The sequence below is a fragment of the Ovis canadensis genome, chromosome 6, assembly GCF_042477335.2.
Source record: "Ovis canadensis isolate MfBH-ARS-UI-01 breed Bighorn chromosome 6, ARS-UI_OviCan_v2, whole genome shotgun sequence".
Classification (NCBI taxonomy): domain Eukaryota; kingdom Metazoa; phylum Chordata; class Mammalia; order Artiodactyla; family Bovidae; genus Ovis; species Ovis canadensis.
Window position 1 is genome coordinate 118373091 of NC_091250.1, and position 543865 is coordinate 118916955.

Consider the following 543865-nt stretch of genomic DNA (forward strand, 5'->3'; position numbering starts at 1 on the left):
ATCAAACCAAGGTCTCCTGCATTGGCAGGAAGTTTCTCAACTGCTGAGCCACCTGAGAAGCCTACGATAAACACTTAATTGTGCTTAAATATAGCCTTCATATCCAAGTGTACTTTACTGGATTCAAATTCTAGGAAAATTGGTTTATGCAAATCCAATTCTTTCCAGTTAGTCAATTCCCCATTCTTCAACCACTCTGTACAAGTGAGTTCTCCTCACAGATGCTGTCTTTGTATTGTCATGTCATTTTCACATATGTATGTGCGTTCCACATGCTCCAGAGGGCATCCCAGAGAGACAGTATGAAAATAGGCAAAAGGAAAAAGATGGTTTTTTGGAGAACAAAAACTTTAATCTTGCCACTTTAAAGTTCCACAGGAGAGGAACCTCCCTGGTGGTACAGTGGCCAGGACCCCGTGCTCCATTCAATGCAGGGGGGGCCACGTTTGACCTCTGGTTAGGGAATTATTAATAGATCCCATATGGCACAACTAAAAGATCCCACATGCTGCAACTAAGACCTGGTACAATCAAATAAATACTTTAAAAAAAATAAAGTACCACATGAGAATAATAAATGATGTTTCATTGAAAACTGGAAACTAGGTTACTAAAATGAAACCCACAATTTTTCTTTAACAAAATTTTTTATGCTTTAAAAATAATTTGTCTCTCTCCTTCTTTGGCACCTCCTTGGGGGTCTCAAAGATGAAAATTCAAAATATTCTTCAAAATAATGTCTCTTGGGGGCAAGGGGCAATGCCTCTGACAAGAAGCTTCCCCTTACCTTGGTGCAGTTTTACAAAAATCAAAATGAATAGCACAAGTGACTCAATGCCAGCAACATTTTCATCTACTTACAGTGCTGTTGTCTGTGATACAACGGTACAAATACGTAGCTGGAACACAGATCTTTGAGAGCTGTCAGCTAAGAGCTGTCCATAACCCACAGGAGCTGATTCATCCACCAGGGGGCATTCAGATGAATGCATCCGACTGCACACAGGGAAAGGTCAGAGTCCTTCATCCTCTTTGGATGCAAACCCCACAGAGAACAGATTCAACTATGAGATGACAGTCACTTAGGTGGAAGAGGTCTTCTCAAGCCAACTGGCCTTTCCCTTAGGGAAAACTGAATTTTCTTAGCTGCATTTTCCTGACATTTCAGGTTATTCAAGCGCTTCATTTCATACTCCCTTTCACATTGGATGGCTGAAAAATAAAATACACGAAGCAATCCAACTGACATTTTTCACCAGGCATAGTTTAGCCCAAGATGAATATTTATCACACAGAAAAATCCACATTCTTGAATACCAAACAAGAAGACAGAGCTACACAGAAGGGAGCCTGGGTGTGAGTGAGCAGATTCAAACACATGTCCAATAATCAAAATAACACACACAATTTGTAATTTATTAAAGTAGGTCCTACAGAACTTACATTCTGCTGAAGGGAGCAGACCATCCTTAATGGTTTTGCATTTTTTGAGGTGTACACAGCTACCAAATGCAATTTCTTCCAAGAAAGGCAACTTGATGTTGGCTAGTTTTGTGTACCACGTCTGTGTGAGTAGCGCAAGTTCCCAGGGTTCCTGTCTGGGGCAAAAATTAACTCATTCAATAAACATTTCTTGACATTGATGACAGGATATAAATAAGACATTTGTGTTCTCAGTTCCATTTCCCACTAGAGATTTTGGTTTGCAGAGGAGTATTCAGGATTTTTCAGAGTTGCAAATCTAGCCAGGAGAAGGAGCCTTTAATCAACATGTTATAATCTTTCAATGTAGAAATATTAATATATTGAAAAATAACCATAAATTATAATGATAGGAACTTTAGCTCAAAAAACAGACTCCATGCAGTCAATCCAATCTTTCCATGTCTTTAAAGAGGATGTAGTTAAAAACTGCAGAGGGAGGTGGGAGAGGGGTTCATGTTTGGGAACGCATGTAAGAATTAAAGATTTTAAAATTTAAAAAATAAAAAACTAAAAAAAAAAAAACTGCAAGCTCCAAGTCTTTCTTGGTTGATCAAAAATATGATCACATTAGGGAAGGAACAAATGGAATATTATGAATATGGTGCTTAGCACACAGTAAAGCTTTGAGTGTGTGATCTGATTTTTTTTTATTTTTTAGAAATATTTATTTATTTGGCTGTGCTGGATCTTAGTTGCAGCATGCAAACTCTTAGTTTTGGCATGTGGGATCTAGTTTTCTGACCAGGAATCAAACTCATACCCCCTGCATTGGGAGCATGGAGTCTTGGCCACTGGACCACCAGGGAATTCCATGATCTGATTTTAATCTTTACAACACCATGGAGGTAAGACAAGGGAACAAAGACTCAGAAGTTAACTGAGAACCAGAGCTGAGATGTAACCCAGGTGTGTTTAGAAGTATCAACAGAATCCTTAGAAAACAGGAAAAAGGAATGAAATCCTAAACTACAGTATTTAAAAATAATCACAATGAAATTTTAATGGATTGTTTTATGTATCCTACTTTGGAAGTTTTAAGTATCAGCTATGTTTCTCAGTTACAGTCAATGTGAATTCATATGTATGAGGACAGGGGAAAGACCTGCTTTGGTATAACTAGATGAAATGAGCTTATTACATACATGCCACCTGTCTTCCTCCTCCAGCTTCCTTGTTACTTTATCATCTAATCTTAAGGCGTGACTTGAAGTCTACAATTATTATAAATGCACTTGAACAAGTACACAAAGATGTATTTACAAGAATCCTCAGTGAAGCATTGCTTATCCAAAAAACCTCACAAAATAGTCTTAATGTCTACAAAGAAGAGCCTGGCTAAACTGTAGTACACATATGTAATGAAAGAATGAGGTTTATCTTTATCTATGGATTTGGAAAGATGAGCAATCAAACAGTTAATGTTTACCTAGCACCTACTACATGCTAGATACCCTTTTAATCAGTTTACATATATAAACACATTTAATTGCCATGAAGTAGGCAAGGTGCTATTATACTTATTTTATAGGTTGGGAAGCAGGAACAGAGAAAAATTTACTCAAGGTCACAAGGCTTGGGTTTGAAATTTTAATGCATGTACAGATATATCTATGTATACATATATAGGAGTATGTATATACATATATGTATGCACACATGCATACTACAGGTTTATATAAATGATGTGAATACAGTTGAGACACTGATGGCATTATGGACTAAAAGAACAAAAGTGTTCTAAAATCTAAGACATAAATGTCTAAAATCTACAATTTACTCAAGATCACAAGGCTTGAGTTTGAAATTTCAAATCAGAAAATCAGACTCTAGAATCTGTGCTCACTAGGCTACACAAGATAAAATAGGGGATGGAGCAAAGTTCAATATAATCCCCCATGTGCAAAAATGTGTGTGTATATACATATGTGTACATATGTGTATCATATACAAGAGACAGAAATTGTAGGAAAACATAAAACATTTTACCTGAGTGGGACTGGGCAGGTAGCATAGGGATGAGAATGGAGATATGAGAGATAACATTTTATTTTCCTTTCAAAGCATTTGAAAATAAAAATGTCAAATGGTTTTGATCTTCTAAAATTGTTTAACCAAAAAAAGCCCAAAGTGAAAAACTGCCTGAGCAAATGAAAGAATCTGCCTGTAATACAGAAGACCCCAGTCTGATTCCTGGGTCAGGAAGATCCCCTGGAGGAGGGCATGGCAACCCACTCTAGTATTCTTGCCTGGAGAATCCCCAAGGACAGAGATGCCTGGGAGGCTACCATCCATGGGGTCACAGAGTCAGACATGACTGAGTGACACAGAACACCATTCTACTCCTCTTAACTTAGCTGCTTTTATAAACAGAATGATATCAAATACTTTCTTGTGAGACTGACAGAGAAGACACTAGTTTTGCAAATATTATTCATGATATAAAATGCTATATAGCCAAAACCACAGAATCAGTGCTTTAAATCATTCTCCAAATACAGGAATATCTTTGTTATAAAAATTATGCTTGCAACAATGACTATAGTGGTTATTCGCCTATAGTTCAAGGTCTAAAGTCATACTGAACTAACAGATCTAAGCAGAGTACAATAATGAGTTTTCCCATAACTCTGGTTTTATAACCCTGTGGGATGTCTCCATTTCCTTCTTAGAATATTGTCAAAAAGTAAAATTCAATTGACTCACAATGATAAATGTATCATAGATTGTGGCAGAGAGGTTAAAAAACAAGTTCAAAAATTTAAAACAAGGTAGCACAACAGTACTACAGAGTGAAACTCTCATGTAGTAGCAACCCATGTTCACTATGGGTTTACTATTATTTCAGACAACATACAAGTATCTTACCTACATTACTTCCTTTGTATTCCATACCATGTGGCTTGGTATTGATCTGTTCATTTCACAGATGTGGAAGCCAAGGCACAAAGAAGTTAAGTAATTTACTCAAAGCAGCATGGGCAGCCAGAGGCAGAGCCAGGCTTTGAGCCCTAGTTTTCTTGGTAGTTTTTTTTTTTTTTTTTTTTTTGAGCAGAGTTCCTTTTACTAACAATAGGTCCTTGTTGGTTATCCATTTTAAATACAGCAGTGTATACATGAAGTACTTCCTAAAGCTAACTATCCCTTAGTTAAAATAGTTAAGATAGTTCTTAATTATCCCCCTTCAACTCCCCCATCGCAGCAACCATAAGTTCATTTTCTAAGTCTGTGAGTCTCTGTTTTGTAAGTTTACTTCTTTTTAGATTCCATATATAAGGACAGTCACACACATTTCTCCTCCTCTGTCTGACTGACTTCACTCAGCATGACACTCTCTAGGTCCATCCATGTTGCTACAAATGGCATTATTTCATTCTTTTTAATGGCTGAGTATATATGGACCACATCTTCTTTATCCATTCCTCTTTCAATGGATATTTAGATTGTTTCCATGTCTTGGCTATTGTAAACAGAGCTGCAGTGAACACGGGCATGCACGTATCCTTTCAGATCATGTTTTTCTCTGGATATATGCCCAGGAGTCAGACTGCAGGATTATACGGCAGTTCTATTTTTAGTTTTTTATGGAACCTCCATACTGTTCTCCACATTGACTGTACCAATTTACATTTCCAGAGCCCCAGTCTTTTTGATTGGAAAGCCCATATTGTCCATTTACTACCTGCCAAACACACAGGATTCAAAACTGACTCTCTGTACCAGTTAATCTAGTATTCTGTTAAGATGTATCAGACACCAAGGCATGTTTAGTTAGATTCACACTATCTAAAGAGGTATTTTAAGGTTGTTGTCAGTAGTAGAAAATGTTGCTTTGGAGTAGGAAAACTCAGACTTCAATCCTTGTCACTCCCTTACTACATGACTGAGGGACTTTGATCATATTACCAAATTTTAGTCTTCTCATTTGAAATTTGTTTTGTTGTAAAAAACCAAGTAAGAATACTTAACAATCCTTATAAAATCATTTTCCTACAATCCTTATAAAATCATTTTCCTACAATCCTTATAAAATCATTTTCCTACAATCCTTATAAAATCATTTTCCTTTTTAAAAATCAGTATCAAAAAAAAAAATCAGTATCCAGGCACCAGAAAATGCCTCATACAGTCCAGTATCTCACTGGGAACATAAGGATGTCCAGTACTTTTAACAAGGACACCCCTCCCCTACCCTGAGTCAGTGCTTACCTGATAAAAATACTTACACTTTATAACAATTGCACCGCAAAAGCTTTTCTACTCCATTCTTTCTTTGCAAGCCATAAGCCATGGTGAATTATTGCAGTCCAATTTCCTAACACAGGTGCCTGATGTAATGACTCAGATATTCTTGTTCACTTTGCCTGAAATGATTGCAACGCACCTAATTAAGATAAAGTATTCACTTGATTATTTTAATATCCAAATAATACAAAGATCCAGGAAAAAAAAAGTCTGAATCTAAGAACCTCCCTAACCGATGTTCATGAACTGAACCTCTTTTCTTTTCTATTTTCCACGAACTCGTTTTATCACTTCTTGCCACATTAGGAGAAAATGCCAGGTAAACAGCATCAGCATTCTGGCCCCGTACTGTCCTTGCCTAAAGCCTGCCAAATGGGCTGAAAAAACCTCAACAGCAAAACGTGTCTCAAACGTGACAGTGTTAAGCCACAAAGCACGGGTGGGCACAGGGACTTTCCGTCCTCCATCCTTTGAAAGAATGCAGACCTTCCTCCCAGGTTTTCCCTTCTGCGCTTAAAATGTGACCCACTTCATGCACCACTCCCATGCCTCCTCTAGCTCAGGCTTCGGGATGGGTATCCTCCCCTCTGGATGCGCAGATCCCGGGAGGACCCGGGTCCTCCAGAGCCCAGGGTAGGGAGGAAAGATGAAGAGGGGAGGGAAGAGGGGGTGAAGAGGAGGGAAGAGAGGAGAGGGAAGGAAGATTGCAAGGAGGAGGCGGGGCCGGCCCTCCTCGCGCCGTCCCCACCCACGCCTAGCTCCGCCCCTCCTCCCACACACGCCACAAACGCGGCGGGCGCGGCCACTCCTCCCAAGCCTCGCGAGACTGCTGCCCTCGAGAGGACGCCGGCGCCTGATTACCCTCGCCGGGGTGTGGGAGGGTTTCGGGGCCCGTGGGTCGAGGGCCGAGCGCACACCCATTTAGTCGCCCACGGCCGCGCGCGCAGGCCTCCTTCCTGCTCGCGCCTGGAGGTGCAGGCGGCCCCGCGTCAGGCCAGAGCCTCCATAAAGGGCTTTGTGGTGCCGGCCCCGCCCGCGAGAGGCCCGGGGCTCGGCGTCCCATAGCCGACGGCCGGCTCACGCTTGACGGAACCAAGCCCACAGCGAACGAGAGCGCTTGTAAGCTAGGCCTTTCCCTGAAGATGACGCTTCTGACAGGGAGGGGTTGAGTGCAGCGACCTGGGGGACTTGGGGGCAGCACTTAGAGAAACGCGCCGGGTTCTGACGTGTGGACTTGCTTGAGTCTCCCGCGTGCCCTGAGGGCGCGGAAGCCGCGTTAGTTCCCGCAAGCCTCAGGCGTCAGGGCCGCTTCAAACAGTGATACTCCAGACATCTGATGAGCCATATGGGCAAAGTAGGCTTGCGAAAACGTGGTCTGATGGAAACGTTTCTGAAGTCCTTACAGGGTGGTGACTCAAGACGAATCTATATTACTATGTCAGATGGTCACCGCTTAATGTCAAACGAAAGTAGTTTACCTCTATTTTGCGCGCAGGTTTTGGAGTCAGAACTGGGTTAGGCTCCTAGTTCCGCCACTTTTAAGTTAATCTTGCCTACGTGAATTGTCTACGCCGCAATTTCTTTCACCTGTAAAACAAGTATGCTGTTAAGTCACTTCAGTCGTGTCCGACTCTGTGCGACCCCATAGACGGCAGCCCACCAGGCTCCCCCGTCTCTGGGATTCTCCAGGCAAGAACACTGGAGTGGGTTGCTATTTCCTTCTCCAATGCATGAAAGTGAAAAGTGAAAGGGAAGTCGCTCAGTCGTATCCGACTCTTAGCGACCCCATGGACTGCAGCCTACCAGGCTCCTTCGTTCATAGGATTTTCCAGGCAAGAGTACTGGAGTGGGGTGCCATTGCCTTCTCCGGTAAAACAAGTATAATATTTCTATATCTTACAGGGTTGTTGCGATGATCAAAGGTCTGGTCTGTAAACTCTGCCACAGGGTAAATGCCTAATTACCTAACTTTGAGCCTATTGACAACTTTATGGGATGGGCGAGGGATTAGCATTCCAGTTGTTAACAGGCGGATTGAACTAAGATTGAAGGACTGCCTAGGGTCAGGTAGCTAAGTGAGTTTCAGGGCCAACTTTTGAAGCTAAGGGCTTCCCCTGTGGCTCAGCTGTTAAAGAATCCGCCTGCAATGCGGGAGACCTGGGTTCAATCCCTGGGTTGGGAAGATCCCCTGGAGAAGGGAAAGGCTACCCACTCCAGTATTCTGGCCTGGAGAATCCCATGGACTCTATAGCCCATGGGGTCGCAAAGAGTCCGACACGACTAAGCGACTTTCTCTTTGAATCCAAACCCAATATGCTTTTCACTTTGACTAGCTACTTCTGATACTGTGTTAAGTCCTGTCTGACTCTCTGGGACCCTGTGGACTGTAGCCCGTGGGGCTCCTCTGTCCATGTGGTTCTCCAGGCAGTAATACTGAAGTTGATTGCCATGCCATTCTCCAGGAGATCTTCCCGACCCAGGAATGGAACCAGCATCTCTTAAATCTCCTTCATTGGCAGGCGGGTTCTTTATCACTAGGGCCACCTGGGAAGCCCACTTCTGGTTCTAGCTCCCACCTTAATTAGAACAAGCTAGTAGGGTTGACACACTGATAGAGGACCAAGTTGTTAACTAAGGTCACACCCAGATGGAGCAGGGATAGAGTACCTTAGAGTTGAAGTGGCCATGGTTTCCTGGCCTCTATTCTTCTTATAGATGAACAAATCAAGATGTAGGGAGAGGATGTGGTCATACTGAGAGAGATCAGACTGTGATTTCTCCATATGGGAACCCCCATTTCTTTTATATATGTATATATTGCTGACAATCATAGTTATTTTCTGTGTGACTCACTTTGAACAAATATGATGGAAGTTAGAGCATGACTTCTGAAACCAGGTCATAAAAGCTGTCGTGGCTTCCTTCTTGTGGTCTTTCTTGGATCACTAACCCTGGAAGAGGTCAGCTGCATGTTGGAAGGATGCCCAAGCCAACTTACGGAGAAATTCATATGTGGTGGGATGAAGGCCTCTGGCCAACAATTGGTAAGGAGCTGAGGCCTCTTGACACCAACCATGTGACTGAACCATCTTGGGAGCAGATCCTCCAAGGCTCAGGCAGGTCGTCAGATGATTGTAGCCTCAGATCATGTCTTCACTGAAGTTTCACGGGAGAGCCTAAGCCAGAACCACTTCACTGAGTCACTTCAGGATTCTTGGCCCTCAGAAAAAAATGAGATAATAAATCATCATTTTAAGCCACCAACCTTACAGATGTCTGTTACAGAGCAATAGATAACTAATATACCATTAAGTGTCTTAATGTAGAAGGAATATTTTGCAAAGAGGAAAATAGCCACATTTTTACAATTGAGGTTAATGATTTAAATGAACAGTAAAACACATTATGCTTTACTGACATTTACTGGGCAGCTGATATTGCTAAATCTCTTTAGGACCACCATGGTGGTGGTCCAGTGGCTAAGTCTTATCGGACTCTTGGGACCTCATGGATTGTAGCCCAACAGACTCCTCTGTCCATGGAATTTTCCAGGCAAGAATAGTGGAGTGGGTTGCCATTTCCTTTTCCAAGGGATCTTTCCAACCCAGGGATCAAACCTAGGTCTCCTGCATTGTAGGCAGATTATTTAAGGGAAGTCCTAGGACCACTATAGATCTTTAAAAACTGTCAACACAGAAAATACACTTGAAACTTGCACAACATGGGTTTGAACTGTGCATATCCACTTATATGTGGATTTTTTTCAGTAATAAGTACCACATGATCCAAGGACGAATAAATCTCTGAATACAGAGGAAACAGGTATGGAGGGCCAACTGTAAGTTATAGTCAGATATTTGATTGTGTGGGGATCAGTGGCCCTGACCCCTGAATTGTTCAAGGATCAACAGTATATAGTAACCACCACTCCCTATGTGTATTTATAAACAAAAATAACACTAGATCCTATAGAATCTGAAATGATATTCAGTAAGATCTGGTTCTATCCCCACCCCATAATCACTATTTCATTGTTTCTTTTGCAATATCAAGTTATTTCTAAACATTTCTCTCTTCTTCTCCATCTTTCCCTTGCCCTCTTTTTCCTTCCCCCCTCCCTCCCTCCTCCCTTCCTTCCTCTTCTCTCTCTGACTCTATATAACCGCTACCGCTTATTTTTCTGATGCCCTACACACATCTTCCTATTGGGTAAGCCTTCACTAATTTCAACTCCTCCAGAAAGTTGTCCCTTTTCATTTAAATTGGTTAAGGGAGCATTGCCGCCATCTAGTGATAAAATACAAGGAGGACTGCAAAGGAGACATAATCCTAACAGGGACTTCTGTGGTGGTGCAGTGGTTAAGACTCTGCATTTCCAGTGCAGAGAGCACAGGGTTCATTCCCTGGTTGGGGAACTAAGATCTCACTTGGCATGGCTGGAAAAAAAACACAAAAACATTATTGCTATGATAACATTGACTATGCTTTGGTTACTGTTCTAGGTACTTCATATGTGTGTACATGGATGCAAAGTCACTTCAGTCATGTCTGACTCTTTGCAACCCTATGGACTGTAGCCCACCAGGCTTCTCTGTCCATGGGATTCTCCAGGCAAGAATACTAGAGTGGATTGCCATGCCCTCCTCCAGGGAATCTTTCCAACCCAGGGATCAAACTCAGTCTCTTAAGTCTCCTGCATTGGCAGACAGTTTCTTTACCACCAGCCCCACCTGGGAAGCACCAGGTACTTCATGTACATTGTTTCATTTAATTATCACAAAAGATGCTGTCGTTTAGTGATGTGATTTTCCAGTTATTGAGAAGAAAAAAACAGGTACCTCAAGCAGGTCACAGGGTTTGACCCAAGACTATCTGATTCTGGTTTTCTGCTCTCTCTACCACACTATACATTCTCCCAATATTGTAATTAGGGCAAGGCTTCCCTGGTGGCTCAGATGGTAAAGAATCTGCCTGCAATGCAAGAGACCTGCGTTCAGTCGTTAGTCTGGAAGATCACCTGGAGAAGGGAATGCCTACCCACTCCAGTATTCTTGCCTGGGAAATCCCATAGACAGAGGAGCCTCACGGGGGACTACAGCCCATGGGGTTGCAAAGAATCAGACACAACTGAGTGACTAACGCTTTAGTGTGTATACTTGTAAATATTTTGGCAACTGCCCTTTTCAAAGACAGTTAATTTCTCATCATATATACAGTATATATATCCCTGCCACTTTGAAGGAGCAATGCTTTGTTTCTTTTAACTTAATACGTAAATCACAGATGCAGCCTACACTTTTTTCATGCTACACCCAAAACTTCTCTAGGAATGATACCAACTCAAAGCGAATGATAAAGTAGTTCATCTGAAAAACTTTAAAATCACCAAAGAACTTAACAGCCCTAAAAGCCCTATATATACTTCTGTACCTGCTCTTCAGTTGCTCAGATGTGTTGGACTCCTTTGCAACACCACCAAGCTCCTCTATCCATGGGATTTTCTGGGCAAGATTACTGGAGTGGGTTGGCATTTTCTCCTCCAGGGGATCTTGTTGACCCAGGGATCGAACCCATTATCTCCTGCATTGCAGGTGGATTCTTTACTGCTGAGCCACCAGGGGAGCCTTCTATACTAGCACCTTCCTAATTCTCTCACTTCTCTATCCACTCCTTCCCATGTTTCCTTCTTCCTCCCCTGAAGTTTGTGTGTGCCCAAATTGAGATGCTCTTCTTCTGTTTGTTCTATCCCAGCACTCTCAATGGCTGTATTCTCACTAATGTAATTATCACTTCTCTTTGGATAGGCCCCACATCTGATTCTCTAGCCAGCCTTGCCTTCTTTCTGAATTTATATCCTGCATTTCCATTGGTTTGTGGGATCTTCCTACCTGAATATCCTGTCCAGTTGAAAATTCCAGCATATCCAAAATGTAATCCATCGCCTACTCACTAAACCATCTCTTTTACTTCTACTTCTAGGAATGGTGATGCCCTGTGAGTGTCCCATGAGTCATACTTAAAGTATTGAGCCAATTTAAAGCATACTGTTGGGAAGCTACTCTACCCCAGCCAACATTCTTGGCCATCTTCCATAACATTGGATCCTCATAGGTTAGGAGGGAAGAAGACAGTAGTTTCCCTAGTGCAGTATAGCGGGGAAAGAGTTTATAGGGTTACAAAATGACTTGCTTACAGTTATATGACTAGTAAGTTGCAGAGACAGGCTTAACCCAGGTCAGTTTCACTCCTGACCTCCTTTGAGTTCTCCAGGTCACCTGCCTTGACTGTGTCCCTTTGTCCATGAGATTTTCACTTGCATGCTTACATTAACTACCTACTCATTTTATTTGAGGTCAATGGATTATGTTTCTGTACCTTAAACACATAATTTTCTGACCAAAACAAAGAACAAAAGCTTCAAATAGGGTCCAGACTTCTCTGCTCTGCTTAGAGGCAGAAGTTACAATTTCCTAGGTACCCAGTTCTGTTCTTTAGGAGGCAAAACAGATCAGAATGCATTATCCTGATCCAAGACTATGACACATGATTCACAGACTAGGATTCTCCCCAGGACAAAATCTGGAGCCGCAGGGATCCCTGACTGGCTTTAGGAGGGCACCACAAACTGCACCAGCCGTGTAGCTGTGGACACCAGGAGAGCTCAGTGGCACTTGAATTCCTGCACTGCACAAGCGTACAGCATTTGTTGTAAGAGCAAGAAGAAAGTCTTTCTTTACTCAGCATAATATATGAGGTCTTTGGGCTGTTACAGGATCACCCTATTAAGTTCTATTAATTAAAACAAAAGGTTTATCTGCTTCAGTCCAATTGACATTTCAACTTCATGCTAATTTATAATGTCACTTTAAAAAAAGTAGGGGACTTCCCTGGTGGCACAGTGGATAGGAATCCACCTGCCAATGTACGGGACACGGGTTCAATCCCTGGTCCAGAAAGATTCCACATGCAACTAAGCTCCGGAAGCTGCCCAAGCTCTGGGACTCACAAGCTGCAACTCCTGAGCCTGTGTGCCGCAACTCTTGACGTCTGCGTGTCTAGAGTGTGTGCTCTGAAACAAGAGAAGCCACTGATGAGAACCCCATGAATCACAACGAAGAGTAACCCCCTGCTCACCACAACTAGAGAAAGCCTGCACGAGCAACAAAGACCCAGCAGGACCAAAATAAATAAATACATTATTTTTAAAAAAGAACTTTGTCTTTAAAAAAAAAAGTAGGAAAGTAGAAGCAATCAGAAAATAATAGATGAGACCTCTATTCATTAAAGATTTATTAAAATGATTCATATTTGGATGATTTTTCAAGCATAAATCCGATCCATTGAGCTTTCCTGAGGAGGTAGAAACCCTCTGAAGAGGAGGTGTGCTCTGATATAAAGGGTCTAACTAGGAATCCAGAACACCTGGATTATAGACTTCATAAATATGAGTGATTCTAAGCCTGTGTGTCCGGATGGCTAACAAACACATGAAAAGATGCTCAACATCACTCATTATTAGAGAAATGCAAATCAAAACCACAATGAGGTACCACTTCACACCAGTCAGAATGGCTGCGATCCAAAAATCTGCAAGCAATAAATGCTGGAGAGGGTGTGGAGAAAAGGGAACCCTCCTACACTGTTGGTGGGAATGCAAACTAGTACAGCCACTATGGAGAACAGTGTGGAGATTCCTTAAAAAATTGCAAATAGAACTACCTTATGACCCAGCAATCCCACTTCTGGGCATACACACCGAGGAAACCAGAATTGAAAGAGACACATGTACCCCAATGTTCATCGCAGCACTGTTTATAATAGCCAGGACATGGAAACAACCTAGATGTCCATCAGCAGATGAATGGATAAGAAAGCTGTGGTACATATACACAATGGAGTATTACTCAGCCGTTAAAAAGAATTCATTTGAATCAGTTCTGATGAGATGGATGAAACTGGAGCCGATTATACAGAGTGAAGTAAGCCAGAAAGAAAAACACCAATACAGTATACTAACACATATATATGGAATTTAGGAAGATGGCAATGACGACCCTGTATGCAAGACAGGGAAAGAGACACAGATGTGTATAACGGACTTTTGGACTCAGAGGGAGAGGGAGAGGGTGGGATGATTTGGGAGAATGACATTCTAACATGTATACTATCATGTGAATTGAATAGCCAGTCTATGTCTGACGCAGGATGCAGCATGCTTGGGGCTGGTGCATGGGGATGACCCAGAAAGATGTTATGGGGAGGGAGGTGGGAGGGGGGTTCATGTTTGGGAATGCATGTAAGAATTAAAGATTTTAAAATGTAAAAAATAAAAAACTAAAAAAAAAATAAAATAAAATAAAAAAAAAAAAGTGAAAAAAAAAAAAAAATAAGCCTGTGTGTCATTTATGAAACCAAAAATCTCAGAAATATTTTTATGACTGATTCCATGAATTTGTCTAAATCCTTCACATAAATATTACAGTGCTAAATCCTTAGTAAAGGACAATAATTTACCTATTTTATATTTTGATATATTTTTGTAAAAAATAAAAGGACATCAATTTTGCTTATCCTAAAACTTTTGAAGATTTATATCCCAGGTTTACTGTATCCATAAACTTTTTGATTCAGTGATTCATATTTCATTGTAAGCTCTAATTCAATTAAATTTAAGCCAATTTAACACACATCTATTGAGCACTTTCTGTATGCATAGTTCTGTGACTGGCCCCTGCAGTCTAAACTATGTCCTCCCTTTCCTCCCTCCTCTAAGGAAAGCTCTCTTTTCCCTTGAGGATTTAAGTTGATTATGGAAAGTATACATTCTCAGCTTGGAGAAATATGGAAAAAGAAATTATTGCCTCTCTCTGTCAGCTGTGAAAGTTGTCTTGAAACAATTAAGATTCATTTTTTAGGCCAAAATCTAAAATTAGAATGCATATAAGCCACCAAAGGCAATAAATATCAAATTACTTAAATTCTGGATTTAAAAAAAAGATTATTTCAAAGCGTAGAATGTCTTACACTTGCTCAAGCACTGATTTCCTAATGCTAAACTTGTTTGTGAATTTTAGTCTTTATTTTTTGTTTTTTGCTTGAACCACTAAGGCAAATTCTTTTTAAAAAAAAACTTTAAGGGATAATTTACAAATATAATTGGATGTATTTAAGGTGTACAAAGTGATGATTTTGATATGCATATACATTATAAAATGATTGCCAAGATCAAGATAATTAACACACCCATCACCTAACAGTTAACACAGTTAACTGTGTGTGTGACTGTGTGGTGAGAATGCTGAAGATCTACTCAGCAACTTTCAAGTATACAATTCTGTATTACTAACTATAGTCACCAATTCTTATATTTTTTATTGAAGTTTAGTTAAATTACAATGTTGGGCTCATTACTGCTGTAAGCAAACAGATTCAGTTATACATACATATATATTTTAAAAAATACTCTTTTCCATTATAGTTTATCATAGGATATTGAATAAGTTTCTGTATGTTACACAGTAAGACCTTGGGTTTACCCATTCTATACACAATAGCTTACACCTGCTAACCACAACCTCCCACTCCAACCACCTCCCCAGCCACCTTCAACCACCAGACTGTTCTCTATGTCAGAAGTAACCAGTTCTACCGGAGGGAGAGCGGGCTGGAAGTGAGGTGGCAGTGAATTGCTGTGTGGTGTTGTGTGTGTGGGGGTGGGGGGTGCGCGTGTAGGCCGAGTGTGTGAGTGGATGCGTGAATGTCTGAGTGGGTGCGTGAATGTGTGAGTGCGTGCGCCCGCCCCTGCACCCCTCCCCCGGCCTACACGTTGATCTTATTTGATCGGGTTGGGACTCCAGCCCCGCCGGGCCGACTCGAAATGAAAAGCTTCCCTCCTGCGAAGCCCTTCCTCGGGGCGCTGTGCAGCGAGGCCCCTTGGGCGGTGGCAACGCCGTGGCCCCGGAGGTTCCGGAGCCGGTCCTGTGGGGCCCGGCGCTCAGAAGTGATGAATTGATCAGATAGACGAGGCCGGGCTTGTCCCGCGCCATTGATTATCGAGGCGATTCTGATCTGAGCCAAAAAAAAAAAAAAAAAAAAAGAAGTAACCAGTTTAATTGTTTCTCAGCTCCCATTTCTACTTTCAAGGTACCGTCAGTAAATAAAAGGACACCCCCTGCAGCTCATTAGTAGGCATTGCAACCTAACATGCTTTTAATTTTTAAGGTTTATTTCGTATATACTGTATATTTGAGAAAGGAAATAACAGAAGTAAAATAATGCTAGAACAAACTCAAATTTTATGCCAGGTTAAGCATATTCTCTCAAACATGTATAAGTAAATTTACAGTTTCCTCAAATATCTATCGCAAATAGAACTACCTTATGACCCAGCAATCCCACTGCTGGGCATACACACCGAGGAAACCAGAATTGAAAGAGACACATGTACCCCAATGTTCATCGCAGCACTGTTTATAATAGCCAGGACATGGAAGCAACCTAGATATCCATCAGTAGATGAATGGGTAAGAAAGCTGTGGTACATATACACAATGGAGTATTACTCAGCCATTAAAAAGAATACATTTGAATCAGTTCTGATGAGATGGATGAAACTGGAGCCGATTATACAGAGTGAAGTAAGCCAGAAAGAAAAACACCAATACAGTATACTAACACATATATATGGAATTTAGGAAGATGGCAATGACGACCCTGTATGCAAGACAGGAAAAAAGACACAGATGTGTATAACGGACTTTTGGACTCAGAGGGAGAGGGAGAGGGTGGGATGATTTGGGAGAATGGCATTCTAACATGTATACTATCGTGTAAGAATTAAATCACCAGTCTATGTCTGACGCAGGATACAGCATGCTTGGGGCTGGTGCATGGGGATGACCCAGAGAGATGTTATGGGGAGGGAGGTGGGAGGGGGGTTCATGTTTGGGAATGCATGTAAGAATTAAAGATTTTAAAATTAAAAAAATAAAAATTGAAAAAAAAATGTATGTCAAAAAAATAAAAAATAAAAAAATAAAATAAAATAGATAATCAAAAAGGACCTACTGTATAGCACAGGGAACTATACTCAATATCTTATAATAATCTATAATGGAAAATAATCTGCAAAAGCTTATATATATGTACACATATCCATATGTATAACTGAGTCACTTTGATATACACTTGAAACTAAAATAATATCGTAAATTAGCTACAATAAAAAATCACCCAAAAAAAATCAAATATCTAAAATAAGTATTCTAAATCTCAGGAGTTGGAAATGTTCAGAATAATACTTCTTATTCCAGGGAGTGCTTTATATTTTGCAAGTTGTGAGTCTCAAAGAGACTTGAAACTCCATAGCAGAGTGACAATAACTTTATAGTAACTTTTATAAGAGCCAATGTTGGCCTTAAAACTCTAGCCAAAATCTATGTAGAAGCAGAATTCTAAAATGATCCCTGTAATGGGCTGAATTATATTCCTCCCAAATTTATATGTTGAAGTTCTAACACCTAGTACCTTAGAATGACTGTATTTAGAGACAGGGCCTTTAAAAAGATAATTACAGTAAAATGTGATACAGGTCAGCCCTAATCCAATGTGACCAGTATCCTTATAAGAAGAGCATATTAGGACATAGACATGCACAGAGGGAAGACCACGTGTGGAGACAGGGAGGAGAGATGGCCACCTTTAAGCAAAGCAGAAAAAGCTCAGAAGGAAACCAACCCTGCTGATGGCTTGATCTCAGAATTCTAGCTTCTAGAAATGACAAGTAAATTTTCTGTTCCTTAAGCCACATAAACTGTGAGGCTTTATTATGGCAGACCTAGCAATCCCATACAGCTCCCAAAGTTCTCACCTACCTATGTACACACCCTGTATAAGCTGCTATGGAAGTCAGCTGTTGTGTTGCGGCTAGAGGATGAGACTAGCCTTTCAGAGCCAAGAGCAACCACTACTGACAGCCAGCAAGATAACAGGGACCCCAATCTTAAAACTGAAAGGAACTGAACTCTGCCAGCAGCTTGCAAGAGGCTCTGAATAGACAGTGCGCTCTGATAGAGTCTAGTCTATCAGATGAGAATGCGGCCCAGCTGACACCTTCGTTTCAGTCTTTTGAGGTTCTAAGCAGAGAACCATCTGTGACAGGCCCAAACTGACGATATGTGAGATGATAACTGAGCAGTCTTACAGACTGTTAAAGTTTGTGGTACTGATTTACAGCACAGAAAACTAACACAGTATGATCACCCAAGAGTTGGGTGATCACTGCGGGTGATACAAGATCACTTACTTTATAACACCTCAAAGAAAATATAGTGCCCAGGAGGATGTCTCTTTCTCCCATCGTGTCCTAATAAGTCCCTGAAAAGTGAAAGTGGAAGTCACTCAGTTGTGTCCGACTCTTTGTGACCCCATGAACTATACAGTCCATGGAATTCTCCAGGCCAGAATACTGGAGCGGGTAGCCTTTCCCTTCTCCAGGGGATCGTCCCAACCCAGGGATTGAGCCCAGGTCTCCCACATTGCAGGGAGATTCTTTACCAGCTGAGCCACAAGGGAAGCCCTAAGTCCCTAGAATTTGCCCTAGAGGGCATATAGGACTTACCTTGCACAACAAGAAGACCAAACTCCTCTTGCTCTGGGCCCATTGGTCAGGACACCATCTTTCCCCCTGGTCTTGGCTCCCTCCTAGGATTTGGAATCTAAAGCAGGTAATATGTATAGATGTGGAATTTAATTTCCCTCCCTTTGAGTGTGGGCTAGACTTACTGACTCTCTTCTAACAAATAGAATAGAGAAGAAGTGACTATGTATGACTCAGAGACTCCATCATAAAGGGCACCATAGCTACCTACATGTTCTTCCTCTCAGATCACTTGCTTAGGGGGAAGTCATCCACCCTGTTGAGCAGTCCTGTGGAGAGGCCATGGAGTGAAAAACAGGCCTCAAGTCAACAGCAATATGAAGGAGCTGTCTTAGAAGTGGATCCTCAGGCCCCAGTTAAGCTTTCCGATGACTGCACCCCTTGCCAGCATCTTGACTGCAACCTCACGAAAGATCCTGGGCCAGAAACACCCAACTAAGCTGCTCTCAAATTCATGACCCACAGCAGCTGTCCCATCACATGTCTATTTTAAGGAACTGAATCTGGAGTAACTCGTTACTCCAGTAGATAACTAACATAATAGGCTAGATTAAATCTCTTACATGAAAAAGAAACACAGAAGGAAAGATCCAGGAATCAGGAGGAGTTAAGAGGAGAAAGAAGTAGAAAGAGGATGTAGTGAGGAGAATTTCAAAGGTGTTCATTCTTTTGGAAAGACAGGATGAGATTAAAGCAACTGATATAGAAAGTGGAACTCTGGGGACAAAAAGATGTTAAAAGGTATATTTTAGAAAACTTTTTGCCTGGCTATGTGGTATAAATCTCTCTCCTGTATTCCAGGAAAACTGTAAATAAAGATCTATATATTTTTAAATAATAATGTTAACACTGCCCAGTGATTTAATGTGTCCCCAGGCTCATGAACAACTTAAGTCTACCCTAGTCATTTTCTCCTGCATCCTCAACTCCCCAACTTTTCTTATAACTCAGGTGGCCACAGTCAATGCTCTGGCCAATGAGACAAAGGAGTAAGAGTGCTGGGAGTTTCTGGGAAATACTTTGATTCCTGCTGCGGAGAGAAACACAATTTGCTAGCACTGCCCCTGACTTCCTGTCTTAAGTATCATGAAAGATTGTGTGAAGCCCACATTTGTGCCAAGAAGAAGACAACCCTAGAGATGGAAAGGTATCCAGCAGAGGGTGGCTGAGCATCAGAACAGAAAGCGACAGGAATCCTGGAGCTACATCCAACCTGGATTGCCTCCTGCTCACCTTCTCCTTAGAAGAGAATAGTAACATTCTTTATTGCTTAAGCCAGACATTGTGTCTGACTCTTTGCAACCTCATGGACTGTGTCCATGGAATTCTCCAGGCCAGAATATCAAAGTGGTTAGACTTTCCCTTCTCCAGGGGATCTTCCCAACCCAGGGATCGAACCCTGGTCTCCTGCACTGCAGGCAGATTCTTTACCAACTGAGCTATCAGGGAAGTCCCCCAGCCAGACAAGCTATGATTAGTATGGTTTTCTATTATATGTGGTAAAACCATTCCTGATACTGAGATGAATATTTGCTTATAGGTGGTGCCACCCTCAAGCAGGTCAACATCATATGTGTTCGCATGAGACCAACTGAGTTCAAAATCACCTCCCACAGTAGTGAGGAGTCCTCCAGTTAGGAAGGTACCTCAGCACCTCAGTGTTCTATCCACAAGATGGATATAACTATACTTTCATCACACAACTGTCAGGGTCAATAGTTGAGTACACATATTACTTAAAAGACTGCGTAGCCCATATTATATCAGTTCAGTTCAGTTCAGTTCATTTCAGTCCCTCAGTCGTGTCTGACTCTTTGCGACCCCATGAACCACAGCATGCCAGGCCTCCCTGTCCATCACCAATTCCCGGAGTCCACCCAAACCCATGTCCATTGAGTCGGTGATGCCATCCAACTGTCTCATCCTGTTGTCTCCTTCTCCTCCTGCCCTCAATCTTTCCCAGCATCAGGGTCTTTTCAAATGAGTCAGCTTTTCACATCAGGTGGCCAAAGTATTGGAGTTTCAGCTTCAGCATCAGTCCTTCCAATGAACACCTAGGACTGATCTCCTTTAGGATGGACTGGTTGGTTCTTCTTGCAGTCCAAGGGACTCGCAAGAGTCTTCTCCAACACCACAGTTCAAAAGCACCAATTCTTCTGCACTCAGCTTTCTTTACAGTCCAACTCTCACATCCATACAAGACTACTGGAAAAACCATAGCTTTGACTAGACGGACCTTTGTTGGCAAAATAATGTCTCTGCTTTTGAATATGCTATCTAGGTTGGTCATAACTTTCCTTCCAAGGAGTAAGCGTCTTTTAATTTCATGGCTGCAATCACCATCTGCAGTGATTTTGAAGCCCAGAAAAATAAAGTCAGCCACTGTTTCCACTGTTTCCCCATCTATTTGCCATGAAGTGATGGGCCCAGATGCCATGATCTTACTTTTTTGAATGTTGAGCTTTAAGCCAACTTTTTCACTCTCCTCTTTCACTTTCATCAAGAGGCTCTTTAGTTCTTCTTCACTTTCTGCCATAAGGGTGGTGTCATCTGCATATCTGAGGTTATTGATATTTCTCCTGGCAATCTTGATTCCAGCTTGTGCTTCTTCCAGCCTGGCATTTCTCATGACATACTCTGCATATAAGTTAAATAAGCAGGGTGACAATATACAGCCTTGACGTACTCCTTTTCCTATTTGGAACCAGTCGGTTGTTCCATGTCCAGTTCTACCTGTTGCTTCCTGACCTGCATACAGATTTCTCAAGAAGCAGGTCAGGTGGTCTGGTATTCCCATCTCTTTCAGAATTTTCCACAGTTTATTGTGATCCACACAGTCAAAGGCTTTGGCATAGTCAATAAAGCAGAAATAGATGGTTTTCTGGAACTCTTTTGCTTTTTCTATGATCCAGAAGATGTTGGCAATTTGATCTCTGGTTCCTCTGCCTTTTCTAAAACCAGCTTGAACATCTGGAAGTTCATGGTTCAGGTATTGCTGAAGCCTGGCTTGGAGAATTTTAAGTATCACTTTACTAGCATGTGAGATGAGTGCAATTGTGGGATAGTTTGAACATTCTTTGGCATTGCCTTTCTGATCACACAGATCACAGCCTTGTCTAACTCAATGAAACTAAGCCATGTCATGTGGGGCTATCCAAGATGGTCAGGTCATGGTGGAGAGGTCTGACAGAATGTGGTCCACTGGAGAAGGGAATGGCAAACCACCTCAGTATTCTTGCCTTGAGAACCCCATGAACAGCATGAAAAGGCAAAATGATAGGACACTGAAAGATGAATTCCCCAGGTCGGTAGGTGCCCAATATGATACTGGAGATCAGTGGAGAAATAATTCCAGAAAGAATGAAGGGATGTAGCCAAAGCGAAAACAACACCCAGTTGTGGATGGGACTGGTGATAGAAGCAAGGTCTGATGCTGTAAAGAACAATATTGCATAGGAACCTGGAATGTTAGGTCCATGAATCAAAGCAAATTGGAAGTAGTCAAACAGGAGATGGCAAGAGTGAACATTGAATCAGCGAACTAAGATGGACTGGAATGGGTAAATTTAACTCAGATGACCATATTATATAATACGTATAAATTCTCATTATGTTGAGAGTTTAAAAAGCAAAAACTTAGTATTCAAAATCTTGAAAACCAAGAGAATTCTCACAAAATTTAAAGCTTATCAACTATCAAATTAGGGTCTACAGATAATCTGCTGCTGTAATTAGTAGATCTTGCAGAGATGCAGAGTGAATTTGGTTCTTAACTCTTCATTCAGTGAAAGAAATTTCCAACAAATACAAAAGCAAAGAGATTCATATACTGACTCTCCATCTACCCCTTATTTACCCAATGTAAGCAGCTATTGGGGCTTCCCAGGTGGCTCAGTCAGTAAAGAATCTGGCTACCAATGTAGGAGACACAGGTTTGATCCCTGGGTGGGGAAAATCCCCTGGAGAAGGCAATTCCAACCCACTCCAGTATCTTGCCTAGAGAATTCCATGGACAGAGGAGCCTGGTGGGCTATATAGTTCATAGGGTCACAAACAATCAGACGCAAGTGAGTGACACCATACAACAGCTATCAATACATCTCTGGTCTGGTTTAACCTGTCACTCTCCCCATAAATGTTGTTGTTGTTGTTTAGTCGCTAAGTTGTGTTTGACTCTTGTGATCTCATGAACTGTAGCCCTGTGTATATATCTCTAGAACTAACTCTGTGTGTGTGTGTGTGTGTGTGTGTGTGAGTCACTCAGTCACATCTGACTCTTTGTGACCCCATGGACTGTAGCCTGCCAGGCTTCTCTGTACATAGAATTCTTCAGGCAAGACTACTGGAGTGGGTAGCCATTCCCTTCTCATTCCCTTCTGCCAATCCCATCTTCCCAACCCAGGGATCAAACCTGGGTCTCCTTCATTGCAGGCAGATTCTTTACCATCTGAGCCACCCCATTTTTTTCACCTGCAAAAAGGCACAGATTAGCAGTCAGGATCCAATCTCTTGGGTCACTGTGAGAAATAAATAGCAAAACAATGGTGAATAATAGCTGGAATGACTAAACCAGCCAAGCACTTCCCTAAGCACTTTTCCTGCAGTATCTTTAATCCTCAGCATTTGGCACATTCCCAGTGCTCAGCAAATGTTCCCTTCCAGGCCTAGAAGCAGGCTTTACAGCGATAAAGATGACGGAGTGGTGGCCCTGATTAGGAGAGGTCAGTGAGGAAAAGTAGTACCTTATGAGGCAGAGTCCTCCACAAAGCCAGGAGGGGGACAGGGGCTCAAGAAAACCTCAAATTTGCAGCTAAGTCCTGGAGCCTGGAGAGTGAAGAGTGGTGTGAAGAGATGGGAACCGGGTTGAGAGGAAATGAGGAGTCAGGAAGAGAGGAAAGTATCCTGAGGCCTCTCAGCCTCTGGAGTGCGCTCCCGATTCACACAGCACCTCTCAGCAGTTAGCAGTCTGCACAGACTCTTGGGTTCCGAGCTGGTCCAGACTCAAGCTAGGAGGAGATGAGGTCAAGAGTCAAACCTACAGCCATCTCAGAATGATTGTTGTGTTCAGCACAACCACGGCATGCCCTTTGAAAATTATTATTTTATTTATTTTTGGTTGCTCTGGGTCTTCGTTGCTGTCTGAGGGCTTTCTCTAGTTGCATGAGCAGAGGTTGCTTGCTAGTTGCAGTACGCAGGCTTCTCATTACATTGGCTTCCCTTGTTGTGGAGCTTGGACTTGAGGGCTTGCGGGCTTCGGACTCTAGAGCATCCGCTCGATAGTTGTGGTCTGTGTGCTTAGTTGCCCTGCGGCATGTGGGATCTTCCCAGAGCAGGGATCGAACCTGTGTCTCCTGCATTGGCAGGAGGATTCTTACACACTGCACCACCAGAGAAGTCCCATCATGCCCTTTGCAAATGATCTGAATGAGAGTTATTTTTTACAAGACTGGCTCATGAGAATGGGGGATACCAGGGAGGGTGGGAGGCTGACCTGAGCTTGGCCCTAGAAAGACCACCACCCACGTTATCCGGGAAGGGAGTTCCCATCACCCACTAAGCTTCTGAGGTTCCCATTGCTGTTTGACGGGCCTGCAGAGAATATCTGGTCTGCAAATCAGGGCTGGCTGGGATGGACCCATCAGCTGACTACCCCAGCAGTCCTGACCACCCCACCTGACCTTGAGAGCCCAACCATTTCCCAGGAAAGGCTCCAGTCATCAATAAGCTGGGAACGGAGTCTAAGAGTTAAAAAAGGATGAATCCAAAATCAATGTTTATTAGAGAGGAAGGTCTTCCCATGTTTCTGTTTCTGTCTTCAGAGGGCTTTGTGTCTAAACCGGGCTTGAAACTTGGTCTCACAATACTTCTCAAAGGGGGAAATCTGTGAACCCAAAAGAACCAAGTGGAGAATTAATTTAACACGCATAGTCTCAGGCCTTGCTACCAAAATTCTAATTCAGATGCTCCAGGGGTGAGGAATCAAGAATTAGCTTTTCAAAAATAAGTCCCCAGGTGATTCTCCTTTGGGTGCTTTTGGACATTTCTCCAAAACTGAAGACCATTGCGTCAGATAAGAACCTGGTGTCTTGGAAAAAATACAAATTTCATGGATATCCTGAATGTTCAGTCTGCAGGGGCAGAGTTAGAGGGAGAAAGTGAGAAAGGAAACCCAGCCATCTGCATTTTAAAGAAGCTTCCCAGTTGAAGGTTTACTGGCAGATTTTAAGAACCACCTGCCCAGGGAATAACAAAATGTTCTCTTAGAGGCGCCACGGGCTGGAAAACCTATTTCTGCTGAATCTTCTTAAGCTACTTTGGGTGTATTTTCATAAAACCACAGCCCCAAGGCTCAAATAATGAATGAGAAAAAGACATGGTACTGAGAATAAAAATTAAGTAAACCAACAGTGAAAGTGTTAGTTGCTCAATCACGTCCAGCTCTTTGTAACACCATGAAGTGTAACCCACCAGGCTTCTCTGCCCATGGAATTCTCCAGGCAAGAATACTGGAGTGAGTAGCCATTCCTTTCTCCAGGGGATCTTCCCAACCCAGGGATCCAACCCAGTCTTCTGCAAGGCAGGCAGCTTCTTTACCATCTGAGCCACCAGGGAAGCCCCAAACCAAGAATGGTTCCACATTAAAGATTTTTTTTGTCCAGTTTCTCCAGCAGGAACACCACACTGTATTTGCCCTCTTATTCATCATACTTTGCCTGCAGAAGTTTTCTTATATCAAGATGCTCAATAAATACCCATTGACTTGAATGTACTTCCCTTTGGAGAGCAATACTTTCAACAAGGGTTGGGTTGGCCAAAAAATTCATTGGAGTTTTTCACACCAGTGTATGGAAAAACCCGAACAAGCTTTTTGGCTAACATAATACTATATTATTTAGTGCTGGTGTTTGGATGAGTTTGCACGTGTACATGGGCAAGGGGCAGAAGAGGTGGTGGTGAACAAAAGTGGTTTGATAAAGAAAGGGAGATAAAACTCAACGGGTTGCTAAGTAGACTTAAGTTGTAGTTAGGGAGAACATAAATACAAGTTCTAATTTTGGCTTACTTCCTCTCTTGCCCTGGGATCTTAAGCAAGCTACTTTCATTTCGCTATTTCAATCGTGACTTTTTTCTTTTTTTAAAGGAATATTCCTGTGGAATTATTTTAAGAAGTAAGAAAGAAGAGATTGGAAAGCACCTTTTCCTCCTAGCCAAAATTATGCAGAAGAGAATTGGAACAGTTCAATGTCAGAAATAGTTTCTTCCTTCTTTTTTTAAATTTTTTATTCTTCTAAAAAATTTTTAGGCCACACCATGCAGCATACACGATCTTAGCTCCCCTACAAGGGATCAAACCTGCACTGGGAGGGCAGAGTCTTAACCACTGAACCACTAGAGAAGTGTTTGTTTTCTTTTCTTTCCATAAGCTAAAAATAATTCATTTAGTAAATATCTACTGAGGATTTATTATAGAAGGTATGGTGACTTCTATGGGCTTCCCATGTAGTGCTAGTGCTAAAGAACCCACCTGCCAATGGAGAAGACATAGAGACATGGGTTCAATCCCTGGTTCAGGAAGATCCCCTAGAGGAGGACATGGCAACCCACTCTAGTTTTCTTGCCTGGAGAATCCCATGGACAGAGGAGCCTGGAGGGCTACAGTCCATGGAATCACAGAGAGTCGGATATGAGATAAGTGATCCATGCAAAAAAATAGAGGAAAACAATAGAGTGGGAAAGACTAGAGATCTCTTCAAGAAAATTAGAGATTCCAAGGGAATATTTCATGCAAAGAAGGGCTTGATAAAGGACAGAAATGGTATGGACCTAACAGAAGCAGAAAATATTAAGAGATGGCAAGTATATACAGAAGAACTATACAATATGACCCAGATAACCATGATAGTGTGATCACTCACCTAGAGCCAGACATCCTGGAGTTTGAGGTCTAGTGGGCCTTAGGAAGCATCCCTATGAACAAAGCTAGTGGAGGTGATGGAATTCCAGTTGAGCTATTTCAAATCCTAAAAGATGATGCTGTGAAAGTGATGCACTCAATATGCCAGCAAATTTGGAAAACTCAGCAGTGGCCACAGGACTAGAAAATGTTAGTTTTCATTCCAATCCCAAAGAAAAGCAATGCCAAAGATTGTCCAAACTACCACACAATTGCATTCATCTCCACATGCTAGCAAAGTAATGCTCAAAATTCTCCAAGCAAGACTTCAACAGTACGTGAACTAAGAACTTCCAGGTATTCAAGCTGGATTTAGAAAAGGCAGAGAAACCAGAGATCAAATTGCCAACATCTGTTGGATAATAAAAAAAGCAAGAGAATTCCAGAAAAACATCTACTTCTGCTTCACTGACTATGCTAAAGCCTTTGACTATGTGGATCACAACAAACTGTGGAAAATTCTTCAAGAGATGGGAATACCAGACCACCTTACCTGCCTCCTGAGAAATCTGTATGCAGGTCAAGAAGCAACAATTAGAACCAGACATGGTACAACAAACTGTTTCCAAATTGGGAAAAGAGGATGTCAAGGCTGTATATTGTCACCCTACTTGTTTAAATCATATGCAGTGTACATCATGTGAAATGCCAGGCTGGAAGAAGCACAAGCTGGAATCAAGACTGCAGAGAGAAATACCTCAGATATGCAGATGACACCACCCTTATGGCAGAAAGTGAAGAAGAACTAAAGAGCCTTTTGATGAAAGCGAAAGAGGAGAGCGAAAAAGTTGGCTTAAAACTCAACATTCAAAAAATGAAGATCGTGGCATCTGGTCCCATCATTTCATGGCAAATAGATGGGGAAACAATGACAGACTTTATTTTCTTGGGTTCCAAAATCACTGAGGACAGTGACTACAGCCATGAAATTAAAAGATGCTTTCTCCATGGAAGAGAAGCTATGGCCAACCTAGACAGCATATTAAAATACAGAGACATTAGTTTGTCAGCAAAGGTCCACCTAGTCAGAGCTATGGTTTATCTAGTAGTCATGTATGGATGGGAGAGTTGGACCATAAAGAAGGCTGATGCTTTTGAACTATGGTGTTGGAGAAGACTCTTGAAAGTCCCTTGGACTGCAAGGAGATCAAACCAGTCAATCCTAAAGGAAATCAGTGCTGAATATTCATTGGAAGGACTGATGCTGAAGCTGAAGCTCCAGTACTTTGGCCACCTGATTGGAAGAGTCGACTCATGAGAAAAGACCCAGATGCTGGGAAAGATTGAAGGCTGGAGGAGAAGGGAATAACAGAGGATGAGATGGTTGGATGGCATCACCAACTCAATGGACGTGAGTTTGAGCAAGCTCTGGGAGTTAGTGATGGACAGGGAAGCCTGGCGCGCTGCAGTCCATTGGGTCACAAAGAGTCAGACACGACAGAGCAACTGAATTGAACTGCTGAGTTTTTATATGGTGTTTAATAGCAGCAGCTATTAAGAATCACTTTAAAATTTAATCTTTTATCAGATTTAGATTTATGAGGTGTCAGAATGCTCATCTGTTCAAATATTTACTAATGTTTACTGTATGCCACATGAAAGAACAGTGGAACATCCTACTGGTCTCTGCATGAATCAAACACACACTCTCTCTACCAGTTCTTGGTTACAACAGCTCAGATCCTCTTCCCACCTCCACCAGATTCCCCATAATGTACATGCAGGCATGCATGCTCAGTAGCATCTGACTCTTTTTGACCCCGTGGACTATAGTCTGCCAGGCTCCTCCATCCATGAGCTTTCCCAGGCAAGAATACTGGAGTGGGTTGCCATTTTCTCCTCCAGGGGATCTTCCCAACCTGGGGATCAAACCCCCATCTCCTGCATCTCCTGCATTGGCAGGCAGATTCTTTACCTACTGAGCCACCTGGGAAGCCCTACAAGGTACACCAATAAATAAAACCTGATGATAAGACAGAGAGAAAGAGGCCCTGAGTCACATGATAAAGTCACAAGCTCTGAAATTTTATAGCCTTAGTCCAGAAGGACTGGTCATAATCCCTTTAGTTGTAATTTGGTTAAAAATAGCAGAACTTCCAAGGAACTAGATTAAATGGAAAGAGCATGTCAATACTGGCTTATCTCATGAGACCCCAGGGTAGGAATGCAGCCAGCCCTCGGGCAGGGACTGAAATCAAGCAGTGGAAAGTCAGGAGCACTGCACTGTATCTCATTTCTGCTTCTCTCTGCATTTGCACTCTTTCCTGCAAGCTGATTTTTCTAGTCTCCAAAGCACAAGATGGAATGCAGCTGCCTCTCTTGAAGTTTGAAGTTGAAGTTGGAAGCAAATGGAGGCTGTCTTTCTTTCAGTTCTAATACCAAATACAGAGAGAATCTGACGGGTTTAACTTAGATTCAGTGCCCTTTCCTTGGACCGATTAGGCTCGGTGGTGATGGAAGTAGGTGAGGGGAGCTTCAGCACAAACCTGCAGCCAGGGCCCCATCTCAGTGAACAGCAGAGCACCCAGTACCAACATTCTCACCTTAGTGATAGGGGATACAAGGTTAATCTGATGCCAGTCAAGGGCACAGAGATAAATGACTTCCTAGGAAGACTTCAAAAATCAAGCCGACTCTTCAACATTCTATAGACAGTGACAGAAACAGCAAAAGCCAGTTCAAAGTCAGAGCCTAAAAATACAAGCATCGAAAGAACTGTAGTAAAGTCAGGATCAACATAGCAAAGTATGTCCAGGAGTGCAGTAGACCTGGATGACCTTCCAAAACTGTTTCTCCTTCTTCATTGCTGTTACAGCTCCGGTTCTGTTCAGGCGTCTACCCTCCTCCACTTGGTCATGTGCTTGTGTGGATACTGCTGCTATTTAGTCACTAAGTCATGTCCGACTCTTTTGCAACCCCAGGGACAGTAGCCCACCAGGCTCCTCTGTCCATGGGATTTCCCAGGCAAGAATACTCGAGTGAGTTGCCATTTCCTTTCTCCAGGGCATCTTCTGACCTAGGAATGGAACCCATGTCTCCTTCTTGGCAGGCTGATTCTTTACCACTGAGCCACCTGGGAAGCCTCTGCATGGATCCTGGCTACTCCCTAATCCTGAGGATGAAAGTGAAGAAGTCGCTCAGTCATGTCCAACTCTTTGTGACCCCATGGACTGTAAACCTACCAGGCTCCTCTGTCCATGGGATTTTCCAGGCAAGAGTACTGGAGTGGGTTGCCATTTCCTTCTCCAGGGGATCTTCTGACCCAGGGATTGAACCCCTGATCTCCCATATTGCAAGCAGACACTTTACCATCTGAGCCACCAGGGAAGCCACCAATCCAGGTAATACCATTCCCTTTAACTGATAGATTTGGGCTTGAGTAGGTGATGCATTCTCACCAATGAAACATGAAATAAAATGGACTAGGAGTTTCTGGAAAAGGTTTCGTCACTCCTAGAAAAAATACATTATGAAGAGATTATCTTATTCTCCATTACATCTTTGGGAGTCTGGACTTTTGATACACTGAGAATTGCTGCAGCCATTTCATAACCCTGAGAGTAAATAATGCAAGGAAAATAGAAAAAAGGGAAAAGCTAGAAAGTGGAAAGATTAACAATAATGCCACTTATCACTGAATTAACTATCCTGGGAGCCACCCTACTTCGGACTTCTTATATCAGATAAATTTTCTTATTTTTTAAGCCACCTGGAGTTGATTTTCATTCTCTTGCTGCTGAAGGCATCCTAACTGAAGCAGAGGATATGGTGAGAATTAAGGCTTCAAAGGCAAGTAAATTGATCTTACATTCAGAATCAAGAGTCAGAATGGAATCAGACTTCTCAGCAACAACCCTGAAAGCCAGATGATTAGATTGTGAAGGAAAATATTTTTCAGTACAAAATTTTCTGCTCAGCCAAATTATCATTCAAGTATGAAAGCAGAATGAGAATATTTTAGTACACACAAGTTCTCAAAAAATATACATACACTGAATTCTCTCTAGGAAACTAGAAAGAATGTGCTTTTCCAAAATGAGGGAGTAAACCAGAAAAGAACATAACATGGGATCCAGTAGATAAGACCACTGTCTTGAGAAGTGAAGAGAGAACCCATAATAACTGTGGGCAAATTTTGAAGGCACCTCCAAAGCAGGAAAAGTGTTATTCACTTGGTCGTATCCAACTCTTTGCAACCTTATGGACTATAGTCCTCCAGGCTCCTCTGTCCATGGGATTCTCCAGGCAGGAATACTGGAGTGGGTAGCCATTTCCTTCTCCAGGGGATTTTCCCAACCCAGGGATCAAACCCAAGTCTCCTACATCATACGTGGATTCTTTACCATCTGAGCCACTAGGGAAGCCCGACGGCACCTCTACAAGATGCACAGCAGAAGGAGATAAAATGATTTTTTTTAAAGTGATGCCTCTGAATATGGTGCAAGGAGTTTTATAAAACTGACAGAAAATTGAGGAAATGGGGGAATTAAGCAGAAAAGGGAAAGTTGTTATAATATACTACGTGTCTCAGATTGGATTAATATTTGCATAAACACTTATTTGTGCAAAGTTATGGTATACTGGCAAGATGGGTGCACAGGAAAGATGTGTGAGTATGTGTGTGTGTGTGTGTGTGTGTGTGTGAAAGAGCAACATCTTCAGGACTGGAAAGTTTAAATTTTAAAATTGAGTAGTAACATAAGTGTTGTATTTAGAGATATGAGGAATATGTGAAAATAATCAAGAGTGAAAGTTGTAACCTCTGAGAAGAGGGAAATGGCAGCAGACTAATGTTTACAGAGCAATCTTTTAGACTGTTTTTCCTTTTTTTTTTTTTTTTTGACTCTTGTTTTTCTATGGGCATTGTAAACTGTGATTTAAAACATTTTAACAGGTAAAAAGAAACTGTTGTTGCAAAAACGAAAAGGAAGGCTTAGGTAAAAAGTTCAGGTAGAAATGTGAAAACACATCCCAAGGGATTGGGAATACATTGCCTCTACTCGTTTTTGCTAATTGTATGACAAGAGGTCCTTGAATGATTTCTAAGATACACAAAATTTTATCCTGGAAGAAATAGGATTCAGGAGTGAGTCTGCCACTCAGTATGTGGCAGAATGGAGAATGGTTTGGAGAACATCAAAACTAGGGGCAAAGGGGCTTTCCTGCCAATCCAGTGGTTAAGAATCTGGGCTTCCACTGCAAGTGGTGTAGGTTCGATTCCTGGTTGGGGAATGAAAATCCCACATGCCACACAATGCAGCCAAAAAAAAAAAAAAACGTGACAGGAAGACCAGTTAGAAACTTTTTCACAAGTTAACCAAGTCAGAACTGAGGACTGGAACCAAAAAGGGGAGGCGAAGAGAAACAGAACAGCTGTGGGAAATTGGGAAGGAAGTCTTGGTGACTCATCGGATGTAAGCGTTGTTGAAGAGAGGGAGGGAATTTCGAAGACTGGTTTGAGCAGGAGTGAGATCCCAGTGGCAGTCTATTTTCATAGGAATTTCCTCAGCTCATTAGTTCTGTGGAGCAAAATCAAAGTGGCATAATTCTTCTAGTGCCACCCCGTCCAACCCCACTCTTGGCGCTATCCAACACCCAAGTCAGATCTCCTAGCACAGATTTTATTAATAGGCTTAATTAACATGAAAACGTTACATATTAATTTCAAGGCTGGTCTATGGGGGACTGGAAAGCCCCTGGAACTCCACCAAATTCCTGGTCTCTGAGCTGAGATGAAGATTTTGGAAAGTTTTCACAGAGTTTTTATTTTTGTTTATTCCTTTGATTTTTGCTGCCGCAACATGCCTCACTGGTGTTCCCAGGAAGAACACTGAATGCTCAGAATACTGAGTAGTCATAACATGGCAAGTATTTGACTTAATTGTGGTGTTGGAGAAGACTCTTGAGAGTCCCTTGGACTGCAAGGAGATCCAACCAGTCCATTCTGAAGGAGATCAGCCCTGGGATTTCTTTGGAAGGAATGATGCTAAAGCTGAAACTCCAGTACTTTGGCCACCTCATGCGAAGAGTTGACTCATTGGAAAAGACTCTGATGCTGGGAGGGATTGGGGGCAGGAGGAGAAGGGGACGACAGAGGATGAGATGGCTGGATGGCATCACTGACTCAATGGACATGAGTCTGATGAACTCTGGGAGTTGGTGATGGACAGGGAGGCCTGGCGTGCTGCGATTCATGGGGTCGCAAAGAGTTGGAGACGACTGAGTGACTGAACTGAACTGAACCCTTGTGTATGTGTCAGTCACTCAGTCGTGTCTGACTCTGCAACACCCAGACTGTAGCCCACCAGGCTCCTCTGTCCATGGGATTTTCCAGGCAAGAATACTGGAGTGGGTTGCCATTTCCTTCTCCAGAGGATCTTCCCAACCCAGGGATCAAACCAGTGTCTCCTATGTCTCCTGCATTGCAGGCAGACTCTTTACTGCTGATCTACCAGGGAAACCCTTGTACTGCCCTGTTTACAAATGAGCTGAGGCTCAGAAATGTTAAGGAAACTGATTCTGATACATTGCTTAGTTAGCAAATCTTGGTCACTCTTGGTGTGGACCCACAGCTTGGTTCCTCAAACCACTACATACCCCTGTGCTCTCACTCTTAGTGGCTCCTCACTCTGCCCTCCAGGAATGGACAGGTCTCCCAACAGTCAATGCCTCCCTTCATCTATGACCCAGATGCTTTGGCTGCTGTCAAAACTGTATTTAGAAATCACTGGCTGGTACCAGTTTTGCTCGATGCTATTGAGATGTCTCTACTCCCAGTTTCTTTCAGAGGACAGAGCTAATCAATACATGTATGTATATGTGCATTTATGTTATGTATGGACCTGTATTTATGAACACATACTCGTAAATGTGTGTATTACTGGGTACATCACATCTGCATGTCTATATCTCTCTACATTAAAAACCAGGGGGGCAGTCCTAAGATGGCAGAGGAATTGGACGGGGAGACCACTTTCTCCCCCACAAATTCATCAAAAGAACATTTGAATGCTGAGTAAATTCCACAAAACAACTTCTGAACACTGGCAGAGGACATCAGGCACCCAGAAAAGCAGCCCGTTGTCTTTGAAAGGAGGTAGGAAAAAATATAAAAGATGAAAAGACAGACAAAAGAGGTAGGGATGGAGATCCATCTGGGGAAGGGAGTCTTAAAAAAGAGAAGTTTCCAAACACCAGGAAACACTCTCACTGGTAAGTCTATGGTGAGCCTTGGAACCTCAGAGGGCAACATAACCAGGAGGAAAAATAAATAAATAATTAAAACCCACAATTACGTGCCCCAGTGGTAACTCCTAGCAGAGAAGCAGCGTAGACGTCCACATCCGCCACTAGCAAGTGGGGGCTGGGCAGGGAGGCGCCGGCTGCATTGCTTAGAGTAAGGACCAGGCCTGAATGCCCTGAGGGCAATCTGAGGAAACTAACTTGGGATAGCAAACCAGACTGTGGGATAGCTACCACGCGAAAAGCCCTAACCAAATGGCAACCCACTCCAGTATTCTTGCCTGGAGAATCCCATGGACGGAGGAGCCTGATGGGTTACAGTCCACGGGGTCACAAAGAGTCGGACACGATTGAGCAACTTCACTTTCACTTTAAGACACCACCAGGCCCACTCACAGAACAAAGGACTGAGCAGAGCTAGCCGGCTGTGGACTGGCCGATCCCCCGCCGAAGACAGGCAGGCGAGGGCAGCCAGAGCCAGAAGCAGGTAATTGCGGCTCCAGAGAGGCATCATCTACCAAACTGCAAGCAGGCTTCATTGCTAACCAAGACTTCTTGGGATTCTGGATGGTTGACATCCACTGGGAGGGTCACAGCCACAGATCAGCTCCCCAGAAGAGATACACGGCACACCTGAGGAGGTGTGCCGGTTGTACAGAAAACCAAGCGACAGGGATGGGGGAGGTGATAAGTCGCAGCCTTCAATTGAGGGCGAGCGTGCTCGCCAAGCACCTGGTCACCTGAGCTGCTTGGACCTGGGAAGGGCACAAGACACAGGCCCAACTGAGTCCGTACCTTTGTGGAGTACCCGAGTACCTGAACCTGAGCGGCTTAGACCTGGGAAGTGCATACAACCCAGGGCCGGCCTCAGACAGTTCCTGGCAGAGCAACCTAGAGCCTGAGCAGTGTAGACAGAGAAAGCACACACGGTGTGAGTGGGGGCAGGCCAGTGTGGCTGAGACACTGCGAGCACATGCCAGTGTTATTTGTTTGCAGTGTTCCTTCCTCCCCACAGCACGACTGAACAAGTGAGCCTAAAAAAGGGACCACCACCGCCCCCTTGCGTCAGGGTGGAAATTAGACACTGAAGAGACCAGCAAACAGAAGCAGCTAAAACAGAGGGAACTGCCTTGGAAGGGACAGGTGCAATAGATTAAAATCCCGCAGTTAGCACCGACTATATAGGAAGGGGCCTATGGATCTTGAGAAGTATAAGCCAGATCAAGGAACTATCTGGAAATGAAGTGACCCCACACTGTCCACAACAACAGAGAAAGTCCTAGATATATTTTTGCTATTATCATTTTTTTAATTAAAAAAAAATTTAAGTCCTCTACTACTCCTTTAATTTTCATTTTTATAACCTACTATTACTTCACAAAAAAGACCCTATTTTTTAAAGCAAACTTCATATATATATATTTTATAGTTTTTGTGACTTTTGTTTTTGAGAATCCAACCTCTACTCTAGATTTTTAATCTTTGCTTTTTGGTATTTGTTATCAATTTTGTACCTTTAAGAACCTAATCTTCAGTACCCATTTTTACTTGGGAGCGAGATGACTGGCTTGAATGCTCTCTTCCCCTTTGGACTCTCCTTTTTCTCCACCAGGTCACCTCTATCTCCTCCTTCCCCCTTCTCTTCTCTACTCAACTCTGTGAATCTCTTTGTGTGCTCCGGGCTGTGGAGAACACTTAGGGAACTGATTACAGGCTGGATCTGTCTCTCTCCTTTTGATTCCCCACTTTATCCTCCTGGCCACCTCTGTCTCCTTCCTCCCTCTTCTCTTTTCTGTGTAACTCTGTGAACATCTCTGAGGGATCCAGACTGTGGAGAGTACATAGGGAAGTGATTACCGGCTAGCTTGCTCTCTCCCCTTTTTACTCCCCCTCTTCTCCTGCTGTTCACCTCTATCCCCCTCTTCCCTCTTCTCTTCTCCATGTAACTCTGTGAACCTCTCTGGGTGTCCCTCACTGTGGAGAAACTTTTCATCTTTAACCTAGATGTTTTATCATCAGTGCTGTGTAGATGGAGAAGTCTTGAGGCTACTGTAAGAATAAGACTGAAAACCAGAGGAAGGAGGCTTAAGTCCAAATCCTGAGAACACCAGAAAACTCCTGACTCCAGGGAACATTAATCAATAGGAGCTCATAAAATCCTCCATACCTACACTGAAACCAAGCACCCCCCGAGGGCCAACAAGTTCCAGAGAAAGACATACCATGCAAATTCTCCAGCAACATAGCCCTGAGCTTCAATATACAGGCTGCCCAAAGTCACACCAAACTCACTGACATCTCATAACTCATTACTGGACACTTAATTGGACTCCAGAGAGAAGAAATCCAGCTCCACCCACCAGAACACCAATACAAGATTCCCTAACCAGGAAATCAGGTGGCTTGACAAGCCACCCGTCCAACCCCACCCACAGCAAGGAAAGTGCACAATAAAGAGAACTCCACAGACTGCAAGAACTCCTGACTCCAGGGAACATTAATCAATAGGAGCTCATCAAAGCCTCCATGCCTACACTGAAACCAAGCACCCCCCGAGGGCTGTGTTTAGGGTGGAAAGGCCACCCCAAACACAGCAATATAAACAAGATGAAAAGGCAGAGAATACCCAGCAGGTAAGAAAAGGCAGAGGAACCAGAGATCAAATTGCCAACATCCGCTGGATCATGGAAAAAGCAAGAGAGTTCCAGAAAAACATCTATTTCTGCTTCATTGACTATGCCAAAGCCTTTGACTGTGTAGATCACAATAAACTGTGGAAAATTCTGAAAGAGATGGGAATACCAGACCATCTGACTTGTCTCTTGAGAAACCTGTATGCAGGTCAGGAGGCAACAGTTAGAACTGGACATGGAACAACAGACTGGTTCCAAATAGGAAAAGGAGTATGTCAAGGCTGTATATTGTCACCCTGCTTATTTAACTTCTATGCAGAGTACATCATGAGAAACACTGGGCTGGAAGAAGCACAAGGCGGAATCAAGATTGCCAGGAGAAATATCAATAACCTGAGATATGCAGATGACACCACCCTTATGGCAGAAAGTGAAGAGGAACTAAAGAGCCTCTTGATGAAAGTGAAAGTGGAGAGTGAAAAAGTTGGCTTAAAGGTCCACATTCAGAAAACGAAGATCATGGCATCTGGTCCCATCACTTCATGGGAAATAGATGGGGAAACAGTGGAAACAGTGTCAGACTTTACTTTTCTGGGCTCCAAAATCACTACAGATGGTGATTGCAGCCATGAAATTAAAGATGCTTACTCCTTGGAAGAAAAGTTATGACCAACCTAGATAGCATATTGAAAAGCAGAGACATTACTTTGCCAACAAAGGTCTGTCTAGTCAAGGCTATGGTTTTTCCTGTGGTCATGTATGGATCTGAGAGTTGGACTGTGAAGAAGGCTGAGCGCCGAAGAATTGATGCTTTTGAACCTTGGTGCTGGAGAAGACTCTTGAGAGTCCCTTGGACTGCAAGGAGATCCAACCAGTCCATTCTGAAGGAGATCAGCCCTGGGATTTCTTTGGATGGAATGATGCTAAAGCTGAAGATCCAGTACTTTGGCCACCTCATGTGAAGAGTTGACTCATTGGAAAAGACTCTGATGCTGGGAGGGATTGAGGGCAGGAGGAGAAGGGGACGACAGAGGATGAGATGGCTGGATGGCATCACTGACTCTATGGACATGAGTCTGAGTGAACTCTGGGAGTTGGTGATGGACAGGGAGGCCTGGCGTGCTGCGATTCATGGTGTCGGAAAGAGTCGGACATGACTGAGTGGCTGAACTCAACTGAAAGGAACAGGATAAATGCCCAACAAACCAAACAAAAGAGAAAGAGATAGGGAATCTATCTGACAAATAATTCTGAATAATGAGAGTGAAAATGATCCAAAACCTTGAAATAAAAATGGAGTTACAGATAAATAGTCTGGAGACAAGGATTGAGAAGATGCAAGAAAGGTTTAACAAGGACCTATAAGAAATAAAAAAGAGTCAATATATAATGAATAATGCAGTAAATGAGGTCAAAAATACTCTGGAGGGAACCAACAGTAGAATAACAGAGGCAGAAGACAGGATAAGTAAGGTAGAAGTTAGAATGGTAGAAATAAGTGAAACAGAGAGGAAGAAAGAAATATGAATTAGAAGAAATGAGGACAATCTCAGAGACCTCTGGGACAATGTTAAATGCCCCAACATTCGAATCATAGGAGTCCAAGAAGATGAAGACAAAAAGAAAGACCATGAGAAAATACTTGAGGAGATAATAGTTGAAAACTTCTCTAAAACGGGGAAGCAAATAATCACCCAAGTCCGAGAAACCCAGAGAGTCCCAAATAGGATAAACCCAAGGTGAAACACTCCAAGACACATATTAATCGAATTAACAAAGATCAAACACAAAGAACAAATATTAAAAGCAGCAAGGGAAAAACAACAAATGACACACAAGGGGATTCCCATGAGGATAACAGCTGATCTATTAATAGAAACTTTTCAGGCCAGGAGGCAATGGCAGGACATACTGAAAGTGATGAAAGAAAATAACCTACAGCCCAGATTACTGTACCCAGCAAGGATCGCATTCAAATATGAAGGAGAAATCAAAAGCTTTACAGACAAGCAAAAGCTAACAGAATTCAGCACCACCAAACCAGCTCTCCAACAAATGCTAAAGGATCTTCTTTAGACAGGAAACACAGAAAGGGTGTATAAATTCAAACCCAAAACAATAAAGTAAATGGCAATGGGATCATACTTATCAATAATTACCTTAAATGTAAATGGGTTGAATGCCCCAACCAAAAGACAAAGACTGGCTGAATGGATACAAAACAAGACCCCTATATATGTTGTCTACAAGAGACCCACCTCAAAACAAGGGATACATACAGACTGAAAGTGAAGGGCTGTAAAAAGTTATTCCATGCAAATAGAGACCAAAAGTAAGCAGGAGTAGCTATACTTTTATCACATAAAATAGACTTTAAAACAAAGGCTGTGAAAAGAGATAAAGAAGGACACTACATAATGATCAAAGGATCAATCCAAGAAGATATAACAATTATAAATATATATGCACCCAACATAGGAGCACCGCAATTTGTAAGACAAATGCTAACAAGTATGAAAGAGGAAATTAACAATAACACAGTAATAGTGGGAGACTTTAATACCCCACTCACACCTATGGATAGATTAACTAAACAGAAAATTAACAAGGAAACACAAACTTTAAATGATACAATAGACCAGGTAGACCTAATTGATATCTATAGGACATTTCACCCCAAAACAATGAATTTTATCTTTTTCTCAAGTGCACACAGAACCTTCTCCAGGATAGATCACATCCTAGACCATAAATCTAGCCTTGGTAAATTTAAAAAAATTGAAATCATTCCAAACATCTTTCTGACCACAATGCAGTAAGATTAGATATCAATTACAGGAGAAAAACTATTAAAAATTTCAATATATGGAGGGTGAACAACACGCTTCTGAATAACCAACAAATCACAGAAGAAATAAAAAAAAGAAATCAAAATATGCATAGAAGTGAAGGAAAATGAAAATATAACAATCCAAAACCTGTAGGACACTGTAAAAGCAGTGCTAAAGGGAAGGTTCATAGCAATACAGGCATACCTCAAGAAACAAGAAAAAGTCAAATAAATAACCTAACTCTACACTTAAAGCCACTAAAAAAGGAAGAAATGAAGAACCCCAGGGTTAGTAGAAGGAAAGAAATCTTAAAAATTAGGGCAAAAATAAACACACACACACACACAAAAGAGACCAAGCAAAAATCAACAGAGCAAAAAGCTGGTTCTTTGAAAGGATCAGAGAAGGCAATGGCAACCCACTCCAGTACTCTTGCCTGGAAAATCCCATGGATGGAGTAGCCTGGAAGGCTGCAGTCCATGGGGTCGCTGAGGGTCAGACACAACTGAGCGACTTCACTTTCACTTTTCACTTTCCTGCATTGGAGAAGGAAATGGCAACCCACTCCAGTGTTCTTGCCTGGAGAATCCCAGGGACGGGGGAGCCTGATGGGTTGCTGTCTATGGGGTCTCACAGAGTCGGACATGACTGAAGTGACTTAGCAGTAGCAGTTGAAAGGATAAATGAAATTGACAAACCATTAGCCAGACTCATCAAGAAACAAAGGAAGAAAAATCAAATCAATAAAATTAGAAATGAAAACGGAGAGATCACAACAGACAACACAGAAATACAAAGGATCATAAGAGACTACTATCAGCAACTATATGCCAATAAAATGGACAACTTGGAAGAAATGGACAAATTCTTAGAAAAGTACAACTTTCCAAAACGGAACCAGGAAGAAATAGAAAATCTTAACAGACCCATCACAAGCACAGGAATTGAAACTGTAATCAGAAATCTTCCAGCAAACAAAAGCCCAGGACCAGATGGCTTCACCGCTGAATTCTACCAAAAATTTAGAGAAGAGCTAACACCTATCCTACTCAAACTCTTCCAGAAAATTGCAGAGGAAGGTAAACTTCCAAACTCATTCTATGAGGCCGCCATCACCCTAATACCAAAACCTGACAAAGATGCCACAAAAAAAGAAAACTGCAGACTAATATCACTGATGAATACAGATGCAAAAATCCTTAACAAAATTCTAGCAAACAAACTCCAACAACACATTAAAAAGATCATACATCATGACAAAGTGGGCTTTATCCCAGGGATGCAAGGATTCTTCAATATGTACAAATCAATCAATGTAATACACCACATTAACAAATTGAAAAATAAAAACTTTATGATTATCTCAATAGATGCAGAGAAAGCCTTTGACAAAGTTCAACATCCATTTATGATAAGAACCCTACATAAAGCAGGAATAGAAGGAACATACCTTAATGTAATAAAAGCTATATATGACAAACTGACAGCAAACATTATCCTCAATGGTGAAAAATTGAAAGCATCCCCCCTAAAGTCAGGAACAAGACAAGATTGCCCTCTCACCACTACTATTCAACATAGTTTTGGAAATTTTGGCCACAGCAATTAGAGCAGAAAAAGAAATAAAAGAAATAAAGGAATCCAAATTGGAAAAGAAGAAGTAAAACTCTCACTGTTTGCAGATGACATGATCCTCTACATAGAAAACCCTAAAGACTCCACCAGAAAATTACTAGAGCTATTCAATGAATATAGTAAAGTTGCAGGATATAAAATCAACACACAAAAATCCCTTGCATTCCTATACACTAATAATGAGAAAACAGAAAGAGAAATTAAGGAAACAGTTCCATTCACCATTGCAATGAAAAGAATAAAATACTTAGGAATATATCTACCTAAAGAAACAAAAGACTTATATATAGAAAACTATAAAACACTGGTGAAAGAAATCAAAGAGGACACTTATAGATGGGAAATATACCATGTTCATGGATAGGAAGAATCAATATAGTGAAAATGAGGATACTACCCAAAGCAATCTATAGATTCAATGCAATCCCTATCAAGCTACCAACGGTATTTTTCACAGAGCTAGAACAAATAATTTCACAATTTGTATGGAAATACAGAAAACCTCAAATAGCCAAAGCAATCTTGAGAAAGAAGAATGGAACTGGAGGAATCAACCAGCCTGACTTCAGGCTCTACTACAAGGCCACACTCATCAAGACAGTATGGTACTGGCACAAAGACAGAAATATAGATCAATGGAACAAAATAGAAAGCCCAGAGATAAATCCACACACCTATGGACACCTTATCTTTGACAAACGAGGCAAGAATATACAATGGAGAAAAGACAATCTCTTTAACAAGTGGTGCTGGGAAAACTGATCAACCACTTGTAGAAGAATGAAACTAGAACACTTTCTAACACCATACAGAAAAATAAACTCAAAATGGATTAAAGATCTAAACAAAGACCAGAACCTATAAAACTCCTAGAGGAGAACATAGGCGAAACACTTTTTTGACATAAATCGCAGCAGGATCCTCTATGACCCACCTCCCAGAATATTGGAAATAAAAGCAAAAATAAACAAATGGAACCTAATTAAAATTAAAAGCTTCTGCACAACAAAGAAAACTATATGCAAAGTGAAAAGACAGCCTTCAGAATGGGAGAAAATAATAGCAAATAAAGCAACTGACAAAGAATTAGTCTCAAAAATACACAAGCAACACCTGCAGCTCAATTCCAGAAAAATAAACGACCCAATCAAAAAATGGGCCAAAGAACTAAATAGACATTTCTCCAAAGAAGACATACAGATGGCTCACAAACACATGAAAAGATGCTCAACATCACTCATCAGAGAAATGCAAATCAAAATCACAATGAGGTACCATCTCACGCCAGTCAGAATGCTTGCTATCCAAATGTCTACAAGCAATAAATGCTGGAGAGAGTGTGGAGAAAAGGGAACCCTCTTACCCTGTTGGTGAGAATGCAAACTAGTACAGCCACTGTGGAGAACAGTGTGGAGATTCCTTAAAAAACTGAAAATAGAACTGCCATATGACCCAGCAATCCCACTGCTGGGCATACACACCAAGGAAACCAGAATTGACAGAGACACGTGTACCCCAATGTTCATCGCAGCACTGTTTATGATAGCCAGCACATGGAAGCAACTTAGATGTCCATCAGCAGAAGAATGGATAAGAAAGCTGTGGTACATATACACAATGGAGTATTCAGTTCAGTTCAGTCGCTCAGTCATGTCCGACTCTTGCGACACCATGAATCGCAGCACGCCAGGCCTCCCTGTCCATCACCAACTCCCGGAGTTCACTCAGACTCATGTCCATCGAGTCAGTGATGTCATCCAGCCATCTCATCCTCTGTCGTCCCCTTCTCCTCCTGCCCCCAATCCCTCCCAGCATCAGAGTCTTTTCCAATGAGTCAACTCTTCACATGAGGTGGCCAAAGTACTGGATCTTCAGCTTTAGCATCATTCCTTCCAAAGAAATCCCAGGGTTGATCTCCTTCAGAATGGACTGGTTGGATCTCCTTGCAGTCCAAGGGACCCTCAAGAGTCTTCTCCAACACCACAGTTCAAAAGCATCAATTCTTCGGCGCTCAGCCTTCTTCACAGTCCAACTCTCAGATCCATATATGACCACAGGAAAAACCATAGCCTTGACTAGACGGACCTTAGTCAGCAAAGTAATGTCTCTGCTTTTGAATATGCTATCTAGGTTGGTCATAACTTTTCTTCCAAGGAGTAAGCGTCTTTTAATATCATGGCTGCGATCACCATCTGCAGTGATTTTGGAGCCCCCCCCCAAAATAAAGTCTGACACTTTACTCAACCATTAAAGAGAATACATTTGAATCAGTTCTAATGAGGTGGATGAAACCGGAGCCTATTATACAGAGTGAAAAGTGAAAGTGAAGTCGCTCAGTCATGTCCGACTCTTTGTAACCCCATGGACTGTAGACTACCAGGATCCTCCCTCCATGGGATTCTCCAGGCAAGAGTACTAGAGTGGGTTGCCATTTCCTTCTCCAGGGGATCTTCCCAACCCAGGGATCAAACCCGGGTCTCCCTCATTCCAGGCAAACGCTTTAATTTCTGAGCCACCACGGAAGCTCCTACAAAGTGAAGTAAGCCAGAAAGAAAAACACCAATACAGTATAAAATGAAATCGCTCAGTCATGTCCAACTCTTTGCGACCCCCTGGTAGGACTGTAGCCTACCAGGCTCATCTGTCCATGGGATTTACTAACGCATATATATGGAATTTAGAAAGATGGTAATGATAACCCTGTATGCGAGACAGCAAAAGAGACACAGATGTATAGAACAGTCTTTTGGATTCTGTGGGAGAGGGCGAGGGTGACGGTGGGACGATTTGGAAGAATGGCATTGAAACATGGATATTATCATATGTAAAACGAATCACCAGTCCAGGTCCGATACAGGATGCTCGGAGCTGGTGCACTGGGATGACCCAGAGGAATGGGCTAGGGAGGGAGGTGGGAGGGGGGTTCAGGATGGGGAACACATGTACACCCATGGCAGATTCACATCAGTGTATGGCAAAACCAATATGTTATTGTAAAGTAATTAGCCTCCAATTAAAATAAATAAACATATTTTAAAAAAAAATGCGTTCTTACCAATACTTTGAATTCTAATCCATCACCATAAGGTTCAGCTTAGTTTAATATAATTTAATCCTTTCTCTAATAGTGAGAAACCTGGCCCTCATTATCCCTAATATCTGATCATTCCTTTTGAATACAGTCATCTCTGCTGTCTTCTTCCCTGTGCATAAACCCTTCTCAATAGACTTAGATCCCAGTACTCTAGGCCAGGCCACCCCACCCACTGTGTGAAAGCCCTCTCACTCCATCTGGGCTCTCACCTGCACAGAGCCACCAGCTGTGTGAGTTCACAGCTCATTCAGATTCTGACTCCCCATACCTGCTCCCCTGCATGGATCCCTTCCTCCCATCTTGGGCTTTAACACCCAGAGCTAGGCCACTCTCATGCATGGATGTCCTCCTAGCCCCATTTGAGTTCTGGTCCTCCATATCACGTAACCCTCAAGTGCTGTCCTCCTCACCTTATTCAGGCTCTGAAAAATGGATAAATTGGATTTCACCAAAATTTTAAAATTTTTGTTCCAAAGGAAACTACCAGGAAAGTAAAAAGACAACCCACAGAGTGGGAAAAAATATTTGCCAATCATATATATCTGAAAAGACTTTCTTCCAATGGAGAAAAATGGCCAATAAGTACATGAAAAGACACTCAACATCATTAGCCATTAGGGAAATACAAATCAAAACCATGAAATACTACCTAAAATTTACTAAGAAGGATGTAATTTTTAAAAAGACAGATGATAAAAAGGTCTGGCTAGGACATGAAGAAATCAAAACCTTCATACACCCTTACTGTGAGTGTTAAGTGGTACAGCCCACTTTGGAAAACAGTCTAGCAGTTCCTCAGAAAGTTAAACATGGAGTTTCCATCTGACCCAGAAATTCCACCCTTAGGTATGTACCCAAGAAAAATGAAAACATATTTCCACTCAAAAACAATAACCCAAAGGTAGAAACAACCCACTTGTTCATAAACTAATGAATGAGATTTTTTTTTAACCTTTTTTTTTTTTTTTGCCACACAGCACATGTGATCTTAGTTCTCTGACCAGGAATTGAACCTGGGCTCTCAGCAGTGAAAGCAGGAAGTTCTAACCACTGGACTGCCATAAATGAAAGACCTAATCACAAAAATTACATATTATGTTATTGCATTTATATTAAATGTCCAGAATAGGAAAATCTATAGGGAAACAAAAAGTAGACTAACAATTGCTAAGGCTGGTTGCTTTGGTTATCATTGTATCAAGAAATGATAGCCAAAGGGTATGTGGATGATTCTAAAATTGATTGTGAATTACAAAACACTACTGTGCATTGTAAATGAATTGTGAATTGTGAACTATATCTCAATAGAGTTGTTTTGGTTTTCTTTTAAAGCCCTCTGACTGTGTGATAAGGAGATGAGAAAGAGGCTTTTCCAATTTCCAAGTCACTCTTCCTACCACAATTCAATGTCTTATATTCCAAGCCATCCTTGAATTCAAGTCAAGGTCCTCCCCAAGGGCTAACCACCAGGTCTCCAGTTCTTGTAAAAGTTTCAGGATGTAAATATGTTTCATAATGTAAATATGTTCTCTTGTCAGAACAAATAATAAAGACACAGGAAAGGGAAGAGCTATCATAATAAGTACCTATTGTTTTTCTCTGTCAAGCACCTCCTCTTCTGCTATTACAGAACCCCATGTTTCCTTGGGAAACTACCCCAACTCACTTTTAGTGGATCCACTCATAGTGGATGCACCTGTTCAGTTCAGTTCAGTCACTCAGTTGTGTCCAGCTCTTTGTGACCCCAGGGACTGCAGCACGCCAGGCTTCCCTGTCCATCACCAACTTCCGGAGCTTGCTCAAATTCATGTCTGTTGAATCGGTGATGCCATCCAACCATCTCATCCTCTGTCGTCCCCTTCTCCTCCTGCCTTCAATCTCTCCCAAAATCAGGGTCTTTTCCAATGCGTCAGTTCTTCACATCAGGTAGCCAAAGCATTGGAGTTTCAGCTTCAGCATCAGTCCTTCCAATGAATATTCAGCTCTGATTTCCTTTACCATTGACTTGTTGGATCTCCTTGCAGTCCAAGGGACTCTCAAGAGTCTTCTCCAGCACCACAGTTCAAAAGCATCAATTCTTCTGCGCTCAGCTTTCTTTATAGTCCAGCTCTCACATCCATACATGACTACTGGGAAAACCGTAGCTTTGACTAGACGGACCTTTGTTGGTAAAGTAATGTCTCTGCTTTTGAATATGCTATCTAGGTTGGTCATAACTTTTCTTCCAAGGAGCAAGCGTCTTTTAATTTCACAGCTGCAGTCACCATCCACAGTTATTTTGGAGCCAAAGAAAATATTTAAGTCTGTCCCTGTTTTCATTGTTTCCCCATCTATTTGCCATGAGGTGATGGGACCGGATGACATGATCCTTGATTTTGAATGTTGAGTTTTAAGCCAGCTATTTCACTCTCCTCTTTCACTTTCATCAAGAGGCTCTTTAGTTCTTCTTCACTTTCTGCCATAAGGGTGGTGTCATCTGCATATCTGATGTTATTGATATTTCTCCTGGCAATCTTGAGTCCAGCCTGTGCTTCATCCAGTCCAGCATTTTGCATGATGTACTCTGCATATAAGTTAAATAAGCAGGGTGACAGTATACAACCTGATGTACTCCTTTCCCAGTTTGGAACCAGTCTGTTGTTCCATGTCCGGTTTTAACTGTTGCTTCTTGACCTGAGGTTTCTCAGGAGGCAGGTAAGGTGGGTGCACCTGACCCTGCTCCAAATTCTAAGAATGATCATTGACACCAGCTTCAGCTAATCAAAGCAAGTGGCCACTTTTGTGCCTAAACATTAGAGTGATTGGGTCAAAGATGAGAAAAGGAAGCAAGTTAACCCAGCCAGCATATATATCCTAGAACTTTCGTGAGAGTTTACAACAAAAGAAGCTCTTCTTGAAACTGTGACACTATAAGCATGACAGCTTCCATGGTGGCTCAGACAGTAAAGGATCTGCCTGCAATATGGCAGACCTGGGTTTGATGCCAGGGTTGGGAAGATCCCCTAGAGAAGGAAATGGCTACCCACTCCACTGTTATTGCCTGAAGAATTCCATGGACAGAGGGGCCTGGCGGGCTACAGTCGATGGGATCACAAAGAGTTGGATATGACTGACTAACACACACACATAAGCATGAAACCGCTGGGGACACCAGACAAGGCACACCTGATCCATGATGAACCAAGCCAGGAGATAGTGGAAAACAGCTTTCTGCAACACGTTTTTGAGCACCTGAGTTCAGCCATGCTGGAAGTTAGATCTATTCATGGACTTCACATCTTTTTTTGTTGTTCAGTTGCTAAGTTGGCAAGAGCTAATAAGTCCCCCTCCTCTTTTTTTTGTTTGTTTGTTTGTTTGGTTGGTTGGTCCGATCCTGTTTGAGTTGGCCTATCTATACTGTGTGAATGAAAGAATACTCTCAGGTACAGACATAAACCAAAGACCAACTGTAACAGGAAGGAGGCTGTGCAAGTGGAAAAAAAGTGTACTGTGGTAAGGCTGAGCTCTATATTTAGTAACTGTACATTGCAAGTTTTATCTTTTTTGACCATGTGCTATATGGAGATAAGAAAACTAAGGCTCATGGTCCCACTTAGTAAGTGAAAGAGTCATGACTTAGATCTTCTGACTCCAAATTTTATCCGCTTTGTAAGACTGTGCCACAAAACTATCATAAGTGACTGCATAGTATAAGGTAATGTATGTGCATTTTATACACACTTTACCTAGCTCCTGTGAACTATGGGGCTTCCCTTGTGGCTCAGCTGGTAAAAAATCTGCCTGCAATGCGGGAGACATGGGTTCGATCCCTGGGTTTGGGAAAATCCCTTGGAGAAGGGAAAGGCTACCCACTCCAGTATTCTGACCTGGAGGATTCCATGGACTGTATGGATTCCATGAGGGATTTCCATGGGGTCACAAAGAGTCAGACATGACTGAGTGACTTTCATTTTCACTTTCTTTCTGAACTTTGAGATAGCAGTACATGAGCAAGTGAACTGCCTAAATATCTCCCATTTGACCTTTTCATCCTTACTGTTACTGGTTATGTTTAGCTTTCACCCTTTAACACCCACATTCAAAAGAAATTTTTTTCCTAGATTTTCTCTAACAATACAGAGTTCTGTCTTTCACATTTATGTTCTTCAGTCATCTGTAAATTTGTACATAATATTAGGAAGGGATCCAGTTTTATTGTCTCCATATGGCAATCCAGCTTCCCACTTATCTATTCTGGTGCCAACTACACCCAGTATTTTTTCCTATATTTTTGTAATATACCCTAATATCTGATGAAGCAAGATATACTTTTTATTCTACTTTTCCAAGCTTAACTTAGCTATTTACAGACTTACTCCTCCCTATGAGTTTGCCAAGCTCCTTAAATTTTTCACCAAAATTTTGATTGGGCTTATATCAAATTTATAGATTATTTGAGAAAATTAATATATTTGTATAAGTTATCTCACCCCAAAACATGGGATGTCCTCTCATTTGTTCAGATCTTGCCTTATGCTCTCTATTATAGTTTTTCTTCATATGTGTATTACTACTTTAAATAGTGCCTTTTTAAAAACTCCATTTTCCAGTTCATTATTGTCAATGAGGAGAAAAAAACTTAATTTGTGAACACTGTGCTGGTATCAAAACTATCATTCAACTTTCTTATTATTATGATTTGACTCTGTTGGTAGTTTTCTATAGATGATAATATTATCTGGAAAAATCACAGTATAATCTTTTCCCTATATCCCTTCCGATGTCAGAAATTTCCTAATAGCATTGGCCAAGTCAGTGATTCTGTCCTAATTAACACCAGTAATATTGGACATTCTTTTCCTGATCTCAAAGGAATACATTTAGGATTTCTCTGTTTGCTTTCATGTGCACTGCTGAGAATATAATACCCATTAATTATGCCTTAAAACTTGGATAGAAATTATTTGCATAATCATCTAGGTCTTGAGGGGTTTTAGTTTTGTTTAACCTTTATTAGTCTGTTCAAGTTCTTTCTCCTTGCAATATTTTTGTTGTTTTGTGTTTCTTCTTTAGGTGTCGTTCATTTAATTTTGGTCTTCAGTTTTATTTACACACAAATATTCATAATTCTGTTTTGCACAGTTTTAATTTCTGTTGAGACTGTGGTTAATTTCCCTTTTTCATATTGTTATTTTATTTGTATTTTCTCTCCTGTTTTCATCAATCTTGCCATGGATTTGCCTTTCTTATCTATTATTTCATTACTATTTTCTGTCTTTTAAAAATATTCCTGCTTTTATTTCTTCCCTTTGTATTAGGGCTCCAAAATCACTGCAGATGGTGACTGCAGCCTGGATATTAAAAGACGCTTGCTCCTTGGAAGAAAAGCTATGACCAGCCTAGATAGCATATTAAAAAGCAGAGACATTACTTCAACAACAAAGGTCTATCTACTCAAACCTATGGTTTTTCCAGTGGTCATGTATGGATGTGAGAGTTTGACCATAAACTTTTGGCTGAAGAACTGATGCTTTTGAACTGCGGTGTTGGAGAAGACTCTTGAGAGTCCCTTGGACAGAAAGGAGATCAAATCAGTCAGTCCTAAAGGAATCAGTCCTGAATATTCATTGGAAGTACTGATCCTGAAGCAGAAACTCCAATACTTTGGCTACCTGATGTGAAGAACTGATGCATTGGAAAAGACCCTGATTCTGGCAGAGATTGCAGGCAGGAGGAGAAGGGGACGACAGAGGATGAAATGGTTGGATCACATCACCAACTCAATGGACATGAGTTTGAGCAAGCTCTGGGAGTTGATGATGAACAGGGAAGCCTGGCATGCTACAGTCCATGGGGTTGCAAAGAGTCAGACACGACTGATCGACTGAACTGAACTGATGTTTGTCTTTTGCTTCTTTCTTGTTTCTTTGGATATTTCTTTTATTCTGATACGATAGTTAAATTCTTAACTGTTTGTTTTCAAACTACCTTGTTTCTTAATAAATATATGGATTTGTAGGTATTGTTTTCATTGCTATTTATTTCTAAGTTATCAACTTACTTTGCACTTTCTTGTTTTCTTTTTTTCTTGCACTTTCCTTTTTTATTATTATTATTTATTTATTTGTTTTTGGCTGCACTGGGTCTTCATTGCTTTTTGAGGTCTTTCTATAGTTGCAGTGAGCAGGGGGCCACACTTCATTGTGGTGCGTGAGCTTCTCATTGCGGTGGCTTCTCTGGTGGAGCACAGGCTCTAGGCATGGGTATAACTCTATAGGCTCTATAGAGTTATAGAGCATGGGCTCAGGAGCTGTGGCACCGGGCTTAGTCGCTCTGAGACATGTGGGATCCTGGACCAGGGTTGGCACCTGTGTCCCCTGCATTGGCAGGCAGATTCTTTTGCACTGCATCACCAGGGAAGTCCTGCACTTTCCTTTTCAACTTAAAGGTTATTCAGTAATACATACCTTAATTTTTGAACAGATGGAATTGTATCTACCATTTTGTAATTAAATTTTAGCTTCATTGCAGTGGGTAAGGGCCAGAAATGACCCTAATTGATGGCAGCAAAGGGAGATCTTCCCAGTAGGCTTCCCTGCTGTCCTGGTTTGAACAGTGTTCTCCCCCAAATGCGTGTCCCTCCAGGACCTGGGCATGTGACTTTATTCAGAAATGGCAACTTTGCAAATGTAATCAAGTTAGGAAGGTCATATTGGGTTAAGGTAGGTCCTACCCCAATGACCAGTGTCCTTATAGGAGGGAAACTTGGACACAATACACAGGGAAAACGCTGTTGATGACAGAGGCAGAGATTGGAATGATACATCTACGAGTAAAGGAATACCAAGGATTGCCAGCAGCAAGGGAGAGGTGAGAAATAATCCCGCCCTGGTGGCTCAGTGGTGAAGAACCCGCTGGCCAATGCAGGATATGAGGTTGAGGTTCCTCCCCTAGGTCGGGAAAATCCCCGGGAAGGGGGAAGTGGCAACTCATCCAGTATTCTTGCCTGGGAAACCCGTAGACAGAGGAGCCTTTTGGGCAACAGTCCCTGGGGTCGCAAAAGAGTCAGACACAACTGAGTGGCTAAACAACAGAGCTTTCAGAGAGAGAACAGCCCACTGACACTCTGATTCAGACTCCTTGCCTCCAGAACTATGAGACAACTTCTATTGTTCTAAGGCAGCTAATTTATAGTGATCTGTTTTGGCAGTCCTAGGAACCTAATATATCTGCTTTATCTGATGGGAGAAGACAGACATATGTACACTAATTCATGTGTTGTTGCTAACAGTTTGGCTGGATGGTTAGGTAAGCGAGCAGATTGAAAAGTGGGTGACAGAGATGTACAGAGGAGAAGAACGTTGATGAACTTCTTGGAAAGGACACAGACTGTAAAGATATTTGTGTCTACCTAAATGAATGCTCCCCAGAAGGGATTCTCTGCAGAGGAGGTGCTTAATAATCCAGTGGACAAACAACATGCTCTGTGGATGTCAACCTCTTTCACACACCCAGTGCTTATTCATGGGCCGGTGAACAAAACGGTCCTGTCAGGGTTGGAGGGTAGCCATGGACATCACAACGCAGACTTCTCCTTACCAAGGCTGATCTATCTGGCTAATCCTATCACTGAATGCCTTATCTGCCAACAGCAGAGACCAGCACCAGCCCCACACAGCCCCCACCCCAATCTGCCGCCAATAAGGCACCATTGCTCAGGGTGATCAGCAGCCACCTGGTAGCAAGCTGATTACATTGAAACTTTTCCATTGTCGAGAGGGCAGAGAAGTCTTCCTCACTAGAATACACAACATAGTCTGAGTATAGCTCGCTTCTCTACTTGTAACCATTATGCCAGGACGTCTTACCAGTAGATTCACAGAATGCCTTATGCACCATCAGCATTGCTTCTGATCAAGAAATTCATCTCACAGCAATAGAAATGCAGCAGTGAACTTACCAACCTAGACAGCATATTAAAAAGCAGAGACATTACTTTGCCAACAAAGGCCAAGGCTATGGTTTTTCCAGTGGTCACTTTTGGATATGAGAGTTGGACTATAAAGAAAGCTGAGGGCCGAACAATTGATGTTTTTGAACTGTGGTGTTGGAGAAGACTCTTGAGAGTTCCTTGGACTGCAAGATCCACCAGTCCATCCTAAAGGAAATCAGTGCTGAATATTCATTGGAAGGACTGATGCTGAAACTGAAACTCCAATACTTTGGCCACCTAATGCAAAGAACTGACTCATTTGAAAAGATCTTGATGCTGGGAAAGATTGAAGGCAGGAGGAGAAAGGGGCAACAGAGGATGAGTTGGTTGGATGGCATCACTGACTCAGTGGACAGGAGTTTGAGTAAGCTCTGGGAGTTGGTGATGGACTGCAGCCTGACATGCTGCAGTCCATGGGGTCACAAAGAGTCGGACGTGACTAAAAACTGAACTGAACTGAGTGAACTTACACCTGTAAATTAACAGATCTTGCCATACATTCCACCATCTAGAAGAGGCTGCTCTAGCTTCACAGTGAAATTGCTTACTGGAAACTCAGCTATGGTGTCGGTTATGAGACAACACCTTTAAAGACAGGATTGTGTCTTGCAAGACACTGTATGTGCTTTGAATCAGAGATCACTCTGTAGTGGTATTGTCTCCGCGTCCCAGAACACGTGGATTCAGGAATCAGAGGGGGTAAGTGGGAGTGGCTTCTCTCACTATTGTATTCAGTAACCCCCTCACAAATTTTTGCTTCTCATCCTGGCAACTCTGAGATTTGTTGCTTTAAATGTCTTTGTTCTGGCAGGGGTGGGTGGTGGGAGGGAGGCTCAAGAGGAAGGGTTTGTATGTATACTCACGGCTGATTCAGGAGAATCAAACTAGTCAATCCTAAAGGAAATCAACCCTGAATATTCATTGCAAGGACTGATGCTGAAGCTGAAACTCCAATATTTCAGCCACCTGAAGCGAAAAGCTGGCTTATTGGAAAGGACCCTGATGCTGGGAAAGATTGAGGGCAAGAGGAGAAGGGCACGACAGAGGACAGGGTGGTTGGATGGCATCACCAACTCGATGGATATAAGTTTGAGCAAACTCCAGGAGATGGTGAAGGACAGAGAAGTCTGGTATGCTGCAGTCCATGGGGTCTCAAAAAGTCAGATGTGACTTAGTGACCAAACAACAACAGTGGCTGATTCACATTGTTGTACAGCAAAAACCAACGCAACATTGCAAAGCAATTATCCTCCTATTAAAAAAAATTAAGTTACAAAAACATTTTAAAAAGTTAAAAAAAAAATGGATCTTTGTTCTCAAAGGAGAAATGCTTCCACACAACAGCACATGCACTAAATTGGAACGTGAGGCTGCCACCTGGCCTCCATCTTGGATTTATTATGTCTCAGAGTGACAGGCAGTAAAAAAAGGTCTCTGCTGCTGCACTAATTGATCCTAACTCCCAAGAGGAAACAGACTGCTGCTAACCACTGAGTATGAACAGGGCTATATCTGGAACCCAGGGCATTTCCTGGCATATTGCTTAATATTTCCTTGCTCAATAGTAAGTATGAATTAAGGTAATATAACCAAAAAGGAGTATGAAAAACTGATATGCTTCAAGACGAATTCACTCTGCTAGGAAACTGACCAACTAAGCTTGTTATTGTTGTTCAGTCACTCGGTGGACACCCATGGACTGCAGCATGCCAGGCTTCCCTGCCCGTCACCATCTCCCGGAGTTTGCTCAGACTCATACCCATTGAGTCAGTGGTGCCATCCAGTCATCTCATACTAAGTTGCCCCCTTCTCCTCTTGCCCTCAATCTTTCCCAGCATCAGAGTCTTGTCCAATGAGTCAGTTCTTTGCATCGGGTAGTCAAGTTATTGGAGCTTAAGCTTCATCATCAGTCCTTCCAAAGAGTATTCAGGGTTGATTTCCTTTAGGACTGACTGGTTGGATCTCCTTGCTGTCCAAGGGACTCTCAAGAGTCTTCTCCAACACCACAGTTCAAAAGCATCAATTCTTCAGTGCTCAGCCTTCTTTATGGTCCAACTTTCGCATCCATATATGACTACCAGAAAAGCTATAGCTTTGACTGTACACACCTTTGTTGGCAAAGTGATGTCTCTCCTTTTTAACATGCTGTCTAGGTTGGTCATAACTTTTCTCCCAAGGAGCAAACATCTTTTAATTTCATGGCTGCAGTCACTGTCCTTAGTGATTTTTTTTTTTAATGTCCTTAGTGATTTTGGAGCCCAAGAAAATAAAGTCTCTGTCTGATGGTTTCCATTCTTTCCCCATCTATTTGCCATAAAGTGATGGGACTAGATGCCATGATCTTAGTTTTTGAATATTGAGTTTTAAGCCAGCTTTTTCACTCTCCCCTTTCACCTTCATTAAGAGGCTCTTTAGTTCCTTGTCACCTTCTACGATTAGGGGTTGCTGATATTTTTCCTGGCAATCTTGATTCCAGCTTGTGAGTCATCCAGGCTGGTATTTTGTATGATATACTCTACATATAAGTTAAATAAGCAGGGTGACGATATTCAGCCTTGACATACTCCTTTCCCAGTTTTGAACCAGTCTATTGTTCCATGTCCGATTCTAACTGTTACTTCTTGTCCTGCATACAGGTTTCTTGGGAGACAGATAAGGTGGCCTGGTATTGCCATCTCAGCAGAGAGCAAAGGAAATATGGATTAGGTAATGAAAGGAGGGGGTCGTAAACACCAACTATGGCTCATGACCAGTTACAAAAACAAGGATAAGAGAGACTTTGGGTGTTTCCTCTTTGCTTGTTATGTGCATGTGTTTGTTAATGTTAAATATTCTCTTCTTTTTCCTATTCTTTTCCATTCAAGTTTCTGGAGGTTAACTTTACAATTGCTTTTAGTCTTTAGGTAATATTGAGTCAGCTAAAAAAAAGGTCCATTTGGTTTTTCATTAGGATGTTATGGAAAAACTCTTAAGGAATTTTTGGCCAACACAATAGAATATTTATTAGGATTGTGGCTGATTTTGAGCTAGTGTTAAAATACAATTTTTAATTTTAAAAATTGTGGTAAAATATGTATAACACAGAATTCATCATTTTGACCATTTTCAGAGGTACAGTTCAGTGGCATCAAACACATTCACATTTTTCATGCAACCCTCACCACCATCGATCTTGAGAACTTTTTTCATCTTCTCCAACTGACACTCGGTACCCATTAAATAATAGCTCTCTATGCCTTCCTTCCCTCAGCCATGGCAACCACTATGCTATTTTCTATCTCTATGAACTTGACTGCTCTGCTGCTGCTGCTAAGTCGCTCCAGTCGTGTCCGACACTGTGCGACCCCATAGACGGCAGCCCACCAGGCTTCCCCATCCCTGGGGTTCTCCAGGCAAGAACACTGGAGTAGGTTGCCATTTCCTTCTCCGATGCATGAAAGTGAAAAGCGAAAGTGAAGTTGCTCAGTCGTGCCCGACTCTTAGCGACCCCATGGACTGCAGCCTACCAGGCTCCTCTGTCCATGGGATTTTCCAGGCAAGAGAACTGGAATAGGGCACCATTGCCTTCTCCGTGACTGCTCTAGGATTGGCTTAAGATACAATTTTTTTGAAAGTTAAAATTATAACTCTCATACAAATATAAAAAGATTATATGTCGAAGGTTTTACTTGCCTTATTAGTTAATGAGAAAGCCAATAAGATGTTACAGTTAGATCACAGAAGAACTCAACAAAGCACACAGATAGGCAACTAAGAATGCTAGAATGAATTTACAAAAAGATACAAAATGGTGTAACCACAGGTAAACAATCAATTGTATCTCACTGGACACAATTCATTTCCATTTCTAAAACTGTTTTCATTATTATTCATTTTCTACAACTTACATAATATGTGAAACAGTCCAGAAACAATGGAAGGAAAAGAATGTTGCTGTTTAGTCGCCAAGTCGTGTCCAAGTCTTTTGTAACCCCATGGACTGTATGTAGCCTGCCAGGCTCCTCTGTCCATGCGATTTCCCAGGCAGGAATACTGGAATGGGTTGCCATTCCCTTCTCCAGGGGATCTTCCCAACCCAGGGATCGAACCACGTCTTCTGGCAGGCAGATTCTTTAGCACTGAGCCACCAGGGAAGCCCCCTTAAGGAAAAGATAACCAGGAAGAATACTTAATAACTACACACATAAACGTGAATGAATTTTGACAATATAGCACTGAGTGGGGGGAAAAATGGAGGAGGACTGTCGCAGGTATTCACATCTTGTTTGCCAACTCCAGCGCCTCCTGGAGATGGACATTCTGTGAACGTTGTGATTTGCCAGCTGCTTCAATGTTAGGCCTTATCAACAGAGGGCACTGGAGAGACACCGCAAGGCCCAGCAGAGGAGGTGACTGCCCTTTCTGGATCTTCCGGTTTCTGTCACGTCTCCTATGGAGACCCAGTGGCACTAACTCTCCAGCAAATCCCACCACTACCCTCATGGACAGCTTCCAGCTGACCGCCCCGATCTGCAGGCCACACCCCAGCTTGGAGCTGCGGCTCTCCAGTGAAATTCTGCCATCTAGTGAACTGCAACCCCGCCCTCTCCAAGGAGGTCTAAATCACTGTTGGGGACAGGGCCTGTTCAGGGTTCGTTCCTCCCCTGAGCATTCTTCCTCAGCCTCAGAGCTAGTAGTATTGCTTGCATTTTCTATTCCACAGTTGTCTTTTCCCTCTCTCGATAGTCTTATAAACTTTGTTAAAAGTTGAACCACCTTCCCTTAGTTCCTAACTGTTACATTAAATGTTCCCTAATAAATCATTAGCGTGGTTTCTGAGTCCTGACCTATACAACCACAACCATAGTTATTTTCTCCTATTTATTTATTAAATGCATTACATCTATATAATTACCCTAACAAAAGAAGTATATATTAGTATGGTTGCCTGTCCCTTTCATTTTCTCCCAAAGCATCAATAATATCCAGGATTTTAGTTTTGCATTGTAGTGGATATATTTTTTCTGTTTTCTTTGGCCCTAGTTGCTTTTTCTTTTTTGAGGTTACAAAAGTATATAATAGTCTTTAAAAAATGATTTATTTATTTTTGGTTGCGCTGTGTCTCCGTTGATATTCGCAGCCTTTCTCTCGTTGCAGTGAGTGGGGACTGCTCTTCCGTGCTGCGCACTGGCTTCTCATCGTGGTGGCTTCTCTAGTTGTGGAGCACAGAAGTGTGGGCTTCAATAGTTGTGGTCCACGGGCTTAGCTGCTCCATAGCTATCTTCCTGGACCAGGGATCAAACCCATGTGCCCTGCACTGGCAGGTGGATTCTTATCTATTGTACCACCAGGGGAGTCCTATAGTACTCTTAATACTCTTACTTCTGATATTTCCTTTTAATCCATGAATTTAGACTGCACCATTTGGCTTATGGGATCTTAGATCCTCAACCCAGCATTGAACCCAGATCCTTGGCAGTGAGAACTCAGAGTCCTTACCACTGGGCCACCAGGGAATTCCACTGATATCTGTTAAAACACACGAGTTTTCTTTTTCTCCTTCTCATTTCTGTACTTCCTCAAATATATCTTCAATGTGGGTCTTTGTGTGGTATATTTTCTGAGAACTTGTTTGCCTGAGGCTAATATCACTTTCCTATGCTTTCATTTTCGAATGACACTTTGGCTGAATACAAGACTCTAGGCTCACAATTTTTTCAGTGCTTGGTATATATTACTCTTTTGTCTTCCTGCAGCCAGTGCGCTGTTGAGAGGTCTAATGTCAATATGACTCTTGTTCCTTTGTAGATCACATGTCCTCTCTTTCTAGAGAGTTTCAGGATTTTTGCATTATGTCTAGGTCTGGTTTTTCCTTATCTCTTCTCTTTGGCATTTTATGAGCTGAAAGCATTCATCTTTTCATTAGTTATAAGAAAGTTAACTTTTTTTTCCCTTCAAATATATCCCCTCTTCCTTGTTCTTTTTAATTTTGTCATTTGAAACTCCTCTTACATAGATGCTGGCACATTGTACTTCTTTTCTTCACATCTCTTTTCTATGTTTTTTTCTTTGTCACTTCCTGCTAGCTTTTCCATTTGTGAGTTTCTAGAAGAAGCCTGCAAACTGCAGTCCATGGGCCAAATTCAGCTTACTATGTGTTTTTTGTAAATAAAGTTTTATTGGAACAGCCAGACTCAGTCATTTATGTACATTTTTGTACTGTCTTTTGTGCTGCAATGGCAGAATTAAGTAGTTGCAGTGGAGGCCATGTGACCAACAAAGCTTAAAATATTTACCACCTGGCTCCTTACGGAAAATATTTGGCAACCCATAATCTAGAGGGCAGGGATAATTTTGTTCTTTCTGTCCTGAAGACCTAAATGTTCCTTGCCCAGTTTTGGTAAATAAATGAATAGATGAATAACCCTTGAAAGGCAGATTATTATTTCAAAAGGTGAAACAGAAAGATTATTTTGAAAAGATAGAAACTGAGCATTCTAGCTAAAGAGAACAGAAACAGAATAAACAACGAGAAAGAAGTGAAAATCAGGGGTAGATTTTCAGTAGAGCAAAATATTTAACACAAGCGAAGCCAAAAAGACTGCCTTAAGAAGTATTCCAGGGAGTCTTGAGTCTAGAATGGGGAATTGGTGCTTAATTCTCTTTGCAATTGCCAGACATGTCACGTGACCAGAAATATGCTTACAGACGGCCCATGTGGCGGCACTGTGGATAGCAGATTAGAGAGAGAGGAGAGGTGGAAAACTGCTCAGAGGCTGCTGGAGTAGTGAAATGAAAAGAAGCTGCCTCAATCCAGGGATGGTAAGTTTGGAGAGAGGAGGCAGCTTGTCAGAAAGCCATCCGTTTCAGAATCACAGACTTGGTCGACACAGAGTGCCCCACAAAATTCTAACTGAATTATTGGGCAAATTGTTCAGTCTGAGTTCCTTCATTTGTAAAACATGGTGATTCAGTCTGGATGAAACTAGGAAATGAACTCTCCTGCCAGTAGAGAGAATTTAATAGGGGAACTAGTTGAAAGGTACAGACTGGAGAGCTAGCTGTTAGACGCAACCAGGGAAGGTGAGACTACCGAGGGATTAAGCAACTGCAGGAAGCAACAGCCACACCCAAGGCTGGGACTGAGGGGGAAGCATTACTGGAGCCCAGGAGGCACCGTCACCCATCTGGGTCTGTGGGAGCTGGCGGTAGGGAGGAGGGGCAGCCTCTGGGTCAGAGACAGGAGCAACACCCTGGAGTCTTCTCTCTTCCTGCCTCCAGGCTCCTCCCAGCACCATCCATTGGCTGGACCCAACCGAAAGTCCATCTCCCAGCAAGAAGTCTGCAAAAGGTGGTTTGCAAGAATCAACCCCCTGTGATTCACAGCACAGTAGAGGAGGAACAGGGGCTGAAGGAGGGAAAAGAGCAACTCACCAGCACACAGACGGTTACTGTGAACACCTCGGTTGAGATTACATCCTGAACTACTACACAGTATGCAATCAGTAAATGGTAAGTGTTACTTTTTTTTATTACCGTATCTTACTTTTCTATCATCAACTTTTACTCTTTTCCCTTTCGTTTCAGACGTGTGGAAGTATTTCTAGTTTCTACAACCTACCAGGAACTCTGTCGCTCTGGGACTTGTACATGTTTACTCCTTCTGCACACACAGCACGGCGCCCTGCCCAGGCACACACATTCTCCAGCTCCCTCTTTCCCTTTATGATCGTCCTAGGTTCTACCTCTGGCAGGCTGTCTTCCCTGAGTCCACCGGTTTTTGTTAGATGCCCCTGTCGAGGCCCTGAGAGCATCCTTCTGCATGCCTGTCCCATAGCATTGAGCAGTCTCTGTGACAACGATCTATCTATTCTTTGATTGCTCTGTATTAGTTTTCTGTTGCTGCATAACAAATTATCACAACAGAGAAGTCTAAAACAATACCCATTTATTACCTTACTGCTTCTGTAAATCAGAAGGCCAGTATACTTGACCTGGGTCACTGCTCACAATCTTATTGGCTGAAGTCAAGGTGTTGTCCGGGTATATTCTCATTTGGGCTTCCCAGGCAAGGCTAGTGGTAAAGAGCTTGTCTTCCAGTGCAGTAGACATAAGAAACATGGGTTCGATCCCTGAGTCAGGAAGATACCCTGGAGGAGGGCATGACAACCCTCTTCAGTATTCCTGCCTGGAGAATCTCATGGACAGAGAAACCTGGCGGTCTATGGTCCATAGGATTGCAGAGAAACACAACTGAAATGACTTGGCATGCATGCACGCATCTTCATTAGGAGGCTTAACTCGGGAAAGATACCTTGCCAAGTTCCTTGGCAGAATTCATTTCCTTGCAGTTGTATGACAGAGTCCTTTTTTTTTTTTTTCCGCCAACTAGAGGCCAAAGACCTTTCTCAGTTCCCAGAGACCTCTGCCAGGTCCTTGTTTTATGGCCTTCTCCACAACATAGAGGGCTTCCCCGGTAGCTCAGTCAATAAAGAATCTGCCTGCAGTCCAGGAAATCTGATTTCAATCCCTGGGTCGGGAAGATCCCCTGGAGAAGGAAATGGCAAACCACTCCAGTAGTCTTGCCTGGAGAATCCCATGGACAGAGGAGACTGGTGGGCTGCAGTCCACTGGGTCTCAAAGAGTCGGGCTCATTCCTTCGAGGCTGAATAAAAGCATCTGCTCTAGTTTTGAATCTCTCTGATTTCCTCCTTTGGCCCTTATATCTTCTTTTTTTAAAAGAGCTTGCCTGGTTAGATAAGACTTACCCACACTCAAAGAGAAGAAATTAAACAGCAGATACACAACAGGAGAGGGAATCTTCAGAGCCATCTTAGAATTCCATCACTGGGGACTTCCTTGGTGGTCCAGTGGCTAAGACTTGGTGCTCCCAATGCAGAGGTCCCAAGTTCGATCCTTGGTCAGGGAACTAAATCCCACATGCCTCACCAAAAGACCCTGTGTGCAGCAAATAAAACAAGGAAATATTTTTTAAAAAGAATTCTACATTCTTCTTTGAGATGTGAACTCTCCAAGGACAAGGATAGTCTCTCATTTGTCTTTATATTCCTGTGATTGAACAGAATTAGCACCTGACACTTAGTGGTGGTGATTTATTCACTCAGTCATGTCCAACTCTTGAGACCCCCATGGACTGTAGCCCACCAGGCTCCTCTGTCTCTGGGATTTTCCAGGCAAGAATGTTGGAGTGGGTTGCCACTTCTTTCTCCAGGGTATCTTCCCAACCCAGGAATTGAATCCTGGTCCCCTGCATTGCAGGCAGACTCTTCTATTTGTTTTTTATAACTTATTTCTTTATATTTGGCTGAGCTGGGTCTTCATTGTTTGTGGGCTTTCTGTAGTTGTGGGGGCTACTCCCCAGTTGTGATGAGGCTCCTCATGGTGATGGCTTCCCTTGTGGTTGGTGGGCTTTGGAGCACACAGGCTTCAGCAGTGTGGCGCATGGGCTTAGTTGCTCTGCAGGATGTGGGATCTTCCTGGACCAGGAATCGAACTCATGTCCCCTGCATTGACAGGTGGATGCTTAACCACTGGACCACCGAGGAAGCCCTGCAGGCAGACTCTTAACTGACACTTAGTGGCCATTCAGTAAAAGAATGGAGAAATGAAACAGAAGTAGGAAGGGAACTTGTAGGGAAGGGAGATACTTAGAATGAAAGTTAAATATGACTTGGGGGTAAAGGACTTTTTTTGATAACTATTAAACTTTAATTTTATTAATGTATTAAACTCAGTTTTCTACAATTTGTATTTGTGTGTGTTTATTTTTATTTAGTTTTAAATTGAAGTATAGTTTATTTCTGATGTTGCATTAGTTTCAGCTATACAGCAAAGTGATTCAGTTACATATGTATATGTTCTTTTTCAATTGCTTTTCCATTATAGGTTATTACAAGATATTGAATGTGGTTCCCTGTGCTATTCCTTGTTGTTTATCTATTTTGTATATAGTAATGTATATCTGTTTATCCCAAATTCCTAATTTATTCCTCCCTCCCCCCACTTTCCCTTTTGGTAGCCATCAGTTTGTTTTCTGTGCCTGTGAGTTTATTTCTGTTTTGTAAATGTTCATTTGTATCCGTTTTTCAGATTCTACATGTGAGTGATACCATGTGATGTCATATGATGTCTGTCTTTCTCTGTCTGACTTGTTTAGTATAATCATCTCTAGGCCCATCCATGTTGCTGCAATGGCGTTACGTCATTCTTTTTGATGACTGAGTAGTATTCCACTGTGTGTGGTGCATCCTCTTTACCCATTCCCCTGTTGATGGACACTTAGGTTGTCTCCACATCTTGGCTATTGTGAACAGTGCTGCTACAGGGCACATGGGGAACACGTAAATTTTTTAATTAGAGTTTTCCTCTTCTCCAAATATGTGCCCAGGAGTGGGATTGCTGGATCATACGGCCACTCTATTTTTAGTTTTTTAAGGAACCTCCATATACTGTTCTCCATGTTGCACCAATGTGCATTCCCACCAACAGTGTAGGAGGGTTCCCTTGGAAATAGTCATTTGAACCTGAATCCTGGGTCTTTAAAGGTACTGGCAACCAAAGTTGGAAACCAAATAGGAGGAATTAAGTTGTGTGGGTTGTGGAAGAATGAATGAACAGAGTGAAGAACTATGAGCTTCATACTAGGTATGCTGAGTATGTTTTGTCTATGGGACAACCCTGTGGAAATTTCCTGCAAATATATGAGAGTAACAGTTTGGAACTCAGATGAGAGAGATGGATGAACTGTGTAGTTAAAGTTGTACCATAGTCTTCAGGACCCTTTTACCCCCATCTTGCTCCACTGGGAGCTCACCACACAGTGGTGCCTCAGCATAACTTGGTTCTTATATTCTGGTTCTGTTTGTTATTTCTTTCCCTTTTTCGTTTTCCAAATATTTGATTTTCCCATCATCTCTCAGCTTACTTATCCTATTCCTATTTAACCCTCCAGATGTAACTGTCAGAATGAAAACCCATTGCCAATTCCCTCAGGCTTGCTGATATAGATTTAACTGCAATAGACATTGGTTGGGATGTTTATATTAAAGGAAATCAACCCTGAATATTCATTGGAAGGACTGATCCTGAAGCCTAAACTCCAGTACTCTGGCCATTAGATGCAAAGAGCCAATTCATTGGAAAAGACCCTGATACGGGGAAAGATTGAGGGCAGGAGGAGAAGAGGGAAACAGAGGATGAGATGGTTGAATGGTATCACCGACTCAATGGACATGAGTTTGAGCAAACTCCGGGAGATGGTGAAGGATAGGGAAACTTTGCGTGCTACAGTCCATGGGGTCACAAAGAGTTGGACACAACTTAACGACTGAACAACAACAACAACAAAGAATATAACCTTGAGAATCCAGAAAAGTTGGATTCAAATACTGTCTCTGCTATTTGAAATGTATAATCATGATAGAGATGAATAATCTCTCTGAATTTATTCCTTCTTCAAACAGGAACTAGAGCTATACACGTATTTTCAAGGGGATTTAAAACAAATTATTTATGAAATGTTTAGTAAACTGTAGGTATTCACAAATACCTACAGTTTTTATTTAGAGAGAAATACGGATTTGGACTTATATTTTACTCTAGATTCACTAGCATTTTCCAAATTACAATTTTAGATACTAAATCAATTAACAGTACTATCATATAACTCAAAAATATTCATAATCCCTTTGGGGTTGGGGAATAGTGTATAGTAGCAATAAATAAAAACTTGCACATAATATAAAACTCATTGTACTTGTTAGAAAAAATGAGGTCAGAAAAAAAATAAAAGTAAGGTCAGGTCACTAAGAACTATGTTTTATGCAAAGTGTTCATGATAAAATGCAGTTACTTTAATTACAATGGTTGTGCACTTCTTGCAGCAAAAGATAGCAGGCTTACATTTGCATATTTGCCTCCCAAGTAGATATGTAAAAGCTGGGAATTTCTGTGTCTGTCTACAATCTATGCCCAGCTCTCAGTACAATTTCTCCCATGGCCTCAGGGATTAGGACTACAGCCGCACTGTCTCCTATTCATCTTTATTTTCATCTGGCAGCCACAGTAGTCTTTCTAAAATGCAACTTGATCAAATCAACCTTCACTTAGGATGAAAGGAATGCTCCCTAGGTTGGCACGTAGGGCCCTTCACCACCAGTTTGCCTTTGATTTTTCCTATCTTCTTATCACTGCCCTTCATAATCTTTGCTGGAGGTCCTACTTCTCTTTCTTTTCTGTTCTTTTTTTTTTTTTTTTTTGAAACTGGCTCTATCTCCCCTGCCCTTTGTCTGGCTTAGGCCAGTACTCCTTTCTTCCCTTCACTGTCCCCTGCTCCCTGTCTACACCACCTTCCCCCATCTGGGTTGAAGTTTTCAACCCAGTGTATACTTATAACCAAGTGTATGCTTGGTTAGGATTTATCCGCCAGTTTGGTTAGGACTTTCTTACATGTTGAAGTAATTCATTCGCTTTGAAATATACATGCAGTAATTTTGGAGTAACGTCATTTAAACTGCTGGTTTACAAGACTCAGGTCTTGCTGACTACAGAGTTTAGGAATATTCCAGGCTGCCCAAGCAAACAGCTGTTAGTGTTGTGATGCAGGCACATTTCCCTTCAGTCTCAATCTCAACATGTATTCCTACCCTGCCTTGTACAGTTCAGGAACTCAGGATACAGCCTATGAGCTTCACTGAGTCCCTGGAGATTCATTTGTTTGTTTGCAAAATTTAAGTAGAATCATGGCTGAAAAATTTCAGGTAAAACCCCAGGAGTCCTTACACAGAGAGGCAGCTGGAAAAGTTCCATAGTTTATTACCAAAAAAAAAAGGCAAAAATTTTTTTCATTTCTGTTATAAAAAAAGATCACTTATGTCAGAGACATGCTTCACCTAAGCAGAAACATGATCAGAAATAAAATGACTAAGTTGTAAAGATGAAGAAAGTGCTAGAATTTTAGCCAGTGAACTAAAAATGTAATTGAAGAATTCCTATAATGAAGATAGAGAGCTAACAAAGTGTAATGTCTACATCTCCCTTGCATAATCCCTTTTCAATTATGTCATACATTTTTTGAAAATTTAGATGTAGCTTCCCTGCTGGCTCAGATGATAAAGAATCTGCCTGCAAGGCAGGAGAACTGGGTTCAATCCCTGGGTTGGGAAGATCCCTTGGAGGAGGGCATGGCAACCCACTCCAGTATTCTTGCCTGGAGAATCCCATGGACAGAGGAGCCTGATGGGCTACAATCCATGGGGTTGCACAGAGTTGGACACTGCTGAAGCGACTTAGCATGCACTCAATCACTATTTAAAACAACCTGCTTATTAACTGATTATATACAATTTGACAGGGAGAAAAGGCAGAAAAGCAACTTAAAAACTCACAAGAATGACTGCTTTTCCTTTATGGTGACTGCACCTATGAAATAAAAAGACGATTACTCCTTAAAAGAAAAGTTATGACCAACCTAGACAGCATATTAAAAAGCAGACACATTACTTTGCCAACAAAGGTCCATCTAGTTAAGGCTACGGCTTTTCCAGTAGTCATGTATGGATGTGAGAGTTGGACTATAAAAAAAGCTGAGCGCCGAAGAATTGATGCTTTTGAACTGTGGTGTTGGAGAAGACTCTTGAGAGTCCCTTGGACTGCAAGGAGATCCAACCAGTCAATGGTAAAGGAAATCAGCCCTGAATGTTCATTGGAAGTACTGATGTTGAAACTGAAATTCCAGTACTTTGACCACCTGATGTGAAGAGCTGACTCATTGGGAAAGACCCTGATGCTGGGAAAGATTGAAGGCAGGAGGAGAAGGGGACAACAGAGGATGAGATGGTTGGATGGCATCACTGACTCAATGGACATGAGTTTGAGTAAAGTCCAGGAGTTGGTGATGGACAAGGAGGCCTGGTGTACTGCAGTCCATGGGGTTGCAAAGAGTTGGACATGACTGAGCGACTGAACTGAACTGAACTACCTTTCCAGAAATTAATTAATAGAAGTATGCATTGGAATTTTCTATTTACCTACCTGTTTCTGCAAGGCACCAGAAGCTCATGAAAATAGGTGCTCTGTGTCATTGATATGGCCCATTCCCTAGCACATTGCCTTGAAAATATTCCTATCAATGTCATGAGCTATCCTCTGAACCAAAGCTACATCATCTTCAACAACAACAAAACCTGCAGCATTACATCCCTCACCTCCAAAAGCAGTAAAGTCAAATTATCAAACTTACACTGTCAATGTTATTTACTAAATTGACTACAGATTGAAGGCATTAGGAGACTTTATTGGATTAGGAACACAACAAAGGAAAAAGTTTTAGATTGATTAAAAAAAAAACCCCTTCAGATTATAAAGTATGACTAGGTTTATTAAAAAGAATGAAATAATCTATTTGCAACAACATTAGTTCAGTTCAGTCGCTCAGTCATGTTTGCAACATGAATGGACCTAAAGATTGTCACACTGTGTCAAATGAGTCAAAAAGAGGAGAAATATTGCATGATGTCCCTTACCTACCGAATCTAAAAAATTATACAAATGAACTTATTTACAAAACAGAAACACACTCACAGACTTGGAGAATGAATTTATGGTTGCCAGCAGGGGAAGGATGTGGGGAAGGGATAGTTAGGGAATTTGGGATGGATGAGGTACTCATGGAGCTTCCCAGATGGCGGTAGTGGTAAAGAATCTGCCTGCTAATGCAGGAGATGCAAGAGATGTGGGTTCAATCCCTGGCTTGAGAAGATCCCCTGAAGGAGAACATGGCAACCCACTGCAGTATTCTTGCCTGGAGAATCCCCATGGACAGAGGGGCTTGGCAAGCTACAGTCCACAGGGTCGCAGAAAGTCGGACACGACTGAAGCAACTTAGCAGGCACTCATGCAAGTACGTGCTGCTGTATTGATAATGGATAACCAACAAGGACTTACTTTATTGCACAGGGAATTCTGCACATTGTTATGTGTCAGGCTGGATGGGAGGGGAGTTTGAGGGGGAATGGATCCATGTACATGTATGGCTGAGTCCCTTTGCTGTCCATTTGGAACTATTGCAGCCTTGTTCATCAGCTACACTCCAATATAAAATAAAGTGTTTAAAAAATAAAAAAATGGGAGGTGGGAGGGGGTTCAGGATGGGGAACACATGTACACCCGTGGCGGATTCATGTCAATGTATGGCAAAACCAATACAGTATTGTAAAGTAATTAGCTTCCAATTAAAATAAATAAATTTATATTTAAAAATATGACATATATTTTTATTTATATATAATCTTATACATATTTTGCAATGAAATATATTAATTCCATAACAAAAAGGTTAAAATATTCGTTATGATTAGAATAGATATCAATCTTTGTTAGAAACATCTAAGAAGTGTGCAAACTGGCATCTGTCCGGGGTGATGGCTGTCCCACCTGTCTAGGGAAGACCTCCAAAGCTTTCACCCAGAGGCACAGTAGATCTCATCAGGGGCGCCTTAATTATTGTAGCTGTTAAGGTAGATCAATATAATTGTGGGAGCATAGGGAGTAAGGAAAAGAGTTATATTTTGCAAAACAATCCATGGGATCAAGCAGCCAAGAGTTTAATTTGGAAATGCGAATATCTATCACTTAGCTTTTCAAACAGTGTTTATGTGGACAATGAAGAAATCAGGAGGGGCAGAGCAACAACAGCAACAGATGAAAAAACAGGGCAAGAAAGAGGAGTTATTTTCATACATTATATTAATTTATATTCTATTGCATATGAAAAAGGTGATTGTCTTGATCCAAATGATTTCACCCATTGAAACCATTAGGGGGGGACTTCCCTGGTAGTCCGGTGGTTAAGACTTCAGGTTCCAATGCAGAAGGCAGGGTTCAATACCTGGCAGGGAGTTAAGATCGCACGTGTCTCATGGCCAAAAGGAGGAACCATAAAACACAATACTGTAACAAATTCAATAAAGACTTTAAAAACGGTCCACATTAAAAAAAAAATCTGAAAACATTTTAAACCATTAAGACATGGGAAAAATCCTGTCTAGGCCGTTTGATGACATCTTCCTGCATCCTTTTCAGGGAGGAAGGTGAGACGCCACTAAGAGTTCAGGAGGACGCTTTCTTTCCTATGTTCAACAAGGGATTGGGTAGCAACTAGGCAGTAGCCTTCTTTTTGGATCTGTTTGCCAAAGCCCCAGTACCCATTAGAATTTTCTGGGGTTGGGCTGCTGAAGAGCAAGAACTGGGGAGGCTGGATTTGGGAGGCCTGGTTTCTCGTGCCACTTTTTAACTTGCGGACACTGGGCACACTATTTCTACCCCTTCGGTTTCATTATTTGGGAGATGGCAGCAATACTGTGTCTGTTTCATGCGGCTGTTATGACGATGAGCTGGGCTTGAGTGCGAAAAGCTCTTTACAAACCATTTAACCCTCTCCAGATGTTAGTTATTATCATCTTTCTACAGAATAGGACACTGCAGAAAAGACTCCTTGACACTTTTAGTCAAAACTTGACCCTAAGCTCATTCTCGCTGCAAAGCGAAAGGGTTGCGGTGCCCCGCAGCAGGCCGGGGCAGGGTCACCCACGCTGCCGGTGTACGGTCACTGCAGTATTCATTCCTAGAGGTTGCTGGCCCTGGGTCCTCCCACTGGTCTCCCGCGGAGGGCCCGCGCAAGTTCCTCTCATCAGGGTGGTGCCAGGGAGAGGGCGTGGGCAGGGCGGGGCCGAGAAACTCGGGGTGGGGCGTGGCCTCCCGGGGAAGGGCGGGGCCTCGCCTCCCGGGCGTTCCGGGGGCCGCCGGCGCGCGGGGCTAGCCAGCCAGCGAGCGGACGAGCGCGCGGCCCCTGCGCACTCGGCCGCCGCCCGCGCGCGTCGCTGGCACAGCTGCGTTCTCGCCTCCGCGGCTGGGCGCCGGGTCCCACGCGAGCCGTCGCTGAGCGCCCCGCGCTCCCCGCACCTGCGCCCCTTCCTCACCGCAACAGGTCAGGGGCGGGCGGAGGCGGCGAGGGCGCGCGAGCAGAGAGTGGAGGACTCCAGGTCTGGAAGGTGAGCGGAATCCTGCGCCCCGCTACCCCGAGCTGGAGGTGGGGGGGTTGGGGTGGTCATCCCGGTCCCGGCGCCGCGGCCGCTGACTTCTGGGAAGCCCCGGCTCTCCCGCCTCGCAGCCGGCTTCCCAGCACGCTGACTCAAGTCGCTTGGCGTTCCCACTTTTCCGGTGGGAACCTTCGGGGAGAACGGGCGAGGGAGACGCCGAGCTCTCTACCGCCCTTACCAATTCCCCGCAGGTAGCGTCTAGAAAAACTGGGGAGGGGAGCGCAGGAAGAGACCCGTCCTCCTCCCCACCTCTCTCACTCCGCCGAATCCCACGTCTGCCCGTGCGCCCCGCGTCTTGCGGAAAGATGTTCATGTATTGGAACCTGGTCCCGGGGTTGCGTAATAGAAGAGTCCCAGAAGTTTCTCTGCGGAGTGGGGGTAAAAGCGGGGCTTTTCTCTTCTCCGTTACGAGGCCCCCTCCCCCCTTTATCGTCACCCCTCCCCCACTACGTCTAGGAGAGAGATTAGTGGTTCCAGTCTCCTCAAATTGTGATCGAGATGGAGGTGTGCGGCGGTGGTCCGCAGACTCCAGAGAGGGAGGGGAAAAGTTGGAGGCACCTTCTGAGACCTGCTTCTGGCGCAGAGGGAGACGGCGTCTGCAGAGCGTGGAACTGGTTAATTTCCCTCGGTGATACATTCTTCTTGATGTCTGAGCCTCTGACTGCCACACGCTAGCCCTCCGACTTTGCGAGCGCCGGGGTTGGCGAATTAGGAGGGAGAGGACCTGGAGCGTTACAGGAATCATCCTTTACCTTAAGGTGCTTGGGAGTTACGTTAATGAAGCTTCGAGGGACCTGCAAGGGGTCTTGCGACTTTCCTCCTGGGTTAGTCTCCGCAAACCCCGTATTGTTATGTAAATTGCCCTGGGAAGACCCTTGGCTTTGGAGGTGGAGATGAGTCCGGTCTTCCGGGAGCCCATCTCTGTTGACGGGTGGGGGTGGGTGTCGAAGTGGGGGTGGGGAAGGCCTTGCAGACGAAGTTTTTTTTTTTTTTTTTAACAAAACAGTGGGGTGGGATAATCTTAACCCAGTTGGTGCACGTTGCAGGAGGGGATGGGGGCGGGGAGGATGGATGACCTACCATCAAGAAACCAGACAGATTTAAATCTTAAAGCCGAAACCGTACATTAAGGCGAAGACCCATGGGTGTTTCTTGAGACGCTTGGCAGGTGAGAAGAGCTCAGTAATTGAGGCAGAGAAACGCCAGGCAAGGGACCGGCCTGAGAATGTGGGTGATTTTGCTTGTGGAAGATTGTTTCAGAACAAGGTCAGGCAGAGGTGGTAGAAGGTACGGGCGGTGGTGGGACCCTCCACCCTACTCCCGGACCTACCTGGTGTCAGACTCCGAGTAGCGACAGAAGTCACGAAAAAGAAAGACCCTGGAACTCGGCAGTCTAGTTCTGCTTAGAGGCTTAAGAATACCTAGGCATGCCCTTTTTCAATGTTTACTTCCTGTGTCTAATGTATTTCCTTAGCTTGCCTTTCATCTTTAGTGGAAAGGGTTCCTTGAGTGGATATTCTGGAAATTCACAGGAGAGTTGGAAACTACGAATGGTTTGCCTGCTTTCATTTAGAGGTGGTGTCTGTTTGCCAAGGTCGGAAAGTATTGTATTCGAAGATAAATATGCAGAAGAGGAATGGGGAGAACTAAGAGATAATGACCGAAGAGAATGAAGAACAGAGAAAGTAGGAGAATAGATAACTAGTACTTAAAAAGCTAATTTGGATTCAGCTAACTGAGGAGAGAGGGGACCAAGGAAAGAATTTGAGACACGTTGGTCACTTTAGGACAAAGAGGTATTGAAGAGTGGGACACAAGGTTTTGGAGAAAAAAATGAATTTAAATATTGGGGACTTCCTCACCCCTCCACCCCTTCTTTTCTTTTTCTAAATAGAACTGACAGCGATGATGTGGCTGGAGATATGCAACTTGGAGGTGTGTTGCTGTGGACCCTTTGCAGGAAGAAAAGAACTATTGCATATCAGAATTAATACGTCTTATTCATTCACTGTGGCAATTGAATTTCTGTAGTGTCTTTGGCATTTGCTTAACTCTTCAATCTGTTAAAAAATGCTCTTAACTCTTCAACCTCCTAAAAATACGGTTTTCAAGACTTACATTGTGTTAATTTTGAATACAGAAATCATGAAGGGGCTGAGAATTTATGCAAGAGTAAAGATCAGGTGATTTTCAACATTGCTTTCTCTTACAAGATGTAAAATATGCATGCATTTCCACCAGAAGTCACTGTTTGCCACCAGAAGTCACTGTTTCGTTGTGAGGTTATGAGACCTTTAGTAGTTAGACTGTGTCAAAACTGGCTTTCTCTTCTGTTTCCTATTAGTTTGACTGAATTTTACAAGGAGTTAGTGGAGCTAAAAGTTATTTTTATTGACTAAAATACTTGCTTAATTTGGCTTTGATTACATGGAAGAGTTGTCTAAGATACATATATATATATGAGTTATCTTTATTAGGAACATTTATAAGTTACTGGAGCCATGTGATTGTTTAGTTGAAGTTATAGTGCTTTGGGGATTGAAAAGATGAATTAAAAAAAAATAAACATGGGAAAGGCAAGCTTGTTTTCCATATTTTAAAGACACAAATGAAAAGCGTTTCATGCTCAGCTCTCATTTTGTGCTTTCATTGATCAGATTTGCATAATGCAAGTAAGTTGACTTGATGAAGTTAGTCCATTATTTAAATTCCAAATCTTTAGGTTTGTGCTGTCACTTGTGAAAAGGGTAGAACTAATTTATATATAGATATCTGGATTGTTATAAGACATACACAGGGGACAATATACCCTGCAGATGTCCCTTAAGGTATGGCATCATAGCTCGAAAATCCTTACTATTGAATCTCTACCCTGAAAAATGTCCTTGAATTCATTTGCTATCTTAGTATTTCTGTTGAAGGTAAAAGCCCAGAGTTCCCCTATTTTAAGACTAGACCGTTAACAAAATTTTCAGGAGATTGAGAAAGTATGTTAGGCAGTTCAAATTAAGGAACTGCATTGACCATACTCATAGAAAGTTTTGTAAATAAATTATATTTTTCATTAAATTATAAAGTCAACAATGACTCCCATTCTCAATGATATTTAATTGACCGTGGCTTTCCAGCAGCCTCTTTTTAGATGCAGCAGTAGCTTATTTAATATTTGCTGAATTAATATTAGATTTTATTACAAGAGATTACATAAACCCTGTCATCTGTTTACTAAAATTCTACCACCATGCAGAAGTAAACGTGAAATATTTAGTTCTTTGTAGGTACATATCTTTATTCCTGGCTGTTCATAAGAGCATAAGAGATTGTTATGGGGATAGATGGGGAACCATGAGGCTCTCAGGCCTTGAGAGTTGCTAATAGGCATTTCTGTTTTATGCCTTAGGACAGAACTCTTTCAGTAGTGTTCTCCAGGGGAAGAAAATCAGCTGATTTTCTTAAATTATCTGGCCCATTTAAAACATGACTAAGGATTTCTTGCTCAAGCAACTTTTTCCTATTAAATGACTGAGATTATTGTGACAAGTGGAGTCCAGAGAAATCAATTACATCCTTAATGTAATACCTCATGTTCATTCCCGATACCTTATAAACATCCAGTATCTTCTAAGTGCCAGACAGTGCTCTCAGCATTGGAGGAACTGAAAACACCAGGTTAAGGCAGAGAAAGAGCCCATGCAGGTGGAGTTTACATCCACAAAGCACGGAGCACCACAGCTGTTTACCAGTGGCGTTCACATGACATATCATTTAAGCCTAATTGCAACTCTGAAGTTGGAGTTCATTTTCCATTTTAAAATCAGGAAACTGAGTTGAAGAAGTTAAGTGACTTGACTCTGTGACTCAAAGCCTGGTGCCCTTTCTACTGTGGTACACTGTTGGCCATGTTGATATGTGGTTTCCTGTTTTTCAAGAATTATAGCTCGATTCTCAAATATAAATAGTGTTTCTCCTAGGCTAAGTAATTCTTTCTAATCATTATGGGAATAAAAAAGCAGGTATTTTTATTTAGCATTTGGGATGTACATTTGTGACTCCAAAGCAGAATATGCAGCCCTATTAAACAGATATGTGGTGCTTATTTGCACCAAATAAAGACCCTTACCTTCCTAAAAATTACATGCAAGGGCTTAGGAGCCATCTCTGTTAGGGCTTCAAATCTATTATTCAGGTTACAAAAGGTCAATTCAAATCCCTATGTAAATCAGGATATACTCATAACATTTTTCTATTTTATAGATATGGTGAATATATGCAATAAAGTGGTGTTTTTCAAACTTACAGTAAGCATCTGAATCTCCTGAAAAACCTTTAAGATTCACATATGTCTTTCCCTTTCCCACCTCCACAGTTTCTGATTCAGTAGGTCTGGGGTAGTGCCCAAGAATTTGCACTTGTAACGTGTTCACAGGTGATACCGATGCTTCTAGTTCTGGAATTACACTTTGAGGAATGCTGCAGTATAGCAGAGGATTTAAAAGCATGGTTTCTAAGCCAGACAGCTTGGGCTTGAATCTTAGATATGCCACCTACTCTAGCTGTCAGACCTCAGGCAGATTACTCAACTTCTTGTCAGGCACTGTGAAGGCTCTGACATTTTACCCTGCTTTCAAGCTCAAAAGCTAACCTGCCACAGTTTCATGGACTCTTGGGAATGGCTTTATTACTTGTAATAATGGCTATAGCCAGACTATTACCATTTTCTTACACTGGTTCCCTAAGACCTAGTTTCCAAAGAGGGGAGATGTGGAAAGAGTCAGATGGTACCTGCAAACACAGTGGAATCCATATCTTTGGGAATCCTAATCTTTTATGATGGGCATATAGCACACCTGCCCTTTGCTCCATAGGGAGATATATTTTTCAAGGCTGTTCTCTGTATAAGCATCCTTAAAGATCATTTGGAATAAAGACGGTTGGTGCCTCTGCGTATACAATATGAAGAAATGACCCATGGAGAGTTGGCGTCCGACACTCTCCCGTTACCTTAGACAATGGGTTTAAGATACTATTGTATCTCCCTTTCTGGATAGTTGGGTAGATTAAAGGTAATGTGATTTGGCAAGTACTTGAAGCAGAACATAATAAGTGCTGCATAAGTATTTCCTATTACTCCTGAAGAAGAAAAAAAATTTGTTAATGGTAAGTATTGCCTTATAAGATGAAATAATTGTTTTACTGAGTATCCCTAACTTTAAGTTCATTCTAAGACATTTCTCTGGTGGGTCTAAATTCTAAAATAGGGATGATGCATTGTACAATATTTTACCATTCCATGGGGAATGAGGCAGAAACATTTACTACCGACATTCACCTGCTCTCCACCTCCTTAGGTCACACGAATCACGTGACTAGTTCTGTCCAGGGGGCTGTTCGTGAGAGTAACATGTATTTCTGGACTGAAGCTTTTAAGTGGCTGTCTACCTCTCGTTTACTATGGTAAACTCTGCAGCCGCGTTTTGAGATCATGGAGTTTCCAGCTTGGCCTTTTCCAGCTTAGATTTCTCCGTGTGGAGTGAAGCTCCCTGCCTCCTCCCTGACCCCTCACCTCCTTCCCCCCACCATATGCAATGAACATAAAGAATGACCAGGAAATAAGTTTTTGTGCCATCAAGCCACTGAGATTTGGGGCTTAATTTGCCACAATAGCATAACCTTATTGTTGTTTAGTCATTCAGTCGTGTCTGACTCTGCAACCCCAAGAACTGAGCTCACCAGGCTCCTCTGTCTGTGGGATTTCCCAGGCAAGAATACTGGAATAGGTTGCTGTTTCCTTCTCCAGGGGATCTTCCTGACCCAAGAACTGAACCAGAGTCCCCTATCACTGAGCCACCTGGGAAGCCCAGCATAGCCTAGACTATCCTTACTATATTCCACTACCTATAATACCTGCTTAATGGGAGAAAGTTGACAGTAATTTTAAAATACAGGCTCTGGGCATGTATATATAAAGCTGGATATGGAGCTTATATTCTGTTGAGGTATGAGCCATCAACACTTACATATTTATTTGCTTATTTAGCAGAAGTTAATTTCAGATACGAGCTTCCCTGGTGGCTCAGATGGTAAAGCGTCTGCCTGCGATACAGGAGACCTGGGTTCGATCCCTGGGTTGGGAAGATCTCCTGGAGAAGGAAATGGCAACCCACTCCAGTATTCCTGCCTGGAGAATCCCAGGGATGGAGGAGCCTGGTAGGCTACAGTTCATGGGCTCACAAAGAGTCAGACATGACTGAATGACTTGACTTCACTTCAATTTCAGATAGTGTAAGTACTGTGAAAAGATAAGGATGGCCAACACTGTTCTTTTCCTCCCCAGTGCATGTTCCCATTTTTTGTTGCTAAGAGAACCTTGATTATACATGGGACTAAACTGGGCACCGCCTCAGGTGACAGATCATGTTTGTTCTCAGCCAGTGGTAACAATTTGTATCTTGATTTACCTGTTTCCCCTGAAGCTGGAGGAGGCCATGTGACCTCGTTTTGGTTTTCAGGTAGTAAAGGTTTGGAGAAGGACTTTCCTGATGTGGTTGACATAGCCACACCTTCCTCCTCCCATCTTCCTCCTGCCTTGCATGTTGAAAAGATGTCTGGTTATGACCAGCAACCTTTTGTACCTTGAGATGATGTGCCTAAAGACAGCACGCTGAATGTGGCTGAGCAAGAAGAGCCAGAGTTCCCAATGGCCTCATCCTACGGCTAAAATTATACCAGCAGCCACCTTCCTTTAGACTTGCTATTGTTGCTGTTGTTCAGTCTCTAAGTTGTGTTTGACTGTGGACTGCAGCACCCCAGGGTTCCCTGTCCTTCACTATCTCCCGGGGTTTGCTCAGATTCATGTCCATTGAGCCAGTGATGCTATCTAACCGCCTTGATCTCTGCCGCCCTCTTCCCCTTTTGCCTTCAGTCTTTCCCAGCATCAGGGTCTGGAGAAATTGTTTAGTCGCCAAATCATGTCTGACTCTTTGCAACCCCATGGATGGTAGCTCACGCCAGCCTCCTCTGTCCATGGGATTTTCCAGGCAAGAATATTGGAGTGGGTTGCCATTTCCTTCTCCAGGGGATCTTCCCAACCTAGGGATTGAACCCACATCTCCTGCATGTCTTGGCAGGTGGGTTCTTTACCACTAAGCCACCAGAGGAGTCCAGAAATATTAGAAGCCACTGTTAATTAAGCGGTTATTCCTTGCAGCTAGATACATTCTGAACCCATATAGTATATAATGAAATAGCGCCTGGGTTGGCTGGAGGCACATCAGTGCTACACTGTTTGCTGCATTCAGGGAGGGCTCTTGGAGAACGTGTCGTTTGAGCTGAATGATAGAAGGGCGCTAACAGGCTGTGGGATGTGGGCTTGAGTTTGGAGCCTGAACCTTGTTCAAGGCAGTGTCCACCTTGAAACGGAGGGTTTGAAATGGAGAAGAGGTCGTTGGGGAAATCATGTTACATTATGAATGTCCTGAGAGCTTCATGTGGCGCTGGAGAGCTAAAGGAACTGTAGGCAATCAGGTCAGTTTGGGGCCCTGAGAGTACGAACTGCTTGGGGTAGAGTTCTGGAGAATTCAGATGGAAACAGTGTATGACCCATGACTCACCACTGACACATTGCCAATTACCAAGAGGCTGTTATTCCTGGAGGGTATGTGTGGAAAAGGGGAAGGCAAGCTGACCAGGGACCAGACCAGCCCAGACATCCTCAGACCTCTGGGCAGTTGTTTTCCTCATATTCTCCTCTGGAAACTGGGTCATGGTCATGGGGCTTTGAGACCTACTTAGCAGCTGTTTGTCCAGTGGAAAAGCTTCTCTAATGTATGGATTGTCTTGAACATGTACTTTGGTTGGCAGAAAAATAACCAGGACAACTACTACTAGTGAATGTTCACCATGAGCTTGGCATTGTGCTAAAAATATGACACCCATTTCATTTAACCCTACAGCAACCCCCAGGAAGCTCCATGTTAATGAGAAGAAGGCTGAGACCTTGAGGTCATATAGCTAGGAGGTTGCCAAGCAGGCCTTTAAACCAGCACATCATTGCAAAGGCCCCTGAGAGTAGGTTCCCAGGACTGTGCTAGTTTTGGAAGCACTTAATGGCCTAAAACCGGAGGGAGGTTCATGAGGGAGGGGACATGTGGATACCTATGGCTGATTCATGCTGATACATGGCAGAAACCAACACAGTATTGTAAAGCAATTATACTCCAATTAAAAATAAATTTTAAATATAAATAAAATGTTAAAAAAACCCTAAAACAGAATATTTGAAAATATCCTGAGTCTTGTCTTTTCTTTTTGTATTCCTCTTCCCTTTTCTTCTTTCCTTGTAACTGTATATGTGTATAGTGTGAGTGTCTGTAAAACTTCAAAAAAAAAAACCAACTTTTTTTTACTTGAAATGTTTTTCCTTCTATTTTGGGGAAAAAAGCAGTTTGATGTATGTGACATTTTTATTTCTGAATAAATTTGCATGGCAAGAGGCTGAAAGGACTGTGGAAGGGTCACTTAAATAGATCTGACAGAGTGCATTCCTACATGAAACAGTCTGTGTCAGTTACGTAAAAGTTAAGACCGACATTGCTGACTTAAATAAGAACTGCTGTGTACTGAGTGTCCATGGTGTATCAGTGTGCTGGGCATTTTAGCTAGATTTATAAAGCACTGTTCTTGGTGACTCTGTAAAATAGGTCGTTTTTCCATTTTACAGGTGGGAGCACTGAGGCTGGTAGGGCTTAATTTGCCCAAAGTGATCACCTGTCTTGCTTAAGCTTCCCTTTTTTTTTTTTGCTGTACAACATTACTGTGTGTTTAGAATAGAGCCATGTTGGAATCTTACCTGCTTTAAATTTTTAGAAATTATTTTATTTATTTGGCTGTTGGGTCTTAGCTGTGGCGCATAGAATCTCCGTTGCATCATCCGGGATCTTTCATTGTGGAGTGCCGGCTCTAGTTGCCACCTGCGGGCTCAGTAGCTGCGGCTCAGTTGGTTGCTCTGAGGCATGGGGGAATCTTAGTTCCCTGACCAGGGATTGAACCCACGTCCCCTGCATTGCAAGGCAGATTCTTGACTACTGGATCACTGGGGAAGTCCCTTACCTACTTTTTCTAATGAGAGGATTTTAAACAGGCTCCCCTACCCCCACTTATTTTTCTGCTTTGTCTTTATAATCTGGTGAAAATAATATTAAAAAGTATGAAGACTTCAGGAAGATCTGATTGTCAGTATTGATGGGTCAGGAAAATTCCCCACCCCGTACCATTATACTTAGAGAAGAAAATGTTTACGCAAAAAAAAAAAAAAGAAAAAAGAAAAAAAAAACGTTTACGCAGATAATAAAAGGATTCATAGCATACAGAATAAAAGATGAAAGTGCTGCTTTCCAGAGAAACCACTATCAACAGTTGAGTGTATGTGTGTTAAGGGTGTGTGTTATGCATAAATATCAAAAGAAAACATTTTCTTTTCAAGCAGATTGGCTCACAGTGTACATTTTGCTCAGCATCTTGTTTGGATAAACCTGTTTGATGTTACGCCATGTTTCATGTATCATAATTTACCCTTTCTGTGTTGGTACGTGTTAGGTTGTTACCAGTTTTCTTGCTATTACAAGCATTTTATTGGAGAAACCTTCTTGTACAAATATGGCTATTTTTAAGAAAGATTCTTTGAAGGAGATATTAACTGAAGGATATACTAGTGACCTTCCTTAGCTGCACTTTAGGGTCATAACTTTCCTAACTACAGTAAGTCTCCCTTCTAACCTAACTAACCTTGTATCTGAATATTCATTGGAAGGACTGATGCTGAAGTTGAAACTCCAAAACTTTGGCCACCTGATGCAAAAAACTGACTCATTGAAAAAGACCCTGATGCTGGGAAAGAAGGGCAGGAGGAGAAGGGGAGGACAGAGGATGAGACGGTTGGATGGCATCACCGACTTGCTGGACATGAGTTTGAGCAAGCTCCGGGAGTTGGTGAAGGACAGGCTGAATTTGGTCTTTTCTGGGAGACATGGGTCAATAATCTGGTGGTGATGCAGCCTCCTTGCCCTTGCCTCTGTGGAAAGGATCGAGCCACCAAGCAGGGTTATGAGTCTAAGTTGCACATACAAGTCCTGGGTTGTGCCTACGGCCAGATCACTCAGAGAATGCCTCTTTCACTTTGTACTTCACTCACCCGCCTAAGAAACCAGTTGTGAGACCTGGGATTCTGCTGACTCCTTCTGTCTTAGATGTCTCAAAGTTCCTAGGATGATTTTGTTTAATTTGGTTGCTCAGTCCTATCAGACTCTTTGCGACCCCATGGACTGTAGCCCACCAGGCTCCTGTGTCCATGGCATCTCTCAGGCAAGAATACTGGAGTGGATTGCCATTTCCTTCTCCATTAGGACCATTTAAAAAAAAGGCTTTATTTATTTATTTATAGCAGTTAAGTTCATAGCTAAACTGAGTGGGAGGCATGGAGATGCCCATAGACTTCCCTGTGCCCGCCACCACCCCCAGCTTTACCCCACTCAGCATCTCCCACTGGGGTGGTGCATTTATTACCATTGATGAACATGAGCCCTGACACCTCATCACCCTGAGTGCTAGGCCATCTTTTACTACAGCTCAGCGTGCCTTGCTCCTCACTTCCTTTAAGCCCTTGCTGAAATGTTTCCTTCTCTGACCACTTGATATAAAATTGCAACACCTTACCTCTTTCCTCTCTGGCCCTCTACCCTTCTCAGTTTCTTTCTATGACACTTTTTCAAGTGGAACATCTGTATAGAATGCTTCATCTTTGCTTGCCTTATGTAGTTTGTAAGCTCGTTGATGGCAAGTGCCCATTTCCTTCACTCTCCACTTCTTACAGTAGATGCCCAGGAAATATTTGTTGGCTCAGGGGGCTTCCTTGGTGGTCCAGGGGTGGGGACTTTGACTTTCAATGCAGGGGGTTTGGACCCACATGCCCCTTGGCCAAGAAACCAAAATATAAAACAGAAGCAATATGGTAATGAATTCAATAAAGACTTTTTTAAATGGTCCACACCCCAAAAATCTTTTAAAAAAAAATTTTTTTTTTTTTTGTTGGCCCAGTGAGTAAATGAACAAACAAGAACCTCTTTGTTAGGTGAAAGTGAAAGTGAAGTCGCTCAGTCATGTCCGACTCTTTGCGACCCCGTGGACTGTAGGCCACCAGGCTTCTCTGTCCATAGGATTTTCCAGGCAAGACTATAGGAGTGGGTAGCCATTTCCTTCTCCAGGGGATCTTCCCAACCCAGGGATCGAACCTAGGTCTTCCGCATTGCAGGCAGACGTTTTAACCTCTGAGCCCATGAGACTCCCTCAATAGCCTCGCTCCCCACCTCCTCCTTTCTGCAGCAGTCAGCACTGGGGCGGGTGCTCTTGGCTATTGAGCTGCTAACAGGTGGGGCATCTTCTTTGGGAGGACTGTTTTGGGGACAACCATCATGGACTCCATTCCGACTTCCCTGGTGGCTCAGGCGGTAAAAGCAGCTGCCTACAATTTGGGAGACCCAGGTTCCATTCCTGGGTTGGAAAGATTCCCTGGAGAAGGAAATGGCCACCCACTCCAGTACTCTTGCCTGTAAAATCCCATGGACGGATGGAGGAGCCTGGTGGGCTACAGTCCACTCAAAGAGCTGGACACAACTGAGTGACTTTACTTGCTTTCTTTGAAGGGGAGTGGTGATGGGAATTTGATTTGGAGAATTTAGAAAACTTGCCTAGGGCCACTATAGCCAGCTGAAGGAGTGTCCTACTCCAAAGCATGTTTGACCTTGAAAATTTTACAGCTCTACTAAGGTGAGTCTGATTAGAATGTTTGTAGCATCCATGTTGCATTCTTTCTGGGGGAGGAGATAGACTGACAAATGGTTATCTACTAATAAGGAAACATTGTAGTCATGGAGAGGGGAGATAAAAGACCTTATCGAGAGTCAGTGTAGAGCTGAAGGACTCTGTTCCAGTGTTTCTTCAGCCTTAGGCATAAAGTATGACAGTTAAGCTCTTAAAGTAGCAAGCATTCTAAAAATTGTTACAAATTTAACATTTGTATTTATTTCCATTTGTATCAGATAGTTTGTTAAATTGGTACTAAGATAATTTAGTAACATACCCTTTTGCCTTAAGGATGTTTGAAAAAAATGGAAACTATTTAAAGCAAGTTAGGATAAGAGCAGTAAATTTACAAATACACACAAGAAAGGGAAAAGGAAACAGCTGTTGATGGTGTTAGACACAGAGAGAAAGGTTGTTTCTAGAGATATACAAGATAGGTACCAAGGCCAGTCTGCCCAGGTTGGATAACAACTTTTTTTTTTTTTTTTAACCAGTACTGTTTTAAGATAACTCTCTAGAATTGCTTTGGGGTTAAGTCCCTTTTATGAGTGGAAGTAAAATCTCAAGATTGGCTTTTACTGGGTTCACTTTTTCATTTAGCCTTGAAGATCAACTTTTCTTTCTTGTCTATACTTTTGCCTTCCCCCCTTTTGATTCTAGTGAGATTGTTGACACAAGCTATTATTACCTTAGGCAAATTACTTAAAACTGAGTTTCACTTTTGTTATATATAAAATGGGCTATTTAGTATATGAGGTATTAGTATGTACCTTGCAAGTGTATTGTAATGTTTACATGAAATGTCATTTTTAAAGGCTTGGCACAAATTAGACACTGGGGAAATGTTATTTCCTTTCTCCTGCCTCGTGATAAACATACATGTGCCCATATTTTTCCTGGCTTTAATTGTTTTCAGGCTTAAAATTAAAAGTGCATTTGGCCTTTGGTATATGCTGGCCGGTTTGTTCACACAATTTGAGAGTTGGTGAAGAACCAGCCTATATTCAAATGAGAGCTTTGAGTTCTGTGTCCAGTATGATGCCTTCCGGTTCAGGTGTACCAATTAGTTTAGTTATTTACGTGCTGATGTTCACAGGCTGCTGTTTCTTTTTCAGATGAGCAGACTCATCACTTTCCACTAATTGGCAGCAATGGCGTTTACCGAAAGAGTCAACAGCAGCAGCAACAGGTAACCATGAAGTCCATGATGCAAAGATACCTTGATGTTGAATTTTATAATCAATTTTTCAAAGAATAAGGTTGGTCCTTTTTGTGATTTATGGACTCTCTGGTGCAGGAAAAGGTGTAGAAAACTTCTGTTTCTCTGGATGAAATCAAACCTGTTAGACTGGCTACATATTTCCTTTAAATCTAGTAGTCTCTGAGTCTTGTAACTCATTTCTTTAACATGTGGATATGATATTATATTAGATCAAGCATCCTAATTCTGTGTTCGAGGAACTGCCCCAGGTCACACTGATTTGGGAAAATGTGCGCCTGTTTGGCTTATGCTGAAACAGATATGAGGAAACCAGCCTGGTTGTGAGAAGCCTGGAGGAGGGAATTCTGTCAGGAATACTTAAACAATCAACATCTCTCCTTCCAACTCTGTACACATGGTTGACTGCCTTCTTGCATATCACACATGACCAGGGTTCCTTGCAGGCAGCATATTTATATTCTGAAGCAGTTATTAAGAATAACCAATTTGGTATTCAGAAGGAATTCTTAATATCCCTGATCAGTTTTTATTTATACTATTAGATACTCAAATACCTATTAAAGTAGGAGACATGGAGACTCAGAAATAGTTAATATTTCTTAAGTAATAGATGGTGGGCACTGTGATTCTGGACCATTCTGGTGCTTTCCTACTTCCTCCTCCTTTCTGGCTCATTTAGGAAGCTCTTCCTGCACTCCAGGTGGTCCAGGTGGTCCTGGTGTTGAACTTGGTGCGCTCTCCTCCCCCACAGAGGAAGGCATGTGGCCCAGGCTGCTACAGTCCACGTGCTGCTGGAGCCAGAGGGGAAACTGTTAGCATCCATGTGTGTGTGTGTGTGTGTTTAAGGCTTATTCATAATGTTCAGTTACACATAAGTTTTAAATTCTTATGTAGTTAAATGTCTTGGTCTTTTATGGATTCTGGTTTTGATTGTGCTTCGGAAGGTCTTTCCTATTCCACGGTTGAGACAATAATTTCATGTGTTCTCGGCTGGCACTTGAAAGGTTTCATTTTTTGCATTTAAATCAGAACTTGTAAGCTGGTGGCCTGTGGGGCAGATCTGGCCCACAGATGGGTTTTGTTTGGCCTCTCACCATGTCCTAAATATATATATATATGCCAATGATTTTTACGTAATGATGCAGACTTCCATTTTCTCTTGAAAAATTTAACATCTCGGGGTTTGCATTGCCATAGAGCACCCCTCAGATGGAATCGAATAACTAGCTCCTGCTCTTTTTGAGAAGTCATAAGCTTTCCAATTCAAAACTTCTCAAGTGGTGTGCCATTACTTCTCAGGTGTGCTGAGACTTAGTTCTCCCCAGCCAGAACTCCCAAACGCCCACCCGATATCCTCGTACAGACAGGCATCTGCTCTGTCAGCTTGCCCCCAGGGAGACTTGGTGTTTAAAAAGAAAGAACGAAAAGCTGGGGAAGCTCGGATCCTTTTTAGTTTGCTACAGTTCCCACACAGCTGGGTTCGCCGACGAGTTAGCTGCTTTGCCCTCTTCATTTGCTGCCCACTTTAGGTCATTGACTTTTTACTGTTTTGATCCATCTGTAATTGATTTTAGTGTAAAGTGTGTGTTGTAAATTTCCACATTAATAGGAAAATGAAAAAGTCTGGGGGATGTTAGCCTTTTTTTAAGCAAAAGGCTGACCAGTTGTTCCAACACAATTTATTAAATCATCTGTCTTTACTGATTTGAATACCATGCCCCAAATCCGTCACATTCTCGAGTCTGTTGGTGGACCCTTTTGTGCCATCAGTTGTCTCGTCTGCCAACGGTGCTGTACTGTTTCAGTGCACTTTTATAGATTTTAATATTTAGGCAGATTCTTTGTCAATGCTTTTCATTTTTAGAATTTTTATAGCTAGTCACGTCTGATTACATTTCCACATGTACTCCAAAGTCGTTTGTCATTTTCTAGAAAAATTGTTGGCATCTTGATTGGAGTTTGAATTAATCAATTAAGAGTTGAATTCTATAGAATATTAAAAAACTAGGCCTTTCTACAAAGGAATCTAAATATCAGGTTAATGAAAATGTATTGGGGTGAAGAAATTTTAAATTTCTATTCTAAGACTTTTTGGAGGTATGATTTTTCAACTATTTCTGATTACTCACACTGTATCCAGAGTAATTTCTAGAAGAAGAATCATAGTTTATAACAATTATAATACTGAACAGTATCATCAGTGGCAAGATTAAAAAATATATTTTGTACTCTATTATTTACATTTGTTTTCTGTTGTTGCTAATTGTTAGACTAGCTAATTGCCCTTTGTAGTAGCATTCTAGCAGTTACAGAGCTGTTTTTATTATTTGTTACATTTGTCTTTTCAGCTCTTGAAATCCCTGATGTGGTCCTTTTAATACCCAGTACAAGTAGTAAGTTAGAGGAAATCCTAAATAGAGCTCTATTTTTAGTATATACCAAATAGCTCACTTGTTTAAATGTTTTGTCATGTTCAGTTAAGTTCAGTTGCTCAGTCGTATCCAACTCTTTGTGACCCCATGAATTGCAGCACTCCAGCCCTCCCTGTCCATCACCAACTCCTGGAGTTTACCCAAACTCATGTCCATCAAGTCAGTGATGCCATCCAACCATCTCATCCTCTGTCATCCCCTTCTCCTCCTGCCCCCAATCCCTCCCAGCATCAGAGTCTTTTCCAATGAGTCAACTCTTCGCATAAGGTGGTCAAAGTATTGGAGTTTCAGCTTTAGCATCAGTCCTTCCAATGAACACCCAGGACTGATCTCCTTTAGAATGGACTGGTTGGATCTCCTTACAGTCCAAGGGACTCTCAAGAGTCTTCTCCATCCCCCCCCAAAAACCAAATTCATGTGGAACTGGTCCAGGACTAGCACATATTTTAAAGGAAACAGATGTGTATTGAGCAGGCAGGTATTAATTGCACAAACTAAACAGAAGTCTGAGTGTGAATCTTTAGTCTGCTCAGGGCTACCAGAAGTCATCAGCATGGCCAGAATATTAATGTCATGTGTAGAGACAATATTTGTTTTAGTTCTTACAAATAAACTTATTCCCCTGGCTCCCAGACTTACTAACATTTGACGCTGCTCAGGCTGATGTACTTACATCTCTCCTCCCCTTCTTTCCCCTCCCCTTTTTGTTCTTTCTAAAAATTGTTATTTGAGTGTAACAAACTGAAAAGGGCTGACACTGTTAGTATAGTTCAATGCATTTTCACAAAGTGAACACACTTGTGTAACCGATCAAGCAACAACAATACCAGTTCCCCAGGAGCCCCTCCTGTCTGCTCTTAGCTACTGTCTCTCTCAAAGCCTACTGTTATTCTGACTTCTAACACTGGATTTGTCTTGCCTGCTTTCGATTTTTACTTTAGAATAATCAAGTAGTATATTCTTTTTGGCGTCTGTTCAGTTTCGATGCTTATGTTATTGTCAGGCAGTCACTAAGTCATGTCTGATTTTTGCAACCCCATGGACCGCAGCACACCAGTCTTCATGGATCACAGCCTTGTCTGGCGAAGGGACTTGTGTAAGTCAATGAAGCTATGAGCCATGCCATGCAGGACCACCCAAGACGGACAGGTCATAGTGGAGAGTTCTGACAAAATGTGGTCCACTAGTGAAAACCACTCCAGTATTCTTGCTGCAAGAACCCCATGAACAGTATGAACAGGCAAAAAGATTTTTGTTATTTTTCTTTTATTTCACAAACATGTATCTTTATATGCCTTTATAATAAGGCATTTTAAATGAATGTACTATATAATATCAATATATGATTGATATATAATATAATTGATATATAATTATATATTATATATAATTGATATATAATAATATATAATATATAATCAATATTAAAATTTTAAAAGTTTCCATCAACTTTTCATTGTCTAATCTGATAGTATAATTATCCTTACTCTTTTCCACTTTTCTCTCCTCTACCTACCAACTGTTACCTCTGCTTTTAGTATTTTTTTAAATTAATCATTACTGTTTTTTTTGGTGGTGCTGGATCATTGCTGTTGTGCAGGAACTTTCTCTAGTTGTGGAGAGCAGAGGCTACTCTCTAGCTGTGGTGTTCGGGCTTCTCATTGTAGTGGCTTCTCTTATTGCGGAGCATGGGTTCTAGGGCCCACAGGCTCAGTAGTTGTGGTACATGGGCTTAGTTGCTCCGAGGCACGTGGGATCTTCCCAAACCAGGGATCGAACCCATGTCCCCTGTATTGGCAGGTGGATTCTTAACCACTGGACCACCAGGGAAGTCCCCTGCTTTCAGTTTTAAATTGTCCCGGTTGACAGCACATTTTATAAGCATCTGTGCCTTTGCAAACTTTGTCTTCTAATAATAAAAGCTGAAAAACCAAGAAGCACTATTTACACTATTTTGATTGGGAAGCAAAATAGCGTTTAGGGTTTTATTTCTTCTCTGTGGGTTCAAAGTCAACCCAAGTACCACTTGAGACATTTCATATTGATCAGGACAAGTGAACACTTATATAGCTCAGTGAATTGCTCAAATTCATGGCACATTTTAAATTGCCTCATCTTTGGATGGTGTTTTTGTTTTTCCTGGAGTTTCAAATTACTTTTCTTTCTCTTTGTTGAAAGAGAGAACATGCCCCTTTGCAACGTCACTACCCTGTCCCCCTTCTTTCCCTTCAGTGTGTGTTAGGAAATCTGCTGATATGCTTGTCAGTTTGGGGGAAGGATTTGAGTGATTGCATTTTGTGAACCCTGAACCATAATGCTATACTCCTGCACGCTCTCCTTCCCCAGGAGAGTCTGAAATAACGTTTACCTCTTCTAATTGAGGGGAGCCCTCAATTAGTGAGGAAGCTACAAGGTGTTAAGCTGATTAACACCTATTATATGGACAGATTTTCTTTGTGTGAGTAAATCAGGGGCCTGACTTCCAGATGCTCACTAGAGAGATTAATGGCTGTAAGCTGTGTTTTCCTGAAACTGTGATTGGCCTGGGCATTGTAAATAATCCACACCTGGAATTGTGAAATTTCCTGTGTTTCCCCAGCAAGTTGTTCTAGGCCTGATTTACAAGCGCAATAATGTTTCTTATACAGAATGATTGGTTTCCCTTTATTTTAGAAAATGGTTGCTCATTGTGTGTTGTTGTCATATACAGTTTAAGAGGAGTCGTTCGGTTTGATGGGTTTAAAAGAGTTTGGTTTCAGACTTATCTCAGGCCTGAGGAAATCTTTTTCAGAATTAGTGATTTCCCAAATGGACAGTTAAATTTGGTGGGGAGCGGGTGTGTGTTTGGGGTGGGGGTGTGGAACTCAACTGTAGACGTATTGAGTAATTTCACCAGTAAAATCTAGTTGAGGGGCTTCCCTGGTGGCTCAGTGGTAAAGAATCCGCCTGCCGATGCGGAAGACACGGGTTTGATCCCTGGTCTGGGAAGATCCCATGTGCCAAGCAATAACTCAGCCCACGCACCACAGTTATTGAGCCTGGGAGCCACCCTACTGAGCCCACATGCTTCAGCTGCTGAAGCTCGTGAACCCTAGAGACCGTGCTCTGCGACAAGAGAAGCCAGTCCACTGCACCTGGAGGGTAGCCCTGCTCTCTGTGAACGGAGAAAAAGCCCGGGCAGAGGTGAAGACCCAGCACAGCCATGAATAAATAAAGGGGACAATTTATCAAAAAAAAAAAAAAAAGTCCAGTTGACTTTGTATTGCCTAAGTGATGTAGTGGACTTGCGTGTGGGACTCCAGGGCTGGGTAACTTGTGTTTAGATCTCTGACACGTTGGACAAATTGCTCAACTTTTAAGCCTCATTAAGGTGAGGGTACCGAGAATAATGTATGTAAAGTGTTTATCCCAGCGCCGGGGATAAAGTCCTTCCTGAATCGTTAATTCTCTTGCTCTGGTGATCCTAGTAGGGAGCTGGGTTTCAGGAGAATGAATACCTGCCACAGCTCTACCTCAAAAGAGAAAGACTTTGTTTAGAGGCAGCTTTTTGGGTGGAAAGGATTTGTTTGTGAGCTACTCCAGAAATAGGGCTTCCCAAGTGGCGGTAGTGATGAAGAACGTGGCTGCCAGTTCAGGAGACATAAGAGACATGGGTTCCATCCCTAGGTTGGGAAGATTCCCCTGGAGGAGGGCTTGGCAACCCACTCTGGTATTCTTGCCTGGAGAATCCCACGGACAGAGGAGCCTGGCGGGCCTCCATGGGGTCACAAAGAGTTGGATGCCACTGAGTGACTATCACTTTCACTTTTCATACCATCTTTGTATGAATACTAATTTTATACTATCCTGATTTGGGGAAGAACCTTTTTCTTTTGGGGAGGCTTCAGTTATAACAATCCTTTTCTTCTAAAGCAGTAGCCGTCAGCCTCCTTGGGAATCTGTGGAACAGGATTAAGATGAATATTTCAGTTTCATATTTTTCAGAAGCCTGGAGGACATTATTTCAGAATCTGAGTCTTGTTTCCTCTCATGATAACCATGTAATGTGGTTAGATTAGTTGGTAATCCGGCTTCTTGTACCAGAGGAGGATAAAGCTTGGAGAAATTAATAGTTGAATGTGTGAATCAAGCTATAGGGAATGCTGAAGCAACTGGATTGTTTTGTTGGAAAATTTTTCTCTACCAAATGACATTTAACATGTTATTAGGCAATTTCTGCCTTTGACCAACAAGTTTTGATGCTTTTCATCAGATAATGCTTTCTTCTTAACCTGTAAGGCAGAATGTCACCTTTTTTGTTGCTTTAAAATGATTTCAGACATTGGATTGTACGTGTTTACATAGGTAAGATGTTAATAGACACAGTTAAGTGAACAGGTCTTATTAAAGCCACTGAAAGCATGAGGTGGTCCCAGACTTCTTGTTAAGGGGGAGACAGTCTGAAGGAAAAGAGAAAGAGGGAGACTGGGAAAGAGGGAAATGGGATGAAGGGGCAAGAGAAAGACAGAAATTATGTGTGTTGTAACAGCAATAAAGAATATCGGCCCTGACTGGGCATGAAAACCTAACTTAGTATAGATCTTATCATATTTCTTGCCTCCAGTCTTTCCCCTTCACTTTAAAAGAAAAAATTTTATCATAGACAGTAGAAGTAGAATGTTTCATTAACTTTCAAATAGGCTTTTCTCCAGATTTAACATTTCTCAGTATTTTGCCACGCTTAAACGGAAAAAAAGAAATGTATCCTTTTCCTTTTGTTCTTTGCTGGAGTGATTTAAAGCCTATCCCAGACATCTGTTTTTTCACTTTGGCTTTACCTTATGTGCGTCTCCTTTAAAAGGGGGATTTCTTTCCCTACATAATTGCATGCCAGTCTCATTCCTAATAAAATTACATTTTAGATTCATCTATGAATTAGTCTGTCTCCACACTGTTTTAAAATGTCTGTTCGAGTTGTTTAAATCCTGACTCAGTCAAATCAAAGTGCGTTGTTGTTGTTTTTTAGTTGCTAAGGGTTCCCTAAAATGCTGACTGTGTTGTGTGTGTGTTATGCCCGTGTGTGCATACGCGTGCACATGTGCTCAGTCATGTCTGACTCTTTGCTACCCCATGACTTAAGCCCGCCAGGTTCCTCATCTCCAGGCAAGAGTACTGGAGTGGGTTGCCATTTCCTTCTCCAGGGGATCTTCCCAACCCAGGGATTGAACTCACATCTCCTGCATTCCTGCATTGCGGCTGGATTCTTTACTGCTGAGCCACCTGGGAAGCCTATATACTGTGTTAGGTTTTGTCAAGTCTTAACCTAGAGCATTTACCCTGCTTATTTGCTGGGGATGATGGGGGTGGGGGCGGAAATTGACTGTTTGAGGAAACTGAGTTGAATGTATGTTTTACTTTGTGGATTTATCTGACTGCTCGTCTTAATGTGTTTTTGTTCTTATAGACCAGTGGTTCTCAACCTGGAATAATTTTATTCCCTGGAGGTGGGGGTAGGGGCGCATCTGACAGCGTCTGGGGAGATTTTCGTTGTCGTAATCTCTTGGATGGAGGCCAGGGCTGCTGCTCCACGCTGCACGGTACTCAGAATGGCCCTCACCACAGATGCTTTTCTGTCTCCTTATGTCTCTTGGTGCTGAGTTTGAGAATTCTGTGCTTCTGTTCCAGGTATTTCCTGTAGAATGCAGTGAGCGCTAAAGCTCAGTTAAATGTTTGACAGAAGCCTTTCTGCTCAAAAGAGTTGTCTAGTCCAAGAGTGCTGCTATTTTTCCATGACTGGATCTGCGTGCCAGTTACAGGGGTATGTCACCTGGTGAAAATAACATGTATGAGCTGAGTGCTTTATACAATGCATGTTATATTCTAACTTTAAAAGTTTACATGAAAAAAATAATATTCGTGGTCCTGCTGTTGAACCTTCCTCTTTTTTGACTACCACCTCAGATTCTTCGAGAAATCTTTAAATCCTCTTTCCTTTTAATGTAAGAGACTGGTAAAGATGAGGGAAAAGGATGTCTTGTGCCTGATGGTTTTGGGTCTGTTATGGACAAACCAGGTACTGGTATCAACCTTGTTCTGGAGACACCAGAACCGTTAAGTACCAATAGCGCGTGCTGCCCCCTACCCACCCCCCCACCCCCCACCCAAGGGCTTCCCAGGTGGCGCTAATGGTAAAGAACCCTCTTGCCAGTGCAGGAGATGAAAGAGACATGAGTTCGATCCCTGGGTCAGGAAGATCCCCTGGAGGAGGAAATGGCAACCCACTCCAGTATTCTTGCCTGGACAATCCCAGGGACAGAGGAGCCTGGCGGGCTGCAGTCCACGGGGTCGCAGAGTCGGGCCCAACTGAGCACACCCAGCTCAGGCCCCCAGAAAAGCTTTCAGGAGAGAGAAGGAAAGTTCCCCCAGATGAGATGGCTTCCAGAGAAGAAAGCGCCTTTCCCAGGCTCTGAGAAGTGGGCATGTGGGGCAGAGGAGGCTGGGAATGCAGTAGTGATGTGCTGGGAACTCTTTCCGGAAAGTTGTCTTAAAGCCACCGTTTTTCCCCCATCTCTGATAAATCACTGGAAGGAAAGGCAATGAATTTTTTTCTGACAATCAGTTCTTACTGGGGGCCCAAGCTTCGTTTGCAAGTGAAAGGGCTGCTGTTGGAGTCGTGGACATCACAATGGGCCCTGCCTCTTTTCACATCAAAGTGTAAAAGAATCTCCAGGGGTGATTAATGGGGGCTGCTGGACTCATTACTTGTAAACAAAGCTGAGGGGTGACCTCGACATTTTTTTTTTTTTTAATTAAAAGAAAACAGGGTTTCCTAGCGGAGAGCCGTGGGTCTGCTCTCCGTTTGAATTTTGACGGCTCTCACTGGAGATCTTTGTTAAGGTTACAGAGAGGCAGCCTGTGTTACCCAGGGTTCGCAAATGCCCTCCCCCCACCCCCACCTCCCACCCCGCAGGTACCCTGTGAGGTCGAAGACTGAAGTCTTGGCTCCAGCTTTATTTTTGTTGCCAGAAGGGGGAACAGGGCAGAAACTATTGAGCCCTCTTCCTCTAGGGGAGATTGAGGGCTTAGACCCCTCCTCTGTTCCTTTTCCCACCCAGCATCAAGAGAAAAACGCCTTCCTCCTGTGCAAGGCAGAAAGAGGTCAGTTTTGAAGTAAATTCCTAGAACTTTACACTGAAGTCCAAAGACTGTTGTTTTCAAGTTTACATCTGAAGTTAGTACTCCTTTCATTTCTGTAGTATGAAGCTTGGCATTGGATTGAAACTTTGAACCAAAATTACAGTATTTGAACATTTCATGTTCACCATTTATACTGAAAGCAATACTATTAAAACACTGTTATTAGCAAGAGAAATCTAGCATTTTATGGACCCAAGACCTAGAAACTGCTCTTTAAATTCAACTCTGCAGCTGAAGGTCCATCTTCGAATAAACTTTCTTTCCAGCGTCCCCATCTTCCCATCAAGCTTATCTCTCTCTTGCTGTTTTTTTCACTTGGCTTCTTTGTTGCAGTTGGTCCAAGCCTTAGCCAGATTTTAAATAGATGGGGGGCCAGAGTGACCCTTTGTAACCCGAGTGGAACCTGTATGGCTCTGGGCACCCAAGAATTCTAATGTGTTTACTGACTTCCCAAGTGTTTGGTAATCACCTTCTGAGTATATCTTCTAAACAAGTTGTAAGATTTGAGAAAGGAGCAGAGGTCACAGCTGGAGGGGTAGAGAGGAGCTCTCTTCCAGCTGAGCCATTTTCAAGTAGAGATAAGAGAACATTCAAGGACTTCTTTCCCTCAGATATGGAATGGTGTGAATGTGGGAGACGCTCCTGGTTGACACGGCTTTGTGAGTTCAGACGCCAATAGCAGACTTCAAGTCTGTTCTGCATTGTCTTGCTAGAAGCCTGTGGCAGGGAAATACTTTATGAGCTCTGGTTTGAAACTGAGGTTTGGGCCAGAAATCCTCTTGGTTGACCTTCTTTTCTGGCATTGTTGTTGTTTAGTCACTAAGTCGTGTCTGACTCTTGTGGCCCAATGGACTGTAGCTCACCAGGCTTCTCTGTCCTTGGGATTTCCCAGGCAAGAATACTGGAGTAGGCAGCCACTTCCTTCTCCAGGGGATCTTCCCAACCCAGGGACTGAACCCGCATCTTCTGCTTGGCAGGTGGATGCTTTACCGCTGAGCCACCTGGGAAACCCTCTGACTTTGTAAAGGAGTACTAAATAAAACCTTCCTGGGAGATGGCTCCAGTAGTCAGAGAAACATGCATCCTTTTCTCCTGCAGGACCAAAGCCAATATCTTTAAAAAAATACTTATGTTTATTTTATTTGGCTGTGCTCGGTCTTAGTTGCAGCATATGGGCTCAAGTTCCCTGACCAGGAATTGAACCCGGGCCCCCTGCATTGGGAGCACGGAGTTCCAGCCAGTGGACCACCAGGGATGTCTTTAAAGCCAGGATTTTTCTACTGGGGTGTGGAAGGTGGGGTGGAGACAAGGAAGGATGGCAAGGGATAGGGATGACTCATGAGCTGCTGACCAGAAAGGGATGGATTAATTTTAAAATTGAAAGCTGGAAGTGATGTGCATCCTGAGACGAGTTAGAGCTGTTGTCGTGCTCTCGGGGTGGTGACGTGTGCGCTCTGACCCCGGATCACTTTGCAGTCTGTAGAGCATTGCACACATGTCAGGTGGTGACCCTGTGCATAACTCAAGCTCTCAGCCGTTAGAAGCTGGAGCAGTTCTCCTTTTAAATTATCTTTAACATCCAGCAGAAATGTACATGCCCTCTGCACTTGATAACTTAGATATGAAATTACCCTTAATTTAAGAATGGAGGTGTTGATATTCAAAGGGACAGAGACTATTTAATAAATGAGAGAAGGAACATACCTTATTTGTCTAGAAAACATATCTGAAAATATGTGCTCCTTGTGAAGGACGAAGAGTTGGGAGTCAGGCAATGAATGGAATGAAATGGGAAGACACTTGGAAAAGTTTTTAGTATCTGTTCCCCTGTTTCCAACTCAAAGTAGTAATTCAGGTGAGTAGAACACTTCTTCCAGGCTCACCGAGATTCCACCCTTAAATTTTCACCTGGAGAGGCATCCCAGTTCAAGGGAAAGTGAGTTTATTTTGAAGTCAATGAGAGTTGGGCTTGAACTCCAGGCCTAGCTAGACATGTAATGCTGGGAATTTACTGACCCTCTCCAAATTCTTACTTCCTTCATCTGTAAAATAATATAATGAGAACTGCATGAGATAACGTATTTTTTTAAAACCTTAGTACCTGCACTGAATCAGTATTTAATGAATAGTAATTTTCTTCCCTTTCTGTTGACTGCCTTTGATAATTTTAGTGTTCTGGGTGCAGAGAATTTGAACTCAGTGATGTTCTCTGCCCGCACCCCCCCCCCCCCCCGCACCCCCGCCCCAATATTTATTTCTTTGGCTATGCTGGGTCTTAGTTGTGGCATGTGGGATCTTTTTTTTTCTTTCACTTGTGGCATGCAGGATCTTAGTTGCAGCACAAGAGCCCTCAGTAGCAGCATGTGGGATACAGTTCCCTGACCAGGGATCAAACCCAGGCCCCCCTGCACTGGGGGTATGTGGAGTCTTAGGCACTGGACCACAGGGAAGTCCCTGAACTCAATGATGTTCTTAAAGTCCCTGGCGGCAGTGGTGGTTTAGTGTCTAAGTCATGTCTGACTCTTTGCGACCCCAAGGACTGCAGCCCACCAGACTCCTGTGTCCATGGGATTTCCCAAGCAAGAATACTGAAATGAGTTGCCATTTCCTTCTCCAGGGCATCTCCCTGACCCAGGGATTGAACCCAAGTCTCCTGCACTGGCAGGTGGATTCTTTACCACTGGGCTAGCAGGACAGGCCTTTTCCCCATCACGGTTTAATTTTTGTGTGTGTGTGTTGGGTGGTGGGGGGGGGGGGGGAGCGCACACTGTGCGGGGTCTTCATTGTGGTATAGGGGCTCTTTGTTGAGGGTACAGCCTTCTTTAGCTGCAGCACGTGTGCTTCTCTAGATGTGGCTGTAGTTAGTTGTGGCGGGGTTAGTTGCTCCTTGGTTTGTGGAGTCTTAGTTCCCCAACCACGGATCGATCCGAGTCCCCTGCATTGGAAGGCGAATTCTCAATCACTGGACCACGAGGGCGGTCCCCCAGCACTCTTTTTGTATTACAGTTCTGTTCAGGTTATTGTGTGGTTTCTCTCTGCTGATTAAGCCTCGGCCAATATGACCTCTGGTGCCTGTTTCTCTCAGTCTCGGTGTTACATCACACATCTGTGTAAATTGTATATTTCTTTCACACTGGAGGTCTGTTTAATCTTTGCGCATTATCTCTGTGCTTTGCAAATAACCAGCCATTAATGAGTGATTGACTTTGTGGCTGTTGTAGTCATGGCTGTCGTAGGGATGGAGGATGGATGATGGTTATAATGGGTATTTATTTGCCCTTTCTTGGAAAAACAGCCCAAACTTGCTCTATTACTAATGGGTTAACTCAGTGTTTCTGTGAGATCCCGTAGCTATTGAGGCAATTGGCTTGTTGACCCAAGTGTTGAAAACTACACTTTAAGGCCCGTGTATAAAGTTTTCAGAATTGTGTAAACAGTAATTTACTGCTACCGATTTGTCTTTGTTGACCTTTTAAAAACAAACGGCTTCAAAGCGCAGCAAGCCTTATAAGCAGTGATGCTTAAAAAGTCACCTGTATTTCACTTTTCAGGCTAATCTGTCAAAGTCATCTTGCAGCAATGTTTTCATCTGTTTTGAAACAGACGTGTGAGGCTCTACACATGTACTTGCTGAGCCAGTTCTCAACCTAGGAGCCAGGGAGAAGTGGAGTAGCCCATAGGGAGAACATTTTCTCTCCTCCTTTGGCATTGTAAATCTGTGTCCAGGAAAGCAGTGCTGCCAGAGGACCTGGAGGATTGGCTGCGTTTTGGAGATGGGTACTCCATTGTGGCTCAATAGAGGAGATATTAACATGGGGAATCATTATGTGACTAATGGGCATTTGTGAATTAAGGGCTACCCTGATGGCTCAGCAGATTAAAAATCTGCCTGAAGTTCAGGAGACACAGGAAACATGGATTCAGTCTCTAGGTCAGGAAGATCCCCTGGAGGAGTAAATGGCAACCCCCTCCAGTATTCTTGCCAGGAAAATCCCATGGACGGTGGAGACTGGCAGGCTATGGTCTGTAGAGTCACAAAGAGTCAGGCACAACTGAACACCAGCTCAGAAAGAGTTATCTGGTTCAGCCATTCAGCTGGTTGATCCTCTAAGAGGTGCCCGTTTCAGCTCCTGGGTATTTGCATCTACTTTCCCTTGCCCCCGCCCAATCTTCTCCATCAGTTTGTCTGTCATTGCCCAATTCTTTGAACCATCATCCCCAACTCGCACCCACGCAGATGACCTTTCCACATGAGAAACAACATTTCTCTTCTCTCTGAAGACTGAGGATATGTTAAAACCCCCGTTGTGAAAAAGTAGAGGGTAATAATTTGTATGAAGAAAATGTGGTCTCCTTTCAAAAGGATTCACACCTGGCATCCTTTGAATTAGGGAGTGGGTGTGATTTTTTTTTGTTTTTTTTCAATCTAATAAAAGTGTGTTTTGAGTGGATGTGCTTTTTATCTTCCCCGTTTCCCCGAGGTGACAGTTTCTGGATTAAGAGAGTGACTTAGTAATCTGGGACTTATATGCAGACTTACATGCACGTCAGCAAATGCTGAGCACCTACTGTGTGGGAATGCTGCACAATACTTGGACACACGATGTGGACACTCCACCCCTCCCTCCCTGATCCTTTCTTAGGGGCGCTCCTCCTAGCTCATAAGCTCCTCACCATTCTGATGGGCCTCTTTCACTTTCATGTGAAACTCCCTCTTTACCCACCTGATAAAAAGCTGTCACTTCTCAGACCTCTGTCTGTGACTCCCTTCCTCCTTACACCACAAGTGTTCTCTGCACAATTACCACCCCTCCCCTGCCCCACCCCTGTGCTCCCATCTCTGGATTTCTGTGCCAGAAACTACTTCCGGAGTGCCATCGCTTCCCTGAGTGGTTTCCTCTCCGCCTCTAAGTGCTAGTCATTATCTCCCAGCCTAACTTGATGGTTCCTCAGTGGGAGAAACTTGATTATGTTAGGTTTCCCCTATGTTCATTGCTTCCTTACTTTAAAAACCTTCAGGGCTTCCTATCACCTACAGTTTAGAGATTGAATCCCTTAATAGAGCATTCAAATCCTCCATCCTCTGGGCCTCAGCTTTGTCTTGTCTTTTTTTTTTTGGTTGTGCCGGGTCTTCATTGCCACACAGACTGTCTCCAGTAGTGGTGAGTGGAGGCTACTCTCTATTGCAACGAGCAAGCTTCTCTTTGTGGCGCTTTCTGTTGCAGAGCAAGGGCTCTAGGGTGTGTGGGCTCAACAGAAGCCAGTACTCAGGCTCTAGAGCACGGGCTCAATAGTTGTTACACAGCATTGAGAGATCTTCCCAGACCAGGGATGGAACCCCTGCCTCCTGCATTAGCAAGCAGATTCTTTACCATTGAGCCACCAGTGGTTCCCCACCAGGGAAGCCCCCTCAGTCTTAAAGACTCATCTCCCATCACTTCTATCTTTCTGCCAGCCCTGCTGCCTGGCTATACAGAAGTTCTCACAATTCCATATACAAACCTTGGTGTTTCAAATACCAGGCCTTGGCATATGCTATGCCTTCCTCCCATCCTTGCTTCATTCATTCATTCCTTGATCTGTAAGTCCTGTCAGGGAGGTACAGAGCTTTACAGGAGCATATAGGAAGGGCTTCCCTGGTGGCTCAGATGGTAAAGAATCTGCCTGCCAATGCAGGAGACCCGGGTTCGATCCCTGGGTTGGGAAGATCCCCGGAAAAGGGATTGGCTACCCACTCCAGTATTCTTGCCTGAAGAATTCCATGGACCGAGGAGCCTGGTGGGCTACAGTCCATGGGGTTGAAAAGAGTTGGACACGACTGAGGGACTAACACAAAGGAAGGGCAGGTACCTAAATGTAGATTTAGAGAATAATCAGGGAAGACTTCTTGGAGGAAGTGATGGTTAGGCAGAAAATTAATGTATGTTGAGGAGTTAATCAGTTGAAAAAGTTGGGTGGTAGAATGAGAAGAGAAATGTATTCCAGGCGGAAAGGAATTATACTTCTGAAGATTTGGATAAAAAGCATAGGGTTCTTTGGAGGAGCTTTGTGAACTTAAGTGCTGCTGGAACATGGAGCACCAGGCCAGGAACTGATTTGGGGGGCATGCTAAAAAATTCGACTTTATGGGGAAACCATCAAAGAATTTTAAGTAGATTAATGGTAGATTTGCTTTTAAAAAGTTACTTGTTAAGTGGGGAATGGAGTTTAGTGTGGCTGAAGTAGAAGCTCAGAAACCAGTGGGGGGCCTATTAAGGAGTCCCTCAGGAGGGAGGGAGAGAACAGACTGGATTCTGGATAATTGGGGGAAAATAACAGCAACAGCAACAAAAGGATATGTAGGTAGTTGGATGTAAAGGATGTGTAAAAGAGAAGGATCAAGAGATGTCCCAACCTCTTGGCTTTGTTCCTGGGAGAAGCTGTGTTAGTGATGAGGAAGACAGATGATGGTACATGTTCTTTGGGGGAGAGTGTAGTTTGAGATGCCTGTGAAAATTCTTGCAAGTGGAAATGTTAAGTGGCTAATTGGTTACCCAAGAATGGAGCTCATTGGAGAAGATCTGGACTCAGGATGTATATTATTCAGTAGAAACTGAAACAGAGTCGTACATGAGATTCCCAAGGAGAGTAAGAGGGTGAAAATGGCTAAGAACAGGAAACTAATCAGCAAGAAAGCTCAAGAAGATTGAAAGGTACCGTCAGAGAAGTGGGAGAAAACCAGGAGACTATTATTACCTTGCGGGCCACGAGAAGAGACCCTAGTGGTTCAGAGCATCTGATGCTGTTCAGCTGCTGCTTCAGTGACCTTTTCTGTGCAACTTCTCTCACTTGCCAGCATTAATGGACCTCTGCCTCTCAAAGATACAATATTTTGTCATTTATTTCTTCAATTGCTTTTATATTGATCTTTCTTACAAGATTCTATCATTGAACAGCTGATTAAGAGCTGTCATCTTTGTGTCTCCCAGGGCTGGCATTGTACCTAGACTCAGAAGATACTCAATGAACTAATTAAATAATTGAAAGATAAGTAAGAGTTGGCCTCTACCCATCAAGAAATGGTAATGCCTCTTAGTGATTTGCCTGACATTTTTCTCTCTGGAAAATTTACGATGTGCTTTTAAATATATCAACATTCCTTCATAGCCCCTTGTAGAATTTTCTACACCCATAAGGGCAGATGTATGACATTTCCCTGAGGTCTTTGCCCATCACAAGAACCATCTTCTTTTTTTGTTTTAATTGAAGCATAGTTGATTCTCTGGTGGCTCTGTGGTAAAGAATATGCCTGCAGTGTAGGAGATGTGTGAGATGTGGGTTCAATCCCTGAGTTGGGAAGTTAACCCTGGAGAATGAAATGGCAACCCACTCCAGTATTCTTGCCTGGAAAATCCCATGGACAGAGGGGCCTGGACAGAGGAGCCTGGCGGGCTCCAATCCATAGGGTCTCAAAAGAGTTGGACACAGCTTAGTGATTAAGCAACAGAAGAATAATTAATTTATGATATTAGTTTCAGGTGTAACATACTGGTTCACTATTTGTATAGATTATACTCCATTTAAAGTTATTACAAAACAGTAGCTGTGTTTCCTTGTGATGTACACTGCAACCTTGTTGCCCATCTGTTTTATACATAGTACTTTGTATCTCTTTATCCCCTACCCCTATCTTGCTTCCCATCGTCCCTCTCCCCAGTGGTGACCACAAGTTTGTCTTCTGTTATCTGTGAGTCCGTTTCTGCTTCCTCCTGTATATTCATTTTATTTTTCAGATTCCATGAAGAAGTGATAACAGAAGAGTATTTGTCTTAGGAATCACGCTCTTGTGACCTTCCATGGGAGGCTTATACTAGGGGAGTCTGGGAAATGGCAGGTCTTGTGAAAATAAGCTAGTCGGTGGGTGGTAGGTAAGCTGAGGGAAAAGATTTATGAGCCACATCCTGTTCTGGAAAGCCGCTGCTGGGGATGGGAGAGTGGGAGAAACTGCTGTGTAAATTACAGAGGCAGTTCAGGAAATGCAGTCTGCCCTGGAGGGTCTCAGGGGGACCCTGTATGGATCCCTTTTCGCATAACACGTGGATGAAGGAGAGAATTGGTAAGAGTAAGTCTGCATGGAGCTTAGTCTGGATTGTGATCAGCCATCTCTTGGAAGGTGGAAAAAGGAGCAGAAGACAGAGAAGGCACAGTGGGCCCCAGAATCATCTGTGGTTTCATAAGTGCTTGCCGAATCGACGGAGGGAGAGAAGCCATTTGGTAGAAGCAGAAGATCTCGTTTATTGGCCTCAGCTCTCACACGGTGCCCTCTGCATGGAGTGCCTCTCCGTTGCTTCATTAATGTGGGTAGGTTTCTGCCCTGGCTCCAGATGTGTAGGTGAGATTCTCATGTCTTAGCTAGAGTGTGAATTATTTGGCCTGAGTTGTGGTGGTGGTGGTGGTGGTGGTTTTTTGTATTGCAATGAAAGACACTCAAATAAGTTCCTTGATAGGAGATTGGATTCTACATTAGCTAGATCTACAAAATAGAAAATTGAATAGTTATTAAAAAGGATCAGATAATTCTATGTGTATCAACATAGAATGATACACTACCTAATTTATGGAATAGAATCCAAGGTATTGTCTGTTTTTATGGCTCGGAGTATAGAGCTCTATCTGTGGCTCTAGTGGTAAAGTACCCCGCCCGTGCCAGTGGAGGAGACATAAGGGATGTGGGTTCGATCCCTGGGTCGGGAAGATTCCCTGGAGAGGGAAATGGCAACCCTCTCCAGTATTCTTGCCTGGAGAATCCCATGGACAGAGGAGCCTGGTGGGCTATGGTTAAGGGATCGCAAAGAGTTGGACATGACTGAAGTGACTGAGGATGCATGCATCTATCTAGACAAACATGCATTAAAATTAATCTGAAAGGACAAGCCCCAACTCTTGCAACATTAATTTTCTTGGGAATAGAATTATTCTGATTGCTTAGTGGAATGACTTAGTGAAATAATTTTTTATTCATGATCTGCATATATTAATTTTGTAGTCAGGTTTAAGATATTAATGAATGTTTTCTGAAATATTTGAAAAAGTGAAGGAATGGTCGCTCATCCTGCCACATCCTGAAGAAAATTAAAATATTACAGATTCATTTATTCATCCAATAAATATTTGTGTTCCCATTGTATTCCAGGCATTGGTCTGTGAGGTGAGGCTATAGTAGGAAATAAAACCAAGATGCTTCTACTTTTCTGGTGCTCATGTCCATCGGAGACAGAGTAAATATGCAACAGGTCAGGTTATAAAGCAGGATTGGTGAGGGTAATTAGTGTTGGGTCTGTGAGGGAAAGTTATGTTATTTGCTTTTAGATCATCAGGAAAGGTCTGCTCTCTGATCAGGCAGTATTTAGACAGAGACCTGAAGGAGATAAGCCAGACTAGGAAGCTGGGGGTGGGGAAAACTTTTCAGGTAGAGGGAGCCTGTGCAAAGGCCTTGAGACAGTACTCTGCAAGGCAGACAGGGTGATGGGGGTGGGTGTGGCTGGGTGAGAGAGCTAGCAGGAGGCCAGGTTGTAGAGACCCTTGTAGCTGTTGGAAGTGAGACTGGAAAACCATCTGAGTGTTTTGATCAGAGGAGTAGCACTAAATGTCTCCACTGTGGGCAGGAGCAAAAGCAGCTGAGGGGAAACTGTCTCTGCCTCTCATTTCACACAGAAAGTCTAAGGTTTGGTGGTGGTGGTTTAGTTACTCAGTCGTATCCCACTCATGCAACCTCATGGAATGTAGCCCACCAGGCTCCTCTATCCATGGATTTTCCCAAGCAAGAATACTGGAGCGGGTATTTCCAGGGGAAAGACCTTCGTCCAGGGGATCCTCCCAACCCAGGGATCGAACCCGGATCTCCTGCACTGCAGGCAGATTCTTTACCAACTGAGCCATGTGGGGACCCAACAGGAACATGAAACATTACAGAGCAGGGATCAGGTCCTGACTTCTAGTTGTCACTTCAGTACTCTGTTACACAGATAAGGGTATCCAGCCAGAGAATTCCCATTTCCTAGTATATGATGAGAGCACATTATTTTTAATAGTTAGATCTGTGATTAATTATTGTGAACATAGCCCATGATGCTGTGTAGAATGTCCAGGGGTTTGGGTCTCAGTCCTCTTCTTCCTTGAATATGATGCTTCTGCTCTCTGATATTTGCTAAAATTCTGGGTCAGAGTGTAAATGTTCCTTTTTCCATGACAGGGTTGGGATACACCCAACAACCAGCTCTTGTGTTGCCAATAGGTATTGAGCAGTAATTTAGTTTACCTGGAAACTATGGGCACCTTGGGCATACATTCATGTTAAGAGTATACTTGTCTCTTATAAGGCTAATAAGGAAGTCACTTCATCAGAAGTTTATCAGGGGTTTGCAGTGTACAGCACACTTTGCTGATTAGGATTGACGTATATATGTATATATGCTGCTAAGTAGCTTCAGTCGTGTCCGACTCTGTGCAACCCCAGAGACGGCAGCCCACCAGGCTCCCCTGTCCCTAAGATTCTCCAGGCAAGAACATTGGAGTGGGTTTCCATTTCCTTCTCCAATGCATGAAAGTGAAAAGTGAAAGTGAAGTCGCTCAGTTGTGTCCGACTCCTAGCGACCACACACGTATACACACTATTGTGTGTAAAATACACTTCATCTTGGTCAAAAGGCTGAGAAGTGATCATGTGTAAAATAGATAGCTAGCAGGACCTGCTGTATAGCACAGGGTGCTCAGCGCTCTGTAATGACTTAGATGGGTAAGAGGGAGGGGATCTATGTATATATAGCTGATTCGCTTCCTTGTACTGCAGAAACTAACATGACATGGTAAAACAATTATACTCCAATAAAAACAAAAGAGCAACAACAACAAAACACTGCTCAGAGTGCTTTCCGAGTTATGGCAACACTGAGTCTTCAGGGAGTTTACAGTCTGTTGGGTATGACAGGCAAAAGCCCAGATGTTACAGAGTTGCACAGATGACCTGGAAGTGCAAAGGAGAGAAAGAGGGATTAGGAAGGGAGGGTATGTGCTAGTCTTCATGAAGGAGGTAGCAGTTGAATTAGGAGGAAGGGTATGTGCTAGGCTTCATGAAGGAGGTATTGAAGTTTGGGGAAAAGCCTTGCTCAAGGGACAGCCAGAGGAGTGACGTGGAAGGAAAGAGGTTTAGGAGGAATGGTCTATTTCAACTGGATTAAAGTCTTCCCTGGTGGCTCAGATGGTAAAGAATCTGCCTTCAGTGCAGGAGACCCAGGTTCCATCCCTAGATTGGAAAGATCCTCTGGGGAAGGGAATGGCTGTCCACTCCAATATGCTTGCCTGGAGAACTTCATGGACAGAGGAGCCTGGCAGGCTACAGTCCATGGGATCGCAGAGAGTCGGACATGACTGAGCAACTAACGCTTAAAGGATCTTCAAGAGGAGAAAAGAGGGAGGCAGTGGTGCGATGGGTTCATTGCATCTAAGCCTTCCGTGTCACTGTTCAGTGCAATAGCTGCTGGCCACGTGTGACTGTTGTGCCCTTGCAGTGTGTCTGGTCTGAACAGAGATCAGTCCTGATGTCCTGGAAACACACAATACGCACAGATTTCAGAGACTTGGTCTGGAGAAAAATGTCAAAGATCTCATCATTTAGATTGGTTACAAGTTAAACAATGAAAACACTTTTGGGATATGTTGGTTTTAAGTGAAACATACTTAGAGTTTACCGCACTGGCTTCTTTTTACGATTTTAATGTGGCTCCTGGCCAATTTAAAATTGCTAGTTGTAGCTGCTAGTATTTTTCTCTTGGTCACAGCTGATCTAGGCTAAGCCTGCTGGTAGCCTTGGAAGCGGGAGTAAAAGCAGGGCAAATGGAAAGAAGGGAAGGAATGGAAGAAAACTGGGAACGACCAAGCTGTAGGATTTACACTTATTCCTTTTGGGAGGTCAGAGACACCCCTGAGGCATCTGGCCCTGATGTTGCAATCGACCTGAAGAAGTGCTCTGCGGCACGGAGGCGTTGGAGGGAGGAGGACAATGATTTCATTTTGGTCCTGTTAATCACAGGCTGTGCTTGCTGTAGGGAGGTTCCTTTGGCAGCAAAAAGTGGAGCTGGCAGAGGCCAGAGGCGGGGAGACCAGTTAGGTTGGGTCCTATGCCCCCATCACACCTGGCAGCTGCAGCCTCTGGGAGGAGGGGTCAGGGTGAGAGTGTGATACACTGTGGAAATTATGCTTGGTAGGTCATGCTGAATTTTACCATTGGGCTTTCCAAATTCCCACTTTTCCCCCTTTAATTCCCACAGCCTTTGCAGGGGGGGGAGGGGAGTGTGCAAATTATGATGTGACCCTCCAATTTTAATGCAAATATTTAGACTACTGCAGCAGCTTACCTTTCTCCTTATTATTTTTGGAAGGAGATTGATTTGGTAGAGATGGGAAATTTCCAACTCAGATTTGCTTAGCTTTATTTCCTAGAATCAGAAGATGACTAAGAAAGTTTTTATTGGACTCTACTCATGGTCCAATGGTAAAGAACCTGCCTGCCAGTGCAGAGGAGAAGGCAATGGCACCCCACTCCAGTACTCTTGCCTGGAAAATCCCATGGACGGAGGAGCCTGGAAGGCTGCAGTCCATGGGGTCGCTGAGGGTCGGACACAACTGAGCGACTTCACTTTGACTTTGCACTTTCATGCATTGGAGAAGGAAATGGCAACCCACTCCAGTGTTCTTGCCTGGAGAATCCCAGAGACGGGGGAGCCTGGTGGGCGGGGTCGCACAGAGTCGACACGACTGAAGCGGCTTAGTAGCAGCAGCAGGCAATGAAGAGGACGAAAATTCTATCCCTGGTCCGGGAAGATTCCATATACCGCAGGGCACTTGAGTCCAAGTGTCGTAACAACTTAAGCCCATGCTCTAGGGCCTGTGCTCTACAGCAAGAGAACCCATTGCAGTGAGAAGCTGGTGAACTGCAGCTAGAGAAAGCCCACGAGCAGCAGTAAAGACCCGACGCAGTCAAAAATAATAAAATTAACTTTTAAAATGGTTGAAAAAAGAAAGTTTTTATTATGAAAGCTTCCCCCTCCCCTTTTTTGGAGGTTTTTCATTGATTCATTCACTGAGCAAGTACTTATGGAATATTTACTGTCAGATGGTATGTTAAAATCTGGTATCTCAAAGATGATCAAAATATAAGAGGTCCCTGTCTGTTTAATCAGGAAGATGGGTGCACACATAAATTATGAAGCTGTGATAAATGCTAAAACGAAGTGTTGATAAAGTGTTACAGGATCACAGAAGGAGGTGACATGTTGTGTGTGTGGTCTTTCTGCTAAGAACCAAGATTCTCCTGATTCATTTTTGCTTTCATTTTCAGGGGAGGGGGGCGGGGTGGAGGAGCTTTGGCCTCATACCATCTTGTTTGAGGCATTGCTATGGCAGAATTCCACTTAGTCCTACTTAAACTTGAGAGTTTCTATAAATGCAGGGATTTATATTAAATATAGACTCCTTTTTGTGGCATTCCCACCATTGTCATTTTGGTTGCTGTGAGGTTGCTTTTCTTCTAAGATTTTAACTGCAGATGAAGGGATTAGACAGGAAATGCCATCAGGAATGGCTAACTTGTGATTTCCTGAAGGGGTGGTATGTCTTCTAATTAACAGTCTTCATATTGAGTATCTTGAAAGCCAACAATGTGAAACCACAGGAAAGCATTTGGTATACACTTAAAAGAAAAAGCTGGATGTAGTGTTTTGGTCACATGGGTTGCATTCAGAAAAGAACTTTGTTGACTAGCTCAAGATGAGGGTCACAACACAAAGATGAAGCTATCAGGTTGTGGTGTGGGGATTCTGCCATCCTTTCTGGTCTCAGATTCCAAGCCCCCTTTCTTTCCCCGTGTTATGAATGCTATTGACAGTCCCGCCTGGGCGACTTCACAGGTAGTCCAGTGGTTAAGACTGCATGCTTCCCATGAAAGGGCCATGTGTACCATCCCTGGTCGGGGAACTAAGATCCCTTATGCCATGGTCACATTTATATATATATAAAGACAGTCCTTCCTGAAATTTTCCCAGTCGGCTACAGTTCCTATACCTCCAGCTGACTCCTGTTGCCTCCACCCCCTTCAGCTACTGGAAGGATCTTTCTAAAACCATTACTGCCTTAAAAACTCTACTCGCTCATTGCTGCCTAAAGAAAAATACTGCAGGCGTCTGCAGCCTGCTGGGCAACCCCCTCTTTTGTGCTTTCTCTGCTTCTGTCCTGAGCTGCTTCTAGTGCAGCGTGACTTTTCAGTGTTTTTCCCTAAAAGCCACGCCTCCTATGTTTCTGACCATGTTGGTCCCAGGCCCGGAGTCATCTTCCAACGCTATTTTGTTTTCCTAGGGAAATTCTATTTATCCTACCTTAACCTTTATTTGAACTGTGGTGTTGGAGAAAGCTCTTGAGAGTCCCTTGGACTGCAAGGAGATCCAACCAGTCCATTCTGAAGGAGATCAACCCTGGGATTTCTTTGGAAGGAATGATGCTAAAGCTGAAACTCGGTACTTCGGCCACCTCATGTGAAGAGTTGACTCATTGGAAAAGACTCTGATGCTGGGAGGGATTGGGGGCAGAAGAAGAAGGGGACGACAGAGGATGAGATGGCTGGATGGCATCACTGACTCAGTGGACATGAGTTTGAGTAAACGGGGAGTTGGTGATGCACAGGGAGGCCTGGTGTGCTGCAGTCCATGGGGTTGCAAAGAGACACGACTGAGCGACTGAACTGAACTGAAGTAGAGAAAACCTATTGATGGAATGTAAATCCAGTTGACTAGTTATAATCCATTGTGATACACTCAAGGATGCAAGGATGTAACAAAAGATACTTTGATCATGGGAGGGGCACCCGCAGTTTTTATCTCGATGCAGTGGAAGCGTTTGGTGAGGGGTGGCTGATGGGCTTCCCATGCAGAAGTGCAAAGGTTTGAAGCAATTTGAGTTGTGTTTACAGAATTTAAAGTAGTTCGGTATTATTGAAGCTTTATAGTGCAAAAAAGCCCAGAGGCAGGACTTGAGGCAGAGAAATAGGTGGTTTCAAAAGGAACCCTGAGTGCCAGAGCTGGCTCAGAGCTCAGCCCATGCCCACTATCTAGGACAAGGGTGTTTTTTTTTTTTTTTTTTAAATTCTGTAACAGTTTCTTCATCTGTAAAACTGAGATGATGGTAGCAGCGACCTCATCAGGTCATTGTAAGGATTAAGTACTTATAATAAAATGCTCAGAACCATGTCTAGCACACAGGGTGGTGGTGGGCATGAATTTGCATTGACTTACTGTAGACCCTTGGAGGCTTATTTGCAGTGGAGTGATTCGCTCATGGGTCTCTTTCAAGTGCCATTTTAGAGGGAGTGTGAGCGTGTGTGAGCGTGTATATTGGGGAGGAAGGGGCTGGAGCTGAGTTGTTGTGGGTTCTCTGAGCTTACCTTTCCCCCTCATTCCCAGCATAATTACTTGTTCCTCCACCTGTGTTCCCATAATGTTTCTTCTCCTCGGTGGCCTTTTCCCATTGTGTTTTATAGTTTGAATTTCTCACAGTAGACTGAGTTCCCTCAGGGTGTTAAGGACTATGGGTTACTCATCTTTACATGCCAGTGCCAAGAATAGTGCCTAACACTGGGCATACTGGGTGCTTCAGGAGTGTTTGTTGCATTTATTTGAAAGGTTTATTAGGGAGTTGCCCCAACTTATAATTTCAGGAGAAAGAGCCTCCCATGAAAAGTCTGGGCATGTTGCTATGGCAGGGTGTTTTCATTCTTTCATACACCAAATATTTATTGAGTGCCTACCGCACATGGTGCTGTGGGGGTACGAAGATGAATCAGCCATGTATTCTGCCCTGGGTTGTGTTGACTCTTACAATCTTAATTGTGGGTGTGAGGGAAAAGGTGAATGGTTGCTGATAGGTTTAATGAGAACTAAGCTATGAAGTGGTTTAGTTGTATTGGGGTTTTTGTTTAGATGTCTAATTACTTCGATCAAAGAATCTCTGAGTGATTTGTGTTTTTTTTTAATGCTGTCTCATTGGTGGTGGTAGCTCACTTCTCATTGTTACATTTCATGTTTATATCATGACAGACTCTGTCTAGTGAATTGTACAGTGTAAAGTTTCACAGGAAACCTGCTCCTTTCTCAGATTGTAATCCTAAATAGAAAGGATTCCACCCATGTGGGTTGGGGGCTATATCCTTGGCCTTGGACAAAATACCTTCCTGGATTCTTTATTTTTGAACGACTTTTTCTTGGACTCCTTAATCAGTCTTTGGTATTACATTAGATTAGAGGCACTTAGTCACAGGTTTTCATTACAGTAGTTTTAGGCTTTTGCCATGTTTGATCCTCCCCTGGGGAAGGAAATGGCAACCCACTCCAGTATTCTTGCCTAGAAAATCCCACCGAGGAGACTACAGTCCATGGATTCCAAAGAGTCGGACACCACTGAGTGGCTAACACTTTCACTTTCACTTAGGCTTTTGCCGAGCTTCCCAGGTGGTGCTAGTGGCAAAGAACCTGCCTGCAAATGCAGGAAACATAATGAGACACGGGTTCGATCCCTGGGTTGGGAAGATCCCCTGGAGGAGGGCATGGCAACCCACTCTAGTATTTTTGCCTGGAGAATCCCATGGACAGAGGAGCCTGGAGGGCTACAGCCTGTCAGGTTGCAGTTTTGGAGACTGAGGTGACTTAGCGTGCCTGCAGGCTTCTGCTTGTATCTGTCTCTGCTTTTGTCACTGAAATTCTCTGGTGAAGTGAAGTGAAGTGAAGTTGCTCAGTCATGTCCGACTCTGCGACCCCATAGACTGTAGCCTGTCAGGCTCCTCCGTCCATGGGATTTTCCAGGCAAGAGTGATGGAGTGGATTGCCATTTCCTTCTCCAGGGGATCTTCCCGACCCAGAAATCGAACCCGGGTCTCCCACATTGCAGGCAGACGCTTTACCATCTGAGCCACCAGGGAAGCCCCTGTAGGCTATTCCACCACTTTTTTTTTTTTAATGGAAAAGGCAGGCTTGCTCTGCTGTGACCGTTTATTACTCTTTCCTTAAACTACCTCTAAAGCCCAGAAAACCCTTTCTCTTTTAGCCCAATGAACTACTCCATATTGAAAGTTGTATCAGATGCTCTCAACTCCAGTGCTCTGCAGACTACTGGGGTGCCAGATAAACTCTTCATCCTTGGCCTTCCCATACCCTCTGCCCACGTGTGTTAGCATAGCAGGACCAGGTCCCAAGGCACCAGACCCCTCAAATGTGTGTTGATTAGATAAACTGCCATGAATAAAGCCTGTGTAGGTGTGTGTGAGTATGGAAGGGTGTATTTAGATGACTCAGAATTAAGGATTATGTTTAACAGTAAAGTGTCTTTGAAAACTCTTATTATAAAATATCAAACCTGTCAAAGCAGTTACATTTTCAAATGTCCCTTTACGATGAAAAGATGCTCATTCATGCATGGAAGGAGAGATGCAAATGAAAGGACACTACTTCATCATATCTCGTCTGTCAGGGTGGTAAAAAGCACAAGTTTTTGACAGCATGTTTTGTTGATAAGACTGTAGGAGGGAAAGTGCTGTGCTCTCGCTCATAGCTGATGGGAGTGCAAAACGAATAACCCTATGAGGAGAATTTGGCAGTAGGCTGCACAATTACAGTGGCACTTACCTCTGATCTAGCCAGCTCACTTCTAGGAATTTATCCCCAAGATATACTGGCGAAAAAAAGAAAAAGATATCTACAAGTTTATTCATTACAGACTCTATGTGACAGCAAAAGACTGGAAGTAATCCACATGTCAGTAGGGAGTTGGTTTTAAAAAGTAAAGAACTCTGGTTCTTTGGGACTAACCTGGTGATCCAGTAGCTAAAATCCTACCCTCCTAATGCAGGGAGCCCAGGCTCAGTCCCTTATCAGGGAACTAGGTCCATATGACACAACTAAGAGTTTGCATTCCAGAACTGAAGATCCCACATGCTGCAACTAAGACCAGTGCCGCCAAATAAATAAATAGTGAAAATAAAAAATCTGGTCCTTCAACACAATGGAGGATTATACAGCTATAAAAACAAATGAGGACTGTCTCTTTCTTTTTTTTTTTTTTACTGGTGTTTGATCTCTATGATGCTAAAGCTGAAACTCCAGTACTTTGGCCACCTCATGCGAAGAGCTGACTCATTGGAAAAGACTCTGATGCTGGGAGGGATTGGGGGCAGGAAGAGAAGGGGATGACAGAGGATGAGATGGCTGGATGGCATCACGGACTCGATGGACGTGAGTCTGAGTGAACTCTAGGAGTTGGTGATGGACAGGGAGGCCTGGCGTGCTGCAATTCATGGGGTCGCAAAGAGTTGGACACGACTGAGCAACTGAACTGAACTGATCTCTGTTATATTATTTGAAAAAGTAAGATGTAGAATAGCATGTATAATTATGCTATTTTTTACCTAGGAAGGGAGGAAGAATATGAAAATGTATATGTATTTGCTTATATTAGAGAAAATTAATAATATAAATCAAACATTGATGGTGGGACAAAAATAGATGCTAAAATCCCCTGAAGGTACCTTACTTTGTGGCTCACTTTGGAACTATTAGATGCTACACATAGTTATAAATCAAAACTTGAATCAAAATTGGAGGGAGGAGTTGCTTTAAAAAAAGGAAAGCAACGATGAACAGATGGATTTAATAGTGTCTGAAGGTGGTTTATGTTTATTGAGAGGAATCATAATCCTTACTTTGCACAGTTCCAATATGCACAAACTTCAGTTACGTGGTTTAAGTGACACCGGTCCCCCAAGACAGTGGTTCAGATTTCAGTTAGCACAGCAACTTCACAAAGTATAAACTTTGCTGCTAGCTCATGACTCCACACATGACTGTGTAAATAACAAATGGCCTCCGGATCCATAGCCAATCATATCACTTTTTTTTAAAACCTTTTGGTGATTGGTCTCTGAGTTGCTCATTTCGTTCATGCAGAGATAGCAAAACGTATCTTAGTTTGTTGCCTCCATGTGTCCTAGTGATAAACCAATGTGACATTTCCCATAAATGGATAATCGAAAGGGAGAACTGGCCAACAAAGACGAAAATGCAGGAAAGAACCAAAAAGTGACGAAGCTGGAAGTGAAGTTCTGATCGAGCATAAATGAACTTAAAGATGAAATAGCTGACTGGGCGTGTGCAGCTCTGAATGAGCAGAGTGACAGTAACTTACCGACACAAAGAAGGAAAGAGGTTGAGATGGAAAGGACGAAGATGTCCCAGGGGAAGCAGTGCCTCAAAAGCACTCATGTTAAAAGAAGTCCTGGAGATATTTCACCACCCTCAAGAGCAAAGGATGAAATGTTGGAAGTTGAGCCATACTTAGAAATGAATATAGCGGTTTGCCAAAGTATAGAAAGGATGTTTGCTTTGTGTTGTGAGTTAATGTGGCAAGAAGAAGTCAAGCACCACTTAAAGAACTCTTAGAAAGGTTTTTTTAAAAACAAATACTGGGTTGGCCAAAAAGTCCATTTGGGTCAGTCACCTGAATGAACTTTTTGGCCAACCCAGTCAAATCATTCAGTTCTCAAATGTGTCTGTTTCAAATCGTAGTGTAGTAACTAAATATTAGTGTTACTATTTTGTTCATTTCCTTATAAACCCATAACCATATAAATTACTTACTTTTATATATATGTTATTTATGTATACCTATGTTGCATATGGGGCTTCCCTGGTGGCTCAGCTGGTAAAGAATCCACCTGCAATGTGGGAGATCTGGGTTTGATCCCTGGTTTGGGAAGATCCCCTGGAGACGGAAAAGGCTACCCACCCCAGTATTCTGGCCTGGAGAATTCCATGGGCTATAGTCCATGGGTGTCAAAGAGTCGGACACGACTCAGCAACTTAAAAAAAAAAAAAAAAGGATCCTGTTTAGATCTGGGCACACCAATTAAACTTGAATACTAACTGGATATTTGAGGTTAGCAAAAGAAAACTTATAAATATTAATTAAGATTAAAGGAAACATTTTAGGTGGGGTAATAGTATCGCGCGTGTGTGTGTGTGTGTGTGTGTGTGTGTTTAAGTCTTCAAATTAAAGTCTATTTAAGCCTGGAAAACCCTGGTGCTTGAATTTCTTACCCATGAAATAAGGAAGAGGATTCAATGTCTTTTCTGTTTTCTCTCTGTTCCTTATGTAATAGCCACTCCCACTGATTTTTCTTCCCCAAATCTTTTACTATTATGTGCAAGCCGTGGTGTTGCTTGTACTCAAAACTTTATTTAATCAGTGTACCTCTTGTGGGGGGCCGGGGTGGGGGAGAGAAGTGTGTGGGGGGAATGGGCTGGAGCAGGAACTCCAGGGCTTGGGCTGAATTATCTAATCGACCCTAGAAAGCTGCTCTGAGCTTTTCTCCTGGTCAAGGATCCCTTCAGGATAGGGAGGCATGGCACCCTTGGTTTGAAGTGACTCAGTCGTGTTTGACTCTTTTCGATCCCATGGATTGCAGCCTGCCAGGCTCCTCCATCCATGGAATTCTCCTGGCAAGAATACTGGAGTGGGTTGCCATTTCCTTCTCCAACCCTTGCTTTGGTAATACCCAAAGAGCCTTGGTTGACTGTCAACATCAAAGAGATGTGAAGAAAACACTGGCCAGGGAATGTACCTCCCAAGAGCTGTGTGCCAGAGCTTACAACACAAGTTCTGGAAACCCCAGGTTCACCGAGAGCAGTTTCAGACTGCCCACACAGAGGGTGCCTCCAGGAACAACTAGCCACCAACTGCTAGGTACCAATGGTGCATAGGCCAGGGAGGTGCTTGCCAAAGATATCTCGGGTAACATGCTATAGAGGTCATCAAAGTTTATTGAAAAACTTGGGCTTAAGTATTACACTGCACATATGCAGTAAAAGTCTGGCCAGAAAGAGTATTTCCCAGGAACTTGATTCAACTCTGATAAATAAATGTATGAGTATTAGAAAAATTGTTTGGGTAGAAAATAGTTTTTTGTTTATTATTTTATCTTGGTCTCTCAGCTGTGATCGACCTATATGAGGTTCTTGGAAAGCTCCAGCCTACCTGTATGGCCCCTTGCAATAATATATTTGTTAAAGGGAGGGAGAGAATTGCTGTTAGTTGAAATTATTTCAGCCAAGCTAGCTCTTATTTTAAAACCACTTTCTGGTTGGAAAATGTTGTCCTAGACGACACTGGGCTTTCCAGGTGGCTCAGTGGTAAAGAATTGAACTGCCAATGCAAGAGTCTCAGGAGACGAAGTTTCAATCCCTGGGTTGGGAAGATCCCCTGGAGAAGGGAAAGGCAACCCATTCCAGTATTCTTGCCTGGAGAATCCAATGCACAGAGGAATTGGGTGGGTTACAGTCCTTGGGGTCGCATGTGAGCCTGGATGAATAACTATTATCCCCCAGACTTGGTCGTATTAACTTGCAGCTCTGCAGACTTTCCACCACTTTCTTTTTCTGAAGGGTGAAAACGACATCTTCAGTGTGACTTGTGAGTTCTGGTAGAGGACTTTAGTGTTCACGGTACCTGAAATATCAAGTAAAAAAAAAGGGAACTGGAGTTCCATGTTTACTTCCAATTGCTTTCTGTAAATAGTCATAGAAAATTGGCAGATGCTCTGGTCCCAGACATTGCATTTCAACCCCAAATACTCCTAAAGGAAACCAGACCAACCAACCGTGATAATAAATGACCATTTGCCTTTTGCAGAAGCTGTCTAGCTGGGCTCAGAAGTCAAATTTGGGAGTGAGTGTGATGAAACACAGCTAGATGGCAGGAAAAATGATTTCCTTAAAGACTGCAAAAGTCATCCTATGACTGTTTCCTTGAGAGGGTAATGGTAGCTTCTCTGGAGAGGCTGCAGGGCACAGTGATTGAGAATGGGACCCTGGCCCAGGGTGCTAGAGTCACAGCTCAGTCCCACCACTTACAGCTGCGTGACTTAGAGAAAATTACCTGACTTCTTGGACTTTACTTTCTTTACCTGTAGAGCCGGCAATGGCACCCCACTCCAGTACTCTTGCCTGGAAAATCCCATAGATGGAGGAGCCTGGTAGGCTGCAGTCCATGGGGTCATGAAGAGTCGGACACGACTGGGCAACTTCACTTTCACTTTTCACTTTCATGCATTGGAGAAGGAAATGGCAACCCACTCCATTGTTCTTGCCTGGAGAATCCCAAGGACGGGGGAGCCTGGTGGGCTGCCGTCTATGGGGTCTCACAGAGTCAGACACAACTGACGTGACTTAGCAGCAGCAGCAGAGCAGGATGGTAATACTGTACTTGGCTTAACAGCTTGTGGTGGGAATTAATTTAATATCAGCAGAGCTCTTAGAGCAGGGCCAGACATACTGTGGGCAGTCAGCAAACACTGGCCATTCATGTCACTAGCAAAATGATTCCCAGTATCTTGCTTTTCACTGTGGCCAAGCGAGTGTCTCAAATACACGTACTGAGAAATACTTTTATATTTGGGTGAAAGTCATTTTTTCTGTGAATTTCCAAGTCAAAAGTGTTAAACCTGTTAAGTTGTTAAGCATTTGAAGGCATGAGGCCAGTGGCTTTGAGGTGTCCAGGACACTCACAGCTTCCCAGCTCAGAATTCTCAACTTGACTCTTCCTTTCTGAGAACATAGGCAATACTGTAAACTAAAATTACTGTAATTTTCTTTCTTTCTTTTTTTTTTTTAAATTTGGCTATACTGCCCTGGAGAAGGAAATGGCAACCCACTCCAGTGTTCTTGCCTGGAGAATCCCAGGGATGGCGGATTCTGGTGGGCTGCCGTCTATGGGATCACACAGAGTTGGACACAACTGAAGCAGCTTAGCAGCAGCAGCAGCAGCATACTGCCCAGCCTGTGGGATCTTAGTTCCCTGATCAGCCATTGAACCTGGGACCTGGCAGTTAAAATGCTGAGTCCTAACTACTGGATAGTTAGGAAACTCCCACTGCTGTGGTTTTCTCTTTAGTGAGTCCATCCTTATGCTTAAAACTATTGAATTAGCTCAATAACTTATAGGTCCTTGATTAGGAAAAGGTTTAATTGGTTATGAATCAACTTTTTGTTCTTTAGACGTGTTTTACAGTTGACCCTTGAATATATGGGTTTGGACTGTTCAAGTCCACTTGTACTGAGATTATTGACAATAAGTGTGTACTGTAGCACTGCAGAATCCCAGGTTGGTTGAATCTGCAGATGCGGAATCTCAAATAAGGAGGAACCTCAGGTATGGAGGGCGCACTATTAAGTGGTACATGGTATTTCTGCAAAGGGGGAAGGGTGCCTCTAATCCCTAAGTTGTTCAAGAGTCAACTGGATTTTCAAGATACGTGGAACTTAGAAAATGCAGCAGCTCTTTCTGTTGGTTACAGTAAGCTCTTAAAAGACAAGTATTAAAATCCCTAAAACCTCTTTTATAGGGTTGCATAGGACTTTGGATGTTACATGTGCTTAATAAATGTTGATTTGATTTCATCTTAATTTTTCCGTTTTGCCTGTGACCTAGTAGTCGTTCAGTCATGTCTGACTCTTTGTCACCCCATGGACTGTAACCCACCTGGCCCCTCTGTTCATGGAATTCTCCAGGCAGGAATACTGGAGTGGGTTGCCATTCCCTTCTCCAGGGGATCTTCCTGACCCAGGGATCAAACCCAGATGGTCTGCATTGCAGGCAGATTCTTTACTGTCTGAGCCACCAGGGAAGCCCAGGTAGGAGACAGAGCTCATGGTAAATAAACCTCACATAGAACTTCCCTGACTTTGGGGAGGAAATCCTCCATCCTCAAATGGAAAGTAAAATTGGTACCCCAAATTAGATTTTGAGTTGGTGGAATTTAAACATTTGCTGGGGATAAAAAGAGCGCATTTAGAACAGGCCTGGGTATCATAAGAAATGTCATCAGTTGACGTAATCTCTTTTATGTATGGAGAGATCAGATCTTACTGTAACTTAAAAGCTGCAGTTTACTGATCGTTGTGGCTTGTCTGTGTATGTAATTTTTTTCCCCCTCACGAAAGGAAAAAACAGCCCCACAAAGAAAGACTGGGAAATAGCCTCTTTCTTCCAGTTCTTACATCTTCCCCTTTTCTTACATGTAATCAGGAAAATTTGAGAGTAGTTTGAAGGGGTGGTAAAGGCTCCAGCAACAAAGAGGACTGTTGCAAAACATTGTTTAGAGATTAATGTTTTAGACCAAAGGTCAAGGGAATATCAGTCACTTGTCTTTGAGAGGTTAAGCAATTCATTTTGTTGTTGTCGAGTTTTCCATTTATTTAATTTGTAAATCCAACTAGTCGATTACTTTAAGGAAGATATTCTAATTTGATGATACCTTAATACTTTAACATGGTTTAAATGAATGCAAATATAATATTTTTAAGTGTAGTTAATGTACAGTATTATATCTTACAGGTGTACAATAAAGTGATTCACAATTTTTAAAGGTTATACTCAACATTTGAGCTTATAGTTATCGTAAAACATTGGCTGTTCTTCTTGTATTTTATGATATATCCTTGTAGCTTTAAAAAAAAAATAGTTATAATTTTTTGGCTCTACCAGGTCTTAGGTGCAGCATGAAGGATCTTTGTTGCAACATGTGAATTCTTTGTTGCAACATATAGGATCTAGTTCCCTGACCAGGGATTGAACCTGGGCCTTTTGCGTGAAGTCTTAGCCACTGGGCTACCAGGGAAGTCCCCCTTGTAGCTTATTTTACACATAATAATTTGTACTTCTTAATCCTCTACTCCTAATTGCCCCTCTCCTCCACCTTCTCCCTACTAGTAACCACTAGTTTGTTCTCTGCATCTGGGAGTCTGTTTCTTTTTGGTTCTATTCACTGGTTTGTTGTAATTTTTAGATTCTCTATATAAGTGCTCTTATACAGTATTTGTCTTTCTCTGACTTACTTCACTTAGCATAATGCCCCCAAGTCCACCCATGTTGTTGCAAGTGGCAAAATTTCATTTTTGATGGCTCAGTAGTATTCCACTGTATATGTATACTAGACATGTTCTTTATCTAGTTAGCTGTTGATTGACACTTAGGTTGCTCCCATATCTTGGCAACTGTAAATAATGCTGGGTTCAGTTCAGTTCAGTCGCTCAGTCGTGTCTGACTCTTTGCGACCTTATGAATCGCAGCACGCCAGGCCTCCCTGTCCATCATCAACTCCCAGAGTTCACTCAGACTCATGTCCATCGAGTCAGTGATGCCATCCAGCCATCTCATCCTCGGTCATCCCCTTCTCCTCCTGCCCCCAATCCCTCCCAGCATCAGAGTCTTTTCCAATGAGTCAACTCTTCGCATGAGGTGGCCAAAGTACTGGAATTTCAGCTTTAGCATCATTCCTTCCAAAGAAATCCCAGGGTTTTCTCCTTCAGAATGGACTGGTTGGATCTCCTTGCAGTCCAAGGGACTCTCAAGAGCCTTCTCCAACACCACAGTTCAAAAGCATCAATTCTTCGGCGCTCAGCCTTCTTCACAGTCCAACTCTCACATCCATACATGACCACAGGAAAAACCATAGCCTTGACTAGACGGACCTTTGTTGGCAAATGCTGGGTTAGGCAAGTCTTAAATGTTCTGTATTTTATAAGGTAATGTTTCTCAGACCTTAATGGGCATACAAATCACTAGGGATTTTACTAAAATGCAGATGCTGATTTGGTAGATCTGGGATGGAACCTAAGAGCTTGCATTTCTAACAAGTATCCCATGCAGGGCACTGCAAGTCTTGACTCTGTGACCCTCCCTTGGAGGATCAAGGCTCAGAAGCAGAGATTCTCAAATATGACTGCACATTTTAACAAATATAGATGCATGGGTCCCCCTCCAGAGATTAACTGACCTGCGATGTGGCCTGAGTGTCAGGAGCTGATCAGTCTCCCCCAGGTAATTCTCAGATGTGTAGCCAAGGTTTTAAACCACCGTCCAGTCTGGAGATTTGATTTCATTAGTTCCCCACTGGTTCAGTGGAAAAGAAACCACTTGCCAGTGCAGGAGATGCCTGTTCAATACTCCAGTGTTCTTGCCTGGGAAATCCCATGGATAGAGGAGACTGGCAGGCTACAGTCCATGAGGCCACAAGGAGCCGGACACCACTTAGCAGTAAAGCAACACAGCACATATTTCATATCCAAGGGGAAGTTGTTCTCGTTCCCCAAGGGGAAGTACCTGCCTTCAAAGTGATGTCCTCTGTGTGGGAGTTTTTTGTTTTGTTTTCAATTTGTCCCCTTTTCCTTTGAATCTCATGTTTTGAAAGAGTCCCGCTACCAAACAAACTCCATTTAAAACAATTTTGTTTGTGTTTCTATTTTTAAATCAATCCAACCATGTACAGTTGTCAGCTGGACTTCCGGATCAGCATGAGCTAACAATTGGTGTTGCCACACTCAGTTGGCGTGAGCTCCAGAAAAGCCCAGAGCAGAGTAGTCATTCACACACTTTCCATGGCAAATATGTGACTTCCTTAGGACTTTCAGAAATGTTGAAAATAATTCACTGGTCTCTAGTTGCTTTGTTGGTGGACCCAGGTCAGAGTCCAGTGACTGAATGATGAGAGAGTGCCTCAGGTTGGCTGTGTGGGGGGCATTCAGAGGCAGGAAGAATTCTTGCCTTCTACCCCTCCAGCAGAGTTCTTCACAGTTTTGTTCCTTAATTATCTGCATTATCTTCTGTCTGCCTTTCCCATAAACAGACACTCCCTTTAATCCCATCCAGCCTCATGACTTGATAGACATGAGAGTTAAGAGGTTTTAGTAGGTAGAGGGTGTGACTAAGATATCAGAGAAGTCTTCTGAGAAGAACTGCCTTGGCTGGGATTTGTTCCCTGGTGGCCCAGTCAGTAAAGAATCTGCCTGCAGTGCAGGAGACCAGGGTTTGATCCCTGGGTCAGGATATTCCCCTGGAGGAGGAAATGGCGACCCACTCCAGTATTCTTGCCTGGAAAATGCCATGGACAGAGGAGCCTGGCAGCCTACACTCCTTGGGGAGTCGCAAGAGTCGAACATGACTTAGTGCCTAAACCACCAGCTCAGGGTGTCTCCAGCTGGGGAAGGGGGGAAGGGGCTTTCCAATGAAGAGGAAATACTCTGTGCACAGGAAAAGTATCTGGCTGGAGGGCTCTTGTGGTAATAGGGTGGGGAGGGGACTGAGGTCGGTTGGTGGATGAGAAAGAAAGCTACTGATGTTGGGCCAAATTGGGAAGGGTATTAGATGCCCCTATAACAAGTTTATTCTTCAGCTCTGAGGCAGGGAAAATACATTGTTGTTGTTGTTTTTCCTTCCTTTCTTTTTTTTTTGGTGAGAGTAACATCTGATTTGTATTTTAGGAACAGCGTATTCTTGTAGTGGGACTGAAGGCTAAGTGGGGAGAGAGACTTGTCTAAGGAAATACTTCTTACCTGAAGCTATTGAAAAAGCATGATGTATGCAGAACCTGAATGAAGAGAATGGTGGATGTTCTACAAAGAATGAAAGACATTATGGTTATTTCAGATTTCCAATAGGAAGCCGATGATGGAAGACTCAGCGAATTGGTACAATACTGACTCATTAAATATAAGTTGGTAAGTTAAGGATGCATACTGTTGGCGACAGAGCAGTGGCATCTAAACTTGAGCGTGAAACAGAATCACCTCAAGGGCTTGTTGGGCCACACCCACCGAGTTTCTGCTTCTGTAGGTTTGGGTGGGGCCTGAAAGTTAGCAAAGGAATGCAGGCCTGGAGTAGCAGAGGAACCCAGTGAAACATGGAAGACGGAACAAGCTGGTAGAACTTCAGCCCAACCATATCCGTAATTAAGATAAATGAATAAATATATCAGGTACAAGGCAAAGATACAGTAGACTGGGTTTTCATTTCCGTCGCTCAGCTGTGTCCGACTCTCTGCGACCCCATGGACTGCAGTACACCAGGTTTTCCTGTCTATCACCAGCTCCTGGAGTTTGCTCAGATTCATGTCCATTGAGTTGGTGTTGCTCTCTAGCCATCTCAGCCTCTGCCACCCTTCTCCTTTTGCCTTCGGCCTTTGCCAGCATCTGGGTCTTTTCCAATAAGTCAGCCCTTTTCATCAGGTGGCCAAAGTCTTGGAGCTTCAGCTTCAGCATGTCCTTCCAATGAATATTCAGGGTTGATTTCCTTTAGGATTGACTGGTTTGGTCTCTGTGCAGTCCAAGGGATTCTCAAGAGTCTTCTCCAGCACCACAATTCAAAAGCATCATTTTTTTTTTTTTTTGGCCCTCAGCCTTCTTTAAAGAAGTTTTCCTTGGAGATATGCAAACAGGCCAGTTTAGGAAGAGAAAGTGCATTCTTGCATGAAGAGGTGGATTTAGAGGATCTACTTTGGTCTCCTTTCTGGACTTAAGATATGGTCATAGTTTATTTTCTACAATAATGATAAATTATTATATTGCAAAAATGATAAGTTATAAATAACAATACAGATAAATGTTCATTTTATACTTAGAATATTTTTAAATGCCCAGAATAAGACAAGTCATTCCATCCTTCCCAGCCAGGCATACCTGTAGCTAGCCTTTGGTACAGAGACCCACTCAGTCTTTTGAATACACAAATTTATTTTCAATTTTGATGAAGTGGGTTCATAACAAGTATACTGTATAACAACTTTTCTTTAACCTTATATCTTTTCATGTCATAAAATATTTTTGTAAAACAGAAGGATGAAGCATTTTCAACCCAGGAGGAGAAAAAGCATTTTGAGACTGATTAAATCCATACAACTAGTCTCAAAATGCTTTTTCTCTCCTGGGTTGAATATGCTTCTGCATCCCCCCCGATCTGCTAATTGAAAGTCCTCTGAATTCTGTCTTCTGCTTTTATCCCCAAGAATGGAAGCAGCTAACCGTAAAGAAGGCAGAGCGCCGAAGAACTTTTGCTTTTGAACTGTGGTGCTAGAGAAGATTCTTGAGAGTCCCTTGGACTGCAAGGAGATCAAACCCATCAATCCCAAAGGAAATCAACCCTAAATATTCATTGGAAGGACTGATCCTGATGCTGAAACTCTTTATACTTTGGCCACCTGATGCAAAAAGCTGACTCATTGGAAAAGACCCTGATGCTGGGAAAGATTGAAGGCAGGAGGAAAGGGGGGCAGCAGAGGATGAGATGGTTAAATAGCATCACCGATTCAATGGACATAAGTTTGAACAAACTCTGGTAGATAGGGAAGGTCAGGGAAGCCTCACATGCTGCAGTCCCTGGAGTTGCAAAGAATCCGACAAGACTTAGTGACTGGACAACAATACCACCACCGCCCCCCCACCCCCACCCTGCCCCATCCCTTCTCCGGTGAAGGTGAGACTGTCCCCTCCCTATCTAGAGAAACCACCCTTTGCAGATCCAAGCAGTAGCTCAGTTTGAATGATGGGTGGCTCTTGGCATTTCTGAGTTGATACGTATCACTAAGTGAATAATCCTTTGGGGACAGCCTCCCAAAGTGCCTTTTTTAATACCCAGGAAAGTGTTTTTGGGCAGCTGGGAAGCATGAACTTGGCTTTGTGGGAAGAGGTTTGTGCTGGAGTTACAGTTCTGGAGGGTCACTGATGTTTTTGTCCAAGATAGCATATAGACTGAGAGATAAGGGACATTTTCTAGCATCTTATATTGGTTCCTGGATGTATGAGCAGAAAGAATTATAAAACACAGTGAGTTCCCCCCAAATAGAGAGGTATCATGTAAGTCCACAGAGGAGAGTTTTGAGGAAGCTGGGATCACAAAGCAAGCTGACCACTGTTTGTTTAGGAAGCTTGGCCGTGGTGGCAGGAGATTGGGCAGTAGCTTGTAAGGAGAAGAGACTGATATGTGGGAGAAATAGCCGATTCTAGCGAAAGCCATGGCAGAGAAAATAGAAGGTGAGCCTGGAGCCTCATAGTACCAGGAAGTAAGGAAGTGCTTAAAAGGCAAACAGATGGAAGCAAGTCAGAGGGATCAGGAGCTGATGGGAAAGGGCTTCCAGTAGCCAGAGCCAGAACAATCTGAGCAGTAAAACCTATTGTGAAGTACTGGGTTATAGCCCGAAGGATGAAGTAAGTATCTATGAGTATATACTATACTGGGGCTTCCCTGGTGGCTCAGACTGTAAAGAATCTGTCTGTAACATAGGAGACTCAAGTTTGATCCCTGGGTTGGGAAGATCCCTTGGAGAAGGGAATGGCTACCCACTCCAGTATTCTTGCCTGGGAAATCCTTTGGACAGAGGAGCCTGGAGGGCTACAGTTCACGGGGTTGCAAAGAGTCTGGCAGGATTGAATGACTAACACTTTTTGCTTAGCAACTGAGCAACAACAACATACTCCTTATTTGTAAGGTAAATTGGGTTCATTAGCTGAGCGAACCTTGAGGGCCAAGGATTCTTCACCTGAAGTCTATGAAGCCTCCAATCCTCCCTAAGTGGGCTGCACGGGGACCTTAAACATCAAAGTATAGCAAATATTATGTGTAAGGATCTGTATCCTCAAGTCTCATCAGGAAGCCAAGGAATTCTGTGCCCTCAAAAGGTTAGGAATGTCTTTTGTTCATTTTCACTGCTGAACAAGACTGTAGGTTGGATACAATGGTGTTTTCAAAACACTTGGAGAAAATCACGCCCACGTGTGTACTGCACTACTTCTTCAGCCACAGGCAGTATCCAATTCCAGAATCATTTCTCCTGCACTTTCCTATAGTTTTGGTAGATCTATTACAAATCGAGTGTAATCCCACTTCAGTTTCAAATTACCCTCAGTAAGTTACATTACAAATGATCTTGAGAGCCCTGGGAATGTCAGGTGTACTGGTGATCTGTTGACTTCATATTTCCTTGCATGTGAATATTTGCTGTATTCTTTCATCTGCTCCTCTTTAGTGGAATAGAACGACACAGTTCACAGGGGAAAATGGAATTTTAATATAAGTGATTTTACGTTACTAGCCAATGATAAGTGGAAATTTTGTGAGTAAATGCCATTATGCAGTATTGTTTCTGCTGCTTTTATATATCTGATACCAACTTAAAGCATAAATGATCATGATCATGCTTGGTATTTAGAATAACTGTGAGAAAGATGGGCTAGCAGCTAACCCATTACCTGTTAACTTAAATAATGTTTTTATTTTGAGAAAAACAAAACTATTTCCAAAATTAAAAACTTAAGTAAGAAAAACAGCGTTATGCAAATCTCTTTACTGTCTAGCTTAGTAGAAGACAGCTGGATTCTCATATCTGTTTCTGAATTCAGTGTGTTGCAGTGTTATTTTGGCTGAAATCTATGAAGAAAATGAGAAAATGTAGCCTCACACAGGAAAAGGAGGAGTACTTTAATACCTTTTTTGATATTATATCAAAAGTCTACAATCATAGTTTCCTAAAGGTTAGTTGCAGTGTAGAATCTGGAGTCATTTCATTGAGCTGTTTTTAATCTTTCATATATTAAAATCCATTGGTCTTTCCTGCACTTTCAGTGGACCCTTTACCCATGCATGATTTTGTACTATTTAGAAAATTCTGGTCACTAGGTTAGGCAGGTCTTCTAAAGCCACGTTCCTCACTGTCCTTACTTCATCAGGGACGTCTTGAAGTACTGGGAAGCTATCAAGCTCACCATGACAGGTGTCAAGTTTTCCAAAATGCTTCAAAACTCAAATTTTATCATTGGCAATAAATACTGTCAGTTGTTTCCCTGGAAGAAACAGACTCACTTTGTTCATTTTTGTGAAAATGACTGCCAGGTAACAAATCAGTCAGTTCAGTTGCTCAGTCATGTCCGACTGTGGCATGCCAGGCTTCCCTGTCCTTCACCATCTCCAGGAGTTTGCTCAAACTCAATGTCTATTGAGTTGATGATGCCATCCAGTCATCTTGTCCTCTATTGTCCCCTTCTCTTCCTGCTTTCAATCTTTTCGAGCATCAGGGTCTTTTCTAATGAGTCGACTCTTCAAATCAGGTGGCCAAAGTACTCGAGCTCCAGCTTCAGCCTCAGTCCTTCCAGTGAATATTCAGGACTGATTTCCTTCAGGATTGACTGGTTTGATCTCCTTGCAGTCCAAGGAACTCTCAAGAGTCTTCTCCAGCACCACAGTTCAAAAGCATCAATTCTTTGGTGATTAGCCTTCTTTATGGTCCATCCCTTACATCCATACATGACTACTTTCCCATTTTGTCACAAAGAACACTAAAATGACCTGTATGCAAGGGTCATGATTTACTAAAAGTAGTAATCCCTACTGGTTGTTTCATTAAGGATATATGTAAACACTTTTTTTTTTTTAACTGCTAATGTGTGGTGAAGAGCCACTGCCTTGTTGAGTGATAAGGCTCCAGCAGTTTCCCCACAATTGCTTTTGCACCATCAGTGCAAATGTCAGCACAGTGAAAACGACAATGTCTTTGTGTTATTCTAAAAATAGCTGTGACCTTTGAGAAGGTCTCAGGGACTCCCGGGAGACCACTAATCACACTTTGAGAACCACTATAAAGATGCTTTTGTGCCTTCCTCCTACCCCATCAGCCCCCACCCCACAGCCTTGCAGTTTTCAGGCAGATGTCAACATTTCTCTGTGCATGGCTCCTTAGTAATACAGTCTGGAGTAGCTCTGCGAGTTTGGTGACATCGTCATGATTCTAGGCGGCAGGGGGACATGCATTTAAGTTTTCAGCCCCCTACAGCGTGCTGCTGGTCCCCAGTGAGATGCTGAAGCCCACCTTTCCTCCCGTTTAGCGTCGTTGTCTCGGGCTTAGCTCTAGGCAGAATTTAAATGCCTTTCGTGGTCCCCCTAGTAGGACACGGTTTCGTTTGTACTTATAGCGTTTAATATATTGTCGGCTTGCATCCTAAGTTATTTCCTAAAAACTGGTCAGTTCCTTAATGACGTCTGTCAGTGCCAAACGAGTGGCTGTTGCCTTTTCGTATCTGCATGTTGTCCAGTAACAGAGAGGGCGTTTTGTAAACATTTGTTTCAAATCAAAACTGAAAGCCAACAATGTTTAACAAGTGTGCGGTAGTCGCACATTTCCTGACTGCAAGCGTTGGCACGATCAAAAGTAAAGAGCTTGATCTGCTGCTGTGGTTTTTTGTTTTTTTTTTTTTTTTTTTTTTAATTCCTAGTTCACTTCAGGTTCTGGGCCCCAGTATTCAACACTGATTCAAACCGGGGCTGGAGTTTGGAGCGTCGGGGTACTGCGTGTTCCGGCCGTGTGTGTACATTGCTAAAACCTTGGCAGGAGAGCGGTCGCCAGGAGCCTGCAGGCGGGGCTCGGCTGCGAGCGGGCCAGCTGGGCTGCGTCGGCGCTCGGGGCTCGGCGCCCCCGCCCGGCGCAGCCTCGGGCTTGCCCTGCCGAGCGCCCTGCCCTTTTAAGGAGTCGGGCTGTACCACCAGAACTTTGTGGGCGGGGGTGTCCGGGCGAACTCGGACACCTCGAGGTGAGCCCAAGGACGGTTTTCTTTCCCCTGCTAATGCGGGCCGGCGTGCCAGCGCCGCTCAGCGGGAGCTGCGCTTTGGTGGGCTTGGTGCCGAGGGAGCCCTGGCGGCGTCGCTTCCTCCGGAGTCGCCCGCAGGGATCGCGGTCGCTGTCGGCTTCGGACGCGACGCTCCCCCGGCCGGTCCGGAGTGGAGCGCGCCTGAAGAGGCCCCAGTGCCCGGATGTCTATCAGGATTAGCGCGAGCCAATACGCTCGGAGCCGGAGGCTGCGCTGAGGACACCCGGGCTGCCGGAGCAGGTAGTCCCGTCACCTCGGGGAGTCGCGCTGGGGAATCGTCCCCGCCCGGCCCCGGCAAATGGTGAGCGCGGCGCCGGCAGGAGGGCCGCGGCTTGGAGGCGCTGATGGACGGCAGACCTTGAGCTCTACAGACTGAATTATGGCAGCCCAGTCAAGGTAAGGCAGGCGCCGAGAGAAACTTTTCCAAATGTGTGTGAGTGGCGAGGGGGATGGAAGGTTGCAGGGGAAGGGTTGGGGTGCTGTGCAGAAGACCGGCAGGAAGCAGCTTTGTCATTGCTTTCTCATCGTTATGTATGTCAGATTTTAAAAAGTGAAAAAAAAAAAAGTCTGAAGGACGTAGTAGACCATTTCTGCAGAGGACAGGAAGAGGGGTTGAGTTAAAGTTAAGGTTCAAGTTAGATTTCTCTTCTCTGGCCGCCCCCCAACCCCCATAATTATTTTCAGGGAGATCAAGTTGGCTTAACCTGTCTGCCTTTGCCCAAATCGTCCTTTAGTTTCTTTGTGCACCTCACTTAGGTTCTCCTGATTTTTTTCCCCCTCCCTCTGGTAATGCCTTGAGCAGCACTTTGAAAATCAATTAACGCGAAACAGTTCGCCTTGGGGGTTGATGGTTGAGAATTTGCCTGGTAAGTGACTGGAAATTTTACTGCCAAAATGTACGATCGCACATAAAACGGCACAGCTTTCGTGAATCTGCTGAGTAGGCAAAGACCAGGAATGTACCGGGGTTGGTGAAGGGAGAGGATAATGAACAGCAGTTGCTGTCAGAGGAACGCTATAGTAAGAACCTCCAACCCTGACTTTCCCTGGTTTGTTACCTCTTTTTTTTTTTCCTTTTGGTAAATGAGCCTTTAAGAGTGATGACAAGGCATCAGTGATTACGAGACGCAGACTGCTGTGTGTGCTGTCATTTTAGTTGTGACAGCAGTTGGGGCTAAAGGAGGCTTAAGAACTTAGATATGCCTTCTTTTTTAACTTGCAGTTTTATTAGAAAGTCCTTTGGTGTCACGTTTAAAATGATTGGAGGGCTGCTCAAGTTGCTTTTTGAGGTTGTAGAGTCATTTGGGGGAACCTTACAAGGCTCAACACAAGTCGGGTCTGAAGACCCAGATATGTCAGAGAAATAGATGCTTTCCTGTTGAAGTGTAGGCTTGATGAGTTTAAATTCTTTTCCTAAGAGATAAAACTTTCTAGGAAGAGAACTTCACTCTATAGAGCGTCTCCTATGTGCTGTGTATAATTAATCCTCTCTGAGTGGTTTATCCCCTGCCCCCATTTTATTGGTTTTTCTAAGAAGGAGGTTCTTGGGGCTGTGTTGTAGGAAAACTTTGCTGAGAAACTGCAGTTGCATCTTTATTTTTACTAGCCTTGACTGAAATGTAAACTGCCTGAAGGGTCCAGGGCATCAAAACCTTGGATTAAGACATTGTGATTAAGAAATTAAATTGTATGTAACAGTGCTCAAAGCTAGAAAGCAGGGATTTGAACTCAGGTGTGAGTGATTTCAGTGTCTGCGCCCTTAAACTAATGAAGAGTAAAATGAGGTAATAGCTAAATTGGACATGGCTGTGTGCCAGGCACAGCAGCTGTAATTGGATTACCTGGTTGACTCTTTGCAGTCACTTAAGTAGGTAAGTACTTTTTCTTTTTCACATTTGTTCAGGAAACTGAGGCCCAGTCAGTCTTTTCTTGCTTGAGGTTACCCAGGTGGAGCAGTGCCCAACTCCTGAGAGGCCTGCAGCGTTTCCTCACTTTCAGGCTGCCTCTTTAATGCTGAGATGAGGTGTCAAAGGGGAGCTGCAGAGCCTCAATCTAAAGGCACAAAAAAGCAGTTTCTGCCAGAAATAATCTGCTGTAAGATGTAGAAATCCGAGTTATCAGCATGGTCGTTCAGTTTGCTGGTGATTGAAATAGGAAGACTATACACATTTCGCTCTTCTACCTGGCCTTCAGATGTGCCCTTGAACGAGGAAGAAAGCCACAAGGCCATGATGTCTTGTTTGCATTATGTCTACCTTATGGAGTGTCTCTCACAAGTAGTAAATGTGCATTTTCTTTTCTATGTGTGTGTGCCAGCATGCACTCACATGCTTAGTTGTGTCCCAACTCTTTGCAACCCCCATAGACCGTAACCTGCCAGGCTCCTCTGACCCTGAAGTTTTCCAGGCAGGAATACTGGAGTGGGGGTGCAATGCTGTCCCCCAGGGGATCTTTCTGACTCAACCCACATCTCTTGGTCTCCTGGACTGTCAGGCAGGTTTTTTGCCACTAGCTCCCAGCTGGGAAGCCTTCTTTCTTTTTTACCACATCAATAACTGTGTTTTATTTATTTTGTATTTCTTCTGCAGAGGGTCCAGAAATCATTTTAGTTACATTCATCACAGATATAATCTGAATTTTGTTTTCATGCAATATTATATGATAAGCATTGTTCTAAACTGCTACTTACTCTTTAAAATTACTATTTTGTCTAACTCCCAGTGTTTCAGTCAGTACACTGAAACATCAGAATTTATTTAACTTTCCTGTAGTTTATTGCTTTATAAACTTTATATTGGCGTTCAGTTGATCAACAATGTTGTGTTTCAGGTGTACGGCAGAGTGATTCAGTTATGCATATACATGTATCTGTTCTTTTCAAATTATTTTCCCATTTAGGTTGCTATATAACTTTGAGCAGAGTTCCCTGTGCTATACAGGTCCTTGTTGGTTATCCATTTTAAATATAGCAGTGTGTGCATGTCAGTCCCAAACTCCCTGACTTCTTCCCCACCCACCCTCCCCACCCCATCCGTAAGTTCGTTTGTTGTCTGTTACTATTTTATGTTCATTTGTATTTTTTAAAAGATTCTACATGTTAGCAATATCATTTCTTTTTCTGTTTGACTTTACTCAGTATCATCAGTTCAGTTCAGTCGCTCAGTTGTGTCTGACTCCATCCATATTACTGTGAATAACATTATTTCATTCTTTTTAAAGGTGAAGGCAATGGCAACCCACTCCAGTACTCTTGCCTGGAAAATCCCATGGATGGAGGAGCCTGGCAGGCTGCAGTCCATGGGGTCATGAAGAGTCCGACACTTACTGAGTGACTTCACTTTCCCTTTTCACTTTCATGCACTGGAGAAGGAAATGGCAACCCACTCCAGTGTTCTTGCCTGGAGAATCCCAGGGATGGGGGAGCCTGGTGGGCTGCCGTCTGTGGGGTCGCACAGAGTTGGACACGACTGAAGCGACTTACAGCAGCAGCAATATTCCTTTACACACACACACACACACACACATATTATACATACAGACATAGGGGCTTCCCAGGTGGTGCTAGTGGTAGAGAACCTGCTTCTAGTGCAGGAGATGTAAGAGACATGAGTTTGATCCCTGGGTTGGAAAGAGCCCCTGGAGAAGGGCATGGCAACCCACTCCAGTATTCCTGCCATGAGAATCCGATGGACAGAAGAACTAGCAGGCTTCGGTCCACAGGGTCGAAAAGGGTCAGACACAACTGAAGTGACTTAGCACACACGCACGCACGCATGCACATACGTATGCACACACCTCTTCTTCATCCATTCCCCTGTTGATGGATTTTAAAGTTGCTTCTATGTCTTGACTATTGTAAACAGTGCTGCTATGAGTATCGGGGTGCGTGTATCTTTTCGGATCATGTTTTACAAGTGGAGAATACACATTTTCTTCACTTGTAGCTGGAATGTGGTTCAAGCTCACTTAGACATTGTGTTTGTGGGACAGTGTCTCTCCGACATCCAGAGAGAGAACAAATGGAGAAGATTGCAAGTCTTTTTGGATTTCCAGAAACCCTCGAGCTGGTCCCCGCTGCCCAAGCAGTGCTAATAGAAAAGGAACCGTCACCTGTGATGTACAGTCTGGGGCAGTGACATCTTGTCCATGTGCCACTTGCCACACCCGTTGGCTTTTGAAACAATTAATTTAGATTCTAGGACTCACTGGATCTAAATATTAATAGCTCAGCTTGTTCTAACCACAATAGCTTCATTGTGCACTGCTTAAATAATCTGTTTTCTTTTGATTTTTGAGTAGAAGAGGTAGATGGAAACTTAGATGAAGTTGCCTTTTGTATCGCTGGATGGTGTATGACTAATTTTTCATGTGTATTTCTTCTCTGTAGTCAGCTCCTTAAGATACTGTCTCATATTTTTAGTGTCCCCTGCATAAGCTAGAAGTACTTTGAACGAAGGAGGGACTACTTAAGTATCTTCTGGCTTGTGAACTTTCATCAGTTGAGGTTGCATAATCCTCGCCTTCACTTTAAAGCAGAAAGTACCAAATTGATTGTTTTGTTTTGCTCTGTGTTATTTCTTCTGCTAGATATGGAAGACATTTACTGAATGAAAGGTCAATTGCCTAAGTTTAAAAAATTAGATTTTGGGTCAGTATTTTGAAAACGTCAAATGTATGGTTTGCCTTTTCGGAATTGTGGAGAAAGGCAGTTACTTAAAAGTACAAGGTTGTTAAAGCAGAGCATACTCTATGCCTCCTCTCTCAGAGCAGTGTGTGCAGTTCTTGGGAATATATAAGCAGAACAGATACATTGATGATACTTCCTGTGAGAATTGGCAACAAACTTGCTTCCTTTAATGTGAAATAGTTACAGACCATGGCTTTAGTTTCCAAATTCTGACCTAAAGCTCTTGGAAACTGTTTTCATAGACCTATATAGCCTGGCCCACCATCTTTTGTGGACTGGTAAACCCTATGATGGGTAGGGGAAGGTATAAATCCTATCAGTTTGTAGATCTATCCTTTTCTATGAGGATTAGCTTGCCTTATATTGAGGAATGTGTTGATGGATAAAAGAGAAAAGAGGGCTTTGTCTGATTCTTCATCTCAGCTAACCCTTTCACTGAAGCAGTCCCTGAATATTAGAAAGGAATATATATGTATCTTCAAGTACCAGTGGGGATTAACTGGTTTTAAATGCACCTTGTGCTACCTGAGAAGCTCTGGTCTGTCCTCCCCGCCCCCGCCTCCAGGGTAGGGTGGGGTGGGGTACTCCAAAGAGATTGGGGGAGTTGAACTTGCTTCTTTAGTAGAGTAGCCTCTAGTGGCTGACAGCTTCTCAAAAAAAAAAAAAAAAAAAAAGAGTTTTCAGACAAACTGCAAAAGGAAATTAGGTTTAGTGAACTCTCCCACAGGTTTTTTTGTTTGAATTTGCCTAAAGTTAATGACATTTAAAAAAAATAACAGAGGAAAGTCAGATTGTTCCCAAGATTATTATGAAGCTAGTTTTTGGTGGATCTCTGACTCTGGTGGGGAAAGTTTTCCACTGCAAAAGGCAGGGCCCTTAAACTGGTATGGAACCAGTTTTGCCCCATCCTCTGCCCCCACCCCTGATTTATGAGCTTTGTAAAGATTGCCTTGGAAGAAAATTCATGAAAGCATAAAAGCTCTGATTAAATATGAGCAAATATCAAAGAAGAATGTTTGGTGTTTTGGAAAGTGCAGTTCAAGGAAGTGATTTCAAGAGGGAAATAATTTATGCAGTATTTTGACCCAGTGAATGTCCTCATTTTTTCCCTCATGACACCATTGTAAACTGTGTCCTGGACAGAAGAGAAACAGGCAGGTCCCTTAAATGATTTCCTTCTAGTTCATCCTGAGAGCCCAGCTGAGCTTCCTGACTCAGATGACAGGTTCTACCATGATGAAGGTGGTAGAATTGAGTCTTTTTTTTTTTTTAATCAGCTGATTTATGGGGATCTTCTTTGGCAAAATGGACTCAAGTGGTCTCACGAGAGTTAGGGGATTCCATACTGTACCATGATAAGGTGTTCACTAACTGGTTCTATACTGTTTTGAAAATGGAACTCAGTGAATGCTTCATTTAAGCAACTTAAATGTCAAATATATTCACTATCTTAATCATTGATAGGAGAGATCACCCTTATCTGGGTACTGTCCCTTGTTTTGAGCATGTGAATCTATGTATTTACTTAATAGTTGTAAAATGGAGGAATTATAAAGCTGGTTAGTTTCATAACTGCTTTAAGTTGTAACACACAACTTGATTGCTTCTAAATATCTAAACTTAGTTTTCCGTTAGCAAAGTTCTCCATTTCGTTTTCTTCCCAAGATAGGACGATAAATGTATTTCCAAAATCTGTCCTCTGAAAGGGGAAGTCCTGTACGTGACATGGTGGTGAGAAAGGCCTACCGGCTACAGTGTATTCTGACTTTACCTTCCCTACCAGTTGGAAATACAGTCGGCACCTTGAGAACAACGTTTCCTGGCTCAGAAGTACAAACATACCAAGCCTGGGTGTCATTACCTCTCTCTTGTGGTTCATTTTATTGATATAGGTTGGGTGCATAACTTTTACAGCTTAAATGGTTACCTATCCTTTTTCCTTCAGTGAAAAAAAAAATTAGGGGGAGCCAGATTGTAGTATTTTAGCTTTGCTTCAGATTGTTCTTCATTTTATTTTTAAAAAGTTATTTATTTCTGGCTGTGCTGGGTCTTCATTGCTGTGTGCAGGCTTTCTCTACTTGGCAGCAAGTAGGGGCTACTCGCTAGTTGCTGAGCACAGGCTCTAGGCCAGCGGGCTTCAGTAGTTGCAGCATGCAGACTTAGTACTTGTTGCACATGAGCTTAGTTGCTCTGCAACATGTGGGATCTTCCCTTGGCAGGTATCGAACCCATGTCCCCTGCTTTGGCAGGCATATTCTAATCCACCATGCCATGAGGAAAATCCCCCTTCATTCATTTTTGTACGAATGTAAATGTGTTCCTTTGCTCGAAATAAAACAGCAACTAGAATGCAAAATCTGTTGCTCAAGTATGTCTGTAGCAAATGATGTTTTAGCTTCAGGCCCTAGGGGAGGGGGATGGATAAGATTTATAACTTTTGGTGTTAATGCCCTTGGAGACCCAAAAGTAAAAATTAACTTTAATAACCATCCCAGCGCTGACTTTTTGTGTCTTGGCAGCGATCAGTGTTGAGAATCCCGCCCCTGTGCAAACTTTCCCCTTTTCCTATCTACCCACAGCGAGTTAAAGCTTAATCTGAGGGCCACCAAGCCAGCCGACTTAATATCCTGCGAGTCTTTTTCTCTAGTGAACGTCTGTTGTTTTCTTGCATTGGTTTATTGGCTTCTTTTTTAATTTAACCAGATTGGGACTCCTGTCAGGTTCTTAAGGCTGTTACTCAAAGCAGTAATTTGATGTCAGATTTAATATATTAAGAGGAAATCCCAGTAGTGACATCTTGTCAAAAGGAACTGCAGCAAACAGAAGGGGGAAATAGATTGTTTCTATTGACAGCTAAATTGTCTTGATTTGGGAATTAGGTATCGTGTTTCCAGAGGGACACCCATAGTTCCCCCACGTCCTAAAAGTACCAAGGATTGTCCTTCCTCCCCCTTGGCTCATGTGACGGTGAACGCCTGGAGGCCTGTGGGCCACTTGATCCTTTGTTTGGGTGGGCCCGGGAGAGTTCAGGCGACTCTTGAGTCCCTGGCTTGCCGGTGTTTTACCCACATAGGATCTTGCCTTTCTTTCCAGTATTGCTTACCGCTCGATTGGGTAATGAAACAAATAAAAGTGAAGGAAGGAATGTTTAAGGGGCAGGGTGGTTATATTAAGCTCAAGGTTCTTAAACCAGACTAGACACAAGAAACACCACGAGAGCTTCTTAACAGGCAGATTCTACACTTCCTCCAACCCCACCCAGAGATTCCTAGTGGGTAGGTTCAGGGTTGAGCTTGGGTAGAGGAGCCCTGCTGGGTCTGAGGCCAGAGGCCCACCTATGTCTCTTGGTGAAATCGGGTGTGTGTGAGAGAGATACAGTGTCATATAAACTGTATCATGTAATGCCGTTACATTCTGATTTAATATATATTCATCGGTACACATGTCCCCCCTCCCCCGCAATGAAATAGACAAGAGGTTGGTACAGAAGGAAGATGTCTACTTTTATAAACTTACATATCAATTACAAACTCTATTAGTTGAAATGTCCAAATGCACCTATATTTAAAACATGAAAAGGGAGATACCAAGAAGCAACGTCCAATGTTTGCTCAAGCCGAGCTTTCCCAAGAACTACTTCTTAAGGACCTGGTTACCTAATCGACTCTTTCGTGTCTACTCTGGGCTCCCTCCCAAAACTGCTAACTCCACGCCCCCACCCTCCTCACCCCCAACCCCCGTCCCCTGTCAGGTGGCAGTTGTTTTTGTTCCCAGGGGAAAAGTTACAACTGAGCCAGTTGTACAAGTGAGTCAGTCAATCACATCCCAACTTTTGAAACTGAAATAAAAATTTGTTTTTTCTCCCCCACCTTTTAAGCAAGAGCATTGTCTAGGTGTTCTGTCGTTGAGCAAAGAATCTGCAACAAAAATTTTTAAATGGAACTCCTCTGGAAAGTAAATGTTAAAATTACAGCAGAAGTCAGTTCCTGTAACAAAATTCAGGAAACGCTTTCTGGTATGTGGGTGTTGGAACTTTTCAATTCTTGGAACTTTCCTTCAGGAAACTGTCCTGTCAAAAGCAGAGCAGTTGATAAAATATGAAGCTCAATTCGCAAAGTGTTGTGCAGTGTAATTAAAATTTGATGTGGGGCATGTGTTTTGGTGGTGGTGCAAGAGCTGAGACTGTCCTGTGGCTTTCATCCTGGGTAGCTGTGCATCTGGGTAACTTTTTAAATGGTTTTCCTCTCCCCATTCTCTTTGCTTTAAAAATACAGGTGTACCTGGTTTGCTTGGGATGTGAATTTATGGAAAGTGGTATAAAATTAACCAGTTCCCATTGTTTTGTGTGAAAGTATGAAACCTGTTTCCTATCCAGCTTTGTAGGCATTACATATTTTTGTCTCATGATTGACAAAATAATATATATATATTTTTACCTTCAGTATTTCTAAGTGAGATGACCTACCTAGTAAGGCGGTAACTTTAGCTACTAAAACACTGATGAAAATTTGAGTTCATGATCTTAGGATTTTGTGGTTTTGTTTTCGTTTTTGTTTTTTTAAAGGAAAATAGCTTCTTGCTGAGTTAATAGACCATTTGAAAATAGGATTTTGATTTTTTTTTTTAAATTAAAAACACTTACTGGTTCAAAGTTCTAGACTGTAAAACAGGAGGTAAAACTCTCATTTTTTTTCCGAGTAATTTTGACATAGCCTTTACATTTTTAGTAATTACATTTTTCTGTTATTCTTTCATAGTCTGTATATCTGCCTTTCTCTCTCAACTCCCTCTTAGAGGTCAGGCATACTTGTGCTAGTGCTCCATTTAAAAAAGAAAGAAAGCTGTGTGAATACAAACTTTGTACCACATGGGAAAAATCAGGCAACAACATTTACTAACATTAAGATAAAGGGTAGAAGGAAACCCAGTATGTTATGTTTGTTTCACAAAGAGGCTCTGCTACCTGAAGATGTAGAGACGAAACAGTGTGGTCTGTGTCTCTTGGTTTCAGTAAACGTCAGAGTAAACCAATTAAACTTAATTTTTGTTTTTGAGTTGAAACTGCCCGGAAGACAAAAAACCCTAGATGGGAAGTCATAAAAGACTGAATTTGATAATTTCTGTCATATTGCTTATAATGTAGGAGTTTTGTTTTAACCCTCGTGACAGGGACCTGTTCTTACAAACATCTTACAAACGTATTTTAACAGTCCTGTTTTTCTGAGGATAAAATGAAAATCATTAGATTTACTTCATGTGAGTTTAATTTGTGGGCTTTTAAAAGTCTTGACAGTTGTCATGATTAGCCTAGAATGAAACTTGGTTTCTATTTGAGGTTACTCATAATTCTGTGGTGAAACTCGTAAGCTAATGGTATTATCTCTTATTTTAAAGACCAAAGTAGAAGCTTCTCCACTCCTTTTGGTCTTTTGGGTATCTTGGTGAGTGACCTTTTTTTTTTTTTGCAAATAGATAGAGGTTAGCTTTAATCAAGGCATGTTCACTATCACCCAGATCTTTTATCTCCCATGTTACTTTTCGTTTTATGGATGCGTTTCCCCCTCTCTCTTTACAACTTTGAGGCATATAATGCAGATCTTAAAAGTTGGCCTTTTCAAGTGATTTTTAGTTCCTTTACTGAATAATGCAGTTATCTCCATTAATCGATTTTAGGACATTTTATCTCCCCTCCTGCCCCTTCCAACCATTAATCTACTTTTTGTCTGGGTATACATTTGCCTTTTGTGGGTGCTTCATGTGCATGGGACCTTGTCTTTTTTTTGCACCTGGCTTTTTTTCAGTCACGGAAGATTTTGAAGTTTCTCTGTGGCATAGCGGGTGTCAGTGGCTCTGTCCTTTTTAATTGCTGCGTGATTCATTCCATTGTGTGGATAGGATAGACTTGTTTGCAGCGTTTTGCCCTTTTTTGTTGTGTTTTTGGCGGGGGAGGGGTATTTGAATAATGCTGCTCTGAATATTTGCAGGTCCTTTGTGTAGATTGCTTTTCTTGTTTAGGAGTAGAATTGTTGGGTCTTATGACAGTGTTGTGCTTAACTTTTTGGAGAAACCACCAAACTGATTTTCAAAATATGCTCACCCATGGCCCATTCATTCAATTTCTTGTGAGTTATGTACATCTTCATGTTCTGTTGTGGTTGTGGCTGTGAAAGTAGTGGTTCTGAGATTCGAGCAGTTTTGCATTTGATTATTAGGAAATGTTTTAAATTTATATATGACTGAAGAACACAACTTTTTTTTTTTCTATAAAGGAAAACCCTTTGGTATTTCTTAAATTGATTGGGCTGTTTGTTAAAGAAATTTACCAAGGAACGTTTCAGTTCAGTCGCTCAGTCGTGTCCGACTCTTTGTGACCCCAGGGACTGCAGCACGCCAGGCTTCCCTGTCCATCACCAACTCCTGGACTTTGGTCACACTCATGTCCATTGAATGCATCCAACCATCTCATCCTCTGTCGTCCCCTTCTCCTCCTGCCTTCAATCTTTCCCAGCATCAGGGTCTTTTCCAGTGAGTCAGCTTTTCACATCAGATGGCCAATTAGAGTTTCAGCTTCAGCATCAGTCCTTGCTATGAATATTCAGGACTGATTTCCTTTAGGATGGACTGGTTGGATCTTCTTGCAGTTCAAGGGACTCTCAGAGTCTTCTCCAACACCACAGTTCAAAAGCATCAATTCTTTAGTGCTCAACATTCCTTTTTTAATCTTCCAGTATGAATAGGAATGTTGAAAGAAAACCAAATTTAAAGCATCAGCTGTTGATAAAATCGCAGAATAAAGTTCCAACCCACAACTCAAATATCACACATATGTAATATAGGATATATGTTATATATAAATATATATATCAAATATGTAATAAAGGATAAATATGTACCCTTTCTTTCATAACTACAAAATGGCCCTAGAAATAGTTACTTCAGTGCACTTAGTAAAAAAAACACATTCAGGCAGAAATTAGCTTGTCTCATTTAGTATACCCTTGCATGCAAAGATACATGAATGAAATGAAGCTTCTGGAAATTATTAGAATTGGGTTCCTGCCAGGAAAGGTGGTGACCGCTTGCCTTCAGTTGATGGTGTGCTCCAACCTTCCAGAAAAGATAGACCTATTTTACAAACAGAAAGATTTCACGACATGCTCCAAAGTTGTCTGTACGTGCGTGTGTGATGGTAGTGACAGCTGTTCTGGGAAAACAAAAACAAAAAAAAGCTGTGAGGCCCTGCTTCGTTGTCTGCTGCGTGGCTGCCTTGACTGAATGAATTTGCCTGGTGTGTTTTTCTGCTTTGGAGGCATCAGTGCATTATGGGATGTTATCATAATTCACTACTTCTGGGTATTAATTTATTATTAATCTGCTTAAAGATTGTGTGTGTGTGTGCACGCTCAGTAGCCTCTGACTCTTTTGTGACCCCGTGGGCTGGAGCCCTCCAGGTTCCTCTGTCTATGGGATTTCCCAGGCAAGAATACTGGAGTGAGTTGCCATTTCCTTCTCCAGGGGAATCTTCCTGAAGGGATTGAGCCCTCAACTCTTGTATTTCCTGCACTGGCATGTGGATTCTTTACCACTGTGCCACCTGGAAAGCCCACTTAAAGATTTTCTGGCAGTATTAATAGCTTAGTGACTGTAGCCAATTCCCATGCATGGACAGCGCTTTTAACATTGGTTCTCTGTATCCTGGATTGATGGAGCCTCACTGTTCACTCTGAGCCAATATTGTGTGAGCAGGGCCCTGTGTTGCTTCAGACAGATCAGGATCTCCCTTCCCATAGGAAGACAGATCAGCAAACTGGCTGCAGAGCAACAGCAAACTGCGTTAGGTGCTATGACAGACACCGAGCCAGGCTGGAGAATTAGGGAGTGTGGGGAACTTGGTCCCACGTGGGCTGTGAAGACCTTCAAGGAAGTTAACCTGAAATGGAGAAAATGTAAATCATGACAAGTTAGAATTAATTGTCCTTTCAGAATGTGCGTGGAAATAAGTGACGCTGGTGAGAAGGATGGCATTTTTAAAACAGGGCAAGTATGGTTTTAGGAAATAACCATCATGGAGCAGTTTCTCAAAATAAAATTTGGTTGTGAATTAATTCTATCAAAACTCGGCCCTGATTTTTTTTAAAAATTTTATTTTAATGAAGGCAAAATGAGTTCCATAACAATGTAACTTGAACTTTAAAAACAGATTATGTTTTTTAAGGCTTTGCATTAGTTAGTGCATACATATAAACAAACATACGGAAAAAGAAACCTTCGAGGACTTTTTCTTAGTTTGGAAGCCATCAAACAAAGGATGTAGGCCCAGCTCAGTGAGGACAGTCATCAGGGAATGAAGATGTAGACTGTGAGAAGGGTTTTTAAGGCTGGCTATTTTTAAAAGGTCAATCTACAAAGCATCATTCTATACATGTGAAAGGCTGTTATGGGGAGTGGGGTGAAAGATGGCCTCCATATCTGTCAAAAACAGATCTTGAAGAAGTAATTTGTATATATTAAGTTTAAGCAAAGCCCAGGAATGAACTTGTCATTGAAGTTAATTAAACATGAAAATACAGTAGGAGGTGGTGTTCTTTTAGTTTATATATAGAAATAGATAATCCTCTACCCTGGATATTTTAGGAAGTCCCAGATGGTTTTAAGTACCTTTTTCTCAAGGGATTCTGTGGCTTCTTAAAAAAAAGTGATCACAACAAACTACTAGAGGAACTGAAAGTTCTTACCCTCTTCATGCATCAGGGCTCTATTTAATTATATAGAGTTACTTCAAGGATCCTATGTTCATCGTCACCTCATCTCTCTTGTACCTCCATTTTATAGTTACTTTCATATAACTTTCATACATGAATTCATTTCATGTATTTAGCTGTAGACCTTCTGTGGTGTAATGTATGGTAATTTTATGACTGTATTGTGAGCATGTGAAAAGAAGGTATATTCTTGTTTTCAGGGTCCAGAGTTATATGTGGGTTTGCACATTACGTCTGTTTTACGTTATGTTTATACTCTTTGTCCATTTATTCTGCTGTGGACTGAGAGATGAATAAAGCCTCATACAATTAGAGAGTTTCTGTTTCTCCTACCATCTTCTTAAGTTTCTGCTTTACAAATGTGGGTGCAGTGCTTTCGATGCATAAGTATTCACAGTTGCTCTGTTTCATTTTAGATCACTCCGCTTGAAGGTAATAGTTTTTTATAGATACTTCCAGAAAGTTTCTTTGAGTATCAGTAACATTCTTTGAAAATAAAAGATGTATGTTTATTTACATTTTTCATTCCTGTGTATTTTATTTTGGTTTAAGGAATGGGAGGGGTGGTCCAGCCCACTCCCCCTCCACCTTCCTGCCGTCAGACTAAACATTTTGTTCTCTGTTCAAGAACCACCATCAACTCAATGACTGTACCTTTATAATGTGTTTTGATATGTGATGGAGCTGGTCTGCTTTCTTTACCTGTTCATGCTTTCAGAATTTTCGTGAATATTTTCTCATGTCTATTTTTCAAGATGAACTCGAGTAGTTTGTCAAAAACTGGTAGTGTTTAATAGGAAGACTTCCTAGCAAACTTTTAAAGCCTCATCCTGTTTTTTAGAAGGATTAAAGTTTTAAACAGGATTTCTGTGTTCTTTGTAGATTTTCATGGAATGGAAAAATAAGGTAGGTTTGAGTGCCAGGGACTCATGAATCACCAGCCAGACACCACTCATTCATCTGGGAGACATTTGGGAAATCCTGAAAGCCTCAGTTTCTCTAGAAAGAAGTGAAAATATGCGTTTGTTTCTGTCAGGAATGAATGTATTGTTGGTGTAACTTTCAGTGGAATCTTATTTCTGTTAGGTGATTCACATCTGGCTCTGGGCAGAAGGGGTATCTGCCGTCTGTTTTGCTGTGGACAGCATCTCACTTTCTGGCAGAGTTTTTGGTCTTTCCCTTTTCTTTGTCCATAATAGATATAATTTAGGCACTTTAAAATCTTTTTGAAGTTCAGTAAAGTAAAAGCAACATTTTTTTTTAAAAGTTAACTATAATTAAGATGAGAGAAATATCTTTCTTAAATCTCAAGAGCTTGACCAAATATCTTTTTTGTGTTCCTTTTCAGCTTTTTCTTTACACCTGAAATGTTGTCACATAATCGAATTATTCTTTGTATACATCTGATAAGTGATTTATTCAACATACAGTGGGAAAGAAGGTGAGATTGGGGTGCCTTTAGGCTGTTGTGATTTTTGAGATTGTCATTTTTCTCTTAAATTTGAGAAGGAACAGATAAAGACTTTCAGATCTTCTATGCTTAGAAATGCCATGCTAAGAATACTTTTTTAAAAGCTGAAGATAGCCCAGTTAACACTGACTACAACAAGGTTTTATTTTATACACTGTGCTAGGAGCCGAGGTAGGAATGGAGGTATTAACACATTGCCACTTTGGTTTAATGGCTGTTACAGCCTATTCATGGTTCTGGTTATGGAAATTACCCTGAACACCATGTTTATGAACTTCGCTCATTTGTGTTTGCTTACCAAACTGTCATAGTTGAAGAGCTAGTGTAGCCCACAAACTTGTAATAATCGATGACCCCTTGTGGGATTTTTTTTTTTTCAATTCGCATTTGCAGATACTGTTCATGCATGCTCACACAGAACCCAAATATCACCTCAGTAGAAGTTGGAATCATACATACAGGCTGAAATCATTAGTTCTAAGCATGCTTTTAAATATTGGTTTGAAGAATTGCCTTTTTTTGTTTTTTTTAATCAATCTCATTTTAAAATCAATAAGAAAAACAGATTTTTGACAATTGTCTTTAACTTTGTAAGTCTTAAACAAATTCATTTAAATATATAGGAATGGAAAACTCAGATATATTTTTATAGAATTCCTTTTAAAACTGTGCCCAAACCATAGGACAGTAAGAGTCACTGTAATTACTCATTGACTTGAGGAAAACATTTCTGATTTATTTCAGAAATGACTTTTTTCCACTGTATTTTCATAGTTGAACTGATAAGAGTGGGTGGTTATTTCAGTAGGTATTGGGATTTTTTTTTTTTAAGCATAGATAGTTTCCTCATTATTAACTGCTTTTCTCCCCAAAATGGGTTTGGAACAGAAAAAGCAGCAGGAACAGCGATGAAACTCATGTGATGAAGGTTAAGCCCCCAGGCTGAACCCAGTGTTTCTTCATTCATGCTGCCAAAATGTCAAACATTTGGAACAATCATGGAAAACAGTGCAGCTGATGAAACGAGACCTACAAACCATGCTTGAATAGGGTGGTTTATCCTAGACTCCAGTTAGGTTTTTGTCTGTCTGTTTTGGCAGGAGGGAGGAGCGGTATAAGGGATCTTTGAGTTGAATGTCCGAGGCAGGGGGAGAATGTGGAAAAAAATAAATTGTCTTGGGAGCATTCCTGTTGGTGAACTTGAACACTTTGAAGGATAGAGGCTTTATGTATAGTTTTGGTGTATGATAATAACAGTCATTTATTCTGTTATGTTCTGGGGCTTCCCAGGTTATGCTAGTGGTTAAGAACCCACCTGCCAATGCAGGAGATGGGAAAGATGAAGGTTCAATCCCTGGGTCAGGCAGATCCCCTGGAGGAGGGCAGGGCAACCCACTCTGGTATTTCTTGCCTGGATAATCTCATGGACAGAGGAGCCTGGTGGGCTACAGTCTATAAGGTTGCGAAGAATTCGACATGACTGAGCGACTAACACATGTATGTACATGGTCTGAGCCAGGAATTTTGCATATTTGAAATCATTGCATCTGTACCGCAGAGATGATCACTCCTGTTGCACAGATGAAAAGAAAAACTGAGGCTAGTGGAGATTCATTCATTGACTGACCCTGGTTACCCAGCAAGTGACTGCCTCTACAGAGCTCCTCCAGACTTTGAGGATAACTGTCTTTATCCTCACACACTTATCCGCACGGCCAGTGTTCCTTGGTTTACTAATGGAACAAAGGATGGATGGAAAAAGTGGAACACGATTGTATGTGTCTTTTTTTTTTTTTTAAATGAACTGTGACTCTGAAACAGGAAAAGGGAGGGAGAATAGGGAAACACGGTATTTGTAAAATTCCTATCAGGGTGATGAAACGTGCAAAAGAAATTTGAGGTCAGTCTGCCCTAATACCCAGCACCGTTTTCCCTACAGCTTGGTCTTGCCCCGTGGGGGATTTAGGCAGAGACGATGCAACCATTTGAAGTTGTGGGGTATTTGTAACTCAGGGAACTCCTGTAGGATTTGGGAGGGGAGATACATGTGGGTGGAACCTTCGTGGGTAAAATGTGAAGCCTTATGAGAAACTCACTGTGAGTGAAACAGACACCCTTCTGCCTCTTTTTAGTATGAAATGCGTGGCCTGCTTGCTCCTGCTTCTTGCGCCATCCTTGGGTTGTCCTTGTTTTCTCCTGTTTCTACCTGTTCTGGGGGATGTTTTCAGCTCTAGGGACCATTGTATCATGTTTAATTGAATGATTTTACTTTCTTCTTGGGGATGAGAGGAGTGGGAGGGGCATAGGAAGAATGGGAACTGGGCGGGGGGCACCAATGTTCGTGTCGTGGGACTCCAAATGTATTTATTATTAATAGCTCAAAATTATTGAATACTTAGCTGTGTGCCAGGCACTGGGCTAAGCATTAGGTATGCACTGTTGTTTAGTCACTAAGCCATGTCCGACTCTTTGGCACCCCATGAACTGTAGCCTGCCAGGTTCCCCTGTCCAAGGAATTTTCCAGGCAAGAATACTGGAGTGGATTCCATTTCTTTCTCCAGGGGGATCTTCCAGACCCAGGGATTGAACTCGACTGGCCTGGTTGGGAGGCTGATTCTTTAACAATGGGCCACCTTGCTTTTTATGTACGCATTAGGTAATCGCATGCCTAAAACAGTCCTAAACCTTTGTATAGTTATCTCCATCTTAAGAGGAACCGGAGCTTAGCGATTGTGATTTTCTCTGTTGACAGTAGCCACTCATGACAGTCTCGAAGGTGCCAGTCATAAACTAGCTGTTAGGAAAGATCTGTTTGTTTTTGGTGTGCTTCCTCAGTAGAAAAGTAAGACAGTAACCTGGGGTCTCTTCATTCTCTCCAGCAGTGGGTCTCAACGTAAGGGAGAAAGGAAAAGAAGGGTATTGAGCGTCTTTTACCACCCCTCGCTGCCCCAAGGGTATTTGGCCTTTTCTGGAGACATATTTGATCCTCGAAACAGGAAGGAGGGTGTGCTACCTCCTTCTAGCAGGTTAGAGGACCCTGCTATCTTTCCTACAATGCACAGGACAGCCACCACAACAAGGAATAACTCGGCTCAGAATGTCGATAGTGCCGTGGTGGAGGATCCCTCCTCTGCAGGGCCCCCTTAGTGCATAGATCTGGGGGTGCTTGTGATTCAGAGAGCACCCTACGCTATAATCAGACTCCAGCTCATTCGATGCTAGCCCCAAATGGGAGTTATTTGGCCTGTTTGGGACACAGTGCATAAGACCCTGCTGAGTACTGTATGGATTACACCATCCTGTGGAAGAGGGAGAAATGGTCAGGCTTCTTACAGAAATTCAGAAAACGGAAGAAACACTTGTGAGTGTGGTAAGGAGAAGATTTGTTGAAACGGGCTATGGTGCCAGCAAGGGCTTGGGTGGCTCCAGGTTGCGAATTAGGGAAGTGTCCACCCCGAGTGGATAAAGAACACAGTCTTCTTAGGCTGGAGGTACACCTGGGAGATGTTTTCAGGCTTTTCCTTATCCACTTGAGTGCTCTGTTTACTCTGCAGTTTAGCGGTCATTAGTCCACTGAATCCTCATATTAATCTTAGGGAACTGGCGCTATCATTAGCACCATCCCTTTTAACAACCGATGGAGCTGAGACTCAGAGAGGTTCAATGACTTCCCCAAAGGAACACAGCTAGAAGTGGCAGAGCCCAGTCTGAACCCCCATGAACTCCAGAGACCATGCTCTTAACCGGCTTACTATGCCAGTCACCAGAATATTCCATCTGGTCCTGTATTGCTCAGCCTCCTCTTTGCCTTCCCCCAATTCAGCAAAGCCATGGTCCCTGTTTGGAGTCCTTGAGTGGCCAGACTTTGAGTTGCTCCATAGCTGGAAGTGGTAGAGAAGTCAGAGGTGCCTAGGGCCCATTAGCAGAGAACTAAGGTGAGCCTTTTAAAGGAGCAAGAAAAAAGTTCCAAGTGACTTGAGCCTCAGTATATCTGGCAGAGGCGTGGTTGATTGCAGCAGCGTTTTGAATTAGTTCACGGGGGAAAAATATACAGAAAGGGAGATAGGTAGGTATAAGGTAACCAACCACCTATTGTATTACAGATTCAATTGTGTAAAATGCATTTCTAAAATCTGGGCCTTTTGTACCTTAGATATCAAACATAACTCTAACTAGGTAAAATAGAACCATAGAATCAACTCAAACTGGGTAAAATAGAACCATAGAATCAAGACCTCTTTAAAATCCAGAGCTTTCTGGCTTGGTAATTTTGTAGGGAAGGACTTGTAAGAGAAACACTTTGAAATATGAAGAAGGAAATGTGATTCTGGGGTTTCCTTTATAGGCACTACATCAGTACATGAAGAAATAGGACAAGAATCAAAGATTAACTTTCCAAAACCTCCAAACAACCTAGTTCTCAAGTCAGGAAAATCGTGGTTTTTTTTTTTTTTTTCCTTTTTAAGTTGGAGTTAGGAGGAGGGAGGCGGGAAAGGTGATTGTCTATACCCTGGTTCCTGGGAGACCACCCTGAAAGCTTTGCAGATCCGAGCCAAAACTTCCTCCTGCAAATGGCGTGTGTATCTCTGCTGGATCGCTTGTAGTTTCTCAGTAGAGGCAGAGGCCAGGGCTTGCCTGCAAAGGAGAGAAGGAAGGCTGCGCTCAGTGAGTGTGCTTGCGAAGACAGCAGCATGCGCCCAGACGCCCAAGCTGTTTCAGCTCCATTCACAGCAGAGAGAGCCCTGTGTCTCACAAGCTCAGGGCCACGCTTTAGTTCTTTTCCTTCCAAAGTCCACCATGCTATTTTTCAGATGAATGTTATGCTCCCCAGGTATTCCTTTCTGACAAAACTTCAGATTGCCCCATATGTCTCTGAATGTGTCTGATGAAACATGTGGCGCGTGGCTGGTCTTTCAGATCCTTATCATGTTTACTCACTCTTGGGGTGGTTTTTCTTAATATTATAACAGGGGCATCTTCAAACATTCAGAAAAGTTTAAAGAATTCTACAGTAAAAAGCCTTATTCCCAGGTTATGTTATTAACAGTTCTACTTGCATTCAGTTCAGTTGCACAGTCGTGTCTGACTCTTTGCAACCCCATGGACTACAGCACTCCCGGCTTCCCTATCCGTCACCAACGCCCAGAGCTTGCTCAGACTCATGTCCATTGAGTAGGTGATGCCATCCAACCATCTCATCCTCTGTTGTCCCCTTTTCCTCCTGCTTTCAATATTTCCCAGCATTAGGGTCTTTTCCAGTGAGTCAGTTCTTCACATCAGGTGGCCAAAGTATTGGAGCTTCAGCTTCAGCATCAGTCCTTCCAATGAATAATCAGTGTTGATTTCCTTTAGGATTGACTGGTTTGATCTTGCAGTCCAAAGGGACTCCCTGGTGTCTCAGCTGGTAAAGAATCCCCCTGCAATGCAGGAGACCCGGGTTCGATCCCTAGGTTGGGAAGATCTCCTGGAGAAGGGAACAGCTACCCACTCCAGTATTCTGGCCTGGAGAATTCCGTGGACTGTATAGTCTATGGGATCATGAAGAGTCAGACACGACTGAGTGACTTTCACTTTACTTGCATTACCATGTGTCTACTCATTTCTTCACTGCTGTATCCATCCAGTCATCTGTCTTTTGTGCTTTTTATATTAATTGCAGATATCAACATACTTTCCCCTAAATACTTCGGCTGTTATATGATTAACTCAAGTATTTCTTTACAGTCGTTTTTTTTTCCCTTCTGCTGCAAAACTTATGTGCCACAAGATGGACAAATCTTTACTGTCCTGGTGTGTTTTGACAGTGTGTGTGTCTGTGTAACCCAGACCCCTATTAAGTTACAGAACTAATCTTAGGGTTAGTTTTGGTGTGGATGTAGGAAAATGATGGGAAGATGTGTAAACAGACACACTTCCGTTTTATCTTTTCCTTCTTTCAGGATGTCATTCCTGTTTTTTTGTTTTGTCTTGTTTTGTTTTTAATTGTAAGATGAGCTATATGTGCTTGATAATATCTCATTTTAAGATTCTTTAGGTAGCTTCTTAAGGTCTCAGACCAAAACCTTACAACAGGTTTTTCATTACCTAGATTTTCTCTAACAGTTCTCCTGGATTGTTTTATTGAGTTTCTGGGATTTTGATCCAAGATATGTTGAGTATTGTTTTAAAAATGACTTCTCCCATGACTGTTACAAACTAAAATTTATTCTGTGTCTGTGGTTGGGGATATAGTGACTGCTTTCCTGAAAATAAGCAAATCCTTCTTTACAGAGTTCTTTGAGCTTTTAAATCTGACTCCAAAATTATTAAAGACACTATTTTTTGGCATCAGCCCTCCAACCAATGAAGACACTTTGTGAGACCCTGTCCATTCTTTTAAATTTTTCTGCTTCTGAGTAACAGTAAAATGCCTATGAAAGAATGCAAGTAAACAACACCCCCGCCCCACCCCCCGCCCCTGACCCCCGTTACTTTGCTAAGTCACTTCAGTCGTGTCTGACTCTGTGTGACCCCATAGACGGCAGCCCACCAGGCTCCCCTATCCCTGGGATTCTCCAGGCAAGAACACTGGGTTGCCATTTCCTTCTCCGATGCATGAAAGTGAAAAGTGAAAGGGAAGTTGCTCAGTCGTGTCTGACTCTTTGCGACCCCATGGACTGCAGCCCACCAGGCTCCTCCGTTCATGGGATTTTCCAGGCAAGAGTACTGGAGTGGGGTGCCATCACCTTCCCCATTACTTTAAAGTGCATGTTTTCAAGAATGCTCTGGTGGTCCAGGTTAGGATTCCACGCTTTCACTGCTGAGGGCCTGGGTTCATTCCCTGGTTGGGGAACTAAGACAGACAAGACACACGTACACACACATGCATATACACACACACACACATATGCGCAATGTGTTAGAGAATGGTTAGGTTGCGTTTTTTTCAGGGTTGTGCTGGAAAGTCACAGGGCAGGAGATGGGGATGTTCCTCATCTTGCAGGGGTGGGCCCTCTTGAGCCGGCTGAGAGAAGCCTCCCTCTTGGGGAGGCTGAGAGCAGTCTGGGGTTGATTGATGGCAAGTCTTCCTTGGCAGTGGATTTGTAGATAATCAGGGACAGCAACTTCCCTGGTGGCTCAGATGGTAAAGCATCTGCCTACAGTGTGGGAGACCCGGCTTCGATCTCTGGTTTGGGAAGATCCACTGCAGAAGGAAATGGCAACTCATTCCAGTACCCTTGCCTGGAAAATGCCGTGGACGAAGGAACCTGCTATGGTACAGTCCACAGGGTCACAAAGAGTCCGACATGACTGAGCAACTTCACTTTCACTTTCAGGGACAGCTACCTAAAGTGAGACAAGTTGTAACCTGTCAATCAAACAGCGTGGGTGCATGGTACCTACTTTTTTCTCTTCTGTTATCTTCCAGTTTTCAGTAGAGTCTTTTGTCCATGTTCCCAGCGTTTTTCAGCAACTTTATTGTAAGGTTGTAGTTGAATGTATGATTGGCCCAAAGTTGTAAAGGAGGCAACATCCCCCTGAGGGCAGAGGAGGTGTAGCAGCCTTAATTGGTGGGAGATCCCCTGAGAGGTTTTAAATAAAAAGGAAGAAGACCTCAAACCAGAGGTTTGCTCTACCTCCATTTGAAGATCAGTTTAATTTCATCAAGGCTGTCAACCAGTTTTCTTCCATGGCCAACCTCACAGATGTCCTTTTATTTTTAAAGAGAGGTACTCAAATCTAGTGCACTCTCTCACTTCTCCAGACTTCTAAAGAACCAGGACATTTGAGGAACAGTAAGTTCTGACCTTTTATAGCAGCCACAGGCTTAATTCTTCATATTTTCCAGAAACCACACCCGCCTGCTAGAGTAGATAGCTCAGGGAAGTTGGATGGACTCACTGTGCCTTGGGAGTTTTTAATCCCAGAGCTTCTCCTAATGTTTTCTTCTGCCCTGCCATCCCCCTCACATCCTGTCCTTTTCCATTTATTTCCTCCTAAAATTATAAAGAATTGTAGCGTGAAGGCCATTATTTCATTGAAGATGCAGCTGGAACCAGTGCTGGCATGGTTTTTATGCCTCATAACAGCTCTTGAACGTCCACCAACACCTGCTTTTTGTTAACTTTTAATTTTATATTCTAAGAGAGCCAATTAACAATGTTGTAATAGTTTCAGATGGACAGCAAAGGGACCCAGCCATGTATATACATGTATCCATTCTCCCTGAAACTCTGCTCTCATCCAGGCTGCCACCTAACACTGAGCAGAATTACCAGGCTACACAGTAGCACTGGTGGTTATCCTTGTTGATTATGCATTTTGAATACAGCGGTGCCAGCATACACTTTTTTGGAGGCTGTTGACCATTCAGCTACGCCTAGTATTGCTGATGGGGACCTGAGTCCTGGAGACAGTGTATAACATCCTTCTTGTAGACTGGGTGGCGCTGGAGTCTGCAGGCTACCCCCTTGGAACACTTCTCACCACCCACGACCATATGTTAAATCTTTTGAAATAAGAGAGTGAGGTGTTAACATGAGCTAACTAGAGATAAGAAAAGAGATTTTCTACCTTTTCTCTCAAGACAGGAAAGGCAATGAGAGAGACATTTGGTGTTACTGAAAGACTTGTATATTCCAGAAGAAATTATTTCAGAGGCACGCCTGTAAATGAAACACTCCAAAAATGCACTTTACTTTCAAAAGTATTTATTTATGTATTTATTTGGTTGCTCCAGGTGTTATTTGCAACACTCGGGATTTTTTTTTCTTTTTTTTTTAGTTTCCACACGTGAACTCTGAAACTTTATGAGTTGTGGCATGTGGGATCTAGTTCCCTGAACAGGGATCAGACCTGTGTCCCCTGCATTAGGAGCATAGAGTCTTACCCTTGGACAACCAGTACATGAAAGGTGAAAGTCTCTCAGTCATGTCTGACTCTCTGCGACCACATGGACTGTATAGTCCATGGAATTCTGCAGGCCAGAATACTGGAGTGGGTAGTCTTTCCCTTCTCTAGGGGATCTTCCCAACCAGGAAAGTCCCCAAAATGAACTTCTAAAATTCACCCTTTATTTTTCTCTCTTATGATTCAGGTGTTGACAAACCTCTTCTGTAAAGACCCAGATGGCAAACATTTTAGGCTTTACTGCTCATGCATTCTTGGCTGCCTCTACCCGCCTCTGCAGCCACTCACCTCTGCTGTTTCAGGACCTCTGCAGCCACTCACCTCTGCTGTTTCAGGACCTCTGCAGCCACTCACCTCTGCTGTTTCAGGACCTCTGCAACATAGGCAATATGTAAACCGATGAGCTGGGTTGCAGTAAATGTTTACAACAACAGGCACCTGGGCCACACTGGCCCACAGGCCACAGTTTGCCAACCCTTTGTCTAATTCATCTTTTTGTTCCTGCTAACTTCGCTCATTGTATATTTATAAATTGGGATTTAAACGTTGATTAATGTTGAACAGGAATGTTTGAAAAAAAGTCTTTCCCTTGCCACTGGTAACCCTAGTTTCCTTTCATTAATTTTACATACCACTCGGAAATTTCTGGGCTAATCATGTTAAGAAACCAAAGAAAAGTTTGGGGTGGGGATGTTCAATTAATTTTTCTTTTTAATTTACTAGGGAGCTTTTTCAGCCCTGGAATTGTGACTGCTGGCTCAGCAAACAGAAGGATACATTGGAGGTCATGGAAATAGAATAAAATCATTTGCCTTAGGAAATCGGACCAGACTTGGCAGAGGAGGCTCTGTAACAGGAGCTGGTGCTCTAACTGCTCTCTTTGGGGTCTCGAGGAGGAAAAAGGGTGTGGAAAGAGTGATCTCTATTGTTTCTGTGATCCTCTGCAGCCGCAGTTAAGTCCATGGACATTCTAAACTTTGACGTTCTAAACTCTGTCCTTCTCCAGACACTGAGTTTTTGGTGTGCGTGGCGTTTGAGATGGTTTGTTTCATAGTGAGGAAGGCCGGCAGGCCATATTCTCCCGCAGGGGATTGTTGCCCTAAGAAAGGTCGCCGAGGCCTAGGCCTGCCCAGTGGGAGGATGGTTGCAGAAAACTCTTGCCCCCCAGGAATAACCCAGTGTTCCCTGACCTCTTCCCTTGAGAAATCTGGAGTTGGGGAATGAGGTGAGGTGGGTGCAAACACCCCATGGCCAGTGGTCCCCTTTCTCAGTAGGGAGGTGGAGAGGGTTCCATCTCTTCTTGTAGACTTCTGCTCATCCTTTGAGCTCAGATGTCACTGCTTTTGTAAAAAAAAAAAAAAAAATTTGGTTGCACCAGGTCTTTGCTGCAGCCCTCGGGATCTTCGATCTTGGTTGCAGCAGGCAAACTGTTAGTTGCAGCGTGAGGGATCTAGTTCCCTGATCAAGGCTCGAACCTGGCCCTCTGCGTCGGGAGTGTGGAGTCTTAGCCACTGGACCCCCGGGGAAGTCCTAGATGTCAGTGCTCTCTAATTAAATCATCCAGGGCCCCTGCGTTTAGACTGGTGTTTTTCTTCCCTGTTCTTTGGCACTTGTAACCAGCCTCTCAGTGGTTCCCCCTTTTGTATTTCTCCCCCTAAATAAATTGTGGCCTCCTTACTTCTTTTGTCCCTACATCTAGCACAGAGGAGTCAATATTTGCTGGAAACAAAGAGATCTTCTGTTACTAGTCTGTGAGGATTAAGATCTTAAAAGTCAGACTGCAGAAGCCCATAGACAGGTAAGTGCATTCGTGCTCTTAGATAGCTTCAGGGGGCATATATTTTACCTGCAGTTCTGTTTGAAGGAAATATTTTATGATCAGAGGCCTTTAATGTGTAATCAGTGTGTCTGGTCATTTGAATGTTGACTTGTTATTTCCTTCCAGTAGATATATTGCCATTTCCTACTCCAGGGGATCTTCCTGACTCAGAGATCAAACCCACATCTCTTGAGTCTCCTGCATCGGCCAGCAGATTCTTTTTTTTACCACTGAGCCACCTAGGAAGCCCCAGTAGATATATTAACCTCTGCTTTTCAAAAATGAAAAGACTAAAAATGAAAATGTTAAAGCCTTATAAAGGACATCGACTCTAAAAATCCTGAAGTGGAATTTTCTTTTTTAAATAATTGAGCTCTCAAATCCTCATTTATTAGCATTGAAGAAGGTGGCCGGAGACTTTATTAAGTTGGAAAAGTATTCTTTGTTTTATGCTCGTGAGCTGCCCATTGGTAGCGATGATCTAGTCTGAATATAAATGTTCATGGCTGGGCCACAGTCCAGCCGAGAGAATCCTAACAAGCTTTGTGAGGCTCATAACACTGCTCAGCAGAAGTCAAAATGAAGGGAGACTTCTCCAGAAAAACAATGACTGACTGTTTAGTTTTAAGGTGATGCCAATTATAGCGGGTGGAAGGAGGTGAGCCGGGGTGAGGGTGAAAACGAGAATATTTAGAAACATGTAATTGTTGCTTGCTGCTGTATAAAATACCAACACATGTCTCCAGCTTGCTCCTCCTATAATGATTGCCCTGTTCTTCCTTCTTAAAATGTCTGGGGAACTAAATGGAATAATGAGACTGCCTCTAGCTTTTATGACATTAAGCTTTCTTTCTGTGAAAACAAGCGTGATATGTGCAGTTAACCAAAAGGAGAGAGAATTCTAAGTCAAGAGGTAAATGAGAAAAAAAATGCTGATGGTTCTGTACACTGATAGAACACTTTATTCTTGCACTTTTTGTCATCTGGTAATGTGCAAGTAAGATTAGACAGCCATGTGTTTTTTTTATTCCGTGTAATTGCTAGAGCCTGAAAACTTTAAGTCTTTTTCAGAAAATCGCGTTCTTCGTATATGTGCCCACAACAGCCTTTTTAACTAGGCTTAGTTAAAAATAATTGGGCTGGCCAAAAAGTTCGTTCAGGTTTTTCCCAAACGATGGTATGGAAAAACCCAAAAAACTTTTTGGCCAGCGCAATATAGTTGGCAGTGATTTCTTCTAGTAGAATTTGTATGTTGATGAGGGGATGGAGAGGCCTTGAATTTAGTGTTCGAGATCCTCTCCCTTTATGGAATGGGCTTCATTAAATGGATGGAGGAAGACCCCCCCTACAGTTGAGGGCGTGGGGAGGTTGGTTCAGTAACTGAAAAACGTATTGGATCTCTGTGTACTCATTTAAAGAGTAAATGTTTCTTAATACTTTCTCCTTTAGAGTAATAAATTGCATCTTGCCGGTTCCCTTACTATCCCATTGTGCTGCGCAGTTCTTATCAATACCCAGACATTGCTTTTCCTTTCATTTTCCAAGTGTAAGCCTTTTCCTGTTGCTTTTTGCGGTTGGTTAGCAAGTCTCAACCCTGAGCGTTTGTTCTGGCTGAGCTGTATTTGGTACACTGGCCCAGTTTCAAATGGTTCTTCTTATCGCATGCGGTGCAATTGGTTTTCTGGAATGTGTGTTAGAAGTTCAGTCATTGGAGGGAGTCTTCCTCTTGGAATGGTAGATCCTGTACCATTTTCCAGGCTGTTCTATACGAGGTGATTTGTCCAGTTTGGTTGTGTGTTAGGAATTACCTGGTGCCCAAGCTGTTCTGACAAAAGGTATCTATTTAGTATGCTTAATTTCTTATGGCAGTAGTCTCTTCTTAAAAAAAAAAAAAAAAACTTGCTCCTGAATAATCTGAAAGAAGAGTTGCTTCTTTAAAATCCCTTCAGGGACGTTTTAGCCATGTCATGAAATGCAAGATGAATTTGGAAATTAATTATATCATTTTCTATTAATATTATAGTATATGGTACTTGAAAATTTGATGTATTAATCAGTCATTTAGAAGTTGCTGTTCATAACTGCCTAGTTTTTAAAAATGAATATCTTTTGAAATGCTTCTGTTAAGTTCAAGTTCTGTGATTTTAAGTTAAAAATAAAAAGAATCCACTACTGCTTCTGCATCTGTACACAGACTTCCATCCTCTCAACCAGTATCTATTCAGCTTAATGGGTTAGAGCTGGGTGTACCTAGGGAGGCTCAAGAGGGACAAGATGACTAGCCTTCTACAGCTTACATTCTTCGTGCAGGTGAGGATGGGGCGCCAGAGTTAAACTGATGAAATGAAGAGACAAGACAGTTTTAGTGATAAAAAGAGACAAAGCATCGTGAAGTGCTAGAGAATTCCTGCTGGGCTGGGACAGCAGCCTTTTAGGCCTGGGACCTCTATGAGGAGCTGACAAATGCTGGAAGGTATTACTGACAACATTGTCCTCAGCCCTAGGGACCATCACCCAGACTGGGATCAGAAACACACAGCTTGACCTGTTCCTGGGCGCGGAGAAAGATTGGTATGGCTGGTAGTTAAGGAAGGGCCTGGGGAGGGGAAGGGGGCTTTCCTTCTGGCTCAGATGGTGAAGAATCTGCCCACAGTGTGGGAGACCCAGGTTCAATCCCTGGGTCGGGAAGATCCCCTGAAGAAGGAAATGGCAACCCACTCCAGTATTCTTGCCTGGCGAATTCTGTGGTCGGAGGAGCCTGGCAGGCTGCAGTCCATGGGGTTGCAAAGAGACGGACACGACTGAGCAACCAATACTTGAGGAAGGGAGTAGGTCTGGGAGGTAGCAGTTGAGAGAAAGTGGGGATGGAGCCATCCAGGCCAGGCTTCAGGATTTCAGTCTTGAATGCTAAGCCTAAAGAGGGGGGCTTTAGCAGTGGAAGAAGTCACAGACTCTGATTGGTGTTTTAAAATTATGTTTTCTAGATCTTGTATTTTCTTTGTTTTCCCCATGATTAATTTATAGCTGCATTGAGAGGTTTCTCCTTGTGGGATTTTTGTTGCTGTTGTTTTACTCCTAGAGACAGCTTATTCTGACTCTTGTTGATTTAAAATTAAATGTGTATTTGCTATAAATGTTACTCAAGTTTTTTTCCCCCCTCTTTGGTGTAGTATACTTTTATGACTAATTAAAGCATAAAACCTGTAACATTAGCTGATAAACATACGGTGTTCGCCCAGGCAGCTTTCATGGCTGGTCTAGGAAAGAATGATGTCAGTTTCCTTCTAGGTTGAGTCATTTGATGGGTACAACAGTCTGGTAGAATTGGTTTTAGGTATCAGACCATGAATCATATTTTGTCATCAAATAATAAGGAAGATTGGCAGAATTCCACAGAATTCTGGGTTGTTTGCAACTGAGTAATGCCTGGGAGAGAATCGCTTTAGTCAAAGATGCATTATTTTTAAAATTATTTATTTATTTGGCTGTGCCAGGTGAATGCAGGCATGTGGGATCTAGCCCCCTGACTAGGGATCAAAACTGGGCCCCTAGCATTGGGGCTGTGGTGTCTTAGCCACTGGACCACCAGAGAAGTCCAAAGATGTGTATTAAGCATCACTTTTTGCTAAGCTCTCAGGTATAGTCCTTGTCCTTAAGGAGCTCACAGTCGAATCGGGGATACCTGTCAGACATATACAGTTCTTCTTGGTTTTGTAAACGTAAACACGGGCAGGCTGGCAGTAACAGAGGTACCCCAGAGAAAGAAGTCATTCACAGCCGGAGGTTGAGAGTGGAGGTTGAGACAAGAGGCAGTGATATTTTGGAAGGCTTTAAAAGTCAGGTTAGGAGTTCATTAGGGAACTGGCAGAGAGAGGAGGGCTGTGCTTTCTCCCAGTTCCTTGTGCCCAGAGGGTTGAGAAGTGAGGCAGGAGGCGGAAAGGGTTTTTTTTTCTGGTCCGTGAGAGTTGAGGCTTACCAGTAGAGGCCAAGTAGTGAAGAGTTGCTTGGCACACCCACCTATCAGCTTTAATCCTGTAGGCTCAGAAGGCTTATCAAAGGGGTGAAGAACGAGATCAGATTCATGATTTTTAAGAAAGAGGCAGCTTTGTGGAGCTGGGTAGCCCAGGATGAGAAGTGAGGAAGTCCACACAACACTTCTTTTTAATTTTGGATGCTTAATTGATTTAATGTCCCAGACATTTTTTTTTTAAGTTGAATATGAATTAAATGAGGCAAGCATTAAAAACAGAACTTTTTAAGCTTGCTTGTCTGCATTCTTTCCTAGTCTGTGACCACAGCATTCTTTTAATTTGTGGCTGTAATGATACAGACGTTGACCAGCCTCATTATTTTATAGGTATGTGATGTGGTCCTTCATGGTCAGTTGAGTGTGTAAGAAGAATGGCCTGGGAATGAGGCCAGAGCTCTGGTTGGTCCTAGTACAGACCAGACTTGCAGTGGAACCGCCGGCAGCTTCTACCCGTGTGTCTGACGGGTGCCGAATGTACAGGGCCTGCCAGCAGGCTGTCAGAGGGGCTCTGACCTGTGGTCAGATCAGTGGTCTTTATAACAAAAGAGAGAGACGTAAATAACTAGTCAGCTGGCAGATTTTTCTCTAGTGAGCCTGGAGCCAGGAGTACTTTCTGTGTGTCCTTCCAATTGACTTCAGCTAAGTTCTCTCGAGGGCCTCCCAGGTGACTCAGCTGGTAAAGAATCTGCCTGCATTGCAGGAGACCTGGATTTGATCCCTGGGTTGGGAAGATCCCCTGGAGAAGGGAATGGCTACCCACTCTAGTATTCCTGCCTGGAGAATTCCATGGACAGAGGAGCCTGGCGAGCTACAGTCCATGGGGTCACAAAAGAGTCGAACATGACTGAGCGCCTGCGCATACACACACACACACACACACACACTCTCTCTCTCTCTCTCAGTCAGCATTTTAGGGAACCCTGCTCAGAGACAAAGTTTTCTGAAATTTGTTAGTAACATGTTCTCAGAAAGTGAAAATGAAGTCGCTCAGTTGTGTCCGACTCTTTGCGACCCCGTGGACTGTAGCCCACCAGGCTCCTCAGTCCATGGGATTTTCCAGGCAAGAATACTGGAGTGGGTTGCCATTTCCTTCTCCAGGGGATCTTCCCGACCCAGGGATCGAACCCAGGTCTCCTGGGTAGGCAGGACACTTTACCATCTGAGCTACCAGGGAAACATGTTCTCAAGTAACATTAAAAACAGATACTTTATTGGGCTTCCCTGGTGGCTCAGTGGTGAAGAATCTGCCTGCTAATGCAAGAAACATGGGTTCAATCCCTGGGTCAGGAATACCCCCTGGAGAAGGAAATGGGAGCCCATTCCAGTGACTCCTGCCTGGGAAATCCCATGGACAGAGGAACCTGGTGGGCTACAGTCCGCGGGGTTACTAGAGAGCTGGACACGACTTAGCAAGTCAGCAGCGACAAAGTACTGCCGGCATTTTAGGGAATGCTTCTTAGAGACTGAGCTTACTGAAATTTTTCAGTAACAGGAAGATTTGTTCTTGTTTCAAGTAACACTAAAAGTTTAATGGATGGATGATATGCATCGTTAAAATCTTCGAGCTTGGGAGTGATTTCTTTTCCGTGGTATGGTTTGTGTAACTGTGTCATTGACAATGATGGCCTTCCTCGGTCAGTACTATTTTTTGTTTTTAAAATGTGTTTGGAAGGTACGGGCTCGGTGCACTATATCATGGGGTGCCTTGGCCCCTCCGTCTCTTTGCCCCTCATCCCACTTTGGTTGGGGCGGTACCTCCCTTCCCATACGGCTTCCCCCACCCCACTTTTTTTCCCCACACCCCTTTTAAGACCGTTTAGTGAGAAAGGCAGCCTCCTATTCTTTCCCATCTACAGGGTAAAACAATGCCCCTCAAAATATGTTTATATGATTTATTTACTTTTTATTTTTTGGCTGTGCTGCAGGGCTTGCAGGATCTTAGTTCCCCGACCAGGGGTTGAACCTGGGCCTTCAGCAATGAAAGCTTGGAGTCCTAACCACTGGACCACCAGGGAATTCCCTCTATGACTTATTAAGCACAAAATGGGTTATAGTTGACAGTACTCCAAGTGAAAAATAGCAGCTGCTGGTGTTTGAACTTTGAAACAGTCTTCAATGCAGTTTTATGAGGAGGCGTCTATAATGCTTATTTAGCGTTATCTGATACTTACACAAGGATCCAAAGTGAGTTTTCAGAGGTTCCAGGGAGAGTTATTGGAGAAGGGCATGGCAACCCACTCGTGTTCTTGCCTGGAGTATCCCATGGACAGAGGAGCCTGGTGGGCTACAGTCCACAGGGTCACAGAGTCGGACGCAACTGAAGCGACAGCATTCACACAAAGGGAGGGGTTATTGCCAAAAAGGTCACCACCCCAGTATTTCTTTACTGTTGATCTTGATTTGTTATATGGTTATGCAGTTCTCTTGGTTTTAATTAGAACTTTTAATTATACAGTGATTAATGAATACTGCCTTGTGAAAAGCATGTTAAAACAGAATTTTGAAGCAAGATACTCCCTAAACCCTATCCCAGTACCTCCTAAACACTACCCCCTCCCCCTCCCCTCCCAACCCTGATCTGGTGTTCCTTCTGGATAGAATTTTGTAAAGTGTATCTTTTCAGACCTTTGCTCCACATTAGCATGCCTGCAGAAGCACCTGGCAGATTCCTTTTTATTTATTTTTTTCTCAGCAGATTCATTTTGAAAAGTAAATTAGCATGTCTCTTATCAGAGAAGTGGATTGAGTCATCTGTTTCCCTCCAAGTTTGCCCATCCGAGGCTTTCTCAACCTAAAACTCAAAGAGTGTGCCTTTAAGGTATATAAAGTATCTTAAAGGTTGATTGAATTTTGCAAAATGGAAATACATGCAGCTCTTTCAGTATTTTAATGAGGCTAAGTGTTTTGTGGTGAGCAGTTAGCTTGAGATGATCCCCTGGGAGCTTTTCCAGGGAAACAACTATGACATCGTACTATTTTGTCATTTCACTTTGGCTGATACTGATTTTTTAAAATATAAAAACAGATTTTCTTTTAGGATTAAGTCTCTGTTTTTTTTTGTTTTTGTTTGTTTGTTTTTTTCTTTGTATTTATTGTGTGTATTGAGTGGTAGGAGAGGTAACGAAGGGGAAATCCTTGCAAAGTTTAGCTGAGTGATTTTTATTATGAGAAAGCCTGTTGTGAATTCTTCCACGTGCGCAGAGAGGGCGATGAAAACGTGCTTCTTTCTTTGAGGCCAAATTTCTTCTACCTTAATACGTGGAGCCACTTTGATTTCTCCCTTTAAAATGTCTTTATGGGGGAAAAAAGGTCTTTATGGTATGGTTTAAGGACAAGAAAAAGATTGGACATTTGGTTTGTAAAGCGAGATATTCAAACTGTTCTCTGATCCCCGGATTGTAGGAATAGAGGACATGGAAACAAGAGGGTCAGAAGATGGACTGGAAAAGTCAGTAGGGGTGACTTTCAAACAATGGAATTGGCCAAAAAATTTGGATATTTGTTTAAGATGTTAGAGAGAAATCGGAATGACCTTTTTGGGTAACCCCCAAAAGTCACTCACACAACGCGTAAGCACCCAAGCCTGCTGTCTTTTTTGCCCATCATCGGTGGCAGAGGTCTCTGCTCTCTAAGCCAAAGTCGCCTGTCTTCTGTGCGTTTTGCTCTGTCCTTTGTATGTTCGAATCAGAACGGCATAGAGCTTCGCAAAACAGTGAGGAGGCTCATTCCTTTCGAGAATGAATGCACCCTGTCGATTTCCAGATTTCCCTCTTCGACACCCAGGAAGATAAATACACAGGAGAAACAGCGCTCTGTCCTCCGAGGGAGAATTAAACCTTTCAACGTGAGTTGGTCACATCCATCACAGGGAGGTCTGTGCGAAGTGACCAGTCAAGGGTGATAAATGGGTAGTCAGCTGTGCACGGCCTGCCCCATGGGCCGAGTTGCCATGGCAGCGCCTGGTGGCATTCGGCCCCCTGCGTGCCTAACCTAGATTAGCAGCAGGGCCCGTGGGCTCAGCTGGGGAAGGTGCCTCCAGCCAGACGGCGGCAGTGCGCCTGGCACCCCAGGCCCAACCCAGGTCTTCCATTCCCTTCTTCCACCTAAGCAGGCTCTTTTCCTCTTTTAGTGCCAGGGAGCGAGAAGGAGGGGGCTCACTTCTCGCCAGTCCTTCAGGAGCTGTGGTTTCTTTTTTCTTTCTTCGTGTTCTAACACAGGGGCCCAGACCCCAAAGGAGAAGCATTTGAAAAGTGGGAGTCAGTGGGCCCTGACAGGCCTCAGTGTGGGGTTGACCGAGTGGCTGCTTTTGGGTGCTGACTGGGCAGCTCTGACTTCCTCAGGGGTCTCCCCAATCTCTCTGGAAGTGAGTGCACCCTAGCAGCTTTTGGCTCTCCCAGCTTCCTTCGGGTTCCTGGGCTCCTTCCTGAAGGAGAGGGCTGGAATTCTGTCAGCGCGGCGGGGATGCAACCCACCTTAGCAATGGCTTGTGGATCTCATGTCACTGTTCTCTCGCCAGGCACTGGAAATTAAAGTCTGTGGTTTCTTCCTCTGGCAGTCTTTCTATTTCATTTAATTAAAAAAAAAATGCGGTAGAGGAGGTGGTTTAATGCATTTTGCAGAAATCTTTCTGAGACATCCACGTTGAACCTTTTCAGACAGTGGACAGTAGTGCGTGACCCAAGAACTGGGTGCTTGTTGTCGCTCAGTCATGTCCAACTCTTTGGGACCCCCACGGACTGTAGCCCCCTAGGCTCCTCTGTCCGTGGGATTTCTCAAGCAAGAATCCTGGAGTGCTTTGCCATTTCCTTCTCCAGGGGATCTTCCCAACCCATGAATCGAACCGGCGTCTGCTACATCGGCAGGCAGCTTCTTTTCCACTGAGCCATCAGGGAAGCCCCAAGAACTTGGCTACTGCTGAGTAATTCCCTATCTAGGAATGTTTTTACGTGCTTTTGGTGGAGCTCACGAATATCTGCTGGATGGTCAGACTTTGCACCCCCCACCCCAGGGGCACTTCAGCACGTGGGCTTGTTTTCGAATGCAGTCAACCGCTTCTAATCACCATGTGACTTGTTTCTCGCCCCCCAGGTGAGGACTCCTGGGCTGACCGGAAAGCTGGCACTGAGGCCCTAGGAACATGGCCTAGGTCAGCCGACCAGAAGTTAATGGGACGGAGCCCAGGGTCGGGCATATAATGGCTACTTTAGTGCAAGTTTATTTACAGTAAGCCTGTTCTTGAAAGAAATTAACGTAAAGAGCCCCTGAACACATTAGAGATGACTTGAGAATCCAGAGGTTATTATGGGGTCAGTGACCTTAACTCTGTGAATTAAAAAACGCTCTAACATAAGCATTGTAGCACAGATTTTATAATTTGAAGAGCCACTTCATGCTGTCATTCCCCCTTCCACCATCTCTTTTTTCCCCTTTCCCTCCCTCCCCTCTCCTCCCATTCCCAGGGCCCACTTATTGGGTCCTTAGGCAGGGACAGACGTGTGTGAATACGTTTAACTGAATGAACATATGTGTTTTATGGTTCCAAGATGCTCCACCGGCAGGCATAATACCCAAATTGTTGATATGTACCTCTGAGACTAAGGGATTATAAGAAATTATGTGTGATGCATGCGTGCTAAATTCAATTCAGTCGCTCAGTCGTGTCTAACTCTTTGCGGCCCCATGGACTGCAGCACACCAGGCTTCCCTGTCTATCACCAACTCCCAGGGCTTCCCTGTCCATCACCAACTCCCAGAGCTCACTCAAACTCATGTCCATCGAGTCAGTGATGCCATCCAACCATCTCATCCTTTGCCTCCCCTTCTCCACCTGCCTTCAGTCTTTCCCAGCATCAGGGTCTCTTCCAGTGAGTCGTGCTCAGGGGTGTCCAGCTCTTTGCAACCCGCCAGGCTCCTCTGTCCATGGGATTTCCCAGGAAAGAATCCTGAAGGTGGGTAGTAATTTCCTTCTCCAGGGAATCTTTCCAACCTAGGGATTGAACCTGTGTCTCCTGCATTGGCAGGTGGATTCTTTACCAATGAGCCACCTGGGAAGCCCGGTAAGGAGTTATGAGTGCTTGTAAATTAGCACACTTTAGCATGCCTTCTTGTTCTGCGCAGATGAAAGCAGCCTGAAGGCTTTGCTGCTGCTGCTAAGTCGCTTCAGTCGTGTCCGACTCTGTGCGACCCCATAGAGGGCAGCCCACCAGGCTCCGCCGTCCCTGGGATTCTCCAGGCAAGAACACTGGAGTGGGTTGCCATTTCCTTCTCCAATGCATGAAAGGGAAGTCGCTCAGTCGTGTCCGACTCTTAGTGACCCCATGGACTGCAGCCCACCAGGCTCCTCTGTCCATGGGATTTTCCAGGCAAGAGAACTGGAGTGGGGTGCCATTGCCTTCGGAAGCTTTGCTAGCTAAACAGTAATTCAGAGCACAGGCTTTGGTGTCAGGTGACCTGTACTTAAATTTTAATATTAATATTAATGATAGCAAGATCATCTCTGAACCACCCCCCTTTTTTTTTCTACCTGGGGAACAGAGTTAATGTCTCCTTCTCACAGAGCAGTTGTGAATATTAAATAGACTGACGCAGTGTCCCTAAAGCAGTACCCAATGATTGGCCTGTGCTAAGTGAGGGCCGTCCTTGGCTCTGCCCCTCTCAGCCTCACTGTTATTTCTCTAGGTGAGCCTGAAGCAGTTATAGAGCCCCTGAAGAGTGTGCTCTCTCATACTCTCCAGAGCCACGTAGAAACTTGTTCAACGTGCAGGCTTCAGGTGCCGCATCAGATTGACTCAATCAGAAACTCTGGGGGCAGGTCTCTGAGGTCTGGGTTTGAACAAGTCCTCCGGGTGCTTCTGATGCTCACTGAAGTTTGAGTACCTCTTGTCTAATGCAGAGAGCTGTGAAGAAATCAGTGAAGGGGAACGTGTCCCTTGGTGTCTGCTGGGCGTGGTGCCAGGACCCCCTTTGACGTCAAATTCCCCGGATGCTCAAGTCCCTCATAGGAAATGGCCTCCTATGGTCCCTCCAAGTCTGAGAGTTTCTCATCTTCAGACACGAAGGACCAGCTGTAAGGCAGTTGATGTGAATAGTGATCAAGTCTAACAAGATTGATGTAGGGATAAAGTGATCCTGTGAGAGCAAGAATGCATCCCTCCCCCTACTTCATGCCAGAGGAATAACTGCCACCTTTAATTAAGAGAAATGGTAGTCAACTTGTAATTATTCAAAGGTAATTACAGAGTTTATGAATCACGTAGGACATTTACTGCTTCCTAAAATCCCCTCATTTAAAATTCTTCCATCCACCCCCTCCTTGCTTGCACCTTGGTTTAAAACCAGTGATGTGTAAGATGCTGAACAATGGTTTACTCATGTTACTTACTGAGTTAATGTTTTTAAAATGTAAACTTCTCCTGATTTCAACAGGAAACCAAGAAAAAGAAGATATTCATGAGAAAATGTGTCCGATGACTTTAACAAATCATTCCTTAAGCCACTGGAAACTTCGTTGTTGTTTAGTCACTAAGTCTTGTCTGACTCTGTGCCTCCATGGACTGCAGCATTCCAGCCTCCTCTGTCCTCCACTGTCTCCTGGAGTTTGCTCAAGTTCACGTCCATTGACTCAGTGATGCCATCCAACCATCTCATCCTCTGCTGCCCCCTCTTCTTTTGCCTTCCATCTTTCCCAGCATCAGGGTCTTTTCCAGCTGCAAACTTGATAAGTAAAAGCCGAGTAAACCAGAAAGCCACCGGTATGACTGACAAAGTCCTGTTAGTTACAAGAAACTAGACATTCTAGGAAAATGAGGACTCACAGTTTGCCCTGTGTTGTCTTGGCTGGTCACTTCCTGTCTTTTCTGCCTTCCTCTGCCCTGCCCAGGGGCCTTGGTGAGCAAGACCCAAGAGGGAGTTGCCCAGTAGACAGTGTGGGTGAGAGTGAGTTTTCTCTCACCAAGTTTAGACTTCATAAAACTCATCCTACCGGTGACACCTGGGATGGCTTTTCCCCACCTCACTATTTTGGGGTTTCTTAGTTGAAGGGTGATGGTGAATAAGAAAAAAAACATTCAAAGTTCATCTCAAAACTGACGTAGGGGGGAAAAAAGCGCCCAATAAAGTCTTTTAAAAGCCTAAAGAAAAAAAAATTGCTGTAATATTACATATGTCTGCCAGTGAAATCTGGGTGTGTCTTTTGAACCTGTTTTTTTTTTTTAAATTAATGAAGTAAAACCTTTAAGCAGAATCTTTAGTAGAATTTCTTCCCAGTAGGAGATGTGCGCCTCAGTTTTTGAATCACGAGCCAGTGTTTGGAATTTTGTAAAATCGGGTTCTTCTTATTTATGTAGCAGCTTGTATTATTTTGGAATAAAAATCTAGAAGCATGGTAAAAACACTTAACTGCTGAGATAAGACTGAGATAATTGATTTAAAATGCCTTTGTAACTGTAAACCAGTGTAGCTTGCCTTCACGTGCATGCAATTGACAGGGAACATAAGCAAGGACCCTGAGCAGCTTACATTGTTAAGGCACTGCTATTACCCATGCTCGGTGTTCAATCCAGGACCGAGAATTTTGTCATTTAGGGTTCCCTTTCTTAAGACAAAGGTAGCAATTACTCAGAAGTGGGCAGAACTCTTATAACAGAGCCACGGGCTGTGAACACTCATAAGCAAATCAGGCTCTAGAAACTCCACTGATGTAACCAGCAGAAGCAGACAAGGGAGAACTCCCTCTGTGAGGAGAATAGCAAAGCAGACAGCCTTGCGGAGCTGCTTCCCCTTCTCCGTGCACCCGTGTAGGGTGTCTGTATCAGGTAGCTTTGCCAAAGAGAAGCTTGGGAATTCAGGTTGTACCGAGGACTTGTGATATGCCCCAACCTTCCCTGCAAACAAAGTGGCCGTGAAGCAAGTTTGAAGGAAAAGCTACTTTCTCATCAACCCTCTTAAACTTGGCTCCCATAGTTGGATGCTGATGCTACATGGTTCTTTTTCTTGTTGTTTTTCAGCCAACAAGGATCACCAAGATCATAAAACAATTGCAGGAATTCTTGAGTGGCCAAAAGGTCCATTATGCCACTGTCACCCAGAAATACGTCTGTCTGACATGTGTGAGGTTTAAACTCTTATTAAAGAAGACTCCAGAAACCAGTTTCTGGTTTAGTTTTCCATAACATTGACTCACATAAATATTCACATTGTTGTTCTCTTAAAATCTGATATCAAAATACCCCATCATCTAGGAAAAGTTTGTGCTATCGTGGTCCGAGCAGGTAATTCTTTACTACATCCCAGTGAATGCAACCAGGTAGGTTAGCTCCTGCCATGCCACCCCCTCCACCCCCCGCCCCAGCCTATAGATTGAAAGCCTATAGAAACAGCAGAGTCATTTTTTAGTGATTATAATTTTTTAAACACTGTTCTTACATGTGTCTGTCAGAGTTATATTTTAAAAGTTACAAGTAATACACTGTAAGCATAGTGACTGTTTTTAAATTAAAAAACATTGAGTGTTTAGCTTGTGTGCAGAGTGCTCTGCATTAGCACCAGGAGACAGAAAAATATGGGAGGTTCTATTATGATGGGTCTTCCTCTTTTTAAGGGGAAAGGGGAAAAGAAAGGGAGAACCACATGCTATATCGTCAGGTGGATTGGAGGAAGCCTCGAGGGTGGGTGAAATTGGAGTCACTCCAGATAGTTGCTGGTAGTTGGAAATCGGAGCTAGTGTATGTGGTTGAGAGAGAAGCAGAAGAAATTCATGTAATGAAAATGAAAGCATCAAAGTCCACAGTATCACTGAGGAGCAGGGAGTAGTCTGGGGTGCCTGGAATATAGAGGTGATTTGCAGGAGAATCATACTTTGTGGGTACACTGGTCCTGGGAGAATTGTTATCCTTCAGTGAAAGAGGGTTCTGGGGGAGGGGGGATTAAAACAGGAGGGTGCCCTTGACCAGATGTGTTTGGGAAATGGACAAGGCTGTCAGGTAGAATGCACATGGTGGGCCAGCTGGCTGGCAGCGAGGCCATTTTTGGGGTCGATCTAGATCACGGAGTTTTTAATGCCAAAGCAAGGGTTGAGAGTTGATTCTGTAGCAGCAAAGAGCCATTAAACACTTGTTATTTTAAAATATGGGTAGTGACATGAGAACCAGAGCTTTAGGTCTGATTTCTTTCTGCAAGAAGGCTAAATTAGAGGGGTGCAGTGTAGGGGAGGCAGGGAGACCAGTAAGTAGGCTCAGGTCAGGGAAATCAGATAAGTCCTGAGAGAGGCCGAGAAGGGGGTGGAGGGGAGGGTGTCCAACAGCAAGGCTGGAATTTGTAAGGCACATAGTGCCTTGGAGAGACAGCTGAATATTTTTTAATTTATTCAGATAATAAACTGGGGTTTCAGTAGATATGCTAAAACATAGCTGTGAGGGCAGAAATCTTCCAATAGTTTTTTTTTTTCCCCCTAGATTTTTTGCTTTTGTCTGTGCGGGGTCTCCCTTGTTGAATGGTCTTTTCTCTAGCTGTGGTGTGTGAGTTTCTCATTGCAGAAGCTTCTCTTGTTGTGGAGCAGGGGCTGTAGGGCATTTGGGCTCCAGGAGTTGTGGCTCCCGGGCCCTAGAGCATAGGCTCAGTAGTTGTGGTCGACGGGCTTCCTTGCTCCGAGGCACGAGGGATCTTCCCGGGTCAGGGATCGAACCCATGTCGCCTGCACCTGACAGGTGGATTCTTCACCACTGGGCCACCAGGGAAAGCCCCTCCTTGACAGTTCTTATTTTCATTATTCTTACATATCACATGTGGGGTTGGGATGGCCTGACCTCAGTTCCGACCTAAGGCAAGCCCACTTCTGGTTTATATGCTAAAACTGCAGTCTTGTAGGTTTCCTTTTTTTTGTGATTTGTTTGACAGATCTTAACCCCTTTGGTGCCAGGGCTGATGATTCAGGATACATTTTTATGTGGTTTAAGTTGGGCCATCAGATTATAGGTTTCTCCGTGGTAGAGCTGACATCTAAAATCGGATTTTCCCATCCTTGACACTTGAAATGAGAAATAAAAACTATCTTTTCAGGTTTACATGCTAAGACACTTCCAGGAGAGTGGGCTGAAAAGAAAGTAAATGCTGTTTTGGGTGCCTGGTAATCTTTTAATTATGAAATAAGTCCTTTGATTTTAATCTTCCAAAATGTATAATACTGATCCAGGAAAACAGCCTTTTTAAAGTTCACATCCTGCTGACTTCTTCAGATGAAAAGCTTCCACCTCTACCTGCTATTTTGCAGACTGGAAGCAAAAATATCATTAATCTTGTCTCAGTTCCCCCACTGACTATAAAAGTCTGTTCCGTTTGGAGTCAGTCCTGAGCCACAAAGGCAGGCGGGCAAAATGAATGCTTAGGTTTCCAGAGCCAGGACCAGAGCTGGGGGGTCATAGCCAGTTAGTTGACTGTGGCCTGAATCAAGGAGCAGGATGAAACACTTGGGCTTTCTTTCTTTCTTTTTTTAGGATTTGTTTTTATTTATTTGTTTGGTATGCAGGCTCTTTGTTTCAGCATGCGGGATCTGGTTCCCTGACCAGGAATCGAACCAGGCCCCCTGCATTGGGAACTTGGAGTCTTAGCCACTGGACCTCCGGGGAGGTCCCTTGGGCATTCTTTAAATCCGCTCTCTGTTGTCACAGCTTTTTGAGCTGTCCTTGCCTCCCTCACAAACGTGCGTGCGCAGCAAAGCTTGGATACTGATAAACTTTGTTTGTGTTCTTTTGTGGCGTCTGAAGCAGCTTGTACAATGAAGACAGAAACCTACTTCGAATTAGAGAGAAGGAAAGACGCAACCAGGAAGCTCACCAAGATAAAGAGGCATTTTCTGAAAAGATCCCCCTCTTTGGAGAGCCATACAAGGTATTTCTTGAATACGGGAAAGTCTGATTTATCAGCATGTTTGACTTTGTGTTGAAAGTGAGTCTGAACAAGTGTCGCAACTGTGGAAATAAGACAGTTATCCTGAAGGTTGTTTTTGAAGACAAAATATAAAAGTCCTCTGAACCTCATTAATCAAAATGATCAAAGTTTGTGGTTTTCTTTTGTAATGTTCATCTCCTGTATTTAGTAATATTTGTCCATGGCAGGCTTCTCAACAGGGGAATTGAGTTAAAGTTGCATGTTAAATTCTGTGTTACACATTATATTGAGATGTTTCTTTTCTAACGGCATTTTGTAATGTGGTTTACTAAGTGGTGATTTCCCTTCTCCCTTTGTCCCTTAGTATCTAACTCTGCTGTCTTCTTTTTTTTCAGACAGAGAAAGGTGATGAGCTATCCAGTAGGATACAGAACATGCTGGGAGACTATGAAGAGATGAAGGAGTTCCTTAGTAGCAAGTCCCACCCCCAGCGCTTGGATGCTTCCGAAAATAGGCTGGGGAAGCCGAGATACCCTTTATTTCCTGAGAAGGGGAGCAGCATTCCACCCCACTCCTTCCATACCAGTGTCCACCACCAGCCTGTTAACACTCCTGCCTGTGGACCACTTCCTGATGGTAACATCAGCCACCACCCAAGGATGGCACAGCCAAGAATGGAACCAATGCCAAGTCTCCACGCCAAAAGCTATGGCCCACCAGACAGCCAGCACCTGACCCAAGAGCGCCTCGGTCAGGAGGGGTATGGCTCTAGTCATCACAAAAAGGGTGACCGCAGGGCTGATGGAGACCACTGTGCTTTGACAACAGACTCCGCTCCGGAGAGGGAGCTTTCGCCTCTGCTCTCTTTGCCTTCCCCAGTCCCCCCTTTGTCACCTGTACATTCCAACCAGCAGACTGCTCCCAGGATGCAAGGAAGCGGCAAAGTTCCCAGCAGTAGCAGTAGCAATAAAGGCTACTGCCCGGCCAAGTCTCCCAAGGACCTAGCCATAAAGGTGCATGATAAAGAGACCCCTCAAGACAGCACAGGGGCAGTGGCCAGCCTTGGGGTAGCCCCTCCTCAGCCACCTTCTCAGACCTTCCCCCCGCCCTCCCTCCCCTCAAAAAGCCTTGCGATGCAGCAGAAGCCCACAGCTTATGTCCGGCCCATGGACGGTCAAGACCAGGCTCCTAGCGAGTCTCCTGAACTGAAACCCCTGCCGGAGGAGTACCGGCAGCAGACCTTTGAGAAATCAGACTTAAAAGTGCCTGCCAAAGCCAAGCTCACGAAGCTGAAAATGCCTTCTCAGTCAGTTGAGGTGAGTGGAAGTTCATATCTGGGGCGATTCCTGCAGGAAGGAAGATTTGAGGGGGTAGTTTTCAGGGCAGGGGTGTCCGTGGCCTTTGTAGAGGGAGATTCCTTCCTGGCTTTAGGATCTTGCTGGCACACAGGAAACTCAGGTCTGAGGTGGATTACTGATGACATACTGAAATGTGATTTGTAGGAGGTTTTGAAAAATCCTTTTATTGAGCTGTGATTTACACACAGTAAAACATAGAGATGGTTAGAGGACTGTTTACTCTGTTTTGAAAAATGTGTACATCTCACAAATGTATATGCCCCTACAACCCACAACCCAGTCAAGGCAGAGGACAGTTGTATCATGAAAGTTTCAGAAAGGTTTTGAGCTGTATTTGATATTTTTGACTTTGTGGTGCGGGGGTGTGGCACTGACTTCATTAAAGAAAATATAAAGAAAAAAAGTGTTCTGGTTGATGGATCCTCTGCCCCAGTTCGTTTTTCCTTAGATCCAAACCATAAAAAAGGGAAAACAAGAGGTCAAAATGTTGAAGGCTAAGTATTAATTTTTCAAGATTTGTTCCCTGTAAATTGTAAGAAACTTTGAAACTAAATTTCTGTTCTATTTTATTTATCACCTACAAAAGAAGAGTGGGGGTGTGGTGACGTCTCATTTGAGAGTGAGTCACAGATATAATACAGAATGTTATTCAACGATGGCTTTTTGACGAAAGCAAAACACTCAATCTTTTTCAACAAAGAAAAAAAATTCCTTTTTCTGCTCTTTTGACAAATGGCAGTGTGGTGCTTGAATGAGGAGAATCAGAGCACCCGCTCTAGCACTGCAGTTCCAAATTAGCACCAGTTATTCAAGTTCAAAGTGAAATGTTTGAAGTGAATTTATTTTAGCACTTATCTGTTAAGGTAAAACCTGTGGTTCAGTTGCATGTATAAACATTCTAATTTGCATATCCATTGCCCAAAGACGTGCTTGTGTGTGGGTGTGCACATCCACATACCAGTTTTACGTAGTGTTGGAAGGTTAAAAAAAAAAAGAGAAAAAGACTCCAGGATCCTCAGCTAGAAAGATAACCCTTATCTTGAAGGAGGAAAATCTGTTTCTTTGTGACTTCAGCTTTTGGTTTAGAAGAGGTTAGGGTTCTGGCCACAGTTAACTCTTGAGGTGGAGTGTCTCAGGATATCTTCGAAATGTGACTGGTTTTCGGGTTGAAGAAAAATTAGAAATGGCGGGGGTCGGGGGTGGGCGGAGGGGATGGTAGAAATGCCCAAGATGGCAGAACTTTCCTTTTAACCTGACAAGTTACACACATTCACTGCTCTGAGGCATTTACTGAACATTTTGTGCTGGGATGAGTGGTGGGGAAGAGCAGAGAATGAAGGTGGAGAAGAATAGAGGTCTCTCCTGTGATCAGTCATGTCTGACTCATGGTGAGCCTGTGGACTATAGCCCGCCAAGCTCTTCTGTCCATGGGATTATCCAGGCAAGAATACTGGAGTGAGTTACCATTTCCTCCTCCAGGGGATCTTCCCGACCCAGGGATTGAACACATGTCTCCTGCATCTCCTCCATTGCAGGCAGATCCTTAACTACTGGGCCACCAGGGAAACCCCTATGGTCAGTCAGCCCTCCTTATAATTCAGAAAGAACGTATTGGAGTTCTCTTCGCTTTTTTATCAAATAAAGACTGTTATATTTTCCTAGTTTTTTTTTAAAAAGTTAAGGGGAAAATTTGACTTTTTTTTTTTTTCCTTCCAAAAGAAAACTAAGCAACTAAATTTTCTTTAAAACAATTTTAAGGCAAATTAACAAGTATTTGCATTGTCTACCAAATGCCCAGTCATATGGGTAAGCCCAGGGTGGGTCCCTGCCCCAGAGAGAAGGCAGGCTAGTGTGAAGGTCGGCCTGCACATATGACATAATTCAAGAACTGTCTGCTACTAGGTACATAGAGAAAGTCTCAAACTTCAGCCTTAAGATTGTGAGCCCATGTAAATTCAGCCAGCAGGCTTTCCTGTAGACTTTTTAGGTGAGAGGATGGCAGATAATGTTTTGCTTTATTGGTTTAAAAAAAAAAAAATGATAAGGCCAGTTGAGATGTCTCCAGGGTCTTAAAGCTCCTTGGACTTAATACATATTTCAAACATAGGAGCACATTAGATAGCCCTTGCATATTTTCTTTTTAACTTGTTTTTAATTGGGTAATTGCTTTACAGGGTTGTATTGGTTTCTACCTTAAAACGAATCAGCCATAAGTGTACATATTCTTGCATATTTTCTGAGTAGATGTTTGGAATGAACAAAATCCTCCATAGGTTTGGTGATAAGAGAACGGGATTTTCTTTTTTTTTTTTTTTTGATCTGCTATCAACAAATGAGTAGATTTCAATTCAGCCTGTGTTGGTAGTCAGCCTCCATTTTAACGTAGTAGCTCTGTCCGGCCTCTGAGCGGCGCTTTCAGGCCAGTGGCAGCTGTGGTGCCAACTGTCTTGGAGCCCCTGGGTGGTGTGGTGGCATGGGAGGATGGAACTGAGGCTTGGGCAGATGGAGGGCTCTGGGCAAAGAACTTGTAATGAAGGGAACAGTCTGGGGAGCAGGAATACTGGTGCTCTCTGGCTAGATTTTAGATTTGTTTTTAGCTCTTTTAAGTAAGATCTTGCATTTCACAGACTTACCATTTATTTTCTGTTCATAGACCCAATAAGATGACAATTCTTAATGGTTTTTAAGACATATAGATTGGATTTAGAAATCTCAAATTTTAGTATTCTGGTGAATCAAAGAAAAGCATAGAGGATGGGGGACAGGAAAAAATAAAAGCAGAGAGCTAACCCCAGAGCAGGTAAATTCTGAATGTAGAACAAGAAAATAAGCAACCTCTTGGGCTGTTTGTGGCCTTGGTGCAGAAGCACAGAGAATACCAGGGCGGAACGGGAAGTTGGCTGTTGATAGAGCTTCGGGAAGGGACATGGGCATGGCTAAGTGGTTTTCCTCTATTTGCTGAATTTGTCCTAAGGCATGTCGGAGGAGGTTTCCTTTCCTGGCTTTATGAGCATGAGGGTTTTGCAGTTTGTTTCTTTGTTCCCCTTTCCCTACTGCTTCCATCAAACCGTGTTGTTAAAAATGGACCTAAATGGGAAAGTCCTTGTCTGCTTGGAGTCCTTTATTCTCAAACCACGTACATACATATGAGTTTCTTACTAATTTCTGTCCTTCTGTTTCATGGGAAACACTGAGTTTGTATATTTTAGTTGGTTCTCCTAGAAGATGGTATTCCTTTCTGGGATAAGTTATGCTCACGGTTAAAACTTAGTCTTTCCTAAAATCCTACAGGGAAAAAAAATTATTATAGGGTCAACATTCTGACTAAACAGAGGCCAGAGCACACAGTCTGTGCTGGGTTTTTCTCTGGGCATATTGGTTTTAGTTTTGTGTCAACTGGAAGATGTATAGTGGCTTGAAATGACCCATCTGAGGGTACAGCCAGAACTCTGCCATCGCATGTGGATGCCTTCCAGCTGTAGAGTTGCCACTTCAGAGATGGAACTGCCCAGATGGAAGGCTGAGATTCCTTTCTAGTGCTTTTTTACCTGAAGTGAACAAATGAGAGTGAGAGAAAAACCAAGGCATTTCTGTGTGAATGTTCCTAAGCGTGGACCTTGGGCTGGAGCAGGACTTATAAAACAGACATTTTACTGAAAGGGAGAATTAGAGTAAGCGGAGGTAGGCATGTTACATTGTATACTGGATTCAGAATATTAGAATTTTATGACTAAACCTACAGCCTTTTGCAAATAAAGCATAGAAGGGTGAAGGCACTTAATTTTGCTACAGTTTAGTTATTAGCAGAGCCAGAGCTCGAACTCTCAGGTCTACCATCTTTCTGTGTTTTAAATCTGCATGGAGCAAAGTAAGAAAATCAAATAAGATATCTCTCAGTGTTTCTGACTCTTTTCAACCCGCGGACTGTAGCCTACCAGGCTCCTCTGTCCATGGGATTCTCCAGCCAAGAATACTGGAGTGGATTGCCATTTCCTTCTCCAGGGGATCTTCCCGGCCCAGGGATAGAACCCCTGTCTTTCACATTGCAGGCAGATTCTTTACCATCTGAGCCACCAAGTCAGAATGAGAAGCAAATCAGAAAGAGAAAAATATCGTGTATTAACACATATATATGAAATCTAGAAGAATGGTACAGATGAACCTATTTGCAGGGCAGGAATAGAGATGCAGACAGAGAATGGATGTGTGAGGGGAAGAGGGGTGGGGTGAACTGGGAGATGAAGATTGGTGTATATTCACACTATCCTGTGAAACATAGCTAGTAGGAAGCAGCTGTGTAGCACAGGGAGGTTAGCTTGGTGCTCTCTGGTGACCTACATGGGTGGGTTTGGGTGGGAGGGAAGGTCAAGAGGGAGTGGAGCACACACATATATAGCTGATTCACTTAATAGTACGGCAGAAACGAACACAATATTGCAAAGCAATTATACTCCCTCACAAAAAAAATATTCTTGGAGACCACTGGAGAGGGTCTTGAGCAGAAGAATGATACATCTACTTTCTTTATTTTTGAAAAGGATCACTCTGGCTTCTAGGTGGAGAACGGCTTGGAGGAACAAAGGTGACCAAAGTAGGGAGGTCAGACTGTGGGGCTAGGAGATGCCGGTGGCTTGGAGGAGGATAATGGTAGTGGGTGTGGTGAGAAGCGGACAGATTCCAGATATATCGGGCAGGGCTTTGTGATTGAATGGAGATGTGAGTGGGCTTGAGGTGTGAGTGAAAGTGAGACATCAAGGAAGGATCTATTTGGGGGGGGGGGATGAGTGGGGGCAATGCCTTGCAACAAAATGGGATCTTAGAGTTCTGTGACCAGGAATTGAACCCTTGTCCCTTGCATTGAAAGCTTCAAGTCTCAACCACTGGAACACCAGGGAAGTCCTGCTGCTGCTGCTGCTGCTTACTGCTGCTAAGTCGCATCAGTCGTGTCCAACTCTGTGCGACCCCATAGACGGCAGCCCACCAGGCTTCCCCGTCCCTGGGATTCTCCAGGCAAGAACACTGGAGTGGGTTGCCATTTCCTTCTCCAATGTGTGAAAGTGAAAAGTGAAAGTGAAGTTGCTCAGTCATGTCCGACTCATAGTGACCCCATGGATTGCAGCCTACCAGGCTCCTCTGTCCATGGGATTTTCTAGGCAAGAGTACTGGAGTGGCTTGCCATTGCCTTCTCTGAGGGAAGTCCTGAGGAAGGCCTATTAGAAGGGTTTGGATGGTGAGATGATACCTGCTCCAGAGATGGAGTTGACCTGGGCCGAACAGGTTTGGAGAGAAAACCAGGAGCTCTGGGTAGATCGTACATTATGTTTGAGATACCGTTCAGAATCTAGGTAGACAGGACACGTTGACCATGGTCAGTAGTAGACCAGCCCAGAGAAAATGTTAAGACTGGGTGTTTGTGGAGGGGTAAGAATCACAGGATTGGAAATAAATGAAATGGAGCCAGTGTTCAATAGCACATGGCACAGGTCAGCCACATGGGGAAAATAGGAAAGGGGATGATGAACCACTCCAGGAAGTCCAGAAAGGCAGCATCTTAGCGTGAGCAGTGGCCTCTGGTTCAGCCTCAGCCCTGGGTCTCGGGACAAGCATGAGCAGAATTTGCCCTCTGCTGGGACAGAGCCTCCAGCAGCCGGGGATCAGCTCTCAGGAGGGGAGTCAGGTCTTCCCGGGGAGAGCCTTCAGTTGCTTGGCTCAGTGGGCTCATTTTAAGGAATTTATCTGTGGGTGTCATGGTCTTGCTCTTAAGACATTCATGACTCTATGGTAGACTTTTCAAAGCAGCTAATACAGAAGTTCACATTGGTCACTGGAACTCCATTTTGAACCACTTGACATACATAGCTTAAATCCTGGAAGTTTCACACAAGGTGAATGGAAATCATAACACAAAAGAAATCTCATCTTAGCACTGGAAATCAGTTTGGGCTGTGTTTATGTGTAGTGAGGGTTTGAAGTCTGGTGCAGTCTGCACCAGGCAGGTGCAGCTGAAGAGGCGCACAACCAGGCCCTCCCTGGGTCAGTTCTGCAGCCTGTGGCAAGCTCAGGGGTGGGAGGAAATGGGGTCCTGCTGGGTCTTTGGAAACAAAAAATCAAAGATCATCTTGGAAATGTGAGAATCTGCTTATAGATGAGGGGAAATGATAGGTTTCTTTTTTTTTTTTTTCACTCAAGGTTTGATGTATATGTGTAAATATTTCAAGTATCTTAATTTGTGCAAATAAGTCCCTGGAACCCAGCAAGGTTTAAATTTGTCAGTTTAAATTTGCTTCTGCTTCTACCTCCTCATATGGTCCTACGTCATTCCCCTCCAGAGAAATCTGGCTTTGAAATCTGATGAGTTTCTCATTTCTGCAAAGCAATTGCTCTTCGCTGTGGCCTCTCATGACATCATTTGGGAACGTTTTTTGATACCGAATCCTTCAACCTCCTTTCAAGACTCAGGTGTCACCTGCAGCTGTGAATTCATTGTTGGACTACCTTAATGTATGTGATTCTTAAATTACACCTTCCATTTTAAGTAAACTGCCGGCCTTGTAGTGTGGAGTAATCCTTAGTGGAAAACTGTGATAATGATTCGCTTTGCGTTCGTGCATACAGTCTTCCCTGCTTTCATGTTTAGCTCTCTTACTATCTTAAACCCTGAAAAGAGGAACTTCCCCGTTACGAAATGATCTAACCCCTTAAGAGGTTCACTTCTGCTATGTCGATGGTGTATACTCTGCTGATGCATCACTCATCGTATTAAGTTCCCCTCCTCCCATGTCCCATCATTAGTTCCGTACTTTAATATATCTTCAGCACCTAGTGTATGGCAAGCCTGGTGCTGAGGACGGGGTTACAGTGGTGGGCAAACCCCAGGTGATTTCTGTCCTCTTGGACCTTAACTATCTAGTTAGAAACTGACACTATTCAAATAACCACTCAGATCGATGTGTGAGAACTTTGGCAGGTTCCTGTAACCCCATGATAGAAGGGAATCTAATCCAATTCTATAATATAAGGGAATTTGCAAACTATTATTATTGGGACTTCCCTGTGGCGTTAGTGGTCAAGAACCCACCTGCCAATGCAGGAGATATACGAGATCCCTGGGTTGGGAAGATCCCTTGGAGAAAGAAATGGCAACCCCCTCCAGTATTCTTGCCTGGAGACTCCCATGGATAGCAGGAGCCTGGAGGGCTGCAGTCCATGGCGTTGCAAAGAATGGGACACGACTGAAGTGACTTAACACAACACAGAAACTGTTATGAGATCCATAAGGGGGGATTGTGGGTTAGAATGTAGGTGCTTAGGGGAGAATCCTCAGGGGAAGTGCTGAGTGAGATCTGAATGATAAGTGGAACTGAAAAAAGTAAGAAGTTACCTTAGACCATGTGACCTGCTATAACAAAATGCCACAGACTGAATGGCTTGTAAACCGTAGACATTCATGTCTCACAGTTCTGGAGGCTAAAAGTCCAAGATCAGGCCATCAGCACGGTCATGTTCTCATGAGGGCTTTCTTGTGAGTTCCCAGCCGATGCCTTCTTGCTGCGTCCTTACGTGGTGGGAGGGACTAGGGCTTTCTCTGAAACTTCTTTTCAAAGGCATCAGTTCCATTTCTGAGGACACTACCCTTACAACTTAAGCATCTCCCTGAGGCTCCCACCTCTTGCTGTCATGACCTCTGGGAGACAGGATCTCAGCCTGACTTCTGGGGGTACATCGGCATCCAGGCTATGCAGTAGGTGTGTTAGGAGTTAAACCATATCAGTATTCCAAGCCGAGGGTATGTATGTGCCAATGGTTTATGCTGCGTGACGTACAGAGCCTGTTAGAAGTTTTCTTGGGTTATAAACCCTGGACTGTAGATCAAGGGGAATTTGTGCATTCATTTTATGCATTCATTCTGAAACTCAGTGGCAGGTTTGAATCACCTGGAGGAAGCTGGTTAAAAAGACAGATGTCTAAAAATAAAAATTCCTGGGCCCCATCATAGAAAATTCAGCAAGTGTACAGGTGGACTCAAGTGTTTGTAGCTGATTCTCATGAGGTTTCTTCTAGAGCCTGGAAATGAAACTGTTTCAGAAGGACTGACAACAAGCTGCAAGAAGTTCAAGAAGGGCCCCCTGGTTTTGGGGTCTCCCATGTGGACCCTGAGAGTGAAAGATCTGCTGAATTGATGAGTCTGCTTGTGCTGAGCAGGACATGAGAGGAACCACGGGGAAGAAATATGGGACTAGGGCCCCCAAGCCTACATACATGCTTCTTCTACAACTCGTGTGTGTGTGTGTGTTTTCTTTTTTTCCTTGCGTGCTAAGTTACTTCAGTCATGTCCAACTCTTTGTGACCCTATGGACTATAAGCCCACCAGTCCCCTCTTTCCATGGGGATTCTCCCAGTAAGAAATACTGAAGCGGTTTGCCATGCCCTCTTCCAGAGGATCTTCCCTGCCCAGGGATTGAACCCCGTGTCTCTCCTGTCTCCTGTTTTTTTTTTTTGGGGGGCAGGTAACACCATCTGGGAAGCCCCTTTTTCCTTGACTCTTCAACATTTTCAAGTTCATGGGGGAAAGTAAGATTCTGATACAAACTTATTTAGCCCCCTTCAGTTTCCTAAAAATATTTGTATTACAGTAGCTCTTTTATTGCAAATTTAGATTAGATTCCATGAGCTGGAACTCAGTTAACTTGGGCAGACCTATGTGACTTACATGTTTGAGAGGAAAAGGATGGCAGAGCGAAAAAGATTGTCTCTGTGCACAGTTCCTCGAGGATGTTGAGAGTCTGAGGCAGAGTACTTTCTGTTTATGAGAAATAATGAATAGTGACTAACCTGTATCTGCTTGGCTAAATTTTAGATCCCCAAATATCTAAATATAGATGTTTAAAAATAGTGGCAAATGACTGACAAGTTTGAGTTGAAGCTGCAAACAGCCCAAGGGCTAGACTGGACCTGCAGACTATTTTGTTTTGCCTATATAATGTTTTTTCTTTTTTTCCTCCCCTTTGAGCCAATGTTTACAAAATGGAGAAATTGGGTGAAAAATCAGATTTTCTGTTTCGCCAGCTAGAACTGAGTAGATGCTGCCACCTTTAATTCCCTGATCCTAGCAGTTTTTTTTGTTTGTTTGTTTGAAGAAACTCTTTAAACTCTGAAGGAAACATTTTAAATAACAGAAGCAAAATATTTTTGAAAAAAGAACTCTTAAAATTGCTAGAAGTGAGTTGGTGTAAAGAATAGAATTGCTTACAGAGCAAGAAGAAAGCCTGCGATTGAACCTGGAACATCTTTTTGGGTGGTATTAACTGGGGTTGTTTTCTTCGTAGGTTTTACTTTCCTTCTCATGATGCCAGAAGTACATTTGGTACCAGGATAAGAAATTCCTGTTCCTCTTTGTTGTTTTCACACTTGAAATGTTTGTGGAGGGTTATTGGATCCCCCCTGGGTCCCTCACGCTGTGCCTCTGCCAAGGTGGAGACGTTCACTGCTTTAGAATCTTTCCAGGCTGTGTGCTCTCCCAGGCTCTCACATAGCCACCCGAGTCATTGCAGCTCTTTTCTAGATTAATTGTGTTTTATTTTCAGCCAGCTGATAATCTTGAGGGACAGAAAACCAGATATTCCAAAGGGAGTCCTGTTGATGACCCAGTTAGCGATCTTAACTGAGGCTGTTTTGGAGGGAGTGGCCGATATGCATGAGATATTTAAGCAGCATGCCTTTAAAGAGAAGATCTTGCTTCATGTTATCATAACAAGTTTAGTTTTTAGCCTTGGATTCCTCCTCTCTAGTTGCCAAGATCTATTTGAAAATCATTTTCCAAGGTTAACTTTGCGGCACGTTCACATTTTCCAAGAACTTTCTAAGCAGTTCTACACGAATGTTGTTCCTTTTTAATTGTGGAAATCCCGAGGTCGACCATTCTCCTCTCCTCCCCGCACACCCCCCACTCCCTACCCCCATGCCCCACACAGATGCTCAGGGTCCACACACATCATTAGATTTTTCTTGAGCCTCATTTTATTCCCTGTTTAAGCTTGGCCTACTTTTTCTCTGCTTTTTTTCCAACCCCCTAACCCTGTGGTAATTTGTCAAGCCCATTCTAATCTCCTTAATCCCTTCGGCTGAAAGCTTTTGAGGTTTAATGTTTTAATCTAGAGGCCTCAGTATTTAAGTAATTAGAGGTCCTACTTCTAGCTCTGTCCTTTAGATAAATCACCCTAGAGTTTTTTTTTATTGTTCCAATTTATAAAAAAAAAGAACTCCGAAAGTTCATATTGGGTGAGACTAAAGCTTTGAATTGCATGAATTAAGAAAGAAAAGCATGCTGTGCCCTTCGTGGATTCTTCTTTCCCCTTACAGCCCAGTTTTTAAAGCACTCCACCCCAAAGCAAATGTTTGCTATTGCGTTTTAGAGAGAGAAAACATTTAGTAGAATCTTATGCTATAATTAAAGTGTCTTATGTTACTTCCAACATTTTTTTCCTTCACATGCCTGAGAACATGTTAACTTATTTAAAAAAAAAAAATTCTTTCTCCTATTGCCAAATAATCTGGACATTCTTGCAAAATGTTAAAAAACCTTTTCTGTCAGGAACAATGTCATAGAAGGATTCACTTCTTACATCCTAGGTGTCAGTCATTTTAGTCAACCATGTTTGAACTCCCTCTAGATACAAAGGGGAGCTGCTAAGAAAGACTAGGTTTTTTTTATTTATAAAAAATAAAAGACAGTCCGTTGATTCCATGCCATAAAACATACAAAGAATCACCAGTATGAAAGGAGAATATGGAATTACTAAGTACCGTCACGTGATGATCGCTGTAGTCTTGCACACTTCATAATAGGAATTGCTCCAAACACTTTCTAGGTATGAGCACTGCCTTTTTACTGAGAGATTTACAGAGATGCAGAAAGATTCATTTGATCCATGTTCACCCAGGCTGTGAGTGCTGGATCTGGAATCCAGATCCTAGTAGGTTAGCTCTAGTCGACACCCTTAACTGTGACACCTATGTTATACTGACTTTGAAAAGAGGAAGCTGCACATTATTATTATTATTATTTTTTGAGTTGACTTCTGGAGCACTTTGGGTATTGGTGAAAATATATTCCAGGCTCAAGGATTAAGGAGAGAGAAGACATAAAGACAGGAAAGGGTGTGAAATCTAATAGAAGTAGCTGATTCAAGGAGATTGGTTGGGGGCAAAGGAACTCGACCTTGCTGTGTTGTCCGTTTATTCTTCGGGACAGTGGGGCCAGTGGATGGATGGCCTTATGACGTGCTTAAACCAGTACTAGATACATAGTAAGAGCTCAGTAAGTGGTGGTAGGTGTGATTAGAGTTGAAATTTGAGCTGGACTTTCAGGAGCAAGGTGAGAAGTTGGTGTTTTTGGAGGCATGAAGACTCAGAATATGTTCCTGGGTATTGGAGTGTAACTTGAGTGTGTAGGTGGGATCAGATCAGAGGGACCAGAAATGCCCAGGTACGGTGTTCCAAGGTGAATAAAGCCCTAAATATTTGATGTTCTAGTGTTAAGCAGATGAAGAGCCTGGGGAGAGAAAGCATTTGCTTGGGGATTTTCGAGCTTTTAAAAGCCAACCTGCTTTTTTTGCCAAGGTGAGCATCCTGCTCACCCCTGAGCGCGCGCGTGCGCATATGTGTGTGTGTGCGCGTGTGTGTGTGCGCGCGTGTGTGTGTGTGTGTGTGTAGTCACGTCAGTCGTGTCTGACTCTTTGTGACCCCATGGACTGTAGCCCACCAGGCTCCTCTGTCCATGGGGGTTCTCCAGGCAAGGATACCAGAGTGGGTTACCATACCCTCCTCCAGGGGTTCTTCCCAACTCTGGAATCAAACCTCCCTCTCCTGCATTAGCAGGGAGATTCCTTACTGCTGAGCTATCAGGGAAGCCCTTACAAAGCTTTTGTACTCGGAAATACTGACTGCCTCCCGCTCTCCCACCCCACCCCCCTTTTAATTCCCCAAGCCCTTGTTTATTTGTTTCCTCTCGATTGTCACAGCAACCTTGTGAGCCGGGCAGGGCAGTTGGCAGGAACCACCATCTAACATGCCATGGAACCGAGTCTCTGAAAAGTTTAATGATCTAAGCTCGTAAGTGGCAGAGCCGGGGGCCATGAAACCAGGACCCTTGCCCTCGGGTTCTCATACTCTCTCTGCCAAACAGCGTGTCTTCTCCGGAGTCGTGCCCCTTTGTGCAGCACCTCTAACAGTGCATTAGGAGCGCTCTGTTTTTTTTGCCTGGCCTCGCGTTCGTGTCGGCACCTGACAGGTGCACGTGCTGGGTGGCACAGATGATTCAAACGACAAGGGGATTCCGGCTCACATGGTGGCAGCCATGTGGCTTGCTCTGAGGCCTTTCAGTTTGCTTCTACTGTTTAGAGGAGGCAGTCACCAGGTATAAATCTCAGTCCCTTCCACCTACGATGACTCAAAAAAAAAATCCACATCCACACCCACCAGTTCGCTCTTTCCTTTTGATCTCTGAGAAGGAGGTGTTCTTCCTCTTGGCCCGGCCACCTGCACACCCTTTCTGATTGCCTTACATCTTTCTCCCGTCACCTGGCTCTTTCCTAACAATCTGTAGTTCCATCCAGACCTTTCCTAGCTGAAAAGGCAAAACAAAACCTTCCTCACTGCAGTGTCTTACTCCGACTGCTTCTTTCTTGTTCCCTTCGCAGCTCAAGCGCTGGAGACAGAAGTAGGTAAACACTCTGTGCATGCTTGCTCTCCTCCCATCCACTTTCTGAACCCACTGCAGGCTGTGCGCCTCCACCCTCTACCCTCCATGCCTGGGTCCCCGGTGATGGCCTCCGAGATGCCCAGGTCCAGGAGTGTGCTTGAGCATAGCCTGCATGACCTCTTTGTGACGTCTGACACTACTGGCCGCCAGCGCCACACGCACTGCCCATTTGTGTTGTCGACTCTTTCTTCTACCTCTTCAGTTGTTGCTCAGTCGCTAAGTGGTGTCCGATTCTTTGCAGCCCCGTGGACCGCAGCATGCCAGGCTCCCCTGTCCACCACTGTCTCTTGGAATTTGCTCAGATTCATGCCCATTGAGTCGGTGATGCCCTCTAACCATCTCATCCTCTGCCACCCCTCTTCGGGCATGCTCCAATCTCCTCCAGAAGCTGCCTGCCCTGCCCCTTCTTCAGGATCTGCCCTCAACCATCTTTTCTCCTTCTTCAGCCTTTCTCTGGTTAGTCTCATCTCCACTCAGGGCTTCAGCTCTTGAACCACTGATGACCACCAGGTTGATTTTTCCAGCCTGAAATTCCCCAAAGTTTTCTGAGCTCTGCCTCCTTTTATGTCCACTGCTCACTAGGCGGTTCTCGTGAATGTTGCAGCAGCATCTCACAGAGAACCTGAGCGTGGCCGGTTTCACATCTGCCTCCCCTGGACACACATACACACTGAGCTTTCTCCTCCTTCCTGGGTTGTCCGTCTCAGTTCCTTTCTGTATCTTCTGCTTTATCCCCCTGGCAACCCAGTTGTACGGGGATTACTTTCTGAATGTCTGTTGAAAGTTTTTCCTTTTCTGCATTCCTCAGCACCCCTTTATAGTTTAGCTTTTCTTTTTTTTAAATTTATTTATTATTTTTTTAAAATTTATTTATTATTTGTTTGGCTGCACTGGGTCTTCATTGTGGCACTTGGGGTCTTTGATCTTCATTGCTACACGCGGGTTCTTTCTTTCTTTAGTTAGTTACGGCATGTTAACTCTTAGTTGCGGCATGTGGGATCTAGTTCCCTGACCAGGGATCGAATGCAGGCCCCTTGCATTGGGAGCACAGTCTTTGCCATGGAACCACCAGGGACATCCTGTGGTTGAGCTTCTTGTCACTTACTTAAGCTCTTGCAGCTTCCTTCTAACCTGTCTTCCTGTGTTTTTTCTTCAAACCATCTGCCGCACTGTTCCGCATGATAATTATTATAGGAAAGCCGGATCAAGGTTGTCCTAGTTTAAGATCCCTTGGAACCTCTCCATTGCCTCCAGAAAAAGAACCTCCAGTTTCCTTCTTACCTGTCTTTCCAAATGTGGACTGGGGCCCTCCCAACCCAGGGAGACTGTTACCCAGGCTCTTGAGCTAGGATTTCCCCTTCTGCTCCTAGAGCCCACACCTCCAGCCTCAGCACTTCTCCTTGGCCTTGTTTTTGAGGGTTGGGTCACTGGTCTCATATGCTTGTTTGTCCTTTGTGTTTAGCACAGGTGAGGACTGGAGCCAAACAGGGCAATTTCCTGCCCTATGCTCAGCTTGAGAATTCTTATCCAGTTTACTTTGATCTGGAGTCTGAAAGATCACCTCTAATAAGTGTTTGTTGGAGGAGAAGGGGAAAACAGTTCGCTGTGGCCCCGAATTTCCTGTTTTAGGACACTTACGCAGCAGGCACTAAGTTCAATAATTTTTTTAGAGGAATTGTTCGAATTACCATTTCCAGCCTGTTTATTTCCCAGGTCACTCTAGGCATTGTTGGGTGTGGATTTGAAAGTAAGCAGCGTAATCCGATTAGTAGGTGTTCTTAGTAGAGTGCCAGCCTTAAATTGCTGTGCTTTTCAGTATTGAATTTAGAGATTAATCAGGTGGTTTAGGTACTAGAAAAATTGAAAAGTAATGATTTTTATGTATCTGCTGTGTATATAAGTGCTTTGCACTAGTTTAATTAAGACTCCAGATTTCCTTTAGTGAAAGTGTGTCGTGTCTGACTCTTTGAGACGCTATGGACAGTAACCCGCCAGGCTCCCACTGCCCATGTGGATTCTCTAGGCAAGAGTGGGTTGCCATTCCCTTCTCCAGGGGATCTTCCCGACTTAGGGATTGGACTCAGGTCTCCTGCATTGCGGGAGGATTCTTTTAACTGTCTGAACCACCAGGGAAGCCCTTCCTTTTGTGTGCGTGTGTGTGTGTGTGTGTTTAAAATATCGAAGTGGTACTTACAATAAAATTGCTGTTAATCTCCAAGGATTTGCAGATTTAAATATTTTGCCCTGAATGAATCACATTTTGGGGAATGAGCCAGCCATTTTGGGTAGAGACAGTAACTCCTCTATACCACTTGGGTATCATTAATGGGTATCCTAGTAACTTAAGAATTATTGACCCTGAAAATGCCCGACTGGCAGTCTGGGTTTAATTTTCTAGTAAGATTAATTAACTTGCAGTAAAGGGTAAAACAGACACCAGGGTCCTTTATGTCCCTTATGTTCTCTCAGGATTCCAGTGAACTAGTTGGTAAGATGAGGGAAAACACTGGTGTGTTGTTCTGAACCTAATTGAGTCCTTTATTGTCTTATGACTCACCTATAGTTCAGAGATTTATTTCGTGCAAGTCATATAAAATAACAGCACGGCGGCTTGTTTTTTGCTTCCTTGGTTCATGTTTCTCGTGATCTGTCAGGCTGCCGCTGTGAACCCAAGGCTCTGGCAGGAGACCATCCCAGGTCAGCAGTGAGCCTGCCTCATACTTCTCACCATCTCTTGGAGGTGAGATGTCTGTTCTGTGTATGGGGCTGTGTGTGCTAAGTTGCTTCAGTCGTGTCCAACTCTTTGCGACCCTGTGGGCTATAGCCCACCAGGCTCCTCTGTCCTTGGAATTCTCCAGGCAAGAATACTGGTATGGGTTGCTGTGCACTCCTCCAGGGGATCTTCCTGACCTAGGGATCGAACCCAAGTCTCTTAGGTCTTATGCATTGGCAGACAGATTCCTTATCACTAGCATCACCTCAAAGCCCTATATGGGGCTATCTTCAGGATAAAAGAGATCCTTCTCTTCAAAATGGGCGTGTTTCCCAGTTACCAGTTCCCTCTGTGGGGAGTGAAAGAAGCCTGGAGCTCAGTGAGGGCACTCACCCAGAGGGGCACATCTTGTCTGGTGTGTTAATTTCATTACAGCATCTGAAAATTGGTAGGTATCACACTGAAATCTAGATTTGGATTTTTTTTTCCTTTAAGTACTGGAAGCATTGGCAACATAAGACTGGCATTTCTGCAGAACAGCAGTTGGCCAGCCCTTTAGGGAGCATGCTCCGGCTTGCCGCAGCGCTCCTGTGCCCCACCTGCCATCTGCCCCAGCCCTGGGAGTGTGGGTGTCTTCTCGCTGAAATACAGCATCTCTCTGTCGTGTGATTGTGCCTCCCTCTGGGCAGAGGGAGATGAGAGATGAGAACCCAGACGTGCAAAAGACACATCTTTTCAGAAAGATTTAATACTTATTATTTATTTGGCTGCACTGGGTCTTAGTTGTGGTATGTGGGATCTAGTTCCTTGATCAACGATTGAACCCAGGCCCCCCTGCATTGGGAGTCCAGAGGCTTAGCCACTAGACTACCAGGAAGCCCCTTGGTGAAACTAAAAGGGGCTTCCCAGGTGGCTGAGCGGGTAAAGAGTCCACCTGTGATGTGTGAGATGCCTGTTCAGTCCCTGGGTTGGGAAGATCCATTAGAGGAGGACATGGCAACCTACTCCAGTATTCTTGGCTGAGAAATCCCATGCTCCGAGGAGCCTGGTGGGCTGTAGTCTATGGGGCCATAAGGAATTGGACACAACGCAAGCCACTGAGTGCATGTGTGAGCACACACGCACACACACACACAGTGAAACTGAAAAGGGGTTGAGTTACAAACTTTTAAATGAAACATCATAAAGTAGGTCCTACATGTCTACTTTATCTTTTTGCCCTTGTGTCCGAATGTGAAGATGTTTTCCTATAAACTGCTAAGTGTGTACTTTAGACACTTGTTCATATTTTAGTTGAAGAAAAACTTCCACAAGTTAGCCTGCTTGAGAATTCCCAACCCCCCCTTTTTCCCCAGAGTTTTCGCTATTACCATAAACAATGGAATGTAGATTCTTACCCTCCTTATCACCAACTAGAAATGCACTTTGCTTAGTTTTTTTTCTGTGTGTGATGAGGGGGTGGATAATCATTATGCTCTTTTCTGCTCCAAAATATTATGGTTCTTTTTTAAAAAAGAGTTTGAATTCTCACAATTGAACTGTGATGCTATTTCCTTTATCAAGTCTATTAGCATACCCTTTAGTAGCTTTTATTCTAAATTACTTTTCTTGTTTTTACAGTGAATGATCGGAAGCTGGTTTTCAACACCCATTCAGCAGACAAGAACTGCTTTCCTTCCTTTGATCTTAGCAACGTGTGTGTGTTTTTGTTTTCATCTTGTGAACAGCCTTTATTGGTTGCATCAGAGGGGGAAGATATAAAGCTCTGACTTTTGACGCAGGGGATGGGGGGCTCCAGAGACTCCATCACCACCACCCCGAGGCCCCCCCCCCCCCCACCCAGAGCTGGTCTTATTAATTTTGATCCTGGAATTACATAGATAGCTCACATTTAAGTTTCTATAGTGTACAGGGTCTGTGCATGCTCAGTCACTCGGTCATGTCTGACTCTGCGACCCCATGGACTATATATAGCCCGCCTGCTCTGTCCATGGAATTCTCCAGGCAAGAATTCTGGTTGCCATTTCCTCGTCCAGGAGATCTTCCTGACCCAGGGATTGAACCTGCATTAGCAGGTGGATTCTTTACTACTGCGACACCTGGGAAGCCCACCTTTACAGCCCAGGGTCTGTAGAGTAGAATATTCTATACTTGTACAAGTATCCTTAATTAGTATGAGTGAGTGAAAGTCGCTCAGTTATGTCTGACTCTTTGTGACGCCATGGACTAGACAGTCCTTGGGATTCTCCAGGCCAGAATACTGGAGTGGGTATCCATTCCCTTCCCCAGGGTATCTTCCCAACCCAGGGATTGAACCGAGGTGTCTCTCATTGCAAGCGGATTCTTTACCAGCTGAGCCACCAGGGAAGCCGTAATTAGGATAGCTAGCATACTGTTGGGGAGAAGGCGATGGCACCCCACTCTAGTGCTCTTGCCTGGAGAATCCCATGGACGGAGGAGCCTGGTGGGCTGCAGCCCGTGGGGTCCCTGAGAGTTGGACATGACTCAGTGACTTCACTTTCACTTTTCACTTTCATGCATTGGAGAAGGCGATGACACCCCACTCCAGTGCTCTTGCCTGGAAAATCCCATGGACGGAGGAGCCTGGTGGGCTGCAGCCCATGGGGTCGCAAAGCGTCAGACATGACTGAGAGACTTCACTTTCACTTTTTACTTTCATGCATTGGGGAAGGAAATGGCAACCCACTCCAGTGTTTTTGCCTGGAGAATCCCAGGGACAGGGGAGCCTGATGGGCTGCCATCTTTGGGGTCGCATAGAGTCGGACACGACTGAAATGACTTAGCAGCAGCAGCAGCATACTGTTGAAAGAACTGGGCTGTGACTGTTTTGGGGAGAATTTCCAAACTCTTCTTTCTTCTTAGATGTCATCTTTTTTACTCCTAGCAATATCCTTGCTGAGCATTTTGACGTCTTAATAATTTTATAACTAGGGATGAATAATAAATATAATATAGGACATGTAATCCATGGAATGCTAAGCACTCTGGATATTGTTGGAGGGTAGGAAGATACACCTGAAGATTTTTGGGGGGGGGTTGGGATAAGCTGAGGCACTAATCCAATAGAACTTTCAGGCATTATAGGTAGTGGTTAAGAGCGTGGGTTTTGGATTAAGGCAGATTTGGGTTTGAATCTTATTTTTACCTTGAATTAGCAGTTAGACTACAGGCAAATTATTCAACTACTAAAAAATACTGCTCAAGCCTCAGTTTCTAATCTATAAAACAGAAACAGTAATAGAATATTTCTTAGTTTTTAGGCTTAAACAAGAAAATGTTTGTGAAACCCTTAGATGTGTGATTGGCATATAGTAATTTAATAAATAGCTTGTGTATCACACCATTATCATGGTTATTTTAACACTATCTATTTGTCTTAGCTTATAAGCTGAAATTGAGGTAGTTGAAAAGTTTTGAATATTAAGGCCTTAAGAAAATATTTAAAGAATATTTGATGTGAATACTAAAGTGAAGGATAGTTGTGAAGTGAAGATAGGGAAGGACAGGGAACCCTGGCATGCTGCTGTCTGTGGGGTTGCAAAGAGTCAGACACGATTTAGTGACCTAACGAACAACAACAAAGGAAATATTAAATGAGATGTAATGTTTCTAACTCTAATACTTTGGCCACCTCATGTGAAGAGTTGACTCATTGGAAAAGACTCTGATGCTGGGAGGGATTGGGGACAGGAGGAGAAGGGGACGATAGTGGGTGGATGGCATCACCGACTCGGTGGACATGAGTTTGGGTGAACTCCGGGAGTTGGTGATGGACAGGGAGGCCTGGTGTGCTGCAATTTATGGGGTCGCAGAGTTGGACATGACTAACTGAACTGTACTGAATGTTTCTAATGTATAACATTGTAGAGTCAGACTGTCTGGGCTCATTTTCCTTTACTTACAAATGGGACAATTCTACCTGGACCACAGGGGTGTTACAAAGATGAAATAGAATATATTAACCTACCATATAGTAACTGGGATATCCCACCTTCCCTTGAGAGTAAAAGCAAATTCACGCTGTGGGCGAAGTGTCCACTATGCATCTTCAGGTTGTCTCCATTGACACTGCGATGATACTTAGTAGTCACCGGGGTCTTAAGAGCTATCCTAATGTTTGGGGTTGATTTGATGGTATTCTTCTCAGTTGTTTTGGTGATGTAATGAAATTCTATACCATGGGTTTAATTTTATTCATGTTTTAAAGTGTGCTTTTTAAAATAAGAGGCTTGAATAAATACTTTGTGCTGCTAATTAAGTATTGAGTCCTGCTGCATTTTCAGGATTCCAGGGTTTTATTGGTGGTTGTGAGAACTTGTCAGGGCTTTCAGTTGTGTTGATATTTGGGCATCATGGAACATATGGAAAAAAGATGACGGAGCTATACATCATATGGTGTTAACTAGTGGTCTGGGTTCAGGTAGGAAAGGCATGAGTAGGCCCTTGTTTTCATGTAATTTGTGAGGGACAGGCAATACTTGGGTACACAAATAAAATAGGATGATTTTACAAGGTAGGGAATCACTGCTGCTGCTAAGTCACTTCAGTCGTGTCTGACTCTGTGTGACCCTATAGACGGCAGCCCACCAGGCTCCCCTGTCCCTGGGGTTCTCCAGGCAAGAACACTGGAGTGGGTTGCCATTTCCTTCTCAAACGCGTGAAAGTAAAAATTGAAAGTGAAGTCGCTCAGTCATGTCCGATTCTTCACGACCCCATGGACTGCAGCCTACCAGGCTCCTCCATCCATGGGATTTTCCAGGCAAGAGTACTGGAGAGGGGTGCCAAAATCATCAACATGTCCCAAGATGTTCATTCAGCGTTTGGTTTAAATAGTATTGATTACAGCATGACCTTCCGAAACAATTTTTATGTATTCTTTTTATGGGCACCAATTTTTATGTATCTTAATGTGAGTTCAAAAAATATATTTACTCCAGCACATCAAACCCAGAATTTCATAAATATTACTTAAGATGAAGCCAAGTAAAAAAGTGGATTGATCATAAGTTGATTTTAAAAAAACAACAGCAGTACAGGTAGTATTATAATATGATATCACTGTCAGGACAGTGTGAAATTGACTGAAGTTTGGGTAAAACTGTTTCAGACTAGACTTTGAGTCATGGAGAATTAGGAAGTTCAGTTAGAGATGGGGCAGTGTCCAGAATAAGCTTGATGGCTCAGTGTGACTTAAGACATCTCTTTGCCTTCATCAGTGAGGGAACTTTTCTTGCTCGAAAAACTTTCCTCAGTTCAGAACCAAATTTTATTCATCAGTTTTCTTTCTCCTGTTCTTCTGCTTTTCCATCCAACTGGTGCTTAATAAATGTTTCTACTACTGACAGCTGTTACTGCTCTTCCTGCTGCTAATGCCATATGGTCGGCATTTTTGAGTGAGGAGTATCTTTCAGAAGCCTTTTATGATATTACTGTGTGAAATGTATTTCTGATTATGCCAGCAGGTTGTCATGCAACTTATTGGGTGGGTAGGATTTGAAGAAGAATGGAGCTGGACTATTTGAATATTGAGTATTTTCAGGAGTGAAAACAGTAGAGGGGCCATCGATTTTATTCAGAATATCAGAATAGGGTAGAACCATCACTGGATGGTAATGAAGATAGAGCTGATTTTGATTAGAGCATTATAGTCTGTGTTTTAGTCCCCTTGCTTGCAGACGTGATATTTTATTGATTGATTGACAACATGGGGTAGATTGTGGCATTCACTCTTGAGAGCAGGTCTCATGCCAGAAGCCTCAGAGTGGAGACATTCTCAGTAATGCTCTAGTGGTTGGTTAAGTAAACCCCAGGATTTGGCTTTCTAGTGGCCCACTGTGGCCTCATAAAGGGGCAGTCATGTAGAAGGGCAGTGCTGAATGGCCAGTTCTTGCTTTTCCCTGTTGGGCCTGGAACTCATCTCGGGGAATGTGTGTTCTGCACTTTCTTCTTGTCCCATAAATGGCTTGATGTGAGGGTCTCCTGAAGACAGTCTCAACCAAACCCCCAAGGCTTATCAGCACTTGCCAGATGGACAGCACCACAGCCCTGCCCTGGTTCTCACCATTCTCCTAGTCCTCAGGGCCGGGTCTCCCAGCCTCTATGAATCATCCTATTTTCCCCACATTAATTACTTCAGAATTTATTAGAAACCTATTGCAGGCACAGGTGTCTAGTAGGTGATGGCTCCCTCAGAGCTAAAGAGACTGGCTGTTTAAAGAGAAATCACAGAGAGGTGCCAACAAGGATTGTACTAAACAGTTACTGAAAGATACAGATTTGTTGTTCTTTCGTTTCATGGGCTTCTCTGGTGGCTCAATTGCTATCTGCCTGCAATGCGGGAGAATCTGTAAGAATCTGCCTGCAGTGCGGGAAACCTGGGCTTGTTTCCTGGGTTGGGAAGACCCCCTGGAGAATCAGTGGCAACCCTCTCTGGTGTTCTGGCCTGGAGAAGTCCATGGACAGAGGAGCCTGGTGGGCTACAGTCCGTGGGGTTGCGAAGAGTCGAACATGACTGGGTGACTTTCACTTTCACTTTTTCATTCCTTCAGCATTCATGTCCCCTTTCCAGAGGAAGTTTTCATGGATGTTCGTTAAATAAACGTGTTTGGGTGGTGGGGTGGAGAAGCTGGAAAGGTTAGTAGATTGAACGAGGGGGACCAGAAAGACTGAGGCCTTTGTATCATGGTAAGATTAATATCTGAGTGAAAATGATGTCTGTGTTTTATTGAGAATGTACTGTGTACCAAGCACTGTGCTTAAGCTCTTTCCATGCAGAGAACTTAAATAGCTGGTCCCTGGCAGGGTCATGTTTCGAAACTGGTGTGTCCAACTTGGAACTTTGCTCATAAACACTACCCTGTAAGGCCAGAACCACTGAGGATGAAGTGGAGGAATATCTGAGATTTTTGAGAATTCCTGTTTGCTAAGTCTGCACAAATTTCTCCCATAAACTGCAGTTAAAAAAGAAAAAAAAAGCCTGACTTCACAGGAATTATTGTATGAACCTGGGCAAGTAGTGAGTGATGAGCCTTGGTGAGAAGTGTGTTCCTTGGTGTTGACTTCACATTTGGGGCGGAAGCAGGATTATGAATCTAAGCATGTTATGGAATTTTAGGGCTATTGTTAAACCTCGTCAAGGACCTTTTGGATGTATTTTTTAGCGGCCTTTGGTATCACCCAGGCTTTTGTGCTTCTGTCGGTTCTGGGTAGAGACTTGATGAGAGCGTTAGGTCAGCCTGCCCTTTGTAGCTGGAACTCAGTTCCTATAAAATGTTTTTGAGAACATGTGTTTGTAATATGTTAAGATTAGTTTGGGGAAAAAGAAAATTGAAGCCTGATTTGTTTAAGTGAACAAAAATGTCTACATGCCCAAGTTTGAAGGCACATAGCATGATGGTTCAATTCTTAGTGGATTTTTATGCTTTTTAATATTATTACTTTTATTGCTCTTTGATGTGCTAGATAAAAAGTAAAATTACATGCAGAACATATATACTACCCATAAAGTTTTATTTTTATTAGTTTTTTTCCCCATGTATAAAATTACAGTATTATGAACTACTTTTATAGTGTTAATGAGTAACCTCAGTAAATCACTAAGATGGCTGTGTTGAGGGATGCATAAAAAACTTAGGAAACTTAAGGTCATTTGCTTTGAAATTCATCACGTTGTAATTGCTTAAATGAACTTTTGTTCTCTAGACTTCTTAGGTTCCTCTGCCATTGATCTGTGTCAGTGTGTGCGTGTGTGTGTGTATGTCTTGGTATCTTTGTTTGTAAGGTTGGGCTATAGTGTGAGCATGAAATCTACCCTCCCTACACCATGAATGAATTGCCTTTATATCTTATTTTACTAATAAGTATTTACACATAATACCTTATGATAGAAAATGTTACATTAAAAAAAAGTTCAGACTAAAGGAGATTTTTAGTTCAGACACTCCCTCAGGTTAATTGTGCAGACAGCACTATATACGTGGGGTGTAATAGGAACTCCTACTGAGCTTCAGTATTTTGAAACCTGTGGACGTTTCGATCGGCGATCTTTAAAACCAAGTGAAGATTAAACCTTGTTGTGGGGGAGGTTTCCACATTCGTGGTTTTGCATGGAGATGGGAAGAGTGGAGGATTGCCCGTGTCATCAAGCGGAATGTGTTTTTAAACTACGAGCATGGCGCTGTGCACGAGTCAAAACTGCCAGAGGGACAGATGTTGCCAATTTCAGACGTACAGGGGGAAGGCAAATATTGCTAAGCAACGGTGTACTTGAGAGAGCATTTTTCGGAGCAGAGCCAGGGGAGTTGTGCCTGGGAGCGCTCGCTGCTTGCTGCCTATGGCTCGGTCCAAGGGAAGAGATGAAAAGTTCTTTCCTCTCAGGGCCGCCATTGCAGCTGCCAGCGCAAAGGACAGTGACCCAGTGGCACCAATTAGGGCTGGCCAGGGCCTGTATGGAGACAGGAAAGCCTCTTGGCCATGTAGGAAGGCAGTAAGACATGTTCACGGAGGTAAGTGCCCCCGTGCACAGCTGCCCCGCAGTAAGTACCAGTGAGCGCGAGACTGAGGTTCAGGTGGGAAGACCGAGCCCTCCAAGGACAACCGCCTTCTCTCTCCCCTTCTGGGTCCCCTCCTCCTGCTTCCTCCATTCCCGCTTGGCTTCTTTCCTCCTTCCCTCCTTTTCTTCTCTTCGCCTCCTTTAGGGGCTGACATCAAAGGAGAGAAGGATCCAAATAAACTGTGTGGTTGAGCGCTGCTGTGTGCATGACCTCACAAACAAGGTGTAAATAAGCCTTCAAGACTCAGGCATCCAGTCCCTCCCCTTGCCCCCTCCCTTGGTGTACACTTGATAGGTAACAGACAGGTGGTGTGCTGTGGCTTTTTTTTTTTTTTTTTTTTTCATTTTGCTGCCCCTGGAGACTTGTTTTACCTCCTGAGATTTGCATGGTTGTTGGTTTGGATTATGGATTTTCCGTTCTCTCCATGTCTCTGTCTAATGACATAATGGGGCAAGAGCGGAGAAAGTATCATGGTCGTGCTTTCCGTCTCTGCTGAATCAACAGCATGTTTAAAGCAGTGCATTTGAAAGAAATGAAAAACATTTAAAAATAAGAGGTTACTTACTAGTCAGATATTTTGTCCAACTTTCAAACTCTGATCTTGAACTTGTGGATCACTTGGCAAACCAAACTTGGCAAAAAATTAGATTTTTTTATTTTTGTCTTCCCAGAGTAAAGGCACAGATCGAAGATACTGGCGTCATAAAAGCTTGAATATTTGTCTATACACGTGTACACTTCCCACCCCTCCACTCCCTTTTTACTTTTATTGCTTGGTTTTTCAGCAGACAAACGGAATTTAAGTCAAATATAATAAAAGATTGTGGACGTCCTACCCAAGTTTTAACATGTGTCATATTGATTTCTACTAGTCTAGGAATATTTAGAAGTAATCTAACTTTAGTGCAAGCGGGTGTACTAGATACATTTTAAAAATTCTATTTATTTATTTTTGGCTGTGCTGGGTCCTCGTTGCTCTGTGACTTTTCTCTGGATGCAGTGTGTGGGTTCCTCATTGCAGTGGCTTCTCTTGTGGAGCACAGGCTCTAGGCACATGGGCTTCATGTAGCCGGGGGGTCAGTAGTGGTGGTACTCAGGCTTAGTTGCTCCTTGGCATGTGGTACCTTCTCAGATCAGGGAATCAAACTCTTGTCTCCTGCATTGGCAGGCAGATTCTTTACTACTGAGCCACCAGGGGAAGCCCTAGTAGATACATTTTAATGTTCTAGTAGTTTTGTGGGTTTCATTGATTAGCATGCATCATGGACTTGGTGGACATGGGTCTGAGCAAGCTCCAGGAGTTGGTGATGGACAGGGAAGCCTGGCCTGCTGCAGCCCACGAGGTCCCAAAGAGTCGGAGCGACTGAGCTGAACTTGATCAGCATAGTTTGTACAATCACATAGTCTGTATCTTTCTGGGGTATAAATTTATCTGATGAAAGGCTGACTAGAGAACATGACGGTGTTTCCACTTTTTCCCCTCAAAAATTAAAATTTGTTTACTTTAAGGTTAAACAGTAGAGAATCTTCTCTCAGTGAGAGAGCTCAGAAATTGGGCAGAAATAATGAGAAAGCAGGCAGAACCCTCAAGTTGTTACCGTGCAAACTCGTTATTGATTGATTTAAATTTAGATTATGCCTTTTGGCTTTTCCAAGTAGGAGCCATGTCATGCAGCCGAGTTGGAGGTGTGTTGACCCTCAGACTTAGGCAGCTTTGTGTTCCTCACAAGTTTTTGCTTTTCAACGTTGTGTTCTAGTTAAGTCCAGAAAAAACTGGTTTATTTGTCTTACAAAAAGCTTTTGAGAGAATCTACTAAGAAATCAACTTTTTGACATTGAGATGCTTCTTAAAAGTTTCACTGAAAGAGAAGTGTCACTAACCGATAAGTCTTACCTGCTCAGGAGCCAGTCTAAAGCTTTTCAGGTTCATTTAATGCTATTTGGTAGACAGCATTATCGTGACAATATTAATAACACTGCTTATTTTTTACAGAGGATTTGGCTGGCTGATGGCTCAGACAGTAAAAGAATCTGCCTGCAATGCAGAAGACCCAGGTTCAATCCCTGGGTTGGGGAGATTCCCTGGAGGAGGGCATGACAACCCATTCCAGTATTCTTGAATGGAGAGTTCCATGGACAGAGGAGCCTGGCAGGCGATAGTCTGTGGGGTTGCAAAGAGTCAGACACAACTGAGCAACTAACAACTTTCACTTTTTTTATACCAATTAAAGAACGGATGGAAAGGACCCGCCCCCAACACACACACTGCCCCAGCCCCCAAGGGCCTGTGGCCCTCCCCCAAACTGGCAGTGTGATTATGATAATATCAGGGAAAAAGTGAGGCAGGTTCCAGGAGCCTTTTCCCCGCTGGGGCTTGGCCCAGGTGTGTGGAATAGTTCCGGGGGCCACAGCTGGATCGGTGCACAACTGAAGCTTAATTTACCTCTGGTGGATTGGCCCTCCCATCTCCTAACGGCAGTTTTTGAGCGGAGTTGCTTTTGTTGTTCCTGTTAGAATGACGGCCTATTTTTCATAGTCTCTCTTCTGTGGCTCCTGCATTCTAGAATGTGTAGAAGAAAAAGGAGAACACAGGGTGACAGTAAAGGCAGGAATATTGGGAGTTAGGACAAATGTGCCTGGAAAATGTTAGTCACTCAGTTGTGTCTGACTCTGAGACCCCATGGACTGTGACCCGCCTGACTTCTCTGTCCAGGGGATTTTCCAGGCAAGAGTACTGGAGTGGATTGCCATTCCCTTCTCCAGGGGATCTTCCCAACCCAGGAATCCAACCTGGGTCTCCCCCATTGCAGGCAGATTCTTTATTGTATGAGCCACTAGGGAAGCCAGCTGGAGTCTTGGGTCAAGGGCTCTGGATTAAAGTCAGTGGTAGTGGTAGTCACATAGTCGTGTCCGACTCTTTGTGACCCCATGGACTGAAGCCTGTTAGGCTCCTCTGTCCATGGGATTCTCCAGGCAAGAATATTGGAGTGGGTTGCCATTTCCTTCTCCAAGTCAAAGTCAAAAGAGTACTTTTAAAACTTCATTGCATGTGTGTTAGTGTGAGGGGATGAGAGTCAGAAGGATTGAGAGTTTATTGAGATGGAAACAGATGGGCAGAGAGTCGCTCACTGCTGTTTGTTTTCAAAATGAGCATAAACCTATTGTCTCCTGTGATAACTTTTAGAATTGTGGTCTTAGATATGGTAGAATTGTGGTAGATGTACAAATGGTTAATGCTTTCAAATTCAGCAGGTATTAGAGCATATTTATTTTACAAGCAAAGGAAAATTTTTCCTTGGCTCATATTAAATACCTGTTTAAAATAAATTCAAGAATAATTCTTTTATATATATTTATCTAGCCTGTCCCTTGTATTTATTTAAAAACAAACTGGCACTTGCTGAGTGACGGTTATTCAAAACTTTGTTATTAAACCTGTTCCCTGTTGCCAGTTCACTCAGTCACTTTATGAGAACATTCTGGAAGTCTCATACAGTTTGTCTATACTTACATACCAAGATAGTCCATGAAAAGAAAAGATTATTAAACCTACCTGAGAGTCAGTGGAATTAGAAGCTTTTTTCCCCCCCCTTCTAAAATGAATCTGGTTTTTAATAAATTGTAGAAAAGAAAATGGGCTTCCCTGGTAAAGACAGTGAAGAATCTACCTACAGTGCCGGAGGCCCAGGTTCTATCCTGGGTGGTGCATATTCCCTGGAAAAGGAAATGGCAACCCATCTAGCATTCTTGCCTGGAGAATTCCACGGACAGAGAAGCAATAGTCTCTTAAATTTTGGTGCTCTTTAACATGATTAAGTATGGGATTTATAACCATCATAATGTTGTGTTAAATAATTGTACTCTCTTGAATGATCTTTGGCTCTTTTTCTAGGCCCTGGTAAGTAACCTGTTTGTTACCACTCAATATTAAAAACTTCCCCTGCTCCACCAAAAAAAAAAAAAAAAAAGAATTTTCTAATTCAGGATTAAGGTATAAAGGGGAAGGCCATCTTTACTTGCCTTCTCTCCTCTGTGTTTATTATAGTACCAGTAATCCCCAAGATAGTTTGAAGCTCAGATTGTTTCCTCGGAGTATATATTGCCTCTGGTCTACCGCTTCAGTAATTTTCTCTCCTTCCTCCCACCCCGCCCCCGCCCCGCCCCGCCCCGCCCCAGTTCTGTTTTTTTGTTTTTAAAAATCATGATGCCAGGAGACAGACAACCAACACCTAGCCCAGCGGGGACTGTTGAGATTATTGCTGGAAAAAGCCCAGGATAAAAATCTTTATGTCCTTTTAGACAAAGAGTGGATTAAATGACTTATCTTATTCTTATGACTTCAGTTTCTTTCAACCTCATCCAGAAACTGATGGAAAGGTTTGTTGTTTTTTTTTTTTTCCCCTGGTGCCTCTGTAGTCTTCACTACTGCCCAGCGATTAAAAAAAATGTCCAGGCACACTATAAAACACAGAATTAGACATGGTTCCTGAACATTGTTCGTCATTTAAACTCAGTGGGCACATAAACTCAAAAAGGAGCAGTAACACAGGTTTATGCGTCTATAAATCCTATCATGGTTGACAGAGTAACTTCGTAGCATTGTTTTAGACTCAGAACCATCACTTAATGATTTGTGAGAGAGTGAGTGTGTGCGCGTGTGTCTGTGTGTGTGTCTGTGTGCAAGGGTGGGGAAGGAGCCGAGCAGGATGGGAATGGAGTGAGCGTGGTCACAAAACAACATCACACTTCAGTTTAACATCCTCCCTGAAAGGGGTGAAGAGGCTCATGCTTTGCAAATTCATGTACCCACCCATAAATGAAAATGCAACTCCTCTTAAAAACAAAAACCAACTCTAAATGTTGTTTTAGTGAGTAGAATAGGTCATAGAGTTGGGACCGTTTGAAAGAACTTGTCCGTTTATTATCACTGGAATGGAACCAGTGTCTAGACTTGTTCTTTGTGAGGCCTTTTTCCCTTTTTTTAAAGCAGTGCCTTTTAGCCAGTCTTAATCATTCATGGCTGCTGTGCCCACAATGGGCTTCGTGGGGTCTCGTGTGATCTTCCATCAAAGGCGCAGTGTTTTTAAGTCCTAGACCAACGGGGCTTTCTGATTCCTTATTACACGGCGAATGGTAATGGTTCACACTCAAAAAGTTAGAAAGTTGGCGAGTAACAGGGATTAGACATATTTACTGTCAAACAACGGTAAGTTCTCTACATTTGCTTTGTTTTTAAGCCTGTTTAAACCCACCTTGGGGACACCCCACCCCTTGTAACTAACACCAAGAAGCTAGTTGACCTGTGGTCATAAAGAATGTTTACTGAAAACATTTCTGCATATATTGCCGCAACATAAGTAGTGTTTTTAAAATAAAAACTTTCATGTGACTCTGTAGAAGCCTTACAAATATATTAAAATTTATACTTGTGTGATCTCAGGAAATTTAATAGTAATAAAATAAGTGGAACTAGCGCTTTTATTAGTCCCTTCATATTCATTGGTATGTTTACATAAAGTAAGTGTTATAACATATATATGGGAAACAGCTATTCACAGTTCCTGTTTTATTTACTTAAACCAGATCTTAAGAACTATACCCTAGGTTTCATAACGAAAAGATGCCCTCTTTTAATAGAGATCAAAACAGAATTTCCAGAATATTTTAAGTAGTTCAGTTAATATAAATTATGAGCTTTTATAAATTTTATATACTTTAGAAAAATAAATTCTTTATGACACTAATTAAAGCAAATTGCTTCACTGGTAACAATCAAAGTGCCTGGAAAGAAATAGAAGGCTCTAATTACTCATGTTGATCTTTTAACTACGTATAGTTCAAAATACTCCTTCCTGTAAGGGATTATAAGTTTCAATGATGATATTTAGGATCTTTTTTTTTTTTTTCATTTTTTAGCCTGTTTTTGCTTTAGCTGGTGAAATACAGACAGATAATATAGGAGCTTATAAAGGAGCAGTTTACCTAAAATGAACTTTATGGACATTTGTGGATATTAGCTGTCATTTAATATAAAGTGAGTTGGGGTACTAGTGCCTCTCCCAAGCTTCCAGCATCCTCTTTCTGCATTTACCCTGAACGGTTTTTTTCTTTAAATAAATATTTATTTATTTATATGGCTGTGCTGAGTTCTAATTGCAACATGTGGGATCTTTAGTTGTGGCACGTGGGATCTAGTTCCCTGACCAGGGATCAAACCCAGACCCTCTGCATTGGAAGGGAGAAGTCTCAGCCACTGGGCTACCAGAGGAGTCCCTATCCTAGACTGTTTCTTTATCTCCAGACTCAAGGAGAGATATACCCTTCCTTTACCCGACTCCAGCCTGCCCAGTGTAGCCTTCCTCCAACAATCATGTTCTGATGTTACTGCCACATCAGAAACTTGGCTGTCTGAGAAACTCCCAAAATTGCAAAGAGTCAGATACGACTGAGTGACTGAACTGAACAGGTTTGAGAATTCTGTTGAAGATGCCATGAGATGACAAAATCAAATTTATTCATTGGACAAATATAACTTAACGTACCTGTGCTATTCCAGAATTATGCCAAGGCCCTAGGAGATACTGGGATGAATAAACCCAGACCCTACCTGTAGGAAATGGCAACCCACTCTGGTACTCTTGCCTGGGAAATCCCTTGGACAGAGGAGCATGGTGGGCTACAGTCCATGGGGTTACAGAGTTAGATGTGACTGAGTATGCATCCACTGCCTGTAGGAAACCAGTTCGGGGGAGACAGAACAGCTTGGGTTACCATTTGGAGTTGAAGGTAGATGCCGAGTCAAGGTGAAGGAACTTCCAGGAATGGGCAACCAGTGTTTGTGACACCCCTGTTTCCACACTGCTTCCCCCTTCCTAGATCTTCCAATGTGAGTAGGATTGCTTGGGCTTTCCACAGTAAATTTTTGTTGGATGATAGCTGTAGGTGACCTATAGATTCCTCATCATTGAAAATAATCTTGTCCTTCATCAGTCTTTCCTTTTCTCCTTGAAACATTTATGTGGAGAACTATAGTGATATCTGCAGTTAGCGCAACATTAATTGTGGTGCCCTCCACACCTGGCAGACCAGTTTGCCATTACAGAGTAGGCTTCCAGGGAACATGTGAGTAATTCTTTGCTAAATATTGCTGCTTAATCACCTTTTTAAGAAAAATACTACTCTGACCCTTGCTGCTGTTTGAAAATATTTGGGTAGAGAAGGAGGGTGTTTCATTTTTTAAAGGAAGAGTTTGACATCAAAATTAGTTTGCATTATACTACTATTCATCTTGATGAAAGTGAAAGAGAAGAGTGAAAAAGTTGGCTTAAAGTTCAGCATTCAGAAAACTAAGATCATGGCATCTGGTCCCATCACTTCATGGGAAATAGATGGGGAACCAGTGGAAACAGAGTCAGACTTTATTTTTTTGGGCTCCAAAATCACTGCAGATGGTGATTGCAGCCATGAAATTAAAAGATGCTTACTCCTTGGAAGGAAAGTTATGACCAACTTAGATGGCATATTGAAAAGCAGAGACATTACTTTGCCAACAAAGGTCCATCTAGTCAAGGCTGTGGTTTTTCCAGTAGTGATGTATGGATGTGAGAGTTGGACTATGAAGAAAGCTGAGCTCCGAAGAGTTGATGCTTTTGAAGTGTGGTGTTGGAGAAGACTCTTGAGAGTCCCTTGGACTGCAAGGAGATCCACCCAGTCCATTCTAGGGGAGATCGTTCCTAGGTGTTCATTGGAAGGAATAATGCTAAAGCTGAAACTCCAGTTCTTTGGCCATCTCATGTGAATAGTTGACTCATTGGAAAAGACTCTAATGCTGGGAGGGATTGAGGGCAGGAGGAGAAGGGGCCGACAGAGGATGAGATGGCTGGATGGCATCACCGACTTGATGTAAGTGAGTTTTAGTGAACTCAGGGAGTTGGTAATGGACAGGGAGGCCTGGCGTGCTGCAGTTGATGGGGTCGCAAAGAGTTGGACATGACTGAGTGACTGAACTGAACTGAACTATTCATCTTTAGGAAAACTGTGAAGGGTGTCTTGTTTTCTGTTTTCTAACCCTTTATCCTTCCTTCCATATTAACAGTCCACAGTTTTCCTTTTTTTCCTCTTTGTGCTATTGCTGATGCTCCGTCATGTCAGCTCTTAATGACCCCATGGACTGCAGTCTCCTCTGCCCATGGGATTTCCCAGGCAAGAATACTAGAGTGGGTTGCCATTTCCTTCTCCATCTTTGTACTGTAAGTGTTTCCATAAATCTGTCCAGGGACTTAAAAAAATTCTTAGCTAGAATACTGGGTGTGGAAATCGACGTTTAGATAGATCCCTGAAGGGCATGACACTTCTGAAGAAATAATACTGCTCAGCCTTGTGCTTTTTCCAGCCTGAGTAGGCACACCCCAGTGGTATGAGCAAGTTCTTGGAATTGGCCTAGCTATGTAGGTAATTTACTTTGTATTTACAGAATAAAATGAATTTTATGTCAGAATCTTGCTCAGGCAGGCCTTTTGGTTTCCTCTTCTGATCCATCTCTGGGAAATGCAGATCATGGTATCTTTGTGATAAATGCTTAGGTTTATTTGTGTGGCATCAGCTTTAACGTGCATTGTCTTATTTTGTCCCCACAACAATCCGGTAAGGCTTTGTTTACGTCATGTGTATCTGCCCGGTATATAATAAGCATGACTGATTAAAAGAGAGGCCACCCCCACCCCCCATATACGTCTCTTTGAAGGACTTTGCAATAGTCTCATTTGGGAAGCAAGAGTGTAGTAGCCAGCAAATACTGGGCGAGACACCAAGTCCTAGGTTTCCCTAGGAGCACGTCACAGGAAGGCTGGAAGTAAATCTAGGAACAGTTCTGTGTGTGGAGTGTTACATGGGGCAACCCTGAGCACCAGGGAGGAAGCTGTGAATAGATTCAGAGATGTGTGTTTGGGAGAATGCAAGTTATTCGGTACATAGAGGAAGGCTAAGAGAGAGTCAGAGACCTTGAGCTGTACTTTTGAGAAAAAATGTTTATTCCTATATTTTTAAAAAAGAATCTCGATCTTATTTTTGTATTTTTATTCCTGAATACATGATCTATATCTTAATGCAGAATTGAAAATTGAAAAAAACAGACTTCCCCTGTGGTCCAGTGGTTAAGACTCTGTGCTTCCAAGGCAGGGGGCAAAAGTTTGATTCCTGTTTGGGGAACTAAGATTCCATATGCTGCATGGCCAAAAATAAAAATAAATTAATTAATTTTAAGACACTAAAAAGGTATACGATGAAAATCTTCCCATTACGCTAGCCCTCTCGCAAGTTAACTTTCCTTTCTAGAAGTAGTTGATGTTAAAGGCTTCTTTATTATGTTATTTATTATTTATTCTGTGTTATTCCCAGTGGTATTTAATGGGTCATAAGTAACTTGACATACATGTTCTCTTCTGACATCACCTTTTCATTTATTCAAATCCTGGTATATGCTGCATGTGCACCTTCCCCTCCCCCCTTAACAATACATCTTAGAGATTACCCAGCTCAGTGCACGAAGAGCACCCTGATTCTCTGTCATGGTTGCATAGTATTTCTGTGTAGGGGCCTGTAACACAGTTTTCTTAGCCAGCTACCTAGAGATGGGCATTTAGATTTTTTTTTTTTTAGTACCTTACTATTTGCAAATTAGGCTGAAATGAATAACTTTGTGCACATATCTTTTTGTGCAGTTAGGAGTTAGTGCTTGAGCTCAAGTTGCTGGGTCAGAGTATGGGAAATTACAATTTGGTGACTCTTGCCAAACTGCTGTCTTCAGAGATTGTGCGGTGTTGCCCTCCCACCAGCCCCGGAATTTGAGTGCCTGTCTCCCTACGTCTCTCTCATAGACAGAGTATTGTCAGTTCTTTCGTTTTTTGCTTTGCCAATCTGATATGTGAAAAATAGTTTCTAAGAGTAATCTTAATGTGTGGAAGGAGAAAACAATGAAAAACAGTTTCCATTCTGTCTCTGGTATGTTTACCTCTGTGTAGTTTGTTCACTAAGATGTTGGCTTATTATTCAGAGAAGCTGCAGTATTTAGAAAGTCTCTAAAGCTCTCCAAATTGGACATCTATTTTCATATTCTGAGTTCAGAGGCTGAAAACCACAATGGCAAATGTTGATTGGTGGCCTCTGTGCGGCAGGCAGTGTGTGACTGGTGATTCAGAAGGCAGACCTGGCCCCTGCAGTCCTGGAACTGGTGATCTAGAAGAAGCAGAGATGGTGGGATGGGAGGAGCTTTGGCAGGAAAAGTACACACAGCCATGGGCACACTCGCTCTATTTCAGGAGTGAGGGAATTAAGGAGTGCTTCCCAAAAGATGGTTTTTAATCTGCAGCTCAAGACTGAGTAGGACTCATCTCAACACAGGTGGGAGAGGGAAAGGGGTTCCAGAGGGGCAGGAGGAGTGTGGCTTAGCTAGTTAGATGGAGCTAGGTGAACTCCAGTGGTGAAGAATTCGCCTGCCAGTGCAGCAGACACAGGAGACGTGGGTTCTGTCCCTGGGTTGGGAAGATCGCCTGCAGGAGGAAGTGGAGATTCTCCGGTCGTCTTGCCTGGAGGATCCCATGGGCAGAGGAGCCTGGCGGGGTACAAGTCCACAGGGCTGGAAAGAGTCGGACACGACTGAGCACACGCATGCGTGCATGAGCAGCGTGGTAGATGCCGTAGATTGAACCCCACAGGCTGAGAGGGTGGCTGAGCTGGCCAAAGAGCTCATCCGAGTTTTCCATAAGCTCTTAGGGAAAACCCGAATGAACTTTTTGGTCAACCCGCTGTGTCTGAAGAAAAATAGTGTGAGCTTTTGTGTAATCTTCTAAAACATATGCTGACAGAGAACCACTGGGGTTTCTTTAAAAGCTGTCCTGCCAGTGAAGACCGTCTTGATAATGTTGGCCCCGTGTGTTGATTTCACGTATCAGTGCCTCCTAAGAGTTTTTAAAGTTTCACATTTAACCTTCATACCAACCCTGCGAAGTGGTTAGGACTGGTAATATTATCCCTTCATTGCCACGAGGAGATATTCCCAGAGAAGTTGAACCTTAGCCAGCATCGCAAGACCCGATCCTCAGCGGAGCCAGAACTAGGATCCAAGATCTCTTGGCCGCCTTCATCAGCATGCTGCCTCTGTGCTCCCTGCAGTTCTGGTTAGTGATAACTAAGCCTTTTTTGAGAACAGCATTGTTTAAAAAAGTGCTGCTCTGTTGAAACTTGAGAGACTTAAAACACAATATTGCCAGAGCCCTGTGGTCTCAGCGGCGAGGTATATTTCTTCCATCCGCCTCTTCTTAGCTTATTAAAACAAACTGTGTCATGCTTAGGGGACATTTACTGACATCTTTTATTTTGGTATCAGTGCATTTCCTTAGGATTACACAATGTCATTCCAGGAGGAGTGAGAAATCAGACCGAGGCCAGCATCACTGCTTTTGCTGGTCTAAAGTACCTACAGTAGTAAGAGGCAGTTAACGCTGATTACCCATTTCTTTGCATAAGCCCAAGGGAAACAGTACTCTTTGAAAAATGGTTTTGCTTTTGCATACAACAATTGGGATCAGATCCCCCTCTCCTTAAATACTGGTATGTTTGTGTCTGGCCTGAAGTTGAGGTTTTGGGGACAGTATTGTAGCAATATTAGGAAGGTGGGCTTAGTCACTTGAGCCTGTGTGGCCCTGGACATGTAAGTTAGTTTCTTTAGAATTTAATGTTCATTTTTAAAAGTGGGGTAATACCACAAGATTGATGTAAGAATTAAGAGGTGATTAAACAGCAGCAACAACAAAAATTGATGCTAAGTGCATGAATGCAGAGGCTCTAGTCTGGGGGTTCTTTCCTGTCTAATTGTCCTTCTGTGGCAGGAACGCTGACTTTAGCACTTACCCCCCAAATCACACGGCAGTCTCCCACCCTCAATATCTAGGTTCCTAAAAGAGACCAGCTTTAGCTACTGTATACATCTGTGTGTGTTTGTGTGTGTGTTAAATTGCTTCAGTCGGGTCTGACTCTTTGTGAGGGAATACAGAATTCCCTCAGATTTTTATTTCATTTTTCAGCATCTGTAATAAGGGATGTATCTACAGTTGATGAGTACATTTTGTGTTATAACGTTTTCCCCTGCCAAGCTAATGATGGTACATCTTGTAATAGATGGTATCAAATGGAGGAAATAATATTGGGTTGGCCAAAAAGTTTGTTTGGGTTTTTTTTTTCCCATATTTCTATAACATGTTATGAAATAATATAATATGAGTTTAATGCAGTAACAAGTACAATGTGTATTCAGCAAGTAGCTACTGTTTTTTAAGTTGAGTAGGATTTTGGTTCCTGTGTTAAGGCCATACTCCCTGGAAAGTGAGGGCTCCATCGGGAGGTCTGTCTATATACAGGACCCCTGAATGTGTGAGGGCTTTCCAAGTGGTGCTAGTGATAAATAACCCACCTGCTGGAGTGGGGAGACTTAAGAACCCAGGTTCTACCCCTGAGTCAGGAAGATCCCATGGAGGAGGGCATGGCAACCCACTCCAGTATTCTTGTCTGGAGAATCCCGTGGACAGAGGAGCCTGGCGGGCTACAGTCCATAGAGTCACAAAGAGTCAGACCCGACTGAAGCAGCTTAACAGACGCAAACACACACAGATGTACAGAGTAGCTAAGCTGGTCTCCTCTAGGAACCTAGATATTGAGGGTGGGAGACTGCCGTGTGATTTGGGGTGTAAATGCTAAAGTCAGTGTTCCTGCCACAGAAGGACTAGTAGACAGGAAAGAACCCCCAGACTAGAGCTTCTGCTTTCATGCAGTTAGCATCCATTTTTGTTGTTGCTGCTTTTTAATCACCTCTTGTTCTTTGAGGAAATCTTACCTAAAGATGTCCAGCCTGAACTTGGCCTTGCTTCAGAGAGGTTGCTTGTTTACTCTTTGGCCCCAGTGTTACAGGGAGAGCCTGGCTTCTCTGAGCAGGGGTGGCAGGACTCAGCTGGATACGATGTGGGCAAAGTGGATTTCAAGGAAGGGGATTAAGCTATAACGCTTTGTTGAAGCACCCCGCCCTTTTTGGAAATTCTCCTTCCAGTGGCAGACTTGGAGGTGCCAAATTGTACTTTTTAACAACAAGGCAGCCTGTCCGTATGGATCTTTCTTTGCAAGCGCAGCTGAAATACCTACTGTACTCTAGTTTAAGAGACTTTAATTTGGATCAGGGAAGAGTGATGATACCGTCTCAGGTAGATGGAGCATATTAAAAAAATGGGCTCACACTATACAGACGATCTTGTAACCAACCCTCTTTAAATAAAGCTTTAAAGCGCTCCTTGGTATACACAACAGTATTTAGAGATAAAAGGGCATTAACTCTCAACTCTCTCACACTCTTGAATGGCTCAGTGTAGATGTGAGGAAGGGGGGAGAGAAAAATATAAAGCAAGTGCGGTAGAATGCCAGCATTTGGAGAATCCACGTGAAGGGTTTGTGGGAATTTCCTCTACTGTCTTTGTTATTTTCTCTAGGAGTGTGAAATTCTTTCTAAGAAAAAGTTGAAAATATCTTGAGCATCTTTCCATGCCAGCACATGCATTTACATCATTTTATATATGTTGATGTCCATTTTATTTATAACATACTGCTATATGGGAGCCCTGTGAAAATCTTTAGTTAGACTCCTGTTCTTGGGCATTTGATCATTTCCAGTTATTTGCCATTATAAACAGTGCTGCTTGGAGGTATTTAAATATGATATATCCTCATGTGTTTGGAATAGAATTCTGGCACCCTTTTAATATAACCCCACTTTCATAATGGACCTGATATGAGAATTAACCAACCAATTCATGCTTGAATCTTAGGCTTTAGTTAGAATTTTAAGCAGGTTAAATGGTGACTGTTTAGCACTATTTGTCTTACTCTGATACCAATAAACAATAATCTACAGAAAATTTCTTCAATTCTGGCTCATCTCACGTAATACAATTTTTAAGGAAAATAAATCTTTTAGTGACATCAAACATCTTGGCTAAGGGTTGATGGCTTGAGTAATATTACAAAGATCAGAAAGTCTTTTAGTCTTCAGACATGGTCGCTTCCTGACCCCATTCTGTTCGAAGCAGTGGGCAGTGGTTTTCTGCCCTCATTCCAACTGTGCTTCACTATTTCATTGATTGCCGGATTTTTTAATTAATATTTTAAAAATTGAAATATAGTTGATTAACAGTGTTGTGTTAATTTCTGCTGTACAGCAAAGTGACTCAGTTATATATATATATACACGCACATGTTTTCTTTTTAAAATTCTTTTCCCTTATGATTCATCATAGGATATTGAATATAGTTCTCTCTGCTGTATAGTAGGACCTTGTTGCTTATCCATTCTGTATATAATAGTTTGCACCTGCTAACTCCAACCTCCCACCCCATCCTTCCACCAGCTGCCTCACCCCTGATTGCCAGATACTTTATTTATTTTCCTTTCTTATTTTGGGATGTGCTTGGTCTCTGTTGCTGCGAGTGGATTTTCTCCAGTTTCTCTGGCCCCCGTGAGCAGGGGCGCCTCTCTAGTTGTAATGCCCAGGATTCTCTTGTTGCAGAGCGTGGGCTCTAGGGCAAGTGGGCTCAGTAGCTGTGGTGCATGGACTCAGTTGCCCCACAGCATGTGGGATATTCCCAGAGCAGGGATTGAGCCTATGTCCCCTGCATTTTCAGGCAGATTCTTAACCACTGGACTGCCAGCAAAGTCCTGCCAGATATTTTAATTGAATTCTCATTCCAGCGACAGGAAGGACTATTTAACCAGAGTCAGTAGTCCTCTGCTTTGTTCTGTTGATTTCACTTCAATTCCTAATTGTTATTGTTCCTAATGACACATGTGAAAAATTAAAACCATAGGATATAATTGCATGTTACCCTCAGGTCACAACAGCATTCATTTGTTTCTGACGTTTGTGCTGTAATATTTGGTCCAGTTTTTAGACATTCCTTAATAGTCTTGAAAAATGAAAACTCGACAAGCAAGTCCTCTTGTTAACATGTACAGTGCCTAAGGGCAGGTCCAATTGGGCCAGCAGAGAAAGGCGATACGCTTGACTCTTTGACTGTCTTAACTTTCAGACCCCTACCTCAAAAATAACAAATTGTAAACGTTTCAATAAAACTGTCTCTGTGAAATTTACATGTTTTAAAACCAGACCCAGGCAGGTCAGATTACATTTGAAATTTGACATGTCCACTAGATTCAATTCCAGGGCAGTGTGAATGCTGTGTGCACTTTTCCTTAAGGAGACAGAAATGAGGAAGATGGTGGATTAATAAACCCCAGATCAGGAATTATCAACCAGTGCCGTATTAAATTACACTTGAATGAGAAACGAGAGCCCTGAAAAGAACCATTTTCCATCTACACTCGCTGTGAGGCAAACCTTGGACCAACTGACTGGGAAGAGCAGCACTTTCTGTACCACAGGGGCAGTAAAAAGTGTGTGTATTGTTGGGTGGGGGTGCAGGGGGTTGTATAGGAGGATTTGCCCAGGGCACTTGGCTCCTCGGTTGACACAGAAAGTTGCTATTCTGTTTGAAAACCATGAAGTCAGGGAATTTGTTCCATATCTCTAGTTAAGGAAAAAGTATTTTTTTTTCTTTTTAAAAGATTTTACTTTTCCATTGTCTTGCACTTTATAAAGACTGGAAAGTGACATTTCCTAAACACTGCGTTCGTGATACTAGCAACAGCAGCTGTCATTTGTTTACCTGGGAATAAGCAAGAGGGTCTTTCCTCTAAGAAGCGAGGTAATCTCTCTTCTTAGGGTCTTTCTCTGGGGCAATATTGTGTGTGTGTGTGTGTACAGTTGAAAATACTGCAAGTAGGGCTAGAGACAATCAACTTTAAGACTTATTTTTTGGCAGGTTAGACTCTCACCCTAAAATCTATGCTTGGTTGGAGTCTGACTTCCTTACTGTGGGCTCAGTAAGACGTTCAGGATGATCACATCTTTGTGTTCATGTAACTTGCCTCACTGGACAGATGTTGCTGCAAGGCGGGAAAATTACAGATTTTCCCTTCTGCCTCCACTCTTGTTATATCTATTATTCTCCTAGGTTCACTAATGTACTCATTTTCTTTAATACATACATGTTCCATCAGAAGATCTTGACCTGTGGGTCACAATTCATCTGTCATTGTCTCCAGCAGAACCCTTTCTTTCACAATTAGCTCAGGTTTATCTCTCTGGTTTTATTTCATCTGGAATGTGAAGTTTCTCATACTTAGATATTAGTACTAATAAAAGGGGGTCCTGGGGGTGATTCTCCTTAAGAAGTGTTGCTATATGTACTAATAGCATTCACTAATACCAGCACTCTAATTGTTTTTTGTTTGTGTGCTAATCTTTGTTTTGTTTGCTAACCTTTTTCTTGCTTTTCCCTTACAGCAGACCTACTCCAATGAAGTCCATTGTGTTGAAGAGATTCTGAAGGTGAGTTGATCGATAATTATTTCTCGCTTGAAGACACACTTAAGTAGGCAGACGTATATTCATTTTCTTTGACTTGAGTGAACAGTTGATATTCTGAACTCCTTTAAACAGTTTGCCTCCTCCCTATCATACCTCCCAAAGCAAATTAACCAGAATAATAACAAAGGAAGTCTTAGGAAACCGTCAGAATCTCTGACAGATTTTAATTGAAATGAACTCTGCAAACTCCGTGACATTTGGACCAGAGTTTTATGACCTCTCTCTCAGTCTTTTCTGATAAAAGACTCAAGAGAAGCACTCACCAACACCCCCCCACCGCTACCTCCACCCCCCAGAGAGGAGACTCCCTGTATTGCTGCACTGGGAGGCACCCCGGATTAAGGAGTGCTTAATTTTCACTTCTTGGTGTTTTATAGGAGACACCTCATAGGTGCGGGCCCATCTTCAATGCAACCATGAGTTTTTTAAAGGGATAAAAAGAAAAAGAGAAAGTATATGGACATCTTTAGACCTCCCTTGAAAGGGTTATTTTTTTGCTCTTGTTGATTGGGACCATGCCAGGAACATTTGTGCTGCCTCTACAAATACATCATTGAAGCCATTATCCATTTGTTCAGTTTTCCTTGCACACGGATGACAAATTCCTTCTAGAATTCAGCTCCAGGAAAAAAAAAAAATTCTCCTCATGAACCAGCATGCGTTCTTTTTATCAGAGAATTATATAAACTGTTATGTTTCCCATTTTGGCTTTAATTTCCAGGAAATTTAGAGCTAAATTTAATGCTCAAATACAGTAGCTGTAATAACTGAGAGCTCTGTTTATTTCTCATTCCTCCTCTCCGGGCTTTTAATTTTCTTCATGTAACTTTTAGTGAGACTCTCACTTTATCTTTTACTGATTTTTGGTTGGTTTCTTTTTTAAGTAGAAGAAAAGTGACACTTGTACCTATTAATTTTTATCTCCACAGTACACTTTTTTTTTCCTCAAAATATATGTTTACCCAGTTATTTTTGGCTTAATTTTTCATTGTAAAGTATTAAGTGAGTTGGTGCTGAAACCAGTAATTAAGTATATTGGTTACCTTCTCATTTGTACAATTTTTGACAAATGTGGTATCTAGCCAAATGTTTGGGAGACAGTTCCATTAGTTTTGTTTTACCATCTTTGGTCTCCTATTTTTATAGTTAGAATTTTCTAAGAAATACCTCTAAGGAAACATACTTTGTATTGTCTGAAAATGAGAATTTTTTGCCAATCAGCAGATAAGTACTAATAAGTACTCTTGATTGGGCTTTTGTTTTATCCTTTCCCTCTGGTATTTTTGAAATCCTTTGGTTAGATGAGTCATAAAAGTAATAAATGTCTTAGTTGTAAAATATGACCTTAGGAATTTCTCTGAAATTGTGTGTGATTTGTTCCACGGTTGTTTCAAAACTAAATGCAACAATACTGATGATTTGTCTCCTGCACGTGTCAGATGCTTCTCTTGTGTTTTGATGCGCTATTTGACTTGTCGAGTCCTTTATGTAATTTAATAAACTCATCCGTCCTCCTTCACCTCTCTGCCAACATCACATTAATGGGTTCCTGCTTACCTGGAAATCCTTGAAAGTAGATGGTTAATGCAGGCCATGGCTGAGTGTGTTCATTTGGAGATCATAATAGAGAAAGCAAATCGCAGGATCTGCTGGTTGAAGAGGGGCATGGATGGGCCTCTTCTCCTCTGTTGTGGCCTCTGTTAAGTCACTCCTGAACTCCTCCTGGACTTCAGTTTCCTCATGAGGAAAGTGGAGGCCCCAGGCTGGCAGATAGTAGATGACTCCAGGGCCAAATGCAGCCCTCCCTCTTTGTTGTCCATCCAGATAACTTCCCCCTGCCTTGTGGTTCCTGTTCTTATCTCCTACCAGTAATTTACGAAGACTGCCAGGAATCCTAACAAAGATCTTCCTGACGGGTGATAGTAACTAGTCCCCAATATTGTTGGGCTCTCTGGTGGACATACCAAGAGTGGAAGTCTTTTACTGAAGGGGCAGTGGTGGCCTATGACTCGAGCAGACTGGCAGGGTGAGAAAATAGCAGACAGACTCTATCAGAAACCAGGGATTGGTTATCAACAAGGGTCCAGACGGGGGTGGTGCACTCAGTGGCCATGTGAAACGGCTCAGGTTTTCCACTTCCAGTGCCACAGCCTGGAGAGCCCTTTGGGGAAGTTTCTGCAATGTTTTTTCACATTACCTCAGTGCAGCCTTCCAGGGACACTGGTCCAGTGAGTGGTAGCACCATGATTTGTTCACTCATTCATTTATTCAGCAAGTATCCGTGAAGACACACATTCTTTTCTCAGCACTGGACTAAATGCTATAGGAATAGGAGTCCTTTCCTCTCTTGAAGATCATGGTGGGGGAAGATAAATATGTAAGTGTCAGCTGTTGTTAAGTGCTGTGAGTCTTATAGCAGGCAAGTGAATGGACGAGAAAGCAGAGGAAAGACGGCAGAAGCCTTGAGGTGGGAGCAGGTTGGCAAGTTAGAGGAGTGGTGAGGCTGAAGCAAAATGAACAGGGTGGAGGGTGGGGGGAGATAGCAGCAAGGGCACCTGGAAGGTCAGGAGTGAAGCAGGTGCTCAGTGATTTACCCCCATTCATGTGATAAGCAATTGCTGAAGCAGGGGGTTAATTCGGGGCCGGTGATTCTGGGCAGCCTCCTCTCCTTATGGCCCCAGTCCTCCCAAGGCCTAACTTCTCGTAAGCTCAGCGTTTAGGGAACTATATAAATTCTTTTCACACTCCCAGCAAACCATTTAGGGCCTGAAAGAGTTTATGCACTTTTCCAACTGCCTAATTTAATAGTTGGGAGCAGCCTTAGGCACTGAGAAGACAATGGATGTTTCTTGGGAATCACTGGTGACTAAAAGTCACAGACACTGTTGGCATTCTAAAGAAATTCTTGGAAGACCGAAGGGTGATACTTTCAGAGGCCTCAGTTATTACATGTTCTTACATTGTAACCATTGTTATGGTCCCACACCTTAGAGTATAGTCGGATAAATAAAACAGCAGGAAACTCTTTGATGCAGTATTGAAATTCTTTAAAATCTAGGCTTTTAATTAAAAGATATAGTGCTTTTAATTGCTTCCTCTGATCATGTATTCCAGCACTTTATTTTTGTTTCTTTGGTTTATGGTTTTCTTGTTTGTCTCTGGCCATATAGCTCATGTGATCTTAGTTTCCCAACCAGGGATCAAACCTGTGCCCCCTACTGTGAAAGCAGTCTTCTTTTTCTTTTTATGGTACTTTTTAAATTTTAACTTTTTAATTTAGTGTTGGGGTATAGCCAGTTATCAATGTTGTGATAGTTTTAGTTGGACAGCAAAGGGACACAACCATACATATACATGGATCCATTCTCCCTTAAACTCCCCATTCATCCAGACTGCCACATGACATTGAGCAGAGTTTCATGAGAGCATGGAGTCTGAACCACCAGGGAAGTCTGTCCGTCCAGCACTTTATACTTTGGAAAAAGAAAAGAAATCATCTTCGCCTGCCTCTTCCTGCGAACTGAGGCTTGGAGCATGCAAACCCCTCAGGCTAACCTGAGCAGCAGAGTCAAGAGCTAAGATCCATTCTGGGACTCTGACTGCAGAAGCTGTTACACTTTCCATTCTATTTTCGTATAGATTGCCCCTTTTGTACTGAACAATGGTTAGTCAAGTGAGTAAGGGCATGATATCACCTTTAACAAAAATTACTCAAGCCAGCATCGGTTACTTTGCTTGTCACTCTGCCAGCTCCTTTATGTCTGTTCCGGGCCTGTGCAGCCTGAGGGCGGCTGCAGGAACTGGTGGGGAGGATATGAGTGGAGGTGGGCAGTTGGGGTGTATTTGCCTCCAGCTCCATCTCCAAGTGTCACAAGGATCGGATGGCATTTCTGGGGGAGATGGAGGGGTTGGTCAGCACTGGGGTAAAAGCACAGTGCCTTGTACAGTGAGGCAACACAACGTCATCTGGGGGCCCCAGCCTACTAGTGGAGGGCTGCCTGCCGGGCCTTCAGCCAGTTTCCCCAGCAGTCTGACCCGTGCAGGGGTGGGATTCTTTCTCTTAGCCTCAGACTCGAACACAGACGGGCTGTTCTCTGCACTCGCAGCTCTCAGCTTCCTGGGGGTCCTGCCCCTGCCATTGTAGACCTCGTTTTTTCTCAGCAGGAAGGGTCTGGTGATAATCTCCGTGGCCATTTGAACTGTTGGGCAAAGTGTGTGCATCCATGTGTGCTGTGTGTGCATATTTGCAATTAGACACCTTTCATCTGACACTTTGTTTCTCACTTTTAAAAAATTATTTTTAATTGGAGGATAATTGCTTTACAGTGTTGTGCTGGTTTCTCTCGTGCAACAGCGTGAATCAGCCACCGGCGTACATATGTCCCCTCCCTCCTTAACCTGCCTCCCACCCACCCCATCCCACGCCTCTAGGTTGTCACAGACCCACTGGTGTTTTAACAAGGGAATGAGCTTAGAAAAACAGGACTCATGTCAAGAGAAACATAATTAATTTGTAAAAGAAATCTTGCTTCCATGTAAAAAGTGAATAGAAATGAAACTTCTGTTAATGGAAAGGGCCAGTGGCTTTTTAAGGCCTTCTCTGCAAAAGTTCTTATGTCCTAATAATGTGTACCAGGGAAGGGTCAAATCCATTAAAACTCTCCCAAGTGGAACAAGTGACCTGAATTACTTGTTTGCTTAAGTCAAACAGGAAAGTTCTTCTTCCTTTGAACTTAAATAATTCCAGGAAATGCAATAAAGACGCTGAGGGAGAAAGAAAGCATTGAGACAGGACTGAGTGTTCATAGTTACATAAGCTGGTAACACCTACTACCGTTTTTTATGCTTCATGCTGTTCAGAATGTTCAGACCATTCATGTTCTATGCTCTTGTTTTTCTTCTTCAAACTGATCTCTTTTCAGTTTTGTTTGTTGGAGAGCTTCAGCTTTTGAACAGAGCCCACCAAGTAGGAGTTTTTTTTTTTTTTAAGTCACTGAAATAACTTTTAAGATTTTACTTTCCATATGCCATCACTCCACTGTGCATTCCGTTAAAAAGTTGACTTAAGTAGCAATAAATGTTCTATTTATAATTTACTTTTTCTTCCCGTTCCAAATCTCTTTCCAGGAAATGACCCACTCATGGCCTCCTCCTTTGACAGCAATACACACGCCTAGTACAGCTGAGCCCTCCAAATTTCCTTTTCCCACAAAGGTAATTCCTTACAAGTCTAGTAGGCACTGCATCCACACCAGTGACAAGGTCTGAAGTATTGCTGTGTGCTGGATTAATCAAGTACTGTTTGTTGAACTCTTTAGAGAATAGGTTAACACTGCAATTAATTTAGCTCCTAAAGTGCTTCCTAATGCTTTCAAATGCTTCTTCACTCTTCAATTATGTCAATAAGAATGTCTTACATGTGTGTAGGATTTTGTAGAGAATGAAAGTAATCAAGACTTTATAATAAAATCTTTTTTTTTTGGTAAAGTCTTTTCCTTAGGGGGGGACAACAGAGGACAGGGGGGAAAGTAAGGTGGCATTTCTGCTTCCTAATTCAGAATTTAGGCACATATAGACACACATTGACACTTGTCATACCTCCTGTATTGTTTAAAAGTTTAATGTGATCAGCTACATCTGTGGTGGTTTTAATAGCAAGGTAAATTGCCGACTTAGAAGATTCTTTTGAAGTATTTGTGAACAATATTTTTGAAACATTGCCCTTTTTTTTGGTTTTGGTTTTTGTGCTTTTGGATAACCTTCAGAATATAGAAATCTCACCTCAGATCTGTGTTCAATCCAGCCTGGTATACATGCATATTGTTAACATCACTATTCCTTTCCATAGTGTCATTGAGATTTTAATCTACCCAAACCAGAATTTGCCATGTTATATACTAAACATATTTTCTAATGATAATTTTTTTCTTAAAAAAAAATGTAATTCATTATTGATTTTAAGGTAAAACATTACACTTTGGAAGGAAAAATGAACTGTAGGGAACAGCAGAAGAAATAAAACCCATTTTATGTAAAAATTAGATTTATCAATATTTATCAGATTTAGCAGTGGCACAACCTTGGATTTACAAATCTTAATATTTTATTAACTAGAGATTTTCATTTTTCTTTCTAGGATTCTCAGCATATCAGTTCTGCAGTCCCAAACCAAAGTAAGTAAATACGTGGAACTGATTATTGCACTGGAGAATAAAGCATGTTTTTTACTGTTTTAATATAGAAAATATTCATGGAAAATGATGAGGTTAACTTCAGCAGAGATGAGGTTAAAGCTAGGAAGGGCAAACATAAAGCTGTTCTCTAGGTGGAATTTCAGATTAATGCAAAGAGTTAATGAAAGTGTCTTACTAAAGTACCTAACAAATATAATTTGGCGTTACCTGACATACGATAAATATCTCGAGAGTGACTCTAAAAGCATATACAGTTACCCAGGAATTGTATAAAAAGACAAATTGGAGTATTTTCTGTGCTTCTTGTATTTATTTTAAACAAAAGAAATTTCTACAGGGAAGAGAACACACAGCTTCTTTAGACCTTCTGTATATATTGGCCTTATAATTCGTTTTTGGTTCTTTTAAATGGATTGTAAATATTGGAGAATTCAGGAGGAAACAGAACCTTCACTGGATCTAGCCTCTCTCTTTATCTGTAACCCTTTGGTTCACTAAATTCTTTGTTTCCCAACTATATCCAAGGCATTTCAAGCCTTACAAAAATGACTGATGTACTTCCAGTCATTTAGTTCATCAACATATGGTGAGTGCCCAAGTTACGATGTATTGGTCTTCACAGGGCTTAGGGAGACCAAAGTAAGGTGTGTGGTGTGTTCATATGTGTGGGAGAAGGTTGCTCATAGATATTCCATGAAGGTAACTCTTCTTCAGATCTTTCCATCTCATTCTTTTCCCTCACTTATATTTTTCCCTTGATTATCCAATTATTTCTATTGCAAGGATTTGAGGAGAACAAAAGAGATGAGGGAAAATAAAAAATGGAATTAGTCTTTCTCTAGAATAGGGGAAGCCTATAGCCTAAGAGTCAAATCTGTTGTCCAGCTAGTTTTCATAAAGAAGGTTTTATTAGGACACACCCATGCTCATTCATTTATCATCATGTCTCACACTATATAGCAAGCAAAGTTTAAAATAGTTCCATCGGACCTTTACAGAAAAAGTGTGCTTCTCCCCGCTCTACAGATACTGAGTAAGACCTTGTGAGTAACTCCTAACTAAATTTCTCCCAAATGCAGAGATACGGACTTGACCATCTTGCATGGTATTGGGGAGATTGGGAAATCTTTGTTTCTCAACCTCTTGGCAGCCTATCCAAAGATAGATAACAAGTGAAGTGGCACAGCTCCGCTGTGGACAGGACTGCTATGCACCCTTCTCCTTCTTGCTCCTCCACCCCTCAATTCCCCCCACCTTCTAGGGCTGCCAGTCACGCATATTATATGCCTTCCACTGAGTCACTCACAGTTTGCATGATTGCTACCTCCTGGTTTAAAAAGACCCTGTGATCCTTCAAACTGTGTGATTTCTCCTTTTAGCACAATACAGTTGAACTTTGCCGGGGGTGGAGGCCCTCCAGGCCTGTGGAACAGTGTAGGCTGAGTCCTCGTTGCCCTGATGAAGTTTTCAGATGCTGGCAGGTCATCCCTAGGTCTGGGCTCAGCAGATGCTTATTACCTTGGGGTCTTTTATGCTGCTGCCGTTCTGTCTATTGGTTCTGGAAAAGCTGGTTTACCCCTGTGAGGACGTGGGCAGGAGTGAGAGAGGGGTGCTAGTCGGACCCAAGAGGGGTCTGGTTGTGTGCTGGTTGAAGATGGAGTGGAGTATGTGCAGATAATAGCTTTCAGAGAAGTGAAGTGTGACATCTGTTTCTCAAAGTATGCCCAACAAGCAAATTCAAATTTCATGAAAAATTAGGCTTTTGGAGTCTGTAGAGAATGAAGTGGTAAAGAACCCGCTTGCCAATGCAAGAGACAAAAGAGATGCGAGTTCGATCCCTGGGTCGTGAAGATCCCCTGGAGGTAGGCATAGCAACCCACTCCAGTATTCTTGCCTGGAGAATCCCATGAACAGAGGAGCCTGGCGGACTACAGTCCATGGGGTTGCAAAGATTCAGAGATGACTGAAGCGACTTAGGATGCATGCACACAGAAAATGAAGTATATCCCATATATACATCCCTGTATGTCCCAGGATTTATGTCCACATGTGCAAAAAAGCACAGCTGCTTGAGGATTACCAGAGCCTCATGGAGCTTAGGACCTGGTCAGGATGTCTGTGTGGAAGCCCCTGTGCATGGACTTTAGCTCCTTTAATTTGTAATCCCAGCCCTAATTTGCTAGCCAGAAGGGGAAACGAACTGAAAATACTGGGTAAGAGCTGCTGCCCCCATGAGGATGAAGCCCTGAACTGCAGTTATTTAAGGGTCTTCTGGGTCATTTGTGGTTACTCTACTCCCCGCTGTCTGAAAGGCACCCATGTTGCCATTCAGCTTCTGCGTCAGGTCCAGACACAGACACGGTCTCCCAGCTGCTCTTCAGCCTCTACACTTAACATTTCCTGTTCCTTTCTGGGTTATGTCAGGTAACACCAGCAGGTTCCTCTTTCTGAGAAATTGTTGTATTGTGCCTGGTGGCGTCTCAAACTATTAACGTCCCATTATGGCACTCGGAGCCCTCTGACCTCCCCAGAGCCCTTCACGTTGCCCTCCACACACTCTGCACCCCAACCTTCGCCTTTTTCATCTGCACCATTTCAATTGCTCCCACGTTTCCTGCCTGCCTTCACAGCGTCTCTTCTGCCTGAGGGCCTCCTTCGCCCTCATCTCCTGCTTGCCCGCAGTCATTTCTGTCAAAAATCTCACCCATCCTTTGCAACACACTTAATTTTGTTTCTTTTCTGATTTGCCTTCTTTCGTCATGACCAGTGGTGTGATGCATCTCTAGATTCCCGGGACGTTTCATTTAGACGATGGGTTTGTGTGCGGATCTCTCACTGCCTAGGTTGTAGATGCGCGTTCCCGGTTGCTGTCCCTCCGTCAGCTGTACACTCATCGAGGACGGGGGCAAATGTCTTGAGCATCTAGGTGTCTATAAGAGGCGGTTTGTGACCAGCAGTTGAATGAACGAATTGGGGGTGTTGAATGATGGGGGGACAGGTGGGAGCACATGAAAGAGAGTGCTAGCAAATCGCTGATGGATGTGTGACATCAAACCAGGTGGGGTGGCGTCATGGTGCTTCCACAGGAGCCCCCATCAGCGGACCCCAAGAGAGTCTTCTGTGGGGTCGGCTGGCCAGGCAGCACTCTCAGGGTTTTTCAGTTCTGAGTAAGCCTTCTCTCAAGATGTAACATAAATGTTATTTTATAATAGCTCTCTGTTGACAAAATTTAAGTGTACTAAGTGTTTTTAGGTGAAAAGGTGGTGGGAAATAGCAGGGAAAAAAAGAGGGGGTTTATAACTAACAGTCTCATGAATTTGTCATGGTGCTCATCTGATCACTTTTCCCTCCTCCACAGAACAATATGATACATCTTCCAAAACTCACAGTAATTCTCAGCAGGGAACATCGTAAGTAACATGCTTTTGTTTATTAAAAGTTTATAATGTTATAATTTCCCATGTAAATCTGTTGCTTAGATTCCGCTCCCCCCCACCCCTTGCTTTTAAAAGATGACTCATAAAACACTGCTGAGTTGTGAAGGGAAGAAATGACCCACATTTCTACTGGGGTTAAGTTCTCCTGTTGAAAGTTGAGGCACCTTAAGCATTTGCTAAGGGGGTTTTCTCAAAAAGAAAGGCATTTGAGCTGTTATTTACATGTTAACCCTGGAAAATAGAAGGTTTTAGCTTTATAAATTTCAGTCTTAAATAGCTTTAGCTTTTGGAAGCAAATTGTGGGGGGGTGGTGTACACAGTTTCAGACTTTCTGCCACTTTTTTGGCCTCATTTTAACTACTAAAGAATGTCTTGCTGCCCAGCTGTTCTTTATTAAGGCCAAGTAAGTCCAGATATGTTTGGGGTTTTTGAAACAGTTGAAACTACATAGTAGAGATTTTTAAACCAGCGTTTTGACCTAATTTGTCATTTCTTGGTGGTATTGAACTAATAATTCTTTCCATAACTAGCAGTGGTTCAGCTAGTGAGTGAGGAGATCTTTCTCGCCTCAGATATTTGATCAGTTACTAACATAGCATTGCTTGTCTCCGAGGACTTCAACTTTCTTCTCATTTTAAGGCCTACTATTTGTCCATGCATTTTTGGAAGGCGGTGCTGTGCTGGATTGAATATTTTGGAAACTATATAGTTGAGGCAAAGAGGTTGTTTTCTCTCTTCACCATGACTGAATATGAGACTGGGTAAAATAATTATTTCCAGAGCCAGGTCCTTGATGTAGTTACTTTCACTTCTTGATGGTAAAGTAAGAAAAAAAAAATTTTTGTTGTTGTTGTTGAAAAGCTAAATTTATTATAGTTTCCAGGTTGGATTTGGGTGTATAATAAAAATCTGTTGATTAATTTTTGCTCTATTTTCCTTTACTAGAAAAAAAAATTAACCCTATGTTAGTTATTCTTTGCCTTTCGTTGTTGTTGTTTTTTGCCTTTTCTTTTTCCCTTTCTTTTTGCTTAAAAAAAAAAAAAAAGTTTTCTTTCTCCTGTGTTCTGAAGATCAAGAACCACTGCCTTAGATTGCATTTAGAGGTGCAGGTAGTTGGTTAAGCCAGTGGGTGGCTGGTGAAGGATAGACAGGACACCTCCAGGGACCACACCTGCAATAACCCTGTGGGTGCTTTGTGACTTCCCTCAGGTTGTACACCTTGTGCTCTTGGTATGATGGTTGGTAGTAAAGCCACATAGACCATAAGAGGATCCAGCTAATGTCTTTACTGGGGGCAGCGAGGGAAGGCAAGTTGAAGTGCTTGCAGCCCTTCAAGAACTTGGCAATAAGAACAGAGACAAGGAGCTCCCTGAGCAGCAGAGCGAGTGGGGGCAGCTGCACCTAAGGAAGGAAGGGGCTGTGTCCTGGGCTGGTGTATAGAGGGAGAAAGGCCCCTGGATCTGACCTGGTCCGAGCTGCCCCTGCCCACTCTGTTTTCCATCAGCTTTCAGACTGAGGTCATTCGTAGGGACTCAGAGCGTTTTCTGTGACCATTTTGCTACTTGGGGTTGCTTTCCTGATGAAGTGAGTTAAACCACAGAAATCAGAGGTTCCTGCGAGTTTATCACAGATATGCTCATATCCTGTGACACGTGTAGTGTTTTATTTTTTAATTTGAAAAATTTTAAATAATTTATACGTGTATTTATTTTTTGGCTATGCTGGGTCTTTGTAGCTGTGCAAGGGCTTTCTCTCGTGGCAGCGAGCAGGGACTACTCTCTAGTTGTGGTACCTGGGCTTCTCACTGCCGTGGCTTCTCTTACTGCTTCTCTACGGCACTCGGGCTCAAATGTTGTGGTGCGCCGGCTTAGCTGCCCCGTGGCATGTGGAATCTTCCCAGACCAGGGATCGAACCTGTGTCCCCTGCGTTGGCAGGCGGATTCCTAACCACTGGACCAGTGGGGAAGTCCCTGTAGTGTTTTCTGGATAAAAACTATTGCTTTGCCATGTATAAAATTAACCTAGAGAAGAACATTTGTTTTGATCCTAATAGATTTGGAGAAGGGAGGAAAGCAGGGCCTGGTGCAGGCAGAGAGGACAAGAGTGATGTCGGAGAGAGAAATCTTGAGGCTGGATGAATACGGTGGGTTGTATGCCCAGGGGGTTGGCAGTATTGATCAGCACCAAAATGAAATGTCCCTATGGGGAAGAGAATCACTTTTATGGAGATTGGATGACAGCAGAGTCCCAGTTAATTCTGTCGAGTGCCAGTGTTGTTTCAGAGTTAGTATGGTAGATCTCTCAGCCCTCACAGGTTCGTTTGATCTTGGGTCAGCCTGAGGGTTCTTGACAAGCAGTTAAACTGTCTGAGTGACACAGAGCCTGGCAGGGAGACGGTCTAATGCACTTTGGATGTCAGGAAAGAAGATGTTAATTTCAGGGTCATTTGTACTTTGGTTTTAAAAATCAATCTAGGTCTTAATACTTTTTCTTTCAGAGTTCCTAGTACTTGGGACTCCTTACAAAAGTGGAGTGGTGCTTATAGAAGCGAGAAAAGACCTGGCACTGGAGAATAAGCTGTGGAGGGTCTGTGTTAACTTTTAACATCTGTCCAGACTTGGGCGCGGGTGGGCAGTAGCCAGGTGGTAGAAGAATGTAGGTGTGAAAGAAATGTCTTGAATCCGTTATGTTTAATCTCTGTAGGTGAAACTCTAGTTAGCTGTCAAGTGATGAGTTTGTTTTACCACGCACCACAAGGAAGGGATTAGCTAGGAATCCAATGCTATTTGCCCCCAAGTTTAGGGGAGGGGATGTTGATTTAAGGGCTCCTAGCTTTGGAATTCTCTGCCTTTCCAAGACTTAGGTCTGTTGAGTTCTCAGGGCCCAGTACAAAGTATTTCCTTTTTCTGCTGTTATGCCCTTTGGGCTTCCCAGGTGGCTCGGTGATAAAGAATCTGCCTGCCAAGCAGGAGAGATGGGTTGAGTCCTTGGGTCGGGAAGATCCCGTGGAGGAGGGCATGGCAACCCACTCCAGTATTCTTGCCTGGAGAATCCCATGGACAGAGGAGCCTGGTGGGCTACAGTCCATGGGGTCGCAAAGAGTTGACTATGATTTACTGACAACAGCAACATTATTTCCTTCAGGTGTGTGATTGTGGTTAGTACATTCAAACAGTTTCCTAATATCAGTGCTTTCGCCAGCCTCTCAAAAGGGATAACGTGCTAATATTTTAGAAACTATACAGCAGTTGATGGGCATTGTTGTGACCGACTTGCTTCTCCTTCCCACCTGCTACCTCCCCCCACATTGCCAAGTCCTAACTAGATGGTGCCCTCCTTTCTGTTTGTTTTTGCTTCAGAAATCATCAGTTAGAGAAATGAGCAATTACAGCAATTTGAAAAATTTTTTTAAAATTTATTTATTTACAACTGTGCTGGGTCTTTATTGCTGCACAGCATGTGGAATCTTCCTGGATCCAGGGATCAGACCCATGTCTCCTGCATTGGCAGGTAAATTCTTTACCACTGAGTCACCAAGGAAGCCCAGCAATTTGAAATTTTTATTACTTACTTGGAACATTTCTTTCCACATGAGGGCAAGCATTTGAACCTGAAGACTGGGGTTGGGATTGTCCCGGAAGTTCGATTGGGCTTCACTGGTGGCTCAGATGGTAAAGTATCCATCTGCCAGTGCAGGAGACCCAGGGTTCAATCCCTGGGTTTCGAAGATCCCCTGGAGAAGGGAATGGCAATCTATCCCAGTATTCTGGCCTGGAGAATTCCATGGACCGAGGAGCCTGGCATGCTGCTATCCATAAAGTCACAAATTAACACAACATTATAAGTCAGCTGAACTTCAATTAACAAAAAAGGTTGTGTTTTATGAACGTGTCTCACCTGAGATCTTTATATCACTTGACAGCTCTGACTTAAAGGGCTATTTGCTGATAAATGTTTGGAAGAAGTATTAACAGTAGAAGTTACCCTAAGGGGCTAAACTTATAAATTATTTGTCCTTGAGAGTATACCCCTCTCCCTTATTCACAGTTCTTCAGCTCTTTTGAAAACAAGGAACATATATTTGTGCTGGTCAGTGATACATTTGTACATCTACAGTAAACCTTCAGCTTCTCAAAATGTAAATAAAGAGCTTTTCATTACTAATCATAATTCTTGGTTCTCAAATATCTGGCATTGCTGGAAGAAGATGCACTTTGCTTTTATTCCCAACTGAATAAGTAATTGTGAATCCAAAGTTACTGGTATTCATAATTATTTTAGTGACGTAGATATAGAAGAAAATGTTCTGTTTCTCAAGAGAAAAAAAGTAGAGGTATTAAATGAAAGAGAATAAGGAATATAGCTTTTTTTTTTTTTAATGAGTTACTATTAGCCATGCTATGGAGATGTCAGAAATTATAATACTGGGTACTGAAAAATTTCCATGCTTGAGTGAAAGCAAACAAATGGTCATTCTGAACAGTGTTTGAAAAATTTGCTTATTTCAGAATTATAGTTACCGCAACACATAAACCAATATTTGGAAAATGGTAAAATTCCCAAATGCAGAAGCACCTCCTTTCATGGTAGAATTACAGTCTTTTGGAATAGTCAATTTAATTCTTGGATTTCTGGCTTTAGTAGACCATATTCTAGGATCTCTTGCAGGACAATATTTAACTTAACATTGTATACAAATTTATGCTAGGGGCTTGCATAATACTGAAGGGATTTTCTGGTGAAGCTATGAAGTGGAGCCTATATATATTTTTATGTTAACTTTTTGGCAGTGCTGGGTCTTCATTGCTGCGCGTGGGCTTTCTCTAGTTATAATGCTTAGGCTTCTCATTGCGATGACGTCTCTTGTCTCAGCGCACAGGCTCTGGGCACACAGGCTTCCGGAGTTGCAGCATGTGGGCCAGTAGTTGCCCCAAGGCATGTGGACGTCTCTCGGACCAGTTACTGAACCTGTGTCCCCTGATTTGGCAGATGGATTCTTAACCACTGGACCTCCAGGGAAGTCCAGAGCATATTTTAAGTAATTATAAAAAATACTCCTAAAGTGCTGGACAGTCGTCTTCTCCAAAGTATTCCCCTTGGATCTATATATATTTCCCAAATGATGGCTTGAACTATTCTGGGAGTACCCCTTTAGGATAATATATACTTGGTCTTAGACCAAAGGTCAAATAAATGGACAAGAAGAATAATTTATCAAGTGCCTGTTGTACAGTAGGTGTTACATAAATGAGTTTATGTTCTGCATAAGAAAAATCATTCTCTAACATGCTTTGACCCTAATCATATAAATATTATTCTCTGGGCTTGATGCCAGGCAATTTGGAGGTGCTTCCAAAAGTTGCCTCCATTCATCCATTCAGTACTTAATTCTTAAACACATGCTGTGTGGCTGGTGCTTGGGGAAACAGTAGCCAACAAGATAAAGTCCTTGTCTTCCATGTCTATGCAGGTGGCATAGAATACAAACTAGGTGATGTGATAGGGACAGTCTTGAGGAGGCATTTGGGGTGCTGGTGGTGGTGTTACTTCTGGGAGGCTCAGGAAATTCTCTCAGAGAAGGTGGCATTTGATCTGGAACCTGAATGGTGAGAGGGAGGCAGATAATACTTGCCACCTTAAAAGGGGCTTGATGGGCTGCAGGCTCTGAAGGCATTTGAAAACCAAGGAAATCAACCCTGAATGTTAACTGAAGGGATGATGCTGGAGCTCCAGTATACTTTGGCCATGTGATGCAAAGAGCTGACTCATTGGAAAAGACCCTGATGCTGGGTAAGATTGATGGCAGAAGGAGAAGGGGCCAGCAGAGGATGAGATTGCTAGATAGCATCATTGACTCAATGGACATGAGTTTGAGCAAACTCTGGAAGAGGACAGAGGACAGAGGAGCCAGGTGTGCTGCAGTCCATGGAGTTGCAAAGAGTCAAACATGACTGAGCGACTGAGCAGCAACAATTCTTATTGGAAGTGACTCAGTTCAGTTTAGCTGCTCAGTCGTGTCTGACTCTTTGCAACCACCTGGACTGCCGCACACCAGGCTTCCGTGTCCATCACCAACTCCCAGAGCTTGCTCAAAACTCCTGTTCATCGAGTCAGGGATGCCATCCAACCACCTCATCCTCTGTCGTCCCCTTCTCCTCCTGCCTTCAATCTTTCCCAGCATCAGGGTCTTTTTCAATGAGTCAGCTCTTCGCATCAGGTGGCCAAAGTATTGGAGTTTCATCTTCATCATCAGTCCTTTCAATGAACACTCAGGACTGATTTCCTTTAGGATTGATTGGTTGGATCACGAAGGGACTGTCAAGAGTCTTCTCCAATACCACAGTCCAAAAGCATCAATTCTTCAGCGTTCAGCTTTCTTTATAGTCCAACTCGAACATCCACACATGACTACTGAAAAAACCATAGCTTTGACTAGATGGTCCTTTGTCGGCAAAGTAATGTCTCTGCTTTTTAATATGCTATCTAGGGTCTAGTGAAAGTGACTACTTTGAAATAATTATTTGCATATGGAAGACATGGCTTCTAGGGTGTCCTTAGGGTCTATTTAAGTCTTATTTTTAATCATACTGCTAATTTACTTGAGTAAGTGACCCCAGAGTTTGCCCATTCAGCCACCCTGCAGAGGCCTCCGAGACCTATGGCCTACCTCTTCACCTCCTTCTTTATGCTCCCCCAACACCCCGAATACACACACACACACACTTCCACTCTGGCCACACTGGCCTTTCTGCTGCGCCCTAATCACCCTCCCCCATTTCTTGCACTGTGTTCCCTTCTCCTCTCAGTCCCCTCCTTGGATGTCTTCCCTTCATCTGTCTAGTCTTCCCTAACTAATCTGATGTAGAACAAGAGCCTATAGCCATCTTTTTCTCTTATGCTTTTCTCCCCTCTGCAGGCTTGTTACACATTGAGAAAGAATGTAGTTTGGTTACTTACCTGCCTTCCCTGGGCTCTGAGTGCACAAGACAGGGATTTCTGTCTGCTTAGAGTTGTATCCCTAAAGTCCAGAGCAGGGCCTGGCACATAGTAAATACTCAGAATAAATAAAGAAGGAGAAAACATTGCACATGAACTTGATTAAATACCTATAAGCAACGTTTAATAGAATATCATTTTCAGTAATCATTTTTCTAGATTTTGTTTCCAGTTGTCTAGAATGTCATCTTGTACTAGTATCTTGTTTATCATACTTAATGACTTAATCTTATTTATTAACTTCAGTGGGCTTCCCTGGTGGCTCAGACGGTAAAGAATCTGCTTGCAGTGCAGACCTGGGTTTGATCCCTGGGTTGGGAATGGCTATCCACTCCAGTATTCTTGCCTGGAGAATGCTATGGATGGAAGAACATATCTGGCTATGGTCCATAGGGTTGCAAAGAACTGGACATGATGGAGCTTTTAACACACACAGACTTCAGCTTTTCCTCATTTATACTCTTGTGATTTTACTCATGTCCTTGTTTGACTTCAGAAAATCTTCACTTCATCCATGGAGTTTAAATAATCTTTCACACCTCTAGCTTTTTTTTTTTTTTTTTTTGCCTTATTAACCTTAAGGTCACATACTGTAGTGAATCACGTATCCAGTCACTTTTCCCTCTGCCCTATTAGCCCACCATCTCCCATAGACGGTCTCTCCTAAACTTGAATTCTGCCAATTACTGTCACCATTTGGACAGTCTCCAGTTTTATGTTGTGTCACAGTGTCTTAGGGGCTCCGCTTTTTCATTTTTAAAAATTTATGATATGTGGAGCCCTCTAAGTAACTTGTCACCTCCCATCACCTCCTGCACAAAGCATTTGCAGTCCTTATTTCTGCCCTTCCAAAAAAGAAATCAAATCCTGATGTAATTTAAACATTTGGGAAATATGAGAATTGTGCAGGTTTACACGTTCTCACATGCTCATTAGTGGTTTTTGAAAAGTACATATCACTTCATTTGCCATTATGGGCACACCTAATGCCAGGGTGGTGACTTATTAATCGCAAGCAACTACTTTGAGCTTGCCTCCACTTGCTCTTTTCCAAATCAAAGGTATGGCCCGATCATAGGAAATGTTAAGCTAAGAAATCAGTGTATTGAAAGAGTTTGGGGTTCTGAATTAAGATGTTACAGCATATTGGCAGTTGAAGCTTTGGGTAAGCCTAGTACTAAGGGATAGTAAAAGAATAAAGGCTTGTCTGGTGTGTCTTCACACAGTACCATCAGGCTCTGAGCTGCTGAAGCATGCCTGCTGGAACCTGTATGCAGCTCTTTCAGCTTTGCAGAACAGCTGTCTGAAGAATGCATTTGTTTCAAAGGGGTTTGAGGATTGTTTGTAACCCTTCAGTAAGAAGTTTACTTAACCGATCATGTAAAATGTGGTTAAATCTACATGGTAGTTCAAAGAGTCGCTTTACCTGAGCATTTGCTTTCTTCTGAACAGTGCCAGGCCTGGCCATATGGTTCCCTATGCTTTGAAATAATTTTTTTTTTCCCCTTAGAGTTTGGAAATGAAATTCGTTACTTGATCAGTTTAAATAGTATGTAAACTAGTCCATCCTAAAGGAAATCAGTCCTGAATATTCACTGAAAGGACTGATGCTGAAGCTGAAACTCCCATACTTTGGCCACCTGATACAAAGAACTGACTCATTTGAAAAGACCCTGATGCTGGAAAAGATTGAAGGCAGGAGGAGAATAGGGTATTCATTTTACTCCAGCAGTATAGTTCTTACTTTCTTTTAAACCAGAGTCTTTCTCTCAGTGGCTTCTGGCACTTAGTTTTCGTGCTCTCAGTTAGGTTTTTTAACCACTGTCCTATGTTGGCCAGAGCTAGGAGATGGTATCCAATGAAACGGCTTTTGCATGCCAGCTCCAGCATATAACCAACTTCATGATTTTAGGCAAGTTAGGCGGCTATTCTGAGCTGTTTCTTCATCCCTTAGGATGTGAGGGGGTGATCAGAGCCAGCCCATGGGGTTGTGCATAAAATCAGTGCAAGTTCAGATCACAGAAAGGGCACAGCTATGTGGTACTGTTACTTAATCAGCAAAAGGGATGCTGTTTATTCAGCCAGTTTCTTAGGCTGCCTGCCAAGTTCTAGATAAAATATGAAGGCGAAAATGACTTGATCCTACCTCAGAAAAACTTACAGTTCAGTCTGGCCCTTGGGTCTTATGTTTCTTAACTTAGGTTTTATTAGTATGAAGGAGACTAGATCTAGGAGGTTTGCATCTCGTTTAGTCGGTGCTCACCCAAATGTGCTGTAATTTGTCATCTTGACATTAAAAGACCAGTCTATTGCATTTATCAATAGAGTGTAGTATATGAAGAATAGCATGCTGCTGCTGCTGCTAAGTCGCTTCAGTCGTGTCCGACTCTGTGCAACCCCATAGACGGCCTCCCACCAGGCTCCCCTGTCCCTGGGATTCTCCAGGCAAGAACACTTTAGTGGGTTGCCATTTCTTCCAGTACATGAAAGTGAAAAGTGAAAGTGAAGTTGCTCAGTCGTGTCCGACTCTTAGCGACCCCATGGACTGCAGCCCATCAGGCTCCTCCATCCATGGGATTTTCCAGGCAAGAGTACTGGAGTGGGGTGCCGTTAATCTATCTTATATGAAGATCCTAAAACATAATTGGTATGGTAATTTAGTGATATGCATGGCCTCAAATTCAGATAGTTGCGGCACAAGTAGGGGAGTTTAGCAACTGATCCCTGTAAGCATAACACCTCTACCTGTCTTCAAGTTACATTTTTTCCCAACTATATAGATTCTGTTTAAAAAAAAAATTATAATGGCATTGATGTTTAATTTTCTTTATTAACAAAACTTAGTCATGTTTTTTAAGTAACCTTTTTTCTTTTTAGAGATACAGTACATGTTTGTTACCCGAAACTTGAGAAAATATTTCTTTCCCCACTACTGATTTATATTGAGCTAGCCATTGCTAATGATAGAATAAACCTTGGTTTCTGGAAGATTCTGTGGCTACTGTTGGCTGAGTTGCAAGACATACACTATGTCTGCTGACTCTTGTGTCAAATAAATGATGCCCATGAATTTCGATCAAGTGAAATGTTGGATTGGCCATTAAGTTGATTCATGCTTTCCTGTAAGATGGCATGGACAACCCAAAGGAACTCCTTGGCCAACCTAATACCACGTGTAAATCCTTAGTACATCCTACATAAGTGTTTGGTTTTGTTTGACCTTATTGGTTTCTTCTCTCTCTCTCTCTCTCTCTCTCTCTCTCTTTTGTTTTTCTTTTTGAGTTAATGCTTCCTTGGGGATATCTTTAGCAGTCTCTTTCACAGGTCACTATCGGTCAGCCCTTTCGGTCTTGAATAACCTGCAGGCCTGTTTTGTTCTAATCTGCCTACCTAATACTCGGAAGGGGAGAAGGATCTAGGAGCATTTTTACAGTCCCTTTTCATTCCCTCAGAGCAAGTAGAGTAAAAGTCAGAACAAGTACCTTCTGAGTTACTGAACATACAGTATCTTACATACTTTCTGACTTGAGAGTATATATGCACAGAAGCTCAGCATTCAGTAGCTAAGCAAACAAAGTTTTTAGCTAGTCCTCTGCTTGCAACAGGAAGTGTGGTTGGATTACATGATCATTGATGTTTCAGGAAATTAAGGCAAATCAGCTTTATACAAAACAAACACAATGAGTGGGAAACAAAGAGGTCCATTTACTGTGGTTTTGTTGTTGCTGGTTTATATTGAATATACTTTGCCAGGGTTTTTTTTCCCCCTAGTTATATTATATCTAACATTTCTTCCAAAGATATATCTTTTTTTAATTTATTTTTTTTATTGAAGGATAATTGCTTTACACAAAGATATATCTTTTATCGTCTGCTTGTGTATATCCCAGCCAGGCTGTTCTTAAAGCAGTAAACCTGTTGAGTGACTTTTTCTTGTACATCATTATGATTGCTGCTGCCAAGTTCTGCATCTGAAGGCTGTGTCTTCTAGCCTTGCTAAAATAGGATTTTAGCTTCTACTTGGTAAATATTGGGCTTCCCAGGTGGCAGGAGATGCAGAAGACTCGGGTTCGATCCCTGGGTTGGAAAGATCCCCTGGAGGAGGAAATGGCAACCCACTTCAATATTCTTGCCTGGAGAAACCCATGGACAGAGGAACCTAGTGGGCTACAGTCTGAAGGATTGCAACGAGTCGGACACGACTGAAAACACATAGATGAATATTGAGCAAGGTCTACATTTACAAGTGGCTAACAGTTTTCATTTTTTGAAAACTTATCACAAGATGTTTTTCAGTGCATTTGTTGATGAAAATAAGTCCTTGGCAGAATTAGGATATTGTACATAGGGGGTCATTTTGAAAGAGCCAAGTTTTATCCTTTACTTTCATTAGAAAATAAAGTGATTTTTTTTTTTTTACCATAGATTCTCCCCAAAATAATGCCTGCTTACTTCAGTGGCAGGTTAGTGACTGAACAATGAGTTTGCAATAAAAATTGTTGGTAAGAATATTGAAGAGGTATTTTTAGAAGTACTGAAGGATTGTAGCTTCTATATAATTTGCTTTTTGGAACATCACTAATACTCCCTATTTTTTTCCCCCAGTTTCACTTACAACATTTCCTCAAATAGTCATGCTTGTAAATTTGGGGGAAGTGGGAGGGAACAATTACTGATTTATTCCTTTGATGTTGGATATCTCCATGGAAGAAGGTAAAGAAGAGGATGGGTAGGGAAGGGGCTAAGATCGGAGTAAACAAGTACAGATTGGAAAATGTTTGCTTTTAATATTTAGGTTCATCATAAACCTGAATGCCTAGAGATGAGTCTTAGTATAACTTTGAGGACATGAACTGAGTTTCTTTCATATTTCTACCTGAGTGATAGCAGTAAGGTTAATCATTTTTTTAGACAACAGCACTGTTTGAATTACTACTGCTTTGTCCACTGATTGGTGTTCAAGCAGACAGAAGAAGAGGTTTGTGTGTGTGAAAAAGTTCAATGTTAATAATGTCTTTTGGACAAAGATGTAACGTAGCTGTTTGGTGACAGTTGCCTCAATAAGCTTCATACATCTTATTCTGTATTTATTAAATTAATATAGTACTTTTAATAATATTTTAATAATTTATTTAATAAGTATTAAAATAATATAATACATAAGTATTAAATTAATAATAGTACTTTTTAAGTGTCTGGCACTGTTTTTGTTGTTGTTTGTTTTCTTTGTGTGGACCTGGGAACTTAAGTCTCAGGGCTGGCAACAAACCCCTTGTAGAACTCGTAGTTCTGCTTTTAATGCTCTGAGTGTGTGAAACATTCAGCTTTGAAATGATAAGGAGGTTGGACTGAACAAGTTTCTGTGTTTAAATTGTAAAACTTAACATTTCCAGGAAAATGAAGCATTTGGTGAATAAAGAAAAGTTATATCTGTCCCACCCCCTCTTGTTTCATTAAGCATTTTTTCCTGTTTATATGTAAAAAAAGGTTTTTAGACATTACTTTAAATTCTGCAATGTCTCTGCCTCTGCCTGTTCCAGCATGCTCAAAGATGACCTTCAGCTCAGTGACAGTGAGGAGGACAGTGACAGCGATCAAGTAAGTTCTGTACACCCCATAATACCAAGACTCTTGAATCCTCAGTATTTCCGAGCCACTCACCCTGGTTTTTTTTTTGTTCTTTTCCTGTCCTTCTTCCCCTTACTATGAATGTCTAGACCTCAGAGAAGCCACCTTTCGCACCTGCACCTCCAAGGTACCGTGTTCTGATTTCTCCGCATCTGTACAGAATGTTTGCTTTTTTTCTGCCAAATGGGGAAATTAGTCTTATTCAGTACTTTCATAGCGTCTTCATGGGAGGAGATGGAAGATCACAGATAAAAGAAAGGACCTGTTTAATATTGCGGAAGCTAAAGTCAGCCCTGGACAGGTTGTTTATAAAAGAGAAAGAGTCCCTGTGTCCACCTGAATCTTTAGTTGGCTTTGTATATTTAAAATCGGAGCCTTTGAAATAAGCTTCAATCACTTCCATCAGTATTATGTAACCAGCATTTGAGAAGTTATATTGAAGAGCCCAGTGTTTTTATGAAAGAGACAGGTTTACTATGTCTTCAAAACTGAAGCTGAATTATTTCTAGAAGTTGTTTTCCATAGTCCCTGTCTTCACAGTTGTGTCAATATTCCAATTGCTTTAGGTGCTTTTTAAAAATGAACTGCAATACATTCTAGTATGACAGAAAATGGTACTCTTTTCACTTTGTAAACAGCTAACCATATTTTAGAAAATGTAATGCTTTCATTGCTGAAAATGGGAATTTTCTGAACTACCTTTATTTACCATATCCTCTGATACTGAATTTAATGATTTAATATGCCAGTACCTGACCTCCATGGACAGAGAGTTCAGTTACCCTGTAGCTGTTTTAGTCCCTTGAGAGATGGTCATCCATTTTGAGACAAGCTCACTGCTGAAAACCTCTCATCCAGCTGAGTTTCCTGTAAATGCGGGGGAAGGTCACTCAATTATGTGAGATCTTAAGGATTCATAAACTCTGCTTATGTATAGCTCATTTTGTTCAGTCATTTTTCGTTACTTCTAACAACTTAGAAAATATGGCAAAGTAACCTAACTTTGTAATAGGAGTGGAGCAGGGGGAAAAAAGAGAGAAAAAAAAAATCCCTGCCAAGTGGAGGATACATTAGAGGCAGGAATAATATTGAAAGTGTATCTCTTTCTGACTGTCACTGGCTTAAGCTTTTTAGCTACTACAAATTTGAAGTGAGAAAATTCTGTTTTTATGTAGTGTTTGTTTAAAAATCGCCTCAACTAGTGATTTTATTACTGTCTAATAATTTTTCATTATTCTAATTTAGTTATTTAATACATTGGTTATTTTGAAAATGTTTTGGGTAGATTTGGAGGCTTTCACAATTGTAGTTATTAACTGCTTTGGGTAATTCCATCCGGGGCAAGGCTTGAAGATATGCGTTGCCATTCTTTGTGTGTCCAGCAGTATGATCACTGTGTTTTCTCAGAGGCCTAAGGTTTTTGCCCTGTTCTGAAAACTTAACAGTTGTTATTCTCTCTGATATTCAGCTGATATTTGGGGGTGATCTCTCATAAAGAAAGTCCATTTTATCATCTCCCCAAGAAGTGTGAGTGGATTATCACTTTCCAAAGGAACCCCATTTGTATTCAGCAGCCTCTGGCTACTCCGCAGTTGGTTCTCATATGAAGAATGCAGGGGCACTTCAATGGATTGGCTGTTCTTTTATAAGCCAACTTCTTTGGGTTTTATATTGCGGGCCTCAGCAAACTTAAAAGGTCAGAAAGTCAAGGTTTTAGGCTTTGTAGGCCATAAAGCCTGTGCTGCAACTCTTCAGCTCTGCTTTTGTAGTACAGAAGCAGACCCGGACGATGCAGAAAATAAAGGGGTGTGGATGTATTCCAATAAAACTTTATTTAGAAAAGCAGGCAGCCAGCTTAGGCGATGGTTTGTCAACGCCTGATCTGGAGCAGCTGGCATCTTGCAGTTTACATAGCTCGCAGTGTTCTTCAGGAAAATCCCCCAGGCATTTGTTAGGCAATTATCTGGTGAGCTGTTTCAAGGGTTTTCACTGACTTTTGAGCCACCATGAATAGGCCTTGGTCTCAATTGGATATCATGGTCATGCATTGTAGTACTGCAAGGTAATCTTTTAAAAAAAAAAACAAACAAAACTTTGTATTGGGGTATAGCTGATTAACAGTTGTGATAGTTTCAGGTGGACCTCAGAGGGACTCAACCATTCATGTATGTGTATCCATTCTCCCCCCAAATCTGCTCCCATCCAGGCTGCCACATAACATTGAGCAGATTTCCATGTGCTACACAGTAGGTTTTTTTTTTTTTAATAGAGCATTAGGTTTTGTTAAGGCTTCCCTGATAGCTCACTCTGGATCAGGAAGATCTGCTGGAGAAGGGATAGGCTAGCCACTCCAGTATTCTTGGGTTTCCCTTGTGACTCAGCTGGTAAAGAATCTGCTGGCAATGCGGGAGACCTGGGTTTGATCCCTGGGTTGGGAAGATCCCCTGGCGAAGGGAAAGGCTATCCACTCCAGTATTCTGGCCTGGAGAATTCCATGGATTGTATGGTCCGTGTGGTTGTAAAGAGTCCGACAGGACTGAGCGAGTTTCTCTTAGTTTTTATTATATAAAAATAATATATATTATTTTTTAACTTAAAAAATTTTTTTTAAACTTTTTATGTTGTATTGGGATATAGCCAATAAATGTTGTGATAGTTTCAGGTGGGCAGCAAAGGGACCCAGCCATACATATACATGTATCCATTCTCCCCCAGACTCCTCTGCCACCCAGGCTGCCGCATAATATGGAGCATTGTTCCGTGCGCTACACAGGAGGAGTCCCTGCAAGGTTCTCATGTTCTTTCGAGTAGCAGAAGAGCAGGCAAAGAGCGGAGTGAGTAAAGAGGGAAGGAATCCGCCTCGCCTGGGTCTCTGATTGCCTCTGTCGCTTCCCCGCAGCGCTCCGCCGGCGCTGCCAGCAGCCGAGGCCTCAGCACATTCCAGCAGCGCCGAATCGGAGAGCACCAGCGACTCCGACAGCTCCTCGGACTCGGAGAGCGAGAGCAGCTCCAGTGACAGCGAGGAGAACGAGCCCCGAGAAGCCCCGGCTCCCGAGGTACCGGGGGCGCCATCGACTTCAGCCCGGGTGCCTCCCCGTCCCATCCCGGGGGCGGCGCTTTCCTGCCTCGCTTTCCTGTTTGTGTTTACTTGCTCACCGGGCATCTGGTGGTGGAGCTTGGGGGGCGAGGTCTTCTCCCTCCTGTTGAAAAGGATGGGTCCTTCCCTGTGGCTGCTTGAGCCGTTCTGAAAAGCAACTCATTGAGAACGTGTACACCCCCTTTCCTTTTCCCTTCTTTTGAGAACCGAAGACTCTGTTTTCAGTAGGCAGCTATTTTCATATTAATGAGAAAGCGTTTTGAAATTTCAGGAATGCATGAATCCAATCAAAAGGAGGCAGCCTGTTTTAGCAAAGGGCAGGAAGAGTGAACTAGAAAGAAGCCATCAGAGGTTCTATTTTTGAATCGCTAAAAGCCTGTGCATTAAATGGATGGCGGAGTAGTTTTGCCAGAGCCTCTCGCTTGGTCCCTCTGCCCCAAGTTGCCTATCCACCACCCTCCAGAGGTATTGTAAAGATAAACAGAGGAGACTGAACATCTCAGACACTAAATCTTTCTGGAGGATATATGCTATTTATTGGATTGCTGAGTACAAGAGATGTAGTAACAGTTAACAGAGTTGCCCAGTCTCTTCTAAACTTAGTGGAGCAGTGAAAAATGTTTGCACGGGGAAGGCATTGTTAGTGACCCAGACCCACGCGTATAGAGAAAAATATTCTGTGTATTTCAGGTAGGAATCCCAGGAAATGAGACTTGCTGATTAAAACAGTGTTGAAGTTTTCAGTATTTGTCTCTGCTGTTAAGAAAACAAGGCCACTGCGTTAGCGCATTAGCCAAATACGTCTGGAGACAGTGTCCTGACTGAAGAGCGCTGTCCCAGGGCAAGGGAGGATGAGGACGGGGCTGAGTGTCATCTTGCTGTTGTTGTTAGATATGAGTTAATGTCTGGCATAGGGGTAAGTGCTCAGTAAATAGTTTTGGAGTGAATAAACATAGATCAGCATTAGTTGCACTTGAAGTGCCTTTCAGATTTTAGAAGCTACTCTCTGTATTTCTGGGGGCTGATCTCTCATGAGACACTAGTTGCTGTTGAAGTAATTCTCCTATGCCCCAGGGGGAAAAATACTGAATATTCTCTACAGAGAAACTATGTGGTTGTTCATAAGGTCTTTGCTTTAGGTCTCACCTTATTCATGAAGGAAAATCTGCATGCTTGTTTGGTTACTGTGATAAGCAAGAGAATCCAATTAAATAATAAAATTCGATTAAAGTAAAATGGAAATGGCACAGATTTGGCTGAATAATTGAAACTCGGAAGAAAAAATTAATCTGGCATTTGTATTAATGAAACATTGGATTGGCTTAAAAGTTTGGTTGGGTTTTTCTGTAGCATCTGATGGAAAAATCTGAACAAACTTTCCGGCCAACTCATTGGTTGTATCTTGCTGCTCAAGAGGTTATTGAATAGAATAGATTTAGAGACTCTTCGCTGGAAAATGATGTTCCCATTCTACTTTACTTTTTAAAAATTGCTTTCCTAAATAGGCTCATATTTTACATTTCTCTTACTATGCAAAGTTAGACTTCAGTATGGTTTGTTGGTTACATACCAAGGCTTGTCTTCCTCAGACCTGTTTTTGTCTTTGTCTAGGTTTTAAACCTTTAATTTCCCCCAAAGGTATTTAACAACCTTTCTTTCCTTTTAAAATAAATACCTGCATTATTGTAACACTGAGTTAGTCGAGCACTACATGAGTTCCGTAATGGCCCGGAGTTGCTAGTTTTAACTTTTTCACTCTTATGTTTTATTTTTAATGCTGAGAAGTTCGCTTCTTAAAAGTCTCCATTTAAAATTCATTTGACAAAGTAGTCCAGTGATCTTATGAGATAGGAAATGTTATATGTGTGCCAACAGGCTGGTGGTGAACTTGGGGGAAAGCCACTTTGGGTCTCAGCTTTATAGTGAGTCAGCATGTAAACCTCAGCTTTTCAGAATATATGGGACGCATCGACCTTTTACTGCTTAAGTAAAGTTCAGAGAAAAATGACTTCTATTCTCAGTTATTCAAGCATCTGCTTAGTTTTCTAATCTAATTCTCTCTAATCCAGTGCTTTGGTAGTAAACTACCATGGTTGATTATCTGCTAAGCTCTTGATGCTTTCTTCATAAATTACGTGATATGACCGTGAACCCTAGAAGGTTGGGAGTTTTCTTTTCACCTGTAAGGAAGTATTAACACTAAGATTGAAACCCATAGTCGTTCAACTAGGTAGCCTTTTATTCTTACAACACCATGCCACTTCTCTCTGTTGTGTTTTTTTATTTTTTCCTTCTAAGTCTTGGAGTTGTACTCCCTCACAACAACTATGTTGTTTTACAAAAACAGTGGATGTATATTGTGCATAGCTCAGAGCTTTTCTTTCAGGATAATTCATCCTAAAATAAATGGATTTTGTATCTTGAGAAATGAGAAGTAAAGAGACATACAGTCAAATGTTTATTAAAAGGCTCATATGTTTTTGCACCTCCTCTGTGCAGTATTTGGGTTGATCCAGCCCTAGGAGATTGGGGGTGGGGCATGAGGAAAGGCTGAGGAAAAACAAAAGTCCAAACCTTGATCCTGTCTAGTTTTCATCAGTCCCTTATGTAAAACTTTCCCTCGTCTCAGCACTCAAATAATACCTAGGCTTAAAGGAATTTTGTCCATTTTACGTGGTCATAGTAAGTATACAAAAAGGATCACCCCTACCCTTTCGCCTTGTCTGGACATACTCAGTTCTGCCCTGCAATTGGGCCATCGGCCTCCCTTCTGGCCATTTTTAGGACCACAGTGGAAGAAAATGTGTTTTATTTCTGTATCCAGGACATTCCTTTAGGGACTACTAAATGTATCTTAAACTGCCCTGTTTGGGGTTGGGGGAGGGGAGCAGATGTTATTTATACCAGGAATGACCTCCCCTTTTGGTTCATGCATAAGCACTCCTCTAAAGAGCAAGAAGATCGGTGGCTGTGGTGAGGTTGTCAGCATAGCCCTGATGAGGGGTCCCTGTACCTTTTCTGAGAAACAGTTTGAAGGATTTGGCTCCTTCCTAGGGGGTTAGAACTACCACCCCCTCAAGTCTTTGCAAGAAACAGTGTCTGACAAGTAGAAGCTGGGTATGAATCTTTTCTCTACCCTAAACAACCATCCTGTCTCGGTAGAGTGTTGAGTGCAGTTTTAAATCCTGTGGGACTTTGTTAGGGTAGCTCTTCCTTCTTCCCTCCCTCCTTGCTCTGAAATTCAAATGAGAGAGCATGGGGGATACAGTTGGTATAAGTGGAGGGAGATACAAAGAAGATACATTGTCTTAAGCAGGAAAGCAACAACAAAATTTTGTAGCCCTCTTTCCTTAGAGTTCCTCTCAATTCTGTTTTACTACCATTATACAAAGCCCAAACTAGCTACCTGACCAGTTTAGTCCCTAAAATTTTCTCCTGGCCCCAAAGCCTTTTCATTATATCTACATATCTTAGACATATTACGTTTGAAATTTTTTTTTTTTTTGAATTGAATCGTTTGGGATATCCCACTTGGGAAAACCGTTAGCAGCAGTCTTCCCTATAAAATATCATCCACTTACTGGAGTGATTGCCTTATCCATAATCTAATCAGTTAAATTCCGCGTGAGATATCTTTCAATTAGCTTCCCGGAGTGTTGTGGAAATAATTTAATCATACAAACCACCTGTCAGAATGGATCTTAAGAAAAACATGCAGCATGCCAGTGATACACTGCCCTTTAAAAAGAAAGTAATCATTAATTACTCTGCTAACACATGAATATTTTCCCAAAGAACATAAAATTTATAGGTAGAATAATATACCAATGTCCATGGAATTCTCCAGGCAAGAATACTGGATGGGTTGCCATTCCCTTCTCTAGGGGATCTTCCTAACCCAGGGATCAAACCCAGGTCTCCCTCATTGCAGGCCAATTCTTTGCCATTTGAGCTACCCAGGAAGCCCCAAGATACCAATAGAAGTGCTGAAATAAATATCTCACGTACACCACTGTGTGTAAGACATAAAAGTAGAATTTGGAGATAAAGACGTCCTTATCATTCCTTTAATGAGATCTAATAGCCCAATTGGGGAGAGAGAGAATGTGATGTACCAGTAGTCAGCAGCAACGATTTCAGCACGATATCTGCTGTTAGGAAAACAGGAGAAGCCCGGGACTTTTGTTTATTCTCCTAGTGAGTTGCACAGATAATCAGTATAATCTCACTGCTCTCAGTTGTGTGCTCTGGGGCGTCCCTGTGTTTCTTAGAAAAACAGGTGTTCATTCAGACCAGACTACCTGTAACAAGAGGCTTCATGTTTGATTTTTAAAGAATTCAAGGGGGAACTCATGGGTGACTAATGTGAATTCATTTAGTTCTTTTTACCCAGAAGAAAAATTTGAAATTCAGAAGACAGTGTATCTGTGATAAACTCTCCTGTATTAGTGTTTTTAAGTACATTGAGAAATGAAATCAAGTTTTGAAGAAAGTCATTTTCGATTGATGAGTATGTCAAAAAAAAAATGGATAAACTACAAAACCCATCCATAACCACTAAGACTTAGTTTATTCACTGGCCTTCTTCTGAAAATCCTTGATAAAAGGATTCTTTTTGCTCTTCATTCTTTCCTATCATTTCCTGATAGGATAGTTCACAAGTCAGAATGAAAAATCTGTTTAAATTATACTGTAATTATCAATGAAACAAAAGCTTTATTACACAGATTTCTCAGCAGTTGACAGTGGTCAGCACCGGTCAGTATCTAATGGTTTATTATTAGTCAATGTCTGCTACAGCTGGAATTCCTGCAGCATGAACAATGGGAAGATTGTTTTAAGAGTTAATTGTTATAGGATTTACTCTGTAATTAGAGGGGGATCAAAAGGGCCTGAATTGTTAGGTTTGGAGTGAGTGCATCTCCCTGGGACAGTCCTGTAGCACTGGGTGGCTACCCAGAGGAGCAGACTCATTACTGCTCAGTTAACCCTGTCTTCTTTTTCCATGTTTGTAGCCCGAGCCTCCGACAACCAACAAATGGCAGCTGGACAACTGGCTGACCAAAGTCAGCCAGCCCGCGGTGCCCACCGAGGCCCCGGGTAGCACGGAGCCCCCGGCCCGACACCCGGACACTAAGGGCAAGGGCGGCGACAGCGCCACCGCGGGTCACGAGCTCCCGGAGTCCAAAGAGCTTCCCCCCAAAGGCTCCAACAAAGCCCCCCGGGTCCCTTCCGAAGGCCCTCACTCGGGCAAGAGGAGCTGTCAGAAGTCCCCTGCCCAGCAGGAGCCCCCCCAGCGGCAAACCGTGGGAAGCAAACAACCCAAAAAGCCCATCAAGGCTTCCGCCCCCGGGCACACCGATGCGCCTGCAGATGCGCGCGCCTGCCTGCAGGTGGAGAGCGAGCCCGGACTTCCTCCCCCGGCCTCCAAGGACCAGCCCTCCAAAGACAAGCCCAAGGTGAAGACGAAAGGGCGGCCCCGCGCCGCAGACAGCCGGGAGCCCAAGCCGGCGGTGCCCACCCCCAGCGACCGGAAGAAGCACCGCAGCGGCCCCCCGAAGGCGCCCCCGAAAGACGCAGCGGCAGAGGACCGGAGCCCCGAACACTTTGCGCTCGTTCCCCTGACCCAGAGCCAGGGCCCTGTCCGCGGTGGCGCCGGCAGCGCCGGCGCCAGGACTAGCGGCTGCAGGCTGGCCGTGGTGGTCCAGGAGGACCGCCGCAAAGACAAACCCCCGGTGCCTTCGAGAGACACCAAGCTGCTCTCCCCGCTCAGGGACGCTCCGCCACCACAAAGCTTGGTGGTGAAGATCACGCTCGACCTCCTGTCTCGGATACCCCAACCCCCAGGGAAGGGCAGCCGCCCCAAGAAACCAGAAGACAAACAGCCACCAGCAGGGAAGAAGCCAGATCCTGAGAAGAGAAGCTCAGAAAACGCCAGCAAGTTGGCCAAAAAGAGAAAGGTGAGTGTGCCAGAAATCACCTTCCCTCCAGCGTGGACCGTGCCTGCGGCACACCAGGGCTGTGTTTGGTGCTCGATTGTCTTGGAAGATGATGTTCACATAACCCTGAACTGTCTTAGAAGAGGCTGGAAATCTTTGGATTCCATGTTGCTTTAGTGCCTAGTACCAGTTAGTCTTTCATGTAGATATGTGCTAATAAATGCCAGATTACTTCCGCTGAAATAAAGATGAGGCAGTCTTTGAGAAGGACATACTGCTTTAGAATAATATAGCATTAAGGGTGTGTGTTTTATCTATTTGGATAACATTGGTATTTACCACCTGACCCACTAGGTTTTCTCTTTTATTACTTTTATATATGTTTTTCTGGATATACTGGGTCTTTGTTGCTGCATGGGTTTTTCTCTAGTTATGGAGAGTGGGGGTCTACTCTCTAGTTGTGGTGTGGGGGCTTCTCACTGTGGTGGCTTCTCTTATGGGAGAACATGAGCAGTAGGTGCACTGGCTCGGCAGTTGTAGGTCCCAGGCTCTGAAGCCCTGGCTCAGTCGTTGCAGGTCCCAGGCTCTGAAGCACTGGCTCGGCAGTTGTAGGTCCCAGGCTCTGAAGCACTGGCTCAGTGGTTGCAGGTTCCAGGCTGTAAAGCACTGGCTCAGTCGTTGCAGGTTCCAGGCTGTGAAGCACTGGCTCGGCAGTTGCAGGTCCCAGGCTCTGAAGCGCTGGCTCAGTCGTTGCAGGTTCCAGGCTCTGAAGCACTGGCTCGGCAGTTGCAGGTCCCAGGCTCTGAAGCCCTGGCTCGGCAGTTGCAGGTCCCAGGCTCTGAAGCCCTGGCTCGGCAGTTGCAGGTCCCAGGCTCTGAAGCCCTGGCTCGGCAGTTGCAGGTCCCAGGCTCTGAAGCCCTGGCTCGGCAGTTGCAGGTCCCAGGCTCTGAAGCGCTGGCTCAGTCGTTGCAGGTTCCAGGCTGTAAAGCACTGGCTCAGCGGTTGCAGGTTCCAGGCTGTGAAGCACTGGCTCAGTGGTTGCAGGTTCCAGGCTCTGAAGCGCTGGCTCAGTCGTTGCAGGTCCCAGGCTCTGAAGCGCTGGCTCGGCAGTTGTAGGTCCCAGGCTCTGAAGCGCTGACTCGGCAGTTGTAGGTCCCAGGCTCTGAAGCACTGGCTCGGCAGTTGTAGGTCCCAGGCTCTGAAACGCTGACTCGGCAGTTGTAGGTCCCAGGCTCTGAAGCGCTGGCTCAGTCGTTGCAGGTTCCAGGCTGTAAAGCACTGGCTCAGCGGTTGCAGGTTCCAGGCTGTGAAGCACTGGCTCAGTGGTTGCAGGTCCCAGGCTCTGAAGCGCTGGCTCAGTCACTGCAGGTCGCAGGCTTTGCAGTACTGGCTCGGCATTTGCAGGTCCCAGGCTCTTGGCTCAATAGTTGTGACACATGGGCTTAGCTGCTCCATGACGTGTAGAATCTTCCCAGAGCAGGAATCAAACCTGTGTTCCTTGTCATTGACAGGCCGCTTCTTATCCTCTGTACCACCAGGGAGGTGCTGGCCCATTAAGTTTTCCTTTAGAAATTAAAACCGTATATGAAATGAAATGTTAATTCTGATTTACTGACAGCAGTAATATACACTAAATGTTACTCCCATGGTTTGATCTTTTTAATACTGATATTATGTCCATATTTTAACTCATGGCACCACAACACCTCGTTAATTTGAAACCACCATATTTAAGAATTTATGACCTCTGTTAATGACTTTTAATAATAAGCAGGGCATTGTGGGAAAAAGTTTTAGAGCTATTACAGAGTGGTTAGGGCATCTTTTTGAGTAATATAGGCTCTTTGGTGCATTGTGAAGTAGTCTGTCATTTAGCATAGTGTTTGGAAGCTTCACTTCAGGAATAAACATAATAATAATAGAAACAGTAACCCCTGTGTTATTTAAGATCCTCTTTACTTGGACATACGGTATTTGGAACAGTGTCCTTTCAACTTTTATTCTGAATTACTGAGATGTATTTCATTTCTCGATGTATTTTTTCACTGCTTCTGGGTGATGAGAGATTAGTGAGTTCCCACCTGCTCCAGTGACATTCCCAAACCAACCTATCCAACATTCAGAATGAAGGACACAAGAAGGGCCAACTCTTTCCTGCCGAGAAGGAATAAAAAGTTTAACACTCCTGCAGATACATAAAAAACTTCTCAGTTACGGAAGTTGAGCTAAGAATAACAAGGACAGAAAGATCATGAAGCCTGCTGTCCTGTCTGATTTGACTGATTACTCCACGAGGTTAAAAATATAACATGACTTTACCAAATAGTAAAGGGGGTGGTTTCTCCAGCACCTTGTCCAATGAGCCGTGAGGGTGTGTATTACTACCATAACTGCAGCGGGTGAGCCCAGTGGGGTTGGGATCAAGTGTGCTAACTGGCAGTGCTGTTTCAGCTAGAAGCAGACATTTTCACATGCCTAGTAACTTTTCTTTTTTGCCCCTTCTTTTTGGCTGTGCTGGGTCTTTGCTGCAGCAGACGGGGTTTCTTTATGGTTGTAGCTTAGTTGCTCCAAGGCATGTGGAATCTTATCTTGGTTCCTTGACCAGGGATCCAGCCCATATCTCCTGCATCAGAAGGCAAATTCTTAACCACTGGTCCACCAGGGAAGTCCCCTGATAACTTCTGAAACAATGTGTGTATGTAAGAGGTGTGAAACTTTATGGAGAAAATTGTGATGGACCAGGCTAGGGAAATGGTGTCTACACCTAACATGCCCGAGAAAGCCTCAAAAATACACTTTTTACCTCCTCCTGGGAAGTCTTTTATCACCTGTCTCCCAGCTACCATAACCTTGGGTTGGCCAAAAAGGTCATTCGGTTTTTTTCCATTACAGCTTTTGGAAAAACCCAAACGAACTTTTTGGCCAGCTCCAATATTATCTAGTCTCCACGGCTGACCTTCTGCGTCAACTCTAGTGGGGAGAAGTATTAGCTTCTAAAGAGCTTATTAACCAGGTGGGAACTGGAGTCTCCCTGGGTGGTTGTCAGCTCAGTCCACCCTCCAGCACAAGTCTAGAAGCTGTCTGTAGCTCCACCAAGGGAAGCCAGCTATCATAGCCCTTGGCTGAGCTCTGCTAGGGCAGCTCATTCATCTTCCTGTTCAAAGGATGGAAAAGTAATGACCCTCTCATCTTAGGCAAGTACATGCTTGCTTTAAACCTCTGGCACACAGCTGAGCGGTCTGGCCTTGGGAACAGCCTGCCTGTTTGCTGCGGGAGTGACAGGATCAGGGTCTGAACCGGTCATTCCAAACCCTGGCTGCACGTCCCCGTCTGCTTGGGGAAAGCCCTGGGTACTAGTGGAGGGATGAGCACCACCCTGCATGCTCCCCATTGGTGGTTTTCTTTTTTCTCTTTTGTTTTACTTACTATTCTCCCCTCCCCCTGCCCATTTTTAAAATTTATTTTAAATTAGAGGATAAGCTTTACAATGTTGGGTTGGTTTCAGCCAAAATATACATATGCCCCCTTCCTCTTAAACCTCCCTCCCACTCCCCTCGTGTCTCCTAACTCCTCAGATTGGTGGTGCTGGGTTAGTCACCAAGTCGTGTCCGACTCTTGTGACCCGGTGGACTGTAGCCTGCCAGGCTCCTCCATCCATGGGGTTCTCTAGGCAACAGTACTGGAGTGGGTTGCCATTTCCTTCTCCAGGGCATCTTCCTGAGCCGGGAATCGAACCTGGGTCTCCTGCACTGTAGGCAGATAACTCCTCAGATTCTCTAATGCCTAAGGCTCTGGAGCAGAAGCTTTGTTACCAGGGCAGGATTGTACAGAGTTAGTGGTTTGGACTGAGAAATCTCTCCAGAGTGGTGCTTTTAGACATCATCGATCTAGGAATTCCTGGTCTGAAGTATGTCACTAGTTAGAAACATTGCTTAGGAGCCTTTAGACAAATATAAACAGCAGCCGACTGTGTAGTTACTTCCTGATCAGAGAACCATGTGTCATTGGTTTTGCTTCCTGCTGGATTCCAGCAGGTGTTAAGATTGAACACCGCACCCTCAGGTTTTCTGTGAGGGCCAGGCTCCCCCACTTTCTTGCCAAGACCCTGACTCTGCTTTATGAGTGGGGCTGCTCCGTGGGCAGCCCAGGTCTCTCTCTCTCTTTAAATTTATTTGGCTGCACTAGGTGTTAGTTTCAGTGTGTGGAATCTTTAATTTCAGCATGTGGGGTCTCATTCCCTGACTAGGGATTGAACCCAGGCCCTCTGCATTGGAAGCGCAGACCAGTGGACCACCAGGGAAGTCCCACCCAGGTCTCTTTTTAAGCTTGGGTGCTTTCTTCCATGTTTGGATAGTGTTCATGTTCTTCAGGGCTTCCCTCGTGTCTCAGAGGGTAAAGCATCTGCCCACAATGTGGGAGACCCGGGTTCGATCCCTGGGTCAGGAAGATCCCCTGGAGGAGGAAATGGAAACCCACTCCAGTACTCTTGCCTGGAAAATCCCATGGACTTAGAAACCTGGTAGGCTACTGTCCATGGGGTCGCAAAGAGTCAGACACGACTGAGCGACTTCATTTTCACTTTTCACTTTCATCTTCTTCATATCGAGTGTGAACACTAGAAAAAGCTCCATGAAGAAGTAGTGAGAGCAATTGAATAATGTACCTGCTCCTTCCCATCCCTTTCTTGCTGCGAAATTTAACAGGTATTTTCAGTGTTAACAGATTCTTGAGGGGGCTTTCCCAGTGGCTCACCAGGAAAGAATCTGCCTGCAATGCAAGAGATGCAAAGAGTGGGACACGACCGCAACAGATCCTTGAAGCCACTTTAGACGCAAAAGTGTGAGAAGATGATTGTAAAGAGTTAATGGTGGTTAACAGCTGTGATGAACCCATTGAATGTGGTGCCTATAGAAGTGTACCTGTATTTTTTTCTTCTTTACTTTGTAAAGGAGTGGCTCGGGGACAGTTCATGAGAAAAAGTAGAGAAAATCATGAGATTACATGGGCATGAACTTACATGGTCCTCCTTACATAAACTACAGAATTTCTTCCACTTGATTACAGTTTAGAATTTAAACTAGAATTTATATTTTCTTTTATGTAATTTTTAAGCTTCCTGTTTTCCAGACTTGGAAGAGCAGTTGAAGTTTAGAGGCACAACACGGTATATAATCAAGGCGGTACAAAGGAAAGGATTCTAAAAGCACACCGAACATTCAGAGCTAAGCTTTGCTCCAGGCGCTTTTCTAGATGTTGTTGTTCAGTTGCAAGTGTGACTCTGCCCTTCATTACCTCTCATAGATAATCTCATTTAATTCAGTCACCTTACAGAAGTCTTCCACGTAAAACTCTAGACAGTCTCAGCAGTTGTTTAGACAAATACCAGAACAGGGAGGTTACATTCGTTCAGGGCTTTCCCTTTTTCTAAATAATTGCTTTACTGACCAAGAAGCGTGGACACTTTCGGAAGCACATTGCAGTGCATGGTTTATATGTGTTTTGAAGAAGGGGGAGGGAAATTATGGGATCTGGTGGGAAAATGTGCATTTTTATTGCTTGATGGTTGGTTCAGACCTTCCCTTCTATCCAAGATCTGCCTGTTTTCTCTTGGGTTGTTTCTCCAGATAGACATTCCCGGTTATTATCCTTCAAAATCAAGGGTTTGAAGTCATCCCTATAATTTCCTAAAACCACTTACATCTAATTTCTTCATGCCTGTTAGTTACCCTAAAAACGTCATATGGAGAGCTGTTTTAGGGCCAGTCTAATGCCTATGTTTTCCTGATGAGAAAGAAGGGGGAAAGTGGATACATTTTGCTCTTCCGTGGTGCTTAGCCCAGTGAATATAACCCGCCTTCTCAGTCAGTCTCCACCCTCATTCTTGGGGTCAGCTTGGACTTGTCTGCCTTGTTGTCTCACTGAGTTTCCGGCAGAGGCAGATCTTGGCCAAGTACCTGAACTTCCCCAAAGGCTGCTTCTCCACTTTTGCTCTGCTCCACGTGCTACCATGTCTATTTGCTTCCCCGCGGGAGAGGGTGATGGAGTTTAGGACTGGACGTCTCTCGTTCAGCCGCCGCCTTTCACAGATGGGATCCAGAAAGGCTTGCAGGCTTCCCCCTGATGGCTTGGCAGTAAAGAATCCACCTGCAAAGTGGGAGATGCGAGTTCCATTCTTGGGTTAGGAAGATCCCCTGGAGGAGGAAATGGCAACCCACTCTAGTATTCTTGCCTGGGAGATCCCATGGACAGTTGGACACAACTTAGCGACAGCAAACTCCCCTTTTAGTTGTAGTACCTGGCTGGTGAGTTGAGTGCCCTGGAGGCCTCCTCTCCAGAAACCGGCTCAGCAGAGCACAGCCCCAGCGCTTCCTTTTATGGTCATCATTCGCGCCCTTTGGCTCCGCTCCACAGGTGAAGCAGCCTTTGGCAGGTAATATGAAGCTTCCTGAGCCAACAGGTTAAGAAAAGTCAACAAGTCAATCAAGAGGAGCCTCCTCCTGGTGGAGATGTGGGCACCACGGAGACACTGTTTTTCTGAAAACAGGGAGCCTCCAAGACCCAGACCTGAGACTCGATCTGTGGATAAGCCCCTGGGCAGAGGAGACTCTTTTTTTCCTCCTGAAAAAAGCATCATGCTTACCTCTCTTTCAGATGGTCTCTTGACCCACAAACATCTTAGGAACTCCTCACCTTCTGTTTTCCAGTCTTGGATCAAGTCTGCGTTCCCTTATGCCCCCGGATGAGACAACTCCCTCTCCAACGGCCCTTTGCCTAATCCTAGATTCACTTCGAGAGGTAGTATAGGCTGGCTCCCATGCCAGTGGAGAAAGTTCACAGAGTGCCTGCTCCAGGTATGCCTCTGGACTGTTCCTGCAGAGGATGAGAGGGTTCCAAGTACGAAAATACCAACCCCAGGCTCATAGGAGTGCACTCCATCAAAGCAGACACAGTCAGCAGAAGGGAATTTTGCTTAATTGGTGTAATGGCTCTATGGCTTCCCTGGTAGTTCAGATGGTAAAGAATCTGCCTGCAGTGCAGCAGAGCTGTGTTCAATCCCTGGGTCGGGAAGATCCCTTGGAGGAGGGAATGGCCACCCACTGCAGTATTCGTACCTGGAGAATCCCATGGACAGAGGAACCTAGCGGGCTACGGTCCATGGGGTCACAAAGAGTTGGACACGACTGAGCACCTAACACTTTTTGCTAGCCTGGCTTCTAAGTTGTTGCATGTCAGTATAAAGCATATTATTCCAGTAAGTGCCAGCACAGTTGTTAAAGCTAGTGTCAAAGTTGATCCTTGGTTCTGGGCTGTTCTCTTGACTCACCAGTTGGCACAAGCCAGAGTTAAACCAGTTTGTGAGGATTGACTCACTAGGAATCATATTTTTATGTGTGGTTTGTAAGGCCTGCCACTTTGGTTTCTAGTCGTAACTAGCACGTCCCAAGCAGCATGAAGGTATACAAACAAAAATGAACTCTTCTTCTGCCTCTGGAGTTTGCTGTTTTCTTTAGAAAGTAACCTCGTGGGCCATTTATACTTAACTTTATCTTCAGGACTTATCCTTTGTGTTGTTAACTGCCTGGAGATGCCTTCTATTTAAAACAGTATGAGGACTTCCCTTGTAGTGCCGTGGGCTGAGAATCCACCTGCCAGTGCGGGGAACATGGGTTTAATCGCTGGTCCAGGAAGATTCCATATTCCTGCTGGGCCAGTAAGCTCGTGCACCACAGCTGCTGAGCCCAAGCTCCAGGGCCCATGAGCTGAAACTTCTAAAGCTCAAGTGTCCTGGGTCCTGTGCTCTGCAAGATGAGAAGCCCGATCTCTGCAATGAAGAGTGGCACCCCCCCCCCCGCCCCCGCCGCCGCTTGCCACAACTAAAGAAAGCCTGAGTGGCAATGAAGTCCTGGCACAGCCAAAAAAACAAAATTTTTTTTTAAAAAAAACTATGATTGGTACTCTGCTCTTCCGCTATAGGGGATGAGGGTTCAATCCTCGGCCAGGAAACTAAGAAGCTACATGCCATGCTCTGTGGCTGGGAAAACAACAAAACAACCCTATAAAAAAAGTGAAGTGAAAGTCGCTCAGTCGTGTCTGACTCTTTGCGACCCCATGGACTATACCGTCCATGGAATTCTCCAGGCCAGAATACTGGAGTGGGTAGCCTTTCCCTTCTCCAGGGGATCTTCCCAACGCAGGGATCGAACCCAGATCTCCCGCACTGCAGGCGGATTCTTTACCAGCTGAGCCACAGTGTAGTAGTAATTAACTTCGTGTGCAAGTTAATTATCTGTCTGGGTATTTTAGCACATTCTGTGACTTTTCCCAAAGATAAATTTCCCACCTCTTGCAGTGTTTGCTATGCCAGCTGTGTGGCCTCTAATCTAAAACTCAGAGCCTCGTGGGCACAGAGGGTGTAGTGATGAGGGTGCCCACTAGGAGAAGAGTTCTGTTTTAACCAGTCATTTCCAGTTTATTCTGTTTTTCTCTGCCAACATCGAGTACCTCTAAAGTGTTCCCATTGTGAATTGTTGAATGGAGGGTGAGTTACATGCTGAGCCCCAGCAGGCCCCCCCGGCCACTGCCAGGGCCCCCCTCTCATCTCTCCTGACCTGTGCCCCGGGCTTGTGCTGCTGCCACACGAGAAACAAACAGCCATGTGACATCACTTGCTGTGTTTCAGTTGTGCCCGTGGGATGTGCTTATTTGCATTATATGTTTGCTCCTTGCTAGGTCCTTCAAGATCTGTTTATCCCCCAGTCTTTCATCACGAGCAACTGATTTGTTTTTCTTTTACTTAACCTGTACATTGAATAGTTCTTCATTTGCCTCAGTTCATTGGAAGTTCAAGGTCCATTTTGTGCGTCACCTCTAGAAAAGTGTAAAGAACAGTAGCAATATCATGAGACCTAATTTTACATTTTCATAATTTTACATTCTCTAGTAGCCACATTAAAAAATATTAAAAGAAAAAAAAAACAGTGAAAGCAATTTAAGTAGTTTAATCCAGCATATCTAAAATATTGGCACTTCAGCATTTCATCAGTAGAAAAATGATTACATTCTCCGTGTTTGCACAAAGTCCCTGACTTCACTTGTCGCTCTGGACTTGCCTGTCTGGCTCTGGGACGGAGTGTGAGACAGTGCAGGATTGTCTCCAGGGGGACCAGCCTTGGCTCAGAGTTTCTTTCTCCACCCATATTTTCCCCTCTTCTGTGCGCACACCAAGAGATGAAAACCAAATATCCTTATAAGCCACCTTATCTTTTGAAACAAGAGAAAAATGTTTTCGGCAGAGTTTGCGAAGGGCTGGATTGAGACGCACTCCCGAGCACCTGTGTTTGGGGAATGCAGGTGTCGGAGGGGGTAGGGTAGGGTATGTCTCTGCCTTTTCCCTACTTTTGAGCAAGGCCAGGCTGCTTATTAGCAGAACTTGAGCCCACACATCTTAATTTATTCATTTTTCTTAGAGACATTCAGAGAACAAGGGAGAGACTGTGGTGAAAACCAGGGCCTCCCACAATTGGATCACGTGAAAAATGTTTTTCCCTTTAAGGCTCTAAGAGAGGATTTCAGTTTTTTAGGGACTGGCCTAGATTGGCTGATGGTGTCCCAGATTTCTTTCCTGGTGAGCTGTCGGAGGAGTTTAGTTCTGATGGCACCTGAGCTGATTAAAGGATTCCCGCTGATCACTTCCTTGTCCTTGTTAGAAACTAGTGACTCTTCATGTGAGCTTAGGCCTGTGGGAAGGACCCTCTATAAATTGGATGTACATGTTGTCATGGAATAATACAACTGTTTTGCTTCCTGGGAAGAGAAAAACCTGGTTCTTTCCTTTTTGGATATCCTTCTTTTCCTGGGTTTGAGGAATAGTCCTTCCTGCTGCACAAATCTGTCTCAGGATAAATCACATCAAATCTATATGGCCTGCCGCCCGCCCTCTCCCCGAACACAGTGTCGATGCTTAAAGGTTGCCATGTGCGTTTAGATGTTCCTGCAAGTCTCATTGTTCTCATTACCTTTGCTGTGTATTTTTTCCCTCTATTTTGTCTGTACAGTTGTGTTCGTAACAGTTTAATGTTATACAATAATAGGGTGAAGCAGAAAAAGACCACGATAGCAAGAAAGTCAGGCTGGAGAAGGAAGTCAAGTCACAGACGTCATCTTCCTCTTCCCACAAGGAACCTTCCAAATCAAAGTGAGTATAGAGGCCGGGAACTGTCTGCAAAGGCGATCACAGCTTCCTGGATCACGTGCCCCGACAAACATTTTCCTTCTGCAGTAGAATGAGAGAATAGTCAACTCTTTGGGGTTCATTTTGACAGTACGCTAAATTTGTTTTGTTTTTCTCCATGAGGACCTTAGAGGAGGGAACAGTTGGTTCGGCAGCAAACTTAGATTTATCAAAAGCATGAAAAGCCTTGGCAAGAGTGAGTGAGTCGTGTCACCATGTAAACCAACAGAGATTTGAGAGAGAAAGGGGAGGGGGCCCGATGTGAAGGGGGCAGAGAGGAGGTACCAGTTGTGCGGAGCTGCTGCAGACAGAGTTGTTAGGGTAAAAGGTTAAGACCACTGGCAGACTCTGCAAGCTTCGTGACAAGTTACGCAACCACATTTATCAACCTCATTTACTACTCATAGGTAGGACTCAATTTTTCAAAGTTTTTTTTAAAAAAAAAAAAGGCTCTGAAATTTGGCCTTTCCACAAAAATGGATTTCATGCTCTGTGATAACTTAATCTTTCATGTCAACAGCTACTTTGTCCTTTTAAGCCAAACAACGAAGCTGTGTGGTTCGTGTTCTGCCTTGACTTAGTTTTGCCTTGTGTTTCATTCCAGAATGTCCAGGCCTTCCTCTGAGCCCTCAAAGAAGGAAATGCTTCCCCCTTCACTCGTGTCGTCCTCGTCCTCCCAGAAGCCAGCCAAACCTGCACAGAAAAGGCCACGGCAGGAAGACCCCGGTGGCCAGGACCCCCCCAAAAGTGCCAGTAGTACCAAGGGCAGCCACAGAGACCCTTCTGCCTCCAAACACAGAAAAGCAGAGGGGAAGGTCTTTGGAAGCTCCACAGAGCACAAAGTAAGGAGGGACACAGTCGTGTCGAGAAGGGAATATATTGGTGTATCTTTAAATGCTCAAATAAGCCTCAAATAAGTCTTCTGATGGTATTTCAGAGCTATTTCATCACTTTTAAAAGCCAGAATGAATAATTTGTGCTTAAATCTCCACTTTCCAGAGGGGGAGTAAGAAACAGTTCCTGTTACATGAAAATTTAGTTGGCAGTTTATTCTTAAAATGGTTCAGATGTGAAAATACAGAATAGATGCTTGGGTTAATTTTCTATCCAATGTTTTGCAGTAAAATACTTCCATTATTAGTGATAATGGGAAAAATTTACTTTCTCAATTACAAACTCCTTTCTTCCTGTTAACCTGGAATGGGTGAGAGAGAGAGAGAGAGTGTGTGTTGCCTAAGAGTAAGTGTTAAATTTTGTTTGTTGATAATCTGTTCCCTTGAACATTCTTGTCTTGTGGCTTTTCTGTGTCCCCGATACAATCAAAATCTACAGTTTCAGTTGAATCTAGCTGAGAAAATGCTTGACTAAGCCAGAGTGTGCAGTGTTTGAGTTCTTCTCTTTTGAGCTCCTTTTGGGCTAATTTAGAGAAATAGTATTAGGTTGGTGCAAAAGTAATTGTGGTTTTGCGTTGTTGAAATTTGCCGTTTGGTATTGAAATATATTCTTAAATGTGATCACGTTATACATTATTTTAATGCATATTTCTCACTTTGCGTTTTTTGCCAATGGCTTATTACTTGCTGTTTATATTTGTTTTAGACTATGGAAATGATGTTAGACAAAAAGCAAATCCGAGCGATTTTCTTATTTGAGTTCAAAATGAGTGGTAAAGTAGTGGAGACAACTTGTAACATCAGCAACTCATTTGACCCAAGAACTGCTAATGAAGGTACAATGCAGTGGTGGTTCCAAAAGTTTTGCAAAGGAGGCAAGAACCTTGAAGATAAGGAGCACAATGGCCGGCCATCGGAAGTTGACAACGACCAACTGAGAGCAGTCATTGAAGCTGGTCCACTCACAGCTATACGAGAAGCTGCTGAAGAACTCAGCATCGACTATTCTACGGTCATTTGGCATCTGAAGCAAACTGGAAAGGTGAAAAAGTTTGGTAAGCGGGTGGGTGCCTCATGAGTTGATCAGAAATAAAAAAAAAGCATTGTTTTGAAGTGTCATCCTGTAAAACAAAAGTGAACCATTTCTTGATAAGATTGTGACATACGACAAAAAGTGGATTGTATGTGACAACTGGCGATGTCAGTGGTTGGACCAAGAAGAAGCTCTAATGCACTTCCCAAAGCCAAACTTGCACCAGGAAGAAGTCACAGTCACTTTGGTGGTCTCCTGCCCTTCTGGTCCACTACAGCTTTCTGAATCCCAGTGAAACCGTTACATCTGAGAAGTGTGCTCAGCGAATCAATGAGATGCACCCAAAACTGCAACGCCTGCAGCCGGCACTGGTCAACAGAAAGGGCCCAGTTCTCCACACCAACACCCAACTGTACGTCAACGCAACCAACACTTCGAAAGTTGAACGAATTGAGCTACGAAGTTTTGCCGCATTCACCTGACCTTTTTGCCAGTCGACTACCATTTCTTCAAGCATGTCAACAACTTTTTGCAGGGAAAATGCTTCCACAACCAGCAGGAGTCGGAAAATGCTTTCCAAGAGTTCACTGAATCCCACAGCATGGACTTTTACACTATGTGAATAAATAAACTTATTTCTCAGGGGCAAAAATGTGTTGATTGTAGTAGTTCCTATTTTGATTAATAAAGATGTGTTTGAGCCCAGTTATAATGATTTAAAATTCACGGTCCAAAGCCGCAGTTACGTTTGCACCAACCGAATAGGTTTATGTCAGTGATCTTAAATGTGAGAGGGTGATCGATGTGATGATGTTTTTTCAAGGGATCTTCTGGAGATACTGCAAACCGTTTTCCAGTGCCTTCTTTGCCAAATGGTAACTCCAAACCAGGGAAGCCTCACGTGAAGTTTGACAAGTAAGACCTTGGGTGCTGCTCCCTGCGTCTTCGCCCACCTCCTGCCCTCCTGCCCCCCCTTCACACCGCCCGGCCCCCCGTCCTTTCTAGTCCTTTCACTCCAGTCCAGTGCCTGTAGCTTCCTGTGACCCACTCCTGGTCTTTTTTCTCTCTTTCAGACAACAAGCCGATTTTCACCTGAAGGAAGCCAAAAGGTTGAAGGACAAAGCAGAATTAGTGGTCCGTCTTGGCTCTTTCTCCCTTGGGTGGAATGTTTTCTGATCAACTGCTTGCCATCTCATTCTGCCGTATTGCACCTCGATAACCAGGGAGGGGGCTGGTGGGGGAAGGCAGGGCAGCGTGGGGCGTAAGCGTCAGCAGGGTCAGAATCAGTGAGGGCTGAGGGGTCCTAGTGGAGTACCACGACTGTGGCTTCATTGACTCGGTGTGATCGTGGGCAGATAGGGTACCAGCGCGTGTTTTCTGTCTGCATGAGTGAAAGTTGATCTACCTGAAAGTGTTTCATGTAATACACACAAGTGCTTCCTTGTGTCCCACTGAATCCGTTCTTTGGATGTGAAAAACAACTCTTGCTTTTTGAAAGCTGGTCAGTTTTTGTTCACCCCAAAACATTTCAAAAAGTAAGGTAGCCTGTTTGCACTCCAAAATTATTTTAAAACCCCAGAGAGACTAACAGTGAACAGTGGACCAATGCCATCAGAGGAAATTTTACAGTGAGGCTGACGATGGTTCTGTTGGTAAACAAGCAAGGAACTCTTTCCCTGGTGGCTCTTGGACCTTCTGGAAGGTGGCAGTTTTTGTTAGTTACATGCATAATTATGCTTGTAACTCTCCACTGCAGTATAGTCAGATAAGGCTTGCCCTTTGTCATAGTTAAACATCTAAGACTATGGGGTTTTATTTACTTGGTGTATTCCCCACACCCAAACCCCTGCAGAGAGCATATGTTGAACTTTGTACCACAACAGCGTCAGTTGCTTTGATTCTGCCATGTGCAGACGTAACTACAAACTCCGGTGGTCCATGCGGATTGAATGGGATCCATCCGTGGTGGCCGCAGAATCCACACCCACCCCGCTTGCTTGGTGTTCTGCATCCCCTGTCTGTGGACTGGCACCTGTTCTCAGGCTTGGGAGGGCTGGGCCAAGTCCCTTTTATCAGGTCCCTGTTCATCAGGGTAGGCTCCTTCCCACATTGGCTGCTGTGAGAGGGTCACAGGCAGTTAGGCGCTATCTGCAAAGTGACTCTGTACTGGGATGGCCTGAGTCAGATTGAGATGCCTCAAGCTGCACCAGGCAACACTGTGTCGTCAGCCTCTTCCTTTTACTTCTCCGAGGCTGTTGTGAGAACTGTACGAATCTTTGGGTTTTCGAAATAGAATAAATATTAGGTACCCTGTCTGCCACTCATCGACAGCTTATCTTGACATTGGGCACTTTCAGCACTGAGTCCCTCATTATTCAAACAAGATTCCTACTCCAGCGAACTTTTGTGTGTGTCCTGTTTCATCTGTACATATGCACATCTTCTTTCTCCTTTCCGATGGCTATTGCATCTGTTTTAATAAACAATATTAACTCATTCTACTCACAAAATAATGCTGGTTTGGATGGAAACCTGAATGACTGGCCTCTCTGTTATATTTTCCTTTAATCACACAATGTCTTAAACATGTCCCTCTTTCACAGCAAATAGTTAAGTGCATAACGTGAAAGTGAGGTCGCTCAGTCGTGTCCGACTCTTAGCGACCCCATGGACTGCAGCCTGCCAGGGTCCTCTGTCCATGGGATTTTCCAGGCAAGAGTACTGGAGTGGGGTGCCATTGCCTTTTCCGATAACTGAGTATAGAGGAGTGTATTTCATCTCTATTCTTCTTTTACTTATTGTTGGCTAAGGAAATTAGAACTCGGCAACCCACTCCAGTATTCTTGCCTGGAAAATCCCGGGGACGGAAGAGCCTGGCAGGCTACAGTCCGTGGGGTTGTAAAGAGTCTGACACGACTAAGCACATGAGCGCAGCATGTATCACCTTTAACACTGTCCCAGGAGGCCCATAGAGTTATCACAGGAATATTCTCACTAGTAACCTTACAGAATTCTCAAAGAAGTGGGAATTGGCAAATTGCCTTAGTATGGTTATTTTTGTTTCTACCCTGAGGCCAATATAAATTTTGAAAATTCCATGAAAGAGATGGTATTGGATAAGTAAATTGGAAGAGTTAAATTCCCACCAGTGAAGCAAACCAATAAGGCCCTTTACTATTGATTATTTGGGGCATGCTGATTGGATTTTTATTCTTTCTGTCACTGATTTTCTGAGCCTGGGTTCTCTAGAAGAAATGTCTTAAAATGAAGTTGTTTTTTAAAATGAAAGGTAGCAGCCATGTTTCTTTGCCGATTCGTCACCATCTCCTTACACTCCACGTGCGTCTTTATGGTTTTCAGTCTTTCTCTTTGAACATACCGCGTTAGAGGCGTTAGCAGACGCTACAGCCTTGCCCATGTCGTGGTGACCAGTTGCTCTTACCTCGTGTGCCGCTTATGCGTGTGGAGAGGAAAGTGGAGGCTCTCGCCCCAGTCTCTGTCGAGTTGGCTGAGTTCCACCAAGTGAGAAGAGTGTTAAGTGACAAAATGCGTATTCAGGCTTAAGTGACCGCCAGTATCTGGTTGCATCCATAAGTCTGCATTCCCGTTGAGGGACTCTGAAACGTTATCCTTGTTGACCCAGAGGACTGCCTTGTGCCCTTAACCCAGGCTTCCAAAGAGGGGATCTGTTGGGCTGTAAAATACATCAAAAGATTATTGTTCGACATGATACCTGAGATGCTTGTAAACCATAACATTTTTTTACTTGTTGCGAGATAAAGTTCAGCACATACAAAGAAACCATGAAGGCATCATTCTAGATGTATAGAATAACCCTCATATAACGGGTAACTGCACGCTAGTAACGAGGGGACCATGTACTTGGTGCCGTAGCTTGAGTGTGTACTTCGGTAGATTTTGAGAAGTGAATCTTATTACGATTGTCTTCTCTTTCCTACTGAATTTTTGCTGGAAGAAAGTTCTCAGTAAGTCAGAGCAGACAGGCTTTGGTTATCATGGTTGAGTTAGTCTGTCCCTGACTTCTCTCCAGCCGTAGTTCAGTTCAGATGGTGGGGGCTGGTTTCTGTAGAGAATATGTGTGAGAAGCTGTGTAAAGTCCGTGTTAGGCTTGACAAGGACTGTGTTCTTCGCCCACAGACGGACAAGGTAGGGAAGGCCTTTAAATACCTGGAGGCTGCCTTGTCCTTTATCGAGTGCGGTGTCGCCCTGGAGTCGGAGAGCCCCGCGTCCAAGTCGGCGTACTCCATCTACTCGGAGACCGTGGACCTCATTAAGTGAGTGCCTGCCCGTGTTGTCTTCCTCTTAGTACTTCCTGTCCTCACCTTTACGGCTTTAATCCATGTGAACTTTGGTGTGAGGACAACTTAACAAAGGGGAGCCTTTAAGAAGTCACTGATCCAGGAAGTTGGTTGGTTTTCTGTTGTTTTTTTTTTTTGTCATAAACTGAAATTGTGTCCCAGATGAAGTGCTAAACCAGAATAACTTGGTCCGGCCAAGTGAATGGTGAAATGCCAGTCCCTTTAGGGAGGGGGTTGGTTTCTTCCAGCTTGACTTTCTTATCAGATGCCCTCTCATTTCCGCTGCGGCCCTCTCATCTTTATCACCTGTGTTTCAGCAGGGGACTCAGTAAGAACACAGGTCTGCTTGGTTTTAAGCAGGTGGGTAGGTGAGAGAGCAGGCGTGTCCTCGCCTCGTCTTCTGGATGGCTTGAACTGTCGCGCTAAAGCCTTGTTTGTCTTCTCTGCTGCTGTCTTGTGGTCACATCTTTAGGAAAAATCAATATGAAACCAAGACAAACATAATAAGGTGTCTTTGTGCCTGGAGTTTTCTGACTGCCTGTTTTGACTTGATGTACATGTATATTTTCCTGTAGGTTCATATTGTCATTAAAATCCTTCTCGGATGCCACAACGCCAACACAGGAGAAGATATTTGCTGTTTTATGGTGTGTATTTTTCCCTTTGTCTAGAAAGTATTACATTTGCTTTTTCATCTCTTGATGTTACCAAGAGAGTTTGATAGCTTGTTTTCTTAAAATGAAAATAATAATGAAAGGTGAATCAGTACCAGAAAGTGGGAGTTTGTGTGTCAAGGGGTTAATCTCACTGGTGATTAATTATTATGAGATGTCATCTACTGCCATTTTACTGATGACTCAGATTCTTTGGTCTTGTGACTTAAATTATATCCTTGTGTATCTGTGTTTGACCATTAGAATGCAGGCAGATTCTTTACCATCTGAGCCCTGAAGGAAGCCCATTCATTGGAAAAGAACCAATTCATTGGAAAAGACTGGCACTGGGAAAGATTGAGGGCAGGAGGAGAAGGGGGCGACAGAGGATGAGATGGTTGGATGGCATCACCGACTCAATGGACATGAGTTTGAGCAAACTCTGGGAGATAGTGAAGGACAGGGAAGCCTGGCGGGCTGCAGTCTGGGGGGTTGCAAAGAGATGGACACACAGCTTAGTGACTGAAGCACAACAGATATCACTGCTGTTTCACCTGTGTTTACTTCTGACGCTAGTACAGGGAGGTTCTTGATGTTCTTCCTCTTGTTAATTGAGGAAAATCGAGTGGTGGAAAAGGTTTGGTGGCTCGCTCTCATAGTGGTGATACTCATGTCTCTAAGGCAGTGCTTCATTTCCACTTTTGTTCACAGCATGCGTTGCCAGTCCATTTTGAACATGGCAATGTTTCGTTGTAAAAAAGATATGGCAATAAAGTATTCCCGCACGCTTAACGAACACTTCTTCAAGACTTCTTCCAAGGTTGCTCAGGCACCTTCTCCATGCATCGCAAGGTAATGACCAGCCTAACTGAAATAACTCCCGGTGTTAAATGCTCTCTTTATGTGCCTCTTGTGTGCCTTCAGCATGTCAAAATACTTCCATGTGTGGTCTTGCTCCTTCAACTGAAATCACCTGCACATCTCTACCTTTTTGAGGAGTCGTTAGAAATCACGATATTTGCTGGCTGGGCAACATAAAGAGATAATTGTAAAAGAATACAAGGTCCATATCTCAGACCTTTGAGGATGTTTAGATATGCCCAACGATGCTACAGGCAAAGCCAGCGGAACCAGAGACAAAGTCCTTTATCCTTCTAGACCAGGGGTCCCCAACCTTCGGGATCTAATGCCCAATGATCTGAGGTGGAGCTGATGTAATAGTAGTAGAAATAAAATGCACAATAAACATAACATGCTTGAATCATCCTGAAACCGTCCTGCCCGCACGCACTCCCCCCCAAAGTCCATGGAAAAATTGTCTTCCTCAAAACTGGTCCCTGGTGCTGAAAAGGCTGGGGACCACTGTTCTGTACAGCATGCCATCTTGGCATTTCACTAAACAAGAAGTTTGCAGAACCAGTTGCCTGCCACCTTTTCAGGATCTGGAACAGAGACGAAGAAAGAAAACAATTCAAGCTAAATTCCTTCCCCCACTTGGTGAACTGCTCGTCTATCCCATGAACTGTCGAAAAGCAGAGTCCTTGTGCAGGTGTTTTTGAGATGAAGATATAGAATTTCCTGCCCTTTAGTACTTGTCTAGGTTTTTTGTTTTGTTTTTTTTTTTTAATTTGGTCATCCTCCTTGAAAAGCTCCCAGTTCTGATGGGTTTTGCTATTTTAAGAGCATCACCTAGAAGCCTGCCCCATTTCCAGCAGGTTCAAAAGAGGAGATTCCCACATGGCTTCTCTTAAAAAAAGACAGTCCTGATTGAGAATGAACTTCTTACCTCTGAAAATGACTCCCACCTCTGAGGTAGTCTTCTCAAATAATAGGTTGTCAGTCACTTTGTTTTTTTTTTAAGTTTTTATTTTATATTGGAGTGTAGCCGATTAACAATGTTGTGGTAGTTTCAGGTGGACAGCAAAGGGACTCAGCCATACATAGACATGCGTCCATTCTCCCCCAGACTCCCCTCGCATCCAGGCTGCCGCGTCAGTGAGCGGAGGTCCCTGTGCTGCGCAGCAGGCCCTTGTTGGTCGTCCGTTTTCAGTATAGCAGTGTGTACACATCCATCCCAGACTCCCTAACTATCCCTTCCCGCCCTCCTTCCCCCAGCCGCCGTACGTTTGTTCTCTGAGTCTGTGAGTCTCTGTTTTGTATGTAAGTTTATTTGTTTCATTTCTTTTTAGACTCCACGTATAAGGGATATCATACGCTATTTCTTGCTCTGTATCAGTCACATAATTTGAGATCACTCCTTCACTGTGAGCATCTTCCTGTACCAGACCTTGTTGTAGGTGCAGGAAAGCCTCAGTAAACAAAGCAGACAGGAATTGCTGCCTTCGGGGGGCTCCTACTCTAGTCCTTCCAAGTGTGCATTCTGCCGGGGACACTTAGGATCCCTGAGGACCCACAGAGCCCGAGGGTGGATGTCACCACGTCACCAGGTCACGGCCGCTGGCCATCTCTCCGTTCATATGCCTCAGTCCTTAGGTCTGAGTGACTGCACCTGCTTTCTCATTTGATCCGTGTCAAGGTGCAATTGCAGGTATGGGTGGACGGTCCCTAGGAGAGCAAAGGGCGTGCTGTGAGTCTCTGGGGCCCAGTCTCCTCGGGGACTGTGCCCTGGTCAGCCAGTCACAGGTTCAGTAGGTGTTTACCCAGAGCCCCCGCTGTGCTAAGTGCTAGACACGCAGAGACGAGTCAGACACGGTCCCTGTCTTCACGGTGCCTGTGAGGCAGGGGGAGGAATAGAAGAATAGGAGGAGACATGATAAATGTGAGAGGCAAGGTCAGGCGACGGAAGGAAGCTGTGATGTGCCCCAGGGTCTGGGACAGCGCCAGGTGCAGAGTAGGAGCTTAGGGATGTTTCTTGAGTGGACGAAAGAAGGAATATATCAGAGATGAGGCCCATCTTCTCAGGGAAAGTGTTGTCTTGCCAGGAGAAGCTGGAGTAGAGGGTGGGGAGAGAAGAGATTCCAGGCCATGGGCGTAGCAGATGCAGAGGGCCCAGGCATGCACCGGGAATACGGATCGACCCACCCAGTTCTGTGTCCAGGGAAGGCCACCTTCCCCGGTTCCTTTTTCCGTTTGGAGGGTCCTATGCCACTGTGTTTTAGGAAATAAATTTCCAGCACCCTGAAGGGGAAGGGCCCCTCTTTGACTTCATAGAAGTGACTGGCATCTTGGCAGATACACAGAGACCGGGTGACTGGGATTGCAGTTCCAGAAGCAGGAGTTCAGGTGATTAACCAGTCCTCTTTTCTCCCGCTTCCCAGAAGCACAGGCACACCGTCCCCCCTCTCTCCGATCCCTTCTCCGGCCAGCTCCATAGGGTCCCAGTCAAGCGCTGGCAGCGTGGGGAGCGGGGCGCTGCCCGCCACCATCAGCACCCCCGTCACCATCCAGAACATGACATCCTCCTACGTCAGCATTACTTCCCATGTCCTTACCGCCTTTGACCTGTGGGAACAGGCTGAGGTCCTCACCAGGAAGAACAAAGGTAAATGGTTCTGTGGTGGTGGTTACCGGGCCATGGGGATTGGGCAGGGAATAACATTGCCTGTTCCCTTCAGTGTTTTGGCCTTTTTGTTGTTTTAAATTATAGGTGATTTACAATGCTGCATTAATTTCTACTGTAGACCAAAGTGATCCAATTACCCATATATATATTCTTTATTTTATTCTTACCCATTATGGCTTGTCACAGGTTGTTGAATGTAGTTACCTGTGCTATAGAGTAGGACCTGGTTGTTTATCCATTCTGTGCTATGTGTCTGCTGCTGCTGCTGCTGCTGCCAAGTCGCTTCAGTCGTGTCCGACTCTGTGCGACCCCACAGACGGCAGCCCACCAGGCTCCCCCGTCCCTGGGATTCTCCAGGCAAGAACACTGGAGGGGGCTGCTGTTTCCTTCTCCAATGCATGAAAGTGAAGTCACTCAGTCGTGTCCGACTCTGTGCGACCCCATGGATGGCAGCCCGCCTGGCTCCCCTGTCCCTGGGATTCTCCAGGCAAGAACACTGGGGTGGGCTGCCGTTGCCTTCTCCATGCCTGCGCGCATGATTTGCGTCTGCTGACTGCAAACTCCTACTCCACCCTCCCTCCTCTCACCTCCCCCTTGGCAACCGTAAGCCTGCTCTCTATGTCTGAGTCTGTTTCTGTCTCATGGATAGGTTCATCTGGCAGAGTTTAGATTCCGTGTGCGAGTTATAGCATATGCTGTTTGTTTTTCTCGGGCTGACTTACTTCACTTGGTATGATAATCCCCCGTGTTGCTGCACTTGGCGTTATTTCCTTCTTTTTTATGGCTGCATAGTAGTCCGTTGTAAATATATACCACATCTTTATCCACTCGTCTGTGGGGGGACATTTAGTTTCTTTCCATATTTTGGCTTTTGTGAATAGTGCAGCTGTGAATGTCTAGGTGCATATATCTTTTTTTTTTTTTTTACGAAAAATATTTATTTTTAATTGATTGATGATTGCTTTACAATATTGGTTTGATTTCTGTCATGCATCATCATGAACTGACTATCTGGGTGCATATATCTTTTTGAGTTAGAGTTTTGTCCGGATATATGCTCAAGGGTGTGGAGTTGCTAGATCATATGGCAATTCTGTTTTTAGCTTTTTGAGGAACCTCCATACTGTTTGCCACAGTGACTGCCCCAACACAGTCCCACCATCTGTCACTGTTTTCAAGAAGAGGAAGTTGTAGCTATTTACTCTTCTTACATTTTCTCCATTCTGTCACAGTTCTTCCTTGAGATGGATTTCTGTGACTTGATCTTAGCAAAATTAAATTAGAAGTGGCTTCTGCACCATGCCTCTTTGGGAGTTTTGGTATCACTGGTGGTGGTTTAGTAGCTAAATTATGTCCGACCCTTGCAACCCCATGGACTAGGGTCTCTGCCTGGCTGTTCTGTCCATGGGGTTTTCCAGGCAAGAATACTGGAGTGGGTTGCCCTTTTGTTCTCCAGGGGATCTCCCCGACCTGGGAATCGAACCCAGGGGCTCCTGTACTATAGGCAGATTCTTTACCGACTGAGCTACAAGGGAAGCATTTGTTATCATTATTTCCCCCTGAACTGAAGTGCTAGCAAAAGGGCAAAGCAAATGCAAAAGGAAAGGCATCAGCTCTCGCCAGGAACAACGCATTTGACATGGGAGGTGGCATTGCCTGAAATACTGAGCTTACTGTTTGTTTTCACTGTATGTTAAGAAAGATGGTTAGCAACAGTATAGGAAAATACGGCTTAGTGAACAGTCTTGAGTCTTGTTTGAGCAGAAAGCCCTTGGAGAAATCCAAGGTTCAGGAGATGATTGATCATCCTATCAGAGGAACTGTTTGGTGGCTGTGACCATTAAGTAAAAGCATATATGTAAATACCAGATGAAAGCCTAGACGTGTTCTTGCCTGGCTATACAGAAACAGTAAGCCAACTGGCTGTGGCCATTTAATTTCCTCACAGCCTCTTGAAACTTCATTCTCTTTCTTAGCAAACTAATGATGCTTTTTTTTTTTTTTAAACATGTTGGGTACTTTTGTTAGTTTTCCTTCATGTATCCACCTCTGATCCCAAAAGTATGATGTCAGCCACTGTGCCAGGCATTATAGAGTCAACACTGAAACACACGTAGTTCCTCCCCTTTTAGAACTACTGGAGAGATGTGGAGAATTAGCAAACCATTACAGTAGATTGTGATTTTTAAATTTTTTTTGCTGTGCTAGAGAAGTACAGAGTATTGTGGGGATCAAGTTTCTGGAACCTTGACTTCTTTGACTTTTTATGTTTTTATTTTTGCCTGTGCGAGTGTGTTTACGTGGTTTTGGGTTTGCTTTGTTCGCAGAATTCTTTGCTCAGCTCAGCACAAGTGTGTGCGCGCTGGCCCTCAACAGCAGTTTGATGGATCTGGTGCACTATACAAGACAGGGTTTCCAGCGGCTAAAACAAGTAACCAAAACACCTTAACGGAGGCCCAGGTGGATTCGATGCCTTGGGAACTATTTTGCACATTGGAAGCCTCAAAACAGTCCAGACATTTGTCTCTTTAGAATACCAAACTCAAGAAGAGAAGCACCATGAGATGGCCAGGACCTTTGTTCACTGAAACTCGAGAACTATGGAATCGTTGGTTGGACAGGATGGTTTTGCAGAAGCAGAGAGGAAGGAGGCTGGCCTGAGAGGTGATCTTGCCTTTCCTAACTAAAGGATGGAAGTGCAATGTAGCCTGAGTGGGCGTATTCTTGGTCTAGAAACATTTCCATTTTTTTTTTTAACCAGCAGGATGCGAATGAAATGAGAAGCAATTTCAACTCTGAAATCAAATTCACATCATCTCAGTAGCCACATTAGTTCATTCCCAGAAGGAAATTTTTTTTTTTAAACCAGTTAGTTGTGGTGTAGGGCTTTGTGGGTAATTTGCCTTTTTTAAGTTGTGGGGGGAGTATTTGTTTAGTAAACTCTAATGGTCATCTATAAAACATGAGTTGTGGAGGACTCCGCTATACCCCCCTTTCTGCCAGTGAACAGTGGCTCTGATAATACCAGGTATTGTCCTAATATACGAGTTGCCTGGACACTGCCCGTGCGGCCCGGCTCCGAGTTCTCCGCTCCTGCCCTGGAAGGCGGCCCTGAGGGAGCTATAGCGTCTGCATCTTCGCCCGCATCTCCACCCGCATCTCCACCCCCATCACCACCCGCATCTCCGTGTGCCGAGTGCTGCGGAGGGCCTGGTGCCGCCGTTCCTGTCCCCTGCTCCAGCAAAAGGCAGTCACATTGACTGTATTCTGCATTTTCTACTTTGGGGAAGAAGGGAACCAGCACTTACCCATGACCAGAGGGTTGAAATTCTTCTTAATTTTTGTGAAGTAGAGCTGGATTTTGAGGTGCTGCTCTGTGGCCTAGTTATGTGGAAACTTACGTTGTCTAACCGACTCAGAGTTTTGTCAGCGAACGAAGAAAAAGGAAATCTACTTCTTAGAAAGGCTATATTTTTCTGCTACGAGTTACTTTATATTTATAGCAAAACTAGACTTTGAGAGCCCTTGATTGTCTTTGTTTAGGGGAAATTAACTCCCTGAGAGGCTGTGGAGATTTGGGGTAGTTAATTAGACTTAAAAAATAATAATAATAAAGTCACCGCATGCCTTCACTCCAGAGTGCACACTGTCAACTGGATTTGATTAGATTGAAGAGGATCTGTGGCCTTCCTATCAGTTGTTTTTGCCAGATTCTATACATTAAGCCAAGTTTATTTGGAATGACCTAAAAGTGGGGGAAAAAAAAAGAACAAAAATAAACCCCAGAATTCCCACATATCCATAAGCACAGATTTTTTTTTCGTTGAAACTTTGAGGGTTATTATTGGAAGCATTATTATGAATGTTGTATATTTAGAAGCTAATTCTTTTTATCCCTTTTAGAAGTAGAATTTGCGCATGTATTACAATTGAGGAGTGTTCCCGCTACAGTTGGTTTTTTTTTCTTCCTTCATCCCATTCCACTCCCCTGCGTGTTGTTTCCTCCCAAGCGTGTTGGACATCGTCGTGTTTATTTATTAGTGAAGAAAGGCGTGCCATCTTTATTTATAATGAAGAGTTCTAAAGTCCATACGATGAATGTAAGAATTTTCTTGGTCATTTGATAACTATGTAAAAGGGATGTACAGAAGATGGGAGTGATGCTTATTTTTCACAATATAAATTGTTTGTGTGAAGCTGTTCCTTCCATGTCGTTTATTATCCAGCCTGTTCTTCGGTTATGGCCAGCTTAGGTTAGAGCAAGAGAATTACAGCGGCAGTAATAACTGACGCGCGATCTTGATGGACCGATGTCATCTGTTGCTGCTGTGAGGCAGAGCCATGGTCCTTTTTGAGCTCGTTTAAAAAGCAGCCTGTTACATGAACAGTAAAGGCCTGGAAGGTTGTGTGCATGCGTCACTGAGTGTCCATCTCTTCTGTGTAGGAGATGAGACACCAGAATCAGGCTTCTGTGGTTACTAAACACCTTCTTTCCCCTCTTACTCCCTTGGTCATTCCCGGCCCCTTCACCCCATCACTTCCCAGGACAAGCCGCCTGTCAGTATGGAAGGGTGTATTCCTATAGAGAGGCTCTGATCTATGCAGATAGCGCCTAGTGTGTGTGTGTCTCATCAGGAGCCGAGTGCCCCCGAACTGAAGACATTTCCAAGTCAATTTCCCAGCCATTTCTAGAAGAGGCGATTGCTTTTTCAGCGGCCTTATTCTGTGTGTGTCTTTTCCACCCTGACCTTTATATGAAGATTTTATTTGTCCCTTGCAGAGATCAGTTTGTACTATTTTGATCATGGAGTATTTCTGATTCTTAACTGCAACATGCATTGTACCCAAAAGAATTCTTAATGGCAACTTTTAAAATAGAGTATGTAAAAGGGTTGTGGCCGATGAATCCTTAATGTTCATAATGTCTTTTCACTGTTACAGTTGTATATAGAAACCTAAAGGATTTTTAAGTCATATGCACTTTTTCATTGCATGCTTAATTTCCCAAAGGCAAAATTTGTACTGCAGTAGATAATTGAAGATTATAAAATTAAGCCTTTGAATATATGAAGTTCTCATAACAACCATAATAGTACACACTTCACAGTGAGGCAAATGCAGAACATCTTGCGTGAAAATAGAGTGTAAAAATTTTGCCTTTGGCACTACAGTTTCATGTTTGTATGTGTGTGTATGTATGTGTGTCTGTCAATCTTTACTAGGAAATGGAAGAACACTGTTTTACTTATAAAATGTTCAATGTTTCTGTCCTTCCTGGAGATAATCAAAATGTGAATCACTGAATTTAAGGTTTTAGCCAGACTGAGGGCCCTGATAAACAATGAAAGACATTTCCCTGAAATTTACCAAATTACACTGGGTTAAGAATGCGAAAACGTTGGCCGTGTGCCATCTATGGTAGAAGACGGGAGGGTCCACCTGGCATATTACCAGGAGTAGAGCTACAGCAGAAGGATGGCTCATCTGATGCTACGATTTAACCTCAACACTGAGTGGAAAAAGCATCTTTTAAAAAAAAAAAAAAGGACCTTTATTTTACAATGTGTTTTGACCAAAATGTTTAACTATTTCCCCAAGACAAATTGGACCACGTTTATCTTCCTCATTCTGTGTCCTTTAATTCCCAATCTTGGGATGTTTAGAGGCTAACAAACTACCCCTTTCTGGCTAAAAACTTGCCTTAATTGGTACCTCAAATATTAATGTCAGTAGGATCAAGAACTTACTATTTTGTGATCCCTGTTCAATAATTTTTAGAAGCAAAAAAAAAAAAAAACACCAAACCGTTGTGCCCTCCAAAATGAACAGAACTCTATCTCTAATATACAAAAGGAAATGTGTGTGTGGACATGCATACAGAGAATAAGAGGCTGGCTGAATTGGATATATTTATTGTGCCTTTGTTGACCGAACCAAATTTTGGAGTAATGCTGTATTCATTTTGCCAAGGCTTTAGGAGACATCAGGTGGGACCTGCACCTTTTTCTCTTCTGTTCTCATAAAGTTGGAGGTGTATTTGTGCATCTTTTACATAAATGAATCAAATCAGGCTCTGATTCCTTACCTCCCACCAGAGTCTACTTTTTGCTCAAGGATTTATTTTCCCAGACACTACACAAAATCTGTGAAAAACATTGTCACTCCATCTATTACACTCTTTACTGCCGATCAGCAGTATTTAAATGTTGCTGGACTATTTGGCTGCCTTTTAGAAACACAAGCAGAGAGATACTTCATTGTGGTGAGGGCGGGGAGGGCGTCAGGGCGAGAGCGGTACTTGGTCCCTTTTTCCCTTTCTGTAGTGAGTTGCCTCTTTTGTTTTTGGTTCTACTTAGAATTTGTGGATTTTTTTTTCCCCCTATAGTTTTGTCATTTTGTTGGTGGGAGGAGGTGGAGTGGCAGAGTGGTGTAGGGGATTTTCCAACAAACGTGTCAAGTGGTATTTCTACCATATAAACTTCAACTATTCAATCCCCTGTGTCAGTCACTGAAAATCTGGGAATGAATTGTGACCACTGGCCATGTTCATTAGTTCTTATTTATGAGGAGTTGACAAGCACCGTCTACCACGTCTCTTAAGGTGGCTGTAAATTTCCCACTGTCCCAGGGAAAGACATTAGATTCTGTTCCTTGGTGTGCTGGATAGCAACGGGTACTGTGATGGGTTGAGAAGTTTCCTGTATTTCTCTGCCCAAGAGGACAGGCAGGAAACTTAGAGCCCCCTGGGAGCCAAAATATTATTACTCTGTCGGCCTGAAAGGACAAGGGAGTAAGACCACTGAGGCTGGCCATGCTGCGCTGGTCAGACCAGGCAGTGGCTGACCTAAGCAAGATAACTTGCTTTGCTCAAAAGTAGATGTTGAAGCGATGCTTAATACAGGCAGTATTACCTTTTGTTAATTAACTTTTGTTTAATGACAGAAGGCAGGATCCGCCTTTTGTTCAGGCCATCGACATGTATTGTTAAGACGGCACACCCCCTCCTCAGATATCAAGTGTACACTGTTAATGTTGGTGTGTGTGTGTGTGTGTACACGTGTGTCCCAAATCGTGTGTGTGTGTTTTTCTTCTGAATGTGATCATGTTTTGGATGATACCTGAGCAGGGTTGCCTTTTTTTTTAATTTATTACCATTATATATTATATTATATATTTTTTGCTTTCTTGTAACATTAGAGGAAAGTCAAATCTTGGTATTATTAAAATTGTTTAAAAAGGAATAAATCGTCCAGTCGATCAATGAAGATCACTGGTCTATCTCTAAAATAATATGAACTTTTCTTTAATTATTGTGTAATAAGGTGCCAGCTATCTAGTCCACACAGTGATTTTGTACGTAGGATAGGGAAGCAGTGATGTGCCCAATGGGAAGTTGTGCAACACAGAGAAAAGGAGGACTCTATGTGTTTTATCTACTTCAGCAATGGAACTGCAACATGGGGATTTTGTGAATAAAATTTAGCTGCCTTGTATAGTCCTTTGAAAGAGACATAAATGATCTGTGAGAATTATAGCTTTTTTCTTTTTTTTTTAGAAAAAAAAATTTGCAAAAGATCTTTCCAAAGATAATGTGCCACAGATCTTTTGTTTATTGTTCTCTGTAATGAGGATTCATTATTGTTTAAAAGAAAACATGTAATTGACTTGTTCGTCTTCAGATTCTTTACTTTTCATTAGATGATCGAGCTGTAAAAAAAAAAAAAATTAATAAAAATTTAGAGAAATCATTGGCGTGGAATGCATGCTTTCACTTTGCCTGTAATTGTAAAGGAATTCCTAAAATTGCTATAGGTAGTTACCACTCACAGCCCAGCAAAGTCTCATGTGGAATAACTTGCCCTTATTCACAGTATGTTTTGTTGAAATGGGAAAGGGGCGGGGAGAGGGCAGCGAATCCTTCTGTTCAGTTTAGTTTCAAGATCTCATTCACAAACGAGCCTGATACCACCAGTATTAGGTCGCTTATCCTAACATCAACTGCCAGGTGCAAGTGACCAAACTGGCCTCTTTACAGTTTGCAGGCTGTGGGTGGACATGCTTGTAGAATGTTGATATTGGAAAGACTCTTAAAGCTATCTGGTTTCCCTTCCCTGTGCCACTCCAAAAGGACTACTACTCTGCATGCTGAAATATGACTGCTAATTCAAATCCTGGCTCTCTGGTCTGCTTTGTGACCATGGGCAAGTTAGTTAACCTGTCTGGGCTTTTCTCATCAACGTAAACCGATTTGGTATCTACTTAGCAAGGGAGGAACACATGAGATGGCGTACAGAGAGTGCTTAGTCTAGTGCTTCTGCCTTAAACACTCAGACTCGTGGCTTTTTTAAACGTCCTCCTTCCCCTCACTGTACCACAGTATTCCCACAGGTGACTGAACACTGATAAAGACCTTGCTACCCACCTCTCCTACTTTGATATTTTGTTCTTCCTTACGTTAGGCTGACCTCTACTTTTATCAGTCCTTATGAAAAAACAGGGACCTACCTACCCTTGGCAAGCTTACAGTAGAGTTGACAGCCAGCAATGACGGTGGTAAGTGTGCAATGGCAAGTGGGGGAAAAAGGGGTGATGTAGCCTTGATTAAGAGCAGCTCAGGCAAGAGCTAGAACTAGGCCTTAAAAGATGGGTCTGAATTTTCACAAAACCTTGCCATGTCATAGCTTGTCTATTACGAATTTTCCGTAGTTGTTCACTGTATGTTTGTAACCAGTTTATTTAATACCAACTACCCTGCTAAACACTGAGATTCTAATTTGGAGTTAGTATAAAGGATGCTTCCACAGCCATCCCTGAAGCAAGCTAGTTGGGCAGACTCAACAGTATTTCTCCATATTTTATGTAAAATGGGTGCTTGTATCTTATACCTAACCCCTAAAAACATCAGCGTGCATCTCCTAACAGTGTCCTACATCTCGGATTTGTTTTCCCTACGTGTCCTCCTATTAGTGTTGCTAACTTAAAGTCTGTGGTGAGGATACAACAGCCAAAACTCATAAACATGGGCTTTTCTCTGTACCAACCATGTTTCACTTAGAGGTTTTAGCAGACATTGATAATCTGGTCCTTTACTAACCATGGCTATTATGTTTGGAAAACATGAAAAGGAAAAAGTGACCCAATTTGATCGGTAGGGAACCTGCTATCTTCATTTACATTTTCATTCTTATGGTGCTGAGTATGTTTTTTGTTACAAATGAAGTTGCCATTTGTAGTGCAGAGGTTTTGGGACCAATACTCTAGACCCAATTCAAGAGCCTAGCTGGATAGATACAGGGTAAGTTTTAAGTCATACGGAATGAGTTCACCGCTAGGAAGGGTTTCATTAATGAAGGAAGAGGATGCTGAGCAGTTTAAAAAAAAAAAAGGACAAATTATTCCTCCAGGATATTCATCTTTTTCCTTTTATTATATTCAGGATGTTAACCTCTTACTATGTTGTTAATACTTCTCTCCAAATTATCTTTTGCTTCGTAGTTTTTATTATAGCATTTTTAAAAATAGTAAACTTTTTTTAACTTTACAGTACTGTATTGGTTTTGCATACACTGACATGAATCCACCACAGGTGCACATGAGTTCCCAACCCTGAACCCCCCTCCCTTTATCGTCTCTCTGGGTCATCCCAGTGCACCAGCCCCAAGAATCCTGTATCGAACCTAGACTAGCGATTTGTTTCCTACATGATAGTATACGTTTCAATGCCATTCTCCCAAATCATCCCACCCTCTCCCTCTCCCAGAGAGTCCATTTTTAAACAAAGTTTGTTGAGTGTTAAGTAGGCCAGCTTCTACCGTCTTTGCAGTTTCTGCTTTTGGTATTTCAAGGTATGTAAGGACAGTTTGCCAGACACTGGAAGACAATTTTACTACTCCTGATCACCGGCAGCAACTTGAAGGTAAGATCACAAACTCCTCTGTGTGTCTTTTTGTCTTTTCATGTATTTAGGCACTGTTGGAGCCTCTTATTTAAATGAATATTTGTTCACTATTTGCCATGGTTGTTGGGAATGTGAATTGTATACAGTCCAGGCCGTTTTAAATTAGGACCCCTAAGTGGTGTTCAAAACTCTTGAATCCATTTTAAACAGCTCTGAAGTCCAGCGGGTCTTTACCCAAATATAATTGGAGGTTTATCTGCTGTTCCGGTTGTGATTAGATAACTGTACCCATCTAGCAGGTTTTGTCTTAGGCTTCTTTCAGTGTTTGTGGTTTCTGCACAGACCATGCTCAGCTGAAAGCCAAAGCTCTAGCGAGACATCTAGGCTCTGATAATAAAGACCTGTGCCCTTTGGACAGACTGGAGGGCAGGCCTTGAAATACTTTGTAAACACAGTTCTATTATAGCTTGAAAAGACCATGTGCCTGCTTCAAATAAGTGCTTTATATCACCCTTCTCTACTACAGGGGCCCAGCCCCAACATCTCTAGCAGACAGAAACAATTATGGTTTGCATTTCTCCACTGCTAAATATTCCTGTAAATTATCACCTGTGTCCCCCCCCCCACACACACATACATTTCTACATATGTACACACTGCTATTGGAAAACCAGTTGTACTCAGTTGCATGGGCTTTAGGAAAACGTCTTTAGTTAAACTATTCAACTCCCTGCTTTCTCATCTTTGTTCTGTAGTCTCTGAAGTCCTCCTTCTGCAGGTAGGACTTGGTACACAAGGTCACAACTGAGGACTTACAAGCATCTCAAGGGAATAAGTGACTGAGAAGAGTGGTTTTGCAGCTCTCTAAAGCCTACATATCTATAAGTATCATTTTGGAATTTTAAAATGTATTTTTGGCTGTGCTGGGTTTCCATTGCCGTGTGAGGGCTTTTCTGTAGTTGCGGCGACCACGGGCTCCTCTCTAGCTGTGTACCCAGGCTTCTCGCTGCAGTGGCTTCTCTCGTTGCAGAGCACGGGCTCTAGGCGCGAAGGCTGCCGTGGCTGTGGCTCTACAGAACAGCCTCAGTAGTTGCGGTGCACAGGCTTAAGTTCCTTCCCGCATGTGGGATCTTCCCAGACCAGGGATCGAATCTGTGTCCCCTGCATTGGCGGGCAGATTCTCTACCACTGAGCCACCAGGGAAGCCCCATTTTGTAAGTTTTTAAAAGATTGTTTTCAATCTGATTTACAAATAGTCAGATGACAAAGAAGCACATACAGCAAAAAATGTCTTAAGAGCAAGTCAACTTTATCCCTTCCTCCCCAGAGTAAACCACCATCAAGTCTGATGCATCTCCTTCCAGGACCTTTGGGCACTTAAAACATTATTTTTAAACACAAATTTAGATGAACTATATTCAGACTTTTCCCCACTTTATGTCTTCTATGTTAATCATTTTGGCTGTAAAATATTGTGCAAGTAAAGGTGAATCATTTACTTAAACATTATCCCTTTATGCATGCAAGCCACCCCGGTGTGTTTGTCATTCAGTCATGACTCTTTGTGATCCCACAGACAGTAACCCACCAGGCTCCTCTGTCCATGGAATTCTCCAAGCAAGAATGCTGGAGTGGGTAGCCATTCCCTTCTCCAGGGGAATCTTCCTGACCCAGGGATCAAACCCGGGTCTCCCACATTGCAGGCAGATGCTTTACCATCTGAGCCACCGGGGAAGCCCTTACAAGTGTTACTGCAGGATAAATTCTGGAAGGGGTAATGTCTGGGTCAAAAGACTAATTAAAGAATTTGTTACCAGACCACTTCTCCCCAAAAGCTCTTATACCAACTGTGGATGAGCTTATGTTCTTGCCCGCTTCAATTGCAAAGTAAAAGTCTTTACTACCTCAATTTGCATTCTCTGAAATTAACCAGTTAATTAAACAAAACTTATTTGGCCACTTGCTGTTTGATTCTGTGGAGTGTGTAGTCCTATTTTAGTTCATTTCTGTGAGATTATCTTTTCCTTCTCATTTGTAAATTAAGAAACTTGGACTAGGTTTTTGATTACATGACTCTTCCCAAGTCTGTCCTGTGGCCTATACCTTGGGAGACATCATGGGCCACTTACAGCATTTCCCATTTCTAACGCTGAAGGCCAGGGCCAATGCCTGAGTGAGGGAGACTCCATTTATATCACTGACATGGGTCCTTAGGGTTTCAAGCTCCATTCATCTTTAAAACTTACTTCTTGGTCCAAATTCATCCTGGATGGAACTGGAAGCTGTAAGATACTGGCAAAGTTTTGAAGCCCACTGGAGGTACAGGATGAATTTCACCATAGGTTTCTCTGTGGCCCACATGGACCTAGTCTAAGATTTCACTGTGATGCGTCACTCCTGTGCCTTAGTTGACTAGTCCTATTTTCTTTCCTTCCCTCACTGGGTCTTCTTTGCTGCATACGCGTTGCCTGGTTGTGGCAAGTGGGATATACTCTCTAGCTGTGTGTGGCCTTCTCACTGTGGTGGCTTCTCAAGCATTGGCTCAAGGTGAGTGGGCTTCAGAAGTTGCAGAGGTGGCCCACGGGCTTAGTTGCTCCTCAGCATGTGGGATCTTCCCAGGATGTTCCCGGACCAGGGACTGGGCCTGTCTTGTTGCAATGGAAGTGTGGCATCTTAGCCACTGGGCCACCAGGGAAGTCGCTCTTTTGATTTTAAATAAAGGTGAACGACAAGGGAAGACTGTAATCTTTCATCCCTGTGAGATTTTTCTCCCACCCATTCAGAATGCACATTGGCATAAAGTGTATGTCCTTCTGAACCGCATGTCATGTCTCTTCATGAGGATGACAGGTAACTTCAAATCAGGTATTTTTCCATTCAAACATCTAACTCCTGGCCCTCGGTGGCACTCGCTAACCTAGATGCTATTTTAAAGCCAACTGCTGTGGCTACACTGATCAGATTATTTCAAGCTGGAGAGCATGGCATAAGCCAGCTTATCTGTTGGGCAGAGGACAACACTCCTCTTATGCCTGTGTATTGGTCCTGAATTCCCCACAGCAAAGCAGAGCCACCTTGCCTTTTTTCCTTTCACTCACTACATCCATGATACCTTCCCATCCCTTTTGCACAGCAGACCTGGACAGTGAAATGTGGTCAGAATGTGTTAACCTTGTGTGCTGTGTACTTTCCACACACAGTCGCTTTTGTTTTTTGGCTGCGTTGGGTCTTCGTTGCTGCCCCCAGGCTTTCTCTGGTTACACAACGAGAGGGGGCTTCTCACTAGTTGCAATGAGCAGGCTTCTCATTACAGTGGCTTCTCTCATCACAGGCTCTAGGGTGTGTGGCTCAGTGGCTGTGGTGCACAGGCAGAGCTGCTCTGTGGGATATTCCAGGATCAAACCCGTATCCCCTGGGTTGGGAGGTGGATTCTTTACCACTAGTCCAACAGAGAAGCCCCGTGGTGTATATTTTTAAAACCTTTCAAATTAGTCATTTCATTATCATGCTTTACAGATGATGAGATTTAGGCTCATCTGTCCATGGTCAAACAGCTAGTAATAGATGAAACTCAGGTTATGATACAGATCTTGATTGAAGTTAGAAACTTTGCTTAGAAGGAACTAAAGGAAATGACTTTTATAAGCTTTTAAAATGTCATCCACAACCAGTATCCTAACACTGTTAACATTTAACTATTTTTGAATTTTGCTAGAGACAATCAGGAAAACTGGATTGTGAGCAGGAATTAGGTTTTATAAAGCAGGAAGTCCTGAGAATCTTGCCGTCATAGAAACTTAAGGAGCACGACTGGAGGGACCCTGTTTGATGTTGCTATATGTGTTGTCCTGTGGATTTTCACCATTTACCAGAACTAGTCAAGACAGCAGTATATTTCCAGTGACTGTTGAGATCGACAGGTTTTCTTCTTAATAAAGAGAAATAGGGACTGGTACTCCAGTGGTTTGGACTTTGCCCTTTCACAGCCAGGGAACTAAGATCTCATAAGTTAAGTGGCACAGCCAAATTAAAAATTAAATTCGATGTGATAAACCCTTAAAGAAATTAGCATAAAATTTTTAAGGTCATGAACAATGTAAAGTAACCTGTAAAGGTTAAAGTACCAGCAAATATAACATAGCTATAACAGGCAGCAGCATGAATGCCCCTTGGGTCCTCCAAATTTCACAGTAAAGGGACCAAATAAAACTTTAACTCAGAAACTGAAGACTTTGAGGGCTTTGAGTATCTTGGGCCCCAGCTGGACTCCTCTCATTTTCATCAGTGTCTAGGCAAAACCACTATCACGTTCTGTCTTGTCAAGTTACCTGAATGTTGTGTACTGTATTTATTTCCTCATCTGTAACAAAAAAAGGGGTTAAAATAAATGGTATCCTAAAGTCTACATAGTAAAAATACTAATAATCAAACATTTCCCTATTAAACATGAGTTAAAAGACCACTGTCCAAGATCATCATCAGCGTGGGGGCGGATAAAGTGGGGTTCTACACACTTGTCACCCTTGATCACAAGTTTATAAAGTCGTCTTTAAAATTGTAGAACTAGACAGGCAGGCATACACACAACCCTACTTACTTTATGATAGCTTTTCTGGGAAGACTTAAACAATACTCTTCATATATATCACCAGACTTGGTTCCAAAACAAAGGCAGAGGATAAAAACTATCCTCATAGAATAATAGTATCTCCATAAGTTGTTTTGGTAGTGAGGACATCAGATTAATAAAAATTTCCACATATGGACCATTTGAAAGGTGACATTCATTACCACATTTTTAAGGTTCTGATGCATGTTTAAAATTGTTTTAGTTCTCTAATATCAATTTCCCTATCTAGTGTGTATCCTGAAGTCAAATAAATTATGTATCACCTACCCTAAATCTTATACCCCCTTATCCACTCAATTGATAACATAATTTCATTTACTGTAGAGTAGAATTACTGTGTAGTCAAACATCACAGGTGGATGGTCCGGCCTCTCCTCTCGCCTCCATTTGCTGAAGCAGTAAATCAGCTGCGGGCCGGCCCATCCATCATGCTTTCTACTGCTTTGTACTCAGGCGCGCGCGTGCGTGCGTGCGTGCGTGCGTGCGTGCGTGCGTGCGTGCGTGCGTGCGAGCGTGTGTGTGTACACACACATACATGATCATTTTACAAACATGTCAAGAGAGCAAAATGCATTGTTGGGTAAATGCACTGTGCTAAGGCCTAAGAGGTTAGGGAAATTTCAAATTTCACATATGTACTGGGTTGGCCAAAGAGTTCCTTCTACCCTAATTTCCTGAAGCTACATCTTTACTTCACAAATACACATTCCTTAATCCAGTGGCTGGCCAGGTTCCTTCCTGAGCTCAATTTCTTCACGATCTTTAATGTGCCTAGTGCTCTCATTGCTTGAGAGCCCCAAGAGCCTGGGGCAGCTGAGACCCATTCTCCTCAAGTTTTACAGCTCTCTACAGACATATTTACAAAGTGTTACCTGAAAATACCAGGAACCTCCAGACATTCCATCTGTGTGCAATTCATTAAGAAGAACTTACGTTCGTTCCCCTGTAAGAGCTGTTTACTCCTCTGGCTGTCGTCTGAAAGGATGTGGTAAGTTCGAGTCGACAGAACTGTCTCTGGCCTTTTCCTCCCCCATCTTCACAGGCATTAGCCACTCCACAGGTGTAAACCTTTATGCCACAAGATGTTGAGTATGTAAAGAAGATGAGATCCGAAGCACAACAACTTGGCTCGATTATAATGCACCTCCAGGGATTAAGTAAAAGCCACAGCCAGATTCTGAAGATTATTAAAAAAGGTAATTAGGAAAACATTTTGGACCTGGGCCTCAAATTGCACTCAGTGAGCTAAACGATGCAGGCACAACCTGAAATGCATGTTCAAGCTTCTCATTAATGCCCTTTTCCCAAGTGTAATGTGAGGAATGTACCACTAGAGAGCAGCCACTTCCCTGGACCATAAAGAAGGCCGAGTGCATTGATGCTTTTGACTGGGGTGTTGGAGAAGACCCTCGAAAAACCCTTGAACTGTGAGATCAAATCAGTCAATCCTAAAGGAAATTAACCCTGAATATTCACTGCAGTGACTGAAGCTCCAGTACTTCAGCTACCTGATGCGAAGAACTAACTCACTGGAGAAGACCCTGATGCTGGGAAAGATTGAAGGCAGGAGGAGAAGGGAGCAACAGAGATGAGATGGCTGGATGGCATCACCAACTCAGTGGACAGGAGTTTGAGCAAACTCCAAGAAAAGTGAAAGACACGGAAGCCTGGCGTGCAGTCCATGGGGTCTCAAAGAGTTGGACACAAATAAGTGACTGAACAACCAACAACTATTTCCTTTAGGGAAAAAATGCTGTTAAATACACTGGTTTAATCACAATGAGATACCACTTCACACCCAGGAGAATGGCTGTAATCAAAGAGACAAAGTGTTGGAGAGGATGATGAGAAAGTGGAAACTTCCTACTGTACTGACGGGAATATAATATAGTACACCCCCTGTGGATAACCATAAAAACCAGCAATCCCACTTGTGTAGACTCACCAAGATACATGAAAACATGTTCACATGGACACATTTATGAACATTCATGGCAGCATGCTGCGTGATGGCCCCAATCTGGAAACTGATCAACTGGTAAATGGCTGAACAACGTAAGACAGACTGTTCAGTATTAAAACGACGACAGTACAGGTGAAATGAACCTCAAAACATTATGCTAAGTGAAACAGGTACAAAATGCTATATTCAATATGAGTTTGATTTCACTTACATGATATACTCAGAAAAGGCAAGTTTATGGACAGAAACCATATTAGTGGTTGCCTTGAGAGGCAGGAAGGAAAAGAGGGAAGGAGTGAAGACTGACCCCAAGAGGGGTTCGTGAGAATTTGGGGAACATGAAAATGAACTAAATCTGGGTTATGGTGATGTTGGCACGTGTGTGATAGTCAACTCAGTTGTGTCCAACTCTTTGAGACACCACGGACTGTAGGCCACCAGACTCCTCTGTCCATGGGGATTCTCCAGGCAAGAATACTGGAGTGTGTTGCCATGCCCTCCTCCAGGGGATCTTTCCGACCCAGGGATCGAATCCACATCTCTTACGTCTCCTGCGTTGGCAGGCAGGTTCTTTACCACTAGTGCCACCTGGGAAGCCCTGATTTGACACAACAAACCATAGATTGTAAACCTAGTGGGTCAGTTTTTTTATCATATGAATTACAATTCAATCAATCTGGCTCCTAAGAAAGCACATTGATTTAGTACTGCATTAAAATACATAATGAAGAAATGAAGCGAGGAGGAGGAACCTAGAGGACTGTGTTAGAATGTAGTACAAATAGCCACTGTGTCGTTCAGTCCTGAGCTCTGGTCTCCAGACAGGAAAAAAGATAATTGTTTGCAGACGAATAGGGGGAAATCAGGGAATTTATGGTTAAGTACGAACTTTATTACTTTTGGCCAAAAGCCAAAGCAGAAACTTTTTTTTTTTTTAAACAAAGGGAAGTTGCAAAGTCTCAGGCAGAACACAAATATTTTCTGAATCTACATCAATATTTTGAAGGGATTTAGCACACTGCTGTTAAAAGGTACTGGTGTATATAATAAAATCACATACTTGAGACATTCAGGGAAGAGAAGCACAGACACAGCTATACCAAGGAAACTTACAGTTTATGAATTTAAAACTCCCCATTAAAATTTGAGAAAAAACTTTAGGCATGACAAATATATGGGACCAAAAAGTTTCTTAAGGTCTTCTAAGATACTCAACAGCTAAGCTTCACAGAGGGATGTAGTACTATATGGGCTTACCTGTGGCTCAGCGGTAAAAGAATCCACGTGCAATGCAGGGGACTTGAGTTCAAGCTCTCAGTTCAGTCCCTAAGGTCAGGAAGATCGTCTGGAGAAGGGAATGGCAACCCACTCCAGTATTCCTGCCTGGGAAATCCCATGGACAGAAGAGCCTGGTGGGCGACTGTCCATGGGGGTCACAAGAGTTGGAGACAACTTAGCAAGTAAACCACCACCACTGGTAAAAAGTTCTGACCACTTAATTCTCACCCTTCCAAAAGCATAAATCAGCCAGGGCAAGTAGGATAAAAAAAAATTTTTAACCTGTGCATAATATACTAATCAAAATAGGTTTTTCAGGAACCCCACAATTTAAGCAGGCATGAGACCTCTGCAATGTTAGTAACAACTGAAAGGGTATGTAAGTGTATGAGCAACCAGTATGTGAACCACAAGACAGCCAAAAGGCACTCACTGAGAGTTTCAGAGGTCCAGCCCCAGAGCAGCACTGGACGATGGAAGGTTCTTTGCCTTCTCTGATACCAACAGGACAAAGGATCTGAGGCAGGTCTGAAAGGGCTGGGGTTTTAAAAGGGCTGGGGTTTTCTAGGCCTCATCAACTAACTAGTGAAAGTTCAAAACTAACCAGTGAAAGTTCAAATCGATGATAAAGCCCCTGAAGTTAAGCGTTAGTTGCTCATCTGTGTCCGACTTTTTGCCATCCCATGGACTGTAGCCCACCAGGTTCCTCTGTCCATGGAGTTCTCCAGGCAAAAATACTGGAGTGGGTAGCCATTCCCTTCTCCAGGGGATCTTTGAGATCTAGGAATCGAACCCAAGTCACCTACATTGTCTGAACTACCAGGGAAGCCCCTGAGGGAAGGGTTGATAAAGCCCCTAGGAACAGATTGAATCAAACACACGTCTGAAAATACACCACTTAGAAACAAAATTTAGGACTTTTCTGGTGATCCAGTGGTTTAAGAATCCATCTGTCAAGGCAGGGAACGTGGATTCAATCCCTGATCAAGGAAGATGCCACATGTCATGGGGCAACTAAGTTCACAGGCCATAACTACTGAGCCTGGGCTCTGGAGCCCATAAGCCCTAACCACTGAGCCCTAGAGCCCGCGCTCTGCAACAAGAGAAGTCACCGGAATGAGAAGCCTGCGCACAGCAACTGGAGAGCAACTAAAGCAAGCCCGAGCATGGCAAAGATCCAGTGCAGCTGCAAATAACGAAAATAAAAGTTAAAAAACTATTCCTTTAAATTAGCATAGATGTAAATCAGAAAACCTCAACACACACACACACCCCCTTGCTGAAAACTAATCACAATGTGGAATGTTAACATACTTCCCTCCAGTGATAGGTCAAAGAACCAAAAGAAAAAAACAGCCATAAACAGACAACTGAGAACACAATCAGCTAGAGTGATATAATACACATACAGAAACTGCATTACTGCAACATAAGGCTTTTCAAGAATTCACAACAATCATGATAGAACCGAAAGAAATTAAGAAAAAGACATTATTTGGAATTTAAAAATATACTTCTAAACTCACAGATCAAAGCAAAACATGGAATGAACATTTATAAAATACTTAGAAGTGAACATTAATGAAAACAATACAAGTAAAACCAAGTGGGATCCAGCAAATGATATTTTATAAAGTAAATTGTACTTAAAATGACTTACACATCCTAAATGGTCGTATAACCACTAAGACACTGAATTGATAATTAAGTTTTCCTCAAAAAAAAAGGAGGTCAAGGTGGTTTTATACGTAAGTTCTATTACATGTTGAATAAATGGATTGTTTCAGTGTTAAATAATTCAGAGAACAGAAGAGAAAGAATACTTCATCCTGTGTGTCACTTAGCTCCTGGTTAGACAAACTGACCACTGGAGTAGAATACAAAGCCCCACGCATTTACTTACAAGGAATCTGGCCATGTAGGAAAAGGCCCCAAAGAAAGGATGTTACTAAGCAGTATGAAGAAAACTGGTCATCACATAATAAAAAATATCTAATACTAAAAAAAAAAATTTCCTCTCACACACATACACAAATCAATTCCAGGTGGATTAAAGGCTACATATGAGAAACTTTATTAGAATAAATGATAGATTTCTTAAGACACAAAAAAGAACATGTAAATACATTAAAGTTTTCTGTACCAAAATACAAAGTGAAGAGCTAAGCCACAAACCGAGAGAAGATAATGTACAATAAAAATAAATGGAAAAATTAGTATCCTATTATGAAGAACTCTAAGGTAAACAAGGAAAAAAATGGACAAAAGGAGCATTTCACAGAAGAAACCAGTCGACTAATAATCATGGGAACATTTTCAACTCAACAATCAAGAAAATGCAAACTAAAGCCATAATAAAATATCATCTTACACTTAACAGATTGGCAAATGAATCATGTCTTACAACACCAAGTAAATAATAAATCATTTTCCAAAATAGTTCTGTAAACTGGCACAACCATTTTGGAAAATAATTTCACTGTTTATAAAGCTGATCAAGCAAACTCTACTTCTGGATAGGTACTTTAGAAAAAACCTGCACATGCATGCATACCAAGGAACTGTGTTCAAATGTTCACTTTAGCACTGCAAAGCAAAAATAGGGAAAATGCCCAACAAATTTTAAAAGTGAACCTGCTGAATGAAAAGATCAAACTACTAAGACTACATAATGATACTATTCTTTATAAAGCTCGCCAACGTAAGAGTACACAACATGTAGCTTTCATATTTGTATGAAAACAAAAAACAGCAAAGAAACCAATGACTCAGGATAGTACTTACCTCTAGTGAGAACAGCTGGCAGGGGATTGGAACTGAGAAGGAACAAAAGGCACAGTCAGGACTACCAGGAATGTTATTAATAATTAGGGACTGAATGCACAGGTGTTTCATCACTATGCTTAAAAACTTACATGTCACACACATTACACTTATGTATCAAATATTAAATATAGAAATAAAGTCATCAGTGGTTACCAGAGGCAGTGTAAGGGGTGGGAGAAATAGGTAAAGGGGGTCAAAAGGTATCAATACAAATTCCAGATATTAAAAAATAAGTCCTGGGGATGTAACGCATGGCATTGTGACTATAGTTAATAGTGCTGTGTGGCATATCTGAAAGGAGCTGAGAGAATAGATCTTAAAACTTCTCAAGGAAAAAAACTATGATGATGGATTCTTGTGGTGACCATTTCACAATGTATATGTATACTGAATCATTATGTTGTACACATAAAACTTATACCAATATCTCAATATAATAAATGGAAATAAGTGACCAAAAGATGAGAAGTAGTGACCAGAAATACTTTTATACTGCTAAGCAGCAGCTATGAAAAAGAAAATCCTTCCTTAAATATACGTACTTTTAGATGGAACAGTAGAATTTTTCAGTCAGAGGAATATTGGTTAACCAGTGACTAGTTGTAAATCTTGGACAAATTACTTCCTGTATCTGAGTAACTCTCAATTGCAAAATTACTGTAAAGATTAAAATGTTATTATAAAGTGACTGATGCAGGCATTAAACAAACTATAGTTATTAATAAATTGTAGTTGTCAGTACGCCCCATGATTACTGCCCAAATTTAAGAAATCTCATATAGTTCAAGTAGGCTGAGTTTAGCCTCAACCAATAAAATAATGGAAAAATGACTTGTTAAAACAACAAAAATCACCAGAATTTTTGCACTACAATAGAATTCTCAGAGTTCCCTTCAAAGAAACTATCCTACTGTTTTCATACCCATGACACATTTATTTTGCAACCAGGTTATCTTGTACTTCTTCCTCTTTCCACCTATTTCTCTCTCCTTTCCCCATCCACCTCCTCTGGCAAACACGTTTGTTCTTGTATGACTATGATGAGACTAATTCTCTTGGATGACTTACAAATGGATCTTCAGGTGGTTTCCAAGGAAGAGTTTCAGAAAACTTTTTAGCAATGGCAAGACAGGCAGAAAACAAAATTAAAGATTCACGAGGTTACTAATCGGAAGGGCAACATCTTAATGCATAAACAATCTTATTTCTAAATAGTGTAAGTCTACAACTGCTGAACAGACAATTGCTCAGTCAGTTGCCTTTAACCTCTTTAAGGGTTAACAAAAATCTTCGTATTTTCTGTTAAACATAAAGATCCTTTCTTTGGAGAAAAAAATATTTCAGCCAACCGACTAAATCAATTTTGTATTTGAAGGATGGAGAATAAACAATTACATCATTTTGAAAAGATTCTATGCAAGCAATCAAACAAAGAAAAGCAAAGTTACATACACTATACAGAAATAATAACAGATACATAATATTCATATTCCTATTCATAATAGATACATGCAATATATTTTGAATCAAACAGCACTGATGTGAATCCAACTTTCTGATCTCTGTACTTGGTAGTATATGAGAGTTTTACTATTTTGATTTGCTGGAATATTACTACACAAATTTATATATGGTTTTGAGAAAATATTATAGAGAAGTTCTTTTGCTACTTGTCACTCTACATAAAGCACTTTAATCTTTTCATACCATTGTCAGGTCCTTCAAGGCTATACTTCTGATGGCCCACAGATAATGTAACAGTTAGCCACATGTTGTTTACTTCACATTACTTCCCTTAGCAGTAGTTCATATTTTATGGGTAGCAAGAGTAGCAACTTAGTAGTTAGATGACTCCTGTATTGAAAAACTAGTAATGGAAACATAACACCTTCATGCTCCCAAATGCTATACTCATGACAAAGGCAGAAATAAAAAAAATTTTTTTTAATAACCTTAGAATAAAAGATCCACTCCCCCTCAAAATAAATATAACATTAGGCAACCATACCTAGACAAGCATTATAATACAGGAAGTCCATTAGACCTGGGAAAGAGCTGAAGCCAGGTTTTGAGCCTTATTCTCCATATGCAGCCAGTTATAGCCAGTCCAGTAAGTGCTACAGAGTGAACTGCGTTGGGGGTTGACTGAAATACGGTTACAGTTGTACAAGAGAACATCAGTTCAGACCCAGCAATGACTTATGGACTTGCTCACAAGCTGACAGCAAAAATTGCCATAATTTGAGAACATTTAAGTTGGCTTCATGAAAGACCTTTTTCTGCTAGCCAAGTTCTCTTAAATTTTCTTTACCTTGTTTTTTTTGCTTGAATATACACAAAGCACTACCTTTTGTAATGTGGCTTTTTGCCTCTCTGTACTGAAAAAGCCTAGGCTGTCATTTAACAAGGCCCATCATAGCTGCTAGGCAGTTAACTTCAGGTTCTGCATCGCCCCAGCTTCCTCATGAACAAGATGACTGACAGCAGTAAACTATACCAAATTCTAAGGCATAATAACTAAAGGAGGATTCAAGAACGTCTGGAAGAGAAGTACCAAACTGCACTGCAAATACAAAATAGAATAATTTAATATTCTTCATACATATTTATAAAAATATATACATATAATGAATAAGCCACTTTATAATGCTGGTAAAACCGAAGAGCTGTTAGATCAACAGCTGTATAAATAGCCTGCCTTCAAAGCAATGGAAAGAAATATTTTCAATTAAAATTCAGTAAGTACACTGGAGAGAATATAACAGAAAAAAGACTAGTTTCATCTTCCTTTGCTTTTACAATATCTTTTATTGGTAAAGAGGGATATGAACTAATCAACAGTTCAACTAAAGTCCGTAAAGGGTTTTTGAGTTCAATTTCTCATAATAAATAAATCCAGATTCTGTACAGTTAGAAAAACTATGATGGTGGCAGACAGCAAAATAGAAAGATAATAAATCTCAGATTCAGAATGAAATAATTAAATCAAAGAGTGTTAAACATATTTTTGGGGTTGCCTCATTAGGGAGTCATGTAATGGACACTACTCCCATTCAAGGTCTCTCAAATGGGCACTAGAATAATGCTGACTCTAAAGCCTTCTCCTCTAATAATCTCATCTGGTTCCGTTTTTTATTACTATGAAACAAAACCCCTTTCACATGAAAAAATAAGTGTAGATTCATTCAGATGGAATCGTTCATTTAGATCTTTTGATGTCCTAACAAGTCAAACTGAAATGAAGCCTATAATCCTATAAACTGACACTCAGAAAGATGAAACATTTTTCCTACTTCTGTAAATATCCAAGGAATTGACAAGTCAACACCTAGAAAAAAGCAAGGCATAAATCCATCAGCACCAAGGAGAAATGATCTTCAAATGGAGCAGGTCTGTTAGGAGTCCTGGTACCTCTGTGTTGATGAACAGGTTCTAATCTCCCCAGAGGAAAAATCCAATGCCTAAGGTTAATGCCTTTAGGCAAAAGGTAAAGCTCAGCAAGCGACTTCATTCTGCATGTTCATTCATCCACACTTAAAAAAAAAGTTAATTTCAAGGTTCTGGCACTCCACTCCGTTAAACCTTTCTTTTTTTTTTTTTTTTTGGAGGAGGTTTCAGCTTAGACTGTCTTCTTTCCCTACTTCATTATTTGTTAAAGTGGGAAATATCAACTTTATTACTAGTAATTCTTCGGCTACCATTCCAAAAGTTGCACTCAGTCACATACAACAGTTTACATTTACATGACACTCTAGTAATGGTTAAAACTGCTCGAAGGTGGCCATTACAAAATCCTGCTTGTCTTTCTTGCCTATCAGATATGACTAAACCGTTGGTGACTGGAACTCAAGTCACATACAGTCAACCACATTGCTGGATCCATGACCTACATCTCGGATTTGGCTAGTTAAACAGGCACACACAGCTACACCTGCTCCAGCTCTGCAGTGAGACACAGATCCAACAAGCTCCCACCTGAAAAGACAGAGAAGAAAGAATGTTATCTTAAATCATGATTCGCTTCACTCATAAGACAAAACAAAACCTCCCTATTAAGAGACAGGTTTTGAAAGACAGTAAGCTATCCCCAAACATTTCTAGTAACTACATCTAGCAGCATTTTCCTTTTTATGGATCATAGCCTTGTCATGGCGCAGGGGCTTGTGGGATTCAATGAAGCTATGAGCCATGCCACGCAGGGCACTCTAGATGGATGGGTCATAGTGAAAAGTGCTGACAAAACATGGTCCACTGGAGGACGAAATGGCAATCTACTCTGTTATTCCTGCTGCAAGAACCCCATGAACAGATGAAAATGCAAAAAGATATGATACCAGAAGTTTGAGCCCCCCAGGTCAGAGGTGTCCAATATGCTGTTGGGGAAGAGTGGAGTGAAGTACTAGGTTGGTGCAAAAGTAACTGTGGCTTCTCATTGTGGAACTCTGCTGTTTGATATTGGAATACATTCTTTTTTTTTTTTTTTGGAATACATTCTTAAATAAATGCTTTATGTTATACATCATTTTAATGTGCATTTCTTGCTTTTGCTAATGACTTATTATTTGCTATTTATATTTTAGATTATAGAAATGATGTTAGACAAAATGCCAATTCAAGTGATTTTTTGAGTTCAAAATGGGTTGTAAAGCAGCACAGACAACTTGCAACTTCAACAATGCATTTGGCCCAGGAACTGCTAACAAACATACAGTGAGGGTGGTTTAAGAAGTTTTGCAAAGATGATGAGAGCCTTGAAGATGAGGAGCACAGTGGCCGGCCGTCAGAATTTGAATGAACCAATTGAGACCAACAGAACAGTATGAAAAGAAAGAAAGATATGGCAATGAAAGACAAACCCACCAAGTCAGCAGGCACCCAATATGCTCCTGGAGAAGAGTAGGGAAATAGCTCCAGAAGGAATGAAGAGGCTGAGCCAAAGTGGAAATGACACCCAGCTGTGGATGCGACTGGCGATGGAAGTAAAGTCTGATGTGGTAAAGAATGATACTGCATAGGAACCTCGAATGTTAGGTCCATGAATCAAGGTAAATTGGAAGTGGTCAAACAGGAGATGGCAAGAGTGAATATCGACATTTTAGCAATCAGTGAACTAAAATGGACTGGAATGGGCAAATTTAATTCAGATGACCATTATATCTACTACTGTGGACAAGAATCCCTTAGAAGAAATGGAGTAGCCCTCATATCAACAAAACAGTCCAAAATGCAGTACTTGGGTGCAATCTCAAAATGACGGAATGATCTTAGTTTGTTTAGAAGGCAAAACATTCAATCACAGAAATCCATGTCTATGCCCCAACCACTAATGCCAAAGAAGATGAAGTTGAATGGTTCTATGAAGACTTACAAGACTTTCTAGAACACCCCCAAAAAGATGTCCTTTTCATTATATAGGACTGGCATGCAAAAGCAGGAAGTCAAGATATACCTGGAGTAACAGGCAAGTTTGGCCTTGGAGTACAAAATGAAGCGGGGCAAAGACTGACATTTTTGCCAAGAGAACACACCGGTCATGGCAAACACTATCTTCCAACAACACAAGAGATGACTCTACACATGGACATCACCAGATGGTCAATACTGAAATCAGACTGATTAAATTCTTTGCAGCTGAAGATGAAGAAACTCTATACAGTCAGCAAAAATAAGACCAGGAGCTGACTGTGGCTAAGGTCATGAACTCCTTAATGCAAACATCAGACTTAAACTGAAGAAAGTAGGGAGAATCACTAGGCTATTCAGGTATGACCTAAATCTAATCCCTTATGATTATACACTGAAAGTATTCAATGGACTAGATCTAGTAGACAGAGTGCTTGAAGAACTGTGGACAGAGGTTTGTAACACTGGATAGGAGACAGTGGCCAAAACCATTCCCAAGAAAAAGAAATGCAAAAAGGCAAAATGATTGTCTGAGGAGGCCTTACAAATAGCTGAGGAAAGAAGAGAAGCAAAAGGCAAAGGAGAAAAGGAAAGATATACCCATCTGACTGCAGAGTTCCAAAGAATAGCAAGGAGAGATAAGAAAGCTTTCCTCCATGAACAATGCAAAGAAATAGAGGAGAACAACAGAATGGGAAAGACTAAGAGATCTGTTAAAGAAAATTAGATTCCAAGGGAATATTTCATACAAAGATGGGCACAATAAAGGACAGAAATGGTATGGACCTAACAGAAGCAGGAGAGAAACTATAAAAAAGAAACTGCACAAAAAAACTGTATAAAAAAGGTCTTAATGACTCAGATAACCATGATGCTGTAATCACTCAGCTAGAGTCAGATATCCTGGAGTGTGAAGTAAAGTGGGCCTTGGGAAGCATTACTACAAACAAAGCTAGTGGAGGTAATGGAATTCCTGTTGAGCTATTTCAGAACCTAAAAGATGATGCTGTGAAATGCTGTATTTAATATGCCAGCAAATTTGGAAAACTCAGCAGAGGCCACAGGACTGGAAAAGGTCAGTTTTCATTCCAATCCCAAAGAAGGGCAATGCCAAAAATTTTCAAACTACTGCACAACTGTGCTCATTTCAATGCTAGCAAACTAATGCTCAAAATCCTTCAAGCTAAGCTTCAGCAGTAAGTAAACTGAGAACTTCCAGATGTACAAGCTGGGTTTAGAAAAGGCAGAGGAACCAGAGATCAAATTGTCAAATTTGTTGGATCATGGAGAAAGCAGGGGAGTCCAGAAAAGTATCTAGTTGGGGACGGACAGGGAGGCCTGGCGTGCTGCGATTCATGGGGTCGCAAAGAGTCGGACACGACTGAGCGACTGAACTGAACTGATGTTTCAATGACTTAGTTTTTGACTGTGTGGGTCAAAACAAACTGGAAAATTCTCAAAAAAATGGGAATACCAAACCACTTTACCTGTCTCCCAAGAAACAGGTATTAGAAATGCAGGTCAAGAAACAGCAATTAGAAATGGACATGAAACAACTGTTCAGTTCAGTCGCTCAGTCATGTCTGAATCTTTGCGACCCCATGAATCGCAGCACACCAGGCCTCCCTGTCCATCACCATCTCCCGGAGTTCACTCAGACTCACGTCCATTGAGTCTGTGATGCCATCCAGCCATCTCATCCTCTGTCGTCCCCTTCTCCTGCCCCCAGTCCCTCCCAGCATCAGAGTCTTTTCCAATGAGTCAACTCGTTGCATGAGGTGGCCAAAGTACTGGAGCTTCAGCTTTAGCATCATTCCTTCCAAAGAAATCCCAGGGCTGATCTCCTTCAGAATGGACTGGTTGAATCTCCTTGCAGTCCAAGGGACTCTCAAGAGTCTTCTCCAACACCACACTTCAAAAGCATCAATTCTTCGGTGCTCAGCCTTCTTCACAGTCCAACTCTCACATCCATACATGACCACAGGAAAAACCATAGTCTTGACTAGGCGACCTTAGTCAGCAAAATAATGTCTCTGCTTTTGAATATGCTATCTAGGTTGGTCATAACTTTTCTTCCAAGGAGTAAGCGTCTTTTAATTTCATGGCTGCAGTCACCATCTGCAGTGATTTTGGAGCCCCCCCAAAAAAGTCTGACACCGTTTCTACTGTTTCTCCATCTATTTGCCATCAAGTGATGGGACCGGATGCCATGATCTTCGTTTTCTGAATGTTGAGCTTTAAGCCAGCTTTTTCGCTCTCCTCTTTCACTTTCATCAAGAGGCTTTTTAGCTCCTCTTCACTTTCTGCCATAAGGGTGGTGTCATCTGCATATCTGAGGTTATTGATATTTCTCCTGGCAATCTTGATTCCAGCTTGTGTTTCTTCCAGTCCAGCATTTCTCATGATGTACTCTGCATATAAGTTAAATAAGCAGGGTGACAATATACAGCCTTGATGCACTCCTTTTCCTATTTGGAACCAGTCTGTTGTTCCATGTCCAGTTCTAACTGTTGCTTCCTGACCTGCATACAGATTTCTCAAGAGGCAGGTCAGGTGGTCTGGTATTCCCATCTCTTGAAGAATTTTCCACAGTTTATTTTGATCCACACAGTCAAAGGCTTTGGCGTAGTCAATAAAGCAGAAATACATGTGTTTCTGGAACTCTCTTGCTTTTTCCATGATCCAGCAGATGTTGGCAATTTGATCTCTGGTTCCTCTGCCTTTTCTAAAACCAGCTTGAACATCAGGGAGTTCACGGTTCACGTATTGCTGAAGCCTGGCTTGAAGAATTTTGAGTATTACTTTACTAGCATGTGAGATGAGTGCAATTGTGCAGTAGTTTGAGCATTCTTTGGCATTGCCTTTCTTTGGGATTGGAATGAAAACTGACCTTTTCCAGTCCTGTGGCCACTGCTGAGTTTTCCAAATTTGCTGGCATATTGAGTGTAGCACTTTCACAGCATCATCTTTCAGGATTTGAAACAGCTCAACTGGAATTCCATCACCTCCACTAGCTTTGTTCATAGTGATGCTTTCTAAGGCCCACTTGACTTCACATTCCAAGATGTGTGGCTCTAGATGAGTGATCACATCATCATGATTACCTGGGTCATGAAGATCTTTTTTGTACAGTTCTTCCGTGTATTCTTGCCACCTCTTCTTAATATCTTCTGCTTCTGTTAGGTCCATACCATTTCTGTCCTTTATCAAGCCCATCTTTGCATGAAATGTTCCCTTGGTATCTCTAATTTTCTTAAAGAGATCTCTAGTCTTTCCCATTCTGTTGTTTTCCTCTATTTCTTTGCACTGATCGTTGAAGCAGGCTTTCTTATCTCTTCGTGCTATTCTTTGGAACTCTGCATTCAAATGCTTATATCTTTTCTTTTCTCCTTTGCTTTTTGCCTCTCTTCTTTTCACAGCTATTTGTAAGGCCTCCCCAGACAGCCATTTTGCTTTTTTGCATTTCTTTTCCATGGGGATGGTCTTGATCCCTGTCTCCTGTACAATGTCACGAACCTCATTTTGGGTGAATTTAACTCAGATGACCATTATATCTACTACTGCGGGCAGGAATCCCTCAGAAGAAATGGAGTAGCCATCATGGTCAACAAAAGAGTCCAAAATGCAGTATTTGGATGCAATCTCAAAAACGACAGAATGATCTCTGTTTGTCTCCAAGGCAAACCATTCAATATCACAGTTATCCAAGTCTATGCCCCAACCAGTAATGCTGAAGAAGCTGAAGTTGAACGGTTTTATGAAGACCTACAAGACCTTTTAGAACTAACACCCAAAAAAGATGTCCTTTTCATTATAGGGGACTGGAATGCAAAAGTAGAAGTCAAGAAACACCTGGAGTAACAGGAAAATTTGACCTTGGAATGTGGAATGAAGCAGGGCAAAGACTAATAGAGTTTTGCCAAGAAAATGCACTGGTCATAGCAAACACCCTCTTCCAACACAAGAGAAAACTCTACACATGGACATCACCAGATGGTCAACACCAAAATCAGATTGATTATATTCTTTGCAGCCAAAGATGGAGAAGCTCTATACAGTCAACAAAAACAAGACCAGGAGCTCACTGTGGCTCAGATCATGAACTCCTTATTACCAAATTCAGACTCAAATTGAAGAAAGTAAGGAAAACCGCTAGACCATTCAGGTATGACCTAAATCAAATCCCTTATGAAACAACTGACTGGTTCAAAATTAGGAAAGGAGTACAACAAGGCTGTATACTGACCCCGCTTATTCAACCTCTATGCAGAGTACATCATGTGAAATGCTCGGCTGGATGAAGCACAAGCTGGAGCCAAGATTGCGGGGAGATGTATCAACAACCTCAGATATGGAGATGATACCACTGTAGTGGCCGAAAGTGAGGAAGAACTAGAGAGACTCCTGATGAGGTTTTGTGAAAGCTGATAGTGAAAAAGCTCACTTGAAACTCAACCTTCAAAAAACTAGGATCAGGTCATTCATGGCAAACAAAAGAAGAAAAAGTGGAAGCAGCGACAGATTTTAATTTCTTGGGCTCCAAAATCACTGCAGACAGTGACTGCAGCCCTGAAATTAAAAGACACTTGCTCTTTGGAAGGAAAACTATGACAAACCTAGGGAGCATATTAAAAAGCAGACACATCACTTTGCCATCTAGTCAAAGGTCCATCTATTCAAAGCTATGGTTTTTCCTAGTAGTCATGTATGGATGTGAAAGTTGGACCATAACAAGACTGAGCACTGAAAAACTGATGCTTTTGTTCTGTGGTGTTGAAGAAGACTCTTGAGAGTCCCTTGGATTGCAAGATCCAGCCAGTCCATCCTAAATGAAATCAGTCCTGATATTCATTGGAAGGACTGATGCTGAAACTTCAAAACTTTGGCCACTTGATGCAAAGAGCCGACTCATTCCAAAAGACCCTGATGCTGGGAAAGATTGAAGGCCAGAGGACAAAGGGGCAGCAGAGGGCAAGATGATTAGATAGTATCACCAACTCAATAGACATGAGTTTGAGCAAACTCTGGTAGATAGTGAAGGTCAGGGGAGACTGGTGTGCTATAGTTCATGGGGTCGCAGGGAGTCAGACACAACTCAGTGACTGAATACACAAAAAGCAACACCTTAGCACTCTAAAATAATCTGTTATTGGAAGATCCCATTAAAACATAAAGCAAACATAAAAGTTACCTATTCAGCACTGGATCAAATGCTTCCACTGTATTTAGATATGCATTGCCATTATGACCACCAACTGCAAAGATTTTGCCCATCACTGTTGCGATCCCCACTCCACCTCTGGGAGTGGTAAGGGCTGCTACGTAATCCCATTTGTTGCTTCGAGGGTCATACCGCTCAACAGAACTCAGAGGAGAATTATCATCAAAACCACCTATGTAAAGGAAAAATTTTAAAACAGTATTATGTTTCATAGAAAGTAACCATTAAATCTCAATTCAAAAGCTTTTGAAAGCCAATCTTTTCAAAACATTTTAGAAAACCCAAATATCTATCACTACTACCAACTCTTATTACACATTTTCTACAATTCAAGATAATTTAAGTATTACTTTCCTCAGTGCTAGGATTAAAAATCTTAAAGTGAGAAAAACTGGAGTCCCTATATTTAAGTAGATGATTTAGGAAGAAAAAAACCCACAGACATTTAATTTTTCCTTAGCATCCTAGAGGCAAGCAAAAAATACTGAGATTCCTTCTGTGCATATATTCCTTCTGTGTATATATCAGATTTTTAAACAGTAAGGCTTGAGACTAGAATAAATCACACTAAATCACTTGACTCATTTAGGTAAGTCAAAATTTTCCAACTATTTCCCTTAGTACTATAATTGCAATCATAATTGCAGAGATGGTGGACTATGATTGAATTCTTAGCAATTTTTGCCAAAACTGTATCTTCATGCTACATTTCTCAATGCTGACAGTCCTCTCTATAGATTATCTTAACAAAGGAGATCCAACCAGTCCATTCTGAAGGAGATCAGCCCTGGGATTTCTTTGGAAGGAATGATGCTAAAGCTGAAGCTCCAGTACTTTGGCCACCTCATGCAAAGTGCTGACTCATTGGAGAAGACTTTGATGCTGGGAGGGATTGGGGGCAGGAGGAGAAGGGGACAACAGAGGATGAGATGGCTGGATGGCATCATGGACTTGATAGACATGAGTCTGAGTGAACTCCGGGAGATGGTGATGGACAGGGAGGCCTGGCGTGCCATGATCCATGGGGTCGCAAAGAGTCGGACACGACTGACCGACTGAACTGAACAATGTTACTTATCATGTTTCTGAGTGTTAAACACAGAGACTACTATTTTAACAGTGCTCTTTCCTTTAAAAAATAAATGTCTCTTTTTAGGCTCCATCTCAGTCTATGTGAGTAACAGGTCTCCTGGGTGACTAAGCCTATTTTCCTGAGACAGGAAGTGTTGATATTATGACCAGTCCTTTTAGAAAGAAGGTCAGGTTAAAAAATCAATCAACAAAGTCAGCTTCTCTAATGGGTTTAATTTCATTGTATCAACTGAGATAAAATTCACTGAACAAATGCAGTAGTGCCATCCCCACCACAACTATGATATAAAATGTTCTTCCACTACAACAAGGCTTTAGCTTTAATTACTGCTAATGTTAATGGAGGAGATTAAATTTTTAAGACAGGGTAGTTCTATTTTTGATAGCATTCTTTTTCTTTGGCTCCCTATACTCTTTCTAGGTAATACATATAAATCTTGAACAAAAAGCTCAAAGCAGAGGAATAAAAAAGGCAGGATGCAATTAGCTTCCTGGACATACAGTTTACCTTCAAAGTTTTTTTTATTCAAATCAGTTATACATGTTTTAAGTAGGATTTGGATGAACAAGAGGGGTTTTTTTTTTTTGAAAGGTTCAACCTGAGTCAGTCTTATTTTTACCATGTCTGTTCTAAACTACAAGGGCTCAGAAAATTTAACAAGTAACAGAAACACTGATGCTCCTACTGAGATGCCAAGACCTATGCTAGATAGGGAGCTGTGAGAGGAGCACTGGCGTACTGTAACAGCTCTGGGTTCTCACAGACCCTTCTTTAAATTCCAGCTTTGTCAGCTTACTTAGGCATGTGACTATGAGTAAATATTCACTCTCCAGTTTCTGACCACCTCAAAGAGCTGCTGTGATGATCAGGCAAGACTAAAAGGGTAAATTATGTTATTTTCCCTCTTTAATACACGTAAGCACTGAGATATCCAGTATGACTTCTATTACTTGCAGATGTTTAAGTGCCAACAATATCCTACTGTCTTATCAGCACTCTGAGTTTTGTAACAGCAGTTCATATTAACATGAGAGAGTATGACATACGCTAGTGACCACCTCTCCAAACACAACTCCTCCTATAAAGGAAGGGATTACTAATCATAATATAGCTACCCATTTACTGATAAGGTACTAGACACAGCTGAGATGCTTAACATAATCTCAGATTCTTAATTCTTAGAAATAGACATCATTATTCCCATGTCATAGCCCTTTAAAAGCCCTGACACTGGAAATGTGTTGAGTGGACCAACAGAAATAACACTGACTATCACTTATGAGCTGTTACAGAATCTGGGCCCCCTCCCTTGCAATTTAACAATATCTCTTTATTATTCATATGCACGTTAAAAGTCTGAACAAGTACTGCCCGCCCTATGGTTCCCTCCAACTCTACTATATAGTAAAAAGTCAAAGAGCAATACAGAGATGCTAGCCACCATCATGAATAAAACATGTCTTAGATCTTTACAGATTTATTGTAGCAAAGCACATTCAACCTGTGTCCTTACATTAAAAAAATATGTCTTATTTCAATGTAATCTCCTACTTTAGACATACTTGCCACTCCTAAGTAAAAACACGGAGGCAGAGTTTTAAACATGAAAGATGAAGATGTAAATAGAGAAGCAAGTCCATGAACCTGAAGAATACAAAAGCAGACCTTAGGACTGATTCCACTTGAGCCTAAATGCAATGTTATGTTCCTGTGTTGTTTTGTGACACTATCATTATATGTCCTATAAAAAATTAAACTAGAGAAAACCATCCACTCACCAACAACGTATAAGCAACCATGGAGCTCACTAACTCCATTGCCTGCTCTTCGCTGACCCATCTCTTTAACTTCTATCCACTTATCGAGATGTGGATCATACCTCTCCACACTAGACAGAGAAGCTACTCCATCATTGCCACCTACTGCATAAACATGGTTCTAAACAAAGACAAAAAATATAAAAACATGTTATTAGATTTTGAAATGATTTATGTGCTGTCCTAAAGGTAGACCAAAATGTGCAAGAGAGCAGTATTTCATGAAATAATCTGGGGTGTAATTTGCATACTGGAGATATGAATGTACCAGACCCTTCCTTACTAGGCTGGGGATGTAATGCAATGCAATCCAGTGACTGAGCTGTGATGTAACCCACCACGAGAGCCACAGAGCCAACGCCTCCACGGGGAGTATTCATTGGTGCCACTGTACTCCACTGATCAGATTCTATGTCGTATCTCTCCACATCGTTGAAGCAAGTGTTGTCATCTAACCCTCCAATGGCATAAATTGGGCCTCCCAAGGAAGCCAGGGCAATTCCTCGCCTGCAAAAAACAATAGAACACACTTTTGCATTCTGTTTCCAGAAAAAAGGCAGCAAAAAAAGTGTGCTAATACACTCATTTATCACGTTAAATGTCAATGTGGCTTTTTCTCCCATTATTTTTAGATTTATCAAAGCTTCTGAACAGATGGCTCTAGAGTTGTCAAACTGTGCAAGTCTATGTGGACAGTGCCCTCTGGAGTTTTATACTGTATAGCCTATACCAATTAAGGGCTTCCCTGGTGGCTCAGTGGTAAAAGAACCCTGCAGTGCAGGAGACACAGGTTTGATCTGTGGGTCAGGAAGATGCCCTGGAAAAGGAAATGGCAACCCACTCCAGCATTCTTGCCTGGAAAATCCCATGGAAAGAGAAGCCTGGTGGGGTACAGTCCATAGGTTTGCAAAAAGAGTTGGACACAACTTAGTGACTAAACAAATACAGGTTAAACTTAAATAATAAAGGAAAATCCAACAAAACACTATAAATGGAGTCAGAAAGATTCAATTAGTACAACAGTCAGCTGCAGAAGTGAGAGGTTGATGAATTGACAAAAACAGTTTGCTAGAGAGGTCAAAAGTTAATCTCATTACTAAATTCATGTAATTGCAGAGCACATTTTGTTCTAGTATTTCATCACATCACATACAGTGAGTGAGTGACAGTCGCTCAGTCGTGAATAGTCCATGGAATTCTCCAGGCCAGAACACTGGAGTGAGTAGCCTTCTCCAGGGGACGTTCCCAACGCAGGAATCAAACCAGGGTCTCCTGTGTTATCAATTTTATATTACAAGCTTTATATCACATTGCTTTACTTTGAAGGGCATCTATTTATCTTGGAACAGAAAAGACTTAGCCTATGTGAAAAGCTAATTCATCAGAATGGTGATTGGGAAAAAAAAATAAATGAATTTTTTTTAATTACATCAATCAAAAGTTGAACTTTTCTAAAACTTATCTGTCACTAATTTGGTGTGTACTTTGGATAAGGTATATTGTTTAAACCTGTAACTACCATGTTTTTTCATCTGTCCATCTGAGAAAGGAGTAGACACAGCTGATATAAGGAGTCAATATAGTAATGCACTAAGAACAGTGACTGACCCATAGTCAGTGCTGTGTATTAGCTATCATTATTACTGGAGAGAGCTGCTGCTCTACTGAGAGTCTAACTCAGTTTATCAAAATAGTACCCTGGAAAGAATTCTTAAGGATAACGTTATCCTTCATCTCCTTAACCTCTTTTCCCTTGAGTATAAAACAGTGACTTACAAAATACTGTTATAAAAACTTCCAGGTGTGGGTGAACACGTGTGTACACTCTAGAACATACAGGCGTCATAAGTGAGTGTAATTCCCCTGACCCTTCAGCCCTTAACCCACAAGAGCATAAGACAATACTGATTGCTCTCTACAGCTTCCTGCATCAGTGCCTGCTTCTCTAGTCCAGCTTCACTGAATTGTGAAGTGCTCTAAAGCCTCTTATCACCCCACACTCTCTCTAGAGACAATCTAGATTCTTTCCATGGATTTATGACAGCGCTAATATGTATTTCCAGACATACATCCAACTTCTACTTCAAATCTGTCTGGATCTTCAACCTTGCTGCTGCTAAATCGCTTCTGTCATGTCCGATTCTGTGTGACCCCATAGACGGCAGCCCACCAGGCTCCCCCGTTCCTGGGATTCTCCAGGCAAGAAAACACTGGAGTGGGTTGCCATTTCCTTCTGCAATGCATAAAAGTGAAAAGTGAAAGCGAAGTCGCTCAGTTGTGTCCAACTAGTAGCGACCCCATGGACTGCGGCCTACCAGGCTCCTCTGTACATGGGATTTTCCAGGCAAGAGTACTGGAGTGGGGTGCCATTGCCTTCTCCAATCTTCAACCTTAACTTTACTCTAAAGTGATACTTACTGTCCACCTCCCTATGCTAGGCAGATTTTAAGATGCCCCTCTCCACAATATTCACTCTCTAGTTTTACTCCTGATTATGCTACATTATGTGGCAAAATGAAGATTATGTGAATGGGCCTGATCGAAACACATAAGCCCTGTAAAAGCAGAGAAGTTTCTTCAGCTGGTAGCAGAAGACAGGTCAGAAACTCAAAGAATGGGGTGGATCCTGCAAGTTATTTGCTTGTTTGAAGATGGAGGGGAACACCTGGAAAAGACCTAAGTAAGAGTGGCTTCTAGGAGCTGAGTGACCCCTGGCCTTCAGCCAGTAAAAACAAACTCTGTCCTTCAGTCGCAAAGAGCTGAATTCTATCCACAACCTAAAAGACCTGAAAGTAGTTTCTTCCCCAGAACCTCCATTACAGTCTACAGTCTACACCTTGATTTTGACTTCTGAGACTGTAGGTGGAAAAGTCGGTTAAAATTGCTGGACTTCTCACCTATAGAACTGACATTATGATCTTCACTCTCAAGCATCCTTTACTTACGTGGTGCTAACATTATTACCTGTATGATTATGTCTATTTGTATCTCCCCTTTTAGAATGTAAGCTCTATGGGTGTAGAGACCTTGGCTATCTTATTTACTGCTATATCTTCAGCACCTGATTTATCTTGCAAAGGACACAAATATTTACTGAAAAGTAAATCAACCCCTAGAGATGCTCTGTTAGGATGATGGGTTTCAATAAAACCATAACTTGAACACACACCAGTATCCATTCTACTGGTGGATAAAAAGATAAAAAAGAAAGGGGAAAAAAATACAGAAAACCAAGTATTTAACACGTGAGTATGATCTTGGAACACACACTGAAACAATCATTTGGGAGATACAAATTATAAAAGCAAATAACATGAGGAAATAATTGCAGTTCTATTATTCTGTATACAGTTGGAAAGCTATGGCAACGTTCAGGGCATATAAGACTAAAGAAATTCAACTGCTTTTTGGTAGACAAGTTTCACTCAATTCTCAGCTAAAAATAAGCTTAGCATGATAAACAGACAAGGATATAAAAATTAAAAATGTACTTTAGGATTTTCTCCCCCATTTTAATTCACATGTTGGAATTTAAACTATTGATTTGTAGTTGCCATGTAGCATAAATCAAGCCCTACTAAAGTATTAAAATGTCATTTATAGATAAGTAGCATATGTTAAGAATAGGGTTTTTCCTAGTAAGATTCCTTCTCCTCATGAGTTGGAAAAGAAGGCCAAAATCTTTTCACATTTCCATCTAATTTTTCATATTTTTTAAATTTATTTTTAATTGGAGGATACTTGCTTTATAATATTGTCTTAGCTTCTGCCATACGTCAACATGAATCAGTCATAGGTATACATTGTCCCCTCCCTCTTGAACGTCCCTCCTACCCCTCTAGGTTATCACAGAGCACAAGTTTAGAGCTCCCTCCATCATACAGCAAATTCCTACTGGCTATCTATTTTATATACAATAATGTCTAGGTTTCATTGTTACTCTTTCAACTTGTCCTTCCCTAATTTTTCATATTTTTACCATATAAGATAACTCAGTTAAGAACACTATGTTAAATTAATCAAGAAGAGAAAATTAAATGGCAGTGGATCCCCATGTACAAAATCATTTCAGTTGAGAACCTTGACTACATAGGAACTATTTTTCAATCTTTTCTGAAAATCTAAAATTATTTCAAAATAAAAACTTAAAACAACAAATGCTCAGGTGTAAGTCAAAACGATGACAACCATTATCACACTCAAAGACATGATTCTATTCTTGATTCTCAGGAAAATTTCTAAAATTAGAGTGATATTGGATGCTTAACAAAATGTGTTTGAGAAGGTATTTAAAAAAAAGAGTGAAACATTAGCTCTTTCAATTACAGGAAGCTTTATTTTCCACCAACAATTAACAAGAAATGTCCACACTGATCTACCTCTTTGTGTTCATTGATGCCTTCATCATCCATTTATTAGTGAGAGGATCAAACATCTCCATGCTACCTAAATGTTCATTGCCATCATGTCCACCCACTGCATACACTTTACCTGTCAAGTAGAGAAGTATTTTCATGTGATTCCAAATAAATTTATATATATTGAACACATAGTTAAAATAGCATGATAAATTAACTTTTAACAAATATTCTTCTATTCAACATTATAAATGTCATTTCAGTAGTCAAATGAAAGTAAATGTAAGATTTACTAATAAAATGTTTGAAAAATGCTGTTTTATAAGAAGTTATTTAAATGCTCAAACAGTATCCCACCCCTAGGTTTCTCAACTTATTATTAGACAAAATCACTGATCATCCTTGCAAAAAACGTTCAATAAAATGAAATGTTTTTATATAAATAAAATATAAAACCCTTAATACATTGAACCTTTTCTAAATGAAACAAAAACTGAAAATATTACATACCAAAATGTTAGCCACAACTAGGTGTTACAGATGATTTTTATTTATGATGTTTTCATATTTCCCCCCAAAGTATTTATAAGTTTTATAATTATAAAAAAGTGATTTTTTAAAGTCTCCAAATAATTTATCCATGATTCTGCAATTAATCCACTTTTATTAATTAAAAAAACATTTCAATAATAATAGGGTGGGTATAGATGGGTACAGAAAAAAGCTGATATATACTGTTTGGGTTCAATAAATATTTTTGTTTAGTTTGGTTATTTTGTGAAAACTCAGAATAGTTTAACTCCCTTTTCCTTAATACTCATCTCCTGTTAAGCATCTATATGCAAGAGACTGTACACAGAGCATCTTTGGGCAAAAAGTAAATATTCACCACCCAAATAATTTATTGATATATTGAAACATACTTTACAATGTAGGAATTTTCTTCAGAAAGAAATTCCCCAAGTTCAAATATTTAACAGGAGCATTGTGATGACGTGATGTGATTTCACACAAGAACAGACCCACCTTCCACTGAGATTACACCCACATGTCGCCTTCGACTGTTCATTTCTGGTCCAAAGAACCAACTGTTTTTGTTGATAGAATAGCATTCAATACTGCGGAAGGGGTCACCTGATCCACCTCGACCACCTACACAAAACAGCACTCCTAAAGGTAAAACCACAAGGTAGAGGTTAAAATCACAGCTCCCTAATTTTTTTTCTTACAGTTAATTTTATTTTCTTTTATTTTTGACCTTGCCACACAACTTGTGGGATGTTAGTTCCCCAACCAGAGACAACCCAGGCCCTTGGCAGTGACAGACCTGGATCACCAGTGAATTCCCCCTAATTAAAAAAAAATTTTTAAGGTATAGAAAGAAACTTAGGAAGTCAAAATTTTGATTAACAGAAAAAAAGTTATTTGCGTAGCATTTAATATCACTATACTACTAAAAATCTAATTTTAATTTTCCCCCTGATTTGAACTTCTCAAAGAACAGGATCACTGACTCAATGGACATGAGTTTGAGCAAACTCTGGGAGATAGTGAAGGTCAGGGAAGCCTGGTGTGCTGAAGTCCATGGGGTCACAGAGTCAAACATGACTGAGTGAATGAACAACAAAAGGATTAACATCAGTTTTCTCTGCTTGCTAACGCCCCTCTACAATACAGTTGAGATCCTCACCCACTCTGAAAAACTGCTCCTGCTAATAAAGTCATGACAAAATTCAACAAGCTCGTAATTTCTGACTGAATACAACATTTGATATACTGATCACCCTGTGTTTTGGAAACTCCTTAACTCTCCTGACTTCCATAATGTCAAAAAGTCTCCTTTTGTCTCCAATCATTTCTCTTTCTTATGTTTTCTATGCTTCATTCTCAGCCTACTTCTCACATATTTCATACTCACAGTGGGAAAAGTTCAGTCCTTTGACTAAAATTTCCATCATATCATAATGCTTTCCAAACTACATTTCTAAGTCATGTTTCCACTTGGTGTCCCAGAGGCACCTCATACCCCACACAGAAGGATCTTCCTTCCTCACCCATGTAAACATCCTCTTCCTTCCCCGAGATTTCTTTCATCTCCCTGTTATTCGCAGCTCAGTTCAGAGCCTCATCAGCTATTACTGCAAAATCCTGTTCTCTTTTACCACTCAGTACTCTTTTTGCTTTCAGATTGTCAACAGAATAATTCAAAGGCTCTTTCAACAGCCTGTCATACCTGTATCAGTAGTCATTAAAAATTTTACTGAATGCCACTGTTTAACTGTTTTAAAATGGTGAACTGTACAACAGAAACAAACACAGTATTGTGAAACAACTATAGTAAAAATTAATTTTAGAAGGTTAAAATTACAATTTTTTTATGCATTTTACCACATTGTTTAAAAAGGAAAAAATCAACACCTTATTCTGATTCAGAATCACCAGGAGAACTTTATAAAACAGATGGCTGGGCCTGACCCTTCCCCACTCCCAACAGTTTGATTCAGTGGGTTTGGATAGGTCTAAAGTTCTGAATTTCTAAAAAGTTCCTAAGTGAATGCTGATGCTGTTGATCAAGGGGCCACCACTTGCCTCGTTCTATGAGAACCTCTGCTCTACAAGATAAAGCCTTAGTACAGCATAACGGCCCTGCAGGGTCTATAACCCGATTCTCTCTCTCTCTTACCTTAATGTTCAAGCTCCTGCATCAACCCATACAGTGATCATCCTCAATGCTCTGACAGCAACTTTTGGTAACTACCATTCATATAATACACAGTGTTGAAATGATCTATTATGCTGGCATCTATCAGAGTCTAAGCTAGAGTAAGATAGTGTGTTAAGGATCTATGCACTAGTAAAGACAAGCACAGTGCCCGGCATGTACTGAACTTTCACTAAATGTAATGAGAGCTGAATATCCTTGTCTCTAACTGGCACCCAGAAAAACAACTATTTATTACTGAAAACCAAAATGAGGGGTTACTTTCTCTATAAAACCTTTTATGGCCCTTCTAAAATAAAAATAACCACTCTTTTTGCTTCTCTACTTTTTGGTTATATCAAAGCACCTGTAACACTTTATTGCATTTACTTACTCATATGTCTATTTCTCTAGATCAGACTGTAAGTTCTCTCAAAATAGGAATGGCTATGTTCTATTTGTGTTTGCATTTCTTTTCTTCTTAATACTATTTTTAAAAATATTTTTTATTTATTTTTGGCTGCACTGGGTCTTCGCTGCTGTGCACATAGGCTTTTGTGAGTTGCTGTGCCTGGGCTTCTCATTGGGGTGGCTTGTCTTGTCCTGGAGCTCAGGGCATGTATATAGGGCTCTAGGGTGTGTAGGCTTCAGCAGTTGTGTCTCAAGGGCTCTAGAGCTTGGCCTCAGAAGTCGTGGTGCTTGGGCGTAGCTGCCCTGCAGCATGTGGGATCTTCCCAGCCTGAGGATAGAGCCAGTGTCCTTTGCATTGGCTGGCAGACTCTCAACCCCTGAACAGTACCAGGGAAGTCCTATGTCTGCATTTCTAATGCCTAACTGAGAACGTGGCACACAGCAGACACTGAATAAATGTTTGCTGAAATGACTGCATAAAATGAGTGACCAGAACTTCTTGTGCCATCTTTTTCAACTAATTCAATATGTTAAAAGTTGGAGAAATTTAAAGTTGAAAGAGACTTTAAAGATCATATAATCAAAATTATTTATAAAGAAACTGAGGCCTTCAGAGATTAAGAAATCTGACCCAATTTACAGATGCTTAATGGCACAGCTGGAATTACAATCCAAGAATATAATCCCAACTACCAATTAGATTCTATTTAAGTGGACCCTAATATTTCAGCTATATAGGTCATCCAGGAATATGACATGGAAAAAATTAAAATGAAGTAAGATTAGGACACAAATCCTTTCTCCATTGTTCCACGTGGCCCTGTGCATTTCTTCACCCTGATTTTTTTTTCCTTATCCATAAGACGAAGTAACACCATCTTTCTCATAATAAGGATCAAATCCTTCACTAACTTCTTGCAATCATGTAAGAGATCATGGATATGAGGGTCTAATATACATTTGGCATATAACATAGACTGCCAAGATCTTTGAATTCACATCTGAATCTGAAGAATTAAACCTTAACTCCTGAAACAGGATTCATAGCTGAAAAAAAATTACACTTCAAAAATTTAACACTTGATATCAACCTATAAAGAGGGAAAATAAATAAGCCATCCTTTTTATGTTATACTATTTAGAAGAACTATAGGAAAAGGAGTATGTCAAGACTGTATATTGTCACCCTGCTTATTTAACTTATATGCAGAGTATATCATGTGAAATGCCGGGCTGGATGAAGCACAAGCTGGAATCAGATGGTTGCATGTCATCACCAACTCAAAGGACACTGAGTCTGAGCAAGCTCCAAAAGATGGTGAAGGACAGGGAAGCCCGGTGTGCTGCAGTCCATGGGGTCACAAAAAGTCAGACACGACTGAGTGACTGAACAACAATTTCTTCATAGTCAGATCTACCACATTCAAACTTTCTTCATACTACTAAGATAAAATCCCACTATTCATGATCATGTATTGCCTTTTTTTTTAGGTTATTTTACAAATCTCTTTATTTAATAACCTCATTAGGTCACAGCAGATGTACAGGAAGTCTCTGTTCAGACTACTGATTCCTAAATTCGTAGGCCACATTTATTTCCCCTTGTCCCTCAAACATATTCTTCATGAAGAGTAACATAAGTGAACATAGACTTATTTTCTCAGGAAAACAAAGTCTGAAAACTATGGCAAATGAAAGCAAAACTACTTGCCTCTCAAGTATAAGAGCTTTATATTCTAAGAGTCTAATATAGTCTGTTATACTAACATTAGATGTGTTTAGTGCCTTTTTTGCTGTGGTGAAATGAAAAAACAAATGTTTAAATATGTAACACATATCAAGCTCCATGCCTGGTACTTGTGATACAAACCTATTAAGATACTTACGTGTCTTTGAAAGGCTCAAAACATGTCAAATAAATTTCAGTGCAACACAGTGAAAAAAGTGCAAAGCAAGTGTCATTTAAGCAAAAATGACAGAGGAACTAATTCTGCTTAAAAGAAATCAAAAAGACTCTCAAGAAAGAGATATATCAGCAGACTCCTCAGAGTGTATATGTCTTGTTATAGCTTTTTATAAAATTGGCTTAATAAAACTATCTGAAGTCATGTACAGTAAAAATTCATACATAACCTTATTTGCCAATTACTACTTTAAGACAATCGATACTAAATAATCTTACAATTAGGTTTAGACATTCATATAACAACCCTCAAAAAGAACAAAACTCCTTCCAGCAGAGTTGATAAAATGAGTAATTTAATTACCAGCAGTATGCTTCCTTGGGGTAGTCCGAATAGAGTATTCGAAGTCAGGTACTGCTCTGCTACTCAAGTGAAGGTGGTAATTTCTTGCTTCATCTAATAAATCTCTACATTTTAGATTTTGTTTGACAATCTGTTCTTTTGCCACAACACCCATGAGAAAGTCAACTGGCAACAGCGGCAAACGAACCTAAGGATCGTGAATAGTTGCAGATATAAATATAAGTTGCAATTGGATAGCTCATTCTCTACTTTCACTGCAGCAATGCTCTCTTCAGATCTCATTTACTTTCTAATATGTGAATGAAGTTCACTGTGCCAAATTCTAAAGCAATTCCCAGTACTGGTCTGTACTAATGAAATCAGATTATATGTTAACTATATCCTCCCCTTTTAAATACAGATTTAAGTAGACTGGATAAAATAGTTCTTTTGTCTTAATTCAAGCTACTTACTCACTTCCAAAGACGGTACTGTCATAATCGTAAGGCCCCTTGTTGTTAAAGAAAAGGTACAATCAAAACACAATTGTGCTGCTATGTTTGTTTGCCTTTTAATGCTAAGATCAAATATATGGAAATGTGATTTCTCACACACACACACACACCCACCCACCCATGCTCATATATGAAGCAAATGGGTGTTGTTTTCTTCAACTTGGAAGGTTATACTCAGGGATAATCCCCTTCGTTCAGTAAAGGCACTCACCATTCTTCTCTTAAAGATGCATTGACTGTCTAGTAAAAGGACGATCAAACCCCATAATGTGATTTTGAGTTAAAGGCATACACACATACACAAATATATGATACAGGTGCAAGATAATAAAACTTTTTGGTTTTGTAGACCAACTTATTGTCAAGGTAATTCTAAGGCCTATTTGTCATCTCCCTATCTAAGAAACTCCTATTGATAGGAAAAGTAAACAAAAAGAGACATTTCTGAAGCTACAAAATGGTGAGGGAAGAAAACAAAGTGATGTCTTCTAATTCTTTGGAGAACAAACCTATATGCATTAGGAACAAATTAACATTCATTAGCAAGGCAGTTCAGTAAGTTTAGAAACTTTATATTATAAAACAAGTTATAAATTAATTTAGAGCTGTTTCCTCAGAACATTTCAGCATAAATATTCATTACTACTGTCTCAAGGGGCTTTGTAAATATTCAAGTTAAAAAGCAGGTAGTGACATTTCTAATTCAAATATAGCACGCTCAGACTTATCCGTAAATGGTACAGGAAAGTGAGAGTCAAAGCTATTTTCACATTATATTACATCAATCGATAATCCCCACCTTTTATGGGAAATGGAACATGCTGATTTGTTTCCCTATCATTTCCTTTCTATATAAAATCTTATTTGTCCTCACCTGTGCAAGTGTTTCATCTAACCATTGGGGATGATGCTGAGGATTGGCAAGAAGCCACTTGATGGCAGCACTGTAGACCTGCTTTTCATTCTCAATGTTTAGGTCACTGGAGGACAAAAGCTTATGGAGATGCTGAGGTGACACACTGACGAAGTCTTCGCACTCCACCACTTCAGTAAAATGCTCACAGGCATACTGATCCGCCATGTCCATTAGGTCTATTCGATTGTGACTTTCTGCAAAGGCTCTTACCGCCAGACAGTTGGAGGGATGAAAATGTAACTTCATATATTCACAACAAGCTCTAGCCACCAGTTCCACCTGTAGAATACAGGCTGCATATAAGAGAGGCTGGACATTGTCAACCGTCAAAGTGAGCCGTGAAGAATAGACAAACTTTACCAAGTCTTCTATTGCATCACCATCAAAATCTCTTATTTCAATCAGCGTTTGCTTGGCTTCAGCCATTTCAGAGAGAAACATGGCTTTGAAGTAGGGAATAACACAAGCCAATGCCAGTTTGTGACAGGAGATTAGCTTTGAGCCAACCTGTTCAAACGAAAAACAAAAGCAGACTTAGTTTAATATCAAGATAAACCAGAGATCAGCATAGAGGATATGCTGTAGCAGGGACAAAACCTCCAGACAATTTTAGTGCATTTAACAATGTAATCCTTTGGTCACTTACTGTCAACCTAGGCTAATTTTTAAAAGTCAGTCAATTTTCTTCTTCCAAATTAGAATCAAATCTTTTATACATGTATCTATAATGTGCATATCATAAAACTAGATTTTTATATATTATCTCACATTTTGGAAGCATTTTGTGTATTAATGAATAACAGCAAACATTACCCAGGACTTACTATGTATCAGGCACCATGTTTTCCTTAGGGTCTGTGAGTCCCTTATTTTAAAACTTTTTTTCCAATTTTACTGACATCTAAGATGGTATAAGTTTAAGGTACCAAACATTATGATTTGATATATTTATGTATATATACAGTAAAACGATTACCACAGTTTTAGTAACTATCAGCTAATATAATTAAACATTTTTTTTTTCTTTCTGATGAGAGCTTTTAAGATCTACTCTCATAGCTATTTTCAAATATACAACACATTATTGCTAACTATAGTTATTGTGTCAGGCACTATTCATTCTGTTTTTCATATATTAACTCGCTTAATTGTCCCAACGGTCCTATGAGTAGATACTATCATTATCCACAATTTATCACTGAGAAAACTGAAGCAGAGTAAACAAATCATTTAGTAGTATCTATTATGAGCTTAATTGAAGTTTTTTCATTTCCTATTTAAATCATTTTGAAATGACATTTTACAGAAATGTAATAAAAAACACTGAAACATCACTGCTTTAATTGCTGAAAAATTAGACTGCTTCCTGTAATTGCCATTATAAACACAGTAGTGAGCTTTGTAAGAGAATCTTTGTATCCACTCTCTATTAATAATTTCCTACATAAAACAGTAATGCTGCTTCAAAGGACAAGTACAGTTTGGATACATATTGCTAAATTGTCCATTTCTGATCTTACAATACTTGTGCCAAATTCTAAGTGTTAACTTGTTAAATAGTTGCCAATTCAATGAATGAAGTCTTTCACTGTTTTAGTTTTATCTTTTACTAATATGATTAAATCATTCATAAATTTTGGACTACTTTTATGTCTTCTATGAACTCTTTTATTTGTAAGGATGCCTCCGACTTTTGGAATGTTAGTCATTTGTCATATATTTCAAAACTTTTCTAAGTGTGCTTTAAATTCATCCTCCATGGATTTTTATAATCAACCAACCTTTCCCTTTATGACTTCTGCATTAGGTGACATGCTTAAGTGGGAATCATTCTAATATTCCATACATACTCCAGGTATTCTTTTTAGTACTTACAGCTTTATGTTTTTACAAATCTATTTCCATCTGAAAGTTCTTGATACTGAGAGGACATACCTTTTTTACTGAAGTACAGTTGTTGTACGTTACAGGTGTGCAATATTATGATTCACAATTTTTAAAGGTTATATCCTACTTCAGTTAAGTCACTCAAATGTGTCCAACTCTTTGCGACCCCATGGACTGCAGCATGCCAGGCTTTCCTGTCCATCACCAACTCCCAGAGCTTGCGCAAACTTATGTCCACTAAGTTGGTGATACCATCCAACCATCTCATCCTCTGTAATATTCTACTTACAGTTATTATAAAATATTGGCTGTATTCCCCATGTTGTACAACATTTCCTTGTACTTATTCCATACATAAGTTTGTACCTCTTACATTTATCTTCTTTTTAACACAGTAGGTACTCAGTTTTTCCAGCACTGTATATTAATCAATAAGTAATAAGATAGTGGTGTTTTAGCAATTATCCTTTTTCCATGTAACACTGTGATTATGTAATACAGTTGTGTTTCATTATCTGGGAACTGATTTTAAAATAAGAACTTCAAAAGAAAAGGCCTAAGGAATGTTACAAGATACAAAATGGTTTTGCTTATAAATGCCCTTTGAGTTGCTCAGTCACGTCCAACTATTTGTGACCCCATGGACTGTAGTCTGCCAGGCTCCTCTGTCCATGAGATTCTCCAAGCAAGAGTACTGGAGTGGGTTGCCATTTCCTCCTCCAGAGAATCTTCCTGACCAGGATCTAATCTGTGTCTCTTGCAGTGGCAGGCATGTTCTTTACCACCGAGCCATGTAGGAAGCCCCAATAACTCAACAATTTTTCAACCGATTTAATTTTTACATTTTTAGTACTTTTAAAAACTTGGCTATCCTGTGAACTATTCTTTTACAAACTGTTGTTCTTACGTGGATTTACTTCATTTCTAAGTATTAATTGTATAATCCCATTAACATGAATTGTTGAAAACATAATAAATTTAAAAAAAACATTAAAACAAAAACTAAAGTATACATTAAGTTGAAATGTTTACAGTTATGCCACTTAACAGTAACTCAAACTAAATGTCTGAGGACTACACTGAAATAAAAGTCCCTAAGACACAAAGCAAGAGGGGAAAAGCCTCTATACCCAAGTATCCTTTTACATCCATTTATAAGCTGTATTTTAATTTTTCAGTTTAATCCCATGTAGTAATTTTGCCTTTTTAGCTCAATTACCTAGTTTTTTCAATAACCCACCAATTTTAATCAGTCTGAGTAGCCAAAAACATGTTTAACTGTCAAAGTCAAGAAAGGGTTAACTGTTTAAGACTCAAGAAAATGTCTTGACTTGCAGTGAATAACCATATCACAATGTCCAGCCACACTGACTGTTCTACAGTGTTATCTCACATTTACTTAAAAAACTTGCACAATGAAAATAATAAATTTTAGGTGGTATTTTGGTGATCAAATAAACAAGGATCTATGGATATAAACACGCAAATATCCCTTTTGAGCAATATGAAAAAAAAATCAAAATACTGACTTACTAGTTGAACGGACAAAAGTAGAAGTGATCATCATTTTATTAGAGTTAACATAGAATACTTAAGTATTAAATATAAAATCACTTTCTCCTTTATCATTTCTTTTATTAGGTTATGTCTGCTCTCCAGTCAGGAACTGTTACATTTAAAAGGATAATAACTTTTATAATTTTTACCTCTAGGAAGTACACTACTCTAATGGAGCGCGAATATTTTGTTTCTCTGCAATCTTTCAGAGCACTATTCTTACCTGATCAGCTGAAAGTTTTGATGGCAAATAATTATAACACTTAAGAGTCTTGAACATGTTCATTAGAATCCTATAAATACTTATTAAAAACAAAAATCACAGGAACTTCCCTGGTGGTCCAGTGGCTAAGACTTGGTGCTCCCAATACAAGGATCTGGGTTCAGTCCTGGTTGGGGAACTGGATTCCACCATGCCACAACTAGGACCCAGTGAAGCCAAATAAATAAATATTTTAAAAAAAATTTTAAACATCACAGAAACATCACAGAAACATGCAGTTTCAAAATAAGAAGCTAAATAATATGAATGAAACATATCTCAGTGGTGGCATCAAGAGATGATGGAAGGGGCTGTCCTCCTTTAATAATCTCTATCAACCTCTTCAGGTAAATTAACCATGATGTTTAAAAAGGAAAATTAAAAAAATTTAAAAGGACAATGACATTTCCTCAGACTAAATAAGCATAAATAAAAGCATCTTTGCAGATGCTATTCTTGTTATCTGTGACACACAATCTAAGTATTATGAGTGCTATGCAATACGACTAGAGATCTCTTGAGGAAAATTAGAGATACCAAGGGAACATTTCATGCAAAGATGGGCTCGATAAAGGACAGAAATGGTCTGGACCTAACAGAAGCAGAAGATATTAAGAGGAGGTGGCAAGAATACACGGAAGAACTGTACAAAAAAGATCTTCATGACCCAGATAATCATGATGATGTGATCACTCATCTACAGCCAGACATCTTGGAATGTGAAGTCAGGTGGGCCTTAGAAAGCATCACTATGAACAAAGCTAGTGGAGGTGATGGAATTCCAGTTGAGCTGTTTTAGATCCTGAAAGATGATGCTGTGAAAGTGCTGCACCCAATATGCCAGCAAATTTGGAAAACTCAGCAGTGGCCACAGGACTGGAAAAGGTCAGTTTTCATTCCAATCCCAAAGAAAGGCAATGCCGAAGAATGCTCAAACTACCACACAATTGCACTCATCTCACATGCTAGTAAAGTAATGCTCAAAATTCTCCAAGCCAGGCTTCAGCAATACGTGAACCATGAACTCCCTGATGTGCAAGCTGGTTTTAGAAAAGGCAGAGGAACCAGAGATCAAATTGCCAACATCTGCTGGATCATGGAAAAAGCAAGAGAGTTCCAGAAAAACATCTATTTCTGCTTTATTGACTATGCCAAAGCCTTTGACTGTGTGGATCACAATAAACTGTGGAAAATCCTGAAAGAGATAGGAATACCAGACCACCTAACCTGCCTCTTGAGAAATCTGTATGCAGGTCAGGAAGCAACACTTAGAACTGGACATGGAACAACAGACTGGTTCCAAATAGGAAAAGGAGTGCATCAAGGCTGTATATTGTCACCCTGCTTATTTAACTTATATGCAGAGTACATCATGAGAAACGCTGGACTGGAAGAAACACAAGCTAGAATCAAGATTGCCAGGAGAAATATCAGTAACCTCAGATATGCAGATGACACCACGCTTATGGCAGAAAGTGAAGAGGCGCTAAAAAGCCTCTTGATGAAAGTGAAAGAGGAGAGCGAAAAAGTTGGCTTAAAGCTCAACATTCAGAAAACAAAGATCATGGCATCTGGTCCCATCACTTCATGGCAAATAGATGGGGAAACAGTAGAAACAGTGTCAGACTTTATTTTTTGGGGCTCCAAAATCACTGCAGATGGTGACTGCAGCCATGAAATTAAAAGATACTTACTCCTTGGAAGAAAAGTTATGACCAACCTAGACAGCATATTCAAAAGCAGAGACATTACTTTGCCGACTAAGGTCCGTCTAGTCAAGGCTATGGTTTTTCCTGTGGTCATGTATGGATGTGAGAGTTGGACTGTGAAGAAGGCTGAGCGCTGAAGAACTGATGCTTTGGAACTGTGGTGTTGGAGAAGACTCTTGAGAGTCCCTTGGACTGCAAGGAGATTCAACCAGTCCATTCTGAAGGAGATCAACCCTGGGATTTCTTTGGAAGGAATGAGGCTGAAGCTGAAACTCGAGTACTTTGGCCACCTCATGCGAAGAGTTGACTCACTGGAAAAGACTCTCATGCTGGGAGGGACTGGGGTCAGGAGGAGAAGGGGACGACCGAGGATGAGATGGCTGGATGGCATCACAGACTCGATGGACGTGAGTCTGAGTAAACTCCGGGAGATGGTGATGAACGGGAGGCCTGGCGTTTTGCGATTCATGGGGTCGCAAAGAGTCGGACACGACTGAGCGACTGAACTGAACTGATCCAATACCCCTTTTGAGACAATTTCCCTTTGTCTGTTCCCCAACCAAAATGTTGCCCTTAAGAATCTTCCTGCATTTATAATTTTAGTGTTAGCCAAGAGATACGTTGTTTAAAACTATTTTCACTAATAAACATAATATATAAATAAGTTTTACCTTTCTGGTAAACCTAGCATGACCTTAATATATAATCTCCTATGTGAAGCCTTTCCAATCACCTCTCAGGCATAATTAATAGACCCTGTCTTTTGCTTCCATAAAAATGTCATAAAATGACAGCTACTAAATTGTTTTTTAGTTAGCTGTATATGTGTCTATCTCCAGCTAAGCCTTAAACTCCCTCAATGGGAGTATAGCATATTATTCAGATTTATTTATACTGTGTACTGTGTTAAGACCTTAGTAAATAATCTGTTAAATGAACTTACTTGTTTCCAATTTAGGTGCTCACTTAGGAATTTAAAAACACACTAATGGCCTTACATATGAATAATAAAACAAATTTTGATAACTGCCTTTCTGAAATGTTTGTCCTAAAAGCAATAATGACCAAGGAAGCATGCTAATAGAAAAAAGGAGACGAATATATCAAAGTATAATCCTCAAGGTTATATGAATGTAAAAAGTGAAGTTTATATTGAGCAAAGCATTATACACTACCCATAATCCTACTGGGTTTAGTTGTTTTATTATATGATAGTTAAACTCTGAAAGTTTAAGAAATATTGAATTAGAATTAAGAAATAAATCCAATAACGGACCTGCTAAAAGACTGTAATTCCTCCTAATGACAGGAACAGAATATACCATAGCAGCATTATCTGATCTCTTTGGAACAATAACAGTAGTACATATAATGATCCTAAGAATTTATTACTTATTATTTAATGTGTTAAGTACTGTTCTAAGGGTTCACATGTTAACTCACTTATTCTTCACAAAAATCTTAATTTTACAGTTGAAAAATTAAAATCATAAAGTTATGAAGTTTTTCATTCCTACATGACCTCTGTCACTGCTTCAAATGTAGCATTTTGGGGCTTCCTCTGTAGATCCTTTTCAAGTTTTCATTTCAACCTATTGCTGAAGTCACGCAATAAAACAAAGAAAAGTTATGAGATTAATTATCGCTTGCCCTAAAGTGGCTGTATCCATACTTCTCACTTAAGAAAGTTTATATGCAGTAGTTATTAAAAATTATATACTGATACAGTCAATAATATTTATTTTCCAGCTTATACTAATACACTGAACTGATAATTTATTAAATTCAAATAATCTATTTCACATTTTTATTTTTGCCAAAGCTAGTGTGGGTCACTGAATTTCACAGTATGGTTGAAAATTAGAACAGCAGCAATTAGACTAAACATAATATACTGTAGAAATCAAAGAGTTTAGGTGTTCCTTCGTTAAAATGTAAACAAGGCTAAATTTCATATAAAGTCAGTAAAATTATTTAATGGTCTTCTTCTCAATATCTTAGGACCTAGAAACATGTAAAGACACCAAAGTTTAAGAATTAAAGAGAATATAGGTCATTTATTTACAGTATAACTCTATTCTCCTGGACATTCTGAGCCTGAAACTCAGAATTTATGCATTCAGTTTATAGATTTTTGCTGAGTGTCCCCTGATCTGATTCTCCAAGGATATCCTCAGTCCCCACAACTCTGAGCTCTAAGACCCGACTGATCAGGAGCAGAAAGCAGAATCTAAGAGATCCCAAAGGGGCAAACATCATGTTAAAAAATTCTGCATGGATGCACATAAATCCTCAAAAAAGCTTAATATAACAATGAGAGATAAGAATAATAGTAAGTACTTTAAATGAGCAATGAGAAACAATCAGAATACAGGCTCTTCCACACTGCTTTATCAATTTTCCAATTTTATTAAAACTGTTTTTGGTAGCAGAGCAACATAACCTTTGACACAGCTTACTGAAGTCTTTTTCATCCAAGTTTGGTTCACTATCAGGTAAAAATAAATAATCTCACTTAAAAATGATAATATTCAAACAGAGATTAAATTACAGGCATATCTCGGAGATATTGCAGGTTTAGTTCCAGACCACCAAAATAAAGCATATCAAATGATTTTTTTTTTTGTTTGCCACTGCATAGAGAAATCATGTTTAAAAGACTCAAAAATCCTAACTATCATCTAACAACTCAGGGTTGCCACAAACCTTCAATCTGTTAAAAAAAAAAAAAAAAACCCCAAAATCCAAACAAAAATGCATTATCTGTAAAATGCAATAAAGCAAAATGCAAAAAAAGAGAGGTATGCTTGCACCAGAATAGGAACATGCAGTAAAACATTAGTGCAGCTACATATACAACAAAACATTCTGACTTCTAAAGAACATCAAGAGTAAGTGAATACATCAAGATTTTTAAATTAAAAGCTTATCTGGTCAGCAGTAATTTACTCATTTCACAAATAGTAACTATTTGTTTTAGGGCTCCAGAACTTTCAGAAGTAAAACTAAGAAACAGTGAATATCAACATTTAACTAGTAATTTTTCTTAGGTTAAGTTCCCTTTACTTACCCTTACTTATGTCCCTTCCCCTTCAACAGAATAAAGGACTGAAAATAAAACCATTCTGACTGTAAGTACAGCACCAAAAATTTGCCTTGTGTGGTTATAGAAACCATGATTTTACACAATACACTGAAGAGATTGAAAAAATAAAGAAAAAAAGGCAGTCTGACCTTCAGTGTGACATCACAGAGTTCTCCATTTTCATAAAACTGAAGAAGAGAACCATGAAAATCTTTCCAAGCTTCATTTGCTTCAAAGAGAAAGGAGTCTTCTCCATCACCATCACCAAGTGAAGATCTGTTCTTTATTTGCTGTTGTCTTTTCCCCTTTGTGAAGCGATTCCTAGCCTGTTTTGCATTCACAGCTTCTGAAGCCATTTGCAACACTCTTCTTTTAATACAGCTCTCTTCTGAAACATCCCATTTATTCTTTTGTAAAGGATGGGGAGAAGGCAGAAGGTAGATGCAGTCCACTAAACTTCAGTTTTTCAAAAACTACTCAAATGCCACTGTCCAGTTTGCTGAGATTGAAATAAATAACAGAATACACATTAAAAAACAACCTCTCAAAAATTATTACTAGAAATTATAGTTTACCTATATATAAAAAACAGCAAGTGACTCTGTATTTTTACACTAAATGTTATGTTAACCACCTCAGCTAATTGTATCAGTGAAGGGACTCTTTTAAAATCTAATTGGAAAATTATGGGACGATGGTAGAGCAGAAGCACGAGGAATCTGTCTCCCACATGGACAACAACTGCACCAGCAGAATCCGCCTGATGTAACTACTGTGGAACTCTGAAGTCTGCTGAAGGCTTACAACTTCCAGGAAGAGGACTAAGTCAGTAAGTTACAATTAATTTTGGTCAATTTCAGCTCTTTGTACAGTAGCAGCTGTCCCAGAGCAGCTTGCAGAGTTTGCAGGAGCCACAGCAGGCAAAAAGGACTCTGTCCTCCGAAATGAGGGCTCTCTCCTCTGATCGTTGCCTGCTATTTCTGACCACAGAGGTACAAACAAGGGGTTGGCCACCATTGCTATTCCACCTTCTCCCATCGTTTCAAGTCCCTCCCTCTCATCTGAAGTGAATTCCAGATTTTAAAGGCTGGTGCCCTTCACCCCTTCATTTTCTGCTTCTTCCCCCTTTACAAGCAAAATACTGAAGACTAAGGCACTAAGAAACAACTGCATATGCACAGAAAATTATAAAGTGACCATGCATGCCCAGGAAAAGGCTCAGAAAAAAACTTGAAAAGACCTTAGGTTTATACCTCAGGGTGATCTTCAGTGTAGAGACAGCCTACAACAACAAAAGGCCAAACAATAACAAAAAACATCAAATCTTAAGGAATAGGGAAGATCTGGTTTCTAGGGTTATATTATTAGATTCAAATGTCTAGTATTCAATAACAAAAAAAAAAAATCACATGGCATACAAAGAAATAGGAAAGTATGGGCTATTCAAGGGAAAAAATAAATCATCAGAAACTGTCTCTGTCTGGGATAAATTCCATTAGCTCTCTTTCAAAGATTTTAAAACCACTGTCTTAAAGATACTCAAAGAACTAAAGGAAGGTGTGTACAGTCATTCATGTTAACAAAATGGAACTATCAGTAGAGCAACAGAAAACCTAAAAAGCAATCATAAAGAGATTCTGGAACTTAAAAGTACAGTAACTGAAACTGAGAATTCATTAGAGAGGTTTGAAGGCAGACCTGGACAGGTAGAAAAGACTCAGCAAACTTGAAATTAAAGAAAACTACCAGGCCTGAGGAATGGAAAGATTGAAGAAACATAAAAAGCACTTAAGGGACCTGTGGGACATCAAACAGACCAACATTCACATCATGGGAGTCCTGGATGAGTAAGAGACAAAGAAAAGTGCATAGAAATAATGGCTGAAAACTTCCCCAATTTTATGAAAGACATAAACATCTAATGAGTTCCAAAAAAGATGAACTCTAAGAGACATATTATAGTCAAACTTCCAAAAAGATAAAGAAGAATCTTGAAAACAAGAGAAGTGAATCATCACATACAAGTGATCCTCAGTAAGTTATCAGTGGATTCCACATCAGAAACTTTGGAGGCCAAAAGATAATGGGCAGATATATTCAAAGCACTAAAAGACAAAATCTGTCAACCAAGAACCTATATTTAGCAAAGCTGTCCTTCAAAAGTTAGAGAGAAGTTAAGATATTCCCAGATAAGCAAAAGCTGATGGAGTTCAAGATCACTAGACCTGGCCTGCAATTCAAGGAAGTCCTACAGATGAAAGAAATGAAGGAATACTAGACAGTAACTCAAAGCCACATGGATATAAAAGTAATATACATGGATAATAATGAAAGCTAGTATTACTGTAACAGCAGTTTGTAACTGTACTTTTTATATCTGAGAGATGAATTTTTAACAAGTTATTAATGTAAAAAGCTACCATTACTGTAATTTTGGTTTGTAACACCAAATGTCAATGGATCAAATGCTCCAATTTTGGCAAAATAAATAAAAACACATGATCCAATTATATGCTGTCTATCCAAGCCTCGTTTGCAATCCAAAGGCACAAAGCAGTTGAAATGGAGAAGACTGAAGAAAGATTTCATGCAAATAGTAACCAAAAGACAGCAAAAACAGCTACACTAGTATTAGACAAAAATAAGACTGAATCAAAAATGTTACAAGAAACAAAAAAGGAAATTACATATTACTAAAAGGTTCAATACAGCAAGAAGATATATGGAATAAAAACTAAGAAATGGAGAAATAGACAGTCCTACAGTTAATAGCTGAAGATTTCAACAGACTTAACATAAATAAACCAACTAGATCTAACAGACATACAGAACTCAACATATACTCTACTCAACAACAGTGGAATACACATTTTTCTCGAGTGCAAGCACATGGGACATTTTCCACAAGAGACCACGTTAGGCCATAAATTGAGACTCAATAGATTTTAAAAGACAGGTATCACACCAAGTATCTTCTCTAATCACTTCACAATGAATTTAGAAATGAGTAACAGAAAAATGAAAAATTTATGAAATTGTAGAAATTAACATAATTGTAAACTAATGGATCAAAGATGAAATCACAGGGAAATCAGAAAATACTTAGAGACAAGTGAAAACAAAAACAACATGCTAAACTCATGAGATGCAGCAAAAGTAGCACTCAAGGGGAAATTTACAATTTTAAAACACTTGGCAGAAAAGACATCTCAAATCAACAACCTAATTTTAAAACTTTAGGAACTAGAAAAAGAGGAATAAACTAAACCCAAACCTAGCAGAAGGAAGGAAATAATGAAGATTAGAGCAAAGAGAAATGAAATAGAGAACAGAAAAACAGAGGAAAATCGATCAAACTAAAAGCTGGTTCTCTGAAAAAATAAACAAAATTGACAAAACTTCGGGTAGACAGACTAAGAAAAAAGAGAAGGCTCAAACCACTATATCCAGAAATGAAAATGGGGACATTACTACTGATTCTAAGTTAAGTTCAGTCGCTCAGTCGTGTCCGACTCTTTGCGACCCCATGAATAGCAGCACGCCAGGCCTTCCTGTCCATCACCATCTCCTGGAGTTCACTCAGACTCACATCCACCGAGTCCGTGATGCCATCCAGCCATCTCATCCTCTGTCATTCCCTTCTCCTCCTGCCCCCAATCCCTCCCAGCATCAGAATCTTTTCCAATGAGTCAACTCTTCGCATGAGGTGGCCAAAGTACTGGAGCTTCAGCTTTAGCATCATTCCTTCCAAAGAAATCCCAGGGCTAATCTCCTTCAGAATGGACTGGTTGGATCTCCCTGCAGTCCAAGGGACTCTCAAGAGTCTTCTACAACACCACACTTCAAAAGCATCAATTCTTCAGCGCTCAGCCTTCTTCACAGTCCAACTCTCACATCCATACATGACCACAGGAAAAACCATAGCCTTGACTAGATGGACCTTAGTCGGCAAAGTAATGTCTCTGCTTTTGAATATGCTGTCTAGGTTGGTCATAACTTTTCTTCCAAGGAGTAAGCGTCTTTTAATTTCATGGCTGCAGTCACCATCTGCAGTGATTTTGGAGCCCAAAAAAATAAAGTCTGACACTGTTTCTACTGTTTCCCCATCTATTTGCCATGAAGTGATGGGACCGGATGCCATGATCTTTGTTTTCTGAATGTTGAGCTTTAAGCCAACTTTTTCGCTCTCCTCTTTCACTTTCATCAAGAGGCTTTTTAGCGCCTCTTCACTTTCTGCCATAAGCGTGGTGTCATCTGCATATCTGAGGTTACTGATATTTCTCCTGGCAATCTTGATTCTAGCTTGTGTTTCTTCCAGTCCAGCGTTTCTCATGATGTACTCTGCATATAAGTTAAGTAAGCAGGGTGACAATATACAGCCTTGATGCACTCCTTTTCCTATTTGGAACCAGTCTGTTGTTCCATGTCCAGTTCTAAGTGTTGCTTCCTGACCTGCATACAGATTTCTCAAGAGGCAGGTTAGGTGGTCTGGTATTCCTATCTCTTTCAGGATTTTCCACAGTTTATTTTGATCCACACAGTCAAAGGCTTTGGCATAGTCAAGAAAGCAGAAATACATGTGTTTCTGGAACTCTCTTGCTTTTTCCATGATCCAGCAGATGTTGGCAATTTGATATCTGGTTCCTCTGCCTTTTCTAAAACCAGCTTGCACATCAGGGAGTTCATGGTTCACGTATTGCTGAAGCCTGGCTTGGAGAATTTTGAGCATTACTTTACTAGCATGTGAGATGAGTGCAATTGTGCAGTAGTTTGAGCATTCTTTGGCATTGCCTTTCTTTGGGATTGGAATGAAAACTGACCTTTTCCAGTCCTGTGGCCACTGCTGAGTTTTCCAAATTTGCTGGCATATTGGGTGCAGCACTTTCACAGCATCATCTTTCAGGATCTGAAACAGCTCAACTGGAATTCCATCACCTCCACTAGCTTTGTTCATAGTGATGCTTTCTAAGGCCCACTTGACTTCACATTCCAAGATGTCTGGCTCTAGATGAGTGATCACATCATCATGATTACCTGGGTCATGAAGATCTTTTTCGTACAGTTCTTCCGTGTATTCTTGACAACCTCTTCTTAATATCTTCTGCTTCTGTTAGGTCCGTACCATTTTTGTCCTTTATCAAGCCCATCTTTGCATGAAATGTTCCCTTGGTATCTCTAATTTTCTTAAAGAGATCTCTAGTCTTTCCCATTCTGTTGTTTTCCTCTATTTCTTTGCATTGATCGCTGAAGAAAGCTTTATTATCTCTTCATGCTATTCTTTGGAACTCTGCATTCAGATGCTTGTATCTTTCCTTTTCTCCTTTGCTTTTCGCCTCTCTTCTTTTCACAGCTATTTCTAAGGCCTCCGCAGACAGCCATTTTGCTTTTTTGCATTTCTTTTCCATGGGGATGGTCTTGATCCCTGTCTCCTGTACAATGTCACGAACCTCATTCCATAGTTCATCAGGCACTCTATCAGATCTAGGCCCTTAAATCTATTTCTTACTTCCACTATATAGTCATACCTGAATGGTCCAGCGGTTTTCCCTACTTTCTTCAATTTGAGTCTGAATTTGGTAGTAAGGAGTTCATGATCTGAGCCACAGTCAGCTCCTGGTCTTGTTTTTGTTGTCTGTATAGAGTCTACTGATTCTAAAGAATCAAAAAACACTGTAAGAGAAAATTATGAACTGTACAAATTGGATAACCTAGATGAAAAGGACTAGTCACTAAAAACACAAAACCTATCAACACTAAATCACAAAGAAATAGAAAATCTGTTTTCTATTTCTATAACTATGGCCTATAACTAGTAAAGAGGCTGATCAGTAATCAAAGTCTCCCAACAAATAAAAGCCCTGGACCTTATGACTTTACCAGTGCATTTTACCAAACATTTAAAGAAGAACTAATACCTTCCTTTTCAAACTTTTCCAAAAAACTGAAGAGGAAGAAACACTTCCCCATTTGTTCTACGAGGCCAGCATCACCCTAAAACCAAAGCCCACAAGTGTTGGCAAAGATCAACAGAAAACTGAAACCCTTGTGTTCACACTGTGTGCAGTTGATGGGAGTGTGAAATGGTACTGCCATTGCGGAAAACAGTCTGGTAGTTCCTCAAAAAGTTTAAAATAGAATTACTGTATCATGCAGCAATCCCACTTCTGGACATACATCCAGAAGAACACAAAATCCTTGGGCAGAGTTCCCTGTGCTATACAGTATGTCTTGTTGTTTATCTATTTTATATATGGCAGTGTGTATATGTTAATCCCATATATGGGCTTCCCTGGTGGCTCAGAGGTTAAAGCGTCTGCCTCCAATGTGGAAGACCCGGGTTTGATCCCTGGGTCGGGAAGATCCCCTGGAGAAGGAAATGGCAATCCACTCCAGTACTCTTGCCTAGAGAATCTCATGGACAGAGAAGCCTAGTAGGTGACAGTCCATGGGGTCGCAAAGAGTCGGACACGACTGAGGGACTTCACCTTCACCTTATATGTTAATCCCAGCCTGCTAATTTATCCCTCCCTACTCCTTTCCCTTTTGTGAGTCTGAAAGCAAGGTCTTAAAGAGATATTTACAACCCCATGTTCAGAGCAGCACTATTCACTATAGCAATCCAAGTGTCCATAAACAAATAAATGGATAAGCAAAATGTGGTATAAATATATTATTTTGCTACAATGTCGATGAACATTTAAGAACATTAAAGATAGGTGAGAGAAGTCAAATAGAAGGCAGACTGTATGATTCAATTTATATGAGATACAAATAGTGAAATCATAAAGACAGAAAGTATAATGCTCTTGCCAAGGGCTGTGGGGAGAGGAGAATGGGGACTTATTTACTGGGTATAGAGTCCCAGTTTTATAAGATGAAAAGAGTTACAGGGATGGATGGTAGTGGCGATGGCATAACAATGTGAATGTATTTAATATCACTGAAACGTGCACTTAAAAACAGTTTTATGCTATGTGTATTTTACCACAATAAAAAAAATCTAGGGGTTTCCCTGGTGGCTCAGTGGTAAAAGTATCCACTGGCCAATAATGGAGACGTTGGTTGGATCACTGATCCACAAAGATCCCACATGACACGGAGCAACTAGGTCTGTGCACCGCAACTACTGAGCCTGTGCTCTCAAGCCTGGGAGCGGCAACTACTGAGACCACACGCCTGAAGCCTATCTTCCCCAACAAGGGAAGCCACCATAACGAGAGGCCCACACACCACAACTAGAGAGTGGCCCCTGCTCGCCACAGTTGGAGAAAAGCCAGCACAGCAACAAAAACCCAGCACAGCCATAAATAAATAAATAAAATGATTTAAAATATCTAATCTGAGAACAATTCAACAGCACATTACTTTTAAGACGTGGAATGCACTACCTCCAAAAAGAGAAGCTATAAACTGGAAAATTTAAGGACTTTATCCAGTGATGCAAAGCAAAAATAGAGGGTATTTTGACTGAAATAGGCTTATGCTAGATTTTGAAGTCAGCTCACGGTTCCACCATTTACCAAATGAATAACCTTGGGCAAATGACAACCCACTAAAACTTTAGTTATCTCATCTGTGAAACAGAGAAGCCACTTATCTTAAAGAAATATTCTGAGGATTAGAGATACAGTGCTGCTAAACACAGACACTTGCATTATAAAATCTCATTTATTTTCATATCAAATTTACTATATTTACATAAAGTCAAATTTACTCATTATCAAAGCATATTTGATGAGTATTCACACCACGAACAGTTCTATGCTACATTCTACTTTAGTGACAGAAACAAAGAGATTTTAAGTTAAAATATGTGATTATACACTTACTGGCTATGTGTGAGGTTTTTTTTTGAGGGCCCTACTAACCTTATTCATCTGTAAACAGGTATATCTATCTACTTCATAAAACTATTCTAAAAATTAAATCAAATGCAATACTGGATTTACAAGCACTTATGAAATTATAAACCATGTTGCAAATACTGGTATTAGCATGGAAGATTCACTTATGTCATTTCTGAAAATAATAAATACCTTAACTAGTCTTTTCCTATATTAGCCTCTTATTAATTACATCAACAACTGTTTCTAGCTTTTGACAGGAACCAAAATGTTCAATGTAAGATTACAGATTATAGTTATTAATATCTTCTTAAAGTTACTGTGGTGGACACAGAACGGTGACCCCCCAATGAGTCGTGCTTTCATATAATCCCCCTGAGGATAAGAACCACCTGTGACTTGCTTCTAACCGATAGAATATGGAAAGGTGATGAGTGTCACTCGCTTGATTATGTCGCATTATATAAGACTGGGTGAACAGACTAAGTGAGAGGGTCACCTGCAAGCCTTTAAGAAGCCAAGTGCCATGGATAGAGAGCCCTGCAGCAAGAAACTACAGGCAATCCCCAGGATCTGAGGGAGTTCTCCACCTGTCAGTAAAAAGTTAGGGTCCTCAGTCACGCTGCTGCAAAGACATTCTCCCACCATTCTAAATGAATGTGGAAGGAGACTGTTCCACAGTTAAGCCTCCACATGATAACACAGGTCAGCACCCTCACTGCAGCCTTGTGAAATCCTAAGCAGAGGACCCAGATGAGTTGTGTCCAGATTCCTCATTCCCAGAAACCATAAGATAATAGTTAACGTAATTTTTACTGCAGTCTAGTTGCTTTACAATGCTGTGTTAGTTTCTACTACATAGCAAAATGAAACAGCTATAAATATACATATAGATCCCCTCTTTTTGGATTTCTTTCCCATTTAGGTCACCATAGAGCACTGAGTAGTGCTCTGTGCTATACAGCAGGTTCTCTTTAGTTATGTTTCATACATAGTAATGTACATATGTCGTTTCTAATCTCCCAATTCATCCCACCCTCCTCCACCTTCCCCCTTGGTATCTAAAGTAGTCATATGCTCAGGAAAAAAATAAAATGGTGTTTGTCAGAGGCGAAGGGGTGGGGAAAGAGAAGAGTTATTGTTCAATAGATATACGCATTTCCGTTTTGCAAGATGGAAAGTTCCAGAAATGTGTTGCACAACAGTGTGTACATAGTGTTTTAAGATTAATGTCAGTCAGTCAGTTCAGTCGCGTCTGACTCTTTGTGACCCCATGAACGCCAGGGCCTCCCTGTCCATCACCAACTCCCAGAGTCCACCCAAACTCATGTCCATCGAGTCGGTGATGCCATCCAACCATCTCATCCTCTGTCGTTCCCTTCTCCTGCCCTCAATCTTTCTCAGCATCAGGGTCTTTTCCAATGAGGCAGTTCTTCAGGTGGTCAAAGTATTGGAGTTTCAGCTTCAACATCAGTCCGCTCAATGAACACCCAGGACTGAGCTCCTTTAGAATAGACTGGTTGGATCTCCCTGCAGTCCAGGGGACCCTCAAGAGTCTTCTCCAACACCACAGTTCAAAAGCATCAATTCTTCGGCACTCAGCCTTCTTCACAGTCCAACTCTCACATCCATACATGACCACTGGAAAAACCATAGCCCTGACTAGATGGACCTTTGTGGGCAAAGTAATGTCTCTGGTTTTTAATATGCTATCTAGGTTGGTCATAACTTTTCTTCCAAGGAGTAAGCATTTTTTAATTTCATGGCTGCAATCACCATCTGCAGTCATTTGGGAGCCCCCCAAAATAAAGTCTGACACTGTTTCCCCATCTGTTTGCCATGGAATGATGGGACCGGATGCCATGATCTTTGTTTTCTGAATGTTGAGCTTTAAGCCAACTTTTTCACTCTCCTCTTTCACTTTCATCAAGAGGCTCTTTAGTTTCTCTTCACTTTCTGCCATAAGGGTGGTGTCATCTGCATATCTGAGGTTATTGATATTTCTCCTGGCAATCTTGATTCCAGCCTGTGCTTCCTCCAGTCCAGCGTTTCTCATGATGTACTCTGCATATAAGTTAAATAAGCAGGGTGACAATATACAGCCTTGACGTACTCCTTTTCCTATTTGGAACCAGTCTGTTGTTCCATGTCCAGTTCTAACTGTTGCTTTCTGACCTGCATACAGGTTTCTCAAGAGGCAGGTCAGGTGGTCTGGTATTCCTATCTCTTTCAGAATTTTCCACAGTTTATTGTGATCCACACAGACTAATGTACTGTACACTTAAAAATGGTTTAGATGGGCAGTTTTATGTTGTGTCACTACATACTGACAAAAGGGTCAATTCCCTAAGGATATAATAATTTTAAGTGGTAGAGTCAGGACTCAAACCTAGCTAGCAGGACACTTTCCAAAAGTCTGTGCTGTTAACCCCTGCATTATGATTCGGAGCATATCGCAAGTGAAAGAGAATCACAGAACAAAAAAAATACAGGAAAAGTCAAATTCTCTATCCTCTCCCCTCTAAAATCAGCTATTTTTTCTAATTCCTCTGCTTTTGCAAGTGACAATGCCATTTTTTCAGCTGCCCTCATTCAAAAACCTGAGCCATATCTGACTGCTTTTTTTATTTACATAACCCATCAATTTCAATTCTCCTGATTTCTACTTGGGAAAAATCTGTCTCCCATTTGTCTCTTTCTTCCTACTCTCCCTAAACTCTCTTCTCCTTCACTGCACTCTAATTCAGACTCCTGCATCTTTCATTAACAAGTCACCATGCCTCTCCATCCCATCCTGAAACATCTACGTAGGACTGCCAGACTTATGCGGCTGTGTCACTTCCAAGTTGCTTAACATTATGCATTTCAGCAGTTTATCCAGGCATTCAAGGCTCTTCTTGCTCTGACTCCAGCCTATCTTCCAATCTTTTCCTCCACTAATTTTTGACATAAAATAGGGAAATGAAGGGGAAACACTACTTACTGAACCACTGAGTGTCACGTATTTTTCCAGAAATCTTACTGATACAGCTGTCTTTCAGTATCCACAGAGGATTAGTTCAAGGACCTCCCTCAGATACTAAAATCAGATGATGCTCAAGTGTCTTATACAACATGGTAGAATACAGTTGGCCCTCCATTTACACAGAATCCACAGACACAGAGGGCTGACTATACTTTCATTTAAGCATCACGTGGCAGCACTAGTGGTAAAGAACCAACCTACCAATGCAGGAGACACTGAGCTCCATCCCTGGGTCAGGAGGATCTCCTAGAGGAGGGCATGGCAACCCACTCCAGGATTCTTGCCTGGAGAATCCCATGGACAGAGGACCCTGGCGGTGGCAGTCCATAGCGTCGCAGAGTTGGACATGACTGAAGCGACTTGGCATGCACATCCACATTACAGATGGCCTAAACATCCCTGACTTGCCCTATCACACAGGTAGAAAATTGTGGAAGCTAGGGTTTCAGTTCAGTTCTGATTCAGTTCATTCTTCTACTATTTCACAGACGTCACTATTCCACTTTCCTCAAGTATACGCACAAGCCCTCAAAGCTTATCCACATGCGGAGGGATGTGAAGGCCTAGTTTATTAAGTAATGCTTCTTCCACGACATCTCTAATTCTCCCAATAAGACGTGATCTCCCTTCTATGAACACAGACAGTACTCTGTACTTCTTTAGTTTGTTCACTGTCTTCCTCTTGTGTTTTAGACTTATCTAACACAGTGTGAACTGAGATTATGTCTCAAAGACACCTATATATCTTACCCACATGAGCTTGCATCATATGTGACTGAATTAACCTGATTCTTGTGGGCTGGGTGTTTTTTCCCCAATATTTTAAAAAACTGAGTCAGTTCTACATTACTGGTTAGCCTGATGAGTCTTCTTTCATCTAGAACTTTTGTCATACTGTATTTCATGTCCTAAGTGGGTAGTGTGACTATAGGTATCATTAATATCTCATTTGAACTTCACTAGGTTTAAATACATTCAATTTAAAACTATCACACATTTCCCCCCTTATATCAAACTACTCTAGCTTCTGTCTAGTAGAAAGTTTTATTACGGTCATAAAATAATTTCCTTTGTCAGAGGACTGCTCTATGAAAAGGGTATTAGCAAATATTCATTTTTATAAAATTGCTTTTACATTTGATGTTAGATTTGGGCAAGAGACAAGAGCTCAAAAAGTTTCACACCAAATTCTTTCAAAATGGTCTTTTTAGGGACTTCCTTGGAAGTCCAGTGGTTAAGACTCCATACTCCCAATGCAGGGGGTGAGGGTTTGATCCCTGGTTGAAGAACCAAGATCCCACAAGACCTCTGGTGTAGCCAAAAAAAAAAAAAAATTTTAATGGTGTAAAGAATTCAATGTCTTCAATTTTTGAAAAATGTTATATATAATAGAACAGGAAGCCAGGAACACAAAAAGAATATTTACTCTAAAACATTTCACTCTCTGAGTCTCATCAGTCACCTAAGTTCTTTAAAGAATGCAAATTTGTAATGAGTTAAAGTGTAACTCCACCTAAACTCTAACCCAGGAATTATTTTTAATGTACCTAAGATTCTCTTAGAAAGAAAAAAAAAAAGATACTCCTTCCCCAAATATTTGTTGTTCAGTCACTAAGTCGTGTCTGACTCTTTGTGACCCCATGGACTGTAGCACCCAAGGCTTCAGTGTCCTTCACTATCTCCCAGAGTTTACTCAAATTCATGTCCACTGAGTCGGTGATGTAAGAGATTATAAACACAACAGAAAAAAAGAGGGATGATCCACAGAAGTTTATTTCTATCACACTCTAGTACATTATGGAGCTTCCCAGGCAGCACTAGTGGTAAAGAACCCGCCTACCAACGCAGGAGACATAAGAGACTCGGGTTCAATCTCCCAGGCTGGGAAGATCCCTGGAGGAGGGCATGGCAACCCACTCCAGTATTCTTGTCTGGAGAATTCCATGGACAGAGGAGACTGGCGGGCTATGGTTCATAGAGTGGCAAAGAGTCAGGTATGACTGAAATGACTTAGCACCTGGTATATTATGGCACTAAAACAGGTAGGAAGTTAGGATCATTTTTTTGTTCCTCTAAGTGCCAATAAAGTCAACCAACAGCTGAAGACTAAAGTACTTCAAAAAGAAGAACATAGGTTTTACTGATTCGATGCAGAAAACAAAAATGTATTTTTTTAACATGTAAACACAACTTGCAAAAATCAGAGAAAAGAGGACTTACAGCAAAAGCACAAAGGTACAACTATGATAAGTCAGTCCACTTTATACTGTTTTTCAAACTTCTTTGCATTTATACTAGTAGAAAGAATTCTAAATGGCACTTTGAGGACTTCTCTGGTAGTCCAGTGGTTAAGAATCTGCCTTCCAATGCAGGGTACACAGGTTTGATCCCTGGTCTGGGAACTAAGACCGCACATCCCACAGGGCTACGTGTCAACGACTGAGCCTGTGCTCTCCAGAGCCTGTGCTCCAGGACAAGAGAAGCACTTCGACTGAAAGCACCCCTAAAAACAACTCAGAGCTATACAGTTACTGATGCAGTACCTACTACAGGCAGCAATAGTGCTAGGAGACTCAAGCTTCCTTAAAATAAATTTGGTCTGTACTCTTCACAATTCAGTTAGATGAAGACTTTAAATGATAGAAAGTATTTTATTTTACAGTGGTTTCTGATTAATTTCAGAGCCACATCTTAAAGTTGACAGAGAATGTGTATTTATCAAAATTAACGTGTATATTTGTGAAATAAGATGGTAAACCCCACCTTATGTTGTGCAGAGAAAAACCTGACTGCGTGTAATTCTCTACACACTTCATGCTATCTTTCTGCCTTTGTTCAGGCTATCTTCTCACTGTGAAATGCCCTTAAAGCAACATCCATTCTTACCAGCTGACTCTTTAAGACTCAACTCAGGTTTATTTGCTCAAAAAGGCCCTAAAATATCTCCCTTATTCTTAGCCTGGATTGGGTGTACTTCCTCTGTGCTCCTGTAACAATTTAATATCTTTTTCATTGTAATTATAAAGCGGATTATACCATACTCAACCGTTATTCAAATTTATAATACTTGTAATAATTGCCTTATTACTATTAGTATTTCCGGTAACACTGAGTCCCCAAAACATAGGCACTTTCTACTCACTCCTACTACGCCCACATTGAGCATAGCATACAGTTAGCAGAGGTACTAAAAATACTTTCCAAACAAACAGAATAGTTATGAACCCTGGAGACTATTTTTCTGTTATCTAAATCAACATACAATTAAATTACTTTAAAATAACACTGAATTCTGGATGCATTATTTTAACCATAATCACAAAGGATGTCACTTAGCAAAGATATTTTTCAATTATTACAAAGATTAATATGTCGCTTAAATTCATTTTTTAACTTTTAAGTCAGAAAAAATTAAGCTACACTCATTATTTCCTTTTTAACAAAAGAAAATAGCAGAAATTTAAATTTTTTAAATTTATTTATGGGTTGCCCTGAGTCTTTGTTGCTGTGCATGGGTTTTCTCTGGTTGCGAGAAGCGGGAGCTACTCTCTAGTTGCTGTGCACTGAGATTTTAAATTTTGAATCAGATGATCCAGAAGAAAATATATTGTGCCAATAATTAAAGGAGAATCTGCTTCTTTGACAAACTGAATTGACAAGTTTCAGTAGTTCCTACTCATTAAAGATACACGTAACTTCCAAAACTTTACTACTATGACTTACAAAAAATGTTTTTCTTAGCATATATTAGATACAATTGTTATTTGTTATCAATCTGTCATTTCCAGGATCCCTAAACATTTTCACTACACTGAATATTTGTAAGATGTTTCTATTTTAGGGTCTGTTTTATTAAAAAGGCATTCTACTCTGGTTCCACTACCCATAATCATTGCCTGTTTGAATTAGACCACTGAATTTATTACAATCATAATAGTTTAAAAGTTTAATATAAAATAACTTGCTTTAAAAAGGACTTGAATTTTACCTAATTCACGACCTACATTTGTGAACTCTTAAAGAGTCTCTATTATTATTATTACTTAAGAATGTCAGAGAAGTCACAGGGTTGTACTCAAATAACAAATGATAATTATCTGAATAAAAACATAAAGTCTAATAAAAAATTAATTTACCAATAATTTGTTTCCAAGTGTCCAAAATTGGGATATTTCCCATTCAATATATGAAACAAAACACAAAGCTGAGAATTATTATATACTCCAGTGAGAGCCCTGCTGGTCAGGCATACACTCTCTGAGTAGAGCACACTGCTAATCTCAGTTTGGAAGGGAGTGTGGTGCTTAGTGGCTGGTGAACTTTCAGAGGCTTGCAAAATCTTATTCACTACGTTGTTACTGATTCATTAAACAGACTTAAAACCAATGCTAAAGAACTGTCAGTTATTAAGTAAGCCGATTTCAAACTGGTTCTGATGACTAATTGTTACCATGGCTATATGAGAATCAGTCTTAGGAGTTTGAGAACTCCTTTTGTCTTTACAAGATAAACACATAAACCAACACACACACACACATATACACTAAAGGATATGATACATACTGGTCATGTGGTTTTATAACATTTCACAAAAAAACCCAAATACTGTCAGTGTTAAGGATAAATACCACTTGCCTTATATTTAATCATTCAATCAGTCATCAGATGTTATATTGCAGGTTCTGGAAACTCACAGGTGAACATGCAAAGCAACAACAAAGGGCTTTAGAGCAGTGCTATTCAAAGTGGGTCTGGTCCACATTTTTTTTTTTTAAACACACTGCAATGAGGTAGGTACAAAAATCTAAGTGCCTAGAAACTCTTAGAACAAAGTTGTATTTGACAATAATTTTATGTCTGTTGAATTTCATAAAAATTGAAGTTTGCATTTTGTGTATCTTTTTAAATTTCATTTTTCTAGTCATTCATTGCTGTTGTCTTTACCAAGGTACTGATTCACAAACTAGTTTTCACTATAGTATCTGAAGAAAATTACTTAAAGGGGCTCAAGAAAAGCAGCCAGAGTAGGTGAGGTTGTATTACACTTTGCTACCAAGATACATGCAAAAATAATATGCATTACACACCAAGAAGTACTTGCTCCAAAATTAGAAGGATGGTGCTAGTGGCCTAAAAGAAAATCCCTCAGCAGATGATACAGCACACTAATGGAAGGCTGCACCATCTATGTTGCAGATGGACTAGGAGGTTATAATGTATGGAAAAAACAAAAGACTCCTTAAAATGCTGTAAGAGCCAGACCTAAATGTGAAGAAATTCAGGAATACCTTATCCGGTCTATCTCTTGTATTTTCCTTAAAAAAAAAAAAAAATGTATGCCTGCTAAGTCACTTCAGTCATGTCTGACTCTCTGCGACCCTATGGACTGTAGACCCCCGGGCTCCTCTGTCCATGGCATTCTCCAGGCAAGAATACTGGAGTGGGCTGCCATGCCCTCCTCCAGAGGGAAAAAAAAATTTATGCACAAGCATAATCTAATTTTTAAAATTATCTAAAATAAGTCCCCTCCACCCCCCAAAAAAGATGAATAAGACAGAATTTCTACTATTAAGGAGCTTGAGTCATCCATTTGGGACCCAAACAAGTGGTCATAATACTGTGGTTAAGGCAACAGTAGGGAGATATACTGGGTAACATGGGAGAATCTAAACTAGCCTTGGTGATCAAGAGGGCTCCCCATTAAAAATGCAATAGCTTATATGTACTCAAAGTTCCCATTCCACTTATCCAACTATAACCTAGTTTCATACACTCTACTCCCTAACTTCTCCTCATACTGTTGGCCTTGCTTCTCCAGCCACAGCACTTTACTCACAGGCCCCATCATCTCACAGCCTCTTCTCTCACATCCTTGTTACAGCTGCAAGTTATTATCCCCAAATTCAAATCTTATCACATCACCTCAATGCTTAAAAATGCTCATGGATAAAGTAATAGTAAGCAGAAAAAACGAGGTACAAATTATATGATCTTTTTAAAAATGTATATGTGATATGCTTCTAACTTGAACTGCTATTTTCAAACCAATTAATGAATAAATTCTACAGCCTCTTTTTTTTGGTTACAGAGAAATTTATGGAGGAAAATAAGAAAACGTAAGTTTAAAACTAGCCACAGACCTTTAAGGCACGGGCCATACAAAGTATATTCCCAAAGCTCTTCAAATTCTAAGAAAAATGACCAAATATTTCCTCTTACTATAGCTAGCATATCTGTTTTAACTAAGTTAAATATTCTTATATATAATAATACTTCAGAGTACTTTACAGTCCCTTATATAATGATCATATGATACACATTGATTTTATAAGGCTTAAGAAGTAGCATGGTATAGGAGAAAAACAGTGAGGTAGGTATTAAGGGAACTAGATTTTAACTAGTTGCATTACTGGGAAGTTACCTAATCTCTCACATCTCAGTTTCTTCATTTATAAAAGAACAGTGTTGGTCTAGGTCAGGGGTCAGCATCTTTTCCTGTAAAGGGCCAGACAGTAAATATTTCAGGCTTTATGCACCGTCCAGACTCTGTCACAACTACTCAACTATGCCAGTGCAGCAGGAAAGCACCCACAGATAAACACATAAAGTAATGAGAGTAGCCGTGTTCCGATAAAACTTTACAAAACCAGCAGCAAGCTAGGCTTGGCCCAAGAGACCACAGATTTGGGTAATCACTGTTTACAGCCTTCCCTTAGTTTCCTGGTGGATTAGTTCCAGGACACAGCCCATCATACCAAAATCCAAGGATGCTCAAGTCCCTTACATAAAATGGCATGCATGGTATTTGCATATAACCTTGTACAACCTCCTCTCATTTACTTTAAATCCTCTCTGGGACTGCAAACAGTCGAACACAACTTAGCAACTGAACAATAAACAACAATACCATGTAAATACTATGTAAATAAGTCACCAGTGTGCAGCTAATCCAAGTTTTGCTTTTTGGAATTTTCTGGATTGTTTTTTCCCTGAATGTTTTCATCTGAGTTTCCTCGAATTTACATATATGGAATCTGCGGATACAGAGAGCCTGTGTACTTCTGGTTCTAAACTATGAGAGTACTTTTTTCTATTTAAAACTAACTCGTTGCCTTTCTTTTTAGAGAAAACTATAGTCGTATTTAACACAAGGCACAAAAACTAGCAGTTAATAGCAGACTTAAGAGCCAGTTTTGAGAGTCCCATTAGCTGTATAACCTTAGGCAAGTTACTTAAAACCACTCTGAGCATACTGTTAAGACTGCTGTGAATAATAAATGAAGTAATATATGAATGTATTAATACTTAGCCCTGTACCTAGTTCACAGTAAGCATTCAATAAACTGACACTATTGCTTTTATAAATTATATGATCCTCAGTCCTCGGTGAAGAACACAACCCTCCAATCAACATTTTTCCCAGCAAAGAAATACAATAGGCTATATAGTGATCTACATTCAGAAGCATTTTTCACTATAGCAAAAGATGAGAACTGGTTATATTGCTCTAAGCCTTTCTTTAAAAAAAAAAAAAAAACTATAGATACAACCAGTGGTCCCCAACCATTTTTGGCACCAGGAACCAGTTTCATGGAAGACAATTTTTCCATGAACTGGAAACGGTGGTTTCAGGATGACTCAACTGCATTACATTTATTGTACACTTTATTTCTAATTTAATTCCGGCACTGATCTGACAGGAGGTACTGGTCCGAGGCCTGGAGGTTGGGGACCCCTGGATACAGTAGTCAGCATTAGTTGAGTACTTACTATCTGCTTTGCATGTATGACTGTATGACTCTGGTTAAGTTAATCTTTTATTAGCCTCAGTTTCTTCACCTGTAAAAATGAGGAAAGTAGCAATATAAACTTCTTAAGACTGTTATAAGGACTAAATGAGTTAATAAACTCTCTGGCACATAAGCTATATAAGCAAGCGCTATTATTTGAGTTAGATATTTCACATTTATTCATTCTGTTCCTCAGGATAATTCAAAGCAGTATTATTACTATATTTATAGCTGTTGATAATAAGGCTCAGAGAAGTTAAGAAACCTACCCAAGGTCACACAGCTATTAAGTGACAATGCGTCTCAACACAGGCATGCATGACTGTACAGCCAAAACTCTTAACAGGAGGCTGAAGACGGCATTAATTCTGTCTTTGCACCAGGAGTGCAACTACATCTTTGCATGGTATGTTTAGATTATGGAACCACAATACGGATATAATATTCTCCCCAGACAGAAAATTTTTCATTTTTTTAAACTTTAAGAGTAAGAAAATACACATAAAATCACTGACCTTTTTCATCTGAAGTATAGTGAATTTATAATGTTGTGTAGTGACTCAGTTACACGTTTTCTTTTTCAGATTCTTTTCCCTTATAAAAACACTGATCTTTTTAATGTGACAGTATTTAATGTCACAGTATTTCCATAATTTTTGCTAAAATGATTCTTCTGTTTTCCATTTCTACCTAATTAAACTCACATTTTCATTATTAAAGAAATAAGCAATCCTCTGCAATAAAATAACAAAAGATGCAGCATAGTGACAAATATATATATGTGGGACTATGCAAATGCTGACATTCATCTCTAATTGATCTTTGACATATAGACCTCAGATTTTGTAAAAAGTGCAAGTCTAGCGAGTTGAACACAATTCTGCTACTAATTTATAGACTAATTAGTCTATAAATCCCCAACAATTTATTTAAAACCTTGAACTGCGAAAAGCATTCAGATATCAAATGGAAATACCAATATCAAAGAAAAAAGAAGAAATTCAAAAAGACATAAACACATTACTTCACTGAATAGATTCATTCGTAAGTTGGTATACCACCACTTGATCCATCTCATAGTCTTTAGACCTTGTGACTGCTACCGGTAATTGACCCAGAAACAGAAGTTGGCTTCACACTGTAAAGCCCTATGGTTCAGCAACCTATCACTAACAAAGAAAACAGGGCAGTTTGATGTAGCTTACTTCCAAACTCTATTACAAGAATGAACTCAATCTTAGAATTCTAACATACTTCTAAAATTCACTAAATGCAAATAAGATCAATTTTAAATGTCATAATTAAAATCACAAATCACCACCTAATCTACATAAGCTGATTATAAATTTCATATTCTTTCCAAACTAGCAGTGCTGAACCTTAAAATGATCATCAATTAGGATTCAATATAACTTCATACTCTGTGCTATATAAGATGAAATATCACACCACAAATATACAATGTAAGTATCATCACCTAGCTTGGAAGAAAAAATACTTAATTTTCATTAGCATTTTAGTATTTTGTTGAGAAAAGAAAAAAAAATCCAGATTTTAGGATAAACAAACCAAGTTATCTTTTAACATTTCAAAATACTATTCCAAAGTGCTGGATGGTACTAGGGTGCATTCTTCACCCCGCAGTCTACTGCCCATCAACACTAGAGGAGTAGGGGGGTGAGGGGCGTGGAAATTAACGCAGTAACAGTGATGATCAATCAGTGGTGTGTACTCCAGGTGTAAGCAGCAGCACTTTTACTGCTATCAACATACTACATAAAAAATATCAACCTCCAGTTCTAGAAGAAAAACAGGCATTTGCAGTGCTTCAAAAAGCATCTGTATACACATACACACACACACAAAATTCTGTTCACTTTTTCTCAAAAACACTAATTTTGAAAATAATATGCAAAAAATCTAGTACAGAAACCTCCTTAGATAACTGAAGCTAATGGTTGTTATCTAAGTGGTTCAGTTAAAAAAGGTTGTGAACTCCTTTTAAACTTATGTTGAAAGCTGTGCGTCTTCTCCCCAGAAAAAAAACACAAAAACACACAGAATTCAGATTCTTGGAAGACCATTTTTGGTTCACACAGTCAAAAGAAAAGCTGATATTCTAAACCAGAGTTGTCTAGTTTCAGAACTGAGTTCAATACATTATTATATCCTGATGCTTCCACAAAAGCCCTTCAGACAAATAATTTTAAAAAAGGCTAATGGGTCACATTTTATATGCTTATATCTTGTATATTGACATTATTAAAAAATGTATATTTTAAATGTTCCATTTATTCTTCACTGGTTAACACAAAACATATTTCTCAGAAATGGTCAAGCTAAGGAGTTTTAGGACTGAAAAATAGGGCATTTTGTTATTCTAAGAGGCATTTCTTCTCCCTCATCTCTTTAGTTCTCAATATATAAAAATAATTAACCTTTGTTGAAAATTCAAATATAAGAAACCAGTTTAAATATCTGATGTTTTAATACACAAAGCCATTTGAAATTAATTTTTGGGCTTCCACAGTGGCTCAGACAGTAAAGAGTTTGCCTGCAGTGTGGGAGACTCAGGTTCGATCCCTAGGTTGGAAAGATCCTCTGCAGAAGGAAATGGCAACTCACGCCAGTATTCTTCCTGGAGAATCCCAACATTCAAAATAGTCCCTTTAACCTTTTCAAAATGACAAACCCATTTTCAATTCTCTATAACTCTTTTTAAGAGTTCTTTTGAAAAAGGGTCATTTGTCTAAATCCACAGAATATATAACAGACACCAAGAGTGAACCTTAATGTAAAACTCTAGACTTTGGATAATGGTATATCATTGTGGGTTCACTGACTGTAACCCACAATGTGGGTTGGTGTGGGGATTTTGATAGTGGGGAGACTGTGCATACATGGGGCAAAGCAGGAGGCATATGAGAGCAGAGGGTATATGAAATCTGTGTTCCCCTACTTAATTAGCTATAAACCTAAAACTGCTCTAAACATAAAGTATTTTGATAAAGGGTGTGGGGTCTAATATATCTACTTCACTTTCTTCTTAAGAAATGAGGAAATAGTGTTTTTAAAAATTACCCTCAGTGGCCATGAGTTAAATTTCCTGCCAGGATACAGAATGTGCAATTATTACAGAATAGATTACAAAACCATCATTCGAAAAGACACATGTACCCCAATGCTCACTGCAGCACTATTTACAACAGCCAGGACATGGAAGCAACCTAAATGTCCATTGATATATGAACGGATAAAGAAGATGTGATACATATATACAATGGAATATTAGTCATATAAAGGAACAAAGTTGGGTCATTTGTAAAGATGTAGATGAACCTAGAGTCTGTCTTACAGTGTTCTCATTCTGACAACTCAGAAAGAAAAATATTGTATATTAACACATGTATGTGGAATCCAAAAAAATGATACAGATGAACTTATTAGCCTGGCAGGAATAGAGACACAGAACATAGGAAACAGACATATGGACACACAGAGGGGAAGAGGAGGGCGGGATGAATTGAAAGAGTAGCATATATATGTATAGTGGATATATACACACACACTACAGGTATCAATAGCTAGTGGGACGCTATTATACAGCACAGAAAACTCAGCGATGATCTAGATGGATGGGAGGTCTAAGAGGGAGGAGACATATGTATACACATATCTGATTCACTTTGTTGTACAACAGAAACTAACACAACATTGTAAAGCTATTACACTCCCATTTTTAAATTATTTTAATTTTAGAATAGTTTTAGGTTTATGAAAAAGCTGCAAAGATAATACAAAGACTTCCAATATCTCCCTCACCCCATTTCCCCTAATGTTAAGATCTTGTATTACTATTGTACATTTGTCATAACTAGTGAGCCAACACTGATACATGGATGTTAACCTTAATCCAGTCTTTAATTTAAAATTTTTTTTTAAATTTTACTTTACAATACTGTATTGGTTTTGCCATACATTGACATGAATTCGCGACGGGTGTACATTGAGTTCCCAATCCTGAACTCCCCTCCCACCTCCCTCCCCATATCATTTCTCTGGGTCATCCTAGTGCACTAGCCCCAAGCATCCTGTATCCAACCTAGACTGGTGATTCCTTTCTTACATGATAGTATACATGTTTTAATGCCATTTATTTTAAAAAGGGGTAGTGAACTCCTTTTAAACATATGTTGAAAGCTGTGGGTCTTCTCTCCAGAAAAACAGAAATATACACACAATTCACAGAATCTTGGAAGGCCATTTATGAGTACATCCACAGATCCAGGTTAAGAACCAGAGACAAAGTAGAAATTTTCTCTTTCTTTTGACCCTCTTCCATAATTTTACCTCTAACTCACAAGAATCAACTAAATTATTCACAGACAATGAATTCTCTTGTACAGCCTTTAAAAAAAGCTTCATAGTACTTAACATAAGCAGTTTTCACCAAAAAAATAAACTGACAGCATTCTGAAATACAGCATGTGACTAATGATATCAATAAATGATAGTGCCTTACAGTTTCTAAAATGACTTCACCTATTATAAAAATTAATATTTTACCCCCTTTTACATTTAAGGAAATAGGCTCAGAAAATAACCTGCCGTGGGCACACAGCCAACAAATTAAGAGCTGGTATTCTAACCTAGAACTGTCTAGTTCCAGCTCATTATTACATTTTGATGCTTCCACAAAAGGCTTTCAAACAAAGAAAGCAGATCAAAAAAAAAAAAAAAAAAAAAGCCTAATGGGTCACATTTCAGTGTAGTTATATCCTGAATACTGACATCAGTTTTAAAAAAAAAAGTATACTTTAACTGTGCTGGGTCTCAACTGCAATATGTGGTATCTTTAAAGGCAACATTGGAACTCTCAGTTGCAGCATGTGGGATCTAATTCCCTGACCAGGGATCAATCCTGGGCTCCCTGCCTTGGGAGCACAGAGTCCTGGCCATTGGACTACCAGGGAAATCCCCAAATGTCTATTCTAAATGTTCCATCTCTTCTTTCTTCATCGGTTAACATAATACACGTTTTTCAGAATAGTGAAGAAATGGTCAAGCTAATGAGCTTTAGGACTGAAAGACATGACATTTTGTTAATTCTATGAAGTATTTCTTTTTCCTCATCGCTTTAGTTCTTAATATATAAAAATTAACCTTTGTTGAAAATTCAAATATAAAAAACCAGTTTAGATATCCAATGTTTTAAAACATAAAATTCTTAAAATTAATTTTTAGGACATTCAAAATAGCCCCTTTAATCTTTTCAAAATGACAAAACCCATTTTCAGTTCTCTACATTTCTTAAGAGTTCTTGATTTTTTGAAAAAAGGTCATTTGTCTAAATCCACGGAATATACAATAGACAGCAAGAGTGAACCTTAATGTAAACTCTGGACTTTGGGTAATGGTATATCAATGCAGGTTACTGACTGTAACAAATTTATCTTTTTGTTGTAGGGATTTTGAGAGTGAGGGAGACTGTGCTTACACCGGGCAAGGCAGGAGCATGAGGCAGAGGGTATATGAGAAATCTCTGTTCCTCCCACTTAAATTTGCTATGAACCTAAAATTGCTCTAAATATAAACTACTTTGATAAAGGATATGGGGTCTAATATATCTACCTCACTTTCTTCTTAACAAGTGAGGAAATAGTGTTTTTAAAAATTATCCTCAGTGGCTGCGAATTAAATTTCCTGCCAGGAAACAGAATGTGCAATTATTACAGAATATATTACCATCTTAGAAAATAATACTAATCTTATCAAATGTTAAAAGAATTAGCAGCTTTATAAAGAATCTAGAAAAATGATACTGATGATCCTATTTATAGGGCAGGAATAGAAACACAGACATAGAGAAAAGACTTGTGGACAGAGGTGGGGAAGAATGGGGCGGGAAGAATTAAAAACAGCACTGACAAATACACACTATCATGTGTAAATAGCTAGCTAGTGGGAAGCTGCTTTATAGCACAGGAAACTCAGCTAAATGCTCTGTGATGACCTAGAGGAGTGGGAGGCAGGCGATATATGCTACTTACAGCTGATTTCACACTGTTGTACAGCAGAAACCAGCATAACACTGTAAAGCAATTATTGTTGTTTTTTAGTCAGTAAGTCGTGTCAGACTCTTGTGACCCCAGGAAGCCCACCAGGCTCCTTTGTCCATGGGATTTCCCAGGGAAGAATACTGAAGTGGGTTGCCACTTCCTTCTCGAGAGATCTTCCCCACTCAGGGATGGAACCCACGCCTCCTGCATTGCAGGCAGATTCTTTACCAATGAGACACCAGGAAGGCCCCAAAGCAATTATACTCCAATTAAAAATAAATGTTTTTAAAAAGATTTTTAAAGTATTGGCAGCTTGAAATGTTAATATGAAGTTAAATGCAATAGCTGAGTATGGTATCCTAAAATTTCTTTTGATATTTATGTTCCTACTCTCTGTATCTTAAAGGCGATATATACAGTGACTAAAAGTCTGAAGTAGGTCACGGGATGAGTGACAAAAGAATGGGTGCTCGTAGGGAGGAGGAGGAAAAGCTGCAGCCAATGAAATAACCCACCGCTTAGCTGAGGTCCTCTGCTTACCCAAGACTACCCTCTGACAGGATCAACACTGGAGGGAGACGGAGGAAAAGAATCTCCTCGGTCTACGAGAATGAAGAACACCAACAGTCCAACAATTAATTAACCTCACCGGGATGGGGGGAGAGGGGGAATGCAAAGAAAGAAAAAGCTCAACCAGCAGATAAAACACCTGTGTCAACCTAGCTTCTTGCAAGAACATTTTCCCAAAGAATCCTTCCGAAACAGTATAACATAAGCATAAGCTAAAAGGGCCAAGCATAGTTACAGTATTAATACAGATGGAAAAGAATCCTGACAAAAAAGTTCTATAGCCTACTTAAAATCACCCGATCCAACACTGCCAGGTGGGAAAATATACAAAAAAAAAAAAAAAACCCAAACGCTAGAACTGTCAAATCCAGTCAAGGACCAGCCCCGGGCTAGAAAGCGCGAAGGATGTAGATAAATCGCCTTTCTCAGGGAAACCAGCAGGCTAACGAAGCCCAGAAGTGCGTGAAAAGGAGGAAAGAGCAGGCATCCCGGGCTGTAAAACAACTCCACTGAGCAGAGGCGTGTTTTGAAAGAGGCTGCAGTTTCTGCTCTCAAACTCAGAGGCACTCTTCGACCCACCCCCCGCCCCCCGCAGAGTCTCCGCCTAAGGCGAGCTGCAAGCCCCCAGCACCCGCCAGCCGGACCCCCGGGGCGATACATCTCCCCGGCAGGCCAGTCCCGGAGGGTAGACTAACCCTCCGGACGGACGGCCAGCACGTCCCCAGGGCCAGCATCCCGGACGGCGGCTGACCCCGATACCCGCGCCCGCCTCCCCGACCCTCGCGGGCGGCGCGTCCCTCAGCCCAGGGCCCCAGCCCGCCGGCCCGCCCCGCCCCCACATGCCGCCCCCGCCCGGACCCCGCGAAGCACCTGCCCGCCTCTCTCTTCTTCGAAAGAGCCTGAGGAATGAGCCAGGCTGAGGCAGCCGGAGACCGGGGTTCCCTTCGAGGAAAGCGACTAACCCCCACCCCGCGCCTTGCCTCTCGCCACAAACGGGGGAAGGGGCGACAGAAACCACGCGGCTGAAGGGGCCCAAACCCTCCGGGCAGGGGAGTTTGGTTCCTGCGTGCAGGACTCGGGGAGTTTCTCCGCCACAGGCGCGAGCCCGGGCGGCGCTACGATTTGGGCTCGGGGCTGAGGTGACGGAGGACTTCGCACGAGCGGACAGCACCGCACAAGGGAAAGAGGGAGTGGGGGCGGGGGGCGAGAGCCCGGTTACCTCAGTCCTCGGCTGGTTCCCTCCGCTCGGTTCCCCACCCCCGCCCCCTTCCCGGTCCCCGGCCTCGCCAAGGATGCAGCCGCGCTGCCAGGTTCCTGCAGCCCCGGACGGCGCCGCTCCGGCCCCGCGCGAGCACCCGACGGACGCGCGCCCCTGTGCGCGGCCTCGCCGAGCCCAGCCGGCGCCGGGCGTCCTCTCGTCCGCGCCTGCGCACAGCACTCTGGGTAGTGTGGTTTCCAATTACCTCCTCCCGGGGGACCGCCCCCACCCCGCGTGCTCTCCGAGCCCCGCTCGGGCGCGGACTGCGAGAGTTTTCACCCAGCTGAGGAATATTGTCCTTCCTGATGCTGGGGACAGCTGGCGGGACCTGGCTGGCGTCCTCAAAACACAGATTCAGATAGGCCACCGCATGATTAACCTCCGAAGTTATCCGTTTCTTCTCTTTTGTGGCTGTACCATAAGTCTCGTCTCGCTAATGGTAAAGGTTCTTAGGGTTTTTGTCCTTTAAAGAAAGAAAAAAGGGTCTACTTTTGTTCTTGGCAATTTCTCCACAGGCTCTTGAAGAGGTGTATTGATACAAAACATCTGGTGTTTATATAACTACTTACCCATAGCTTGTAAGACCAAGGAAGCAGTTGGTCGACCTGAGCACTCACTGCTAAAAACCATTGCAAGTGAAAATGATGTTGAAATCAACTAATTTTTCTATAAAGTCAATGAAATGTTGGAGGGGATAGATGAGCGAGCAAAGAAAGAAAATTTGAAGGCTAAAATCTTTTGTTAGAGCAAGCTCTAGCTTTCACAACCCTAGGAATCTATTTCAGAATAAATTCAATCCTGGTACATTTATAAATATTAATACATAGGTTTCGATTGATTTAGCTAGAAGAGAGCCTTTAGGAAAAAAAATTGCATCTTATGTAAAAACCCCAAGGTAAGCCCAACTATGTGAAATTTCAGTTCTAGGGGGGAAAAAATCACTTTTCCATTTTAAAATAGCAGAAATAAAAATAAATCTTAGTACTTCAGAATATTTCTCTTCAAGACATCATGTTTCAAAAATTTAATATGAACGAACTAAGAAAAGTGGACCAAGACCAGTTTTAGTGTGCACGTACATACAAAAATTGCAAAATTTGTCTGGAAGTATGATGTAATACTGTATTTAATAAGGACATATTCTAATAGAATTTATTTATAATTTGAACTTTTAAATTGCATGTTCAGTGTCCCCTAAAAAATGCTTATAGAACTGCTCTTTTTTCTCTACTAATAGACATAAAAAACTGCTTGTACTTACTAACTACATCAAAGAAATCTATACAGTATTTCAATATAGTTTCCATTTATTTTTTCAAGAATATTTGGTGAGCACTTAGTATATGGCATACTGGGAAATAGTGAACGAAACTGAATAGTTCCTACCCTTGTGGAGACTTAAGAGCTAGTGGAAGAGACAGAACTAAACACATAATGAGAAATAATAAAGGTATACAAGGACTTCCCGGGTGGTCCAGTGGCTAAGACTCTGCATTCACAATGCAGAGCGCCCAGGTTCGATTCCTGGTCAGTAAACTAGATCCCACATCTTGCAACTGAAAGATTCTGCATACTGCAACTAACAAATATTATAGCCAAACAAATATTAAAAAAAAAAAATCAAAGGTATGCAGAGGGTTGGGCTTTCCAGATGGCACTAGTGGTAAAGAACCAGCTTGCCAATGCAGGAGACATTTAAGAGGCCCGGGTTGGCTCCCTGGGTAGGGAAGATCCCCTGGAGGAAGGCATGACAACCTACTCCAGTATTCTTGCCTGGAGAATCCCATGGAGGAGCCTGGAGGGCTGTGGTCCATAGGGTCACAAAGACTCAGACACAACTAAAGCGACTTAGCACACATGCATGCACATGCAGAAGGTGGCAAGGGGAGTGGGGAGCATAGAAGGTATACTAATCTAGAACTTTTTACTGGGAGAGGGGAGGTCAGGCAAAAATTCAATGAAATTTTCAAATCAAATAACAATAAACTGGGGGAAAATCCTCCCCTTAAATGTGATATATCCATAACAATGCTCTCAAATAATTATTTTTAAAAATATCTTACTAAACAAGGTACATCTTGATGGGATTCAGAACATGGTACCCCAAAACATAGCACCTTGACGTACTGAATATCTTCAACTGAAGGAATCTGAGAAAACAGCAAAAGCAGGAAGGTCTCTCCAACCCCCAACCTTCTTCCCCCAAACTGGTCTTCAAACTCCCATATAAAAGGTACCCTCCCTTAACCAGGAGAAAATCATAGGCATTCATATTGCCAGAGATTGAATTTAGGGCTGAGAAATCTGTATAAACATACTTAAGCTAATCCTTTTCTTCCTAGTAATTCCTTTACCATTTGCTAACTCTAGACCAAACCCCACTGTCTTGTCAATTCTTCACAAATTTATCATTTCTTTGTCTGAAAAGTGAAAGTATTAGTCCTTCAATCATATCTGACTCTTTGAGGCCTCATGAACTGTAGCCCTCCAGGTTCCTCTGTCCATGGGACTTCCCAGGCAAAATTATTGAAGTGGGTTGCCATTTCCTTCAGGGGATCTTCTAGATCCAAAGATGGAACCTGCATCTCCTGCATTGGCAGGCAGATTCTTTACCTCTGAGTTACAGGGAAGCCCTCCCATACACATGTAAAAATTCAATAAAATTTGTATGTTTTTGTCCTGTTAATCTGTCTTCATTTGCTTAATTTTCAGAGACCCTAGGAGAGTCAAGAAAAACTTTCTCCTCTGCTACAACCTCAGTGAATGAGAAGATCACACATTTCCTAAATGTGACCAAGATACCTTCTTAGCTTTTATTCATTCCTCCCTAGCTCCATTTCAGAATTAACAAAACTACTTAATAACCTAATTAATAAGAGGCTTATTCATTAGAGACACCTTCCTTTTCTAAGATTCCATGAATTAAAACTGGAAAAGATCTGACCTCTGTTGGTTCACTGGCTGTTGTACTTTTTTCCAAATAAATTACAATGTTTTGACCTCAATTGACATTTGCATTTTAAGTCTTTATTTCTAATCTGGAATGAAAGGCTTTATAATATCCAAAAGAATTTCAAATGTGGCCTGCCAAGCGATTTGGAAAGATTAATGAAGGGGACCATTTAATTTTCATTTGCAGTGGAGGCAAAGCTTTCAGTCACTGGGCAGTTCCCTGGACAACTGTCTGACTATGAAAACTTCCTTGAATATCCTGAACAAGCAAGACAACACCCTCCTGTCCAGGTCACAGTCACTGGCTTACAGTGACCTTTCTTCCTACTCTTCCACTCCTATAAATATTTTCTCACCCATTCCTCATCCAATCTTGACCGGGGTTTCAGCTCTACTTAACAACAATCACATCCTGCATTCTGCCCCACAACGGTTGTATTTTCTGGCCTCAGTCTAGTGGCCTAACTTAACCTATTTTAACTACTTTATGACAGTCCTTTCAGCCATTACCGTTGCCATTAATCTGACATAGGTATCTCTAAGCCTTTGCTGATCTTTTCCACCCTCATCTCTGAGATATTTAAGTTTCCCTAATTTCTCTCTGGGCCTTTGAGATTGCTGTGCCTTCTGTCTCCCTCTTTGCCTGGTAAACTCCTGCTTGCCTTTCAGTATCAACCCAGATATTGTTTTCATCAGGAAGCATATCCTGGTTACAGTTCCCCTTCTCTTTGTTCTGTGTTAATGCTTTCTGTATATGCTCACATTACAACCTATTTTTGCTTCTCAAATAGCTCTCTTTTCAGTGAGCATTTTAATTAGGTATCCTTTCATTTGTCTGATAGCTTCCTAAATAGAAATTAGGAACATGGTACTGGGTATAAGATGGCTGATTAACAAATACTTAGGAAATAAATGAATGCATATCAACTTTGGGCAGTAAAGAAAGTGTGGAAGTGAAACGCACTCAGTCGGGTCCATCTCTTTGCAACCCCATGGACTGTAGCCTAACCAGGCTCCTCTGTCCATGGAATTCTCAAGGCCAGAATAGTGCAGTGGGTTGCCATCCCCTCCTCCAGAGGATCTTCCCAATCCAGGAATCAAACCCAGATATCCCGCACTGCAGGCAGATTCTTTACCGTCTGAAGCCACCAGGGAAGCCCAAGAATACTGGAGTTGGGTAGTCCATTCCTTCTCCAGAGGATCTTCCTGACCCAAGAATCAAACCAGGGTCTCCTGCATTATAGGCAGATTCTTTATCAGGTGAGCTAAAAGAAGGATCCTGCAAGTATTTTCTGTAAAGCAAGTATTTTAGCTTGTGGACCTGAAGGTCTCCATTGCAACTACTCAACTCTGCTTCTTAAAGCATGATGGCTAATCCTCACTGGTGGTTCCATAATATCCATGTAATAAGGAATCTGAGTTCCTTGGATGATTTGAATGGAAGGAGTTGGGGTGAGGCAGTGGGTGCAGCTTCGGCTAGAGGGCATCACTTGAGGATATGTTTACATAGCAGCTACTTTGTTCTTGTTTAGAGTGATTATTTTGGGGTCGTTTGTGGTTGGGTCAACAGATGGAGCTAAAACAAAAAGCATCATTTTGTTGCTAAGCCACTGCCAGTTTTATTTGCGAACGAAATAATTTCTTTTGAAAATTATCTGTGTTGGTGAGTTTTTAAACTTGGGTTTGCCTCCTGCCCCCCACCACACACACACTTTTAACATTTCACTCTGGCTGTTCCATTCTGCTGAAGTCAGATCACTTTCTATTTCCGTAAACCTGCCTAGACCTGGTCAAGCTTTCAAGCTGCCTTTGGGGGGAGCTGTGGAATCTTCTTTAATATGATAGGATGAGAGCAGTTCGCCTCCATCCTAGCACACTCCAGCTTCCCTGATGGCTCAGCGTGTAAAGAATCTGCCTGCAATACAGGAGACAAAGGAGATGTGGGTTCAATCTCTGAGCCAGGAAGGTTCCCTGGAGAAGCAAATGGCAACCCACTCCAGTATTCTTGCCTGTAAAATCTCATGGACAGAGAAGCCTGGTGGGCTACAGCCCAAAGGGTCACAGAGTGGGACATGGCTGAGCAACTAAGTGCGCATACACTGCCACACTCCAAAAGCCTCCTGACTTTATCAGAAAAACGCATTTAGAGAAACTTGAAAAGCAGAGACATTCCTTTGCCAACAAAGGTCCGTCTAGTCAAGGCTATGGTTTTTCCAGTGGTTGTGTATGGATGTGAGAGTTGGACTGTGAAGAAAGCCGAGTACCGAAGAAATGATGCTTTTGAACTGTGGTGTTGGAGAAGACTTTTCAGGGTCCCTTGGACTGCAAGGAGATCCAACCAGTCCATTCTGAAGGAGATCAGCCCTGGGATTTCTTTGGAAGGAATCATGCTAAAGCTGAAACTCCAGTACTTTGGCCACCTCATGCGAAGAGTTGACTCATTGGAAAAGACTCTGATGCTGGGAGGGATTGGGGGCAGGAGGAGAAGGGGATGACCCAGGATGAGATGGCTGGATGGCATCACAGACTCGATGGACGTGAATCTGAGTGAACTCTGGGAGTTGGTGATGGACAGGGAGGCGTGGCATGCTGCGATTCATGGGGTCGCAAAGAGTCGGACACGACGACTGAACTGAACTAAACACGCCTCTGGGCCAAGTTGTATCCATATGTATTGTAGAAAGTGGCACAGTGATACAAATGTAATAATTGTGTTTCAGTTCCAATACTATTCCAAGTGCCTGATCTCTATGAAAACTGCTATAGATCTATATTACATTAGCTTTCTGGTATCATCTTCACATTCCCACAGAAATCTATGGAAGGTTTTTATTATTATTTTTTTTTAAATTACGTTGCAGAATGACAGATCCTGCTAGCTGCTTAAACAGTATCTTGTTGCCTTCTTCATTAATAAAGGCCTGTTGTTGTTGTTTTTAAGGAATGACTAGGTACCTAGCTAACAGATTATTTGTCAGGCTCCCTGACAGACTAAGTTCTATTCATAAAGTGTAAGTACAAGTGTTTCTTGGGACTTTGAGGGGGTTGACTGCTTAAAGGGAATTGATTCAGCTGGAAGATACCTCTCTTATGCTTCTTTCCTTCTTACTGGAAGTAATGGCTGGAGTTTTAGCAGCCACTTTAGCCTATGAGGTTATTTGAGGAGAAATCATGTATAGGATGGTGGAAAATGACAGAAAGAGCCTAGGTCTTTAATGACCAGTGAGCCACCAAACCAGTCAGTCCTGCCCCAAGCCTTTTGGGGTTGGAAGTTCCAGTTGTGAAAAAGATATTATTTGTATATGATAAACAAAATATGGCTCCTTCTAAATGTTAGAACTGGCACCGCAGCCTGCCCAGGCTTAGAGTTTTTCCTTCTATATGAATTAGCAATTTAGGACTGTTCTTTCACTGGGCCAGTGGAGAAGGAAGTACATCTGTCAAGAGCCACGAAGAGATGAGAAGATGAAAATCACTGATTGAAGAGGTAAACTAGGATTGAGTAACCTGACAGGGCACGTGAATTTACTTCACCAGGCCTTGACTATTTTGCATAGACCCTTAAAACACGTGGAGGTTATCATGTTGCAATCTTGTAACAATGATGTAATTATTTCCCCTAAATGGTTGCTGGCTCTCCTGTTACCACACTCATGCACTCATAATTCTTGCTCAGATGAAAATCACATTTTTAGACCCTCTTTGTTAAGTGAGTCTCTTTGGGAGTTTATCAGCCAAAGTTGAAAGAGGGAAATTGTTATAATGGCACTTCTTTTTCAAGGAAGCAGAACCAAAAGAAAACCTTTCAGCCAATTTCCTCAGAGGCAAAACTGGATTATTAGATTTGAATAGTCTGTTGTTCAGCCTCTCTGGGAAGTTTCAGTTGCTGCTTGATCTTCAGCTGAGCCCTGAGGCAGAAGCACAGAGGGTCACAGGATTTGTGCTTACCTGGCTGGAAGGAGGTACCACAAAAAAGACTGTTGCTTCTGTATGCTCACAGCTGTTGACAAGAAAACAAATGAGGCCAAAGAGGGCTCAGGACAGAAGATACGTGATCACCTTTGCTGTGCGGTGCATTGGCAAGCAGTCATTTACTTGTTAGTCAAGAATTTTAAGCCTTCACTCAGATTATTACCCTAAAATCTGGAGTACCATATTTTAAAAGAAATGTCCAGCTTACCTGCCTCTACTTCTCAACATGAGCCATCTCCCTCGAGTTCTGCCAAAAGTTTAGCTTTTCTCTCCTCCCAAGCAGCCCACTTTCACCCTCTCAGGAAGGCTGCTGGCAGAGAACTCCCAGTACATTTAATGAGCCCTTTGAGGCAAATTCAATATAGCTGTGAACAGGTTCTAAGAAAAGCTAAAAGGACCCATGCAGTATTCCTGAGCTAATAAGAAAGAAACTACCAGAACCCAGAGAGGAGAGAAAGCTGTGTGTGGAGACCTGCTGACTATAATAAAGCCTTGATGAGTCCCTGCAGGAAGGATGCTAGGATAGAAATACCCTAATGTCCCTCTCCTTTCTTTTTGGTCCCTCTCAGTTCCTCAACCAGGAATCAAACCCTTGTCTCCTGCATTGGAAATACAGAGTCTTAGCCACTGGGCCACCAAAGAAGTCCCATTCTCCTTCTCTTTGATTTACTAGTGGCACTGCCTGCCAAAGGCAGCTTCTGGAAGCCAGAGGACAAGAAAATCTGTTAATTTTGTTCATCAACAGCTTGTCTGGCACAAAGCTGGATAGAGAAGAGCAAAGAGGGATCTAGAGAAACAACTGGAAGATATTCAGCTACCTGCTCTGACATTTTTTGCTCAGGCTGGGCTTATCACCTAGAACACCCTCATTTTCAGTTGTCATATAATCCTCTCCTATGGTTTAGGATTCAAGTATATGACCTACTTTTAAATACAGACATCCCTCTCTCCTGGTTAGCATTTTCAACTGTATCTTTCCCACTGACACTTAACTATCAGTTCAGTTCAGTTCAGTCACTCAGTCGTGTCCGAGTCTTTGCGACCCCATGAATCACAGCACGCCAGGCCAAGTATATACAGCCTTTATTGCCACTAAAATTTTCAAAGATATGTAAGTATCCCATTAAATTGTAAGCTCAATTTATGTTATGCTCCTTTTCAATCTCCATAGCACCTAACAGTGTTCAGCACAGACCAGCTGAAACATTGTAATTTTCTTAATTCTCTCCCTTTTTTTATCCCCACTCCCTACCTGCCCCAGAGGGGCTTCCCAAGGGGTGCAGTGGTTGGGGAAAAAAAAATCTGCCTGCCAGTGCAGGAGATGAAAGTTCAATCCCTGGGTCAGGAAGATTCCCTGGAGGAGAAAATGGCAACCTACTCAACATTCTCACCTGGGAAGTCTCGTGTACAGAGAAGCCTGGCAGGCTGTATCCATGGGGTTGAAAAAGAATTGGACACAACTGAAGGACTGAGCAGAAACCTGCCCCAGTAGCTACTTATCCCGTCACATTATTTTGTGGGCACTCTAAGGAGTAAAAAATAAAATTTTTAAAATCAGCATTAGAAAGTACAAGAAGTGGGGACGTGTCCTAGAGGTGTTTCTGAAGTTGGATAGTGGAGCATGCAGGTCAAAGGTAGGCTTCCAGCAGCAGACACCTGCAACTCTTTACGTTTTTTTTCTGTCTGCCTCATTAGTCCAAAGGCAGGGGAGGCTAAAAGTGTGGGGGAAGCTTGCTATCTCACTCTCCTCCCTGCTGCAGCTGCTAAGTCGCTTCAGTCGTGTCCGACTCTGTGCAACCCCATAGATGGCAGCCTACAGGGCTCCTCCATCCCTGGGATTCTCCAGGCAAGAACACTGGGTTGCCATTTCCTTCTCCAGTGCACAAAAGTGAAAAGTGAAAGTGAAGTTGCGCAATCGTGTCCGACTCTTCATGACCCCATGGACTGCAGCCTACCAGGATCCTCCATCCATGGGATTTTCCAGGCAAGAGTACCAGAGTGGGTCGCCTTTGCCTTTTCCTCGTCTCCTCCCAAGTGATCTCAAATAGTGATTGAAGGGAGCTGGCGACTAAAAAATCAAGCAACCTCATGGAAATGATGGAGATGGGGGCAACTCTGAAGTAGCTCCTAAAAGGTTCCCCAGAATCCTCTGGGACCCACAAGGATGATCTGCATAACAATTCACCCTTATTAGCTTCCTTTCCTTTCTTCTTTCTGCTGCTGCCAATGCTTCCTAGAAACACCTCCCATATGAAACACTTAAATTCAAGTTTACTTCTAAGATAGAATGATGTGATATCACCAATGATATTCAACCCCCTTGTGGTAGGAAGATGCAAGGATGAACTTTTCTTGATACAGCTTCTCTGTCCTGATATTTTCCTCTTGGCTTTCGTGGTATCTAAACATATTATGGCAACCCACTCCAGTGTTCTTGCCTGCAGAATCCCAGGGACGAGGTAGCCTGGTGGGCTGCATCCATGGGGTCGCACAGAGTTGGACATGACTGAAGTGACTTAGCAGCAGCAAACATATTATTATTGATCCACCTGAGGAAAATTACAGATTTTTTAAATACTAAAAATAAAGTTAGTGTTGTCTTATCTTTTTATAACAGCATCATACTTTTATTATTGAAAATGATACCACTGTTCTAAAATAGTGACTGTTAATATCTTGCTGTGTGCCCTTTCGGAGCATTTTCTTTACATGAATGAATATTGGTCTTTTTAATTGCCTTTTTTTCCCACTGAAGAATATATGTTGAATAACTTGACAAGTCAAAAAAAAAAAATACTCATGTTTAATAGCATTCAAAATGACTGCCAGGACTTCCTGCCAGTGCAGTGGTTAAGACTTCCCCCTTCCACTAACAAGGTGCATAGGTTCAATCCCTGGTCAGGGAACTAATTTCCTGCAAAAAAAAAAAAAGATTTCAGGATGTTTCGCTGTATGGACTTACTAACTACTATTCCTCTAATCAAGCTTTCTGTTTTAATTATTTTGAGTTTTCCAGCTTTCAAAAAAAATTGTTTATAGGTTGTATAAGTGAAGTCTCTTAGTCGTGTCTGACTCTTTGCGACCCCATGTACTGTAGCCTACCAGGCTCCTCCCTCCATGGGATTCTCCAGGCAAGAGTAGTGGAGTGGGTTGCCATTTCCTTCTCCAGGGGATCTTCCCTGACCCAGGGATCGAACCCTGGTCTCCTGCATTCCAGGCAGATGCTTTAACCTCTGAGCCACCAGGGAAGTCATAACATGTAACTAAATCATTAAGATACTTCCCCAAAGTGGAACTGCTACATCAGAGATCACATAGATTCAAAAAATTTCTGACACCTTACATAAGTGGCTCCTATCTGCAAAGTATGAGACTACTTCCTGACAGTTCTATCATCTCTGTTTTCTTCTTTAAGCCTTTGCCAATAATTAATTTTATTTCTCTTTGCCAATAATTACTTTTATTTCTCTCCTAATATCAAGGATGAACTTTTTACTATTCCCATTGGTCATTCATTTTTTTGATGACCTGGCTTGTTTCTGTATACAAAGACAATTATAGGAAGACAGTCCTGCTTAATACTAGCTGAGGTTATGGTCTCACTGCTTTTTGTTAATTGGTTGGTTATTCTACCTTCAAGAACAGACCTGTCTAAGAACGGCCTCTGACCACTCCTTGCTTCAGGTGTCTAATTTACACTTAAGTTTAACCTTGACCCCTGTATCGGTGCCTTTCCACATCAGTCTTTCTGTATCTCTCCATTGGCTTTCCTATCAATATTCAGTTTCAGCATGTTGAGTCCTGACTTCCAATCTGTTACCATCGCAAACTTTCTCAGTTCTATCTAAGCTCTCTTGGACTCCAAAATTTGAAATAGCAGAACTTCTTTTTAATCTTTTTTTCTTTTTTTGTATTCAGATGCAACCAAACATGACTATGCAGTTTCTTTGTTCACAATATTTCACAGGTTTTCTCCTAAAACTTTATTTCTACAGTCTTGATTCTAATTTAGACCCACCACATTCTGTCAAGTGGAGAAGGAAATGGCAACCCACTCCACTATTCTCACCTGGAGAATCCTATGGACCATGGGGTTGCAAAGAGTTGGAAACAACTGAAGCAACTTAGCAGCAGCATTCTGTCAGGAGGACTTCGCCCTTTAGGGCTAAAAGAGTTTTACACACACAATTTTCATAATTTTAAAATAATTAAATTTATCTTATACATAACAGTATATGTGTATACATGAGATATAAAGAATAGTTAAAGTCTTACTCTGAGGGATCCTTTCCAAACACATTCCTTTCTCTCTCTCACAGAGGTAAATACTATCTTAAATGTATGTTTTTCATTTCCATATATTGCTTTGCAGTTTTACCCTTGCATTTAGCTTGCATGCTTTTGACCTTTAAATACGCAATATCATATTATACATATTTTTTTGAAACTTGCTTTTCTTGCTCAACACTGTATGTAAGATTTTTTCTTGTTGATGGTTTATTCATTTATTTTTATTTTTACTTTATTTTACTTTACAATACTGTATTGGTTTTGCCATACATTGACATGAAGGTTTATTCATTTTTTACTACTGTGTAATACTGCATTGGACATGTACCATAATTATGAGTACCATAATGTACTTGGCTCCTCTGTTGATGTCTTTTGAGTCATTTCTGTTTGTTTGTTTTTTTTTTCCTATTATGGACCATGACACTTGTGGTATGTACAAGCTTACGTAGCAAAGGCAAGAGTTAGGCGGAATTGCTGATTTCACAGTGTTCATGACTTTGATGTCACTGTGCCTACGTCCTCAGTCACTAAGTGCTTTCCAACTCTTTGCAACCCTATGGACTGTAGCCTGCCAGCTTCCTCTGTTCATGGGATTTCCCAGGCAAGGACACTGGAGTGGCTGCCATTTCTTCCTCCAGAGGTCCCGACCCAGGGACTAAACTCGAGTTTCCTGTGTCTTCTGCACTGGCAAGTGGATTCATTACCACTGAGCCAAACTGGGAAGCCCCTTGATGTTTCTAGGTAACGCCAAATTGTATTGCAATACAGTTATATCAATTTACACTTTTAAGAAAAGTTTCTGAGGATTTCAGTTGTCCCACATTCTGGTCCACATTTAGTTTTGCCAGATTTCTTAACTTCTGCCAGTCTGTTAAATATAAAATAGTGTCTTCTGGTTTTAATTTGTTGCTTTTTTATTTTTTAGACTTTTGTTTTTGATGTGGACCATTTGAAAAATCTTTATTGAATTTATTACAATATTGCTTCTGTTTTATGTTTTGGTTTTTTGGCCTTGAGGCATGCGGGATCTTAGCTACCCCACCAGGGATGGAACCTTCACCCTCTGCTTTGAAAGGCGAAGTCTTAACCACTGGACCACCAGGGTAGTCCCTCCTGATTTTAATTAGAGTTAATATAGCTATGAATGAGATTTTAATGAACATATGTTTATTACCAATGCAGATTTTCTTTTCTGTAAAATTCTTGCTCAAATTTTTCCTTTTCTTGTGGATTTTTGTTCTTTTTACTGATTAGATTTTAGAAGTAACCTTTAATATTCTAAATACTAATACTAATCTTCTGTTTATTATCTGAGTATTAAACATCTCCTTCCAGTTTGTGGCTTGACTTCTTACTTTTTAATGGTATCTTTTGATAACCAGTTTTTAATTAGAATGTAAGTAAATTCATCAGTCTTTATTTACCCTAATGGCTTGAGCCTTTTATATCTTCTTTAAGAAACATAAAAATTTCTGACACATAAAAATTTTCTTGTTTCTGTTCCTGACACAGAAAAATTTTTCTTTTACACCTTTTGAGTTTTACATGTTAAATTTAATTCATTAGACTTCTTGAATGGATTTTGGTAAGTTAAGTTTTAATTTACCACTTATGCCTACATTATGGACAACTTACCGAATGCTCAATATTTTTCCACTTTTTTTTATTCTTTAGTTTATTATTTTAAATATATGGTTTTTTAGAGTGCTTATTTCAAGCTACATGAATCTTTTAGAAACACCCCACAAAGTACTCTTTGTTATTGTTTAGATATTGCATAAACTACTAAAATACAGGCAAGCCAGCAATTTACCATAATCAGCATTTCATTCTTGGATGTACCACTAGATTTAGAGTGGAATGAGTTCTGGGTCCATATTGTAGATATAGAGGTATTTTAAAGTATCTGATCTGCTAAATGAAAGTGAGGATCTTAGTTGCTCAGTCGTGTCCAACTCTTTTGCGACCCCACATACCATAGCCCATCAGGCTTGTCTCTCCATGGGATTTCCTAGAGAAGATACTGGAGTGGGTAGCCGTTCCCTTCTCCAGGGGATCTTCCTGACCCAGGGATTGAACCCAGGTCTCCTGCATTGCAGATGGATTCTGTACTATAGCAAATCAAGCATTAAAAATTATGCTCTATATGTCATGTTGTATATTTAAATATGACCTCCTTCATGGAATATGGAGATGTGTTATAAAACACAGGGTCTCTCTCTTCAGGTTTTTCAAACCATACCAGCTTGTAATGCATCCTCAGGAGAAAGCCAGACCCATTCAATAACTTGGCACCAGAATTAAGCTAAAACTGGTGGCTCAGATGGTAAAGTGTCTATCTACAATGCAGGAGACCCAGGTTCGATCCCTGGGATGGGAAGATCCCCTGGAAAAGGAAATGGCAATCAACTCCAGTACTATTGCCTGGAAAATCCAATGGACAGAGGAGCCTGGTAGGCCACAGTCCATGCGGTCGCTAAGAGTCAGACACGACTGAGCGACTTCACTTCACTGTTTTTGGGATAGGCACGGAGGGAAAAAGTGAGAAGCCATAATAGTAATTGTAAAATGCTTGGAGCTCCCTCTGCTGGAATATGTTGGTTAAGGAGCAATAGTGAGGGAAGAGCTCTACCTCCAAAGTGGAAGAAATGGAAACAAAGGAAACAATCTCAAAGTTAGCATTGACACCAGGTTAAAAGGAAAGTTAAAAACAACAGTAGACTTTCTTCTAAGGTTTTGATTTTGTAAAATTTGTCACTTCTTCCTTATATGTTAGGAATATTCGCCTTATGGTACAAAAAGCATTAACTTGGTTCATTGTTGCTGTTTAGTCGCCCCGTTGTGTCCAACTCTTTATGACCCATGGACAGCAGCCCACCAGGCTTCTTTGTCCATGGGATTCTCCAGGCAAGAATACTGGAGTGGGTTGCCATTTCCTTCTCCAGGGGATCTCCCAGACCCAGGGATCGAAACTGCATCTCCTGCACTGGCAGGCAGACCCTTTACCACCGAGCTCCCCCAGGTCTCCTGCATTGCAGACAGGCACTTTACCTTCTGAGACACCAGGGAAGCCACTGAGTCCCCAGGGAAGTTGCTCCCCAACTTGATTCATTAACTGACACGTTAGGGGAGCAGCCTCAGGGAACAGCATAATATCATTTTAGAACATTGTCGATTGAAAATATATCTATAGAGTAGACTTTTACTCATTATGTAACTTCTGGAAAGTCACTTATCTCTGCACTGTGTCTCTCTAATTTTAAAGTGAAGATGACGATAACAACCCCAAACTCTTTGACAATGGAGAGTAAATGAGAAGCCAAGAGAAGTGACACCAACTTCCAAGGTGTCACATGTCCCTGTGGCTAAAATCCCATGACTGGTTAGTAGCCATACTCCCAAATGATTAACATAGAGTCCCTGGCACTGTGTAAAGGCCTGGTGACATGGTGATGACTAAAACATTCTCCTCATCATCCTAGAATTCACAGTTTAACAGCCTACTGAAGAAAACTCTATAATAACACAAGCAGTAACAACAAAACATGGCAAATTCGATAAAAGAAGAATGTATTGGAAGTTGGTAGGGACACATAGTTTCCTAGAGGATCAGAAAAAATTTCAAAGAAAAGTTATATTTGAGTTGGGACTTGATGGATGAGGTACTTGCCAGTACATTTTTTTTTCCTTAAAATTTTTGTTTATTTAGCTGTTCTCAGTAGGCGCTCTCATCCAAAAATGTTATTTAAAAACATGATGGTTAGGGAAACACAAAGTTAGCCTAGTTCTAGTTAATTTCATTGGAAGACTTAATAAACAACATACTGATACAATCATTGATTAAATAAATAAATCACTAGACTGAGATAAATATAATAGCATGGGAATAAGGAAAATATTGGCTGATGTAGAGGGAGAAATTAATAGAGTGATAGATGGTAAGTCATATATTTTTCATTTATAACCTACTTCTGAAAATAATGTTAGATTTGATAAGAGTCGGACACGACTGAGTGAATTCACTTTCACTTTTCACTTTCATGCATTGGAGAAGGAAATGGCAACCCACTCCAGTGTTCTTGCCTGGAGAATCCCAGGGATGGGGGAGCCTGGTGGGCTGCCGTCTATGGGGTCGCACAGAGTCGGACACTACTGAAGCGACTTTGCAGCAGCAGCAGTTCATATTTTAAATATAATAATACAAATTTAACATTAGTAATGATAAATTCTCTTTTTGCTTTTCCTTCAAAAAAAATGTTTGTGTACTGTTAATGCATTTAGGTCCTTGGATGCTAAGCACTATGTCTTATAGTTCATACATTTAGCCTTTAATGATTTCTTGATAGGCATAGTCTTAGAGCAGGAACAAAAGTTTTATAGCTGCTTTTGCGAAATGCCAGACTGGATGAAGCACAAGCTGGAATCAAGATTGCTTGGAGAAATATCAATAACCGTTATGGCCGATGACACCACCCTTACGCCAGATGACACCACCTTTATGGCAGAGAGTGAAGAAGAACTAAAGAGCCTTGAAAGAGGAGAGTGAAAAAGTTGGCTTAAAGCTCCATATTCAGAAAACTAAGATCATGGCATCCGGTCCATCACTTCATGGTAAATAGATAGGAAAACAGTAGAAACAGTGGCTGACTTTATTTGGGGGGGGGGGCTCTAAAATCACTGCAGATGGTGACTGCAGCCATAAAATTAAAAGACGCTTACTCCTTGGAAGAAAAGTTATGACCAACCTAGACAACATATTAAAAAGCAGAAACATTACTTTGTCAATAAACGTCCATTTAGTCAAGGCTATGGTTTTTCCAGTGGTCACGTATGGATGTGAGAGTTGGACCGAAAAGAAAACTGAACCCTGAAGAACTGATGCTTTTGAACTGTGGAGAAGACTCTTGAGAGTCCCTTGGACTGCAAGGAGATCCAACCAGTCCATTCTAAAGGAAATCAGTCCTGAATATTCATTGAAAGGACTGATGCTGAAGCTGAAACTCCAATACTTTGGCCACCTGATGTGAAGAACTGACTCCTTGGAAAAGACCCTGATGTTGGGAAAGATTGATGGTGGGAGGAGAAGGGGACGATAGAGGATGAGATCATTGAATGGCATCACTGACTCGATGGACATGGGTTTGAGTAAGCTCTTGGAGTTGTTGATGGACAGAGAAGCCTGGTGTGCTGCAGTCCATGGGGGTGCAAAGCGTTGGATACGACTGAGCAACTGAACTGAACTGCCTACATTAGAAAAGAAGAAAGGTCTTAAATCAATAACCTACTTGTATACATTAAGGAACTAGAAAATGAAGAGAAAATTAAATTGAAAACAAGCAGAAGGAAGGAAATAACTGATTAGAATTATATAAAATAGGGAATATAAGAATGAAGGAAAAAAATCAAAGAAATCTAAAGTTGTCTTTTTGATTGGGCTTCCTTGGTGGTCCAGTGGTTAAGACTCCATGCTTCTACTACAAGGGACACAGGTTCAATCCTCGGTTGAGGAACTAACATCTCACAAGCCATGTGGTACAACAAAAAGAAAAAATAACGAATAAAAGTAAAATAAAGTTGTCTTTTTGAAAAGGATAAACAAAATGACAAAACTTTAGCAGGGCTGACCAAGAAAAGAAGACTCAGATTTCTAAAATCACAAATGAAAGCATAGACATTATTAAGAACCTTACAGAAATTTTAAAAAAGATTATGAGGGAATACTGTGAAAATTGTATGCCAATTATAGCTCTAGATAACCTCTGTGTAATGGGAAGATTCCTAGATTTGCCCCAACTTCCCAACTCATTCTATAAATCTTGTATTACTCCAATACCAACAAAGACATTATAAGAAAAAAAAGTCTTTAGACCAATATCCCTAATGGATATAGATGCAAAAATCCTCAACAAAATACTAGTGAACCAAAGCCAGTATTATAATTAAAAGATTGTACACCTTGAGCAAATGGGATTTTATCTCAGAAATGCAGGGATAATTCAATATATGAATGTAAATCATTTTTATATAACATATTAAAGAATAAAGGGGAAAAAAAACTACATGATCACCTCAGTGGTTGCAAAAAAAGTACTTGACAAGAGCCAACACCATTTCATGATACAATGCACAGCCAACTAGAAGCAGAAGAGAATTCCCTCATCCTAAAGAGTATGAAAAATCACAGCTTAGATCGTACTTAACGGTGAAAGACAAAGATTTCCCCTAATGTTAGGAAGAGGGATGTTCCCTCTTGTCACTTTTGTTCAACATTGTACTGGAGGTTTACCTAGGACAATTAGCTGAGAAAGAGGAATAAAAGACATCCAAACTGGAAAGAAAAAAGTAAAATGTCATGCACAGATGACGTGATCTTCTATACAGAAAAATCTTAAGGAGTACACCTGCACACAGAAACTATTACACTAATAAATGAGTTCAGCAAGTTTGCAGGATACAAAACCAATACACAAAAGTCAGCTGTATTCCTATAGACCAGAATAGACAATCCAAAAATGAAATTAAGAAAATTCCATTTACAATAGCATCAAAAGACATACAAGACTTGTATATTGAAAACTATAAAACCTTGTGGAAAGAAATGAAAGAAGACCTAAATGAATGGGAAAACATCTCCTGTTGGAAGATTTAATATCATTAAGATGATAATACTTTCCAAATTGATTTAGAAATTCAACATAATCCTAGCTACATTTTTGCAAAAGTGACAAGCTGATTCTAAAATTCATATGGAAATGCAGGGCACACAAAATGGCTAAAAGAATATTTTAAAAAAGAGCAAATTTGGAGAATTCACATTTCCCAATTTTAAACCTTACTACAAAGCTATGGTAATCAAGACAGTGTGGTACTGGTGGAAGAAGAGACATATTGGGTATTCACATGCAGAAGAATGAACTTGGATACCTATATTGTACTACATGCAAAAATTAACTCAAAATGGATAGAAGATCTAAATGTAAAAACTAAAGTTTTTTTAGAGGAAAACTTAGGCATAAATCTTTGTGGCTTTTGATCAGGCAATGGTTTTTAGATGCAACATACAACACCAAAAACACAAGCAATAAAAGACAAAATTTTTTAAATTGGGTTTCCTCAACTCTAAAAACCTTTGTACTTCAAGGAGGACACTATCAAGAAAGTGAAAAGATAACTCACAGAATGGGAGAAAATATTTGCAGATAATATATTTGATTAGGAATCTATATCCAGAATGTATTAAAAATACATATATGCAACAATTAAATAGACAATCTCATTTTAAAATGAGCAAAGGACTTGAATAAACATTTCTCTAACAAAGATATACAAGTAACTAATAAGCATATGAGAAATGCTTACTATCATTAGTCATTAGCAAAATTGCAAATCAAAATCACAGTGAGATACCACTTCATACCCACTCAGCTCAGCTCAGCTCAGTTGCTCAGTCGTGTCCAACTCTTTGTGACCCCATTAATCGCAGCACGCCAGGCCTCCCCATCCATCACCAACTCCCGGAGTTCACTCAGACTCGTGTCCATCGAGTCAGTGATGCCATCCAGCCATCTCATCCTCTGTCGTCCCCTTCTCCTCCTGCCCTCAATCCCTTCCAGCATCAGAGTCTTTTCCAATGAGTCAACTCTTCGCATGAGGTGGCCAAAGTACTGGAGTTTCAGCTTCAGCATCATTCCCTCCAAAGGAATCCCAGGGTTGATCTCCATCAGAATGGACTGGTTGTATCTCCTTGCAGTCCAAGGGACTCTCAAGAGTCTTCTCCAACACCACACTTCAAAAGCATCAATTCTTCGGTGCTCAGCTTTCTTCACAGTCCAACTTTCACATCCATACATGACCACTGGAAAAACCATAGCCTTGACTCGACGGACCTTTGTTGACAAAGTAATGTCTCTGCTTTTTCATATGCTATCTAAGTTGGTCATAACTTTAGAATGGCTATAATAAAAACAAACAAGGAATAATAAGTGTCAACAAGAATATAGAGAAACTGGAATCTTCATTCATTGCTAGTGAGAATATTAAAATATTGCAACCACCTTGGAAAATAGTTTGGCATTTCCTCAAAGTTTTTAAAGTAGGATTATCACATAACAAGGGCCTCCCTTGTGGCTCAGCTGGTAAAGAATCTGCCTGCAATGTGGGAGACCTCAGTTTGATCTCTGGGTTGGGAAGATCCCCTGGAGAAGGAAAAGGCTATACCCACTCCAGTATTCTGGCCTTGAGAATTCCCAGGACTGTATAATTCATGAGGTCTCAAAACGTTGGACACGACTGAATGACTTTCACTTCATCACATAACATAGGAATTCCTCTCCAGGTGTTTACCGAAGAGAATTAAAAATGTATGTCCATACAAAAACTTGTATATGAATATTCATATAAGGATTATTTGTAACAGCCTCAAACTGGCAACAATGTTTGAGGCCAAATGTCCATCAACTGATTAGTAGATAAACACAATATAATATGTCCATACAACTGATATTCAGCCATAAAAAGAAATGTAGCTTTCCCGGGTAGCTCAGACAGTAAAGAATTTGCCTGCAATGCAGGAGACCCAGGTTCGATCCCTGGGTAGGGGAGAGTCCCTGGAGAAGGGAATGGCAACCCACTCCAGTATTCTTGCTTGGAGAATCCCATGAACAGACCATGCAGTTGCAAAGGGTTGGACACAATTGAGCATCTAACGCTTTCACTTTACTTTGACTACGTGACGCGAAGAATTGACTCATTGGAAAAGACCCTGATGCTGGGAAAGACTGAAGGTAGGAGGAGAAGGGGACAACAGAGGATGAGATGGTTGGATGGCATCACCGACTCAGTGGACATGGGTTTGAGCAACCTTTGGGAGTTGGTGATGGACAGGGAAGCCTGGTGTGCTGCAGTCCATGGGGTCACAAAGAATCAGACATGACTGAGCGACTGAACTGAACCTATGATTCTATTTAAATGTGGTGGCCCGAACAGACAAATCTATAGAGCCCATAAGTAGGTTAGTGATTATCAGGAAGTGGAAAATGACTGGGCAGTATATATTCGTGATGATTGCACAACTATGTGAAAATACTAAAACCCACTAAATTGTTCACTTAAAAAATTTAAAATAAGAATCAGCCTCAACAACATTTTAAAACTTTGAAGGTAGCTAATAATACCTAACACTTTCTAACACTATTGTTAACGTTCAAAATTCACTGTAGCTATTAACTCATTCAGTCCTTATTACAAGCCTATGCCAGTCCGGTTACTAGGAGGAAACCTGAACTTAGAGAGGTTAAGTAACGTGCCTAAGTTTTCACAGTTAGGAAAGGGACAGAGCTAGGGTTCAAACCCAAGCAGTAGTCATGGAATCCACTCAGCCTACATTATTCGACTTGTCATTGTCACTATCAACAAAGTTCCAAAGGAACTGGTAAACAGGAAGTACTTTCATAAAAAATAATTCATGGTGACAAATATTATTGTACCTTCTAGAGATTATTGGAAATTTTAATCTTTTTAAACAGAAGAATACAACAATTTTTCTTGATTATTAAGTATCCTGGGTTAGGGAACGCCCCTTCCTGGAACTTAGACTTTAGATGTTATTGGCACACTCAAAAGCTTCCATATGAATTCTCTTTGAAATGTGTGTTTTTATTAAATCTTTGAGTTCTATTTGTAGCACTCAACAGACTTTGAAATATTCACTTTATTTTGAAGTGGCAGCTGGAGAAAAAAAAAAAAACCAGGATGGGGCATTTGCCTCTGATAGTTAACAAGGGCCAAGTTTCTTTTAATGCTGCCAACTCAAGCAGACTCAGTGAGGCTTGTGCTGCAAGCTGCTGTTAACAGTGGGATTCAGCTCATACTGGCGAGTCTGGCCAAGGTCCATTTTGTCTCTGCACAGAGGGGAGCACTTCAGAGCAAATGAGGGCTTATTCTCTGCTATGCCAAGATTAATCTGCTATGTATTCGCTCATGTTCATGATCAAGAATCTTGAAAAGAAGGTTGTCTTTTGTCCTAAAGAGAGCTATTTGATTGAAAGCATTCACAAATACCCAGTGTAGTCATTGTTTATCTTGAAAACAGGAAAATCGTCACGTGAAGCTGTAACGGAGGAACACAGAATAAGGACAGTGCATAAGTGCTGGAGATGGAGTGACTGTTTCCACTCTTGCCCACTGTCATCCATTGTCCACACGGCAGCCAGAATGAGAATGAGGCTAGGAAAAAAATTGACATCAGGGAGTTTCTGGTGGTCCAGTGGCTAAGATGCCATGCTCCCAATGCCTGGGTTCGATCCCTGGTTGGGAACTAGATCCTCCATGCTGCAACTAAGACTCAACACAGCCAAATAAATAAATTTCTTTCTAAAATTGAGCTAAAAAATATTTTACTTTCTTAGTGGCTTTCACAATGGCCTGTAAATTCCTACAGAGTCTAGCCTTAGATGCATATCTGAGTCCATCTCCTACATCTAGATTCTTCAACAATAAATTACAAAGAAAGAGTGGGAGGGAGAACTCTTAAGTTTGAAGAAACTTAAGAAACCTATAAAGCGCATGCAATGTGCGCATTCTGGTTGGACTCTGAATTGAATAAAACTATAACAAATTATGAGGCAGTTGGAGTGACTTGAACATGGATAGGATACTTGTATCAAGAATTGTTCATTTTTCAACTATAATAATGGTATTGTGATTATGGGGTTTTTTTTTTAAAGGGCTCTTTATTACTATATCTGTGATTGTCTTGAAAATAATCTAATGAGTTGAGGAGGAGTGTGGCAGTAAAGATAAAACCAGATTTCTATGAGGAGATAATTGCTGAAGTTGGATGTTGAGTACATGGGATTTTTAAGCTATTCTTTCTACTTTTCCTACAGTCCTTGATTTTCCGGTCCACTTGCCTTTTTTTTTTTCTGCCATGTGTCTTGTAGGATCTTAGTTCTCTTACCAGGGATCGAACCCTTGCTTCGTGCCCCCTGCAATGAAAGTGCAGAGGCTCCTCCACTTGCCATTTCTATTAGTTATCTCCAAACCCAGGGCACTATCATTGTTCTCTTTACTGATTCTGAAACTAAGGAACCCTGTTGAGACTTCCCCTGGTGGTCCGGTGGTTAAGAATCTGCCTCGCAATGCAAGGGACTCGGGTTTGAAACTAAGATCCCATATGCTGTGGAGCAACTAAACCCACGCACCTCGACTACTGAGCCTGAGAACCATGGCTAGAGAGTCTGCGCTGCTGCAATGAAAGATCCCGTGTGCTGTGGCTAAGCCCAGTGTGGCCAAATAAGTAAATAAATAAATATTTTTAAAAAACCCAAACCTGTTGATTGAGATTGCTGCAAATTTCTACCTGATCCTTTAACTTTTTCCCTGAGGTTCTCCAAAGTTTATGTGGGTGACATTCTCAGGCCCTTAGATCTTGTGACTTCTCTACTCTAACTGAAGACCAGTCTTCCGTTTCACCTTTGAAGACCGAGGCCACCCAGCATGAGATCTCTCACTTCCTCTTTGCCTTCTGAAAGCCTTTCTTTCACTGAATTTTCTTGACATTTACCATGCTTCATTCCTGGATAAATTTTATGCTGGATCGTTATTATTTGACTGATCTACTATGTGTACTATTTGTCCATTTCAAACATAATTCAGATGGGATCAAAATCCAGAATTCAATGATAGAAAGTGTATATCATTACAAAAATCTCTCTTCATACTCATATATGCAGACTTTTATCAAAGGTCTTAAAACTTTCTCTTCTATAGCAGATGTGGAGATAGTCACAAGACAGTCCCCAAAGGTGAATACATTTGGGTAATTGCATCTGGAAAAACTCAGTAAGAGAACAAAACCAGTTTGGACAATGAGGAAGGATCTTTGAATTTAAGCTTTTTTGTTAATATGGTTCCAATATTAATTTACCTCTTGATTTAGAAATCATGTTTCAGGACTTCCTTGATGGTTGAGACGCCATGTTTCCAGTGCAGGGGGTGGAGGTTCAATTGCTGGTTGGGGAACTAGGGCCCTACATACTATGCAGAGAGGCCAATAAATAAATAAATACTTTTGTTAAAAAGAAATCATGGTTCAAGGTTGGTATTTTCGAGTTGGTACTTTAAGATTTCTATAAGCATCTAAAACAACAATCCTTTTCCTCCTAAAAAGAAAGCAAGGTTGTAACTTGTCTTATGTTCATCTTTGTATCACCCATGCTTAGCACATAGATGATCAAAATGTATTAGCTGAATTAATTAATATATGATCAGCTTGCATATTTACCTTTTCTCTTTATTCATTTAACTAATATTTATCAGTAACCTCCCATGTGCTATGAAAGATCTTATCACATGATCACCCAGGGAAAGAGCTGCTTGTTGTGTTTCAGTCAATAAGTCATGTCCAACTCTTTGTGACCCCATGGACTGCAGCTCGCCTGGCACCTCTGTTCTCCACTACCTCCCAGAGTTTGCTCCGTTGAGTTGATGATGCTGTCTAACCAACTGAGAGCTGGAGCTGGAGGGATATGCATATATGAAGGTATGAAGAAACTTGGTGTCTGGGAAACAGAAACAAGGAAGTATGGCTGGAATGTGGCAACACTTTGGGAGAGAAGTAGGACAGGGGGTCAGATATGTAACCAGAGGTCAAATCTTGTGAGGCTTTATAGGTCATTGTAAGGACTTTATGTTTGAAGAGCAATGGAAAGCCATCAGAAAAGCAAAATATTATGGTCTGATTTTTTTTTCTAGCCCTACTCTCATTCTTACCACTGTGCAGACCGTGGGTTGTAAGTGGACAAGAGTGGAAACAGTCAGCGTTCTTGCTGTCTCCAGTACTTAGGCACCGTCCTTACTTTTCTGTACCCAATTCTGATTTCACATGATCATATTCATCTCAGGATGAACCTGAGACCTAGAGAGGGAGATCAGGATGCTTAACCATATCCAACACTTAAGTCAGGGGTGAAAGAAATGCCAGAGGTGGCAAGAAGAGATAAAATAAAAAGCAAGTATATCTCTTCCCGTTAGTCTTTAATGTGGTTGAATCCCTTTAAATCAACAACTAGTTTATGAACAGTCCCAAATATTATAATTCTGTAAATACACAGATATACATAAAAAGATGTTCGTTGCAGCATTATCTGTGGTAGTAGGAAAAATTCAAAACAGATTCAGTAACTTTCAAGATAAAGTTGGTTAGATGAGTAACGGTACACACAGTGACTAAGCGCAGAGCACACACACTCGTAAATGTGATGGAATACCATGCCACAATTAAAAACAATGAAAGAGATCCATCCATAATGACACAGAATTGTACCCATGATCTATTTTTGAATGGAAAAAGGCAATGTCAAAATATGACTTCATGTTGTGAAAATAATAATGAGTCAGTGTTTAATAGGATTTGCACGGAGAATGGTGCTTCTCAGGAAAGCCTAACCTGAGCTCCCTCTTTAAAATTGCACCCACCCATCTTGCCTTCCTAACCTTCTTTGCCCTGTTTTGCTTGCTTTTTTTTTTTTTCCTCCATAGCCCTTACCATCTTCTAATGTACCATATAACTTAAATATTTGTTGCCTTTCTCCCTCTGGAATGTAACATCTATGAGAACAAAAGTATTTGTTTATTTTGCTCATGGAAGTCCAAGAATCTAGCTAGGGCATTGCCTGGCATATGTACGTGCTAAATTGCTTTAGTTGTGTCCAACTCTTTGCAACCCCATGGACAGTATCCTGCCAGGCTCCTCTGGCCCATGGGATTCTCCAGGCAAGAGTACTTGGAATGGGTTGCCATGCCCTTCTCCAGGGGATCTTCCTGACCCAGGGATTGAACCCACAACTCTTATGTCTCCGGCATTGGCAGGCGGCTTCTTTACCACTAGTGCCACCCTGGAACCCTGGGGCACTCAATAAATATTTGTTGAGTAGTCAATGAAAGGAAGGATTCCAGGGGAGTAGGAAAAGGGGGACTGTGGGAACTTTATGCTTTATACATTTTTAATTGCTAGAATATTTTATGATTATACAAATATTTTACCTTTAAGATATATTTAAAATGATGTTTAACTGAATTACAAATTCTGTACTTAGTTTTGAAAAGTAGAGTATCATTGGTCCTTCTAGCTAGAACTCTAATTTTCACATCATAGGAAAATGAAGGATGTGTTCTACATGAGTCATGGCCATCAGCAAGAACCTTGCCCAAGAGTAAACGTGATTAACTGCAGAGCCCATGCTTTAACTGTGTAGAGGAAAAGTTAGTTTACTCCTAAGTGTCTTCATCCTGTATAAATGTCCATGGATTTATGTCTTTCTCCTTTGACCATTCACTCCTTGAGTGCCAGAGTGAATCTCAGTTTTAAATTCCTCTAGACATAGCTCGAGATTCCCAGGTGGCTCAGTGTCCGCCTACCAATGGCAGGAGATGTGAGTTCGATCCCTTGGTCAGGAAGATCTCCTGGAGAAGGAAATGGTAACCCATTCCAGTACTCTTACCTGGGAAATCCCATGGACAGACAGGCCTGGCAGGCTACAGTCTATGGGGTCGTAAAAGAGTTGTATATGACTGAGCAATTAAACAAGAAGAAGGCAGAGCTCAGATCTCATCTCTTTCTTGAAATGTCTGACTGACATGTCACGATCTTTAAGTAATCTGTCATTCTTTATATATGTACAGTGAATACAGAGCATGAATTTTCCTAGATAATCCAGCTTTCAAATTCTTAGACCATTTTTCTTCCCAAACTTCTCAAAATGTCCTAAATTCCCGGATTTCGGTATCCAAGCTATGTCTCCTATACATCTCAGTGGCTCTGAGGAGAGGCACAGAAATACGCCGTAAGTTTTACAGCAGGAGACAGAATGACATCTTGGAAAGAATGTAATCTCTGAAGTGAGATCCCTGGAATCCTTGACTTGGTCCTTTACTGGCATCATCTTGAGTGACTCTGAGTATCTGTTTTCTTTTCTTTATTCCCAGGGACTGTAAAATCTAGTCTGAAGCAAAGTTGTGAGAATTAAATGAAATCATGTACATAAACCAGCTTCTTCAGTGTCTAGCACATAGAAGATGCTTAATAAACGGCATCTTTTACTATTTATTAAGAAAGGCAGTAATAGAAGGATAGCAGTTTACTCCTGCTACGAGTTCTTGTTTCTCTGTACTATTTTCCTATCTGGGCATTTTTTTTCTCTTGAGGACCTGCTGCTCAAGGAAGCTTTAATTTTTTTATATTATTTATTGTGCCTAAAACAGCAATGGACATAATAAATGCATTATTGATTGAATAAAGCAAAACCAGATGTTTGGTCTCTGAGTTTGGGCATTAGAATTTATCACAAGGTCCTGCTATATAGCACACCGAACTATATTCAATATCCTGTGATAAATAATAATGAAAACATATGAAAACATATATGTATGTATGGCTGAATCACCTTGCTGTACAGCAGAAATTAACGCAACATTGTATTAAGTCAACTATACTTCAATAAAATAAAATTTTTAAAAAAAGAACTAATATTGAACTGCTAGCATTAACAGTGTTTGTGGGACATCAACATATATATAGTTTTGAAACTAGCAAAAGTGAAAGTTACTTGCACAGTTGTGTCCAACTCTTTGCAATTCCAGGGACTGTAGCCTGCCTGGCTCCTCTGTCCATGGAATTTTCCAGGCAAGACTACTGGAGCGGTTTGTCATTTCCTTCTCCAGGGAATCTTCCCCGCCCAGGGATTGAACCTGGGTCTCCTGCATTGCCAACTGAGCCACTAAGGAAGTCCTTTCAAATTAGAATAATTATTAAACACATATTTATTGAGTGCCCAATATGTGCCAAGTGCTGTGCTAGGTACAAGAGAGGAGTGAAAGTTGGAAAGAAGAAAAATTTCAATTACTGGTTAACACTGCGATAAATGATATCCATACTTCCATTATTTTTGTTACTATAAATAGTAGCAGTTTTATCCCTTTGCTGCAGTTCTGTCATGTTTGGTATTAAGACCAAGTTACTTGACATTGTATGTGCTTGGCATTAAAAACAGGATAAGAATTCTCTTTTCAAAGGGGGCATAGTTAACTGTTAGACTCTCTGCCAAAGCAATTTTTCCTCCCTTCCTTTAACCTCCCAAGGAGACAATCGGTTACATTCTAAGCAGATGCTTGCTTAGGGAGTGGGCAGCGAGCCCTGCGTGGGCAGCCTGCTCGTTTAATTTTAAGCAAGATCTTTGTGCTTTTTATTATATTAATTAGTGCCTTGGCAAGGTAGAATGGGATTTTTAAACCAGCGGGGGGTTTGCTGATCCCTTAATTTGCAGTTTGTGATGGCTCTTTTGTTTTTGTTTTGTTTAATCTTTCCACTCATTAAACCCTTCAATCTAGCCTTAGTAACTCTCTGTAATGCTAGAGCTTGGGGAAGTGATGTGGAAAGATGGATGGTGGCGGGGCAGCAGCTACGGTTACTTTAGGCACTTAAGTATTTAACTACAGGAATGAGCTCTGAGAGAGACGTCGCCACATTGTATGTGCTTTTCAGGGAAGTATAGAAAAATTCATCAATCTTTTATTCAAGTTTTAGATGATGCAAATAAAAAGCACTTGATTCAGACATCCTGCATTGGGGAAGAGACTGAGGGAAAAGCATCAGCTAGGAATGTTTTATTTGCGGATTTGTGTAATTGAATGTTGAGAGTTGCTTTAACAACAATGTTGAGAATGAACTGCTAATCTTCTCACCACTGTTTGAGGGCAAAGATTCTCATTCTGTTACTGTATCTCATTCTCATCAGACCCAGCTTAATTTCATGCCTCATTCTCAAATTCTATATGAATCTCCTTTCTTTCTCCCAGGGCAGGCTGGATCCATGGCTTTGCAGGGAAAACGACAAGGCCAGCTCTTGCACCCCTCTGTCCAACACCTATAAAAATGGAAGAAATTGTTTATTAAAAATATTTGGAAGTGGGGTTTGGGGGAGAATGGATACGTGTATATGTATATGTCTGAGTCCTTTCGCTGTTCACTTGAAACCACCACAACATTGTTAATTGGCTATACGCCAATACAAAATAAAAAGTTTAAAGCTTGGGAAAAAAATTTCAACACAAAAATATTTGTGCTTGAAAATTCAAACTTAAAAATAAAATATGGGGCCTTGGTGTGGGACAGAAGTGCTAAGGAGTTCTTGCCAGGAAATTTTGAGAATCAAGACGTGATGAAGTAGTGTTTAATTCAGCAGTGTTAAGAAAACATCTCATTTAAAAACAGGTTTCTTTTATGTTTTCTTAAATATTGTTGTTGTTCAGTTCCTAAGTCGTGTCCTACTCTGCAGCCACATGGACTGTAGTATTCCAGGCTTCTCTGTCCTTCACTAGCTCCCTGGGTTTGCTCAAATTCATGTCCATTGAGTCAATGATGCTATTCATATCTAACCATCTCATCTTCTGCCACCCACTTCTTTTGCCATCAATCTTTCCTACTATCATAGTCTTTTCCAATGAGTCAGCTCTTTGCATCAGGTGGCCAAATTCAGGTTCATCATCAGTCCTTCCAATGAATATTCTGAGTTGATTTCCTTTAGCACCGACTGGCTTGATCTTCTTGCAGTCCAAGGGACTCTCAAGTGTCTTCTCCAGCATCACAATTCCCACACATCAATGCTTTGGCACTCAGCCTTCTTTGTTAAATTCCCAGTGGGATAGGTAAATTCATGCAAAAAAACCCATAACCAAAGTTCTTCCAAAATTAATGTAATTTTTACTTTGCAAAAACTATTACTCATTATTCCTTGGAGGCCTAGTGGCTAAGACTCTGTGCTCCCAATGAAGGTGGCCTGGGTTCCATCCCTGGTTGGGGAACTAGATTCCACATGCTGCAACTAAGAGTTAACATGCTGCAGTTAAAGATCCTGCAGGCCACAACTAAGATCCAGCGCAGCCAAATATATAAATAAATATTTAAAATTACTACTCTTCTGAGGGAATCCATTTGTAACTGCTGAGTAGGCAGTAAAATGCAATGGCAATCTTATCCTCCTTTCCCAACCGTGAGACCATGGCAGATGCTTGGCAACCACTGGGACCCTTAAATAAGTAAATAAATACATTCTTTAGGAAAAAAAGATCTGAATATGAAGAGTTATTACTTAAATCATTTAATATAAAATAGTCAAATTATAAATAAACACGTAGTATAGACTCCAAGTTCTGTTATGAAAAAACATTAGACACAGTATCTAAAATTGATTCAACAGCTTCTTTTTGCATTCTCTTTTTATTTGTTTTTCTAAGGAAGTGATGCTTGAAAGGGTACCTGTCACATTTTTTGAAGTGTTCCTTCACTGATAATGAGAAATGTGTGGTTTTGAAAACTATGACTGAGACTTTTGAGCATCTTGAAGAATGTCTAGGTTCTGAAAAGTGTAATTATTTTGGAAATGTCGTAGTGTTAAGTGTTTTGTGGAAGACTTATGTAAGGTGTTTGTACTGTGTCTGAATTTTTTATTTTTATGGGACATGATCTAGAATAGATAAGAAATAGTAATGACACTTTTTCTTAGAAGGTATGTTTTCATTATAGTTTAACTTCCCTTTAATTTTATTATGCAGTATTTATTACGGTTGGTTAGAGATCAGTGACTTGTTGACTATTATAAGGTTGTTGTTGTTTTGTCCCTCAGTAGTGCACAACTCTTTTGTGACCCATGGACAGTGGAGCGTGCTGGGCTTTCGTGGGACTTTTCCAGGTAAGGAAACTGGAGTGGGTTGCCATTTCCTGCTCAGAGGATATTCCCTACCCAAGGATCAAACCTGCGTCTCCTGCAAGTATCCTGCTTTGCAGGCAGATTCTCTACTACTACTACTGGAAGCCACTGGGTATCTGTGTGGCTTATCATCTTACAGAGGAAGAATTTTATCTAGAAAGTGACAGCAGTTTCTGTCACGCAATAGTCCCTCAAACTTCTTTGAATATCCTTGTAAGGAAATAAAATGGTGTAAAATGGCATAGAAATATGGACAAAAACAAATGATCTTCAAAGCCAGATAAACCAAAGCCTTGAATTTAGGCTCCATAACACACTGGCTGTCTTGTTTTGAACAAGTTACTTAACCTCTTTTAACCTCAATTTTCCAATCTATAAAATGGGAATTATAATAATACCTACATCTTAGGCTTGTTGTATGGGAGACAGGAAAAACTGCACATAAAAGTGCTTAGCACATTGCCTGGTACATAGTGATACTAGAATTGGATGACTACAATTATTTCTTCGAAGACTGTCACTTTATAAAGATAGACCTCTGTCGTTTTAGGAAACAAAGACACATCTCTTTCTTATATACAATGTGATCTCATTGAAAGTTCATAGAGTGTTATGCTGAGTGAAAATCATAGATTAGGAATCAGATTCAAGATCCTATAGATAGGTAAAGAAGATAATGCTTTCCAAGTTTCAGCAGAACAAACAGAGTTCAGTGGGAGGGATCTGAAAAGAGACACAAAAACATACCAAACTAGACTGTAGGATGGAAAAAATAACAGTTCACAGCACAGTGAAAAAAGAGCACAGCCCCTGTTGCCAGTCTACTTGGGTTCAAATTCCAGCTTTACTACATTAGTAATGTGATATGGGGCAAGTTACTTAACCTATCTGTGCCTCAGTTTCTTCTAAAATGAGATACATAAAATACCTAAAAGAGCTGTTGAGATGACTCCCAGAATGAATATTCATTAAGTGCTCAGCACAGTGCCTGGCATATAGTAAAATCTATGTAGATATTTGTTCAATACATAAATGTGATAGTTCTCTTATTACATTAAAACAACTCCATGGACTTCCCTGGTGGTACAGTGGATAGGAATCTGCCTGCCAATAGAGGGGACTTGAGTTTGATCTCTAGTCTGGCAAGATTCCACATACCTCGGAGCAACTAAAACCTGTGTGCCACAACTACTGAGCCTACCCTCTGGAGCCTGCATGCCATGAATACTGAGGCCTGCAAGGGTAACTTCATATGAAGAGAGGGGCTTCCCTGGTGGTTCAGATGGTAAAGCATCTGCCTGCAATATGGGAGACCAGGGTTAGATCCCTGGGTTGGGAAGATCCTCTGGAGAAGGAAATGGCACCACTCCAGTACTCTTGCCTGGGAAATCCCATGGATGGAGGAGCCTGGCAGGCTACAGTCCATGGGGTCACAAAGAGTCAGATATGACTGAGTGACTTCAGTTTCAGTATGAAGAGAATCTCAGAAGATACCTGTAATATAAACAAAGCTCACTTTTGCATTTTCACTACTTCCCCTATTTTCTTCTTCTTTTTTTAAATGGATATTTATTTTGATCCATTTAGTTGTGGGAGAGGAAACCTAAGTCATTTATCTTTTCCAAGCTTTTTTTTTTTTTGGTGTGTGAACTTGTTTTGCTGGACACATAATTTGCTATTCAGCCTTAATGCTTTCACCAGTACTTTTGGGCTGAACAATAAGGGCATGGAAAAGTTACTGAAGAAGTGGTCTTTGAGGGGCTTTTATTTATTCCTCCAGTTCAGATGACCATAGGGACCAATACAAACAGAGTATGCTGGGACCAAGATTGTCAGCGAGCCTCTACCACCGAAAGCTGGCCTGCTTTTAAGCTTGGAAGCATTTCATTTTAGATGAGGCCATAACTGATCTCTACTTTATAGCAGGAAGCTATGATTCTTGATAAAGATCTGCTTGTTGCTCTATGCATCATTATCATAGGCTGTGAAGTCATGTTTGGGGAAAAGCAGTTCTTTTTCTGGGAACATTTTATTGGATAGTGGTTTGATCTTTTATTTTTTTTTGAAGCTGTGGGACTAGTATGGAAAAGACCCTGATGCTGGAAAAGATTGGGGGCAAGAGGATAGGGGGACGACAGAGGATGAGCTGGTTGGACGGCATCACTGAATCAATGGGCATGAGTTTGAGAAAACTCTAGAGATAGTGGAGGACAGAGGAGCCTGGCATGCTGCAGTCCCTGGGGTTGCAAAGAGCTGGACATGACTGAGCAACTGAACAGCAACAGTGGGATAAATTCTAATTAAAAATACTTTTATTTACTAAAACTCAATTTGTTTTTCCTAATATCTAATTTTTTGTTTACTGATCAAAACAATTTCAAATCTGGTAATTATAAATGAAGAACAATCTTGTGAACTAAGAAGGAACTTTCTTGTACCAGGGAATCCTCTCTGCCCAGTACTATGGGACCGTAAAATGAGTAAGTTGGCTGAAACCATGCACAGCAATCTTCAATAGGAAGAACTGCAAATATTCTGTGACTTTCTGTCAAAACATTAAAAAGTTTAACTGTTGGTTATGAATGTTTAAGAAAATAGAAAAATAGTAAAACTAATATTTATTTAGTGTATTACGATTTAAAACATTAAGCATATTGAGAATTTAAATGTTTGTAAAAAACTGATCACAAATCATTTGAATAGTGCTTGCTTTCTTATTGCAGAACTTACAATATGGAATGAGCAACTTTTCTGTGCTTTGGCTTATTCTCATATTTTTTTGTAAGTTTGGATCAGCTTCCAAAATTTTATTCTTTGTGCTTTCAGTGTTGTCAAATATCTTTGAGAGTTGTGTTAATGTAAAGTTTTTTTTGCTATTGTCTTTTCCCTTGGAACATCTTTATCCTTTTTATTACAACTGCTTTCTTCATTTATGTCAATAAGTTTGCCTTCACTAAATTTCCTTTCTGGCTGCACATATAATGTCAACATTCCCATGGCCCACACTTTCTTTATAACTCCATTTATGTTCGATTTGAATTTTATATCTAGCAATATTACTTTTTGTTTATTTGTTGTACTTTCATCTTTCTTCTTCCCTCATAGCTCAGTCAGTAAAGAATATGCCTGCAATGCAGGAGACCCAGGTTCGATTCCTGGGTTGGGAAGATCCTCTAGAGAAGGAAATGGCTCCCCACTTTAGTATTCTTGCCCGGAGAATCCCATGGACAGAGAAGCCCGGCAGGCTACCATCCATGGGATCACAAGAGTCAGACACAACTTAGTGACTAAACCACCACCATCTTTCTTAGCCAATTCCCTCTTTCAAAGATTCGTTTTTGAAAGATGTCACAGGGGTTTATTACTAGGAGATAAGAGAGGACCATATAGCTGCATTTTTGCTGTATAAGTGTGAACTAAATTGCAGGTATGCAATGCCCAATCACTGACAACCTTCAAAAGAAGTGACGTGATTGGTTACTGATCATGTGTACATCAATTACTTAAACAGTGATTTGTCGATTAAAAAGCAAGCAGTAAATTTGGTACTCTATGTAATTATACTCAACTACTGTACCAGGTTGCTGGAGAAGACTCTTGAGACTCCCTTGGACTGCAAGGAGATTAAAGCAGTCAGCCCTAAAGGAAATCAACCCTGAATATTCATTGGAAGGACTGTTGCTGAAGCCTAAGCTCCAATACTTTGGCCACCTGATGCGAAAAGCCAACTCATTGGGATAGATCCTGATGCTGGGAAAGATTGAAGGCAAAAGGAGAAGGGGGGTGGGTGGGTGGCAGAGGATGAGATGGTAAGATAGCCATCACTAACTCAATGGACATGAATTTGAACAAACTCCAGGACATAGAGGAGGACAGAAGAGCATGCTACCGTCCATGGGATCACAAAGAGTTGGACACAACTAGCGATTGAACAACAACAAACTATACAGGGTAACAGAGTTTGAACCCATGTTGTTGGATGATGGTGTTATTTAGCTATCCTGTGGTAACTGAATTTTGTGAGTATCAGAATCATGCAAAGACAAGACTAACTTGTCTTGTGTATAATTTGTGTGTTTTCTGTAGTATAATTTGAGGGATATTAAAGAAATGGCTCTTAATATATTGCCCGAGTGATAATTCTAGAACACTTATTTGACTGCAACATTCCACTGCTGAAGATCCTTGAGTGACATTTTTGTACATGGGTGCATGCTAAGTTGCTTCAGTCATGTCTGACTCTTCATGACCCTATGGACTTTAGCCTGCCAAGCTTCTCTGTCCGTGGGTTTTCCCAGATAAGAATACTGGAGTGGGTTGCCACTTCCTTCTCCAGGGATCTTCCCAATCCAGGGACTGAACCTGCATCTCCTGCATTGGTAGGTGAGTTCTTTACCACTAGTGCCATCTGGGAGATTTTTGTACAAGATTGTGAAAATGACCACAATCCTTCATCTTCCTTGTAGCCAGGCCCTTTACAGGATGACTTTTCAACTCCTCCCATTAAGATGTGAAATCTGTTTCCCCTCTCCTTGAATCTTGTGTGACCGTGTGACTTGCTTCAGCCAATAAGTTGCAGCAATGTTCTGCTAGTAATTTGTACGTTTCCTCTCACTCTCTTGAGATCCTCCTCTCTACTGTGTACACACATGGGCAAACATAATCAGGAAAGGACTGTCCAACTAAATTTACACCAAAGTGCTCATACACAGAATTATGAGCTAAGTAAACACAGTAATTACCCTATGTATGAACAAGTTCTGTTCTGAGAGCACATTCATTAGTTAGTCCAATTCGTTTGTAAGTCTAACAAAATTAGCTTAGGTACCCAAGTAGTACAATCGGCTATATAGTACTACATTGCAATAGGTTTATAATACTTTTCACATAAATAATACATAAAAAGTGAATAAAAATAAAGAAAATGTTTTTAATCTTACAGTACAGTACTTTGAAAATTACAGTAGTGCAGTACAACAGTTGGCATACAAGAACTGGCATTGAGTGAACAGGCAAGAAGATTTACTGACTGGAGGAGGGAGAGGAGGTGGGAGATGGCAGAGCTGAAGGATCGTCAGCAAAAGAGATGGAGGGCAAGCTCCAGCCTCAAATATTTTCACTTTTGTTTCTATGGTCCCCTCTTGGCGCTTCTTAGCAGTACCAGCTACATCACTGGTCTTTGACTCTTGCTTCCGGACATCCTGAGCTTGAAATAAAGATACTGTACTACTGTGCTCTATATAGTACTGTGCAGTAAAGTACACAAAAGCAAGGCCACTTGTAGAGGATTCACGCATGTGACAATGTATGCCAGACAGGTGAACTAACTCACATGATTGGACATGTGGAAGGACATTTGGATCTTTGAAAGTTTGCAGCTTGAAGGTTTGCATATAGGGGACTTGCTATATCTCTTTTTTAAGTCATTAAGCTTTGGCGTAGTTTGTTACATACAGATACATAGCTAAATATCCCCTTGCTTATAGGATCAGTTCTAACCACAAGGCCTCCCAGCCATGACTTGGACAACCCTAGCAAACAGAATTTCCCACCTGTAACAGTAACTTTCTCTACTTTTGTGTAATATGAGATGAAAATCAAAACAAACCAAAAATAGCTGGTGCTGATAATTGCTGAGTATTTTTTTCTTTTTAAAACATCTTTCCTTCACTTAAGCTTTGTGAAGAGAAAAATTTGTAAAACAAGCAATTCAGTCTTATATTCAAATAAGACTTGCTCAAGCAGAAAATGTATACTCCATTATTTAATTTATATTAACATTTTCTTGCCATATAATAGGTGGGGTACATAACCCCCATATTAATATTAGGGTTAATGTGATTTTAAAATAAATTCAAGACATTTACACTACATGGAGCTGTGGGCCTGACTTTGAGATTATTCTTTGATTAAACTATAAAAATCAACCTAATCAGGTTAAAAATAATGTTCCTGGTCTTATTATGACAGTCTATACTACTGATAATGTAATTTATGTGGTCATTCTATACAACTTACTGTAGGTACATCTTACTGATTAGCACTGTTTTTGAAAGTTATTTCTTTAAAATTACTGAAATCTATTACCCTGCAGTTTCTATTCATTGGACCCAATTTTGCTTCTTAGGGATATATAAAACAGTCTAAATATCTCTTCCACATGGATGCTCTTCAAATATGTAAAGATAGCAATTGTGTGCCTCATGAATCCTTGCCTCTTCATTCTATTTCTAATACTGACGTGTAATTTTCTCCCAGGATTCTTGTCTTTTCCATTTCACCAAGTTATTCCTCCCCATTGGTTAGAGTTTGTCTCAGAGTAGCAATTCCCCTAGTCACCTCCTTCACATGATGCTACTGTTGAGCAAAGTCTGAAAATTTTTGGATCACTGCTTTTCAGCTGATTCAAATACAGCAATTTTATAAACTGCACTATGAAGGCAGCATCCTTTCTTTTTCTCCATCTCGTCTGTGAGAGCAGAGACTCTAGAAATAATCCTGAAACTGTTTTGAGGACAGAAAAAAGTTAGAAGAGATTGCTTTTGTTCAGTTGCCAAGTCATGTCCGTCTCTTGGCAACCCCATGGACAGTAGCACAGCCGGACACCTGTCCTGCTTCCCAGGCTGCACTAGAGGTAAAGAACCCGCCTGCCAATGCAGGAGACATAAGACACGCAGGTTCAATCCCTGAGCTGGGAAGATTTCCCGGAAGAGGGCACAGCAACCCACTCCAGTGTTCTTGCCTGGAGAATGCCATGGACAGAGCCTGGCAGGCTATAGTCCATGAGGTCGCAAAGAGTCAGACACAACTGAAGTGACTTAGGACGCACATCCTCTCTCCCAGAGTTTGCTCAAATTCATGTCCATTGAGTCAGTGATGCTGTCTACCCATCTCATCCTCTGCCACCCTCTTCTTCTTTTGCATTCAATCTTTCCCAGCATCAGGGTCTTTTCCAATGAGCTGGCTCTTCACATCAGGTGGCCAAAGTATTTGAGCTTCAGCTTCAGCATCAGTCAGCAAATTTGAGAAACTCAGCAGTGGCCACAGGACTAGATAAGGCTAGAGCTCAAGCATGAATAATTACATTTGTTAGGCAGAAGTTGAGACTATTCTAGAATTGTTTTTATCCAGTGTTCTTATTTTCAGCTCAGTTCAGTCACTCAGTCGTGTCCGACTCTTTGCGACCCCGTGGACTGCAGCACACCAGGCTTCCCTGTTCATCACTAACTCCCAGAGCTTGCTCAAGCTCATGTCCATCAAATCAGTGATGCCATCCAACCATTTCATCCTCTGTTGTCCCCTTCTCCTCCTGCCTTCAATCTTTGCCAGCCTCAGGGTCTTTTCCAATGTGTCAGTTCTTTGCATCAGGTGGCCAAAAGTATTGCAATTCTTGTTTTAGGTGGATTTTTATCCTTGGAGAATGACTTGTTTTACCTCACATCTTGCTTATGTTTATTTAATGTTGCTGTTTGAGCCTCTAAGGCCATTTGTTGTTGTTCAGTTGCTCAGTCATGTCTGACTCTTTGCGACCCCATGAACTGCAGCACCCCAGGAGCTCAGGAGGGAAAGAAAGCTGCCATCTAGCAGCTGTCAGACTGCAGCCATTCCCTAAGGTGAGCCCTGAGGATAGGAGATCAGGATGTGAAAACATGCTACTGGCTTCAGATAGCTAGGTGGAATCTAGAAAAATGGTACAGATGAAAATATTTACAGGGCAGGAATATAGATGCAGATGTGCAGAACGGACTTGTGGACACAGCGGGGGAAAGGGAGGGTAGGACCAGTTGGGAGATTAGGATTAGATTAGGTAGGGAGGTACCCTACCATGTGTAAAACAGATAGCTAGTGGAAACCTGCGAGAGCTCAGCTCGGTGCTCTGTGATGACCTTGAGAGGTGGGATGGGGTGAGGGGGAGGGAGGCCCAGGAGGGACGGGATATGTGAATAGATAAAGCTGATTCACTTGGTCATTGTACTGCAGAAACTAACACAACATTGTAAAGCAATTATACTTCAATATAAGAAGAGAGACCAGGAACAGAAGGGTTACTTAATCATTGTTGTTATTTCCTTCTTGCTAAAAAGGCCATTTGAAGCCCCGAGGCTCTTCTCTTCTGGGAAAGGATGTTACATAGTCTCTGAAAGAAAATCTCCATTTGATGCACATTATTAAGTTTGAGTTCCCTGTAGCTCAGACAGTAAAGAATCTGCCTGCAATGCAGGCGACCTGGGTTCGATCTCCAGATTGGGAAAATCCCCCTGGAGAAGGAAATAGCTTCTCCTCCTGGAGAAGAAAACCCACTCCAGTATTCTTGCCTGGAGAATCCCATGGACAGAGGAGCCTGGTAGGTTACAGTCCATGGGGTTGCAAAGAGTAGGACATGACTGAGCGACTAACACAATGCTACTCGGTAAGTGAGAGGGAGGACAAACTATTAAAGAGATATGCGGCTAAGAATGGATTGTAAGGAAATCCAGTTTTTTCCATTTGTATCATTAATCCCTGGTGGGAGGAAAGGAGGTTTCCTCCTTTTTGTTTATTCCATTATCTCTCTTTCTTGGAGAATCTTTGTGTTTTACTTATTTTGTCAAAATTTAGATGAAGGAATTTAAAAGATAGTACTCTTTTACTTCAAATACTTTGAGAATTTATTGAGTCATTTTTCTGGCCCAGTAGTAGATTCATTCCAGATGGAGCTTCAAAGAGGGTTTTTTTTTTTTTTTTTTTTGCTCAAGGTTTATATAAGAATAAAACAAAAATTGCTAAGTCAGAAGATTCTGTTTAAAGCACATGTTTTCTCTCTCGCTCTATCTCTCTCTCGACTCCCATCTCTCTCTGTTTTTAATGCTCTAGAGATATTTAACATTGTTTCTGCTCCCTTTTTTTGTACACCACCAAGTTTACACCACTTTCCTTTTAGGAAGCAAGAGATGATGAGTACAAATTCTGCCAAATAACTCTGAGTTCCCTTGCAAACAAGACTTCCATGACAGGTAGAAATGGTGAAGAGAAGGCAGATCAGAACCTCATGCCTATTTAATGATATACTGTAGACCCACTGCCCAAATTGCTTGAGGCCTTTTCTGATTTCATTCTTTAAAAAAATTTTTCGCTTAAGTATAATTGATTTACAATGTTGTACTAACTTTTTCTGTACAGCAGTGACTCAGATATACATGCTTTACAGTAGAACCTTGTTGTGTATCCATCCTCTATGTAACAGTTTGCCTCTGCTAATCCCAAACTCCCCCCAAATATGAAATGCTTCACAAATTTTTGTGTCAGCCTTGTGCAGGAGCCATGTTAATCTTCTCTGTGTCATTTCAATTTTAATTTATGAGCTGCCAAAGCGAGGATCCTTCCTGATTTGTTTTTGATCCACACTCATGGACCAGTACTTATTTTCTTAGATGACTTACTCCTTTGCTCTGCCTTCAGATTCAAAAGATGAGTGTTTGAACTGTTAGGTAGTTAGAATAGGAAAAAAGAGTCTAAAATGGCGGTGGCTAAAAGACAAAGAAGGGAAAAGCCCTCGAAAATGGAACAAAGGAAGGTCCGAGGACCGGAATGAGGACCTCAGGTAAAACAAACCGCCCTCCTGGTTAGCCCAATTTACATAGGTCAGGCTCAAGGGGAGGAGAAAAAAACGTATAAAAAGAGAAGCCAAAATTGAGCCGGAGGCGTCTCTTCTTTTTGCGCCTTCTGGTTCAGCCTGCCCTCACACCTGGAGGATGTATTTTCCTTTACTTTCTAAATAAAACCAAGCTATAACACTAGTCCATCCACTGCTTCAAATTCTTGCTGCAGCAAGACAGAATCGACGAAATGACACACTCCCCGACAGAACTAACTGGAGAAGTCTGCTTTTTTGCTGTTAACTAAAATAGCTTTATTGAGCAATTATTTTTATATTTCACTGCATACTTTTTGACAACTGCTCTAAGCAGCATCAATTTTTAACCATTTCCCTTTTTATAATTTAAATTTTTTATCAGAGAAATACATATACTTAGATTTTAACATGACTTGCTGTGAAAAGAAGAGAGGTGAAAAGAAAAGGAGAAAAGGAAAGATATAAGCATCTGAATGCAGAGTTCCAAAGAATAGTAAGAAGAGATAAGAAAGCCTTCTTCAGCGATCAATGCAAAGAAATAGAGGAAAACAACAGAATGGGAAAGACTAGAGATCTCTTTAAGAAAATTAGAGATACCAAGGGAACATTTCATGCAAAGACGGGCTCGATAAAGGACAGAAATGGTATGGACCTAACAGAAGCAGAAGATATTAAGAAGAGGTGGCAAAAATACACGGAAGAACTGTACAAAAAAGATCTTCATGAACCAGATAATCATGATGATGTGATCACTTATCTAGAGCCAGACATCTTGGAATGTGAAGTCAAGTGCCTTAGAAAGCATCACTACAAACAAAGCTAGTGGAGGTGATGGAATTCCAGTTGAGCTGTTTCAAATCCTGAAAGATGATGCCGTGAAAGTGCTGCACTCAATATGCCAGCAAATTTGGAAAACTCAGCAGTGGCCACAGGACTGGAAAAGGTCAGTTTTCATTCCAGTTCCAAAGGAAGGCAATGCCAAAGAATGCTCAGACTACCGCACAATTGTACTCATCTCACATGCTAGTAAAGTCATGCTCAAAATTCTCCAAGCCAGGCTTCAGCAATACGTGAACTGTGAACTCCCTGATGTTCTAGCTGGTTTTAGAAAAGGCAGAGGAACCAGAGATCAAATTGCCAACATCTGCTGGATCATGGAAAAAGCAAGAGAGTTCCAGAAACACATGTATTTCTGCTTTCTTGACTATGCCAAAGCCTTTGACTGTGTGGATCAAAATAAACTGTGGAAAATCCTGAAAGAGATAGGAATACCAGACCACCTAACCTGCCTCTTGAGAAATCTGTATGCAGGTCAGGAAGCAAGAGTTAGAACTGGACATGGAACAACAGACTGGTTCCAAATAGGAAAAGGAGTGCATCAAGGCTGTATATTGTCACCCTGCTTACTTAACTTATATGCAGAGTACATCATGAGAAACGCTGGACTGGAAGAAACACAAGCTAGAATCAAGATTGCCAGGAGAAATATCAGTAACCTCAGATATGCAGATGACACCACCCTTATGGCAGAAAGTGAAGAGGCGCTAAAAAGCCTCTTGATGAAAGTGAAAGAGGAGAGTGAAAAAGTTGGCTTAAAGCTCAACATTCAGAAAATGAAGATCATGGCATCCGATCCCATCACTTCATGGGAAATAGATGGGGAAACAGTGGAAACAGTGTCAGACTTTATTTTTTGGGACTCCAAAATCACTGCAGATGGTGACTGCAGCCATGAAATTAAAAGACGCTTACTCCTTGGAAGAAAAGTTATGACCAACCTAGATAGCACATTCAAAAGTAGAGACATTACTTTGCTGACTAAGGTCTGTCTAGTTGAGGCTATAGTTTTTCCTGTGGTCATGTATGGATGTGAGAGTTGGACTGTGAAGAAGGCTGAGGGCTGAAGAACTGATGCTTTTGAAGTGTGGTGTTGTAGAAGACTCTTGAGAGTCCCTTGGACTGCAAGGAGATCCAACCAGTCCATTCTGAAGGAGATCAACCCTGGGATTTCTTTGGAAGGAATGATGCTAAGGCTGAAGCTCCAGTACTTTGGCTGCCTCATGCGAAGAGTTGACTCAATGGAAAAGACTCTGATGCTTGGAGGGATTGGGGAGGATGAGATGGCTGGATGGCATCACTGACTCGATGGACGTGAGTCTGAGTGAACTCCGGGAGATGGTGATGGACAGGGAGACCTGGCATGCTGCAATTCATGGGGTCGCAAAGAGTTGGACATGACTGAGCGACTGAACTGAAATGAGTGTCCACAGTCACACTCATCCCCACCACCATTCTTTCATCAGAAGAAAGAAATGTTGAGCTATTCATGGAATTTATCTCCATTTCTAAACAGTACGCTCACACTACTATTTCTTGAGGTTTTATTTTTTTCTTCTCATTTTACATATTCCCAGTTGCTTTCTACAAAGTCACTATCTTACACCTCCAACAGCTTCTCTAAACTTGAGCAATCTTCTACCATCTAACCTCTCAATATAGTTATATGATTCTTGTTTTAATTTAAATTTATTTTTAATTGGAGGGTAATTGCTTTACAATATTGTGTTGGTTTCTTGATCCTTTTAGTCAAATTAATATTCTGAGTTTACGTTATTATGAGCGTGTAAGTATTATTCACAAATGAGCCTGTGGTACATTTCCTTTTCTGTACAGTCACCCCATCACAAGAGTTAATAATTGCCTTTTAAAGAAAGCGTATTCTTTAAAAACAAACAAACAATGAAGTAAATTGATACTTTTTATTTATCCATTCACCCTTTATTCATTCATAACTCTTGAGAGCAGGGTAAATCTCCTCTTAAGTTATACGTATATATCAGCTAAGTTATTTGCTTTTCTTTCTGCCTACCCATCCCCCACCTCCATCCCCTCCCCTTCCTCTTTCTGCCAACAGCTGTCCCATGGAGCTTTCTGACCTTCTGTTCTAATGGAGATTGCTTGCCCTCTAGGGACTTCCCAGGTGGCGCAGTGGTAAAGAATCTGCCTGCCCACGCAAGAGACACAGGAGATGCAGATTTGATCCAGGAAGATCCCTTGGAGTAGGAAATGGCAGACTGCTTTAGTGTTCTTGCCTAGAAACCATGGACAGAGGATGGTGGGCTAGAGTCCATGGGGTCAGTCGCCAGAGTCGGACATGACTGCGCACACATGCATCACCATCATCAGGTCTAACACACACTCCTCTCCTGGAATTTTCTTTGCCTTCCTGTGTTGAAGTTTCTGTTTTCTAGATCGTACGTCTCTTTCGGTTCACTTTCCATTGTGTGAAGAACCTCTTCTGGTAGCTTTCCAAGAAAGGACATGTGATTGGTAGAGGTTTTGAAAGTTTGCTTTTGTGTGCTCAGTTGTGTCCAGCTGTTTGCAGCCCCATGGACTGTAGCCTGGCTCTTCTGTCTATGGAATTTTCCAGTTAAGAATACTGGAGGGGGTTGCCATTTCCTACCCCAGGGGATGTTTCTGACCCAGAAATTGAACCCACATCTGAGTCTCCTGCTTTGGCAGGTGGATTTTTTTTTTTTTTTAACCACTGAGCCACTTTGAAAATTGGGAATATCTGAAACTAACTATATTCCACCCTCACATTGATTAATAGTTAGGTTGGGAATTTAATTCTAGGTAGGAAATTTCCCCTGGGATCCTAAAGACATTGTTTTATTGTCTTCTAGCTTCTAGTGTGAATGTTGAGAAGCCTATTTTTTTCACTCATAATCTTTTGTATATAAAAGATTTCCTCTTTCTGGGAGATTTTAGGAGTTTTTTTTTTTTTTTTTCTTTGAATCATCTCTAGTGTTATAAAATTTCATGATGGTGTGTCTTACTGTCAACATTTTCTATTTATTTCACAATATTCACTGGGCTCTTTCTAGCTAAGAAGTCACAACCTTCATTTATGAGTAAGCTCCATGAGATAAGGAATTCTGCTGCTTTCTTGTTCACTGCCAAATTCTCACACTTCTCACAATGTCTGGTATAGAGAAGACACTCACTGAAAAGAGAACAAATGAACTCATGACTAATAAATAGGAGATTTTTAAGTTATACTTCTTTGTTTCTGCTCTGTCTTCTGGAACTCCTCTGGTTCTCCTGTTTTCTAATTTTTCTCTCCTTCTATTTTAACTCTTTGTCTCTTTGTTCTGGACTTCCCTGGTGTCTCAGATGGTAAAATCATCTGCCTACAATTCAGGAGACCGGAGTTCCATCCCTGGGTCAGGAAGATCCCCCTGGAGAAGGAAATGGCAACCCACTCCAGTACTCTTGCCTGGAAAATGCCATGGACCGATGGAGGAGCCTGGTAGGCTACAGTCCATGGGGTCACAAAGAGTTGGACACAACTGAGCCACTTCGCTTTCACTCTTTGTTCTAATTTCTGTGTAATTTTGATGGCTTTATCTTCTAAACCTTTTATTGCATTTCTAATACCTGTAATATTACACTTAACTTCCAAGATTTCTCTTTTTGTTTTCTAAAAGTTCATTAGCACATTTTTCTTGTTCTAAGGATATCTTAAATCTTACACAATGTCTTAAATCTTTGAGGATATCATTATATTTGCATTTTTTAAGTGCTCATGAGCGGTGGTTTCATCACTAAGTTGTGTCAGATTCTTTCTGACCCCATGGACTGTAGCCCACTAGGCTCCTCTGTCCATGGGATTTTCTAAGCAAGATTACTGGAGTGGGTTGCCATTTCTTTCTCCAGGGGATCTTGTGAAAGTGAAGTCGCTCAGTCATGTCCAACTCTTTGTGACCCCATGGACTGTAGCCTACCAGGCTCCTCAGTCCATGGAATTTTCCAGGCAAGAGTACTGGAGTGGGTTGCCATTTCCTTCTCCAGGGGATCGTCCCAACCCAGGGATGGAACCCAGGTGTCCCTCACTGCAGTCAGACACTTTACCCTCTGAACCACCAGGGGATCTTAAAAATGGTTTAATCAGATTGCATAAAGATTACTTTAGTGAAGACAGTTCAAAGCCATATCAGAATATTCCACAGAATTTGTGGCACATGCAAATCAGGCATTTAACAGAGGATTTATGTAAAAAAATTTTTAAATTGGAGTAAAATTTTCCTACAATGTTGTGTTAGTTTCTGCTGTATAGCAAAGTGAATCAGCCACATGAATACATCCCCTCTTCCTTGATTGCCTTCCCACTTAGGAAGGAAGGCCACCCAGAGCATTGAGTAGAGTTCCCTGTGCTATACAGTTGGTTCTTATAGGTTGTCTGCTTTTTACATAGTAGCTGTGGTTCATGGGATCACAAAGAGTTGGACACCACTGAGCAATTGAACTGAACTGAATGTATACAGGTCAGTCTCAATCTTCCAATCCAAAAAATATGAAATGCTTCACGAATTTGAGTGTCATCCTTGTGCGGGGGCCATACAATTTTTGTCTGTATCATTCCAATTTTAGTATATGTGCTAGTGAAGCGAGCCCTGTGCTGGCTTGTTTTACTTTAATTTCCTCAAAAGTTAGATGCAAATGTCAGCTTGTTTCTTTCAGGTTTAGCCCTCTGAGGGTTAGGTTTCAGGATTCTCTGTTCTGCTGCTACTTATCACTCACCCATCTGCTTTGGGAATTCTCTTCTCTGTTGCAATCTTTTTTTACCCTGTGACTTTACATCTTTTAAAGTTTCCTTCATTGCCATTCTAGATGAGTTATGAGAGGGAATGGTGGTAAATTTATGTTTTAATTTATCAGTTTAACTAGAATTTCCCACTACATTTTTTCAGTGAAAAATGAAAAGGATTTAGGATGTGACATTTTCATAAAGATGAGCACAACATGGGAAAATCCTCCTTAATGATCATGAAGATATGCATACATGTGGCAGATTCACTTTGCTATACAGCAGGAGGAGAAGGGGAGGACAGAGGATGAGATGGTTAGATGACATCACCAACTCAATGGACATGGGTTTGAGTAAACTCCAGGAACTGGTGAGGGACAGCCTGGTGCACTGCAGTCCATGGGGTCGAAAAGAGTCAGACATAACTGAACCAATCATGAAGATGGTGAATGGTCTTATTGTTGTGTTGGGATAATAAAATACAATGTTTCAGTAAACTGTCCTTTTTATGTGAAAAGGTGTTCTAGTAGGTTTATAGAAATTTGATGGCATTTGCAAAAAATCCCCAAGCCAAACTCATAATGAGGGCTTGTCTACCTGAAGTGAGGAGAAGACAAGAAAAGAAAAACATCTCTAAAAATTATCCTTTCATGTATATTAAATGTAGAAAAAATAACTCAAGGGCATGGTCACTAGCACGTTCATCCCAGAGTGGGCACTCAGATGGCAGATCATTTTGCTCCCTCTGGGAGGAGCTGTTTGCTCGGAGTTTGTTGAATTCAAAAAGAAAGTGAAAGGAGTCATTGCTAGAAAAACAGATGATAAAGTGTAGATGAAGTTTTGTTTCCCCTTAATAATCCACAGCAACCAATATCTAGAGCAGTGACCTTTTACCTTTTTAGACAGCTTACTTAAAAACAGTTATGTGTGCTTTGTTATCCAGTTGTGTCCGATGCTTTGCAAGCCTATGGACTGCAGCCTGCCAGGCCCCTCTGTCCATGGAATTTTCCAGGCAAGAATATTGGAGTGGGTTGCCATTTCCTTCTCCAGGGGATCTTCCTGACCCAAGGATTGAATCTGGGTCTCCTACATTGCAGATAGATTCTTTATCATGTGAGCCACTAGGGGAGCCCAAAAATAGTTAATACAAACCTAAATGGGAAAAGAATTTGAAAAAAGAATAGATACATGTATACACGTAACTGAATCACTTTGCTATACACCTGAAACTATCACAACATTGTTAATCAACTATAATATAAAATAAAGTTAAAAAGTAGTTAATATAAGCACATATTAAAAAGTCAAGTAGTGCTAAATAGTTAAAAATATATGCCCTTCAGCACTTATACCATTCTTAGCTACTTCTTCTGATATTTACATGTGTATTTCAAGAAATATATATATCTATAATCATTAGATTCATTCTTTTTAGGTATTATTAATTGACTTCTGTGTTAGTCCAGACTCTCTAAGAGGCAGACACAAAAGAGAAAACTTTATTCCAGGACATGCCTGTGAGGAAAAATGGAAAGTGACCTGGGAGAAGCTTGGGAAATGCTGTTAGACTGCCTGAAAATCTGAGTCAAGAGACAGGGAAGGGGAGAAGATGGGGGAGAGTCACCTTAGTTCACAGAGCAGCCCTAAGGAAAGGCCAGCAAGGCCAATGAGGAGTCCTCGAGTCACAGTCACCCTTTGGAGGGATGCCCTATCTCCCAGTCATTGGCTGGGAGCAGCCCATGGGAAGAGTGACCTCCACATAGCTATAGTGGTCAATTTCAAAGTGCAGAGACTAGACCCACTGGGTAGACATGCTCCCTTCATCTAGAGGTCCGAGAGGCGGACAGCCTGTCAACCACTTCCAATGCAAAAGGTGAAGATCTTAGCTCCCTTACACAGAGCTCCTTCCCTCTTTTCTTCCCTCCAATAAATTTATATTCCAGTTATGATTAAATCCATATTCAGCGCTTTTAGCTTCCCTGGTGCCTCAGATGGTAAAGAATCTGCCTGCAATGCAGAGACCTGGAGCTTCCCAGGTGGTGCTAGTCATAAATAACGCAATGCAAGAGACTCAGGCAGATGGGGGTTCCATCTCTGGGATGGGAAGATCCCCTGGAGGAGGGCAGGGCAACCCACTTCAGTATTCTTGCCTGGGAAATCCCATAGACAGAGGAACCTGGTAGGCTGCAGTTCATAGGGTGCCCAGAGTTGGACGTGACTGAAGTGACTTAGCATGCATACAGGGCTTTCATTTTTTAAAAAAATATTTATTTATTTATTTGGCTGCACTGGGTCTTTATTGTGGCATGAGGGATCTTTAGTAGCGGCATTTGAACTCCTGGTTGTGTCATGTGGGATCTAGTTCCCTGACCAGGGATGGAATGCAGGCCCCTTGCATTGGGAAGACAGAGTCTTAGTCACTGGACCAGCAGGGAAGTCCTCAGTGCTTTCATTACAATGATTACATAAGATTTTGCCCCTAGCTGAGTCAGACAATGCATTATAGTTATAGTATATTTATATGTTTTGCTTTTCCTAGAGATAATAATTAGGCCTCCCTCATGGCTCAGTGGTAAAGAATCCACCCGCTAATGCAGGAGACTTGGGTTTGATCCCTGGGTCAGGAATATCCCCTGGAGAAGGAAGTAGCAACCCACTCTAGTATTCCTGCCTGGGAAATCCCATGGACAGAGAGAGCCTGGTGGGCTACAGTCCATGGCGTCGCAAAAGAGTCAGACATGACTTGGAGACTAAACAGAAGCAGAGATAACAATTGCTTCATTTTTTCCTACTTGCTTAGTTATTGAACTTATGGCTCAAGTTTCCCACAATTCTTAACAGGTTTGTAAAATACCTCTTACTATATATTTGCATATAGTAAACTTAGCAAATGCTAAGCTCAGCCATGAGATGGTAATGTTTAACAGCTAGCTCTCCCAGAATGGGAGGATTCCAAAATCTGATTTTTTGATTTTCCCCTTATCCTGTAAATACTGTAAATACCTGTCTTCTGTAAATACTCCCACAATGTATTTCATGATATTGGTGTGATATCACTGAATGAAGAGTTGGGAAGAGAAGCATACAGCCAATAAGGACACCCCACAAAATATGACCAGAGGGTTACTGGAAAGAAAACGTGTGAATCTGATAGCTTCCATAAGTATTACAAATTAATTTTATAATTTTATTTGCCTTTAAATTCCTTTAAATTTATTCTAATTCTGTTATGAATGCATTTTACCATAAACAGTTTACCTTAGATTTTCATGTTTGAACATCTGTTGTCCTTGGGAACACTGCAAAAATGACAATAAATGTAGTGTTTCTAATACTAACAAGATTGCCAGGAGAAGTATCAATAACCTCAGATACGCAGATGACACCACCCTCATGGCAGAAAGTGAAGAAGAACTAAAGAGCCTCTTGATGAAAGTGAAAGAGGAGAGCGAAAAAGTTGGCTTAAAGCTCAACATTCAGAAAACTAAGATCATGGCATCCGGTCCCATCACTTTATGGGAAATAGATGGGGAAACAGTGGCTGACTTTATATTTTTGGGCTCCAAAATCACTGCAGATGGTGATTGCAGCCATGAAATTAAAAGACGCTTACTCCTTAAAAGGAAAGTTATGACCAGCCTAGACAGCATATTTGGAGAAGGCAATGGCACCCCACTCCAGTACTCTTGTCTGGAAAGTCCCATGGATGGAGGAGCCTGGTAGGCTACAGTCCTTGGGATTGCTAAGAGTCGGACACGACTGAGCGACTTCACTTTCACTTTTCACTTGCATGCATTGGAGAAGGAAATGGCAACCCACTCCAGTATTCTTGCCTGGAGAATCCCAGGGATGGGGGAGCCTGGTGGGCTGCCGTCTATGGGGTCGGACAGAGTTGGACACGACTGAAGCGACTTAGCAGCAGTAGCAGCAGACAGCATATTAAAAAGCAGAGACATTACTTTGCCAACAAAGGTTTGTCAAGTCAAGGCTATGGTTTTTCCAGTAGTCATGTATGGATGTGAGAGTTGGACTATAAAGAAAGCTGAGCACCAAAGAATTGATGCTTTTGAACTGTGTTGTTGGAGAAGACTGTTGAGAGTCCCTTAGACTGCAAGGAGATCCAACCAGTCAATCCTAAGGAAATCAGTCCTGAATATCCATTGGAAGGACTGATGCTGAAGCTGAAGCTCCAGTGCTTTGGCCACTGATGCGAAGAACTGATTTATTGGAAAAGACCCTGAGGCTGGGAAAGATTGAAGGTGGGAGGAGAAGGGGACGACAGAGGATGAGACAGTTGGATGGCATCACCGACTCAATGGACATGAGTTTGAGCAAGCTCTGGGAATTGGTGATGAACAGGGAAGTCTGGCGTGCTGAAATTCATGGGGTTGCAAAAAGTTGGACATGACTGAAGAGACTGAACTGAACTGGGAGGTGCTATGAAAGAAATATAATACAGTGACAAATGACAGGATAAAGAGGCTAATTCAGATGAGATGGTCATTGAAGCTGAGGTCTGAATGATGCCTTAGCTGCTTTTCCAAATGCTTCTTTTGACAAGAAGAATTTTTTTTAACCACACCACATGGCATGCAGGATCTTAGTTCCCCAACCAGGAATTGAACCCATGCCCCCTGCTATGGAAACACAGAGTCCAAACCACTGGACTGCCAGGGAATTCTTAAGGAGAGTTTTTCAAAATAAAATTGGCTCAGATAGAAAAGCATCTTCCTGCAATACAAGAGAACCGGGTTCAATCCCTGGGCCGGGCAGATCCCCTGGAGATGGAAAGGGCAACCCACTCCAGTATTCTTGCCTGGAAAATTCCATGGATGGAGGAGCCTGGTGGGCTACAGTCCATGGGGTTGCAAAGAGTTGAAGACGACTAAGCGACTTCACTTTCACTTTTTTTTCAATGCTTTTTTAAAATATTGGTCTTCAACATGGTGAAATGTTTAATATTTCTTTCCCCTATTGCTCTGGCTAGAGAAAAGCATTAATGGATGAATCCCAGCCATACTTTACCGGCTGCTTTATAGGTATTAATCTATGATCTTCAGACTCCAGTTGAATTTAAAATCATGAGAATAATAAGAGATGAGGTCAGAGAGTCAACAGGTGGCCAGATTGGGAAGGATTTACTCTGAGACAACAGAGGAAGGCTCTGAACATAATCAGTCTTATGTTTAAAAACATGACTTTGCCTTCTAGGAGATAGTGTAGAAGGCTTAGGAAGAAGCAGGAATGCTTAAGAGGCTGTTGGAATGATCCAGGCAAGGCAAAATGATGACTGGAAGCAGAGAAGTGGCAGGACAAGTGGTGAGAAGTGGTTGAATAGTGGATGTGGTTTGTGTGGCAAGTGGACAGGATTTATTGATGGCTTATATATGAAGATGGAAAATGATAAGGATAACTCCAAGGATTTTAGCCTGGGAAGATAGAAGGATAAAGTTGCCTATCTACTGTGACAGGGAGAACTATCAGAAAAGCAGGTTTGGGAAAGAATATTGAGAGTTTGATGTTGGGAATGTCAAACTTGACATGTTTTATAGACATTATATACTTTATTAACTGCCAAAATAATTCTGAAAGTAAGTGTTGGTTGTCAATTTCATTTTACAGATGAAGAATCCAAAGTTGAGAGAATTTAAGTAAATTGCCCACCTTCACACACTAGTAAATGTCAGAGACAAATTAGACCCCAAGTCTTATGGAACCTAAAATTGGGGTTCATCCCACTACTACCAAACTGTGCTTACGTATTTGTACAAACTATTTTTCATCTTATTCTCTACCACCTAGAATTTTTCTGAGTTGCTTTCTATGCACATTTTAAAAAATAACTTTCTACAGTCATCAAGGCAGTATGGTACTGGCACAAAGACAGAAATATAGATCAATGGAACAAAATAGAAAGCCCAGAGATAAATCCACGTACCTATGGACACCTTATCTTTGACAAAGGAGGCAAGAATATACAATGGAGAAAAGACAATCTCTTTAACAAATGGTGCTGGGAAAACTGGTCAACCACTTGTAAAAGAATGAAACTAGAACATTTTCTAACACCATACACAAAAATAAACTCAAAATGGATTAAATATCAAAACGTAAGACCAGAAACTATTAAACTCCTAGAGGAAAACATAGGCAAAACACTTTTCGACATAAACCACAGCAGGATCCTCTATGACCCACCTCCCAGAATATTGGAAATAAAAGCAAAAATAAACAAATGGGACCCAATTAAAATTAAAAGCTTCTGCACAACAAAGGAAACTATAAGCAAGGTGGAAAGACAGCCTTCAGAATGGGAGAAAATAATAGCAAACAAAGCAATGGGCAAATAATTAATTTCAAAAATATACAAGCAACTCCTGCGGTTCAATTCAAGAAAAATAAAAGACCCAATCAAAAAGTGGGCCAAAGAACTAAACAGACATTTCTCCAAAGAAGACATACGGATGGCTAACAAACACATGAAAAGGTGCTCAACATCACTCATTATCAGAGAAATGCAAATCAAAACCACAATGAAATACCATTTCACGCCAGACAGAATGGCTGCTATCCAAAAGTCTACAAGCAGTAAATGGTGGAGAGGGTGTGGAGAAAAGGGAACCCTCTTACACTGTTGGTGGGAATGCAAACTAGTACAGCCACTGTGGAGAACAGTGTGGAGATTCCTTAAAAAACTGGAAATAGAACTGCCATATGACCTAACAATCCCACTGCTGGTCATAACACTGAGGAAACCAGAATTGAAAGAGACACGTGTACCCCAATGTTCATTGCAGCACTGTTTATAATAGCCAGGACGTGGAAGCAACCTAGATGTCCATCAGCAGATGAATGGATAAGAAAGCTGTGGTACATATACACAATGGAATATTACTCAGCTGTTAAAAAGAATACATTTGAATCAGTTCTAGTGAGGTGGATGAAACTGGAGCCTATTATACAGAGTGAAGCCAGAAAGAAAAACACCAATACAGTATACTAACACACATATATGGAATTTAGAAAGATGGTAACGATAACCCTGTATGCAAGACAGCAAAAGAGACACATGTATTGAACAGTCTTTTGGACTCTGTGGGAGAGGGCGATGGTGAGGGTGGGATGATTTGGGAGAATGGCATTGAAACATGTGTAATATCATATGTGAAACGAATCACCAGTCCAGGTTCGATGCATGATACAGGGTGCTCAGGGCTGGTGCACTGGGATGACCCAGAGGGATGGGATGGGTAGGGAGGTGGGAGGGGAGTTCAGGATGGAGAACACGTGTACACCCATGGCAGATTCAAGTCAATGTATGGCAAAACCAATACAATATTGTAAAGTAAAATAAATAAACTTTAAAAAATAAATAAAGTAACTTTCCATCTCTGCAACCTAGGTACTACATATGGTCGGATGATTAAGAACGTGATGTTTATGTGATGACCAAGTGAGGTAGAGATTGCAAAGAATCAAGTCTTCTCTGAGTTTCCAGTGAGCTCATGGCTGCCTTGTTGAACCGTACATTCTCAGTTCCTTACACAGCTTGTTGAGACTATAGCTTGTATGATGATGTTATGGCCGAGCTGGGGACTTTCCTGGTGCCTTCAGATGGAAAAGAATCTGTCTGCAATGTGGGAGACTAGGGTCAGAAAGGTCCCCTGGAGAAGGGAATGGCAACCCACTTCAGTATTCTTGCCTGGAAAATTCCACGGACAGAGGAGCCTGGAGGGCTATAGTCCATGGGATAGCAAAGAGCTGGACACGACTGAACTACTTTCACTTCTCTTCATCGGAATGGCAATGGTGTGTGTGACTTCCAAGTCATACTCAGAAGAAAACTTCTTTCCCCTCACTTCCTCTTTCCTGCTTCCCTTGTGCTGGAACCACAATGTCCTGGAAGACAGGGGGCAGGCACACCGTAGGAGCAGATGGAGAAGTATTGTAACAGAAAGAGTCCCGGGTCCCTAAATGACACTGTAGAGCAGGGCTGGCTTCTTCTTCTGGACTTCCCAATAGTTTAGGCTTTTTAAAATTAGTACTTTAAAAAATATTTTTATTTATTTGGTAGCACCAAGTCTTAATTGCAGTATATGGGATCTAGTTCCCTGACCAGGGATTGAACCTGGACCCGCAGCATTGGGAGCTTGGAGTTTCAGCTACTGGATCACTAGGGAAGTTCCTAGCTTAGAGTTTTTAAATGAGAGAGAAATAAGCCAGGTCTTTTGTGTAAGCTAGTATTAAAAGCAGCTGAGCCACTTCCTTAGCGAAATATATCATATATATCATATTAATCTCAATACACCACAGCTTCCCAGGAGACAGTATGGTATAGTAGTTAAAAAGAAAAATGGATGTATTCTAGGGACTTCCTGATGGTCTAGTGGTTAAGACTCCCAGCTTCCACTGCAAGGGGCACAGGTTCAACCCCTGGTTAGGGAACTGGATCTCACAGGTCCCAACTAAGTCCGGGTACAGCCAAATAAATAAATAAATATGAGTTCTATTGGACAGTGGTTCCAGTCCTTGGTGGGTCACTCAGTAGCTGTACATTTAGTAATTTCTCTGTACATCAGGTCATTGATCTTAAAATGAGGATGACAAAGGGCTTCCTAGCTGGCACTAATGGTAATGAACCCACCTGCCAATGCAGGAGACATAAGACATGCAGGTTTGATTCCTGTGTTGGGAAGGTTCCCTGGAGGAGGACCTGCAACCTACTCCAGTGTTCTTGCCTGGAGAATCCCATGGACAGAGGAGTCTAGTGCGTTCATAGGGTCACAAAGAGTCAGACACAACTGAAGTGACTTAGCATGCACACAAGGACAACAAAATCATCTATGTCATAAAGGTTTTATGATAGTTAAATAATTTAACATATGGAGAGCATTTATAACACAGGCTAGGAGACATTAAGGACTCACCAAATAGACATAAATCTAGATAACCTTGAAAAAGGTGAAATGAAACTATTACCACTGAAAGAAAATAATGACCCAGAAGACATTTTATTTGAACATGGATGAGTGAGCATCAGGAATAGTCCAGGGCTTTGCCCCTCTCCCTTCCCAGTTGTGGCAGAAAAAGTTAGGTGTCCATGCAAATTCTGCGCTCCCTCTCATAGGTATAGGTATCACTGGAAAGCAACTGGTCAGCCAAAGTTTGTTTTTTTCCAGGTGCTCTTGACTAGTTCTATACTGAGGCCTTTAAAAAAAATTGTGATAAAATGTGTTCAACATGAAACTTATCTTTTTAAAAATTTACATTTTTCATTGGAGGATAATTGCTTTCCAATATTGTGCTGGTTTCTGCCATACATCAACAGGAATCAGCCACAGGTATACATATGTCCCTTCCCTCTTGAACCTCTCTCCTGCCCACCCACCCTTCCCTTCTAGTTTGCCACAAAGCACTGGTTTGAGCTCCCTGAGTCATACAGTAAGTTCCCCCTGGCCGTCTATTTTACATATGGTAATGTGTAAAGTTGATCATTTTAAGTGTACAGTTCAATGATATTTAGTGTAGTCACATTTGTTGTACAACCATCACCACTCTCCATTTCTAGAACTTTTTCACCTTCTCAGAATAAAACTCTGTACCTTTTAAAGATAAGTCCCCAGTCATCCTCCCCCAAGCTCCTGATAACCACTGTCCTACTCTGTCTGTATTGGACTATTCTAGATGCCTCATATAACTGGCAGTATACAGTATTTGCCCTCTTGTGTCTGGCTTGTTTCACTTAACATGATGTCTTCAAAAAGTTCACCCATGTTTCAGGATGAGAGAGAATTTCCTTCCTTTTTAAAGGCTGAATAATATTCCACAGTGTGGATGTAACACGTTTTTGTTTTTTCAGTCATCTGTGGATCCAATGAGGCTGCAGATTTCTTAGAAGTGGATGAGGCTTCTCTATTCTTCTCCATTCTCTCTTTCACCATCCGCTTCAGAGAACTCAGATCCTAGAAATCAGAACTACAAAATGGAAGAGCCATGCACCCTGGAATGAGTATGAAGGCTGCCCTTTGACTAGACACACCTGCCTGGGTCCTTTATACGAATAAGAAACACACTTTCATTGCATTAATTAACCACTGGAAATGTGGGGTTATTTGCTCCAGTATCTTGTTTTACCACAACAAACATTATCAGGCTACTCATATTCCTTTATCTACTTGGCAAAACATTTTTGGTCCCTGACGCATGAAAATGTGTTTTCATCTTTACTTCCACAATTTCTTTGTTTCTAAAAAGTTACTGTCCCTTAAAAACCAGGAAGGCAGGCAATAACAGACTTCCTGGTGGTTCAGGGATCCAGGTTAAGAATCCACATGCCAGTGCGGTGGACATGGGTTAGGTCCCTGGTCTGGGAAGATTCCACAGGCTGCAGCAATGAAGACCCAGCACAGCCAAAAATAAATGAATAAATGAAAAAAAAATTATATAGAAAAAGCAAGCAAGCAATAATGACACAGCTTTTCTCACTCCCCAGGCTCCCCCTCCCCTGCCACTAAAAGTAGGAATTGAGACATCTTTTCCAGTTTCTACTTTAGATTCGCCCACTCTCAAACTGACTGAACTAAGACAACCTTCTGTGTGAACAAAGGTCATGTTTCAGTTCCAACAATGAATTTTCTTTAACTGAGACTGAACAAAGTTCTTCATACCAAAATCATCAGCCTCCACTTGGCAGGGGCCTTGGCAAATCAAGAGCATTTGATTTGACATTTGTGTTGACACCACTCCCAAATATGTTAAGTGTGTTTGCTTCTGTTTAAGCTTTGCCAGCCAAAGTTTATAACACTCAACTTTCTGCCGTTTAGCAAGTTCTGAAACAAAAGGGCAGCACCTTCTGTGAAGAGTATACAGACTTTGATACGATGCAGCCACCATGGAGCGATATTACGAAAATGTCAATAAAACACGTTAACAGTTCCCATGCTGATGACAGTAATGAGTCAGACCTAGATTTCCAGGATTCCTGGAGCCCTAGGGATCCTTGATTTTACTTCCCTCAAATCTATTTTCAGGCCATGTCAAAAAGACAAGCTGTCCTCCAAGACATTCTTTAACTCAGGGGTCCCCAACCTCCAGGGTCTAATGTCTGATGATCTGAAGTGGAGCTGATGTAATAATAATAGAAATAAAGTGCACAGTAAATGTAATGTGCTTGAATCATCCTGAACTCAACCCCCTGCCCGCCCCTCTTACCCCAGTCCATGGAAAAATTGTCTTCCTTGAAACCATTCCCTGGTGCCAGAATTGTTGGGGACCACTGCTATAACTGACAGGTGAAATTTCCTTGGATTCAATCTAGAATGATTAAAAAGCAGGTAATAGCAAATTTGAAATCTGTGGTGGAAAAGTCAGGCTTCCCAAGTGGCACTAGTGGTAAAGAACCCGCCTGCCAATGCAGGAGACATAAAAGACATGGGTTCGATCTCTGGGCCAGGAAGATCCCCAGGAGGAGGGCCTGGCAACCCACTCCAGTATTTTTGTCTGGAGAATCCCATGCACAGAGGAGCCTGGCAGGCTATAGTCCATGGGGTTGCAAAGAGTTAGACACGACTATGCATGCATGCAATTGCCTTCAAGAACAACTACCAGCATCAGAAGAAAAGGAACCAGAGAGCACTAGCTCCCAGGGCTTAGGGATGATAAGTGAAGGCCTTGGGGACATAGTGGAGAAGAAAATGACTACTCATCTCTACAAATCATATGGATTGTCAAAAGTGTGCTTCGATACAACATTGTAAAACATTTATATTCCAATTAAAAATAAATTAATAAATTATTAAGTGTGCTTTACCCACTTTCAGCAAAGGTCATCTTGACCTTGAGGCATAATGGCCAGAATGTTCTCTAGAAATTGTCCAACTCAGCCCAAATCAGCAGCAATCTGTCTCTTTCCATCAATCAAGTTGTTGGCCACAAAGAAGTCTTACACTGAGGAGTCAGATTCCAATGAGCTTGATGAGAAAGAGGAGCTGTCTTTGGATTTATCTCTAATGTTATTGACACAGAACATTTAATATCTTAAACTACGTTTCATCAGTAAAGACTGGCCTTCCCACCCCTAATTAATCATGCTTTCTATTCACAAAGCACTTTGTTAGTAATTTTCATTGGCACTAACTCCACTTTTCTTTTGTGAACAATTATTAATAGTGTACTTGACGTCTTACTCTGTTGTAATCTTCTTTAAAGAATCACACCTTAATCTCTCATTTTTCTACAGCCTAGTATAATCCATTTCCTATCAATTTTTTAAAGAAAATCAAATTTTTAAAGAAAGTTCACACTAAATGAAAATCTTTTCTTGTAGATACTACAAGAAGAAAACTACATAAAAAAAACTTGTTTGGTTTGAGAATAGTCTGTAAATTGTTTCCATGTGTTTATTTTGTATGTTGGATATTATGTATGTCGGATTCACTAAGATGAAAAGAAGCACTCAAATTAGCAATGTTATTAGATAACTAGGTAGGCTAAAGCTATAATATTGTTTAAAGTATTTAATTTATATAATTCCCGATTGAATTCAGTATTGAGTGGTCTTCTTTTCCTCCCACTCAGAGTGTAACTTTGATGATTGAAAAATTGGGTATGTTTTCAGGCCAGATCAGAGTGTGGGTTGGAGCTTGGAAGACGGAGGCTGAAAAGAGAATGAAGTGAATATAATGGAGGAGAAAGTGAGGGCTAAATGCACCAAAATAATTCAACAAAGTATGAACTAATGACTAAAGAGCCATCAGAAGGAAAGATATTGAGCAACCAAAAGAAAAAATTCTAGCTCTTTGAACTAGATATTAGAATAGGCAATTTAGGTATTGAGCTTTGTGCTAAAATAGTTATCTTAATTTACACAAATTAACTTCATATTTTAAAATTATTTTTAAAAACTTCACATTTAAGAGTAGCAAAGTTTCTATTGAAATAACGGTTCATTATTAGAGTGCAATAGGCAAATGTTTTGCTTTTCATAAGTTTCTGGTGTGAATTTATGACTATTTTTTACCTGCACATTGAATTTGTAAAGCTAATTTGAATGGGAAATGATTGCATCCTATGTAAGTCAGACTGTGACTATGGCTTTTTAAAAAATATATTTTTATTTGACTGTGCTGAGTCTTAGTTGCGACATGTGGGATCTAGTTCCCCGACCAGGGATTGAACTCAGACCCTGTGCATTGGGAATGTGAAGTCTTAGCCCCTGGACCACCAGAGAGGTCCTAGTGATTACTGTTCCTATAAAAGATTCCTGCTGTAGAAGGAATCTTTGTGTTCCTCCAAAATGTGTATGTTGAAAGCTAATCCCCAGTGTAAAAAGTATTTGGAGATGGGGCCTTTGGGAGATGGCTAGTTCAGGGAGACAGAAGCCTTGTGAATGGGATTAATGCCCTTATTATTATTATTTATTTTTTGGAGTATAGTTGCTTTACAATATAGTTGTGTTAGTTTTGGTGCCCTTATTAAAGAGATCCTAGAGGAATCTCTCACCACTTCTGCCGTGTACACAGGCAAAAAAGCCTTCATCAATATTTACTTTGCCAGTGTCAACTACAAATTGGCACTTACCAAGAATATTGCCAACGACTGAACAACAAAGGCATTTGCCATCTGCCTATATGGAGATTGAGCCCCATGCTGCTGCAGCAACTCCTGAGGGAGTTCAGGGTGGGGTGAGGCACTCTGTGAGCCAGAGAATCTGGAGGGACAGGTCTTTAGACAGCTGGATGTTCTTAGGAACAGATTTTATGATCTCAATCCTTGCATCTCATATCTAGAGAAACACTAAATCCCTTCATGGTGATGTCAGATTCTCATGACTAACAAAAAATCTTTTGTAAAGTGAGTGCTTCATGGAACTCCCTCTTCAACAAAACCTTATATATTGACTTTTCCCCACTGCTGCTTTGAAGCTGTCTCTCAGCGCTATCTGAGATGCTGCCTCCCGGGCTGCAGTCCTCATTTTGCCTCAAATAAAACTTAACTTGCAATTCTCAAGTTGTACATATCTTTTTAGTCGACACCAGCATCTTGATTTTTGACTTCCCAGACTCCAGAACGATGAGAGAGAAATTTCTGTTGTTTATAAGCCACCTAGTTTATGGTATTTTTGTCATAGTAGCCTAAACAGACTAAGACAACTCCCATCAAATTTGTGTCACTTGATTTTCCTACAATCTCAACCTTGTCGCAAGCAGTTGACAGACAAATTTGACTGGCTGTAGCATACCCAATCAAATGAAGAAGGGATTTTCAATAGAACACCTAGCATATCTGAATAAGTAAATTGAAGATGATGTGCTACCTAATAACTTTAGATACAAGAGGAAGCAAAAAGTAGGAAGTATGAACAGGCCCTTAGGGTGGGGGTTGGAATTCCCTCCCTGTGCTTTCTCACATAGTTTGTGAAGAAATAAGACCAGCGGTAAATATTGGTATTGTTGTAATTATCATATATTTAGAATAGCCCAATTCTGACTTGGTGCCACACTAAATTCAAAGCTGATATCCTAAAAAGCAAGTCTCCCAAGCTTTAATGTACATATCAATCACCCAAAATGAAAAAATGAAAGTGTTAGTTGCTCAGTTGTGTCCGATTCTTTTGTGACCTCATGGACTGTAGCCCAACAGGTTCCTCTGTCCATGGGATTGTCCAGGCAAGAATACTGGAGTAGGTTGCCATTCCCTTCTCCAGGAGATCTTCCCAACCCAGGGATTGCAGGTCTTCTGCATTGTGGGCAGATTCTTTACTGTCTGAGCCACGAAGGAAGCTCCATCCATCACTAGGGGTCCTTTATAAAAGTACTGAGAAAAAAATAAAGACTTGGAAGGAGTGATATTGAAGCTGAAACTCCAATACTCCTTTGGCCACCTGATGTGAAGAGCTGACTCATTTGAAAAGACCCTGATGCTGGGAAAGATTGAGGGCAGGAGGAGAAGGGGACGATGGAGGATGAGATGGATGGCATCACCGACTCGATGGACATGGGTTTGGGTGGACTCTGGGAGTTGGTGATGGACAGGGAGGCCTGGGGTGCTGCGGTTCATGGGATCACAGAGAGTCAGACACGACTGAGTGACTGAACTGAACTGAATTATGCAGATCTGGGGTGGGGCCCGAGAGTTTGCATTTCCAATATGATCTCACATGACCGTTGTGATGCAAGGGAACTGAGCCTTGCCTGGATGAGTCTTTTGGGCATCATGCCTTGTATAAGTGGGAATTTCAAGGTTAGATGTTATCTCATCTTTATAAACATTTTTATAAGCATAATATAAGATTTAGATCTGAGACTAAGTGAAAAATTTTTCTTCAGTGATTCATCTACTTTGGCACCCCTTTAAGCTATGCATAAACCTGGAGGAGAATGTATTTATTTTTTGGTCATGCCATACAGCATGTGGGATCTTAGTTCCCCAACCAGGAATCGAACCCATGCCTCCTGCACTGGACCCCCAGGGAAGTCCCTGGACACTATTACTCTTAGACCTGGGCATGCAGGTACCTTGCTCCACTCCTGTGCCTCTTTGAAGTGCCTTCTTTGAAATGTTCTAAGTCTTTTTTGGTGCTGGCCCTGTTTCTCCATTTGGGGTGCTATCTCTGCACATGGGGTTGAGCTCCTGAGCACTCCTGAGGTGCTCTTGAATGTACAGCATCACCCTGGGGCTCATCTTCAGATTCCAGTTCTAGGAGAGGTGTCTAGTGATCAGACTACTGCTGCTGGCTGACAAAGTATTTCTTTTGCAAGATTGTGTGGAGTTGGGCAGTTGGGGTGATGCTGACATGCTGATATGGGGGTGACTCTCATATATTTTGGACGTAGCTCTAATTTAGGGGTCTGCGCTGTCTAAGGTCCACTGCTCAGGCCATATATGTGGGCTCAGGCATCCACTTTCACTGTCTATGTGCAAATCATGTTGCCACTTCTGTTATATAAACACTCAAGGGCTCCACAGGTGGTTTCAGGTGTCCTTATGCTCCTTGCCACTGGTATTTAGGGCAGTTACTCCATCCCCTTTGTAGGTTCTATACCATGGATCAAGCAGTCCTTTGGGAGTGGATACACATCACTTTTGAGGGCTTTCAAGATTTTTCATCACAAAGGACTCTTCTTTTTTGAAATTTTAAAATTAAAAAAAAATGTTTTAACTTTTTATTTTATATTGGAGTATTGTTGCTCAGTTGCTAAATCGTGTCTGACTCTGTGACCTGTTAACGATGTTGTGATAGTTTCAGGTGGACAGCAAAGGGTCTCAGCCATGCATATACATGTATCCATTCTCCCTCAGACTCCTCTTCCGTCCAGGCTGCCCAATGGACACTTCTGATTAATGCAGTGATGCCGTGTTCTCCCTGGTTAGTGTTAAGCTCTCCCAGATGAGGAACAGACATCCTTTGCATGTGTGAGGTTATTTATTTTGTTATGTCTACAATTCCCTTCCTGCTGGTGATGGTGTATGAGAGGCAAGGTGCAGTCACTATTCAAAAAGATTACATTTCATTTTTTTCAATAATTATTACCTAGAGAGTTCAAGGCAAGACATAGTTACAAGATGTGCTGTTTGGTGTTATTCTATAACATCTTAAATGATACATTTAACATGACCAGAAAATAAATTATTTCACATTTTCTGCACACTCTGGTTCAGGCTTGAATTTGTGGTTATTATCTAAGAAGTGCCATAACAGTCTTTGAGTGATTGGAAGCTAGTATTTACAAGTAGCACAATGGATGATGCAAAATCAAGAGTAACAATGTAACTAGCATGAAATATAGATGGTAGGAGAGATTTTAGAGGCAAGAAAATATATATTACTTTAATACAAACATGTTACAAGCACCATGGTGTTATGAGAAATTGTAGCGTTACTACCTCTTTCTTGTGTTGAAGGATAAGAAATTAACAAGAAGCGGCTCATTTGATGGGGGCACACAAGGTGGCACAGCGGTGAAGAATCTGCTTGCCAATGCAGGAGATGGAAGAGACACACTTTCGATCCCTGAGTAGGGAAAATCCCCTGGAGGAAGAAATGGCAACCCATTCCAGTATCCTTGCCTGGAAAATTCCACGGAGAAGGTTGCAGAGTTGGAGGCAACTGAGCATGCACACATGGCTCATTTGATAATAAAGAAAAAAAAATGACTCTTGGACCAAATAAGAAAAAAGTACTGGGAAGAATCTTTACATGCATTGCATGGACAATAATTAAAACTTTTACTATTCTAAAGTGAAAGTTGCTCAGTTATGCCCAACTTTTTGGGACCCCATGGACTATACAATCCATGGAATTCTCCAGGCCAGAATACTGGAGTGGGTAGTTGTTTCCTTCTCCAGGGAATCTTCCCAACCCAGGAATTGAAGTGGGTCTCTTGCATTGCAGGCGGTTTCTTTACCAACTGAGTTATCAGGGAAGCCCTTTTATTCTAAATCTTCATCAATAAATCTCTATACTTAAGTGGACTTGTGAATTTTATAATATATATATTATATAATATATATACATATATATATATTTTTTTTTGGGCCAAGCAGCATGTGGGATCTTAATCCCCTGACCAGAGATTGAACCAGTGCCCCCTGCAGTGTAAGTGCGGAGTCTTAACCACTGGGCCATCAGGGAAGTCCCTGTTATACATTGTTAACCAACTTCTTTATGTAGACAAGAACCCTCAAGTGTGCCTGGGTATGCCCAGGGACCTGCACACCCAGGAGGTAGCCTTAGAACTGGGGTTTCGGTGGGAGTGAGGCCCTTTGAGGAGATTTATGAGATGGAGATTGTCACAGTAGAATATTTAAAAGCACAGCAGGAACATATAAGAAAGAATCAATAGCCAAACTATGTAGGGAAAACAGGCAAAAGATCTCAATATTTGTGTTCTCAGGTATTTCTCTGAGTTTCACTCAAAAAAGCTGAAAGCCAAAAATTAAGTTGAATTAAAAAGGAAAGGGGTTTTTTTTTTTTTTGCACCTAACATTGGGATTTAATTTATTTGGGTCAGTCCCTAGCTCAAATTCCTCAGTTCCTTCCTCTTGCACTCAGAAAAATCAGCTTATCACAGTGGCCTATGTGATGTCCAATAATCTGATATCTCTCTCGGCACGTTGCCTACAATTCTGCCCACTTGTTCTCCCACTCTGGCTTCATTGACTTAATAGAGTTCTTCAGAAAAGTTTGTGTCTTTGTCAGAATTTGCTCTTTCCTTTCCCTAGATATTTGAATGGGCCATGGTTTCACTTCCCACATATTTCTACCCCAAGATGTTAGTTCTCAGATTTCTTCCTTGACTCTTCTATTTTATTCTTTTTAATTGGAGTACGGTTGCTTTTGGGCTTCCCAGGTGGTGCAGTGGGAAAGAATCTGCCTGCCAGTGCAGGAGACACAGGTTCCCTGTGTTGGGAAGATCCCCTGCAGTAGAAAGTGGCAAGCACTCCAGTATTCTTGCCTGGAAAATTCCATGAGCAGAGGAATCTGGTGGGCTACAGTCCATGGGGTTGCAAAGAGCTGTACACGGCTGAGCACATATGCGCTGAGTGGTTGCTTTACATTGTTGTGTTAGGTTCTGCCGCACAGCAAAGTGATCAGCTATATGTATACGTACATCCTCCACCGACTCTCATTTAGTCTGTTGCTTGTCCTATCTACTGCATGAGAGCTACATTAAGAAAAAGAGTTTGCTTTATTCACTGATGCTTCCCCGAGTCCAAAACTGAGGCTAATCCTCAATAAGTGTTTGTTAAGTAAATAAAAAAGGAAATAAATTGAGAAAATCTGGAAACATCCTAAATGTTCTATTATAAGGGAACAGTTAAATATAGTACCATTTAGTACTATATGCCCATGAAAAAGGATGAGGTTAAATTTTATATGCTGAAAGAAAAGGCTTTCAGGATATTTTGGTGAACTAACAAAACAAGTTACAGGATATAGGACACATCTTGAAACAATTAATGTAACACATGCTGTAAAAGAAGGTATTTGTCATATGTGTGCTTATACGTGCATGAGAAAAAGATGGGAAGATGTACATTAATAGCCTGATCTCTAGGGAATGGGACTGTGGAGGAGAGGTTTATATATTTTTACTTTACATATTTCTCTTTTGAAGTTTTGTAATCATACTTTTAAGATAATACCTTTTGAAGACTTCCCTAGTGGTTCAGTGGTTGGGACTCCACACTTCCAATGCAGGGTTTGGTTTCTGATCAGGGAACTAGGATCCCACATGCCATGTGGTGCAGTCAAATAAATAAATAATGACTAAAATAATAACAATACATTTTAAGCTTCCACTCATAAAGTTCTTAATTTTAAGGCAAACAATAGAAACAAAAATCATGAACAAATATTAAAGGACTGATGCTGAAGCTGAAGCTGCAATACTTTGGCCACCTGATGCAAAGAACTGACTCATTGGAAAAGACCCTGATGCTGGGAAAGATTGAAGGCAGGAGGAGAAGGGGACAACAAAGCATAAGATGGTAAGATGGCATCACTGACTCAAAAGACATGAGTTTGAGCAAGCTCCAGGGGTTGGTGGTGGACAGGGAAGCCTGGTGTGCTGCAGTCTGTGGGGTTGCAAAGAGTCGGATACAACTGAGCGACTGAATTGAACTGAAGTGAATAAGGAAAAAAGTCTCAAAATGATAGTACTCTGTGCAGTGCCTCACATACAAAGGACTCAGTAAGTTTCAGTGTGTAAACCTCCTAACAGTCAAAGAAACTGGAGTTGGGAGAATCCCTAATCCCTCTCTGCATCTGTAAGCTCTGTCTGCTTGATAATACCCAGGTCCTTGCTTCCTGAAAGATGCTTAAAGGCTCAGAGCTTAAAGATAAAAACTCCTAATTTTATAACTACAAGAGGTTATTTTTAAAAAGCATAGCAACATATTTATCATTTGTTTTTAAAATATTGTTTTTATTAATGATTTGCATTTAATCATTTACTTTCACTTAGGATAAAGCAGGCAGAGAAGACAATGGCACCCCACTCCAGTACTCTTGCCTGGAAAATCCCATGGATGGAGAAGCCTGGTAGACTGCATTCCATGGGGTCGCTAAGAGTCGGACATGACTGAGCGACTTCACTTTTACTTTTCACTTTCATGCATTGGAAATGGCAACCCACTCCAGTATTCTTGCCTGGAGAATCCCAGGGACGAGGGAGCCTGGTGGGCTGCCATATGGGGTTGCACAGAGTCAGAAACGACTGAAGCGACTTAGCAGCAGCAGCAGCAGGATAAAACAGGAGGATAGTCTAAGCCAAAGTAGTTTATAGCATTAGTGAAAAACAGAGAAAACTAGATTATCCTTGATGTACTTGGAGTCAGATTTTTTTTCTATTTTATATATATATATATATATATAAAAACAACAACTCTATTTTCCCTTCCATCTCTCAGATCCACAGTACAGTATTAAGTAGCTGGCCTAGCATCCATGCATTAGCTTTCATTTTTTTAAGCTCAAAGCTGTCCAAGCATCTCTGGTACCAATAATATGTGCTGCACTCAATATGCCAGCAAATTTGGAAAACTCAGCAGTGGCCACAGGACTGGAAAAGGTCAGTTTTCATTCCAATCCCAAAGAAAGGCAATGCCAAAGAATGCTCAGACTACCGCACAATTGCACTCATCTCACATGCTAGTAAGGTAATGCTCAAAATTCTTCAAGCCAGGCTTCAACAATATGTGAACCGTGAACTTCCTGATGTTCAAGCTAGTTTTAGAAAAGGCAGAGGAACCAGAGATCAAATTGCCAACATCTGCTGGATCATGGAAAAAGCAAGAGAGTTCCAGAAACACATCTATTTCTGCTTTCTTGACTATGCCAAAGCCTTTGACTGTGTGGATGACAATAAACTGTGGAAAATTCTGAAAGAGATGGGAATACCAGACCACCTGACCTGCCTCTTGAGAAATCTGTATGCAGGTCAGGAAGCAACAGTTAGAACTGGACATGGAACAACAGACTGGTTCCAAATAGGAAAAGGAGGACGTCAAGGCTGTATATTGTCACCCTGCTTATTTAACTTCTATGCAGAGTACATCATGAGAAACGCTGGACTGGAGGAAACACAAGCTGGAATCAAGACTGCCAGGAGAAAGATCAATAACCTCAGGTATGCAGATGACACCACCCTTATGGCAGAAAGTGAAGAGGAGCTAAAAAGCCTCTTGATGAAAGTGAAAGAGGAGAGTGAAAAAGCTGGCTTAAAGCTCAACATTCAGAAAACGAAGATCATGGCATCCGGTCCCATCACTTCATGGGAAATAGATGGGGAAACAGTGGAAACAGTGTCAGACTTTATTTTTTTTGGGCTCCAAAATCACTGCAGATGGTGACTGCAGCCATGAAATTAAAAGACGCTTACTCCTTGGAAGAAAAGTTATGACCAACCTAGGTAGCATATTCAAAAGCAGAGACATTACTTTGCCGACTAAGATCCATCTAGCCAAGGCTATGGTTTTTCCTGTGGTCATGTATGGATGTGAGAGTTGGACTGTGAAGAAGGCTGAGCGCCAAAGAATTGATGCTTTTGAACTGTGGTGTGGGAGAAGACTCTTGAGGGTCCCTTGGACTGCAAGGAGATCCAACCAGTCCATTCTGAAGGAGATCAACCCTGGGATTTCTTTGGAAGGAATGATGCTAAAGCTGAAACTCCAGTACTTTGGCCACTTCATGCGAAAAGTTGACTCATTGGAAAAGACTGGGATCCTGGGAGGGATTGGGGGCAGGAGGAGAAGGGGACGACAGGGGATGAGATGGCTGGATGGCATCACTGACTTGATGGACGTGAGTCTGGGTGAACTCCAGGAGTTGGTGATGGACAGGGAGGCCTGGTGTGCTGCAATTCATGGGGTCACAAAGAGTCGGACACGACTGAGCGACTGAACCGAACTGAACCGAACTGAACCAATAATATGTGAAAACATAAACTACAAAGAAAGAGGTTACCATGGGGTTAAAATTTCAGATACCCTGAGATTCAAGAGAGACTTATCTTTTGTAATGTCACAGTATTTTCAGTGACTATGAAAAGGGCAGAAAGTGTGGAGGGCACACTCTTGGTGGATATAAAATCTATATTAGGAACAGAATAAGGTAAGAAAGCACTGTTACGGGCTGATGAAAAAGGGAGAAGCAAGAGAAAGCTTCCAAATGTTGACTTGCATAGGTGTAATCTGTCTCTTTTTTGGAGTACAGCCATCTGCTTAAACTTGGTCTCTGATTGCTAGCTCACACTGCGTACTTGCTGACATTCTGTGGCCAGGCTACAGATTTACATCAAGAACAGTCTTAAAATGTCCCTGTGTAAATAAGTTCTTTTTGTATTTACTCTCAGGGAGGTAGCTTTGTCCACCTTTAAACGAAAAGAAAAGAAAGGAAACCTCTTAAAGAGAAATGACCTCTTAAGTATGTTTACGTAAGCATACAAGTTTTTGAGAGGCACAGAATGAAAAGTGGATCTATTAAAACTGCATGCATAATCTTAAGAAATAGAAAGACAGGTGATTAGTCTTGTTCATTTGACCACTGCTAATGCCAAACCAATGTTTTTTAATATTAACAGCATTGAAAACTGTGAAATAGAGCTTTGAAGCATTGACTCTAAATTTAGTTCCACATCATTAAGGTGCATACATCTCAGCCTGGAGCTCATGTATTCATTTCATTTTGATTTTGTGGCCAATCACTGCTTCAAATTGAATATCCTGTACGCGATTTATGGCTGCCAAGGCACGTTCAGGGAGAAATCTGTATGAAAGAAAAGATGAACGTTTTTCAGTTTAAAATCTTGGACATCAGAGTTCATTTTTGTTGTCAGTTAAAATAACCTGAGAGTTGTCTGGTTTGCACTTAATTTTTTTTCTGTTCTTCCTTTCTTTCTTTATGTCTACCTTGCTCTTTGTGTGTGTGTGTGTCTTTTAATACTCACAGTTCAAATATCACGCAAATATGAAGAAAGCACTGATATATACCATTCTTCTCACCTTCTTATATTAATAAAATCTGGCTTAAAATCTTATGTGAGTAAAGACCGAAATATGAAGGTCTGGACTTATTTTTTGTAAATGTCAATGAATCCTGATGCTAAGAGTTCACAGAGGAACAGCACCAGAATCCATTTAATCAATTGCTCCACTTCTTGAGTTTTTACTGCATATCTATAATATGGTACTTTAAAAGCAGCAACTGCCTTTGAGGAACTTCTTGTTTAAGAGGTTAAGCAACCGGCATAGATGACTTCACTGGGAATTCTATAAATTGTTTAGGAAAGAAATAATACCATTTCACACAAGCTATTCCTGAAAGGAGAAGAGGAGAGACTACTTTACGAATCAGTTTATGAGATAAGTATTATGCTGACCCAAAAGTCAAAGACATTACAGAGCAGGGTTAGTTTAATCTTTAGAATGACTCAGTGTAATTCATTTCGTTAGCAAACTAAAATGCAAAGACCAACAATCCTCTTAATATATTCAGTAAAACTTTTGACAAAATTCACATCTACTCTTGATGAAGACTCTCATCAAAATAATAATAGAAAGGAACTTCTTCAACTTGATAAAGAGCAAATGAAAAAAATCTGCAGCTGATATCATTCTGAATTGTGAAAGTGTGACTACTTTCCTCCTAAGATCAGAGGCAACACTTGGACGTGTGCTTTCATCAGTCCTCTCTGACATTGCAACAGGAGGTTCTAGCCAGTGTGATAAGGCAAGAAATAAAAAACATAAAGATTGGAAAAAAGAAGAAGCCAAAGTGTGTCTTGATTTACAGACAATATGATCATCTATGTAAAAATATCTGTTAGAATCTACAAAAAAGCTACTAAAAGTGAGTACAGCAAGGTTGCTAAATACAGATCAAAATGCAAAAATCAAACACATGCAAGTAACAAATAATGGAAAATAGAGATCTTTTAAAATGTCATTTGCAATAGCATCAAAGATTTGAAATATTTTGGGGTAAATCTGACAAAAAGTGTGTAAGACTAGTACACTGAAAGCTACATGATGCTGTTATTTCAATATGTACACATATTGAAAAAGATGAAAAAATAAAAAGAAGAGGTATATTGTGTTCTGTGTACTCTTCGGTTTGAAGACTCAATAATGTTAATAATATTAGTTCATTCTCCCCCGATTGGTCTATAGATTCAATGCAGTCTTAATCAAAACCCCAGCAGGCTTCTTTATTTTTAGCTAGTTCACCATATTACATTCTCTTTATACTGTCTTTCCTTGTCTCTGGCAAAGACTGGGCAGAGACGGTGGATATAGTACAGAAAATGATTCATCCTCTTTTGATAGACTGGGTAAGGTAATAACAGAGGCAACTTAACTGTTTCCCCTTGGCATGGAGAGTTTCCATGGCAACTTTCACAACTGAAAGGCTCTTCATCATGATAGCTCTATCAGTGTTTTAGCATTTTCGGTGTTTTGTGCTGTACTTACCTCTCTATTGCTAAGGAGATATTGATATATGATGGAACAAAAATCATTTTCTTATTGGTAAGTATTCCATCTATCAAGCTTCTTACAACTTCTTCTGTCTCCAACACAGGCCATATTCTGTGATTTAAAATATAAAGTTGGATTCTTTTTATTTATTTATTTATTTTAATTAATGAAGGCAGGAAAACGGTCTTTTCATCAGTTAGGATTTAAAAGTTTCTAGAATTCACTGCTCAAATGCCACCTGCCTCCCCTCCCCCATGCCATGTTGATGTTTCGTTATCACAGTCTTCTACTTCCACATCCCACTCTGTGTTTCATGGCTCACTCAGTCAAAACATCAAAGCGGTGGAGAGGAATTAGATAGAAGGGCAGGAGAGGAGGCAAGGAAGCCTAATGGGTAGAACTGACCACAGGACAGAAAGAAGACATCCGACGTCTTTCTTCAGGGCTCATTAGCTACAGGAAAAGAAATCTAGAACTAAGTACACTTGCTTTCTTGCGGAGGTGTCCCACAAAGCTGGACTGTTTTGTACTGTACCGACTTGCCTGTACTACAGTTTAATGAGAGTTCAATCCCATGGATGCAGGAGCCTGGTAGGCTGCAGTCCATGGCATTGAGAAGAGTCGAGCACAACTGAGCGACTTCCCTTTCACTCTTCACTTTCATGCATTGAAGGAAATGGCAACCCACTCCAGTGTTCTTGCCTGGAAAATCCCAGGGATGGGGGAGCCTGGTGGGCTGCTGTCTATGGGGTTGCACAGAGTCAGACACGACTGAAGCGACTTAGCAGCAGCAGCAAGGTGTGTGTGTTATGTTACGACTGGAGGGGTGTGACCTTGCTTGTACTCAAGACCGTACACATGAGTTCTTGAGAAGTATTCATAACCACAAGCCCAGTGTAGAATGCCCATTAGTACAAGATGATAGCAGGAAATTAAAGTGTAAATGGATTGAAAGTATTGCACCAAAATTAAGATGTCTGAGTGGCTTAGTAATAAAAAGGTTGTACAGAAGAATTAAGTAGGTAGTGACAGTTATAACTTCCTTCCTTGAGATCTCGTGTGATTGATTGCAGATGATGGTGTGATCGAGGTCTCCATGGCATTGAGTGGCAAGCCAGCCAAGAATAATACAAATCAATATTTTTCTAAATTATGGGGTGCTGCCTCTTTCCTCCCTGATTTCTCCTACCTGATTCTATCAACGGCATCTCTAAGCCAAATCTGCCATATGGACATGTCAGCCTTTGCCAAGGAAATTCAGAATCAGGGAGTCTGGGTGGGACCAGTCCCAGATTTTCAGCATTGCCTGGGTCAGCCCTTAGGGTCACCCTAGGAACCCACACACCTGAGGTCACATTATTTTTGTTTGTTTGTTGGCTTGACCATGCAGCATTCAGGGTCTTCATTCCCCCAGCAGGGACTGAACCCCCGCTCCCTGCATTGGGAGCTTGGAGTCATAACCGCTCAACCACCAGGAAAGTCCCCGAGGTTGCATTAGCCTCAGTCTTCTCAGCTATTTTGCCTTCTCCACCAGAAGACCCAGTCCTCTGGGCACACACTAAGCCTGAATGCTTACCAAGAGGGTTTTTATTGGGCCCAATTTCCTATTTAAGAACAATGAGCCCAGAGTCCCAGTTGTATCATGGTATTTACTAATATACAGTGCTGCATACTTGTTAAGTGTCTGTGTTCTAACTCAGTTAATGATTCAACTGCCAGGGACTGGCTACAGCTCCAGAGATGACACAGCAGGTTTAGGGGTTCAGTGTCAGTAGCTTCAAATCTGGCATGTGGCGTGTGCATGCTCAGGCGTGTCCGACTGTAATGAGGCTGAGCTTAAAAGGGAGTGTTAACTCTGTTGTGAGTGTGCACGCTAAGGCACTTCAGTTGTGTTCAACTCTTTGTAACCCTATGGACTCTAGCCCAGCAGGCTCCTCTGTCCATGAGATTCTCCAGGCAAGAATACTGGAGTGGGTTGCCATTTTCTCCTCCAGGGGATCTTCCTGACTCAGGGAATGAACCTGTGTCTCCTCCGTTGACAGGTGGGTTCTTCAACATCTAAGCCACCTGGGAAGCCCTGTTAACTCTTTTGAATGACTATATTTAGGACTAATTCCCTTCTTGTAATAAACTGACTTCACATTAGCAAGCTTAGTATATTTTGTTAACTTGTAGCAGAATGTATACTGGAATTGAGGCAAATTTGTGAAGCAGGTGTATTAATTTTAGGGTCCTTATCCTCACCTTTCTGCTTTTTTCCCTCTTTTTTCAGGGCCAATTTCTCCTCTCTTATGATCTGATCCTCCCTTACCAGAGACAAAGTATATATTTGCAGAAATTCACCTTGATCATTTTGAGGGTTTTCCTAATGGCTCAGACAGTGAAGAATCCGCCTGCAATGCAGAAGACATGAATTCAATCCCCGGGTCATGATCACCTGGAGAAGGAAATGGCTACCCACTCCAGCATTCTTACCTGGAGAAGGGTCATGATCCCCTGGAGAAGGAAATGGCTACCCACTCCAGCATTCTTACCTGGAGAATTCCATGGACAGAAGAGCGTGGTGGGCTACAGTCCAAGGGGTCACAAAGAGTCAGACATGACTGAGCAAATAACACTATTACTTTCAAGGGATTAGAGATTCAGTGTATTGCTGTTCTAAAAATGTTTGCATTGTAAAGAAAGACAGGGTGGTAACCGTGACCAAATGCCTGTGGTTATATTGACTATGTCAATGTTTTTCAAACCTGTCTCCAGACTTACTTGATATGGTTGTAAACGAAGCAAAACAAAACAAAATGCCTTGTTCTTAGAACTCGTTCCAGTTTACTGAGTCGGAATTTCTAAGGGAGAGGCTAAGAACATTTACTTTTTATGTAAGCACAGATGATGATTCTTAGGATCAGGCAAGTTTGGACAATACTGGAGGACTTTTTGCCAGCACTGTGGTCGGTGTTGCGAGGAAGATGGTAGAAATGAGGCAGATTCCTGTGCCTTTCCATACTCCATTTGAGGAAGATGAACCACGAAGGGGAGAAGGGGATGTTAGGTATCATTCATTTTGGGGATGTGGTTCCAAGAGAAGGCACCTCTCCATCCTGCCCATCCCCATTCTCACTCCCTCTTAGCATCTGCATGTGTGTTGACTCTTTCACGTGGACATGAATAAACACCCGTTGCTGGACAGGTGGACACGAGGAAGGAAAGGGTAGGACGAATTGAGAAAGTAGCATCAAAATATGTACTCTGTCATGTGTAAAGCAGATGACTAGTGGGAAGTTACAATATAACACAGGGAGCCCTGCCCAGCATTTTGTGATGACCTGGGGTGGGGAACGGGGAGTGTGGGTGCGATGGCAGGGAGAGAGGCTCACGAAGGAGGGGGTGTGTATACATATCATGGGCACTCAGTTACTTCAGTGGTGTCTGACTCTTCGTGACCCCATGGCTCATTGCCCGTGAGATTTTCCAGGCAAGAATACTGGAGCAGGATGCCAATTCCTCCTCCAGGGGACCTTCCCAACTCAGGGGCTGAAGCCACGCCTCCTGCATCTCCTGTACTGCAGGTGCATTCTTTACTGCTGAGCCACTGGGGAAGCCTATATACATATTTGGGCTGACTGATTTGGGTTGTTGTATGGCAGAAACCAGCACAACATTGTAAAGCAATTATCCTCCAATTTAAAAAAGTAAAAAGTGATAATGTTGAATGTTGAAAGAAAAGATACCCATTGCCTGGATTCAATGGCAGCTGATCTCTCCTGCTAGTCCCTAAAGCATTTCCCCTTCGTTCATCTAATTTCAAAGTGAAGACATAAAGGCAGTACAGTAACATTAATAAGAAAAAAATGACAAAAAAAAGAAAAAAATGCTTTTCCTTTTCCGTTTTTTTGCCCCTATTTTCTCAGTTGACCCACCTACAAATTTCTCATGTAATTTTCATAGGAATTTCTTATGTAATTTTCATAGGAATTACTCATGTAATTGTCATAGGAATTTCTCACGTAATTTTCATAGGAATTTCTCATGTAATTTTATATGAATTTCTCATGTAGTTTTCATAGTAATCGCTCATGTAATTTTCTTACTAATTTCTCATGTAATTTTCATCCTAATTTCTCATGCTATATTTCTATCCTAACTTGATCTTGGCCTCACCTTGTACTTGGGTTTTTGGTGAATCCAGTATTCACAAAAACTGGGCAGAGACATGAAGTTTTGATACCAGTTTTTCCCAAGGCTTCAAGTTCTGATGTCAGGGCTCGGTGGAAACCAACAGCAGCAAATTTGCTGGAACTGTAAGAGAATTATCTGTCCTTGTTAGCTAAGGGAAAGTGAAATACATTCTTCAACTCTGTGTGAAAAGAAAATGTTGATTTTGCTTGAGAACTAATAAAAGCCAAACCCCCAAATCTTCCACTTGGTCATCTATTTTCATATCTGGTTTCACTGAATTGTGACTGTAGCAGTAATAACAATAGAACAAATTCTAATAAAGCTTTAACTTCATTACTGATCACTTTTCCACCCTACATGTAGTTTTCCATGCAATCTTTAAACTTTTTTCTAATCAGTTTTTACTACTATTTTTATTTTGAAAAATATGAATCAAGAAGAACATGTTTAGAAAAATTACGTAACTAATATCTGTATTAACAAGCTTCTGTGAGACTCTATGCATCTCTACTTCCTCAGGGATTTCTCTCCTGAAATGTAGAGTTCACTTTGGCTTCTTAATTTCATTGTGAACATCTGGAGTAAAAAGACTTGCTGTGTTAGTGTGTGCGACCTTCAACATATCACCTTGTCTTTTTCCTTTGAGTTTCTGATCTTTAAAATGCTGGTAATAAAATACATGACTGTCTTGAGGATTAAATTGCATAATAACTCTATTACTTAAAAGTAATATGCATAATAACTTTATTACCTATAAGGAGCTATGTAATGTTAATTGTATTTTTGACCCAGATTGCAATAAGAACAATAAAGTTAAAGGTTGACTGCTTTCTTAAAGGAATAGGAAAAAGGAAAACTATTAGTACATTGGGTTTCCACATTTCTAAACATTAAAACAATATTGCATGTTTAATCTGTAAAATTCTGATTTGTGTTTTACGATGGTAGAGGCTGCTTGAAACAAATATTTGAATGTGCATGGACACCTTAACCTACAGTGAAACTTAACTACAGCTGTGACTACTTTCAGTGTCAGAAATAATTTGATTCGTGACTAAATTCAACCTTGAACATGGATGTGCGGGTAAACAATAAACCAGCTATCTACCTATTCATCCCCAGCCACTGATAAACATGTTAGCAAGTTAAATTTTTCTATGAGGTTGATATAAGGCTGGAATAAGAAAATGAGATGCCATTGAAGGAGGTACAAAGAAAAGATTCTTTGCAAATAGTGAATCCTGATGAAAGTGAAAGAGGAGAGTGAAAAAGTTGGCTTAAAGCTCAACATTCAGAAAACGAAGATCATGGCATCTGGTCCCATCACTTCATGGGAAATAGATGGGGAAACAATGGAAACAGTGTCAGACTTTATTTTGAGGGGCTCCAAAATCACTGCAAATGGTGGTTGCAGCCATGAAATTAAAAGACGCTTACTCGTTGGAAGGAAAGTTATGACCAACCTAGATAGCATATTCAAAAGCAGAGACATTACTTTGCCGACTAAGGTGCATCTAGTCAAGACTATGTTTCCTGTGGTCATGTATGGATGTGAGAGTTGGACTGTGAAGAAAGCTGAGTGCCGAAGAATTGATGCTTTTGGAGTGTGGTGTTGGAGAAGACTCTTGAGAGTCCCTTGGACTGCAAGGAGATCCAACCAGTCTATCCTAAAGGACATCAGTCCTGGGTGTTCATTGGAAGGACTGATGCTAAAGCTGAAACTCCAATACTTTGGCCACCTCAAGCAAAGAGTTGACCCATTGGAAAAGACTCTGATGCTGGGAGGGATTGGGGGCAGGAGAAGAAGGGGGCAACAGAGGATGAGATGGCTGGATTGCATCACTGACTCGATGGACATGAGTTTGGGTGAACTCCGGGAGATGGTGATGAACAGGGAGGCCTGGCGTGCTGCGATTCATGGGGTCGCAAAGAGTTGGAAACGACTGAGCGACTGAACTGAACTGAACTGAACTGAAGGCCTTCTTACCTTCTTCTTTTTATATCCTAGTTGTCTGTTGTTTTGTTGCTGTTTAGTCGCTAAGCTGTGTCTTTTGTGACCCCATGGACTGTATGTAGTCTGCCAGGCCCCTGTGTCCATGGGATTTTCCAGACTAGAATACTGGAGTGGGTTGCCATTTTCTTCTCCAGGGGATCTTCCCAACCTAGGATCAAACCCTCGTCTCCTACCTTGGCAGGTAGATCTTTACCATTGAGCCACCAGGGAAGCCCATGTCCTTGATAGAGCATGGAGTATGCTATCTGCATCTTTTAAGATGGTAGAGGCTTTCTCTCAATCTTTCTCTCTCTTTTTCTGCCTCTCTCTGTCTCTTACACACACACACACAGTCTCTCATGACACAAGCACACTGGAAAATGTTTTGATCCGGTGGCCACTCTGTTTAGCTTTTCTTGGGCACAAGGACCATTGCACAGACTTATGTTCATTTGGACTTATCTGTATGTTTTGCTTCTTAGCCTGTGAGTTCCTCATTTCTTTTATGAACATCTACTCATTCCAGGATACAATGGAAACATCCTTGGTTACACTCTTTTCTTTCATTGCTGTGCAGAGGAGTTTTCAGAAATTTAGAAATATTTTAAATGATGATGAGTTTCCTTATTTTAGGAGAAGTCATTTTTAGGAGTTTACTCCAAATTACTATATATATTCTATAAATCCAAATTAACTGTATGAGATTTCTTTAGTTTTTATTTTTTGCAAGACATTTGATTTTTTGTTGTAAGAAGATTCAAAAATGAATAAAACATAATTCTAGCTCTCTGAAAAGAATTTAAAAATGAAATAAATTACCTGTTAGGAAGATTGGAATCTGAGGCCTAATAAACCCTTAAAGGGGCTTCTCTGGTAGCATTAGTGGTAAAGAACCTGCTTTTCAATGCAGGAGATGAAAGAGCTATGGGTTCAGTCCTTGGGTTGGGAAGATCCCCTGGAGAAGGGCATAGCAACCCACTTCAATATTCTTGCCTGGGGAATACCATGGATAGAGGAGTCTGGTGGGCTACAGTCCCTGGGGTCTCAAAGAGTTGGACAGGACTGAAGCGACTTAGCATGGATGCATGTAAATACTTACAAGTGTAAAAATAAATAACACTGCTAGAAAGTAATACTTACCAATATGGAATAAGATAAGGAATCACTCCGTGGCCGCACACTGAAGCCACCGTGACAATGTGGCCATGGTTTCTCCTTATCATTGATGGAAGAAGTGCTTTTGTGATCTTCAGAATCATTGCAGAGAGAAAAGTAACAATGACACAAGTGTTAGATTTCCCAACCAGGTAGGTTTATTTTTTTAATTAAGTAATTTTAATTGGAGGATAACTACCTTACAAAACTGAAGGTTTTTTTGCCATACATCGACATGAATCAGCCACAGGTGCACGTGTCCCTCATCCTGAGCCTCCCTCCCACCTCCCTCCCTATCCTATCCCTCTGGGTTGTCCCACAGCGCCAGTTTTGAGTGGCCCTGATTCATGAATCGAACTTACACTGGTCATCTGTTTTCCATATGGTAATATACACATTTCAGTGCTATTCTCTCAAATCATCCCACCCTCACCTTCTCCCACTTCATATATGTAAGAAGTATTACATGTTTTTAAACTTGTAAGAGGTTGCCAAGCCCTTCTGCAGGGGATCTTCCCAGCCCAAGGATTGAATCCACAGCTCTTTCATCTGTTCTTTGCATCTGTGTCTCTTTTGCTGCCTTGCATGTAGGGTTGTTGTTACCGTGGTGGTTTTATTTTTTAAGACAAAATGTCTTTGAGACAACTTTTACAATGAAATAAAATGTGTGCCAAGATTCCATGATTACTTCTCTATCAGTGACAGAAATGAAAAATGATTGGAATGATTGGTTTAAGCTGACATTGAGTGCTGTGTACCGTGTACCACATGCCAAAAACTCATCTTAATATCCCTTTCCCTGGTGGCTCAGAGGTTAAAGTGTTTGCCTGCAATGTGGGAGACCTGGGTTTGATCCCTGGGTCGGGAAGATTCCCTGGAGAAGGAAATGGCAACCCACTCCAGTACTCTTGCCTGGAGAACCCCATGGACTGAGGAGCTTGGTGGGCTACAGTCCATAGGGTCACAAAGAGTCGGACACGACTGAGTGACTTCACTTCACTTTCCCTTCAGAGGGAATCCATAAAATCTCTTTTATGGATCCAACAATGTTATTAAGGAAAAACTCAAGAGTTTTCAGAACTGAAAAAATTCCAGATGGTAATCTTATATCTTGTGATTTCTTTGGTTTGGGACTTTAGCTTTCTAACAAGAAGAGTTAAAACCCTGTGTAGCTATATCAGTTTCGGTAGAAAAAGTTGAGTCCTAAACTGATGGTCATTAGGCAACATAATTAGGTTTAGTATCTCCTGTTTGTAATATTGTGCATCATATATTGATGCCATAGGAAACAAACGCCTTTCTTTTCCTCCCAAAAGCTTTCTGTTTTGTGAGAAATATCAATAATATTTTATGAGAATTTTATAAGTCCACCCTGTGGACCCTATGCAAATTCATAGAGCCAGAACTGCCAAACCACAGCACACCCAAATTCCTGACCCAAGAAACTGTAAGAGGAAAGCAAACATTTATTCTTGCACTTCATGTGAAGAGTTGACTCATTGGAAAAGGCTGATGCTGGGAGGGATTGGGGGCAGGAGGAGAAGGGAATGACAGAGGCTGAGATGGCTGGATGGCATCACCGACTCGATGGACGTGAGTTTGAGTGAACTCCAGGAGTTGGTGACTGACAGGGAGGGCTGGCGTGCTGCGATTCATGGGGTCACAAAGAGTCGGACACGACTGAGCGACTGAACTGAACTGTACTGATAGAGAGTGAATGCATGGAGTCTCTTTGTAGTTCAGTGGAAACAATAATTCATTCTCATTAGCATATGTAAAGGATTTGGGAAAATGAGGAAACATAGCTCTTTTTTTCTTCTCTCTCCTGGAATCCAGCTCTGTCCTAGGTTCCACAATAACAATGAGGCACTGGAAGATTAATTCATATAAAAGTTCTCTACAAAGGCACATTTCCGTCTCTCACAAAACAAACCAATTTTAAGAGGTCTGTAGAGCCATATCTCTAAGCTCCAACCTGATGTAGCCCTTGTCCAGATTCCCATTTAAAATAGTCTCCAACTCCTATATAACCCAAGTAGGGAGCTCTTTATCCTTTCTATTCTACAATTCCATGACATAAGGTTGCAAGGGAATGTACACAATATGTATTTTCTGTAAAGCACCAAAAAGATATACACTGACAATCCTTAGAAAACAAAACAAACAAGTGTTAGTTGCTCAGTCATGTCCAGCTCTTTGCGATCCCATGGACTGCAGCTCACTAGGCTCTTCTGTCCATGGGATTCTCCAGACTAGAATACTGGAGTGGGCTGCCGTTTCCTTCTCCGGGGGATCTTCCCAACCCAGGGGTCAAACCTGGGTCTCCTGCATTGCAGGCAGATGCTTCACTGTTTAAGCTACCAGGGAAGGCCTATCCTTAGAAAAGCGCCACAAATATCTGGTTGGCCAAAAAGTTCATTCGGATTTGTCATCAGCTGGCAAAACCAGTATGAACATTTTGGCCTACCCAATATTCTTTTTGAGTGCCTAGTACGTGCCAGGCTTTGTGTAGGTACTGGTGGATGAGACAGACTAACTAGCCCACATTCTGGTGAGTTGTGTTTCCTTGAACCCTGTGCCCTTCTGTCGGTTGTTATTCAATTGCCAAGTTGTGTCTGACTCTTTGCAACCCCATGGACTGCAGCATGCCACGAATCCTTCTGTCAGAGACACCAATATTTTATGATGGTTGTTTTAAGGCAAAGAGATGCAGTTGTCCATCCAGAAGGGTGTGAACCCAATTATGAATTTCATGTACCTTAAGAGAAGTTGTCAGACACGCACAACCTAGGGATGTTTCTGACTCACACTCACCCAAAAATGTCCTAAGATGTTGACCTCAAAAGTTTTGGTGATCTCCTCATCCTTTGTACTAAGAAGGTCAGCTGGATATATTGCCCCAGCATTATTCACCACGATGGTTACATCACCAACTTCTTTCTTTACCTTTTGAAATAGAATGAACAGTCATTGGGTGCATTATAGAATAGAAATAGAAAGTTCATTGGATGTATTATAGAAACTCAAAGTTTTGGGACTAATATCATCCAGGGATCAGATTCATTATTCTATTTGATGAGATTGCTCAGAGTTTGAGGGGAAAAGAGCATTAGCCCAAAGTGTGGTTACAAAGGTAACACTGTCATAAAACTGGGATAACCTGGTTTTTTAACAGCTAAATTTCAGTACCCAGTACATCATAGTGTTTTTTTTGTAACTTACCAATAAAGTGAAATTAGTGTTCTGTTGATTAACTGATATATCAGTTCTAATCAAACATTTAAAAACTGCTAATTGAGTAATCGTAGTTTCACCACCTAGGTCATGTGTACTCGCGACATGACCTTGGTTTGACATATCAGTTCTTACCAAATATTTTTAAAGTGCTAATTGGGTAATCTTGGCTTCTCCACCTACTAGCTACATGACCTTTGTCTGATTTCACCTCTTTGAATCTCAATTTGCTCATCAGTCAAATGAGGTTTATAGAGTTATTGTAGGGATTAGAGGGTGAAAATATCTATCAACATGCTTGGTCCATTGTATTTGATATTTACTCTTAAACATTGTTATTATAATTAATATACATTTTCTATAGAAGATTAGTTTGGCACCAACATAAAATCCCAAAGAGGAAATAATTAAAGGAAATAATAAAGGAACTTCTGTAAAGATGATAGGACTAAAAGGAAGACTAGAACATGATACTTTCTCCTGGTGATAAATCTTTGTTCTTTCACTCTGTACTATTGCTTGAATTTCTGATCAGAATGAAATTGACTAATAATACAAAACAACAATAATAGGCAGAGTTGAGTGGATCATATGGAAGAAAAAAGTGTATGTCCTTCCTTGTAAACACAGCTACCTCAGTTGGCAGAGGCTAAAAAAAAAAATCAAGTTTAAATTAGGCTGTCATAAAGAACCTTTTCATATTCCATGTAAAGGGACATAAAACCACGGGGAGAAATGTGTACGCTGAAGTCTCACCTGGTCTACGGAGCTGTAAATCTCTTCCCTGTTACTGCAGTCTACCACAAACACGTGTGTAGTGGCCCCTAGTTTTCTGCATTCTGCAGCAGTTTCCTCAACACCATGCTGTAATTGGGAAAAAACAAATTCTGAAAGGTGAGTAGACAAGAGGGAGGTAGAAAATAGCTGAGATTCAATTTTTTCAAAGGTTAAAATTCAGAGGACTTCCCTGGTGGTCCTATGGTTAAGAATCTGCCTTCCAATGCAGGGGACGCAGGCTCAATCCCTGGTCGGGGAACTAAGATCCCACATGCTGTGGCGCAACGAAGCCCGTGTGTCACAAGTAGAGAAACCCCAACAAAACTAGAGAAACCCCAACAAAACTAGAGAAAGCTTGCTGCAACAAAAGCCCGTGCAGCCAAAAAAAAAAAAGAAAGAAAGAAAAACAAATTGAAACAGAATTTCCTCCTTGTTTGTGAGCAAATTTCATGAGAGACACTGCTTGACTAATTTGCAGAGGTCACAACCTGGCTTTTCTGCCAAGGAAGGCTCATATTAGTCTCCTGTGTTTCCACCTTGTTTTGCTATATTTTCATAGCTTAAAGAACATGCTTGAAAGATACTGCTCTTTGTGGTGTCATGAAGAGAGATGTTTGAGTATGGAGAAGAAAAAAAAATCAACAGTATATTTACCATATATTTGTTGAGCACCAATTATGTAATAGACAGTAAAGCATAAATTCTAAACTAGTGGTAATTTTAAACTAGATACCTCTGCCCATTAGACTTTTCTCGACAATTCTGCTTTAAACCTCTAGAAAGGAAGAAGGAAGAAGGATCCTTATTTGAGAAAACCTTTCATGGAGAGACTATGCTACTACTTCCAGGGCGGGAATATTATATTCTTCAGGTGTCCTGGAGTGAAAATGGGCAAAGGCCATGGATGGATTCTCGTCTATGTAACTGCTTTGCACGTAACTCCAGGACATAGAGACAGAGGAACTCATTTTCAGCCTAAATTCAAAGACCTCTTTCCTAAAATAAAGTCACCCTGATGCTTCTTAACTTGCATTTCTGGAAAATTAGCATTCTTTTCAAGTTCTGACATCTGTTGAAATTCATAAAGATTATAAAGTATTTAAAATTATACTGTTTCCTTTCAGAATTTGTTAGCTCTTCTCTGTGATGAAGAGTCAAGATGTCTTGAAAGCCCTTTTGGCATGTTGGGATGTTAGTGGTGTGGTTGTTATTTGGGGCTGTCTCCGAGTCAGTGTTGGGTGGTTTTCCTTTTCCAGTAGGGATGACGAATAATACAAAACAATAATAACAGGCAGAGTTGAGTGGTTTGTATGGAAGGAAAAAGTATATATCCTTCATCCAAGGTCATTGTCCCTCACAGATTTCTGAGGAGTTTCAGAGGTATAAAGAAGGAGGTCAGGAGACTTTCACTATTTGGGTTTTAGCTGGGAGCTTGTTCATTGCAGATTGCAAGATGACACTCTTATCTCTAGAGTCAAGGTCAGTTGAGAGCTATTAGTAATCTAAGTTTTCATCAGATGCTGAGCTAGAAAACTGCAAGATGTAATGTCTTGTCTTCATAAGCAAAATGCTCGCTTCAACTCCAGCATGTGGTGTGTACTCCACTTGTCACAGTTCAGATTTAATGTGAATAAACTGTTAATATGACTTGGTGTGTAAGGAAAAAGAAGCCAACATAACAGAAAGACAGTTGATAGTTAAAGGAGATCTGAGTTACACTTACAGCCTTAGAGTGAATCATGTAATACCTTAAATGTTCAACCATAAAAATGCAAGGGCTCAAAGAGACCCTGTGAGGCCAGGTGACCCATCCTTCAAGCAGAATCTTAAATAAGTCATTTTTACTTCTTATCATTGGGATTTAAAAAATACTTAATAAATGTCAGGTCTTTCTCCAAAAATATACATCTGGAGGGATCCAGAGTTCAAATTTCATCAAGCCTTTCTCATGAATTTATACTTATTTATTTATTTTTTTGACAAACACCTGAGAAAAGCAGGCAGTTATTTTCTCAATTTGTAAATTCTTGTCCTTTTCTTGAAAGTGTGTTGAAACTCTTCAAGGACCAAACTGATGCCAAATAGCTTTTATGTGAATCAGCTTATCTTAAGTGCTCATATCTGTTATATAAAAATATATCAATTTTTTGTGTGTAATGTAATATTATTTATTAAATAGAAAGAACCAGAGAACAAGTTTTCTAAATTCAAAAGACATTTCTGAAGGTCTTAAGAAAATAGGTGCCAGTTAGACATGTTGGCAAAGAACATTAACATTTGGCAACTAAAGTCTCACTGTGATTTTTAGAAACACTAACTCTCAAAAAAAAAAACAACTGGATAATTTTTTTCCTATCCTAAAATTCTGCAAGCATTTTTTTCTGTGAATATTTTCATGGCCAAGTCAGAATTCAAAAGTTTAGGAGACCCTGGACTCTGGTGGCCCAGTAGTTAAGAGTCAGTACTTCAAATGCAAGACGCATGGGTTCAGTTCCTGGTGGGGGAACTAGAATTCTGCATGCCATGTGGCGCAGCGAAAAAATTTTAAAAATAAGAACAAAGCAAAAGTTCAGGGAAAATGACACAAGATTTCAGTTGTGAGTAGTTAATTTAATGTTTACAAATATCAGTACCAAAAAAAAACAAAAACAAACAAAGGCCCAAGAAAAAGTCTGACACTCTTCATGGAAGGGTATTAAATATGACTAACATTTCCTATAGCCAGGCATTGTTTTAAGCACTTAAATAGTAATTTGTTTAGTCTTTCTATCTGTTAAGAGCCAGATGGTAAACATAATAGGGTTCTGTGCATGTGAGAGTTGGGCACCAAGAGGTTCTGTTACATGTTCTTTGTTTTTCATTTGATTTTTGCCTGGACAGCCCTTTAAAAAATACATCCCTAGCTCAACAGGCTGCTCTGGGAGCAAGTCTGGCCCACTGGCTGTAGTGTGTTAACCTCTGTTCTTAACGCATCCTGTGGACTGTTATCCCCATTTCAGAGATAGGGAAATGAGTCTGGGAGAAATTAAGTGACAGTTCAATTTAAACAGTTTGGAAGTAGCGTGGCTCCTGAATCCGTTATCAAACCAGCATATCAGGACACAAAAATCACTGCTAAGGTCTCAGTGAAGTTTCCATCAAATCATCCTGATGCATGTGTAGAGTAAGGTTCTAAAAAATGTAGTTAACCCACTTTGAACAAGAAAAATACCAAGATAAGCAAATGCTAAGTCAAATCATTTTAAAAAACACCCGTCTCACTTATATGGGCCCTCCCTGGCAGGTAACTTTAAAAGATGGGCAAATGAATCCAGTACCTTATTAATATCCCACAGAACCAGTCTGCTCTTCCGTTGTGCAAATTCATAGGCGGTCTGCCTGCCTATTCCATGCCCGGCTCCTGTAATGAGAACAATCTCCCCAGCCACAGATTTTCTCCTCCTCGGAATGAAGACCTTCAGCAGTGATTCCAAGCAGGAATAAACAATGATGAGCAGAAGCAGAAGGAGATCCAAGATAATCTTCATGGCTCTGCTCTGCCCTTTTCTCCTCTGCCTCAGTTCCTGTCTAGTCTCAGCAAAGTGCTCTCCTCTTCAAAGAGCTTCAGGAATGAGCTGCATTCTAGGTGTTGATGGGGCTGGCCAAAGTAGTGAAGATTTGTAGGCAGGTTTTGGTCATGTGTTCTAATGGGTTAGATACCACTTGAGCTTTTGAAGCTGGGCCAGTTGTTAGTAAAAACTTGGCACAGGGATAAGGGAAATCTAGAGAAGGTATTCTCTGGACTTGCTTTCTGAGAAGCATTTCTGTACTATGTTTCATCACATCAACTGAAAAAAAAAAAAGATGCACAACCTGAAAGCTGAGTGCGTGTGTCTGTGTTAGTCGCTCAGGCACGTCTGACTCTTTGTGATCCCATGAACTGCAGCCCGCCAGTCTTCTTTGTCCTTGGAATTTTTCAGGCAAGAATACTGGAATGGGTCACCGTTCCCTTCTCCAGGGGATCTTCCCGACCAAGGGATCGAACCTGGGTCTCCCACATTGCAGGTGGATTCTTTATTGTCCATTGAGGACTATAGGCTGACATTATAGCCTGTCAGATAGTACTGTTCCAAAGATATAAAGTGAAGTTGCTCAGTCGTGTCCCACTCTTTGCAACCCCATAGACTGTAGCCTGCTAGGTTCCTCTATCCATGAGATTCTCCAGGCAAGAATACTGGAGTGGGTTTCCATTTCCTTCTCCGGGGGATCTTCCCAACACAGGGATCAAACCTGGGTCTCCCGCCCTGAGGGCAGACTCTTTACTGTCTGAGCCACCAGGGGCTCCCCAAAGATGTAAGGAAGTGGTCCAGTGGCTAAGGCTCTGTTCCCAGTGCAGAGAGCCTGAGTTTGGTCCTTGCTTGGGGAACAAGATCCCACATGCCCACTTGACTTTTCCTTCCAGGATGTCTGGCCCTAGGTGGTGATCATGCCATCAGGGTTATCTGGGTCATTAAGATCTTTTTTGTACAGTTATTCTGTGTATTCTTGCCACCTCTTCTTAATACCTTCTGTTTCCATTAGACCCGTACCATTTCTGCCCTTAACTCTGCCTATTTTTACATGAAATGTTCCCTTGGTATCTCTATTTTTCTTGAAGAGATCTCTAGTCTTTTCCATTCTATTGTTTTCCTCCATTTCTTTCCATTGTTTACTAAAGAAAGCTTTGTCTTTCCTTGCTGTTCTTTGGAACTCTGCATTCAGATGGCTTTATCTCTCCTTTGCCTTTCGCTTTTTTTCTTTTCTCAGCTATTTGTAAGGCCTCCTCAGACAACTGTTTTGCCTTTTTGCATTTCTTCTTCTTGGGAATAGTTTTGATCCCTGCCTCCTGTACAATGTCATGAACCTCTGTCCATAGTTCTTTGAGCACTCTGTCTTTCATATCTAATCCCTTGAATCTATTTGTCATTTCCACTGTATAAAGGATTTGACTTCAGTCATACCTGAATGGCCTAGTACTTTTCCCTACTTTTTTCAATTTAAGTCTGAATTTTGCAATAAGGAGTTCATGATCTTAGCCACAGTCAGCTTCTGGTCTTTTTTTTTGCTGACTATATAGTGCTGGGAGCCAGCGTGAGGAACTCCACCCATAGCAAAGGTCATGAGGAAGGAGGCTCGGTGTTACACAAAGGCGGGACCGAGCCCCAGGAGACCCCCTGTTCCTGAGCATCTACCCCCAAAACCAGAGTTTGCCTACTTTAATGCTTTATGCTCTCACCTACACCTCTGACTTTACAGGGGGCTGTCCCCCACCACCACTTTCAGAGAAGGAGTTAACTTACAGCTCCAAGTCAATAAAAATTCCTGGGCGTGACAAGAGTGTTAACAGGGAAAACCGCTACCATTCAGGTATGACCTCAATCAAATCCCTTATGATTATACAGTGGAAGTGAGAAATAGATTTAAGGGCCTAGATCTGATAGATAGAGTGCCTGATGAACTATGGAATGAGGTTCGTGACATTGTACAGGGGACAGGGATCAAGACCATCCCCATGGAAAAGAAATGCAAAAAAGCAAAAGGGCTGTCTGGGGAAGCCTTACAAATAGCTGTGAAAAGAAGAAAAGTGAAAAGCCAAGGAGAAAAGGAAAGATATAAGCATCTGAATGCAGAGTTCCAAAGAATAGTAAGAAGAGATAAGAAAGCCTTCTTCAGCGATCAATGCAAAGAAATAGAGGAAAACAACAGAATGGGAAAGACTAGAGACCTCATCAAGAAAATTAGAGATACTAAGGGAACATTTCATGCAAAGATGGGCTCGATAAAGGACAGAAATGGTATGGACTTAACAGAAGCAGAAGATATTAAGAAGAGGTGGCAAGAATACACGGAAGAACTGTACAAAAAGGATCTTCACGACCCGGATAATCACGATGGTGTGATCACTCATCTAGAGCCAGACATCCTGGAATGTGAAGTCAAGTGGGCCTTAGAAAGCATCACTATGAACAAAGCTAGTGGAGGTGATGGAATGCCAGTTGAGCTATTTCAAATCCTGAAAGATAGTGCTGTGAAAGGGCTGCACTCAATATGCCAGCAAATTTGGAAACTCAGCAGTGGCCACAGGACTGGAGAAGGTCAGTTTTCATTCCACTTCCAAAGAAAGGCAATGCCAAAGAATGCTCAAACTACTGCACAATTGCACTCATCTCACATGCTAATAAAGTAATGCTCAAAACCCTCCAAGCCAGGCTTCAGCAATATGTGAACCGTGAACTTCCTGATGTTCAAGCTAGTTTTAGAAAAGGCAGAGGAACCAGAGATCAAATTGCCAACATCTGCTGGATCATGGAAAAAGCAAGAGAGTTCCAGAAACACATCTATTTCTGCTTTCTTGACTATGCCAAAGCCTTTGACTGTGTGGATCACAATAAACTGTGGAAAATTCTGAGAGACATGGGAATACCAGACCACTTAACCTGCCTCTTGAGAAATCTGTATGCAAGTCAGGAAGCAACAGTTAGAACTAGACATGGAACAACAGACTGGTTCCAAATAGGAAAAGGAGTGTGTCAAGGCTGTATATTGTCACCCTGCTTATTTAACTTCTATGCAGAGTACATCATGAGAAATGCTGGACTGGAAGAAACACAAGCAGGAATCAAGATTGCTGGGAGAAATATCAATAACCTCAGATATGCAGATGACACCAGCCTTCTGGCAGAAAGTGAAGAGGAACTAAAAAGCTTCTTGATGAAAGTGTAAGAGGAGAGTGAAAAAGTTGGCTTAAAGCTCAACATTCAGAAAACGAAGATCATGGCATCCGGTCCCATCAATTCATGGGAAATAGATGGGGAAACAGTGGAAACAATGTCAAACTTTATTTTTTTGGGCTCCAAAATCACTGCAGATGGTGATTGCGGCCTTGAAATTAAAAGACGCTTACTCCTTGGAAGGAAAGTTATGACCAACCTAGATAGCATATTCAAAAGCAGACATTACTCTGCCGACTAAGGTCCGTCTAGTCAAGGCTATGGTTTTTCCTGTGGTCATGTATGGATGTGAGAGTTGGACTGTGAAGAAGGCTGAGAGCCAAAGAATTGATGCTTTTGAAGTGTGGTGTTGGGGAAGACTCTTGAGAGTCCCTTGGACTGCAAGGAAATCCAACCAGTCCATTCTGAAGGAGATCAACCTGGGGATTTCTTTGGAAGGAATGATGCTAAAGCTGAAACTCCAGTACTTTGGCTACCTCATGCGAAGAGTTGACTCATTGGAGAAGACTTTGATGCTGGGAGGGATTGGGGGCAGGATGAGAAGGGAACGACAGAGGATGAGTTGGCTGGATGGCATCACTGACTGGATGGATGTGAGTCTGAGTGAACTCCGGGAGTTGGTGATGGACAGGGAGGCCTGGCGTGCTGCAGTTCATGGGGTCTCAAAGAGTCAGACACGACTGAGTGACTGAACTGAACTGAACTGTCAAGAGTGTTTCAACTTACAAACTCCTCTGAAGGTTCTCTAGCCTGCCTGTGCTGGTTCATCCGGCCACATGTGATTGTTTACAGCCTCCCAGCTGTGATAGGCATGAGATGCTTTAAACTTTCTAAATACAGATTCTTTTGAGAAGTTAGAAATGATTAGTATAGTGGGTTGGTTAGAAATTATACTGGTGAAGGTTTTTCATTTATTGGGCCAATATTTGCTGCTAAGTCTCCATATTCCTTGCCCTTATACACATTAAGGAATATAACTAGCATATAAGAGAAATAATTATTAACCTTTGATATTAATCATGTTAAAGCTTAGGCTAAGTAAATTCCTTTCTTGATTATAATCCCCTGCACTCTCACCCTATAGGAATGCAACTTTATCTGGTACCTTCGGAGGATGGTGCCTAGTTTAAGAAAAAATCACCCCTGGAAAAAATAAGTTTTCTGGTTGACTGACCATTATCAGAAAGGGCCACAAAATGTCAGCAGGCCTCATGGCCAGAAGATGACGTAAAGCCCCTAAGACCTTTATATACTTCTATATGAAGCACCTGATTTTGACAAGGGTCACGTCTGCTGACCCCACGTGACTCTGTATTCATCCCTATGTATAACAAAAAGTATATAAGCAAACATGAAAATAAATAAAACAGATCAGTTTCTGGAAAGACTGATTCCCCCATGTCGTTCTTTCTTTCCCCTTCTGGCTGAATTCCCATCTGGAGTGTGGATGCTCACCAAGCCTGCTAATTTTGCCCTGGCTTCTAAGACCCACGCGAGAGGGAGCCCAAGGCGGGGCACCCTCCACTATTCAAGTGGGTGCCAGTGGCCTACATAGGTGGTGCAAACTCCTTGTCTTGGAGTTTTATTGGTATTCCACGTAAACCAAGTTATTCAGCCTCTTTTTCTACACTAATTTTCCTACTACACTATTCTTTTCTAATCTCTCTTTATACTTCTAATCAAATAGCTTTTTCCTAGGATGCCAATTCCATCTCCCCTTTGAATTACCCTGGATCCACTGGGGCTGGACCCTGACAATATAGAGCTTCTCCATCTTTGGCTGCAAAGAAGATAATCAATTTGATTTCAGTGTTGACCATCTGGTGATGGCCATGTGTAGAGTCCCCTTTTGTGTTATTGGAAGAGGGTGTTTGCTATGACCTGTGTGTTCTCTTAGCAAAACTCTGTTAGCCTTTGCCCTGCTTCATTGTGTCCTCTAAGGCCAAATTTGCTTGTGACTCCTGTATCTCTTGACTATATCTATTTTTTTTGCCTGTATCTCTTTATTTGCCTGTATCTCTTGACTTTCTACTTTTGCTTTCCAGTCCTATGATGAAAAGGATACCTTTTTTGGAGTGTTAGTTCTAGAAGGTCTTGTAGGTCTTCACAGAACTGTTCAACTTAAGCTGTTCAACCCGTAAATTGGAGAACAATTAAACCAAAAAGTTCTCATACTGTTACAAAAGTTCTAGGGCCCACAAGAGATTTCCTAACCTGGAGATCTGGCAAAAGGACCGAGAATCCCCAGGGAATGTGACTTTAAAGGCCAGTGGGATTTGATTACAGAACTTCCACAGGACTGGGAAAACAGAGACTTTTGAGAGCACAAACAAAACCTCATGTGCACCAGGAAAGGAGCAGTGACCTCACAAGAGAGTGAACCAGAGAGCAGTGACCTCACAAGAGACAGAACACTCACTTGCCTGTGAGTGTTCAGGAGTCTCTGGTGGAGGCATGTGTCAACAGTGGTCTGCTGCAGGGTCAGGAACACTGACTGCAGCAGTCCTGGGAGGTGTGACGTGCTGGCATAAGTCCTTTTGGAGGCTGTCACATTCCACCACCATAGTTTGGCCTCAGGTCAACCTACAGGGAAGGAACACAGCCCCATCCATTAGCAGTTTTCATTCCAATCCCAAAGAAAGGCAATGCCAAAGAATGCTCAAACTACTGCACAATTGCACTTATCTCACATGCTAGTAAAGTAATGCTCAAAATTCTCCAAGTCAGGCTTCAACAATACGTGAATTGTGAACTTCCTGATGTTCAAGCTGGTTTTAGAAAAGGCAGAGGAACCAGAGATCAAGTTGCCAACATCTGCTGGATCATGGGAAAGCAAGAGAGTTCCAGAAAAACATCTATTTCTGCTTATTGACTATGCCAAAGCCTTTGACTGTGTGGATCACAAGAAACTGTGGAAAATTCTGAGAGAGATGGGAATACCAGACCATCTGACCTGCCTCTTGAGAAATCTGTATGCAGGTCAGGAAGCAACAGTTAGAACTAGACATGGAACAACAGAGTGGTTCCAAATAGGAAAAGGAGTGTGTCAAGGCTGTATATTGTCACCCTGCTTATTTAACTTCTATGCAGAGTACATCATGAGAAACGCTGGACTGGAGGAAACACAAGCTGGAATCAAGATTGCTGGGAGAAATATCAATAACCTCAGATATGCAGATGACAGAAAGTGAAGAGGAACTAAAAGCCTCTTGATGAAAGTGAAAGAGGAGAGTGAAAAAGTTGGCCTAAAGCTCAACATCCAGAAAACGAAGATCATAGCATCCGGTCCCATCACTTCATGGGAAATAGATGGGGAAACAGTGGAAACAGTGTCAGACTTTATTTTGGGGGGCTCCAAAATCACTGCAGATGGTGACTTGCAGCCATGAAATTAAAAGACGCTTACTCCTTGGAAGGAAAGTTATGACCAACTAGATAGCATATTCAAAAGCAGAGACATTACTTAGCCGACTAAGATCCATCTAGTCAAGGCTATGGTTTTTCCTGTGGTCATGTATGGATGTGAGAGTTGGACTGTAAAGAAGCCTGAGCACTGAAGAATTGATGCTTTTGAAGTGTGGTGTTGGGGAAGACTCTTGAGAGTCCCTTGGACTGCAAGGAGATCCAACCAGTCCATTGTGAAGGAGATCAGCCCTGGGATTTCTTTGGAAGGAATGATGCTAAAGCTGAAACTCCAGTACTTTGGCCACCTCATGCGAAGAGTTGACTCATTGGTAAAGACTGTGATGCTGGGAGGGACTGGGGGCAGGAGGAGAAGGCGACGACAGATGAGATGGCTGGATGGCATCACTGACTTGATGGACTGTGAGTCTGAGTGAACTCCGGGAGTTGGTGACGGACAGGGAAGCCTGGCGTGCTGCAATTCATGGGGTCTCAAAGAGTCGGACGTGACTGAGCGACTGAACTGAACTGAACTGAGCATGGCCTTGCCCATAAGAGCAAGACCCAGTTTTCCCCACAGCTAATCCCTCCAATCAAGATGCTTCCATAAGCCTTTTATCCTTATCCATCAGAGGGCAGACAGAATGAAAAACACAATCACAGAAAACTAACCAAACTGATCACATGGATCACAGCCTTGTCTAGTCAATGAAACTATGAGCCAACCATGAACAGTATGAAAAGACAAAGAGATATAACTCTGAAAGATGAGCTCCCTACCAACGTAGGTGCCCAATATGCTACTAGAGAAGAGTGGAGAAATAACTCCAGGAGGAATGATGAGGCTGAGCCAAAGCAGAAACAAAGCCCAGTTGTGGATGTGTCTAGTGGTGAAAGTAAAGTCCGGTCCTGTAAAGAACAATACTGCATAGGAACCTGGAATGTTAGATCCATGAATCAAGGTAAATTGGATGGGGTCAAACAGGAGTTGGCAAGAGTGAACACTGATTTTAGGAATCAGTGAACTAAAATGAATGGATATGGGCAAATTTAATTTAGATAACCAATATATCTACTTACAGTCGGCAAGAATCCCTCAGAAGAAATGGAGTAGCCCTCACAGTTGACTAAGACCTGTTGCAGTCAAATAAATAAATAAAAGACTGACATGTTGTTAAGCAAGCAAACAAACAAAAAGCTCCGAAGAGGTAAGGAGGAACCAATAGGTATGTGTTAGTTACTCAGTCATATCCAACCTTTTGTGACACCAGGGACTGTAGCCTCCTGTTAGGCTTCTCTGTCTATGGAATTCTCCAGGCAAGAATACTGGAGTGGGTAGCCATTCCCTTCTCCAGGGGATCTTCCTGACCCAGGAATAAAACCCACGTTTCTTGTGTTGCAGGCAGATTCTTTACCATCTGAGCCACCAGGGAAGTTGTAGGTATAGAGTAGGATAATCAAATAGTTTAGAAATGCCACTGTTGTTCAGTAGCTCAGTCATGTCCAACTCTTTGTGACCCCATGGACTGCAGCATGCCAGGCTTCCCTGTCCTTCACTATCTCCTGGAGTTTGCTCAAACTCATGTCCGTTAAGTCGGTGATGCCATCCAACCATCTCATCCTCTGTCATCCCCTTCTCCTGCCTTCAATCTTGCCCAGCATTATGGTCTTTCCCAATAAGTCAGTTCTTCGCATCAGGTGGCCAAAATATTGAAGTTTCAGCTTCAGCATCAGTCCTTCTAATGACTATTCAGGACTGATTTCTTTTTGGATGGATCTGGTTGGATCTCCTTGCAGTCCAAGGTACTCTCAGGAGTCTTCTCCAACACCACAGTTCAAAAGCATCAATTCTTTGGCAGTCAGCCTTTTTATAGTCCAACTTTCATATCCATACGTGACTACTGGAAAAACCATAGCCTTGACTACATGGACCTTTGTCAGCAAAGTAATGTCTCTGCTTTTTAATATGCTGTCTAGGTTGGTCATAGCTTTGTTATTATAGGCATACACAATGGCCTACCTGAGGGAGCCCTGTCTGGCCCCCTCCGCCTGACCCTTGGTCTAGGTGCCTTTGTTTGGCTCACAGGGAGATAGCCTGGCCCTGCTTACCTGTGAAGGGCTGTAAGGAAGTGAAACTAGCATATCTCCCTGCCTGAGACTTGTCATTCTAGGAGACGTTTGCAAGAATGATATGGTCTTTTCCTTTGTTTCCTCACCTCCCCGCCCTGCTCCCCTATCTCTGATCTATAAAAGAACCTGGCATCCAGGACCTTGGAAAATGGTCATTTTAGGCGCTAGACTACCACTTTCTTAGTTAACTGGCTTTCCAGTTGACTCATACCTCATCTCGGGTTTACTGGCCTGCCGTGGGGCAAGCAGAGCCAGCTTAGACTTGGTCACAATACTGTTAGAATGAGCACTATATAGATGAAGAAACTGATGGCAAGAAAAGTGAAGTAACTTGCCAAAGTCACATAACCAGTAAGAGGCTGAGTTCGGGGACTTCTCTGGTGGTCCAGTGGCTGAGACTCTGCCCTTTCCCAATGCAGGGGGTGCGAGTTCAATCCTTGGTTAAGGAACTAGATCCCAAATGCCAAAACTAAGATTTCATGCAGCCAGAAAAATATATAAATAATTTTTCAAAAAATAAATAAATAAAATAGAAGTTTTATAAAAAGGGGGATTGAACTAGGATTCAAACTCAGGAAGTCAGATTGCAGAGCCCCAACTTTTAACTTAAGCCAACTAGTTATAACCAACCAGCCAAATGATTCTCAACCAAGAATACTTTTGTCCCAAAGAAGACAATTTGCCATGACTCTCGGAAACATTATTGGTTGTCTCACCCAGGCGTGCTAGTGGCCTTGAGTGGGTGAAGGCCAGGCAGGCTGCTAAACATACAATCCACAGTCAGCCCTGAGCTTTGAAGGAAAAAGTTATCCAGTCCCAAGTGTCCGTAGTTCTGAGGTTCAGACATCTTGACCTAGGCTATACTATATTGCATTGGAGAGAGTACAATTGACTCTTTAAGTTTTAACCCTGAGTGTATTCATAAAAGAGAACTTAACTCTGTCAGTCTGCATGCCGGTTTAAAATATTAAAGTGTTAGTCGCTCAGTCGTGTTCGACTCTTTGTGACTCCATGGACTATAGCCCTCCAGGCTTCTCTGTCCACGGAACTCTCCAGGCAAGAATACTGGAGTGGGTACCCAGTCCCTTCTCCAGGGGATCTTTCTGACCCAGGGATTGAACCTGGATCTCCCTCATTGCAGGCGGATCTTATATCATCTGAGGCACCAGGGAAGTGATGTTCATATGGAGTCATGTTTAAATAACAACATAAGTGATTTAATCAAACCTAATGCTGGCTACAACATCTGGAATCTGTTTTCAGGTTTAATGTCTATAAATTCAATGCTTCACTTAGCGTACTCACACCATGCAAATTCATATATTATTAATATATTTATGAAAGGCAAATTAAAAATGTATAATAAGATTAGATTCTTTTACCTACTGGGGTGTTTGTATTATCCAAGAATTAAGAAGTTTTGAGGAAGTGAAAATCACTTTGTTAATGTTACTTAGTTCACATTATGCTCAAATAGTTTGGATGCCGAGAAATTTCATTCAGTCTGAGATCACTTGGAAAACTGCCTTTTATTTATTTTTTCCTATCTTGAGTCAGAATGCTCATATTCCTCAAAGAAAGGGTTCTACTTTCTCAACAATGCTAGAAACACAGAATCTACCCCTTGCTTCTTTTTTTTTAAAGTTTTGGACATCACTGGCTTCATTTCAATGAATTTTCATAACGAGTGAAAATGTTTAGTTACATTTTACAGTAGTTTTTTTTTTTTTACTGATATGAATGAAGGCACATCAAGTTTATCATTAATTTGTCTTCACATTACATTTTAGGATGAGTTGTTTTGGGGAAAATTTTCTCAAGTAAACTAACACCATCTGTAACAATTAGATTCTTATTAAACTGAAATATTTTTTGAATTTTGTCTGCTTTTTTCTTTTTCCTCTTCAGTGAATATCCCTCTTGAGAGCCACCCCTCTGACTTCCCATTTTAGATATGCGATGATTTTTACACAGGTAATAATAACCAGAAAGGGGAAAAGATGGAATAGCATAACTAGTATATTTATAATTTGGAAGGCAGATTATAATGCTGTTAATATTAATCACAGCATTTACATAGCAAAAGAAAGTGAAGGAAAGGTGAATGTGGAAAGCATATTGGTAGAAGCATCATCCAGGTTGGATTTTTCCTTCTGAGCAGAGCCATTCTGTGGGTGCCGAGGAATTTCACTTGTGCTGTGTAAAGCTCAGAAGTGTTGATATGATATAGTAATCGATGACAGGTAGGTGATATACTGTGACTGGAAGAAACACAAGCTGGAATCAAGATTGCCGGGAGAAATATCAATAACCTCAGATATGCAGATGACACCACCCTTATGGCAGAAAGTGAAGAGGAGCTAAAAAGCCTCTTGATGAAAGTGAAAGTGGAGAGTGAAAAAGTTGGCCTAAAGCTCAACATTCAGAAAATGAAGATCATGGCATCTGGTCCCATCACTTCATGGGAAATAGATGGGGAAACAGTGGAAACAGTGTCAGACTTTATTTTTGGGGGCTCCAAAATCACTGCAGATGGTGACTGCAGCCAGGAAATTAAAAGACGCTTATTCTTTGGAAGGAAAGTTATGACCAACCTAGATAGCATGTTCAAAAGCAGAGACATTACTTTGCCGACTAAGGTCCGTCTAGTCAAGGCTATGGTTTTTCCTGTGGTCATGTATGGATGTGAAAGTTGGGCTGTGAAGAAGCCTGAGCACTGAAGAATTGATGCTTTTGAAGTGTGGTGTTGGGGAAGACTCTTGAGAGTCCCTTGGACTGCAAGGAGATCCAACCAGTCCATTCTGAAGATCAGCCCTGGGATTTCTTTGGAAGGAATGATGCTAAAGCTGAAGCTCCAGTACTTTGGCCACCTCATGCGAAGAGTTGACTCATTGGTAAAGACTGTGATGCTGGGAGGGATTGGGGGCAGGAGGAGAAGGGGATGACCCAAGATGAGATGGCTGGACGGCATCACTGACTCGATGGACGTGCATCTGAGTGAACTCCGGGAGTTGGTGATGGACAGGGAGGCCTGGCGTGCTGCAATTCGTGGGGTCACAAAGCGTCGGACACGACCGAGTGACTGAACTGAACTGAAAGAAAGGTCAACAGAGACTTCCTTGGTGGTCCAGTGATTAAGAGTCAGGGGATGCTGTTTCGATCCTTGGTGGGAGAACTAAGATCCCATATGCCAATGGGCAACTAAGCCCATGAGTCACAACTAGAGAAGCCCAACGCAGCCAAATAAATAACTAAGAAAAGTTAACACTAAAAGCCATTATTTCTTTGGGGGCCATAAAGTGAAGTTATGAGATCAGTGTACATCATTTTAATCCTCTGTTTAGTCTAGCTATTGTAATCTGCTTAGTAGAAATTTAAGAATATAATCTCTTCAAATAAACACTTTTCTTTCTCTTTATGGAAGCGTTCATTAGTTTATCATTGAGGATTCTGTATATTGCCAAATTGATAAAGCAGTATTAGGTAGTCTTAAAGATCATATAAACTTACCTTGAGGCTGCAAACAAATCCCTAATTCAGACCTCATATACAGCCTCAGAATATTTTTGGTTTATAAAACCTCTCACTTCATCTCTACACATCAGTCCTACTTTTTTCCCCTGTAGGAAAGGGACAAAGAAATGCTCCTGATCACTGTAGTTTGCCTCTCTATCATCTTTCCCAGGTGGCTAAAGAACCCTCAGTGGTAAAGAACCCTCTTGCCAATGCAGGAGATGTGGGTTAGATCCCTGGGTCTGGAAGATCCCCTGGAGAAGGAAATGGCAACCCACTCTAATATTCTTATCTGGAGAATCCTATGGACAGAGGACACTGGCAAGCTACAGTCCACAGGGTCAAAAAGAGTCGAACGTGAGTGAAGTGACTTAGCATGACTTAGTACACATGCCATCTTTCCTTGTTTCTCCCATTATTCTTTCCCTGTTAATTCCACTCTTCCTGCCTACAGGGCCTGTCTCTTTTGATTTCAACAATACTTGATTTCTTCCATTGTAGAAATATTCAGTGAACTCTTTATCCACCCCATCCCTGTTTACCATCCTGTCTTTCATATCTGTTAGGTTAAACAGATTGCCTCTGTTTTCTGGCTACCCATTTCCTTGGGAATATGAAAATGTTTTGCGCTTTTACTGTACCACTCAGTATTGATACAAAAGGCTGTGACAGTTCTTAATATAAGGAGCTAAGTGAGCCCACAGGAAGGGCAAATCATTCAGTCCTGAAGATGGGGGTGAAAGGTGAGCCATAAATGGTGAGCAGGGGTTAGCTGGAAGATGAATAATCCAGATATAGGAAACCACGTGTGCAGGAACCAGGAGGGGAGAGATCATGCACATTCCAGGAACAAGAAGTTCTGCCTTGGAGCACAGAGTGTGGGGTAAAGAGAAGATAGAGATAGAGATAGAGATAGAGCAAAGGCTCAGTCTCTCAAAGTTTTAGCAACAGTGAAGGCTTTAGTAGGAGACTGCCATCATCAGATTTAGAAATGTTGCAGGCTGGAAAAAGGAAGGACAAGAAGAGATAGAGGGAGACTAGGTAGGAGGCTTTTCAGTAATCCAGGCCAGAAACAATGGTGGTCCGAAGGAGCGTGCCAGCAAAGGAGATACTTAGGAGCTAGACTAATGGAAGAAATATGCATTCATTTAATAAGTATACATGAAATACTTGGTATATTTTACAGGCTATTTTAGGCATTGGGGGGAGCAGAGCAGTGAACAAATCACTTCCCTTGGGAAGCTTATGGTCTAGAGGCAATGTTGACAATAAAGAGCAGAAATAGGATTTCCCATGTGGTCCAGTGGCCAAGACTCCACACTCCCAGATGCAGGGGGCCTGGGTTTGATGCTTGGTCAGGGAACTAGATACCACAATGAAGACTGAAGATCCCACATGATACACCTAAAACCTGGCGCAGTCAAATAAGTAATTTTTTAAAAGGACATAAATAAGCAACATATGTAGCATGGGCATAATGATAACTGTCAAGGAGAAAATCAGAGAAAAGGAGAAATGGAAATATGTGTAGGCAGAGTTGCAGGCTTAGGTATGGCATGAGAAATTCTGAAAAGACTGAAAGGAAACAGGGAGCTAGCTGTGTGAGTATCTGGAAGAAGAGAGTCTGGAGAGAAAAGAGTCACATACAAAGGGCTTGAAATGGGAACATGTCTCATGGGTTGAGAACCATCAACGGACCAGTGTGGCTGGAATGAATTGCAAGAGGGTGAGGGTAGTGTGATGGTTAGTTCTCTAGGTCAACATGGTTAGATGACAGTTCCATTATTCAATAAAACACTAATCTAGGTGTTGCTGTGAAGGTATTTCGTAGATGTGGTTAACATCCACAATCAGTAGTGTTTAAACAAAAGGAAACTGTTCTTGATTATGTGGATGGGCTTCACCACATCTGTTACAAGACTTTGAAAGCAAAATTAGCTTTCTCTGTGCTGTAGACTGTACATGTTCCTCTGAGGTTCACAAGCTGCAATCTAATCTCCAATGTGATGGTATTTGGAAGTGGGGTATTTATCTCAGGGTCCAGCAATAAGGCCAGGGACAAATCATGAGATTGGAACTATTTAAAATGTAACCAATATTCAATTCACTAATCACTTAAGTGTTGCACACAATAGTGAAACAGGAAACTGAGTTCTGCTCCCAGAGCTGAGGAATGAACTCCTCAAACTTGCATACCCTCACATAAGCAAAGTTTTATTTTAGAAGACAGAGATACAAAGCGCTCAGCATAGATACTGAGAGGAGGCAAAGAGCCCCCAAAGGCAGGAATAACAGCAGCTTATATCGTTGTTAGAATTGATCTGTTTGTTTTTGGTTGGCTTGGGGCCTGAGGCATGTAATTTGTGACCAGTTTGTTGCAATGTCCAATTTGTCATCTTTATGGCTTCCTTTTGGTTCCCAGTTTCTCAGTTTCCCCCACATTGCGATGCCATCCCCTGACCCTTTCTCAAGACTCCAGATCATTATTCAGGGACCAGATGAATGTTTAAGAGTTAATGGTCCACCTGGAGTTCTTCTCCTTGATAAAGTGGACAGTTAATAATTGTCTTATCCTGGGTCTGAACGTTTTTTCACCTCTGGACTAGGGAGGCATTCCTCTGAATGCCTAGAAACTGGAACAACAAATATAGCTTTGGGCTAATGGAGCAAAATGTTATGTGAGAGAACAAGTCAAAGTTAAAGTTGAAATTAGGAAAAGAACTGAGGCCCTCGATCCTACACTGACTACCTAACAATTTCTGCCTCAATAGGTTAGTCAAAGTAGGGAAAATAGGAAAGGGGGTTAAGAGTTACTCCCAGAAGAAATCTGGGGAGGAGTCGTCCAGCACGAGCGGTGGTCTCTGATCCTGTGACAGGTTGTGAACAGGCAGCTCCCCTTGCCCCCGATGGAGCCTCCAGCGGCTGTTCATCTAGAACAGCTCTTAGCAGGGGGAGTTGGGTTCCCTGGTAAAGAGCCTTCAGTTGCTTGTCTCAGTGGGCTTATTTTTTGGCCACGAAGCATGTAGGATCTCAGTTCTCTAAGCAGGGATTGAACCCATGTTCCCTGCATTGGGAGAGGAGAGTCTTAACCACTGGACCACCAGGGAAATCCCTCAGTGGGCTATTTAAAGGAGTCATGGTTACACCCCATGGGGTTTTGTGTCTAACAGTTACTCTTTCTGTTTCACTGAAGCCTTTCCATAGACACTGCTCAACGATTTGCTTATTTAAAGTAACACTTAGGACTTCCCTGGTGGTTCAGTGGCTAAGGCTCTACATTCCAGGGCATGGGGCCTGGGCTCGATTCCTGGTCAGGGAACTAGATCCCACATATTTCAACTAAAAAAATTCTGCACCCCACAACTAAGACGTGGTGCAGCCAAATAAATAAATAGATAATTAAGAAAAATAAAACACTCAATTTATCCCTCTAAGACATTTGCTGATCTATCCTGGACATTTCAAAACAATTAACATTGAAGTTGACCCTGGCCACTGTGACTCCATTTTGAAGTACCTAACAAAGCTTAATATCCTATGCATTTCACACAAGATGAATAGGAATCATAGCACAAAAGAATTCACACCACATCTTGGGGCCTTGGGGAGGTGATTAAGTCAGGAAGGTAAAGGCCTCATGAAGGGGATGTGTGTCTCACAAAAAAGAGACCTCAGAGAGCTCCCCTTCCCCTTCTGTCCTGTGAGGACACAGGGAAGGCAGGCAGGCAGGCTGGCTGGCTGAGAACCAGGAAGCAGGCTCTCACCAGACACCTAATCTGCTGGTGTCTTGATCTTGGACTTACAGGTTCCAGAACGGTGAAGAATGCGCATGCATACTTAGCTGCTTCAGTCGTGTCCGACTCTTTGTGACCCCATAGACTGTAGCCCACCAGGCTCCGCTGTCCATGGGATTCTCCAGGCAAGAATACTGGAGTGGGTTGTTATTTCCTCCTCTAGGGGATCTTCCTGACCCAGGGATTGAATCCACATCTCCGGCAGGTGGATTTTTTTTTTTTTAACTATTGGAAGACAATAATTTCCTGTTATTTATAAGCCACCCAGTCTGTGGTGGGCTTCCCTGACAGCTCAGTTGGTGAAGAATCTGCCTGCAATTCAGGAGACCCAAGATTCGATTCCTGGGTCAGGAGGATCTGCTGGAGAAGAAATAGAATAGAAAGACCAGTATTCCTGGCCTTTCCTGATGGCTCAGCTGAAAAAGAATCTGCCTGCAGTGTGGGAGACCTGGGTTCAATCCCTGGATTGGGAAGATCCCCTGGAGAAGGGAAAGGCTACCCACTCCAGTCTTCTGGCCTGGATAATTCCATGGACTGTGTAGTCCATGGGGTCACTAAGAGTTGGACATGACTGAGCGACTCTCACTCTCAGTGTGTGGCAGTCTGTTATAGCAGATTGAACTAACACATCCTGAGTAAGAGTGAATGCTGCCTCAAGACTGTAACATCAACATCTGCCCAACAGAACTTCCCTGGTGGTCCAGCGGTTAAGAATCCACCTGCCAGTGCAGATGCCATGGGTTCGATCCCTGGTCTGGGAGGATCGCACATGACGCAGAACAAGTAAGCCTGTGGACCACAACTACTAAAGCCTGAATGCCCTTTAAAGCCCATACTCCAGGACAAGAGAAGCCACTGTGACGAGAAGCCCAAACATCACAACTCGAGAGTAGTCCCTGCTCGCTGCAACTAGAGAAAGCCCTTGGGCAGAAACAAAGACTTAGTGCAGTGAAAAATAAAATAAAATAATAAAAACTGAACAAAACAAAACAAAAATCTTCTCAAGAGTTTCCAGCCTGCCAGCTTCCCCTACAAATTTCAGATTTTATAGCTACCACGGTCATGTGAGCTGATTCCTGAATTCCTCGAAATCCATTCTCTCCCTTCCCACCCTCTCTCTGCCAGTTTGTGTGTGTATATGCTGCTAAGTCACTTCAGTCGTGTCCGACTCTGTGCAATCCCATAGACGGCAGCCCACCAGGCTTCCCCATCCCTGGGGTTCTCCAGGCAAGAACACTGGGGTGGGTTGCCATTTCCTTCTCATATATATATATATATATATATATATATATATATATATTTATATATATATATATTTATATATATATAAAACTTCCTACTGCTTATGCTTCTCTGGGGAACCCTGACAGATCGGGCAGTAAGGGGGCAGGTAAGAAGACTGGACCACAGATGGCCTTGTTGGTCATAGAAAGGGCTTTAGCTTTACGTTTCAGATGAGAAGCTAATGAAAGACTTACAACTGACGCATGACAGGATCTCATATTTTAAAGAATCAGTCTGGCTACTGTGTTGGGACAAGCAGAAAGGGGAACAAGAGGTGACGGTGACTTGGGTTAGGGGACAGCAGTGGCGGGGGGTGGTGCTTCCCTGGTAACTCAGTGGTAACGAGTCCACCTGCAATGCAGGAGACATGAGTTTGATTCCCTGGGTCAGGAAGGTCTCCTGGAAGAGGAAATGGCAACCCATTTCAGTATTCTTGGCTGGGAAATCCCATAAGATATCAAAGAGTCGGACATGACTGAGCACATATACAAATTAGCAGTAGGGATGCTAAGAGGTGACAGAATTCTGGATGCGTTTTCAAGGTAGAGCAAATAATAGTTCTTTTCCAATGGATGTCAAGGATGATGCAAATCTTTTTGGCCTGAGTAACTGGACTAATGAGTAATGGGGTTTGGAGCAGGTTTGGGATCACGTGAAAAGCTCGCTGTCAGTAATACTACCTTGAAATGCTTATTGGCCATACAGGCAGAGATATCAAGAAGGTATTTGGATGTCTGTTTGGTGTTCAGAGGGAAGATTCAGGCTGGAAATATATATGTGGGAATGGTGATTGATATTGAATGTGAGTGCTGGGGATGGGGATTTTAGAGAGATAAAGGTGAGGGAAAGGAAGGAGGCAGATACAGCACCAGGTTTGGGGCTTGGACACTTGTTAAAAGTGTCATTCTTTGTTAGAACACAGTGTCGAGAGGAGGCTAGGTTTTGCATTTGTTGAATTTTAAAGATCTGTTTAACTGGAACTGGAGATAATCTAGGAAACTATGTTATCTAAGTTGATCCTTTTATAGATGAAGAAACCAAGGTTCCAGAATTAGCTAGATTGAATTAGAATGACCAAGTGCTCTTTTTGCAATACTAGGGTGCCTGTAATTATAGGGAAGCCTATAAAAGGTACATCTCTCCGATTCTGAAGTTGACCTAGTCATCCCTAGACAAAAAACAAAAGCAAAAACAAAGAAAGAAAAGGAAAAATAAATTGATCAGATTGGCTCTCAGATCATGTAGAAATTCCTATCTATCTGGGAGAAGGATTTGATTCCAATGTAGATTAAGACTGGGCTTTCCAGGCAGCGCTAGTGGTAAAGAATCTGCCTGCCAATGCAGAACACAGAAGAGATGTGGATTTGATCCCCGGGTTGGGAAGATCCCCTGGAGGAGGGCATGGCAACCCACTCCAGTATTCTTGCTTAGAAAATTCCACAGACAGAGGAACCTGGAAGGCTACAGTTCATGGGGTTGCACAATGTCAGACATGACTCAGCATGCATGCACATGCAAATCTATCACCCAGTCTGGCAGAGGAAGCTCTTAATTGCTCCCTTTCCCTGAGTAAGATACTTATTAGCCATTTACTCATCAGCCAAATTGATGTTGAGGAGGTCCTGAAGGTCAATCTCGACCCTTTTCTTTGGCCTGATTCCCTACTATTTCTAATCCTCATTTTCATTAAGAAGCGTAGATTTCTGGCAAGCGAGAATGGTAGTATGGGGTGGGGGCAAGGCTTTAGGGGGGAAGTGAAAAAGAGAAGTAAGCACGGGAATATTCTCAAAGGGAATAGGAGAGAGGCTGGTGAGTCCCAGTTGTCCCATGGCAGGGTCCAGCATTACAGCAAGAGCTCAGAGAAAGGTGTCCATGGAGGGGAGTTCCATGGCACAGTCAGGATTTCTGCACCCTGCAAAGGAGAGAGCTGTCAGTCATCAAGGTCCCAGTTACAATCTCAGGGTACCATGACAGTTGACAATTAGGAGTCTTTCCCCTTTCATCTCAAGACAAAGTGAGCCTTTTGGATTTGGGCATGACCCTTACAAATAGCCTGGTTGATGGCTGAAATGGACTTTCCCATTAAACTGTTGAGGAGTAGTGCTGGGAGCCAGCACGGGCCATTTCATCCATGACAAGGTCATGTGGAACAGAACTGTTAAGCAAGGCTTTAGGACTCGAGGGTCTCCCTAGACCAGCTTGAGCATCTACCCCAAAACCAGTATATGTCTGTCTTACTATTTTGTGCCTTTCACCAACTCTTCTGACATACAGGGGGCTATCCCCAACCATCTTTCTCTGGAGAAAATCAACTTAGGGCTCTAGCTAATAAGTCTCCTGGACATGAGAGGAATATTTCAATTCAACCCCCCCTCTGTTAGCATTCTAGCTTGCTTGGCAGGTTTATCCGGACTCTTGCAGCTACGCATATGATTGTTCACAGCCTCCCAACTGTGAGAGGGACAGGAAACCTAAAACATAGAGCCTTTTAAAGAGTTAAAAGTTATTAGAGTTGTGATGGTGTAGGACTTCATTATTGGGCCAATGCTTGTTGCTAAGTTCCCATAACTCTTATCCACTGTGCACCAGGGAGTGTATTAGTTAATATAGTTGGAATGTAAGAAAAACAAGTGTAGCCTTGAAATTAACCCCATCAGACCTTTGAGCTAGTTGGTTCTTTCTTTCTTGTAACTCACTGCACCTTTGCTCCGTGAGAAATGTAACTCTGTTTAACATTTTCTGAGGCTGACATAGATCAGAAATATAAAGAAAAAACATTTCAAGGGAAAATAAAATTTCTGGGTGAGCAACCTTTATCAAAAGAGGGTCATAAAATGTTCACAGGCCTCCAAGGCCAAAGGATAATGTACACAATATTGTTTATGGGAAAGGTATGCAGAAAAAATCCTGGTTTTGATAAAGACAAAACAGATGTAATGTTTGGGCTGACTCTGTATGACTTTGCATCTTTCATTTCCCTCTATGTACAAGTTAAGGTATAAAAGTCCCTTTTGAAAATAAAATAATGGGCCTCGCTCACCAAAGAAGCTTGGGCACCCCATGTTTTTCTTTTTTTCTCTCTCCCTCTCCCTCCCTCTCTTTCAGGCTGATCCCTTGGAACACAGAGGCTCTCTGCGTTCACTTTCCTGCCTGAGCTTCTAAGACTTTGTTAGCTTTCTGTGTAAACCAAGGAATATCAGCCTCTTTCTCTCCTCTATTTTCTTATCTACAATATTCTTTCCTTATCTCTCTCTCAATCATTCGCTGACGCTGTTTCTCCTTCAGGTTCCCCTGGATCCTGCGGGGGCTGGACCCTGGCAGAGTAGGTTCAGAGTTAGGGCTGCTGCTTTTTAGTAGCTTCAGTCATATCCGAATTTGTGATCCCATGGACTGTCGCCCATCAAACTCCTCTGTCTGTGGGATTTCTCAGGCAAGAATACTGGAGTGGGTTACTATTAGTGGAGAAGGAAATGTCAACCCACTCCAACTTTCCTTCTCCAGAGGATCTTCCTGACCCAGGGACTGAACCCGCATCTCTTATGTCTCCTGCATTGGCAGGCGGGTTCTTTACCACTAACCCACCAGGGAGGCCATCAGAGTTAGGACTAACTTCATTCAAATAACAGAGAAAAGTCTTCAGACTTAGAGTCACAGCAGTAATTGCCTGATGTTGGTGAGCTGAAGCAAGCTTTTCAAATAAAAATGTGCAGGGAACAACATTCAGAACACCTGCCGCATTCCTTCACCTTCCAGCCTCTGAGGTTCTCCTGGGAACCTCCTCACTACTGCCTGTGACACAGGATTGTTGGGGGATTAAATGGCAAAGTGTGCCTAGGATGTAGCTAGCATTCAATAAAAGGGACTGATTACCATTCTGTCAGCATAATAACCAAGAAGTACCCCACAAACGAGACAAGTAGTACTTATTTCTCATAATGGTCAATGCCAAAATTCATCCAAGGGTTAATTTCAGACAATTGTGTTAAAAGCCAAAGCATGTTTATTGTGAAAGCGGAAACTTAGTGCATTTTGGGCCTCAGTTCTTTTACTGAAACTTCAGTAAAGGCTTTCTCCTAGTCTGCTGAAAATTGCTTCTTGGCAACCTGGAACAAGTAATCAAAAGAATAAACAATCTATTTCAAAATGAGTTAGAAGACTCTCCACCTTCTAGTGTCTTTCTCTGTTAACATGATGGGATCTCATTAAATATATAAACTCTGCCGATTGATATTGTAGTATAGCTGAAGTATGGAGAGGACCCTAAGTTACAATATTCAAATATAATGATGTTTTTGGAAAGCAGGCATTTTTTATTCAGGTATGTATTTATATCAGTTAAACACAGAATATAGTTTAACAGTAATTGTGTTTTGATTCTTTGTATCAAAGAAGTTAGTTGATGAGAAAGAGGGAGAAATTTATTATAGAAATGATACCTCAGTTGAAATTTCCTTATATGTAATAGAACCTATAGTATGTGTGTGTTAGTGGAGAAGGAAATGGCAACTTTCCACTTTACCACTCCAACTTTCCTTGAACAAATTTCCAGATACTAAAAAGAGAAAAAAATAAATAAAAAACGGTGATTACATAATCCATTTTCCTTTCATTTGAAGGTTAAGCTGTATTCTGCTCAAAATAAAAAGACAGAAACACCAAAAGCTGAGTTCAATTCATTTATTATTGCTGCCACTTATGGGTACATTTTCCCAATTCTTTGTCTCAAATCCCAATGATGCTTTTATACTTGCAACACATTATTTATCTCCATTTTCCCTGTGCTGAAATGTTTGACATGGGAATATGAGGTATTTCTCAGAAAACAGAGTAGTAAGATGTAGGATGAAATGTTTGGGCAGTATTTCTTACATCACATGAAATTCACTATTGTTAGGTAGGTAGAACAGGGAAAAGGAGTCCAAAATGGTGGTGGCTAAAAAAACAAGGAAGGTCAAAGGAAGGTCCGAGGACCAGAGTGAAGACTTCAGGTAGAACAAACAGGACTCCTGGCTAAGCCCAATTTGCATACGGCAGGCCCAGGTGGAGGAAAAACAAAAAAGGAGGAGCCAAAGCGCGCGCTCTCTCTCTCTTCCTCTCCCGCATGTGTGCGCTCTTTCTCTCTCTCTCCCCCTCTCCCATGCGCTCCTCCACTCTCTTCCCTTCAAATCTTTGAGTTGGCATGCCCTCAGGCTTCGAGGATGGATTCTCCTGCTATCTTTTAAATAAAATAGAGCTGTAACACTGATTTGCCTAAGAGCTATAACACGGTTTGTCCAAGACCCGAGAGCTGTGACGCGCCGAGGGCTTTAATGTCCATCGCGCCAAATCTTTGTTGTGACGAGACAAAGAGCCGAGGAACACACACTCACGTGACACTATGAAACGCCACTAGATACAGTCCTTCATTACATTTAGCAAGCTTGAAATTTCTGTTTCTTACGTAGAATAGAAAAAGGAATGTGAATCATGTAAAAGTTGAATGAAAGTAAACACGTATCTTAAATATTCACATTACATACCTTGCAAAGCTTTCAATGAGTCACAAAATCTTAGAAATTATTACAAAACTGTTTCTCTTTTTCTCCATTTCCCCACAAAATCAGTTCCTAATATATTTCTCTGTATTATATGAAATTAGGACCTGACAGAGCCTCAAAAGGTGATATTGAAGGAAAACAAGTTAATTATTTAAAAGATACTTTTAAAAACATTAAAATTCTGACTAAAATTAGATGAAATCAACCTAAACCTGGTAAATCAGTTTTTAAGAAACGTAAGCACTTATTTTCCTTTCATTTTATATCCAATAACTGCGTCAAACCTAATATCAATCTTTCGTTTTAAAATTGCCTTGAAACGCTCAGGAAGGACCCTAGAAGAAAGATACATAAAAATAATTAGGAAATTAATATTAAGTGCATTTGTAAAATATCTTTAAGAATACTTATATTTATCATATTTCATGTCCATGTTAAATAAGATTAAGAACATTAACTCTGAGTCACTATTATGTGTTCTTTCCAAAGAAATCCAATTCCTTTTGAAAAGGAAAAGAGAAGAGGTTTAGGCTTCTTTACAGTAAGAGTGACTTGAAAGATTTAGCCTTCAAAATAAATACACTTGAATATTTTTAAAAATACCTAAAAGACAAGGTGTATAGAACTGAATAGTTCAGACGCTAAAGGCTCTTAAAAAAAGAAAACTGACATTGAAAAGGAAGTAAGAATAGGAACTAATTTTATACTTTGCAATTCAGAAACTATTAAAATGTTCCATTAAGATACCAAAGAAGCAGAATTGCTAAAAGAAAATGCAGGCAATGTACTTGGTTTTGAACATAGTACTGAACAAGTTATTTAACAGAAGAGCTTAAATTCCTTCCATGTAAATGAAGGAATTAGCACTTATGCCACAGCGTTCTTGTGAAGAATTGATGTTAACATAAAATGCTGGCTCATGTTGGTGTATGGCAGAAACCAACACAATACTGTCAAGCAATTATCCTTCAATTAAAAATAAATACATTTTAAAATACATAAAATGCTTTAAACAGTGATGGACACATAGTAGGTTTAATTTTTTTCTCCCTACCCTACACTTAAGAATACTGAGGAACTTGTCACATTCCAATGAGTCTGAGAAAAAACTAAACAGAATATGTAAGTCAGTGTAACTATATACAGACATCTGCTTAGATGGAATTAAAATAAGGTTTGAAAATTGAGCACTAAACATTCACAGTCAGAGGAAAATCAGGGCAATATTAATAGTAGTGATAATTACAATGATAGTAGCATCAATATATAAAAATGTATTTTTATCATATACTAGATATTTTAAATGCATTATTCTGTTTATTCCTCACTCCTGCAAAGTCTTGTCTCTGTATGACAGATGAAGAAACTGAGCTTCAAAATAGTTAGATAACTCATCCATGTTCATGTAGCGAGCAAGTTATAAAAACACAGCTTCATCTAACTCTAGAACACAAACTGTGAATCTCTGTGCTAATGGTCTAGGTAATCTTAATTTATTTAATCAATAAACAGACATTTTCGTGCCTCCCATGTGACAACCTGTCTAACTAATTCTGGTGGCTCAGTGGTCAAAAATCCGTCTGCCAGTGCAGGAGACACAGGAGACTCGAGATTGATCTCTGGGTTGGGAAGATCCTTGGAGTAGGAAACGGCAACCCACTCCAGTATTCTTGCCTGGGGAATTCCATGGACAGAGGAGCCTGGAGGGCTACAGTCCATGGGGTCTCAAAAGAGTCAGACACGACTTAGTGGTTAACAACAACAACAACAAACGTGTCCATTAACTCTCCAAAGTGTGAGGATACAGTGATGAAAACCAGGCAAATTCCTGCTCTCAGAGAGTTACATTCTAAAGGACTGATCACTGAGCACTTACATAATACAAGTGTAATGTGAAACACTTCACAGGTTTTAACTCATTTATTCACCAAGAAGACCCTGGAGTTTTACTACCTAAACTTTAAGGTAGTTTCAACCACAGTTCCTAGCAGAAGGGGCTTGAAAAGCTTGACACAAGCCACTTGTGCTTTTGATCTCTTGGGTGTTTTTTTTTTTTTTTTTTGGACTCTATGTCACTAACTCTCAGTGTATGATCTTTGAACCGAATGCCTGCAACAACTGCCTGTTGAAATAAGAGATTTCTGGATCCCAACTCGAACATCTTATCTTAAAATCTCTAGAGGTAAGATCCAGGTATCTATTTTTCAAACTGACTTCCCAAATGATCTATGTCATGGAAGCCTGACTCTAGGGACAAGCAGCAAGAGGCTTTTATCCCCCTCTGACCTAAGTCATCTCTTCTGTTTCCCCTCAAGCAGCCTCATCGGCACACAGCCTTCCCAGAAAAGTAACGGGGTAATGTGTTATGAGACATTCTTTAAACCAGCAGTTTCCAATCTTGGATGTACATTGGAATCGCTGGAAGGCTGTATCTCTCAAAGACCAGGCCACACTACAGACCATTTAGATCAGAATCTTGGGAGCAGATGTCAGGTGTTGGCATTTTTTTTAAAAGTCCCAGGTGAATTCCAATGGCACCAAAGTTGAAAGCTACTGCTCCAAAGAAATGCTTCTCATATTTGAATATGCATACAGATCACCTATGGGTCTTACTAAAATGCAAATTCTGATTTGGGGAATCAGAAGATTCTGTATTGCAAACAAACTCCCAGGTGATGCCTAGGCTGCTGGTCCATGGGCCAGATCTGAAGTAGCAAGTCTCAAGGGTCTCTAAAATTATAAAAGATAATTTAGCAATTCTTTTAGTATAAAAGATTATTTAGCAATATGCTTCAGTATAATTTTGCACAAAGTAAGAGCTCAGTGATTATCTGTTGTATATTTAAAATGAATGTCTAAAACTTGACTATGATCTCGAATATCAATGTCACATAATTCCATTATGTAATAATGCTTAAAAATTACCCTCCTTCATATGCATTCATTTATGATAGGACTTCCAGAAATATACAAACTTCTTTCTTTAAAAAAATATTTTTTAAAAACTTAATAGAAATTAGTTGCCTAATTGCTATTGCAATTAACTATTGCTATTCCAATCCTGAAAGTCAAAGTTGCTCAGTCGTGTCCGACTCTTTGTGACTCCATGGACTATGCAGTCCGTGGAATTCTCCAGGCCAGAATACTGGAGTGGGTAGCCTTTCCCTTCTCCAGGGGATCTTCCCAACCCAGGGACTGAACCCAGGTCTCCTGCATTACAGGTGGATTCTTTACCAGCTGAGCCACAAGGGAAGCCTAAGAACACGGGAGTGGGTAGCCTACCCCTTCTCAGTGGATCTTCCTGACCCAGGAATCGAACCGGGGTCTCCTGCATTGCAGGTGGATTCTTTACCAACTGAGCTATCAGGGAAGCCCATTCCAATCTTGCTTGAATGATTAACAAATGTGGTTTTAAAAATGGATGGCTTCCTTAAGCTTAACTATTATTTTTATTAACTTAATCCATGTGCTTTATCAAATGCCTGGCTTTAAAGCTGAGTTAAAACATGTAATAGAAAAATTTATCATGGGGACAAACATCACTGCCACTTACTTTTCCATCAATGATAAAAAGTTGAGAGAAGATGGAACAAAGATCATTTCCTGCTCAGTTAGGATCCCATCTATCAGCTTGTTTACCACTTCCTCAGGTTCCAGGGTGGGTCCCAAACTGAAACAGAAGTAGTCTTCAGAACCAAAACATTTCACTGAGGCTTCAGCTTTGGTTTGGTGCCAAACGAGTATGTTAAGTTACCATACAAACCATTATATAACTGATTTATAGTTAGCATCCAGCCCAACACAGGTGCTCAAAAATGGTATATATTTTAGCAATAATAATAACAAAATAAAACCACTTATTTAGTGCTTATAAGGGAAGAGCAATTAGCCAAGATGGCAATGGTTAGTCTCTCTTGCCCCCTGCCGCCCCCATCCCTGTCCTCTTGCTCATGCCCCACATCCTGTAAACAATGACTCTGCATGGCTACGGAACAGCTGAGATTATTTATAGCACCGCACACACACATCATGATGTACTCACTTGGCCACATGCCACTGTTGTTCTGTATATCTATATAAGCACCACCTGAACAGCCCTTGCGGCTACATCAGCCATCAGCGAATAAAGCATGTCTGTAGTTCCTAAGGCTCCTCGCAGCTTCTTCCAGCTTCCTAACTCACACCTTGCCTACCCTGGGTTCAGCAAACAGCAAGACAGTACTTATCATGTACTGCATACTGTGTTAAACATTCTACCCAGATCATCTCCCTAAAGTTTTCCAACAACTCTACAAAGAGGAGATACTAGAGTCCTTATTTTTCAAATAAGAACTATAGGAATAACTAGGACTCAAATTAATTTAACTAGATTAGGTAGGACTGATAAATTTCATTTTTAAATCTCTAGAAGTCTTAAGAAAGAAGTCAGATTCCATAATATGTTGTATTATTCTATTAAGACAGTTTAGTGAACCATTTCTGAAGAATCAGAAAAATTAAAACATAGGACTATGCCCAGCTCTAAGTCCTTGATCTCCATATGGAATCTTTATTAAGTCTTGTTTTAATTTTCAGCTTTGTTACTTAGCTCATGTTACATCTTTACTGTGTAATCATCCTGGCATATGTACTACTGAGTAGCATGTAGTCCCTAAAAAGTGACCTTTGTTATCTGGGTGTTGAAATAAGTGCACTTAGGCTGGAGTTGCACCAGAGTTGGTCCTGAATTTTTAATATCTTATTAATGACTTAGAAAAAAAAAGATGCATAATCAAATTTACTCACTAAATTGGCAAATGTCATCAAACTGGGTGACTAACATTTTGGAGGGCAGATTTTAAATGTGTGTGACTGGTTAAGTGGGACAAAATTAAACAAATTGAATGAGATTCTTTAGGAACAAATACAGAATAGTTCATTCAGAAAGAAGAAGATGCAGTAAAGTAAGACTGGGACAGCTGGAAAGTGTAGCATGTACTTAAAAGTGAACATGAGGGGACTTCCCTGATGGTCCAGTGGTTAAGAATCCATCTTTCACTGCAGAGGACATGAGTTCAATCCCTGGTAGGGGAGTTAAGATTTCAAATGCCTCTGAGCAACCCAGCCAGCACACCACAATCAGACTGCTGAGCTCTAGGGCCAGTGCTCTGCAACAAGAGAAGCCCTCATGCAGCAATAAAGACCCAGCACAGCCAAAAAAAATAAATAAGTAAGTGAGCATGATCATTGGATACATGAAGGAAAACAGAGCTTAAATCACACGTGGTATAATCTCTCATTCTCAGCATTGTGTTGTTTAGTCTCTCAGTCGTGTCCGGACTCTTGTGATCCCATGGACTGTAGCCTGCCAGGCTCCTCTGTCCCTGGGATTTCCCAGCAAGAATACTGGAGTGGGTTGCCATTTCCTTCTCCAGGGGACCTTCTCAACCCAGGAATGGAACTCGCGTCTCCTGCACTGGCAGGTGGATTCTTTACCACTGAGCCACCAGGAAGTTCATTCTCAGAATAGGTCATTTATTAGAATCCTGGGTTTACCCCAGAACCCTGGTGCAACAATATTACATATGAAATGCAGAGGAAATGTAATAATGAAAGTGATGGATTTTGGCCCAATAGAGGCACCAATGAAAAGCAATGACAACTTGAAGAAGACTAAGCAGTCCTTTAGCCTGTGGGATTAGCAGGTAAACAGTGCCAAGCAGCGTGATTCTAGAAACTGAAGGATGTTTATGCCTTGAAAAGTGTTCAGAGGGAAATTCAAGCATATTGCTGCCAGGCTTCTGTATCCCCAAGCTCCATCAAATCCCACAAACACCTGTGTAAACAGGACAGCACATGTCTTCATTCACACTGTGGCCTTGCTAACCTACCAATCCAGTGATGTTGGACATCACTGAACCTCTTAGTTACTTGATCTCCTTACCTAAAGTCTTAGCCTCTGCCAGAAGAATTTTCACTGAATTTAAAGACTGTCTAGTAGCATGATAAAAAGACTGTAAGAAAAGCCTTCCAGAAAAAATTCAGTTTCTTAGCAAAATCAAATCTAAATCATTAAAATGTCAGTATATGGAAATACCTTTTCCTCGATAGTCTAATGTTAACAAGAGTTGCGAATCCTATTAAATAAATATAGATAATGGATTTTGTTGAAACTATTCAAAAACACTTCAGGCCTATCTGTTGGGATGGAGAAGACGAATGCATGTGGGATCTTAAGAATACTCAGGGAGAAAGTATTTTCAGGTAGAACTACCCAAGTGGTTATCTAATTTCACCACTTAGGTAGCTGAGTAATTTGGGGGATGACATCTCTACTTTTCAAAATTTTTTGGCTTTGTACTTAATTGGAAAACAGGAGATAATGCGGTGGTACCAACAGACTCTCCAAGGGACAGAGTTATCAGTTTTGTAGCATTTTCAGATTCTATGATATGAACACTCCCAACATAGCCAATTGCAAGTTACCAGCATGGTGTCACCAAAGGAATATAAGTTGTCTTCTGCACTCCACGGGTAATATGACAGTTAAATGGAAAATGTACATATAAATACTTATAGAGTTATATTATACAAATGTTACTTGTCACCTTCTTATATAACAACTTTTTTATGGTACTAGCCAATGAAAAACTAATTATTTTTCTGTGCGTGCTAAGTCGTTTCAGTTGTGTCTGACTCTTTCCAACTGTATGGACTGTAGCCTGCCAGGTTTCTCTGGCCATGGGATTCTCCAGGCAAGAATACTGGAATGGGTTGCCATGCCCTCCTCCAGGGGCTCTTCCCGACCCAGGGATCGAACCCACGTCTCTTTTGTCTCCTGAATTGGCAGGCAGGTTCTTTACCACTAGTGCCACCTGGGAAGCCTAGTCTTTCTGTGGAACCCACAAAAGCTAAATTTTTAGAGAAAATAAATTTTGTTATGTATATTACACATAGGAGAGTAGACATTTTAAAACAATGTATCAGAGCATCCAATTATTCTCGACAAATGAATCCAGATTATGTGGCATTGTTTATATCACTAATAGAAAAGAAAAACAAATTTAAGGCAAACGCATTTAATTGAAAAGTATTCAAATACCTAATAATAATGCCCCAAAATATATGAAGCAAAAAGTGACATAATTGAAAAGAGATATGGACAGTTTAAAAATAAGAGCTGGAGACATTAATCCTACTTTCAACAATGGATTGAACAACTAGACAGAAGATCATCAAGAAAGGACTTCCCTGGTGATCCAGTGGTTGGGACTCAAGTGCTTCTACTGCCAGAGGCCTGGGTTCTATCCCTCGTCAAGGAACTATGATCTCACAAGCCATGAGGTGCAGCCAAAAATTAAAAAAAAATTTTTTTCAATAACCTAACTTCCCAATTGAAGAATCTAGAGAAAAGAACTGACTCTAAAGCAAGCAAAATAAAGGAAATAATAAAGATTAAAGCAGACATAAATGAGAGAACAGATAACAATAGAGTCAATAAAACTGAAAGCTGGCTCTTTGAAAAGATCAACAAGACTGACAAACTTTTTGCTAACCAAGAAAAAAAGAGATTAGAGAAACCGTTGAAATCAAGAATAAATCTGAGTTCATTACTGAGTTCACTACTACTAATCTTAGAGAAATAAAAGGGACTATGAAAATATGATGAATAATTATGTCAAAGATTAGATAAGTTTGATTAAATGTACAAATTCCCAGGAACACACAAAGCACCAAAACTAACACAAGAAGGAATAGAAAACATGAGTAGTACGTTAACAAAACATCTTTAACAAAACATTTAACAAAAATAATCAAAAAACTCCCAGCAAAGACCAGCACTAGAGGGCTTCATGATGAACTCCACTGGAGTTTGAAGAATTAACATCAGTCCTTCTCATTGTCTTTCCAAAGACAGAAGAGGAGAGAACTCTTCTCAGCTCATTCTATGAGGCCACAATAACCCTGTTACTAAAGCCAGAGAAAGATATCACTAGAAAACTACTACCAATATCTCTTCTGAATACAGATGCAAATATATTCAACAAAATACCATCAAATCAAATATAGCAATAAGATAATGTAATATGCCATATTAATAGAATGAAGGATAAGCCCACATGATCATCTCAATATGCATAGAAAAAGCATTTAACAAAATCTAACACTCTTCCATGAAAAAAAATTACTCAACAACCCAGGAACATAAGGGAACTTCCTCAACCTTATTTTTCTAAGCACTTGTACAAGGCAGTCTGATCTTGAGTGAAACAGAGAAGATAATAGGAGTTATTAAACATGAAAAGATGACTGCGAGCCTTTCTAATAAGCAAAAATATACTATCACATAGAAGCACTGTTTTTTCCTATCATAATGGCCAAGATTAAGAGCGCTGGATCATTGAAAAAGCAAGAGAGTTCCAGAAAAACATCAATTTCTGCTTTATTGACTATGCCAAAGCCTTTGACGGTGTGGATCACAGTAAACTGTGGAAAATTCTGAAAGAGATGGGAATACCAGACCACCTGACCTGCCTCTTGAGAAATCTATATATAGGTCAGGAAGCAACAGTTAGAACTGGACATGGAACAACAGTCTGGTTCCAAATAGGCAAAGGAGTATGCCAAGGCTGTATATTGTCACCCTGCTTATTTAACTTATATGCAGAGCACATCATGAGAAACACTGGTCTGGATAAAGTACAAGGTGGAATCAAGATGGCTGGGAGAAATATCAATAACCTCAGATAAGCAGATGACACCACCCTTATGGCAGAAGGTGAAGAAGAACTACAGAGCCTCTTGATGAAAGTGAAAGAGGAAAGTGAAAAAGCTGTCTTAAAGCTCAACATTCAGAAAATGAAGATCATGGCATCTGGTCCCATCTCTCTATGGCAAATGGATGGGGAAACAATGGAAACAGTGGCTGACTTAATTTTGGGGGGCTCTAAAATCACTGCAGATGGTGACTTGCAGCCATGAAATTAAAAGACATTTACTCCTTGGAAGAAAAATTATGACCAGCCTAGCTCAGTTCAGTTCAGTTCAGTTCAGTCACTCAGTCGTGTCCAACTCTGCAACCCCAGGAACTGCAGCATGCCAGGCCTCCTTGTCCATCACCAGCTCCCGGAGTCCATCCAAACCCATGTCCACTGAGTCAGTGATGCCATCCAACCATCTCATCTTCTGTCGTCCCCTTCTCCTCCTGCTCTCAATCTTTCCTAGCATCAGGGTCTTTTCTAGACAGCATATTAGAAAGCAGAGGCCATTACTTTGCCAACAAAGGTCCATCTAGTCAAGGCTATGGTTTTTCCAGTAGTCATGTATGGATGTGAGAGTTGGACTATAAAGAAAGCTGAGTGCAGAAGAATTGATACTTTTGAACTGTTGTGTTGGAGAAGACTCTTTTTTTTTTTAAACTTTATTTTACTTTACAATACTGTATTGGTTTTGCCATACATTGACATGAATCCACCACGGGTGTATACAAGCTCCCAATCCTGAATCCCCCTCCCACCTCCCACCCTGTATCATCTTTCTGGGTCATCCCCGTGCACCAGCCACAAGCATCCTGTATCCTGTATCGAACTTAGACTGGCACTTTGTTTCTTACATGATAGTATACATGTTTCAATGCCATTCTCCCAAATTATCCCATCTTCTCCCTCTCCCTCAGAGTCCAAAAGTCCGTTCTATAGATCTGTGTCTCTTTTGCTGTCTCTCATACAGGGTCATCATTACCATCTTTCTAAATTCCATATATATGTGTCAGTATACTGTATTGGTGTTTTTCTTTCTGGCTTACTTCACTCTGTATCGGCTCCAGTTTCATCCATCTCATCAGAACTGATTCAACTGTATTCTTTTTAATGGCTGAGTAATACTCCATTGTGTATATGTACCACAGCTTTCTTATCCATTCATCTGCTGATGGACATCTAGGTTGTTTCCATGTCCTGGCTATTATAAACAGTACTGCAGTGAACATTGGGGTACATATGTCTCTTTCAATTCTGGTTTCCTCAGTGTGTATGCCCAGCAGTGGGATTGCTGGGTCATAAGGCAGCTCTATTTGCAATTTTTAAAGGAATCTCCACACTGTTTTCCATAGTAGCTGTACTAGTTTGCATTCCCACCAACAGTGTAAGAGGGTTCCTTCTTCTGGAGAAGACTCTTGAGAGTCCCTTGGACTGCAAGGAGATCTAACCAGTCCATGCTAAATGAAATCAGTCCTGGGTGTTCATTGGAAGGACTGATGTTGAAGCTGAAACTCCAATACTTTGGCCACCTCATGCGAAGAGCTGACTCATTGAAAAAGACCCTGATGCTGGGAAAGATTGAGGGCGAGAGGAGAAGGGGACGACAGAGATAGTTGGATGGCATCACTGACTCAATGGGCATGAGTTTGGGTGAACTCTGGGAGTTGGTGACGGACAGGCAGGCCTGGAATGCTGCGGTTTATGGGGTTGCAAAGAGTCAGACATGACTGAGCGACTGAACTGAACTGAATATTCAAAGTTGGCAAAGGTGAGAGGAATGGACACTTTATACCCTGCCAGGGGGAGGATAAATTAAAACAATCCTTCAGAAGGGTAATCTAATCAATCAATCAAAAGTAAGTTCCTACATTTTGACCCAATAATTTGTTTCAAAAAAATAATTATAATAAGATGGTTGAATGTTCACTGCAGCACTATTTACAATGGCTAGGACAGGGAAGCATCCTAGATATCCATCAGTAGATGAATGGATAAAGAAGCTGTAGTACCTATGCACATGGAATATTACTCAGCCTTAGAAAGGAATGCATTTGAGTCAGTGCTAACGTGGTGGATAAACCTAGGGCCTATTATACCGAATGAAGTAAGTCAGAAAGAGAAAAATAAATATCATATATTGATAGTACTGATGAACCTATCTGCAGGGCAGCAACGGAGATGCAAACATAGAGAACAGACTTATGGACACTGGGGAGGGGATAAGAAGGAGACACTGTGACGAACAGAGAACGTAGCATGAAAACATATATACTAACATATGTAAGATAGATAGTAGGAATTTGCTATATGACTCAGGGAACTCAAACCAGGCCTCCGTGACAACCTAGAGTGGGGGGATGGGGTGGGAGGTGGGAGGGAGGCTCAAGAGGGAGGGGCCATATGTATAACTATGGCTGATCCATGTTGATGTACAGCAGAAACCAACACTAAATTATCGTTCAATTAAAACTAAATTAAGAAAAAAATAAAAACAAGGGAAAAGAGAAAAAGCAAAGATACAGACACACTTATATATATACATGTGAATATATAAACACATAACGTATATATATGTACATGTATACATGCACACAAAAATATGCATTTATTGCAATAATGAAAGATTTGAGATCTAAATGTCCATCAACAGAGAAAATTTACATCCAAGGATCATTAGGCTAACATTAAAAAGAATAAGGTGAGACTTCCGTGGCAGCACAGCCATTAAGACTCTGAGTTTCCACTGTAGGGGGTATGGGTGGGATTCCTGGTCTGGGAACAAAGAACCCACATGCCACACAGTGTGGCCAAAAATAAAAATAAAGAAAGAGTAAGGTAAGAAAAAGGAAGAGTAAGGTAGCTCTTTAAGCTTCCCTGGTGGCTCAGATGGTAAAGACTCTGCCTGCAATGCAGGACACTGGGCTTCGATCCCTGGAGTAGGGCATGGCTACCCACTCTAGTATTCCTGCCTAGAGAATCCGGGAAACAAAGGAGTCCAGCGGGCTATAGATCTTGGGGTGGCAGAGTCAGACATGACTGAGCACATGCATACAAGTTAGCTCTTTATATATCAACACAGAAAGTTAACGGCAGCATATTGTTATCAGAAAGGTAGCTTATATAAATAGCATGTATGTTTCCAGGTACCAGAAAAAGGAAATCAATTAGGAAGCGTAGACTCTTTAAAAGCAATGAAGCTATTTCCAATGAAACACTTAATATACATTTTAAAAATAATGAGTCTTAGGGAAAAACTTCAATAAAAAATTATGTCGAAAAAAGAAAGCTAGGAATAGAGGGGCATTTGGAGTCAGGGACCCAGGAAAGAATTCCAGTCTGCCATTCTGGGACTGCGGAACCTTGGGGAATTTTCTTAACTTCTCCAATTTTCAGTTTCTTTGTCCATAAAATGGGCAATCTTGCAGATTGTTATAAGGACTAGAGCTGGGGGAGGCAACCGATGGTGTGGATCCAAATCAAGTTCTCCCATCTTAAAGATCAGAGGTAATTTATTTCAGGTATCTAGACCTAGCAGGGTACCTGGTATTTAGTAGGCTTTCAGTGAAAGGTGGAAAAGTGAAAGTTGCTCAGTCGTATCTGATTCTTTGTGACCCCATGGACTGAAGCCTGCCAGTCTCCTCTGTCCATGGAATGCTCCAGGCAAAAATACTGGAGTGGGTAGCCATTCCCTTCTCCAGGGGATCTTCCCAACCCAGGGATCGGACCCAGGTCTCCCGCATTGCAGGTGGATTCTTTACCGTCTGAGCCACCAGGGTACCTTGTATTTGGTAGGCTTTCAATAAAGGCTTTGAATAAGATGATTTCTTGATATCCAAGTGTATTTATTTTTTAATTAACTAACTTATTTATTTTTGGCTGTGCTGGGTCTTCACTGCTGCGAGGGTTTTTTTCTCTAATTGCAGAGAGCAAGCACTCCTCTCTAGTTGCGGTGCTTGGGCTTCTCACTGCAGGGGCTTCTCTGATTGCGGAGCCCGGGCTCTAGGGTTTGTGGGCTCAGTAGTTGTGGCTCTGGGGCTCTAGCGCACAGGCTCAACAGCTGTGGTGCACGGGCTTAGTCGCTCCGAGGCATGTGGTCTCCCCAGATCAGAGACAGAACCGTGTCTCCTACACTGGCAGGTGGATTCCTTACCACTGAGCCACTGAGGAAGCCCAATAACCAAGTTTATTTAACAAAAATAACTGTTAGCTGTCAAAAAACTTACTTGGAGCACCTGATTACACTTAATTCCAATAAACTCAGATTATGCTACATTATAACCCTTATAGTAAAACAGTTTCTTTGCAGTGTGTTAGATATGTAAATATAATAACAATAAGCTACATCTTTGATGTGCCTTAAAAGAGAATTTAAGTTCCAACATAAGTATAAAGCAAATTATTCTGAACTGGTCCCTTAGAGGATTGCTTCCTTTTTTCTCAAAGGCTTGTCCCTCTGCAAAAAAAAGGAAATTTCAATCTGAAACTCAGTTCTGCTAATTACAGTCAAGTTACTTGATCTCTCTAAGCAAAGTACTGTTGATGAGGTTTAAGAAAACTATAGATTTTATTTAGTGTTCAAAATACAAACTGAAGTAAGAATTTTTCTGTCCTCTAATTAGAACTCTGCTGAAGTGAGCAGTGGCTGTGTGGTGCTGGAGCGAGTTTGGCCAGGATAGTTTGGCCCAAGGTAAACAGCAGGAACACAGCTCCACCCATCAACAGAAAACTGGATTAAAGATTTACTGAGCATGGCCTTGCCCATAAGAGCAAGACAGAGTTTCCCCCACAGCCAATCCCTCTCATCAGGAAGCGTCTGTAAGTCTCTTACCTTCTCCAGCAGAGGGCAGACAGACAGAAAACTACCATCACAGAAAACTAACCAATCTGAACACATTGAACCATAGCCTTGTCTAACTCAATGAAACTATGAGCCATACCATGTAGGGCCACCCAAGACAGACAGGTAATGGTGGAGAGTTCTGACAAAATGTGGTCCACCTGAGAAGGGAATGGCAAACCACTTCAGTATTCTTGCCTTGAGAACCCCATGAACAGTATGAAAAGGCAAAAAGATAGGACACTGAAAATTGAACTCCTCAGGTCAGTAGGTGCCCAATATGCTACAGGAGTTCAGTGGAGAAATAACTCCAGAAAGAATGAAGAGACAGAGCCAAAGCAAAAACAACATCCAGTTGTGGATGTGACTGGTGACAGAAGCAAAGTCTGATGCTATAAAGAGCAATATTGCATAGGAACCTGGAATGTCAGGTCCATGAATCAAGGCAAACTGGACGTGGTCAAACAGGAGAGTGAATGTCAACATGTTAGGAATCATTTTAATGGACTGGAATGGGTGAATTTAACTCAGATGACCACTATATCTATCACTGTGGCCAGGAATCCCTTAGGAGAAATGCAGTAGCCATCATGGTCAACAAAAGAGTCCAAAATGCAGTACTTGGATGCAATCTCAAAAACGACAGAATGCTCTCTGTCCGTCTCCAAGGCAAACCATTCAATATCACGGTAATCCAAGTCTATGCCCCAACCAGTAACGCTGAAGAAGCTGAAGTTGAATGGTTCTGTGAAGACCTGCAAGACCTTTTAGAACTAACACCCCAAAAAGATGTCCTTTTCATTACAGGGGCCTGGAATGCAAAAGTAGGAAGTCAAGATACACCTGGGGTAACAGGCAAATTTGGCCTTGGAGTACGGAATGAAGTAGGGCAAAGGCTAGTAGACTTTTGCCAAGAGAACGCACTGGTCATAGCAAACACCCTCTTCCAACAACACAAGAGAAGACTCTACACATGGACATCACCTGATGGTCAACACCGAAATCAGACTGATTATATTCTTTGCAGCCAAAGGTCAGCGAAAAAAAGAGTGGGAGCTGACTGTGGCTCAGATCATAAACTCCTTATTACCAAATTCCGACTTAAATTGAAGAAAGTAGGGAAAACCACTAGACCATTCAGGTATGACCTAAATCAAATGCCTATGAATATACAGTGGAAGTAAGAAATAGATTTAATGGACTAGATTTGATAGAGTGCCTGATGAATTATGGACGGAGGTTCGTGACATTATACAGGAGACAGGGATTAAGACCATCCCCAAGAAAAAGAAATGCAAAAAAGCAAAATGGCTGTCTGAGGAGGCCTTACAAATAGCTGTGAAAAGAAGAGAAGTGAAAAGCAAAGGAGAAAAGGAAAGATATACCCATTTGAATGCACAGTTCCAAAGATTAGCAAGGAGAGATAAGAAAGCCTTCCTCAGCGATCAGTGCAAAGAAATAGAGGAAAACAATAGAATGGGAAAGACCAGACATCTCTTCAAGAATTTTAGACATACCAAGGGAACATTTCATGCAAAGATGGGCTCAATAAAGGACAGAAATGGTATGGACCTAACAGAAGCAGAAGACAGTAACAAGAGGTGGCAAGAATACACAGAAGAACTATACAAAAAAGATCTTCACGACCCAGATAATCACAATGGTGTGATCACTCACCTAGAGCCAGACATCCTGGAATGTGAAGTCAAGTGGGCCTTAGGAAGCATCACTATGAACAAAGCTAGTGGAGGTGATGGAATTCCAGTTGAGCTATGTCAAATCCTGAAAGATGATGCCGTGAAAGTGCTGCACTCAATATGCCAGCAAATTTGGAAATGGCAGCAGTGGCCACAGGACTGGAAAAGGTCAGTTTTCATTCCCATCCCATAGAAAGGCAATGCCAAAGAATGCTCAAACTACCGCACAATTGCACTCATCTCACACACTAGAAAAGTAATGCTGAAAATTCTCAAAGCAAGTCTTCAACAGTACATGAACCGTGAACTTCCAGATGTTCAAGCTGGTTTTAGAAAAGGTAGAGGAACCAGAGATCAAATTTCCAATATCTGTTGGATCATTGAAAAAACAAGAGAGTTCCAGAAAAACATCTATTTCTGCTTCATTGACTATGCCAAAGCCTTTGACTGTGTGGATCACAATCAACTGTGAAAAATTCTGAAAGAGATGGGAATACCAGACCACCTGACCTGCCTCTTGAGAAATCTGTATTCAGGTCAGGAAGCAACAGTTAGAACTGGACATGGAACAACAGACTGGTTCCAAATAGGAAAAGGCGTATGTCAAAGCTGTATATTGTCACCCTGCTTATTTAACTTATATGCAGAGTACATCATGAGAAACGCTGGGCTGGATGAAGCACAAGCTGGAATCAAGATTGCTGGAATATCAATAACCTCAGATATGCAGATGACACCACCCTTATGGTGAAGAAGAGCTAAAGAGCCTCTTGATGAAAGTGAAAGAGGAGAGTGAAAAAGCTGTCTTAAACTCAACATTCAGAAAACTAAGATCATGGCATCCGGTCCCATCACTTCATGGCAAATAGATGGGAAAACAGTGGCAACAGTGGCAGACTTTATTTTTCTGGACTCCAAAATCACTGCAGATGGTGACTGCAGCCATGAAATTAAAAGATGCTTACTCCTTGGAAGAAAAGTTATGACCAACTTAGACAGCATATTAAGAAGCAGAGGCATTAGTTTGTTAACAAAGGTCCATCTGGTCAAGGCTAGACTAGTCCGTCTAGTCTAGTCTAGTCTAGTCTAGTCGTGTATGGATGTGAGAATTGGACTGTGAAGAAAGCTGAGTGCCAAAGAATTATGCTTTTGAACTATGGTGTTGGAGAAGACTCTTGAGAGTCCCCTGGACTACAAAGAGATCCAACCAGTCCATCCTAAAGCGGATCAGTCCTGAATATTCTTTGGAAGGACTGATGTTGAAGCTGAAACTCCAGTACTTTGGCCACCTGATGCGAAGAGCTAGCTCATTGGAAAAGACCCTGATGCTGGGAAAGATTGAAGGCAGGAGGAGAAGGGATGACAGAGGATAAGACAGTTGGATGGCATCACCGACTCAATGGTTGGAAGTCTAGGTAAACTCCAGGAGTTGGTGATGGACAGGGAGGTTTGGCTTGCTGCGGTCCATGGGGTTGCAAAGAGTTGGATACGACTGAGCGACTGTACTGAACCAAACTGAATTGAAACTCAGTTTCTACATTAAGCCCAACTTCACCTTTGGCATCCTAATTCAGCTTATCTTCAAGGGGATTCGTGTGGCAGGACAAGCCCCAGACGCTTCCTTAGTCAGGTTATATTTTCGATCAGGCTAGAATCAGGTTGACTTCTACTTAAACTTCCCCTCATCATCCGCCGGCGGAGGAGCCTGGTAGGCTGCAGTCCATGGGGTCGCACAGAGTCGGACACGACTGAGCGACTTCCCTTTCACTTTTCACTTTCATGCATTGGAGAAGGAAATGTGTTCTTGCCTGGAGAATCCCAGGGACGGGGCAGCCTGGTGGGCTGCCGTCTATGGGGTCGCACAGAGTCGGACATGACTGAAGCTACTTAAGGCAAGTGTCCCAATTATTTTTAGTTGTACTATCAGAGTTTGGCCAGCAGAGGTCACCCTTGCCATCATGAATGTCAGCTTTCCTCAGGCTTATTCTGGGGGCAAGGGTGAAAAATTCAATTACAGTGAAAACTGCTGAAAGACAGTCTAAGTGATAAGCTTGACTCAAGTATATTATTTTAGTGTCTAAATATTGGCAAACTTTATCTTGGGGATAAAACACTCTCCTCCAGCTTTGAGAATACCTTTCAGTTTCAGTGAACTTTTAAAAATTATTTCCTATATATTTTACCTATCATATACATTTGCGTACAACTAATTGATCTGATATATTTATATATTGCCATATGACTGCCACCTTAGCATTAGGTAACACTTGTATCTCATGACATATTTATTTCTGTTTTGTGATGGGAACATTTAAAATCTAACTTCTAAGCAACTTTGAATTTTGTAAATACAGTATTGCTGCCTATGGGTTTCATGGGAGGCTCAGTGGTAAAGAACCCACCTGCTAGGCAGGAGATGAGGATTTGATCCCTGGGTCTGGGAGATCCCCTGGAGAAGGAAAAGGCAACCCACTCCAGTATTCTTGCCTGGAGAATCCCATAGAAAAAGGAGCCTGGCGGGCTGCAGTCCATAGCGTCGCAAAGAGTTGGACATGAATTAGTGGCTAAACAACACTAATAACTTGTTGTGTATAATCATAATGCTGAGGGAACAAGCAGTTTACTTACTGCTTCTAGAATCTCATGTGTAATATATGCCAGTTATATGAAATTTAGACATTTAATCTGTACAAAAAGAGATATCCGTGTTTCCCTGGTGGCTCAGATGGTAAAGAATCTCCCTGCAATGCAGAAGACCTGGGTTCAATCCCTAGAGACAGATCCCCTGGAGAAGGAAATGGCAACCCACTCCAGTATTCTTGCTTGGAGAATCCCATGGACAAAGAAGCCTGGTGGGCTACAGTTCATGGGGTCACAGAGTCAGACACGACTGAGTTACTGTCAGACACAACTGAGTTACTATCACTTTCATTTTCAAAGAGATGTCCAAAAGAGTGTTCTTCAAAATGTTAAAAATAGTCTCCACTGGATAGAGGGTTTAAATGAAATGGAAAAAAATTTATCTGTACTTTTCTGTATGTTGGAATTGTTTTTTAAAGTAACCATCATGTTTATAAAAATATTAAGGCTATTCTCAAAGACAGGAAACATTAAAAATTAACCTCAGTGCCAATCCTTTGTAATTTTATTTTCTAACCAAGAAAAGATTCAGATCTGGTACTTATTTTGAAAAGATTCTGATCTGTTACTAATTTCGGGTGGCACTGGAGTGGCCAAAAGGAGATACCCCACGTCCAAGGTAAGGAGCAGCGGCTGCACTTTGCTGGAGCAGCCGTGAAGAGATACCCCAAGTCCAAGGTAAGAGAAACCCAAGTAAGACGGTAGGCACTGAGAGAGGGCATCAGAGGGCAGACAGACTGAAACCACAGTCACAGAAAACTAACCAACCTAATCACATTGACCATAGGGCCACCCAAGATGGGCGGGTCATGATGGAGAGGTCTGACAAAATGTGGTCCACCTGAGAAGGGAATGGCAAACCACTTCAGTATTCTTGCCTTGAGAACCCCATGAACAGTATGAAAAGGCAAAATGATAGGACACTGAAAGATGAACTCCCCAGGTCAGTAGGTGCCCCACATGCTACAGGAGTTCAGTGGAGAAATAACTCCAGAAAGAATGAAGAGACAGAGCAAAAACAACACCCAGTTGTGGATGTGACTGGTGACAGAAGCAAAGTCTGATGCTATAAAGAGCAATATTGCATAGGAACCTGGAATGTCAGGTCCATGAATCAAGGCAAACTGGAAGTGGTCAAACAGGAGATGGCAAGAGTGAACGCTGACATTTAAGGAATCAGCAAACTGAAATGGACTGGAATGGGTGAATTTAATTCAGATGACCATTATATCTACTACTGTGGGCAAGAGTCCTTTGGAAGAAATGGAGTAGCCATCACGGTCAACAAAGGAGTCTGAAATGCAAAACTTGGATGCAATCTCAAAAACGACAGAATGATCTCTGTTGGTTTCCAAGGCAAAGCATTCAATATCATAGTAATCCAAGTCTATGCCCCGACCAGTAACGCTGAAAAAGCTGAAGTTGAATAGTTCTCTGAAGACCTACAAGACCTTTTAGAAAGTGAAGTTGCTCAGTTGTGTCCGACTCTTTGCAACCCCATGGACTGGAGCCTACCAGGCTTGTCCGTCCATGGAATTGTCCAGGCAAGAACACTGGAGTGGGTTGCCATTTCCTTCTCCAGGGGATCTTTCTGACGCAGGAATCAAACCCAGGTCTCCTGCATGGCAAGCAGATGCTTTACAGTTTGAGCCACCAGGGAAGCCTTCAAGACCTTTTAGAACTAACACCAAAAAGAGATGTCCTTTTCATTACAGGGGACTGGAATGAAAAAGTAGGAAGTCAAGAAACACCTGGGGAGAAGAAAAAAAAAAAGAAACACCTGGAGTAACAGGCAAATTTGGCCTTGGAGTACAGAATGAAGCAGGGCAAAGGCTAACAGAGTTTTGCCAAGAGAACACACTGGTCATAGCAAACACCCTCTTCCAACAACACAAGAGAAGACTCTACACACAGACGTTACCAGATGGCCAACACTGAAATCATACTGATTATATTCTTTGCAGCCAAAGATGGAGAAGCTCTATACAGTCAGCAAAAACAAGACCGGGAGCTGACTGTGGCTCAGATCATGAACTCCCTATTGCCAAATTCAGACTTAAATACAAGAAAGTAGGGAAAACCACTAGACCATTCAGGTATGACCTAAATCAAATCCCTTATGATTATATAGTGGAAGTGAGAAATAGATTTAAGGGACTAGATCTGATAGACAGAGTGAGTGGTGAACTATGGACGGAGGTTTGCGACATTATACAGGAGACAGGGATCAAGACCATCTCCAAGAAAAAGAAATGCAAAAAAGCAAAATGGCTGTCCGAGGAGGCCTTACAAAGAGCTGTGAAAAGAAGAGAAGCAAAAAAGCAAAAGAGAAAAGGAAAAATATACCCATTTGAATGCACAGTTCCAAAGAATAGCAAGGAGAGATAAGAAAGCCTTCCTCAGTGATCAGTGCAAAGAAATAGAGGAAAACAACAGAATGGGAAAGACTAGACATCTCTTCAAGAAACTTAGATACCAAGGGAACATTTCAGGCACAGATGGGCTCAATAAAGGGCAGAAATGGTCTGGACCTAACAGAAGCAGAAGATAGTAACAAGAGGTGGCAAGAATACACAGAAGAACTATACAAAAAAGATCTTCATGACCCAGATAATCACAATGGTGTGATCACTCACCTAGAGCCAGACATCCTGGAATGTGAAGTCAAGTGGGCCTTAGGAAGCATCACTATGAACAAAGCTAGCAGAGGTGATGGAATTCCAGTTGAGCTATGTCAAATCCTAAAAGATGATGCTGTGAAAGTGCTGCACTCAATATGTCACCAAATTTGGGAAAGGCAGCAGTGGCCACAGGACTGGAAAAGGTCAGTTTTCATTGCAATCCCATAGAAAGGCAATGCCAAAGAATGCTCAAACTACCGCACAATTGTACTCATCTCACACACTAGTAAAGTAATGCTCAAAATTCTCCAAGCCAGGCTTCAGCAAAATGTGAACTGCGAACTTCCAGATGTTCAAGCTGGTTTCAGAAAAAGCAGAAGAACCAGAGATCAAATTGCCAACATCTGCTGGATCATCGAAAAAGCAAAAGAGTTCCAGAAAAACATCTATTTCTGCTTTACTGACTATGCCAAAGCTTTTGACTGTGTGGATTACAGCAAACTGTGGAAAATTCTGAAAGAGATGGGAATACCAGACGACCTGACCTGCCTCTTGAGAAATCTGTATTCAGATCAGGAAGCAACAGTTAGAACTGGACATGGAACAACAGACTGGTTCCAAATAGGAAAAGGAGTATGTCAAGGCTGTATATTGTCACCCTGCTTATTTAACTTATATGCAGAGTACATCATGAGAAATGCCAGGCTGGATGAAGCACAAACTGGGATTAAGATTGCCGGGAGAAATATCAATAATCTCAGATATGCAGATACCACCACCCTTATGGCAGAAAGCAAAGAAGAACTAAAGAGCCTCTTGTTGAAAGTGAAAGAGGAGAGTGAAAAAGTTGGCTTAAAGCTTAACATTCAGAAAACGAAGATCATGGCATCTGGTCCCATCACTTCATGGGAAATAGATGGGGAAACAGTGGAAACAGTGGCAGACTTTATTTTGGGGGGCTCTAAAAACACTGCAGATGGTGACTGCAGCCATGAAATTAAAAGATGCTTACTCCTTGGAAGAAAAGTTATGACCAACTTAGACAGCATATTAAAAAGCAGAGACATTATATTGTCAACAAAGGTCTGTCTAGTCAAGGCTATGGTTTTTCCAGTAGTCATGTATGGATGTGAGAGTTGGTCTATAAAGAAAGCTGAGTGCAGAAGAATTGATGCTTTTGAACTGTGGTGTTGGAGAAGACACTTGAGCCTCCCTGGACTGCAAGGAGATCCAACCAGTCCATCCTAAAGGAGATCAGTCCTGAGTGTTCATTGGAAGGACTGATGTTGAAGCTGAAACGCCAATACTTTGGCCACCTGATGTGAAAAGCTGACTCATTTGAAACGACCCTGATGCTGGGAAAGATTGAAGGCAGGAGGAGAAGGGATGACAGAGGATAAGATAGTGGGTGGCATCACCGACTCAATGGTCGTGAGTCTGGGTAAACTCCGGGAGTTGGTGATGGACAGGGAGGTTTGGCGTGCTGCGGTCCATGGGGTTGCAGCATCAGACAGGACTGAGAGACCGAGCTGAACTGAACTTATCTGAAGGATGATCTCTAGATTACCAAAGGAAAGCTCTTTTTTCTTTTTACACTGGTACTGGTCACCTCTATCAGAATTACTTGTGATGTGGGACTTTCCTAGAGGTCCAGTGGCTAAGACTCCGAATTCCCAGTGCAGGGGGCCTGGGTTCAATCCCGGATCAGCAAACTCGATCCTACAGCTAAGAGTTCGCGTGATGCTACAAAGGAGGAAGATCCCACGTGCCACAAAAAGATCTAGCACAGTGAAATAAATGCATAAATATTTTTTAAAAATAAAAAAAGAACTAATTATGATGCTTGTTAAATATACAGAGTTCCAGGCTCCCTTCTCCACCATTACTCTATCTCGATCAAAATGAAGAAATGCACAAGTCTGGGGGTGGGACCCCTGCATGGTTACCAGTACTCCTAGAGAAAGGTGTAAGTACTGAAGTCTGAGAACCACCACCTAAGCGAAGAAAAAAGGAAGGCTAAGCAACTTCACGGTGTCATTCATATCTGTTTCCATACATTCTCTCTTTCTCTAGATACTCCCATAGTCTCCAGGAGCTGAAACTGAGATGAGCTAAGGGCCTCGAATATGAGATGCTTTAAGGATTAAAATACTCAGGAAAACCTATAGAATGGTTGATATTCATAGCAACCACCAATCCTTCTGTCTCCATTTTTTGCGTCAACTTACCTGGTACTTGGGTTTTTGATGAAGCCAGTGTTTATAAAATTAGGGCAGAGACATGTTGTTTTGACTCCAGTTCTTTCCAAGGCACTCAATTCTTCAGTCAGAGCTTTATGAAATCCAACAGCAGCAAACTTGCTTGAACTGAAAATAAACAGAGTTCATAAAATAATTCAAGAAAATGGCTACATGTATTTAACTCACATGTCTGTTTTCCTTAGTTAAGTGTGGTGCTCTGCCAAACAGCATGGGCAACATCTAAATCTCAGGCCTGGCCAGGACCTGCTGAATTAGAATCTGCATTTTAGATGACCCTTGGGCAAACTGATAGGCACAGCAAAGTCGCAGAGGGCTTCCCAGGTGGCTCAGCGCTGAAGAACTTGCCTGCCAATGCAAGAGACCCGGGTTCAATCCCTGGGTTGGGAAGATCCACTCGAGAAGGAAATGCCAACCCACTCCAGCATTCTTGCCTGGAAAATTCCATGGACAGAGGAGCCTGGCAGGCTACAGTCCAGGGGTTGCAAAAGAGTCAGACACCACTAGCAACTAAACCAACAAATAACAACAAAGTCTAAGAAGCATTTACTGCATCTCAGCATTTATCAGAGAACTGAGTAGGCTTAAATGTCTTGTTAAGAAAACTGGTAGGGTGTTCGGTTTTGTTGTTGCTATTTCCCTAAAATGTAATGTCACTATAGGCTGTTAATTATTTATTACAACGTGTTCACGGAATTTATTGGGAAATTCTCCTGGATAAGTCCTGTTCTTCCTTAAAGTCTTAGCTTGACTTCTTCAAAGAGGCATTTCCAAAACCCTAGTCCAAATTATTTCCCCTTTATACAGTAATCTTCAGTTTTCCATGAAGCACATCTTGAATTTGTAATTAAATATTCATTTGGATGAACTTTTTAAACATCTGGCCCCATAACTTCACTATAATAATCGCTATGACTGTTTTGGTCTCCAATGAATCCCCAGGACCTGGCACAGTGCTTGGCATATAATAGGTGTTCAGTAAATATTTTTCAAGTGAATAAATCAAAATGTAAAGCAATTCTTATCATCATAGTGCCTTCATTTGGAAAGAGAAGGGAAATTAGCCATATTTTAAGTGGACATTACTTTTCCAACTAGGCTTTTAGAGAAAGTAGCATTACTGAAAAATATGAAGTAACATACCATATAATTGACTCACTTAGGAATGCAATTCAATGGGTTTTAGAATATTACTTTATTAATTTTTAAAATTATACAAAATATTTTTAATGTAAAATTTACAATTTTAATTATGTTTAAGTGTATAATTCAGTACCATTAATTACTAGACAGATTGCTTTTCTCTAAGCCTGTACAGATTAGCAATTATACAAAGTAAATTCTTGCCAATTAACCTGTGCTTTGGAAAACAGAAAGCTGTGGACAGTTCTCTTTTACTCTTTTTTTCCTGAAGCTTAGACATTTATTGAAGCCTTAAAAGAAAGATTGCTAGATTCAGTTACATAAAATGTAAATCTTCTGTACACAACAGAAACAAAAATAATCATATCTAAAATTGATTACTATATGCCAGACACTGACCTCAGTTATTCAGATGCATTATTTGATTTAATCCCTTACAACAATTCTGTGAAACCGATATTGTTATGATCTCCATTTCCCAAAAAAGAAACTTAGGTAGTGGTGGGATTATAGAACTTGCCCAAAGACAAAAAACAAAGTAGTGGAATTAGGCTTTAAAACCCTCCTACACTGTTGGTGGGAATGCAAACTAGTACAGCCACTATGGAGAACAGTGTGGAGATTCCTTAAAAAATTGCAAATAGAACTACCTTATGACCCAGCAATCCCACTTCTGGGCATACACACCGAGGAAACCAGAATTGAAAGAGACACATGTACCCCAATGTTCATCGCAGCACTGTTTATAATAGCCAGGACATGGAAACAACCTAGATGTCCATCAGCAGATGAATGGATAAGAAAGCTGTGGTACATATACACAATGGAGTATTACTCAGCCGTTAAAAAGAATTCATTTGAATCAGTTCTGTTGAGATGGATGAAACTGGAGCCGATTATACAGAGTGAAGTAAGCCAGAAAGAAAAACACCAATACAGTATACTAACACATATATATAGAATTTAGGAAGATGGCAATGACGACCCTGTATGCAAGACAGGGAAAGAGACACAGATGTGTATAACGGACTTTTGGACTCAGAGGGAGAGGGAGAGGGTGGGATGATTTGGGAGAATGACATTCTAACATGTATACTATCATGTGAATTGAATCGCCAGTCTATGTCTGACGCAGGATGCAGCATGCTTGGGGCTGGTGCATGGGGATGACCCAGAAAGATGTTATGGGGAGGGAGGTGGGAGGGGGGTTCATGTTTGAGAATGCATGTAAGAATTAAAGATTTTAAAATTTAAAAAATAAAAAAATAAATAAATAAATAAAAAAATAAAAGTTATCTGTACTACTAAAAAAAAAAGAAAATTTGGGTGGCAAATCAGACCTCTAATATGATATGGTTGAAACTTATATCAGCTCCTAACCAAGTTAAGGGCTTCCCAGTGGCACTAGCGGTAACGAATCTGTCTGCCAATGCAGGAGATGTAAGAGACGCGGGTTTGATCCCGGGGTGGGGAAGACCCCCTGGAGACGGAAATGACAACCCACTCCAGTACTCTTGCCTGGGAAATTGACTTTGTGACTAAACAAAAGCAACAACAACCAAGTTAAGAGGTAAATGACAAACTGGTAAAGCATTTGCAACTTACAGGACAAGGATTAGGGTAAAGTAAGGATTAGGGTGAAGTAAGAATTAGGTGAATAAACAACAATTTTTATAAATGAATGAACATGCTCAGTTATGTCTGACCCATTTTACTATCCCATGGACTGTAGCCCGCCAGGCTCCTCTGTCCATGGGATTTTCCAGGCAAGAATACTGGATTGGGTTGACATTTCCTTCTCCAGGGCAAGATCCCTAACTCCAGGATCGAACCCACATCTCCTGCATTGGCAGGTGGATTCTTTACCACTGAGCCACTGAGCAAGTCAAATGAATGAGACAATATTCAATGGATAAATGCCTAAGGGCGTTAGCAGAAAATTTACAAAATAAAAATACCAATGTGTATGAGTGCTAAGTCACTTCAGTCAACTGTCCAACTCTGTGCGACCCTATGGACTGTAGCCTGCCAGACAAGAATACTGGAGTGGATTGCCATGCCCTGCTCCAAGGGATCTTCCCAGGGATCAAACGCATCTCTTACATCTCCTGCACTGGTAGGCAGGTTCTTTACCACTAGTGACACCTGGGAAGCCCCCCAAAACCAATAGATATATGTATATGAAATGTTTTATCTTTTCAGGGGTAATTAATATAAATACAAAATAAATACAAGATAAATACAAAATACAAGATAAATACAAAATAAATACAAAATAAAAGTTGTGCCTAGGAGTAACATTAAGGATAGTAGGAAATTTTTTATTTGTTTGAGTTGTTTTCAGTGTACAAAATACTTTCATTTTATAGAATTGGATTGGCAATATTTTTAAATCATATGTCTCAGCTTTAAGAAAAAAATATGAGAGAACGTTCAACAGAATTTCCAAAGTATAGGTTAAATGGCAGTTTTCCAAAGTACAGGTTAGTTGGCAGCATTTTCTGGAAGACAATTTGGCAAAAGGTATAAAATTCATTAAAAAAATATGCCATGCTTGAAACTTCTCTGGTAGTCCAGTGGTTAAGACTGTGCTTAAACTGCATGGGGTGTGGGTTTAATCCCTTGCTGGGGAGCAAAGATCCACATGCCACGAGATAACAGCCAAATAAAAAAAATTCTATCTATCTAACCATTTATCTATCTATCTATGCTATACTCTTAGAGTCAGTAATTTCTCTTTTAATTTCTTATCCCAAGGAAATAAAAAATCATGTTTCTAAAGATGTATAATCAAGGATAGTCCCTGGGGTATCAAGTTCATGAAGTCAAATCGTTGGAAAGAGCTGAAAATGTCTGTAGTGGACAGAGGCTGTTTTTGCCTCTGTTAGCATTCATATTCCCTCTTTCTGCTAAGATGGCTTTCATTTTGCTGGCTTACACCCCAGTTCAGCAGTTGGATCCAAGTTGGTCTAGTTAAGAGTGAACTCCAGGACTAGAACACTGGGAGGTGTGGCTTTTCCCCATTGCTGCTAGACTTGGGAGTTGAGAAGATACTATACCAGCAAGGCTGGTAGCCATCTTGGCAACAGAGAGCCTCCCTAAGACTTCTCCTCTTTTGGTCTGAGGCAGTATACGTTTTGTGTTCCTTGCAACTGAAAGAATCTGGAAAAATAAATTATCCAACAAAAACTGAAAATGACATTGCATATATATATTTAACATGCAAAATGTTCACTTAAAAAAAAGATTACGTATGTATATCTTTTTCAAGGTATGACTGTATTTCTACATTAAAAATGTCCTAAAAAATGATAAGAAACACTCATCATGGTTATTTCTGTGTGGTGAGATTATCAATAAATATTCTTTTCTCTTCTGGTAAACTGTTTTTTCTGAAGTGAACCAACAATGCAGAAATATATTAAAACTCATAATGATCTTGAGTGTGTTGAAAGAATTTTATATTTTTGAACTTGAGTGAATTTGTTTTTAGATATATATATATAAAAGCTAACTCTAAGTGGATTTTTTTACTGCACTTTGTGTGTGTGAAAGCGTTAGTTGCTCAATCGTGTCTGACTCTGTGATCCCATGGACTGTAGCCAGCCAGGCTCCTCTGTCCATGGAATTCTCCATGCAAGAATACTGGAGTGGGTAGCCATTCCCTTCCCCAAGGGATCTTTCTGACCCAGGGATTGAACCCAGGTCTCCTGCATTGCAGGCAGATTCTTTATCATCTGAGCTAGCAGGAAAGCCCACTAAGTTTCTTCTTACTATCAATAACCTCAATTAATATTTTCTTATTCCAAATTATTCTTTTGGATAACATTCCATTACAAGCTAATGATTAGAACTCAATTTTGGCATGTCTTTCCATACTGGTAACTTTCATGCTTATAAATTGGCTATTTGAATTGACAAAATATATCAGCTAGAGTTTATAGATGAACAAAAAGAACAAACAAATTTGCAAAGTTAGTCTAACCATATCCACAGACTGGTTGGTTGTTCTTAGGCAATGGCAAGAGAAGTGATTTTTATTTTGTTCTTTTGTTCATCTACATTTTCTTTCTTTCTCTGTTGGTATATATTTATTTTCTAATAGTTTTAGAAATAAATATAACCTTGACTTGAGTTTTTTTTAAAAAAAGATGAAATACTGCTAAAGCAGTCACAGGACAGGCCTATTGTGCCTAGACTGCATACTGTCTCTTTTGAAGTAATTAGCCCCTAGCCGTTAAATGCTAATTCGATTTTTACGTGTATATCACTCCCTTGATGAAAGATAGTTTCAGGTTCTGCTGCTAGGCTCATATGTTTATATGTCATAAGAAAATAAGTTATCCACCAGAGCCTGAAGTGAAGTGAAGTGAAAGTCGTTCAGTTGTGTCTTAGTCTTTGTGACCCCATGGACTACACAGTCCATGAAATTCTCCAGGCCAGAATATTTGAGTGGGTGGCCTTTCCTTTCTCCAGGGATCTTCCCAACTCAGGGATCGAACCCAGGTCTCCCGCATTATGGGTGGATTCTTTACCAGGCGAACCACAAGGGAAGCCCAAGAATACTGAAGTGGGTAGCCTATCCCTTCTCCATCGGATCTTCCCAACCCAGGAATTGAACCAGGGTTTCTTGCATTGCAGGCAGATTCTTTGCCAACTAAGCTATCAGGGAAATCCCATATTTATACACATATCTATGGCTACATTCGGAGAAGGCAATGGCACCCCACTCCAGTACTTTTGCCTGGAAAATCCCATGGACGGAGGAGCCTGGTAGTCTGCAGTCCATGGGGTCGCTAGAGTTGGACACTACTGAGTGACTTCACTTTCACTTTTCACTTTCATGCATTGGAGAAGGAAATGGCAACCCACTCTAGTGTTCTTGCCTGGAGAATCCCAGGGACGGGGAAGCCTGGTGGGCTGCCGTTTATGGGGTCGCACAGAGTCAGACATGACTGAAGCGACTTAGCAGCAGTAGCAGTATGGCTACATTTACAATTACATCTGTGTTATTTCTAAAATTTAGACACTTAATTCCAAAAGATCACATTTGTTTGGTGGAAAACAAATTTGAGCAATATCTATTTACCTGCACGGTCATAATTCAACATTAAAGGGTGATAATTTGCTAGCATACAGAAACAGCTAACAACTACCAGGGTGCCCGCAACCAGCAGGAAGACCACGGCTATTATGACCTCACGGATTAATTCTCCACATGGGGGAGCACACCATTACTGTGCCCTACTTGTTACAGTAACTTCTTAGTTATTATAATAGCATGGGTTTTTAGAAGAACTATTAAAATTCACTTTTACAACAATTTCATTGTCTGGATGTTTTTAATTTGGAATCCCAGATTATATTCTCTCTTTCTAATGGTTAGTTTCCCCAAAATTACTTTATTAAAATGGTATTAACTTTTTTCATCTTGCAAAAATCCTGCCCTCGTTCTAATTCCTTGCTGCTAAAAGGGATGAGAAATGCTTGAAGCACTTGGCTTCCTATTGGATAATTTCCCTGTAGCCACCTCTCAAATGGTCAGCCTAGGAGAGGATTAATGATTGATAAGGCTGTTGTGCAAGAGACTTTGTACAACTCCATCTGCTTATTTCAGCAACACTGGAAGTCTGTGTGTTACTTGCTCAGTTGTGTCTGACTCTTTTGTGCCCCCCATGGACTGAAGACTGCCAGGCTCCTCTGTCTATGGAATTGTCCAGGCAAGAATACTAGAGTGGGTTGCCATTCCCTTCTCCAGGGGATCTTCCCAACCCAGAGACTGAAATCAGGTCTCTTGCACTGCAGGCAGATTCTTTACCATGTGAGACACCAGGAAAGCCTATCATTGTTAACAATAGTCTTCATTACACTCAAGAAATCACACTCAAGTTAAGCACAGGAACCAATGAAAAAAACACATATTCACATACCAGTAAGCCAGTAAGAAGGGGACCCCAATATGCCCAGCTGCTGAAGCCACAGTGACAATATGGCCATGATTATTCTTCATCATCTCCGGAAGAAATGCCTTTGTAGTCTAGAAATGGTTTTATTAAGAGACAAACAATTATTTCTGATTTGCAAACCCAGTGGGAATATTTCAAAATGAAGGTGTATTTTAACATTGTCCATAACATTTCATCAATGAAAAAAACCTAGATTAATTTTCATAGGAGAAAAAAAACCAGATGTGGCAACATAATGCAGATAGGACACCCAGATTAGAAAAGCTAAATGAAACAATGAACACTGGAAGCTTTGAGAATCCATCTCAATTAAATTGTCAATTTCCTATGTCTCCAGTTCCTCCACCTTCCATCACTGATGCCTTCTCTCTTCTCATATATTGAACAAGTATAATATCTAGAGTTATGGAAAATTTTACATTTAAGGTGAAATTGTTAGAAAAGAGTTTGGTTATATCATCAAGATATTGAAGGGACAAAAATCTTGCAACAGTCACTGAATGATTTTATACAATAAGTATTTATTGAGCACCTACTGTATGCTGAGGATTCAGAAAAAACTACATTTTCAGAGTGGCAGAAAGACACAAACTTTAAAGGCATAAGAACATAAAAAATGGATGTCAATAACTTGGGCTGATAAAATGAAACAATACTGCATTTTCAACAACCCCAATGTCGCTTCTTCCAAACTGAAGCAAAGTTGATTTACAATATTGTATTAGTTTCAGGTACACAGCAAAGTGATTCAGTTTTATATATATATATATACACACACACACTTTCATATTATTTTCCATTATGGGTTATTATGAGGTATTAAATATAATTCCCTGTGCTATACAGTAGATCCTTGTTGCTTATCTGTTTTATGCCTAGTTTTAGTTTAGTTTAGTCGCTCAGTCGTGTCCGACTCTTTGTGACACCATGGACTGTAGCCCACCAGGCTCCTCCATCCTTGGGATTTTCCAGGCAAGAGTACTAGAGTGGGTTGTCATTTCCTTCTCCAGAGGATCTTCCCAACCTAGGGATCGAACCCGGGTCTCCCATATTGTAGGCAGACACTCTACCGTCTGAGCCACCAGGGAAGTTTTATGCCTAGAAGTTTGTTAATCCCAGACTCCTAATTTGTCCCTTTTTCTTCCCTCTCCCCTTTGATAGCCATAAGTTTTTCTGTGTCTGTGAGTCTGTTTCTGTTTTGTATATAGATTAATTTATATTATTTTTCATTTTCCATATGTAAAGGGTATCATATATTTGTCTCTATCTGATCTACTTCACTAAATATATTCTCTAGTTCCATCCATGTTGTTGCAAATGGAAATATTTTATTCTTTTTATGGCTGAGTAAATTTCCATTGTATACATATTTGCTACACCTTCTAAGTCTCAATTGTGTGTTGCTGGGCACTTGGGTTGTTTCCATGTCTTGGCTATTATAAATAATGCTTCTATGAACACTGGGGTATATGTACCTTTTCAAATTAGGGTTTTCATTTTTTCTGCACATATACTTGGGAGTGGGATGGCTGGGTCATATGGTAGCTCTCTTTTTTGTTTCTTAAGGCAGTTCCATACTATTTTCTACAGTGACTATACCAATTTACATTCTGAGATTATCCATCCCAAACTCACATCCAAGAAATCTTTAAGGGGCTCTTTTATGTAATGGTTATTTGACCAACATTTAGACTCTCTCTCTCATTCTCTCTCTCTCTCACCATTTAAGATCCTGAATGGTGAAGTTCCTGATAAAGTTTGCAATTTTGGAACCAAGAAATAATATAAGGCCTGAGTCTTACGAGACTCTGAAAGTAAACAGGTAGACTGGGTTCACCTTTTATAGAATCACAGAAAGTGACTCAGATAATCTCTAATCCCTCCCTCATCTCTAAACAGATCACACAGAAATGTAAAAATCTAGCTTAGAATTAAAACATATATAACACCTAAAGTTTATTCTTATTATTAATTCATATTATTCATAATTTTTTAGGGAAGAGAAGAATGATTGATAGGATTTGGTCATAGGATGCAAAATGATTTCTTTGTATAATATTATCCTCGGTATCTGGAGAAAATGTCAGTATTGATTTGATTCAACCTTACGTCTGCTGAAAGCTTCACTTTAAACTTAATCCTCGGGTTGCACAAAAGGGAATGTTTTTGGTAAAAGAAATCATACTTACCCAGAAATGTGCAAGGACATTAACTTCAAAAGTCTTTTCAATCTGAGGATCTTGTGTAGCAGACAAGTCTGATGTGTAGACTACACCAGCGTTATTTACTAAAATACTAACATCTCCAACTTCTGCCTTCACCTTCAAAAATAAAATTAAAATATTTGCAACATTTAGAGGTCTGGGAATAGGTCTGCATGCAATGACTCTTAACGAAGTATAACTCTTTCTATTATATGTGAAAAAAAAGTCATTTGACTTTTCCCCACCTATACGTCAAGCGGGGAAAAAAAAATTTTTTTTTAAGTACTTAATTGCAAAATGGCCCTGCCTGTAAGTCTAATAGGCAGAAATTTTCTTTTGCAATTCAGTCTCTTGACTTTGGTCTCTATTGATTAGAACCCAAGAGGCATTTGGCTAACAAAAACCTAATCAGTGACAGATAAACAACAATTCACAGTAGGGTGAGCACTTCAGTGAGAATCTGATGCCACCGATCTGATAGGAGGCGGAGTTCAGGTGGTCATGCGAGCAACGGGGAGCAGCTGTAAATACAGATGAAGCTTCACTTGCTCAACCACTGCTCACCTCCTGTGCAGCCTGGTTCCTAACAGGTCATGGGCCAGTACCCACCGCCCTCGCCCCCCTCAGCCCCGCAGCAGCTGGGGGACTGAAGGAGAGGTGGTATGTAGCCCATTAAAGCCTTTCACTACGGTATGCATTTCACACGATTGCAGTATTTATCCCACTGAAGTCTCACCATTCTACGAAGTAGTAACTCTTATATGCTCATTTTAAAGGTCAGAAACGTGAAACATAGAAGGGCTGTTTCTTGCCCAAGGTCACGTGGATATCTAAGGTCACATGGAGATGAGACTCTCCCAGATTATCTGACTTCAGAGCCCAAGATAAGCCACTTCAGACAGAAAGGAAGTCGGAGTGAAGGCCGGTCAGCACATCAGGAGGACATGAGTGTGTCACTGCCAAATGCTCAGCAGTCAGAAATGAATTTCATCCGGTTGTATGTAAATTACTGAGTGGGCAAGCTGAGTGGTCTGGCCCTTGACAAACACTTTGCGTACCTGTATCCACGTCTCTAGCACAATATAAAAACTGTTGTTCAGAATAATGCTCCTAAGTTATTGAGAAAAACAGGACATTTTGTGTGGTTGAACTGCTGAAGCTGCCATTATGCCTCCAAAGTAACAGGACTCAAGATATAAATTCATGACTTCCCTTGTGGCTCGGACAGTAAAGAATCTGCCTGAAATGCAGGAGACACAGGTTTGATCCGTGGGTCAGAAAGATACCTTGGAAAAGGAAATGGCAACGCACTCCAGTATTCTCTCCTGGGAAATCCCATGGACAGAGGAGCCTGGCGACATAGCGTCGTGGAGTCAGACATGACCAAGCACACACACACATCAGGGACAAGATATAAATTACTGTTTTATATTGCCAGTGACACTCTTGACCTTATCTTCATCCTTGAGCTCCTCATCATCACATAATATGCCACCCTAGGGCTTTCACATTTCTTAATAATGAAAGCAGGCTGAGAGTTTAATTGTTTATGTTGCATAAAAACCAAAAGAGCTACATTAGAAAGCCTATGCTTTTATCTGATAATCACAACTCCATTGTGTAAACTCTGCTTAAGTATATAGTTTATTTTGGAATAATTTTAGTAAAAACACAATAATTAAAACACATGAATAGGTTCAAATAATAAAACTATCTTTTCCAGAAAGCCTTTGCCCAGATAAGTCTGGAAATGAATGTATTCCATTTTAGGTAACTAGTAAATCCCCTTGTTGCTGCTAAGTCACTTCAGTTGTGTCTGACTCTGTGCGACCCCATAGACGGAAGCCCACCAGGCTACCCCGTCCCTGGGATTCTCCAGGCAAGAACACTAGAGTGGGTTGCCATTTCCTTCTCCAAAGCATGAAAGTGAAAAGTGAAAGTGAAAAGTGAAAGTGAAGTCGCTCAGTCGTGTCCAACTCCTAGCGACTCCCTGGACTGCAGCCTTCCAGGCTCCTCCATCCATGGGATTTTCCAGGCAAGAGTACTGGAGTGGGGTACCACTGCCTTCTCCAAGTAAATCCCCTTAACAATGGGCAATAACAAAATTACATAGATAGCACTGGTGATTCTACTAATTGGTGATTCTATTAATACTAACAACTATTCTTACAAAGTGGCTACTAAGTGCCAAGTACTTTTCTAAGAAGTCTGCATCATTAATCCAGTTAATCCTCATAACAACCCTATGAAGTAGATACTGCTGTGATCCCCATGTTGTAATTGAGAAAAGTTAGGCAGAGGAAAAAGAAAGAAAGACCTTATATATTTAAACTGTAGGTTTGTGGATTTTTAAAAAACCTTTTATATAATAAACCAGTGTAATAAACACACCCATTTAAAGTATATGATGAAGAAAAAAGGCACAGAGAGGTTAAGCAACTTGCTCGAAGTTGCACAGTTAACTGAAAGAGCATTCATCTATATGAAGGAGAATCACTGTTACCTTAAGTAAAACAGTCATTGTTAAATGCAGATATTTTATCTGCATTTTTAACAAATGTTTAACAGATATTTAACAAAATACAGACATTTCTTACCTATAGGCCTTGCTCTCACTGTACCTCTTTCTGGGAAAGCCATTTCCCATCACTTGCCTGGGTAATTTCTACTTATTCTTTTGACTTAGCTTAGGTATCACTTATAATAAAGAGGCATCCATTTGAAATTAAAAATTAAAATCTAAAAATAAAAGTTGGGACCTCCCTGTCAGTCCAGTGGCTAAGACTCCTAGCTTTCAATGCATGGAGCATGGGTTTGCTCCCTGGTCGGGGAACTAAGATCCCACATGCCGCTCAGTGTGGCCAATAAAAAAATGAAAAGAGAAGTTAAAAAGGTTCCCAAATCTAACATTTCCTAAACAAAGAGATTCTGAAGTCTAGTAGAATTGGAATCTTCATACTGTACTGAATCAGTACAGAGGTGAGGTCCAGGAATGTGTATTTTAAAGAATTTCCCAGTTCCAAATGACCTTTCTACCATTACAGTAATTAGTTAACAAGGATGTGCATAAACGCATTCGGCGTAAAAGCCTAATATATGTAGCACATCTTGGTTGTATATAGAAGAGGAAAATAACGCTTTCTAGAAAAAGGATTGTTGTTGTTGTTCAGTCACTAAGTCATGTCCGACTCTGCAACCCCCATGGACTGCAGCACGCCAGACTTCCCTGCCCTCCACTGTCTCCTGGAGTTTGCTCATACTCATGACCATGGAGTTCGTGATGCCATCCGACCATCTTGTGCTCTGTTGGCCCCTTCATCTTCTGCCCTCAATCTTTTCCAGCGTCAGGGTTTTTCAAATGAATCAGCTCTTTGCATCTGGTGGCCAAAGTATTGGAGCTTCAGCTTCAGAGTCAGTCCTTCCAATGAATATTCAGGGTTGATTTCCTTTAGGATTGACTGGTTTGACCTCTTTGCAGTCCAAGGGACCCTCAGGAGTCTTCTCCAGCACCACAGCTAGAAAGCATCAATTCTTCGGCACTCAGCCTTCTTTATGGCCCAACTCTCACATCTGTATGTGACTACTGGAAAAATCATAGCTCTGACTATGTTGGCAAAGTGATGTTTCTGCTTTTTAATAAGCTGTCTAGGTTTGTCATAGCTTTTTATAGATTTACATATGATCGAAGCCTGATAAATAGTTCGGTTTATCCTAATTTACTAACCCAGTTCTTTGACTGAGCTTCAGAAGATCCCGTCAGTGATTTTGCAGGTCATCAAAGATTCACCTGCAGCAGAATCAGATGGGCAAAGTGTAGGTGTGGAGGGCGCTAAACAGACAGATTCCCGGGTTCAGCCCTTGGCCAACTACAAGAAAACCTCTGGGGTACATATTTTTAAAAAATACTTATCTATTTGGTTGCGTTGGGCCTTGGTTGCAGCACGCAGACTTTTCTCTTGTTGCCTGCTGGCTCCAGACTGCACGGCTCAGTAGTTGCAGCTCCCTGGATTAGATGCCTCACGACATGTGGGATCTTTGTTCCCCAACCAAGGATCTAACCCGTGTCCCCTGCACTGCAAGGCAGATTCTCAACCACTGGGCCACCAGGGAAGTCCTCGGGGTGCATATTTATTTTTACCAAGTTCCCCGGAAAACTCCAGAACACACTACAGTCTGAGAGCCTCAGTTCCAGGTTCGGGACCTGCCACTGGCCAGGTGGACAACCTTGGAGGAACCACAGAACTTCTGTTTACTTTGCCTACATCATAACTGGGTCATCTCCCAAATCCTCCCCAGTTCTGGTACGATACGATTGGAACCAAATTTAAAAGAAGTTTACCTTCTTTGCAGAGCTGTAAATATCTTCTCGGTTACTGCAGTCTACCACAAAGGTATGAGCCTTCGCACCCAGTCTCTTGCATTTGGTGGCTGTTTCCTCAAGTCCATGCTGCAAAAAGCAACAAAGGGCAAGGAGAACAAGATAAATGACATGATCAGATTATACACACAGCTGAAAACAGCTAAGGGGATTCAGATTCTCTGGTCTAGCACTGGGCAAGAATTTAACTGATGTATTTTTGACAGGGATATAGGCACACTTCACTCTCTGTACTACAACTAGTTTCTCTTATTTGGAACTGAATTGAAAGCAAGCTTTTAAAAGCAGAGAAAAGTCTTGAAATACTGAGCATGTATGCATGAATTTCACAGACTTTTTTAAAAGTAATTTTTACTGGAGTATAGCTGCTTTATGGTGTCGTGTCATGCTCTGTGACTCTACGTATGTGTGTATTTCATGTGCATGCTAAGTCACTTCAGTCGTGTCTGACTCGTTGTGACCCCATGGACTGTAGCCTGCCAGGCTCTTCTGTCCATGGGAGAATACTCTTAACTGGAGTGGGTTGCCATGCTCTCCTCCAGGGGATCCTCCTGACCCAGGGATCGAACCCTCACCTCCTATGTCTCCTATTGGGAGGTGAGTTCTTCACTACTAGCACCAACTGGTAAGCCCTGTGTATTCTGTATCAGGCTTTAAATAATGATATTGAGATTTCTTTCTATGTCACTAAACACTATTCATGGATATCAACTTTCTGGCTGCAAAATACATAAATAATGAGTTAACTACAGTTCATCCATTGATTCAGTCATCCATTCCTCCAACATTTTAACTGTCACCGTGCTTAGCAGAACCTGCAGACACACATATGAGTGAGATAAAGTCCAGATTTCAGCAAGCTCAGTTCACTTCAGTTGCTCAGTCATGTCCGACTCTTTGCGACCCCATGAATCGCAGCACGCCAGGCCTCCCTGTCCATCACCAACTCCCGGAGTCCACCCAAACCCATTTCCATCGAGTCGGTGATGTCATCCAACCATCTCATCCTCTGTCAACCCCTTCTCCTCCTGCCTTCAATCCATCCCAGCATCAGGGTTTTTTTCCACTGAGTCAACTCTTCGCATGAGGTGGCCAAAGTACTGGAGTTTCAGCTTCAGCATCAGTCCTTCCAATGAACACCCAGGACTGATCTCCTTTAGAATGGACTGGTTGGATCTCCTTGCAGTCCAAGGGACTCTCAAGAGTCTTCTCCAACACCACAGTTCAAAAGCATCAATTCTTCGGCACTCAGCTTTCTTCACAGTCCAACTCTCACATCCATACATGACCACTGGAAAAACCATAGCCTTGACTAGATGGACCTTTGTTGCCAAAGTAATATCTCTGCTTTTTAATATGCTATCTAGGTTGGTCAAAACTTTCCTTCCAAGGAGTAAACATCTTTTAATTTCATGGCTGCAATCACCATCTGCAGTGATTTTGGAGCCCCCCAAAATAAAGTCTGACACTGTTTCTACTGTTTCCCCATCTATTTCCCATGAAGTGATGGGACCAGATGCCACGATCTTGTTTTCTGAATGTTGAGCTTTAAGCCAACTTTTTCACTCTCCACTTTCACTTTCATCAAGAGGCTTTTTAGCTCCTCTTCAAATAAGCAGGGTGACAATATACAGCCTTGACATACTCCTTTTCCTATTTGGAACCAGTCTGTTGTTCCATGTCTAGTTCTAACTGTTGCTTCCTGATCTGCATATACGTTTCTCAAGAGGCAGGTCAGGTGGTCTGATATTTCCATCTCTTTAAGAATTTTCAGTGTAGTAAACAACATAAAATAAGTATAACATTTAGGTAGTGTTAAGTTGCTCAGTCATATCCGACTCTTTGTGACCCCATGGTCTGTAGCCCACCAGGCTTCTTTGTCCATGGGATTCTCCAGGCAAGAATACTGGAGTGGGTTGCCATTCCCTTCTCTAGGGGATCTTCCCGACCCAGGGATTGAACTTGGGTCTCCTGCATTGCAAGTGGATTCTTTACCGTTTGAGCCACCAGGAAAGCCCTAACATTTAGGTAGGACCGTATGAAATTGCTACTGCTTTGGAATAAAGGACTGAATATTGGCAGTTTCATACGGTTCAAACTAATTTATTGTGTTGAGTATAATAACATAAAAAGAGTTATGGGAATAAGGAGGAGGAGTGTGCAATGTAATTCTAGAAGAGGCCCCTGAGCTGGTGAGGAGAGCAGGCAGGTAGAAAGAGGGGAAAGGGCATGCCAGCAGTGTAAGCACAGGGATGGCAGGAGAAAGGTCCTACAAGATAAGCACTAGCAGATTGTTTTTGTTTGGTCATAATGTTCAAGGCCAGCAAGAGTCCAGATTAAAGGGCAATAGATATCGTATTACATTTTATCCAAAAAGTTAGTGTAGAACCACTGATTAAATTACAGAATCGAATTTGTGTATTCTATTGATTACTTTTTCTAATGTATGGAGGACAGGGACCTCCCTGGTGATCCAGTGGTTAAGAATCAACCTTGCAATGCAGGGGACAGGGGTTTGATTCCTGGTTGGGGAACAAAGATCCCACATGCGGAGAAGCAACTAAGCACGCCTGTCGCAACTACTGAACCTGTGTCCGTAAACCACAACAAAAGACCCCCCATGATGCAACAAAGATCCTACGTGCTGCAATGAAGACACAACACAGCCAAATAAACTTGTTTAAAAAAAAATGTACAGAGGACAGATTTTAGGGGTCAATACTGAAGGAAGAGAGAAAAGTTAGCAGGCAGTTTTAGAACAGATGATACAAGTTTGATTTGTGGTTCCAGTTGAAAGGGTGTAGAGAAGAAAATAATGTTTAAAATGTATCTCCAGGAGGCAAAAGCATCAGGATTTGGTGACTGGATGAAAAAGGTGGGAGGGAACCAAGGCTGATGCCCTTAATTTTCAGTTTTGGTCCTTGGCTACATGTCAGCTGGCAATCACAAGAAGAGACCAGATTTGAGACAAGCAATGATGATCTCAACTGGGGGCATTACTTTTGAGCCACTTTAAATTCAGGATCAGATGGTAAGGTCCTGTTTTTTTGCCCCACCAAAAGAAGCAACTAAGTGAACTAGGATCCAAGTCCCCTGACCAGAGAAGGAATCTGTGACCTCACACTGGAAAGGCAGGGTCTTAACCACTGGACCACCAGGGAAATCCCTGTCTTTTTGTTTCTGTTTTTGCTTGTTTGTTGGCTTGCTCCTGATCCACTGTTTAACTTTTCTATGAAGAATGTCTCAAAAGACACCTTGGGGAGAGGTTCAGTCTGTGAATCCTGTATGCCCAGACTATTTTCGGCTAGTACACGAGTGCACAGGCTTACTACACTGACCTGCAGTAAATGCAGTAACAGAATTTACTACATTTTTCCATGGGGCGAATGGGTAAACAGAACACCAGTGTGCAAATTTGCTGGGAAACAGCAATTGCTCTTGCAGAAAAACCAAATTTGGACAGCTAAGGAAAGAAGTAGCAGTTTGTGCAGTGAACTTATTGGGGTAGTTAAAGGAAACAGAGTGTTTTCCCTTTGCCGAAATCTCCTATACAAGTTGTATTCAATAGTATACTGTGCTGAGGAGCGCTTACTCCCCAAGAGACATCAAGATAGCTCAGGAGGAATTCCTTGGCAGCCTAGCAGTCAACACTTGGTGGTTTCACTGCCAGGGTCCGGGTTCAATTCCTGGTCCAGGAACTAAGATCCTACGAACCAAGCAGCATAGCCAAAGGAAAAACTAGCAAGCAAAAACAAGGAAATATCTCAGATAACCCTTATGTTGGGCTTCCCAAATGGCTCAGTGGTAAAGAATCCTTCTGCCAATGCAGGAGATGTGAGTTTAATCCCTGGGTAGGGAAGATCTCCTGGGGAAGGAAATGGTAACCCACTCCAGTATTCCTGCTGGACAGGACGTAGCAACTAAACAACATCCCTTAGGTTACTTTCCTATATCTAACAGACAGCTTTTAACACTTTCCTGAAAAGTATATTTTATTAATGTGGAATATACATATGATGGAATACTATTTAGCCTTCAAAAGGAATAAAATTTTGACACATGCTACAAAGGAAATAAGCCAGATACTAATGGTCATATATTATATAATTCCAGTTATCTAAGCTACCTAGAAGAGTCAAATTCAGAGAGATAGAAAGTAGAATGGTGGCTACCAGGGGCCAGGGGAGAGAGTTGTGTGTTAGTTGCTCAGTTGTGCTCGACTCTTTGCGACCCCATGGACTGCAGCCCTCTGTCCATGAGATTTTCCAGGCAAAGATACTGGAATGGGTTGCCATTTCCTTCTCCAGGGGATCTTCCCAATCCAGGAATTGAACCTGGGTCTCCTGCACTGCAGGCAGATTCTTTACCAACTGAGCTACGGGGAGAGAGAAGTGGGAAGAATTCGTTTAATGGTAGAGTTACCATTTGGGATGATGCAAAAGTTCTAGAGATGGGCAACAGGGATCATTGCTTGATATTTATGAATGTATTAATACTTAATGCCACTGTACTTAAAAATTGCTAAAGTGAAAAAATTTATGTTATATATATATTACCACAATTTAAAAAAAGGATAAAAAGCACGTTGACTGTTTTGGTGGGGATTGAGTCTTTATAAGATTCAGGGCTTATTTGGAGCAAATTTTATAATAAAATCCATTCACCATTTATTTTATTTTCTGAGATTTGCTCATTACTGGTTGGCTTTCTCTGTCAGTGGACAGAGTGTGTAGAGGCGAAAAGGTCCTTCCTTTACATCTGCAGCTTCACTTTTCCTGAATTTCCTTGGTCTTCCTCTCTTAGGGCCTAGGTCTCCTTTCCACCCCTTCTGAACTATGCAACAAATTTAAGTTCTGAATTCCTCCAGAAAAAAGTTTTAGACAGTGTCCAAGTTCATTGCATGCTCAGTCGCTAAGTCATGTCTGTCTCTTTGTGACCCCATGGATGGTAGCCCTCCAGGCTCCTCTGTCCATGGGATTTCCCAGCAAGAACACTGGAGTGGGTTGCCATTTGCTACTCCAGGGAATCTTCCTGACCCAGGGATCAAACTCAAATCTCCCACGTCTCCTGCTCTGGCAGGTGGATTCTCTACCACTGAGCCACGTGCGAAGCCCTAATAGTAAATCGTTAATGTCGGCTGAATATTTAACTGAATAACTGACATGAACTTCTTTTGATAGTTGGGACTGATTTTTGCATCACATTCTTGTGGTATTATATGCAGGAAGACATGAACAATAGTTTGCAGTGTAGCATTATTTGCATAGTAATGAAAAAAAAAAAAAGAAAACAACTCCAAATATTCATCACTGTGTGAATAGATAAATACATTTTAGAAGATTGATACAAAGTCATATTGTACAACATATAGAATAATCTAGAGCTAGAAATAAAAACTTAAAGACCAAAAAAAGAAAAAAATAGAAAGAAAAAATATTGGGACTCTGCTGGCAGCCCAGTGGTTAAGAGTCAGTGCTTCTACTGCAGGAGGGTCAGGTTCAATCCCTGATCAGGAAACTAAGGTCCCACATAGGAAAAAGAAAAAAAAAAGAAAGAAAGAAAAAATAAGCAGACTTGCAGAAAGAATGCTTTCCTCCCTTAACATTTTTCTCAGCACAGTGGAACTCCTCATCATTTTTCAGGATTTCCCTTGGTAACCTTTTTTCCCCTCATGTATTGAATCCAGTTCTCAAATTTAAATCCTGGGCTCCTCTTTAGTCTTCATGAATCACTCTTTGCCCTCTATCCCCAGTACTAAAACCTTCTGCCCATTACCTAGATCACTAACCATAATGTTTTTCTGATTCTTTCTAATACTATTTTCCAATTCTTCATTAATCCACTTCATCATTCAATAAAAAAATTTTATTGTTGTTGTTCAGTTGCTCAGTCATTTGTGAGGCTTTTGGCAACCCCATTAACTGCAGCATGCCAGGCTTCCCTGTCCTTCACTATCTCCTGGAGTTTGTTCAAACCATTTCATCTTCTGTTGCCCTCTTCTCCTGGTCTCAATTTTTCCCAGCATCAGGGTCTTTTCCAATGTGTTAGCTCTTAGCATCCGGTGGCCAAAGTACTGGAGCTTCAGCTTCAGCATAATGAATAATCAGGGGTGATTTCCTTTAGGATTGACTGGTTTGATCTTGTTGCTGTCCAAGGGACTCTCAAGAGTCTTCAGGACCACAGTTCAAAAGCATCAATTTTTCGGTGTTCAACCTTCTTTACAGTCCAACTTTCACATCTGTATATGACTACTGGAAAAACTATAGCTTTGACTATACGGATCTTTGTCGGCAAAGTGATGTCTCTGCCTTTTAATACACTGTCTAATACATACTATATCTTTCCAAGCTTACCTAACCAAGTATGGGGGTGAGAATGGTCAGGAAATAATGGATTGGGACTTCCCAGGTGGTCTAGCTAAAACTCTTCACCTTCCAGTGAAGGTGGTACAGGTTGGATCCCTGGTTGGGGAACTAAGATCCCACTTGCTGTGCAGCGCAATTGAAAGAAAAAAAAGAAGTATGGGATTATCTGCATAAAACAGAATGAATCATTCATGGCATTAGCCTCAGAATAAAAAAGAAGACATCCTTAATCCCTCCCTAAATTCAAATTTTTTTGTAGACTTCATGATGAATATGAAGACCTCTGTCCCTCACATTCTGAGATGGATATTGTTGGAGACTGTTGAAGAGTTGGAGATTGTTGGAGAGCTGGAGATAGTTGGAGAGTTGGAGATTGTTAGCCTTGCCATTTGAGTTAACACTTGAAATTGCCCCAGGAACAATCTTTGTTCCCTAGGTGAAAAGCATTTGATATGGCCCCTCCCAACCCTTTCAATTGGGTCCTAAAACAATCTTAAACTCTCTTTCACATTCTTTCTCATTCTCCACAGATCTCCCAGTCCAGAGTTTTACCTCTCAAGGTTCTGCTGCCTGGCCTGCTTGAAATTTCCATCTATTCTCCTTTCCCAGTGAGCTTTAGTGGTTCTCAGACTTTCATACTTTTAAAATCTATAAACTCCATGAAAAGTAGATGGGTGAATATACTGAACTAGGACTGCCAAAATTTTATTTAGCCAATTAAGGACATTAAAAACTAACACAGCAGCTATTTATACTTACTATCACTATAATTTCATTAAATAAATAGATATATATAGATAGAAGGGGATGACAGAGGATGAGATGGTTGGATGGCATCATCAACTCAATGGTTATGAGTTTGAGCAAGCCCCTGGAGATGGTGAAGGAATAGGGAAGCCTGGCATGCTGCAGTCCATGCGATTGCAAAGAGTTGGACATGACTGAGCGACTGAACAATAGATTTATATCTATATACAGAATCCACCAAAGAGTAGAAAGAACATCATCTCAAAGTAAAAGATAAATTATTTAAATTAAATGAATTTAACATAATACATGCTCCCTATATTATCCTTAATTTTTTGACCACTTCTGCTACTACCAGCCGGGTCTGACAAGCCGACATTGTCTCTTACCTGAAGTGAAGTGAAAGTTGCTCAGTCGTGTCTGACTCTTTTCGATCCCATGGACTATGTAGTTCATGGAATTCTCCAGGCCAGAATCCTGGAAAGGGTAGAGGTTCCCTTCTCCAGGGGATGTTCCCAACCCAGGGGATTGAACCCAGGTCTCCTACATTGCAGGTGGATTCTTTACCAGCTGAGCCACCAGGGAAGCCATCTCTTCTTACCTGGATTATCACAATAGTCTCCTATCTGCTTTCCCTGCAACCCAGCAGCCAGAGGAACCTCTTCACAGAATCTGGGTTCCAAACCCTCCACCGGCTTCCCTAGTAAAAGCTGAAGCACAAACGGCCTACAGGAACCTTCATGATTGGAGCTGCTGTTGCTTCAGTTTCTAGGCCAGAGCCATCTCACAAAAACATAGTGCGAGCCACATATATTTAATTTTAACTGTTTTTAAAATTTTTAAATTTAGTTCATTTTATATAACTGCAGCCCCATGAACTGTAGGCTACCAGGCTCCTCCATCCATGGGATTTTCTAGGCAAGAGTACCGGAGTGAGTTGCCATTTCCTTCTCCAGGGTATCTTCCCGACCCAGGGATTAAACCCTAGTCTCCTGTATTACAGGCAGATTCTTTACCGTTTCAGCCACCAGGGAAGCCATGCATACCTAAAGCACATCCTAATTCTGCCAAGTCACATTTCAAACACTCAACAGCCACAAGTGGCTGGTGACTAATATTTACTATTGCACCCAAACAACAGTAGCACAGAGCTTTCTTTCACTTCTCTCCCTTCTGTGCCAAGCTTTGCCTTTGCGGATCCCTCTCTGCAGAGATAAGCCAGGGACTCACTGTACCCTCAGCCTCTTCTGACTTTGACTCAACTGCCTCCATCTTGGTGAGGCCTTCTGTATAAGATCAACACTCCCACCTCTGCCATCCCCACAGTACAAGCAGAGTCCCTATCCTCTTTCATGTTTTATTTTTTAATTATACTTAACAACATCCAACAATTACACATTTTAGTATATACTGTTTATTGTCCCTAGCTCATAACGTTTTCCTCACTGCTGTATCCTCAGTTCTGCATTAGAACAGTGTCTGGCAGATAGTAGGTGCTCAATAAATATTTGTTTAGTAATGGAGAAGGAAATGGCAACCCACTCCAGTATTCTTGCCTGTCGAATCCCATGGACAGAGGAGCCTGGCAGGCTACAGTCCATGGGGCAGAAAGAGTCGGACACGACTTAGCGACTAAACCACCACCACCAAATGTACTTCATTCCAGATCAGAAAAAACTTTGTATAAACTAGCACCGGACTTCGGGAGTTACGAATCTAGACGCGTAACCAAGCTCATACATCTTTGAACTTTAGCTTAAACTTCATTTTGTGACGGGATAATAATAACTAACAGTGTGTTAACCATGTAGCAGACACTGCACTACATGCTCTGTGTGAGTTATTTATTTCCCATCCCTCTAAGGAAAGTACGCTTATGTTATTGCTTTTGCAGTAAAGGAACCTAAGGCTCTAGGAAGCTACCCACAATGCTGAGTAAGTTAGCTGTGAAGTGTGGAGTTCATCTGACCACACCACTCTTCCCCCAGCTTACTGCTGTGACCACGTCCAGAGGAGATTGGGCCTAGTTTCCACCTTTCACTGACATGTAATTACTTATGCTTATTTCCCTACAAGATTGAGAGCAGCGGACTCTATCTCTTGCTTGCCACTGTGTTCTTAACATCTGAGCAACAGACAGTGAATGGTATCTGTTGATGGCATCTCAATTAGTCACTCACTGGGTAGCTCTCATGCATGTGTATTAAGTTGCTTCAGTTTTGCCAGACTCTTTTTGACCCTATAAACTAGCCTGCCAGGCTCCTCTATCCATGGAATTCTCTAGGCAAGAATATTGGGGTGGATTGCCATGCCCTCCTCCAAGGGATATTCCCCACTCAGGGATTGAACCCACGTCTCCCACGGCTACTGCATTTCAGGTTCTTTTCCTCTGAGTCACCAGGGAAGCCAGGTTAGCTCCCGGCCCCCTGAATTCACTTATGGCATTGGATATTGTGTAAGGGATGGTGTTTCTTGGCATCATGTGGCTCCCCCAAACCCCTTTGTCCATCCAACACTGGTCAAATAATAAAAGGTAAGAGTCTAAGTTCATCTCCCTTCCTTAGAGTACACCTTTTCTGGGAATTACATTGAAAGTTGGTTTTTGTTTTTGATTTTTTTCATTGTTTTTAACTAAAAGGTGATTTAAAAATTTCTCTTGAAAGTTACTATGAAAGAGTAACGTTGCTTTCTGTTGGGTATCTTTTAAACGTACTTATCTCAGTAACCATAAGATTTTTCTCTTAATAGGTGCAAACCTCTTTTTTAATACTCTTCCTAAAACTATGACTTTTCCTACAGGATAAGATAGAGGGATCAGGGACTTCCCTGGTGGTCCAATAGTTCAGACTCCACCCTCCCGATGTAGAGGGCACAGGTTTGATCCCTGGTTGGGGCACAAGTTTGATCCCTGGTTGGGGAAGATCCCACATGCTGCCCAGCAGTCAAAAAATAAAAGCCAGAGGGATTAGTGAAATCAGGTTCAAAGAGTTGGACACATCTGAGCGATTGAACTGAACTGAAGATAAATTTACAATGTCAAATTAGTGACAAGCAGTAACTGGAAATCTTACATCCTCTAGGTTCGTTTATCATGTGAACATCAACACATTAATTGATGCATGTTTCCCCCCTTCTATAAAATGGCAATACTAGTAATTTTTTACCTACCTACTTAACAGGCTGTTGCCAGCAAAATGCAACACAGATGAAAGGTACTAGAAAGTAAAACACAGGAAACACTATTACCTTATTTATATCCCACAAGACCAGCTTGCACTTAAGTTTGGCAAATTCGTAGGCAGTCTGCCTGCCAATTCCGTGTCCAGCTCCGGTAATCAGGACGATCTCTCCCGTGACTGATTTTCTCTTCTTAGGAATAAAAAGCTTCAGGAGAGACTCTACGAGGCAGACGAGCAGAAAGGGCAGAAGCAGGAAGCTGGCCAGAAAGAATTGCATCCTTTTTTGTTGCTGCGAGCTTTGGGTATATTTCGTTTTACCAGTCACTCTAAATTGCTTCTGGGAGATTGTTCCGTCAAAGACTGGCGAGTACAAAAGCGAGAACAAGGAAGGGCTCCTTTATCTCAGAGAAACGAACAACTCCGTAACGGTTCCTTCCGCTGGGCTGGGCTTGGCTAGGTCTTAAGCAATTGGCTCAGGCTGCAGTGCGGAGAAACTGCTCGCCAGCTCAGAAATCTGGGAGGGGCAAAACCCAGCCAAGAGCGAAGCTTCCGAGTTGTGGGTACGCCTCCAGGCTCATCTTTTCCTCACTTTCTCTTGGTCTTGCGGGCCGACCTTGGAGGGTTAGTTGCGACTTATTTTGGTAAATGTGATCAATTCCTTTTAAAGTTACAAGGCTAACTGCCAGTGTCCTCAGTCCAGAGGCTTTCTTGAGACTTGACGGTTCCCCCACCCTGGTTAAGGGATGCAAATGTGGTTTCTTGTTTAAAAGGAATCTCGAGAGAAGACCGGTTGTTGTCCCTGGCTGAGAAAAGGACGCTATACCAGATTTCAGTTTGAGCTCTGCACAGGTTTCTGGAGGACGAGGAAGTTTTGTCCTTTCAAGGGCGGCAATAACCAAGCCGCAGGGAAATTCTGATTATATCCGGGGAGACTGCTTCCACAAGGAAGGATTTGGATAAGTTTTTTTTTTCACTCCATCTGTTAGAACTTGCACAAAAACATATATTACGCTTTAGTTATTGTATCTTTATCCAGGTTAAAAACATCATTGCCCCCAAGATAAATAACAAAGTGGGAAGATCACCTTGCCTAAAGATTACCTATGTAATCTTGTTTAGTAGCTGATGTGTGTGAGTATTCAATGTATAAGTGGTGATTTAAACAAAAAATCTTACATATTGTTTATTGAAATAAAAGACCCTAACTCCGGTCTCGTGTGAAGGAAGAGCCTAATAAATGTCCCTTACATGTATTTTAAAAATTCAGTTCTTTTTTTAAAAATTAATTTTTATTGGCATATGTTTGCTTGACAATGTTGTGTTGGTTTCTACTGTGCAGCAAAGTGAAATCAGCTGTCGGTGTACATATAGCCCCGCTGTTTTGGATTTCCTTCCCATTTAGGTCACCACAGAGCAATGAGTAGGATTCCCTGAGCTATACAGTAGGTTTTCATTAGTTATCTACCAACTCAGTTCTTTTTTTCTTAAAAAAAAAAAAAAAAGAATTTTTATTTATTTGTTTGTTCTTGGCTGCACTGGGTCTTCGTTGCTGGGGGGCTTTTCTCCAGTTGCAGTGCTTGAGCTTCTCATTGTGGTGGCTTTTCTTGCTGTGGACGGGCTCTCGGGTGGGTGGGCTTCAGAAGCTGGGGCTCCCTGGCCTTAAAGCACAGGTGTGATAGTTGGGGCACACTGGCTTAGTTGCTCTGAGACATGCGGGATCTTCCCCGATCAGGGATCAAACCCATGTCTCTTGCATTGGCAGACGGATTCTTTACCACTGAGCCACCAGAGAAGCCCCTCAATTCAGTTCTTGACTGTAATTGAAGTGTGGGGCTTTTTGTGAGACTCTGCGGTGCTTGGAAAGAGACTTCTGTCATGTGGATCACTAATGGTCACCCTTTATATATAAGAGGCAGGGAGATCACAGAAGATGGAAGTTCACAAATAAGTCACACTCATTTCTCCCTCTTATTTAAACAGCCCTACACCGTTATAGGGGATAAAGTGACAGTTCCACAATGTAGAATTCCATTATAGATTTCCTGAAAATTCTGAATAGTCTCTGCAATTTTTTCCTGTAGCTGCCAAATCCAAGTTTATGATAGTACAGTACCTTTCATGGGGGAGATTTATGTCTTGCTTTCAGGAAGACAGAGAGTATTCCCATACCAGCTATTTCTCAAGTAGTTCTAATGGATTCAAAACAAAAGGCCATGAAACTTAGTGATTACACAGATCAGTAAAGACAGTTGCCCTGTTACTTTAAAGAGTACTGAGGAGGACTGTGCAGAAATGATGACTAGGTTGTGATGAAGGAGGTACTTCCAATAGTTATCTTGTCCTTCTGGGGTAGAAGCCTTCACTCTTGGCTCTAAAGTCTGAATTTTAGAACTGGAAGAATTTAGATGTTAGCTTATCCAACTGGATATTTTTTCTTTAGTAAGTATTGAATTTATGAATTCAAAATAATGAATATATCTGGTTTGAAATGATTCAACAGGAAAGATAACAAAAAGACAGTCCCTAGTCCTACACTCTTTGGGGGTTTTTGTTTTGTTTTATTTGTTTGTGTTTTTTGCTTTTTTTTTGGCCACACTACGAGGCTTGCAGGACTTGACCTCGAACAGTGAGAAGTGCCGAGTCCTAACCACTGCACCACCGGGGAATTCCCAGACCTACCCTGTTTTATTTCTCAGATCAAATGCTTCTAATCAATTTAGCTGTATTTTACGGACTCTTTTAGTGTCTTTTTTTTCTTTCTACTAAAATACTATTAAGGAATTACTATCAATTCTGTTTCTGGAGGAGGGCATGGCAACCCACTTCCATATTCTGCCTGTAGAATCCCCATAGACAGAAGAGCCTGGCAGTCTGCAGTCCATGGGGTCGCTAAGAGTCAGACATGACTGAGCACAGCACATCAATTCTATTTAATCCAATTCAGTAAATGTTATTATGCATCCAATATGCAATGCCCGGTGAGGGGTATGAAGTAGAGAAAAAGGCATCTCCTTAGCAATCTATAGTCTAAGTAAGAGGTCAGACCAGTAAGTTACCCTGGGAAAACAAGCAAATATTTGCACGTGCGTGTGTGCTCAGTTACGTCTGACTCTTTGCGACCCCATGGACTGTAGCCCACCAGGCTTCTTTGTCTATGAACTTTTCCAGGCAAGAATACTTGAGGGGGTTGCCATTTACTACCCCAGGGGATCTTCCTGACCCAGGGATCTCTTGAGTCTCCTGCATTGGCAGGTGGATTCTTTTACCACTGAGCCTCCTGGGAAGCCCCGAAAGAGAGGGAGATTGATTTCAGTGGTTAGGAAAGGCTTATGAGAAAGTTGGATTTGAGTTGTGTTCTGAGAGTGGGTATGACTCAGGCAGCTACTGAGGCAGGCTATTTTCAATCCTGCTCCTAAATCTACTCAGGAAAAAAGAATTATGTTGATCCATGTAAGAAGAGCCCTCATTTTCAAATAGTGAGCTCTATTTTGGTTAAGATCATTAAACTTTCTAAAATCCATTCAGTGTTCTCAAGGTTACTTGCTTCATCAGCAACTAAGCAGAATAAAGGAAATTCTAACCAACTGGAGAAGAGTTTTGCTGTTCCAATCTTGTGTTTTGTAAGTTGTACACCACTATCTATTAGTGAGTCAAGGAGTTTTTTTTGTTGTCTAATCAATTAAAGGGTCATATTAGCATTAAAATATTATATATAGAATATTTATAGCAAATTGTTGTTTAAAGTCTGACTCTTTTCCAATGCCATGGACTGTAGCCTGCCAGGCTCCTCTGTCCATGGGATTTCCCAGGAAAGAATACTGGAGTGGGTTGCCATTTCCTTATGCAAGGGATCTTCTTGACCCAGGGATCGAAGCTGCATCTCCTGAATTGCAGGCAGATTTGTTTACTACTGTGCCACCAGGGAAGGGGCTATTTACAGCAAAGACTATAGGACATTCTTCTGTGTAAGTATTCCAGTGAAGCTTTTATTCCAGTTTTCTGTAGGCAGATAGATGGGGTGGAGGAGTGTGTGTGTGATGGATGTATGGCCTACTTGTACTTGGCTACTTGAGAGGCAACAGAGCAAAGTGTTAAGAGAATAGACTCTGGAGCCAGATGGCGTGAAGTTCAATCCTGGCTCAACTAATTATTTACTGCTATCTGTGACTTTGGGCAAGTTATATAACTATTTGGTTTCAGTGTTCTCATCCGTAAAAGAAAAAGAATAGTATCTATTGTATTGTGATTATTATGAAGAGTCAATGAGATAATATTTATAGGATGCTCAGAATAGGATTTGGTACATAGTAAGCTGTTGCAGATGTGACCAAGAGTCTCAGACAAAACTGAAAGCCTTTATTGTAGTCAAATCTGAATTAACCCAAATACTTCAGAGTTTGACAGTGAAACCATGCACTTCTGATTTGGACTTGAACCTACATGCCCAGAGTCAAACCCAGCCTAAACTCAGATTGGGACTTGAACCCACGGTCTTTTAGTCAGAATCACTCACCTGGTGTCCGGACTTACTGAGGCTCAGGTTCTTTGTGTCTCAGTGCAGAAGGAATTTAATGAGAGACAAAGTGGTAAGCAAGATGCAGTTATATTAATAGAGGATGCTTGTGAAAGATGCAAGCAGGCAGGCAAGGGGGCTCTATCTCCTCCAGGATTAAGTGGGCTACAATTTGATAATCCACATAAGTGGGGGAGGAGGAAAAGATTGTTAGGCTTACACCACTAGCTCCTTCTTCTTACAGGGCAGGAGAATGTCTGACCCTATGAGGTCAAACTAGGACTGTCATAGCACTTATTCAAATTAGCAAAAGGGTCGTAACATATACTAAAGTATGTTGCATCATCTCAGACTTCCATATAATGAGGCCCTCCTACTTTGAAATGTCACCTTTCCCTCAAATTTCTGTCCTTGATCCTCAGGATTGTTACCTTGCTGAATCTGACCAGCAGAACTCAGGCTTCATTTTTTAAAAATTAATTTATTCTTTATTGAAGGATAATTGCTTCACAATCAGGCTTCATTTTTTTCTTTCACTTAATGACATGTGGCATATCTCATGCTTTTATTTATGGCATTATAATTAAGCAAGCCTCCTTTGTTCCATGATAATCTGATAGCTTTCTTGAGCAAAGATTAATTTACAGGGGTTTTCCAAAGTTCTTTCGGTTTTCCTCTCTATCTATAATTCCATACTGAGATTTCCACAGCTACCTGTATAACTATCCTATTCTATCCCTATCAACAGGAACCACTTGATCATTTACCAATAGTTTCAGGTTGCAAGTGTAGCCTGTGATATATCTTTGACTTTTTAGTTCCCCTTTGAGAAGGGTATGGTATATAAACATTGAATAAATGAGAAGAAAAAAAAACCTTACAATTTACAAAGGAAGATAGGTTCAGAGAGGTCAAGTAACTTGCCAAGGTAATGCTGACAAGTTTAGGGGGGCTGGAATTTATGTCCACAAGTTTTGTTTATTAACAGCTTTATAAATATATAATTCACATACCACAGCTCATTGTGGTTTTTGATTTGCAGTTCCCTAACAGATCCACTCCAGTACTCTTGCCTGGAAAATCCCATGGACGGAGGAGCCTGGTGGGCTGCAGTCCATGGGGTCGCTAAGAGTCGGGCACAACTGAGCGACTTCATTTTCGCTTTTCACTTTCATGCATTGGAGAAGGAAATGGCAACCCACTCCAGTGTTCTTGCCTGGAGAATCCCAGGGACGGGGGAGCCTGGTGGGCTGCCGTCTATGGGGTCGCACAGAGTCGGACACGACTGAAGCGACTTAGCAGCAGTAGCAGCAACAGATCCAACCAGTCCATTCTAAAGGAGATCAGCCCTGGGTGTTCATTGGAAGGGCTGATGCTGAAGCTGAAACTCCAGTACTTTGGCCACCTCATGCGAAGAGTTGACTCATTGGAAAAGACCCTGATACTGGGAGGGGTTGGGGGCAGGAGGAGAAGGGGATGACAGAGGATGAGATGGCTAGATGGTATCACCGACTCAATGGACGTGAGTTTGAGTGAACTCCGGGAGTTTGTGATGGACAGGGAGGCCTGGCGTGCTGCGATTCATGGGGTCGCAAAGAGTCAGACACGACTAAGCGACTGAACTGAATTGAACTGAACTAAATAATGATGCCTGAGCACCTTACCACGTGCTTGTTGACCATCTGTATATTTTCTTAAAGTCCTTTGCCCATTCCTATTTACATGTATATTATGTATCTTAAAATATTTATTTATTTGGCTGCACTGGATGTTAGTTGTGGCACATTGGATCTTGTTCCCTGTCCAGGGATTGAACCCAGGTTCCCAGCTTTGGGAATGCAGAGTCTCAGTCACAGGACCATCAGAAAGTCTCTGTTTGCCCATTTTTAAATTGAGTTACTTGTCTTTTAGTCGTTAAGCTGTCCGAGTTTTTATATAGCCTGAACACTGCACTTTCATCTAATATATGATTTGCAAATACTTTCTCCCATTCTTCAGGTTGTCGTTTCATTTGCTAGATAGTGTCCTTTGATGCACAAACGTGTCTTTTAAATTTTGATGAAGGATACTTCCGTTTGTTTGCTCTTTTGATGTCATGTCTAAGAGATCATACACATTCAGTCTATAGCATTTCACTCCTGCCCCCTCCAAGTTCATGTTCCTCACACATGAAAAACACCTTCATTACATACCAACAGCCGAAAGACTTAACTCATTTTAGTACGAAATCTAAAATCCAAAGTCTCATTTATATATTATTGAAATAAGATAGTGAGACTCAAGTATGATTCCTCCTCCGGCAAATTGCTCTCCAGCTGTGAAACCAATATGCTGTGTGCTGCCAAAATACAATGGATACATGGATAGACAGTCCCATTCCAAAAGGGAAAAATAGGAACGAAGAAAGAACAGATCCCAGATAAGTCTAAAACCTAAAGAATCAAACAAAACTAAGCCTTAGAGACTAAGGAATAATCCTCTTCAGCTGTATGCGCTGTCTTCCATGCCCGCCGGGGCTGCAGTCCTAACTCTGCATCTTTTCCTGGTTGAGGTCAAGTGCAGGTGACTCTGCCGCTCTGGAGTCAGTGGAGGGCCCCACCCTCACTCCACTGGACCCTAAGGAGGGCTCTCTGCGGTGGCCCTGCCCTTTGAAACCTAGCTGGAGGCAGCTGTGCCCCTGGGCCCTTGCACTCTGTTTGCCGATGAAGAAAGTGCTGCACTGATGTTGCCAGAGCTTGCTACCTTTGGAGTGGCAGCCACCCCAGCCCGCTGGAACCCACACCCAGTGTGCCCAAAGGGCATGGCACCAAAGTTCAAGCAATGAACCTAAGATGTGAGGCCACGCTCGGCAGGGCATTCCAAGGTTCTGTAGGAGCAGGATGCCCTCCCTTTAGAAATTGCTCCACCTCCAGAGCCTTTGTACTCTGGGCTTCTGAGGGCAGCCCTAAAGATCTCTGAACTGCCTTCAGGCTCGTTCTTCTGGCTCTCTTCGAGAATAACTTCTGGTGAGATGGTTGATCGATACCAGTCGCCTTAAGAAACAATCACTTGGGCACACACTTAGCCTTCTGTTTCAATCTTGCTTTCTCATTTTTCCCAACATAAATAGGCTGAGAGTTTTTCAAGTCTTCACGTTCTACATTTTTTTTTTAATTAAAAAATTTTATTTATTTATTTGGCAGCTCTGAGTCTTCGCTGCTGCACACGAGCTTTCTCTAGTTGCCCGGGCGTCTCACTGCGGTGGCTTCTCTTATTGTTGAGCACCTACCTGAGACCTGTTCTTTCTTTGCTCCTATTTTTCCCTTTAGGAATGGGACTGCCTATCCTATGTCTGTCCCATCATTGTATTTTGACAGCACATAGCATGTTAGTTTCACAGGCTCACAGCAGGAGAGCAATTTGCGTCAGGAGGAATCATACCTGAGTGAGCAGACTCAGAAGTTGTGGCACGTGGGTTTAGTTGCTCTGAGTTATGTGGGATCTGTCTTCCCAGATCAAGTATTGAAATCTTGTCTCCCACACTGGCAAGGTTGATTCCTAACCACTGGACCACCATGGAAATCCTCTACTTCATTTTTGATGATCGGTAACATCAATAAGTCATTTCCCTCCTTTTGCATTTTTCTTGTCAATAAAAATAATCAATAAGCAAACTATCATTGGAATAGAAAAGAATTTTATTTGCACCAAACTGAGGTCCACAGCCCCCATGACAGATTCTCAGATAACTCTGAGGAACTACTCTGGAGAAGCCTGGTTTACAGGACAGTTTTATGCCTTGTCAGAACAAAGAACATCAAACATGTCAGGAATACAGTCCTTCAAGATTTCAAAAAAACAGATCAGCACGTCCATAGTGAGTCAGTATGGCCTTAGTACCTGGGAAGGGAGTCTTACATAGGAGTACAGTATTGGCATTCCAGGGAGACATTTCATTTTTACTTTTAAGATAGACATTCTTTATTTCTGGTCAGTGTGCCCTTTTCTTTAATAATTAAAGCAGATGTACAATGTATGCTTGAATAGGCTATTTTAATTGGCATAAAATTGGAGTTGAATTGATTTTTATAGGGTAGAGTTACTTTACAATGGTGTGTTAGTTTCTACTGTAACAGCAAAGTGAGTCAGTTATGTGGATATATACATATAAGACATGGACAGGGCAGAGGAGCCTGGCAGGCTACAATCCATGAGGTTGCAAAGAGTTAGGCATGCTAAGAATGCATGCCTACACCATCCCCTCTTTTTTAGCTTTCCTTCCCATCTAGGTCACCACAAAGCTTTGAGGAGAGCTCCCTGTACTGAGTAGTTTCTCATTAGTTTCTTAATTCAGACATAAATACAAATGTATTTCATACTTCTCATACATTTTTTTTTAAACTTAAAGACAAGTCATAGAGCCATTTTCAGAATTAGAATTTAAGAGGTTAGACAGTTTATCTTCTGGCCAAAAGTCAAAACTTCATTAAAATTTTAGATTTGTTCACTAATGTGAAATACGTTGTGTTCAGGGTATCATTCTCCTGAATTTGTATGAAAGCAGTGTAATAGTCAAAGAATATGATGAGTTATTCACTGTCACTACTTTTCTTTGGGCTTCCCAGGTGGCACTAGTGGTAAAGAACCCGCCAGCCAATGCAGGAGATATAAGGGTTTGGTCCCTGGGTTAGGAAGATCTGGATAAGGGCATTACAACGTACTCCAGAATTCTTCCCTGGAGAATTCCATGGACAGAGGAGCCTGGCAGGCCACAGTCCATAGTGTTGTAAGGGGTTGGACAAGACTGAAACAACTTATCACACATGCACTTACTTTAGAAAAACAGGGGCTGCTTTTTAAACTGCTTTCAACGTGGGCACTTTACCAAAATAGCAGATGTTTGACCTAGTCAGATATGGTGTGTTTTCACATTTCCTATTGAATTGTGTTGACAGTACTGTAAATTATTTTGTAAGTCTTAAAACATCATTATATTATGTTATTTTGGATGACTCATTTGGTATAAGCATAAAAATTCCTTGTCTAATTTGGTAAGAAAAAAAAAAATCAAGTTGATTTATGTATAAGTCAGAATGACTTCCCCAGAATGACTTCACTTCAATATGTGAAAATTTGTTTCATCATACTAAAGCTGGTAGGAAGATCCAGGTCACTCCTTAACACTTTGCTTAGTAATGCTATGCTATGCTAAGTTACTTCAGTCATGTCCGACTCTGTGTGATCCCATAGACGGCAGCCCACCAGGCTGCCCCGTCCCTGGGACTCTCCAGGCAAGAATAGTGGAGTGAGTTGCCATTTTCTTCTCCAATGCATGAAAGTGAAAAGTGAAAGTGAAGTTGCTCAGTCGTGTCCGACTCTTAGCGACCCCATGGACTGCAGCCCACCAGGCTCCTCCATCCATGGGATTTTCCAGGCAAGAGTCCTGGAGTGGGGTGCCATTGCCTTCTCCAATAGCTTCAGCTAAATATCCAGTTTTACTGCTTGCAAGTGCTACTTTCTGCAAAACACTAGAACTTGAACACAATTTGGCTAAGTTTTTTGCCACTTTATAACAGTTTCCAATAATATATTCTTCATTTCCACCCGAGACTGAAACCAAATGAGTTCTTCTGGGGCTCCTGGGCAGTGAAGGACTTTTTTGTCTCCCATTTCTTATAGGAAAGATTTCAGCATCCAGGACTTTCCCTGAGTTCCAAAGAGCAGATTTCAACAGTTGCTAATTAAGGGAGAAGACAAGAAACCACCTTAGGCAAGATAAAAGAGACAAGTTCAGTTTGGCTCAGTTGCTCAGTCGTGTCTGACCCTTTGCAACCCCATAGACTGTAGCACACCGGGCCTCCCTGTCCATTACCAGCTCCCGGAACTCATAGCCATTGAGTTGGTGATGCCATCCAACCATCTCATCCTCTGTCGTCCCCTTCTCCTCCCGCCTTTAATCTTTCCCAGCATCAGGGTCTTTTCTAATGAGTCAGCTCCTTGCATCAGGTGGTCAAAGTATTGGAGTTTCAGCTTCAACATCAGTCCTTCCAATGAGTATTCAGGACTGATTCCTTTAGGATGGACTGGTTGCATCTCCTTGCAGTCCAAGGGACTCTCAAGAATTTTCTCCAACACCACAGTTCAAAAGCATCAATTCTTTGGCGCTCAGCTTTCTTTATAGTCCAACTCTCATATCCATATGTGACTACTGGAAAAACCATAGCTTTGACTAGATGGACCTTTGTTGGCAAAGTAATGTCACTGCTTTTTAATATGCTATCTAGGTTGGTCATAACTTTCCTTCTAAGGAGTAAGCATCTTTTAATTTCATGGCTGCAATCACCATCTGCAGTGATTTTGGAGCCCAAGAAAATAAAGTTTGTCCCTGTTTCCACTGTTTCCCCATCTATTTGCCATGAAGTGATGGGACGAGATGCCATGATCTTAGTTTTCTGAATGTTGAGTTTTAAGCCAATTTTTTCACTCTCCTCTTTCACTTTCATCAAGAGGCTCTTTAGTTCTTCTTTGCTTTCTGCCATAAGGGTGGTGTCATCTGCATATCTGAGGTTATTGATATTTCTCCTGGCAATCTTGATTCAAGCTTGTGCTTCATCCAGCCCAGCATTTCTCATGATGTACTCTGCATATGAGTTAAATAAGTATATTTAATATATACAGCCTTGAAATCAAAAGAGACAAGAGAAGCTCATTAAGATTAGGAAACCAACCACATGAGATGCTGCACACCCTAATTATGTAAGCAATCCCACCCTTGAACTATTGCTATAAAACTTCTCATCAAATCCTCCAGGTTGGGACACATAGCTTTTGAGAGCTGGATCCCGCTGTGGCTCCCTTTGCCTGGCAAAGCAAAAAAAAAAAGCTATCTTTTTCTGTTTCACCCAAATCTCTGTCTCTGAGATTTGATTTAGCACTGCTGTACAGAGAAGCTGAGCTTTTGGCATGAAGACCTCAACAGAATAGCCTTCAACATCCATCTGGATACCAGAACACAGCCTCTGTGCACCAGTACTGAACTGAATCTCAGATTTTGGGTCATGGGATTGTCGACTAAAAAGATGCACAACTTGAGAGTTGCAAGTTAAGTCTTATTTAGGGCAAAATGAGGCCAGCAGCCTGGGAGACAGTGCCTCAGATAGCTCCTAGGAACTGTTCCAAAGAGGCAGTAGGGGAAGGTGGTTTTGGTGAAGGGGGAGTTCAGTACAATCAGGCACTCATTTTCCAAAGGTTTTCTGCTAGTCAGAACCTGATGTCACTAAGAAGGGATTTAGTGCTTTTCTAGGTATGAGGCGATCCAAGAATTGGGATCAGGAAATCAGTTCCTGAAAATATCTAACTATCTAAAGACCTGTTCTACCAGCTTTCCTGGAGCAGAGTGCCTCACTATCTACCCTGAAATCCCTTCAGGAAATTTCAAAGGTCAGCAGCTGCAGCAGCACAGGCAGATGGCAAACGCCCTTGTTGCTGTTCAATCACTGGCAAATGCTATTGGCAAGTGCTGGTTTGTAGCTGACAAGATGAATTGATGGTGTCTAAACTGTGGTGTCGGAGAAGACTCTTGAGAGCCCCTTGGACTGCAAGGAGATCCAACCAGTCCATTCTAAAGGAGATCAGTCCTGAGTGTTCATTGGAAGGACTGATGTTAAAGCTGAAATTCCATTACTTTGGCCACCTGATGCAAAGAACTGACTCATTTGAAAAGATCCTGATGCTGGGAAAGATTAAAGGTGGGAGGAGAAGGGGATGACAGAGGATGAGATGGTTGGATGGCATCACCGACTCAGTGGACATGAGTTTGAGTAAACTCCGGGAGTTGGTGATGGACAGGGAGGCCTGGTGTGCTGCAGTTCATGGGGTTGCAAAGAGTCGGACACGACTGAGCGTCTGAACTGAACTGAACTGAACTGATGTGTAAGTTAGATAGCTAGTGTGGACCTGCTATTTAGCACAGGGAGCTCCTCTTCGTGCTCTGTGATCACTTAGATGGGTGGGATGGGAATGGTGGGAAGGAGGTCCAAGTGGGATACATGTATACATAGAGCTGATTCACATTGTTATACAGCAGAAACTAATACAGCATTGTATAGCAATTATACTGTTTAAAATAAAAAAGAGTAGTTTTATTGCTTTGCCAGGCAGAGGACACAGCAGGCCGATGCCCTCAAAACTATGTGTCCCCCTACCTGGGAGGATATGGTAAGAAGTTTTATAGCAATGATTCAAGGATAGGTTTGTTGATAAGGATCTGAGTGTGTGCAGGGCCTACATTCCTTTAATCTGACCTCAAGTGGTTTCCTGATGAGCTTCTGTGGATTCTTGAGGTTATCAAACTGGGACTTGCTCTCTGGAATGATGAATCAGGAATCTTCCATTTGTTGGAGTTTTTAGTAGAGAAGATCAAAGATATTAAGGGTATCCCTTGAGGCAGAAAGCGTATTAAGTATATCCCTTGAGCTACCCTTATGGCAGAAGAACTGAAGAGCCTCTTGATGAAAGTGAAAGAGGAGAGTGAAAAAATTGGCTTAAAACTCAACATTCAGAAAACTAAGATTATGGCATTTGGTCACATCACTTCATGACAAATAGATGGGAAAACAATGGAAAAAGTGAGAGATTTTATTTTGGGCGGGGGGTTCCAAAATCACTGCAGATGGTGACTGCAGCCATGAAACTAAAAGACACTTGCTCCTTGGAAGAAAAGCTGTGACAGACCTAGACAGCATATTAAAAAGCAGAGACATTACTTTGCCAACAAAGCTATGGTTTTACCAGTAGTCATGTATGGATGTGAGAGTTGGACTATAAAGAAAGCTGAGTGCAGAAGAATTGATGATTTTGAACTGTGGTGTTGGAAAAGGCTCTTGAGAGTCCCTTGGACTGCAAGGAGATCAAACTAGTCAATCCTAAAGAAAATCAGTCTTGAATATTCATTGGAAGGACTTATGCTGAAGTTGAAACTCCAATACTTTGGCCACCTGATGTGAAGAACTGACTCACTGGAAAAGACCCTGATGCTGAGAAAGATTGAAAGCAGGAGGAGGAGGGGACAAACAGAGGATAAGGATGGTTGGATGGCATCACCGACTTGATGGACATGAATTTGAGCAAGCTCTGGGAGTTGGTGATGGACAGGGAAGCCTGGTGTGCTGCAGTCTGTGGGGTTGCAAAGAGTTGGACACTTCAGTTAACTCAGCGACTGAATTGAACTTAAGGCAGAAGTTGGCCCTTGCTCCAAGGCTGCATTATTGTTTCTTGACCTCTCCTCCCTTATCTCAGCATCCCCTCCTTCCCTGATTAGCAATTGTTTGAGCCTGCTCTTTGGAACTCAGGCAAAGTGATGGAGGCTGAAGCCTGTTTCCTACAAGCAAGACATGGAGTATGTGGAAAGGCTACCATTCCCAGGAGCCCCTCAGGGTGATGCTGCATTTCAACATTTCTACCATCCGAATTATTGAGGTGTTCTTAGGAAGACAGGTTTTCTCTATAGCTTCCCTCTTTTCTTTCTGGGTCCTCATCAGAATTACCTTCAATGATTCATTCAGAGCAATGTGAATGATTCCTTTTTGTTTCCTCTGTCTTTGTCTGTGTTGGGTCTTCACTGTCCACATGGGGCCCTTTGTTGTGGCATGCAGGCTTCTCTAGTAGCAGAGCATGGGCTCAGTTGCCTGTGGCATGTAGGATCTTAGTTCCCTAACCAGGGATGGAACCTGCAGCCCCTGCATTGGAAGGCAGATTCTTTAACCATTGGACCACCAAGGAAGCCCCCATATAGCTTTTTCTAGCATGTACCTCAAAACTCTTTCCATGTCCGCTCAGTTCCAAAGCTCCTTTCCACATTTTAGGTTATTTGTCAAAAGCCCAAATACAGACCCTCTTATAAGGGCACAAATCCCACTCAGGAGGACTCTGTCCTTGTGATGTAACTACACCTCAAAGGCCCCATCTCCAAATACCATGACATATGAATTTGCATGGATATGAGCTCATTCAGTCAAGTCTAATTCTTTGCAACCCCATGGACTACAGCCCACCAGGCTCCTCTGTCCATGGGATTCTCCAGGCAAGAAAACTGGAGTGGGTTGCCATTTTCTCCTCCAGATATGAATATGGGGATATTCAGTCTATAGCAGAGTGACTCACAAATGAACTGCTCTGGTCTTGATCTTTCTCCTGAACTTTATACCTTTTATCCACCTTTCTGTTACACATTGATACCTTGAGTTCTCTCACAATCACAAGTTGAGTACATCTAATCAAACTGTTTATCTTCTTTTTAATTAAAGACTGTGAGGAAAATACCACTCTGACACATTATTATTTTTCTTTCACATTAAACAAAATTATCTATTTATTTGGCTGTGCCAGGTCTTAGTCATAGCATGCAGGATCTTCAGTTCTGGCATATGAAATCTAGTTCCCTTACCAGGAATTGAACACAGAACCCCTTGCACTGGACACATGGAGTCTTAGCCAATGGACCACCAGGGAATTCTCTTTCTTTCACATTTTTGCATGAAATTTAAAATGTGTGATATACTCAAATAAATCCACAGTAATATATAAACTGAAAGACGATGGAAAGACACAATCATCTAGTTTAAAAAATACAACTACTTTATCAATTAATTTCATTATATAGAAATATAATATAATATACTTCTGTTCCTGGGTTTAGGAAACCTCAGGCAAGAGAATGTACAGAAGTGGAAGCAGCTTGATGTAATATAGTGTCTTTAAAATATTTTATGTCAGGGTCTACAGTAAGAAATATGTTTATACTGCAAGTCAGTGCATATCTGTAAGTGCAAAGGCCCTGAGGTAGGATGTGCCTGGCATGTTTGAGTGAAACACAAACAGCATTTAAAGTCAGGCTGGCCTGGGGTTTCTTACCCTGTACTTACTGGCCATTAGGCCCAGGACAACTAGGACAACAACTGAATATTTTGTTTCTAGGCTTTTCTTTTTTCAGGCTTGAAGTCATTTTGACTTTTCAAAATAATTTTTAAACTTCATGCTTTCCTTTAATGTTATTTGAAATAACTGAACAAAAATCTAATCAATTACTGTTTAAATATGTCTTTGGGAATTAATAAATATTAATATTATTAATTGTTAATATACTCCCCCCCCCCACCAATTACACATTGTTGTGAAGATCCTGGTTATTCCTCCTTAGGAAGGCCTCTGTTTTGCCCTTTGTTTCATTTTAATCCTCAACTGAGAATTACTTATCCAAGCCCTAGTTACTCTCAGAAGTTTCCTTATTTATTTATTTATTTTAGAAGTTTCTTTGTAGTATGAGCAAATTAAATCTTGCTGGCAGGTTTTACTTATCTCCTTATTTGGAAATTACACCTAATGCTAAGGGATCATGTCTTTCCTTTAGTTTTCAGCTTTTTCATGGTAATTTTTTAAGAAAAATTATTTATTTTTGGCTGTGTTGGGCCTTAAGTTGCAGCATGCATGATATTTTATTTGCATCATGTGAACTCTTAGGTGAGGCATGTAGGATCTAGTTCCCTGACCAGGGATCAAACTCTTATCCCTTGTGTTGGAAGGCAGACTCTTACCATTGGGCCATCAGGAAGGTCCTCATTGTAATTTTTTTTTTGCTAGTATAAATGATTAAAGAATGGTGATTAAATGTATTTCTTCGTAATGGTGTTCTGGGTGGATTTAAGGTTCTTTGTTGTGAAAGCAGAGAGGTTAAGAAAGTAAAGTGAAAGTTATTTAAGCAAGAATACACTCTCAGAGCAAGAGTGGGCAGACAGATGAAGAGCTGCAGCCTTGAGTTTCTGTGGCAAGCAGGTTATGTCACTGTTATTTAGTTGCTCATTTGTGTCCAACTCTTTGTGACCCTAGTACTGTAGCCCGCCAAGCTCCTCTGTCCATGGGATTTCCCAGGCAAGAATACCGGAGTGAGTTGCCATTTCCTTCTCCAGGGCATCTTCCTGCCCCAGGGATAGAATCTGAGTCTCCTACATTGGCAGGGGTGTTCTTTACCACTGAGCTACCTGAGAAGCCCCAAGTTGGTTATGAGGGGCATATGAATGAAAGGGTGGAATAGTCTCGAGGGAAGGAGGAGTCTGGAAGTCATCTTTCATGATTTTCATCCCAGCTCCATTTTCCCAGGAGAGGAGGGATTTTTGTCCTTATTTAGGTTAGATCAGAAGTGTCACGGCATCAGTGCATGATGGGCACTTCTTATCTGTCAGGCTAACCTTACTGCTAAGTTACTTCAGTCGTGTCTGACTCTTGGACACTATGCACTGTAGCCTGCCAGGCTCCTCTGTCCATGGAACTCTCCGGGAAAGAATACTGGAGTGGGTTGCCACGCCTTCCTCTAGGGGATCTTCCCTACCTAGGGATGCAACCCATGTCTCTTATGTCTCCTGCATTGGCAGGCGGGTTCTTTACCTCTAGTGCCACCTGGGAGTGAGAGCGTAATGAGCGGAAGGTTGCATTTGAACGCGGAAGACTCCTGCCTTTCCCCGCCTTCTTTGTCTGCCACTGGGAGGTTATCACCCCGAATGTGTGGTTTCCTGTCACTCTGAAAGTTCCTGCTTTCTTTTGTCTGTCTATGGACCCTCGCTGTTTGCAAGATACATAATTTCCTGCCATCTGGTCCCTGCCCCCTTTTCTCTGCTCATACCCAGCTGCTTGCCTGCTTTAACAATGGGGCAGTGAATAACACTTCAGTAGCATTTTGAAAGATAACTGAAATTTTACCGGCTAGATTCTTTAAAAATATAATACATTTACCCTGAGCTGAAATAGTAAACCCAACTCAGTGCTCTGTATTTTTAAAGGTGCTAAAAGGTATTGATTGAATCAAAGAAAAGAGAGTCAGATGGGTATAAAAGTTAATAATTACTAAGAATAATTCAGCCACGGTAGTGGAAATTTCAGAAAGTTATCTGTAATCCAACGACCAGTAAGAAAACACACTATAAGGATATTATCTAAGTTTGTGGTCCAAGGAAAACTCTATCAGTAAATTGCTGAACAAGATGGTGAAGCTGTTAAACCAGATACACATTAAATCAGCTGGTCTACATAGACCTGCCTCATCAATGAGACTTGAATTGAAACCGAATATCTTAAATAAGAAACTCTGTATATGTAATGTTCAGACTATACAATTTTTTTTTTTAGTTTTTTATTTTTTAAATTTTAAAATCTTTAATTCTTACATGCATTCCCAAACATGAACCCCCCTCCCACCTCCCTCCCCATAACATCTTTCTGGGTCATCCCCATGCACCAGCCCCAAGCATGCTGTATCCTGCGTCAGACATAGACTGGCAATTCAATTCACATGATAGTATACATGTTAGAATGTCATTCTCCCAAATCATCCCACCCTCTCCCTCTGAGTCCAAAAGTCCGTTATACACATCTGTGTCTCTTTCCCTGTCTTGCATACAGGGTCGTCATTGCCATCTTCCTAAATTCCATATATATGTGTTAGTATACTGTATTGGTGTTTTTCTTTCTGGCTTACTTCACTCTGTATAATCGGCTCCAGTTTCATCCATCTCATCAGAACTGATTCAAATGAATTCTTTTTAACGGCTGAGTAATACTCCATTGTGTATATGTACCACAGCTTTCTTATCCATTCATCTGCTGATGGACATCTAGGTTGTTTCCATGTCCTGGCTATTATAAACAGTGCTGCAATGAACATTGGGGTACATGTGTCTCTTTCAATTCTGGTTTCCTCGGTGTGTATGCCCAGCAGTGGGATTGCTGGGTCATAAGGTAGTTCTATTTGCAATTTTTTAAGGAATCTCCACACTGTTCTCCATAGTGGCTGTACTAGTTTGCATTCCCACCAACAGTGTAGGAGGGTTCCCTTTTCTCCACACCCTCTCCAGCAATTATTGCTTGCAGATTTTTGGATCGCAGCCATTCTGACTGGTGTGAAGTGGTACCTCATTGTGGTTTTGATTTGCATTTCTCTAATAATGAGTGAAGTTGAGCATCTTTTCATGTGTTTGTTAGCCATCCGTATGTCTTCTTTGGAGAAATGTCTATTTAGTTCTTTGGCCCATTTTTTGATTGGGTCGTTTATTTTTCTGGAATTGAGCTGCATAAGTTGCTTGTATATTTTTGAGATTAGTTGTTTGTCAGTTGCTTCATTTGCTATTATTTTCTCCCATTCAGAAGGCTGTCTTTTCACCTTGCTTATATTTTCCTTTGTTGTGCAGAAGCTTTTAATTTTAATTAGATCCCATTTGTTTATTTTTGTTTTTATTTCCAGAATTCTGGGAGGTGGATCATAGAGGATCCTGCTGTGATTTATGTCTGAGAGTGTTTTGCCTATGTTCTCCTCTAGGAGTTTTATAGTTTCTGATCTTACATTTAGATCTTTAATCCATTTTGAGTTTATTTTTGTGTGCAGTGTTAGAAAGTGATCTAGTTTCATTCTTTTACAAGTGGTTGACCAGTTTTCCCAGCACCACTTGTTAAAGAGATTGTCTTTACTCCATTGTATATTCTTGCCTCCTTTGTCAAAGATAAGGTGTCCGTATGTGTGTGGATTTATCTCTGGGCTTTCTATTTTGTTCCATTGATCTATATGTCTGTCTTTGTGCCAGTACCATACTGTCTTGATGACTGTGGCTTTGTAGTAGAGCCTGAAGTCAGGCAAGTTGATTCCTCCAGTTCCATTCTTCTTTCTCAAGATTGCTTTGGCTATTCGAGGTTTTTTGTATTTCCATACAAATCTTGAAATAATTTGTTCTAGTTCTGTGAAAAATGTGGCTGGTAGCTTGATAGGGATTGCATTGAATTTGTAAATTGCTTTGGGTAGTATACTCATTTTCACTATATTGATTCTTCCAATCCATGAACATGGTATATTTCTCCATCTATTAGTGTCCTCTTTGATTTCTTTCATCAGTGTTTTATAGTTTTCTATATATAGGTCTTTAGTTTCTTTAGGTAGATATATTCCTAAGTATTTTATTCTTTTCGTTGCAATGGTGAATGGAATTGTTTCCTTAATTTCTTTTTCTACTTTCTCATTATTCGTGTATAGGAATGCAAGGGATTTCTGTGTGTTGGTTTTATATCCTGCAACTTTACTATATTCATTGATTAGCTCTAGTAATTTTCTGGTGGAGTCTTTAGGGTTTTCCATGTAGAGGATCATGTCATCTGCAAACAGTGAGAGTTTTACTTCTTCTTTTCCAATTTGGATTCCTTTTATTTCTTTTTCTGCTCTGATTGCTGTGGCCAAAACTTCCAGAACTATGTTGAATAGTAGCGGTGAAAGTGGACACCCTTGTCTTGTTCCTGACTTTAGGGGAAATGCTTTCAATTTTTCACCATTGAGGATAATGTTTGCTGTGGGTTTGTCGTAGATAGCTTTTATTATGTTGAGGTATGTCCCTTCTATTCCTGCTTTCTGGAGAGTTTTTATCATAAATGGATGTTGAATTTTGTCAAAGGCCTTCTCTGCATCTATTGAGATAATCATATGGTTTTTATTTTTCAATTTGTTAATGTGGTGAATTACATTGATTGATTTGCGGATATTGAAGAATCCTTGCATCCCTGGGATAAAGCCCACTTGGTCATGGTGTATGATCTTTTTAATGTGTTGTTGGATTCTGATTGCTAGAATTTTGTTGAGGATTTTTGCATCTATGTTCATCAGAGATATTGGCCTGTAGTTTTCTTTTTTTGTGACATCTTTGTCAGGTTTTGGTATTAGGGTGATGGTGGCCTCATAGAATGAGTTTGGAAGTTTACTTTCCTCTGCAATTTTCTGGAAGAGTTTGAGGAGGATAGGTGTTAGCTCTTCTCGAAATTTTTGGTAGAATTCAGCTGTGAAGCCGTCTGGACCTGGGCTTTTGTTTGCTGGAAGATTTCTGATTACAGTATCAATTTCCGTGCTTGTGATGGGTCTGTTAAGATTTTCTATTTCTTCCTGGTTCAGTTTTGGAAAATTGTACTTTTCTAAGAATTTGTCCATTTCTTCCACGTTGTCCATTTTATTGGCATACAACTGCTGATAGTAGTCTCTTATGATCCTTTGTATTTCTGTGTTGTCTGTTGTGATCTCTCCATTTTCATTTCTAATTTTATTGATTTGATTTTTCTCTCTTTGCTTCTTGATGAGTCTGGCTAATGGTTTGTCAATTTTATTTATCCTTTCAAAGAACCAGCTTTTGGCTTTGTTGATTTTTGCTATGGTCTCTTTTGTTTCTTTTGCATTTATTTCTGCCCTAATTTTTAAGATTTCTTTCCTTCTACTAACTCTGGGGTTCTCCAACTCTTCCTTTTCTAGTTGCTTTAGTTGTAGAGTTAGGTTATTTATTCGACTTTTTTCTAGTTTCTTGAGGTATGCCTGTATTGCTATGAACTTTCCTCTTAGCACTGCTTTTATAGTGTCCCACAGGTTTTGGGTTGTTGTGTTTTCATTTTCATTAGTTTCTATGCATATTTTGATTTCTTTTTTGATTTCTTCTGTGATTTGTTGGTTATTCAGAAGTGTGTTGTTCAACCTCCATATGTTGGAATTTTTAATAGTTTTTCTCCTGTAATTGAGATCTAATCTTAATGCATTATGGTCAGAAAAGATGCTTGGAATGATTTCGATTTTTTTGAATTTATCAAGTTTAGATTTATGGTCCAGGATGTGATCTATCCTGGAGAAGGTTCCATGAGCACTTGAAAAAAAGGTGAAATTCATTGTTTTGGGGTGAAATGTCCTATAGATATCAATTAGGTCTAACTGATCTAATGTATCATTTAAAGTTTGCGTTTCTTTGTTAATTTTCTGTTTAGTTGATCTGTCCATTGGTGTGAGTGGGGTATTAAAGTCTCCCACTATTATTGTGTTATTGTTGATTTCCCCTTTCATACTTGTTAGCATTTGTCTTACATATTGCGGTGCTCCTATATTGGGTGCATATATATTTATAATTGTTATATCTTCTTCTTGGATTGTTCCTTTGATCATTATGTAGTGGCCTTCTTTGTCTCTTTTCATAGCCTTTGTTTTAAAGTCTATTTTATTGGATATGAGTATTGCCACTCCTGCTTTCTTTTGGTCTCTATTTGCGTGGTATATCTTTTTCCAGCCCTTCACTTTCAGTCTGTATGTGTCCCTTGTTTTGAGGTGGGTCTCTTGTAAGCAGCATATAGAGGGGTCTTGTTTTTGTATCCATTCGGCCAGTCTTTGTCTTTTGGTTGGGGCGTTCAACCCATTTACGTTTAAGGTGATTATTGATAAGTATGATCCCGTTACCATTTACTTTATTGTTTTGGGTTTGGGTTTATACACCCTTTTCGTGTTTCCTGTCTAGAGGATATCCTTTAGAATTTGTTGGAGAGCTGGTTTGGTGGTGCTGAATTCTCTCAGCTTTTGCTTGTCTGTAAAGCTTTTGATTTCTCCTTCGTATTTGAATGAGATCCTTGCTGGGTACAGTAATCTGGGCTGTAGGTTATTGTCTTTCATCACTTTAAGTATGTCTTGCCATTCCCTCCTGGCCTGAAGAGTTTCTATTGAAAGATCAGCTGTTATCCTTATGGGAATCCCCTTGTGTGTTATTTGTTGTTTTTCCCTTGCTGCTTTTAATATTTGTTCTTTGTGTTTGATCTTTGTTAATTTGATTAATATGTGTCTTGGGGTGTTTCGCCTTGGGTTTATCCTATTTGGAACTCTCTGTGCTTCTTGGACTTGGGTGATTATTTCCTTCCCCATTTTAGGGAAGTTTTCAACTATTATCTCCTCAAGGATTTTCTCATGATCTTTCTTTCTGTCTTCTTCTTCTGGGACTCCTATAATTCGAATGTTGGAGCGTTTCATATTGTCCTGGAGGTCTCTGAGATTGTCCTCGTTTCTTTTAATTCGTTTTTCTTGTTTCCTCTCTGATTCATTTATTTCTACCATTCTATCTTCTATTTCACTAATCCTATCTTCTGCCTCCGTTATTCTACTATTTGTTGCTTCCAGAGTGTTTCTGATCTCATTTATTGCGTTATTCATTATATTTTGACTCTTTTTTATTTCTTCTAGGTCCTTGTTAAACCTTTCTTGTATCTTCTCAATCTTTGTCTCTAGCCTATTTATCTGTGATTCCATTTTGATTTCAAGATTTTGGATCATTTTCACTATCAATATTCGGAATTCCTTCTCCGGTAGATTTCCTACTTCTTCCTCTTTTGTTTGGTTTGGTGGGCAACTCTCCTGTTCCTTTACCTGCTGAGTATTCCTCTGTCTCTTCATCTTGGTTATATTGCTGCGTTTGGGGTGGCCTTTTTATATTCTGATAATTTGTGGAGTTCTCTTTATTATGGAGCTTCCTCACTTTGGGTGGGGTTCTATCAGTGGCTTGTCAAGGTTTCCTGGTTAGGGAGGCTTGTGTTGGAGTTTTGGTGGGTGGAGCTGGGTTTCTTCTCTCTGGAGTGCAGTGGAGTGACCCGTAATGGGTTATGAGACATCAAAGGTTTTGGGATAATTTTGAGCTGCCTGTATATTGAGGCTCAGGGGAGTGTTCCTGTGTTGCTGGAGAATTTGCATGGTATGTCTTGTTTTGGAACTTGTTGGCCCTTGGGTGGAGCTTGGTTTCGGTGTAGGTATGAAGGCATTTGATGAGCTCCTATTGCTTAATGTTCCCTGAATTCAAGAGTTCTCTAATGTTTTCAGGCTTTGGGTTTAAGCTTCCTGCTTCTGGTTTTCAGTTTTATTTTTACAGTAGCCTCTAGACTTCTCCATCTATACAGCACCGATGATAAAACATCTAGGTTAAAGATGAAAAGTTTCTCCACATTGAGGGACACTCAGAGAGGTTCACTGAGTTACAAGGAGAAGAGAAGATGGAGGGGGTAGTTAGAGGTAACTGGAATGAGATGCGGTGAGATCAAGAGAGGAGAGAGCAAGCTAGCCAGTAGTCACTTCCTTATGTGCGCTCTATAGTCTGGACCGCTCAGAGGTGTTTACAGAGTTATACGGGGAAGAGGAGAGGGAGGAAGTAGACAGAGGTGACCAGGAGGATAAGAGAGAGGAATGAGTAGGAGAGATACAAATCCTGCCAGTAACCAGTTCCTTAGGTGTTCTCCACCGTCTGGAACACACAGAGATTCACAGAGTTGGATAGAGGAGAGATGGGGGAGAAAAGAGACAGAGGCCACCTGGTGGAGAAAAAGGAGAGTCCAAAGGAGGAGACAGTGGTCAAGCCAGTAATCTCGCTCTCAGGTAAACTGGGGTAGTGAAGTTTGGGTATTTAAATGTGCAAAATTGACAACAAAAACCTAAGAGCAAAGATTAAAAATCTGTTTTTGAAGACAATGGTCTGCTTTTCTGGTTGCCTGATGTCCTCTGCCAGCCTACAGAAGTTGTTTTGTGGAGTTTGCTCGGCGTTGAAATGTTCTTTTGAGGAATTTGTGAGGGAGAACGTGATCTTCCCGTCCTATTCCTCCGCCATCTTTTTCTGTTGATCCCAGACTATACAATTTTTAAATCAGGCTTTGAAAGAGAGTGGCATTTACTCCACCCTGGAACCTAATGCTGTTTCCATCTAATTTGTTTATTGTTTTCTGTTATTCAGCGACTTGGGTAAACTGAGGAAAAAAGATTCAGAATCAATTTTCTATAATCTCCACCTTCGTTTAATTGCTACTTGTTTTCCTGTTCAGGCTACTGTGGATTTTCATTAAATCTTGATTCATTTCATGCAAAAATCCTCCCCGTGGAGGAAATGGCAACCCACTCCAGTATTCTTGCCTGGAGAATTCCAAGGACAGAGGATCCTGGTGGGCTACAGTCCATGCGGTTGCAAAGAGTCAGACTCGACTGAACACAGACACAGATGGAGAGATGAGGGAGTAAACAGAAGAATGTGCAGGGTTATTTGCTCTTAACTTGTGACCCTAGAGATTAGAGGGAATTTGTTTAATTCAGTTCCTTTCCCTCTACTGAGCAGTTGACTTCATCAAAAGCAAAAGCACTCAAACTATCCTGTTTTTGTCATTTTTATTGTCTGTAGCCTTCCGGGCCGGAGAAGGAAATGGCAACCCACTCCAGTGTTCTTGCCCAGAGAATCCCAGGGATAGGGGAGCCTGGTGGGCTGCTGTTTATGGGGTGCACAGAGTCTGACACGACTGAAGCGACTTAGCAGCAACTTAGCAGCAGCCTTCTGGGCCACAAATTGGTTTATAAACATATGTTTTGATATTTATGTATTGCCGTGGTCTGTAGGTGGTTTGGAAAAGAATTTCCAGACATGAGGCAGCATGAAAGGAGAATAAAGTTTTTTAGAGTGGGAGCCGCTGTTAGAACAGCGGGTTGGCTCACAGGAGAGCTGAACCCTTTCACAGGCTTGTTGTTGTTCAATCAGTCCTGTCCAACTCTTTGCGACCCCATGAACTTTAGCTCACCAGGTTTCTCTGTCCTTCACCATCTCCTGGAGCTTGCTCAAACTGATGCCCATTGAGTCGATGATACCATCCAACCATCTCATCCTCTGTCGTCCCCTTCTCCTCCTGCCTTCAATCTTTCCCAGCATCAGGGTCTTTTCTAATGAGTCAGTTCTTCTCATCAGGTGTCCAAAGTACTGGTGCTTCAGCTTCAGCATCAGTCCTTCCAATGAATATTCAGGACTGAGTTCCTTTAGGATGGACTGGTTGGATCTCCTTACAGTCCATGGGACTCTCAAGAGCCTTCTCCAACACCACAGTTCAAAAGCATCAATTCTTTGATGCTCAGCTTTCTTTATGGTCAAACTCTCATATCCATACGTGACTACTGGAAAAACCATAGCTTTGACTAGACGGACCTTTGTCGGCAAAGTCATGTCTCTGCTTTTTAATATGCTGTCTAGGTTGGTCATAGCTTTTCTTCCAAGGAGCAAGCGTCTTTTAATTTCATGGCTGCAGTCACCATCTGCAATGATTTTGGAGACCAAGAAAATAAAGTCTGTCACTGTTTCCATTGTTTCCCCACCCATTTGCCATGAAGTGATGGGAACTCAAGACGGGGAAAATTCCTACTTGAATGACGGCGTTAGGTGATTGGTTAGGATACTGTAGGGTGGGTAACAGGGTAGGTATTTTACCTAATATAGGATCAGGGAACTGGCTTGTTTAGATCTGGGGGCTTATGGCGATAGTTGTTACCGGAGCTTGGTGAGTTCCAGAGATTTTTATCCTGTGACCTTGGTACAGGGCTCCACATTTATTTGACTGGGCTGGGTTTCATTTGCAGCAAACAGGATCTTTGATCTTTGTTGAGGCATTTGGGATCCTTAGCTGCAGCATGTGAACTCTTACTTGCAGTGTAGGGGATCTAGCTCCCTGACCATTGGGAGCTCATAGTCTTAGCCACTGAATCAATCACCAGGGAAGCCCCTGATTTATACTCTTGATTTTCTCTTGAACTTTATAAGGCTGCCAGAACTCTGTCATGATTTCCCCAGTGTGAATTACAAGTCTATTTACTCTGCCTTAAGCTTACCTGCCATTGATAACCTTTGAGAGATCATTGCTCTTTCATAAACATTGATGATGTCCCCTGAGACCTGCCAAATCCACCACTATTGTGCAATGGTGAAAACAGTTACACATGGGAGATCAGTGTGCAGAGTTGAGACTTGAATGAGGCCCCCAAATGACAGGTGGGCCTTCTATTCAGTTCTCTGTAACCCCCTTTCCCACGGTTGTGTTTGTGATCTTGACATCCCCAGAAACTGCAACGTATCCCAAGCTCTACTTGGAGCCTCCCACTCTTACTGATACCTCTCTCCTCCTGCTAATTTCCCCACTTAAATTCACCTATCACAGCAATTGCTTGAGGGGTGTCCTTCAGTCAGTTGACTCTCCCATTTCTGATCACTTACCCGACTCTTTCATCCCTCCTCTCCTTACCCAGCTCAGATTCCATGACTCTTTGTTGTCATCATCCTTCTGAGTCTCCCTCCCTCCATTAGACTCACCTGGTGAAGGTCCAGGTCTGGTGTTTTTTTTTTTTAATATTTATTTACTTACTATTTATTTGGCTGTGCTGGGTCTTACTTGTGGCATGTGGAGTCTAGTTCCCTGATCAGGGATCGAGCCTGAACCCCCTCCATTGGGAGCCCAAAGTCTTAGCCACTGGACCCCCAAGGAAGTCTCCAATCCAGCTCTTGTTAAGCTTTGCTGCTTCTCTGTGCTTGCACCAAGAAGCTGAGCATTCCTGAAAGCAAATAAACAACCTCAAGTGTGCAGACTGAATCAGTCTTCAGAGTGCCTATACTTCCTTTCTGACCCTCACTCCCACTGATGAAGCGGTCTCCATTGACAAAAACAGCAGCAGTCTCAAGAAAGATCCTCATTTTCCAGCAGCAAACCGATCAAACTCTCTGCATATGACAGCAGGCTCACTGCCTCTTCTTCTGTTTCTATGTATGAAGCTCTTGTTCCCACTTCCTCACTAGACACAGGATCCCATCTCTCCCTGTTCTTTTCCTGCCCTTCTAGCTTTTTGAAGAACTTCACTTTGGCAATTATTCCCTCTTCATGGCAAGTAGTTCTCTGTCCTGGAGGGCGAGTCTGCCAGAGCCCTAGGGCTAAGCTCTGTGACACTCTGTTTCTGTATCAAATAAATATGTTTATTTTGTATATTTATTTATTTAGCTGTGCCAGGTCTTAGTTGCCTCACATAGGATCTGTTTTCATTGTGGCATGTGAGACCTTTTCAGTTGTGACTTGCAAAATCTTAACTGCAGCATGTTTGGGATCAAGTTCCCTGACCAGGGATTGAACCTGGGCCCCCTGAATTGGGAGCATGGAGTCTTGGCCACTGACCCACCAGGGAAGTCCCTGTGACACTCTTTTGAAGCATTTTCTAACCATCAGAGAGGAAAACCTTTTTTTTTTTCCTACTCTCTTTATGTTTAGTGATGGGATTCTGCAAGGTAAACACATAAGAATCAGATTAGCAAGAGAAAAGACATATATTTACTCAGAGTGAGAAATATCAGTAACCTCAGATATGCAGATAACACCACCTTTATGGCAAAAAGCAAAGAGCCTCTTGATGAAGGTGAAAGAGGAGAGTGAAAAAGCTGGCTTAAAATTCAGCACTCAAAAAACTAAGATCGTGGCATCCGATCCTATCACTCAATGGCAAATATATGGGAAAAAATGGAAACAGAAACAGACTTTATTTTCTTGGGCTCCCAAATCACTGCAGACTGTGACTGCAGCCATGAAATTAAAAGACTCTTGCTCCTTGGAAAAAAAGCTATGACAAACCTAGACAGCGTATTAAAGAGACATCACTTTGCCAACAAAAGTCCTTATAGTCAAAGCTATGGTTATCCAGTAATCACATATGGATGTGAGAGATGGACCATAAGGAAGGCTGACTGCCAAAGAATTGATGCTTTAGAATTGTGGCACTGGAGAAAACTCTTGAAAGTCCCTTAGACAGCAAGGAGATAAAACTAGTCAAACCTAAAGGAAATCAATCCTGAATGTTCATTGGAAGGACTGATGCTGAAGCTCTAATACTTTGGCCCCCTGATGTGAAGAGCTGATTCATTAGAAAAGTCCCTGATGTTGGGAAATACTGAAGGCAGGAAGAGAAAGGGACAACAGAGGAAGAGACGGTTGGATGGCATCACCGATTCAATGGACATAAGTTTGAACAAACTTCGGAAGACGGTGAAAGGCAGGGAAGCCTGGTGTGCTGCAGTCCATGGGGTCTCAAAGAGTCGAACATGACTGAACAACTGAACAACAACAAGACTTCGCAGAAAAATGTGCCCCAAGGAGGTGGTTAGAACTGGAGACTTCTATACCATTTTAATAGGCAAAGGGGAGGGAGAGAAGGGCACTATAGGGAAAACAGATGACTTTTAGGAAAGATTAACAGGCCCATAAGAGAACAGATGGACGACGTGATAGTTTTGAGACATCTGTGACAATCTTCTCCAGGTACAATACTCCAAAAACTTCTTGGGAGAGGATTGATGGTAATTGAATTTGCGGGGTAGAGGGCTCTGCCTCCAAGCAGATAAGGGTGTTCAGAAAAAAGCCTATTCTCGAAAGTGCTTTCAACTTAAATAATTTTTATGCTACAGTGGTATTTTCTGGAACCCTTTATAGCACTTGTGCTGAATCATTCTCATTGGCACACAAACACACTCCATCTCTTATCTTAAACAATAACAAATTCTGCCTTCATCATACCCCTCCACCACCTACGACTCTTTCTCAACTCTCCTTCATAGTAGCCAGAGTAATATTTTAGAAATGAAGATCAAATCCTGTCCTCTCCTGATTAACTCACTCGAGGCTTCTCATTGCACTTAGAATAAAATCTAAACTCCTTGGCCTCTTCAGAGAAGTTCTACATGATGTGGTCTCTGTCTGTCTCCTGCCCACACCAAATTCTTCTCTCATTATCACAACTATGTCTACCATGGAAAGGAAACAGAGAACCCCATTTCTTTAAGAATTAAATGAACAGTGGATATAAATGATATCTCTTTGGGACATATATGTAAGGAGACACAAGGAGCAAGCCAAAGAGTTACTAATCTTATAGAATTTTGGAAGATCATTGGAAAGTTGTGCCTTGAGTATATTAAATGCTATTTTAACGGCACGAATAGAGCTCATGTATCCCTCTTTGGACACCTAGTCACTTGATTGTCCATGATCAGCTACTTGGTATTTACATGGGCCAAGTAACATGCCAGGAGCTAATTTTCTAAGAGCAAAGAGCTCTTTGCCATGGAAGGCAGTCTTGCTCCCGAGCCCTTTGGGTTTTGCTTTGTGAACTCCACACAGCTTCTTTACCCATCATGGCTAAGTCTTACTCAATGGATGTCCAGGGGCATATGGATCAAGAGGCAGGCAAGCTTACAGCACAGCCTGGACCTGACTTAGAGCACTTTGTTATTCTGGCAATGCTCAAAACTGGCAGCATAGTGAGTTAATGAAGAAATGTGTCAAAGGAGTATTTTCAAGGAATATATTCAAGTTACACTTGCATATATGCCACCTGCAAAGCTCAAAGAGGTTATGATGCATTGTCCCTCTTTCTTAGTGGTGGAAGGTATAAAGTGTAACTTTTATCTAGAATTTTACCGCCACTTAGGTCTGACAATTAATGTTTACTGTGCATATGTGCTAAGTCTCTTCAGTTGTGTCCGACTCTTTGTGATCCCATGGACTATATATAGCTTGCCAGGCTCCTCTGTCCATGGGATTCTGTCACACTAGAGAAGGTTGCCATCTTCCTGATCCAGGGATCAAACCCGCATCTCTTGTCTCTTATGTCTCCTGCATTGGCAGGTGGGTTCTTTACCACCAGCACCACTAGGGAAGCCTTTAAACTATCTGTCCATTTATCTTTACATTTCAAAAATCTGCAGATATGGGACTTCCTCGATGGTCCAGTGGCTAAGACACCATGTTCCCAATGCAAGGGGCCTGGGGTTCGAACCCTGGTCAGGGAACTAGATCCCGCATATCTCAATGAAGAATTTGCATGCTGCAATTAAGATCCGGCATGCCGCAATGTGAAAACCTGATGTAGTTAAATAAATAGACAAATATATATATTTTTAAATCTGCAGACATAAGAGCAGTACAAGGCAGTTCCCTGGCAGTCCAGTGGTCAGGGCTCCATGCTTTGCCTACCAAGGGCCTGGTTCAATCCTTGCTTTGGGATCTAAGATCTCACAAGCCAGGGCGTGGCCCCCCAAAAAAGTAACATAAAATTTAAAAAGATGAAAAAAAAGCTTTGTAAGTTTGGGCTTCCCTGGAGGTTTAGTTGTTAAGACTACACGCTTCCACTGCAGGTGGCACAGGTTTCCTGGTTGGGGGAACTAAAGGTCCCACATGTCGCATAGTCTAACCACAAAACAAAAACGCACATATTTATGCTCTGTATTTAATGATAAAATTTTAATGTTACAATTTTATATATTTAAAGCATTAAAATTAAATACCCAGGTACTACTTGGATGTGAATTTCTCTAAGTGATTACCAGTAATTTGTCTATTTTCCCAAATAGGCTAGTGTGTGAACAGGAGGGTGTTTTGATTTTATATGTCTCCCATATAAAATCTCCTGGACTGAGAAAGGAGGGGCACAAATGTCCAGCGTCCTGGGTCTCATGAGTGAGCCCTAGTTTGTGCTTCAGTCTACCTTTAACCAGGACAGGAAACACTTACTGATGTGAATGAGGAATCATGTCTTGTGTTTACTTCAGACGGAAGAACAGGGGCCTAGAAGTAGGAATAAACAAACCTTGGTTACGTCTTTAATTCATTACCCCAAGCCCAAACTCTGTTTAAATTCTTCAGTAATTGAGGACCCCAAACCTAAGTTTCTTAGTCTTATCAATTACTCACCAAACATTGTTTCTTTGTCTAAAAAATATAAAAGCTGTCTGCCTTGGCCACTTCTTAGGTCTCATCTGGGTCCTGGTGGCTCAGACTGTAAAGAATCTGCCTACAATGCAGGAGACGTGGGTTCAGTCCTTGGGTTAGGAAGATCCCCTGGAAAAGGGAATGGCTACCCACTCCAGTATTCTTGCCTGGAGAGTTCTGTGGACAGAGGAGCCTGGCAGGCTACAGCCCGTGGGGTTGCAAAGAGTAGGACATGACTAAGTGACTAACTTGCTAGGTCCCATCTGGGGTTCCCAGGTGATGCAGTGGTAAGGAATCTGCCTGGCAGTGTAGGAGACACAGGAGACACGGCTATGATCCCTGGGTCAGGAAGCTCCTCTGGAGCAGGAAATGGCACCCACTCCAGTATTCTTGCCTGGGAAATCCCATGGACAGAGGAGCCTGGCAGGCTACAGTCCATGGGGTCTGAAAGAGCTGGACATGACTGAGCACACGTAGGTCCCATTTACACATACACGAATTAAAATTTGTTCCTCTTTCTCCTGTTAACCTGTCTTGTGTCAGTTTTATTATTAGTCTAACAACGAGAATTTAAGATAGGGAGAGGGGACAACTTCCCCCTCCCCAACTATAAATTCACATTAATTTTTAAATAAACAAGGTATTGCATTCAATACAGAAGATGCCCTCTTTTAATTAATAAGAATTGTAAAGCACAGATACTCTGGAGAAATAAAAGAGTGGAAAGACTGAGATGGGAACTCATATTTATGGAGATTTGTCTAGAGAGTTCCTCTGCTCTTCCTTTCAGCACTGCTACTGAGCATAGTCAACTGGCGCTTCACCCAGCATATTAAAAAGCAGAGACATTACTTTGCCAACAAAGGTCTGTCTAGTCAAGGCTATGGTTTTTTTCCAGTAGTCATGTATGGATATGAGAGTTGAAAAGAAAGCTGAGCACCAAAGAATTGATGCTTTTGAACTGTGGTGTTGGAGAAGACTCCTGAGAGTCCCTTGGACTGTAAGGAGATCCAACCAGTCCATCCTAGAGGAAACCAGTCCTGAATATTCATTGGAAGGACTGATGCTGAAGCTGAAACTCCAATACTTTGGCCATCTGATGCGAAGAACTGACTTGTTAGAAAAGACCCTGATGCTGGGAAAGATTGAAGGCAGGAGGAGAAGGGGAGGATGACAGAGGATGAGATGGTTGGACGGCATCACCAACTCAGTGGACATCAGTTTGAGTAAACTCTGGAAGCTGGTAAACTCTGGGATTTTGGGGAGTTGGTGATGGACAGGGAGGCCTGGTGTGCTGCAGTCCATGGGGTCACAAAGAGTTGGACATGACTGAGCGATTGAATTGAACTGAACTGAGAATAGTAGTTTTTTGGCTTTTTTTTTTTTTGCATTTACTTATTTTTTTGGCTGTGCTGGGTCTTAGTTGTGGCCCACAGGATCTTAGTTACCGCATGTGGGATCTTTAGCTGTGTCATGGAGGATCTAGTTCCTTGACCAGGGATCAAATGCAGGCTCCCTGCATTGGGAGCTCAGATTCTCAATCACTGCGCCATCAGAGAACTCCTGTGTGTAGTAGTTTTGATTTGTGCTAAACCCATATTTCTAAGTTTTTTCTTTAGCTATAAATATTGATGAAAGTTTATTTATGGGCCCTCTGGAACTCACAAAAAAGAAAAAAGTTACTGATTTTAAATTTGGAAACAAAATTCTTGTTTTTCAGCTACTTGTTAAATAAACTAATTTTGTTTCTCCCTCATAGCAACTCTAACAGAATATCCTTGAAAACTTTTGGAAAATATTTATTTTCAAATACAAAGAAACATTCTGTGAAGTCTGTTTCATATACCACACAATAACATTTGCAAAAATTATCTTTGAACAACTTGTCCAGTAAAAAGCCCAAGAGTTAACAAAACCCTCTTCTTCTTTTTAAAATAGATGTTCTGTTAGAGGATGATTTTTCAAGGTTTTTTGATCCTCCTTGGTCATGTACTGTCTCATCCTGGAACACTGATTGCGTTGAGAACATGTACACAATGGACTAAGTTTGATCCTTGGGCCCTGTCTTGCTCATGCAAGCAAGCTGTATCACTGATTTGTTTATTGTCCAGCTATGGATGAACCTGTGAAGACAGCTATTGCATGGACTGTTGCAGAGAGTGTTGCTCAGAAAGACTCTAGAGAAACATGTGCAGGGCTCCCACCATAGTAATTCTATAGCTCTTTGAATTGCACTGTGGCTGCGCTATAGGTTCACGAAGGAAATGAGGGGAGAGGGAACAGAGAATTGCTTTACTGAGCGCTTATAGGTGCCAGACATCCTGCCAACAGGACTGTATAGGATTTTTTTCTTTTACTCCATTTTATGTCTAACTGGCTCCTATTCTTCCTTCAGATCTCATTTCAAGTGCTGCTTCTTAAAAGTGGAGCTTTCCCAGGCTTGACCATCTCCACCTATCATAAATTCCCAGAGCACCGTGAACCTCTCTTCGTGACATCAATCATAGTTGCAACTTGGCATTTATTTGTGTGATTACATTTTTAATGTTTCATCAGTATCTGTCTGTCTAGATTAGTGAGGACAGTGCTACCGATTGTTTTTCTTTTTTAAAATATTTATTTGGCTGCGCCAAGTCTTAAACGTGGCAGACAGGATCTTTGATGTTTGTTGTCACATTCGCTCTCTTAGTTTCAGCATATGGGATCTAGTTCCCTGACCAGGGATCAAACCCAGGCCTCCTGCATTGGGAGCTCTCATTCTTAACCAGTGAGGCACCAGGGAAGCTCCCGCATCATTGGTTTTGCTCATTATTATATCTACAGTACCAACTACTGTCTTGTACACATCAGGTGTGTAATAAATATTTACTGATCAAATGCATGGTTTAGAATTTAAGCTTATGGTCATACAAACCTAAATTTGAATCCTGGTGTTGTAGACTGAATAATGACCCCCAAAGGATATCAGGTCCTAAACCCTGGAACCTGTAAATGTTACCTAATATGGAAAGAGGGTCTTTACAGATGCAATTAAGGATACTGAGGTGATAAGGTTAGCCTAGATTATACAGAAAGAAAGTGAAAGTCACTCAGTAGTGTCTGATCTTTGTGACCCCTATGGACTATACAGTCCATGGAATTCTTTAGTCCAGAATGCTGGAGTGGGTAGCCTTTCCCTTCTGTAGAGGATCTTCCCGACCCAGGGATCAAATCCAGGTCTCCTGCATTGCAGGCAGATTCTTTACCAGCTGAGCCATGAGGGAAGCCAAAGAATACTGGAGTGGGTAGCCTATCCCTTCTCCAGGGGATCTTCCTGACCCAGGAATCCAACCGGGGTCTCTGAATCGCAGGCAGATTCTTTACCAACTGAGCTATCGGGGAATCCCAAAATTATATAGGTCAGCACTAAATGAAATCCCGTGTCCTTATAATAGAGAGTCAGAAGGGGGATTGATACAAACAGAAAAGAGGAAAGCAATGTGATCGTTTGGAGTGCTGCGTAGTGCTGTGACCATAAACCATAGGATGCCAGCGGCCACCTGAGGCAAAGAAGGGGGATTGTCCCACTAACCCCCAGGAAGAGTGTGGTTCTGACACCTTGATTTTTTTTTTTTGTTTGTTTTGGCTGTCCTGAGTCTTCTCTAGTTGTGGTGTATAGGCTTAGTTGCCCCACAGCCTGTGGGATCTTGGTTCCCCAACCAGAGATCCAACTCTCATCCCTGGCTTTGGAAGGCGGATTCTTATCCTCTTGATTACCAAGGAAGTCCCAACTGACAACTTGGTTTTGGGTACAGTAACTAAATTAGGACTTCTGGTCTCCAGATTGTAAGAAAATAAATTTCTGATTTTTTTATACTACTAAGTTTGTGGTAACTTGTTACAGCATCTTGGAGAAACAAATACATCTGCACTTACAAATTATTAGATATACTGTGTGATCTTGGGCATATCACTTAATCTTCTTGAGTCTGTATCGTCCTCTCTAAAGCAGGGAAAATCACATGAGTCCTCTTGGGATTAGGGTCATGATTAAATATGGTGATGGGACTTCCCTTGTAGCTCAGACTGTAAAGAATCCGCTTGCAGTGCAGGAGACCTGGTTTGATCCCTGGGTTGGGAAGATCGGCTGGAGAAGGGAACGGTTACCCACTATAGTATTCTTGTCTGGAGAATTCCATGGACAGAGGAGTCTGGTGGGATATAGTCCGTGGAGTTGCAAAGAATCAAACACAACTGAACGACTAATGCTAAGTGTGGTACTATGTATAAAGACCATAAGAAAGGGTAGGCACCATTATTACAATTTTTGTTAGACATTTAGCAAAAGTTATTTTTAATTCTCATAGCTCTATGATGTTGAGCACCATGTTTCCTCATTTTACAGCTAAAGGAAACAAGTATAGGGAAGTTAATTTGCCTAAATTATAAGTCCAAAGGAGGAAAAGAAATATGATGAGGACAGGACTTTGGAAATATTTTTAGAGGTTTTTTTTTTTTATATTCTGTGTAACTTACTGCTCTGGGTCACCCCATCCATTGCTGTAATAGTTTCAATGTTTCAGAGGGAAGAACAGACATGAAATAGAACAAAGTAGTGACTGTCAAATGGGATTTCTGAGGCTCTAGCACAGGACTAATCTTGAAAGCCAGGCTTTGTCACGTGAAAAAGGGCCTTACAGTTTCCTTCAGCATGCAATAACTTAAGAAACAGGACTGGTGGGTGTGAAGTTTCTCCTGAAAATAGCATGGAAGATATGAAGAAATCCCTTGCCATAAGGGAAGAGAAGAGAGAAGTAGGCTACCCCTGACACAATGGATTATGGGAAAAAAGAGAGAGCTGACAGTAGTGAATTCAAATATTAGGAATCCAGGGACTTCCCTGGTGGTTCAGTGGGTAAGACTCCATGCTCCTGACGCCAGTGGCCTGTGTTCCATCCCTGGTTAGGAAACTAGATCCTGCATGCCACAACTAATTAAAAACAACAAAAAAGAAAAGAGTCTGCAGGCTGCAACAAAGATCCTGTGTGCCACAACTAAGATCAGGTACAGCCAAATAAATTAAAAAAAAAAAAGAATCTAGTAACTTGGCTTCCCACTCCAACCCCCATCCTAATCTTTTATTTATCCAGTTCCAACTTTTATACACTTACTTCTTTATGTTATGAGGAATAAAGTTTGGCAGAGTATTAATGACCGATAAGACCTTATGTGATTTGAGTCTTGTGTCAAGTTCTTTGTATAAAATAAACCCAACCATAGCAGCTAGCCAAATAGGGGCTTATTTTCCTCATTGCTCCTGAAGCAGTATATTCACGATTGGTGCAACTACTTGAAGAAGTCAAAAGAGACCCCAGCTCCTTCTTGTCATCCTAGTCTGCCAACTTTATATGTGGCTTTTGTCAATACTGTCTCAAGGTGATTTCTCCTTCTTCAGAAATTGTGTCCTCCTTTCGAGGAGAAATAAAGGAGGGAGGGGGAAATGGCAAATGGTTAATAGTTCCTGCCATATGAGATAGTCTCTTTTTCACCAGGAAAACAATAGCCTTCCCAGAAGACCCATACAGCAGGCTCCACTTTCATTTCATTGGCCAGGAAAGGTCAAATGGCTACTTTAGCTGCAGGGATCGCAAGGAGATAAGTTTTTATCTGGACATATTTCTCCGTATGACATGGAAGAAGAGAGAGTAGATAAATAGGTACCGGGAAGCAGCGAGCTGTGTCCATCATACTGGTTCACCTCTCTGGTTTCTTTGAAGATCAGGATTCCTCTGGTTTACTGCTTTGCCATAGTACACTGACCTTTCCCTTCCTTTCCTTTTTAAAATTAATTAATTAATTTTATTTATTCCTGGTTGCGTTGGGTCTTTGTTGCTGTGTGTTGGCTTTCTCTAGTTGTAGCCAGTGGGGGCTATTCTTTAATGCGGTGCACAGGCTTCTCGTTGCAGTGGTTTCTCTTGCTGCAGAGCCTGGGCTCCAGTAGTTGCAACATGCAGGCTCAGTAGTTGTGGCAGACAGGTTTAGTTGCTCCAAGGCATGTGGAATCTTTCTGGACCAGGGATCAAACCCGTGTCCCCTGCAATGGCAGGCAGAATTCTATCCACTGTACCACCACCAGGGAAGTTTCTCCCTTCTTTAATTGGGGCCAAACTCTTTCCTATCTCAAAGACTTTTGCATTTATAGTCCTTTCTGTCTGGAATGCTCTTTTCCCAGGTTTTCCAGGGCCTACAATTTCATGTCTTCGGTAACTTGCAGAACTCCTCAGAAGGGCCTTGTCTGACACTTCTCCCTTGTCATCTAAATTAGCCACTTCTGCTCCAGTTAGTCTTTTCCACAGCAAATTGTCTGTTTCATTGTACTTCTTCGAATCTGTAATTCCCAGTTTGTTTACTTATTTATAGTTGATTTCCCTCCCCTTGAAAGTAAGCTTCCTGCAAGCAGGACCTGGTCCAGCTTGTTCATGAAGGGGTTCAGAACAAGTCTCCCTTAAATGCGTCAGTTTGGCATGTGAATTATTTTGAGGTGAAGAAAATCAGGGCCCCAATGACTCAGGAAGACCTTTCTATTGCCGTTAAACTGCCTAAAAGAAGTTAGAGTGTCTGGTCCAGAAAGAGATGACTACAAAGAATGTGGGCTAGGTGTGGTGGGCTGGGGAGAGCTCAGTGGATCCATTTACTTGAATTCCTCACTGTGTCCCATTGTCTCTGCATAGCATGATAAACATTTGCTCTTCTCATCTTTCTGTGAGTTGTCTTCCTTCTCTTTGAAGACCCTTGAGCCTAATCCATCTCCTTAGCTCAGGATGGCCTATAAGCTTTAATTGGCTGCCTGCCTTTGACCCTCTCATGTCTGTGTGAAGCTCTCATATGTATGAAATTAAATTTATTCCTCCCAAGTTAATCTGTCTTAATTAATCAATAAGCCAAAAATAAAATTTAGAAGCGTGGACTTCCAAGGTGACAAAGTGCTAAAGAATCTGCTTGCTAATGTAGGAGACTCCAGAGATGCAAGTTTGCTTCCTGGGTTGGGAAGATCCTCTGGAGAAGAAAATGGCAACCCACTCCAGGATTCTTACAAGGAGAATCACATGGACAGAGGAGCGTGGCGGGCTACAGTCCATGGGGTCATAAGAGTCAGACATAACTGAGCATACAGGCACAGAAGGGTAGAGGAAAATTTTTTCCTCCCTTACATTCACAGTCATGTTCCTGGCATCTCAGGAATGCATGCATACTAAGTAACTTCAGTCGTGTCCAACATTTTGGGACCCTAGGGACAGTAGTGAGAGAATTAATTCTTAGGTAGATTAATAAGGAGTCTGGGGCCCTCAGGGAGGAAGGGGTCCAGAGCCCTTGAGAAGCAGAAAGGGGTCTGGGGCTCTCAAGGAGGAGAAAACAACTAACTTTTTTTTCCTCCATTCCTTCCTCTTAGTCACATAAAACATTTTTTCTTTAAATCCAGAGCTAATGGCCCAAGGGTATGGTTTTGCTTAAGCTCTGTTCAGTTCAGTTCAGTTCAGTTCAGTCGGTCTGTCGTGTCTGACCCTGTAACCCCATGGACCGCAGCATGCCAGGCCTCCTTGTCCATCATCAACTCCTGGAGTTTACTCAAACTCATGTCCATTGAGTCGGTGATGCTATCCAACCGTCGCATCCTCTGTCATCCCCTTCTCTTCCTGCTTTCAATCTTTCCCAGCACTGGGATCTTTTCAAATGAGTCAGTTCTTCTCATCAGGTGGCCAAAGTATTAGAGTTTCAGCTTCAACATCAGTCCTTCTAATGAATATTCAGGACTGATTTCCTGAATCAAGAGTCTCAAGAGTCTTCTCCAACACCACAGTTGAAAAACAGCAATTCTTCAGTGCTCAGCTTTCTTTATAGTCCAACTCTCACTCCATACATGACTACTGGGAAAACTATAGCCTTGACTAGATGGACCTTTGTTGGCAAAGTAATGTCTCTGTTTTTTAATATGCTGTATAGGTTAGTCATAACTTATCTTCCAAACTGTCACTGTCTGCAGTGATTTTGGAGCCCAAAAAAATAAAGTCTGCCTCTGTTTCCACTGTTTCCCCATCTAGTTGCCATGAAATGATGGGACCAGATGCCATGATCTTAGTTTTCTGAATGTTGAGTTTTAAGCCAACTTTCTCACTCTCATCTTTTACTTTCATCAAGAGGCTCTTTAGTTCTTCGTTTTTTGCCATAAGGGTGGTATCATCTGCATGTCTGAGGTTATTGATATTTCTCGTGGCAATCCTGATTCCAGCTTCTGTTTCATCCAGTCCAGCGTTTCTCATATAAGTTAAATAAGCAGGGTGCCAATATACAGCCTTGACGCACGCCTTTTCCTAATTGGAACCAGTCTGTTGTTCCATGTCCAATTGTAACTGTTATTTCCTGACCTGCATACAGATTTCTCAAGAGGCAGGTCAGGTGGTCTGGTATTCCCATCTCTTTCAGAACTTTCCACAGTTTATTGTAATCCACACGGTCAAAGGCTTTGGCATAGTCAATAAAGCAGAAATCGATGTTTTCTGGAACTCTCTTGCTTTTTCCATGATTCAGCGGATGTTGGCAATTTGATCTCTGGTTCCTCTGCCTTTTCTGAAACCAGCTTGAACAACAGGAAGTTCACGATTCACGTATTGCTGAGCCTGGCTTGGAGAATTTTGAGCTCTACTTTACTAGTGTGTGAGATGAGTGCAATTGTGCAGCAGTTTGAGCATTCTTTGGCATTGACTTTCTTTGGGATTGAAATGAAAACTGACCTTTTCCCATCCTGTGGCCACTGCTGAGTTTTCCAAATTTGCTGGCATATTGAGTGCAGCACTTTCACAGCATCATCTTTCAGGATTTTAAATAGCTCAACTTGAATTCTATCACTTCCACTAGTTTTGTTCCTAGTGATGCTTCCTAAGGCCCACTTGACTTCACATTCCAGGATGTCTAGCTCTAGGTAAGTGATCACACCATTGTGATTATCTTGGTCATGAAGATCTTTTTTGTATAGTTCTTCTGTGTATTCTTGCCACCTCTTCTTAATATCTTCTGCTTCTGTTAGGTCCATACCATTTCTGTCCTTTATTGATATGCCAAAGCCTTTGTGTGGATCACAGTCAAAGAATCACAGACTTGTGGATCACAAGGCTGTATATTGTCACTCTGCTTATTTAGTTTGACCCCAGATAAATAGCAGGGAAGGAACACAGCTCCACCCACCAACAATAAATTGGCTTAAAGATTTACTGAGCAAGGCGCCATCCATCAGAACAAGACCCAGTTTCCCCCTCAGTCAATTTCTCCCAGCAGGAAGCTTCCATAAGCCTCTTATCCTAAGCTCTGTACTAAGGATTATATACTGGAGAAGGAAATGGCAACCCACTCCAGTGTTCTTGCCTGGAGAATCTCAGGGACAGGGGAGCCTGGTGGGCTGTCGTCTATGGGGTCGCACAGAGTCGGACACTGCTGAAGCACCTTAGTAGTAGTAGTAAGGATTATATAACAACAATGTATCTTGCTCAAGTGCTGGGGTCCAGCCCCCGCAGGATCCAGGGGAACCTGAAGGAAAAACGGTGTTGGCAGATGATTTAGAGAGAGATAAGGAAAGAATATTGTAGATAAAAAAATAGAGGAGAGAAAGAGGCTGATATTCCTTGGTTTACATAGAAAGCTAATAAAGTCTTAGAAGCCCAGGCAGGAAAGTGAACACAGAGAGCCTCTGTGTTCCAAGGGATCAGCCTGAAAAAGAAAGTAAGAGAGAAAAAAAGAGAAAAAAGAAAAACATGGGGTGACCAAGCTTCTTTGAGCAAGGCCCAATAGCTTTATTTTTAAAAGGTACTTTTATACCTTGTCTTATACATAGAGGGAAATGAAAGATGCAAAGTCATACAGAGTCAGCCCAAACATTACATCTTTTTTGTCTTTATTGAAACCAGGATTTTTTCTGCAAACCTTTCCCATAAACAATATTGTGCACATTATCTTCTGGCCTTGGAGGCCTGTGAACATTTTATGACCCTCTTTTGATAAAGGCTGCTCAACCAGAAAACTTATTTTTCCTTGAAATGTTTTTTCTTTATATTTCTAATCTATGTCAACCTCAGAAAGTATTAAACAAGTTACATTTCTCAGGGAGCAAAGGTGCAGTGAGTTACAAGAAAGAACCAATTAGCTCAAAAGTCTGATGTGGTTAATTTCAAGGCTACACTTGTTTATCTTACTTTCCAACTATGTTAACTAATGCACTCCCAGGTGCACAGTGGGTAAGAGATATGAGAACTTAGCAACAAGCATTGGCCCAATAATGAAATCCTATGCCAGCACTACTCTAACTTTTAACTCTTTAAAAGGCTCTATGTTTTAGGCTTTCCGTGCCTCTCATAGTTGGGAGGCTGTAAATAATCATATGCATAGCTGCAAGAGTCTGGATATACCTGCCAAGCAAGCTAGAATGCTAACAGAGGGGGTTTGATCTGAAATATTCCTCTCATGTCCAGGAGACTTGTTAGCTATAGCCCTAAGGTGATTTTCTCCAGAGAAAGGTGGTCAGGAATAGCTCCCTGTTAATGTCAGAGGAGTTGGTGAAAGTCATGAAATAGTAAAACCGACAGATTCTGGTTTTGGGGTAGATGCTCAAGAAAGCCTAGGTAGCCCGTTGAGTCCTGAAGCCTTGCTTAACAGTTCTCTTCCACATGACCTTGTCATGGATGGGATCTCCCGTGGTTGCTCAAGGACATGTTTCTCCTTTTTAACAGGAACTTCTAATTAATCTTGTTATTTTATGTTGTGGGAGTGGGTCTAGTAAGACCTTTCTATTGTTAGTTCTAATCTTGGTTTTCCCAGTAGTGACATATGGAGTGAGAGTTGGACTATAAAGAAAGCTGAGCACTGAAGAATTGATGCTTTTCAATTGTGGTGTTGGAGAAGAAGCTTGAGAGTCCCTTGGACTGCAAGGAGATCCAACCAGTCCATCCTAAAGGAGATCAGTCCTGGGTGTTCATTGGAAGGACTGATGTTGAAGCTGAAACTCCAATACTTTGGCCACCTAATGAGAAGAACTGACTCATTTGAAAAGACTCTGATGCTGGGAAAGATTGAAGGCAGGAGGAGAAGGGGACAACAGAGGATGAGATGGTTGGATGGCATCACTGACTTAATGGACGTGGGTTTGGGTGGACCCTGGGAGTTGGTGATGGAAAGGGAGACCTGGTGTGCTGCGGTTCATGGGGTTGCAAAGAGTTGGACACGACTCAGTGACAAACTTAACTGAACTGAATTTTGCTAATTTAAGATCTATGTTGTAGGCGTGGGTCTGATAAAATTATATAAGGCCTTGATAAGACTAGTGAGTAGGGGCACTCTCTGTTCCCCTTCTGATGTCTATGTCAGAAACTCTCTGTGTCCTTTTTTATACTTTAATAAAACTCTGCTACACAAAACTCTTGAGTGATCAAGCCTGGTCCCTGGTCCTGAAGCTAAATCTTCTTTGGAGATCATGAACCCAACATCGTTCACCATAAGCTATCAGTAGTTTGCCAGGCTCCTCCGTCCATGGGTATCTCCAGGCAAGAATACTGGAGTGAGTTGCCCTTCTCCAGGGCATCTTCCTGACCCAGGGATGGAACCTGTGTCTCTTACGTCTTCTGCATTGGCAGGCGAGTTCTTTGCCACTAGCACCACCTGGGAAACAGTTGCTGGTAAAAAGTAAGTGATCAGTTAATATCTGCGGTATACAAAATAAATGGAAAAGGGGGGAAACAGTTGGAATTCTTTTAGCATGTTTATCAATTCCAGTAATCTCCTACACTGCTTCCCTACTGAAAAGCATTTATTTCTCAGAGTCTTTTGTCTGTTTCACCCACTATTATAAGATGCCCTTAAGTGTGTGCAGACCTGGGAGTAGACATCTCTGAAGGGAGATGGAGACCTGAAGGAGACCTGGCTGGTGGAACCAACTGTGGTGCAGGGCCAGGGCCAGGGACTTGGTTTTGTCTGCGTGGGACTTGGTTTTGTCCGAGTGGGACTTGGTTTTGTCTGCGTGGACTTGGTTTTGTCTGCGTGGGACTTGTTTTTTTCTGCGTGGGACTTGGTTTTGTCTGAGTGGTTGTGTAGTTTCTTAAACTGTGTCCACTCCAACTTCCCCTCGAGGAATGTAGTGTTTGGAGACTAGGATTTGAGGAACTTCTATGAGAACACCTTCCTGTTTTTCCTGTTCTTTGGTCAGAGGTTTTGTGATCCAAACTGCCTCGTCCCTCTTCTCCCTAATGACTAATAAGTCAGCTGAACTATTGATAATTTGGTTGGTAAGCAGAGCCTTTTTTTTTAACAGAGCCTGCCTAGTACTTTTCCAGTGTTGAAAAAGGGACAACAGGTCCACACTGAAGTCACTTATGCTAAGTCCCCAGTATTCTTGCCTGGAGAATCCCATGGACAGATGAGCTTGGCAGGCGATAGTCCAAGGAGTCACAAAGAGTTGGACATGGCTGAGCAACTAACTCTTTGTTCACTTTATGCTAAGCCCCACAGAAGCAAACTAAAACTTCATACCCAATTGTGGTTTCAGCCTCTTTGAAATATAATTTTTTAACACCAATCAGCCTGGAATTTCCTGACCAACACCAGTGAGGTGATACCCATCATAAACCCCAACGCTTCTCCCAAAGAAAGGTGATCTTGCCTGAAATAATAATGCTTTTTTTTTTCTTTTACTTCCTTGTCCTGCTCCTTCCTGCTTTTTAAAAATTTTTGGCTGCACTGTGAGGCATGGGGGATCTTAGTTCCCTGACTAGGTATTGAACCCAGGCCCGTTACAGCAGAAGCAGAGTGTTCTAACCACTGGCCCACCAGGGAATTCCTCTTTTCTGCTTTTAAAAACCTTCCATTTGTACAGCTCCTTTCTGTTTTAGATGGGATAATGCCTGATTCATGAATCATTGAACAAAGCCAATTAGATCTTCAAATTCACTCAGTTGAATTTTGTTTTTAAGTTTAAGCAGAGGTTAATGGCTATCAACAACTTTGACAACAAAGTTTATCTGACTTCAGGAAGCTAAGTCCAGATAATTATTTTTCAAAAGGTTTAAGTATATCTTAATAAAAGTACTTTGCAACCTGGATAGATTGTTGAAAGTGAAAGTGAAGCCACTCAGTCGTGTCCGACTCTTTTCGACCCCATGAATTGTAGCTTACCAGGATTCTCTGTCCATGGGATTTTCCAGGCAAGAGTACTGGAGTGGGTTGATCATCAAATCTGGATACTAAAGTGGGAAGGACATATTTTGTTTAGTAACACTGTAACCAAAAGTGGGGTCTGGGGTGTGCCACGCAAAAGCCAATAATTAGGCCAGGTTGGTGGAAAGGCAATTGTGTTTTACTTTGGATGCTGGCAAGGGGATGGGGGGTGGGAGGGGCAGTGGGTGTGGCCAAAGGCTGCCCCCTGCAGCATCCCATGGACAATCAGGGGGCTAGAGCTTTTCTAGGCTGAGGAAGGGGCTACCTGAAGAAACAGCACAGTCAGCTCTGACAGTCATCTGGATATTGGTCATTGGTGATTCGACTAGCATCATCTTGACTGTTTTAAGTACAGTTAATTTTAGGAAAGATATAAGCATCTAAATGCAGAGTTCAAAAGAATAGCAAGGAGAGATAAGAAAGCCTTCTTCAGCGATCAATGCAAAGAAATGGAGGAAAACAACAGAATGGGAAAGACTAGAGATCTCTTCAAGAAAATTAGAGATACCAAGGGAACATTTCATGCAAAGATGGGCTCGATAAAGGACAGAAATGGTATGGGCTTAACAGAAGCAGAAGATATTAAGAAGAGGTGGCAAGAATACACAGAAGAACTATACAAAAAGATCTTCACGACCCAGATAATTACGATGGTGTGATCACTCATCTAGAGCCAGACATCCTGGAATGTGAAGTCAAGTGGGCCTTTAGAAAGCACGAACACTTAGCACTATGAACAAAGCTAGTGGAGGTGATGGCATTCCAGTTGAGCTATTTAAAATCCTGAAAGATGATGCTGTGAAAGTGCTGCACTCAATATGCCAGCAAATTTGGAAAACTCAGCAGTGGCCACAGAACTGGAAAAGGTCCGTTTGCATTCCAATCCTATAGAAAGGCAATACCAAAGAATGCTCAAACTACTGCACAATTGCACTCATCTCACATGTTAGTAAAGTAATGCTCAAAATTCTCCAAGCCAGGCTTCAGCAATATGTGAACCGTGAACGCCCTGATGTTCAAGCTGGTTTTAGAAAAGGCAGAGGAACCAGAGATCAAATTGCCAACATCCACTGGATCATGGAAAAAGCAAGAGAGTTCCAGAAAAACATCTATTTTTGCTTTATTGACTATGCCAAAGCCTTTGACTGTGTGGATCACAATATCTGTGGAAAATTCTGAAAGAGATGGCAATACCAGACCACCTGACCTGCCTGTTGAGAAACCTGTATGCAGGTCAGGAGGCAACAGTTAGAACTGGACATGGAACAACAGACTGGTTCCAAATAGGAAAAGGAGGACGTCAAGGCTGTATAGTGTCACCCTGCTTATTTAACTTTTATGCAGAGTACATCATGAGAAATGCTGGACTGGAAGAAACACAAGCTAGAGTCAAGATTGCCGGGAGAAATATCAATCACCTCAGATATGCAGATGACACCACCCTTATGGCAGAAAGTGAAGAGGAGCTAAAAAGCCTCTTGATGAAAGTGAAAGAGGAGAGTGAAAAAGCTGGCTTAAAGCTCAACATTCAGAAAACGAAGATCATGGCATACGGTCCCATCACTCCATGGGAAATAGATGGGGAAACAGTGGAAACAGTGTCAGACTTTATTTTTTGGGGTTCCAGAATCACTGCAGATGGTGATTGCAGCCATGAAATTAAAAGACGCTTACTCCTTGGAAGAAAAGTTATGAGCAACCTAGATAGTATATTCAAAAGCAGAGACATTATTTTGCCGACTAAGGTCCATCTAGTCAAGGCTATGGTTTTTCCAGTAGTCATGTATGGATGTGAGAGTTGGACTGTGAAGAAGGCTGAGCGCGGAAGAATTGATGCTTTTGAACTGTGGTGTTGGAGAAGACTCTTGAGAGTCCCTTGGACTGCAAGGAGATCCAACCAATCCATTCTGAAGGAGATCAACCCTGGGATTTCTTTGGAAGGAATGATGCTGAAGCTGAGACTCCAATACTTTGGCCATCTCATGTGAAGAGTTGACTCACTAGAAAGGACTCTGATGCTGGGAGGGATTGGGGGCAGGAGGAGAAGGGGACAACCGAGGATGAGATGTCAGATAGCATCACTGACTCGATGGATGCGACTCTGAGTGAACTCCGGGAGATGGTGATGGATAGGGAGGCCTGGCGTGCTGCGATTCACGGGGTCGCCAAGAGCCGGACACGACCGAGCCGCTGAACTGAACTGAATTTTCAGTTCTAGGGTCGGTTCACTTCCACTTCTTGAGGCCAGTTCTAAGTATGGTGGCGGCTTATGTCACACTTACCGTCTGGTCATCATGTGTTAACTTCTCCGCCTTGTGAAGCTTTCAGTAGCTATATGACAGCTCATAGCATATGGCTCAGAATATCATCTACAGCCCTTGCTGCTGCTGCTAAGTCGCTTCAGTCATGTCTGACTCTGTGTGACCCAATAGACGGCATCCCACCAAGCTCCGCTGTCCCTAGGATTCTCCAGGCAAGAACACCAGAGTGGGTTGCCATTTCCTTATCCCATTCATGAAAGTGAAAAGTGAAAAGTGAATTCACTCAGTCGCGTCCGACTCCTAGCGACCCCATCGACTGCAGCCTACCAGGCTTCCCCATCCACAGGAATTTCCAGGCAAGAGTACCGGAGTCGGTTGCCATTGCCGTCTCCCTATAGCCCTTGAGAAGGAACTAAAGGTCCTTGACTGTACTTAATTGTTAAACTGATTCTTTGGTCCCTTTGACTATTTTCCTTTGTTTCTGCATGTTCTCATTTCTCTGATCAAACGTAATCTTTGGCTAAAGTTCTTCCACAGACAAAAGGCAGGCAGAGGATGTGAGGGACAAGGACCATAGGGTCTTTCAGGAAACTCCACTTCCCTGAAACAGAAGGCTGGAGACTATTCAAAGGCTGGAGTGTGCTAAGGGGTGGTAGAGAGGTGGGTGGGTGATCCATGTGACTAGGCCACCTGAGTTTAACAGGTATTTGTCAGAGGAGAAGCAGCAGTGCTAAAGAAAAGTTCTGGGTGGTAGATTTATACCACCAGGGCAGAGAAAAGATTTCTAATTGCAAGCGTTCTAAACTGCCCCAAGAGAGGTGTGTGGGGTCTGACTGCCTATCTAGGTTTTGCCTTGAACAAAAGGGGTTGAAGCAGAGGGTGGGGGTGGGGGTTGATGCTGGGATCACTCCATGGACAAGACCTGAAGTACTAGAATCCATAACAGAGTAATGAAATACAATTTATCTTTTCAGGCAGGACAAGAAAAAAATTAAAATTCTCTGAGAATTGAGGCTCTTCCCTTCCTAACGTGCAGTGTGTATTACCCATTAACTAGAACTTCTCAAAGATCAGTTTGAGAATTTACAAAGTTCTCAACCATAAAGATAAACTTTTCCCCTTTATTCTAATCCTAGCGATGTAACTTCTTAAAAAATGTTCTTTCCCAGCGCTGTAGGGGGTCATAGTAACTTGATGCTGTCTTGGCATGTGCTTATCTGGGGTATGTATTTTGGTGAAATTGATATAAATATATCAATGATTTTGATGGATCACTCTTTGTCTCAAAAATACATATGACTATACTTTCAACTTCTAACAGGCAGAACGGTTCTTCCTGCATTAATATCATCAGTTCAGTTGCTCAGTTGTGTCCAACTTTTTGTGACCCCATGAATTGCAGCACGCCAGGTTTCCCTGTCCTCACCAACTCCCGGAGCTTACTCAAACTCATGTCCATTGAGTTGGTGATGCCATCCAACCATCTCATCCTCTGTCATCCCCTTTTCCCTCTGCCTTCAATCTTTCCCAGCATCAGGGTCTTTCCCAGTGGCCAAAGTATCAGATTTTCAGCTTCAGCATCAGTCCGTCCAATGAATATTCAGGACTGATCTCCTTTAGGATGGACTGGTTGGATCTCCTTGCAGTCCAAGGGACTCTCAAGAGTCTTCTCCAACACCACAGTTCAAAAGCATCAATTCTCTGGTGCTCAGTTTTCTTTATAGTCCAGCTCTCACATCATCAGTTAAAATCATCAGTTTGGCTGAAATAAAATTCCCTTTTTTTCTTCTTAACTTGATAGTTAACTGAATTTTCATCAACAAAAGTTTTGTTCAGTTTCTCAGTACAGAGGTTCAGATGGAGCCTTCATGTGCCAAGAACTCTACAGTCTTCAGAAAAGTTGGTAAGGTTTGATAAATCTGGCTTTTGAGATGGTGAGTTTTATGTCAGTGTCCATACCCCACCACTGAAATAGTGGATTACATACTTAAAAGGTAAATATCCACACACTCTAATAAGATAATTAAATACATGCACCCCAGTGTTCACAGAAGCACTGTTTACAACAGCCAGGACATGGAAGCAACCTAAATGTCCATCAGCTGAAGAACAGATAAAGATGTGGCACATATATACAATGGAATATTTCTTTGCTCTGAAGAGGAATGAAACTGTGTTATTTGCAGAGATGTGGATGGCTTTCATACAGAGTGAGGTAAGTCAGAAAAACAAACATAGTATATTAACATATATATGTGGAATCTAGGAAAGTGGTAAAGATGATCTTATTTGCAAAGCAAAAATAGAGGCACAAATGTAGAGGGAAAAAAAGTATGGATACCAAGGGGGAAAGAGTGGGGAGTGGAATGAACTGGAAGAATGGGGTTGACATATATACACTATCATGTATAAAATAGATGACTAATGAGAACCTGGGGCTGTATAACTAGAGATTATCATACTAAGTGAAGTAAGTCAGAAAGATACTAACCATAGGGTATCACCCCTAT

The 543865-nt window shown here is 41.7% G+C and overlaps 5 protein-coding genes, 2 long non-coding RNA genes and 4 other non-coding genes across 69 annotated transcripts; 3 read left to right on the plus strand and 8 right to left on the minus strand.

The window, feature by feature from the left end:
- Positions 1-330: 330 nt before the first annotated feature.
- C6H4orf36 (chromosome 6 C4orf36 homolog) lies at positions 331-6500 on the minus strand. 2 transcript variants are annotated; one of them, XM_069593221.1, is made up of 4 exons: positions 6257-6500; positions 5709-5846; positions 1444-1598; positions 331-1212 (listed from the first exon to the last, which is right to left on the minus strand). In XM_069593221.1, exons 2-4 carry the CDS (start codon positions 5771-5773, stop codon positions 1079-1081), a joined length of 354 nt encoding a protein of 117 aa, XP_069449322.1. In that variant the 5' UTR covers positions 5774-5846; positions 6257-6500; the 3' UTR covers positions 331-1078. The 2 variants fall into 2 exon arrangements, with proteins under 2 accessions (XP_069449322.1, XP_069449323.1); XM_069593222.1 differs by having other exon boundaries at positions 5709-6486.
- An 8870-nt stretch (positions 6501-15370) lies between these two features.
- On the plus strand, positions 15371-15799 carry LOC138443036 (small Cajal body-specific RNA 2). The gene has a single exon (XR_011257965.1). It is a non-coding gene; the product is annotated as a small Cajal body-specific RNA 2 (non-coding RNA).
- Positions 15800-58470: 42671 nt separating this feature from the next.
- LOC138442713 (uncharacterized) lies at positions 58471-66068 on the plus strand. The gene is made up of 3 exons (XR_011257844.1): positions 58471-58547; positions 59007-59237; positions 65098-66068. It is a non-coding gene; the product is annotated as an uncharacterized lncRNA (long non-coding RNA).
- A 2460-nt stretch (positions 66069-68528) lies between these two features.
- Positions 68529-264668, plus strand: AFF1 (ALF transcription elongation factor 1). Of its 7 annotated transcripts, none has more exons than XM_069594633.1 (21): positions 68529-68794; positions 81814-81887; positions 166479-166602; positions 166998-167918; positions 208446-208490; positions 213657-213743; positions 214666-214702; positions 218082-218133; positions 230697-230754; positions 230874-230911; positions 233684-233840; positions 238897-239841; positions 249912-250015; positions 250656-250893; positions 252801-252892; positions 253051-253111; positions 256136-256272; positions 256872-256943; positions 257661-257801; positions 260228-260451; positions 262800-264668. In XM_069594633.1, exons 2-21 carry the CDS (start codon positions 81850-81852, stop codon positions 262919-262921), a joined length of 3693 nt encoding a protein of 1230 aa, XP_069450734.1. In that variant the 5' UTR covers positions 68529-68794; positions 81814-81849; the 3' UTR covers positions 262922-264668. The 7 variants fall into 7 exon arrangements, with proteins under 7 accessions (XP_069450734.1, XP_069450738.1, XP_069450735.1 ...); XM_069594634.1 differs by having other exon boundaries at positions 68538-68794; positions 166482-166602; XM_069594637.1 differs by lacking the exon at positions 213657-213743.
- A 3251-nt stretch (positions 264669-267919) lies between these two features.
- LOC138442718 (uncharacterized) lies at positions 267920-282567 on the minus strand. Of its 3 annotated transcripts, none has more exons than XR_011257859.1 (6): positions 282136-282447; positions 281610-281724; positions 281026-281057; positions 278221-278372; positions 275934-276177; positions 267920-268179 (listed from the first exon to the last, which is right to left on the minus strand). It is a non-coding gene; the product is annotated as an uncharacterized lncRNA (long non-coding RNA). The 3 variants fall into 3 exon arrangements; XR_011257860.1 differs by lacking the exon at positions 282136-282447 and adding an exon at positions 276946-277046 and having other exon boundaries at positions 281610-281801; XR_011257858.1 differs by lacking the exon at positions 278221-278372 and having other exon boundaries at positions 282136-282567.
- A 429-nt stretch (positions 282568-282996) lies between these two features.
- On the minus strand, positions 282997-341059 carry KLHL8 (kelch like family member 8). 50 transcript variants are annotated; one of them, XM_069594670.1, is made up of 15 exons: positions 340756-340970; positions 332888-332956; positions 331539-331612; positions 329753-329806; positions 319774-319900; positions 314398-314747; positions 306109-306255; positions 305707-306027; positions 304339-304525; positions 299986-300129; positions 298981-299092; positions 294940-295108; positions 294563-294722; positions 291662-291863; positions 282997-285042 (listed from the first exon to the last, which is right to left on the minus strand). In XM_069594670.1, exons 6-15 carry the CDS (start codon positions 314602-314604, stop codon positions 284919-284921), a joined length of 1773 nt encoding a protein of 590 aa, XP_069450771.1. In that variant the 5' UTR covers positions 314605-314747; positions 319774-319900; positions 329753-329806; positions 331539-331612; positions 332888-332956; positions 340756-340970; the 3' UTR covers positions 282997-284918. The 50 variants fall into 50 exon arrangements, 39 of the variants coding, with proteins under 39 accessions (XP_069450771.1, XP_069450748.1, XP_069450768.1 ...); XM_069594647.1 differs by having other exon boundaries at positions 305707-306255; positions 329753-329799; positions 340756-340986; XM_069594667.1 differs by lacking the exon at positions 329753-329806 and having other exon boundaries at positions 340756-340972.
- A 9834-nt stretch (positions 341060-350893) lies between these two features.
- TRNAS-GGA (transfer RNA serine (anticodon GGA)) lies at positions 350894-350966 on the minus strand. The gene has a single exon. It is a non-coding gene; the product is annotated as a tRNA-Ser (tRNA).
- Positions 350967-380025: 29059 nt separating this feature from the next.
- LOC138443069 (U6 spliceosomal RNA) lies at positions 380026-380128 on the minus strand. Its single transcript, XR_011257995.1, has one exon. It is a non-coding gene; the product is annotated as a U6 spliceosomal RNA (small nuclear RNA).
- Positions 380129-385738: 5610 nt separating this feature from the next.
- Positions 385739-385845, minus strand: LOC138443071 (U6 spliceosomal RNA). Its single transcript, XR_011257997.1, has one exon. It is a non-coding gene; the product is annotated as a U6 spliceosomal RNA (small nuclear RNA).
- Positions 385846-406339: 20494 nt separating this feature from the next.
- Positions 406340-425600, minus strand: HSD17B13 (hydroxysteroid 17-beta dehydrogenase 13). Its single transcript, XM_069594681.1, has 7 exons — positions 425108-425600; positions 421770-421877; positions 420594-420725; positions 417765-417871; positions 414614-414751; positions 410450-410566; positions 406340-408746 (listed from the first exon to the last, which is right to left on the minus strand). The coding sequence occupies exons 1-7, from the start codon at positions 425315-425317 to the stop codon at positions 408656-408658; spliced, it is 903 nt and encodes a 300-aa protein (XP_069450782.1). The 5' UTR covers positions 425318-425600; the 3' UTR covers positions 406340-408655.
- A 21725-nt stretch (positions 425601-447325) lies between these two features.
- On the minus strand, positions 447326-495817 carry HSD17B11 (hydroxysteroid 17-beta dehydrogenase 11). Its single transcript, XM_069594682.1, has 7 exons — positions 495040-495817; positions 484643-484750; positions 480289-480420; positions 478064-478170; positions 470961-471098; positions 451753-451869; positions 447326-448534 (listed from the first exon to the last, which is right to left on the minus strand). Exons 1-7 carry the CDS (start codon positions 495247-495249, stop codon positions 448444-448446), a joined length of 903 nt encoding a protein of 300 aa, XP_069450783.1. The 5' UTR covers positions 495250-495817; the 3' UTR covers positions 447326-448443.
- Positions 495818-543865: the final 48048 nt, after the last annotated feature.

Bases quoted from the DNA above. Each gene is read 5' to 3' on its own strand.
- C6H4orf36 (XM_069593221.1), bottom strand. From the start codon at position 5,773: ATGGCTTATGGCTTGCAAAGAAAGAATGGAGTAGAAAAGCTTTTGCGG. The intron at 1,599-5,708 runs GTAAGTATTTTT...TTTTTGCCCCAG, and splicing joins CGGTGCAATTGTTATAAAGT to ACAGGAACCCTGGGAACTTG. The intron at 1,213-1,443 runs GTAAGTTCTGTA...TTTATTTTTCAG, and splicing joins TCTGCTCCCTTCAGCAGAAT to CCATCCAATGTGAAAGGGAG.
- AFF1 (XM_069594633.1), top strand. From the start codon at position 81,850: ATGGCGTTTACCGAAAGAGTCAACAGCAGCAGCAACAG. The intron at 167,919-208,445 runs GTGAGTGGAAGT...TTTCCCTTACAG, and splicing joins TGCCTTCTCAGTCAGTTGAG to CAGACCTACTCCAATGAAGT. The intron at 256,944-257,660 runs GTGTGTATTTTT...TTTTGTTCACAG, and splicing joins AAGATATTTGCTGTTTTATG to CATGCGTTGCCAGTCCATTT.
- KLHL8 (XM_069594640.1), bottom strand. From the start codon at position 314,604: ATGGCTTCAGAAGCTGTGAATGCAAAACAGGCTAGGAATCGCTTCACA. The intron at 306,256-314,397 runs GTCAGACTGCCT...TCGTTTGAACAG, and splicing joins TCTGTGATGTCACACTGAAG to GTTGGCTCAAAGCTAATCTC. The intron at 295,109-298,980 runs GTAGATCAGTGT...TGTTTTTTGCAG, and splicing joins GCATCAATGAACACAAAGAG to GCGAGGAATTGCCCTGGCTT.
- HSD17B13 (XM_069594681.1), bottom strand. From the start codon at position 425,317: ATGAAGATTATCTTGGATCTCCTTCTGCTTCTGCTCATCATTGTTTAT. The intron at 420,726-421,769 runs GTGAGACTTCAG...CTATTTCAAAAG, and splicing joins TTTACAGCTCCGTAGACCAG to GTAAAGAAAGAAGTTGGTGA. The intron at 414,752-417,764 runs GTAAGTATTACT...ATTCTCTTACAG, and splicing joins CCTTATCTTATTCCATATTG to TTCCAGCAAATTTGCTGCTG.
- HSD17B11 (XM_069594682.1), bottom strand. From the start codon at position 495,249: ATGCAATTCTTTCTGGCCAGCTTCCTGCTTCTGCCCTTTCTGCTCGTC. The intron at 478,171-480,288 runs GTAAGTATGATT...AACCATTTCTAG, and splicing joins ATGTCCTTGCACATTTCTGG to ACTACAAAGGCATTTCTTCC. The intron at 471,099-478,063 runs GTATGTGAATAT...GTTTATTTTCAG, and splicing joins CCCTTCTTACTGGCTTACTG to TTCAAGCAAGTTTGCTGCTG.